General features: G+C 44.8%; 3 protein-coding genes, 2 long non-coding RNA genes, 2 other non-coding genes and 1 pseudogene across 19 annotated transcripts; 3 read left to right on the plus strand and 5 right to left on the minus strand.

The window, feature by feature from the left end:
• Window positions 1-22,420: 22,420 nt before the first annotated feature.
• Window positions 22,421-23,355, plus strand: LOC113883209 (annotated as a pseudogene).
• Window positions 23,356-32,710: 9,355 nt separating this feature from the next.
• Window positions 32,711-32,817, minus strand: LOC113884033. Its single transcript, XR_003508786.1, has one exon. It is a non-coding gene; the product is annotated as a U6 spliceosomal RNA (small nuclear RNA).
• A 2,087-nt stretch (window positions 32,818-34,904) lies between these two features.
• On the plus strand, window positions 34,905-54,730 carry LOC113883125 (group 10 secretory phospholipase A2-like). 4 transcript variants are annotated; one of them, XM_027526469.1, is made up of 5 exons: window positions 34,908-35,049; window positions 39,166-39,316; window positions 40,585-40,691; window positions 53,887-53,987; window positions 54,531-54,730. In XM_027526469.1, the coding sequence occupies exons 1-5, from the start codon at window positions 34,962-34,964 to the stop codon at window positions 54,594-54,596; spliced, it is 513 nt and encodes a 170-aa protein (XP_027382270.1). In that variant the 5' UTR covers window positions 34,908-34,961; the 3' UTR covers window positions 54,597-54,730. The 4 variants fall into 4 exon arrangements, with proteins under 4 accessions (XP_027382272.1, XP_027382270.1, XP_027382273.1 ...); XM_027526471.1 differs by lacking the exons at window positions 53,887-53,987; window positions 54,531-54,730 and adding an exon at window positions 47,358-47,815 and having other exon boundaries at window positions 34,905-35,049; XM_027526472.1 differs by lacking the exons at window positions 53,887-53,987; window positions 54,531-54,730 and adding an exon at window positions 53,263-53,424.
• A 1,823-nt stretch (window positions 54,731-56,553) lies between these two features.
• BFAR (bifunctional apoptosis regulator) lies at window positions 56,554-88,431 on the minus strand. 4 transcript variants are annotated; one of them, XM_027526468.1, is made up of 10 exons: window positions 88,202-88,389; window positions 75,743-75,899; window positions 75,458-75,593; window positions 73,115-73,451; window positions 71,413-71,617; window positions 70,566-70,735; window positions 68,505-68,649; window positions 61,611-61,784; window positions 59,714-59,916; window positions 56,567-57,831 (listed from the first exon to the last, which is right to left on the minus strand). In XM_027526468.1, exons 4-10 carry the CDS (start codon window positions 73,375-73,377, stop codon window positions 57,639-57,641), a joined length of 1,353 nt encoding a protein of 450 aa, XP_027382269.1. In that variant the 5' UTR covers window positions 73,378-73,451; window positions 75,458-75,593; window positions 75,743-75,899; window positions 88,202-88,389; the 3' UTR covers window positions 56,567-57,638. The 4 variants fall into 4 exon arrangements, with proteins under 4 accessions (XP_027382265.1, XP_027382269.1, XP_027382267.1 ...); XM_027526466.1 differs by lacking the exon at window positions 75,458-75,593; XM_027526467.1 differs by lacking the exons at window positions 75,458-75,593; window positions 75,743-75,899 and adding an exon at window positions 87,740-87,993 and having other exon boundaries at window positions 88,202-88,360.
• Window positions 88,432-94,008: 5,577 nt separating this feature from the next.
• On the plus strand, window positions 94,009-273,358 carry PARN (poly(A)-specific ribonuclease). 6 transcript variants are annotated; one of them, XM_027526576.1, is made up of 25 exons: window positions 94,038-94,253; window positions 94,510-94,587; window positions 98,155-98,234; window positions 98,714-98,781; window positions 98,867-98,948; window positions 105,084-105,144; window positions 113,743-113,908; window positions 115,063-115,128; window positions 116,202-116,240; window positions 117,591-117,633; window positions 118,759-118,839; window positions 121,522-121,578; window positions 127,687-127,764; window positions 128,186-128,257; window positions 131,972-132,015; window positions 133,400-133,442; window positions 134,127-134,202; window positions 136,383-136,493; window positions 136,801-136,870; window positions 153,284-153,339; window positions 154,320-154,406; window positions 157,067-157,141; window positions 218,660-218,849; window positions 259,910-260,103; window positions 272,356-273,358. In XM_027526576.1, exons 4-25 carry the CDS (start codon window positions 98,720-98,722, stop codon window positions 272,406-272,408), a joined length of 1,806 nt encoding a protein of 601 aa, XP_027382377.1. In that variant the 5' UTR covers window positions 94,038-94,253; window positions 94,510-94,587; window positions 98,155-98,234; window positions 98,714-98,719; the 3' UTR covers window positions 272,409-273,358. The 6 variants fall into 6 exon arrangements, with proteins under 6 accessions (XP_027382380.1, XP_027382376.1, XP_027382379.1 ...); XM_027526574.1 differs by having other exon boundaries at window positions 94,038-94,177; XM_027526575.1 differs by lacking the exon at window positions 128,186-128,257 and having other exon boundaries at window positions 94,011-94,177.
• Window positions 273,359-366,789: 93,431 nt separating this feature from the next.
• On the minus strand, window positions 366,790-368,358 carry LOC113883644. Its single transcript, XR_003508701.1, has 2 exons — window positions 367,879-368,358; window positions 366,790-367,258 (listed from the first exon to the last, which is right to left on the minus strand). It is a non-coding gene; the product is annotated as an uncharacterized LOC113883644 (long non-coding RNA).
• A 467-nt stretch (window positions 368,359-368,825) lies between these two features.
• On the minus strand, window positions 368,826-376,620 carry LOC113883643. 2 transcript variants are annotated; one of them, XR_003508700.1, is made up of 4 exons: window positions 376,257-376,620; window positions 373,335-373,464; window positions 372,712-372,895; window positions 368,826-370,639 (listed from the first exon to the last, which is right to left on the minus strand). It is a non-coding gene; the product is annotated as an uncharacterized LOC113883643 (long non-coding RNA). The 2 variants fall into 2 exon arrangements; XR_003508699.1 differs by having other exon boundaries at window positions 373,335-376,620.
• Window positions 376,621-415,231: 38,611 nt separating this feature from the next.
• On the minus strand, window positions 415,232-415,303 carry TRNAT-CGU. Its single transcript has one exon. It is a non-coding gene; the product is annotated as a tRNA-Thr (tRNA).
• Between the last annotated feature and the right edge of the window lie 22,666 nt (window positions 415,304-437,969).

Genomic DNA, 437,969 nt, shown 5'->3' on the forward strand with positions numbered 1-437,969 from the left:
CTAATGGCAGAAAGTGAAGAGGAACTAAAGAGCTTCTTGATGACGGTGAAAAAGGAGAGTGAAAAAACTGGCTTAAAACTCAATGTTCAAAAAGCTAAGATCATGGCATCCAGTCCCATCACTTCATGGCAAATAGAAGAGGAAAAAGTGGAAACAGTGACAGGTTTTAATTTCTTAGGCTCCAAAATCACTGTAGACAGTGACCGCAGTTATGAAATTAAGACACTTGCTTCTTGGAAGAAAAGCTATGATAAAAATAGATGACGTATTAGAAAGCAGAGACATCACTTTGCTGACAAAGGTCCATATATTCAAGGCTATTAATTTTCCAGTAGTCATGTAAGGATGTGAGAGTTGGATAATAAAGAAGGCTCAGCCTCAAAGAATGGATGCTTTCAAATTGTGGTGCGGGAGAAGACTCATGGACTGCAAAGAGATCAAACCAGTCAATCCTAAAGGAAATCAACCCTGAATATTCATTGGAAGGACTGATGCTGAAGCTGAAGCTCCGATACTTTGGCCACCTGATGCAAAGAATTGACTCATTGGAAAAGACCCTGATGCTGGGAAAGACTGAGGGCAAGCAGAGGAGACGATGCAGGATGAAATGGTTGGATAACATTACTGAGTCAATGAACATGAATTTGAGCAAACCCTAAAGAGATAGTGAAGGACAGGGAAGCCTGGTGTGCTACAGTCCATGGGGCCACAAAGAGTAGGACATGACTTAGCAACTTAACAACAAGTTTTGGCAATTACAGCTAAAGCTGCTAAAAAACACTGCATGCAAATTCTTGTGTGCACAGAAGCTTTCAGCTTCTTTATGTAAATACCAGGGAGTTTAATTGCTGGATCTTACTGTAAGAGCATGTCTAGTTTTGTAAGAAATTGCTGAACTGTCTTCCAAAGAGACAGTACCATTTTGCATTCCTTCTAGCAATGTATGAGAATTCCTGCTGGGGAATATCCTTACCAGCATTTGGTGTTGTCAAATTCTAGATTTGGGGCCATTCTAATAGGTGTGTAATGATATTGTGTTGTTGTATTTATTTGCATTTTTCTGATGACATATAATGTAGTGCATCTTTTCACATGCTTTTTCACCATCTGTTTATCTTTCCTGGTAAAGTGTTTGTTATGCTTCTGGGGTCATTTTTTAATTGGGTTGTTTGTTTTCTCATTGTTGAGTTATAAGAGTTCTTTGTAAATTTTGGATAGGTGTGTGCTCAGTTGCTCAGTTGTGTTCAACTCTTTGATACCCCAGGGACTATAGCAAACCAGTCTCCTCTTTCCTCGGAATTTTCCAGGCAAGTGGATTGCCACTTCCTACTTCAAAGGATCTTCTCCACCCAGGGATTGAACCCATGTCTCCTGCATTGGCAGGTGGGTTCTTTACCACCGTGTCACCTGGAGAGCCAAAATTTTGGATAGTAGTCTTTTATTAGTTGTGCCTTTGCAAATACTTTCTCCCACTCTGTCTTATTTTCTCAGTCTTCCAAGACTGTCACACAGCAGAAGTTTTCAATTCTAATTAAGTCCAGTTTATTATTTATTTAATTCTTAGATCATGTTTCATCTAAAGATTGATCATCATACCCAATGTCATCTAGATTTTCTATGTTGCCTACTGGGGTTTTATAGTGTTAAATTTTGCATTTAGGCCTCTGATTCATTTCAGTTAAATTTTTGTGATCAGTGTAAAGTCTGTGTCTGATTTTTTTTTTTTTTTGCACATATATGTACAGCTGTTCCAGCATTACTTGTTGAAAAGACTGTTCCATTGTATTGACTTCACTCTTCTGTCAAAGATCAGTTGACTATAATTTTTTTAATTGGTCTATTTCTGGGGTTTCTATTTTGTTCTATTGACCTATTTGTGTATTCTTTGCCAGCATCACAGTATTTCGATTATTGTAGCTTTAAAAGTCTTGAATCTGCCTGCAATGCGGGAGATCTGGGCTTGATCCCTGAGTTGGGAAGATCCCCTGAAGATGGGAACGGCTACCCATTCCAGTATTCTGGCCTGGAGAATTCCATGGGTCCATGGGATCACAAAGAGTCAGACACGACTGAGCAACTTTCACTCAAAAGTCTTGAAGTTGGGTAGGATCAGTTCTCTGACTTTGTTCTTTTTCAAAATCATGTTGGCTATTCTGGGTCTTTTGCCTCTCCACAGAAACTTTAGAACCACTTAACTGATATCCACAAAACCACTTGCTGGGGTTTTGACTGAGACTTCATTGAATTTATGGATAAAACTGGGAAGAATAACAATGTGGCAATAGTGAGTCTTCCTATGCATGAACATGGAATATCTCCCCATTCATATAGTTCTTCTTGGATTTTGTTTATCAGGTTTGTGATTTTCATCATATAGATCCTGTACATATTCTGTAAAATTTATACTAAGTAATTTCTGGAGTACTAATGTAAATGGTATTGTTTTTAATTTCAAAGTCTACTTGTTTAGCACTGCTATACAGGAAAATTTTTAACTTTTGTATGTTAATCTTGGATCCTACAATCTTGCTATAATTCCTTACTTGTTTAAAGATTTTCTACATAGACAATCATGTCATCTGTATACAAAGACAGTTTTATTTCTTCCTTCCCAATCTGTATACCTTTTATTTCCTTTTCTCATTTTATTTACTGGTGTCTTAGTCCATTTAGGTTGCTATAACAAATTAACATAGATTGAGTGGCTTATATACAACAGAAATATATTTCTCACAGTCCCAGAGGCTGGGAAGTTTAAGACCAAGGTGACAGCAGGTGTGGTAACTGGTGAGGCCCACTTCCTGATTCAAAGACAGCTGTATTCTTATCATGTCCTTAAATGGAGGAAGTGGATGAGGGAGTTCTCCATGGTCTCTTTTAGAAAGGTACATATCCCATCGATGAGAGCTCTACCTTCATGACAGATTCACCGCTGGAGTCTCCACCTCCAAATACTATCACATTGCGGGTTCAGTTCAGTTCAGTTCAGTTGCGTTCAGTTGCTCAGTCATGTCCAACTCTTTGCGACCCCATGAACTGCAGCACACCGGGCCTCCCTGTCCATTACCAACTTCCAGAGTTTACTCAAACTCATGTCCATTGAGTTGGTGATACCATCCAACCATCTCATCCACTTTTGTCCCCTTCTCCTCCTGCCTTCAATCTTTCCCAGCATCAGGGTCTTTTCAAATGTCAGCTCTTTGTATCAGATGGCCAAAGAATTGGAGTTTCAGCTTCAACATCATCCTTCCAATGAACACCCAGGACTCATCTCCTTTAGGATGGACTGGTTGGATCTCCTTGCAGTACAAGGGACTCTCAAGAGTCTTCTCCAACACCACAGTTCAAAAGCATCAATTCTTCGGCACTCAGCTTTCTTTATAGTCCAACTCTCACATCCGTACACGACCACTGGAAAAACCATAGTCTTGACATTGTGGGTTAGATTTCAACATATGAATTTGAGGGGCTGGGAGGGGATGCAAACATTTAATCAAAGCAATTAGTTAGGACATCCTGTATGATGTTTTAAAAAAAGTAGTGAGAGGTGACATCTTTGCCTTGCTCTTGATCTTAGCAGGGGGGTTCTAGTTTCTCATCATTCAGTTTGGTGTTAGTTGTAGACTTTTTGTAGATGTTCTTTATCAAGATGAGGAAATTTCCTCTATTCCTAGTTTGCTGTATTCATTTTATTTTAATACTTTATACCATTATCAGCATATTAAAAAGCAGAGACACTACTTTACCAACAAAGGTCCGTCTAGTCAAACTATGGTTTTTCCAGTAGTCATGAATGGATGAAAAAGTTGGACTTTAAAGAAAGCTGAGTGCTGAAGAATTGATGCTTTTGAATTGTGGTGTTGGAGAAGATTCTTGAGAGTCCCTTGGACTGCAAGGAGATCCAACCAGTCAATAGTAAAGGAAATCAGTCCTGAATATTCATTGGAAGGACTGATGCTGAAGCTGATGCTCCAATACTTTGGCAACCTGATGCAAAGAACTGACTTATTGGGAAAGACCTTGATTCTGGGAAAGATTGAAGGCAGGAGGAGAAGGGGACAACAGACGATGAGATGGTTGGTTGGCATCACCAACATGATGGAAATGAGTTTGGGTAAACTCTGGGAGTTGGTGATGGACAGGGAAGTCTGGCATGCTGCAGTCCATGAGGTCACAAAGAGTCGGACACGACTGAGTGACTGAATTGAACTGAACTGAACTGAACCATTATCATTACCAAAAGCCCTTTGAACAATTTAGGATTTCTTGGTGTAGGTGTTTGTCTTTAGGATGTAAAACCAAAATATCATGTTTTAAAGTCTCTTCCTCTCTTTGTGGTTATTTACCAACTACTTATACAGACAGTCATTTGTTTCAGCTTTAAAAAAATTTTTTTAGGGATATTGTCCTTTTGATTTAATTTTATTTCTAAATTATGTAAAATTGTACTTGAATCCACAATCAAAACTTGTAAAAAAATACATTGAGAAGTATATCATCTACTCTTTCCTCAATATACTCTCATAGTCTCCTGCAGGTAACCTAGGTAACTATTTTTATTAGCTTCCCTTGTAGCTCAGTTGGTAAAGAATCTGCCTGTGGTGCAGGAGACCCAAGTTCGATCCTTGGGTTGGGAAGATCCCCTGGAGAAGGAAATGGTGACCCACTCCAGTATCCTTGCCTGGAAAATCGCATGGACAGAGGAGCTTGGTGGGCTGCAGTCCATGGGTTCACAAAGAGTTGGGCATGACTGAGCAACTAACACACAATTTGGTTTATCTTTTTATTGAGCCAAACTCGTGTCCACTTTCCAGTCACACAGCAAAGCCAGTTACGAACACCAGGTGCCTGTGAAGGAAACTATAGCATTAATTGCAGGGTACCAAGCAAGGGAGTGGGCTTCACTGGTAGCTCAGATGGTAAAGAATCCACCTGCAATGCCGGAGACCTGGGTTCAATCCCAGGATTGGGAAGATCCCCTGGAGGAGTGCATGGCAACCCACTCCAGTATTCCTGCCTGGAGAATCCCCATGGACAGAGGAGCCTGGTGTGCTGCAGTTCATGGGGTTGAAAAGAGTTGGATACAACTGAATGACTATGCACTTCACAGCACAGCAAGCAAGGGAGTAGGAGACAAACATCAGATTCACTGCAGTTAATCTTTGAGTTGGGGGTTGCCAAAGGTGAAGAACAATATAAATTGAGATTAATCATCATTTTGTGATCTTTTTCTTAATCATAGTTTCAAGAGTCAAGCTGTTTCTGGCTTTTGCATCTCTGACCAAGTGTTTCATGGTCCTTGGGTCTGTGAGCTCATTTTAGCCTGGAGAAACAATGTTAATAATGATATCTTTGAGGGCAATTTTAGTACATTAATGTTGTTATCGACAACAGCAATTTTAGTTACCTGACTCTAGTTGATTAGTGTTCAGTTAGCACAGGATTGAGGTCAGAGGGGACAAGAAAGAGAATAACATTTTGGGTTGAGAGATTAATCATAAACTCAGTAAAGGGAAGATGATTTTAGGAGGAATCAGTTTCAAAACCATCAAAGAGTATGGAGAATTTCTTGTACACCTTAAATCACCCAGCTTCCTCTGTCAATGTCTTATTTAACCATAATGTTGTTACTGAAAGCAGGAAATTAAAATTGATATAATGACCTAACTTACAAATCTTATTCCAATTTTTGTTTGCAAATATTTTGATAGGTTAAAATTGCTGTCTCTTGATGCCAGGGGTGGTTGCTGCCATCATGTGCCCCAGTGCTAGTGAGGGACATGATGCTATATATACATTTGCCTAGATATATACCTTGAGGGAAAAAATAATCAGACATTGATCTGGAAACATTTTATAGTCTATGCGTCCGTGTGAGCTTGCCCAGTTGTGTCTGACCCTTTGCTACCCCAAGAGCTGCACCCCGCCAGGCTCCTCTGTCCATAGGATCTTTCAGGTGAGAATGCTGGAGTGGGTTGCCATTCCCTCCTCCATTTATAGACTATACATTTTATCAATTAAACCAAATTGTCACACCAACATTGTGCCTGTTCTTTCATCAGTAGACTTAAAACAAGCAGCGACACCTGCCAGTAGTTATACTCTGTGAAAACTTCACCAGAGAATTTCCTTTCTGTCTTGAATGCTGAGGGCAGCAGTTTGGTCAGAAGTAACCTAATAACTTTAAATATTGATCGGGAGACAAACATTTGGTAAACGGTTCAACTGAATTATAGGATGGGTTTTGCCTGGTCTGGATTCTTGGGTCAATTGCCCATCACTGCTGTTGTCTTCTTCTCATCCTGGTGTGGGTGTCGTTTGGGGTCTGCAGGTCTTTCTATACAGGTCTTCAATGCAGAGGCCCTTATTAATTGGGAAATATGAATTCAAGAGTCAACTCCCTTCAGTTTCACTGTGCATGAGCTTGTTAGGAGAAGCTGCAGAGAGTCCTTTTATCTAAGTTGGAGGCAGCCCTTTAACTGATGCCTTTCTGGTGTGCACAATCTCCTGGCTGAAGGTCATGAGGCATCTGATCTTCATCCAAAGAAAAATTGCTGCGACAAGCTTCAGAAACAAACCTGGAGAGTCCTTTTAATAATTCAGTTTAACTATACTATAATGTAACATAACAGCAAGTAGCTATCTGGGAAGTTGAGTCAATTGACAAAATTAGAATTTAATTTCCTCGGAAACATAATCTTTTTCTGTTTAAAATTACCCTCATTTCTACAAATGTAGCTAAATGAAGACTATTTTGGGGAATTTCCTGGTGGCTTTCACTGCCAAGGCCCAGGTTCAATCCCTGGTTGGGGAACTAAGATCCCACAAGCGGTATGGTGTATCAAAAAAACCCAAAGACTAATTTGTTTGCAGCCTAAATCTGGTTTCAATTAACTTGGCCTGATTATTTACATATGCATAAAAATATCACATAGGCTCTTTCAAGTGAGTTCTGCTGGATCTTTTTATAAGGAATTTCAGATTGAACTTTGGTAGATTTATCCAGTGGAATATTAGTCAGCCACAAAAAGAATGAAATAAAGCCATTCGTAGCAACATGGATCAACCTAGTGATTATCATGCTAAGTGCAATAAACCAAACAGAAATATCATATGATATTGCTTATATATGGAACCTAAAAAATTATGCAAATGAACTTCTGTACAAAACAGAAACAAACCCACAGACATAAATAAACAAACTTATGGTTATGAAAGGGGAATGGGTAGGGGGTGAGACAAATTAGGAGATTGGAATTAACGTAAGCACACTACTTATATTTAAAATAGATAACCACCAAAAACCTACTGTATAGCACAGGGAATTTTACTCAGTATTTTTTAATGACCTATAAGAGAAAAGAATCTGAAAAAAAAAATGTATAACAGAATCATTTTGCTCTATGCCTGAAATTAACAGAACATTGTAAATCAACTATACTTCAATTTTTTAAAAAAGGCCTCTCAAGGCTAGGAAAGCCATGCCAAGGTCTTACCATCAGATTCCACCTGTGATATCTATTGATTTGGGTGAATTCCTCTTTCCAAGTCCCAAAGAAAGTATCCTGAGATTCCTGCATCTACCAGGAGGTGGCCTTCTGTATTTACCTGGTAAGACTGCTGGGAATCCTTTCAGCAGGGTGAAAGTGAAAGTGAAGTTGCTCAGTCATGTCCGACTCTTTGCGACCCCATGGACACTAGGCTCCTCCGTCCATGAGATTGTCTAGGCAAGAGTACTGGAGTGGGTTGCCATTTCCTTCTCCAGGGAACTTCCCGACCCAGGGATTGAACCCAGGTCTCCCACATTGTAGACAGACGCTACTGGGTTGTTTTTCCAAGAACTTTATGGTTTCATAAAATCCACATTAGCTCCATAAAACTGCCTGGTCGTATTTGTTAATGATATTTCCTTATTTATTTGGCTGTGCCGGGTCTTGTTTGCAGCACGCAGGATCTTCAGTCTTCGTTGTGGCATGTGAGATCTTTAGTTGCTGCAAGCGAACTCTTAGTTGAAGTATGTGGGATTTAGTTCCCTGATCAGGAATTGAATCTAGGCCCCCTACATTGGGAGCATGGACTTAGCCACTGGATCAACAGGGAAGCCCTGTCTGGTTATACCGAACTCTACAGTAGTACTGTTTAGTTGCTCAGTTGCTGTGTCTGACTCTTTGCAATCCCATGGACTGTGACCGGCCAGGCCCCTCTGTCCATGGGATTCTCCAGGCAAGAAAACTGACGTGGGTTGCCATTCCCTTCTCCAAGGGATCTTCCCCACCTAGGGATCAAACCAGGGTCTCCTGCATTGCAGACAAATTCTCTACCGTACTGACCAAGTCCTTTGATTCTATGCATATTCTCAAATATGCCATTCCAGTCAAAGCCATGGTAATATGACCAATGTTCACAATTCCGTACTGTTTTAAGGAGAACACATTCTTACTGAACGTACAAAAATAACTATATTTCCATAAAATAAGAATACTCAGTAAAAGTTTCAAAATTCTGGAAGGATCTGGTAGAGAAAAAAGAGAAATGTTTCAATGGCTCTTACAAAGGTATAGATTACCACGTTACTATGAGCCGTGATTAACTTGAGAAAGCTTTCCTAATAGAAAACACACATTAAATCAGTAATATTGCAGACAAAAACTATAACCACATTCATCAGAGCCCTCAGCCCCACATGACTAATCCTTGTTGTGGTCGTCTGTTAACCATTTAATCCCTTAGGGTTTCCATTAGAATTCTTTAATTTCTTACCCAGTTCAGCAGTATGACCTGAAAGTTTTCAGTAAACTGTGTACATATAAAAAACTCCTTTCTATGAATCTTCCTGGAGATGAACGACATTTCTGCAAAAGCATCAGAGTACAGCAATAACTACCTATAAATAATAAGACTTTAAAAGCCATGGTTATACAGCTGATTACAATGCAATTGGCAAATAGACTTGGTTACTGTGGTGACGTACAACATTTTAAGATAATAACAAGAATTATGACTGCAAAAATTCTACCAGGACATATTCAAGTCTTAGAAGTTTTATATAATTTCTAGAACATCTATATTAATCACATTTACCCACACAGTAAGGTTTATCTCCAACCACTTGATAATGTTTCCCGTGTAATTTAACATACTTAATCATCCTAATTAGCTTAATCTTTGTCTCTGGGATGCCATAGGGACACTCTGAAGCATCTCAAAGCTAGCTAGAGGTCAAAAGAACTTCAGGTAAGTGTGACTGTTGGTGTGGCAAGGAGAGGGTGGAACGAATTGAGAGAGTGGCATTGACACATAGACATTAGGCAGATTCTTTACCATTTGAGCTACCAGGTAAGCCTGTAAAATGGATAGCTAGTGGGAAGTTGCTGCATAACACAGGGAGCTAGCCTGGCTCTCTGTGACAACCTAAAAGGGTGGGATGGGGGGAGGGGGTTATAAAAGGGAGGGGTTATATGTATGCTTATAGCTGATCCACATTGTTGTGTGGCAGAAACCAACACAACATTGTCAAGCAATTATTCTCCAATTAAAAATAAATTAAAAAACAAAAGATTTTGACTCTTGGGAAATTTGTCAAAAATATTAAAAATTTCAAGACATTTGGTCAAAAAGGATCATAGGTCACTGTGAGACAATAGTTTTGTTGTTGTTCAGTTGCTCAGTCATGTTCGACTCTTTGTGACACCATAGACTGCAGCACACCAAGCCTCCCTGTCCTTCACCATCTTCTGGAGTTCGCTCAAACTCATGTCCATTGAGTTGGTGATGCCATCCAACCATCTCATCCTCTGTCATCTCCTTATCCCACCTTCAATCTTTCCCAGCGTCAGGATCTTTTCTAATGAGTAGGCTCCTCTCATCAAGTGGCCAAAGTATTGGAGCTTCAGCTTCAGCATTAGTCCTTCCAATGAATATTCAGGTTTGATTTCCTTTAGGATTGACTGGTTTGATCTCCTTGCAGTCCAAGGGATTCTCAAGAGTCTTCTCCAACACCACTGTTCAAAGGCATCAATTCTTCAGTGCTCAGCCTTCTTTATGGTCCAACTCTCACATCCATACATGACTACTGGAAAAACCATAGCTTTGACTCTACAGACCTTTGTTGGCAAAGTAATGTCTCTGCTTTTTAATATACAGTCTAGGTTTATCATAGCTTTTCTCCCAAGGAGCAAGCATCTTTTAATTTCATAGCTGCAGTCACCATCTGCAGTGATTTTGGAGCCCAAGGAAATAAAGTTTGTTAATGTTTCCATTGTTTCCCTAGCTATTTGCCATGAAGTGATGGGACTGGATGCCATGATCTTCCATTTTTGAATGCTGAATTTTAAGCCAGCTTTTCCACTCTCCTCTTTCACCTTCATCAAGAGGTTCGTTAGTTTCTCTTCGCTTTCAAACATGAGGGTGGCATCATCTGCATATCTGAGGTTGTTGATATTTCTACCAGTAATCTTGATTCCAGCTTGTGCTTCATCTAGGCCAGCATTTCTCATGATGTACCCTGCATATATATTAACCAAGCAGGGTGACAATACCAGCCTTGACATACTCCTTTCCCAATTTGGAAACAGTCCATTGTTCCATATCCAGTTCTAACTGTTGCTTCTTGACCTGCATACAGATTTCTCAGGAGGTAGGTAAGGTGGTCTGATATTCCCATCTCTTGAAGAATTTTCCACAGTTTGTTGTGATCCACACAGCCAAAGGCTTTAGATTAGTCAATGAAGCAGAAATAAATGTTTTCCTGGAATTGTCTTGATTTTTCTAGGATCAAACAGATACTCAAAATTTGCTCTCTAGTTCCTCTGCCTTTTCTAAATCCAGCTTGAACATCTGGGAGTTCTTGGTTCATGTACTGTTGAAGCCTAGCTTGGAGTATTTTGAGCATTACTTTGCTAGTATATGAAATGAGTGCAATTGTTTGAACATTCTTTGGCATGACCTTTCTTTGGGATTGGAATGAAAACTGACCTTTTCCAGTCCTGTGACCACTGCTGAATTTTCCAAATTTGCTGGTATACTGAGTGCAGCACCTTAACAGCATCACTTTTTAGGATTTTAAAAGCTCAGCTGGAATTCCATCATGTCCTCTAGCTTTCTTCATAGTGATGCTTCTTAGGGCCCACTTGACTTCACACTCCATGATGTCCAGCTCTAGGCGAGTGATCACACCATCATGGTTATCTGAGCCATGAAGATCTTTTTTTTTTTTTTTTTTTTGTATAGTTCTTCTGTGTATTCTTGCCACCTTTTAAAAATATCTTCTGCTTCTATTAGGTCCATATCATCTCTGTCCTTTATTGTGCCCATCTTTGCATGAAATGTTCCCTCGGTATCTCTAATTTTCTTGAAGAGATCTCTAGTCTTTCCCATTCTATTGTTTTCCTCCATTTCTCTGCATTATTCACTTAGGAAGGCTTTCTTATCTTTCCTTGTTATTCTTTGGAACTCTGCATTCAGATGGGTAACTCTTTCCTCTTCTTCTTTGCCTTTCGCTTCTTTTCTCAGCTATGTGTAAGACCTCCTCAGGCAATCATTTTGCCTTTTTACATTTCTTTTTCTTTGGGATGGTTTTGATCACTGCCTCCTCTACAAAGTCATGAACCTCCATCCATAGTTCTTCAGACTCTCTGTCTATCAGGTCTAATCCCTTGAATCTATTCGTCACCTAGACTGCATAATTGTAAGGGATTTGATTTAGGTCATACTTCAGTGGCCTAGTGGTTTCCCCTATTTTCTTCAATTTATGCCTGAATTTGGAGTTCCTCATAAGGAGTTCATGATCTGAGCCACAGTCAGCTCCACGTCATGTTTTTGCTGACTATATAGAGCTTTTCCATCTTTGGCTGCAAAGAATATAATCAATCTGATTTCGGTATTGACCATCTGGTAATGTTCATGTGTAGAGTAGTCTCTTGTGTTGTTAGAAGAGGGTGTTTGCTATGACCAGTGTGTTCTTTTGGCAAAACTCTGTTAGCCTTTTGCCCTGCTTCATTTTGTACTCCAAGGCCAAACTTTTCTCCTGACTTTCTACTTTTGCATTCCATTCCCCTGTGATGAAAAGCACATCTTTTTTTTTTTTTTTTTTTTTGCTGTTATTTCTAGAAGGTTTTGTAGGTCTTCACAGAACCATTCAACTTCAGCTTCTTCAGCATTAGTGGTTGGGGCATAGACTTGGATTACTGCCATGTTGAATGGTTTGCCTTGGAAACAAACAGAAATCATTCTGTTGTTTTTGAGATTGCCCCCAAGTACTGCATTTTGGTCTCTCTTTTTTTTGACTATGAGGGCTACTCCATTTCTACTAAGGGATTCTTGCCCACAGTAGTAGATATAATGGTTGCCTGAGTAAAATTCGCCCATTCTCATCCATTTTAGTTCACGGATTTCTAAAATGTTGATGTTCACTCTTGCCATCTCCTGTTCAATTTACCTTGATTCATGGACCTATTATTCTAGGTCCCTATGCAATATTCTTTACAGCATCGGACTTTACTTTCACAACCAGACACATCCACAACTGGGTGTTTTTTCCGCTTTGACTCAGCCTCTTCATTCTTTCTGGAGCTATTTCTACACTCGTCTCCAGTAGCATATTGGGCACCTACTGTGGGGAGTTCATCTTTCACTTTTATATCTTTTTCCCTGCTCATATTGTTCATGGGGTTCTCATGCTGCTTTGCCATTGCCTTCTCCAGTGGACCACGTTTTGTCAGAACTCTCCACCATGGCCCGTCCATCTTGGGTGGCCCTACACAGCATGGCTCATAGTTTCATTGAGTTAGACCAGGTTGTGATCCACATGATCAGTTTGGTTAGTTTCCTGTGACTGTGGTTTTCATTCTGTCTGCCCTCTCATGGATGAGGATAAGAGGCTTGGACAAGCTTCTTGATGGGAGGGATTGGCTGTGGGGAAAACTGGGTCTTGCTCTGGTAAGCAAGTCCATGCTCAGTAAATCTTTAATCCAATTTCCTGCTTGTGGAGGGTGGGGTGCTGTGTTTCCTCCCTGTAGTTTCACCTGAGGCCAAACTATGGTAGGAGTAATGGTGACTTCCTTCAGAAGGATTTATGCCAGCATGCCGCAGCTCCCAGGACTGTTGTAGTCAGTCCCTGGACCCCATGGCAGGCCACTATTGACCCACACCTCCACCGGAGACTCCCAGACACTCACAGTCAAGTCTGGCTCAGTCTCTTCTGGGGTCACTGCTCCTTTCTCCTAAGTCTTGGTGTGCACAGGGTTTTGTTTGTGCCCTCCAAGAGTCTGTTTCCCCGGTCCTGTGGAAGTTCTTTAATCAAGTCCCACTGGCCTTCATAGTCAAATTCCCTGGGGGTTCTCAGTCCCTTTGCCAACTCTTTGTGGCAAGAATACTGGAGTGGGTTCCAATGCCCTCCTCCAGGGGATCTTCCCAACCCAGGGATCAAACCCAGGTCTCCTGCATTGTAGGCAATTGCTTTACTGTCTGAGCCATGAAGGAAGTGAGACAATAGTTATTCACTTTATAAAAGTGACAATAAAAGATTTCAAAGCAAACACAGAAAGTTAAAATAAAGTCCTTAAAAGATTTTCTAAAAAGCTTACAATCTGTTATCAAAAGTAACTTGATATTAAAAAAAAAATTGGTTCTCCTAACTGAGAAAAGAAGTTCAGGTTTTTCACTATCTTGCCTTTAATATTAAAATTTGTTTACTTGATTAAATTCATTCTAATCTTGGACAGTCCTGACCACACATAGAATTCCTTTCTAAAGATTCTTTTTAACCTTTTGTATACTATAACTTTCTATATTCATATTAATTTGTTCCTTATTTTCTTTCCCATTTAGAAGTAACCACCTTTAGGGCCAAATTACTTTCTTTTCCTTAAGAAAATGCATTTCTGTTCCTTATGCTTTCTCTTCCCTTGCATTCAAAGATGTCTTCTTTAGTAATTTTTAATTACATATATTAATTAGAATTCTCAACTCGTAAATAAATAAACTTTTATTTTCTAGTGAAAACTAAGAAGTAAGCATTAAAATTTTTTTAAGTAAATAAGTATACTTCAATTAAAAAAAAAAGAGTAAGCAATTGTGAACTGTTTGTCATACCAACATGTCCTGACTGGAAAACTTATGAACATATTCTATAACCTCCTGAAATGTGCATTTTCTCATAGCATAATTTTTTTTTCTTAATATGGTATAAGGTATGTATCTAATAAACCCAACATCTTTAATTTTTTCTTCATAAGAAGACAAAGTAGGTAAACTTATGCTTGTTCAGCAATGAATGCTTTAGCATTTTATATCTTATTTGAAATGATCTGGATAGTCAATGACTTTTCCATCATTACCTTAATTTAGCAAAACTCTAAAATGGCTCAGATGGTAAAGAATCCTTCTGCAGTGCAGGAGACTTGGGTTCAATCCCTGGATGCAAAGGTCCCCAGGAGAAGGAAATGTCTACCTACTCCAGTATTCTTGCCTGGAGAATTCCATGGACAGAGGAGCCCGGTGGGCTATATATGGGGTTGCAAAGAGTCAGAAACTACTGAGCAACTAACACTTAAAGAGATAGACTTAAGTCTAAAGTTTTCACTTACAAAATCTGGAGAAACTATTGCTTTGGGGGGGGGGGTGGTTAGAAATCAGTTTGTTTTAATGAGACTTTAGCATTTTCTGTATTACTTTTAAAACAAAGGTCCGTGTGACTCACTGTTGTTGTTGTTTAGTCAGTCAGTAATGTCCAACTCTTTAGGACCCCATGGATTGTAGCCCGCCAGGCTCCTCTGTCCATGGGATTTCCCAGGCAAGCATACTGGAGTAGGTTGCCATTTCCTTCTCCAGGGGATCTTCCTGATCCAGGGATTGAACCCACGTCATCTATTTGGCAGGTGGATTCTTTACCACTGAGCCACCTGAGAAGCCTGAGTCACTTTTTAGAGAACTTAATATTAGAAAAAAAGTTTGCTTTTCTCCTCAATGTTTGAAATGTTTATTTTAAAATTTATGTTATTGAAATAAAATTGATTATGTTGTGTTAATTTCTTCTGTATAACAATGAGATTCAGTTACACATATACCTACAATCTTTTTCATATACTTTTTTAAAAAAAGTATTGTTTTATAGTTGAGTCAGCAGGGTTTGATTTCAGAAATTCCAGAGGACTGGAGGAAACAGAGGCACTTGGAGACACAAACAAAACCTTGTGGACACCAGGACCAGGGGAAAGGAGCAGTGACCCCACAAGAGACTGAACCAGACCTGCCTGTGAGTATTTGGGGGGTTCCTATGGAGGTAAGGCTCAACAGTGGCCTGCCGAGGGATCAGGGGCATTAGCAGCAGCAGTCTTGGGAGGTGTGGCATGTTGGCATACGTCCTCTTGGAGGAGGTTGCCATTAGCCCTACAATAGAGGCTATAGCCCTACCATAGAGAGTGCAGACTCCAGGACTGTGTCACCTCAGACCAAACAACTAACAAAGAGGGAGCACAGCTTCACCCATCAACAGAAAATTGGATTAAAGTTTTACTGAGGATGGCCCTGCCCACCAGAGCAAGACCCAGTTTTCCCAATAGCCAGTCCCTCCCATCAGGAAGCTGACACAAGCATCATCCATCAGAGGGCAGACAGGAGAAGCAAGAACTTCAGTCTCATGGCCTTCAGAACAAAAAACACAATCACAGAAAACTAACCAAAATGATCTCATTGATCATAGCCTTGTGTAACTCAATGAAAGCATGAGCCAGACTGTGCAGGGCCACCCAAGATGGACGGGTCATGGTGGAGAGTTCTGACATAATGCGGTCCACTAGAGAAGGCAATGGCAAACCACTTCAGTATTTTTGCTTTGAGAACCCCATGAACAATATGAAAAGGCAAAAATATATGACATTTAAAGATGAACTCCCCAGTTGGAAGGTGCCCGATAGCTTCTTGGGGAAGAATGGAGAAATAATTTCAGAAAGAATGAAGAGACGGAGCCAAAGTGGAAATGACACCCAGTTGTGGATGTGTCTGGTTGTGAAAGTTAAGTCTGGTGCCTTAAACAACAATGTTGCATCAGTTCATTCAGTTCAGCTCAGCCGCTCAGTCGTGTCCCACTCTTTGCAACCCCATGAATTGCAGCACGCCAGGCCTCCCTGTCCATCACCAACTCCCGGAGTTCACTCAGACTCACGTCCATCGAGTCAGTGATGCCATCCAGCCATCTCATCCTCTGTCGTCCCCTTCTCCTCCTGCCCCCGATCCCTCCCAGCATCAGGGTCTTTTCCAGTGAGTCAACTCTTCGCATGAGGTGGCCAAAGTATTGGAGTTTCAGCTTTAGCATCATTCCTTCTAAAGAAACCCCAGGGCTGATCTCCTTCAGAATGGACTGGTTGGATCTCCTTGCAGTCCAAGGGACTCTAAAGCATCTTCTCCAACACCACAGTTCAAAAGCATCAATTCTTCGGTGCTCAGCTTTCTTCACAGTCCAACTCTCACATCCATACATGACCGCTGGAAAAACCACAGCCTTGACTAGATGAACCTTTGTTGGCAAAGTAATGTCTCTGCTTTTGAATATGCTATCTAGGTTGGTCATAACTTTCCTTCCAAGGAGTAAGCGTCTTTTAATTTCATGGCTGCAATCACCATCTGCAGTGATTTTGGAGCCCCAAAAAATAAAGTCCGATACTGTCTCCACTGTTTCCCCATCTGCTTCCCATGATGGACCAGATGCCATGATCTTCGTTTTCTGAATGTTGAGCTTTAAGCCAACTTTTTCACTCTCCTCTTTCACCTTCATCAAGAGGCTTTTGAGTTCCTCTTCACTTTCTGCCATAAGGGTGGTGTCATCTGCATATCTGAGGTTATTGATATTTCTCCCAGCAATCTTGATTCCAGCTTGTGCTTCTTCCAGCCCAGGGTTTCTCATGATGTACTCTGCATATAAGTTAAGTAAGCAGGGTGACAATATACAGCCTTGACGTACTCCTTTTCCTATTTCAAACCAGTCTGTTGTTCTGTGTCCAGTTCTAACTGTTGCTTCCTGACCTGCATACAAATTTCTCAAGAGGCAGGTCAGGTGGTCTGGTATTCCCATCTCTTTCAGAATTTTCCACAGTTTATTGTGATCCACACAGTCAAAGGCTTTGGCATAGTCCATAAAGCAGAAGTAGATGTTTTTCTGGAACTCTCTTGCTCTCTTGATGATCCAGCAGATGTTGGCAATTTGGCCTCTGGTTCCTCTGCCCTTTCTAAAACGAGCTTGAACATCTGGAAGTTCATGGTTCACGTATTGCTGAAGCCAGGCTTGGAGAATTTTGAGCATTACTTTACTAGCGTGTGAGATGAGTGCAATTGTGTGGTAGTTTGAGCATTCTTTGGCATTGCCTTTCTTTGGGAATGGAATAAAATCTGACCTTTTCCAGTCCTGTGGCCACGGCTGACTTTTCCAAATTTGCTGGCATATTGAGTGCAGCACTTTCATAGCATCATCTTTCAGGATTTGAAATAGCTCCACTGGAATTCCATCACCTCCACTAGCTTTGTTCGTAGTGATGCTTCCCAAGGCCCACTTGACTTCACATTCCAGGATGTCTGGCTCTAGGTGAGTGATCACACCATCGTGATTATCTGGGTCATGAAGATCTTTTTTGTACAGTTCTTCTGTGTATTCTTGCCACCTCTTCTTAATATCTTCTGCTTCTGTTGGGTCCATACCATTTCTGTCCTTTATCGAGCCCATCTTTGCATGAAATGTTCTCTTGATATCTCGAATTTTCTTGAAGTGATCTCTAGTCTTTCCCATTCTGTTGTTTTCCTCTATTTCTTTGCATTGATTGCTGAAGAAGGCTTTCTTATCTCTTCTTGCTATTCTTTGGAACTCTGCATTCAGATGCTTATATCTTTCCTTTTCTCCTTTGCTTTTCGCTTCTTTTCTTTTCACAGCTATTTGTAAGGCATAGGAACTTAGAATGTTGCATAGCAACTTAGAATATCAGGTCCATGAATCAAGGTAAATCGGATACGGTCAAATAGGAGATGGCAAGAGTGAACATCAACATTTTAGCAATCAGTGAACTAAAGTGTATGGGAATGGGCAAATTAAATTCAGATGACCATTATATAAACTACTGTAGGCAAGAATCCCTGAGAAGCAATAGAGTAGCCCTCATAGTCAACACAAGAGTCCAAAATGCAGTACTTTGGTGCAGTCTCAAAAATGACAGAATGGTCTCTGTTTGTTTCTAAGGAAAACCATTCAGTATCACAGTAATCCAAGTTTATACCCCAACCACTAATGCTGAAAAAGCTGAATTTGAACAGTTCTATGAAGAATCAGAGATCAAATTGCCAACATCTGCTGGATCATCAAGAGAGCAAGAGAGTTCCAGAAAAACATCTACTTCTGCTTTATGGACTATGCCAAAGCCTTTGACTGTGTGGATCACAATAAACTGTGGAAAATTCTGAAAGAGATGGGAATACCAGACCACCTGACCTGCCTCTTGAGAAATTTGTATGCAGGTCAGGAAGCAACAGTTAGAACTGGACACAGAACAACAGACTGGTTTGAAATAGGAAAAGGAGTACGTCAAGGCTGTATATTGTCACCCTGCTTACTTAACTTATATGCAGAGTACATCATGAGAAACGCTGGGCTGGAAGAAGCACAAGCTGGAATCAAGATTGCTGGGAGAAATATCAATAACCTCAGATATGCAGATGACACCACCCTTATGGCAGAAAGTGAAGAGGAACTCAAAAGCCTCTTGATGAAGGTAAAAGAAGAGAGTGAAAAAGTTGGCTTAAAGCTCAACATTCAGAAAACGAAGATCATGGCATCTAGTCCTATCACTTCATGGGAAATAGATGGGGAAACAGTGGAGACAGTGTCAGACTATATTTTTTTGGGCTCCAAAATCACTGCAGATGGTGATTGCAGCCATGAAATTAAAAGACGCTTACACCTTGGAAGGAAAGTTACGACCAACCTAGATAGCATATTCAAAAGCAGAGACATTACTTTGCCAACAAAGGTCCGTCTGGTCAAGGCTATGGTTTTTCCAGTGGTCGTGTACGGATGTGAGAGTTGGACTGTGAAGAAAGCTGAGCACCGAAGAATTGATGCTTTTGAACTGTGGTGTTGGAGAAGATGCTTGAGAGTCCCTTGGACTGCAAGGAGATCCAACCAGTCCATCCTAAAGGAGATCAGTCCTGGGTGTTCATTGGAAGGATTGATGTTGAAGCTGAAACTCCAATACTTTGGCCACCTCATGCGAAGAGTTGACTCATTGGAAAAGACCCTGATGCTGGGAGGGATTGGGGGCAGGAGGAGAAGGGGACAACAGAGGATGAGATGGCTGGATGGCATCACCGACTCGATGGACTTGAGTTTGAGTGAACTCCGGGAGTTGGTGATGGACAGGGAGGCCTGGCGTGCTGCAATCCATGGGGTCGCAAAGAGTTGGACAGGACTGAGTGACTGGACTGAACTGAACTGATGGAGACCTACAAGACCTTCTAGAACTAATGCAAAAAAAAAAAAAAAGATGTCATTTCATTCTTAGGAGATTGGGATGCAAAAGTAGGAAGTTAAGAGATACCTGGAGTAACAGGCAAGTTTGGCCTTGGAGTACAAAATGAAGCAGGGCAAAGGCTAATAGAGTTTTGCCAAGAAAACGCACTAGTTGTAGACATCACCAGATGGTCAATACTGAAATCAGATTGATAATATTCTTTTCAGCCAAAGATGGAGAAGCTCTATACAGTCAGCAAAAAACAAGACCAGGAGCTGACTGTGGTTTAGATCATGAGCTCTTCATGAGCCAAATTCAGACTTAAATTGAAGAAAATAGGGAAAACCACTAGGCCATTGAGGTATGACCTAAATCAAATCCCTTATGATTATATGGTGGAGGTGACACATAGATTCGAAGGAAGTGACAAATAGATCTGATAGACAGAGTGCCTGAAGAACTATGGATGGAGGTTCATGACCTTGTACATGAGGCAGTGACCAAAACCATCCCAAAGAAAAAGAAATGAGAAAAGGCAAAATGGTTGTTTGAGGAGGCCTTAAAAATAGCTGAGAAAAGAAAAGAAGCTAAAGGCAAAAGATAAAAGGAAAGATATACTCAACTGAATTCCAAAGAATAGCAAGGAGAGATAAACCTTCTTAAGTGAACAAGGCAAAGAAATAGAGGAAAACAATGGAATGGGAAAGATTAAAGATCTCAAGAGAATTAGGGATATCAAGGGAACATTTCATGCAAAGATGGGCAAAATAAAGACAGAAACAGCAAAGACCTAACAGAAGCAGAAGAAATTAAGAAGGGGTGGCAGGAATACATAGAAAAACTGTACAAAAAAGGTCTTAATGACCTGGATAACCATTATGGTGTGGTCACTCACCTAGAGCCAGACATCCTGGAGCATGAAGTCAAATGGGCCTTAGGAAGCATCACTACGAGCAAAGCTAGAGGAGGTGATAGAATTCCAACTGAGCTATTTCAAATCTTAAAAGATGATACTGTTAAAGTGCTGCACTCAGTATGCCAGCAAATTTGGAAAATTCAGCAATGGCCACAGGATTGGAAAAGGTCAGTTTTCATTCCAGTCTCAAAGAAGGGCAATGCCAAAGAATGTTCAAACTACTGTACATATGCACTCATTTCAGATGTGAGCAAGGTAATGCTCAAAATCCTTTAAGCTAGGCTTCAGCAGCACATGAACCAAGAACTTCCAGATGTTCAAGCTGGACTTAGAAAAGGCAGAGGAACCAGAAATCAAATTGCCAATATCTGTTGGGTTATAGAAAATGCAAGAGGATTCCAGGAAAACATCTACTTCTGCTTCATTGATTACACTAAAGCCTTTGACTGTGTGGATCACAAAAAACTCTGAAAAATTCTTAAAGAGATGGGAATACCAGACCACCTGACATGCTTCCTGAGAAACCTGTATGCAGGTCAAGAAGCAACAGTTAGAACCAAACTTGAAACAACAGACTGTTTGAAATTTGGGAAAGGAGTATGTCAAGGCTGAATTTTGTCACCCTGCTTATTTAACTTATATGCACAGTACATCATGTGAAATGCTGGGCTGGATGAAACACAAGCTGGAATCAACTTTACCAGGAGAAATATCAACAACCTCAGATATGCAGATAATATCACCCTAATGGCAGAAAACAAAGAGGAATTAAACTACCTCTTGATAAGAGTGAAAGAGGAGAGTGAAAAAGCTTGCTAAAAACTCAACATTCAAAAAACTAAGAACATGACACCCAGTCCCATCATTTCATGGCATACAGATGGGGGAAAAATGGAAACTGACAGATTTTATTTTGGGGGCTCCAAATTCCATGAAATTAAAAGATGCTTGCTCCTTCGAAGAAAAGCTATGACAAACCTAGATGGTGTATTAAAAAGCAGAGACATAGCTTTGTCAACAAAGTTCTGTATAATCAAAGCTATGGTTTTTCCAGTAGTCATGTACAGATGTAAAAGCAGGACCATAAAGAAGGCTGAGCACCAAAGAGTTTATGCTTTCAAACTCTGGTACTGGAGAAGACTCTTGAGAGTCCCCTGGACTACAAGGAGATCAAACCAGTCAATCTTAAAGGAAATTAACCCTGAATATTCATTGGAAGGACTGATGCTGAAGCTGAAGCTCCAATACTTTGGCCACCTGATTCAAAGAGCCAACTCATTGGAAAAGATCCTGATGCTGGGAAAGATTGAAGGCAGAGAAGAGGATGAGATGGTTGGATGGCATCACTGACTCAATGGACATGAATCTGAACAAACTCCAGGAGATAGTGAAAGACAGTGAAGCTTGGCATGCTTCAGTCCATGAGGATCTCAATGACTTAGCGAACTGAACAACAGTTGATTCAATTGGTAAAGAATCCACCTGCAATACAGGAGACACCTGTAATGCAGGAGACCTGGTTTCAATCCCTGGGTCAGAGATCCCCTGGGGAAGGAAATAGCAACTCACGCCAGTATTCTTGCCTGGGAAATCTCATGGACAGAGGAGCCTGGTGGGCTACAATCCACGGGGTTGCATAAGTCAGATCCAACTGAGCAACTAAAAACAACATACTTGACTTACGATGTTGTATTAATTTCTGCTGTATAGAAAATTGACTCCATTGTGTGTGTGTGTGTGTGTGTGTGTGCATTATATACATATATATTTCTTTTTATTTCCATTATGGCTTATGGCAGGATATTGAGTATAGTTCCCTGCGCTACACACTGGGACTTTTATCCATTCAATATATAATAGGAAATAATTTCAGAGTTGAAGTGGATCCAGTTTTCTGGCAGCGGGGTGGCTATGGGCCAGGGAAGGGATGCACTGCTGTGGGTTGGGAACTGATGTCATCCCCAAGAAGCTTGCACGGCCAAGTATAGGGAGTGAGTGACTGTCTTGGCTGAGATGGATGTCCAAGCAGTTGGATGTGTACAAGACCAACCTGAAAGAATATGTCAGCAAGCCCAAGCAGGGGATCTGGAAGAATCCTGTGTCCCAGATGCAGTTCCAGGACACGTGTGCTACTATTGGGGTGGATTCTTTGGCCTCTGGGAAAGGATTTTGGTCTGAGATGCTAGGCGTGGGAGACGTCTATTACAAGCTGGGTGTCTAGATTATTCACGTGTGCCTGGCCCTGAAGCAACAGAATGGAGACCTGATAACTCTGGAGTGACTACATGACATCAACAGGTGTTAAAAGGAAAGGTCACATTCACCCAGGATGTCAGCCAAGATGACCTGATTGGGGCCATCAAGACACTGAAGGCACTCGGCACTGGCTTTGACGTTATCCCTGGGGGCGGCACTTACCTCCTTTGGTCTGTCCCTCTGAGTTAAATATGGATCATGCTGTGGTGCTGCAGGTGGCAGGGAAAATGGCTCTGTGAATGTCAGTGATATCAAAGTCCGTCTTTTATTTTTAAATTATTTATTTGTTTTCGGCTATGCTCGTCTTTGTTGCTGCAGGAGCCACGCTCCAGTTGCAGAGTGGTGTGTGGGCTTCACGGCAGTGGCTTCTCTTGTTGCGGCTCCCAGACTCAGTAGTTGTGGTGCACAGGGGCTTAGTTGCTCCACAGCATGTGGGATCTTCCCAGACCAGGAATCGAACCTATGTCTCCTGCACTGGCAGGAGAATTCTTTACCGCTGAAGCCCCTATCAAAGCCAGTCTTAAATGGGAGATGGAGCGAGCAAGGCAAGTGCTGCAACACCTGCTGAAGGAAGAGCTGGCTTGGCTGGATCTGCTGGGCTCCAGAGGAGACCTACCACTGGGTGCCAGGTCTCCTCTCTGACCTCTAGACTCCCAGGAGAGTACAGCTGAGCTGACCAGAGAAGCCCACCCTTGACTGGGAATGCTCAAGGGGGGCACAGCAGTGGGCAGGGAGAAGAGAGAGGAGTTGGTGGTGAATAAAACCTGGACGACTTTGTTTTCAAAAAGAACATCCCTGACAGTCTATTGGTTAAGAGTCCGTACTTCCAAAGGAGGAGACACAGGTTCGATCCCTGGTCTGGGAAGATCCCACATGCTTCAGAGCAACAAAGCCTGTGCACTGCAACTCACAAATGAGCCCACGCTCTAAGACCTGGGAGCCACAGCTATTGAAGCCCACGTGCCTTGAGTCTGTGCTCCCCAACGAGTGGAGCCCCCACAAAGAGAAGGCCACACCCCACAACAAAGAGTAGCCCCTGCTCATTGTAACTGGAGAAAAGCCCAGGTAGCAATGGAGACCTTGCACAGCCAAAAATAAGAAAGTATAGAAAATGAAAAACACTCCCTAACCCATCAGGAAAAAAAAAAGAACAGAAGGACTTCCCTGATGGTCCAGTGGTTAAGATACTTTCACTGCAGGGGGTGAGGGTTCAATCTAAGAACTAAGATCTCACATGCCCTGAGATGTGCCCCCTCCAACTTTTAAAAATATACACATCTAAAGCATTATTTCTAAAGAATTCATCTTAGAAGCTCTTATCTCATTTACTCAGTTTCACTACTTATGACGTATCATCATACCAAGTTAATTTTTCTTCTCTTTGTTAAAAATTGAAGTATAGTTGATCCACAATGTTGCATTAGTTTCTGAGGTATAGCAAAGTGATTCAGATAAATATATACGATCAATGTCGATATAATTTTCAGATTTTTTCCAATATAGCTCACTACAAGATAATTGATATTGTAGTAAGATAAATGATAGTGAATATAGTTCCCTATGCTATACAGTGGGACCTTGTTTATCTGTTTTACATATAGTAGTTTGTATCCAGTATTTTGGTTATCTGATGTGAACAGCTGACTCATTGGAAAAGTCCCTGATGCTGGGAAAGACTGAGGGCAGAAGGAGAAGAAGGCATCAGAGGATGAGATGTTTGGATGGCATCACTGATGCAATGGAGATGAACTTGGGCAAACTTTGGGAGATGGTGAGGCACAGGCAGGCCTGGCATGCTGCAGTCCACGGGGTCGCAAAGAGTCAGACATGACTGGGTTGCTGAACAATAACGAGTTTGTACCTACTCATCCCTGCCTATGAGTAGCTATGGTTCAGACATCCAAGGAAATAACCAGGTGACACTATGGGTGTAATTTTAGACTAGTCCTTGCATTGCTAAGAACTTGAGTTTTCTGAGTTGTGTCAGACTTGGATGCCACCAGACGTTCTCAAAACAATGTCTGCCGGCAGCTAGTAACTGCAATCTTACTTTTTATAAAGCCAGACAACTGGCTACTTGACTATACATCCAGAGTCAGTTTCAGGCTTATTCTTCTGAAAACAAATGAGATTTATTTTGTCTATTTAGATTCCAGTTGTCACTTCCAACTACTTCTACTTGGGTCTGTTGCCCAAAAATGACAGACCGAGGGATTGAGGTTTTAATCATAAAGACTCAGGTCCAGGACTTGGTACTCAGAAATACTTCCAGTTCAGTGTCCATTCTTCAAACTGAGGCAGCACTATGCCCCATTTCAACAGGAAGTTATCGGAGCCATAGTTGCCCAGTTCCCTGAATTAAAGTGAGCAGGAGTCTATGGGGTTTTGGGGTCTTTCTGTGTCTTCTGTTCTTGTTTGTAGGATACACACTTCATTCAGCTTCTTTGACATTCCCTGAGTTCCAAGGGTAGATTCAAATAGTTGCTGATCAGGGAAGGGATGGGACACAAAAACAGGAGAGGAACAGTCAAGTGAGTTTGCGTAAACTCTGGGAGTTGATGATGGACAGGGAGGCATGGCGTCCATGGGGTTGGAAAGAGTCGGACTGAACTGAACTGGACAGACAAGTGGTGGTACAGCCTTAGGGCAGGGTCCTGTTTCCTACTCAAGGAATATGCATAACAATATCTTTGAGTTCTTTGGCAGAACTGGAGCCCCACCCAGGTGGAGGATGGTAACTTCAGGCTGAGCGCAAGATTCCTGGAGCACCGCCCTGTTGCCTCACACCAACCAATCAGAACAAAGTCACACACGCTGCAGCCCTCACCCCAGATTGTGCCTTCCTTCCCTGGGCCCTGTTTGGCCCCTGCCTATTTCAGGGTTTCACGCAAAATGGCTGTTATTAGAAGGGTGAAGGCTGGTTTCAGACCCAGCTCAATTGGAAAAGAATCTGTCTGCAATGTGGGAGACCTGGGTTTGGTCCCTGGGTTGGGAAGGTCCCCTGGAGAAGGGAAAGGCTACCCACTCCAGTATTCTGGTCTAGAGAATTCTGGTCGCAAAGAGTTGGATATGACAAAGTGACTTTCACTTTCTTGTCTTTCTTTCATATCTAGATTTAGATTAGGTAGAGAGAGACTTCTGCTCTGCTAGGCAGGACTACACCCATGCACAGCAGCAAGAAGTTACAGAAGAAAGAGACCTCCACCCCAAGGTGGAGTATGAAGTCTCTCAGGGGGAGTTCTTAGGTGAAACACACTGACTGACTGCCCACCATAGCCAGGCACCATAGTAACCATTTGCATGAGTTATTTTACAACAGAAGATCTTGCTAAAGAACACAGAACTAACAAGGCTCCACCAACTGGAAGAGTTTCAGTTCAGTTCAGTTGCTCAGTCATGTCTGGCTCTTTGCGACCCCATGAACCACAGCACGCCAGGTCTCCCTGTCCATCACCAACTCCTGGAGTCCACCCAAACCCATGTCCATTGTGTCAGTGATGCCATCCAACCATCTCATCCTCTGTTGTCCCCTTCTCCTCTGGCCCTCAATCTTTCCCAGCATCAGGGTCTTTTCAAATGAGTCAGCTCTCTGCATGAGGTGGCCAAAGTATTGGAGTTTCAGCTTCAACATCAGTCCCTCCAATGAACACCTGGGACTGATCTCCTTTAGGATGGACTGGTTGTGTTAGGGGAAGCACACTGATTGAAACCGCCCACCCTGGCCAGGCACCATAGTAACTATTTGCATGAGTTGTTTTATGACAGGAGATCCTGATAAGGAATACGGAACTAATAAGCCACCACCAACCGGAAGAGTTCGGGAAAGGTCTAAAGGAGACACTGCGTGTCCGTCCACTTCCCAGAATCCCTCTCACTAGCATCCATCTTGGGTGAGCGATGTGTGTGCCACCAGGAAAGACTCTGAATTAGAATGATTGGCCAAAGACCACCTGGAAATGAATCCCATCACCATAAAACCCGAGACTGCGAGCCACGCGGCAGAGCAGTTCTCCTGGGTTCCCTTACCCTACTGCTCTCCACCCGGGTGCCCTTTCCCAATAAAATCTCTTGCTTTGTTAGCACATGTGTCTCCTCAGACAATTCATTTCCGAGTGTTAGACAAGAGCCCAGTTTTGGGCCCTGGAAGGGGTCCCTCTTCCTGCAACAGTTGGATCTCCTTATAGTCCAAGGGACTCTCAAGAGTCTTCTCCAACACCACAGTTCAAAAGCATCAATTCTTTGGTGCTCAGAGAAGACCACGTGTCCTACCATCTCCCAAAATCCTTCTTGCTGGCATCCATCTTGGCTGGGCAATGTCTGCACCACCAGGAAGGACCCTGAGTCAAAACAAAGACTTGGCCAAAGACAACCCAGAAACTAATCCCATCAACATAAAACCTAAGACTGTGAGCCACATGGCAGAACAGTTCTCCTGGGTTCCCCTATCCTGCTCTCCACCTGGGCACCCCTTCCCAATAAATTCTCTTGCTTTGTCAGCATGAGTGTCTCCTCAGACAATTCACTTCCGAATGTTAGACAAGAGCCCACTCTTGGGTACTGAAAGGGGTCCCTCTTCCTGCAACAAAAGTTTAAAATGAGGGTGCCATCTGCTCAGTCATGTCCAATTCTTTGCGACCTCATGGACTGTAGCCCACCAAGTTCCTCTGTCCATGGAATTTTCCAGGCAAGATTACTGGAGTATGTTGCATTTCCTCCTCCAGGGGATCTTCCCAACCCAGGGATGGAACTTGAGTCTCCGGTGTCCCTTACATTGCAGGCAGATTCTTTACCCACTAAGCCATCCATAAAGCCCAGCCTTGAACATACGCCATTTCATTTTTTCCCCAGTATATTTTTGTGATAGGTTCTTAGAATGGGATTCCTGAATCAAGAGGTACATGCATATATTTAACTATACTCATTAAACAACAACTCCTCTCTTTTTCCTCCCCATAGCCCATGGTAACAACAGGCATACAAAGTTTTTCAAAAACCACAAAACAGAAACCCAAAACTGATGGGTATCTTTATTCTTATATCTGTGGCTTTGAGTTTTCTGAATGATATCAAGATAACTTTTCAATAGACAAGCTTTCTTGAATCAAAGTTTATTAATCTTGTTTTGTTTTAATTTTTTCTCTGAATCACAAAAGTTGAAGCTGTTATAGAAATTTGGAAAACAAAGATACAGATATAAAAGTAGGTGAGACAGTGCACTAAGTCATGTCCGACTCTTGCGACCCCATGGACTGTAGCCTGCCAGGCTCCTCTGTCTATGGGATTCTCCAGGCAAGAATACTGGAGTGGGTTACCATTTCCTTCTCCAAGATATAAAAGTAAGAATCATGCAGTTCCACCAGCAGAAGATTACAAGTAACCATTTTGATACGTTTCATTCATTCTTCCAAATTTTCTTCTTCATTCTTCTGTTTGTTCCGGAGGAAGCTCCATGGAGTCACCAGGGAAGTCAACATGCATCAGATATGTTTATATATTGGGCTTCCCCTGTGGCTCAGCAGTAAAGAATCAGCCTGCAATGCAGGAGCCACAGGATACATGGGTTCGCTCCCTAAATCGGGAAGATCCCCTAGAGGATAGGATGGCAACCCACTCCAGTAATTCTTGCCTGGAAAATCCCCATGGACGGAGGTGTCTGGTGGGCTACAGTCCATGGGGTTGCACAGAGTCAGGAATGACTGAAGCGAGTTAGCACACACACACGTTTATATATGGCTCTCTGTCTGTTGTGTGATGTGTAATGATAAAGATAGGATTACACTGCCAATGCCTGCTTTTTAAAGTATTTTAAAATGGCCATCAAATATTCTTCAAAACACTATTATAATGAACATGTATGAAAATCTTATAATGTTTTAATTGTTGTATATTTATGCCATTTCTAGATTTTTGTTGTTAAGGATCCATTTTGTGTATAAATCTTGTCTGAGAAATTTATTTTCTTAGTGTTATTCCTAGAAATGGGTTTCTGGGTCAAAGGATGTACTCATCTGTATCAGGATTCACTGTTCTATTATTTGTGGTCTCACGAGTTGGAGCATGTACACAGATTCACACACTCCCCTGTATGTACAAAGTTATTTTATCTTCTGCAGTCAAATTCTCTTCCCCTGAGCTATACCTCCATTTTATCTTCTAATAGAAGAGCACTCACTTACATCACCTAAAGAAATTATTTTATTCATCAAACATTTGTAGCAATTTTTTGTCAATAGACCAGGATGAAACCTGAAGATTAGACTGAGACCAACTCTGTTGTTTAGTTGCTAAATCGTGACCAACTCTTTGCAACACCATGGACTGTAGCCCACCAGGCTCCTCCCTCATGGGATTTCCCAGGCAAGAATACTGCAGTGGGTTGCCATTTCCTTCTCCAGGGGATCTTCCTGACCCAGGATCGAACCTTGTCTCCTGCTTAGCAGTGAGCCACCAGGGAAGCCCGAGGCCAACTCTAGATCACAGTTAATTAATGTGCTTAACTCACCCTTAGGAAATGAGATGATTTGGCTCCATTCACGTTGTGGCATATTCCCTCTCACTCAGCATGTTCAGTGGAGGCACCTCTGGACCAGACTTGTAATTTCAGTTCAGTTGCTCAGTTGAGTCTGACTCTTTGCAACCCCGCGGACTGCAGCACACCAGGCTTTCCTGTCCATCACCAACTCCTGGAGCTTAATCAAACTCTGGTCCATCAAGTTGGTGATGCCATCCAACTGTCTCATCCTCTGTCGTCCCCTTCTCTTCCCTCCTTCAATATTTCCCAGCATCAGGGTCTTTTCAAATGAGTCAGTTCTTTGCATCAGGTGGCCAAAGTATTGGAGTTTCAGCTTCAGCATCAGTCCTTCCAATGAATATTCAGGACTGATTTCCTTTAGGATGGACTGGTTGGATCTCCTTGCAATCCAAGGGACTCTCAAGAGTCTTCTCCAACACCACAGTTCAAAAGCATCAATTCTTCGGTGCTCAGCTTTCTTTCTTTTTTTTTTTTTAAATTTTATTTTATTTTTAAACTTTACAAAATTGTATTAGTTTTGCCAAATATCGAAATGAATCCACCACAGGTATACATGTGTTCCCCATCCTAAACCCTCCTCCCTCCTCCCTCCCCATACCATCCCTCTGGGTTGTCCCAGTGCACCAGCCCCAAGCATCCAGTATCATGCATCGAACCTGGACTGGCAACTCGTTTCATACATGACATTATACATGTTTCAATGCCATTCTCCCAAATCTTCCCACCCTCTCCCTCTCCAACAGAGTGCATAAGACTGTTCTATACATCAGTGTCTCTTTTGCTGTCTCGTACACGGGGTTATTATTACCATCTTTCTAAATTCCATATATATGCGTTAGTATACTGTATTGGTGTTTTTCTTTCTGGCTTACTTCACTCTGTATAATAAGCTCCAGTTTCATCCACCTCATTAGAACTGATTCAAATGTATTGTTTTTAATTGCTGAGTAATACTCCATTGTGTATATGTACCATAGCTTTCTTATCCATTCATCTGCTGATAGACATCTAGGTTGCTTCCATGTCCTGGCTATTATAAACAGTGCTGCGATGAACATTGGGGTACACGTGTCTCTTTCCCTTCTGGTTTCCTCAGTGTGTATGCCCAGCAGTGGGATTGCTGGATCATAAGGCAGTTCTATTTCCAGTTTTTTAAGGAATCTCCACACTGTTCTCCGTAGTGGCTGTACTAGTTTGCATTCCCACCAACAGTGTAAGAGGGTTCCCTTTTCTCCACACCCTCTCCAGCATTTATTGCTTGTAGACTTTTGGATTGCAGCCATTCTGACTGGTGTGAAATGGTACCTCATAGTGGTTTTGATTTGCATTTCTCTGATAATGAGTGATGTTGAACATCTTTTCATGTGTTTGTTAGCCATCTGTATGTCTTCTTTGGAGAAATGTCTATTTAGTTCATTGGCCCATTTTTTGATTGGGTCATTTATTTTTCTGGAGTTGAGCTGTAGGAGTTGCTTGTATATTTTTGAGATTAGTTGTTTGTCAGTTGCTTCATTTGCTATTATTTTCTCCCATTCTGAAGGCTGCCTTTCCACCTTGCTAATAGTTTCCTTTGATGTGCAGAAGCTTGTAAGTTTAATTAGGTCCCATTTATTTATTTTTGCTTTTATTTCCAATATTCTGGGAGGTGGGTCATAGAAAATCCTGCTATGATGCATGTCAGAGAGTGTTTTGCCTATGTTCTCCTCTAGGAGTTTTATAGTTTCTGGTCTTACGTTTAAATCTTTAATCCATTTTGAGTTTATTTTTGTGTATGGTGTTAGAAAGTGTTCTAGTTTCATTCTTTTACAAGTGGTTGACCAGATTTCCCAGCACCACTTGTTAAAGAGATTGTCTTTAATCCATTGTATATTTTTGCCTCCTTTGTCAAAGATAAGGTGTCCGTATGTGTGTGCATTTATCTCTGGGCTTTCTATTTTGTTTCATTGATCTATATTTCTGTCTTTGTGCCATTACCATACTGTCTTGATAACTGTGGCTTTGTAATAGAGCCTGAAGTCAGGTAGGTTGATTCTTCCAGTTCCATTCTTCTTTCTCAAGATAGCTTTGGCTATTCGAGGTTTTTTGTATTTCCATACAAATTGTGAAATTATTTGTTCTAGCTCTGTGAAGAATACCGTTGGTAGCTTGATAGGGATTGCATTGAATCTATAAATTGCTTTGGGTAGTATACTCATTTTCACTATATTGATTCTTCCAACCCATGAACATGGTATATTTCTCCATCTATTAGTGTCCTCTTTGATTTCTTTCACCAGTGTTTTATAGTTTTCCATATATAGGTCTTTAGTTTCTTTAGGTAGATATATTCCTAAGTATTTTATTCTTTCCGTTGCAATGGTGAATGGAATTGTTTCCTTAATTTCTCTTTCTGTTTTCTCATTATTAGTGTATAGGAATGCAAGGGATTTCTGTGTGTTGATTTTATATCCTGCAACTTTACTATAGTCACTGATTAGTTCTAGTAATTTTCTGGTGGAGTCTTTAGGGTTTTCTATGTAGAGGATCATGTCATCTGCAAATAGTGAGAGTTTTACTTCTTCTTTTCCAATTTGGATTCCTTTTATTTCTTTTTCTGCTCTGATTGCTGTGGCCAAAACTTCCAAAACTATGTTGAATAGTAATGGTGAAAGTGGGCACCCTGTCTTGTTCCTGACTTTAGAGGAAAGGCTTTCACCATTGAGGATAATGTTTGCTGTGGGTTTGTCATATATAGCTTTTATTATGTTGAGGTATGTTCCTTCTATTCCTGCTTTCTGGAGAGTTTTTTTTATCATAAATAGATGTTGAATCTTGTCAAAGGCTTTCTCTGCATCTATTGAGATAATCATATGGTTTTTATTTTTCAATTTGTTTATGTGGTGTATTACATTGATTGATTTGCGGATATTGAAGAATCCTTGCATCCCTGGGATAAAGCCCACTTGGTCATGGTGTATGATCTTTTTAATGTGTTGTTGGATTCTGATTGCTAGAATTTTGTTAAGGATTTTTGCATCTATGTTCATCAGTGATATTGGCCTGTAGTTTTCTTTTTTTGTGGGATCTTTGTCAGGTTTTGGTATTAGGGTGATGGTGGCCTCATAGAATGAGTTTGGAAGTTTACCTTCCTCTGCAATTTTCTGGAAGAGTTTGAGCAGGATAGGTGTTAGCTCTTCTCTAAATTTTTGGTAGAATTCAGCTGTGAAGCCATCTGGACCTGGACTTTTGTTTGCTGGAAGATTTTTGATTACAGTTTCAATTTCCGTGCTTGTGATGAGTCTGTTAAGATTTTCTATTTCTTCCTGGTCCAGTTTTGGAAAGTTGTACTTTTCTAAGAATTTGTCCATTTCTTCCACGTTGTCCATTTTATTGGCATATAATTGTTGATAGTAGTCTCTTATGATCCTTTGTATTTCTGTGTTGTCTGTTGTGATCTCTCCATTTTCATTTCTAATTTTATTGATTTGATTTTTCTCCCTTTGTTTCTTGATGAGTCTGGCTAATGTTTTGTCAATTTTAAAAAATATGGAACGCTTCACGAATTTGCGTGTCATCCTTGCGCAAGGGCCATGCTAATCTTCTCTGTATCGTTCCAATTTTAGTATATGTGCTGCCGAAGCGAGCATTCAGCTTTCTTTATAGTCCAACTCTCACACCCATACATGACTATTGGAAAAACCATAGCTTTGACTAGATGGACCTTTGTTGGCAAAGTAATGTCTCTAGTTTTTAGTATGCTGTCTAAGTTGGTCATAGCTTTTCTTCCAAGGAGTAAGCATCTTTTAATTTGAGTTACTTTAAATATATTAAGGACAGAGTAGATCTTTAGTATATTTGGTGATGGGACTTCCCTTGAAGCTCAGCTGGTAAAGAATCTGTCTGCAATGTGGGAGACCTGGGTTTGATCCCTGGGTCGGGAAGATCCCCTGGAGAAGGGAAAAGTTACCTACTCCAGTATTCTGACCCAGAGAATAAAGAGTCGCAAAGAGTCAGATTGGACTGAGCAACATACACTCACTCACATATTTGGTGATGGTCTCGAAACTCCAGTTATTTAACATAATTGGAAACAAATTGTTTTGCAAATATTGCAGATATTGAGGATAACCAGTTAAAGCAGTAGAGTCTGAGGTGCAAAAGTTCCAATATTGAAAGCAGATTCCCTAAATTCTTAATTATAATGGACCTAGCACAGACGGTAAAGAACCTGCCTGCAATGCAGGAGACCCAGGTTCGATTCCTGAGTCCAGAAGATTCCTGGAGGAGGCAACCCACTCCAGTACTCTTGCCTGGGAAGTCCCATGGACAGAGGAGCCTATTGAGCTACAGTCCATATGATAGGAAAGAGTTGGACATGACTGAGCAACTAACACTTTTAACAATATAAATGAGTTTTCCTCCATGCATATTGATTGTGAAGCTCCTTGAAAGCAGAAGTCTTTTTCCCTAAATTTATGTGGGATATTTCATTCCCCATTGCCCATGAAGACCTTCAGAAGAAAGAAAATGTTTTTTATCCCATGTTTTGTAGAGTCTGAAACCCATAATCTGTTTGGACAAGCCTTAACTGGATACCTGTTTTATGCCAAGCAGGCCAATGCTGGGTGTTCAAGAGGAGAGACTGGTTTTGCTTTGAGAAGCTCACTCCTCAAAGCAAGGGGAGAGTGACCTCAGAGTATGGCAGGTGGATGCCCGGAGGCTCAGGTTTTCCTCGAAGGAGGCAGACAGGGGTTTGGCACCATGTAGAAATAAATGTGAACCTGGGCTCCCCAACTTCTTGGTTCTTGGCTTCTCTGAGCTTCACTTTCTTCTTGGGGAAATGAGAACATCAGGGCTCTGAAGTAAAATCGTGCACCCGAAGTCCTTAGTACACTTAGCAGGTGATACGCGACGTCACCTTAGTTGCCACTATTTTTCGGAGGGCTTAGTTGCCACTATTTTTCGGAGGGCTTGGGGAGGGGTTCCCCCCTCAGAACCAGTCATGACTAATTGGGTAGGGCTATCACCGGGAACAAAGGGGAACAGATGTGTGCCATCTATTTTCGACACGGAGCACCTACTGTGTACCTCTTTCAGCCTCGCGAGGCCTCTTGGAGGACTTGATGCCCTCCACCCGAGAAGAGCCTGAGGACGGGAGGGAGCTGGGGTGGGGGGTTTGCTGAGACGCAGCTGCAGCCTGGCTCCCCGTTGCCACCGCTGTTCCTCGGTCTTTTTTTTTTTTTTTTTTTTTTACCAGAAGCCACTCTGTGACCTTGAGCAAGTCGGCTCCCCTCCGTTTCCGACTGGCGGTGGGTAGTGGATTGCAGGGACAAGGGACAAGGACAGGGAGGCCAAGCTTTAGGGACATCTAAAGTTTTTAAGATCCTTCCAGTCCCTCCCTTTCCCCTACGTCTCCTCCCGTCGGACGCCCAGGTGAGCTCCGGGAAGGGAGGGGCTCGCAGGTAATGATAACAGCAACCGAGCACCTAGGGACTCCGCGACCCGACGCGCGCTGAACGCCTTTCGTCCGTAATTCTCCCCTAAGCCCGGGCCGGATTCTCCCTGGGGTCGGGCGCCCATCAGGTGACCAAGACGCAGAGGTCGCGATGGCGGGCCGGCGCCTCCCCCGGCCCCTGCGGCCCCTGCGGCCCCTGCGGCTCCGCCCGGGCGCTCCGGAGACTGAGGCCGGGGGCGGGGTCGGGCGGAGCTGGGCGGGGCGTGGGGAGGGGGTTCGGCCCCGGCCGGGTGACTGCAGTGGCCCGCCAGACCGCTCCACACTTGCCTCCCGCGGATGGGTCCGATGGCTCCGCTGCCTTTGTGCCCGAAGGTAGGGCTGTTGCTGCTGCTGCTCCTGGGATCTGAACCCGGGCTCAGAGCAGGTGAGTGAAGGGACGAGCCCCCATCCGAGGACCCAGGGCTTCCTGGGACTCCTTCAGTCCTCCCCGGGATACCTGGAACCCTGCCTCCCCACCCACCTGCAAGAACCCCAACTCCCCAGCCCTTCCAGGGGACCCAGGAGCCCTACAGTCCCCAGCCCTCCTTCGTGCAGCCCACCTGCACATTGCTTCCCGGCTTCCTGGAAGTCCCGTGTGTCGCCCCCTCCCCACCTCCACCTCTTCCCCCAAAGCCCCTGCCTCATTCACCCCTTCCAGGGACCCTGAAATCTTCTCCAGGGGGGCTCTGTGTCCTCCCCAAACATCCCCTCTGTCACCCTCTCCAGTGATCAGATCTCCCCATCACCTGACTTGGGATCCTGTGAACCCACCCTTCTCTCCGCCTGTCCCTGGTCTGCAGTGGGACCACCAGGGAGACACCAGAGGTTGGAAGGAACAGGGGGAGAAGGGGCCTAACCCTACCTGAAGCCAGAGAAGGTGATGTCTCCTTCTCACCCACTCCTGGACATCACCCTTGGAGAGGTCCCCTTGGCAACCCCCCATTTACATGGATACCGCAGGGAAATATGTGGTCCTCACAAGCTCAGAAACACACAGGCATAGAACACCACCAGCAAAATCTGCGTACACAGGTGTTGGGCTCACGGATGGCCTCACACACATGCTGCATGCATGCTCAGTCACTTCAGTCGTGTCCGACTCTTTGTGACCCCAAGGACTGTAGCCCGCCAGGCTCTTCTGTCCATGGGATTCTCCAGGCAAGAACACTGGAGTCAGTTGCCATGCCCTCCTCAGGCTCACACACAGACACAGGCAAAGACACACGAAGGGGAACATGCACACACACACTCAGGGATACTGAGACAGCCCCATATGAGCACACACACAGACACACACACAGAATCACATGGGCACACACATGCACACACACACACATGCACACACACACATGCACACACACACACACATGCACACCCTCAGGCCCATAGGAAGCCTGGGCAGCCTTGGCACTCCCAGTAGAGGCTGTTGTGGGCAGACAGAGCAAACAGCCCCCAGAATGACCTGCCCCACCTAAGTTGGCATAGAGGGAGTGTTTGCCTTGGTTATAAACCCAGCGCTGGGCATCCACCCATGCTCGGGTTCTCCCTAAGGCTGAGCCCCGGACCCTGAGATGCCAGAGTCAGGGTCAAGTCAGGGTAGGGGGACCTCTGGGGACAGCTTTGGGGTATGAGTTTGGAATGGGGGTCTTTTCAGATGTGCTTGTTTGTTTTTTTTTTTAAGTTTTTATTTATTTGTTTTTGGTGGATTCTTAAGTCCCCAGCCAGGGAATCAAACCATGCCCCCTGCAGTGAAAGCACAGAATCGTAACCTCTGGACCACGGGGAAGTCCCCAGATGTGCTTAGACTGGAAGTGTTCCATGGGGCTTGGTGGATCCAGGGGTCAAGGGACCTTTTCTGAAAGCCCACTCATGCCAGGGGATCTGGGGCTCCTAGGGCAGAGATCTGTCCAGGCTGGAGGGTCATTGCTGTGAGCAGAGAGTAGCACAGGGTGACAAGGTCCCCTGTGGTCACATGGCAAGGAGGCAGATTCTAGAAGGAGGTGATGAGTGAGCTAAGTGAGGATGGGGTCAGGGCATTTGTTATACAGGGTGTATGTGACAGTGTGATGGGAAGTTTAATTGGAGGAATAGGAAATGATGAGTGGGGTCCATGTGGGGTCCATGTTGAGAGAGGGTGCCAGAGGGGTAAGAGGATGGACTTCTGCAGGGCCTGTGGCTCAGTGAGGACCCTGAGCTTTACCTGGAGGGGGTTGGGAGCCTGGGGAGATTTCAGGCAGAGATGTGGGCACCTGGGCAAGTCCTGTGAGGGTGAGGGCTGGTCATCCAGAGAGGAGGGCAAAGCTTTTAACTCTAAACTTGTTGTTACATTTTGTTTCTATTTAGTTTATCTCTAATCCCCTAGATCGGAGAAGGCAATGGCACCCCACTCTGGTACTCTTGCCTGGAAAATCCCATGGATGGAGGAGCCTGGTGGGCTGCAGTCCATGGGGTCGCTAAGAGTCGGACATGACTGAGCGACTTCACTTTCACTTTTCACTTTCATGCATTGGAGAAGGAAATGGCAACCTACTCCAGTGTTCTTGCCTGGAGAATCCCAGGGACGGGGGAGCCTGGTGGGCTGCCGTCTATGGGGTCGCACAGAGTCAGACATGACTGAAGCAACTTAGCAGCAGCAGCAGCAACAATCCCCTAGATGAATATGCTCCTTTTTCCACTGAGAAAAAAGAAAATTGAGGGGACTCCCTGGCTTCCCAGTGATAAGAAAGACTCTGAGTTTCCACTGCAGTGGGTCTGGTTCAATCCCTGGTCAGTGAACTAAGATCCCACATGCTGTGCCTTGCGGCCAAACAAAACCAAAAAAAAAAAAAGAAAAGAAAAAAACCAACCCAACAACAAAACAATTTGAATTTGAATTTTGACCTGGATTCTTCAAAGAAAAGTCAGCATGATAAAATCTCGTTCTAGATTTTACAAATGTGAAAGGGAATCCACAAATCTCTGGATTCTCAGTCCTGGAGCCATGGGTGGAGAGTGAGCTCCCAGGAGTCAGGCCGATATGGGAATAAGTTTCTGTTCAGCAGTTCACCTGCTCTGGGACCTAGGATGGGTCCTTTTGCCTCTCCTAGCCTCAATCTCTCCATCTTTGAATGGGAAACTAGCAGCCCACAGGACAAAGAGATTGACAACAGATGTCGCCTGTAGATTGGGGAACACGGTGCCTGGTGCCAGTGAAGTTCAAGTAATAGCTTCTCCGCGCTGTGGCTGATTGTGTGCGTGTGTTTTCTACTTGTTGACTGTGAGCAGCACGTGAGATCTTAGTTCCGTGACCAGTGATTGAACCCCTCCCCCTGTGCTGGAAGCACAGTGTCTTAGCCACTAGACCTCCCGGGAAGTCCCTGATTGTGGTTTTTGACCAAACACCAGAGTGGACTCTTGGACCTCACCAGAAGGAGGAGTGGCTCTGGGATTCTCTGATGCCCAGTCGCAGTGGGTTTGACCGCCCCTGACCGCAAGCAATGGAGTCCTTGATGCCCCTTACCTCTGTCACCCCAGGCCTCCCTCTCCTGCTGCTATTGGGTGAGGAGGAACCACTGGATTGGGAGTCAGAAGCGCCCCCCCCGACCCCACCCCGTGACTGTAGGAGTCGTGCTTCCCATCTGAGCTTCCTCTTTCTCCCATGTGAGATGCAGGGGTTCCGGTCGCACCAACTGTGTTCTGCTATGGTCCACAGCAACATGAGGATCCAGAGAAATGGCTGGGATGGGGTCACAGGGCCTCCCTGTGTGGCAGGAATCTGTGCTCTGGCAGTGAAAATAAGAGGTGATGCAAAGAATCTGGAAGGCAGTGGTGAGGGGGTGGGGAAGGTCCCTGTAGAAGATGGCAGGGACCCTGTTTGGTTCATCTCTGATGTCCAGTGCCCAGGACGGGCAACTAGACAGACATTAGACGCACAACCCACAATCCGACTGTGTCTGAAGTTGACATTGGCAAAAGATTGAGAATGAGGGCATTCTAGGAAAAGGGACCAGCCAGTGCAAGGGCCTAGAGGTATGATTTTTTTTTCAGAGGCCATGGCTCTGTGACCTGTTTTCTCCTTCATGGCTGCCTTGAAGATATTGATAATAATAGTTAGAGCTCATTGTGTGCTGGTAATTTACGTGCATGATCTCATTCCATTCTGGGGAGAGATGTCCCCTTATTCCCCTGTTTTAAGATGAGGAAACCAAGGCACAGAGAGGTTGAATGGTCCAAGGTCACACAGCTAGGAAGAAGGAGAGCAGGATTCAACCCTGAGATAGTCATCCAGAGGATGAGGTGGTTGGATAGCATCATCAACTCAATGGACATGAGTTTGAACAAGCTCCAGGAGACTGAAGGAAAGGGAAGCCTGGTGTGCTGCAGTCCACGTGGTCACAAAGAGTCGGACACAACTGAGCGACTGAACAAATCATCCAGACACTTTTCAGGCTAGTGCCTATCCCCAGGCCAGGCCAGCCCCCACCTGCAGCCTCTAACTCTTGTCCCCCTCCCCCACGCCCAGCTCCCCAGAGGTCACATGTGCACCGACGTGGGCTCATAGGACTGGCCGGGACTATTGACTGTGTTGGCCCTCGCCCTGCCTTGGTCTACGTGAAATACGGCTGCTTTTGTGGTCTGGGGGGCCATGGCCAGCCCCAGGATGCTATAGACTGGTGAGTGCATGCTGGGGGCATAAAGTCCCCACCCCCTGGGGTGCTTAAGGCTTATGAGGAAATACCCAAAACTGAGGTTGGGGTTTAGATACGAAGCCCCCAGAAAATGGTGCTCCTTGCAGGCAAAGGGTCTCCTGGGCAACATGCCCATGAGGCCAGACCTTGGTGCCAGCTGGCCCCCAGTCTGGCAGGGTGATTACTTTAGCTGAAAAAAAAAAATCATACATCACTGATCAGACTTATTATGCACCAGAACTGTCCTGAGAGCCCCTTTGAGTTCTCACAACAACCCCATTTCAGAGATAAGGAAACTGAGGCCCAGAGAGATCAACTTGTCTAGAGCCGCATACAGAGTGAGGGGTGGGGGCTGGGATTTGAGCCCAGGCGGCCTGGCTGGATTCACGCCCCTGATCACTGCCTTCTGCTGCTGGCTGAGAAGGGCCTGTTCTGTGCCAGGCTGTGGGCTTAGACCTTGCCACGGGCTCCTCTCATTTGCCACCACAGCCATGGCCATCCGATGGTGATCCCTATTTTACAGACCGGGTCCCACAGACACGCATCCATTTCCAGAGTGGTCAGGGGGCAAAATGTTGATTGTCTCTTCCGGGTCTCAGAGGATATAGTTGTCACTGACAGGTCTCTATCCAGCCTCATACCTCCAAGGCTCCTGCCACGGGCCCTGCCCTTCCTCCCACACTCTGGTTGTCTGGTTCCTGCACATCTTTCCAGATGTAGCCCCTCCAGGCATCACCCCCTCTTGGAAGTCTTCTCTGAAGCCTAGCTGGACCTGGCATCCCCTCTGGCTCCCAGAATCCCGTCACTTGCATCCTAGGTTTTCTCGCCCATGCCCACTGCATCTGGAGACTTGTCTGCCTCCCCCATCCTGGGGTTGGGGGCTGGTGCTTGGGCTGAGACCTCAAGCAGGAAGAGTGGGCAGGAAGTTTTCCCAGGCAGAGGCAGACTGGGGGCAAAGTCAGGAGGCAGGGAAGGTATGGCTGGAAGGGGCCAGCATGGCTGGAGCTGAGAGGCTCAGAGACTGAGGCAGGCAAGGGCCAGACTTGAGCATGGAGGAGAGATAGGGGTAGGCCAAGACACACTGGGGTCGGTGGAATTAATTCCCAGGACAGGGATTCTCAGGAACAAAGCCTGGACCAGAAGATGCTCTCCCCTGTGGGTCTTCATTCTCCTGAAGTTATGGCACAGGAGGATGGCCAAGGGACCATCCTTGCCCTCACTCAGCCCTTGGTCTGTCCGTCTGCTATCCACAGGTGCTGCCATGCGCACGACTGCTGCTATACACATGCCGAGAACTCCGGCTGCAATCCCAAGTTGCAGCCCTACTCCTGGAATTGTGTCAGTCAGAGTGTCAAGTGTGGTGAGTTCCCAACGTAACACCCAGCAGCAGCCATTGGCTGGAACATAGAGGGGCTTCCCGCTGTAGGTAGGGCCATTCTCTCATCTGCCCCAGTCTCCACCATGCCCTATTGTCTCTCCGACATTGTGGCCAAGGGTCAATTACCATAGTTCATTTCTCCTGTGCTGTTGATTTTGTTAAGGAAAAGGAATTTTTCTGTCAAACCTAGGAAAACAGAAGGTAGGTCCAAAGGCTGAATGATTTGAGAAAAATGAGAGTGGTGAGCGAGCCCATTTACTTATCAGAATAAAGAGTATGCTTGTGTCTAATGGGTCCCCTTTGTGTTAGCACTGCTGGCCCCAGGGGATGTCTGAGTTTGCAGACCCTGGCCTGTGGCTGACAGCTTGGTCTGTGATTCAGATTCTGTGACGTCACCAAGCCCTGATCTCCTGGGGCCTCAGTTTCCTCACTGGTAAACTATGGGGTAAAAATCAAGCTGGCCTGTGGTGAGGATGAAGTGAGAGTGTCATGGCATTTCATGCCTAATAGATGTCCTTAATGGTCTGTTCAAGAAATGACCCAACACAGAACCTCCGATGAGCAAGACCAGGCACAATTTTATGGAGCCCAGGATTTAGGGAAGGACATGAACACAGTTCTGAGTAACCCTGAACGCCCTCAAGAGAAAGTGATTTCTCTTTCAATTTTCTTTTAATCCTTCCAATTTTGTGAAGTTAGAGTCAGTTTTAATTTAGCTAAAACATCTGTGGGACCCTCCCTGAACCTTTTGAACAGAGAGAGGAGATTTCTGGCTTATAACATTATTCAAAAACAGTTCTATTCTTAAATTTAATTCTGGCTTTAAAAAATCCTTCATATCTATCCATCTGTCATCTATCTGTCTGTTACTTCTCTTTAACCACAAGCAGCATGTATTTAATGAGGATAATTGTAACATAACCTGATACCACTGTACATTTTACATGACTGGCTACCTGTAAAGCTGAAAGAAAAATAAACCTGTGGTTAAATATATTTTGCACCTCAGGGCAATCTTACTGGTTTTCAAAACGAACCAGTAAGAAAAGGAATGAAGTATTTGTTTTTAGGATTATCTTCTGATGGATGGTGTTTTCCATTTACAGTTTCTGTTCACACAAATTTAAAAAGCCAGATCAAGGGAAGAAACAGGATGTGAATAATTGTACAGGCACGATGTAGATAAGACTGGGATTTGGGCAGTGAGACTCCAAGTTATCTGAGGAGCTAGAAATGAAACAGACAACAGACTCCATAACTTTTTTTTTCTTTTTACTTTTAACTGAGCATAACTTAAAATTAGCCATTTTAAAGTGTACCTTTCAGTGATATGTAATGCATTCACAACGTCCTCCAACCATAACTTCAATTTCCAAAACGTCTTCTTTTTAATTTATTCTTGGATGCGTGGGGTCTTCTCTGACGTGTGCGCTTTCTCTAGTTACGGCAAGTGGGGGCTACTCTCCAGCTGTGCACAGGCTTCTCCTTGCGGTGGGTTTTCCTGTTGTGAAGCAGGGCTCTAGGCCGTGTGGGCTCAGTAGTTGTTTGACTCAGGCTTTGTAGCTCCATGACATGTGGCATCTTCCTGGACCAGTAATGTGTCCCCTGCAATTGGCAGGCAGATTGTTAACCATTGGACCACCAGGGGTTCCCAAAACATTTTCATCAACATCCCCCCAAAATCACGTACCTGTCAAGTGCTCAGCTTCTATTCCTCCTCCTTCCAGCATCTGGCAACCACCAATTTGCTTTCAATCTCTATGGATTTACCTATTCTAGGTATTTCCTATAAATGATGTCATACAATAAGCCTTTTGTGTCTGACTTCTTTCACTTAGCCTCATGTTTTCAAGGTTCATTCATGTTGTAGCATGTATCTGAACTTCATTCCTTTTTATGACTGAATAATATTCCATTGTAGGTATATACTACATTTTGTTTATCCCTTCATTCATTGTAGGACATTGTATTGTTTCTGAAACCGTTTACCTCAGACTGGGACTTGAACCCACATGAAGTGAAGTGAAGTGAAAGTTGCTCAGTTGTGTCCAACTCTTTGCAACTCCATGGACAGTCCATAGAATTCTCCAGGCCAGAATACTGGAGTGGGTAGCCATTCCCTTCTCCAGGGGATCTTCCTAATCCAGGAATCGAACCCAGGTCTCCCACATTGCAGGAAAATTCTTTACCAGCTGAGCCACAAGGGAAGCCCAAGAATACTGGAGTGGGTGGCCTTATCCCTTCTCTAGGGGATCTTCCCGACCCAGGAATCAATCCAGGGTCTCCTGCATTGCAGGCAGATTCTTTACCAACTGAGCTCACATGGCTGGGACTCAAACCCAGCCAAAACCCATGGTACCTGGTTTCAGGACCTAATGAAGCTCAGGCTCTTGATGTCTCATCGCAGAAAGAACTCAGTGAGAGACAAAGTGATTGGTGAGAAGTGGATTTATTCAGATTCAGAGAGAAGCACACTCCATAGAGTGTGGGCCATTGCAGAGGGTGAGTGTGGCCCACAGAATGTGGTGTGGTTGGTTTTTATAGGCTGGGTAATTTCACATGCTAATGAGTGGGAGGATTATTCCAACTATTTTTGGGAAGAGGTGGAGAGTTCCAGGATTTGGTCCACTGCCCACTCCTTGGTCTTTTGACAGTGCCTTGGAACTCTGATGGCACCTCTGGGTGTCATGTGTCACGACACTTGCTGATTGAGGATCAAGGTCTAGTGTTGTCTGCCATCTTGGCCCATTTGATTCTAATTGGTTTATGTTGTGTCCTTGGGTTATGTCATTCTTTCACAAGTTGTGCCCTGCCCCTTTTCTTCCTGTTACATTCCCACCTTTTAACTACTGGGAATAGTACTGCTGTGAACATTTGTGAACAAATATTTATTTGAATACATGTCTTCATTTCTTTGCGGGCATATACATAGGAGTGGAATTGTTGCATCGTCTGGTAATTCCATTTTACTTTTTGAGGAACCCTTCCCTGGTGGCTCAGATGGTAAAGAATCTGCCTGCAATGCAGGAGATCTGGGTTTGATCCTTTGGTCAGGAAGATTCACTGGAGAAGACAATGGCTATCCACTCCAATATTCTTGCCTGGAGAATCCCATGGACAGAGGAGCCTGGTGAGCTATCGTCCATAGGGTCACAAAGATTCAGACATGAGTGAGTGACTAACACTTCCACACCAATTTTTGCTATAGGTGCTGCGCTGTTTTACATTCTTATCAATGTATAGGGTATTTCTCCACAGCCTTGCCAACATTTGCTATTTTTATTTATTATTTAGTGGAGATAATTAGTGTATCTCATTGTGATTTTGACTTGCCTTTTTCTCATGAGTAATGATGTTGAACATCTTTTCATGTGCTGGTTGGTCATTTTTCCATCCTCTTTGGAAAAATGTCTATTCAAGTCTTCTGCTCATTGAGTAGCTTGTCCTATTGTTGTTGAATTGTGAGAGTTTCTTATTCTGGATACTGGACTCTATCATATATGTGATTTGCAAAAGATTTCCTATCATTCTGTTGCCTTTTTATTTTCTTGATAATGTCTTTGGTATACAAAAGTTTTAATTTTGATAAAGCCCAATTTATCAATTTTGTCTTTTTTATTTTGGGGCTGAACTCATCTCCGTTATGGCAAGTGGACTTCTCCAGCTGTGGTGCATGGGCTCCGGAATGCCCAGGCTCAGTAGTTGTGGTGTTAGGGCTCCAGAGCGTGTGGTCTCTTTAGTTGGGGTGTGCAGGCTTAGTTGCTCTGCAGCATGTAGGATCTTAATTCTCCAGTCAGGGATCACGCTCACCTCCCTGCTTTGGAAGGCAGATTCTTAACCACACACCACTAGGGAAGTCCCAATTTTGTCTTTTGTTGATTGCGTTTCTGGTATCCTATCTAAGAATTTGTCACCAGATCCAAGGTCATGAAGATTTACCCCTATATTCTTCAAACAGTTTTATAGTTTGAACTCTTTTATTTTTTAACATTTTATTGAAGTATTATTGATTTACAATGTTGTGTTAATTTCTGCTGAACAGTGAAGTGACTCAGTTATATATTCTTTTTCACTGAACTCTTAACTTTAGGTCATTGATCTACTTTGAGTTGGTTTTTGTCAATGGTGGGTGGTAGGAGTCCACGTTTATTCTTTGGCATATGGATATTCAGTTGTTCCAGAACCATTTGGTGAAGAGACTCTTTTGTCCCTGTTAAATTGTCTTGGTACTTTTGTTGAAAATCACTTGGCCCTTAGATTGGTGTCATCTCTGAGCCTGTTTTCTTACCTGGAAGATGGATGTTGCAAAGATGAAAAAGAAAGAGTTTATCATGTGATATCCAGATTGGATGGAGGTTGCTACTTTCTCCCCTCCTCTCTCCTCCATCCCTCACCCTTATCTGAACTTCTCTCTGATCCCCACTGCCTCCACCTCAGAGAACTGAAGGTCTGGTGTGATTTTTCACTGAAACCCCAGCTTCTACAGACTTGGTCTGCTCTAGAGGCAAGGAGGCTATACTAAGGGTTACATAGAAGGATATTCTTAGATATGCACAGATTCTTAGCCATGTCTTCTTAGTCTACATTAAGAGTTGACACAGAGCAAAGCTGAATTAATATGGAGACATTAATATGGAGTCCTTAATTCAGTCAATCAAGGACTGAAAATGTCCCAGACAACATCTCATCCAACCATCTCACTTAGAGCTGCAGGGAAATGAAGCCCAGGGAAAGAAGTGACTTGCTTAACCTGGTGATGATAAGCCCACTTCTGGGCGTATTCTCTGTCCCCACACTGCCCCCTTCCATTGTGAGTGGAGAGGAGAAGTGGACCTTGAGCGGAAAATATGTTAAAGACCTTTCTCTTCTCCCTTCAACCTGCATGTTCTGCTGCCCCTAACCATGTGAAAGGGCTTCCCAGGTGGCACAAATGGTAAAGAACCTGCCTCTGATGCAGGAGATGCAAGAGACATGGGATCGATCCCTCGGTGGGGAAGATCCCCTGGAGAAGGGAATGGCAACCCACTCCAGTATTCTTGCCTGGAGAATCCCATGGACAGAGGAGTCTAGTGGGCTACAGTCCATGGAGTCACAAAGAGTCAGACACAACTGAGCGTGCGCACGCGCACACACACACACACACACACACACACATCTAAAAATGATATTTGTGAAATACTTATTAGTGTGTCAGCTAGTGGGGCTGTGCCTATTTACAGAACTGCTTTCCCTGAACCGAATGAAGAGAACCAAAATATCTATTATGCATTTTTTTGGCTAAAAATATTCTCTTATTCTGTTTGGAGATATTCTGAACTTAGCTGTTTGCTTAATTACAGGTGTGGCCCATTTTCCATTTATGGGCTTGACAAATATTTTTTTTTTAAATGTTAAGCATATAATAATATTTACCAGCAGGCCTTTATTTTAAACTTAACCCTTGGGAGCTAGGTTTCCTTTTCAGTTTTTTATTATTCTTGAATAACATGAATCTGTTGGGCTTCTGAGGCCATAGAATAGTGAGACCAAGCCTTATTTTTCAAAGGATTTTCTTGCTCAGGGAGAAGTGGGGAGCATAGCGGAGGGACAGACATTGGGTCAGGAGATGCTGGGCTGGAATCCTGGTACACTGTTTCCCAGATCTGTAGCCTTGGACAAGTTACTGAATCCCGCAAGCCTCACTTTCCTTTTCTGTAAAATGGGAATAATAAAACTCTGGTGCTGGGTTTGTACAAGAATTGGAAATGATGTATGTTTTTTCTATATTCTCCCAACAACCATTATTGAGAATCTATTCTGTGTCAGGCTCCCTGATGGGCAAAACAGAGGAGCAAGGCTCTGTGGTCGGAAAAGAGAGCAGGAAATAGTGTCCATGCCAATTGCTTTTATAAGCACTTGTTGGAAAAGAAATCAATGAGGTACTATGCATGAAAATGAAAAATGAAAGTGTCAGTTGCTCAGTCATGTCCGACTCTGCGACCTCATGGACTACAGCCTGCCAGGCTCCTCTGTCCATGGAACTCTCTAGATAAGAATACTGGAATGGGTAGCCATTCCCTTCTCCAGGGGATCTTCCACTCTGGTTGCTGCAAGGAATATAGCTGGAGGGAACAAGGGTGGCAAATAGGTCCCCCTGTGAGGCTGTTGCAGGGATCTGGGTGAGAAGTGCCTTGGACAGACGACACCAGTGGAGGTAGTGGAAGGTGGAGCCGGGGGACTCCCATGGACGGGGGAGGGAAGCGGAAATGGCTGGAGTGTTTGTGCCAGTCCCCCTGTCCTTAGACAGCTCTCCTTTGGCCAACTCTGCAGGAACAGTGCAACCTTGGAGCTTCAGTGGCTCTTTCCTCAGAAGTCCCTAGCCCACCAGGTCACGTTCCAAGGGTGTGGCCCGTAGAAATTTTACTGGTAACAGTGCTGGCTCTGGTACCAGCTGGTTCATTTACCAATTTTTACGTATTAGTTTTATCTATCTTTCCATCTGTCCATCCATCTGTCTGTCCATCCATGCACATGCCTTTTCTGATTCAAACCTAATCCATGTTTGTTGTGGAAAATCAAAACATCCCAGAATCACTGTAATGTAGGAAGTTAGGCTTCATCCACCAGTGTTAACTAGCTTCTGTTGCTTGGCATGTTGTTTTCCTCCAGATTTATGCATGTGTAAACAGACAAACAAGAACAAATATCAGGACTTCCCTGGTGGTCCAGTGGTTAAGAATCTGCTTGCCAATGCAGAGGATGCAGGTTCGATCCCTGGTCCGGGAAGATCCAATATGCCCTGGAGCAGCTAAACCCGGGTGCCACAACTATGGAGCCTGTGCTGTAGAGCCCAAGAGTCGCCACAGAGGCACCGCACTGAGAAGCCTGCACGCTGCAACTCGAGAGTAGCCCTGCTCGTCACAACCAAAATCCACTCACAGCAACGAAGACCCCGCCAGCCAAAAATACATAAAATAAATAATTTTTTTTTAAAAAAGAACAAAAATCAGATCACATTATGTACATCATGGTTTTTTTTTTTTTTTTGCACTTAATATTGTGTCTTGGACATCTTGGAACATCTAGGTTGGCCTCATTCTTAAATATATATTTATTGTATGTATTTATTTTTGGCTGTGGTGGATCTTTGTTACTGCATGGGCGTTCTCTAGTTGCGGTGTGGAGGCTTCTCACTGCCCTGCCTTCTTTTATTGTGGACCATGGGCTCTAGGGTGCGTGGGCTCGGTAGCGGTCGCTCTTGGGCTCTAGGGCTCAGGCTCAATAGTTGTGGCTCATGGGCTTAGTTGCTGCATGGCCTGTGGGATCTTCTCAGACCAGGGATCAAACCCATGTTTCCTGCATTGGCAGATGGAGTCTCTACCACTGAGCCACCAGAGAAGCCCCAGCCTCATTCTTTTAAAGTCTGACAATCACCTGTGGCAGAGTGTCTCCATCTTGACACTATGGACATTTGAGGCTGGATCTCTGGTGTGGGAGCCATCCTGGGCATTGCAGATGTTTAGTAACATCCTGGTCTCTACCAACCAGATGCCAGTAGCAAACCCCCTACCCTCTGCATGGAACAGCCAAAGATGTCTCTAGACACTACCCCAAGCCCCGTGGGGGATACAACAGCCCGCAGCTGAGAATGGCCAGTCTGTGGCACCAATGTACTTCATTTTGCAGAGACTGTGGTTGTTTATAAGGCTTTGTGCACCTGTGAGAGGCCTTTGCAACATGGAGTCTTAGAATTGTAGGGTCAGATGGTGTCAGAGGCACCCTTAGAATAATGGACTTCCCTTGTAGCTCAGTCGGTAAAGAATCTGCCTGCAGTGCAGGAGACCCAGGTTCAATCCCTGGGTTGGGAAGATCTCCTAGAGAAGGAAATGGCAACCCACTCCAGTATCCTTGCCTGGAAAATCTCATGGACACAGGAGCCTGGTGGGCTGCAGTCCATGGGGTCTCAAACAGTTGGGCATGACTGAGCGACTAACTACTTACTTACTTACTAGAATTTATATGTAGAAAGGGCTGGCGGGCAGCCTGAAAGGGAGATTGGAGGACTTGTCCTGAAGGAGTATTTACTCTGCAAGGGCATTTAAACAATGAAAATTGTATTTATTGTAGAAGCTGGGGAGGTGCTAAAGGGAGGCCTGGTGAAGATTAGGGAGGAGGAGGGCCATCAAAGACCCCACAAGCCACCTTCTTTCATCACTGAGTGGTATAGATATTTTAAGTCTAATAAGTAATGTAAACTAAATTCAAAATAGCGGCCGCTCACATTTGGTTAATTGAGATCACTTTTCCACAATGAAAGCACTGTATGGCTCAAAGTAGAAAAGTTTCAAATTATAACTTTTCCCACAAAAGGTTTGTGGGAAATAAAACTCCTATTGACACTACCCAGACCTCCATTTGATTAATTTTCTGGTGCTGTTCTTGTTTTGTCTTTGAGTGCATAATACATAAAAAATATAGCAGTGTGTTTTGTACCCCTTAAGTTTTCTTAAATATAAGTTGCTTCCCATGTCATTAATGGCAAAAACCATCACAATATTGTAAAGTAATTACCCTCCAATTAAAATACATTGAGTAATTTTAAAAAGCTCTATTAAAAGAATAGATTGTTGTTGTTCAGTCACCAAGTCATGTCTGACTCTCTGCAACCCCAATGAATTGCAGCACGCCAGGGTTCCCGTCCTTCACTATCTCCCGGAGTTTCCTAAAACTCATGTCCATTGAGTCAGTGATGCCATCCAACCATCTCATCCTCTGTCGTCCGCTTCTCCTCCCGCCTTCAAGGGTTCGATTCCTTGTCATAAAACTAGATTCCACATGTTGCAACTAAGACCAGGTGCAGGCAGATTTATGGACTGATTTAAAAATATACAAGCAACTCCTACAGCTCAACTCCAGAAAAATAAATGACCCAATCAAAAAATGGGCCAAAGATCTAAATAGACATTTCTCCAAAGAAGACATACAGATGGCTAACAAACACATGAAAAGATGTTCAACATCACTCATTATCAGAGAAATGCAAATCAAAACCACTATGAGGTACCATTTCACACCAGTCAGAATGGCTGCGATCCAAAAGTCTACAAATAATAAATGCTGGAGAGGGTGTGGAGAAAAGGGAACCCTCTTACACTGTTGGTTGGAATGCAAACTAGTACAGCCACTATGGAGAACAGTGTGGAGATTCCTTAAAAAACTGGAAATAGAACTGCCTTATGATCCAGCAATCCCACTGCTGGGCATACACACTGAGGAAACCAGAAGGGAAAGAGACACATGTACCCCAATGTTCATCGCAGCACTGTTTATAATAGCCAGGACATGGAAGCAACCTAGATGTCCATCAGCAGATGAATGGATAAGAAAGCTATGGTACATATACACAATGGAGTATTACTCAGCCATTACAAAGAATACATTTGAATCAGTTCTAATGAGGTGGATGAAACTGGAGCCTATTATACAGAGTGAAGTAAGCCAGAAGGAAAAACACCAATACAGTATACTAACGCATATATATGGAATTTAGAAAGATGGTAATGATAACCCTGTATACGAGACAGCAAAAGAGACACTGATGTATAGAACAGTCTTATGGACTCTGTGGGAGAAGGAGAGGGTGGGAAGATTTGGGAGAATGGCATTGAAACATGTAAAATATCATGTATGAAATGAGATGCCAGTCCAGGTTCAATGCACGATACTGGATGCTTGGGGCTGGTGCACTGGGACGACCCAGAGGGATGGTATGGGGAGGGAGGAGGGAGGAGGGTTTAGGATGGGGAACACATGTATACCTGTGGTGGATTCATTTTGATATTTGGCAAAATTTTTTTTAAGTTAATAAAAAAAAAAAAATCCTGTCTTAAAACTTAGATTTGTAAGGGCAGAGGAGTCCCCTGAGTTGACACCCTATTCCCTTCTGGCATACAAGCCAGGAGGCCTGGGATCAGGCAGAGCTGAACTGGGGATCAGTCCCTATACCTCTTCTCTGGATTTTTCTTCTGTAAGGTTGGGGTGCTGATGCCAAAAGCTCAGCTTCTCTGTACACCGGTGCTGAATCAAATCTTGGAGGCAGAATTTTGGGCAAAGTAGAAAAGGATAGGTTTTTTTGCTTTGTCAGGCAAAGTGGGGGACAGAGCAGGCTTATGCCCTCAAAACCCACTTGGGAAGATAGTGAGAAGTTTTATAGTAATTGTCCAAAGAGGGAGTGATCAGCTCGAGGATATTCTTCTGGTGGGTTGGTGGTGAGGTAACTGGGAGTCAACATCATCAACCTTCAAGTCCAACTAGCCTGAGGCCTATGCGCTTATGGGCAGCATACTACTGGTAACTTCTCCCACCTGGAAGCCTTTCAGTATCTGCAAAATATCCCAAAGACATTCTTGCGTGGATCTGTTGGTAGGAAAACAGGACCTTGCCCCAAGGCTGCTCTTGACTGTTTCTCCCTGGTCTCCCATCCTTTCCCTTCCCTAGTTAACAACTGCTTGACTCTGCCTCCAAGTACTGCATTTCGGACTCTTTTGTTGACCATGATGGCTACTCCATTTCTTCTAAGGGATTCCTGCCCGCAGTAGTAGATATAATGGTCATCTGAGTTAAATTCACCCATTCCAGTCCATTTTAGTTCGCGGATTCCTAGAATGTCAACTGTGAAGAAAGCTGAGTGCCGAAGAATTGATGCTTTTGAACTGTGGTGTTGGAGAAGACTCTTGAGAGTCCCTTGGACTGCAAGGAGATCCAATCAGTCCATTCTAAAGGAGATCAGCCCTGGGTGTTCTTTGGAAGGACTGATGCTAAAGCTGAAACTCCAATACTTTGGCCACCTCATGCGAAGAGTTGACTCATTGGAAAAGACTCTGATGCTGGGAGGGATCGGGGGCAGGAGGAGAAGGGGATGACAGAGGATGAGATGGCTGGGTGGCATCACTGACTCGATGGATGCGAGTCTGAGTGAACTCCGGAAGTTGGTGATGGACAGGGAGGCCTGGCATGCTGCGATTCATGGGGTCGCAAAGAGTCGGACACGACTGAGCGACTGAACTAAACTGAACTGACTCTGCCTATTGGAACTCAGGGAAGGAGTTGGAGGAACTCATGGAGAAATCATGGAGGCTGAAGGAAGGCTGTTTCCTATAATCAAAGAAGTGAGGGGCACAAAGGCCTTGTGCCCAAGAGCCCCAGAGGGCTCTGCATGCCTCTAGTGCCAGTGGCCCTGCCCTGAGAGGACTGGGTGAGATGGGGACCACAGAGCCAGCCCTTCACGAAATTGCACAGTTAACTCAGGCTTCCATCATCTCGACTTTTTCTGTTACCATTTACTGAATTATAACCAATGCAATTTTTTGTTCTGTATTTTAAAATTTCGTTTTGCTTTTTTGGCCATGCAGCATGGCTTGGGATATTAGTCTCCTGACCAGGGATCCAGTCTATGCCCATGGCAGTGAAAGTTTGGAGTCCTAACCCCTGGGCCGCCAGCGAATCCCCAAGGCAGAGTGTTTAAACACAGCCTCTTGGAGTTGGAGGTGTTTGTGTTTTGCCTTCTCTCTCAATAGTTTCCCAGAGTGTGAGAAGCTTAATAAATGAATTTAAGTGAGAAGGATTTTCCCTTTCAGTCCTTTGCTAATTTCTCCAGTTAGTCAAGGAGGAAGTATCGCTTGCATGATGGTCTGACTGCTAGAGAGGGTAAACCTCTCTTACACTAATCTTCCTTTTTTAAAACTAAGACACTCCATTCTAGGGGCTCATAGCCTTCAGGTGGGTAACAGCATTTAACTAGACTCTGATATTAGAACTTTATCTTCACTGGCTTTTTTTCTTAATCAGTTTTATATATTTGTGGTATAAGATTTTGGTTTTCCATTTATGTCAGTGACGATTTATTTAATGCAATTTAATACTATTTAATATAATTAAATCATAATTTATTTAATAATTGACTATTAAAAATAAAGGGGATTTAAAGATATCCCTGGTGGCTCAGTGGTAAAGAATCTGCCTGCAATGCAAGAGACATGAATATGATTACCTTGGGTTGGGAAGATCCCTTGGAGAATAAAATGGCAACTCACTCCAGTATTCTTGCATGGAAAATCTCATGGATAGAGGAGCCTGGTGGGCTACAGTCCATGGGATCACAAAAGGGTCAGACAAGACTGAGTGAGCGGGCACACATAAAGCTATCATCTTGAGGCTGCCATGAGCCTGAGTTTGGGAAACCCTGTGTGCAGTCATGCTGATAAACACCTTTAATCAGCTCAGCTCATTACAGGGTCAGAAGGTCTCAGGCCCCCTGCCTCCTGCTTGACATCCCCCGACCCTGCCCCTGTTCATCACGCCAGGTGCTGCCAAGCTCTCTGAGTGTTGCCCTGAGACAGAAGCTGAATTTTCTGACTCTCATGCTTCATCTTCCTAGGATCTCTAAGGAACCTGTGCATTTTAAGAGGAGATCTTTAAGATTAGCTGGCAGTTTAAGGAGGTCAGCTACAGCTCATAAGCACCTGCTGTATGCCCTACATTTTGCTGACTTCGTCTCTTTTCATTCTCCCAACAGCCCTTAGAAGTAGGTACTTTTAGTATCCTCGTGTGGACCCTGTGGAAGCAGCCTGGGAAGGATGAAGTGATGTGTCCAAAGGAACTATATCCATGGCTGAGCTGCCTACCTCCAAGCTCATGCTTTACTGTGCCTGTGGAAGAAATTTGGAAGGATTTAATAGTGGGTGTCCCCTGCCCTCCCCCAACACCGCTCACCTCCACTGCCCATTTTGTGAATAAATAAAAACTCACAGTCAAAGGCAGGTGACGTATCCAGAGCTGTTATATCTTCTAGATTAATAGATACAACTTGAAGATCACAAAATCTTTCGAACCCAAAGGAATGATTCTGTAGCAGCAAAATTCCCAAGGTAGAGGGAGATTTATCTTTGGGTGGCAGCCTTTGCATCTCTGTATAAAATAGGCCCAAGATGGAAGGAAGAGATGGAATATACAATTGTTACCTAAAACAAGCTGTTTTTTTATATGGTTATCATGTCATCTGCATATAATGACAATTTTACCTCTTCTCTTCCAATTTGGATACCCTTTATTTCTTTTTCTTATCTGATTGCTATGGCTAGGACTTCTACTACTATGCTGAATAGGAATGGCGAAAATGGGTATCCTTGTCTTGTTCCAGATTTCAGTGGGAAGTCGTTCAGCTTTTCACCACTATTATGTTGGCTATGGGAACAAGCTGTTTTCTTGAAGGAGCATCTGAAAGAGACTTGGAGAGAAAAGGTAGGGAAGTGCAGGTGGAACCAACATTGTTGGTGTGCATGCCTAGGGCCAAGCCCCTGCCTGGCACTTTATATATGCTTTCTTACCCAGGCTTCATAATAAACCTGCAAAGTGGATAGTGCCCCTTTTTAAATGAGGACTTCGCTCAGAAAGTTCACAGTAAGATCACACAGAGCAGGGCTAAAAAAAAAAAAAAAAAAAAAAAAAGCCTGGATTCCCAGGCACCTACTGCTTGTCTAACTGGATCCTCAAATGCAATAGTGTAATACTGTTACAGAAGAGAAGCTTTATAAAAGGGCGTACGGACTTTGGACTTTTCCTCTGAAAATATTACCCTGGTAACTTCGTTTTCTGTAAAATGGACTGAATATCACTTTCCTTGGGAGTTGTCATGATGAGGGAGATCACTGTGGTGAACTGTCGAAGTGTTACCCGGATGCAGTTTATGACCTTTCCTGTTTCCTGCTTTACTAGCTTCCCTTGTGTTTATCTTCAGGTCTGTGCAAATCCCTGTTCTAACCTCAGTTTCTCCACTTCTTCCAGAACCAACGGAGGACAAATGCCAAGAACTCATATGCAAGTGTGACCAGGAGTTTGCTCACTGCTTAGCCCGAGCAGAGTACAACATTAAGTACCTCTTCTATCCCCATTTCTTGTGTGGGAACTACTCACCCGAGTGTGACTGACTAGCCTGACTTGAAACGTTTTGGCACAAGGGAATAAAACTCCTTTTTGCTCATCAACAGCCTCATTCAGTTCTTTGCAGAAGGGAGCTGAGGCCAATTGTCAAAGCGGCAACCCTGGTGTTTGCTTTCTCTCCTGTCCCGGAACTTGGGCTAGAGCCAGTTTGGTTTCCAGTTTGATTAATGTCAAAAGTCCCATGCCTGTTGAATAAAACCACAACTGTGCTTCTGACTGTATTGGGTCTGATACCATTTTTGACATTCAGCCTTTGTGAAAAAGGGCTAGGCCTTCCTTATCTTCTAACCTGCTTCTGATGGCAGGTAGTCAAAAAAGAGCAAATACATACCATGTATCTAGATTCTGGGTAATAAAAAGCCAGCCACACGCTGCCCAAACTTGTGAAGTTCAAGTCTAGTAGTTTTTAGCTCAAGTCTTCTTTCCATATCCCACTCCACTTTTAACAGTTAAAATTTATTTCCTGATTACAAAGTATGATAGTACCTAAGCATTGCTAAAAAACAAAAGAAAATAAGAGAAATATAGAAAGGAAAAAACCCACTCCAATTCTCACAGTCCAGTATAACCACATTTAGCATTTTGGTGTGCTGCCTATCAGTCTTGTCGGCAATGTTCTAAAAATGTAATTGAGGCAATTCCCTCGTGGTCCAGTGGTTAGGGCTCTGTGCTTTCACTGCACGGGGCGTAGCTTCAATGCCTGATCAGGGAATTAAGATCCACTTCATGGTATGGCCAAATCAACAAATATTTTAAAACCTCACTCGATTTAAAAAAAAAATGTAATTGAGACTCCGTACTGTATGACTTTTATAAGCTTTTTCCCATTTCTCTGTGTCTTTAAAAAAAGCTGTGAAAACTTCATTTCCAAGTGTTATTAGATACTATTTTATAGACTGCTAGCTTTCTGACATGAGCAGCATTTCCTATTCTTATCAATAACTAATGTAGCGAGGATGCTTGTGAATCTTTACCCTCTCCCGCCTTTTTATTATCCCTTGAGATTTATAGAAATGGAACTCTTGCATTAAAGGGTCTGTGCAGTATTTTAAATAGATACCTCATTTGGAGACACCTGAGCCTGCTCTGAGAGGGTGGCCCTCGCTCTGCTATGCCTGTTCCTCCGCAGGCGATAAACAGGGAGCACCCCGCCTCTCCTGTTTGCGCTTGGCTGTCTGCCTTGTACTCCTCCCCGGAGCACATGTATTACTCATCTCTGAAGCACGATTTGGGGAGCAGGTGAGGACAGTGTGGGGAGGCCAAGGGGCGCAGGTGAGAAGCACTGGACAGGGAGTCTGGCCTGGGCCCCTGCTCCAGTAGTGCTACCCAGCCTCCATTTCTTCATCTAAAATAAGAGGGACTTCCCTGGTGGTCCAATGGTTAAAAGCCCACCTTGTAATGCAGGCAACGTGGGTCTGATCTCTGATTGGGGAACTAAGATCCCATATGCCACGGAGCAACTACCCCTGCACACCGCAACTCCTGAATCCACACACCACACAACTACAGCATCCACAAACTGCAACTAAGACCTGAGGCAGCTGAACAGATCAACATTTTAAAAAGTAAAAAAGAGAAGAGTAACCTTGTGAGGCACCAGGCCAGGGAGATGTAGACACTGCAATGTTCCTGGATCCACTGGGCTGGCAGTGTCTCTGGCGTATCAAGTCAGGCAGGAACAGGGCCTGATGAGGAAACACAGGGCTAAGGAAAACACTCTCTCCCCTTTCACTTAAGATCTCCTCAGTGGCTCCTCGGCTGTGGGGTGGGGTGGGGACAGGTGTGGTAAGCGTGACCAGTAGGTTGTACTGGTCAACATAGATTTGCTTCATGTTTCCTAAACAGTCAATTTTTCTCTATGTGGAAGTTTTATCTGTATATATATATAAACTTTATTTTTATTTCAAGTCATTTCTTCAAACTTTCAGATGTAGTTTGAGGGAAATCTTCAAAGAAACAAAGGGTTAATGAATGGTTCATAGACTCGCAAAAAAACACTTTGGATGCAAGCTGATTTCTGTATAAATATGGGGCCGATCTTCAGATTGATAGCCTTTCACACCTGCTATTGTCACACTGGCAGGAAATCAAAGGCCATAGTTCATCTCATATTTACAATTACAGCACTTGGTGTAATTACACATTGTTTTATACATCAGAGCAGGACAATAAAGATTATACAGTGTGAGGTCGATGTACAAGGTATTTCCTTAAACAAATGGACTGGTTTGCATTTTATAGATTACATTCTTAAAAACAAAGCAAACCCCCCAAACAACAATTTTACATAGCATGGAAGCAGCTCAGCCTGATGATTAAACTGCCTGACATCCCACTCAACAACTCCAGCAAAAAGATCCCAACTTTCAATGATTCCAAGTAGAAAACAGTGGTGGCAAGTCTAACCACCATCATTCTAACCTCAAACTGACTGCTTTCAGAGGTTTAACTCTGAACCTTCTAGCAACTCTTATACAAGACAGAATCGTCAACGAGATTGTGTTTTTTCCTCCTTATTTTTTATGTGCAACTGCCTCTGCCTATGACAACATCTTCTCCTGTTTTCCTACCCTTGACTGAGGACAGGCCTGGCCCTGGGCTCCGACCCGCCCTGGGAGCCTCTTGTCAATCACTGAGGTTAGAGCAAGCGGGGATTGTGACCCACTGTGTGTCCTCCGAAGACCTGGAGTCCCTGCCAGACGTCACGGGCTGAGCCTCCCGTCCCGGTGAGGAAGGCGGCTGGGTGGGAGGTGCAGCCACCGTGTCAGCCAAGCCCTGGGGCGCCAGTCCCTGCTGCCACGGGACGAGGGAGGGGACCTGGCCGTGGCCTCTGACGCACAAAGCAGCACCTTGTTTACTAGGGGCGGAAAACAGGAAGTCCGCTTCCCCTTCTCCCCAGAGCTCGGCCGGCAGGGAAGCTGTGAGGGTCCCTCGGAACCTCGGTAGCGTCAGTCACAAGACCTGGGTTTCCAGCCGTCGGACTTCCTTGACCACGAGATCAATGTTAATAATTGGGTTAAAGTACAGGGCCCAGTAAAACAGACAGTTGCAAACAAACTGAGGGATGAGGGGCCAGAACATGGCCACAAAAAGCCCCTGTGTCGACACTTTCCAGAAATGGCTCCACATCCTCTGAGGCACGGTCCTGCAAAAGGAAGAGAGGCGTGTGAGAGGTGAGACCGAGGCGCTCAGACCCTGCCTGGGCCTTTCCCTGCCGCAGAGTCTGGCCGCTGGAGCTGCAGGAGACCCTGCTTCCTGTCCCCTGTGCCCGAGACACACCTTTCCTGACCATGTCACCTTCAACTCCTGGGACGGAGCCTGGAGGGGGCCTCCTCAGGGAAATGTCACCAGGTCCCCTCAGGTGAGGCCTTCCCAGCACTGCCCCAACTCCACCCGCTTCTGCACCAAGTCACACTCGTATGTGTTTAATATAACACAGCATATTCTAACTTGTTTATTTATTTGTGGCGGTGTTGGGTCTTCGTTGCTGCGTGGGCTTTTCTCTAGCTGTGGCGAGCATGGGCTCCTCTCTGTGCAGTGCACAGGCTTCTCACTGCAGTGGCTTCTGGTGTTGCAGAGCACAGGCTTTAGGGCGCACGGGCTTCAGTAGTTGGGGTTCCTGGGGTCTAGATCACAGGCTCAATAGTTGTGGCCCACGGGCTTAGCTGCTCCTGGGCATGTGGGATCTTCCTGCTCCTGGGCGTGTGGGATCCATGTGGGATCAGGGATTGAACTAGTGTCTGCTGCATTGGTGGGCAGATTCTTTACCACTGGGCCACGAGGGAAGCCTCTTTAATTTAATATTAACATAATATTTTCTTTGCTAGGCTGTAGGCCTTCAGGGTATAAACTATTCTCTTGACCAACACATCTGTGCTGTCCAGCAGAGAAGCAGGGGCACAGGAGAGTTTCAATCAACTGGGCATGAATAAGCAGAGTCACTGAATTGAATACATAACGGAGATTCCTGTCAGGTTCTCACTATTCACCTGATGGGTGAGGCCAAGAAGCCTTCGTGTCACGAGCTATTTCAGGCTAAGAGGGTGCAGGCGTGCTGATACGTTTTGTCTGCCTGCCCAGCAGCCATCCTGTCTCCTGGAAGCATCTTCTGAGTTTGCCTTTGGGGTGTCTCCCTCCCCTGTTCTCTTCCACGTGGCCCATCTAGGGCTGAAGCCAGCCCCTGGATGGTGGGTGAGTGCATGCCTGTGTCTGGACAAGGGAGTCCACAAACCCCTGCAGAGGTTCAGGGGGCCTGTGACCCAGGCTGGGTCCATCAGGGGAAAGGCATGTGAGCCCGAGGCTTTCACAAGCGCTACAGGGAGAGAAGTGTCTCTTTCCTCTAGGGTTCCTAAGCTGTCGGTCTCTACCTGGAGGGATCAAGGGCCCCCGAACGCAGGGGCTGTTGAGGTGAACAGAGTAGAGCTGTGAGAGGGAGAAAGACAGTTGGCCCTAAGAACAGTGTTCGGGTGTCTGGGTCCAGCCACGCAGGAAGCCATCATGGGCATGTCCCTTGGTATGAAAGCCAACCTAGGTTGGTTTCTGCCACTTGCAACCAAGAGTCCTGACTCAGCGATTGTCTAGTCCAACTTTTTCATTTTACACATTAATCCAGAGAAATGATTACTGCCCCAGTTGGTGGCAGAGCAGGGTAAGAACTCATGCCTACAGAATTCCTCCTCATATCTCTTTATGTTCTACCACACTACTTTCCATAAAGCACCCTCTTCTTCTCGCTTGTTTATTCCTCAGTTATTAAACTCCTTCATGTACACCCTACCCTCCAGGAATTATCTGATGTATTACGTGGGGAAAAGGCACCCGGAGGTGCACTTTAACAATGAGCACCATGAGAGCCTCCCCATCCTGAAACAAAGTCGTTTTCCTGTTCACTGCTTAAGCAGTGTTTCTAAACCAGATTGCTGGGTGTCTTATTAGAGTCTGAAAAACACTCCAGAGGACTTCTCCACTTGGCATTTCTTCCCCACTCTCTGTTGCTCCAACCATCTCCAACATAAAAACACACTTACTTCAGTTCACTTCTTGACCAGATCCTCCAGAAGGAGAATAATTCCAGAACTGAGAGTAGCATGGCATTGACGATGAGAAACCGTGACGTCCAGTAATGGACCTCCAGCCAGTCCCAAGCAAACTCAGCAATCAGCTGGTATGGAAGGAAGGAGTACTTGATGAGGAATTCTCGCCACTGCTTCCATGTGGGCTCTCTAAGATCCTTTAGGAGTAAAACACAAGTAAATAAAAGCACATAAAAACAGACACAAAAAATTATGAGGACTGACTTTTACACAAGATATTGTGGTCAGCCCAGAGTTTTATATTTATTAAAACACACACACAGACATACACATCTAACAATCTCAAGTGATATCTCCATCCATCAACTCACCTTGTAATAACTCATCTTACACTAAATAAATGTTACCAAAGAGACTGAACCTCTTACATTGTTATATGATTGTGGAAGCTCAGAAGAAAAAAAAAAAAAAACCTAAGCATGAGATATTAATCAGAAGGTTGAAACGGATAAATATTAACCAGTTTTAAAATGTCTTCAGCACTGCAAGAGCAGCTCAAACAATTTCCCAAATTCAACCTCTCACCTGTGGTGGAATGATCACAGGTCATGGGAAAATTAAACGTGTACCTTTAAAAAGTAATTTTGGGAAAATGAAAAACTTTAATGACAAACTTAGCAGGTAATTTATAACAAGAGTTTTTAAACAACTCATAGGCATTTGGGGCTTTCTTGGTAGCTCAGACTGGTAAAGAATCTGCCTGGAATGTGGGAGACCTGGGTTTGATTCCTGGGTCAGGAAGATTGCTTGCAAAAGGGAATGCCAACCCACTCCAGTATTCTTGCCTGGAGAATCCCTTGGACAGAGGAACCTGGTGGGCTACAGTCCATGGGGTCGCAAACAGTCCAACACAACCGAGCAACCAACACTTTCACTTTCTTTCAAGCACCAGAGGCCAGTGAAAGCTGAGCAAGACTGTGTACAATGGAGCAGACACTGAGCATCCCAAGAAAAAAGCCAGCCTGATGAGCAGACAGGGATATAGACAGGGCTTGTTACAATGGCAGCTTCAGGGGTTCTCTGTGCTCCCAGTCCAGCAAGGGCAGAGAAGAGCTGAAAATTGGGTAACCGGAGAAACACTGTGCAAAGGGGCTAATGAGCAGGCTTAAAGTGACATCAAGGCTAAAGTCAGTTGGGCAGGCACTTGATCCAAGTGTTTAAAAAAAGGTCTTGGAGATCTGGGAATTCTGTTTCAATATCAGACACAATGATTCCTATACCCATGTGACTTTTGATATAAACAGATCAGAAGGACTGCCCCCAAAAGTACCAATGTAAAGGGCATTACTCTCCAGTGACATAGAGAATCACTCTGAGTCAGTGCAATCAACTATTCTGAAGGAATACAAGAGAGCCGTGGTGGGTAACCAGCCCTGCCAAAGGCCTGGTGGTCAGCTAACAGGATGACTGCCATCCGTGAGCAGGATGGTGGCTTCCTATTCTGAGGCCCACAGGACATACACTAAACCGATTTATAAGATCCCATTAAGAGATCCATTACCAAGCTGGAGGGCCCATAAATCTAACCCTTGGGCAATCTGGAACTATGCTACCTTATTTTATAACAGAAGCAATACTGTTTTTTTTCCGCCCCTCTAAATATTTCAAGTCTAAAGGGTAACCCCTCTTGATATGCAATGCAGGAAACAACACAGGCTTCTATGAGTGGGGAAGTTCCAGCTCTGTTTTCTTGGTAAGAGCTCTCCTTGCAAAATTCCAGTGAAGACTTGTGCTACTTGCTCTTCCCTGCTAGGCTACAGCCACGTATCCAAATCCATTCCATGATGGACAATTGTGGCGTGATGTCTCTCAACGCCCTCTGCAGACCCACCAGGAGCTTGGATATGATGTCGTCCCCAGAACCGTCTTCTTGCAGAGGACAGATGGTGTGAATGAAGGGCAGGAAGGTGTCGGTGTAGTCAAACAGGTAGAGGTACAGCAGACCGAGGCGCGGGGAGCTCTTGAGGGCGTACAGCAGGAACAGGGACCTCCCGGGGTTCACGGCCTGCAGAGCACAAATATTCATTACAACCACGGCTGCATTCTGCCAACTCACGCTCCTTCTGCAGTCTCACGCCCTCTGCCATGTGGTTTGTGCTAACAATGAATGAATGAATGAATTAGAAGAGCAGGCCAAGAAATTCATCTGATGGGCTACATTATATGAAGATCCAGCCTCTCTCCACGGCTGGGGAGAGGCGGGGGGATGAGAAGCAAGGTCCTAGGCACAGTTAGAAGAACACAACCTTTCAGGAAAGTAAATGAGTGAGTGGGTGGGCATGCTCAGTCCTGTCTGATTCTTTGCAACCCCATGGACAGTAGTCCATCAGCCTTCTCCGTTCATGAGATTATCCCAGCAAGAATATTAGAGTGGGTTGCCATTTCCTCCTTCAGGGTACCTTTCTGATCTAGGGATCGAACCTGTGTCTTCTGCATTGGCAGGTGGATTCTTTACCGCTGAGCCACATGGGAAACCCCAATTAGTGGGCACCACTTAATAAAAATAATCTGAACTACAGTTCTCATGCACAAAATATCTTGTGTTGCACTGTATATAACAGAGAAAAAGTGGAATCTGTGACTTTTGTCCTGAAGTTACAGCAGATATTTAGCCCAGAATTCATACAGCCATTGAGGAATGCAAAGGAGGAGCTTTGGATAATGCTCACGTTAAAACATTAGGTGAAAAAAGTCAGCACTGTTGAAAGCAGGGCCTGACTGGTTCACAGCTGAGATCCTCTTCTAAAAGATCACCTGGCTCACAAGAGACGTCAATACACATTTGTGTGTGTGTGTGTGTGTGTGTGTGTGTATGTGTGTGTGTGTGTGTGTGCGCACATGCACGCTCAGTCACTCAGTCTTGTCCTACTTTTTTGCAATTCCATGGACTGTAGCCTGCCAAGCTCGTCTGTCCCTGGGATTTCCCAGACAAGAATACTGGAGTGGGTTGCTATTTCCTTCTCCAGTGGAATCTTTCCAACCCAGGGATCCAACCTGTATCTTCTGCATTGCAGATGGATTCCTTACCACTGAGCCACCTTGGGGAGCCCTATAAACGTAGTTAGAATAATCAAAATGGTTGTTGAGAAGAAACCTCCCATTTAAAGATGTGTTTCAGCCAACAAGTGAAAAAGAAACGAGAGTTATGATATCACCATTTGGCAACCCTTAATGAAAGCAGAGTTTTTTTTTTTTTTTTATATGAACGCAGAGATTTAAACAATCAATGATCGTGGGACGTTATGAGCCTCCTGATGGAAGAAAAGGTGACACCACAGAGAGGCAAGTGCCAAAGTTCAAGATGTCAGAAACCACAGGAGAAAACGATCTGGTTTCTACAACAACTAAGTGCAGGGTAATGAAAAGAAGGAGGCAGAATCTACAGACCGAAAGAGATGTAAGAGATGTGTGTGTGTGCGTGCGTGCACGTGTGCTCAGTCATGTCTGACTCTTTGCAACCCCATGGACTGTAACCCGCCAGGCTCCTGTGTCCATGGAACTTTCCAGGCAAGAATACTGGAGTGGGTTGGCCATTTCCTTCTCCAGGGGATCTTTCCACCCAGGGATCGAACCCATGTCTCTTGCATCTTTGACATGACAACCAACACACAACCCAATATGCAGTTCAATACCAGAAAACCAAACAACCCAATCAAAAAGTCAGAAGAAGACCTAAACAGACATTTCTCCAAAGAAGACATACAGATGGCTAATACACACATGAAAAGATGCTCAACATTGCTCATTATTAGAGAAAAGCAAATTAAAACTATCACCTCACATATCAGAATGGCCATCAGCAAAAAATCTACAAACAATAAATGGTAAAGAGGGTGTGGGGAAAAGGAAACCCTCTTGCACTTTGGTGGGAATGTAAATTGATACAGCCACTGTGTAAGATAGTATGGAGAGTCCTTACAAAACTAGGAATAAAACTACTATATGACCCAACAATCCCACTACTGGGCATACACCCTGAGGAAACCATAATTGAAAGAGACACATGTACCCCAATGTTCACTACAGCACTACTGACAATAGCCAGGACACGGCAGCGACCTAAACGTCTAGTGCCGGATGAATGGATAAAGGTTGTGGTACGTATGTACAATATTACTCAGCCATCATGCAACAGTAATTCAAAAAAATACAGACACCCAGAGCCTATTACATAGAGTGAGGTCAGAAAGAGAAAAACAAGTATCATACATTAATGCGTATATATTCAATCTAGAAAGATGGTACTGATGAGTCTATTTGCAGGGCAGCAACGGGGATGCAGACACAGGGAAGAGACTTGTGGACACAGCGGGGGAAGGAGAGAGAGACAAATTGGAAGAGTAACATTGAAACATACACATTACCATGTGCTAAATAAGATAGCCAGTGGGAATTGGCTGTGTGATGCAGGGAGCTCAAGCTGGGGGCTCTGTGACAACCTACAGGGGAGGGATGGGGTGGGAGATGGGAGGGAGGTTCAAGAGGGAGGTGACATTTGTATACCTATTGCTGATTCATGTTGATGTATGGCAGAAACTAACCCAATATTGTAAAGCAATTATCCTCCAATTAAAAAAGAAAAGAATCCAGAAGACCTGAATAGACATTTTTCCAAAGGAGACATAGAGATGGCCGACATGCATGTGAAAAGGCACATCAACATCGCTAATTATCAGAAAAATGGAAATCAAAATCACAATGAGATATCACATCAACCTGTCAGAAAAACCAACATCAAAAAGATAACAAATGCTGGAGAGGGCGTGGAGACCAGGGAAGCCTCGTACATTGTTGGTGGGAATTTATAGTGCTGCAGCCACTGTGGAAAGCAGTATGGAGGTGCCTCAAAAATCTAAAAATAGTCCTTCCATACGATCCAGCAATTGCACTCCTTGGAATATATCTGAAGAAAAAAAACATTAATTCAGAAAGAAATAGACACCCAATGCTCATAACAGCATTATTTATGGTTGCTAACCTACGGAAACAGCCTAAGTATCCATCAGCAGATGAATGGGTAAAGATGATGTTAATGATATAATATATATGGAATGGAATACTGCTCTTCCGTAAGAATGAAATTTTGCCATTTTCAACAACTTGGATGGACCTGGGGGTATTATGCTTAGTGAAATTAAGTCAGATGCAGGAAACAAATACATATATTTTGACTTATATGTGGAATCTAAAAAATAAAACAAACAAATGACTATAAGAAAACAGAAACCAACTCACAGGTTTAGAGAAACAACAAGTGGTTACCAAGGGGGACAAGGAAGTGGGGAGGGGCAAGATAGGGGTAGGAGATTAAGAAGTACAAAGAACTACATATAAAGGAAGTCAGCCCAAGAACATATTGTAGAGCACAGGCAATATAGCTGATATTTTAATAATTTTAAGTGGGGTATAATCTACAAAAATACTGAATCACTATGTTGTACACCTGAAACTAATATTGTAAATCACTTTTCCTCAATTAAAAAAAAAAGATATAACAACCAAATGTGGACTCTACTTGGACCCTGGCTGGAACAAGTCAACTGGGGAAAAAAAAATATGGGATATTTGTATACTGATAGATTGTTTGATAACATCAGAGGATTATTCATTCTGGGGTGTACACTGTGATATTTTAGTTTTGTTTTTTTAAAAAGTCTTTACTTTTTAGAGATTCAGTGAAATATTTACTTCTGAAATAGAACTATCAGATTTTCAAGATAATCAGGAGTAGTAGGAATAGGTATTACTGTGAAATAAACATAGCCACGAGTTACTGTCTTATGGGCGGATGGTAGTTTTATACTATTATCTTGCTTTTCTATGTATTCGAAATTTTCCATAGTAAAAGTTCAAAAAGTCTAACTTCCGAAAAATATATCTTTATATCTTAACTTAGGTGAGACACAGAAATATGGAAGTAGTTCTTCACTTTAAAGCAGCTTTTCCCAATCTTTTTTGCATTATTACCTCTTAAGGATTCTTTTGAAGACTTTCTCATAAACCTGCCCCTGCCCCAGAAAATGTTAATACCACAGAAATACTGTGTATTTGTTTATGTACTATGGTCTCTGGAGGCACAAGTCATTGCAATACGTAACGCTCTTCACCCCTCCAGAACCAATGGCCATGGGGGCAAAACCGCTCTTTTCAGTGTGCGCTCTCTAAAAGAACACAGGTCCCAGAAACGGGGCCTGACGATGTGCAGCCCCACTGTGGTAAGGACGAGAGAAGGGACGAGGACCGGGTTAATGTTTGTAGGTCTGGGGTCAGCTGGGCCAAAATATCCCAACTCTGGGCTCCTCTCTATCAGATGAGGAGGATGAACCAACCTCCCAGCGAGGGGATCATGATGGCAGGGCTACAGAGGGAGGGCTACAGAGGGGAGCGAGGTGTCTCTCTCAAGTCGGCCCAAAACAGTGGCACTCAGGAGCAGCTACACTCGGACTCCAGGGTCAAGGGAGTCCTGTCACACAGCCTGTAGTTCGGGCTAAGTCACGTCAGTCGTGTCTGACTCTTTGAGACCCCATGGACTGTAGCCTGCCAGGCTCCTCTGTCCGTGGGATTCTCCAGGCAAGACTACTGGAGTGGGCTGCCATGCCCTCCTCCAGGGGATCTCCCCAACCCAGGGATGGAACCTGTGTCTCCTACATCTCAGGCTTTGGCAGGCAGGTTCTTCTAGCACCACTGGGAAGCCTATATACACAACATCAAATGACCACCCTTGAGGAGATCTGAAGGAACAAGATTCTGCTTGCCTTTTATACCAGGACGAGAATCCCAATCCCGTTTACTCCAGTTAATATTAAGTTTACTCTGACAGACTCTAAATAGAGGGTCATAGGACCCAGAAAGGTTCTGTCAGATATTAAAATCCACCACAGAACTAATATTGGCTACAAAAAATCCAGAGTTTGACTGCATTAACAAAACTAATAATTTATGACAAAAGAAAAGTAGGGATTTAAAAAAAAATTGACAAAGGAACAACAGTTAAAAAAAAAAAAAAAAACCATAGTAAAACAATAAATCTTCTATCTTAGGACCCCTATCCCCATTCTTCAAAAAATTTGAAACTAGTGTTTTTCAGTTTTAAAGTAATACAGGCACACACTGCTATATTCAAAATGGGGAACCAACAAGGACCTACTTATGGCACACGGAACTCTGCTCAATGCTGTGTGCCAGCCCAGAGCACAGGGGGGTTTGGGGGAGGATGGATACATGTGTTGTGAAGGGCTGAGTCCCTTTGCTGTTGGCCTGAGACTACTGCAACATTGTTCATGGGCTATTCCCCGATACAAAATATAAAGTTTAAAGTTTGAAAAAAAAAAATAAAGTAATACATGCACATAATAAACACAATCTTCTTTTTCAAATGGCACAGAATTGAATTGAATGACAAATACAATTCAGCCTTTGGTCCATGTCGCAATCCCGAGATGAGAACATTGTTAGCAGTCTGCGTATCCTTCCAGAGATTCTCTATGATCCACACAAACATGAAGGTTTTCTAACGTGCTTTTTGTTTTCCGTTAACAATACCACTTGGGCGTCCTTTCTGGTTGGCGCACCCCAGGTCACCTCCTCCTTTGTAGTGGCCACAAGCGGGGCTGAGCTGTATTTACTCAACTTGCTCCTAACAATGGGCACTGAGGTGGTTTTCCATGTGCGACTGCCAGTGATACTGGCGTCAACCTCTTGTTTAATGGTTTCTGTGACTCAAATGTACAGCTCTCACTGATTCTCTGAGGTCACTGGCTGAGAAGGAAAAGGGACCAGGAGGACCAGGGTCGTGCTGGCATCCCCAGTGTGTCCTGCAGGAGCCACAAGTCACTGCAACACATGCCTCATTTCACCCCTCAAGAACCAATGGCGAGGAGCCCAGGAGGCAGGCTGGTGGGTCAGACCACTATGCTGCCTGTGCGCTCAATGCAAAGAAGTGAAATGAAGATCAGAGAGTAAGTACTGCTTAAATTTGAATAGTTTAGTGACAAACTGCTCTCCAGAGAGACAGCGCCAATTTAGGATCCGCAAATATGAGTGCCTCTTTGCTCGTGTTATGATCAAATGTTCTCATCCTTAACAATGTCAGAGTTGAGGATAACACAGGGGGTTGCCTCAGTTCGTACTAGAATTATCAGTGAGCATTACCCCCACCCCTAATCGACTTAACTGGTTATTTGTATTTAATTTTCTCCATGATGTCTTGTTTAGGGTACAGGTCTGTGTATTTCAGATATTCTATGACTAATAAAAAATAGAGTGTTCCTCTTATAGTACGGTACTCCCTACACTCTCCCTGTAAAAGAGAACGAGGTACCCAGCGAAGAACAATTTATCAGAATCCAGTAAAGTTGATGACATGCATTACTTGCGACCCAGTAATCCCATTCCTCAGTGTACAGCACTGAGAAGAAAGAGTGGCCATCAACGGGAGAGTGGACAGATGGTCACGCTGGTGAACAGGGGCCAGAGAGAAAAGCTACTTGCAGAAGCATCAGCTTACTTCATGCCTTTTAGGTGAAGGTTCAAAATCTAGAATGTTGTTCCTACTGCTGTGGAGACACACTGGTGCATAACACAAGTAGGAGAGCAGGCCCAGGAAGGATCCAGTTTGACAGGGGCTTCAGTTGTGTCTGCCATGTCTGCGAGCAGTGGGCAGACAGATAACTGCTATTTCATTCTCAATACTTTTTTTTTTCCATTGAAGAAACAGAGTGTTCACCTTATATTCCCAGAGGTTCTGGGGGGGCTTCACGCCCAGGGCTTTCACGCGCTCCAGCTCCATGAGGATGGCTCTTCGGTGGCTGCTGCTTTCTATGGTATACGGTGCCTTAGAAAATTCTTCCTCTGTCAGAGTTAAAAGCAACCTGGGGGGATAAGGGTGGAAGCAAACTTTTCAGTCGGAATCCACCTTATCAACACAAATACACACTTTGGGCTTGAGGTAAGGCACCTAACACATGAAGTAAGAAGACTAACAGCAAACAAGTGAAAGCTTAACATTTGCCAGGGACTCTCTGGAAACGCTTTGCTATACTGTCACTGACCCATCTACCAATTCTGCAAGGTAGGTGGTATCATGTCCATTCTGTGGGTGAGAAAACGCTTAGACAAAAAAATGACTCACCCAAGGCACACTCAGGAGGACCTTTTTGCTCCTACTCTTGATCTTTCAGCTATGCGCTCTGACCTTACTATTTTTCAAAGTATATGTGTATGTGTGTGTTTGTGTGTGTGTATAGGGAAAAAAATACCTAGAAGGAAATCCAATGAAATACCATGATAATTAGAGTAGCTGTTTGGGGGTAGTGATTAAAGATGACAGCAGATACATTATCTGTTCCCTTTCATCAGAAAATGTGAAATCACCGCCAGTGATTCCTCATTAAAGTACCCCATAGAGGTTTATTCTCCTTCACTCAGCAATGCCAGTTTAGGAAGCTCTCCTCTGGAAGGAAGACAGTTATGCAAAGTACATTGTATTATTAAGGCAGAGAATTCCAGGAGGGAGCAGGGTGAGGTGGGAGGTGGTGTTACTCTTTACAAAAAGCAGAGTGGGAGCATTTTGCTTCCTCAGTAGAGAGTCAAGTGTTGAAAGTTCAGTTCAAGGGGAAAAACAGAGCAGGGTGGGAGGTGGGGTACCAGGCAGGTTACCTGGGGACACCATGTAGACAGCCTAGCAGTGAGGACCACGTGTCTGATTCAAATGGGTTAGAGAGCAGTGGCCTGGTGGTCTAAGTACATCCCTATGTGATCCCTCCAAAGAAGGGAGGGACCCAGTAAAAATGGACAGGGCTCAGGAAGGGGCAGGGAGCTTTGCTGATGGGCAGAAGCAGCCTGCCCCATCGCTCGGCAATGAGTGAGTTCCGCAAACTAATGGCTTCCTCCATTTGCACCAATGCAGTTTGGTACTATCTGGAGCAGAAAAAAAAGGACCACCACAAATGTGTTCGTGGAGGTCGATTAACAGACTCTAGCATATACATGTACATATCAACACACACATATACATATGTATATATATACATATAAATACAGGTCTGCTTAGAACAATCATATTTTCCATTTAAATAAATAATCCACAGTCCTATGTGTAGAACTGTATAAACATTGAAAAAAATCTGGACAGCTGTCCAGCAAGTGGTTTTTTCCTCAAGAGCAGGATGATGAAGGTATTTCATTTCTAATGTCCTATAGTTCCACATTATTATTTTGAAATAAATCAACATGTTACCCTTATAATTGGGAAGCAACAATTAAGATGTCAACCAATGACATAAAATGGGATGGCTGCTTTAGAAACGTTTAATGGTTCGCTAAAAGGTAAGCACAGAGTTACCTTATGACCCAGCAATTCCGCTCCAAGAGTATTGAGTATTGAAAATACAAGTCCACACAAAAACCTTTATACAAGTGATCACAGCAGCAGTGTTCCTAACAGCCCCCAAATGGAATCAATCCAAATGTCCATCAACTGAAGAATGAATGAAGGAAGGACGGAAATACTCTGAACAGGCAAATCCAGGAGACAGAAAGTAGAATGGCGCTCGCCGGGGGCTGAGAGAGGGGAAAATGAGGACTGACTGCCTTGGGCAGGAGCTTTCTTTTTTGGGGTGATGAGAATGTTCTAAAGCCAGACTGTGGCCATGGCTGCACATATCTGCAAATATATTAAAAACCATGGATTATACACTTCAAATGGGTGAGTTTCAGGGTATGCGGACAGTATCTCAAAACCAGTTTCAGAACTATCAGTGATGCAGCGGCAGATTTTGCTCCTCACCTTCCGTTTACTCTTTCAGATAAAAACCTGTCTCTGTAGAGGGAGGCCCAAGGGCCTAGCTGCTCCAGCCAGAGCACAACTTCCTCCGCTGTCCATCTGGCCACAGCCTTGTGGACCAGGAGGTGCCGCTCGGATTCCCTGCTGCTCCAGTGGTACACCAGAAGGACCACCTGGGGAAAAGCGACAAGGACCTTACTGCACAGAAAGATCAGAGATGCCAGCTTCCGAATACGCGAGCGTGGGGCCGCGGAGGGAAGATGCTGGGCTGGGAGGAAACGATGCCAAGTCTGTCGACATGGAAGCCAGGCCACACCACTGCCAACAGGGAGCTGAGGAGCACGACCCTCGGTGGGCTCACCTCTGCTGATTTTCGGGTTGTTGTCGGGGAACAGACAGAAATGGGACTCACTACAAGGCGTCTGGGAGCACTGCACCCCCGACCCCATCAATTTGGCCAATGTGACTGATCCATGTGCCTTTGCTATTGGGAAATTTGTTAACAATAAGATTTTCGTAGCATGGATAGAACTTCAAAAGAAAGAGAGTCTCTAAGGTTTGAAGTTAGTAAAGTGCTGTGCTCAAGACATGGCCTCGGTTCCAGCCCTAACACCTTTCTACGCCAGTTTCCTCCTCTCTAGAGCAGGAATAATGATGGTGTCTATTGCATAGGCTGTGAAGATGAAATGGGACAAAATTAACAGTTACTGGGTTCTGAATACCGGACTCTGTAGATACGTGTACAGGCAACATCCCAGGTTCCAACTTACACAGTGAATTACCATGTGCGATCACTTAGGAGTATTTCAACAGAACTGACTTCAGTGAAAACCGTGGGACATCCACTTACTGCCACCCCAGTTAAAGCTGTGAGCACTCCGGAGTAGAAACCCCCTCCCCTATGCTGGTTCCCTCGGCCTGTGTGGGGAGCTGAAGGCGTGTGATCATTCCCAAACTTCTGAAAGGCTGCAAGACTCTGGACTATGTCGTTATTCTGCTGAATGTCTTCAAATCGCATTCTAATGGCATCAGGAAATAATTTTTCAACGGCGTCCCTATGAAGAAAAGAGAGAGAGAAAAAAAAGACAGTTAACTAAATACACTTAAAATGTTTTAGAGGACAAAATAACACTGATGTCAACATTTAATAATATACCAAGGATTTCCCTGCTTGTCCAGTGGTTAAGAATCCACCTTCCAATGCGGGGGATGTAAGTTTGAGACAGGGAACCAAGATCCCATAAGCTATGGGGCCACTAAGCCCAGGCACCACAACTAGTGAGCCCACATGTCCCAACGAAGACCTGATGCAGCCAAAAGTAAATAGATATTTTTAAAAATACATATACCAGGATTCAGAAGGAATGGACAAGAAGGTTGGTTATGGCCCTATTGCTAACAACAACAAATCAAAAACATCTACATGTCCATGCTCCCACTGGAAGTAGCTAAACAAAACACAGCATATTTCTACAGAGGAACAATACCTCGTTTTAAAAATAAGTTTACTGGATATCACTGGGTATCAAGATAAATAAATTTAATTCAAACATATTGTTTGAATGAAATAGGAAACTGTGGAAACACAGACCGTACACAACTGACTTAAGAAAATGTTTGCATTTCCTGTTGGCACATAAATGTATAAAAGTATCATAACTGAAACTACTCTGAGAAAAAGGAAGAACTGTAAGATGGGGGGAGGCGGGGTCGAAGGGGTCTTTATCCGCAACGATCTGATTATTAAACATTAATTCATAAAAAAAGAAAAAAGGTGAAGTTCAGTTGTAAAAGTTAGACCAACCATCAGGCCATGCTATAGGGCTCTTTATGTTCAATTATACACAACTTGAGAACTCCCCCGCCACCCACCAAAGAAAACCCTTCTTCAATTTAAGATTAACCTGCATATAAACCAAGATTGACAGGTCAGAGCAAAGTGTTTGAAAATACACTTCCTGTGAAAAAGAGAATGCTGGATTAATGTTTTAACCTTCCTGGTACTCTGTTGATAAGAGAGAAGGCAACAGAAAGGATTTTAGCCTCATAGACCTCCCAGGAACAGGATGAACATTATGAATAGAAAAAGGAAAAAACCCACCATCTAAAGGTCTTATCTGCTGTGTGATGCCACACACGAGAAACTCTATGAATGTGGTAAGTGCAACAGAGTTTAGAAGGGATTATGAAAATCAGCATCACACTAGTTATTCAGAATCATACGGTTAGACCACTTCCTCTATTCTAGGGTGTTCTCAGTGAACACAAATCAGTCAGAAGTATTATGCACCAAGGGTTACAGAAAACGGTCTGGTAACCAGTTTCTTTCTTTCCTTCATTTATAATAAATAATAAACATATCACGGTCACCTGTGAGGAAGGGAATCAGGACTGGCAGGCCTTTGAGTCCCCTGACTCACATGCCAGCGGGCCAAGAGTGATCCCAAGGCAGTGGGCTCCACGTCTCTGGCCTTTCCAGACGTGGCTGCTCCCATTAAGAGAAACCACGCTGTACAAGCCCAGTGAGCTACCCGTACGGACTTGAGCATTACCTGAGGAGAATATTGACTTTGGGGAAACCTTCCCATTTTTCTCTGCATTCTGGACACTCTGTTTTCTTCGAAGAGGCCCACCACAGAGCTAGGCAGTGCCGGCAGAAGCTGTGCCCACAGTTCAAGGTGGTGGGGTTAACCAGGATGTCGTAACAGCAGTGGCAGGAGAATTCATTAATGGAAATCTGAGGGCTGGTGCTCTCGAGTGGCTCACTTTTCTCAAGGCTTGCTGCATCCAGATCATTCTGCGGAGACTCCTCCATCTCTTAGCAAATTCTGGAATCCATAGACTTAGAAAATTACAGACTCAGCAGACCGATGCAAGATGACATTAAATCTAGGGGAAAAAGAGAGACAAACAAGAGAAATAGGTCAAATAATTTAGCAGGTGTTTGAGATGACACATATTCTATTAAAGTTCTGATTTTTAAATGTGACAAACTTGGTTTCTAAAAATTTACATTTCGTAAACCACATAAACATCACTAAATTTTTCGACTTACTGTCACACTTTCGAAAATTAGGTAAAGCTAAAGAGTGCAAAGGAAAGTTCAATGGGCTTGGGTGGGGAGAGGCTGGAGAATTCTAGATCCTTCCCTGCTAACGTCCTTGGAAGATTTAATTTCTCTGGCCTCAGTTTTCTCAATGAAATCTGTGACATCCTTTCAATGTACAAACTTTAAATAAACCAGATTCTTGGCCCACTAAAATGTCTCGAGTTGGCAATAACAGATGCACTTCATATAAACAACAGATATTATCCAAACGAATCTGCCTTCCCCTGAGGTAATTATTTAACATCTGACTTCAGAGGCTCCCATAGGGACGGTACCTGGAAGAGAGGCCTGGTTCTCTGAGATGCCCTATGCCAGGCCTACTCGCCTGGGGCTAAACATCCCTCCTCTCTCCCCAAATCAACCCAAACATGCACATCCTGCCTACTGGATCCCGCTAGTTTGGTGTCACAGAAACATGCTAATGTCACTAATAAGCTAATGGCAAAGGACCATTCTCTTCTCATTCTTATCTGGGTCTTAAGGGATTTTTATTGAGAAGCAGTATGATGAGGGCATGGAGTTAGAAGTTCAACTCTCCATCTCTGGGACTAAGGTACCTGGGCTCTCCCAGCCGTATTTCCTCAACTTCACAGTGTCTTACGAGGGTTGTGCTGTGGTAAGCTGCTTCAGTCTTATCCCACACTTTGCAACCCCATGGACTGTAGCCCACCAGGCTCCTCTGTCCATGGGGTTCTCCAGGCAAGAATACTGGAGTGGGTTGCCATTTCCTTCTCCAGGGGATCTTTTCAACTTCAGAGATTGAACCCATGTCTCTTATGTCTCCTGCATTGGCAGGTGGGTTCTTTACCACTAGTGCCATCTAGGAAGCCCTTGTGAGGGTTAGAGATGGTGAACTAGGGTGGTGGATGGTGTAAACAGGGGCGAAAGAAATTATTATTCATATTGCTACTGGAATTAGCATGCACAGACACTGGTGGGATGTTTCTCAATCTATTATTACAGGAAAGAAAGTAAGTTGCTGTCGATCACCCACACTGGTCTCACAGAGAAGGACTCTTCACAGGCACAGTGGTTGAGAACACAGGTCCCAGGGCTGGGCTGCCTGCGTTCTTATCCCGCTCTGCCCTCTGGATTTGAGTCTCAGGTCTCTCATCTATTAATAGGGGTGGTAATAGGGGCTTCCCTGGTGGCTCAGTGGTAAAGGATTGTCTGCAATGCAGGAGATGTAGGTTCGATCCTTGGGACAGGAAGATCCCCTAGAGAAGGAAATGGCAACTCAATCCAGGATTCTTGCCTGGGAAATTCCATGGACTGAGGAGCCAGGTGGGCTAAAATCCATGGGGTCACAGAGTCAGACACGACTTAGCAACTAAACAACAATAAACAACAATAGTGTTGAGCTCATTGGGAGGTTTTGAGAGTTAGGTAAGAGAATGCAATGGAAGTGCCTGGCATGCTGTAAGTAGACCTTAAATGCTAACAACTTCTCTGATTTTCAGGGAATTGTATCACTTTTTACAGGGCACAAATTGTAAATTAAGCATGATAACACTATTCTAAACAAGAAAATCTATAAACACAAGAATACAAACCATGGCCACCATTTGGTGGTCTGCTGCCCGTCTGATCCGCTACAGCTTCCTGAATCCCTAAGAAACAATTCCATCCGAGAAGTATGCTCAGCAAATCAATGAGATGCACTGTCTACAGTCAGCATTGGTCAACAGAAAGGGCCCAGTTCTTCTCCATGACAACGCCCAGCAACCAATGCTTCAAAAGTTGAACAAATTGCGCTACGAACTTCTATCTCATTGACCATATTCACCTGAGCTCTTGCCAACCGATTACGGCTTCTTCAAGCATCTCAACAACTTTTTGCAGGGAAAACGTTTCCACAAACCAGCAGGAGGGAAAAAATGCTTTCAAAGAGCTTGTCAAATCCTGAAGCACAGATTTTTATGCTATAGGAATAAACACAGTTATTGCTTGTTGGCAAAATTGGTGTTGATTGTAACGGTTCCTATTTTGATTAATAATGATGCATTTGAGCCTAGTTATAATGATTTAAAATTCACAACTTTAATTAAACCACAATTACGTTTGCACCAACCTAATGTTAGTAGGCTATGGTCTTTCCAGTAGTCATATATGGATGTGAGAGCTGGACCATAAAGGCAGAGAGCTGAAGAGTTGATGCTTTTGAACTGTGGTGTTGGAGAAGACTCTTGAGAGTCCCTTGGACAGCAAGGAGATCAAACCAGTCAATCCTAAAAGAAATCAACTGTGAATACCTTTTGGAAGAACTGATGCTGAAGCTGAAGCTCCAATACTTTGGCCACCTGATGCAAACAGCTGACTCACTGGAAAAGACCCTGATGGAAAAACTGAGGGAAGCAGAGAGGGGAGTGACAGAGGATGAGATGGTTGGATGGCATCACTGATTTAATGGACATGAACTTGGGCAAACTCCACGAGATGGTGAGGAACAGGGAAGCCTGGCATGCTACAGTCCATGGGGTCGAGAAGAATTAGACATGACTTGGTGACAGAACAACATTAGTAGTTGCTTTGTTGGGTGGGAAGAGGATGATTTTTTTGGTTTTGGTTTTCTGTATTTACTAAGCTGTTCTTAATGAAAATGAGGTTATAACTGCAAAAATACAGAGAAAATCATAAAAATAAACCACATTTGCTGATTATTTGTATTTTTTAAAAAACTAACTGAATTTTACTTATTTTTGGCTGCACTGGGTCTGCATTGCTGTGTTTGGGCTTCTCCTAGCTGTGGCAAGAGAGGACTTCCTCGTGCAGTGTGCAGGCTTCTCCCTGTGGTAGCTTCTCTTGTTGCCAAGCTCAGGCTCAAGCTTGGCAGGTATTGTGAGTTTCAGTAGTTGAGGTTCACAGGCTCAAGCTGCCCTGTGGCATGTGGAATCTTCCCAAACCAAGATCGAACCGGTGTCCCCTGCATTGGCAGGCAGATTCTTAACCACTGGACAAGGAAGTCTTATCTGTATTTTTAAGAAACATTTAAACATTTTCTGCTTTCCTCTGGGAAGTCTCTTCAAATTACTTGAGAGAGCTCATATATACAGGTTTTCAGAGAAAGGAATCATGATTTTGTTAAAGCAATTCCTTTATTTGTCCAATACTAATTAAACAACTACCATGTGGACAGAGTTATCCCAGGAAATAATCACTGGACCATTTTGAGCTACTGAGCATCACCAAGGAGCTGGGCACTGGTGGGCACTTGAAGTGCATTCACGAGCACATCGACATTCACTGTCGGAGGCAGGATACAGAGGCTTCTGGTGAGGGCTGCACAGGGGTGAGAAGAGATGGGCCTGATCGGGGTGCTGTCCTTGGTGCTTCCTGGGGAGCAGTGAGTGACACACCTGGAGATACAGGTCTGATACAGAGTCCTGTGTTCCATGCCTGGTTCATGACAGGTGGGCAGATGAGGGCACATAAAGGTTCTGGAGGCAAATGAAATCAGTAAAGCTGTGCTTGAGGAGTGGGCTTCCCTGGTAGTCCAGCTGGTAAAGAATCCACCTGCAATGCAGGAGACCCTGGTTAGATTCCTGGGTCGGGCAGATCCGCTGGAGAAGGGAGAGGCCACTCGTTCCAGTGCTTGAGGATGATAAATCTCATCAGGAAGGTGGGCTGGGCTGGGACAAGGCAGAAGGGAGGTGCTGTTACTTCTGCGACTATGGTGACAAACATGAAAATGCAAAGACAGAGATCAATTTATGAAGAGATATTACAAGAGCTGTTTCTGAGCTTTGGTGACTAGAGAGAATGATCAAAGAGGTTGTCTAGGTTCTAGAACTGGGGAAGTAGGCGGGTCTGCTGATAGAAATGGATCATGGCAGGGACTTCCCTCGTGGTCCTGTGGTTAACATTCTGCACTCCTGATGCAGAGGGCCCCAGTTCGATTCCTGGTCAGGGAACTAGATTCCACATGCTCCAACTAAGAGCCTGCATGCTGCAACTAAAGCTCTGGCACAACTGAATAAATAATTAAAAAAAAAAAAAAATGAGTCCCTGTAAACTAATGGGGCCCAGCTTGAAAAGAAGGTAAGTCGAATTTCGGAAAAGTTGAGTTTGAAGTGATGACAAAATTTCTGCCTAGTGAGCATGTGGAGATATGAAACTGTGGTTGTGAGGTTAGGGTGAGGCCAAGTGTATGGATCTCGAAGTCATTTGAAATGGCAACATATATGGAAATAAATTTCTCCAACCTTTTAAAACTAGAATGTACCAATAATTCTTAGTTTATCAGATCTGAAAGTTATTTCTCATGAGAGAAAATAAGGTAACAAAAGTGTATTTTAAAAGTCATGTTTGGAAAAGCTGAAGTGGCCACTAACTCTGTTTTTTAATTGTCTTCAACAAACTAGAAACTGCACGGACTTTGATTACTTCTTAGGAATTCTGCTCATTTCATTTTACCTTAAATTGAAAAACTGCAAGTTAACAGAGAAAGGGTGCACAACTTAACTGAATTCAACTGATCTTTTCTGCTATTTTTGTATAAGTATTTGGGTTTTTTTCCATTAAAGAAAGCAACAGGAAAGCAAAAGGAGGAAAGCGCCTCCTAGGTGATGAAAATGTAGCTCAGATACTAAAGTTCCAAGCTGTGGCCTTTTGACTTGGATAAACACACCCTCCTGCACTGCAAAGGCCTCTTTTGAGGATGTTTATGACGATTCTCTACCAACTCGGCAGACCCAGCAAGGGGCTTGAACTGAGAGCAGCTTTGCTGGCTGAGTTCCTTCACGGGGAAGCTCGTGTTAGACGCACCCACAGCCTGCTGCTCTTCCTGTCGCGGTCTCAGAGGAGTCTGGGGCATGTGGTTAGGACAGGGTGAGAAGCATTCCAGCCCCACTCCCAGTGCCCTGCCCACACGGAGACACTTAGGTTTGTGCTTAATCACTGCACGACAAGACCAGTGTTGATTACCTTGCTCAAAACGAATGGGAAAAATGCCTGAGTTGGAAAAGCCTGCAAAACTGCAAACAGAGACAAGTTAAAAACAACTGCCTGGATACCACAGAATTGAAGACCTCTGCTCTGAGTCACTCTGAAGAGTTGCGGTTTCTGACAGTTGAAGCTGGCTCTTCAGCTGACGTCTGTGTCGGTTCTTCAGGGGGTCAGGGCACACTCTGAAATCATGGGCCAAGTTTGTGCTTGTCTACACAAGCGTTTTCCTGAAGAAAATCTAGGTTTTTATTTACTCTCTTGGGGCTTCTCGGGTAGCACTAGGGGAAAAGAACCCTCCTGCCAGTGCAGGAGACATGGGTTCCATCCTTGGGTCAGGAAGATCCCCTGGAGAAGGAAATGGCAACCCACTCTAGTATTGTCTGGAGGGCTACAGTCCATGGGGTCGCAGAGTCAGATATGACTGTAGCGACTCAGCATGCATACATAGCATGCAAAGCGGACCTTATCTGGACCAAGATCCAGATAAGGCTAAGAACCACTGATTATCCAGAGAGATAAGGGCTTTATTAATGTAACCCCCGCTGCTCCCCAGTGACCCAGCATTCCTGTCAAGAGCAGCCATCCTCCTCGACCTGGCAGTTTCAACAGTGGCACCATCTGTTCTTTTTTTTCTTCCGGCCGCATAGCATGTGGGATGGCCAGGGATCAAATCTGTACTGGAAGTGCAGAGTCTTAACCACTGGACCACCAAGTCCCAACATCTAGTCTTCAGACAGGCAATTTTCACGAGGTGCTTCTCTTTCTCCTTCCCCTTCCCCACTTCCTATTGAATTTGATGCCAGCATTTAAAACAATCTGATGTCAAAGAAAAATCCAGATTCCTGGCTGCTTCTGAAAATTCAGAAGATCTGGCAACCCTAGGCGCTCCTTTTGTGTGTTAAGAATCCACTGAAGCTGTGTATCTGAGCAGCTGCCCGCTTCAGAGGGAGCTGCAATCGTCACCCAGCTGGTTTCCTTACGTCCATCAGCTGCCAGATTTCAGTTGATATTTGTGTTTTTCATAACTTGTTCCGTAAGGTGCTGCCTTCTGGGTCCAGCATGAGAGTGTGACATTTCTAGGCTGACCAGCCTTTTAGGCTAGAAAGCTTCTGAAGATCTATGGGCTTATAATTTTTCTCTTTCTCTGCTGTTGGGTGGTTACTTATTGCGGGAAGGTGGTTACTTAAGAGGTTTTCCTCACATTTTTCTACGTTACCCCTTCTATTCTGCTTTAGACTCAGAGGTGCAGGAGATTCCGTGTGTGAATGGCTGTGCATGAGGGCAGGCTGCTAAGTCACGTCAGTCGTGTCCGACTCTGTGCGACCCCATAGACAGAAGCCCACCAGGCTCCTCTGTCCCCAGGATTCTCCAGGCAAGAGCACTGGAGTGGGTTGCCATTTCCTTCTCCAATGCATGAAAGTGAGAAGTGAAAGTGAAGTCGCTCAGTCGTGTCCGACTCTTGGCGGCTCCATGGACTGTAGCCTACCAGGCTCCTCTGTCCATGGGATTTCCCAGGCAAGAGTACTGGAGTGGGGTGCCACTGCCTTCTCCGATGAGGGCAGGGGTCAAGTTTAAAAATCCTAAGCTGGCTTTATTCTCATTATATCCTCACAGACCTAGCACCTATTTATCAAATATTTCAGTAGAGGCCTTTAAAACACTTAATTTTTTGGAGGTCTTACCTATTCCTGGTTCTGAGGGACAGAGTAATACACCTCAGTTTTAAAATCAGAAGACAGATTCTGATTCCCGGCTTCACTACCAGCCATGAGATCAAAGGCAAATTATTCATCCTCCCCAAGGCTCACATCACCAGACATAAGCAAAGGGGTTACTGCTGCTGATCAGACAGGACTGGCCTCAGAATTAAGAGGACAGCACACAGGAAGCGCTCATGGTCCCGTCTTCTGCATCACGTTCCAGCGGGTGACATGTGTCAATCCATACAAGTGAAGAATTGCTGAGGTGGCGGCTTTCCCGCCCATGCCATATAACCAACTTACTCTACCATGTAACTTGTATTTATTAACATGACCACACATGCTTTTATTGCAAGAGACATGGATGTTTTTTAAATTTTATATTACGTTTTTGGCTGCATCTCACAGCATGTGGGATCTTAGTTCCCCAATGAGGGATTGAACCTGTGCCCTCCGCAGTGGAAGCACCCAGTCCTAACCACTGGCATGCCCGGAATTCTCTACCCTGTAACTTTTTAACACCTGGAGAGACACAACTTCCTGAGTAGCACACCATCTCTAAAGTTGCCATGTCAAGAAATGGCATAAAATCTTAGAAAGCATTAATATGTGAAATATGACATGAATATAAGCACATGAACCAACTGCACAGCTGACATTTTCTAAAATGTTCATGGGTGAGGTCTGTTGGCACAACGGATAGGAAACGATAGCTAGAAGATAATCATCACAAGATATCTATCACCCCAAAGCTATGCATGTTCTCCCCAAGAAATACCTAACTGACAGGGTACAACTGTCTGAAAATCCATGGTGGGAGAAAAAGAGCTGGGACACATATAATGTCCCAACGATTCTATGATTCTACGTAACTAAAGACCCTGGAATGAATTTGGCTATTCCATCCCTGGAAGGCAAGTTGTTTGCCAAGTGCTTATCTATGGATTTATCCAGAGGCCTACTCTCCAGGAGGAAGCAGGGGCCCTGCCATAGCCTGCTTCATTCTTCAGTCCCTCAACTCACACTTAAGAAAATTAATATAAGACTTTTATTGAGTTTATTGAAGTAGAATGCATTAATTTTCAGTTTAAGAATTTTTATACCTTAGCTTCTAAAGACCTCACTATGTGATGACTGTTAATTCTTCAGAAAGCGAAATTATCAAGCTGCTTAGTTCAGTGAAATTATGGTTCTACTTCTTCACTCAACAAAACACTGGCTGTGACCATAATACATACCGAACATTTTAGGAATAAGTCTTTGAAGAGCTAATGTATTGGGATTCCAGCCTGAAAAATGTGATCTCAACTATTTCTTAGCAGAGATGTTGGCTGCAAGAATACAATGATTTTGGCTTTAGATTGGTCTCTAGTTAGGTTATTTCTCCCCATTACATACTGCCCAACAACAGAGAATAATGACAATTGCCAATATTGATTGAGCCCTTATATAATGTGAGAGGTATAATAATCTTATGGGATAATTATTACTATCATCTCCATTTTACTGACGAGAAACTGGAGACCTAACTGGTATAGGACAGAGTCCGGTTTTTGTTTTGTTTTTTCAAACAACACAAATTTCTTTTCTTTCTTACTTTTTCTGTTTTTTGGCTGCACGGTGGAGCATGTGGGATCCTAGCTCCCTGACCAGGGATCAAACCCATGCCTCCTGCAGTGGAAGCCAGGGAATTCCAGGTCAGGTTTTAAATCACAGTCTCATGTAAAGCCTGTCCTCGTACACTACACCAGTCTAAGCCACAACATAGAGGCGCCCCTGCGAAGCTGACAAATTCAAACCAGAATCTGACACTGCTGCATTTCGGAATGAGAACTGCAGCTTGAGGCTGTTAGGGTGACCATGCTCTTCCACCTAGGAGATAAACAAGCAGAAATATTCACGAGAAGTAGGGGTGACGGTGTTTGGGTGTACCTCATTTCTGGCACCCCAAGTCCACCCCTAGGGACACCACTTAGACACTAGCAGAACACTACAGAAATTACCAAATGTCCAAAGACCAAACACACCCATTTCTAGTAATTATGAGATACACAGAAATGAGTCCAAATGTAAGCAAAGCAAAGATCAGAAGTGGCAATAAAAAGAGAATGTGGTAAATACTTCTTGCAGGTGGTGGAAACTGGCTTTCATTAACATAAAAGAACTTCCAGGCTCTTATTGTATAAAACTCTGTGTTTTTCCAACTTCAAAGAGACAGACTTTCTTTCTCAACAGGGTCAGGAATCACTAGAGCAAAGGTAGCCAGCCAGCTCATGGGTTAGGTCTGTTGGTACAATTGATAGAAAACAACTGCTAGGAAATAATTATCACAAGATATCTATCACCCCAACCGTACGTATAGTCTCCCAAAGAAATACCTAACTAACAGGGTACAACTGTCTGAAAATCCATGGGGAAAAAAGAAGACCTGGGACACATATACTGTCCCAATGATTCTATGTAACTGGACACTGACTTGCTGCCCACGTTCGGAGGCCCTGTGATTTACTGCTCTGGAGTGCTGTTGTGCAAGACAAGAGCACACAGCGAAGGGTCTGTGTGCCTTATCTTGTGTGAAACACTGGTGACGCCTAATAATTTAGACAGTGATCAAAAACTACTGGTGGTCACCACTAACCCATACCTTAGCTACTAGTTTTTAAACTATCCCATTATGACTCATGCATTTCTAAACTCATGAATCCTTTTCAGGTTTTGCACACTGCTGCTTGAGCAACCTGTGCCTCTCCAACCAGATCCTGAGCTCTTGAAGGTCAGGAACCAAGTCAGAGAATTCTATCGTTGTACCTGAGAGTGACTGGCACAAAGCTGAGTTCTAGTTATTTGGAGCTGAGAATAGAACCCACAAACCTTTGATTTCTATCATAGAAATTTCTTAGAACCTCTGTCAGAATCACCCCAGAAATTTGGTAAATTCAAACAAAGATATCTGGCAGAGAGGACCAGGAATCCTCCTTTTAAAGAAGCCCCTTAGAATATTCTTTACCAAAAAAAAAAAAGTTATTTTTAATTGAAGGATAATTGCTTTACAATATTGTGTTGGTTTCTGCCATACATCAACATTAATCAACCATAGATTACGTATGTTCCCTCCTTCTTAAACCTCTCCCCCCACTTCTCACCCTATCCTGCCCCTCTAGGTTGTCACAGATCTTACTTACATGGATGTTTGGGAACTGAGAGCTGTTACATACAAATAAACACTTAAAATCCTAAGTATATGTTTCACACAAGGTGAGGCAAGACAGTAACGAAATCAAGCTTAAATAACATTTCCAACTTCATTTCCTCCCCTCTCAATCCTTCCTCTCACCACAGTCCCAATCACCCTCCTGGAGCAAAATCCTGATCAAGTCCTTCCTTTACTCAAAACCTTCCCAACAGTGAGAGTATAAACCCCACAGTCATTAAGGATCTTTATGGCCCAGTTGCAATCAACAGAACTTTTTAACTAAGAGCACGGACTCTGGTGCCAGAATGACTGCATTCAAATCCCAATGATTCCAATTATTAGGTTGTGTTAACCTCGGCAAGTTACTTAACCTGTCTGTGCCTCAGTTTCTTAATCCGTAAAATGGGGATATGGGTAGTACCTGCCTGATAGGGTTGTTGACAGGATTAAATGAATTAATGCACGCACAGCACTCAGAATAGTGCCTGGCATACAGTAAGTGCAGTTAAGTGTTCGTTTTTACTATTTTCCTGACCACCTCCTGCTACTCACCTACTCATAGGTTATACTCTAGTCCCACCTGTTAATTCCTGCCCTTTCCCCACATTGTTCTATCTGTAACACAGATACACACCATCTCCGGGTCAAAAGTGTCCAACTGACAAGACCCAAATCAACCATCACTTGAAAATCTTTAATGACTAACCTTCCTCATAGCTCAAATTAATCCTTCCTGCCTCTGTGCACTAATGTAACTTTCATTTGTGCATGTTTTCTCATCTCCTAGACTACGATTTCCCTGGAGATGTTAGTATAATTGAAATAGTACCATTTTAAGAGTGACACAGTCCATCTATCTCCTCTGAGCCTCTATTTCCCATTTCTAAGTTCAGGATAGTAACAATTCCTTTGAAGGAAGCTTAAATGACTGATTTCTATCTACAGATAGTCCGAAAATCTGCTGTGTGATTGATTGGCATTAGCAATTATTAATAGTGGTGTTTATTTAGTGCCAGCTAGGTAGCCACCAGGGTGGCTCAGAGGTTAAAGTGTCTGCCTGCAATGCGGGAGACCTGGGTTTGATCCCTGGGTCAGGAAGATCCCCTGGAGAAGGAAATGGCAGCTCACTCCAGTATTCCTGCCTGGAGAATCCCATGGACGGAGGAGCCTGGTGGGCTACAGTCCACGGGGTCGCAAAAAGTCGGACACGACTGAACGACTTCACTCACTCAGGTAAGTAGTACCTGTGCCAAATACCAGAACTTCAAAAAAACAACAATAACAACAACTGCCCTGGAGCAGCACAATTTTCCCATCAAGTTTATAGAGATATGCAGGGAAACACTGAGCACATGGGTTTGTATATCCCTAGGCGGGCTTGTTTATAAGCCAGCTGTGACAAAAACAAACCCAACCCAACCCAACCCACAAGTGCATTCTTGCGGGTCAGCTCTGGGACGTGCTCCAGGAGAGGGAGGTAGTAAAACTCCTTCCCACTGGCATTGAAGCAGGGCAAAGACTAATAGAGTTTTGCCAAGAAAATGCACTGGTCATAACAAACACCCTCTTCCAACAACACAAGAGAAGACTCTATACATGGACATCACCAGATGGTCAACACTGAAATCAGACTGATTATATTCTTTGCAGCCAAAAATGGAGAAGCTCTATACAGTCAGCAGAAACAAGACCAGGAGCTCACTGTGGCTCAGACCATGAACTCCTTATTGCCAAATTCAGACTGAAATTGAAGAAAGTAGGGAAAACCACTAGACCATTCAGGTATGACCTAAATCAAATCCCTTATGATTATACAGTGGAAGTGAGAAATAGATTTAAGGGCCTAGATCTGATAGATAGAGTGCCTGATGAACTATGGAATGAGGTTTGTGACACTGTACAGGAGACAGGGATCAAGACCATTCCCATGGAAAAGAAATGCAAAAAAGCAAAATGGCTGTCTGGGGAGGCCTTACAAATAGCTGTGAAAAGAAGAGAAGCGAAAAGCAAAGGAGAAAAGGAAAATATAAACATCTGAATGCAGAGTTCCAAAGAATAGCAAGAAGAGATAAGAAAGCCTTCTTCAGCAATCAATGCAAAGAAATACAGGAAAACAACAGAATGGGAAAGACTAGGGATCTCTTCAAGAAAATCAGAGATACCAAAGGAACATTTCACGCAAAGATGGGCTCGATAAAGGACAGAAATGGTTTGGACCTAACAGAAGCAGAAAATATTAAGAAGAGGTGGCAAGAATACACAGAAGAACTGTACAAAAAAGATCTTCACGACCCAGATAATCACGATGGTGTGATCACTGACCTAGAGCCAGACATCCTGGAATGTGAAGTCAAGTGGGCCTTAGAAAGCATCACTACAAACAAAGCTAGTGGAGGTGATGGAATTCCAGTGGAGCTATTCCAAATCCTGAAACATGATGCTGTGAAAGTGCTGCACTCAATATGCCAGCAAATTTGGAAAACTCAGCAGTGGCCACAGGACTGGAAAAGGTCAGTTTTCATTCCATTCCCAAAGAAAGGCAATGCCAAAGAATGCTCAAAGTACTGCACAATTGCACTCATCTCACACACTAGTAAAGTAATGCTCAAAATTCTCCAAGCCAGGCTTCAGCAATATGTGAACCGTGAACTTCCTGATGTTCAAGCTGGTTTTAGAAAAGGCAGAGGAACCAGAGATCAAATTGCCAACATCCACTGGATCATGGAAAAAGCAAGAGAGTTCCAGAAAAGCATCTATTTCTGCTTTATTGACTATGCCAAAGCCTTTGACTGTGTGGATCACAATAAACTGTGGAAAATTCTGAAAGAGATGGGAATACCAGACCACCTGATCTGCCTCTTGAGAAATTTGTATGCAGGTCAGGAAGCAACAGTTAGAACTGGACATGGAACAACAGACTGGTTCCAAATAGGAAAAGGAGTACGTCAAGGCTGTATATTGTCACCCTGCTTATTTAACTTGTATGCAGAGTACATCATGAGAAATGCTGGACTGGAAGAAGCACAAGCTGGAATCAAGGTTGCTGGGAGAAATATCAATAACCTCAGATATGCAGATGACACCACCCTTATGGCAGAAAGTGAAGAGGAACTCAAAAGCCTCTTGATGAAAGTGAAAGTGGAGAGTGAAAAAGTTGGCTTAAAGCTCAACATTCAGAAAACGAAGATCATGGCATCTGGTCCCATCACTTCATGGGAAATAGATGGGGAAACAGTGGAAACAGTGTCAGACTTTATTTTTCTGGGCTCCAAAATCACTGCAGATGGTGACTGCAGCCATGAAATTAAAAGACACTTACTCCTTGGAAGGAAAGTTATGACCAACCTAGATAGCATATTCAAAAGCAGAGACATTACTTTGCCAACAAAGGTCCGTCTAGTCAAGGCTATGGTTTTTCCTGTGGTCATGTATGGATGTGAGAGTTGGACTGTGAAGAAGGCTGAGCGCCGAAGAATTGATGCTTTTGAACTGTGGTGTTGGAGAAGACTCTTGAGAGTCCCTTGGACTGCAAGGAGATCCAACCAGTCCATTCTGAAGATCAGCCCTGGGATTTCTTTGAAAGGAATGATGCTAAAGCTGAAACTCCAGTACTTTGGCCACCTCCTGCGAAGAGTTGACTCATTGGAAAAGACTCTGATGCTGGGAGGGATTGGGGGCAAGAGGAGAAAGGGACGGCAGAGGATGAGATGGCTGGATGGCATCACTGACTCGATGGACGTGAGTCTCAGTGAACTCCGGGAGTTGGTGATGGACAGGGAGGCCTGGCATGCTGCGATTCATGGGGTCGCAAAGAGTCGGACACGACTGAGCGACTGATCTGATCTGATCTGATCTGATTGGCGTTTCAGAGCGTGTCATCAAGACCGTTTACAAGGTCTGGCCAAGGACTGGCCAATGGGCTTCGGTGGGAAGGACCCAACGAGGACTACGGAGGGCAAGACAGCACCTGGCTCCTTCTCCCCACCCAAGTTGGAGGGCCGCCTTCTGCCCCGCCAAAGATCTCCTATCAGACAGGGCCTGATTCTCTTTTGCCTTTTTTTTTTTTTTTAATTACAGAGAACTCTCTTTTGCATAAGTCCAGATTTCTAAGCCATGAAGTCACAATCACAAGAGCTGGGAGTGTGACTCTGGGTTTCACTTTTCCTTTCTGCGAGTCCCTTATATTCTTTTAAAACGGGTTCATTCGTTCAGCCCTGGGGCCAGAACGCACCCGGCTAATTAGATCTGAAGCCCAGTCTGGCGTCTATCAGGTGCCCGGTCAATTCTGCACGCGCTGTCGCAGGCTGCGAGCCGCGCTCCCAGGGGCAGGGTCCCGGTCATCTCCCTCCGAAGTGTGAGGCAGCCACGTCCTCTCCGTCTCGCCCTGGGGAGGGTGGAGGCGGAAATCCAGAAACTACAGGCTCGGACTGTGACCCGGGAGAGAACACACGTGAGGTCCAGTAACCGGCTTGCCGAGGTGGGGCTCTGGGGAAAGATGGAGAAGCTGGCCAAGTGGGGGTCCGCGCCTCAAAGCTAGGGCTGAGGCTGCACAGAACCCAGGTGTGGGAGGGGAGATCCCGCCCACCTCCTCCGAGCCCGTCCTCCACCGCCTCCTTCCACACCCTAAGTCGAGCCCGCCCGCACCCTGGCTACCCTCCGCACCCTGGCTACCCTCCGCCAAGCCGCTTCTTACCTCCGCGCTCATGGCCAACCTGGCCGTCAACTCCTTCCTGGGCCCCTTCGCGGACACAGAGGAAGAGGTAGCAGCTCCACTTCCGGAAATAACCTTGGACTCACTGCGGAGGAGGGTACCCCGCCGGCCCGCGACCATAGAGGACAGGCCGCAGTTGTTCCCCAACCTCCTGAACCCTGCGCCCTCCCCGCTGCCTAGAGCGGCCACTCCCGCGCCTGGGGGTCCGCGCAGGCGTACTACCTCCAGCCCCGCCCCTTCCTCTTGGGTGGACAGACCTTGAGCGCAGGGCGTTACACGCTGAAGGTGCTCCCGCGGGGTGTCTGTTTTGTTAACTGCAGGAAACAGCTTTGCCCGGAAATTAAAATAATATTACAAGACCGTACTGTACTCGCCACGATTTTTTTTTGGCGGTTACATTGTATGCAGAAATCAGAAGACCGTCGCTATATTTCCATTTGCAGTATTAAGAATCGGATTATTAAAATATCTTTCTTATCGCCACGTTTTTTCCTCACCCAGCGTCTTGGTTCGTTAAGCTGTGCTGTGGTGTGCTTAGGCGCTTAGTCGTGTCCGACTCTTTGCGACCCCGTGGACTGTAACCGCCAGGCACCTCTGTCCATGGGGACTCTCCAGGCGGAAATACTGGAGTGGGTTGCCATGCACTCCGCTAGGGGATCCTCCCAACCCAGGGATCAATACCAGGTCGATCCCTGCTGCTGCTGCTGCTAAGTCGCTTCAGTCGTATCCGACTCTGTGCGACCCCAGAGATGGCAGCCCACCAGGCTCCCCCGTCCCTGGGATTCTCCAGGCAAAAACACTGGAGTGGGTTGCCATTTCCTTCTCCACAGGTCGATAGCTAGATGGTAGCTATCAAAGGCTGGCGGGTTCTTCACTGTCTGAGCCACCAGTTAAGAATTCATTCTGATTATCTGCTTTAAGTCACTGGCCTGCAGATTGATAAAACTGATCATTTTCCCCCCTAGCAATCAAATGTGCAAAAAGTAAAAAGACTGATAGTTCTGTGCTAGTGCCAGGAGTGTACGATCTCATTTTCTGGAGGATAGTCTGGCAATAGGCAGCACCATATTTTTAACATTGCAGTGAAAGATACATGACAAAATTTACCATCTTAACTATTTTCAAGTGTGTAATTCACTGGCACTAAGTGTATCCACATTATTGTGCAAGCATGACTCACATCCATCTCTAGGACTTTATCATCTTCCCAAACTGGAAATTCATATTCATTCAATTCTCAATAGTTTTCCCCAGCCTCTGATAACTACCATCTAGGTACCACATGTAAATGGGATCATACAGTGTTTGTCTTGTGACTGGCTTATTTCACCCACCATAGTGTTCTCCAGGTTCATCTACTTTGTAACGTGTCAGAATTTCCTTCCATTTAGAGGTAGAATAATATTCCATTGTATGTATACACAACATTTTGTTTATCCAGTTTATCTGGTGACGGATACTTGGGTTGTTTCCGCTTTTTGTCTATTGTGAATTATGCTGCTATGGATATGGGTGTACAAATACCTAGTCAAACCTCTACTTTCAGTTAGTTTGGGTGCATGCCCAGAAGTGGAATTGCTGCATTACATTTGATAATTCTATTTTTAATTTTTAAAGACAGGCCATAATGTTTTCCATAGGGACTGTACCATTTTACATTCCCACTAGCAGTGGGCAAAGTTCCAATTTCTCACCTAATAGGCATGAAATGAAACCTCATTTTGGTTTTCACTTGCATTTGTGATGTTCGGCATCTTTTCATGAGCTTATTGGCCATTTATATCTTCTTGGAAGAAACATTTAAGTTCTTTGTCCACTTGAAAAATAATTTTATTTATCTATTTATTTTGGCTGTCCTGGGTCTTTGTTGCTTTTCTCTAGCTGTGGTGGATGGAGCCTACTCTCTAGTTTCGATGCTAGGGCTTCTCCTTGTTGTGGAGCTCAGGCTCTAGGTGTGCAGGCTTCAGTAGCTGTGGCTCCTGGGCTCCAGAGCACAGGCTCAATAGTTGTGGTGCCTGGGCTTAGTTGCCCTGTGGCATGTGGAATCTTTCCAGACCAGAGATCAAACCCATGTTTCTGGCATTGGCAGGCAAAGTCTTTACAACTGAGCCACCCGGGAAGCCCCACTCCACATGCCCATTTTTATACTGGATTGTTTGCTTCTGTGTTTTTGGGGTTGTAGGAGTTCTTTTTGTATTACAGATATTAACCCATTATCAGATATATGGTTTGCAAATATTTTCTCCCATTTTATGGGTTGCCTTTTCACCTTGTTGGTAGTGTCCTTTGAAGCACAGAAGTCTTAAATTTTGATATAATTCAATTCATTGATTTTTTTTCTTTTCTTGCTTGTGCTTTTGGTGTTATAGCCAAAAAAATCATTGCCAAATCCAATGTCATGAAATTTTGCCTATGCTTTCTTCTAAAATCTTTACAGTTTTGGCATTTGCATTTAGGTGTTTGATTTACTTTGAGTTAATATTTATACAGTGTTAGGTAAGGGTCTAACTTCATTCTTTTGAATGTGGATATTCAATTTTCTCAACAGCATTTATTGAAAAGAGTATCCTTTCCTCATTGAATGAGCTTGGCATCCAAATCATTTGAATGTATATTCAAGGGTGTATTTGTGGGCTGTCTACTCTATTTCATTAGTCTCCATGTCTATTTATGTCAGTGCCACACTGTTTTGATTAATGTAGCTTTACTCTAAGTTTTGATAATTATTGAACTTAAATTACTTAAAATTTAAGTGGCCATATGTGGCCACTACTTTCTATCTAGGACTTTCAAAGCTGATACCAGTAGGCAGAGAGATATTTCAGATTTTAAGTTTGACTACTTGTATTGGTTTTCACATTTACACAGACACTGCTGCTTACACTAAGAATAGAGGACATAGCTAACTATATATAAATTTCCTATGAATGAGGAGAGGAAAATGGACTTGTGGCACCTGGTGGGGATAATATGGTCACACTCTTACTTGTTCTTTAGGGTACATAATATTTTCTTTTGGGGGAAAATGGTTATTTTCTTTTCAAAAAGACCAAGTGGTTTGTACTCAGCATTTCTCCCAAACCTAAGGGGTGAATTCAGGGAAATGTGACAGCAGGTCAGAACCCTGATCATAGCTTATTGACACATTTATTTCTACAGTGCTTTACAAGTCACATACATTATCAACCCTGATCCTAAGACTGATTTAGTGGAAGAGAAAATCGAAGCTTAGGAATATCGAATAATTCCAGACCTAATAAACAGATGGTAAAGAATCTGCCTCCAGTGCAGGAGACCCAGGTTTGACCCCTGGGTCAGGAAGATTCCCTGGGGAAGGGAATGGCAACCCACTCCAATATTCTTGCCTGGAGAATTCCATGGACAGAGAAGCCTGACAGGCTACAGTCCATGGGGTCACAAAGAATCAGACACGACTGAGTAACACTTTCTCTCTGACCACTAACATCTTGACTGAGCCTTAGAAGCCAGATCATCTAACCAACTTCATACAGCTTTTGTGAAAGACCAAGGTGAATTCTCAGACAGCCATTTTGCTTTTTTGCATTTCTTTTTCTTGGGGATGGTCTTGATTCCTGTCTCCTGTACAATGTCATGAACCTCCATCCATAGTTCATCAGGCACTCTGTCTATCAGATCTAGTCCCCTAAATCTATTTCTCACTTCCACTGTATAATCATAAGGGATTTAATTTAGGTCATACCTGAATGGTCTAGTGGTTTTCCCCACTGTCTTCAATTTAAGTCTGAATTTGGCAATAAGGAGTTCACGATCTGAGCCACAGTCAGCTCCCGGTCTTTTTTTTGCTGACTGTATAGAGCTTCTCCATCTTTGGCTGCAAAGAATATAATCAATCTGATTTCGGTGTTGACCATCTGGTGATGTCCATGTATAGAGTCTTCTCTTGTGTTGTTGGAAGAGGGTGTTTGCTATGACCAGTGTATTCTCTTGGCAAAACTCTATTAGCCTTTGCCCTGCTTCATTCTGTACTCCAAGGCCAAATTTGCCTGTTACTCCAGGTGTTTCTTGACTTCCTACTTTTGCATTCCAGTCCCCTATAATGAAAAGGACATCTTTTTTGGGTGTTAGTTCTAAAAGGTCTCGTAGGTCTTCATAGAACCATTCAACTTCAGCTTCTTCAGTGTTACTGGTCAGGACATAGACTTGGATTACCATCATATTGAATGGTTTGCCTTGGAAACGAACAGAGATCATTCTGTTGTTTTTGAGATTGCCCCCAAGTACTGCATTTTGGACTCTTTTGTTGACTGATGGCTACTCCATTTCTTCTAAGGGATTCCTGCCCACAGTAATAGATGGTGATTGCAGCCATTAAATTAAAAGATGCTTACTCCTTGGAAGGAAAGTTATGACCAACCTGCTGCTGCTGCTGCTGCTAAGTCACTTCAGTCGTGTCTGACTCTGTGTGACCCCATAGATGGCAGCCCACCAGGCTCCCCTGTCCCTGGGATTCTCCAGGCAAGAACACTGGAGTGGGTTGCCATTTCCTTCTCCAATGCGTGAAAGTGAAAAGTGAAAGTGAAGTCGCTCAAGTTGTGTCCAACCCTCAGTGACCCCATGGACTGCAGCCCACCAGGCTCCTCCATCTATGGGATTTTCCAGGCAGGAGTACTGGAGTGGGGTGCCATTGCCTTCTCCTAGACAGTATATTAAAAAGCAGAGACATTACTTTGTCAACATAGGTCTGTCTAGTCAAGGTTATGGTTTTCCCAGTAGTCATGTATAGATGTGAGAGTTGGACTATAAAGTAAGCTGAGTGCCGAAGAATTGATGCTTTTGAACTGTGGTGTTGGAGAAGACGCTTGAGAGTCCCTTGGACTGCAAGGAGATCCAACCAGTCCATGCTAAGGGAGATCAGTCCTGGGTGTTCATTGGAAGGACTGATGTTGAAGCTGAAACTCCAATACTTTGGCCACCTAATGTGAAGAGCTGACTCGTTTGAAAAGACCCTGATGCTGGGAAAGATTGAGGGCAGGAGCAGAAGGGGACGACAGAGGATGAGACAGTTGGATGGCATCACCGACTCAATGGACATGAGTTTGGGTAAACTCCGGGAGTTGGTGGTGGACAAGGAGGCCTGGCGTGCTGTGGTTCATGGGGTCACGAAGTGCTGCGAGGTTCATGGGGTCGTGAAGAGTCGGATACGATTGAGCGACTTAACTGAACTGATGGTAAATTCTTTTGACCAATCCATGTTTATGGAGCATCTGCTCATGTCAGCAGTGTTGTAGGCTCTGGGAATCAACAGCAAACCAATAACCAACATAAAACTCCATTATGCAGGACCTCATCTGTTTTGCTCACCATCGTATTCCCAGTAGCTAGTGCCACAGCTAAGGGTCTCAGCTTTGCGTTCCCTGTCGCCTCTGCAAATAACCCTCTTTCCCATTATTCTTATTGCAGCATTCTGCTCTTTCTCTTTAACCAGATCTTCGGATTTCCAAGTGGCAAATTTGAATCTTGCCTGACTTTCTGCTCGTCCCTCAAGTTAAGCACCAACAGGGTTAGGCATCTTGTCTTTTCTATTCATCCCTGTATCCCCACTCCTTTCAGGGTGTCTGGCACATAATTGGAACTCAGGAAATATTTCCTCATCAATTGGATGGATGTCAGGTCACTCACACTTCTCAAGTAAAAGGTCCAAGTCTGGTGGTCTCCAGTGAGACCACGCCTTGGAGAACTTTGATAGCCACGCCCCTGCTGCCTCCCGGGAACGAAACCAACCCTTGGCCCCGCCCCCAAAATGACGCAGGGGCACGTGACGCGCGCCGGCGCGCGCTGTTTCCGGAAGTCGCCCCCGTGATCTCTGCCGCGGCTGCCAGCGCTGTCGCCGCGGAACTTCGCGAGTGGAACGGTCGAGGCGGGCCCGGGCGGGGCCGGAGGCCTGGCCACTCCGCAGAATGGAGATAATCAGGAGCAGTGCGTGTCCGCTGTACACCTCCCCGCCTCCTCGCGGCAGTTCCTCACCCGGCCTGCTAGGCCCGCACCGCGGCAGGTCTACTTGACCCGGCCTGGGGCAGAGGCAGTCCCCTCAGGGGTTTGCTCCCCTTTTGCGCCTCTTGGGGCCTTGTTCGTCTCTGGCCAGTGCACCCCTCTGGGCTTATACCCCTCTGGTCTGTGCACCCCTTAAGGACTTGTCCTCTCATCCCAGGATCCTTGGAAGCTCCCCTCCCTCCTTCCCTATCCCCCTAGTAACTCGTGGGCAGGAAGCCAGGCCACCGATTCTGAGCCTCTTCTCGGTTTCTCCGCAGATTTTAAGAGTAATCTTCACAAAGTGTACCAGGCCATAGAGGAGGCCGACTTCTTCGCCATCGATGGGGAGTTCTCAGGTATCCCTCGCTTGCAAGCTCGAGGCTGGCACCCTGCAGTGCATAGCCCAGCCTCCTCCTGCCCGCCACCCCCACCCCCGACCCCTCACCCCCCACCCCCGCGCCCTCCTGACCTCTGGCCTGGGCTTATACCTGCTGGTCGCTCCTCCCTGTTTGAGTTTTCTGGGTCAGGGTGCATGAGTCTCCACGTTTCCTCTTAAACGTTTCAAAAGCACGAAAGAGGTGCGTTGGGTTTCCTGACTGGGTTTGTGGTGGTTCGAACTCTTGAGGGTTGCAGATAAGAGACTATGGTTTTTATGCTGCTGAAAAACAGCTGGACGAAGTGTGGAACAGAGCTTGAGAGTTAGGGTCAGGCCTTTTTTGGTGTGTGGTGAAATACACATAGCATAAAATGTATCCTTTTAACCATTTTTAAGTGGTTTTAAAAGTTAAGTGACATGAAGGACAGTCACACTGGAATGCCACCATCCCCACCGTCCATCTCCACAGAACTTTTTCATCTTCCAGAACTGAAATTCTACGCATTGAACAGTAATTCCTAGCTCCTCCCTCCCCTCTGCCTCTAGCAATCATTGTTTCCGTCTCTATGAATTTGACCAGTTTAGACATTTCTTCTAAGAGGACTCATACAATATTTGTGCTTTGTGACCGACTTGAGGGTTGGACTTCTGCAGATAAATGAGGGTATTCCTTTAGGCATTAATGAAAGTGTTCATTGCCTGCCTTGGCATGGGTGTACACATGTATCTAGTACTTAGATTAGTATAACAGTTACAATTGCAAGGTTCTTTTTTTGGATCAAAGGTATCCAAGTTTTGGTAAAGATAGCCATTTTTGCTACAAATTGTACATGTTTCAAAGACTTCAGCTCTTTCTAAAGGAATCCATGTTGGGCATAATCTTTTTTATTGGGCATAATCCATTACTGAATTATAATTGCTGAATTATATAGTTATATATATTGGAGAAGGCAATGGCACCCCACATGTACTCTTGCCTGGAAAATCCCATGGGCGGAGGAGCCTGGTAGGCTGCAGTCCATGGGGTCACTAAAAGTTGGATACGACTGAGCGACTTCCCTTTCACTTTTCACTTTCATGCATTGGAGAAGGAAATGGCAACCCACTCCAGTGTTCTTGCCTGGAGAATCCTAGGGACGGGGGAGCCTGGTGGGCTGCCGTCTATGGGGTCGCACAGAGTCGGACATGACTGAAGCGACTTAGCAGCAGCAGTTATATATATATATAATTGTATATAATTATAATTACTGAATTATATTCAACCAATTGTATCAATTTCAAGTGTAGAACATAGTGATTTGATATTTTTATACATTATGGATTGGTTACCTAGCTAAGTCTAGTTACCATCTGTTATCATACAAAGTTCTTGTCAGCTATATTATCGGCTATATTCTCTGTGCTGTGACTTACTTATTTTATAAGTGAAAGTTTGTACCTCTTAAATCCCTTCACCTATTTGCGCCACCCCCCCAACCATCAGTTTACTCTGTATCAATAAGTATCCTTCTGTTTCTTTCTTTCTTTTTTTTTTTTAAAGATTGCATCAGTAAGTGAAATCATCAGTATTTGCTTTCTTTGTCTGACTTATTTCACTCACTTAGCAGAGAAGCTATGGCACCCCACTCTAGTACTCTTGCCTGGAAAATCCCATGGATGGAGGCGCCTGGTAGGCTGCAATCCGCCTGGTAGGCTGCAATCCACGGGGTCCCAAAGAGTCGGACACAACTGAGCGACTTCACTTTCACTTTCCACTTTCACGCATTGGAGAAGGAAATGGCGGCCCACTCCAGTGTTCTTGCTTGGAGAATCCTAGGGACGGGGGAGCCTAGTGGGCTGCCGTCTATGGGGTATCACAGAGTCGGACACGACTGAAGCGACTTAGTAGTAGTAGTAGCATGGTACCTTCTAGGTCCATCCATATTACAAGGTTTTTTTTTTCTTTTTTATGGTTGAGTAATATTTCTTTACACCAGTTCTTTGCAATCCCATGGACTGTAGCCCGTCAGGCTCCTCTATCTGTGGAATCCTCTAAGCAAGAATACTGGAGTGGGTAGCCATTTCCTTCTCCAGGGGATCTTCTCAACCCCTGGTCTCCCACATTGCAGGCAGATTCTTTACCATCTGAGGCATCAGGGAAGCCCCATGTATGCATATATATGTGTGTATATACACACATACACACACATAAATATACACACATATATAGCATCTTCTTTACATATATATAGGATCTTTATCCATTCATTTATCCTTGGACACTTAAGTTGCTTCTATCTTTGCTATTATAAATAATGCTGTAGTGACTTAGGGATGCATATATCTTTTTCAGTTAGAATTATTGAAGAAAAAATAATTTTTGTTTTCTTCTGATAAATATCCAGAAGTGGAATTGCTGGATCATATATTCTATTTTTAATATTTTGAGGAAGCTTTATACCGTTTTCTATAGTGTCTGCACCAATTGACATTCCCACCAACAGTACATGACAGTTTCCTTTTCTCCACATCCTCGCCAACACTTGTTATTTCTTGTGTTTTTGAGAATAGCCATTCTGACAGATGTGAGGTGGTATCTCAAGATTGCTGTGGTTGTTCAGGGTCTTTTGTGGTTCTATACAAATTTTAGGATTATTTGTTTAGTTCTGTGAAAAATGCCATCAGTTCAGTTCAGTTCAGTCGCTCAAGTCGTGTCTGACTCTTTGTGACCCCATGAATCGCAGCATGCCAGGCCTCCCTGTCCATCACCAATTCCCAGAGTTCACTCAGACTCACGTCCATCGAGTCAGTGATGCCATCCAGCCATCTCATCCTCTGTCGTCCCCCTCTCCTCCTGCCCCCAATCCCTCCCATCATCAGAGTCTTTTCCAATGAGTCAACTCTTTGCACGAGGTGGCCAAAGTACTGGAGTTTCAGCTTTAGTATCATTCCTTCCATAGAGATTACATTGAATCTATAGATTGTTTTGGGTAATATAGGCATGTTAACAGTATTAATTCTTCCAGTTCATGAACATTTCTGTTTATTCATGTTTTCTTCAATTTCTTTCACCAGTGTCTTACAGTTCTCAGAGGATAGGTCTTTCACCTTGGTTAAATATATTCCTAAGTATTTTATTCTTCTTGATGCAGTTGTCAATGGGATGGTTTTTATAATTTCTCTTTTTTATAGTTTGTTATTAGCGTATAGAAATTTACAGTGGATTTCTGAATATTAACTTCGTATCCTGCAACTCTACTGAATTCATTTATTAGTTCTAATAATTTTTTGGTGAGATTATCTGTAGGGTTTTCTTTATTTGAAATCTGTTTTAGATACTGAAACTATCCATTCTCAAATTGAAACATTTGTATTTCTGAATTCTTTATTATAGGGTTTGGCTTGTTAGCCTGCAAAATTCATGCTAATTTTGAAAAAGTGAAGTAAAGAGCACTTCCAGTTAGTTTTAATTCATAAAAATATGAAATTATAGAGCCATTGAATAGTTGACTGACATTTTTCCAATAGCATTTACTAATAGGTTAAAACTTTTTTTCTTAAAATCTAGGAATCAGCGATGGACCTTCAGTCACCGCATTAACAAATGGTTTTGACACTCCAGAAGAAAGGTATCAGAAGCTTAAAAAGGTAAGTGGGTGTGCTAGAAAAATCTTATTTTTTTTTTCCCATATTGGTCTTGCATATGTTAAATTATAGAGGAATAAAATCGTCAAACTTGTTTATTAACTTCTCAACCCCAGTTATGAAATTATATTTAGTGGTGTTTAAAACAACAGCAAAAATAATTGTTTGCTGGAAAACATTTTGGGGAATTTTAGTATTTTCATTGTTAATTTGATTTACAGGAAATATGATGTGGTTATTTTAATCATTTGGAAATGGGTTTACTATGATGCTCTGGATGATGCATAAGTGCTTAGTTGGGAAAAATATTAAGAAATGTATATAAATTAATAGTGCTTCTGATAGATAATCTGTAATCTGGATCAGAAGTACTCTGCCAAAGTCAAGTAGAGTAATCAGAAAACCTACCTCATTGCAAATACTGTTGCTCAATGTCGACTATACAGCACTGTTTTGACAGATATTTTATTTCCCTTTTCCAGCATTCCATGGACTTTTTGCTGTTTCAGTTTGGCCTTTGCACTTTTAAGTATGACTACACAGATTCAAAGTAGGTTGTTTTAACAAGTGGTGGGAATTCTTTTGTCATGGCATAATTTAACACCCTAAGTCTCCTCTTATCTTATTTTCTCTAGGTATATAACAAAGTCTTTTAACTTCTATGTTTTCCCGAAACCCTTCAATAGATCCTCACCAGATGTCAAATTTGTTTGTCAGGTTAGTAGTATAATTGAGTTGTTTTTTTTTTCTTCTGTTATGAGTCCCTGATGAAGCTGTGTGGAAACGTGGAATCAGAATTCTCTTTAAAATTTGGTTCTGTAACCAACTTTGCACTTTGGGCAAATCACTTTACCTCACTGACCTTCAGTTTTAGGGTTATAAATAAATCATACTCCTATCTTTCCTTTGACCTGAGAGTGAGGAGTTAAGGAATAAGATGTGAGAGACAGGCAGAGGGAAATGGGAACATGAACTTTATTATAAGTAAAGCTGAATTTGAGACCATGACTTCGTAGTGTGGCTCTTTGGGGGATTTTTTTGTCTTACCCTGAACTGAACCTGCAGATCAGGACCTGCAGGTCTTTTCCCACCCCGTCCTCACTGCATGCCTCTCCAAGGGTAGACCTTTATTTTCTGGAGGAGCAGAATATGTGTGTATCCTCTTTGAAAAGAGCAAGCCTAGAAGTGAAAGTGAAAGTATAGTCACTCAGTTGTGTCTGACTCTTTGCGACCCCATGAACGTAGCCCCCAGGGTTCTCAGTCCATGGGATTCTTCAGATAAGAATACTGGAGTGGGTTGCTGTGCCCTTCTTCAGGGGATCTTCCCGACCCACGGATCGATCCCAGGTCTCCTGTATTATAGGCAGATTCTTTACTGTCCGAGCCGCCAGGGAAGCCAGAAGGGGCTAAGTTATACGTGCTCAGTTTCTTTTCCCGAGTTTACCAGTTAGGAAAGAGAGGGTAGAAAAAGACCACTGTTACCTACTGAGGAGGAGAGGGCTGACTTTATGAGCCAAGGGAAGGATACAGGGAGGGTCCCCTTTAGAACAGCCAGTTCAGAGTTATAGCTGATCTGGTGGACATTCAGTGAATGTCAGCTTCCCCTTTTTTCTCTCTTAATAATCTGATTAATGGATAAGGAGATCATTGATCTCTACTGATAAGGAGAATGTCAATTAGTGTCTATCATATGGATATGTGATGAAGCCTGAGTTTTGGTCTTCTCTTCCTTAGAATCTTATGCCTGAGCTTCTCTCCCCAGTAACATTGGTTCCTTTGAGTCTTCCCGTCTGTCCCTTTTTCTGCATCTAAGTAGTAATGCAGTTAAGAAAGCCTAGAGGGTAGGCTTCTGAGTGACTGAGTCATGTCAGATTCTCTCTGTAATAAGGGAGGATGTAAACAAATGAAACAGCATTCATTGTATGTCAGGAGCTGGAGGGAAGGTAATTTTAGTCTTGTAACCAGCATTTTTCTTAAATTAGCAGATAAACCATTGTTGATATTTCTTTACCTTGTAATAAGTTCAGTTCAGTCTCTCAGTCATGTCCAACTCTTTGTGACCCCATGGACTGCAGCACGCGAGGCCTCCCTATCCATCACCAACTCCCGGAGTTTACTGAAACTCATGTCCATTGAGTCGGTGATGCCATCCAACCATCTCATCCTCATTTAACAACTATTTACCAATCACCTGCATATAGAATACTTCATTAAACAGTATTTGTAGATTTTCTCTGAGAAAGATAGGTTCAGTTTGGACATTTGTATGGATGTAGTTTTCCAGTGGTAGTAGCAAAAGACAGTTCCTTAAAGTGGATTCCCTGGTTTTAGCCAGGGATTAATCAAATGCACACAGTGGCAGTGGGACATCTTAGGGATGACAGTGTGTTCTAAAAGACCAACACAAACACAGTTATTCTAGGAAATCAACTGGAGACAGATCAGAAGAACCCTACCCATCATACAAAACCATCCTGTGACTATACCTGGAACACTTCATACAGTTCTAATAGCCCGCCACTCCTTAAAAAAAAAGAAAAACATCATAGACTTGAAGACAGGCCAGAGATTAGTTGGCTCAAATGGTACAGTTCTCTATTCTGGAAAAACAAAGTCAGAGAAGTGGTTGAGACATAGTAAGTAAACTTGGCAATTGTACGGATAAGGTAAATGATTGTATCTCTGAATTTTTTTTCTGGTCCTCCATCTAAGGTGGATTTTGTCTTACAGCAGAGTCGCATCTTAAAAGGAACTTAGCTTCTAGAGTCAGCGAGTAGGGTGAAGATTGTGTCTGGTTAAAAATAGATCTTGAAAAGCTATTATTATCCTTAAAGCAGGGAGAATTGGGGGGCAAAACAACTTACTATGCTACCTGAAAACTAAGTATCTGTACACACAGTGATCCATGCACACTAGGCAGGATGTGGAGGAATGGACCTCCTGTGAGCCATGCACACTCCTGGAGCACGTGCCCATCCAGGTGAATTGCAAAGCATCTACATTGTCTTCACTTCCTTTTTCTTCTGTTCTTTTTTCTGGCTGAACATCTGTAGTTGAGTTCATGGAGGAAAATACATACATGGTCGTGAAAAGTCAAGACACTGCAGCTGTCTATAGAGTAAAACATGTTTCTTTTTTGTAAATAGCCTCTCTTCCCCCATGCCGCTTCTTTCCCCATTTCACTCCTTTTGTGCCATATATACGTATACTGCTGTGTCTACGTATGTATATACACACACACACACACACACAATTTTAGGTTTTTCCTTTAATATACGCAGTCATAACATTCATATTTTATATAACTTGCATTTTCCATTTAACACAGTTCATATTTCATAATACAGATGTATTATAATTGATCTAATTAGAATTGGAAAGTTTTCCAGTGGCTCCCTATTTTAAACAGTGCTATAGTCAGTGTCCATGTGCCATGTGTCTTGGTTGTATATAGGAATTTTTTTTTTTTGGCTGAATCAACATATGTTTTTTAAGCTATTTTTAAAATTTATTTTTAATCGGACGATAGTTGCTTTACAATGTTGTATTGGTTTCTGCCGTACAATAACATGGATTAGTCATAGTGTACATATATCCACTCCCTCTTGAACCTCCCTCCCCGACCCCATCCCACCTTTCTAGGTTGTCTAGAGAGACTTAGAGACTAAGTTTCAGGTTAAACTCCAGGAATGTTTTTATCGGATAGCTTTCCCAGGAGGGGAATTAATGAGTCATAGAACTTTCAGATTTAAAATTTTGATAGATGCCTCAAATTGTCCCCCCTAATATCTATGCTTATCTTTTGAATCTTGAAAATGGTACATTTAGGACAGACCAAAGATAGTGTTTAGTATATTACAAATAAAGTTTTTTGGTTTGAAGTGTTTTTTCTTTATTATGGTAAAAAAAAATCTATAACCTAAAATTTACCATTTTAAAAGGCTTGAAGTTCAGTTGCACAGAGTAGATTTTTTGGTGCAGTCTAAAGAGTATTATTTGAGTAAAAAATAAATAGCTTCAAAAAGGGGATATGTGATCTCTGACTCTGATTTTTAAAGAAGAAAGTTAGGATATTTTGGAGTCTAGTGACAGGAGGAGTAAAAATGCCTTTCCATAACCCATCTTTTGGTGTCTCTGTCAGTGATGGGTATTAGGGGAGCAGAGTTATAAGAATACTCAGGCATGGAAGGTAGAGGGGCTTGTGGCCTAAGTCAGAAGGCATTTGGTCTTATTTCAGAACAGGATGAAAAGGGAAGATATAGGGGAAATGGTTGCTTACTTCACACCACAGAAAACCTGGACAGATAGAAAATGATGTGCCTGTATCTGTGTGTGTGTGTGTGTATGTGTGTGTGTGCGTGCGTGCACATACCTATGTATATTTGATTAAGTTGCTCATATTTTAAAAGAACTTGTGTCAGGTAATAAAGATACATAAAATACATAAAAGTATATACAATATATAAAACCTTTTAACCTAAGATTAAAAATAAGTAAGTGAAAAATTGGAAGAAAAGAAAAATGAGGGTGTGATTACTGTGTTATGATTAGAACACAGAATTCGTGCCAAAGAAAGTCTTACTTTTGGCCTACCTCAGAAGCTTGTCTCTGAGCTTCCTACCAGGCAAGACAAGGGGGAAACACACCATCAGTTCTGTGGCCCAAAGGATCAAAACGGACCAGGACTCAGGACCAGTTCAGCTTTCCTCAGATTAGAGACCCTAAGACATTTCCCTTTCTGTTATCATCGTATTAGTTGCTCAGTCATGTCTGATTCTTTGTGACTCCATGGACTGAAGCCCACCAGACTCCTCTGTGCATGGAATTCTCCAGGCAAGAATACTGGAATGGGTTGCTGTGCCCTCTTCCAGGGGATCTTCCCGACCCAGGGATTGAACCCAGGTCTCCTTAAAATTGCAGGCAGATTCTTTATCATCTAAGCCATCAGGGAAGCCCTCTGTTATCATAAAGAAGTCATTAATGTAGAAGACGTTGTCTTCAGCAGCATCTCTAAAGTGAGTACGGTAATGAGCTTACTGGAACTAGGAGAGCATCCTCAGTCTAGACTGATGGTGTAACATCAAGTATGGCTCTATAAGGGGTCAGATTTAACTGTTCTGAATTTAGTTACTTCAGTTGCTCAGTTATGTCCGACTCTTTGAGACCCCATCGACTGCAGCACGCCAGGCTTCCCTGTCCATCACCAAATCACGGAGCTTGCTCAAACTCATGTCCATCGAGTCGTGATGCCATCTAACCATCTCATCCTCTGTTGTCCCCTTCTCTTCCTGCCTTCAGTCTTTCCCAGCATCAGGGTCTTTTCCAATGAGTCAATTCTTTGTTATCAGGTAGCCAAAGCATTGGAGTTTCAGCTTCAGTATCAGTCCTTCCAATGAATATTCAGGACTGATTTCCTTTCAGATGGACTGGTTGGATCTCCCTTGGACTTGCTGTCCAAGGGACTCTCAAGAGTCTTCTCCAGCACCACAGTTCAAAAGCATCAATTCTTTGGCACTCAGCTTTCTTTATAGTCCAACTCTTACATCCATACCTGATTACCGGAAAAACCATAGCTTTGACTAGATGGACCTTTGTTGGCAAAGTAACGTCTCTGCCGTTTAATTTGCTGTCTAGATTAATCATAGCTTTTCTTCCAAGGAGCAAGTGTCTTTTAATTTCATGGCTGCAGTCACCATCTGCAGTGATTTTGGAGGCCAAAAGATCATGCCATGATCTTCATTTTTTGACTGTTGAGTTTTAAACCAGCTTTTTCACTTTCTTCATTCACTTTCATCAGGAGGCTCTTTAGTTTACTCTTGCTGTTTCCTGTTTGACCACTTCTAATTTACCTTAATTCATGGACCTAACAGTCCAGATTCCTATGCCATATTGCTCTTTACAGCATCAGACTTTACTTCCATCACCAGTCACATCCGCAGCTGGGCATTGTTTTCTCTTTGTCTCAGTCTCTTCATTCTTTCTGGAGTTATTTCTCTACTCCTCTTAAGTAGCATGGTGGACACCTACCAACCTGGGAATTTCATTTTTTCAGTGTCATATATCTTTCTCCCTTTTCATACTGCTCATGGGGTTCTCAAGGCAAGAAATTGGAGTGGCTTGCCATTCCCTTCTCCTGTGAAGAACTCTCCACCATGACCCTTGCGTCTTGGGTGGCCCTTTACAGCATGGCTCATAGTTTCATTGAGTTAGACAAGGCTGTTCTGACTTAAAACAAGAATAAAATTAGAGAAGCTCAGTGATGTTTTCCACTCTTCAGTCAGTTGAGTAAGGACTTTGTGAAATTTTTCCCATTCTTGTGTATTGTTACTTGATATTTTTGCTACCTTTACTTTTATATTTTGACTTTGAAATACGTGTTTAATAAGTCTCTTTACTGGGAATTTTTCTGTATTATTATGTTGAATGTAAAGAACATCCAATTAAGATTTTGGGCTTCTAGAATCTAAGTTGAAGTGAATATTGATACCTTATAATTTGCACAGTTGTTCCCTTAAACTTGAACCTGGGGTGAGATAATAGAAATACATTTAATTTTTATTCAGGAGTTTCCTCCTGTTGGGAGAATATAAGTTCACCAAGTAAAATTTTCTTAAATGTTGGGTAACAAAGGATATTTCTCTCATAAACTATAGGAGAGAAGCCCAGATAGTTGAAGTGAATGAATGGACAGTTCAGCAGCCGTGGAGTAGAAACCCCTTGTCCTCTGACCCGTGGCATGCTGCCCCCTTGCCTGGTTGCCTTCATTTACTCCCCAGAGTTATTTCTCTGCTTCTGTTCACACACCTGCCATGAACATCACTGAAATGCATGTTCTATTTACTCTTGTTTCAGAGCTCAAGCATTGACTTTCTAGCAAGCCAAGGATTTGATTTTAATAAAGTTTTTCGCAACGGTAAGATTACATGTGACCTCTCTTCAGAGCTTGTAAATCTGGATTCGGTTGAGAATTATCTTTCTGTGCGTACTATCTGAGACAGAGTCTCGGATTTCCATTCCAGCCTATGCGGCCATTAAAGTTTTTATTGTGCCCCACTATTGAAGGCCTGGTCAAGCATGAATGGCACAGGAGAGGAGCTGCTGCCTCATTTAGCTCTAATGAGGCCTCTTGAGTCCCCAGATTCATTGAGTGGAGCTTGTGCTGTTACTGGTATGACTCAGTCGTCTGGCAGACTCCCTGTGGGGTATGTGTCTCTGTTATCTTTCACTGAGACAAGTGCTGCAGTGTCGCATTTTCAAAAACAGCCATGTTTCAGTAACACTGTGATGGTCTTTGGAGGAAAAAATTCATTTCTGACGGCTAACTTGCTGGTGTGATGTGCTGACCAGCAACCTGGCGGGGTGGGGAGACCAAGTCCTAGTCCTTATCCCCAGCATAAGGCACGATCCCTCAGAGAGGTGATTGTTAAATATTTAATTAATGAACCCTGGATGTTCAAGCACGTCAGAGTGGCTTTTTTTCCTCCATTCATTTATTTCCTGGAAAGTGCCTGGGAAAGCCTCTAAGCCTGTCTTGGTCCCAGCAGTATTAAATGCCTGCTGCTCTAAGGTCAGTAACTACTTTTCACTTAATTATTCTTGTAAACTATGTTCTTTGCCATGGTGGATGTGTTACTGAGTAAGGTAGGGAAGGAGATATTTCTCAGCAAAGGTTCTAGAACATAGACTTCAACTACAGTCTCTCTCCCTCAGCATGATCTCCTTGTAGGGTCTTTAGGACCATGTCATGTTATTTGTTAATTGCTTCAGTGGTGCTGCGTCTTCATATCTACTGATGATTTTGATTTTTGGAAGTGCTAAAAAAATTTTGAATCCAAACTGCTTAACCTAGTGGGTAAACCCACTGGATAACACAATTTGGGTATAACAAAGTAATTTTATTTCCTGTGGCTCATGCTTGACTCTGAAAGCCACTATAAAATACAAATTCCACATGTAATTAGAGCACTATGATGGAATGTGTGCAGTTTTTTTTTTTGGTGCACTGTGTGGCATGTGGGATCTTAGTTCCCTGACCAGGGATCGAACTTGTGCCCCCTGCATTGGAAGCATGGAGTCTTAACCACTGGACCATCTGGGAAGTCTTATCGCAGAAATGTTTTGAAGGAACTACTTTAACCAGATTCCTATGAATGTGTTTTCCAGCCTGAGGATTTTATTTTCATAGAAGGAGAGAAACAGCTAAATAGGAGGATGCTTCATTTTCTAGTTTTGTACTCAGACCTTGGAGTATTTTAGTCACAACTCCATCAGGGCTCCCAGGCCATCTGTTATTACTGAGGCTCTTATCCCTGTGCTTTAAATCTGACCCAGACCTTCACTTCTCTTCCTTATTAAATCTTTCCACTCTAGGGTTTGCGCATGCCAGAACCTTTCTTTCTGGCAGTCTCCTTGGAAGTACCTCTGACTTCCTTGTCTGAAGTGGAACCAGGTGACTGCGGTCACCATTCTCCCAAGCACAGATGGTTTCAGTTCTGCTTGTGCAGCCGGGCAGTAGGCCCGCCACCTTCAGTCCATCTGAGTTCTTCACAGGAGCCACGGCTCTTACCAGGGCTGTGTAACCAGCTCCGCCGTCCCCCTTCTGCTGACGTCCTGGGCATGGCCTTCACCAGAAGCCTAGACTTTGGCTCATCTTGCTGTCTATTCCTATCTCTCTCCTCCTTTCAGATGACTCCAGCATCCACACAGAGCACCTGCAAAAGCTCTGTCACGTCTGGTCCCGGGTGGTCAGCAGTCCTCGCTTCTGCCTCCCCTTAGCTGTCCACTCCTTTAGTGGCATCATGGGTCTTATCAGCAGGCACTGTGCCCGCCTCCATCATTTCTCCTTGACAGCGCCTCCTCTCGTCCTTCACATCCACTTGGCTACCTCATTTCAGCAGTTGGTTGATCTCCGTTGCTTTCTCACTGTCAGTTACCTTCTACTCTCTGGTCTAGACTTCTCTCCTTGTCCACCTGGTCCATTATTATCCTTTCTTCTTCCCCTTGCTCCTCTCCACATACTGAACTCGTCTAGCTAAGTCCTAGGGACGGGGGAGCCTGGTGGGCTGCTGTCTATGGGGTCGCACAGAGTCGGACATGACTGAAGCGACTTAGCAGCAGCAGTAGCTAAGTCCCAGCCTTAGTTGGTTCTGATCGTTCACTGTCTTTTTTCCTGAGCATCTGCGTATTATAGTAGAATGGGACATACCTGAGCTCATTTGTCACTTTAAATTTATGAGCACTAGCATCAAGTAAGGACTCCATCATGCTCAGAAATCCTACTTCTCTGACTTAGAAATTCCCTTTCCGACTTTCTACAATATCAGTATTTTTACCATCTCTCTTGGGGCCTCCCTCTCAGCTGCTGGTCATGCCTCAATGAAAATAGAAGCCAGCAGGCAAGAGCCAGTTTGTGTTCTTACCACCAGACCCACAGGTCTCCCCGCCGAGCCTGGGCCCGGCCTTTTCACAGGTGTCTTTAGAGGGCTAGTCCCTCCCTCTGTGTCAGGCACTGGCTCTTCAGGTTTGCCCTTCTGTCTGCTGGATGTTTTCCCTTTTCTGCTGATCATACCATCAACCTTTGTAAACATTCTTTTAGTGCAGAGCTCCTTAATCTAGTCCATGGGCCGCTTTCCTGCCATAGATAGAGTTCCGGAGTCTGTGAATCTGGGGAAGGCGGTGAGGAGTTGACATCTATATTTTGTCTAACCTTTAACTGAATTTGTTCATTTCTTCTGTTAGGAATGTAGGCAACAACCCAGCCACATTAGCAGTAGCAGGAAGTTTGTCCTCAAGTGAAATCCTAGGTATCTTCAAATGGCATTTTCGTTTTGGGAGATATCTTGAATATTGTTTGCCCTCATCAGTACTTTGAAGTTATCATAGTTATTTCACCTGCCATTAGGTCTTTAAAAAAATTTATGTATTTAATTTACTTATTTGGCTGCACCACATCTTAGTGCAGCACTTGGACTCTTCGATCTTCATTGCAGCTGTGAACTCAGCTATGGCATGCCAGATCTAGTTCCCTGACTAAGGGTTGAACCCGGGCCCCCTGCATTGGGAGCACAGAGCCTTAGGACCGGTGGGGAAGTCCCTGCCGTTAGGTCTTCTTAATTTCATATGTTGACCAGGAAGCTGGTATCTTATATTACTATATCATAGATATAAAAAAAAGTTCTTGGTAACTATTTCAGTATAACTGCTTTTCTTTATAATCTTGTGTATTTTATTTTATGCATTGGAGAACATCATTTTGAGGAAGGGCCTGTAGATTTCACCCGACCACCAAAGGAATAGGTGGCACGTGAAGATGAATCACGCCTGTGGGAATATCTCTATCTCAGAATAACTCTAAGCAAAGCAAACCCATCCTCCTCACTTGACTCCACATCCCCAGCGTCCCTTCTGGCCTGTGATGCTCCCACTCGAAGGAAGGCATCTTGAATGGGGTGTTTGCTCTCGCTGTTTCCGACTTTTCCCCTCTGGTTTTCTCTTCACCCGCCAGAGCCGGTCTGCTGTCCTCAGCCCTCCTCGGACTTGAGGTTGGGTCATATGCCAGGATCTCACACCTTGTGGATCCTTTTTTGTCCTCACTCCGCCTGTGGCGGAATTTGACCGGGCGGATGTTGCGCCCTCCTCCCCTGACGCTCTCCCCTGGCTTTCAGACTCTTCGTTCTGTGCTTTTCCTCCTGCCTCCCTCTGGACTCCTCCGCATTCTGACTGACTCTTTTTCGTCTCACCTGGCTTCAATGTTAGTCTCATACATTCCATGGTTTCATTTACTTTTTATTATTAAATTCTTATTTTGAAATAATCTCAGGCTTTATAAATGTTGCCAAAATACCTACCTGCCTTCCAGTTTCCTGAATGTTGGCATTATACTGTTTGCCTTGTTGTCCTTTCTTGAATTACATGCGTGTGTATAATTTTTCCCCCCAAACCATTTTCGAGTAAGTTCCAGACATAACATTTCTTTATTCTTAACTACTTCAGTGTGCATTTTCCTAAAAACAAGTACCTTCTTTTATACAGGACAGTAATCCAAATTAGGAAATGGATGTTGCTTCAGGACTGTTACCTCATTTACAAACCTAATGTATATAAGTTTTGCTACTTAGATTAAAAGAGAAAAACAACTACTCCCCATCCAGATTCAGTCTGGGCTCACATGCTGCACTTAAGCTGTCGTATCTCTCTGCTCTTTTACAATCCAGAACAATTTCTCAGTCTGTCTTTGATTTCAGTACCTTGACAATATTTTGTAGCGGAGGCTAGTTTGTGGCATGCCCCTCAATTGGGACTTTTTTGATGTTTCCTCAGCCAAGTCTACAGGCATCCATTCGTCTCGGGCAGAGATACTGCAGATGTGTGCTGCTCAGTACATCATATCAGGAGAATGTGGCACCAGTGAGCCGAGTTACTGATGATTATAGCTTTTCTTTTTACTTTTAGCAAAACACACGTACATCATCTGTTAACCATTTCTAAGTATACAGTTGGCTGGTATTAAGTACATGCATATTGTTGTGCAGCTTTTGGTGTTTGTAATGTTGATCAGACTTCTTCAATTAGGAGTAACAGGCAAATTTGGCCTTGGAATACGGAATGAAGCAAGGCAAAGACTAATAGAGTTTTGCCAAGAAAATGCACTAGTCATAACAAACACCCTCTTCCAACAACACAAGAGAAGACTCTATACATGGACATCACCAGATGGTCAACACCGAAATCAGATTGATTATATTCTTTGCAGCCAAAGATGGAGAAGCTCTATACAGTCAGCAGAAACAAGACCAGGAGCTCACTGTGGCTCAGACCATGAACTCCTTATTGCCAAATTCAGACTGTAATTGAAGAAAGTAGGGAAAACCACTAGACCATTCAGGTATGACCTAAATCAAATCCCCTATGATTATACAGTGGAAGTGAGAAATAGATTTAAGGGCCTAGATCTGATAGATAGAGTGCCTGATGAACTATGGAATGAGGTTCGTGACATTGTACAGGAGACAGGGATCAAGACCATTCCCATAGAAAAGAAATGCAAAAAAGCAAAATGGCTGTCTGGGGAGGCCTTACAAATAGCTGTGAAAAGAAGAGAAGCGAAAAGCAAAGGAGAAAAGGAAAGATATAAGCATCTGAATGCGGAGTTCCAAAGAATAGCAAGAAGAGATAAGAAAGCCTTCTTCAGCGATCAATGCAAAGAAATACAGGAAATCAACAGAATGGGAAAGACTAGGGATCTCTTCAAGAAAATCAGAGATACCAAAGGAACATTTCATGCAAAGATGGGCTCGATAAAGGACAGAAATGGTATGGACCTAACAGAAGCAGAAGATATTAAGAAGAGATGGCAAGAATACACAGAAGAACTGTACAAAAAAGATCTTCATGACCCAGATAATCACGATGGTGTGATCACTGACCTAGAGCCAGACATCCTGGAATGTGAAGTCAAGTGGGCCTTAGAAAGCATCACTACGAACAAAGCTAGCGGAGGTGATGGAATTCCAGTTGAGCTATTCCAAATCCTGAAAGATGATGCTGTGAAAGTGCTGCACTCAATATGCCAGCAGATTTGGAAAACTCAGCAGTGGCCACAGGACTGGAAAAGGTCAGTTTTCATTCCATTCCCAAAGAAAGGCAATGCCAAAGAATGCTCAAAGTACTTCACAATTGCACTCATCTCACACGCTGGTAAAGTAATGCTCAAAATTCTCCAAGCCAGGCTTCAGCAATATGTGAATCGTGAACTTCCTGATGTTCAAGCTGGTTTTAGAAAAGGCAGAGGAACCAGAGATCAAATTGCCAACATCCACTGGATCATGGAAAAAGCAAGAGAGTTCCAGAAAAGCATCTATTTCTGCTTTATTGACTATGCCAAAGCCTTTGACTGTGTGGATCACAATAACCTGTGGAAAATTCTGAAAGAGATGGGAATACCAGACCACCTGATCTGCCTCTTGAGAAATTTGTATGCAGGTCAGGAAGCAACAGTTAGAACTGGACATGGAACAACAGACTGTTTCCAAATAGGAAAAGGAGTTCGTCAAGGCTGTATATTGTCACCCTGTTTATTTAACTTGTATGTGGAGTACATCATGAGAAATGCTGGGCTGGGAGAAACACAAGCTGGAATCAAGATTGCTGGGAGAAATATCAATAACCTCAGATATGCAAATGACACCACCCTTATGGCAGAAAGTGAAGAGGAACTCAAAAGCCTCTTGATGAAAGTGAAAGTGGAGAGTGAAAAAGTTGGCTTAAAGCTCAACATTCAGAAAACGAAGATCATGGCATCTGGTCCCATCACTTCATGGGAAATAGATGGGGAAACAGTGGAAACAGTGTCAGACTTTATTTTTCTGGGCTCCAAAATCACTGCAGATGGTGACTGCAGCCATGAAATTAAAAGACGCTTACTCCTTGGAAGGAAAGTTATGACCAACCTAGGTAGCATATTGAAAAGCAGAGACATTACTTTGCCAACAAAGGTTCATCTAGTCAAGGCTATGGTTTTTCCTGTGGTCATGTATGGATGTGAGAGTTGGACTGTGAAGAAGGCTGAGCGCCGAAGAATTGATACTTTTGAACTGTGGTGTTGGAGAAGACTCTTGAGAGTCCCTTGGATTGCAAGGAGATCCAACCAGTCCATTCTGAATGAGATCAGCCCTGGGATTTCTTTGGAAGGAACGATGTTAAAGCTGAAACTCCAGTACTTTGGCCACCTCATGCGAAGAGTTGACTCATTGGAAAAGACTCTGATGCAGACTCTGAGAGTCCCTTGGACTGCAAGGAGATCCAACCAGTCCATTCTAAAGGAGATCAGTCCTGGGTGTTCTTTGGAAGGACTGATGCTAAAGCTGAAACTCCAATACTTTGGCCACCTCATGCGAAGAGTTGACTCATTGGAAAAGACTCTGATGCTGGAGGGATTGGGGGCAGGAGGAGAAGGGATCAATGGAGGATGAGATGGCTGGATGGCATCACTGACTTGATGGACGTGAGTCTGAGTGAACTCCGGGAGTTGGTGATGGACAGGGAGGCCTGGCGTGCTGCGATTCATGGGGTCGCAAAGAGTTGGACACGACTGAGCGACTGATCTGATCTGATGAGTCTTGCTTGAGACAATTATTGTTGCTGACAAATGATGATTTTTCTAACTTCATCATTTGTTCCACAGTTCGTTAACTGTCCCATGACTTGTAATGCCCCCTTTCATCCTGATGACACCCAAATTTGTATCTCAATACCTTTCTCCTGAGCTTTAGGCTTTTATTTGTAGCTCTTCACTTATATGTATATCCCTAGATGATTTAATATATCCAGGAGGTAGCTTTTGGCTTTATTGGGACAACCATATCCATTTATTTACCCACTGTGTATGGCTGTTTTCATGTTAGAAAGATGTTGACATCTCATGTTGCCACAGAGATCTCCATATGGCCCATAAGCCTAAAATGTTTATTGTTTGTCCCTTTAAGGAAAGGTGTACTGATCTCTGATCTAAGCGGTTATCTCCTGCCTGGACAACCACAGTGGACAGTTCCTTCTGGCTGACCTCCCTACTTCAATTCTCATAGGAGTCCAGATGGTCTTTTAAAACCATGGAGCAGGGCTTCTGTGGTGGTCTAGTGGTTAAGAATCCATCTTGCAATGCACATGGGTTTGATCCCTGGTCCAGGGAGATTCCGTATGCAGTAGGACAGCTAGCGGGCACCTCACAACTACTGAACCTGAGTGAGCTCTAGAGCCTGTGTGCGCTGCAGCTAGAGAGTAGCCCCTGCGGTCCACAACTGGGGAGAGCCTGTGTGCAGCAGCGAAGACCCAGTGCAGCCAAAAATGAATAAATAAATATTTTTTAAAAAGCACATGAAAATATGGAGCAGATAATGTGATTATTGTGCTTAAAACCTTCCAATAGTATCCTGTTGTTCCTAGAATAAGTAAATTCTTACCGTGGCCGCTAAGGGCCCGTGTAATCTTGCCCCATTCTGTCCAGCCTGACATTACTCCGTTTTCCTGCTTACAGCTTCCTTCTTCTGGAACTGTTTGTGGAACAGTCCAAGCGTTTCTGTCCTTTAGGCATTTATGCCTGTTCCCTGCCTGAAATACCCTTCCCCCAGCTCTTGCATGTCTGATCCATGCTCACCTTTTGGGTCCTCCTGCCCGGTGGCCTTCTCTGGTTGTCCTAAGGTGTTCCCTTCACTAGCAAGCAGGATGCATCCCCCTTGTTCATCATTAGCTCATTGGTGCCTGGTACAGTGCCTGGCACAGTGTGCATGCCAAGTCACAGCCTGAGAGATGAATGAATGAACGAGCACATGGAATGAAGGAAATAGACATACACGTTTCAAAATCACTTGCTTTTTCCATTGGATTTTTTTTTTTTTTTTTGAGCTGTAGTCAAATATGGTCTTTCCCGAGTCTTTTAGTCTCTGTGGTTTGTTACAAAATTTTTTATGATAAACAGTGACCTCTGTTAATGCACACTTTTAAAAATTCTGTTCAGGAATTCCGTACTTAAACCAGGAAGAAGAAAGACAGTTAAGAGAGCAGTATGATGAGAAGCGTTCACAGTCCAACGGTGCAGGTGCTCTGTCCTACACGTCTCCCAACACTTCAAAGTGTCCCGTGACAATTCCTGACGATCAGAAGAAGTTTATTGACCAAGTGGTGTAAGTTCTAAACTGAAACCAGACGTGCGGTGAGACGTGTGTCTTGGGGCAGGATTGATGCCTGTATCTCAGGCTTGTGCTACACACAGAAGTGTGATGTGAGGGTAGGATTTAATTGTGGCATACCTGAGTTTGTGTTACATGTTGTTGTTCAATCGCTAAGCTGTGTCTGTCTCTTTGCGACCCCATGGACTGCAGCATGCCAGGCTTTTCTGTCCTTCACTGTCTCCCAAAGTTAGCTCTAACTCATGTCCATTGAGTTGGTGATGCCATCCAACCATCTACTGTCAGTTGTAAATTGAGCTCTGTACTGTGCGCAGAATTGCAATGTGTCACCAGGCCAGAGACTGCCTTGGCAAGTGCGCAGACCTCTTGTGTGGACCACAGGCCTGACAGCCACTGTTCCCCCGAAAGCAGAGGCCCATCCAGATATTGCAACATATCCATGTTTGTTTTTCTGTTGTGGTGAAGTTTCTGACAAGCACATGTGCCACGGGAGGAGCATCTGGTTTTGCTCAGTTAGTTATCAGTATAGCTACTGACTCATTGGAAAAGACCCAGATGTTGGGAAAGATTGAAGGCAGAAGGAGAAGAGGGTGACAGAGGATGAGATGGTGGAATGGCATTACTGATTCAGTGGACATGAACTTGGGCAAACTCTGAGAGATGGTGAGGGAGAGGGAGGCCTGGAGTGCTGCAGTCTATGTTGTCGAGAAGAGTTGGACATGACTTGGTGACTGAACAACAAAACTACTGTACTAGGAAAGTAAAAATGTAAATCACTTGTATCGATGAATTCTTGAGAAGTTGTCACTAACTCATTAATAACAATGACAAATTCAGGCTGGGGAACACATGTACACCCATAGCAGATTCAAGTCAGTGTATGGCAAAACCAATACAATATTGTAAAGTAAAATAAATAAACAGAAAAAAAAATACCAGAGAGAGGAAGAAGATGTAAAAAAAAAAAAATAACAATGACAACAAGAATCTGTCAAAGTAAAGTATTTTAAGCTTTACTGAACTAAAAATTTATGATTTGGCAAATTTACATTGTCATACGTTATTGCTTTTGAGTATGATGGTTCTGTTGATTGACAGCTTCATTCTTTAATGATCCTGATGGTCATGTTTTTATTCTAATTCTTCAGAGAGAAAATAGAAGATTTATTACAAAGTGAAGAAAACAAGAACTTGGATTTAGAGCCATGTACTGGGTCAGTTGCCTTGAATATTTTCACTTGTTCTTTTTCGGGAAAGGTAGATGATTTCTGGCATGTGCTCTCTTTGGTCTCTTAAAAACATTCATAAATAGTCTTTTTATTATAGGTATGTTCCCAGGATTTCAGCACTAACTTTAGCATTAACGCAGTGGGGACCATGGTATATTGAGACTGAATGAGTGCTTTGTCCTGTCCTGGAGGGAAGAAAACTGTTGTGTAATTTTGCTTTAAGTCATGCCCAAGGGTGGTGTAACTATTGTAGCCTTGATGTGTGCTTCATACAGAAAGGCTTCGGAAGAGCAGAGTCCATTGTTAGGCTATTTCTGTCCTTTTCATTTCTCTCTGCAGTAAAAAGCATCGGTGTTTCAAAGAGTCAGTAACTGAAACAGCCTGCTTTCCTTCCTTTTACTTTGTGACTAGCTTCACAGAAGTGTTAATGCATCTGTCTACTTAAAATTCTCTTCATACAACCACAGGAGGTAATATTTTGGTTGGATAAGGACTTCTGCCTCTCCTATAAAGGCAGTATAATAATAGCAGTGATAAAGAGCATTTTCAATTCATTAATTCTCTTGGAGAAGAGAATGGCTACTTCAGTATTCTGGCCTGGAGAATTCCATGGACTGTTCCATGGGGTTGCAAAGAGTTGGACATGACTGAGCAACTTTCACTTTTATGTTCAATTCATTAATTAGACTGTGTGGTGACATAGTTGTGGCACACGGGCTTCTCTGGTTGCAGCTTGAGTGCATCTCTCTAGTTGTGGCGTGTGGGCTGAATTGCCCCTCGGCATATAGGATCTTACTTCCCTGACTAGGGATCAAACCCGAATCCTCTCCATTGAAAAGTGGACCACCAGGGAAGTCCCAGTAAAGAGCATTTTGATGAAGAAAAGTGGTGAGGAATCCTCCCACCTCAAGCATCCTCTCTGTTCTCTTTTGCATGTTAACTGTCACTTCTAATGAAGCCTCTTTTAAAACTGATACGGTCTTTCCCAATCAGTGCTTGGTCAGTTTGAATTTTCCTTCAATGATCACAAATTAATACCTTTTCACTTGTTTTCGTAGGTTCCAAAGAAAACTGATATATCAGACTTTGAGCTGGAAGTAAGTGTTTATATTATACATGAGGGTTCTGTGAGGGACCCAGAATTAAAAAATTAAATGCAGTTTTTTAGCCTTTATTTCATTTTTGATGTTCTGCTGGTTTTGGTGACTTGACCATACCATGTTCTTGGGCAGTGCTTCATTTTATTACTGTTTCCCCCCAGTTTCTTAGGTTAAATACCTGCTTAATTTATTTGCTCTTGCTTCTTAGTAGCTGCTGTAAAGGCTTTACAGTTTTCTTTTAATGATCAACTTGGCGAATCCTAAATTGTAGTATTGTTTTTGTTCTTTGAAGGTATATGATAAAGATTTGGCTTTAAGACCTGGGAAATACTCAGGTGAATGCTCTTTGTTTTTCTTTTTTGAAACAGGATAATTTTTATTTAGATTCTTGTCATTTAAGTTAACTTTTTAATTTATGCAGCTTAAAATATTTAATTATATTAGGCTGCCTTCTTTACTATACTTTAGTAGCATCGTACACAGAATTTTTAATTTCATATTTTTGCTGTTTATAAGAAATATTGAAATAAATTAGATTAAATGAAAGGCGAATGCTTTTTCTAAAGCAGGGATTAGACCATGGGTGGGTTTCAGGATGCCTGTGAATCTCCTGAAATAATATCCAAAATTTTGTATGTGTTTTTTTCTGGAGGTATTTCCATTAGTTTAATTATATTTTCAAGTGAATCTCTTAACTTAGCAGTTGAATGTCAGGATTGGACAGATGGATATTTGCACTTGACTTTGGGGTTTTTGTTCTTTCGTTAGAATCTGCCAGTGGCATGTACACTGGGAATTTACTTTGACCAGACTAGGAAAAGGGCCATTATTATTTGATCAGGCTCCTTTCCTCTCATGTTATCCTTGCAACACACTCCCCATGGGTTCCAGATCCCTCTCCTTGGCAGATGCCAGCTACTGTGCAGCTTACCACAGAGCTACTCATCTCAAACCTCCCCTGTGTGCCCCAGACCATCCAAAGAGACCTTCAAAATTCTTCACTTAGGAAGTAAGCATTGTGACATTTAGAAGCAAGATTCGACTGTGGGGTAATGTGTTGACTGTATTATATGATGCCTGACATTTCAGAAACTGCCTAAGTCTTAAAAACTTAATTTGAAATCAGATACATTGCTGTATTCTAAAAGCAGAGATAGGGAAACATTTGGAAACTGAAATATTATGGAATAGGCTTACTCTACAGTCTTCCTTGTGGTAATATTTATTACATACTTAATAAAACTGATGTAATGAAATTATAGCTATAAAGTTGTTTTAAAAGTCCTTTAGGGTCTTAGCTGTCATTAGCTCGTCTACTGATAATCATGTTTTCTTTCTTTTCTTTAGGTATCCCAAAGGCATTCATGTTGAGACTTTAGAAACCGAAAAGGTAACCCCAAGGCTTATCCAGGGCCAACATTAAATGCATTGAACCAGTGCCACAATATTCAAGTACAAAGTGCAATCAGATCAAGAAGTTGAAAGTCAGAGTTGGCTCCCATACGTATGAGCTGGGTGACATTGGACAAGTCATTTCTCCGCTGCCAGCCTCAGTTTCCTCACTTGTAAATCCTTGCATGAGCGTGGTAATGATGAGCTCCACTGTCTCACAGCAAAGTAGTAGATGGAACTGAATTTTGTAAACTTGAGAGCATGCAAATGTTAGTACACGTTCTCATCATCACGGAAAGCTGATATGCATGGTACTCATGTAGTAATTTCTTCTTGTTACATGGGCCACTAAAATTGGGTTTTAGAATCTGGGGCATCAGCAGTCTGTCATCATGTATTCCCGGAGAGCAGTGATAGAACCGAAATGGGTAGTGGTGGGCTGATGGTGGGTTCCTTTGACAGAACTATAGAATTTTAGAATTTAGTTCTTGTTCTTAAGTGAGATGTCTAATTACATAAGAGATTGCATAAATTAAATCTTGCTAGAAGATAAGTCTCAAACTTTGACACAGGAGGTTTTGTGGTGTTTGATTGATCCAGAATGCAGTGTGAGAAAGAAGGTGCTAGTTATCTGACAGGTTACTGGAAAATCCAGGATTTTTCTTTTATGTTAATGAGAAATGATATAGAAATTTAAAAAATTGAGGTATGGTTGACTTATCAGTATTAGTTTTAGGTATATAATATGATTCAAATTTATATGGGTTACATAGAATTTTTATTTCAAAACCAACTACTTTGAAATCCGTGTTCAAATGCAACATCTTAGTGTCCATTATGAAGTGTCTTACTGACACAGTCTCTTGATATTTATAATTGACTCTGTTGGGGTGAATTAATAAATCATAGGAAAATGTCGTGGAAACAAGGAAATGAATTCTAGTTTGTAAAGCAACAACTCAACTTTTGGTGGCATTTCAAGATACTTTGAGTGTGTTTAGCCCCTGAAAGACTGTGCACTGATAAAAATTATAACTTCTAATGGTGGCAGAACCTGAATTTCAGAGGGTGAGGAGGGTCAGGTAGCTTCCAGAAAATTGTATATCTCCTTTATGTCTTTTAGAAAGAGCGATATATTGTTATCAGCAAAGTAGATGAAGAAGAACGCAAAAGAAGAGAGCAACAGAAACATGCTAAGGAACAGGTGATTGAACTACACTCATTTCCTTTGGGTGAGAAATGGCAACAGAATTGTAGATCCTGTGTTGGATTCAATTTAGTGACTCATTTTCTCCCGTATAAGAATTGAATTCATAGCAAAACCTGAAAGAGAGTGAGGGAAATCTAAGAGTAGGTATTTAGACGTAGCCAGCCAAGTGAGGGTGGCATCACGATGGACCGTCTTCACCTCCATGAAGCATCTCAGAGCAAGAGTTAGTGGTTAGCATTCAGACTTTGTGTCACTGAGCGTCTCGGCCCATTAAGTGGTCTCCCTGTGGCTAAATTCAGGCCCGGTTACCTGGTTTTCCTAAAACAAAGTTGAGACGATATGGGCCTACAGATGCATGCTCATAGTTATGTTGGAACCTCACTTTGGTTGTCCTCTGGAGAATGGATTCTAGCAGGAAGACCAGTTAAGCTGAACAGTAACCAGCTAAGAGACGCTGGTGGCCTTAAACAGGAGAAAGTGAAGTGGAAATGTTAAGCGGTCTTTCGTGTCCAACTCTTTGCGACCTGATGGACTATAGCCTGCCAGGCTCCTCTGTCCATGGAATTCCTCAGGCAAGAATACTGGAGTGGGTTGCCATGCTGTCCTCCAGAGGGGCTTAGCTTTGGGAATAGGTGTTTTTTTTCTTTTAAAAAAATTATTCTATTAAAAAATTTAATTCTGGGGAAGTATGTAACATGAAATTTACCATCTTTGCCAGTTTGAAGTGTTCAATTCTGTACTGTTAAACACATTCACATTGTCCTACAACCATTACCACCATCCGTCTCCAGACTGTTTTTATCCTGCAAAATTGAAACACTATACCCATTAACTAATAACTTCCTATTCCTCCCGTCCCCCAGCCTCTGGTACCCACTGTTCTACTTTCTGTCTATGAATTGGACTCCTCTCAATGCCTCACAAAAGTGGAATCAGATAGTATTTGTCTTTCTGTTACTGGCTTCGTTCATTTAACATAATGGCACTTTGGGTTCATCTTTATTGTAGCATGTGTCACAATTTCCTTTCTTTTTAAAGTCTGAATAATATTCTATATACCACATTATGTTTGTCCATTTATCTGTTGATGGACACTTGTGTTGCTTCTGTCTTTTGGTTCTTGTGACTAATGCTGCTCTGAACATGGGTGTCAAGGACTCTCTTGAGTCCTTGCTTTCAATTCTTTGGGGCGTATACCCAGGAGTGGAATTGCTGGATCATACGGTAATTCTGTTTTTAATATTTTGAGGGACTACTGTGCTATTTCCCACGTGACTGTACCACTTTACATTCCCACCAACAAAGTACAAGTGTTCCACTTTCTCCACAAAACCATCAGTGCTTTTTAGACTCAAGAGTAATTTAAGGAAGTGAACAATTTCAGTGAGGGTGAAATGGGAGAGCAGGGGACTTGCAGGTTTCTGGGAATTAAACTGGACCTGGTGAGTTTTTTTTTATTTAAATTTTTGGCCATGCCACACAGCGTGCAGGATCTTAGTTCCCTGACCAGAAATAGAACCCATGCTCGTTGCAATGGAAGCACAGTCTTAATGCCTGGACCAGGGACATCCCAGGAGAAGAGTCATTAAGTAATTTAGCTGTGAAGAGACAAGGAGAAGGAGAGTGGTTCCCTAGAGCTTAGAGTTAAGGAAAGGATTTCAAGATAGGAAAGAAATTGAGTCTATTTAAGCACCATCATGAAGAAAACAGGAGGGAAGAAGCTGAGTGGCAGTGTCTCAGTGTGGTGCTATACAAATTTTATAAAAATGCATTTGACCAGGAAAAAAGAAGGTGGCGGGGGTGGGGGGCGGGCGGTGCTTCCCTCTTGGCTCAGTTGGTAAATAATCCTCCTATAGTGCAGGAGACCTGGGTTTGATCCTTGGGTTGGGAAGATCCCCTGGAGAAGAGAATGACAACCCACTCCAGGATTCTTGCCTGGAGAATCCCATGGACAGAGGAGCCTGGTGGGCTACAGTTCATGGGGTCAAAAAGAGTCTGACATGACTGAGCAACTAAGCACTCACTCAGGAAAAAAAAAATCAGAGAATTCTTGATTTAACAGTTGGTCTGAGTGGTCCTCCTCGGAATGGAATGCAGTATTAATTTGGCCAGCAGGTGGCAGCTTTTAAAAGTCCCTGTTTCTAGGGCAACTTCTTGTTTAGTCCTTAAGTTGTATCGGATTCTGCAACCCTGTGGACTATAGCCCACCAGATTTCTTTGTCCATGGGATTACCCAGGCAAGAATACTGGAATGGATTGCCATTTCTTCCTCTAGGGGATCTTTCTGACCCAGGGATTGAACTCATTTCTCTTGCATTGGCAGATGGATTCTTTACCGCTGAGCCACCATGGAAGCCCTCAAGGCAGCTTGAGGGATGTGGAGATTTCAACAGTTGATTGGAAGTGATGGGTATACCCTAGCACTGTTAGCTTAGTAACTAATGAATAGTTTGCCACTTGCTCATCCCTCTCTCAGAAACAGAAAAATGGTACATGCAGAAATCATTTCCAACGCAGTTGTTTGGGGGTGATGGACTCAAAACATGGGAAACAAAAGTTATCTAACTGGATATAAAATTTCAGCCTCTGGTTTTTTTTTTTGCCTAGATTTTAACTTATTCAAACAAGGAACATATATATTTCAATAGTTGGTTTTTTGTTTTGTTTTTAAATTAGGAAGAACTGAATGATGCTGTGGGATTTTCTAGAGTCATTCATGCCATTGCTAATTCGGTGAGTGAAACAAACTTAGTAATTAATTTCCTGAACATAACATTTACTGTGAAATGCCACGTTATCATTGCAAATCCATCATCTGGTCACATTGATATTAGAATGTTTTCCTGGTCTGGAAGGAGAAGTTAGAACTTCATAAAGATAGCTTGTTGTCATAATGCGCTCAGTGTGACATTATAATTGCTGAATTACATCCAAACCATTTTTTTAGAAAGCATTTCTGTTAAAACGCAGAAGAGGATTATACTGTGATGGCCTTATGTGGCTCCATGAAACTGATATTTATTATTCTTAAAACCAACAAGTAGCAGAATAGCAAACTAAAGAAGATGAGGAGAAATAATCCAGTTTTTGAAACCTTGTATTCCTTCATTAAAAGAAATCTAGAGGATAAAAATAATGGTGTTGAATTCCTCCGCTTAACTGAATCTTGTATCTTTGTTTTTTAAATAATTTTATTTATTTATTTAGGCTGTGCTGGGTCTTTGTTGCCGTGAGGGCTCTTCTCTAGTTTTGGCGAATAGGGGCTCCTCTTTAGTTGCAGTGCGCAGGCTTCTCATTGCGGTGGCTTCTCTTGTGGAGCGTGGGCTCAGTAGCTGCGTCTCCTGGGCTCTAGAGCACAGGTTTAATGGTTGTGGTGCATGGGCTTCATTGCTCCCCAGCATGTGGAATCTTCCTGGGCCAGGGATTGAACCTGTGTCTCCTGTATTGGCAGCTAGATTCTTTACCACTACCTCTGAGAATCCCTGAATGTTAAATTTTAATAACATTAGATACATTTAAAAAATGTTTCAACTGTTTATGTAAATGTGCTGGAGGGTTCTGTGATAGATATAGTAGATATTTTCCCTCCTTTCTTACATCCTTTAAGAAAAGAAGCACGCCCATCCTGCACAGGGAAGCTGGGTCTTGCTGCTGGTTGTTCTGTTGAGTTACCCATCCAAGTCACACTGCTTGCCTGATGCTAAACTTCCCTGGAGTCTGAGACCTCCTTGTCCTTGAGTAGCTGGCCTAAGGAGAAGGCATGGTCTCCCTCGAGGAGTCGTCTTGTCCCTTAGATGCTGAGCTCTGCATCGGGGAAGCTTGAAGGCGGTGCTCCAGGAGTCCATGGTTGTCTCAACAGCAGGTGTAGCCTTGTCAAACAGGAGCACTTTCGGGGAGGCAGTCACTGTCCCCAGCAAGGGGTAAACAGAACTTAGACCTTGAGAGAGAGAAGGGCTGGCTTCTTAGGAGCTCTTTCTCTCAAGTAAATGATGTTACCGAAACAGAATAGAACCAGGGATGAGCCTGGAGAAAAACAAAGGTGTGGGTCTCTTGAGAAGTAGCTAAAAAGCTAGTTTAAAACTCAACATTTCAAAAAACTAAGATCATGGCATCTGGTCCCATCACTTCATGGCAAATAGATGGGGAAACAATGGAGACAATGACAGACTATTTTCTTGGGCTCCAGAATCACTGCAGGTGGTGACTGCAGCCATGAAATTAAAAGACACTTGCTCCTTGGAAGAAATGCTGTGACAAACCTAGATAGCGTATTAAAAAGCGGAGACATCACTTTGCCAACAAAGATCCATATAGTCAAAGTTATGGTTTTTCCAGTAGTCATGGATGTGAGAGTTGGATCGTAAAAAAGGCTGAGCACTGAAGAATTGATGCTTTTGAATTGTGGTGTTGGAGAAGACTCTTAAGAGTCCCTTGGACTGCAAGGAAATCAAAGCAGTCAGTCCTAAACTAAAGGAAGTCAGTCCTGAATATTCATTGGAAAGACTGATGCAGAAACTGAAGCGCCAAAACTTGGGCCACCTGATGCAAAGAGCCGACTTATTGGAAAAGACCCTGATGCTGGGAAAGATTTAAGGCAGAAGGAGAAGAAGGTGACAGAGGATGAGATGGTCAGATGGCATCATTGATTCAATGGACAATAACTTGGGTAAACTCCGTGAGATGGTGAGGGACAGGGAAGCCTGATGTGCTGCAGTCCAAAGAGTCGGGACGCGACTGATCAACAGCAACAAGATTGCATGTATCCAGAGAAGCAGAGAGGGCTTCCCTGGTGGCTCAGTGGTAAAGAATCTGCCTGTAATGCAAGAGACTTGGGTTTGATCCCTGGATTAGAAAGATCTCTTAGAGAAGGAAATGGCAACCCACTCCCGTATTCTTGCCTGATATATTCCATGGACAGAGGAGCTTACTGGGCTACAGTCTGTGAGGTCACAGAGAGTTGGACTTGACTGAGAGACACACACACACAGAAGCAGAGGGGAGTTTCTGGTCGTGTTTGCTTACATTATACACACTTAACCAGCCGTCTTCAGAGCAGTGGTGGATTGATTGAAGCTATCCCTGAGACAGATGTGGGGCAGCAGTTGGCTTTGAGCTCCCATAACCAGCATGATGGTTTAGGGGGCTTTTCCAAGATGGGGGCATTTATTTACCTTGTACAAACAATTCAGATCCCTTAGCCAGCTGTGCCTCTATTTATTTTTCCTCTCTGTGGTCCCTCTTCAGCAGAGTGATTCATAGCATGTTGTGGGCCATCCGTAGTGCACATCACGGAGCATACCGTGATAAAAATTTAGCCCTGTTTATTAGTGATCCTGACTTTTAAAATTTAAGTCATGTACTTCGCAACTACGAACATAGTTGAGCTCTGTATAACCAGTGAACAAGTAAACACTCTATGTTAGACCAGGTTCTTTCCCCGTCACTCTTAGTAACGAATCTGTTTTCTCTAGTTTTAAAAAAATTCGTATTAATTTTTCACCCACAGAAAAGTTGCAAAACTGGTACAGGATTTCTATACACCCGTCACCTAGCGACACCTAATGTTACTATCTTGTATAACCATACAGTTGCAGAACCATGAAATTAGCATTGGTACAATATTATGAGCTAACTTGAATTTAACCTGTTTTCCTCTAAGTCCTTTTCCTGTTCATGGTTCTGTCTAAGATCCCACGTTGCGTTTACTTGTTATCTCTCCGTGGTCTTCTGCAGCCTGTAGTTTACTTTGTCTCTTATAACCTTGGTGTTTTTAAAGAGTGTTGATTGTAACCGTGTCAGGTGTCCCTTAGTTTGGATTTGTTTGATCTTTTCTCACGTTGGATTGAAGACACAGTTTGGGCAGGCATGCCACAGAAATGATGATTCATGACATTGACCCCCATCCCTCAGTTCAGGTGGTGTCTGCTGGGTTTATGCACTGTAGAGTTACTGTTTTCCCTTTTGTAGTTAATAAATATATTGGAGATATTTGGAGGTGCTGAAAATCCTGTTTTTTCTCGAGCTTTTGCCAGTGACACAGCATCTGTCAGTGGCTCTTGCCTGCAGCCCTCATTACTGTGGTATTCTAGTGGCAAGTTTGTGTTTCCCTCTTTCTTTCTCCTTTTGTTTCTGGAAATCTTTTAGAAGAGCTGCCCCTGCTCCCCTTCTGTTAATTCTTTTTTTTTTTTTTTTGGACTCAGAGAAATTTATTTCATTCTACATATCTTTAAACAATTTATTTATTTATTTGGCTACATCAGGTCTTAGTTGCAGTGTGCAGGCTCTCTAGCTGTGGTGCACAGGCTTAGTAGTTGGGGCTTGCGGGGTGAGTTGCTCCAAGGCACGTGGGATCTTAGTTCCCTGATTAGAGATCGAACTGACATCCCCTGCACTGGAAGATGGATTCTTAACCACTTGACCACCAGGGAAGTCCCCACTGTGTAGAGTTATTTCTTAATTTAAAAACATTATCTATTTATTTACTTTTGGCTCTGCTGAGTCTTCACTGCCATGTGTGGGCTTTAGTTGCAGTGGGGCAGGGGCTCCTTTTCTCTGGTTGCGGTGTGCAGGCTTCTCGGTGCACTGGCTTCTCTTGTGGAGCATGGGCCCTAGAGCATGCAGGCTTCCGTTGCTGTGGCACAGGGCTAGTTGCCCCACAACCTGTGGGGTCTTCCTGGACCAGTGATTGAACCTTGTCCCCTGCATTGACAGGTGGATTCCTAACCACTGGACCATGAGGGAAGTCCCTCTACAGATTTTAATCTAGTGTTCTTATTTTGTTCTTATTTATTTTGTTGCTCGGATGGTATCACATGGGGCATTGGCGCTTCAGGCTGACTCCGCTGGAACAAGCCTCATCCTTTTCTGAGCACCTCCTTACTTTCTGATATCACAAGATATTCCGCACTTATCTTGTATTTTCCCTTCCTCAGCTCTAGAATCAAGGACTTCCCCAAGGAGCCCTGGTTCCTTTTAGAAACCAAGTTCTGGTGCTGGGCTCCTGCTGTGGTGTTACTACTTCTAGTTCCCCTCCCTGCACAGAGCTAAGAATGATACATGTGTAACCATGCATGTATACACATGTTGCTATTTCCCTGTCTGACTTAAATGCACAGAGCTAAGAATGATACATGAGTGTAACCATGCATGTATACACACTGTGATATTTCTCTGTCTGACTTAAATGCACAGAGCTAAGAATGATACATCTGTAACCATGCACGTATATGCACGTTGATATTTCTGTCTGACTTAATGCATATTATAAAAAATGAATTTATACTGATATATGACAGATTCTAGTCCAATACCACAAGGTTTACTTTTAACCTACTCTCTTTTCTTATTTGTAACTTTCTTCCCTCCAACACTGGGAATTGCAGTTCTTGTTATCTGCTGTGTTGATGTTAGTTCTGTTCTTCCCAACCTCTTTCAGTATGGTCGAGGGCTTCATTTATAATACAGTTAGGTTTATCTTTTAGGGTTTCCATTTTGGGTTCCTTCCTTCTCTGTGGTTTCAATCAGTACTTGGTATCTTAGCATTGCATAGATATTCAGAATGGCCCACACACTGAGCTGAGAGGATAGCTCGTCTGTTGGATTTGGGAGCTTTTTGTATAGAATTATTTATTTCAGAGAATTATGTTTAGCTTTGTGAGTCAAGGAGTATTGCTCTGAAGGTCCACTGGGATGTAGCAAAAAGCTCTGGGTGCTTTATGTTAAAAATGCTGTCACCTGGCTAGCTAAATCTAAGTTGATGTTCCATTTTTTGCAGTTTTTTATCAAAATGGACTAATTTATTGTATATATATTGTACCTCATTGGTTGAAGAGCAATAAATTTCATTGGAAACAATATTTTAGAGCAAGCCCTGTGGAATTTGACATACATGATGAAGGAAATGAAAACTCGTTCTACTTAATAAAGTTTGTTATACACTTTCTAGCATTGTTATGAGTGTGTCTTTTGAAAGTAAGTGAGTTGTTTTGAAGAAAACATTTCTGATATTCAGAGTTTGTTCACAAATTATTTGACAGTTCAAGGTATCTAGCATTTTTCAGTTACTTTTTTGAGCTCTTTAATAAAAAATTTACTACTTTTGATTCTTGTGTTAATAAAATTGTACTACTTCTGATTCTTTTGGGTAGAAGATGAATAAAAATCAGAGAAAAAGATCAATGAAATCAAAGTCATTTGGAGCTTTTACTTTGCATTCTGGATTTTACACCAGAAGAGGAGTGAAGCCAGCCCAAATTTATTTGCATATCTTTATACATTTTTTTCCCCCTTAGTGTCAAAAAGCAAGTTTAGTACAAAATCCTCATGGAACCAAGCCATACATTTCAAGATACTTAGCATTTTCTGTTAGTTTTTTGAGCTCTTCAATAAAAAGCCCTGATACAATTTTGCACCAAGGAGTCTTTCTTTTCTTTTTTTTTTATTTTTATTTTTTTTAATTTTATTTTATTTTTAAACTTTACAATATTGTATTAGTTTTGCCAAATATCGAAATGAATCCGCCACAGGTATACCTGTATTCCCCATCCTGAACCCTCCTCCCTACTCCCTCCCCATACCCTTCCTCTGGGTCGTCCCAGTGCACCAGCCCCAAGCATCCAGTATCGTGCATCAAACCTGGACTGGCGACTCGTTTCATACATGATATTATACATGTTCAATGCCATTCTCCCAAATCTTCCCACCCTCTCCCTCTCCCACAGAGTCCATAAGACTGATCTATACATCAGTGTCTCTTTTGCTGTCTCGTACACAGGGTTATTGTTACCATCTTTCTAAATTCCATATATACAAGGAGTCTTTCTTAACCTTGGCTTTTTTCAGGGGAAGCTTGTCATTGGACACAACATGCTCTTGGATGTCATGCACACGGTTCATCAGTTCTACTGCCCTCTGCCTGCGGTGAGTGTCTTGTCAGCCTGTGTTAAGAATTCCCGTCTTCAATACTGAGAAAGTGTTCTCTGTGGGGTTCCGTTCCCTTGTCCGCAACTGTCCCAGAGGGACAGTCTCCTGCATTTGGTTGAATGTTTTTGAAGAGATGTTAAAGGATCTTCGGATGGCTGCCGTTGCTGGAGAGAGGTTAAACATTTGTTTTGTCTTGATGCCGGAGGTTTGACTGCTCAGTTAGTGCTGAGCAGGGGTTGCTGAGCCGCACATGTGGTCTTCAGGTCTGATACTGCCAACATGAGCCATAGCAGGGCATTGAAGTGGTGGTGGCTGGGGTTGGGGGGTGGGCGGGGGTAGGGGGTGGGGCTAGAGGTCTGTAGACTGGATCAGGTTGTGTAAACGTCTTGGTTCCCTCTTGCGAGGCTGCTTCCCTTAGATTCTTTGTGGACCTTGGTGTTTTGGACTCTGGGAGCCATGCTGTCTCCGTGCACCAAAGCACGAGCTCCAGGTAAAGGGCTGCTCTCTGTCTCCTCCTCTTCGCTCCCTAACTGCCTGGGGCCTCATCTCTCTGCTGCTCATCACTGCAGTGTCTCTCCTTCATTTTCTTCCCATATTTTCTGTCCTTTAGTGATCTCACCCACCTTCTAGGACTTCAGCTGGAAGACACTGACATCTTCCTCTCCAGCTGGGATCTCCCCTCAGATCCAGGTCACAGTTTATGCTGACCCCACACGTCTCTACCTGGGTAGCTTTCAGGATGAGTGGGGTTTAAAATTCATGTGTCGCAAATAGGGTGTGCAACTTAACGTAACCTTTCTCTCCTTCTGTCTCCAAACCCTTTCTTTCTCCTGATTGCTTTACTGTAAATGATGCCCAGTCACCAACATGGTTTTTAACATCTGTTTTGGCTCTTCCTCTGTCCCCCAGATCTGACCAGTTACAAAATCCTGGCAGTTTTGTCTCCAGGCTGTCTCTCACATCTGCATTCTTTCCATTTCAAGTAGCAAGTAGCCTTATTCCTCATCTGAAGTTAGCAAACTCCAGGCAGGATTCCCTGCCTCACTTTAACCTTCAGCTCATCCTTTAAACAGAGGTTGGCAAAAAAGGGTCAGATAGTAAAGTATTTAGGGCTTTCCAGGCTGAATAGTCTTTGTCAGGACTCTCAACACTGTCTTTGTCACCTGAAAACTGCTGTAGAGTGCAGTGCGTCAACAAACGGATATGACTTTGCCCCAGAAAAATTTTATTTAAAAATAGGTGATAGGCCAGATTTGGCCCGTGGCTGTGGTTTTCCAGCCTCTGTTTTAAACTATTATACCACCAGATTTTTTTTTTAATTGGAAGATAATTGCTTTTCAATATTGTGTTGGTTTCTGCCGTACAACAACTCGAATCAGCTATAATTATATATATATATATATCCCCTCCCTCTTGAGCCTGTCTTCCCTACCCTGAACCCCATCCCTTTAGGTCATCACAGAGCACCGGGCTGGGCTCCCTGTGTTATAGAGCAGCTTCCCGCTAGCTAGTTATTTTACACGTGGTAGTGTGTATATGTCAGTGCTACTCAATTCGTCTTACCCTCTCCTTCCCCCTTCCTGTCCGCAAGTCCATTTTCTACGGCTTTGTCTGCATATACCACCAGACTTACCTTTTTTTTGGTTTGTTTATTTATTATTTTTTTAAATTTAAATTTATTTATTTTAATTGGAGGCTGATGGCTTCTGGATTGGATAATACCTACTTTAGAGTTCAGTGTCATGTATACATCTGCAAAGCCTCAGTTACTTCACGTTTCTCACAATGCATCGTTCCTTCAGCATCTTGATTACTTTTCTTTGGAAAATTCCAAATGTTGGGAAGCCTGTTCCTATTTCTGCAGCCTTAAGATTGTCCTTACTTTTCATAAAAACTGCATCACCCTCAGGGACTCAAAGGCATCATAGTTGTGAGACTCAAACATGATGGGTGTGAATTTGCATTCTGTAAATCTAAAGAGCTAATGTTAATTTCAGATCCGTCACTCCTTATTGACTGAATAGTAGTAGCCTCTCTCACGGCCTTTTGACCTTCAGAGCAGTGAAGTTATCTGTAAGGAAAAGTGTATTTAATGCTGTGTTTATAGGTGTTTTAAACAGCAAACAGAGCTTGGCTTGTAAGAGGCATTAAATACTGATTTAACAAATGAGTGTATTCTGACTGTGTCAGCTTTGTAATCTCCTGATGTATGGCTCTGTCCACATCACTGACCCTGAGTTAAATTCTGAGTTAATCCCGTGTTCTTTGTTTTTCTATACAGTTGATTCTTTTTAGCCTGGCATTATCAAGCCTTCTGTGATCTGGCCCAACCTTCTTGTGTAGTCTGGACCCGTTTTTGTCCTTCTTCCCAGCCAGACTGGCTCACTTTTTCTCCCCCTAGAAAACGTTGTGTGCTTCTGCATGTCTGTAGTTTTTGGTATATGAAATCCTTCAACTTGAATTTCCTCTGGCTTTTCTGAGTGTTTGCTATTACGGCTTTACCCATCTTACCCAGGCCCAGTGTATGCCTCTTTGGGTGTACGCCTTTCCCTTGCCTGCTGCCTTGCCCAAGAGTGAGCTTTCCTTTCTCTGAACTGCCAGGGAACCATGCACCTCTTCTGTTGCATAATTTTTGCCTTTACATCTTACTCTGCTTTTCTCTCTAAGTGATTCCCTCCTTGGACAAGGAGTGTGACCTTTTTATTGTCTGTGTCTAAATGCCTAGCATAGTGCTTTGTATGTAAGGACTTCATGAATGTTATCTTGCATGTAGCTGGTTTTCAATCAGATTCTACTGGAAAGAGCATATGATTTATTGCAAAGTAGAAGGTGGGTTAGGGTAAGTGGTCTTATCCTTGCTTTATTACTAGGCCCGAGTATGTTCTGTAGCTTCTTTGTGTTCTGTCATTGTCAGAAGGAGAAAATGGTTTTCTTCCATCCACCTTTGGAAGAAGTGATGACAGGAAAGGAAAAAGCCTAATTAAAGTGATAGAACTTTTACATACACTGTTACCAAATGTATTTAAAAGTACACTAAAGAATCTATATTTGGGGGCAGGTTTTTAGGGGAAGAGTCTCTTCTTAAAAGTCTTGCTATTCATTCTTGCTACCTTTTAGAAGGCATTGGTCTAGAACCTTACTATATGCTGGCCCTGGAACTGGCCATAATTCTAATTTTTTCTTGCTTGTGAGGCTTTCTAATGGTACTGAGAGATTACAGTCTTTATTGTCTTTTTGTTTGACTTAGCACTGAAACCGCTTATTCATGTATTGTTCATTAATTTAACGATAGCCATTGAAAAAGCTGGTAAATACTTCAAGCTAGCTAAATACAGACTGTATTTACAGGCTTGAAAAGCTAATGGGAAATGGCAGTTTCCTGTGAAGCATGAATAACACTGAAGAGAACTGTAGTCACAGTGGGTCAGGAGTATGCGTAGGCAGTGCGGTGTGGCAATTATGTATATAAATAAGTTAATTCAAAATGAGAGCAATCTCATTCCAGCTCTAGACTTCCTGATCAAATAAACTTGGGAAATGAATTGCCTAATTTAGGCATTTGCTATTGGTGCCACTTAAGCAATTTTCTGAGTAGTTAAAGCAAGAATCATGTGTATTGGAAAGTCTGTGTTTTAATGGCCATTTTAACCAATATTTCAATGGTGTTTCCATTAAAAGTATGATCCAATTTACAGTATGTCCATTTCCTGCATGAACCACTTTATTTTATTTTTTAAAAAATTTTATTGAAGTATAGTTGATTTGTAGTGTTATGTTAATTTCTGCTGTACAGCAAAGTGACTCAGTTATACATAAATATTCCTTTTCATATTCTTTTCCTTTATGCTTTATCACAAGATACTGTCAACCATTTTATTTAAATAATTCTAAATGTCTCACTTTACAATGAGTTGTGTAATAGAAGTATTAGTGATAGTTTTCTACATATAATAAAAACCTTTTTCCCCAAACTCTTATGTTTCAGCCATAAAATGCTCATATATATATTTTGCTTATGCAGAATTTGGCAATTCCAGTGAGGAATTGCCAAAATTTTTAGATATTAGTGAGAATTGGAAGTTTAGCTTCAAGGGCCTGTGTTGGTATCATGGTTTGAGAAGAGAACCATGGGACTTGAAATATTTGTTTTAAATATTGCAAATATACCAGTAAAATTATAACAGGTCACATTCTTATTTTTTAGGACTTAAATGAATTTAAGGAGATGACAACATGTGTTTTCCCCAGGTAAGCTTTCTTTGAGGATTTGTCTTTGGTTTAAAACAGCCATCAGGGCATCCATAATTACACATAGGTATAAGGCAATGGCACCCCATTCCAGTACTCTTGCTTGGAAAATCCCATGGATGGAGGAGCCTGTTGGGCTGCAATCCATGGGGTCGCTAAGAGCCGGACACGACTGAGTGACTTCACTTTCACTTTTCACTTTCATGCATTGGAGAAGGAAATGGCAACCCACTCCAGTGTTCTTGCCTGGAGAATCCCAGGGATGGGGGAGCCTGGTGGGCTGCTATCTATGGGGTCGCACAGAGTCGGACACGACTGAAGTGACTTAGCAGTAGCAGACAGTAGTTTATTAAAACCATTGGATCATGGTGACAATTCAGTTTGCATAAGCTGGAAAATGGCTTAATAGTTCCACCTTGCTGATGTTTGCTTTTACAAATGATGATTATGTTTGTTGTTAAAATTTAAAAATCAGAATTTGATCCAAGGGTGAAAATGGACAGCAGCTGCTTTTTTCTCATCCTGTCTCCCACTGTGTGAGGGACCTGGGAGGTCTGCTTGAGTTGGCGTTTGTCTCTCTTGTCTGTTGGGTGAACCTTGTCACAGTGAAGCATCCAGTTGAGGGTATTCAGTTGAATAATGAAGATGGTTGAATATATAGTTGGATATGTTGAGAGTATTGTGTCGTCGGTCAAAAACCGTCTGGCTAGAGAACTCCTTTTTTGCAACTTTGTCAGTGCCTTAGCCTGTTGGTATTGTCCATGGTTAGTGTGGTGTGTTCTGATAGATCCCACATCAGCCGCATGGAGCCCTCAGAGCAAGAGTCTACGTCTGAGGACTTGGAGCAGTTGCTCTTTCAGCCAGACTATTTCTGTCCAATTATGTGCAGTACTCATATTTATATGAGAGGAAATAGTATTGTTATACGAGTGTGTGTGTGTGTGTGTGTCTCTCTCTCTTTTTTCTATTATTGCAATCTCTGAAGCAGAGTAGTGAGAAATAACAGTTGTATGAGACTGCAAATGCAGTTTTTGACCCTTCAGGATATTATATTGTACAGATCTGGGTAGTGGTAGGAGATGATAAGAGCTTGGGAGCATCAGGCCTGCCGCAGTGTCGGAACCACGTGCAAACACATGAGGATGACTTACCCCTGATGTCAGTGTAAGCCCGTGCCCTCTAGAACTTGTGCTCTGGGTGTGGGCTTCCCCACAGCCTCCTGATGAAGTGCCCGGATGAGGGGACCGTGTCCTCAGTCTGACGTAATGGAGATGCAGATGACTGATGTGCCTAACGCCCCCATCCGCGGTTATTCATTGGAGTAAAGTACATTTTGAACGTTGCTATCCATTTTGTTTACCTTTTTAAAAAATTCTGTTTTTAGGCTCTTGGATACAAAATTGATGGCCAGCACACAACCTTTTAAGGTATTTTAAAAATCAGAACTATTGTTGATAAATTATAGTTTGAAATTTTCCTGATTGCTGCTAACAGCTTTAGAATTCTGGTCAGTTAATGTCACTTTCCAATACAACTGCCCCCCTACCCGCCTCTTGTTCTCTGAAAAAACAAAAAAGATAAAAAAGAAATTGAGGAAAGACTAGAAATAAATATGTCAAAATGTGAATAGCAGTTGTCTTTGCATAGTGGAATTGTGGGAGTTTTTTCCTTCTGATTGTAAATTTTTAATGTTAAAACATATAATGAATTTTTGAATAGATTACAGATGCATACACTCATTCCTTTTCCTTATTTTACATATTTTGGATATATAGTCTAATCAAGAGAATTCAGGTAAAAATATAATCATTTGCTTCTTTCTGAAGTGAGTTTATATGGCTGAGTGAAATGAATGCCAGAACAGTATAGCTTTCTGGCCAAAGGTCTGTAGCTACTTAACACATCTGTAAAAACTTTTCATATGACTGTACTTCCCATATGGTGGAAATTAAACTTGTGGTTTCTCTCTCTTATTGAAAAGAACGACTCCTGTGTTTCTTTAAAGAACACAAGGGGGCAGCACTAGATACTTTTTTTTTTTTTTTTTGGTCCTGATTCTTCGTGAATCTCTGAGATGATGACAGCTCCTCCCTGTGTTTCCTGGTTTGTAGGATATCATTAACAACACATCCCTTGCAGAATTGGAAAAGCGGTTAAAAGAGACACCTTTCAACCCTCCTAAAGTTGGTAAGAATATAAACGATCCCAGAAAGCTCCACACTCTAAATGATAATTATGGATATCTATTATAGAAGAAAGGTAAAACTGTTTTAGAAACTACATATGTTGTACATTTATAAATTTTGGCTGAATTAACTTGCTCATACCCTTGGTTGAGTTGCTGTTTTCTGAATGAAGATGATCTTCTAATCCTACCTCTATTTTGCACGGGTAGGATTGGGTAGCCTGTTGGTTGAGAAGTTTAGCAATGGAATCTTCAGGGCTTTTTGTTTCTTAATGCTTGGAATTGTCCCAAACATTATGTGTCTTCCTTTTGGTTTAAGCAAAGACAAAAAGCTGGTGATTAATTGTGAGGGGTAGAGTGAAAATATACTTTTTGTCTCAGGAAAGCCCAAGAACTGGGTTTACAGATGAGGAAGGAGGGGGCTCCACCTCTGCCTCCTTCAGAGGTAGCTTAGGCACTGCACAGCAGTGGTGAGGAAAACCAGAGGAGGGAGGGACGTTTCTCAGGTGTGCAGATACTCGCACATCTGGCCATGGTCCCACCCCTGTGTTTGGTGAACCTTCAGGTGTTAGTTGCTTCCTTGGTTCCCCTTGGCCTCAGTCATGCTGCTGGTGTCATAATCAACATCCCACTAGCTGTAGCCTGCAAGCTTCCTGAGAAATTGACGACGGGACTGATGGCTCAGAAACTGACAGTGGAAGGTACTAAAGCAGCCAAGATGACAGTCATTTGCTTTCCTTTCTGGAATAGTCCAAAAAAGGAATTAAGAAAGGGGTGGGGGGAGAAAACCTAGACCTTCCCTCTAACAATATAATGGACAGTATAATGGAAATAATTGATTTTGGAAATAAGTGTTTCAGCTGGTGGTAGAGTAGAGGCCATGACTTAGTTGGCTATCATATTAAAAGACTTTTATTTTAAGCTTAAAATCTAATATTTGATACTTACTGAGGTTAAAGAATTCTTGCTTAAAGAGCATTGTATTGATATAAAAACAATATAGCTTTTTCATTGTTAATTTCCACTCATGCTTTTGATTCTGTTATAACCTTTTTGATACTCATTTACAAAATAGTTCTAGGAAAGAACTATTTATGAGTTACAGTTTTATCCCGTTATTTCCATATAATATTCCAGTAAGGAGAGTTTAGTCTAAAGCAGGTTCAGTAAAGCTCATTCTCTCAGAATCTGTGCATATCGCTGTGACCAGAGAGGCATGTCATAAAACGGTTTCTCCCATGAAGAGGTGCCATGTTGCAAGGGCAGCGTTACAGCAAATTCTGATCTGTTTTTGGACTTGTTTGTGCTTTCCATTTTTATATCTGTGAGCTCGGAGACATAGTGAAGGACACTGTTGACTTGAGCTGCCAACCTTGATGGGAGTCTTTGGCTTTTGGGGAGGGTGAGCTGGAGTATTGTCAGATAACAGTTACAGAGTGTTTACCACGTACCAAACGTGGCATGAGAGCTTTACTTACTTGAGCTCATTTGATCCTCCAAAAGCCTAACGAGGGAGCTCTGATTGTCATCGCCCTGCTACCATGGTGGAGGCCCAGAGCGGGCAACGTGCTCAAGATCACATAGCAGCTAAGTGATGGAGCAAAGATTCAAACTCAGACAGTGGACGCCGGGGGCCATGCTCTTAGCCGTTGCTCTGAGGTCCCCAGCCTCCGGGGTCTAATGCCTGATGACCTGGGGTGGAGCTGATTTAATAATAATAGAAATAAAGTGCACAATAAACGTAATATGCCTGAATCATCCCCAGACCACCTCCGCCCCCGTGGAAAATTTGTCTTTCACGAAACTGGTCCCTGGTGCCAAAAAGATTGGGGACCACTGCTCTGAAATACCCCTTGCATCCCAGTCAGAGGAGGAGTCATGGTCACAGGAGTGAGTTATGCATGGTTGTAAATAGCATCCTACAGCATGCAGTTGGGAGGCGTGTGGCTGAGTCTTTGATAACGTAACCGAGATACTTCTCTAGTCTAGACCAAAGCCCTCATTTTCAGTGACTCTCTTATCTCAAGATCTCTTGTGGAGAGAATTAAGGAGATAGCTTTCTTTTTGCTTATTTAGGGTGTTTCTGCCGCACAGACATCTGGATTTGGCAGGGCAGCATGCTTACCAGTCTTCATAATTTGTGACGACCTTGGGAAGACTATGTTTTCTTTTTTCTCTTTAGAAAGTGCAGAAGGCTTTCCAAGTTATGACACGGCTTCTGAACAGCTCCACGAGGCAGGCTATGATGCTTATATCACAGGACTGTGTTTCATCTCCATGGCCAACTACCTAGGTACACACTGTACCTGTCTCTGTCAACACACATGGTCCAGAGGGGATCTTCCCTGTCTACCCTTTCCCTGGGATCCACTCACCCAGTAGGAAGTGGGAGGGTTTTGAGGGAGGAGGGGGAGGGGGTTGGGAGGGGGGATGGGGAGTGCGCAGGAAGAACCATCAGCCGCTTACCTGGGGCTGTGGTGCTTGGTCCACATGAACACTTATTTTACCCTTGCAGAACCATACTGTTGATTTCAGGGTATTTTTTTCAGGCTTTGTTTTTCCTTGACTGTATGTGATATTCTGCTTCTTTTCTTCATTAGGTTCTTTTCTTAGTCCTCCAAAGAGTCATGTGTCTGCCAGATCAAAACTCATCGAACCTTTTTTTAACAAGTAAGTAATCAGAGTCCCAGTGCCCCAGCATCCTCTGCTGGTGGACGAGCCCAGTATCTGGGATGTCAGTGAGGGGTGACTGGGAGCTCTTGGCATTTTTAGATAAGACATTTCTCATCGCTGGTGACTCAGATGCTTTTTGAAAAATAGAAATTGACCTTTTAGAAAAGAATGTATTCAATATTTGCTAGAAAAAAAAGAAAGACAACATTATGAAAGGTAGCACATCTCTTTTAAGACAAAGGACGGGTGGCTTCAGAATTTAAATGACCCACGAGGGAGTCTCTGTGTATGTGTCTGTGTATACAGTCAGACCTAACTTAACCCCAACAGGCTTTACGAGTGAGATTATTCATGCGTGCATTATTACCTAATTAAATAATGTCCTTTCTGAGAAGATGTTGGTTACACAGATGACTTCTGAGATAACCTGTGGAGCAGTTTTGATGGTCATTGCATCCCGAGCTCTCATCTGAATGGATCCGGTGAAGTTGCACCTTCACCATCGGAGGAAGTCAGTGTGATTGCAGGGAAACGTCTACTTTCAGAGCATTTCCAAAGAATCTCTAGATTGTTACTTCAAAGTGAGGCTGGTGCTTTCTTGGCACAGTTGAGACTAAAGTTGTGAATGTAATCATCAAGCTGGCCACAGCATGGCTTTGTGCCAGGGCCCCAAGCCTTCGTCTCTACCCCAGTGCTCTTCGCAGGGCTGGTTCTGGGAGGTTTAGGTGAGCCAGATAGAAGTGGGAGCCCACATCACTCACCACTTCTGCGAGAGCCATTTCAGGGTCGACTTGGTGACATCATTTCCTTACATGTGGCGTTTTACATTTCTATCAGTGCTCTCCTGAGTAAGAATGCTGTCTCCTCCAGAGTCTGTATAAATTCTGGTATCACAGTGCTTGTTCATAGGTGCCATGCTGCAGTCAGAAGTTAATTCCAAACATCTGGATTCCTATAGGCTTGGAATCTGTGTGTCTGAGTTAGTGAATTCTGTCATCCTGTGGCTTCTTCCTTTTTAACTCTTTGTTCTTTTCTGTGGAAGTTCAGAGGTAAATGTGTTTGACTTTTCAAAAACATTTTTCACGTCAAAAAAAAAAATCTTTCAAAGAGGACTGGGTAACAATGTAGTGTATATTGAAAATTAAGTTGAATTTTTCTGCATGGAAAATGAATTCTGCCACCATGGAAAATGAGTTCTTGCTATCTATCCAGTTCAAAATGGGATTTTCTAACCCCTTAACTCTACATTGGGGAAAGTGTTTATCTTTGTAAATCTTTGGACCTCTTATGGCATCAACCGTGGAACCTGTGAGTGACACTAAATGCATATGGATTGTGGCCTTTCTGGCATTTTTACGCATGTGATGTTAAGTTTGTCATTCAGCAGTATTTTGCAACTGGGGAGATGTTTACTGACATTTAAATATTTAAAACAACAATCCTGCTTCTGCACTAAAATCAGCTCCAAATAAAGTCAGGTGATGGTTGCAAATGGGGGTGGATAGAGGCTGTCTCTTGTTTATCAGTCATCTGTGTGGCCAAAATGAAGAGCAGTCAAAGTAGGCTTTGGTTTCTAAGTTTAAGTGAAGTGAAAGTTGCTCAGTTGTGTCCAACTCTTTGCGACCCCATGGACTATAGAGTCCATGAAATTCTCCAGATCAGAATACTGGAGTGGGTAGGTGTTCCCTTCTCCAGGGGATCTTCCTAACCTAAGGATCGAACCCAGGTCTCCTGCGTTGCAGGATTCTTTACCAGCTGAGCCACAAGGGAAGCCCTTTAAAAGTTTAAATAAGACTTTATATATTTCTAAATCAATTTAGTATTACTAATTATGTGCGAAGATATTACTCAGAAGAACTGGGCAGTAAACACATAACTTCACTTTTAAATGGGGCTGGTGTCCATTCAGATTATTTTTTTGCTAAAACCTAGATGCATACCAAAAATAGTTGAGGTTTAGGAATCCTCCTGTGATATTGCACTGAAAATTCTTGCCCAGTTTGATTTTTTTCTCTATTTTTCCCTATCTGTGAAGGAAGAATTGTTTCTTTGTCTTTGAAGGGAAAAAATATTCTAGCAGGATTTAAAGTGCAAAATAAGGACTATTTTTATTCTATATCGGACTAGTTTGGTTAAGTACAGCCGCCCATTCTGAACCCGTGAAGAAAATGGGAAAATCGGTTGCTTGATGTTGTAAGTGGTGCATGTTCAGTTGCTCAGACGTGTCCAACTCTTTGTGGCCCCTTCGGCTGTAGCCCACCAGGCTTCTCTGTCTATAGGATTTCCCAGGCAAGAATACTAGAGTGGGGTTCCATTTTCTCCTCCAGTGGATCTTCCCGACCCAGGGGTCAAACACGCATCTCCTGCATCGGCATGTGCGTTCATTACCACTGCACCACCTGGGATTGACCTCATTCTTACTTAAATGCAAGTTTCATTTATGATACTAAACCTTGATTTTGTTACTTTTCTTCAAGATTGCTCTTGTAAAAAGACATCCAACAATTGCTATCAGTATTATCTCAACCGGTTGATTTTAGAAGACTCTAAATTTTTCTGAGGGTTTATTTGTTTTTGTTGTTGTTCAGTCACTAAGTTGTGTTGGGCTGTTTGCAACCCCATGGAGCACAGCATGCCTGGCTTTCCTGTCCTTTGTTATGTCCCAGAGTTTGCTCAAACTTGTGTCCACTGAGTCGGTGATGCCATCCAACCATTTCATCCTCTGTCACCCTCTTTTCCTCCTGCCCTCAGTCTTTCCCAGGATTAGTGTTTTCCAATGAGTCAGCTTTTTGCATCAAGTGACCAAAGTATTGGAGCTTCAGCTTTAGCTTCAGTCCTTCCAATGAGTATTCAGGGTTGATTTCCTTTAGGGTTGACTGGTTTGATCTCCTTGCCATCCAAGGAACTCTCAAGAGTCTTATCCAGCACCACAGTTTGAAAGCATCAATTCTTTGGCGCACAGCCTTCTTTTTGGCACCTGGCTTTTCTCAATGTAAGCTTAACCAAACACGCATAGCCCTAATACCAATTTGGGTGGACATGAGATGACTTACACGTGCAAATAATATTTTGCTGTGCTCTCACAAGATTTATGTTTAAAAAGTAAACCTTGAGTGAAGATAAACCCAGTATTTCTGCATTATTTTAAATTAGCATCTGACTGTGTTAGGTGTTTCTTTTGGGGAAGCTTTACCGAGTCTGCTATTGAGAAGATCCCAAGACAGTTGGTGCTTGAGCAGATTGCAGAAATGGAGTGTAGTACAGGGCACTTTCTAAGCCCAGTTTGTCCAGGGAAATGTCCCAGTAGGACTTTGCAAGGTACCACTTGTCTCTTTCCTATCCTGGGCACCTTGCATGTTTCTCCCTTCCTTTTTGGACTCAGAATGAAAGTCCTAATGTTGCTGAATGATGGAAATCGGGCTGAGACCACTGCTAATGACTGGCTGTGTGCAGCGTGCTCTTCCTCTGTGTTGTGGGCTCTCTGCACAGGAATTGGTTTGCCTTCTTTTATGACCTTGGTCAGTTTTCATCAATGCATAGAAAACCGGACTTACAGAAGATCTTTTGGCCAAATCCTTTTAGGCCCGGAAGGAGCTAAAAATACTCTCTGCTTATTCTTTTTATTGCACGACAGAAAGCACATGATCAGACTTTAGTGTTATGTTTTATTAACAGCCATCTGTTTCTGCAAGACCCCTTGAGCTCTCTTGTATTAATAGATAACCTTTTATGAAGGGTTTTGGGGAAAGGTTATTTTCGATTTTCCTCAGTTCTTAGAAGGAGGAAGGAAATGAGCACGTATCTTATTTTGGCCAATCTCTAAGTAGTGGGATTAAAAAGGAAGAAGTGCCTGCACTTTACTATATAGGACAGCTGCGTCATGCTTGACACAAGTGTTCTGAATTTTTTTAAAAGTCTCTATTGAATTTTGTTGTTTATGTTCTGGCTTCTTGGTGATGAGGCATGTGGGATCTTAGCCCCTGGACCAGGGATTGAACCCACACTGCCTGCATTGAAAGGCAGATTCTTAACCACTGGACCACCAAGGAAGTCCCACAGCGTTCTGAATTTCAACAGGAGTCTTCCTAGGATGACAGGGCCATGTGTTCCATCTAAGCTGAAGATAAGACAGTTCATTTCCTCCTCTGTGAAAACAGGACTGGAACTATCCCCCTCCTATGTAAGTTATAAAAGTCATATGAGATGCAAAAGGACTTTGATAGTTCCTCAGACTTAGTAGGTGGCCAGGGTCTATTATTTTCCTTTCCTGAAGTACAAGAGAATTTGACATGCTGGGGAATTCAAAACAGTCGATATCGTAGCAGCATGAGTTTTTATGTTTTTAGTTTCATGATAGAGAAGAAAATGGATTGAAGTGCCGATTTAAAACTGGAGCAAATGTGAAACATCCACTTTCCCTGTACACCTTTTAGTGTTTGCTTAAGAAAAATCAGAGGAGAATGAAGTATGTCAGATTGGTACATAATAGAAGCAAGATTGCTTTGATTTGAAACATTTTAGAAAGTTTTGTTATGCAGATGAATCCAGCAATTTATGGAAGGTTGTGTAGGTACACAAAGCAGTGAAAAGTGGCGAGTGGGAGGAATGATTACGGCCCCTGAGATAAAGCACACTGATGTCTTCTCCCTTTTCCTCCATGGAGAGCAATCATGTGCGGGCAGTAAGTTCTTTCTGCTAATATGCCTGTGCTTCACCTTTAACATCAGAGAGATTTTTTAAACTGAAGGGTTGTAGAAAAACAAAATACTTCAGATCTGTGCGGAACCTCCTTTCGCTGGTGCTGGACGTGAGCCACACTTATTGTCTCGGTTACCAACAGCCATGCTTCATGTTGAACCATGTCGTTCACTGGGTGACCCACGGGTCCTAAAGTGCAGACCCTGCTTGTCTTTCATGAGAGCAGTACTTGTGCCCCTGCAGGGCAGCCCTCAGCTTACCTTCTCCTGTCCTGCCTGCCCCTTCTCATACAGAGGAGTAAAAGTTGCTGGAGCAACACGAAGGCAAGGCCAGTCTGTCTGTGTGTGCTCAGTCGCTCAGACAGAGTGTCCAACTCTTGTCATCCCATTGACTGTAGCCCATCAAGCTCCTCTGCCCATGGAAGTTTCCAGGCAAGAATACTGGAGGAGGTTGTCAATTCCTCCTCCAGTGGATCTTCCTGACTCAGAGATCAAACCCAAATCTCTTGCATCTCCTGCTTTGGCAGGTGGGTCTTTACTAATGTGCCACATGGGAAGCCTCCTAGCAATTGCTGTCAGGTTTTAGCATCTTGGGGGATGCAGCCAATATGTCTTTACTGAGATCCTGTTAAGCTTGGGTATCAATTAAGTCCATTGTGGTTCTTTTTTTAAAAAATAATTTAATTTGTTTATTTTTAGCTGTGCTGAGTCTTTGTTCCTGCTCTGGCTTTTTCTAGTTGTGCTGTGTGGGGGCTACTCTAGTTGCAGTGCTCAGGCTTCTCATTGCAGTGGCTTCTCTTGTTGCGGAGCCTGGGCTCTAGGGTGCTCAGACTTAGTAGCTGTGGCCTGTGGGCCCAGTAGTTGGTGGTTCCCAGGCTCTCAAGCACAGGCTCAGTAGTTGTGATGCGTGGGTTCAGTTGCTCTGTGGCATGTGGGATCTTCCCAGATCAGGGATGAAACCCTCATCTTCTGCATTGGCAGGTGGATTCTTTACCACTGAGCCACCAGGAAGCCATTCCATTGTTTTAAGTGTTAGAGTAATTTCCCCAAGAGCTGTCCAGCTTTACAACATAAACGAGAGGTGCAACACAGTTTGTGCTGTTGGGAAGGCCTACCTGTGAGTGTCACAGCGCTCAACATAATGGGTTTCCATATGCGTTTCACGTGTTAAAATCACTTGGTTAATTTCTCTGGTAGAACTGCTTCACTTCAGGGTACTGTGTAATAGAGAGCAGTTGTGGTCTCCGGGATCGGGTACCTGGATTTGAATCCCAGCCCCGCCCCCTACACCTGGACCCGCTTGAGCAAGTTAAGCTCAGCTTCCTCATCTGTAGTTGAGAACGATGGTACCCACTGGATAGGGTTGCCATCAGAGTGACATGGGAGAACGTATGTAAAATGCACAGTGCCTGACATATCGTAGGCCTCAGTCAGCTTGTCACTGCTTTGCGGACATTTATACTTTGAAGATGTGCTTCTGTTGACCAAATGCTGGGAACAAATGGAGAGTTTTTTGTTTTTAAAGAAAATACTGTATAATCATATCTTTAGTACTGTAGGCCTCCTATAAGGTGGGCTTTGTATTCAGTTATGAGCCTTGATCAGAAAAAAGAGGGAGAGGAGGATAAAGCGTGCTTGTAACTCATTGGTGCTCAAGAAGATTTGCATGTAAGTCTTTTTTGCTTTGTATTTCCCCCTTTGAGGCATATGGTCATATCTCAGTCTTTGGGCTGGGCAGCATTTCTAGTTGTAGGTTTTTACTGGGAGAGGAAAGTAAAGAAGTAGCATTTACTAAGTGACCTTTTGAAAGTGGTTTCTTTTTGTTTTTTTTACCAGCTTTATTGGGATATAAATTTGCACGCCATGCAAATCACCCATTTAAAGTGTACAATTCAGTGGTTTGGGGTATATGACATTATGCATTTTTTAAAAAATTATGGTAAACTATATGTAACATACAATTTGCCGTTTTAACGATTTTTAAGCGTATAATTCAGTGGCAGTAAGTACATCCACAGTGTTGCACAGCTGCCAACACTATCTGTTCCAGAACTTTTTCCTCACCCCAAACAAACTCTGTGGTCATTAGGCAGTAATTCCCCATCCCCCTGCTCCCCTCAGCCCCAGGTAAACCTCTCACCTGCTTTTCTGTCTACGAATTTGTCCTTTTGTGAGCTGTTTCTTCTTGAGCAACTCATTGCTCCAGTGAGATCTTAATCAATTGAAACAATACCCTGGGTTTCCCAAATCAGCGTCGGCTTGGTTTGATTGCCCCGAAAGTGAGCACCCTGGTTTTCATAGAGGTGAAAGACAAGGTGAGTCTCGAGCACATGAAAATAGCCTTGAGTGTGGGGCTTCTTAAGACTAGAAACTAGTGCTTGTTTCCAAACCAGTTGTTGAGTTCTCCAGGCAAGGGGTGCTTGCCTCAAACTGATACTGCCTTATCTGATTTCTGCCTTGCAACCTTGTTTTCCCAAAGATTTATCCGGCAAGCTGCTGCTATGGCTTTATCAGAAGGCCACTTTTGATGTGGGCATAGGCCATGCCACATACCTCTACGTGGTGTGCTAGCCCTGCGGGCCCCCAAGAGCTGTCTACATGTGGGCCTGTTCTAGCCTTGGATTGGCTCTGGTTACTTTAAAGTATGTGTCTCTCTAGCTTAATAACTTGTTTATCATTACAATTTGTAGAGGTTAGAAAAGATCAGTCCCTGGGTATATGTTTAAGCAGCCTGCCTCCTTCTTAGCAGGATATCATCTTAGTTTCCTGTGATTCCTATTTGAATCTCCCCAAGCTTGGCAGGTGACCTAAAACAACAGACATTTATTCTTTGACAGTTCTGGAGGCCAGAAGTTTGAAATAAGGTATAGCTGTGGCTGTGCTCCTTCTACAGGCTCTGGGAAGGATCTGTTCCTTGCCTTTCTAGCGCCTGGCGATGCTGGCACTCCTTGGCTTGTCACCGTGTCACTCCGGTCTCTGCCTCCCCTCTGTGTGTATCCTGTCTCTCTCTTTCTTTTGTAAGGACAGTTGTGATGGTATTTAGGGTTCACTTGGATAGTTCGGGATATGTCCTCATGTAAGGTCCTTAACCTAATTTCTAGTTCCATCTGCTAAGATCCTTTTTTCAAAGAAGACAGCATTCAGAGGTTCTGGGAATTAGGATGTGGACCTATCTTTTTGGAGGCCCATTTATAGGCATGTTGGTAGTAAAGTCAGTATTCAATTTAGATAGTCCTTGCCTTGCTTTGGCCCTGGCTGTAAGCAAGTAGGTCATAGTTACTTCCAAGACTGTTTCACAGTTGATTTATATGAGTCAGAGGTTAGCAGGATACCCTAAGAAATTTAGAAGAGATGAAGTGAAGAGAAGTGAAGTCGCTTAGTCGTGTCCGACTCTTTGCAACTCCATGAGCTGTAGCCCGCCAGGCTCTTCTGTCCGTGGGATTTTTCAGGCAAGAATACTGGAGTGGGTTGCCATTTCCTTCTCCAGGGGATCTTCCTGACCCAGGGATCAAACCCAGGTCTCCTGCATTGCAGGCAGACTCCTTACCGGCTGAGCCACGAGGGAATTTAGACTAGCTGCCAAGTATCTTCTCCACTGAACATCTTCCATGGTACAGAGTATTTCACCCACAGTGACTATAATTTCTGACAGCATCCCTGCTGCTAAGTCACTTCAGTTATGTCCGACTCTGTGCGACCCCGTAGACGGCAGCCCAGCAGGCTTCCCCGACCCTGGGATTCTCCAGGCAAGAACGGTGGAGTGGGTTGCCATTTCCTTCTCCAATGCATGAAAGTGAAAAGTGAAAGTGAAGTCACTGAGTCGTGTCCAACTCTCAGTGACCCCATGGACTGCAGCCTATCAGGCTCCTCCGTCCATGGGATTTTCCAGGCAAGAGTACTGGAGTGGGGTGCCATTTCCTTCTCTGACAGCATCCCTGAAGAGGTAGGTAATAAGGTCTCTCATTTGCAAGCTGAGACCATCTGCTGCGGGCCCCAGAAACAGTCGAGTCTGGGATAACCCAGGTCTGTCCTCAGCTGGGGGTAGGATTCTTCCTCCAGAGCATCAGTCTCTAAAAGAGACAGCTTGACAGTTAGTAGGACGTTCTCTTAAGAGACAGTGCTGCTGCTGCTGCTGCTGCTAAGTCACTTCGTCGTGTCCGACTCTGTGCAACCCCATAGACGGCAGCCCACCAGGCTCCCCCGTCCCTGGGATTCTCCAGGGAAGAACTCTGGAGTGGGTTGCCATTTCCTTCTCCAATGCATGCAAGTGAAAAGTAAAGTGAAGTCGCTCAGTCATGTCCGACTCTTAGCGACCCCGTGGACTGCAGCCTACCAGGCTCCTCTGCCCATAGGATTTTCCAGGCAAGAGTACTGGAGTGGGGTGCCATTACCTTCTCCGAGACAATGCTAGTGTCACTGAAAGATTTCTTTCTCTGCGTGTTTGGCTTGAGCAGTGATGCTAAAAGATGTTGACTTGGACCACCGGATCACGTGCGACCAGTTTCCTCTGACATGTTACAGTCTGCTGTTTTATAGGTCCAGCAGACGTTGCCTTTGTACAATGTTTAGTTTAACACTTTTATTTGATGTAATTTGATATGGTTCATTTGATGGAGACTGTTTAAATGAGCTGCTGACTTTCTTTCCTTTTGCCTTTCTTCCCCGCACCCCGCTTGTTTCTTGCGTTACATCTCTGAGAAGGAAAATGAGTTGGCTTTGGGACAAATGTCGGGTAATGCTCTATTTGTCAAGACATCAAGTGACTGGACTGGAAATTGCATGTGCACCCCTCTCCCCCGCCCCGAGTGAAATGAAAATAGCTGGTGCTGCAGTGACTCCTCTACCCAGTGGTTGCCCTCTCATTTTACACAAGAGCTTTAGTGAGCAAAATAAACGAGCTTATTTTGTGAGCAATGTCTGCATGCTTCCTACCCTGGATGATAAAATTAGTTTTTTATGGCGCATAAATATGTATAATGATGAGCCCTTGCATACACGGTTCTCATGAAGTACTTTTTACTGCTGTGCCCTGAAGGAAATACCAAGACCATTTGCAAGAACAGTAGAGCTGGCAGTCGTTAAAGGTTTCAGTTTTCCTCTGGAAGGCTTGGGACTTGGAGTTAGGTGCAAATTAATTCACCACTCAAATCGTGTTGAGATGAGATTGTACTCGCCATCTCCGTATTCCGGTCTGCAGTGGCATAAGAGGAGTGCAGTTTTGCTTGGAAATCTGTTCTTTGAGGTAAAGCTTTTTAGGAAGAGACGTGTGGTCTTGAACAAATGCACATGTTTACTCTTTAAATGAAATACTGAGTTTCTAGGTGGAAGAATGAAAAGTTTGGGGGCTGGAGGGTTTTCCTTTTGTTCAGGCAGAACCAGAGTAAGCACTATCCTCTTTTATGAAGACAGGCTGTAACATCAGAAATCCTTCTATATCATTCAGGCTTGTGTGTATGTGTACAGATCTGACCTTACAGAAAATAAAGCTCTTGTATTCAGATACCTCATTATCTCACTCACCCCTAAGATGCGCGGATTCACAGGGTTTTCCTGATGGTGATCATGGTGTGTGGGGTCGGGTGTGACCTCGAGGCCCGAGGCCTGGGTAGCAGCTGCTTCTGCACTGCAGACGTGGAAAGGTTGTCCTTTGACCTGTAGCAGCGTGGCTGCCTTCTCTGCTCCTTCATCCTGGTTGCCTTCCTCAGTCCACCCAAAGCTCTTCTCAGAAAGCAACCTCATTTCTTATATCTGGACTCTGCCCCATTGCACGAAGCTATAATTTAATTAGCCCTTAGAGCATTGCCAAAAAATACCAACAAAAGCCTATGTCTGAGATCTTACATCTCGAGTTCTTGCACTAGAGGTGATTCAGGACGCGCGTCCTCATTTGTCCCTTAGAGGCTCCTGCGGGGACTGAGGCTCACTGTTTCACGTGAGGCTGTGGGAGGAGCTCAGGTTAAAAGCCCGATGTGAGGGGGTATGGGCTTCCCAGGTGGCACCAGTGGCAAAGAACCCGCCCGCCTGCCAGTGCAGGAGAGGTACGAGATGTGGGTTCAGTCCCTGGGTCAGGAAGATCCCCCAGAGGAAGAAATGGCAAGTCGCTCCAATATTCTTGTCTGGAGAATTCCACAGACAGAGGAGCCTGGCGGGATTGCACAGTTGGACACGACTGAAGTGATTTAGCTCACATGCACGTGAGGGGGTACCTGGCAGAGAGAAGGTGAGGCCTTTAGTGTAAGACTAGTAATGGGGAAACTTTGGGTCTGAATCTGTCTCTGCTCCCATGATGGCCAAGGGTGAGCCACTGGAGCAGGAAAAAGCTGCTTCCTCGTTCCCTGTGTGATAGGACCTGGTGCCTGTCCCCCAGACACCAGAGGATCAGAGGAGGCTGAGTGTGCCGTAACAAACACTTATTTTAGTCAGGAACCTTGTCCTTTTAAAAAGTAATATATTCTTATCCTGATTGAAGCACAAATTACCCACTCGTAATTCCACCAGCCAAAATACAACAAAACTGTCATTTGGTGTATTTCCTGCTAATGTGTTTTCTATCTGTATTTCATGTATTAATTGAGATTGTACTGTTATATAATTTGGTAACTTAAAAAAATTCAATAAAGGATTTTTCAAAAGACGTTAACACCAGTGGTTAGCAGCGTGGCATTGCTGGTCTTCAGTGGCGGGTCTGGTGAGCATCGTGGTCCACTTACAACCTAACCCGTGTGTCTGGCCTTCTGTCAGCTGCACACCCACTGCCCTGTGCTGGGTATTACTGGTTTTTTGCCAGTTGTCTTTTTTTTTTTTTTTCTTTTAAATGTATTTATTTGGCTTTGCTGGGTCTTCATTGCGGCATGCGGGATCCTTAGTTGAGGCATGTGAACTCCTGTGGGATCATGAGTTGCAGCATGTGGGATCTAGTTCCCTGACCAGGAATTGAACCCAGGGCCCCCCTGCACTGGGAGTGCAGAGTCTTAGACACTGGACTACCAGGGAAGTCCTGCCAATTGCTTCTTTGAGTGGCCCCGAGTGTAGGTCATTGATCCACTGTCTTTTTCTGCCATCACTTAGCAGCAGTGGAAACCATGCTGCTGCAGGAGCAAAACGAAATATTTTCTTTCATTTCTGAATAGAGTTATTGGCTTTACATTGTAGACTTGGTCATGCGGAATTTTAATGAACCGTAATGATCTTTTTGGTTCCCAGAGGTTTGCGCCTCTGTGCAAAATATTCCTAAGTCACCTTCAGGACTTCCTGTCTGCATTTTTGAATGTCACCTTTGCCCTTTATGTTTTCTTGAGCACAGCTGCATAAAGCAGGTTAATACCAGCACTGTTTGCCATCCATTTTCACATTGGACAACTGCAAATGATTCAGATAAGCCACAGTCCAAGACAAGCTCTTGTGTCATCAAAGAATATCCTTGGACCTTAGTGTACCTCTTTTGAGCTGCTAACTGTGTCTTGTGCTTGCCAGAATCTGGGTCTGAAGCTTGTTGGTAAGGTCGGAGAATTTTGACAAGTTTGGAGAGTCTGTGTGTGTGTCTGTGTACCAGCCTTGGGGGCCGTATTTGTGGCTAAAGCTTGTGATGCCGGAGGGGCTGCTTTGTTGCCAAGTCATAGAAAGGGTTGGACTTTGGCCAGTGAGTTGCCAAGAGAGTAGTTTATGCCATCTTTTTTTTACTTTCTTCTTCAAAATGAGGAAAACAGTGGTCAGCAGTTGTTTCCCCCAGTTGACCTCCTGCAGAGGACTCAGCTGTTTGCCACAGTTGATCTCCTGGTTTCAGGGAATGGTGGAAGCCTATGTTATCACTGCCTGGATGTTGAGGTAGTCCTTGACGTCCTGGTTTCAGGGAATGGTGGAAGCCTATGTTATCACTGCCTGGATGTTGAGGTAGTCCTTGACGTTTGTTGTGGTAGTTTTGTGTTTCTCTTAAGTCAAAATAACTTACTGCAAACAAATTGTTAAGACTAATACCTTTTTGGAGAAGTTGACACAAGTCATTATTACCCAGCTGATCAGTGAATCACCATTTGTGGAAATTAACACAGTCTTAAACATACTTTTTTTGTGTGAACCCAGTGACTTTCAGTTCCCAGGTTCTGCGTCAGTAGGACTTAGGTGGGTGGGGCCCAGGAATTTGCATTCCTATCAAGATGCCTGTCTGGGGAAACACATTTTGATAAGTGCTCAAGGTTCTAGGCTTCTAAGAAGCCTTATGTCTGAAATGAAATTCTGCTATGACTACAAGCCTTCTAACATAGTCTAGGCCACAGTGTCATACCGCCATGGTCAGAAAAGAATGTCAGCAGACGACTTTCCATGAGTGCCATGCAGCATACGGGCAGCTGAGCTGGGTGGCTGTTTTGGACACAAAGGCATTGTCCACAGCCTATTCTGTGTAGCTTGTTAAGAGGCTGAGCTGAAGTCACCCAGTCTGCTGAGTGAATGACCCCAGAGTATGGTGTGCTCCACCCTTGGATCTGTCTGGATGTTTGAAAGCCACGCTAAACAACATCGCCAGTGTCATCATAGAACATTAGAAAACTGACAGATGCCCAAAAGGGTAGACTTTATTTTATAGCATCTAGAATGTGAACATGAGTCATGTAGTGTACTGGGATAGAATCCCAATGTACGATTGGCCCTTGTATCAGATGGGAACTTTAATTTTAGTCTTTGACAGAATCATTGTCAGTCCTTCAGAGAATAAGTGCAAAAATAGTGTTTCATCAGGAAGCTTGCAGGAACGTGGCCAGGGCCCCACACAGTCTTGTGTGTCTCTACCAAATTATAGCCGCCCTGAATCTTCACTGAAATAAAAATAACATTTCCTGCAAGCGATGGTCCGAGTGTGTTTCCAATATCTACAGATGAAAAGCCTTCTGGGAGAGACTGTTCTTCAATACAATTCACAGGGAAGGAGCATCCTTTCATGTGCTTGTCAGTATTTCTGCTCGCCTAGTGCATTTCTCATACGTTAAAATGAAAACTGTTTGGTCAGATGAGCCAAACATGAGGTATTTTATCAGATCATCCCAGGGTGTCAGTGTAGGCCATCTGACAGCCAGTCAGTATGAGGCGTGCATGCAATGAAATGTTTTAATTTTCTCTCAAAAGGGCAGGCGGGGATGCTTCCAGAGCAGTGGCCTGCAAACCGTCTGGCCTAAAAGGAGAGGGAGGCCCTCGGCGAGTTGACTTTGGGTCTGTTCCACAGACACTCAGCTCCAGTTTTAGAATCGGTTTCCCAGTTGCATGGGGTACAGTCAGCCAAGTCACACACAGAATTGGTTTGCGTGTTCTTCCAGGGTTAGGGGTGATTTGCTTCTCTGTAAAGCCCAAACATGAAGGTGGAGGGATGAGTGAGAAGGGCTATAAATATAATTCATTTGGAAGGGGTTTCTATTTAGTTAAAGTATTGAGTAAGCAAACAAGGTAGTGTAGGATTAACTAACTTAAAAAAAATCTTTTGTTTCTGCTGAGAATAAATTTTTACTGAGTTTAAACAGAAATGACAACTTATAAGCGAGATGAAATATTAAAGGACAAAGAGCTAGTGTAATGCTTGACAAAATGTATCTTTAAAATTAAGAAAATATATATTTACATGGCAAGAGAACTGGGGAAGTCTGCTTTTTAAATGTCATCCTCGTTTGTCTTTATAGGACAATAGATTTTTAAAAGAAATAAAGCAGCTGCACACTCAAACTTGTGATTTTACTTTATATTCGTCTCCCCACAGCAGGTGGGGTAGTGCACAAGATATACAGGATTGATTCTACTGGTGTTTTCAGTTGAACTTTCTCTAAGAAAATCTCTAGTTATTATCCCTGAGGCTCTCAGATGTGGTAGCCTCTGTTTTCTTTTTTAAGTTTAAAAAATAATCACAAAAGGATTTTTGAAGAACAAAACTCAGTTTCCCAAAACCATTGGCTGTTTTTTTTTCAGCACAGGGAGTGGGGAGTATTTTTTATTTTTGGTTTAATGATATTGGGTGTCTTACAAAGCTGTCACAATAGTATAAAATTTTGTGCTTTTTTTTAAAAATTAAAAATTGTCCTGCAAGTTACTGATGTTTTGAATTTTTTGAAAGTTATCTTGAAATTAATTCTGTTGGAATGATGAACTGTAATTTACCCAGCCATACGTGTTGTTGAATCTGGAGGTTGATTTTGATTACTGATGCCTTTGAAGGTATAGCAGTGAACATCTTGTTGATTCAGTTTTTATTCTTCTGTTGAAATTTGGGTACACAATTTATTTTTTTAGTAGTTGATATGTTTCTTCAACTTTTACTGAAAGTTGTTTTGGGTTTTTTTTTTTTTTTTTTGGTTTAGAGTTGGGAGCCATCTCTCAATTTACTAAATGGAGAATTGAGAATTATGTGAACCATAAAAATATTGATCCTTCTAACCCAGGACTAACTCATCAGGTTCTGGTTGTCAGTAGTAATAGCAACCACTTTCGAAGGGAATCTATGCTTTTATATGTCTCATTGTTTTCTGGCATTGCAGGCGGTATCGATTAAACTGGGTGAACCAGCTACCAGATCCAGAATAGTACACTTGAGCCTAATTAGTGAACTAAAAATAAATTTGGTTTCTTAGCCATAGGATTTGGTTTATTAAATTGTAGGCTAGGCAACAAGTCCTCAAACCGCAGAGTACCAGGACTTTGTTTTTTCTGGCGTTCACAGAACAGTAGTATTCATGCTGATGGTTCCATTTGTAAACTGGATCATGCCCTGCCTGGCTTTTGAATGCCGGGTAATAATGTGCCTTAATTGCAGGTCAGTGAAGCCAAACTAATTGCTTGTTGGGCAATTGGATTGCCTTTTTAATTTGCTGTATAATGCAGTCCCTACCAGAAATGCACAATATGCCGTTATCTAAATAAAACTCATTAAAATCATCTTACAGACAACAGAATGCCTGATATTTTGCCCACAATCTCGCAAATAAAAGCAAATTGAATGGCATTATGGAGAGCTGTAATTTAGAAGCACTCTTTTAAAAAGTGCCTTTGTATCCATTTTAAAAGTAGACATAAATGACTGCTATGGTTTCTATCAGTGTGATAGGTTTTTTGTTTGTTTGTTTTTACCAAGGATTATTTTGCTTCATGCTTTTAATATGTTTTAGATGGGAGTAATGAAAGTTCACCCAGTAAAATTAGTACTCATCCAATGATGGCATTTCAGTTTAAAAAAAGAAGAAAAGAAATGGGTGACACATTCCTAGCTCACAAAACACCGGTCCGTAGGGATACCTTTTACAATTTGTGGGGACCGTTGTTCAAGGGGGTTAAGATGGTCGGCATGCTGTAGGACTCGTTTTCTCTCAGTTTCTCTGGACTAACAGGGCAGTTCAGCAGAGGACTTCGTTTTGACTCTTTGATGACTAATTTTATCCATTTAGCTAATATTTATTGAGTAACTCCTGAGTGCCACTGTTGTATGTGTTGGGGATACCAGTTTTTGTTTTCTATTTATAATAAATACTTTAGACTCAAGAAGTGTGCTCAGTCGTGTCTGACTAATATTTAGCTCTAGAGAAAGACGTGAAGTGGATCTTAAGACTCTTCAAAATGATTTTAGACATAAGGTAATATAATTAAGGAGCTTCTATGAAAGAATTTTCTAGATGTTTATATCAGTTGCTTTTTTTTTTTTTTAATAGAAGTTAGTCCATTATCCATTTTCCTTTTCTTTTGGTAGGTTGTTTCTTATGAGAGTCATGGATATCCCCTATCTAAACTTGGAAGGACCAGACTGTAAGTGAATTTTTATTTTCTCATTGCATCTGCACATTTAAGTGTGTGGTCTGGAAAGGATAACAGGAACAGAATTACTGAAGAAAGAGCTTTATTCACTTAAAAATAGCCAGTGATTTTGTGGTTGATATGAATAGTATGCTTAAGTTAATGTTACCCTTGGGCCTTGATTAACCCATCTCTTTACTTACATTTTCCAGTTTATACATGAGTTGAATTTAAAAATATATATATCTTCTCATCATTACTTCATTTTCACTCAGCACTCCGAGTTCATGATTTTCTATAAATACATTGTGTATGTAATTGATTTCAAGATGTACTAGCCGTGACAATAACAGTACATTTTCTATTGTCCAAGTATTTGAGTATGTATATATTTAAGTTTTGTGGTTAGGTTTTTTTTTTCTCTTTGAAGACCTCGGACAGCCATGCTGTTTGAGAGGTAGTTGTTGCTACTTCCGATTGTTCTTTTCCATTGCTGTTTTTGTAGCCTTGGTAAATTGCCTTAATATATGCCATAGGCATATAGAAACAGAGGAATTACACTTTATACAAAATGATAATAAACACTGCAGTAGAAGTTTGAGGACATACTGTGTTGCACTTCCTATTAGTTTTAATGCTCAAACCTGTCATCCTTGCAACAATTCTGTGAGCTGAGTCTCGTCATCCCCAGTTTATAACCATGAGTGGTTAGGTCTCTTGCTCTGAGTTGCACAGTCAAGTGGTGGGTGTGGGATTAGAAAACAAGATTGTGACTCAGGACTGCGTCTGTTCAAACAGTCCATTCAGTTTGGACAATGCATTTTTTTTTTTTTTGTTTAAGTTAGATAAACATGGACATTAGGGCTCATTTAGTAATCGCAAGGCTTTCATAATGATTCTCCAAGTTAGCCTGGGCTCAGTTTCATTGACGAACCACTGGTCAGCTGTCCACTTTTCAGCCATCAACCTTTCATCAAAAATTTGTTTTGTAGTGCAGCCTAAACGTGATCACGTCCTCCACGTGACATTCCCCAAAGAATGGAAAACCAGCGACCTTTACCAGCTTTTCAGTGCCTTTGGTAAGTCAAGCATAAGTATGGATGTCCTTTTAGGGTCCTGCTCCTCTTACAGTCTAGGTGGTCAGAGTATATAGATGGCTTTAGCTTGGACATAAAAGAGGATTACTATGCAAAGTTTTCATCTCAGAGAGTTTTTGGAGCTTGGTATGCTGCTTTCTTATGCCAATATGGTCTGAGGACTTTTTGGTAGCATCCCACAGTAGAGCACTGTTACTCATCTATATCCATGGAAATAGGGTTAGGGTTAGGGTTAGGGTTCTAGCCCCTCACTGACATCCATAGGGAGGAAGTCTAGGCTGAATCATTGTTAAGGTAAAATGGAAAGAGAACACCTGTTCCATAAGGGCAGGCAGTTGCTGCTTGATATCGAATAGTCCAGCAGACAAACACAGGTGTTTGAGGGGACTGAGTATGAGGTAGGTTCTTCTGTTACCTTTTTTATCAGGTCAGGTGATTAGATTAAATTGAACAGTCTTCTGATTAGGGTTTATAAAGGCCATTCTGATTGTAAGTCTTCAGCAGTGTCTTTTAATTTTAACAAAGTATTTAAACTGTTCTGGAAATTCGTGATTAAAATGGAAGCAGCAAAAACCTGAATGTCCAATAATAGGCATGTTTAGTGAATGTTAACGTGTCTCCCCAACAGCTTAGTATGTAGCCGTTTTATAAAGAGTTGAAGAGTTTGTTAAAAGGTTGTTAAGTGTTTATATTTTAGCATTCACAGTAAAAAGCAGATGCAAAGTAGAATTCCTGTATAACTAACATCATTTTTGTTGAAATCAAACTGAAAGGATACACCGTGCTCTTATCACTAAATGTTTTAGATAGGATTTTTTTCTTCCTCTTTGTGCTTTTCAGTATTTCTTAAAATAAACATATATTAGCTTTTACAAGTACAAAACGTTGCTCAATTTTTAGGCACGTAAGTGTATGCAAGTATATTTCTGGCAAGTTATCCTAATCTTTGTAGATAGTCTAAATGACTTCTGAAATTCTAGCCCTGCTTTTTAATTTAAATGAAGTTAGATTTCACAGTACATTCCTTTGGTAAGCTTTGGATGTTGTTTCCCATCTTGTGTTGCTCTTACCCCTGTTTACTTAAACTTTAATTGGCTGAATTCAGCAGGATTCTCTGAGTAGAATATTTTTCATTTTAATTAAAGAAAGGTTAGCTGTGTGATATTGAACAGGTAACCTCTCTGTGTTTCCTCCTTGGAGATGATGATGGTGATGCTGCTGCCTCTTTAATGGGCTTGTCAGGATGATCAAATGAGCTGATCCATGGAATGCATTCAGAATAGTATGTGGCCTAGAGTAACTACTTGAGAAACGTTAAATATTGTTGTTGAGTCACTAAGTCATGTGCAGCTCTTTGCAACCCCATGGACTGTGGCCCACCAGGCTCCTCTGTCCCTGGGATTTCCCAGGCAAGAATACTGGAGTGGGTTGCCATTTCCTCCTCCAGGGGATCCACATCTCCTGCACTAGTAGGTGGATTCTTTTCCTGAGCCACCTGGGAAGCCCCCAAATACTATTTGTCTAAAAAAAACATACAGGGTAGAGAGCTAAGGAAGTAATGGTAGTGACTTCTGTAATTGAGAAAGTCCTGGCACCCCAAGGTGCAGCAGGAAGTCAAAGTTCTTTCCTGTGAAGGAGACTCAAAGCAATTTTCAAGTATTCCAAAGCCTTCAAAAATTTTAATAGATAATAAATTTTTTCATCACTAAGTTTTGCTGATGTTTAGCCATTTAAAAAAAATTCCAGTCTTCTGTGTTTTTTCAGGAAGAGGGTAGTGTGTAGATCTCTGCTTGCCCCTGGTTTTCTCCAGCTCCTGGCCCTCTGCTCCTCTCCCACCTCTGTCCGCTCTCCTGCATTCCGTTCTGTTTGCGTTTCGCCTTTGCAGAGGACTTGTCTCTGTGTGTGAAAGTCATTTTGTGCCACTATACTGTTCTCTGTCCCTCCGTGTTTTTCTTTTCTGTATTGGTCTGTCTTGGTCTCCTCTCTCTGACCCCTTCTTCTCGTCCTTTATCCCCTACCTGTTTTTCGTTATTTGAGTTCTTTCCCTGGCCTTGAGATCAGCATTGACTTTTTCTTATTTCTTACACACATGTTCTCTGGTTTTTACTGTGATCTTTTTGAAAATATACCAGGTTCATGGACTTTTGGTTCTTTAGTACGTGAGCCTGGCATAGTCCTTCATTTATTTAAGTCTTCATTAGTTTTCGTTTGTTTGTTTATTTTCAGTCCTGACCCCAGCAGTGAGAGTGCCGAATCCTAACGACTAGACCACCAGGGAACTCCCTACTAATGATCTTGATTGGGAAAAAGTCTCTAACCCTGGCAGGAGATTGGGTTGAATGATAAACTGCCTCAGGATTTAATCCAGAAGGATCTTTTTTTGTTTGTTTTTAAAACAAACTTTAGAAGATTCTTCTGGTTTTCCTGGTTTATCTGCTTTCTTGAAGTTTCAACTGTAGTAGCTACTATGATAGATTTAAGTTTTATTTCTCTGTAGTGCTGAGATTTTGATCATCTTTTAAACTAACACCTCATCTCTCTTTAAATTGATGGATGTTCTGAAATAGATCAGATATATAAATGGAATCTGATAGCTACCTAAATGGCTAAATGCTGGCTTTGCTTTTAATTCACGACTTCAGGTAACATTCAGATATCTTGGATTGATGACACATCAGCATTTGTTTCTCTCAGCCAACCTGAACAAGTGCCGATTGGTAAGTGTGTTGGTTAAAAGGGGGAGCTTGCCCACTCACCAGTCTAGATGCTGTGCTGTTCAGTCCGCTGATTCACAAGCACTGCTGCCTGGTTTGTTTTGAGCTTGTCTTTAAAATAAAGGAAGTAATTAGTAAGTATCGCATGTAGATGAAAAAATAAGACAAATGTATAGATTCTTTAGATATACTTTATCATATATTTTTCATTTTTCTGTTCCCTTCCTATAGCCCTTTTTCCAAAATGATTTGTATGTTTACTTTGAAAGAAGTAGCAAGTTGAGAGGAATGGGGAATACCAGATGGTGATTCCTATATTGACCTGTTTGCCTCTATACTTTTCCCATTTATTTTATAACTTTTTGCGATTCACTTATTTCATTAAACTGGTATCAAATACTTGTTTTTACGGCGAATAAACTGAAAGATACTCCAGTTGCTCCTACATTAGGATTGTAAAAAGTCGAATACCAGCTCTCTTACTGTTGGACCCTAAATAGTTTTGATTTTAACCATCACCAAGCATCCTGTTTTCTTAGGGTGCAAAGCTATTGAAGAAAATATGTATTGTTCAGCTACTTCTTCACATAGATTTCAGGTTCCCTGGTGCAAATAATAAAAATGTATGAAAATGTTAAGTATGCTGATTAACATTTTCTTCTTATTAAATGAAGTGCCATAGGCTAAAAGTATACAATTCTGACTGAGGCATGAGTAGAATACAAGCAGTTCTATATGAAAATTTCTGCAAATACACAAATTCAGGTCAAATATTTTTTGGTATTTAAAAAAAAAGTATATAACCATCACAGGAATATATGCCGTTATAGAAATGGAAAGTTGAGGCTCTGGAGTCATAGTGCTGCACTACCTATAGTGTGACCTTGGGCAGGTTCTTTAATAAGCTGCTGCTTATCTTTATAAACTGAGGACGATGTTACGGATTTTCTAGGATTGTTGTGAGGATTACATGAGATGATTATGTATACAAAGCTGGCATTGCTTTGAACTTTTATGGTGGTTATTTCGAAGTAGATTTCCATATGAAAGGCACTGCAGGAGCTTATGACACCAGGAACAGTACTGGATACAAGGTGTGAATTATATTGCTATTAATAGTTACATGTTCTCATATTTGCTTATTTGTGACCCATCCCCCCACAATCCTTAGAAAGACAGTTTACATGGAATCCGAAGGGAATGGGTTATTAGAAAGCTAAGGATGACTTCAAGTGTGGGGCAAGGACCCTGAGATTAAGATGGTTGTGAGACTTCAAGGAATTAGGCCATGCAATGGGAGCGAAGGGGATGCACAGGCTTTAAAGTCACACTGACATGGGAACTAGCCTGCCTCTGCCACCTGTCAGCCACGCACCTCGAGGCATGTCACATAAATTCTAAGCCACAGGCTCCTCACTTGAGAGATGGAGATGATGATAGTTACTTTGTAAGATGTTATCACATATTATCTATTTAATTCGGCTGCTCTGGGTCTCAGTTGTGGCACTCAGGATCTTTGATTTTGGTGTGGCATGCAGGATCTTTAGTTGCAGCATGTGAACTCTCTGCAGCTTGTGGGATGTAGTTATCCAATCAGCGGCTCCCCAGCACCTGCATTGGGAGCTCGGAGTCTTAGCCCCTGGACCACCAGGGAAGCCCCAAGATCACAGATTTTAAGTTCCCAGCAAAGAGCCTGGCACTCCACCAGCAGTGCCTGACAATTGGTAGTAATTATCATGATACTGCTTGGCCTCCATTGCTGTGAACAGTAAACATAAGTGTGTGTAAATCTGGAATCTGTAAGACACTAGTGAGTAGTATTTACTTGAAATGCAAGCATAATTCCTTGTTTATGGGTAAGAGGTGTCAAAGCCTCTTTTAACGTTCCTGTTATACTGTATTTGATGTCCCGTAATGATTATTCCCTTACTTATTTTTGCATCTTTCAATAGTACAGTAGCTTTTAAGCTCAATATTTTATTCAGTGATAGCTGAAATCAGGAAGCTAGATTTCAGAATCACATAGCCACAGAAGTCCTCTGATTTGTTCATTGCCCGTCTTATTCACCACTGGGGGCTTCCCTGGTGGCCCAGATGATGAAGACTCTGCCTGCAGTGCAGGAGACCTGGGTTTAATCCCTGGGTCAGGAAGATCCCCTGGAAAAGGGAATGGCTACCCACTCCAGTATTCCTGCCTGGAGAATTCCATGGACAGAGGAGCCTAGCGGGCTGCAGTCCATAGTGTTGCAAAGAGTCAGACATGACTGAGTGACTGGACACAAACACATTCACCACTGATTGCCTTCTCATGCCTGGCATGTGAATGGGCCATGTCGGGAATTGGCCAAGGTGAAATTGTGACTTTTTACCTTTTTTCCTCCTAGGTTAAGAAGTTAGGTGACTTTTTTTTTAATTCCTTCTCTTCTTTATTTTTTATTTATTTTATTATGATGATTATTTTATTTGGGGATCTTTGTTGCGGCCTGTGGGCACTCTCTAGTTTTGGCGCACTGGGACTGCTCTGTAGTTGCAGTGTGCTCACTCCTTGCAGTGGCTTCTCTTGTTGCAGAGCATGGGCTTTAGAGCCTGAGGGCTTAGTAGTTGTGGCACGTGGGCTTAGCTGCCCAGCCAGGGATCACACCTGCGTTCCTCCTTTGGAAGGCGGATTCTTAACCACTGGACCACCAGGAAAGTCCTGTGACTTGTCTTTTGACACATGCGGCTTTACTAAGCAAGTCTAATATTCCACCATAGTCTCTCTTCTGACAGAAAAGACAACTCAACGTAAATACCTGGCCATTTGCACGTACTGTGCCTGTGACTGCAGTTTTCTTGGCCAGGAGCCGTCTTGTACTCAACCATCCTCTCCCTCCAGAAGCCTGGCTCTGTCCTACCTCCATCCTCAGCTCAGCCTCGACAAACGTGTCTCCAGGCTCCCTTTACAGCGGTTTGGACCCCGTTCCCTGTACGGAGCCTGGTACCCTTTCTTAGCATACCTTGCTTCCGTGGCGGTCTTCCCAGATGGACTGCAGACTCTCTGAGAGCAGGGACCTTATCTCTTGTTTGCCATTGTGTTTTCAGGGCTTCGAGTTGTAGTGTCTGATGTTAGAAGTGTATGTTACGTAGTTGTTGAGCTGAATAAATGCCATTCAAGGTGTCATGACTTAGAAATGCCTTTTTGCACTTGCTGGGTGTATCTCGTGTCTCAGGCCTTGTGCTGTGATTTCTGAAGCGATGCAAATGTTTCACTGAAAGACAGTATAGAATTTGTTTTCTATCATGGTGATTTTACCGATGAGCAAGACCCAAGGTATTTAATATGCTGCAAATCCTGTTAATGTTATCTTAAACAAATTACTTATTCATTTCAGCGGAAACACAGGGCCTGTTAGATCAATAACGTAACATTGGAAAAATCATTAAATGCCTATCTATATAGCAGCTCATAATGGCTTCTTTGGCTCAGTTACAAACTATTTTTGATTTACATTTAAGGAGTTGCTTTTTTACTGACACCTGTCTTTTTTTTTTTTTATTTCTTCATCGTACTGAGTCTAATCAAGATTTCTTCAGAGCATTTTCATGACTATGACAGCTCTTTCTCAGGTCTATCAAAATGATTAAAACTCTTCTCCTGAGTGTCATTTAGTTTGATTCCTGTTGCTTTTTGTTTCTTCACATTCTTCCCCTCTGTCTGGGAAGACAGCCTGTGGGCAGCGTGGGACTTGATCCCATGGAGGAGATCACTTAGCCTCATCGTTTGAGAATTTTTCTCAGAGTCATTGAATAAGAAATCACCTGTAATGGTCACATCTGAATAACTCAGACATATTTAGGATTTTTATATACCTAATGCAGTCTTGTTAAATGGGGGAAAGAGCTCAACAATATTTCAAATGTACTGGCTCTTCCTAGTCTTACTCTCAATATTTAGACATTGTCTTATGTGTCCTTAGGCTCCTCTGTCCATGGAATTCTCCAGGCAAGAATACTGGAGTGGGTAGCAATTCCCTTCTCCAAGGGGATCTTCCTGACCCGGGGATCGAACTCGTTTCTCCTGCAGTGCAGGCAGATTCTTTATAGTGTGAGCTACGAGGGAAACTCCTTAAATACATTATAAGGCATTATCCCTCTGCATATAATTGTTATAGAAATAGCTTGAGGAAAATTAGCTTTTCATTTGTTTTGAAAGTCAGAGGTTGGAGCACACCATGAATACTACAGAGAAATTTTAAAAAACAAAAATTGATGAAGGCCCTAGGTAAAAAAACCTAGTGGTTATTTTGTAAAGCTAGCCCCCCTTCAGGGATTTACAGAAATTCCTGATACGCTGCCTTACGAGCTTGTTCACAATGAGTTTATGGGGATGGGTAGGTACCTGGTTTTACAGCTTCACTCAGTCCCTAGTATGAGTGTGTTTATGTTAAATCATCCTTTTAAAAGCCCAGCTTGTGATTGTGCTGAACAGATAAACATCAGAGCTGTGATATGGTTTTTGAGGTGATTATTTAGTACTGGATTTCTGAAGAGGCTGCTTATAACTTTAAACTTTACCTGTGCTTTTTGTTAGCCTTTTAAAGTTTACCGAATCTGTAGAGGTACTCATCTGTGGGATTGATTTGTGTTCTCGTTTTTCCTCAGTCACTCTAGGTTCCTGACTTTGTTGCTCTTTTCAAAGAACCAGCTTTTGGCTGACTTCATTTTTCTATGTTGTTTGCTGGCATCTATTTTGTTGGTTTCTGCTTTGTTGTTTTCTTTCTTTTTTTTTTTTAAGTTGCTTTGGATTTACTTTGCTCTTCTTTTCCAGTTTCTTGAAGTAGAGTTATGTGCTTTTTTTTTTCCCCCTGTCTTCTAAAATATTTTTGAGCCTGGCTTCCAGTAGCTTAGCAGTACAGCCAGTGATCAGTCAGATGTGCTTGAGCACCTTGAACCAGTAAGGCTTTCTGCTTTTGCCAAGAAGGTCTGGGAATGTTCAGCATCCCGCCTTCAAGCAGTTCATAAGTCTGCCCCAGTGTTCACTTTGGGGTGGACCTTCTTTCTCCAGTGTGAGTGCAGAAAGCTTCACGCCCAGCCAACAGTATGTATGTAGCTAAGACCCTGTCCCAGTCATTGATTTTGACCTCTTTTTGGTTCTAATACAAGCATTTAAAGCTATAAGTTCCCCCAAAGCACCGTTTCAGGTACATCCATCAGCTGTACTTTGTGTTTGCATTATTGTTAAGTTAGACACGTTTTCTAAAGGCTCCTTTAACCAGGGATTATTGGGAAGGCTGTTGTTTAATTTCCAAGTACTTCGAATTTTCCTAGATTTCTTGTTACTACTTTATAATTTAATTGTGTTGTGATTAGAAATTTTACTATGATTTCAGTCCTTTCAAATGCAGTGAAATTTGCTTTATAGCCTCACATAAGATATGACCTGTCTTGCTGAACATACTGTGTACACTTGTAAAGAATGTAAACGCTGCGGGATAAGGTTTGGTCTATAAGTATCATTGTTGTTCAGATATTGTATGTTTACTGATGTCTTATTTAGTAATTCTATCCATTTTTGAGAGAAGGTGTTAAACTCTTGGATGATTGTGGAAATGTCTATTTGCCCCTTTCATTTTGTCATTTTTCATGTCATATATTTTGAAGCTGTTATAATTGTTTTGAATTTCTGGTACATTCATTCATTTGTCATTATGAAATGCCTGTCTTCATCTTCTGTGTTACTGTTATTTTTAAGTCTAATCTGATATTAATGTAGTTAGTCTTTTTTATGTTTGGCAGATCCTTTGTGGTGTATCCTTTTTCTTCCATTTACTATGAGCCCATCTATGTATACATAAAATAATCTCTTGTATTTGCAGACAGTGCATAGTTGGGTCTTGCTTTTTTAAAAAATCCATTCTGATAACTCTGACTTTTTATTGGAGTATTTAGTCCATTGATGTTTAGTGTAATTATTTCTATGCTTAGGCTTGTCATTTTAAAGTTTGTTTTTTGTTTATTCATTCTGTTTTTTATTCCTTTGTTTCCCCCTTTCCTGTCTTCTTTTGGATTATTTGAAAAATTTAAAAGAATTCCATTTTAATTTTTCTGTTGGCTTTTTAGTGTTATATACCTATTTGCTTTAGAAATTTCAACATATATTCATAACTTTTCACAGTCCTCTTAGAGTTCATGTTCTCATATAGAGGGTGGAAACCTTACCTATATATAGGTAGAAACCTTTGTATATATATTCCACGGAATTCAGTACATTTAAATAGGTCCATTTACTCTAATTCCTTACTGTCTTTCTGGCTGTGACTGGCACAGGTATCATTACAAGTGCTCTGATTATAAATCCCACAGAATGGTGTTATAGTTTTGCTTTAAGTAGTCATATGTATTTTAAGAAATTAAAAGGATGAACTTTTGTATTTTCCCAGATAGTTACCATTTCAAATGTCTTCATTCATTCCTGAAGATCCAAGTTTCTTTAGGGTATCATCTCACTTCAGCCTGAAGAACTTCTTTAGTATTTCTTATAGTGCTGGTGTGGTGGCAAGTATTTCTCTTGGTTTTTCTTTATCCGAAAATGTCTTTTTTTGCCTTCATTCATGTAGAACATTTTAGCTAGGTATAGAATTCTGGGCTTTTCTTTCAGCATTTAAAGATGTTCCACCGTCTTCTGGCTCCCATGGTTTCTGATGACAGGGTTGCAGTCATTTGAATCATTGTTGCCCTCTGTGTAATGAATTGTTTTTCTCTGACTACTTTAAAGATTTTTCTCTCTACCACTGATTTTTTTAGAGTTTGACTATGATGTACATAGGCATGGCTGTCTTGAATCTATAGATTTATGTCATTTATCAGGTTTGGGTAGTTTTTAGACATTATTTGAATGTATTTTTCCTGTTCTGTATTCTCTTACCTCTTCTTTTGGGGCTTCAGTTACCTATATATAGGAGACCTTTTGATTTTGTTCCTATGTTTCCTGATGCTCTGTTCATTTCTTTTCTACCTTTTTTTCTCTCTTCTTTAGATTGGATCATTTCTGTTGACCTACAAGATCACTGACTCTTCCTCAGTCATCATTATTCTGCTATTAAGCCCGTCCAGTGAATTTTTAATTTTATATATTTTTTAGTTCTGTATTTTCATTGTTTATTTTTCACTTTTTCTACTTCTCTGTTGAGATTTTTTATTTTGAGCCTATATACCTTTACTTTGATGAACATATTCAGAATAGCTAGTTTAAAGTCTTTGTCTAGTAATTCCAATGTCTGTGTCATCTAAGCATTGGTACCTGTTGATTACCTTGTTTTTGAGACTGGGTCACATTTTCCTGACTCCTCATATATTCAGTAACTTGGGGTTGTTTTCCTGGACAGTGTGACTATTCTTTGGTGGTGACTTTGGATTCACTTATATCCCTCAGTGTGTTGCTGTTTTTGTTTTAGTTTTAAGAGGCAGTTAGCTTAACTTCAAAGCCTCTCATGCTTGTGGTGGGAAATAGCTTAGATATTAGCAGTTCAGACTGCTTTCACTCTGCCACATGCACGGCCAGGGATCAGCCAGTTGTGCTGTGTGTGCTCAGGCACTTTTCAGTCATGTCCGACTCCTGGGCGAGGGTACGGATTGTAGCCCACCAGCCTCCCCTGTCCATGGGATTCTCCAGGCAAGAATACTGGAGAGGGTTGCCGTGCCCTCCTCCAGGGGATCTTCCCAACCAAGGGATTGAACCTGTGTTTTTTATGTCTCCTTCGTTGGCAGGCGGGTTCTTTACCAGTAGTGCCCCTGGAAAGCCCCACATTGGGGTGCCCAAACCCTGGGTTCCTCTTTCTAGGATTCCTTCGTCATTCCATATTGCCACTGATTACCCCTTGCTCCCCCAATCCCCAGCCCCCTGACCCCTCCGACGAGAAAGACATGGGATTTCTCTATCAGAGTTTTAATTCCTCTTTGCCCTTTTTACTACAGATTCCCTTTAGGGCAAAGTCACATTAGAAAAAAAAAAACAACACCAAAAACCCAGGAAATTCACTCTATGCTAGTTTGCTTCCTTCAAGTTTTGACTCCCCTCCAGTATCTCTCTGTTTCTGTCCCAGGGCCCTTAAATACTTGCTTTTAGCGTTTTCCCCCGGAGCTTATGTTGTCATCAGTGGAAAGGTCAGCTTGTTAGGAGCTTATTCCTCTGTCTTGGAGGTGCAATGCTTTTACCTTTGCTTTTCACTTGTTGCCCCTATAGCATCTGCTTTTGATGCAAAACTTCCTGCTGTACTATGCCATACTTGAACTACGTCTTTCTCTTTGTTTAATAACATTTTAAGAGAATCTAATGTTAGTGCAGTAACAACCTGTCACTTACTTCCTCTAATCAGTTAAAAAGTTTCAGTTCAGTTCAGTTGCTCAGTTGTGTCTGACTCTTTGCAACCCCATGGACTGCAGCACGCCAGCCCTCCCTGTCCATCACCAACTCCCGGAATTTACTCAAACTCATGTCCATTGAGTCGGTGATGCCATCCAACCATCTCATCCTTTGTCGTTCCCTTCTCCTCTTGCCTTCAATCTTTCCCAGCATCAGAGTCTTTTCAAATGAGTCAGCTCTTTGTATCAGGTAGCCAAAGTATTGGAGTTTCGGCTTCAACATCAGTCCTTCCAGTGAACATTCAGTACTGATTTCTTTTAGGATTGACTGGTTGGATCTCGTTACAGTCCAAGGGACTCTCAAGAGTCTTCTCCAACACCACAGTTCAGAAACATCAACTCTTTGGCGCTCAGCTTTCTTTATAGTCCAACTCTCACATCCATACATGACTACTGGAAAAACCATAGCCTTGACTAGACAGACCTTTGTTGGCGAAGTAATGTGTCTGCTTTTTAGTATGCTGTCTAGGTTGTCATAACTTTTCTTCCAAGGAGTAAGTGTCTTTTTATTTCATGGCTGCAGGCACCGTCTGCAGTGATTTTGAAGCCCCCCAAAAGAAAAAGTTTAGTTCCTTTTAAATACCACTCATATACTGATAGACAATATCCTGACAAATGATTGGTGTTTTTGCTTCTCTCTGTGGTGCTTTTCATAGTTGGCTAGTGTGTTTCTGTATATTTATTCTTGTCAAGAAATGCACAGAACAGTCAAGAACCAAAAAATAAGTGATATTTTTCCTTTCTTGGTAATTTTCCTAATCTTAAATGGTATGTGGGTTCAACAGTTATCTTGAATTATAAATTATGGCAATAAATAAATGAGTTCAACTACAACATGCCTTTTTAAAATAAAAATCCTTTTAAATCAGCTTGTTCCGGAGGGAGAGGATAGATGACAACTTTTGGTTAAAATTATACATGATTTTTATGCCGTAAGTGCTGGATCCTGAAAGCAGTGTTCTGTTTTGTTTTTTGACCACACCACGCAACATGTGGGATCTTAGTCCCCTGACCAGGGATTGAACCCATGCTTCCTGCAGTGGAAGCGGGGAGTCCTAACCACTTCCAGGGAAGTCTTTATATTTGTTTTTATACAGGACAAGATTTTTTTTTTTTTGATAGTAGTGGCTTATTGAGTACTTCAGTTTGGTAAAGGGAAATCATTATTAGTATGAAGCATGCATGTCTAGGGACTGTGGCCAAAATCTTAAAATTAAAAAAAAAGCATGCATGTCTATATGTTATGTTTTGATATCTTCTCCTTTGAAAACTTTTAAGAGCAACTGACTTTTTATTCCCCCTGTAAATCACTTAATCCACAAAAGGCACTGTGGAAATTTTTGATAATATTTATTAGGAACCTTCTTGTTTGCCTAATTCCCTTATGTGTTTAATCTTGAGAGTTAGCGGTCTTATGCACCTCTGCTGTGAAATCTGTATCAGTCAGATTTATTTAAGAGTGTGACGGTAACTTGGACTCTTCCTAATTAAGGCATTAGCTGGTGTAAGAATAGGGCGGAAAGTTTCCTGACTGCCAGATAAGGCTTCCCAAGTTCTTAATAGAATTACCAGTGTTAAAGCAAGCAGTGAGGAAATGAGTCCTGTGGGAGTGAGAATGTCACCAGGAGAAACACAGTGCTTATGCCTCAGAGGCTGGATCTTTATCTTCTGTTCAAGGAACTGGGTTCGACCTTTGTGTTTAAGGGGCCATGTTATATCTGGTTCGAAGACTTTGCTTTGTGATGCACTGGCCGAATATTCAGGAAACCCATCAAATTTAGTTGTCATGTCATTTGTTAAAATATTGCTTTTGTTTTGCTCTCCTGCTTCCAATTTTAGAAGTAAATCAAACTCACTATAGAAAATGTGAGAAATATCTGAAAATATAAAGGCAAAAACAGTTCAACCATGGTCTCACCATCGAGATATGAATGCTAGCAGTATTTTGGTTAGTGTTTCCTGTCAGTTGTTGTACTCTGGGTGAGTATTTTTATAATGTTTTTAATACTAGAGACCTGACTTTAAATGCGTTTTTTAAAAACAATCATATATTTATTTTAGACTTTTGGCTGTGCTGAGTCTTCCTTGCTGCACGGACTTTTCTCTAGCTGAGGTCGCAAGGCTACTCTCGAGTTGTGGTGCGTGGCTTCCCGTTGTGGTGGCTTCTCTCGTTGCAGAGCACCGGCTCCAGGGAGCTCAGGCTTCAGCAGTTGCGGCTTGAGGACTCCAGAGCGCAGGATCGGTAGTTGTGGCGCACAGGCTTAGTTGTTCCGAGGCATGTGGGATGGGATCTTCTTGAGAGCCCATGTCTCCGGCCATTGGCAGGTGGAATTTTTACCACTGAGCCTCCAAGGAAGCCCTAAATGGTTTTTAGGCCTGCTTTTTTATTTAACATTATTTCACAAGCACTTCCCATGCCATTACACATTTTTCTACAAGTTTCCTTTTAATGGATGCACTATATTTCATTGTATAGATATATATAACTTATTTAACTGGAATCCCTTCTGGATTATATAAGTTATATCCACATTTTTACTATTTTTAAATAGCTTCTTTAATGAGCATCTTTGCCTTTATCTCTGATTATTTTCTTAAAAGAAATTCTGAAGACGTGAAATCGTAATGATGATCTTAAAGAAAAAAATCTAAAACAAGTCATTTTTTCCTCTTATTGAACAGTGATAATTTTTGTTAATAGAAAAGTTTTAAAGTACCAAAAAATTAAGAATTTGTATAGCATCCCTCTCATTATTAACAGATAATGCAGTAGCATTTGAGATGTACTTTTGAATTGTGTATATTTAAGTATATATTCATCTTATAGTATTTTATGCTTTGTGTATTGTTTTACTGTGTTCTTTTAACAGTGCTTCATGTCTATGTAATAAACTCTTTATATTTTTTTGTGTTTAGTTGAAGAACATTTCATCATGAATATATCATCATTTATTTAACCAGTTCTGTGCTGGACATTTATACAGTTTTAGGACTCTTTACTCCTATTTTGAAATAAGCTTTTACTTATTTTTCAGATTGAGATTAGAATTGTTCTGGTAGGGTCACTCAAAAAGTCCACTTGGATTTTTCACTGCTATTTTAACAAATTAATTCCATTGATGTCTTTATTTTGACATATTCAGTCTCCAGTGAGGTATATGTATCTTTTCCTTTACTCAGATGATTTTGTGCATCTTTGAATGTAATTTTGTGTCTTGTGGTTCTTGTGTTTATCAACATTCTTTTCAGGGTTACACAGAAGAAGTTATAAAGCAGGTTCCATTGCGTCTGTCCCAGAGAACAAACAGGCTCCTTTGTCCTCTGTGTCTCCCGGAGTTTTCTCAAATTCATGTCCATTGAGTTGGTCATGCTGTCTAGCCATCTTATCCTCTGCTGCTCCCTTCTCCTTTTGCCTTCAGTCGTTCCCAGCATCAGGGTCTTTTCCAATGAGTAGGCTCTTTGCAGCAGGTAGCCAAAGTGTTAGAGCTTCAGCAACAGTCTTTTCAGTCAATATTTAGCATTGATTTCCTTTAGGATTAACTGATTTGATCTCCTTGCAGTCCAAGGGACTCTCAAGAGTGTTCTCCAGCACCACAGATTGAAAGTGTCAATTCTTCAGCACTCAGCCTTCTTTATGGTCCAACTCTCACATCAGCATATGACCACTGGAAAAACCATAGCTTTGACTAGATGGACCTTGACAAGCAAAGTGATGTCTCTGCTTTTTAATATGCTGTATAGGTTTGTCATAGCTTTCCTTTCAAGGAGCAAGCGTCTTAATTTCAAGGCTGCATTCACCATTTGCAGTGATTTTGGAGCCCAAGAAGATAAAATCTCTCACTGTTTCTACTTTTTCCCCTTCTGTTAGCCATGCTATGATGGGACCAAATGCCATGATCTTAGTTTTCTGAGTGTTGGTTTCAAGCTAGCTTTTTCAGTCTCCTCTTTCACTCTCATCAAGAGGCTTTTTAGTTCCTCTTCATTATCTGCCATTAGAGTGGTATCATTTGCATATCTGAGGTTGTTGGTATTTCTCCCAGCAACCTTGATTCCAGCTTGTGATTCATCCAGCCCAGCATTTCACGATGTACTCTGCATATAAGTTAAATAAGCAAGGTGACAATATATAGCCTTGTCATACTCCTTTCCCAATTTTGAATTGTTCAGTTGTTCCATGTCTGGTTCCAACTGTTACTTCTTAACCTGCATACAGGTTTCTCAGGAGACAGGTAAGGTGGTCTGGTACTCCCCATCTTTTTTAAGAATTTTCCACAGTTTGCTGTGATCCACACAGTGAAAGGCTTTAGTGTAGTCAGTGAAGCAGAAGTAGATGTTTTTTTGGAATTCCCTTGCTTTCTCTATGATCCAATGAATGTTGGCTATTTGATCTTTAGTTCTTCTGCCTTTTCTAAACCCAGCTTGTACATCCAAAACTTATTGGTTCACATACTGCTGAAGCCTAGCTTGAAGGATTTTGAGCATAACCTTGCTAGCATGTGAAATGAGTGCAGTTGTATGGTAGCTGGAAAATTCTTTGGCATTGCCCTTCTTTGGGATTGGAATGAAAACAGACCTTTTCCAGGCCTTTGTCCACTGATGAGTTTTCCAAATTTGCTGACATATTGAATGCAGCACTTTACAGCATCTTCTTTTAGGATTTTAAATAGCTCAGCTGGAATTCCATCAACTCCACTAGCTTTGTTGGTAGCAATGCTTTCTAAGGCCATCTTGACTTCACACTCCAGGATGTCTGGCTCTAGGTGAGTGACCACACCATTGTGGCCTTCCAGGTCATTAAGGCCTTTTTTATACAGTTCTTGCCACCTCTTCTTAGCATCTTCTGCTTCTGTTAGGTTCTTATCGTTTCTGTCCTTTGTTGTGCCCATCCTTGCATGAAATGTTGCTTTGATTGCTCTAATTTTCTTGAGGAGATCTCTAGTCTTTCTCACTGTATCATTTTCCTCTATTTCGTTGCATCATTCATTTAAGAATGCCTTCTTATCTCTCCTTGCTGTTCTGTGAAAGTCTTCATTCAGTTGGGCATATCTTTCTCTTCCTCCTTTGCCTTTCGCTTGGCTTCTTTCCTCAGCTATTTATAAAGCCTCCTCAGGCAACCACTTTACCTTCTTGCATTTCTTTTTCTTTGAGATGATTTTGGTCACTGCCTCCTGTACAGTATTTTGAACCTCTGTCCATAGTTCTTCAAGCACTGTGTCTACTAGATCTAATCCCTTGAATCTATTCATCACCTCTACTATATAATCATAAGGGATTTGATTTAGGTAATTTCTGAATGGCCTTATAGTTTTTCCTATTCTCTTCAATTTAAGTCTGAATTTTGCAATAAGGAGTTCGTAATCTGAACCACAGTCAATTCTAGGTTTGTTTTTTTTTTTTAACTGACTGCATACAGCTTCTCCATTTTTAGCCGCAAAGAACATAATCAGTCTGATTTCGATATTGACTATTTGGTGATGTCCATGTGTAGAGTTGTCTCATGGGTTGTTGGAAAAGGGTGTTTGCTATGACCAGCGTGTTCTCTTGACAAAACTCTGTTGGCCTTTGTCCTGCTTCATTTTTTACTCTAAGGCTGAACTTGCCGGTTACTCCAGGTATCGCTTGACTTCCTACTTTTGCATTTCAGTCCCCTGTGATGAAAATAACATCTTTTTTTTTTTGATGTTCTAAACGGTGTTGTAGGTCTTCATAGAACCAGTCAGCTTCAGTTTCTTTGGCATCAGTGGTTGGGGCATAGACTTGTATTACTGTCATGTCAAATGGTTTGCCTTGGAAGCAAACCAAGATCATTCTTTCATTTTTGAGATCACACTCAAGCACTGCATTTTGGACTCTCTTGTTAACTATAAGGGCTACTCCGTTTCTCCTAAGGGAGTCTTGCCCACAGTGGTACATATCATGGTCAGCTGAATTAAATCCACCCATTCCTGTCCATTTTAGTTCACTGATTCCTAAGGTGTTGATATTCAATCTTGCCATCTCCTGCTTGACCACGTCCAATTTACCTTGATTCATGGACCTAACATTCCAGGTTCCCATGCAGCATTGTTCCCTAAGGCATCAGATTTTACTTTCAACACCAGGCACATCCACAACTTAGTGTTGTTTCCATTTTGGCCCAGCCACTTCATTCTTTCTGGAGCTATTATTAATTGCCCTTTGCTCTTCCCCAGTAACATGTTGGAAATGTTCCATCCTGGGGGTCTCATCTGGTGTCATATCTTTTTGCCTTTTCATACTGTTCATGGGGTTCTCCAGGTAAGAATACTAGAGTGATTTGCCATTTCCTCCTCCGTTGGAGGAGGAGAAGGAAACGTTTTGTCAGAAGTCTTCACTATGACACATTTGTCTTGGAAGGCTGTGACCCATGAAGGGGATGAAAGATGTTGCCAGTGAAATCTTATGGGATGGTGAAACTACAGGTAAATTTCACTTTCTTGTGTGTGTGTGTTTTTTTTTTTTCCTGTTTTCTGATTTTTCTGTAGGACAGGTATTACCTGTATATTAAAATTTAATAATGAAGGCATACTTCTTTCATTTTCATATGTGCAAGAAGACAGCAAAAGGAAACTTCTTGCTTCTAAAATTCTTAAATGTCTAGCATGTGGTTGACTGTAGTTATTTTATGGTACTTTTTCCTGATCATGAAATTTATGGAATTAGTTCCTCTGCATTTTCCTTCTTCAACTTTTTGGTATAAATCTGCTATTCCGGGAAGATAAGTATGAAGCATTTTTGATTTGTGTTATTTGTTGATCATATTTCCACTGTTGAGTATTTTTACAACCTGTCCTTTCTTGTTTATCCTGGAAAGAATCCCAAACATCACTTTTGTAGCAGGATGAATGTCACTTCATTATGTTCAGCAAAAATGCCAGAAAATATTAGACCATTGGAGTGTTAAGTAATTTGTAATTGATGGTGGTGGTGACCCTGGCACTTCAGACCAGGGTTTTACCTTAATTTATACACCTCAATATCAACATATCTAGATATTTACTAGTGTGTTTCAGGTTGCTTGATTATAAAAAGCAAGCATGGCTTAAAATAAGTGTTTAATTATAAGGCTTTATATTACACTCTCCTACTAGTAGGAATGTCTTTTATTCCTCATTAATTGGAGCAACATGGGGAATTTCATGGAGGTTTGTTTTCTAATTGCATCACAGGCCAAAGAGCAAACTGCTACATTACTGGGGAAAGGAACAGAAAAGCGGGCTTCCCAGGTGGCACCATGGTAAAGAATCAGCCTGCCAGGGCAGGAGACACTAGAGACTCGGGATTGATCCCTGACTTGGGACGATCCCCTGGTGTAGGAAATGACAACTCACTCCACTATTCTTGCCTGGAAAATGGCATGGACAGAGGAGCCTGTGGGCCACAGTCCATGGTGTTAAAAAGAGTTGGACACGACTGAGGAACTGAGCACACAGACGACATAGAAGAGACACCAACACATGAAAATAAAACTTTGAGCTTTTTTCCCTTCAAAAATCCTTTATTGTTATTATGTAGGTAATTTAAAGGAAAGGGAAATAAATTATTATAGCATATTATCTAGCAACACAGTATGAGCTACTTATAGGATGGATACCTACTAATTTTAGTAATTATTGTTTCTCAAAATATGAATTGTGTTATAGTACAAGCCGGGTTACATTTAGAGGTGCATTTTTATAATCATATATTCAGATGGCATGTAAGCTTTATTGATTTATCACTGTGTATTGGTAGAAACCTTGTATTTTTATGTTCAGTGTTCTTTATAGTCACAGCAGAGAAGAGAATAATTATGAGGTGGTTTGCAAGGTTTTTTAAAAAGATGAGTTTCTAGAAATTTCTTGGTGGTCCAGTGGCTAGAACCCTGAGCTTCCAGTGCAGGGGGAAGGGGTTCCATCTCTGGTCAGGAAACTGGGATCCCATAAGCTTTGTGGCGTGGCCAAAAAAACCCAGAAAGCTGGGTTTCATTTGAAAGCTGCAGTGTTAATCTTTGCATAAATATTTGCCTGTCTACTGCTGAAGAACCAAGGTTCTGAACTAAGAAATAGAGATGAAATAACAAGGGTTTCTGCACTCAAGGAATTCATGGTTTGGTGATGCAGATGGGGATCTAGACCACCAGTACATCACTGGGGGCTGGGATAAGGTACGCCGCTCCGAGAGAGAGAACCGGTTCAGACTGTCATGGAGACACAGAAGAGGGTCAGCTGGGGAGGCTTCCTGGAGTAGGTGGTACAGCTCCCAGTTCTGAGTTGGATGGAGTTATAGTCTAGTAGAGGAAACCTGAGAAAGTTCTGGCAAAGAATGGGACCAGCACATCCTTTGATTTGATTGGAACGTGGGTACACGTGGTGGAGTGGCCGGAAAGGAAGTTAGAAGGTCGAAACATGAAATGTGTGCATTAAAACTAGGAGTTTGCTTCTGATCCCTTGTACAAGCCTCCTGTAATGGTGATCTGGAGTAGTCTTTTTTTTTTTTTTTGGCCACACTGCAAAGCCTGCTGAATCTTAGTTTTCCTGACCAGGGATGGAACCTGATGAGTCCCCTGCAGTGGAAGCACAGAATATTACCCACTGGACCACCAGGGAAGTCCCCTTGAGGTAGTTTTTTAAATCAGGTTTTAAAATAATATATTGCATCTCAGTTTGTTTTTTTTTTTTTGTCGTTGTTGTTGTTGAAGTCTGGGGCTTTCAAAAGAATTTCCAGGTATGGAGTGCTTAGTGTGTCAATTTGAGCTGCTCCTGCACAAGCCTGGATGCTGTCAGAGGTGGCACAGCCCCCCCGCCCCCCATGGTACTCCTCCATATGTGTTGGTGTCATTGTAGCACAAGGTCAAAAATAGACGGATATATTCAAGCAGGTTCTGTTTATTTTTAAGTGTTTAGGAGGTTGGTCTTTGCTTCAGAGCCTTCTCTGAGACTGAGGCCAAATTGAATTTATCTGGGAAGCTGCCACGTCTGTAAGTGCTACACAGAATAATAAATGGGCCAATGGCTTCCAGGAATCGGTGACAGAGCACTTCAGATCCTAATTTAGAGTTCATAAAAATTATCTCTTGACAAACAAGGTTGCAAAAAAAGGAAATCCTACCTAGTGGGCTCGTCTTTGGACAAACATATAAACATTTGTACAAAGGATACTGAAGCGAGTCAAGGTAGGAGAGAATAATTGAATGGGTGAGTGAAAGAAGGTATCCAGATGGCAAGTGTTATATGCCGTTTTACATCCTTGGTATATGGGGTGGTTGCTGGGATGAGTTGGGAAGGCTTTAAGAAGAGGCTTCAGTGGGGTTCTTGAAAGAGGGCTGATCCTGAGTTAACAGAGAAGAGAGAGAATGGTTCAGGCGGAGCTGTAGGCAGCAGAATGGATGTTTACGACAGGGTTTGTCAGGCTGGCTCCCTCTCACTGGGCTGTGAAATCGTTTTAGTGACTGAGTGTGACCAGCCTATTTTTTATAAAAGGAAAAAAGTTAGAAAATGTCAGAGTGAGTCTCATGTGATAATGATAGGTTTGCTTTTTTTAATGTAACTTTTTTCTAGGTATAAATCTGTACGTGTGGGAGTGTGTGTGTGTGTACTGGGTTGTAATAAAAATGTAGTGTTGCAGGTCATGGCCAAAAAAGTGAATTCAGACAGTTTAGGAGATAAGCAAAGCTTCCATGTAATGGAGAGTCTCCTCTTCCGTGTGCAGAGCCCTCCTCTGGCAGGTGAGGGTGACTCTGACAGCGATCTGCGTCCTCAGCTGCTCCCTGTCTCTAGCGGGGCTGGGGATCGGTGTGGACAGCAGATGGCAGGAAGGCTCGTTCCTTCACTCAAGTCTCCATGAACCGGGTGGAGACCTCCATGCTTCTCAACCCAGAGAGGGATACTGTGGCTAAAACGTCTCACCCCTTTCCATCCCCCTTGCTCGCTCTTCCTCGTTGAAGGCAGCTGATGGTGAAATTAGGAAAAGGCTGACATCCCCGGGCCAGTGGGAGGGATCATTGTATTGAAGAAGGCAGGCCTGGAAAACCAGCTGCTAGGGTCTCTTCCTAATCTTGAGATTAGGAAATAGTTTAGATTTTAGAGGCTCCCAGCAATTGTCAGGTCTTTTCACTGATGTGGGGTGGGGGTGGGGGAGGGTCACCTGGTCTGAATTTCCTTTTTTTTTTTAACTTTTAATTTTATTGGGGCATAACTGATGATCCTGGTCTGAATTTTTTGTAGGGGGTGGCATTGGCCATGGTAGGAAGCCCTGTTTGGGCCTCAGACCCAACATCAGTCTCCAGCACAGGGAGTCTCATGCTTTGGGGGAACCTAAAGATGATACTGTGTCTTCATCCATTCCTCCATCTGTCCCACAACTTGTTGAACCTGTAAGAGGGTGATGCTCCCTCACTGCCAGCTGGGACCAGTGGGAGAGATGGTTGGAAAGGACCAGATCCTGAGGGCTCCTGGTACTGCTGTCCAATCAGATGTCGACTTTGTATGTGAGCACCGGAGAGCCTTTCTGTGCACCTAGAGGTGTGTGGGTGTGAGCGTGGGTGATGACATGTTAAGAAATTTCTTTCCTCACATTTCTTTCCTGCGTGATAAGGAATTTCTTTCCTGTCTTTCCTATTATTTCTTTCCTATAGGAACAATGGGTTACATGCTGTGGGAGAGCTGAGAGATTGGGCATGACTTTCCAGAAGTAGAAAGTCGACCAGTAGTGAGCTACAGTTAAATTTTCTTCTATTCCAGGATTGGTCCTTGAGGGTGTTTGTTTACTACTGACATTATTTGGATTTTGTGGAAACTAAAGTTTCCTAGTTTGCCACTCTTCTGAGTTACCAAACTGTTGAAATGCTTTTTAAATCCGGGTGTGACTTTCTGTGTCTTGTCTTCATTCCATGTCACCGACCAGAAGGTGGTGCTGTCGTGCTGGCAACTAATCCACCTTTCCATCTCCTAGTAAAACCTGTCATCTAAATGCTTATTCACATTAAGTAGTGTGGACAGATAGAGTGTGCCGTTTGCACAGCGTAAACCCCATGCAGTACGGCAGTAGTTAGGCAGCATTTGCGGGAGCAAAAACCTCAGAGTCTGGAGCTTAGAGAAACCTGCCACCAGGATCTCCCTTAGGTGCCTACTCAGGGCCACTTTCACACTCAGGGTGAAGTGCCATTCTTCTAAGAGTCAGAGTGAAGATTTCTGTTATTTGCTGTTTGATCTGTGTGCAGTCTTCCATACTTCGGTTTGAACATTTATGAATAGGAGAGAAGTTTCCACAGAGAGAAAATTTCCTCTCTTTTAGGAGAAGATCTGAGTACCTGGAGAAAAACTCCTGAATCAGGTTTGCCAGAAATACTGTTCTCATTCATTGGATACACAGTTAATTGAATTACCCAGCTTACTGTAACCATTTGAAAGAAACCCAGATGCGATGATGAACTTGGAATAAAATTGGCTGTGTGATCTTGGGTGCTTGACTTAACTTCTCTGAACCGTCAGCTGTAAAAGCAAGATGAGAAAATATACTTTTCAGTGCCGGGAAGAATTGATGGCAGTAAGAAAGGTGATGGTCTCACGCTAGCTGGTTAGCAAACATGCACTTCTTACCCTGTTCCTTCCCATTCAGAAATCCAGACATTAAAATATTACCGAACTGATTCTATAAAAAGTGTGCATTGCCGCATCATGGAGACTGGTGTAAAGCTTGCAGAATGATGTACCTTTCAGATAAAAGTACCCTCCATGTGCACCTTTTCAACATGAGGCCAAAACTGCTGCCAAAATGATTTTTCATCGTCTGTCCCTTTCTTACCTGTGGCTTCCTGCCTTGCTGTTCTAATTCCTCATTTACCCACTTTGTAGTTAGGGGTTTCCCCTGGAGCCTACAAGGGGGCCCCATTGCACTAGCTCCTGGAGCCCCTTCCTGTTAACAGAGGTCAGCTTTTCAGGAGCTTGGCAAGTAATCCGAGGACCCTACAGACCCAGAAGTCAGTAAGATTGCTATAAGGTTGGTCTACGGATTTATTCCCAGAGTCAGTTCGGGAGGCTGGTTTGGGCATGGTCTTAAAAGTACAGTCAGTCCTCATCATGCACAGATTCTGTGTTTGTGAATTCACCTACTCGTTAAAATTTTTTTGCAACCTCAAAATCAGCACTCAGGGAGCTTTTGTGGTCATTCACGGACATGCGCAGAGCAGCAGAAACGTGACTCTCCAGACACACACGGTCCCCAGTGGAGGTTGAACAAGGCGATGCTTCTCGGTGCAGCTCATACCGTAAACAAGGGTCCTTTTCACCGCCTATTTATTGCCACTTTTTGCACATTTTTGTGCTTTCTGTTGGTGATTTTTGCCATTTGAAATGCCCCCGCCCCAGCATGGGGCCAAAGTGCTGTCTGTATTCCTGGCACGACAAGACCAATGTGCCTTGTAGTGAGAGAAGCTGCATTCAGGCATGAGTTACAGTCCCTTATTGCTCAGTTCAGTAGTAGTGAGTCAGCAACATGTGTTAAATAAGGTATCTTTACACAGAAGTACACGAACGACAAGCGTGTGTGTTGATTGGCTCAAGAAAGCCCAAGGTTCACAGGGACCTGGCCCTGGTCTCCCCCAGGGAGCGGTGGCAGTGTTGGAGGATTCTTATGGAAACATGAGACTTGACTCTTTTCATCTCTGCCTTCCTTTCTCCTCCGCATGTTCCGTGCAGCACCCTTAGGGAAAAAGGATTTCTGGGCTGCCTACTTGTTTTTCAAGGAGAGCTGTGAGAGGTTTTGGTTCCTGCCTAACAGGAGCCCTGCCGCAGAGATGGGCTTGCTGCAGGGGGCCCAGCCTCACCAGTGGTGACCTGGGTGGTACCTGGCACAGGGACACCCTGAGTGCTGGGTCATTAGGTGGATGGACACCGAGGAGCTTCATGTAGTGAGCTGGGTTACCAGGAGCCATCTCCTCAGAGTATTGTGATTTTGGGCATTTGATCTTATGGCTGTATAGCTAAAGGATCGAGATTGTATGTTGGACATCTGTGCCTGTAATTCCTACAACTCTTGCATTTGACTTTTATTGAAGATGATTTGTCTTTCTTTTTTCTTTTTTCTGACACCGTAGTTCTGCAGATGAATCCTCTTGTGGATTTCCACCTCACTTTTTTTGTTGTGTGGTGAGGTTTGAGAAAACCTGGATGTGTGGTTCACCTTGCCAGCCTCTTCATATCTGCAGAATTTAGCTTGCATGTTGGTCCCTTTTAGAAGGGAAGGGGCCTGGGGTGGGAGAAGAGTAAAAGACTGTGGAAGACTCACTTAATCCCTTTGCTAGGTACTTAGAGAAAGTAACGTGCGGCAGATTTGGTTGAAAGGGGACTTGCTGTCCCATTACACAATCTTTCTGTTCGCCTCTGTACACAGAACACGGAGTCCGGTCTTCCCTGAGTGGAGCCCATAATTAAAGTGTCACTTGTAAGTCTTAGGCTCATCAGATCCCCGGACTCACTGAGCAGCTCTAACCGGCCGCGTGGCACGTGGGATGCCTTCACGGCTGAGCGGCCGTGCAGACAGGCGGCAGTGGGTGTGGTGAGCAGGCTGTGCCCCGGCACACGCTCGGCTGGCACGTTGCTGCCTTCGCGTACCTGCCTGGGAGCTTGTTGTACACACAGCCACTCTTGACTTTTCTTGTGGGTGGGGTGTGTGCACCCTACCCGTCTGAGAGTGATGGGTGCCCCGCCTCGCTGGCTGGGAGGATTTGTCCCTTCTGTGACCGCTGTGTTGACGGGACTGTATCAGTATTAAGTATTGAAACTGACAGGTCTTGGACAACTTCAGACATGGCTTCCTGCACTTCCCAGACACATCCTTATCTCGCAGATGGGTGGGGGTCATCTGTTTCACTTCTTGGCAGAGAACAGCCTTTATCCACTGGTGCATTTACTTCCTCATCTGTGGAGGGTCACATTTAGTAAGAGAGGCAAGGCATAGGAACTTAATCTGTGTGTTTTCCTGAGAGATCTTTCAATTGAAATTCCGCAGTGAGGTTACCTCCGAGTCTTCTGGATAACTTCAGACCAACAGAAACAAGGAACTACTTCATTTGCGACCCCCATGTGTGCATATGTGTTTTTTAAAGTAGTGCTAGTAGTGTTGGTCCTGAAAATATCTGTCATAGACTGTTTTTAAAAATCTGTTATTGTTTAAATTCTCCTCTTTCTCATGAAATTACTGAGAATTAATTGGAGGGACCTGCCTTCCTTGCCATAATGTGTACTGTGTTGGGCTGCATTTAAAGGAGAGATTCATTTTGATGTACGAATAAAGTAAGAGTTGCAGTTTTTACACATATGTGTAAAATTCTGCTATGTTGTCTGGTAATAAAAAGATTTAATGGATCCGAATGAGGAAAGATACAGACAAACACCACAGGGCAGGATCGGAATGGCAGCGATGGTTATATTTTGTTGATGTTAACTCCTTAGAGAAATTTTTACAAGCAGTTGGTAGTCATTTTTAGTATTACTATGGAAACATTTTAATGGAATACTGTTTGGAAAATTATATGTAAGTGGAGATAAAATGTTTTCGGTAAAGTATTTTAGGTACATTTAAAGACTTTTCTCTAAATTTTTGTTAGATTTCTAATTTGAGTAAAGGGAACTTTATCCCTCCTAGGCTTTCCTGGTGGCTCAGTGGTGAAGAATCCACCTGCAATGCAGAAGTCACAGGATCCCTGGGTTGGGAAGATCCCCTCGAGGAGGAAATGGCAGCCATTATTCTTGCCTGGAGGATCCCCATGGACAGAGGAGTCTGGCAGGCTCCAGTCCATGGGGTCACAGAGAGTCGGACACGACTGAAGTGACTTAGCATGTACGCATCCCTCCTAGTCTAGTCCTTCCCCTACCTTGTAAATGCTTGCAAGCATTTTGAAAAGTGATTATGTTAGAGCTTGATCTTTGTCTCCTTGTCTTGGTAAATCGAATACTCCTAATGCCTCAATTTAGCAGCAGCAGTGAACAGCTGCCCCTTGGAGTCAAGATCTTTTTTCATAATTCATGTTTGGGACAGGAACGTGTAGCTGGTAATGAATCGTGATTCTCTAAACTGCTCGGGGTGGACCAGGAGTCTGATAATATACTAGTTTGTCTTCAAGCCTCAGCTCTTCTTTTAGAGCTTCCTTTCTGATAAGGAAAAACAAAACCAAACAGAGAATTCATAACTAGGCAGTTGCCTTGGGAAGACAACAGCTCATGAAATGTTTTCAGTGTGTTAGGCTAAGGAAAAAGAGAATTTAAATAAAACTCACAGGCTACAATCAGCCCCTGTGTTGCATCTGGGCTCCCTTGAATGACTTAGTCCTTTATCTCCCTAATCCTCGCATCGCTCCCTGGAGGCATGCAGACACAAGCAGGTTCCGTCTGGCCGTGCAGTTAGCTGTTTCTGTGTCTTTGATATTAAGTGGCACAATCATTCCACGTTCTTCAGAAATGTATAATTTTTCCTCAGTAGAGCTCACTCTCTACACATATACAATATTAACTTTAGGTTATTGGGAGGGCAGATTCTCTGTATTGAGAGGAAAGGGGCAAAAAGTGGAGATTATTGTTGCCTGCACCTCCATCCCCACCAGAGCATTTCTGGTTCTGTGACTTCACGTCAGGAAATGTGGTTAAGATCATGCTCGGTTGTTCAGTTGTGTCCTCCTCTTTGCAACCCCATGGCCTCTATCCATGGGATTCTCCTGGCAAGAATACTGGAGTGGGTTGCCATTTCCTCCTCCAGGGGATCTTTCCAGCCCAGGGACTGAACCCGTGTCTCTTGAGGCTCCTGAATTGGAAGGATAGTCCATGATATTTGTCAAGTGTTGCTCTGTGACCTGGTCACTTTTTACAAATATTCCAATTGTGTTTGAAAGGAAAGTGCAGTTTTCCAGTTGGGAAGTATGGGGTAGCATATGGGCAAATCAAGGTTGTAAATATGTGGTTCTGATCCTTTATTTTTTTACTCATTCTTTTCCTTTGCCTGATCTGTAAGTTTATAATTGACTTTTTATTTTTTTATTTTTTTTAAGGTCCTACTAGTGGTTTTGAAATTCTTGGCTTCTCCTTATGATTCTGTCAGTTTCTGGTTTGGAGCAAGTTAGTCCCATTGTTCTGATTAGTGGTTTGTTGTTTTTGCCCTGAACTCAGTTTTGTCTGATACAGCTTTATTAGACCAAAAGTTCCCTTTTTTAGTTAGTATTTGCTTCATATCTTTTCCAGCCTCGTAGTTTCAACCTTTTTGGGTTGCTTTAAATGTGTCTTTTTAAAAAATACATATTTATTTATTTGGCAAATTCCTGCAATTCTAGAAAAAAAATTAGAGGCATTTGACATAAGTGATAGCAATATGTGTCACTTATGTGGAATCTTTTATATATATATATATGTAAATGAAATTATTTAAAAAACAAATGGACTCACAGACATAGGAATTTTATGGTTACCAAAAAGGGATAGTTGGCGGGGGGCAGGGGATATGGGGAGAGAGGGGAGAGAGAAAACAGAAGCCGGAGGGGGAAATTTACAGGAATTTGGTCTGTGGTATGTCAGGTGCTCTATTTTACTTTGTTTTCCATACAGAAAAGGGAATATTTAGGTTTGTCAGAGTGTGTTGTTACAGCAGCTTGATAGAGCTGGAAAAGCAGTGGACATGGAAAGGATGTTCTGTCATATCTTTCACCTTCGTTAAGCCTGTTCAGGGAGCCAGACTAGGAAACCAGAGGGTAACCCACTGTGGCACCGTCACCAGACGGGGGCCCCAGATGGTGAGCCTAAAGGGATGCGGAGAGGGGCGAGGCTCCTGCAGTCCAGTCGTTGGTTTGGTAACGTTTTTTAATTGCAGAAAACTTTTAAAGATAGACAAGAAGACGGAAGGGTGTAATGAATCCTTCTGTGTGCTCACCCTGCGCCTCCAACCCCAGCCACCAGAACAGCCAGTCCTGTTTGAGGTCTGCCGATACTCACTGTTCCCCTTTATATTTTGAAGCAGATTCTAGACACCACATTGTATTCGTTAGTTTGTGTTTCAGTGTGTATCTCTCAAAGACAAATTTTTTAAAAAACAAAAATAACAAACAACCATGAGACTTCTCTCACGGTTCTTACGGTGCAGGTATGCTGCGCTCCCAGTGCAGAGGGCCAGGTTCAATCCAGGAGCTAGATCCCACACGCCACCACTAAGAGTGTGCATGCAGCAAATGAAGGTTGAAGATCGTGGGTGCCGCAAGTATGGCCCAGAACAGCCAAATAAATAAACAAAACATTAAAAAAATACTATTATTGCTCTTAAAAAATTACATCTTTACTATCATCAAAAATTCACTGATTGTTAAAATTTCCAGTTATCTCACAAGTGTCGTGAGTTTTTCCATTTGAGTCAAGAGCCACACGAGGACCACACACTGATTGTTGAAATGTCTGTTAGGTCTTTTAATCTGTAGCTCTCTTTCTCTCACTTATTGAAGAAAGAGGGTCATTGGTCCTGTAGAGTTTCCTTCAGTTCTGATCTTACTGTGTCTCCTTGTGTTGTCTTATATATTCTCCTGTCCTCCTGTTGCCTGTAAATTACTTCTTAAATCTAGAGGCTTGACCCAAATAAGATTTGATTTGGCCAGAATGCAGGACCCCTTCATGGGTGCCATTGTGTTCTCCCGTCAGGAAGCCCATGATGTCTGGTGTGTCTCGTTTTGTGAGAGAGCTCATAAAACTGTTGTTAATGCTTAACCTAGATCCTTTATTTCATTAGAGATTGCAGTAGGGTGATTTTGTCATTTTAGCATTCCTGTTTCCTTTATTTGTTGGAATACATTTCTAAAGAGAAACTCACTTATCTCCAATGTGGTTTGCAGTTGATATAGGAAAAGCAGAATATGTGTTTGCTTCTTTCATTTATTGTTTTTTTTTTTTTTTTTGTAAAGTGAGTTGATTTACTAGAATTGTCCATTTGTGACCAGTTAGCCATTTTGGTTTGGTGTCACAATGAACCCATGGGCCTAGTGGCACATAAACATCTCTAATGTGACCCACTCAGGTACAGTTTTGACCCTTATCTATGATCCGGTTCTCCCAGCTTCACAAGCGAGAGCCTCTGGCCAAGTCCTTCTGACCTGCCCTGCGCCACGACAGGGTGTTCCAGGCGCACCTGTACATGTTCTGCCCCAGGCCTGGGGTCAGCTCTCCTCTGAGGGGCGCTGGTTGTTCTTCATGGAAAATGCTGTTTCAGGACCACAATCTGGGTGCCAGCCTGCTTACTGGGCTGGGTTGGACATTGTTTGTGAGCCTTTACAATAGACAGAGCTAAGAAAAACATCTTTTTCTTTCAGATAAAAATACATCGTGAGTTTAAACTGGTATTTCTGATTCAGGACTGAAGTTTTTCACTTAACCTCTTTTGTCTTACATATATCTTCTTTCTCCCATATACCGGGAGAATACCAGGAAGGGTGAAAATAGAGGATCATGTAATTATTCGTCTGTTTTATCTCATGATATATATACCCAGAAGTCTCAGAACAGCCAGCCAGTGCAGTCAGCACCAGTGTGATGCAGAACAGTTCAGACTTTTTGCAGTTGTTTGGCTTGGGCTCTTCCCCAAGGGACGAGGGACACACAGTCTGATAGCTGTTCTAAAGCCTTTTCCATTAGTTTCTCTCTGAGTTTATGCTCCTAGTTGGATACACTTCAGGCTCATTTTTACATTTTGCAGTTCTTAGGGATCTCTTTTAAAAATATAATTATTTTGTAATGATTTAAAATATCGTCATGGTCCCAAAGTTGGTTTTAAAAAAGAAGGTATACTGTATTCAGAAAAGGCTAGTTTTAAGTAGTTTCCTCCACCCTGTTCTCTCCCTCCCCTTATAAGTAACTATTTTAAAAGTGTGTTTTATCCTTCTTTTGTTTACTTTTCCTAAGATAAACAGATAAGTTAGACATATTTATATTCTATTTATTAGATAAATTGCAATCTGTATTTACTTTTTTTTCAGCTTTGCTTTTTTCATTTCACAAGATATCTGGGAGAGAGCATCACAGTCATATCACTATAATAGTACAGCGCACGGTTGGATTTTGCTTTGCTAGCCAATCTGAATTTTTTTCTTTTAATAGATGAGTTTAAGCCCATTTAAATTTGTTCATATAACCAATATGCTTGGCCTCGATTCTGTCATTGTTTTATATTATATATATATTTATACAAGTCTTTTATATGGGTAACCTTTCTCTGAATGATCTGTTTTATTTATTCTCTCTTGCCTTTAACTAATATGTTTTTTGACGTTTTGTTTATTGTTTTTGTGGATTTAATAAAATTTTTATTTTATTTACTTATCTATTTTCAGCTGTGCTGGGTCTTTGATGCTGCACAGACTTGTCTCTAGTTGCCGCAAGCAGAGGCTACTCTCTAGGTGTGGTTCTCGGGCTTCCCATTGCGGTGGCTTCTCTTACAGAATGCAGGCTCTAAGGCGCTCGGGCGTCAGGAGCTGGGGCTCGCAGGCTCAGCAGTTGCGGCTCCCGGGCTCTGGAGCACAGGCTCAGTGGTTGTGGTGTACCAGCTCAGCTGCTTCGTGCCTTTTTTGATCCTCCTGGATCAGGAATCGAATCCATGTCTCCTGCTCTGGCAGGCGAATTCTTTACCACTGAGCCCCAAGGAAGCCCTGGGTTTTGTTTTGTTTTTTAAAAGAATGACTTATATTTTTGTCTGAAGGGCTACCATATTCTAATGCCATTATGTAATACGTTAGCCAGGCCCTTTTTCACTGTCCATGATTTCCCTCTGCTTGCATTTTGCTTGTTAACATCCCTTTGGCCAGAGGAGGTCCCCTGTCGGTCTGAAACTGAGGAGGAGCAGTGAACCCACCACCCCTTTTGATGGGAAGAGCAGAAAAGTCACGTTTCACAGGGTGTGCATGAACAGAAGGAAGAATTTGGGGGCATTGGCAGTCTGCCACAACTCCCATTATATAGTGTTTTTAATCTTGTCTATTTGTCATCATTATCTATTGGTTCCCTACCAGTATGAGCAATCTTGAAATTAGTTAATAACCTCTTACTTTCCTTGCCTTCCCTCTCGTCTGCATCTGACTTGAAGAAATACCCTTGTACTCACCATTACTAACTATACTTAATCTTTTTTAAAAAAATTTAGTTCGATTTATTTATTTGGCTACACTGGGTCTTAGTTACAGTCTGTAGGATCTAGTTCTCTGACCAGAAGTTAGACCCAGGCCCCCTGCACTGGCAGCATGAAGTCTTAGCCACTGGATCACCAGGAAGTCCCAGAACTCCTACTCTGCTCCTCTTGTATGCCTTCCTTATTCTCAGCTTTTCTCTTTATTAATATCTGCATTGTCAGAGCAAACAGCCATATGCACTATAATCTATCTCTTATAACCATCATTTAGTGTGAGTCCTACAGGTAAATATACATTCAGTGCTCACTATCAGTACTTATAATGATGTTTCTTAAGTCAGTTTGGTTTTCTGAAGCTTTTTCTCTAGTACATGTTTTAGGAAGTCATGGGAAAAATGCTTCTGAAATTCTTGCATGTTAGTTTGTAACCTTTTTGAGAGTCAGTTTAGCTTATCACGCATTCTTATATTTTTAGATGTTGGTTCAAATATTCTCTGAGTATTTAAAATAATGATGTTCCATTTTCTTCTGGCTTGAAGTGCTTCTGTCAAAGGCAGTCTCACATTTTCCCTTCTCAGTGTGTTGCTCTTTTTGATTGGATGCCCCAAAGATTTTTTTACTTTAAAGTCTACTAGTTTTACTAAAATATGTCTTCAGGCTAGATGTCTTGGATCTGTTTTCCCAGGTATGCATCTTTTCCATGTACATTATTGTCTCCTTAAAAATTAATTGTTTTTGGTTACTTCAGTCATGAAGTAACTGAAGTAACATGAAGTAACATTAATTTTCAGTATTGTTCTGTGTACTGCTTTTATTTTTGTTTATGAGAACTTCTGTTGTACCTGTCTGGATCTTCTTTGTCTGTTTTCTGTGTCATTTTCCAATCATTTTTAACCTCTGCATTTCTTTTTGGTTTAACATTTTTCTCTCCTTTTCATCTCTTATGTCCCTTAAGACATTGGATTTATTCATTCTTCTTTCTAATTTAGTCTTCATTTATAAAATGATTTCTTTTATGTCAAATTTTTTCTTGAGTTCTAATGTTTTCTTGAGTGCTGCCCCCTCATTTCTGAGTATTTCTAGGTCTCATTTTGTGCTCACATGTATTTTATCATTCTCTTAAATTCTTACAGTTCATTTCAAAGTGTTAGACACAGTTTTCATCTCCTTGGTAGGCATGTCTTTCTGGCATGCTTTCATTGACCATCGGGATAGTATTTCTGCTACTTTTATAATAACTTCCTATGGGATTTGAACACAATCCCTTTTCTGCTACTCATTTTGGCGGTTTATTTTTTAACTATTAAAACCTCTGGAGAAACATGTTGACAATGAAATATTTGTATGTGTATTTGAGTTTAGATGTCAGTCCTAGTCTGGAGAAACATGTTGGCAATGAAATATTTTTGTGCATGTGTATTTGAGTTTAGACGTCAGTCCTAGTCATCTCACAGCAGTGAAACATACCATAGAGTTTGCTACCTGTGATGGGTTAAAGGCGTTTCATGTTTGTACTGGGGACATTGTTTTAAAAGGAAGTTAACATCTCCAAGTACTTAGGTTCAAGTTCTATATGTATTGCTATGACTGAGCTGTGAGAGACAGGAGTGGGTATATATTTTAGAATCTGACCAGCGCAGTAACAAAGGCAAGTTTGGTTTGAGGAGACAGTGAGGAACAGGGATGTGTTGATTTCGGGAATTTGTAGAGATGTTTGTTCTTTGTTCTGCGGACCATATGATGTGTTATTACCAACAGAGAAGTTATATGATAAAAGCTTAGCTTCCCCTTGGCATTTGTGATAATTAACAGCTTGATCTTGTGCAACTTTTCGATGTCATCTCATTTATACAAAATATCCTTATCAAGTGCCCACTGTATGCCTGCCGTTCCAAGCCTCCTGTTCCTGCTGCAAGCCTTTCAACAAGGTGCATCCCCCACTTGGAATGATCGTTCCCTAGATGTTTAGTGATTCTCACTCTCACTTCACCTCCGTCACATCATTGAACCAAATCTCTTTGCCTTACCGTGCCGTTTGACAGTAATTCTTACACACACACACACACACACACACAGAGTCTCTCTCTCTTTCTCTCTCATGTTAACTCTCCGAAGCACTGTAGTTGTTTGACTTTTCATTTAGTTTGTACACTTCCCCCATGTCTGTTTCCTCTTACTAGAATCAAAGGTCCAGGTTAGATGCCCAGTGCTTAGAATGGTTCGTGACACACAGGAGGCAGTCAGCAGTTTATTCAGTTAGCATATGCATGCTGGACCCTGAGGACACAAGGATGAGCAACATGTGCCTCCCCACCCCCACATGGAATTTAAAGTCAGTGAGAGAGGTAGATGTTAGTAATAAAGTGTAGAAAGTGCTAGATGAGAGGACAGGACAGAGGAAACAGAGGTAGTCTAGGGCAGTCGGGAAGGCCTCTCTGAGAAGAGAGTTTTGAGCTTAAGAAGCAAGGGTGTGGTGAGCGTGAGCTTTGTGGTGGGAGTTGTCCAGGAGGATGGAGCACCTCTTTCACGAGCTTATCAGTCAGAGGGAACCAGGTCAGCACTGTGAGGAATGGGAGAGAGGTGAGCAGACACCGGGGTGGCTGGGCAGGGCCGCTTCTGGCAGGGCCTCCAGGCCGAGTTACAGATTTTGTCCTCAGTGAGCTGTCTAAACAATAGTACCTGTCACAACCACATAGGTTGGGTCCTAACTCAGACAGTGTGGTGTGTTCACAGTATGTATGGTAAACACAGGGTTTTACAGGATGCTCAGCAGGGAGGCAATGGCAACCCACTCCTGTGTTCTTGCCTGGAGAATCCCAGGGACGGGGGAGCCTGGTGGGCTGCCGTCTGTGGGGTCGCACAGGGTCGGACACGACTGAGGCAACTTAGCAGCAGCAGCAGCAGCAGGGAAGCAGAGTGATTAGTAGTGGGATCCATTTGTCATGGTTCCCTCATAGCGATTTTGAGAGCCCTCAGATAAATACATGTATAGTAAATATTTGTATTATTTATTAGCAAGGTTACAGTACTATAATATTTTTGTTTTTAATAGTGCACTTTATTTGCTGAAGTTCTGAAAATATGTTTTAGGTTGGTTCTGGAAGAGAAGCATTTATTTTAGTTATAAGACTTCAAAAAAAAAGGAAGGGAGGGGGGAAAGCCCTTTAAAATGGACAGTTCAGCTTCAGTCGCTCAGTTGTGTCCGACTCTTTGTGACCCCATGGACTACAGCATGCCAGGCTTCCCTGTGCATCACCAACTCCCAGAGTTTGCTCAAACTCATGTCCATCGAGTTGGTGATGCCATCCAACCATCTCATCCTCTGTCATCCCCTTCTCCTCCTGCCTTCAATCTTTCCCAGCATCAGGGTCTTTTCCAGTGAGTCCAAAAAGCTACCCTGGGTGGCAGTTTACAGCTTGAGGAGAATATGTTGTTTTATGAGGTTTTCCTACAGCGTCTGTTGGAAAAAACAGGTGAAACTCATTACCCCCATGCTTTGGAAGAGGCCCTGACCTTTTCCTTTTCCTCTTCACATCAGGTGGCCAAGATATTGGAGTTTCAGCTTCAGCCTCAGTCCTTAAATGTGCAAGATGACTGCTTTTAATGCCAGTTTCACCTGGAAAGGAAGGGTTTTTAGAAGTATATGGATAAAAAGAGACAGCAGATGGAGTAAGGCAGAGTGCAAAGAGCAGGATCTTTCTGGCATTCCATGGCCTCACTCTGATTTCCACGGCCTGATTCTTACAACACTTAACTGATGTTGGCCAATTACTTTATCCAGACGTCTCTGAGCCTAGGTTTCCTCTCATAGAAAACAAAGCTGAGCTATTACTTTGCTCATCCGTCTGTAGCGAGTCAGCGAGCCTCCTCCTCAGGAGGCCCCATTCGCCAGCCTCCCAGCATGGATGAGGCTGAGTGAGAGGATTGCTGGTACCACACTTAGCACGCGCCTGCCGCTCAGGAAATTCTCCACTGCCTGGCAGCTCCCACCTCCAGTGTGGGAGATAACTTACTTGCCTTACAGGGTTTTGTACACAATTAATGGCTTTTTAACTTAAACTTCCTTCCAAGAGAAGAAAAGAAAATCACTTCTTTTTAGATCCCAAAAGCTTTTCAGAATTACTTTTGAGATGCATTTAACCCTCTAGGAACATGGATCCCTACTTGAATCTGTTAAGCCTGTTAATTCAGGAGGCAGAAGAGAGCCAAACAAAGATATCTCAGGTTCATATTTTTGTCATGATTTCAGTGTGTTGACTCAAACTTAGGTTATGTGCAATGTATTATTAGCTACCCTCTCTGACTCGCGTTGGAATTCGTCCGTTGCTTGAACATTTCCCAAGTAATTTTTTTTTTTCTGTTTTTTTTTTTTTTTTAATGAGCCATCAAATAGGATGTGGCTTGGGGTTTTCTAAGCCATAGGAATGGATTTGTTTTAATGCGTCTGGACTCCGTTTCCCTCTCCTTTGTGAAAAAGAACATTTTCATTTCTGAGCGGGGCATGAAGGGTGCAGGGTTTAGGCTTTGTCCCTAGCACAGACCAAGCTATTTCATCCTTGACCTTTGAAAGATAATAGAACCTTGGACTTACCACCCTGCGTCAGCTCACGGAGATAAGCAAGCTGTATGCTTTTAGGGTTTGAGCTAGCAGTGACTTTTAAATCTTGTTTTATTTTCTTAAATAAGGGACAACTAATGTACAATTTAAAGGAAATGCTTGTGTAGATTGGAGGTAATAGAAGAAAAAGAATTTGTCATCTGATTTTTGTGTTTTGTTGGAACTCAAGGGGAATGACTTCCCCTTGAGAAGAGAAAAAATCTCAGTTCCCCAACCAGAGGTTGAACCCAGCCCCTCAGCAGTGAAAGTGTGGAATCCTAACCACTAGACCACCAGGAAATTCCCTCCAGAAACTGCCTTTATTGAGCAATCTCACGATCAGTTGGCATCTAGAACTTTGGACATTAGTGATTTTTCCCATCCTGTGTGGCCCAGTTCTCTTCTACCTTTTCTATTCTCTGTAAAGATTTTTTCTGTCTCTCCTCCTCCCTGGTTTAGCAGGCAGAAGAGCCAGCTTGGCTAGATACTGAGCGCTCTCTGCATAGCAGTCGGAACACTGCATCCCAGGGTGGTGGTAGCTAGGTGGTCTGCAGCTGTGTGCTTCTGCGGTTGTCGGTGAAGCCCTCGGCTTCAAATGCAGTTACCTGGTATGGTCTTTGGAAACACAGAATGACAGATTAAGAACTAAGTCCAGCTCAAGGTTTGGATTGCCTTAATTTGTCATTTTGATTAAACAATTGTTTTCTTTCTCTTTAAAAGGCCTTGATCATCATCTTCGTATCGCACAGATTCATCTTTCTTCTTGTGCTTTAAAAAAGTGAATTTTTATAAAACTTTCATAGTTTAGGGTTCTATACAGGTACTTAATTATCCCTTAAGTAGATAGTTTTCCCAACCTTGGTTTCCCCCCACCCCTGCCCCAAGAATTTGTGAAAATGTTCAAGTGGTTAAGTTGGCCACTGCATAAATATTGGTTTAAAAAGCTACCCTGGGTGGCAGTTTACAGCTTGAGGAGAATATGTTGTTTTATTAGGTTTTCCTACAGCTTCTGTTGAAAAAAACAGGTGAAACTCGTTACCCCCATGCTTTGGAAGCGGCCCTGACCTTTTCCTTTTCCTCACAAATGAACATATTCGTCCAGCTCTCTGCTGTTTGTTCTCTCTTGTGGGGAGAGTCTTGGGCCTCAAAGATGCTAGAACAGCCTGCAGCAACACTGAGCAGGCTAAGTTTAATTGTTGAGTGTCTGGGAATCTTTTCTGAAGAGGAAGGTTTCCACCAGTTGTTCTTGTCGTTTTGTTGGGACGTGTTTGTTTGTTGGCTCTGCATGAAGATTTAAACTCTCCTCTGAAAGGAAACAGGTGTATGTTAGCACAATAAATTGTATATCTCTCCTCTGGTGAGTTGTGAAACCCTTTTCTTAGTGACCAGAAGTAAGAAGGACGTTTAACCATATTCTTCCTTCTTTACTAAAAGAAATACTATGCCAAAATGTTTATTCCTTTAAGAATAGAGTTCTTCCCCCAAGGGTTGCGAAATGCGCTTATATCTATGAAGCAGGTTTCTACCTGAAACAGTTGCTTCTATAGGCTTTTTGCTCCGGGTATAAAAATCTCTGTCATTTAATGCACTTTGCTCTCATGCTTGTGTTAATGTTGTATGTAAAGATGCTTTTCAGATGCTCTTAGATTTTGGTAATATTTGATCAAATATTTGATCTTCATATTTGTGAACTTTAAACAATAATGATGACATGAATTTATCTTTATAATTTGTTATCCATTTGATGGGCTTCCCAGGTGACACTAGTGGTAAAGAACCTACCTGCCAATGTAGGAGAGACTCGAGTTCGATCCCTGGGTCAGAACGATCCCCTGGAGGAGGGCACGGCAACCCACTCCAGTATTCTTGCCTAGAGAATCCCATGGACAAGGGAGCCTAGTGGGCTGCGGTCCATGGGGTCTCAAGGAGTTGGACATTCCTGAAACAGCTTAGCATGCACACACGCACACATCCGTTTGATAGCTCTCTTAAGTGATGGGTGGGGTATAGGGTTTAAAATTTTCATCCCCCAAGTATCTCTTCACAGGAAAGCATATTGGTATGGAAAATAATGTGGAGGTTTCTCAAAAAACTAAGGACAGAATTTTGATCCAGCAATCCCACTCCTGGGAAATAGCCAGATAGAGGTTTAATTTGAAAAGATACATGTACCCCTGTGTTCATAGCAGCACTATTTACAATGGCCAAGTCATGGAACAACTGAAACGTCCATCGATAGATGAATATATAAAGAAGATGTGGTGCATGTATATATATGGAATATTATTCAGCCACAAAAAAATGAAATAATGCCATTTTCAGTAATATGGATGGACCTAGAGAGTATTATGGCACCCCACTCCAGTACTCTTGCCTGGAAAATCCCATGGATGGAGGACCCTGGTGGACTGCAGTCCATGGGGTCGCTAAGAGTCGGACACTACTGAGTGACTTCATTTTCACTTTTCACTTTTATGCATTGGAGAAGGAAATGGCAACCCACTCCAGTGTTCTTGCCTGGAGAATCCCAGGGACAGGGGAGCCTGTTGGGCTGCCGTCTATGGGGTCGCACAGAGTCGGGCACGACTGAAGCAACTTAGCGGTAGCAGAGAGTATTATGCTAAGTGAAGTAAGTCAGAAAGTGGAGACAAATTTCATATGATATCACTTATACATGGAATCTAAAATGTAACATACATAAACATATCTATAAAACAGCACAGACATGGAGAACAGACTTATGGTTGCCAAGGAGGGTGTGAGGGAGGAAAGGATTGGGAGTTTGAGCTTAGCAGATGCAAAATATTATATATAGGATGGATAAACAACAGGGTCCTATTATATAGCACAGGGAACTATATTTGATCTCCTATGATAAACCATAATGGAAAAGAATGTTTTATGTGTGTATAACTGAATCACTTTGCTGTATAGCAGAGATTAACACAATATTGTAAGTCAACTATACTTCAATAAAATTTTTAAAAGAAAGCATATTGGTAATTATACTGCTTTGTCATTTGTGACAGCATCTTAATATAATCTGTTTACTTAGAGCCAAAGAAAAAAGTTACTAAATAATCATGTAGTAAGTCACATTTATTGAATTAAGCTCTTTCTTCCCCTTCTCTCCACCTTTAGTTCAGTAACTCTCAAGTGTACTGTCTGTGCTTTCTTTGAGCATGCAGGACCAGCTGAATGAGAGAAGCAGGCTGAAAATCGTCATGCCCATCCATGCAGTAGGAATCTTGTCTGAAAGCATCAGAGGCTGATCAGTGAGGTCGAAAAAGCAGATAGATAAGCTGATTGCATCTTCTCTGTGGCAGCTTGTAGCCTTGTAGGGGAGGTTCCTTTCTGAATGCAGAGGGTTTTCTTGAGAGTTAGTCCAAGTAGGTGAAATCTCTTAAGTGGATTATTTCTCTCAATAATTTTAATCATTCAGAATAATTTTGTTTATAATTTGGCTTATTCTTTGAAAATTTTGCCTCTTAAAAATTTTACCTTCTGCATTCTCAGAATAATTTTTATTATTCTCAGAACACTTGACTATCAAGAATAATTTTTAAATTCTATCACATGTTGAAAGTTGTCAACGCAAGATGTTGACTTGCCTACCTTCAGAATGAAACCAAGATATTCATTTAGTTAGTGATAACTCTGTTCTCTTAAGGCTGCAGTTAAAAGTGAAGTGAATTGCGGAATTTGGGTTCAGCCTAGACTAGGATTTTTGAGGTTGAGCTATAGCCAAACCCCAAATTAATTAAATAAAATATTAAGACTGCTCCGTCTCAAAGAAAATTTGTTTGATCTTTACTGGCATTGAATCAGGCCTTTTGAGTAGAACATTTTCAGTGTATTAATAATATGTATAAATAGCTCATAACCTTCCTCTGTAATTATCAGAAAGTATGCTGTCAGTTTAAAAGTTTTCTTTTTAAATAGAGCTCTCTCTTTATTGTCACAGAAGACCCAGCACCATGGGTCTATGAGCCTGCGTTCCCTTGCTCTCAGCTTTCAGATTGTCTCATCGGGTAACTCCAATAACAGAAAAATTCCACTGTGTTCTAGGTCTAAGAATGCCAAATTTTTTTGTCTTTTGTTTTTAAAGTATTTTTAAAAAATGAAATGAATACATGCTCATTATAGAAAATTGGGGAGAAATGGAATAAAGACAATCACCTAAAAATAATGGTAATAACCTTCTGGTAATTTTTTTCAGTATTTTGCCTCTTTATGTAGGTCTAAGTGTCCATCATTTAGCTTTTGCTATTTTCATTCATAGTTATGAGAGATTTTCTCAAGTTATTTAAACTTGTCGGGGAAGGAAAAAATTTCCCTTGATCCTTTTTAGATTCTTCTGGCTTGTCTAAGAATTATATTGACATGAGACAGGTTAGCAGAAGAGAGACAAATATAGTTATATATATACTGGATATAGGGCTTCCCAGGTGATACTAGTGGTGGAGAACCCACCTGCCAGTCCGGGAGACACAGGTTTGATGCCCGGGTCAGGAAGTTCCCCTGAGGGTGGCAGGGCACGGCGACCCACTCCACTGTTCTACCTGGAGAATCCCACAGACAGAGCAGCCTGCTGGGGTCTGATCCATAAGATCGCAGAGTCAGACACGACTGAAGTGACCAAGCATGCACACATGCACATACAGGATATACACACACACATATGTAAGCCTGGTGGCTCCGCAGTGAAGAATCCGCCTGCAGTGCAGGAGACCTGAGTTCTATCCTTGGGTTGGGAAGATCCCCTGGAAGAGGAAATGGCTACCTATTCCAGTATTCTTGCCTGGAAAATCCCGTGGACAGAGGAGCCTGGCAGGCTACAGTCTGTGGAGTGGGAAAGAGTCAGACACTACTGAGCACAAAAGACAGATGTGTTTATACATACATATGTGAATACAGTGAGACCCAAGGATAAGTTAGACAGTTGAGGCTTATATGCCTTCTCTCTCTCTCTCTCTTTTTTGCGGAGTGGGGGGTGGGGCGCTGCACTGAGTCTGTTGCTGTGTGGACCTTCTCTAGTTGCAGTGAGAAGGGGCTACTCCCAAGTTGTGGTGCGCGGGCTTCTCTTTGCAGTGGCTTCTCTTGTTGCAGAGCACAGGCTCTAGGAGTGCAAGCTTCTGTAGTTGTGGCACACGGGCTTAGTTGCTCTGTGGCTTGTGGGATCTTCCCAGATCAAGAGTCAAACCAGTGTCCCTCGCGCTGGTAGGTGGATTCCTAACCACTGGACCACCAGGAAAGTCCCAGAGGCTTGTATTCCTCCAGGGTTTAGGAATTCAAAGAGGGGAAGAAGGTAGTTCACATGGAGATGAGAAAACAAATATTTGGTAATAAGCAAAGGTATGCTGGGCCCTGCAGAGACAACTCTGAAAAGCTTTTAACCAACTGCATTAGTTAAATAAACCCTCAAGTCAATGTACCATAATTTACTCAATAATATTCTTATTATGGAGAAGGCAATGGCAACCCACTCCAGTACTCTTGCCTGGCAAATCCCATGGACAGAGGAGCCTGGTAGGCTGCAGTCCATGGGGTCGCTAGGAGTCGGACGCGACTGAGCGACTTCACTTTCACTTTTCACTTTCATGCATTGGAGAAGGAAATGGCAACCCATTCCAGTGTTCTTGCCTGGAGAATCCCAGGGACGGGGGAGCCTGGTGGGCTACCGTCTATGGGATTGCACAGAGTCGGACACGACTGAAGCGACTTAGCAGCAGCAGCATTCTTATTATAGAATTTTTAGGTGATTTTTCATTTTAAAAAATTTATTTATTTTAATTGGAGGCTAATTACTTTACAATATTGTAGTGGTTTTTGCCATACGTTGTATTTTCATTTTAACTACACTCACAATCCTCTTTGGGCACAATAATTTTGTATAAAAGGACAAACTGCAAATGCAAAATTATAAAATCTCTGGGATTTAACTTGGCCTCTGTCTATAACATAATAAAGTCAGAGATTTGGTTTAAAAAATGTTAAGAATTGAAATTGGAATTTCTCATATATTATCAGATTGCCCTGTATAAAAGTTAAGTAAGTAAGTTAAGTCGCTCAGTCGTGTCCGACTCTTTGTGACCCCATGGACGGTAGCCTACCAGGCTCCTCTGTCCATGGAATTTTCCAGGCAAGAGTACTGGAGTGGGGTGCCATTTCCTTCTCCAGGGAATATAAAGTATAATGGTTATGTCAGTTTATAATCCACCCAGTGTCAAGTATTTCTCTTTTTAAAACTGTTACCAGCAGTTCTTTTTATTTTTGCAATTTTCTCTTTTTCTTTTGAAAAATGTAACCTATAAACCTATAGGTAAGATGGCAGCCTTTGTTACATTTCCTTTATCTCCCCCTCACTCTGCACATATACATATGTGCACACGTATCCATAATATGTAAAGTTCAGTTCAGTCACTCAGTTGTGTCCAACTCTTTGCAACCCCATGGGTTGCAGCATGCCAGGCTTCCCTGTCCATCACCAACTCCTGGAGCCTACTCAAACTCATGTCCATTGAGTCGGTGTTGCCATCCAACCATCTCATCCAGTGTCATCCCCTTCTCCTCCTGCCTTCAATCATTCCCAGCATCAAAGTCTTTTCCAGTGAGTCCATTCTTCACATCAGGTGGCCAAAGTACTGGAGTTTCAGCTTCAGCATCAGTCCTTCCAATGAATATTCAGGACTGATTTCCTTTAGGATGGACTGTTTGGATCTCCTTGCAGTCCAAGGGACTCTCAAGAGTCTTCTCCAACACAGTTCAACAGTTCAAAAGCATCAATTCTTCGGCACTCAGCTTTCTTTATGGTCCAACTCACATCCATACATGACAACTGGAAAAAAGAAAGCTTTGACTAGATGGATCTTTGTTGGCAAAGTAATGTCTCTGCTTTTTAATATGCTGTCTAGGTTGGTCACAGCTTTTCTTCCAAGGAGCAAGTGTCTTTTATTTTCTTGGCTGCAATTACCATCTGCAGTGATTTTGGAGTCCCCCAAAATAAAGTCTCTCACTGTTTCTGTTGTTTCCCCATCTATTTGCCATGAAGTGATGGGACCAGATGCCATGATCCTGGTTTTCTGTATGTTGAGTTTTAAGGCAGCTTTTTCAGTCTCCTCTTTCACTTTCATCAAGAGATGAGGAAATACAGTGTTAGTGTTAACTGCTCAGTCCTGTTCGACTCTTTGTGACCCTATGGATTGTAGCCGACCAGGCTCCTCTGTCCATGAAATTCTCCAGGCAAGAATACTGGAGTGGGTAGCCATTTCCTTCTCCAGGGGATCTTCCTGACCCAGAGATCAAACCTGGGTCTTCTGCATTGCAGGCAGAATATTTACTGTTTGAGCCACCAGTATATACGTATTATTATTTCTTTAATTACATTTATGATATTGATATGAGCTAATGTTCAGGCCATAATAAAATTTCTCCACATGTTCCAGCACTGTCTCTTACAGATTTGTATCTTATTTTTTGATCCAAGATCAAGTCAAAATCATATATTGCATTTAGTCATCATAGCTCTCTGGTTTTACACGTGTCAAAGATTTTATTCAGCTCATTAATTAATGATAAAACCAATAAGATGTTAAAAGCAATTCAGATGAGAATTTAACACACTAGACAATGTATTTTCACAGTTCTGTGAGCAGAAATTATTTGCATAACTCTTGTATTTCTCTCAATTTTCTACAGTTTAACTTCTACAGGTTGTAAAAAACAAAAACAAACCCTGGTATTCATTTTCCGCTGCCTCTGACAAATTACCAGAAACTTGGCAGCTTAAAAACAACACAGACTGATTGTCTTGCAGCTTAGTTGGAGTGTCTTACAGTTGGAGGGCAAGTGTCCAAAATGGGTTTCAGTTGGTGTAATTAAGGTGTCAGCAGAGCTATGTTCCTCCTCGGGGGAGGGGAGTCCATTTCTTTGCCTTCCCCCCACCTTCCAGGGGTCACCTGCATTGTTTGCCTTCTCATCCCCTTCCTTCATCTTCAAAGCCAGTGAAGTCATCTTAGCTCTTCCGTCTCCTTCAATCTAGAACAGTCCCCAACCTGTTTTTGTTTTTCGTAACATTGACACTTCTTGGAAAGTTCAGACCAGGTGTTGCTTTGTGGTGTCCCTCACTCGGGGTTTGTCTCTGTCCTGGGATTCCACGTGTCTGACAGGAGCACTGTGTAGGTGACGTCATCGTAGCACGTCTCACTGAGGGACACAGACGCTGTTTGTTCCATCATCACTGATGTTGTGTTTGGTAATTTTGTTAAATGGTGGCCTCAGAAATCTCCATTGCAGCTCTCCCCCTTGTGTTAACAAGCACTCTGTGGGTAATACTTGTGCAAGGATGTCATTCAGATTTTAGTTGATGTGCTGGGAAGTGCACACCAGAATTACTTTGAAGAGTTTATTAATTGGTTTGTCTCATTTTGTGAGTTGTGTGCTTTTCTTACTGATTTGTGAGTGCACTTTTATTATGATTATTCCTTTTCTAACATTTAGTGAGCCATTTGTTATTAGCTACTAGACACTGTTTTGAAATCTTCATAACGATTTTATGAACCACCCCCCCCCCCTTCATTTTACAGAAGAAATTGAAGTTTAGAGAGATTAATGCTGGGTTTTGTATTTTGCAGATATTTGTCCCAGTTTGTTGTGTGCATCTTAAGATAGTCTATTTTGCTACACCGAGCTTTACATTTTATCATAGTAACAACTAGCAATTTATCCTGTTACAGTTTTTGCCTTCTGTGTTCTGTATAGAAGCTGCTGCTGCTAAGTTGCTTCAGTCGTGTCCGACTCTGTGCGACCCCATAGACGGCAGCCCACCAGGCTCCCCCGTCCCTGGGATTCTCCAGGCAAGAACGCTGGAGTGGGTTGCCATTTCCTTCTCCAGTGCATGAAAGTGAAAGGTGAAAGTGAAGTCGCTCAGTCGTGTCTGACTCTTCGCGACCCCATGGACTGCAGCCTACCAGGCTCCTCCGCCGTGGGATTTTCCTTTATAGAAGCATTAAGTGTTAAATCCATCAGGAATGAGTTGTGCTCAAATGCCATCTTATCACTAAGTAGGGTTAAGTTGCCAGATTTTGCTTAAAGTAAGCATGGCCCAAATATTGTGTGGGATATACTTATACTAAAAAATGATCTGTTGTGTATCTGAAATTCAATTTTAACTTGCATACATGCAGAGATTTGTATTTTTAGGGTTTTCCAGGTGGCCAGTGCCAGTGCCAAGTCGCTTCTGTCGTGTCCGACTAGGCGCTAGTGGTAAAGAGCCTACCTGCCAAAGCAGGAGATGTAAGCGAAGTGGGTTTGATCCCTGGGTCGGGAAGATCCCCTGAAGAAGGAAGCAACCCACTCCAGTATTCTTGCCTGGAGAATTCCATGGACAGAGGAGCCTGGTGGGCTACAGTCCATGGGGTTGCAAAGAGTCGGACACAATGGAAGCGACTTAGCACACATGCACACACACACACATGTTTTTGTTTGGTGACTATCATTAAGGCTTTCCCTGATCACTTTATTTAAAATTGCAACTCCCACATCAGCCCTCCCCGCTCTTCTTTTTCTCCAGAGCACTATATATAAACAGTGTATTTTATTTTTTTGTTGAGTGTCTTCAGTCTACCACTGGGATATAAAATCTATGATGCCAGACATTTTTTAAACTTTTAAATGTAGATTTAACATACATATAGAAAAGTGCATGCATCATAAGTATACCACTCAGTGAATTTCCTCAAAGTGAGTACATCTGTATAACCACCTTCTGGGGCTGCCAGAATTTTTATTCTCAATGGATTTTCAATGCCTAAAGTAGTACCTGACACATAGTAGGTGATCAGCAGATATATTTGTTGAATGAATCAGTGATGTAGCCTGGGAGGTAGACATTCAAGAGAGTACTTTGTGTCCAAATAACTAGTGAGAGAATTTATTGATTATTTATTGCTTGGTCCTTATCTCCCTGAAAAGCATAGTTTTGATGAATTTGAATAGCATAATTATTTAGCTACTCCCCTACTGTTGAACATTTTGGAGGCTTATGTTTTGCATTTTTAAAATATATATCCTTAGACAAAGATGTGAAAGGGTAATATATACATACATATACTCTTAATATATTACCCTTAAACAAAAATGTTTAATGCATCTTTGTGTATTAAAAACTAATCCTCATTTAAGATTGTTTTCATAGACTGGTTTACTGAAAGAGCATGTCTAGATCAAAGGGTATGCCCCTTTCATTCAGACAGAACAGCCACGACAGTCAGTGATCTGTCTGCTGAAAGTGGTACATGGAAAGGACTGACACCATGACTCTGTGTTCCTGCTTCTGAGAAGAGCTAGCAGACCCGTGGCCAGTGGCTGGTCACTTCTTTGGTGTCATTTTTTCTGGTTAGTAGGGTGTCGGAGATGCCTTGGGTCTGAATGCCAACTCCCCTCCCTACACCAGCTGCAGGACCTGGGGCAAGTCGTTCAACAGATTGCCGTTTTCTCTAGGCCGTGATGGTAGCAGAGCCTATGGGGGTATCAATGGGATGGAGTCTCAGGAGGTGGTAAGTGCAGCTCTAGGGCAGGTGGTCCCTGCTCCAGGCTCACCCAGTCCCTGGTCCAGATCACTTGGTAATGAGCTGACAGATGCGAGGCGATGACTTCATTTTGGCCTCAAAATACTTGTCTGGTGAATGAGGGTCAGGCTGTGAGCTTACAGGACAGGATTCCCACTGTCCCATTGTGGCCACAGGGTGCAGGGATAGAGGAGTATTATCGCCCTTCTGAGACAGATTGTCCTGACCTGTGAGAGCACGCCCTCTGAGCTGAGGCTACCCTCTTTTTGCCTTGCTCCTGCGTGATACTGACATTGCTGTCACCTTTGCTGGAAAAAGTAGATACGGTATTATCCTTGTCTCACACCAGTCAGCTCTTTCCAGGATTGCTCCTGTCCACAAAAACAGCTCTGTGAGCATCCCGTGTGCATTGAGAGTGCAGTTGTCTGTGTAAACCACTCCACGTGGACATGACCTTTGCCACCTGGCTGCCAAGAAGAGGAGGACGGGTTTCTTCTCCCTTTTGGTGCTCTTGCTCCACCAGACGGAGGGGGTCGTTTGTTTAGTTACTATTTATCACAAAGGACCTGTGCAGTAGGGGGCAACTGTTAAACTCCACCAAGGATCCCTGACTCCAAAGGAGGGCGGACGGGATGCCCAAGGGTTGGGGGGGGGGTGGGGGGGGCGGGCAGTGCAAGTTGGCATTTCTCTGCAGTTTTATTTAAACCATCCTCACACATTTGAAAAATCCCACTCTATAATACATCCATTTTATTTTAATATTAAAACGTTTTCAATGACCAGATTAATTATTTAACTTTTCCTCCCTGCTCTCCAGTCGTGGGTAGTCATGGTTATTCAGTGACTGGCAGTCGTTGCCATCCCAGGGCTCCTGGGGAGCAGAGAGGAATAGCTGTGTTAGATACCCTCTCCTGGAGAAGTACCGCCGGTGACATAAAGTGGCTGCAGCACGCTGCTTGTCCTGAAGGACTTGCTGGGGTCTGTGTGCCCAGAGGACGGGCACAAAGGCCTGGATTGTGTATTCACTCGGTTCCAGCTAGAGAAGCAGCATAAAATGCTTCAACTTGTACGAATTTAAAAGTACTTGTTGGGGAAATTGTTTTTTTCAGTAGTGAGACCAGTTTTGCTTGTCACTCCACTCAGTGACATGAGTTTGAGCAAACTTGGACAAGGAAGCCTGCAGTGCATGGGGTCCCAAAGAGTCAGACACGACTGAACGACTGAACGACAACCACCAGCACGCAGTGATAGTGAGTCAGGGATGAAATGGGGGGCAGGGATATGCTTCTCCCACGAGAACATCCATTCTCATGTTCCTCCTGGAGCGTAGACAGCTGCCGATTAGAGATTAAGTGTGTTCACCTGCGTGTGTGATCAGTAACCTTGTCCTCATGTGCCAGCCATCCCTTCCCCTGGGTGTGCAAGAGGTGAAACAGTGGGGTGCTCTGACACTGGAGGGGAAAACAGCCACGTCTAATGCCGCTGTGACACCTCCAAAGGGAATTTTCAAGGGTAACTTCGACTAAATGGGGTTTTCCCTTTAGCCTCCTCCCTGCCTGTCTGCTCCAGGTGTACACACTGTTGTGTACACACTGTTGCAACTCCACCGCACTGACTGCTTTCCCTGAAATGACCCGTGGGCAGCACCTCAGCTCCAGGACAAGGAAGCAGCTGCCCAGAGAGGTGAAGTGGGGGCCCCGTGGTAGGACTTTCCATCCCCAGGGTGCATATGCTCACTCATTCCACTGTGCCTTCGTGCTCCTACAGTTGTATTACCATCTTTTCAACCGTGAATCACTTACAAAATTTTTTTTTGCTTTTTTAATTTAAATAATCCCAACAGAGAGTTCCCTAGCCGTCCAGTGGCTAGGACTCGGTGCTTTTACTGCCATGGCCCGGCTTCAATTGCTGGTCAGGGAACTAAGATCCCACAAGCTGCGGGAAAAAAAAAAAAAAAAAGTCTCAGCGGTATTTAGTCCAGGCTTGCAGAGAACCAAGTACAGGGTCTGCCTGTGCTCTTTGTGGCAACAGCAGTGAACCCTGCTGCGTTCCGGTCTGAGCTGGAGAAGAACGGGCTGCGATTGTGTGGGTTTTGTGCCCCATCCGTGACTTTCTGGCCTCACTCAGGTAGTTGCTCCCTGTTGTGTGTGTCCTGTTCTGCACCACCCTCCCCCCCCACCACAGGGCGGGCTTGTGGGGCGAGTGTGTGCCTGGAGCTTGGGAGAAGGCATGACGCAGCATTCCAGCCGCCCTCTGGGGATCCTCACCGCTCCCGCTTTAATAAAATGTGGCAGGTTGCCTGGCAACCCGGGAGCTGGTGGGGATTTTTTTCCTACCTACTTTACCAAAAAGTCCTCTATCAGCTCTTGGCTGACCACTCGGGAGGGAGTAGGAGATAAACTTGGCTCCGCAAGCCGACTTTCTCCTTTCTTTTTCCCCATCCCTGCCTGCATCTTAATATCCGCTCACTCTTCTGCTCTTATCTATCACTTAAAGGTAGAAGCTGGAGAGTTTGACTCCCAAATCAAATCCCGAGGGGGATTCGTTACTGAAAACATGTTCCTTTTTACATTAGTCAGAGTGACTTCTTTTGTGAGTCAGACTTGTGGACTGTTTCACCCTATTGTTTGTAGCGATGCACCTCTGTGCTGATTTTTTTTTTTTTTTTTTGCTTTAAAAAAAATTATTTTAATTGGAGGCTTGATTTGGTTTTGAGAGAAGAATCCAGTTGAAGCCTACAAGCAAGCGTAGTTTGTGCGTTTTCCTGTTGGCGAAGGCCTCCAACTGCTCCCTCCCCTAACCTAGAGAGGGAGCAGTCTGTGAGTGTACTGCAGAACCATGGTTTGTGGAGCTTTGCAGCTCTGTCCCATGCAGGTTGCCATCAGATACTCATATTTTTTCTTCATCGAAATCATAGTGTAATGCTGTGCAAAGGCAGGATAAGTAAATTCGTTCATGACACTTACATTTACGTGCTTTAAAATGAGACTTTGCTGCCATTAGAGGCAGTAGATGTGGGCCTGCAGAGCTGTAATTTAAAGGGTGATAAATATTTTTCTAGGGAAAAATTAATGTAGAGAGCACTTTAAAGTCCCTGAACGCTCCATTATCAGTCAGAAAGCAGTCTGTGTTCCACTCTACCAATACAGGCCTTGCAAAAGTCGTTTTTCAATTTCCTAATTTGTGTTAAGCATTTTGACATTGCCGGAAACTCTTGGGCCATTGGAAATTTTAAGGTGTAATGTCATAAAATATTCCAGAATACTTTAAAACTTAGCAGTATCACTGTTGCCACTGTATTCGTTTTTTTTTTTTTTTTTTTTCACATAAGTGCTTTAAAATGTAACACTTGACTCTTTTTTTCTAACCAGTTGATTTTTCCATCGGATGTCCAAACACACAAAAAGTTCTACATTTACATCTCCTTAGGATATAGAAAACAAAATGATTGTTCAGAATAATGTAGAGATCTTAATAACTTGAAACAGGAAAGCTAACCAGTGCCAATATCACATTTTAAAAGAAAAAAAGCCTTCCTTACTCTCCTGCTGGCCAAGAATTTCAGTTTCTTTAAATGTTCAGGAGGGGCTTCCCTGGTGGCTTAGACAATAGAGAATTTGCCAACAATGCGGGAGACCTGGGTTCGATCCCTGGACAAGGAAATGGCTACCCACTCCAGTATTCTTGCCTGGAGAATTCCATGGACAGAGGAGCCTGGTGGACTGTGGTCCATGGGGTCGCAAAGACTTACACATGACTGAGCGACTAACACCTTCACTTTAAACATGCAGGAGTCATGAAGAGCTTGTTATTTCTCTGAATTTGCAAGTCGCCACTTTCAGAAAGCAGCTCCTCCCTGAATGGGAGCAGCTCAGTCTGGCTGGCTCGCAGGCAGGCGCGCTCTCCCCGTCCCCTTCCTCTTCACGTCCCTCTCTTTCTCGTCTCTCTCCTTTCCTTCCTTCCCCTGCCCTCCTGTACACGTATGTGTTTGACCCTGAGCTGCTTCGCCTATTTCTGTTAGCTTAGCATCTTCCTGTCAGACCCGAATGCTGCCTGTAGGCCTGACCACTGATGTCAGGAACCTCCGCCTCCCATAAGAGCAAGACAGACTTAAGGATGAAGAGAGTAAAAGAGGTGGAATAGCCTTCCTAAAATCCCGACGTCTACAGGGAAATGGTTGGGTGACTTAAAGGGAGGAAAATACAGTCCATCTCCTCCATACGAACCTTCGAGTTGCAGACTTTTCAAAGACTTGAACGTGGACTCGCATGTCCAGTTACGTCAGGCGTGAGTGAGACTGCAGCTCGCGCTCCATCTGCTACTGCTGATGACCCTTCAGCCCTGCCGTCTCCCACCTCCTCTCCCTCCTCCAGTCTGTAACTCCTCTTGCCTGTTCACTCCATGCCAGTCCTTGTATGCCAGCTGCTGTACTGTACTAGGTACTGTGTTGTAAGATTAAAGTGTTTTTTTGTGTGTGTGTTTGTTTTTTTATGTATTATTTGTGTGAAAGTATATAAACCTATTGCAGCATAGTATTATATAGCTAATTGTGTTAGTTGGGTACCTGGACTAACCTTGTTGGACTTAGGAACAAATTGGACTAACACATGCGTTTTTGGAATGAAACTCGTTCGTATGCAGGGGACTTAACTGTCAGTGTAGAGTGAACATGGTAAATGCCACGTTTAAAGTCCCTGGAATGGGACTTTAAAACCAAAGTAATTCTCGCTCAGTTTTGTGCTGCCCCTTTGGGCTGTTTGGTGAACTGTAGGGTTTTTTTTTTTATTTTATTTTATAACTTTACAATATTGTATTGGTTTTGCCATATATCAAAATGAATCCACCACAGGTATACATGTGTTCCCCATCCTGAACCCTCCTCCCTCCCCCTCCCCATATCAATCCTCTGGGTCGTCCCAGTGCACCAGCCCCAAGCATCCAGTATCGTGCATCGAACCCGGACTGCCGACTCGTTTCATATATGTTATTATACATGTTTCAATGCCATTCTCCCTAATCATCCCACCCTTTCCCTCTTCCACAGAGTCCAAAAGACTGTTCTATACATCAGTGTCTCTTTTGCTGTCTCGTATACAGGGTTATTGTTGCTGCTGGTGCTGCTAAGTCACTTCAGTCGTGTTCGACTCTGTGTGACCCCATATACAGCAGCCCACCAGGCTTCCCCGTCCCTGGGATTCTCAAGGCAAGATGTAGGGTTTTAACAGACAGAACCTATCAGTGGAAAAAAATCAGTCGTTGGGCACATAGTCTCAGCAAAGGCAAAGAGTAAAATTGATGTGGAAAATAAGGCTAACTTTATCATTTGTGGTTTATTTCCCCATTGGCGAAGCATGCGATTCTCTCTCTATACACTCTTGAAGTCAGATGTTGCCGGTTATAACAAATACATTGCATGGTCCCAAGGCAACCTGTGGGCTGAAGAGCAGATTCCATTCGTTTTGTTGTGAATCAGTTCTCCCTGCATAGAGACTGGACTCTGGTATAGTACAGCAGCTGGCGTACAAGGACTGGCATCGAGTGAACAGGTAAGAAGAGTTACTGTCAGTGAGGGCTCTGTGCAGGCACCGAGGCCGCAGGCCTGAGTGTTAGAGCAGGTTGTCTGGGCATTTTTTCCTGATCTTTTTGGTGGTGACAGGTCATATATGGGGTGTCCTGAAAACACTGAAGAGGCAAGTCACATCTGATGGGGATTTCGGAGGGTTCCACATCTGTAGGTGGATCATAGCGGTGGGGGCGAGGCGGGTGGAAGGGAAGAAGGCAGGACGAGGAAGAGGACTTGTTTATGGGTGGCATCACGATGCCCTCAGGAGAACCCTGAGAGGTTCCAGACCAGTAGTGCGGCAAGGAAGGGTTAACGGGAACCATACACGGAATCGCCCTGTGTACACTTTATACGGAATTTCTGTGACTGCTTTCTGGGTTGGGAGAGGCCCCTTCGCTTTGGGGAGCGGATGCCCTTCCTCCCAAGGGTAATGACTCACCCTGCAGGTGAGACAGCTCAGCCCTGCCTGCTGATAAGGGCCTGTCATTTTCATTCTCTCCCTCCTGCCCTCCTGGGTTTCACTTGGTTAATGAATAAGCTGAGTCACGAGGTGTAAGTAAATTCTTTTATCAAATGAAAACCACATCAAAACAGCCACAGAGAGACATGTAGTGAAAGTGTAAATATTGCGGCTCAGCATCCCCCACAGTATCTGGTTGGCTGATACACAAACAGACTTTTAAGCTTTTCAACTGTGAAACCTTTAAATCTGAAAACGTGCTGCTCTGTCAGGCTTTCTATAAACATGGTCTTGGGACGTAAAGAAAAGATGGTGCGTTTATGTGTGTTCACAATAGCGCTAATACTGTGGCAGATGTAATGCTTCATAAAGTGCCCAAACTGCCAAGGTCAGTAGTCCAAAAGGATTGTCCTGCTGTACGCGGGGGACATTTCTGTTTGGTGTATGTTTGCATCTGGCACCTGAAACATCACCAGAGAGAGCTAGTGAACCCTGCTTAACTCCAGCTGCACACCCAGCCACTGCCTCCAGCCAGCAGTTCAGTTACAGGCGAACTCTGGCTGGTGAATAGGTTGTGTCCTAAAAGTCCTTTTGTTGATTAACCTTTTAGAACACAAAGCGCATTGTTGCACAGAAATGCCACTTTGAATGGTGGGTGTCAATGAGCTGTGGCTTGTTTCAAACTTCGGGTCAGGAAATCAGTGCTAGTTGACACCAGAATTTAAAAAGAAGGGAGAAAAGAAACAATAGGAAGCATCAGAGTGGATTGGGTAGAAAAGGTAGGTCTCCTTTAGTGATACTGTTGCAATTTAAAACCCACTGTGTGCCTTTAGACTGTGAAGGCGCCCTTGGAGGAGGAGGTTGTGTCAGCAGTGGGTTACAACTGGCTGTTCACCACCACTCAGCACTGTGATGTCAGGCAGGGGACTTAACCCATCTTCGTCTCTTGTTTGGTCTTATTCAAAATAGGGCTGTTTTGTAGAGGATAGGATTAGAGATGAAAGAGTCTGTGTTAAGGTTAATATATTAGGGTATTATAGACTGTATGGTAATATATTAGGACTCCAGCTCATATAGCATCTGGAACACGGTAACCTTTCTGTAAATCACGATTATTATTTATTTGTACTCCTCTGTGATATATGCAGGCCTTAAAGATACTGTTATAAAGTAGTATAACTAAAAACATGTACTATTTTGTTTTCCCTAGAGTACAATTTATTCAGTGTTCCTGACATTTAGGATCTGCCATTTCGCACATTCTAGGAGATCTTTGATTTTACTTTGAATTATTCCTGTGTAGTTGAGACATCGACCTTAATTTTTTCCCAAGAAGTGTGAAGAATGTTGCAAATTACCTCAGCTCTTTCAGCTGTCTGTCAAGTTTGTTAGGACTGCTAAGTATGGAATTGCTTCCTAACTTCCTATTTTAAGTGTTTTATCTTTAAAAAAAAAAAAATTCTCTCTCTCTCTCTTTTAAGTGACTCTCAATTCTAAACTTTTTTGGAGCTCCACCTGCTCCTGTTTGACTCCGTCATAAAATCATCGTTTTCTTGGCCCTCTGCAGGTTACTCAACCTCTTTGAGCTTCTGTTTCTGTGTCTGTGAAAACAGAGCTCCTGCCCACCTTGCGGGATTGCTTTGAGGACAGAAAGAGCATGGGAGAGTTGGTCACTCTGCAGAGAAGGCCACTGTCTCTGGTTGGACACTTGTCACAGCACCACGGCCTTTCCTGCCCCTCTGTCCTCCCAGCCTCAGCCCCGGGGCACTCAGGGAGACCCCCTCCCTCCACCCAGGAAACCGCCAGCTTCCAGTTGGGGCTTCCTACCCCGGCTTCACAAAGCTCTAACCCACTCCTCCCTCCACTCGGAAGTGTAGCCCCCACACATGCTCTGGGCCCCACCTCTTTCCCAGGCCTCACATGGGCCCATGTCCTCAGGCCCACCCGCAGCTTCTTTCCAACACCCCAAAAACCTACGGAATCCTTTCCATCTTTTCAAAAGGACTCCTGATCCCAGTGCCCTTTGCTCCCAGTGACTCCTTCCCTTTTGCAAGTCCCAGGAGTCTGCACGCAACACCCTCGCCATCTGCCTTCTGCTTCAGCTGTGGTCCCTGGTGACCTCTGTGTCCAGAAGCCCCAGGGCCCTGTCTTCCTGCCTGGTCCCCAGCACACTGACCACTCTTCCCTCCTGGGCCCCACAGCCCCGGACTTCCTAGGTTAGTCCCCCTCCCCCTCGGGCCCTGCTCCTCCCGTCTATAAGGTGAGTAAGCATCTCAGTGTTTCTCAGTGTCCTACTGGGACTTCTTTTCTCACTCCGTGCCTTCTCCATTCCTCCCGTTTTCCCCGTTGGTCGCAGTGACCTTGTGGACACACATCAGCTCACACTCATACCCCCTCCAGGTGCCTGAAGCCAGACTGTGGGTCCTGCTTCGTGTGGTGTGGGGTGCCCATCACCCGGCTTCACTGCAGGTCCTCCCCGCTCCCTCTGCAGTCTCCACTGTTAACGTCGTGTTTCGGTTCCTCCATCCGACCATGTCTTCTCATCAGGTCGGTCGCTCCGTGCTCCTCCTGCCTGGAACGCCCTTCCCCGTCCCTAGTGTCTTTTACACTGGCTGATCTCTCACCTTCAGTCTCAGGAAAGCCAGAGTGTCTTTTTCTTAGAGAAACGGTCCCTGTGTCCCAGGCTTGACTAGCTAGCGCTCCACTGGAAACTCCAGAGCGCTTTTCTAACCCTCAGCACATGTGGGGCTCTGTGCCCTGTCCTGCCCTCCCAGCAAATACAAGGACCGGATCTCCGATTCAGCCCCAGTGGCCCAGGCATAGAAGATGATGTGTTTGTTCATCAATGAATGGATAGATGAATAAATGAACAAGTGAGAGTTCAGTGTCTGTATTCACGCACAGGTGGAAGGGCGAATAAATGAACAAGCAGGAGCTAAATATATTTGTTTGTAAAGCAGTCAGCAGAGTGCTTATATGTAGTAAGCACTCAATAAAGGGTGGCTTTATTTATTTTTAATTGACTTTTCAGCTAGGAACCATGAAAAGAAAAGAACCTCTCCCCAGCCCCTCACCCGCCACCCCCAGGCTGGTTCATAGAAGCAGTGCTTCTTGGCGATGCCATTCAGTGAATGCAGAGGCAGTTGGCAGAGGCCCTGGGAGCTGGGAACTTAAGCGGTGGCCTCTTCCTCACTGTCAACCTTTTGCTCCTTGTGCTGAAATCTTTATTCCTCACCTAGAGCCCTGCCTCCCCGGTGCTCCCCTGCCAGTCCATTCCTTTCCTTTCCTCCTCCTCCAGATTGTGAGCTTCTTTTGCGAGGGGATCATAAGTCCCCTTCCATCATGCCCCGGTGCCTGACACAGAACTGGGAACTGGTGTTTGTGGAGTGAATGAATGAGATGCACGTTTCAGAAGCAGACTGTGGTGTCGCCAGGAGAGTTAGTGAAAATTAATTGACTAATTTTGGTTGCTTCAGTTTTTTAAAATTATGGTTCAGACTTTCTGATCTCACACTTGTCCCGTATGGTTGATGTATGGGTTCCTGTATAATCTACTTTATTTTCTTGTTTTTTTTTACATGGAAAAGACACCAATTCTAGACAATAGAGCTATTGCACGAGCTGTTGCAGACTTGGGTGTGTGAGGCCGCCTCACTTCCAGCCCTCCGCGTGTGATGAGCTGCAGCTTGCTGCATCTGTGTCTCTGTAGGATGCTTTAGACACAGTTCTTTTAGTCTGAACTCTGGTTTATCCACAGCAGCCTCATTAATTCAGCAGCTGCTGTGTGGTAGGCCCTGTGCTGAGAGCGCTGCCCTTCCTGATAGCTTTTTCTGAGATGGTAAATGGGCCCCATTGGACGGATAGAGAGGGAAGCCCAGGGAGGCCCGGTGACTGGCCTCAGGCAAGTCAATATTTGTGCAGAATTTGAACCCAGGCCTCTGCGGCCTCAGAACCTGTGGTTTTTCCCACTTGACTTCATGGCCTCCCTCTGTGTAGATTTCAAATAAATGTCGCCATATCTACACGTCAGCATTCGTCTGGTTTGTGGAAAGTGTTTTCTTCTCCACTTGCTTGGCTTTCATTAGAGACTGTGAGGTGAAAGGCACTGTGGGAGCCACGGCAGGATGAGAGGGTGACGTGGAGGAGCACAGAGTAGGCGGGCTCATAGGTGGCGGAACCGGGACGGGACCCACTTCCTCTCTGGTGCCCATCGAGTTTTGATGGGGCTCCCAGTGCCCGCCCTTACGGTGCCGAGGACCCAGTGTGGTGGGGCACAAGCCTGGTTCTGTGAGCGCTCAGCTGCTCTTTCTCTCACACTCTGCCCTTCACAAGTTTTCAAGCATCGTGACCTGAGCCTGTTTCCCTGGTCCTAGTCCATTTCTTTCCTGAGTGTCTCATGTCGGGTGCTGCGATGGAGGACGGGGGAAAGCAGAGGTGGATGAAACCAGTGCCCCTCTGCCTCTTTTTTTTTTTTTAATATTTATCTATTTAATTGGTTGTGCTGGTCTTAGTTGTGACATTCAGGGTGTAGTTCCCTGACCAGGAATCAAACCCAGGCGCCCTACATTGGGAGTGGGGAGCCTTAGTGATTGGACCACGAGGAGAGACCGACCACCAGCCCCTGTCCCCACCTCTTACTCCATTATGTCCTCTGTTACAGGGCTTGCATCTTATTCACGTGCCTTAGTATTCATTCTTTAGCCTTAGTACTTTATTTTTTATTCTATTTCATTTTTTTTTTTTTTTTTGGCTGCACCGCAAGGCTTGTGGGATCTCTGTGTCCCAACCAGGGATCGAACGCAGACTCTCAGCAGTGGAAGCGTGGAGTCCTAACTGGACCGCCAGGGAAGTCCCTAGCCTTAGTGCTTTAAAAGCAAGCAACAAATAGAAACCCTTCATTGGGTGAGTAGGCACTGTATGAGGAACAACGGACAAGGAATCACGGGTGCTGGGTCCTAACTCTGTGTCCGGGGTAGGTGCGTTGGCCTCGCCAAGGGCCATCACCATCTGTTTCCCAATGTTGCTGTGAGGCTCAGGGGTGGTGATGTGCGTGGGCTGCCACTGCCCCGAGAGCCAGCCCTTCAGAGTCAGAGTTCACTCCCCTTGTGTCCAGCGCAGGACTCTTTGTCCCCTGAATCAGCCTTCGTCATGGAACTTTTAACTGAAGACATGAATATATGTCCTGGTTCTGGCTTTCTTCTCTTGAAACAAGCTGCCAACAGATACAAAAGCTGTGCTTCTTCCCTCCCTTCATAATCTTCGTTTAAATTCCTGCCAGAGTAGCATGGGAGAACCCAGGCGCTACAGATGAGTAAAGTACTGTCCCTTTCCTCGCAGAGCGCCTGGCCTCGTTGGGAACACACGTGGGAAGAAGTCAGAGTTGAGGGAGGCTGCACTGAGTTAAACGCCCTGACGTGCTCTCACAGGCTGGCACTTTATCTTGAAGACTCTGCAGGTTTTACAGACGAGGATGGACTGGCGAGGGTAAAACAAGGCTGTTTGTGTCTTGGGTGACTGCCCACTCTCACCTGTTGGACACCCTGGAAATAGCTGTACTGCACTTGCTTCTGACAGAGCGCCAAGTCCTGCAAGCACCTTATCTTCCCAGTTCCTTAGACGGGTTGAGGGGAAGTACACCCAGGATCATTTTTTTGAACGTAGGCAAATGTTCCAGCTGACCATTATTAGGGTTGAGTGTTTTTGTAAAGGCCTTCCCAGGTGGCTCAGTGGTAAAGAACCTCCCTGCCAATGCAGGAGACAAAGGAGAAGTGGGTTCGATCCCTGGGTCAGGAAGATCCCCTGGAGAAGGAAATGGCTACCTACTCAGTATTCTTGCCTGGAGAATCCCATGGACAGAGGAGCCTGGCAGGCTATACAGTCCATAGGGTCGCAAAGACTAGGACATGACTGAGCTTGCACACACTTTTTTTTATAAAGTTGGCTGTCTCCTTGAGAATCCAGGGTAAACCCATCCATTCTCTCGCTGGTAAAAGTGGGGAAATGGTCATGCTGTTGAAAACCCAAACTGGATCAAATTGTGTAGAACATGAGAAAACTTCTCAGTCCTGTATGTTCTCATGTAAATAAGCAAGCAAACACAGAGCGGTATCGGGCGCCCTCCTGGCGCGGGTTGAAAGCCCAGAATGAGGACACAGTGGTGCAGGGCCCCAGGCTGGCGGCTGAGGGGGCATCAGGAGAGGCCGAGAAGGGCATTGGAAGCGGGCACCGTCAAGCATTAAAGCACACGTTGGCGGGTGGGGTGGGGGGTCCAGGTCTGCAAAGCTGGCAGAGGTCACTCTCAGCACGCATCACTTCTGGTGGGAGGTGAACATACCAGGTTATCACAGAGCGATTCCTTCTGCTTTGTACACAACTCTGTTGTATGGAGAGGTGGCCGGACTCTGAGGCTCTCGCAGACAGAGGCGCCTGCCTGTGTTAACTCCAAGTGACATGGTCTGGGACCCTTCCAGTGCGCGTGGTGTCGTGAAAAGAATGCAGCTTTGGTTTAGATCCCAAAACTTGTCATCTTCGGGACCTTGAACCCATCACTTCTTCTGAGCTTCAGTGTCCTTATCTATAAAGTCAGGATAATCCTTACAGGATTTTTCCATACCTGGCAGAATAAGTAACCAGTAAATAGTTCCCTTTCTCTTAACTAGCGGATGGATAAGCATATAGGTAATTCCCTTAGAAACTGACTGAGAACCTAATGTTGGCTGAGGGTAGCCACTGCAGAAAAGGCAGGGCTAATAGTGGTAAGTGCTTTTGAAGTTTCCTAATGCTTCCCCCCTGCCGCCCCTCCTAGCCATTGCTGCAATAAAATGATTGCAGCAGCTTGATAACAGCCTTCACAAGTGTCCTCAGCTTCCCCGGGGAAGGTCTGAGAAGCCCGATGTGTCAGCACCCCATGCTTGTCTACAGCACTCCAACCATTCAGGGACACCTCCTTATCACCGGAGACATTGAAACTGGAGAAACTCTTACCTCCTACAAGAGACCTTCAAACTTAGTCTCAGAAACGGCCCTTAGGGGTTGGACCGAGTATACAAGAGAAAACCTAACCAATTTGTTTACAATGTAGTGAACATCTGTGAAACCACTACTCAACCAGAAGAGCTAAAATACCGGTAATAAATTATAACAAGAATCTGTTATTCCTCCACATCCCAAACCCCTGATTCCTGGTGGGGGAGCGTGCAAATGGGGAACCACTCTCATAAAAGTCATGTTGATCCTTTTCTTGCCTTTTTGATGCTCTGTGCTTCTCTAGCCCTCAGACTCACTCTCGCTCTCCCCTCTTCCCCCTCTGTCTCCTGTTCCCCCTGCCTTCTCCACCCCCCCGCCCTCCTTCTCCCTCTACAAATCTACAAAATGACACCTTATTTAAGTGCTCGTAATTTGCCTTTGCCTGAGGTTGAGCAACTCCTGTATATAATTATTGGCATTTTATGCTCCCTTTTCTGTGAAATGACTGGTGTGCTTTTTGTGTCTTTTGCCCATTTTTCTGTTGGGTCCTCTCTTACTGATCTGTAGGCGTTTTTATGTATTCTGGTGCTAATCCTCCATCAGTTGCACATGTTAGAAATATCTCCTCCCAGCATGTAGATTGTCTTTGCCCTCTTCAGAGTATCTTCTGATGGACACAAGTTTTCATATTAATGTAGCCAAACTTACTGATCTTTTCTTTATGCTTAACATTTTTTTGTATCTTCATAAATTCTTTCCTACTTCAAGCTCAGGAAGAGATATTCACTTCTATTTTCTTTTCAAGTTTTCAAAGTTTGCTTTTGACATTTAAGTGCTTCATCCATCTGGAGTTGATTTTTTGGCCTGGTGTGAGTAAGAATCCAGTTTTTTTCCCGTGGATGAACAGTTTTTCCTGCTTTTCCTTTTGCATGCTGTCAGGCTGCCTCTGTCAGATATCAGAGTTTCGTAGATGCCTAGATCTGTTTCTAGGCTCTTCTGTACCATTGGTCAGTTTGTTGATCTCTGTACCATTACGGCACTGTCTTAAGTACTGCGGGTTTACAATAAGCTTTTCAGCTAGCCAGGGAAGTCCCCCTTTCTTATTCTTCTTCAGAAACGTTTGGGCTATTATTGGCCCATTTGTCTTCCATTTAAAATTTGGAATCAGACCTTTCAAATTCCACAGAATGATTGAGATGTAATTTATATACCATGAAATACACATCCACTGTTCTCTTGGCCAGGTCTTTGTTTTAACAAATGCACACCTTCGTGTAACCTCCACCGCAGTCAAGACACAGAGGGCAGTTGCATCACTCCCAGAACTCCCTCGCCTCCTGGGTGGTTGACCTCATCCCCCCAGTCCCGGCTACTGCTGCTCAGTGTTCTGCTGAGATTTTTCTTAATCTCTTTAACATTTTTTTGTGTTTTTATTAAAATGGAATTTTAAAAATTGGAGTTGCATGACATCTGTAGATCAATTTAGGAAGGTCTCTATGTCTTATGCTAAGTCTTCTTGTGAACGTAATGTAGCTCTCAACCTAGTTGGAGAGATCTTTTGCTTGATAATAGTGGAAGGTTCTACATTTTTAGAAAAAAAAAAATCTAAACATTGTAAGTAGTTCTTTAAAAGTCCTCTTCAAGGAAGCATTTTATGAGATAATCCTCAATCTAAATGGACACATAAATACACAAATATATGTCAGACTTGTGGCAATGTTATATTTTTTAAAAAGCTCACATGTTGGTTCCAAACCAGCTTTGTCTCTTGTTCTACAAGACTGTAAGCAGACATGCTTGGCTCCTCGGATGTTCAACCTCTTTATCTGTGTGATGACTAGAACGTCTCTTCCCTGTGGGGTGGTTGTGAAGATTAAATGCTTCGAGACAGGGCGCCCGGCTCAGTGAAGCTGTGGGTGGGTGAAGTCTGCGGGAGAGGAGGTGCTCTTGTTCACCCACAGGGAGCCGGGGAGGGCCCTCACCGTGTTTGGTTTTGCAGCGGCTTCAACAGAGTGGCATGGCCGAAAGATGGCCTTGAATCATTTCCCTGACAAATTTGGAAAAGGTTTGTGTTACCAAGCCTCCCGCTCCACGCCACTTCTGACAGGCAAGCTGGAATCAGTGAAGGACGCAGCTGACAGCCAATTCATTTTGCTGATTCATCCATTAGAGGGGTGGCTCTGCGCCAGAGCTGGCTTCCAGATTAAAGGCCGAGAGCTGCAAAGCTGCTGGGACTTGAAGGAATGCTGGTAAATTATTGCCATGTGAAGGCCAGCAGTGAAAAGGGGATTGTTATTTGTTTCCCCCTTTAAGCGCTCCTCGTTCCAAATGTGCTCAGATAAATTCCCCATCGTGGTCAGGGAGCTTTTGAAGCATTTGTCCGTGGGGCTGGGACCTAAATTACTGGAAACAGTCAGATGCTGTTAAGTAGATCATCTTGGCTCCTTTATGACCTTATCATCACCTTTGCTTTCATGGGGAATGTTGACTCAAGCCTCCTCTTTGACTCGGTAATCCAAACTAAACTCGAGAGAGGTATTGCGGCAGATGTCTTCCCTTGGGGACACGCTTCAGAATAAACCTGCCTGAGTAAGGAGTGAAACCTAAAGAGGAAAATCCAGCAGATGCTCACTTGCCAATGACCGGTACAGAATAAGCATGTAGAATCTGTGGGTTTACATTATCCATCGCACTGAGAGGTGAACCTCTTATATAGTAGGTAGTCTCCGGCTTCCATAACTCTGCATAAAGCTTGCCTGGGTCAGAAGGTGGGCTCGAGAGGTGGAGACTGTGTCTTGTTCTACCAGATGTCTAGCATGGTCCCTGGGATGGATAGACACTTAGTGAGCAACTGCTGGGTGGAGGCATGGATGGATGATGTTGGTTGGATGTACAGATTGTGGGGCAGTTAGATGAACGAGCTGAGAAAGTCAGACGTGCAGTCCTTGGGAAGCTAGAAAAGTCACTGTCCCGAGGAATAGGATTTTCAGCAAAGGATACTGTTTCTGCAATTCTCTGATCTGAGTGACTTTGGTCGATAGCATATCTGCAGAACTGATTGCTTTCTGTTTATCTCCTTGTGAGTGAGTCAGAGCATGCTGTTTGAGCTCACATTTCACTAACTCACTCTACCTCCTTGGGACAATGTGAAAGTTTTTTAATACCTTTAGGGTTTGTTCCTCCCCCAACCCTACCCCTCTTTAACTCTAGAGTGAATATTTGAAAAGTACAGCAAACTTCTTAATTAAAAAAAAAAAAAAAACTTGAAATAAAGAGTGGGAGTCTTTCTGTATTTTTCTTCTTGTTGTTTTATTTTGCTTTTGCTCTTCAGATGGCTAAGCATTTAAGGCATGACATTCTATAAACTACTATTGTGCTGAGGAGTTTTAGGCAAATCCAGTCTGCTTGGAGTGAAGCTGGGTGCGTCAGATATGCAGGGGGTATCTGCATCTCATCTAGGTGTCTGTCCCTGTGGTTCAAGGTCCCTCGAGTACTGGAGTCCCTTGTCCAGTTCTGATGTGTCCATCATCACTTGCTACATTCATTCACATAATATTTACTGGGAACCACTCTGTACATGGCTCAGACAGTGAAGAATCCACCTGCAACTCGGGAGACCCCAGTTCAATCCCTGGGTCAGGAAGATTCCCTGGAGAAGGGCATGGCAACCCACTCCAGTATTCTTGCCTGGAGAACTCCCATGGACAGAGGAGCCTGGTGGGCTACAGTCCATGGGGTTGCAAAGAGTAAGATATGACTGAGCAACTAACATTCACTTCCTTCACTCTGTACCAAGAAGTTGCTGAAAGTGGGTACACAGACTATTTCAGACATCATGGTGCTTTTCCAGCAGCACAGGCCCCAGGTCTGCTCCTGCAGCTCCCTGCCAGCACGGCCCAGCCCTTACTGTCTCGCTGCTAGTGGAGGTAATAACCAGTGGGCAGGGAATGTTTGCTCACACTGCAGAAGCCAGAGCAGCACAAGGGGCCCATCCACACGGTTTTTGTGGGTCCTCACTCCCAGGCCACTCCCATGTTCCAGCCCCCAGCCTCCGAGAAAGAGGCAGGAAGACAGTCCTGGCCTTATCACCCATTAACACCAAAAAGGGAACAAGCTCTGGCTCTCAAGACCTCCTGCCAGAAGCACATTACAGAGAATTAGCAGGCTTTAAGAAGAGAAAGAGAAGAGGCAGGTCTCAAATATTGTGGGACTGTCTTGAATCTGCAGAGTCCAGAGTGAAGCGCAGAACTTTGAGAAGGGCCCTGGCCTTAGGGTCCAAGCAGCCTGGATTGCCTCCCTTGCTGCTGGTGCAGTGCGGCCTGCGGCAGCCCCCCGCCTCAGTGCCCCAGCTTGCTTATATTCAGCAAAGGTGACTTCTCCCTTGCAAGTGTGCTGTGAGGTTAGACATCACGTGTGCAGAGCACCAGGCACAGGCATGCGGTAGACCTGCGGGGGCCAACACTGCTGTCCAGATGGCTTTTCTTGTCATCTTTATTTTCACAACAGTTTTCCCTTGGTTTGGTTTTGTTTTTCATTTTCTGGCAGTGATGTTACCTGCAGATATTCTGAAAATTAATGTCTTGCTTACATTTTTCTGGTTCTGTGTAGTTTATAGAGCACTTTCACACTGTAAGGGAGTCTGGGGAGCAGGACTCTCTTCTCCAGGTGAGGAGACCCAGATGGGGAGAGCTGTGGGATGTTCCCAAGGCCACCTGGCTTCTAAACAGCAGACCTGACCTCAGGGTTCCTTTGACGACCTCAAGCCACTTTTCCGACATCCTGGGGCCAGGCCAGACCTTTTGTTAAGGACTTTTTCTTTTCCTTGTAGCTGTCAATACCAGCAAGTATGCAGAGAGCTATCGCATCCAGACCTACGCTGACTATGTCGGGAAAAAACGAGAGGAGAAGCAGATGAAGAGAAAGTGGACAGAAGATAGTTGGAAGGAGGTTGAGCCAAAGCGGCTAAACACGCAGTGTGGCTCCTACAGTTTGCAGAATCACCATTACCACGCCAACAGGTAAGAGTTCTTTACTGTTGATTTGGAGAGCTTTGCGTCGTCCTAGCAAAATTCTTACTTGTTTCTCGTGGGACTAAGAGTAGTAAATCTGACTTGTGAGAAAGGCTTTTTCTGACTTTTCACATAATATCAGAAGTTACTACTCCCTTAATTATTTCTGTGCTGTATAGACCATTTCAGCTAACACCCACAAAACCCCAGTGAGGCAGAAAAGGGGATATATCTTATTCCCATCTTAGGAGTGAAGAAACAGGGGCTCCGTGACTTGGCCACCACTCAGTGAGTGAGCCGGGGTCAGAGCTGAACTCACCCACGTCGGACCTCTTCCTCTCCCCAGACTGCCACGGTGCTTCTGGCTGAGCTTCTGAGCCCCTTCTGTGTCCCACATAGACACCAAACCACATGCCCGCTGTGGAAGGAGAGCTCGACATACACTTCTGTTACTTACCTGTAATCCTATAGTACTTTCAGAAGATGAATACTGGCGACATTTTAGGGTCTTTGTGAAACTATAAAACATAAATACCATAGAAAGTGATGGTGGGGGAGAAGGGGGAGTTCAGTATAGAAAATTATAAAGATGAGAAAAGTGAATCAGCAAAGAAAAAATTAGCCATAATCCCACCTCCCAGAAGCAATCTCTGTTAATATTTTAGATTGCCTTCCATACTTTTAAAACGGTTTTTTTTAGCGATTTTTAAAATTGAGGTATAATTAACATATGATAAAATGTGCAAATCTAAAATACTTACTAGTTCAGAGTTTTAATAGTTATATATACCCATGTGACCACCACTCAAAGCAAGATGTTAGAACATTTCTATCTCCCACCTCAAATTTTTGTTGTGTCCCTTTTTAAACAACTCCAAGCCCCCACTATCCTAAGCAACGATTTCAAATTTCTATCACTGTGGATTAATTTTGATTATTCTTGGAATTTATAAAGAATGTAATCACTCAGTGTTGTAGTTGGCTTCTTTCACTTAACATCTTTTTGAAATTCACCCTTAGTGTTGTATGTATCAAGAGTTCATTAATTTTTATTTTCAGTAGTATTTCATTGTATAAATATACAGTATTTGCTTTTTCATCTGTTGGTGGACATGTGTTTTGTTTCCAGGTGGGACTGTTATAAATCAGGCTGCTATGAACATTTCTGTAAAAAAAATTTTTGTGTTTTCATTTCTCTTGAGTAAATATCTAAGGTTAGAATTGTTGGTTCTTAGGATATGTGTATGTTAAATTTTATAGGAGCTGCCAAACAGTTGTCCAAGGTGGATGCTCCATTTTGTACTCCCCTAGCTGGAAGGTTATATGAACATTCCAGTTGTTCCACATCCTTGGCAACACTTCGTATTATCAGTCTTTTTTAGCCATTCAAGAAGATAAGAGATGGTATTGCATTGTGATTTTAATTTGCATTTCTTTGGTTAACCACCTTTTTGTGTGCTTCCTAACCATTCAGATATCTTCTGTGTGAGGTAGATACATAAGTCTCTTGCCTCTTTTTACTGTAGATTTTTAGGAGTTCTTTTATATATTCTGGATCCACACATCCTCTGTCAAATATTTGTGCTGCAAGTACATTTTATTTGAGTTTGGGGTAGTGTATTCATTTTTTTAGTGATGTATTTTGATGAGCAGATTTTTTAATGCTGATGAAGTCCTGTTAATAATTGTTTTTAATGGTTGCTGGGTTTTTCCCTGTCCCTAAACTCTGCGTACCTAAGGTTGCAGTAATTTTCTAGAAACCTGTCTTCTGGAAGGTTTATAGTTTTAGCTTTTACATTTAACCTTGAGCCATTTCAAATGAATTTTGTATGAGATAGGAGTCAGGGTTTATTTTTTTCCGTATGGGCATCTAGTTGTTCTGGCAACATTTGTTAAAAAGACTTTTCTTTCCTTTTAAATTGACTTGGCACTTTTGTCAAAAATAAATTGACCATGTATGTCTAGGTCTATTTCTAGATCCTTCTGTTCCACTCATATTTATACCTGTTCTTATGCCAATACCACGCTTTCTTATTTCTGACTTTATAGTAAGCTTTCCTGATAACTCAGTTGGTAAAGAATCCACCTGCAAGGAGACCCCAGTTCGATTCCTGGGTCGGGACAAGCCACTGGAGAAGGGATAGGCTACCCACTCCAGTATTCTTGGGATTCCCTTGTGGCTCAGCTGCTAAAGACTCTGCCTGCAATGTGGGAGACTGGGTTCGATTCCTGGGTTGGGTAGATCCCCTGGAGAAAGGAACGGCTTCCCACTCCAGTATTCTGGCCTGGAGAATTCATGGACTGTATACAGTCCATGGGGTTGCAAAGAGTTGGACACAACCAAGTGACTTTCAGTTTCAAAATCAGGTAGCATAAACCCGCCAACAGTTGTTCTTTTTTGTATTGTTTTGGCTATTCTAGATCCTTTGTATTCCACAAAAAAGAATTAAAAAAATTGTTTTTCTGTGCTGGATCTTCGTTGGGGCACGCAGGCTTTCTCTAGTTGCAGTGTATGGGCTTCTCTTGTGGAGCACGTGCTCTAGAGCATCTGGGCTCAGTAGTTATGTTCATTTTCCCCTAAATATTTATATTATTTATGTAATCATAAGTAGAATTGTTTGTTTCATTTTCAAATTGCTGCTTCTATATGGATATATAATTAATTCTTTAATATATATATTGAAGTCTCTCTCTATATATTGATCTTATATCCCTTCAGCCTTTTAAAATTTGCTTACTCTGATAGGTTGGGTTTTTTCTTAATATTCTGCAGGGTTTTTCATTTATGCAGGCATGTTGGCATACTAATAACAGTTTTATCTCTTTTCCAATCTTTGTGTCTTTTATCTTTTTCTTGCTTTATTGCACCAACTAGCACCTTTAGTATATTGTTAAAGTGGGAAGAGTAGATATCCTTTCCTTGCTTACAATATTAGCTCAGTATTGCCCCTTGATCTATGATTGTTAGGTTGTTCATAAAAGTCTTTTTTTCAGGTTGAGAAAGTTCCCCTCCATTTCCAGTTTGCTAAGATTTTGTATCATGAATAGATGTTGGATATTTTCAGATACTCTTTCTGCCTCTTTAATTTTTTTACATTTAATTTTATGTATTTATTTTGACTGCACTGGGTCTTTGTTGCTGCATGCAGGCTTTTTCTCTAGTTGCAGTGAGAGAGGGCTCCTCTTTATTGTGACGTGTAGGCTTCTCATCGTGGTGGCTTCTGTTGTTGCAGAGCACAGGCTGTAGAGCTCGAGGGCTCAGTAGTCGTGGCACACAGGCTTAGTTGCTCTATGGTATGTGGAATTTTCCTGGACGGGGATGAAGCCCATGTACCCTACATTGGCAGGCAGATTTTTATCCACTGTACCACCAGGGAAGTCCTATCTTTCAAAATTGTCATATGGTTTTGCCCTTTGTTAATATTTTGAATGACATTGGTTGGCTTTTGAATGCTTAATCAGATTTGCATTCCTGAGAGAAATCCAGCTGGGTCATGGATTGGGTCCATTGTTCATGGACCCAATACAGCCATTGGGTTATGATGTATCAACACTCCTTTTTACATGTTGCCAGATTTTAATATATTGTTAATTATTTCTATATCTTTGTTCATGAGGAATATTAGTTTGTAGTTTGCTCTTTTTTATATCTTCATCAAGTTTTGGTATCAGGATAATGCTGACCTCACATAGTTTAGAAGTTCCTCTTCTGTTATTTGGTGACAGTGTGTATTTGATTTGAGGGGAGGGGGGCGTTGGTTAAATTGTTGGTCAAGTTTACCTTTTAGCTCAGTCAGTAAAGAATCTGCCTGCAGTGCAGGAGACACAGGTTCGATCCCTGGGTTGGGAAGATCCCCTGGAGAAGGAAATGGCAACCCACTCCAGTATCCTTGCCTGGAAAACCTCATGAACAGAGGAGCCTGGTGGGCTGCAGTCCATGGTGTCACAAAGGGTCAGGCACGACTGAGCGACTAACACTTACTTACTTACACCAGTGAAGACATCTGGTCATAAGGGTTTCTTGTGAAAATGGTTTCTGATGGTGAACTGAATTTCTTTAATAGATATGGGTCTATTATTTCTTATATCGCTTTATGAATTTGTGTTTTCCAAGGAATACTCTGTTTTATTCAAGTTGTCAAATTTATTAGCATAAAATTATTAGCTGAAAATATTCCCTTATGATTTCAGTATCTGTAGAATCTATAATTATATCCCTTTAAAAACTTCTAATATTAGTAATTTGTGTTGTCTCTCTTTTTTTCCTTGCTAGGTGTTAATTCTGAGTACCAGCATTTATCTAGTATTGCATTTGTGTCCTCTTTTTTCATTTATTTATACTCTTCTTAGTATCATTTCTTCTGCTTATTTTGAATTTAGTAGTTATTCTTTGGATTTCATATGTTATTCTCCCATTGTAAGGTAGGAACTTAACTCACTGAAGTTATGTTTCTTCTTTTCTGTAGAAGTATTTAAAACTGAGAATTTTCCTTTAGTTTTTGTTAGCTGCATTCCACGTATTTTGACATGTTGTCTTTTCACTATCATCTATTACAAGTATTTTCTAATTTCTCTTGTGCTTTCTTCCTTAACACATGAGTTATGTAGAACTTCTTTGATAATTATTGAGACTTGTTTTATGGCTTGACATGTGTTCTGTCTTGGTACATCATCTGTGTGCACACGAGTGAGTGTGATATTCCATTAATACAATTTTAAGTTACATTGGTTAATGGTTTTGCTCAACTCTTCTATATCTTTACTAATTGTGAGTTAGGTTTTTTTAATTGTTGTTGTTGGGTTTCTTTTTGGGGGGGTGGTGGGAGGGTTGTATACTTTTTCTTTGAGCTACTGAGAGTGGTATTGAAATCGCCAACTGTGGTTGTAGATTTATTTCTCCATTTAATTTTATCAGTTTTTTCTTCATGTATTTTGAAGCTCTTTTGATAAATGTATGCCTGTCTTACAGATTGTTATGTCTTCTTAATGAATTTCCCATTTTATCATTGTGGAATATTTCTTCTCTGTTCTAGAAATAACTTTTTTGATGTTTATTTTATCTGGTATAAATACAGCCACTCTTGTTTCTTATGCTATATGGTTGCCTTTTACTGTCAACTTATCTGTCTTTATGATTAAAGTAGGTTTCTTATAAACAGTTTATGGTTGGATCTTGCTTTTTTATCCATTCTGGCAATCCCTGCCTAATTTATTCTTAACCTAATTAATGATGCAAATGAACCTGTCTTCTATCTTGGTGTTTCTTTTTTGTCTTGATTGTTCTATGTCCCTCTGTACCTCTTTTCTTTTTTTGGATGAATTATGTGTTATTTAGTGTTTACTGATACTATAGCCTCCCATTTTTATCTTTTATAAACTTTTTGCTTATATTTCTTTGTGTCATTTTTTGTCGTTGCTCCGGAGTAATGACTGGCAAACTGTATTGTGTTAGTTGCTTCAGTTGTGTCCTGCTCTTTGCTACCGCATGGACTGTAGCCCACCAGGCTCCTCTGTCCATGGAATTCTGCAGGCAAGAATACTGGAGTGGGTTGCCATTTCCTTCCAAATCTGGCCGACATGTTTTTATAAAGTTTTATTGGAACACAGCCATGCCTATTAATTTACATTTTGCCTCTGATTGCTTTGCATTATGATGACAGATTTGAGTAGTTATGACAGAGACTATGTAGCCCACACAACTCAAAATGTGTACTATCTGTTCCTTTACAGAAAGGTTTGCTGACCCCTGCTCTAGAGCTAAGTGCCCAGTATGGTAGCCACTGACCACACATGGCTAATGAGTCCTTCAGATATGTCTAGTCCAAACTGAGATGTTACAGATCTAAAACATGCATGATTTTGAATGATTGATGACCTGTTGAAATGATAACATTTTTTATATATTGGGCTAAATAAAAATATTGAAATTCATTTTATTTGTTTATTTTTTAATGGTGACTCCTAGAAAATTTAAAATTGCATATCTGGCTCACAATGTATTTCTGTTGGCCAAGCACTCCTCCGAGATTACAGTACACCTCTTTCATGAATCACACTTGAAGAACTTTATCTTCAAGTGAAGGTTACATTGCTTCATGAACAGTGTAAGATTATTACGAGAGTGTATTTCCATCTGCCTCTCTCATCCTTTGTGAACTTTTGTATCATATTTTACTTCTACATTCTGTAAACTTGATTATGTTGTTGCTGTTGTTCCTTTTCTCTCTCTTTTTCTTTAAAAGAGTTAATACTCTTTAAAAAAGAGGGGGGACTGAAGTATGGGGAAAATAGCATTAGTATAAACAAAAATTCAGGCATAATTAGAAAAGTCCAGTTAAGATTGTCAGGGCCCTTACGGTTGGCTCTATGACTTGCTCCTGTTGGCTTTAGAGAATTGACCTGAGACCGTGGGAGACACCTCATGACTACTGAGTTTCCAGGGTTGGCTGTCAGCGTTTTCCCTGGAGGTGGTTGTCAATTTCTTCTTCTGTTTGCACTGATGTTGTGGTGGAAGTCTTTTCTGTAATAGATTCAGAATATTCAGGGAGTTTATAGTTGATAACTGGACAGAAGATAGGGCTTCGGTTCTGGGAAACTGTACTGGATTTGCTTGAGAAGGGAAAAAGGAGATTTGGTTTGGTGGCAAGAGATCTGAGTGCATAAGTACACGTTGGCATAGCATTTGAAGAATGCTCCTTTGCAATGGATACTGAAATCTCTAAGATCTCACTAATAGATACTTAGTCCCCATAAGCAGACACTGATGTCTGAACAGTCTTAAAAAAATAGATGCTCTTTCCCTTCTCATTTTACTAAGGATGTTCTGTAATTAAAGAAAATGGTTTTCCAAAGCCACTTTGCCCTTAACAGAGGTTTGGTCCATCATGTCTGTGGGTTGTTTGCTGTTTTTGGCTTATTTCAACTATTAGGAAAAAACCCTTTGGCATATCTTCCTTCTAGCCTTTCCTTTCTGTGAGACTGAATTTCAGCGTTCCTTGAAAATGTTGTTGTTGTTGTCCAGTTGCTCAGTTGTGTCTGACTCTTTGTGACCCCATGGACTGCAATACAGCAGGCTTCCTGTCCTTCACCATCTCCCGGTGTTTGCCCAAACTCATGTCCATTAAGTCAATGATGCCATCCAACCATCTCATCTTCTGTAGCTCCTGGGAATTCCTCCTTATGTAGGAAATACTAAAGCATACATCAAAGCTATGGTTTTCAGATTTCATATAATTTTCATCTGAAGTTAGTGGTTTTTGCAAGTAATTGAATGTACATATTTCATTAGGAAATGGAGGGAAAGCCCTTTGGAGGCACAGAAGATTCAGATGAAGCAAACTGGGTCCCAGGACCCATTGCTCTGTCAGACTGCTTACATGTTTATTCATAAATGGGTCTGTGGAGCAAGTGTTTTCTCTCCTCCTACTGAAAAAAAAATGCCATAGAGACAGCAGAGCCCACAAAGTGAAAAGGGAACTGACTTACAGGCAGCTGGACAAGAAGTGTTCTAGCTTACATTCTGCTGGTACCTTGGGAAAGACTATGTTCATTCTTCCCTTCGGTGAATACCAGCAAGAGCCCAGTATTTGTCTGTTTTCTCATCTTAAATGAGGCATCTTATTGGAAAGAAGGCCAAAGTCCCTTCTAGATCTTAAATCCAAGTGTTTTTACATTGTGTCTAGAGTAGGCAGGGCATGAAGAGGAAACTGATACAAACTCTCAAGACCCTTTGAGAATCTCCTCAAATAGCAGGTAGCTTCTTCTCAACCCAAAGAGGTAGATTTTTGAAAATCCCTGTAGTAGGAGAACTTTTGGTTAAGAGGAATATAATAAAAATAAGATTGGGTGAACCAGTATCTTAAGTGAGCCTATGAAATCCCTTTACCACACTGAAATGTATAAATGTATAATGTGGTATAAATGTGGCTTCCCTGGTGGCTCAGACCATAAAGAGTCCACCTGCAATGCGAGAGACCTGGGTTCGATCTCTGGATTGGGAAGATCCCCTGGAGAAGGGAATGGCAACCCACCCCAGTCTTCTTGCTTGGAGAATCCTATGGACAGAGGCACCTGGCGGGCTAGAGTCCATGGGGTCGCAAAGAGTCAGACATGACTGAGTGACTCAGCACAGCAGCGCACACTGAAATAATAGACAGGCACCCAGTAGAGAAAAGACGGTTGACCCTTTCACTGGGTACTGCCTGTTTTCAAATTCCCACCTATCACCTGTGTACTTGAATTTCTTTGACACTCCTTCTCCCTGTGATCTCACGAAGACCGTTAGACAGCACTTGTCTGGAGCAGAAGAAACTTGTACTCAACCCTTTTTGTCCTCTATGTCTTGGTCCTCTCTTTGCACATTTGTTGCTTTCCAGCTTCTGTGGCAGAGTGGTGGCCTCTCACTTCCAGACCCACCCCACATACTAAGTCACTTCAGACATGTCCAACTGTTTGCGATCCCATGGACTGTAGCCTACCAGGCTACCCTCTGTCCATGGGATTCTCCAGGCAAGAATGCTGGAATGGGTTGCCATGCCCTCCTCTAGGGGATCTTCTGGACCCAGGGATTGAACCCATGTCTCCTGTGTCTCCTGCATTGGCAGGTGGGTTCTTTACCACTAACGCCACCTGGGAAGCCCACCCCACCCCACCCCTCATCTCAGAATGAATCTTTGCAGCCTCAGCCCCACCCCTTTTACCCTGGAGGCACTTACTGCCTCTCAGTGTTGACTTTCTCTTGTTTATTTTTTTTTTGCTCCTGGTTCCACTGCAGAAATCTCCATTTAGTTTTGCTGCTTCTGTTCCTGGTTTTCAGCTACCTTTTCCTGGGGAAATTTCCTGTTTTTTTGTTCTTGGTTCAATAGCTTAGGAACAGACTTTACAGGTGTGTCTTTATATTATCCAAATGACAGTGACACAATTTATATTTCCCTTTGGATAGACCCTTAGCTTCTGGAAAAGACTATAAAAGTTATCAAGTCTAGCTACCTTAATATCTTTCTTGTATTTAGGCAGACTAAATGTTGGAAAATTCACTGTAGAACTTGTAAGTTACACATATTTTAGCAGAAAAAGTGTTTCCCGTGACACTTTTTAAACCATTGGAGTAATAAATGCGCATAATTTTTAAAAATCTGCATGGTACAGGAGAATATAAAGTGAAGGGAGGAAATCTTGGCTCCACACTCCCAGTTCTTTTTCCCAGTGGCAGCTACTATTATCATTTTCTTCATTTTCTGTTATCACTGTACTTTTAAATTATACCTCTGTTTCTCGTCTTACACACTTTGACCAATATATCTTGATCACTTCTAAAAAAGATTAGAAATTTAACACTTGTATATTACCTTCTGTCTGTTTCCCTTCTCACTTTGGTGAGTGATGTTATTTATTTATTTTTACTACTTTTGTGTATCTGTCCTTTTGTGCTTTCTTGAGAATCTTGATTCCAAGAGATGATAGCAGGTATACAGCATCTATAATCCTTGAGTTGCTTCAGTTGTGTCTGACTCTTTGCAACCCTATGGACTGTAGCCCCCCAGGTTCCTCTGTCCATGAGATTCTTCAGGCAAGAATACTGGAGTGGGTTGCTATGTCCTCCTCCAGGGGATCTTCCCAACCCAAGGATCAAACCCGTGTCTCTTATGTCTCCTGCATTGGCAGGTGAGTTCTTTACCACTAGTGCTGCCTGGGAAGCCTGTATACAGCATCTATAATATGATTGTGTAAATGCAATATTCTGAAAAGAAAAAGTAGCATAATGGGGCCCACAGAGAAGAAAATTGATTCCTGTGCCATTAAAGCTTTGCTACCCAAAGATAATTTCCCAAATATCCCAGCCTTTCGTGTGTAGATTTTTTTTTTGAGGGAAGTAATCTTTTCCTGGAGTGATTTTTTTTTTCCTTTTTGCATATATATATTAATAGTGTATGGTTAGTAAACTCTATAGAAATGTCTCAATTTCACTTTCGTAATTGGTAGTGTTGCTTGAATATAGAATTCCAGATCCAAAAGTTTATCTTTTCAGAACTTAAAATACATTGCTTTCACCACTATAATCATTCATTTACTTTCCTGTTCTCCTTCAGGGCAGGTGCCATGCTTTTTATGTCTTGATTGCACTAGCACATAGCCTAGAGTCTGGCCCAGCAGACATACTCAGATGTTTGGTGAATAAACGAATGAATAAACTCCTGAATGCCAGTACCCCCAGTGCCTGCTCTGAGCTAGGACTCTCATATTTTTCTTCCTGCGATGCTCGTGGCAGCTCTCGGCGGGGGGAGGGGAGACGTTATCCCCATTTCATGGAGGCCCAGGGAGATTGAACAATTCCTGACAAAGAACTGGGGCCTGAAACCAGGTCAGCTACAGAGCCCCGTGCTTTCCACTGTCCATCAAACCCCCTGTACATTTTCCCAGGTCTGGTGCGCCGCTTTATCCTCAAGGGAAGAAGGTACTCACACAGATTGCACCTGGCTACACACCACATAGAGGACTGTTGTCTTTTTCTTTTTTTCTTTTTTACTTATTGGGCTGCAGCAAGTCTTAGTCGCAGCACACCTTCACTGCAGCGCTCGGCATCTTCTGTTGCAGCACCTGGGCTGCTCTCTAGCTGTGGCGCACGGGGGCTCCGTCGTCGCGGCACGGAGGCTTGGTTGCCCAGCTGCACGTGGGATCCCAGTTCCCCAACCAGGGGTCAAACCCACAGCCCCTGCGTTAGAAGGCGGATTCTTTTTTAGATTTATGTATTTATTTTTGTTTTTTCTTTAAATTAATTTATTTTAATTGGAGGCTAATTACTTTACAGTATTGTGATTTTTGCCATACACTGACATGAATCAGCCATGGGTGTACATGTGTCCCCCCATCCTAACCCCCCTCCCACCTCTCTCCCCATCCCATCCCTCTGGGTTATCTCAGTGCACCAGCTTTGAGTGCCCTGTTTCATGCATCAAACTTGGACCGGTCATCTGTTTCACATATAGTAATATACATGTTTCAGTGCTATTCTCTCAAATCATCCCACTCTTGCCTTCTTCCACAGAGTCCAAAAGTCTGTTGTTTATATCTATGTTTATTTTGCTGTCTTGCATATAGGGTCGTCATTACCATCTTTCTAAATTCCATATATATGCGTTAATATACTGTATGGAGAAGGAAATGGCAACCCACTCCAGTGTTCTTGCCTGGAGAATCCCAGGGACGGCAGAGCCTGGTGGGCTGCCGTCTATGGGGTCGCACAGAGTCGGACACGACTGAAGCGACTTAGCAGCATACTGTATTGGTGTTTTTCTTTCTGACTTCACTCTGTATAATAGGCTCCAGTTTTATCCACCTCATTCAAAGGCGTTTTTTAAAAATAGCTGAGTAATATTCCATTTTGTGTATGTACCACAGCTTTCTTATCCATTCATCTGCCTATGGACGTCTAGGTTGCTTCCATGTCCTAGCTTGTAAACAGTGCTGTGATGAATATTGGGGTATATGTGTCTCTTTCAATTCTGGTTTCCTTGGTGTGTATGCCCAGCAGTAGGATTGTATGGCAGTTCTATTTCCAGTTTTTTAAGGAATCTCCACACTGTTCTCCATAGTGGCTGTACTAGTTTGCATTCCCACCAACAGTGTAAGAGTGTTCGGTTTTCTCCACACCCTCTCCAGCATTTATTGCTTGTAGACTTTTGGATAGTAGCCATTCCGACTGGCGTGAGATGGTACCTCATTGTGGTTTTGATTTGCATTTCTCTGATTATGAGTGATGTTGAGCATCTTTTCATGTGTTTGTTAGCCATCTGTATGTCTTCTTTGGAGAAATGTCTGTTTAGTTCTTTGGCCCATTTTTTGATTGGGTCATTTATTTTTCTGGTATTGAGCTGCATGAACTGCTTGTATATTTTTGAGATTCTTTGTCAGCTGCTTCATTTGCTATTATTTTCTCCCATTCTGAAGGCTGTCTTTTCACCTTGCTTATAGTTTCCTTTGTTGTGCAAAAGCTTTTAAATTTAATTTAGGTCCCATTTGTTTATTTTTGCTTCTATTTCCATTACTCTGGGAGGTGGATCATGGAGGATCTTGTGATTTATGTCAGAGAGTGTTTTGCCTATGTTTTCCTCTAGGAGTTTTATAGTTTCTCATCTTACATTTAGATCTTTAATCCATTTTGAGTTTGTTTTTGTGTATGGTGTTAGAAAGTGTTCTAATTTCATTCTTTTACAGGTGGTTGACCAGTTTTCCCAGCACCACTCGTTAAAGAGATTGTCTTTTCTCCTTTGTATATTTTTGTAGAAAGCAGATTCTTAACCACTGGACTGCCAGGGGAAGTCCTGGGACTGTTGTCTTAACTGTAATCACCACACATCTAAGAAAACATCCAAGAGCTTGTGTCTTTTCACTTAAAAGTGATATCCTAGGAAACAGAAGAGAGAGGTCCTTTTGAATTTCTGCTTTAATGAATCCTGAAACTTTTCATTACAGAAAAATTTCAAATACATACAGAAGTAGAGAAAATAACATAATGAATGAGCATCTAGCTACCACAAAGTGTCAGTGATCCACGTATGGCCAGTCCTGCTTAATTAGTACTCTTTCTCTCCCTCTCCCCTTCAGGTAATTTTGTAATAAATCACAGACAGCAAATGATTTCAGTCATGAGTCTACATATGTATGTATCTAAAAGATGAGCAACCATTTTTAAACAAAACTGTAATACTCCTCCCACATTAAAACATTAATAATGACCCTTCAGTATCAGAGATCCAGTGTTCAGATTTCCTTTTGGTTTTCACAGTATTTGTTTGTTTTTGGCCATGCTGGCTGTTCGTTGCTGTGCGGCCTTTCTCTAGTTGTGGTGAGCGGGGGCTACTCCCTAGCTGCTGTGCACAGGTGTCTCATTGTGTGGCTTCTCTTGTTGCAGAGCTCGGGCTCTAGGGTACCCAGGCTTAGGTAGTTATAGCACTTGGGCTCAGTAATTGCCACATGCAGGCTTAGTTGCTCTGTGGCATGTGGGATCTTTCCAGACCAGGGATCAATCCTGTGTCCCCTGGGTTGGCGGGGCAGATTCTTAACCACTGGACCTTCAGGGAAGTCTCAGATTTTTTTTTCACAGATTTTTAAAAAATAATTGTTTTGTTTGACCTCCAGTTTCTAAACAAGTTCACATATTACATTTGATTGACGTGTCACATTTCTTTCTTAATCTCTGAATTCCTCCTCTCCTTTTCCTGTACCCCCTGTAACTTTGCAGTATATTTTAAAATACCAGGTTGTCTTTTCTGTAGAAGTTCCCATATTCTGGAACATTCTTGTAAGGTTGTATAACATGTTACCTGACTGCTGTGTTTGTAATCAACTGGTAGTTAGATCTATAAACTCAATCAGATTCAGGCTAAATGGAATGGCAAGACTACTTCCTAGATGGTGTTGTGTATTTCCTGTTGCATTGCATTGGGTGGCTCAAAAAGTCTACTTTTCTCTCCTTTTGTGATAAGATGGATCACATGGGTTCAGATGTTGCTGGCCTGGTTCATTTATTATAAAGTTCCCCTATCAATTTTTTATCTGATGATTTTTAGTAGCCATTAATGATCAATGGCTAGACTCATTATTTCATTAAAGGTTGCAAAATAATAATATAGCTTGTTATTTCTTCATTTATTGTCCCAGATGCTCTTACTTAAAATGAAAAATCTCTTATCATCTATTTGGTTACCTGCAGATATAGTTCATATAGGAAAAGCAGAATGGGACTTCCCTGGTGGTTCACTGGTTAAGACTCTACCCTTCCAATACAGGGCCTGAGGGTCGATCCCTCATCTGGGAATTGAGATCTCATATGTCACACAGTACAGCCAAAAAAAAAAGCGGAATGAGTGATTTAATCTCTCCCCCCAACACACCTTTTTAAAACTAGTTTTCAGAAAAATTTGATTTCCTAGCACCTTTTAAAGGTGAGCAAGGAGGTTTATTTTGTTTGAATCAAATACATATAAAATATCTATTTTATATATTTTAATAGGTTATAGTTACTGTTCTTTTTGATGCTCAGATTATCTTTGTTCCTGACTGGTGGGAGCCATTTCCAGTTGTCTCTTGAGTCTTCTATTGCAATCCCAATAGTTGTTAGTAGCTTCTTTAACTTCTGATACTCTTAAGAAGATATTCCAGACTCTACTTGTACATTTTCTACCTTATATTTGGAATCAACCATTTATTTTTTAATTTTTTTTTCAAAGTGTTAAGATTTTATTTGCAAAGCTTCTTTGTCATGTAGAAAGTAAAAATGCTGTTACAATCTTGTCATAACTGGTAGCCACGGACGGTTGACTCACTGATCACAGCTGTCCATGCTACAGCAAGAGTTCTTACATGAATACCTAACAACACTTATAATTTTGTTGGTGTGAAGTCCCCAGATTTGGTGGTAGGTTTCCAAAAGGGACTATATGGAGGAAGGTGGCATGTCACAGGAACTTTGGCTGGATGGGTGTCCTGGGGTTTGTATCACAGCTGCCATTAAAAAAAAAGCTGTCAAATCCATGTCCATAGTCCAGCCAATACAAAGCAGTTCTTTTTTTACAGGGTATTTGAAAGTGAAAAAGTGAAAGTGTTAGTTGCTCAGTATTGCATCCAACTCTGTGGAGACCCCATAGACTGTAGCTCCCCAGGGCCCTACGTCCATGGAATTCTCCAGGCAAGAATACTGGAGAGAGTAGGCATTTCCTCCTCTAGGGGATCTTCCCAACTCAGGGATTGAGCCCAGGTATCCTGCATTGCTTCCCTGGTGGCTCAAACAGTAAAGCGTCTGCCTACAATGCGGGAGACCCGGGTTCAATCCCTGGGTCGGGAGGATCCCCTGGAGAAGGAAATGGCAACCCACTCCAGTATTCTTGCATGGAAAATCCCATGGACGGAGGAGCCTGGTTGGCTACTGTCCATGGGGTCGCAAAGAGTCGGACACGACTGAGCGACTTCACTTCACTTCACTTCATCCTGCGTTGCAGGCAGTAGAATCAGCCATTTCTCAAGGGCCCTGTTCCTTTTGATTGGAAATTGTATTTAGAAACCATAATTTGGTTTCTAAGGGTGTTTATTGATATTAGATTTGTCATTGTTTATAAACTTCTTAAATGTAAAGAAAAGTCTTCCCTCCGTTCTTTCCTTTTTTTGCTTTTAAGATAAATTTGTAGTGATATTTCTAATTGAATTAGACTCCAGGACTTAATTAATTACATATAAAACCTTTTTGTTAGATGGTAATGGACCACACATACTTTTCCCCACCTTCCTTTTCTCATTTAGCTGTGTATCTTGGAAGTCACTTTTATTCTGTGTCTCTTAAAAAGTGATTCTTTACACTGCAGATGGTTTTCGTGTTCTTCAGTCTCCTTAATAAAACATACTATAACCAGCTAAACCTGAATGTTTCATCCTAGTTTAAATGATCAACCATGTAGCAAAATTCATGAATGTTGTATTAAGTTGCTTTGTGAAAAATTAATTCACAACCAGTAGAGCCCTGGATAAATCATTAATCATTTATCCAGATAAATCATAAATCATTCTGATAAAGCATTCTTCTTTTACCTTTCTCCTCTTCTTATCTCTTTCTTTGTCCTCATCAGGATAAAGATGTAAAGCTCACTGACACACAGTATGCTTTTTGGAATCTCTGCAGAACAATGTGAAAAACAAGAAAGCTCATTTATTAAGCAGATTCTTCATTGCAGGCACTGTGCTAGGTGCTTTATATCATTTCAAAACTCTAACAACTCAATGAACCCTTGGAATATTCCTGATTTATCTGTGAGAAAGCTGAGTCTCAGAGAAGCTAAATAATTTAGCTGAAGTTATGCAGGATTTTAACTTACAGGCCTTTGGGAGCCATAGCAAGTGCATTACGTTGCCTCTCAGGAAGATGACACGTATGCACCTAAGAGTGTGCGTATTTCAGAAAGATGTCTCATTTTAACAAATCATGTCTTGTCTAAAAGAACGGTCTCCAACCTTTTTGGCACCAGGGACCAGTTTTGAGGAAGACCAGGACCAGGGCCGGGGTTAATGAGGGGGGCGGAGAGATGGTTTCTGGATGATTCGAGCACATTACATTTATTGCTCACTTTGTTTCTATCATTGTTATATCAGCTCCACCTAGATCATCAGCCATTAGATCCCAGAGGTTGGGAACCCCTTCTTTAAAAAAAAAATCCTGTGTTAAAGAAGCCCGAAGGTTAAAACATCCGAATTTCAAACTTACTTCTTTGGGGAGAGGCTTTAGATATCTAGTCCCACAGATCATCAGTTTAAAACTCTTAGTTTGTAATTTCTGGCTTTTTTTTTTTTTTTTTTGAAGAAAGAGAAGTGACTCTGGGATGTACAAGCCAATATCAGAAGTACTGGGGTGGCATCCTTCTAGGATGCTCAGCACTGGTCTTCTCCTTCATAGTGGCCTTTGGTAGGTTGTTCATTTGATTTTAAGTAGAGAAGCTGTAGCACAGCAAGAGGAAAGTGACTGGTGATGAAGGGGAGACATCAAGTCTCCTCAGCCCAGCACAGTAACTGGAAGGAAGGGGCAATAGGAACTGTGGGCAGGATTATCAAACATCGTCATCAGAAGAGCAGTGGGAGCTGCCCTGGGGGCTCAGTGTGAAAGAATCCACCTGCCGACACAGGTTTGATGCCTGATCCGGGAAGATCCCACACACCGCAGAGCAGTTAAGCCTGAGCTCTAGAGCCCATGCTCTGCAACGAGAGAAGCCACCACAATGAGAAGCCCCTGCTCCAAAACTAGAGAGTAACCCTCTCTGGTCACAACTAGAGAAAAGCCCTCACTGCAGCGGAGACCAAGTACAGCCAGAAATAATAAATAAATAAATAGAATTATACATAGATTAAAAAAAAGAGCAGTGGTCCTTTCTCCAGGCAGAGGACAGGGGAACAACCCCCCCGAGGAGGCCTAAGTCACATCGGTAGACCTGTCTCGCTGATAAGACAACTCAGAAGTGTCTTGCTCCAGATCACAGAGCTGGTGCCATCGTAGACGCTATCATGTTTCATGATAGCAGTAATGTTTGAAAATTACTGTTTTCTTTCCTAATCTTCATGCTATTTATTTGATTAACCGTAATTAACAGTAATTATCTGTGTTTCTAATAATGAGTTCTATATATTTGTGCTTGTCTTCATATAAGAGTATAATTGTTTTTCTAATGTTGCTAACCATTGAAATTGCCCTCAACACACTTAGATGATAGGGAAGTTGAAATGCTATTTTTCATGTTGAAATACAAAACAGATTTCCTGTTTGAGGTACTCAGGTCATGTGCAGTTAAGATTATTCCTGTTTGTAGTATAGTTTTCATTGAAATGAAGTATGAATTATGTAAATCCTGTATTTTAATTGCCAGGTGTAGAAATCTGACAGTTCACTTTTCTGGCAGTTCTTTTTTTTTTTTTTTGACACTGTATAGTTTTTTTTTTTTTTTTGTATGGTTTTTTAATATTTTGCTACTACACTGGAAGCTGGCAGAAGCCACGGCGTCCTTGTGTTATTTGAGGGGGGTGGGAGTTGTGAGGATGCAGAATGACTGCTGTGATCAAACACCAGGTTTGTCCTTGTACTGATGGGGCTCCATGTTTCAATACCGTCTACAGTTTAAGGTGTGTGTGTCCCTTTGTCCGTTCAGGGGTCACTGAAGGGTTTCATTTCATCCCGCTGCGTCGCTGGTAGTACAGAAGCCAGACCTTTGCCAGATAGGAGCCTTCAGATCCTTCCTTTTGTACCCACTTTTCCCAAATGCAGGAAGAACTAAAATCTGCTGTATATGTTCAAATCTCCACTTCCAAAATAGAACTAATTATCCCACTCCAGCGTTCTTGCCTGGAGAATCCCAGAGACGGGAGCCTCGTGGGCTGCCGTCTATGGCGTCGCACAGAGTCAGACACGACTGAAGCGACGCAGCAGCAGCAGCAGCAGCATACAATCTAAGTGATGCCTAAATGGATGTTTACTGTACAACTCTTCAAACTTTCCTGTGTATTCAAAGTTTTCCTAATAAAATATTGGCAGGAAGTGGAACTGGGCCTTCTAGAAACAGGGGCGGGCGGTTTGGGTGGTTCCTAATGATCTGCAGGTTCCAGGCACCTGTGAGTTAACAAATGGGGTGTCTGGGTGGTGGTTTCCCTGCCCCCCAGGGAAGCTGGGGGACACTCGCCTCTCACCCTTCCAGCCATGCAGACCAGGCTCTGCAACCTGCTTGAGCCACTCAGCACCTTCCTTCTGCTCTTCTTTCTCTCTGTCTCCCCTCCTTTCTTGATGCTTTGCAGAGCTTGGGGCCACTGCCTCTGAAGACTTGGATCAACATCATCTCTAGAAAACGTGAACTTTTTGCTCACCGGTCCAGAGCGGGAACAGAGGAGGCACTGGCATTCCAGTATCTGCTGTGTGCCTCTTACACCCTCACAATAATCTGTTTTATAATTGAGGAGGTGAAACTCGCTCTTTTTCACCCAGAGTCACAAAACCAGTAAATTACAGCACCCAGATTCAAGTGCTCATCACTCTTTCATCCCAGATCCCGTTCACGCTCTTTCTGGAATGCCTCCTGTCTCCTCACATATCTATCTGTGATCCGTCCACATGCCCAGAAATACTCTCTGACGTGCCTTCCCTGCCACCTGGAATCCTTGAGAATTTTTTGCCGTGGGGACTCTGATAGGAAGTGAAAAGATAAAGTTGGGTTTGTTGTTTATTCATATTAGTGCTCGCTCCAGCACCTGATAAATGATGCCTTGTGGTCACTCAGAGAAAGGTTTAAATAAACAAGTGAACCCGTAAGACATTAGGAACACATCTTCCCACCCAGCTTCTGATTGGAGAAAGCCGTGCAGTCTGCTTTTTTCCTTTTGAACAATATAAGGCCATGCTTGGATACTTTAACATGCTTTGCTAAAGGTTAGGCAAGATGGAATGACTTTTTTTTTTTTTTTTTTCATAATCATACCAGCATCCAGCTTATTTTATTGTCTTACCTGCTGTTTCATCTGAAAGAGCCATATGAAGGTGGGAGGAGATTGACTGTGGAAGCCTTGGAATATCTCAAGTCTGAAGACCTTTCACCCTTGACTTATCACATATTTTAAAGGAAAGTAATTTAAAAGGAAATCAAACTCGTGATGCTACAGGAATCAGTATTCAGACCACCATTTTTTGAGTGTTAACATCAGTTGTCAAATAGTTGATGTAAAGAATTGGGGACTTCTTGGGAAGGACCATGAAGTATATTAGTTCATCTTCCTAAATGAGTGATTCTACGTTCTTGGAAAGGATTAGTTTCTTAGTTTGCTGTAGTCACAAATTATCCCCAGAAGGATCTTCAAAAACCAAGCCAGGATGCAGGAACCATGTGGTTTCCTGGTGTTGGAACCTCTTCTGGTCACTGGTTCTCTGCTCTCAGAGAGCTGAAACATGTTCTCCACGTCAAGGTGCTTACCTTGTTCTCTTCTGCTAAAGCCATCCTACCCTGTTGATTCGTCAGACCAAATTGTTAGTGCTAAAGCACTAAATGGAGACAGTTTTTAAACTCCTACTCATTTGCATTAAAACAGTAGCCTTCTTTAAAAAATTGTTGCTAATGAATATTATAAAACTGTCCACACATTCCAGTTCATCTTGTTTTCAGGTATTCTGTAAGTTTAGTTTTGAATAACAATTATCAGTATTTCAGTCCACAAACCCTCATCGAAGCATCTGTCAGGCTAAACATCTGGAATGTATTTCAGTGGCAATATTTCACAAAGTAAGCACCAAATAAGAGTACTCTGTTTTACCTTGTTTCAGCATAGTCCATTAATATTCATAAGAATAATACTTTAGTGATGCTACTTTAGAAACATAGCTGTATTCTTTGATTCTTTCCAGTTGAAAAGTATAAATTCGGAGGTCTTGATTTGGGTCTTGGCTTTAGTTATCTCATCATTAATTTGATAACTCTGTAATGTGAATGTCCATTTAGGATAGCTAAATTCATGAATATAATGATACTGTTAGAATTTAGAGTAGCATTGTCCACATGGTTGTTAACTTTCTTTCTATCCTATTCTTTCATCCCCACTTTCTCTGTCTCTGTTAGCTCAGATCTTTTGGCTTCAGTGGGTGTCAGATGAAGGTGGGTACCCAAGCAGAGAGAAGGAGTTGGAGCCTTCCATGAGTGTGAAAAAAAACCCACTTTTCCCTTTCCTTTGTCGTCATTTGTGAAACAGTAGTTTACCTCCACATTTGAGCCTGTTCAGTTGACATTAGTGGGGTTTATTCCTTTTCAGGTTGGGTTTACTGGGTTTGTGAGAAAAATAACCAAAAATGACAACCAAAAACCAAAAATGACAATTTCCAAAGAAATTAAATGTCTTCAAAAATGTATAGGATTAAGATACTCATGCTATAATTTGTTGTTTTATAGGTAACTGGCTTTGAACTTTTTCTTATGTGTTGTTTCTACTTACAAATACTATATATATATAAATTCTTTTTTTTATTATAGCAGCGCGTATAACTGTATGAACAGAAGTGTTGATGGATAAAGCCACGTACTTGTGGAAGCTGGAAGGGACTTGGAAGTGATCTTGTACACCCTCCACTGTGTTAGAGAGGAGAACTAGGGAGTGAGAGAAGCTATCTCTTACTCATGGTCATGAAGCCAATTAAGTAAGAGAGCTTACTTTTACTTAATTAGCAATTTAAGACAGAAAAGTAGCAATTTACTGTTGGCATGGTGATTTTTCACATACCAACTTCACTTTGTGAAGTTCTTGGCACTTGTTTTTCTTTTAAAGTACTGTCAACAAAATACATAAGCATTGTTTTTTTGAAGGCAAATAATATTTTTAAAAATTATAATAAAAAACAGCAGTCCCCTGTCACCCCCATTCTGTCCCTCAGAAGCAGTCACTTTCAACTCTTTTCATTTGATAATTTACCTTATTTCCAAGTGATATCCAAGTAATATGCTTATTGCTATGTCTTCATTTTTCTGTGTCTATTGACTTCCAAATACGGTAGTCTTGTCCAGTCACGGTAAGTTTCCCTCAGCTCCCTGCATTGTTTCCTCCGTTTTTCTCTCTCTGAATACTGGTGTGTTTTGGGTTTTGTCTCTCAAAGACTTCCTTCAAAGGCTTGACTGTTTTTGGCCATCCAGTGTTGTGGCACTAGTGGTAAAGAGCCCACCTGCCAGTGTAGGAGATGTAAGGGATGTGGGTTCGATCCCTGGGTTGGGAAGATCACCTTGGAGAAGGGCGTGTCAAACCACTCCAGTATTTTCACCTGGAGAATCCCATGGATAGAGCCTGGTGGGCTACAGTCCATAGGATTACAGAGTCAGAGACGACTAAGCAACTAACACTTTCACTTTCAATATTGTTTAAGAAAGAACTGAAAAGGGATGAAAAGTTCTTGGAGGCAGAACTTACTGATGGTTTCTCCTTGTAGAGTGGTGAGGTGAGAAGCTGGCTTTGTAATTGCATATCTTTTCTCTGAGACTCAGCTTTTCTTTAGGGCTTGTGCTTTTTCCAGAGTACATAAGAAATCTTTGCCTAAACTAGGGTCATAAGGATTTTCTTTCTTTTTTTTTTCTGTAAGCTTTATAGTTTTATGTTTAGGCATATCATCTATTTCCAGTTGATTTTTATGTACAGAATGAGGCATGAATACAGTTTCATTTTTTGCATATAGATGTCCATTTGTTCTGGCACCATTTTTTGAGAATACTGTCCTTTATTGAATTACCTTGATTCCTTTGTCAAAAACCAGTTGGCCATATGCATGTGGTCTGTTTCTAGACTCTGTTATGTTCCATTGATCTGTATGTCTTTCCTTATGCCAGTGCTACAGTGTCTTGATTTATGCTGAAGCTTTATAGTGAGCCTTGAAATCAGATAGGAGATCCTTCAACCATTTTCTTCTTTAAAAAAAAAAAAAAAATGCTTATTCCAAGTCCTTTGCTTTTGCACAGAGAGTTTAGTCAATTTGTTGATCTCTATAAAAAGTCTGTTAGAACTTTGGGATTTTGTTGAATCTATTAATATAAGATCATTTTGGGGAGAGTTAACAGCTGAACTATATTGAGTCTCCCCACCCATGAACACAGTGTATATTTTCACTTAGGTTTACTTCGATTTCTCACATCACTGTATTGTAGTTTTCAGCATGCAGATTTTACATGTGCTTTATTAGAGTTGTCCTTCAGTATTTTACTTTTTGATGCTGCTGTAAGTCATATTTTTTTTGTAAGTCATACATTTTAAGGTTCAATTTCTGGTCATTCACTGCTGATATAAAAAAATACAGTTGATTTGTCTATTTTGACCTTGTATCCTTGAATCTTACTAAATTCACTTTTTTAAATAACCTTTTTGTAGACTATTTGGTGTTTTCTGTTTAGACAATCTGTTAAGAAAAAAAAGGCATTTGTATTTCTCTCTGTCCAAAGGACTTTATGAATTTCATTTCTTTTTCTTTCCTTATTTCTCTGGCAAGAGTCTCTACTACAGTTTTGAACAGAAGTGGTGAGAGTCAATATCTGTGCCTTGTTCCTGATCTTAGGGCAAAAGCTTTCCATGTTAAGTGTGATACTAGCTCTAAGGACTGAGTTCTTTTAGAGATTGATTTTCTAATTTGTAGCTTCTGGGAGATGACCTGACTGCTGGTGCCCTGGAGGCTCACTTCTTAGTATATGGGAGATACTCCTTCCTCTGTTATGTTGTGCTTAGTTGCTCAGTCATGATCAACTCTTTGCAACCCCATGGACTGTAGCCCACCAGGCTCCTCTGTCCGTGGGGATTCTCCAGGCAAGAATACTGGAGTGGGTTGCCATGCCCTTCTCTGGGGGATCTTACCAACCCAGGGATCAAACCCAGGTCTCTTTCATTGCCAGCAGATTCTTTACCATCTAAGTCACCAGGGAAGCCAAAGAATACTGGAGTGGGTAGCCTATCCCTTCTCCAGGGGAACTTCCCGACCCAGGGATCGAACCGGGGTCTCCTGCATTGCAGGTGGATTCTTTACCAGCTGAGCTACCTGGGAAGCCCTCCTTCCTCTGTTAGTCAGTTCTTATTGCCCAACTCTCCCGCTCTCCACTGCTGGACCTGGTGCCTCTCTGAGGGGATCAGTTTCTCCAGAGCCAAAACCTCCTCCCCAGCTTCTGTTGACCTTGGGGGAATCCTGGCCCCCTGTCTTCACAGGAATGGGGTGGGGGTCCTAGAACAGCTGCTCCCTCTTGGCATAGCACAGTCCTTTTTACCTACAGGAATCTGGGGCCTGTTATTTGCCTATACTACGCAGAGCTCTATTGGGTGAACCAGCTTTTTATACAACACTTAGATTTGTTTCCCCCGCTATGCAGTGTTTTGTGGGACTCCTGTCCTTACTTGTCATCTCCAAAGAGCATATCTCCAAGGTGAGCACACATCGCATCCTCTCCCGCTGCCTCTCCTCTTCTGTGCCTTTGCAAGGATATTTCTGTCTCTCTACAGATAAATCCCTGTGTTCAATTGGTCATGTTTAACTTCCTGGAAGTTGTTAAAAAGTAGTTCATTTTCTAAAATAGTTGAGCTTTTGGTATGGTGAGAGGAGTCGTTTTGGTTTGACTGTTAGTGCTATGTGCATGCTAACTTGCTCGGTCATGTCCAGCTCTTTGTGGCCCTACGGACTGTAACCCACCAGGCCCCTCTGTCTATGGAATTCTCCAGGCAACAATACTGGAGTGAGTAGCCATTCTCTTCTCCAGGGGATCTTCTCAACCTGGGGATCAAACCCAGGTTTCCTGCATTGCAGGCAGACTCTTTACCCTCTGAACTCCCTGGGAAGCCCAATATTACTGGTATGATTAGTAAACCCTTTCATTGGAGGCAAAAGTAAATTTTAGTTGCAAAGTTAAATTTTTTCCTAGCCCCTGAGAATTCCAAATATTCTGAATTCAGCTTCAATTAGTTGTACGTTGAGTCTAAATTCTTAAATTTAGGAGTTAGTATTAATGTTATTTTGTTTGTTATCAATCTTTTCTATATTGAATTAAAGTAAGTTAGGAATAGGGAACTATTTAACCAGGTTCAGACTATGTTCTTGTAAAATGTATTTCTAATTGCATGCCATTGATTTTTTTGTAACCCAGACCAATTTTTGTCTCCTTTATGCTAATTTACAAATAAACATTATGCCTGGGACTGAGCACATACTCATGCAACACATTCATATATCCTCCCCACCCACCACCATTCATTCCTCAAGTGACAGCCTTTCTTCCTGGGTAGCCATCATACGGAGGTGCCGTACTTAATTTTGCTTTTCAAACTCAAACTTCTTTTTTACAAATAAGAATCACAGTTGATCAGCAGTTTTCAAGGAACTGCTTTCTGAATTGAATTTAGCCTCTGTGGCATCCTCCTCTCATCCACCCGGACCATGCCTGCAGACTCAGAAACAGTCATGCTGCTGGAATTTGAATTCAGCCCGGGAGTTTGTGAAAACAATAAAAATGCATTTTCTAGCTCCCACTTCCCCAGATTTTTCCACTTCATTTTGCGGAGTGAGGTAGTTTGCACAGTGGGACACCTCTTCTTTCCCTTGGCTCTTTTCTTGTGGGGTGTGTGCTTTTTTCTAGGCGTTCTGGGGAAGTTGACTGTGTACAGTAAGTCCCCTACACACGAATGAGTTCTTTTCCAAGAGTGCATTCACAAGTCCAGTTTGTTAAATCCAGCAAAGTTAGCCTAGGTACCCAGCTAACACAACCAGCTAGAGTCCTGTCCTGTAACGGGTTTATAATACCTTTCACACAAATAACACACGCAATTTCACTCATTCCTGATGCTGATGGGAGGCACATTTACACCTTTGAAAGTTCGCAACTTGAAGGTTCATACGTAGGGAACTTACTGTCCTAGACAGTAAACCATATTAGTATTATGTATAATTCAGGACAGGATAAGCAGTCTGGTGTTTATCACTTGGCTTATTGGTCTGGTGCAGGGAGCATTCACTTATTTCATCCATTTAACACAGCTTGACTGAAAAGGACTGACTGACTCTGCAGGCCCTGCACAGGGTACTGAGGACCCTGAGGTCAGCAGAGAGTAAGATCCTGCTCTCGCTGAACTTACCTTCTAGTGGCAGAGAGAGAGAATAAGCAAGTCACAAAATCTGTATGAAACACAGGCAGAGATGAGTAGGAAGAGGAAAACAAACAGCTGCTTGGGCTCCTCAGGGGGCCAGGCCACACCTTTCCAAGGCGGTCTCTTCTCAGTTGAGACCTGCACAGAAGGAACTGGCCCTGGGGAGCTGGTGTGAGGGGCAAGGCTGTGGAGCATTTCAAAGAGCAGTAGACTCGGAGAACACCCTCAGACCTATCCAACCAGCTACACAATCTGGGAGGAGTCACTTATTCTGAGGATGTGGTTTCTTGCTTGTGAAATGGGAATGAAAATACATGTTCAGCTTCAAATGATCATAGACAAATATCAAATGAGAGAATTTTATAAACTACGCACCCCTTGAAAATGAAAGGTGGCTGTTATTTTATTTAGCAGTGTGAACTTCCTGGCCAGCTGCAGGACTTACCTTTGCCTTTAGGACTTACACTGAAGCTAGAGGTAAAAAGAGAGTGGTGCTGGCATAAGGAAAGACAAGCAGATAATGAAACAGTAGAGAGTCCAGTTGTGATCAGTTTATTTCCAGTAGGGTTGCCATGCAGGAGTTCCTTTTGGCATATCTAGGGACATCTATGTATTATTCCAAATCATAAGAAGTATCAGTTGAGAGATCAGGGTAAAGGGAAAACATCTGTGGGAATTAAAGTTTAACCATCAACATAGGCATTACTAAAAAAAAAAAATCATAGGCATTACTAGCTCAAAGAAATGATCTGACAAGTCAAAAGCAAGAGTGGAATCAATGTCAAAGGTTAAGGTCAACATTTTTGAAGTAAGGACTAGAGCAGACAGGATGAACAGGGCCGCCATCAGATTGGTCATTCTCGCTTGTCATTGTTGCTTTGTTATATGTGTTTGCGGCCCTGTCTGCTATTAATACTAACTTATTCTTATAAGAAGGAATGTACTGGACTTCCCAGGTGGTCCGGTGGTTAAGAATCTGCCCTGTAATGCAGGGGACATGGGTTTGATCTTTAGTCCGGGAAGATTCCACATTCTGTGGGGCGACTGAGCCATATGCCACAATTACTGAGCAGTGCTCTGGAGCCCATGAGTCACGGCTACTGGAGCCCGTGCTCTGCAGTAAGAGAAGCCACCACAACCTGAGAGTAGCCTCTGCTTGCCGCAACCAGAGGAGGCCCACACACAGCAACGAAGACCCAGCACAGCAATAAATTAATTTAAAAAAATATTAGCGAGATTACAAACAGTAGTACACTGTATAAAAATTCTGCAAATCTTGCTCCAAGAAATAAGTTTTGGGACCAGTCTTTAATTTGGCAGTTTTGAACCATGTACTGTTAATAGGATATCTGAATGTTACGTTATCTTAGTAGAATCCAGTAGTGTTCCAGTGTTTGAATATTTGCTGTAGGTTACAGTTCTTTGTAAAGACTTCTGCAGAAAAAATGCAGAGACAAAATGTAAGTGTCATTGTGGAATATTCCAATGTGAAATCAGTTGATCTAAAATCTGAGTTAGGACAAGCCGTATCAATTTTAGCAGCAAAACCAAAATCAAGGCAAGCAGACGAAGTATTTTCATCTCTAGAGAAGGAAATGAGTCTATATGAAGTAGTGCGTAGTTTAACACCCAACTTGTATTTGCTTTGGACACACTCGGAATAGTTTGATCAACATCAGCATGACCTGAAAGAATCTCTTCTCCATCTGGAACATTTGTCTTATGAAAAGTACTAATAATGCTTATGTGTTTTAAAATCTCATTTAAGAATAACTTTTAAATACAAAATACTTGTGGCATCTTTCTGTTTTTCAATGATATTTATTGGGCATTCATTTAGTGCTAATGTTTTATTATCAGATTTCTGTATCAGGTGGACATTACTTTTTACGTGCATTGAAATATATGATATTGTCACAGTATATTTGTTCATAATAATAGTAACCCACACATTGATTATTATATCTTACTTTACCAAAGTAACCCCTGAAACTTCTTTTCTTTCCAAGATTTATTTATTTATTTATTTTTGGCTGCACTAGGTCCTTGTTGCTGTGTGCAGGCTTTCTCTAGTTGCAGTGAGGAGGCTACCGTTTGTTGCGGAGCAAGGGCTCTAAACACTTGGGTTTCAGTAGTTGTGGCTCACCGGCTCAGTAGTTGCCTTGAGGCATGTGGGATCGTTCTGGACCAGAGATCGAACCCATGTCCTCTGCATTGGCAAACAGTCTCCTAACCACTGGACCACCAGGGAAGCCCCTGAAACTTCTTAATATAACCCTATCACAGAAGTGATTCAGTGTTTCATGATAACTCATTATTACTTAAAATCATGGAAGAAAGTGTGAAAAATATAGAATAATATGTAATTTGGCAATTCAGATTTCTTGTTCTCAAATCCTAAGATTAATAACTGTCAGGAATTTGGGAAAATTAAAAATTTCTGATGAAACTGCTGATAATTCAATAGGCAAATTGTTCTCAATCAAATGAGAACAAACAAATTGTTCTCAATCAAATGCAAAAAAAATAAACTTCCACTCTTACATCCACCATATATCTAATGAAGCTTAAAATGCCTTGCAGGCCTAAATGTAAGAATTTACATTTACTGTAAAACAGTAACACTTCTAGAGATGGAAAAAAAGACTTAGTGACCTTATGTTGTGGACTGAATTAAGTTCCTGCCTCACCCCTGTATTCGTATGATGAAGCCCTAACTCCCAATGAGATGGGATTAGGAGATGGGGCCTTGAGAAAGTGATTAGAATTAGATGAGGTCATGAGAGTAGGGGGCTTCATGATGGGATTGGTGCCCTTATAAGAAGAGGAATACAGAGAGGGGTGGGTCTCTCTTACCATCTCTAAAACATGACAAAATAAATTAAAGAGCTAAATAAATGAAAACATATTTTCTGTTGATGAATTTGAAGACTGAATACTATTAAGATGTCAGTGATCTACAGATTCAATGCAATTTCTTTCAAAAACCTATTTTTTGTAGAAACAGAAAAATCCATCCTAAAATGCTTACAGAATCTCAGGGGATCCTTGATTGCCAAAACAATCTTGGAAAAAGAAAAGCAAATTTGAAGACCTAACACTTGCTGATATCAAAACTCACCATGAAGCTACAGTAATCAAAACAGTGTGGTTCTGGCCTACAGACATACACCAGTAGTCAGATGATTTTCAACAAGGGCTGTTCTGAGACCATTCAGTGGAGAAGGGACAGTCTTTTGAATAAATGGTGTTGGGTAAACTCTATATCCACATGAAAAAAATGAAGTTGGACCTAACGTAACACCATATACAAAAATTAACTCAAACTGGATTTCATATGTATATATATATATATATATATATAAATAAACATAGGGGCTAAAACTATAAAACTCTGAGAAGACAACAAAGAAAACATAGGGAGAAGTTTTCATGACATTGCATTTGGCAATGATTTCTTAGATATGACATGAAAGACACAGGCAACAAAAAACAGATAAAGTGGACTTCATGAAAATTAATAAAGGCTTTTGTTCATTAAAAGACACTACAACAGAGTGAAAAGGCAGTCCACAGAATGGGAGAAAATATTTTCAAACCATATATCTGATAAGGGATTAATGTCTAGAGTATATAGAGAATTCCTAAAACCCAACAGCAATAAGAATCAGACAGCTTGATTCAAAAATGAGCAAAGAGCTTGCACAGAAATTTCTCCAAAAAAAGGTATTCAGATGACCAACAAGCACATGATTCTCAGTGTCACTAATCTTCAGGGAAAGGCACAGCAAAATCATAATGAGATACCACCTCATACCCATTAGGAAAAATACGAAACTAGAAAATAAGTGTTAACAAAGATAGGAGAATTGGAACTTTGTGCACTGATGGTAGGAATGTAAACTGGTACAGCTGCTGTGAAAAACAGTATGCTGCTTCCTCAGAAAACTAAAAATAGATTTGTCATATAATCCCACCAATTCCTCTTCTTGATATATACCCAAAATAATTGAAAGCAGAGTCTTGAAGAGAGATTTATACAGCCCATGTCGATAGCAGCATTTTCACAGCTAAAGTGTGGAAGCAACCCAAGTGTTCGTTGAGAGATGAATGGTAAGCAAACTATGGTATGTGTACAGTGGACTAAATAGTAGCCGTGCACAGGCTTCTGATTGCAGTGGCTTCTCTTGCTGTGGAGCTCGGGCTCTCGGGCTCACAGGCTCCAACAGTTGCAGCACATGGGCTCAGTAGTTGTGGCTCCCAGGCTCTTGAGCACAGGCTCAATAGTTGTGGCCCACGGGCTTGGTTGCTCCATGGCGTATGGGATCTTTCCAGACCAGGGATCAAACCCATATCTCCTGCATTGGCAGATGGATTTTTTTTTTCTTTTTTTGCCACTGAGCCACCAGAGAAGCCCTATACAATGGGCTTTTAGTCAGCCTGAAAAAGGACCAAAATTCTGACCCACACACAACATGGATGAACCTCGTTTGACATTATGCTAAATGAAAAAAAGCCAAATACTGAATGGTTCCACTTCTATGAAGTACCTACTAGAGTAGTCAAAATCATAGAGACAGAGTAGAATGGTGGTTTCCAGGGCCTGGGAGGAAAGGGGAATGGGGTATTAATGTTTAATGGGTACAGAGTTTCAGTTTTGCTAAGTGGAAAGAGTTCTGGGAAAGGATGGTGGTGGCAGTTGCACAATATAAATGTACTTAATTTCACTGAGGTGGTAGTTTTATGTTGTGTGTCTTTTGCCACGATTTAAAAAAACTCAGAAAAGCCTTTACACGGATGTGCGTAGTATTCCTGTTTATAGTAGCAGAATATTAGAAGCAGCCCAGACGTCCATCAACTGGTAAATGAGTAAATGAATTGCAGTATAGCCATACTATGAAATAATATTATTTAGTAACAAAAGGGATAAAACATCAATCCTTCCAACTGTGTGGCTAGTTCTCAGAGTATAATGCTAAGCATAAGAGTCAAACAGAAAAGACTAAACACTATATGATGTCATTCATATGAACCATTAGGAAAAGCAAAGCTGTGGGGGCTGCAGGCAGATCAGTGGTCGCTGGGAAGGGAATTGAGTGCAAAGTGGCACAAGGAATATTTTTAGAGAAAGGAAACTGATATCTATCTTGATTGTTACAGTGCTTACAGGGCTACATCCAGTTTCAAAAATTAACCAAACTGGGGACTTCTCTGGTGGTCCAGTGGCTAAGACTTGGCCCGCCCAACGCAGGGAGCCCAGGTTCAACGCCTGGTCAGGGAACGAGGTCCCACACGCCACACCTAAGACCCAGTACAGCCAAACAAACAAATAAATAATAAAAATTGACTGAACTGTATACTTAAAATGAGTGGATTTAATTGCATGTAGATAATGCCCTAATTAAAAGTAAAGAGGGGAAATTTTTCCTGAGGCAGTCAAATTTTTGTGGTTTTACAGAAAAAGGCATTTGTAGAAGCTCATAAATGTGACCTTTCTGTTAGCAAACCTTCTTTTCTACTAAAAGGAGGAAGTTAATGGAGATATTCACCCTCCGGAATTTGATTTGTAGTTGCTGCCTTGTTAACGATATCTTGTAGCAGAATTCTAAGTTTGACCTAAGAGCTGTTGTAACCAGGCCAGCTTATCATTTGCATTCCCCCATATAGACACTAAGAAAGGTTTACTGTTCAGTTTTGACATACCATGTTGTTTCTCTAACATTTCGTTTTTTAAATTAATCACCACTTCTTTCATGGATTTAAATGTGCGCTTGATATGCATTATAAAGTAGTTCACTTTGTGCATTCCAGTTCTGCATGCGAAGTGAGCTCAGACTCATGGGAGGTTGTTTCACTGGGTTTTCATTCTGACTTCTGACCTTTAAAATCAATCTGTAATGGACTAGCCTATCAACTTGCATATACTGAGTGTCTACACACACAACACTGGGCCATAAAAACGGATAATCAAAAACTTAGAGGCTTTACTGCCTAAATCTTTTCAGTGTTTAATAAAAACTGTTTTTGATCCAAAACCATTTTAGTTAAGCTATATGGGATACAGTCACTGTTTTTATTTTTAATGGAAGAGTAACAGTTAAGAACATTTTATATTGGTGTAGATATTTCATACAAATGCACATTTAAACATCTGAACTGTATTAATTTCACACCTGTGTGAGGGCTTTCTCAGGCAAAATGTCCAATAAACGGTAGCCCTTCCTACGGAGCAAAGGCTTCTTTCTTATTTGAAGGCAGAAACTGTAGATTAAGAACTGCCATGAAATTAAAAGACGCTTGCTCCTTGGAGAAAAGCTGTGACCAACCTAGACAGCATTTTAAAAAGCAGAGACATTACTTTGCCAACAAAGGTCCATCTAGTCAAAGCTATGGTTTTTCTAGTAGTCATGTATGGATGTGAGAGTTGGACCATAAAGAAAGCTAAGCGCCAAAAAACTAATATTTTTGAACTGTGGTGTTGGAGAAGACTCTTGAGAGTCTCTTGGACAGTACAGAGATCCAACCAGTCCATCCTAAAGGAAATCAGTCCTGAATATTCATTGGAAGGACTGATGTTGAAGCTGAAACTCTAATACTTTGGCCACCTGATGTGAAGAACTGACTCATTTGAAACGACCCTGATGCTGGGAAAGATTGAAGGTAGGCAGAGAAGGGGATGACAAAGGATGAAATGGTTGGATGGCATCACTGACGTGATGGAGATGAGTTTGAGCACACTCTGGGAGTTGGTGATGGACAGGGAGGCCTGGCGTGCTGCAGTCCGTGGGGTTGCAAAGAGCCACTGAGCGACTGAACTGAACTGGAGATCTTCCTTGGTGATCTAGTGGTTAAGAATCCATCTTCCAATACAGGGGACGCAGGTTCGATCCCTGGTCAGGGATCCCACATACTGCAAGGCCACAACCAAGCCCGTGTGCCACAGCTACTGAGCCCGTGCACTCTAGAGCCTGTTGTTGGCTCTACTACTAGAGAGAAGCCCATGCACAGCAACAAAGACCTAGTGAAGCCAAAAAAAAAATATGGGGACTTCCCTAGTGGTCCATTGGTTAAGACTCTTCACTTCCAATGCACGGGGAGTTGCTCTGATCCCTCATTGGAGAACTGATATTCCCACATGCTGCTGCTGCTGCTAAGTCGCTTCAGTCGTGTCCGACTCTGTGCGACCCCATAGATGGCAGCCCACCAGGCTCCCCCATCCCTTGGGATTCTCCAGGCAAGAACACTGGAGTGGGTCCCACATGCTGAAGGGTGCTGGAAAAAAAAAAAAAAAGAACTAAGAAATGTGTTGTAAATTAATTGGGGAAAATGTTTCTGAAAATGCTTTGTAAAATTAAGTCATATATACCTGTGGCGGATTCATTTTGATATTTGGAAAAACTAATACAATTATGTAAAGTTTAAAAATAAAATAAAATTTAAAAAATAAAGGTAAAAAAATAAATAAAAATAAAATAAAATAGAAAAAAAAAAAAAAAGTCATATAAAAACAGGAACCTCCCAGAGGCAAGGTGCTCACATAGGCTGTGATATATAGTAGACTCTTAGACGTTTATCAAGAGGAACACTAGACATTCAGTGACCTACGATGAGGATAAAAATAATGTTTCCAGCAAACACCTGCAAAATCATCATCTGCAAATTCAGGCTAAAATATAATGCAGTCAATCCTGATACTCATAGAAAACCTACCTAATGTTGAGGTCTAGTTCTGACAAAAGTGTATTCTGTATAAAGATACAGAGTATTAACATCACTCCAAAAAGTTGAGGTTCCTCTGCCTCTGCCATCCCCCATTTCTTCCTCGAGTTTTTTTCTCTGTAGTTAAGCCTTTTCTGGAATTTCATATACGTGGAATTATGAAATACCCACTGTTTTATATGAAGGCTTTATTCACTTAGCATGTGCTTGAGATTCTCCCATGTTGCTTATATGAGTAATTCCTTATTGTTATGTGCTGAATATGTTTCATTGTATACCTGTGTTGCAGTTTGTTTGTTTGTTCTCCTGTTGATGGACATCTGCATTGGTCCCAGTTTTGTTAATAGATGATAAGGATATATGACTTAAAGGCCCCTGGAGACAGACAGGGAGAGTGTTCCAGGAAGCATGGAGGAAAAGGAGCACTGAACAGAGGAATTAGGGAGCATTCTACGAGGCTAGTGGTATTTGAGCAGGAAGAGATGGGCAGTAGGCTCTTGGCACAAACAGCAATGTCAGAATGGGAAATGCAGGGTGTATTGGGGCTGATAAGCCCACTGGTGGACAGCAGACCATGTGGAAAACTGCATGTCACGAAATTAAGGTAAACAGATGCTGTCTTTGCAACTCAACTGCCTCGTGGAAGAGAAGGCTAGAAGGACTTTGCTGGTGGTCCAGTGGTTAAGAATCCACCTGCCAGTGCAGGGGACATGGGTTCGATCCCTAGTCCAAGAAGATCCCACATGCCACAAGGCAGCAAATCCCATGAGCCGCAACTACTGAAGCTTGCTCATCTAGAGCTCACGCCCTGCAACGAGAAGCCACTGCAACGAGAATCAGCCCACACACCACCACAAAGAGTAACCCTGGCTCACCGCAACTAGAGAAAACCGACTCACACCAACAAAGGCCCAGCGCAGCCAAAAATAAATAAATAAATAATAATTTTAAAAAAGATAAGGCTAGAGAAACCGATGGGGACCCAGATGACAGAGGAACCTGTCTGCTGCTCCAAGCAGTTACAGTTCAGTTTTGCAGTGGAAGCAGTGGAAGTCTCAGAGCTGGAAATATTTGATCAGATCTCTGCTTTGGAAGATGTTTGGTAACATTGGAAGGAAAGGATTTGAAGGGGAAGGGAGACTGGGAGGAGGAGGAAAGGGAGGGACTAACCACTTCAGATCCTGTTTTAAGAATCGAGAGGCAAGATTGGGAGGGTGCATGGGCGACAGTGTAGGAAGGAGCTGGAACCGTGACTGAGAGTCAGCAAGCAGGACTGGACAGGGTTGGGAGGAGACCCACGGGAGATGCTCATCGTGTTGATAGAGTTTTGGTTAAATGAGGGGATGAACTGAAGGAACAAGGGCCCAGGCATTGAAGAATGAAAAGGCATGGATGCTGACTCCGGGGGACCCTAAAGGGACTCCACGGGTAACAAGTCTACCTGCAATGCAGAGACCCTGCTGTGATTCCTGGTTGGGAAGATCCCCCCCAGAGAAGGGATAGGACTACCCACTCCGGTATTCTTGGGCTCCCTTGGTGGCTCACACAGTAAAGAATCCTCCTGCAGTGTGGGAGACGTGGGTTTGATCCCTGGGTTGGAAAGATCCCCTGGTAAGGGAATGGCTACTTACTGCCGTATTCTTGCCTGGAGAATCCCACGGACAGAGGAGCCTGGCACGCTGCAGTCCCTGGGGTCGCAAAGAGTCGGACACAACCGAGCGACTTTCACTTTCACTTGTATCAAATGAGACATTTTGTTAATGGGTCAGGGAGCTGCTTCCTTGTATTACTGGGTTGGTGACATATTTATCACTCGTGTGTAAGCACTTACACACCTCAGTCCTAGACTGTGCTGCAGTAGACAGACATCAGAAGATACTCCTTAGATGAAACTCACTTTTCCTTGTTTTTTTTAAAAGATTTTTTTTGATGTGGACCTTTTTTTTTTTTTTTAAGTCTTTATTGAATTTGTTACAGATTGCTTCTGTTTTATGTTTTGGATTTTTGGCCACGAGGCATGTAGGATCTTAGCTCCTCCAGACCAGGGATCAAACCCATACCCCCTGCATTGGAAGCGAGGAGTCTTAACCACTGGACCGCCAGGGAGGGGCCTACTTTTCCGTATTCATTGAACCTCATGCTTCTCAAGTATCTCCAGTAATTTATTTTGCTTTTATATTGGAAGTAATTCAAAGTGTAAAAAGGTCCACAAATACTGCAAAGAGCGCCCATATATTCTTCATCCAGATGCCTCTCTTGTTAACGTGTGCCGTTTTTGGTTTCGTGTGTGCATGCTGTCTCTTCTTCCCCTTCCTCTCTCCGTATACACACTCTGTCGCTGCACTCCCTTTTTCTCTCTGTACCCCACCCTGCAACACACTTGTTTTTCTCTTAGCCATCCAAGAGGAAGTTAGCGCCATCATGATCTTTAATCCCTAAATACTCTAAGGGTATTGATACTCTCTGGTATAACTGGTATAGTTATCAACTTCAGCAATTTTACATCTATATAATACAGTGATCTCCTATTCATATTCCACTTTTATTATTTGATCCAATATTATCTTTGTAGCTTTTTTGCCTCTAGTATAAGATCCAGTCTGTGATAATGTGTTGCAACTAATTTTCAATGTCTCTTTAGTCTTTTTTATGACAGTGACATTTTTGAAGGACACCAACCCTTCACCCCACCTTTTTTTCAATAAGGTATTTTTTTCATTTGGGTTCGTCTGATGTTTCTTCATGATTACATTCAAGTTATACGTCCTGACCAGAATACTGCAGAAGTGATGCTGTGCCCTTCTCAGGATATCAATCTCAGGAGAGACACTTTAAGATCATGCAAATATCCTGCACTTCATCAAAGTATCTCCTCTGATTTAGCATCTCTTGATATTTTTGCATCAGTCATTCTTCATGTGATGGTTACCAATGGATAATTTACCAATTCCATCTCTCTCTACCTTTACTATTTCCTACTCACCATTTAACCAGAATTAAGAGCTCTTCCCTCCTCTCTCTGTTATGTATTGATGCAGACCCATGGGTCCCTGTCATTTTTCAATGGTTTAGAATGTATTGTTGACCCTTAAATCACTTTGGTGCTCACATGCTTGGTCAGTAGGAGCCCTTTCCCCCTGTTTCCTGTGTCCCTGTGACATGCCACCGTCATCTCCTGAGCAGTTTCCTACTTTCTTGTATAGCAAGATACTCCGGGCTCATTCTGTGCTTCTTTTACCCCAGCCCTGGAATCAAGTTCTTCTTTGAGGAGCCCTTTTTGTTTTCAGTGGGGTATGGTGTTGGACATTATACTGTGGACACTACATGTGCTTGTGACCACTGGAATTTTTTTCCTTCTTTGTCCTTTCAGTGGGCAGTACTGGGAAATATGTGCATGCTATGCTATGCTAAGTCACTTCAGTCGTGTCCGACTCTGTGCGACCCCATAGACGGCAGCCTACCAAGCTCCCCCGTCCCTGGGATTCTCCAGGCAAGAACACTGGAGTGGGTTGCCATTTCCTTCTCCAATGCATGAAAGTGAAAAGAGAAAGTGAAGTCGCTCAGTCGTGTCCGACTCTGTGCGACCCCATGGACTGCAGCCTACCAGGCTCCTCTGTCCATGGGATTCTCCAGGCAAGAGTACTGGAGTGGGGTGCCATTGCCTTCTCCGAAATATGTGCATGGATATACACATATATGTCATATACGTGCATGCATGTAAACATGCACACATGTACCCATACTTCCTTTAGAGATCCCAAGTCCAGGGACTTCCCTGGTATCCAGTGACTAAGACTTCGAGCTCACAATGCAGGGGTCCCAGGTTCGATCCTTGATCAGGGAACTGGATCCCACATGTCACAACTAAGTTCTCATGCTTCAACTAAAGGTCCCGCATGCCACAATGAAGATTGAAGATCCTGCATTGCAAGCAAATAAATAAATATTTCTTTAAAAAGAAAGAAATAGGAAACATAATAGAAAATAGCCACTAAAAAAAAAAAGAGAGAGAGATGCCACGCCCATAGTCATATCTCCAGTTTCATTTCATCCCCACAGGGTCCCCCTTGCCTTCTCCCATTCCAATATTTGCATATGTATCTTCCAACTACATCAACACTTTCACTAATTTGCTAAATAAACATTATCGTGTATCCAGACATTTTCAGAGTCGCTTCAGTCATTTAACTACAGAAGCAAAGCTACTGAAGGGTTTGGGATTTTTTTTTCTTTAATTCCACCACCCACCCCAATATTCCACCCAAGATTGGGAATACAGGTTCATAAATTGCTTGTTTGCACTTTGCTTTTTTCACCATTTTCACTGGAAATTATTCCATATCAGTTCTTTGAGATTATCATTCGTTCTTGTAACTGCTTAGTTACATTGACTGTACATAGCATAGTTAATTCAACCAATTTATAACCAATTATTCAACCAATTTCCTATACTTAGACATTTGGATATTTGGCAATAAAATATCCTAATAACAAATAAAGTGGCAATGAGTAATCTTGTAGATAAATACTTTTGCATTGTTGGAGGTATATCTTCTGAATTCCTCGAAGTGGGACTGCGGGCTCAAAGAGTAAACAGATGCATAGTTTTGTTGAATACTGGCACATTTGCTTCTGGAAGAGTCAGACCATTTTTCATTCTCACTAGTGGCTTGTGACTGCCTATTTCCATAGTCTCACCAACAGAGTATTTCATCAAGCGTTTGAATGTTTTTGCTAATCTAATGGTGAGAAACAATATTTCATTTAGTTTGCATCATAAAGGGAATTGAACAACTTTTTATGTGTATAAGGGGTAATTGAACATTTTTTTGTGTGTTTAAGGCGGGGGTGTGTGTGTGTGTGGTCTATCTTTGTGTGTAATGAGCTATTTAGTCACAGCTTTGCTGATTTTCCTATAGAATTTTGTTCTTTTTTTCCTTTAATTTTGAGTTTTACTTGTATACTAGGGACATTAGCCTTTTATCTGTGATACACTTTACAATTATTTTCTCCTGGTTTCTCATTTGTCTTCACTGTGCTATGCAATGGATTTTTATCTTTAAGTGATCAGATTTATAAATCTTTTATTACATATGGATTGTGAGACATAGTGAGTCATAATGCCTCTGTCTACACCCAGGTTTTGGAGGAATTCATCCATGTTTTCCTTCACTATGTGTTTAGGTTCATATTCATTAGATATCTGATCCATTTTAACATTTTTTCTTTTGTATGGGTGAAGAATGGGTCTAGTTTATCTTTTTCCATTAGTCCCACCACCATTTTTTTGAAAGTTTATTTCTGCCCCAGTAATTTGAATGTGTGTGCTCAGTCACTCAGTTGTATCTGACTCTTTGCAACCCTTTGGACTGTAGCCCACCCGGCTCCTCTGTCTATGGAAATTTTCAGGCAGGAATACCAGAATCGGTTGCCATTTCTTCCTCCAGGGGAATTTGAATACTACCATTACCAAAAACATTTTATTTATTTGACCGCCTCAGGTGTTAACTGCGTCATGCAGGAGCTTTTGTCGCGGTGTGCGGGCTCTTTGGTTGTGGCGCTTGGGCTTAGTGGCCCCTCGGCATGTGGGATCTTAGTTCCTGGACCAGGGATCAAACCTGTGTTCCCTGCATTGCAAGGCAGATTCTTCACCACTGGACCACCAGGGAAATCCCTGATTACTACCTTTATCATCCGCTAGATTTCTGTGTGCAGTTAGGGATATTTGGGGACTTTGTATTTCTTGAAGTACCGATGGTTCCATCTGAGTTTTCATTACACATTTATGTCTCAGAGGCTGTCATGTTCCAGAGTTTATAGCACAGAGGAATATTTAGGCCTCCTACCCCTTTTGAGATGGAGGGACATGTCCTTATTATCTTCCAACTTATGCTTTCTGAATTTTTCAAAATTTCTTGACACCAACCAAAAATAGTTTGTCTTTAAGAAAAATTTAAAGGTATTGTCAGTTTTCAAACAGCAAACTTGAGCATGAATTTTTAATACCCACCCCCCCAATACTTCCATTGGTATTCTCCCTTTTCTTCATGTCCCCTCAATAAAAGATGTTTCTGAAAGCTGCAGATAATACAGGTGAAAAGAAGACAGTGGCAGGCCAGCCAGCCATTCTTAAGAGGCCATTTGCTCTGGGCTCTGTTCTGCTTCTTATGGCTTTAAAGTACCACCACCTTCTTCTTGTCTCACAACTTAGCAAGTGTAAGGTTCAGGGAAGAGGGACCTGCAGGAGTAACATTTCTGAACTTGAATAATTGAGTAGCCTGAGTGCTTTATAGGTAACATTTTTAAAGCAGCGGTGCCCCACCTTTTTTGGCACCAGGGACCAGGTTCATGGAAGACAATTTTTCCACTGACTGGGGTGGGTGGTGGTTTCAGGATGATTCTCAAAAGGAGCTTGCAACCTAGATCCCTCACATGCACAGTTCACAATGGGGTTCACTGTCCTATGAGAATCTACTGCCCCCATTGATCCAACACGATGCGGAGCTTGGTCGGTAATATGAGCGATGGAAAGCGGCTGTGAATACAGATGAAACTTGACTTGCTGGCCCACGGCACACCTCCTGCCATGCAGAGGTTCATCACCCAGTACAGGTCCATGGTCTAGGGTAGGGGACCCCTGTTTTAAAGCAATCACTTCCTAGGGAAGGCTGACCCAGGGGCATGCTCACATTCTCTCTCTCGCTATCCACCCTTCTCTCTGGGCTGAAATGGCCTCCCTTAGGGGGAATGACTGGATTCTTTATGCTTTTCATAACGTGGGGCTATAATTTTTTTAAAAAACCTGTAAGACTCATTTAGAGGAGACAGGACTCACATTGGCCATGTGGTCTCTGTTTTTATCAAGTTCTATTTCAGGGAACATACTTTCTTAAGGAAAATCAGGACATGTAATCTGATCTAATTCAACATGTCAAATCCTATAAAGCTTTAAAAATGAAGCCAGGTTTAATGATAATCTTGAAAAGTCACTTTTTTGGAATAGAAGAAAATTCTATGAAGGTGGGGTATGGTTGTGTCTTTGCGACTCTATGGACTGTAGCCTACCAGGCTCCTCTGTCCATGCGATTTCCCAGGAAAGAATACTGGAGTGGATGGCCATTTCCTACGCCAGGGATCTTCTCAACCCAGGGATCAAATCTGTGTCTCCTGCATTGGCAGGCAGACTCTTGACTGCTGAGCCACCCAGGAAGCCCCGAGGTATGCCCCTTAAATATATTCAAATACACAAGTAGTGTGACAGCAGACAGACTCAAGAATTCTCCTGTTCTCCTGTATATCTGTTAGGCAGGCATGTAAGTAACAATGCTGTTTTGTGATTTAATGTAATCCATACCACTGCTTTGTTATGATTGCTCTGCTAGTCTGTTGTATTCTTTTGTTGCTGCTGCTGCTAAGTCGCTTCAGTCATGTCCAACTCTGTGTGATCCCATAGATGGCAGCCCACCAGGCTCCGCCGTCCCTGGGATTCTCCAGGCAAGAACACTGGAGTGGGTTGCCATTTCCTTCTGCAATGTGTGAAAGTGAAGTCACTCAGTCATGTCCGACTCTTCACGACCCCATGGACTGCAGCCTACCAGGCTCCTCCACCCATGGGATTTTCCAGGCAAGAGTACTGGAGTGGGGTGCCATTGCCTTCTCCGACTCTTCTGTTAAGATTGTTGTTTAGTCGTTCAGTCATGTCTGATTCTTTTCTACTCCATGGACTACAGGGCACCAGCCCTCCTGTCCTTCACTATCTCCTGGAGTTTGCTCAGACTCATGTCCATTGAGTCAGTGATGCAATCCAACCATCTCATCCTCTATCGCCCTCTTCTCCTCCTGCCCTCAGTCTTTCCCCGCATCAGGGACTTTCCCAATAAGTCGGCTGTTCGTAACTCTATCAAAATAAAGACCAGGGATTTTCGTCAAAACTTTTTTCTTTTAAACACTCTTAGATTCGTGTCTATCTGTGCACAAGTCTGGTACAGAAGATTCCTCTGAATAGGCTTGCTGTAGGTGTACGTTTAGACTTCAGTTCACAGTGAGGTCTTTAACCTGCACCTCCAGGCAGCAGCTGCCTGTATTGTTTGATTGCTAGTTAAGTGTTAATGGAATTAAGAGTGTTAAAATATTTTTATAGGCTTAGTCTTCCAGTTACTCTCAGCACCCTTCATGTTTTTCCTCTATTTGCATTTCAGTCTCACAGCCACCAGCACAGTAGGAAAGAGAAACCTGAGTCCCAGTCGAGCAGAAGCCGGCCTGGAGGCCCGAGCATCGGGGGAGATTTCTGACACTGAGCTTGAGCAGACAGATCCCTGTGCAGAACCCCTCTCAGAGGGAAGGAAAAAGGCCAAGAAACTAAAAAGGATGAAGAAGGACCTTTCTCCAACAGGTTTGTATCGAGTCTCACCAAGGGCCTGGAGCTGAGTCCTCTACAGTGCTCTAGAAACTCTCACTGGGGGGAAGAAATTACATCAGGGCTTTAGTTGATGGCCAAACCCATGTAGCCCAAAACGGGACCAGATGTTTTTTGGATCATTTTCATTTTAATTTGAGGAATCCCTTAACAGCCCTGGCTCTGGATAGCGTGAGGCTTGGCAGGGGCCTCCTTGTTAAAGATGATCAGCCCATTTTGGTAACCTTCTCTCTCTCCTCCATTGTTTAGAGGTTTTGTGATGTGTGTAAAGTCACCTGAGTATTTTAAATGTGTATGTGAGTTTGCACAGAGCTCTACTCCTACACGTGTTATTTTTAGTAGAATTTTCACTGTTCCTAGCCCAACCCCAGGCAACCTGAGTTTCTCTCGTAAGCAGAGTTACGTAAGAAGCAAAGGAAATGGGAAATGAACACATGTTGTGAACCCACTGTGTGCTAGACAGTGCAGGAGGAGCCTTCTCTCTCCTGGTTGAATTTCATTCTCACAATAGCTCTGACCTAGGAATTCACCCTTGTTTTAGTAATGGCAGATGTCTGAGCTCAGAGTGGCAAAGAAATGCGCATGTAGCTAGTAAGAAGCAGAGCAAGGACTTCCCTGGTGCTCCAGTGGTTAAGAGTCTGCCTGCCAATGCAGGGGACATGGGTTTGATCTCTGGTGTGGGAAGATCCCACATGCCGCAAGGGGCAACTGTCCCCCAGAGAAGAGACACCACCACAATGAGAAGCCCATACACTGCAGTTGGACAGTAGTCTCCCCCAACCCCGCTGCAGCTAGAGAAAGCCCACACACAGCAGTGAAGACCCAGTGCAGCCAAAAAATTAATTAAAAAAAATTTTTTTTAATTAAGTAAGTATAAATAATTTTTTTAAAGGAGCAAAAAAAAAAAAACAAACCCAAAAGCAGAAAGAAGCAGAAAGAGAAGGTGAGCTGAGTCCCACATCCCCTCCGTCCCACACACATGCTTTGGAGGCCCCAGGAGCTCACCCAGCCCTTGGTGCTCAGACCTTCTGCAGGCCCGAGTGCGAGGCAAGGAAGGGGCTTGCGGGGCAGCCAGAGCCTGAGAAAGGCCCTGCCTAGGAGATCCGACCAGAACCTGCTCAGCAGGCTGTCACAGCAACAGAAACGACAGCTGCTGCTGACTAAGTGCTTGTGGAGGGCCTGGCACTGCCCCTCAGACTTGACTGAAACACTTCGCTTCAAATCTCTGAGGTAGGCGTCATGGTCCATTTTACAATGAAGAGAACGAAAGCCTGAGAGAAGGCAGTGTCTTCAGCAAGTGGTGTTGGCCAAGCTGGAAGCCGCATGTAAATCAGTGACATTAGAAGACTCCCTCACACCATACACAACAGGGAGCCCAAAATGGCTTAAGACTTCAGTATAGAACATGGCATCATAAAACTCCTAGAAGAGAACATGGGCAAAACATTATCTTAAGTCTTGGCAATGTTTTCTTAGGTCAGTCTCCCAAGGCAATAGAAACAAAAGCAAAATAAACCAGTGGGGCCTACTCAAACTTATACAACCTTTTTACCATCTGAGACACTAGGGAGGCCCTTACACAGCAAAGGAAACTATAAACAAATTGAAAAGACAAAATCTATGGAATGGGAGAAAATGTTGCAAACGATGCAACTGACAGAGGCTTAGTTTCCAAAATATACAAGCAGCCCATGCAAGTCAACAACAGAAAAGCAAACTACCCAATCAACAAATAGGCAAAAGACCTAAGTAGACATTTCTCCAAAGAAGGCTTACAGATGAAAAGATGCTGCTGCTGCTGCTAAGTCGCTTCAGTCGCGTCCGACTCTGTGCGGCCCCGTAGACGGCAGCCCACCAGGCCCCGCCGTCCCTGGGATTCTCCAGGCAAGAACACTGGAGTGGGTTGCCATTTCCTTCTCCAATGCATGAAAGTGAAAAGTGAAAGTGAAGTTGCTCAGTCGTGTCCAACTCTTTGTGACCCCATGGACTGCAGCCTACCAGGCTTCTCTGTCCATGGGATTTTCCAGGTAAGAGTACTGGAATGGGTTGCCATTGCCTTCTCCAATTGTTAGAGAAATGCAAATCAAAATTACAATGAGGTACCACCTCACACTGGTCAGAATGGCCATCGTCAAAAAGTCTACAAATAATAAATGCTGTAGCCGCTGCTGCTGCTGCTAAATCATTTCAGTCGTGTCCGACTTTGTGCAATCCCATAGACGGCAGCCCACCAGGCTCCCCCATCCCTGGGATTCTCCAGGCAAGAATACTGGAGTGGGTTGCCATTTCCTCCTCCAATGCTTGAAAGTGAAAAGTGAAAGTGAAGTCACTCAGTCATGTCTGACTTGTAGCAACCCCATGGACTGCAGCCTACCAGGCTCCTCTGTCCATGGGATTTTCCAGGCAAGAGTACTGGAGTGGGGTGCCATTGCCTTCTCCAAAATGCTGTAGAGGGTGTAGAAAAAAGTTGGTAGGAACGAAAGCTGGTACAGCCACTATGGAGAACAGCATGGAGGTTCCTTTAAAAGCTAAAAATATACTTGCTGTATGATCGAGCAATCTCACTCCTGGACATATATCTGGAGAAAATTAATTCTAAAAGATACATGCACCTCAGTGTTCATAACCACACTGTGTACAGTAACCAAGACGTGGAAGCAGCCTAAATGTCCATTGACAGATGAATGGATAAAGATGTGGTACATATATACATGGGATATTACTCAATCATAAAAAAGAATGAAATAATGCCATTTGCAGCAACATGGATGCACCGAGAGATTATCATACTAAGCCAAATGTCAGAAAGAGAAAGACAAATACAATATGATATCCCTTCTATGTGGAATCTAAAATACGATACAAGTAAACTTATTTACAAAACAAAAACAGACTCCTAGACATAGAAAACAAATTTATGGCCATCAAAGGGGAAAGGGGACAGGGGAGGGATAGACTAGGAGTCTGAGAGTAGCAGATACAAACTGCTATATATAAAACAGATGAACAAGTTCCTGGTGTATGGAATGGGGGACCGTGTTCAATATCCTGTAACAAACCATAATGGAAAAGAGTATGAAAAACATCTATATGTATGTATATAATTGAATCCCTTTGCTCTAGACCAGAAACTAACACAGCATTGTAAATCAACTATACTGCAATTAAAAAGTTTTTGAAGAAAGGAGGGAAGGGGGAAGGAAAAGAGGAGAGGAGGAAACCGAGGCCTGAAGATTGTGTGACTGGCCCAGGGTCATGGAGCGCGTAAGTCAGGCCTGCAGGAAAGTGGGTATTTTTAAGCGCAGTTACATATTGTCTCTTTAGGATGAGGGGATGCCTGAGAGGGAAGTTACTCCTCCTGTATCTGACTTCGTGACAGTCACCCCGGTTAGTTGGAACCAACAGTCAGGTCAAAGGGTAGGAGTGGAGCCCTGGAGCTTGATTCATACCCAGGCCAAGAATCCATTGTGTTGCAGTTAATTCCTCTTTTTACACGTGGCTTGATCTGCCTGCTGGGCGTTTTCTGAATCTCATTGATATTAATGAAATCAAAGACAGCAGAAATGTCACAGATGCCTTTTTATGCATTGTGCTGAAGCTGCACTTTAACTGAAAACGTAAGTTCTTATTTGAAGTCTGGGCTGTGTGTTTGCACTGTGAGGCTGTGAGTCTCCACTCCTTAGAGAAGTTTTTAATCTGTAACATTGTCTTCACCTCTGATGCCCGAGGCCCCTGCTGTTGTGCCTGCTCCACAGATGTTAGATACTAAATGTTAGCCTGGCTGTCAGAGCTCATCCAGAGCATGACCAGGATCCAGGGGCTTTTCCCTTCTTGGATAGCTTTCCTTCACTTCTCAATCTCCTGAATTTTTTTTAATTATCTGTTACTTCTCAGGGACAGGATTTTAGGTTTTTTCCCTTCTGTCTCAGCACAGTCTCAAAGATATTAAAATACCTAATAATAGATTGCATTAATAGATTAGCTCTTTTTATAACTTTCATCATTTTAAGTGAAAACTTTCTGTGAGTTATTTGGGGTGAATTTATAACACCGTCATTTAAATAGTCTCTTTTTCCCTCCCATTGACAGTAAAGCTGTCACTGCCACAAGATTTGAGCATTAAAAAAAAAAAAATTTTTTTTTTTAGTTCTTTGTCTGTCCTGCTAAAGAAGAAAGAGAAACATCTTGACCACTTTTAATTGATCAGGTAACTTAAGAGCAATGAGTTTTCTCCTGGAACACCATTCACTGGGTTAGATCTTCCAGCAGCTCAGGCCTGGAAGTGCCCTGGATCCTCTTTAGCTGGTTTGTTTTCCGCACATAGTCCTAAAGTATCCGCAGGATGTAGGTCAAGATACCAGGTCCTGGGCCTGGCAGGTCAACCAATTTTGATTGCTCAGTTACTTTAAGGAGATCTTAAAATGAGCAAGAGAATAACTGATGTTTTCTAACTGTGGTGCCAGGAAGATTCTTGAGAGTCCCTTACACAGCTAGGAAATCAAATCAGTCAAGCCTAAAGAAAATCAACCCTGAATATTCATTGGCAGGACTGATGCTGAAGCTGAAGTTTCAGTACTTTGTCCACCTGATGTGAAGAGCTGACTCACTGGTGAAGACATTGATGCTGGGAAAGATTGAAGGCAGGAGGAGAAGGAGATAACAGAGGATGAGATGGTTGGATGGTATCATTGACTCAATGGACATGAGTTTGAGCAAACTCCAGGAGATAGTGCAGGACAGGGAAGCATGGCGTGCTGCATCCATGGGGTCACAAAGAGTGGAATGTGCCTGAGCAACTGACCAACAACAGAGTTCAGACTGAAAGGTCTGTGTTAAACTCCCAAAGCTTCAGAGTGTCCCAGGAGCCCAGAGCTGGAACTGGCTTAGAGTGTTTGGTACAGTGTGGCTTCATTTTTCCTGCAGAGAAGGGTTCTAAGGCATCAAGCTCAGCAGTCCTACTGGGGACAGTATCTTTTTTTTTTTTTCTTATAACTATAAAGTGTTTCATCACTACATTTAATGATAAATTCCAGAGAACACACTATTATCACTAGTTTTATTTTATAACAAGATCAGATGTTGTGGTAGTATATTTATCTGAGTAATTATTATTTTAAATACATCCCTCACTATAGATTAACCTTCTATGCAGGGCTTTTGTCCTTAAACTAATTAGATACTCAATAAATATGTCTTCAATAGGTAGAATACATGAAACCATACAATGTGATAACAGTATTTGCATGAATTCCTTTTATAAGGCCAGTGATGAGATTCTCAGCCAGGAATTACTCTGTCAGTTCTTTCACATGCATGCATACTCAGCCACTTCAGTCGTGTCCGACTCTTCATGACCCCATGGACTGTAGCCCACCAGGCTCCTCTGTTCTTGGGATTCTCCAGGTGAGAGAATACTGGAGTGGGTTGCCATGCCCTCCTCCAGGGCATCTTCCCAACCCAGGGATCGAACCCGCATCTCTCATGTTGCAGGTGGATTCTTTTACCCACTGAGCCACCTGGAGAGCCATTGATGCTTTTATCTTGGTCCTAGTCCCCATCTTGTGCTCCTACTATCTAATTGTCCGCTTCTATGTGGACACTCAAATCCATGATGGCCAAGGCTTTTCTGATATAAATATGTATAGGATACTCGAAATCTTTTTGTACTGAAGTCCCCAAATTCAGCACCTTGACAAGTGCTCCCATGACTCACTGGGGTGCATTGGGTGCCCAGAGCACTGCCAGTGAAGGCATGGGAAACGTAGAAGACAGGCTTCCACCAGTAGGAAGTGTTCTGTTTTCCAAGGGGAAGGCAGCAAAAAGTAGGACCATAGGATATCACTTGGGTTTCCCTGGTGACTCAGATGGTAAAGAATCCACCTGCAATGTGGGAGACCTGGGTTCGATCCCTTGGTTGGGAAGATCCCCTGGAGAAGGGAATGGCAACCCACTCCAGTATTCTTGCCTGGAGAATTCCATGGACAGAGGGGCCTGGTAGGCTATAGTCCATGCGGTCTCAGAGAGTCAGACACTACTAACTTTCACTGTTTTTCACAGGATATCATGTACCATAGCAATTTCTGTCCAACTGATGCTCAAGAAATCCCCCCCAAAACAGTGTCATTTTTCTTAGTTATACATCTTAATATCAAAGATACACTGAGACTTAAGTGCTGGATGCCTTCCCACAGAACAAAAGGACTTAAGTTGCAGAAAAATGACGATTTAATATATATACCAGACATTGTGCTAGGAATGTCCTTTATAATCTAGTCATTATAAAAACTGAGTAAAGTGTAGAGTCATTATCTCTGATTTATAGAGAGGAAAAAGACTCAAAGAATCACACATATGCAAAGTCAAATACAGCTGCTGTTGAGGGTGGCGGGGAGGGCTGTCTGAGCCAGAGCAAAGGCATCAAACCTCCCTGCAGTATGTAGTGTCTCCGAACTTCAGAGGACGCGAAGGGTTCTTCCCACAGGTGAATGTTTCTGGCAGCCGTTCTAGATCAGAAGCAACTACCCACCCAGACTTTCTTGTGATGAAGTCATGTGATAAAAATCCAAGATACTCTTCCCTTTTGGAGATTTTTATCTGCATGTCATGTGATTTAGTAAATGTTTTTCTCCTGAATGTAGTTGTTTCTATCCTGTTTTCAGGAAGCAAATGTATACTATCAATCCTCCCCCTTTTATACTCATTGGAGCTAATGGAGATTGATAATGCTGTCTGCTCTTCTCTGGGGCAGTCAAGGCGTACTCTCCATTGGTGCATAAAGGAAACAGCTCCATGTGCTGTATATGCTGGAGTCAGCTGTCTATAAGAAGTGTTTCCCAGACAGTGTTTGATGGGTGAGTGTCCACAGCGCCCTTGCTCTTGCTAAGGAAGTGAATTCATATTCCAGTGGCCTGATGCTGGTCGGACTAGCCAGTCTCAAAATACAGATGGACTGTCCAATAGCCGAGGTTCCACCTCTAACGCTCTTAGTGTTCACAGAGCAGGGCCGAGAGCTGTGGCTGTTCCTGGTGACTTCTCATGTAGCAGTGATGTCGTTCCAAGTCTCTTTTCCCCCTTACGTTTAAAACACAACACAGGAGAGCTTTCCATGTTTGCCAAGAACCGAGAGTTTTATTGGAGTCTTGACTAATCTGCTGATTTTTTTCCAGCTTCAGCCCTTAGGGTTCAGTGTAAAAATGGAGACTCTACTTGGAACAGCAGTCTCCTCTTGCTGTTAGAGGTCTCCTGAACTCAGAAACGTGCTCTGCAGTTGGTGCTGTCGATCACCTGAGTGGCCAGCTTAGGGAAGCCCAGGAGCTTTCTAACTACTCAGTTCAGATATGGATTTCAGCTTGTGCTCCGTGAGTGCCCTTCCTCTTCCTCCAGGCAGCCCTTGGGGACTCCCCACACGCCATCCAGGGGAGCCCTTCTCTGGGAGATCTTCCTGACCCACAGACCGAACCTGGGTCTCCTGCATTGCAGGTGGATTCTTGACTGTCTGAGCCACCAGGGAAGCCCTCAACTCTTAAGTAGGTGAAAGGCAGCAGAAACAATCACCTTTTGTTTCCACTTTTTACTTTCTTTTGTTGTTTTGTTAATAAAAATAATGGGCTCACTATGAAAATCAGTTAAATGAAGGAAAATAGAAGAATATACAATCCCGCAGTTACTTGGTACTCTGTTAACAAGTATTTCTCTCTCAGTTCAGTTCAGTCGCTCAGTCGTGTCCGACTCTTTGCGACCCCATGAATCGCAGCACGCCAGGCCTCCCTGTCCATCACCAATTCCCGGAGTTCACTCAGACTCACGTCCATCGAGTCAGTGATGCCATCCAGCCATCTCATCCTCTGTCATCCCCTTCTCCTCCCGCCCCCAATCCCTCCCAGCATCAGAGTCTTTTCCAATGAGTCAGCTCTTCGCAGGAGGTGGCCAAAGTACTGGAGTTTCAGCTTTAGCATCAGTCCTTCCAAAGAAATCCCAGGGCTGATCTCCTTCACAATGGACTGGTTGGATCTCATTGCAGTCCAAGGGACTCTCAAAAGTCTTCTCCAACACCACAGTTCAAAAGCATCAATTCTTTGGCGCTCAGCCTTCTTCACAGTCCAACTCTCACATCCATACATGACCACAGGAAAAACCATAGCCTTGACTAGACAAACCTTTGTTGGCAAAGTAATGTCTCTGCTTTTGAATATACTGTCTAGTTTGGTCATAACTTTCCTTCCAAGGAGTAAGCATCTTTTAATTTCATGGCTGCAGCCATCCTACCTATCGTTTTTATGCATAGTTGGATCATACTCTGTATGCCATTTAGTATCTTGTTTTCCCCCATCTAAAAACTCTTGGTCAAATAATTTAAATTATCAGCATATTTTATATTAAAATTTGGGTGTTTTTTTTTAAACAATATTCTTCATACCTTTTGCAGGGTCAGCTTTATTAAGATTCAGTTTACATACAGTGAAAGTCATTACTTTGAGGTGTACAGGCTGACGAGTTTTGACAAATGTGTACAGTCATATAAGCATCACTGTGCTCAAGAAATAAAGCAGCTATTCCAGAAGATTCCCTCGTGTCCCTTTGCAGTCAGCCGCTCCCCGTCCCTAGGTCCTGGCAGCCACCGATCTGCTTTCTGTCACTGTAATTTTGCCTTTTCCGAGGGTCATTTAAATGGAATCATTCGATAAGTAACCCCTTGGGTCTTGCCCTTAGCGTAAGGCCTTTGACGTTTGTCTGTGTTGTTGTCCACGTCACTGGTTCATTCCTCTCTTCTGTGGACTAACAGTCCACTTTTCAGACCTATCACTATTTGTTTATCCATTTTTGCCTTTTGGCATTTAGGTTGTTAGCAGCTGAGAGTCTAGCAGATGTAAACATTCTGTGTAAGTTTTTATGTGAACTAAGTGTTCATTTCTTTGGAATAAACACCTACGGGTGGACTTACTGTGTCATATGGTAAGTGTATGTTTAATTTTATAAGAACCTGGCCCACTGTTCTCCAGGGTGGCTGCAGCGCTCCGCATCTGCACCAGGGCTCAGCGGCTCTGCAGTCAGCAGTGCTGGTGGTGTGCTTAGTAGCCATTCCAGTGACGTGGACTGGTATCTCTTTATGGCTTTGGTTTGAATTTCCCTAATGACTGACAATGTTAAATATCTTTTTATGTGATTTTTTTGTCCATTGAAATATCTTCTTTGGTGAAACGAGTGTTTAAATCTTTTGCCTGTTTTTCATTGGGCTGTTTGTTTTTTCTTATTGAATTTTGAGAGTTCTTATGGATTCAGGATACAAGTCCTGTTGAGTGTTTTACAAATTCTTTTGATGGTGCTTTTCATTCTCTTAGCAGTGCCTTTCAGTAGTAGATGTTTTACATTTTAATGGAATCCAGTTTATCATTTTTTTCCCTTGAATTATGCCTTTGGTGTCAAATGTGAGAAATCTTTGCTTTATTCAAGAACTGTTTTCTTCTAGAAGTTTTCCAGTTTCAGGTTTTACATTTAGATATACCATCCATTTTGTATATGATGCAAGGTACAGTCCATCATAGCAGGAGACAGATGTCCTGAAGTTTCTGTTGAAAAAGAAAAGTTGTTCCTGAGTAATTCTTTGCATTCTAGTTACCACATAGGGCTGTGAAAAGCGAGTTCCCTGGAAAACTGACCACAGTTTCTTATCCATTAGCTTTGAAATGGGTCCTTCAACGGTCTACAGCTCTCCCTTTCTGGAAGGTGCTTAGAACGAGCACCAGCACTCTGGTCTAGGTCTCCTTTAGTTGGTTCACAAAATTCTGGTTGCTCTGTGCACACCATCCTTTCTCAGCAGCTGCACATTGTAAGTGGCTCTCTTTGACTGCAGGCTGTTGGCTTCCCCGGGCAGTAACCACATGCAATGTTGGGCCACCTTCTCCACAAGGGGAAGGAGCTAACGAGCATTCAGAACTGGCTCTGTGCCAGGAACATAGCTGAATCATGGAAATCCTCTGAGGCTCGAAGTAGCATTGAGTGTACCTTACAGATACGGGTGAGAGTTGCTCGGAGTCTTACAGCTACTGGGACAGTCCCACCACACTTGCCTCTCTCCCGTTTCTGCGTATTCCGTTGTTTCTCGCTTGCTCTCCACAGAGTCACTCCTGTGTGGTTTCTTTTTGTTTGTTTGTTTTGGGCCACATCCGGTCTTGATTGTGGCACGCAGGATCTTCCTTGTGGTGCAAGCTCCGTATTCGCAGAGCTCGGGCTTAGTTGGAATCGAACCTGTGTTCCCTGCATTGCAAGGTGGATTCTTAACCACCAGGCCACCAGGGAAGTCGTCCTCCTGTGTGTGGGACGGTGTGCCACCAGACTCACACGCACTCCCATCCAGGTAAGGGCGGGTGCTGTGGTAAGGATGACAGCACAGCTGCTTTTAGCCATTGATCTTTTTCCCTCTCAGTTTTATTTCAGCACCACCCCCCCACCAACATTTGGCCTTGTGGCTTTTACCTTTAGAATATCTGATAGGCTGCTGTATTATTTCTTTGCTATGTGAATTACAAAAACGCCCTTCCTGATGTCAGTTTTCCTCCCTGTCATTAAGTACTGTGTGACTGGGTGGTTGAGAAGGGGGTCAGGCTAGTTTAATCTTATCCTGGGCCGTCTGCAGAATTTAGTTGTTCCCTGGAGGGGACTGTTTGTGTTTTGCTTTGTTTTTCAATAACCTTTATTCCTTCTCCTTCCTTTTTAAGTTTTATGTATTTATTTATTTATTTTTGGCTACACTGGGTCTTCATTGCTGTGCGAGGGCTTTCTTTAGTTGCAGCAAGCGAGGGGCTACGCTCTAGTTGCAGTGCGAGGGCTTCTCGTTACAGTGGCTTCTTGTCCTGCGGAGCACAGGCTCTAGGGCACACGGGCTCAGGAGTTGCAGCTCATGGGCTTAGTTGCCCCACAGCATATGGAATCTTCCTGGACCAGGGATCAAACCCACGTCCCCCACATTGGCAGGCAGATTCTTAACCACTGGCCCCCCAGGGAAGTTCCCACCGTTATTCCTTTTCAACGGGATCATGGGAATCGGTCATGGGGACCATCTCCTGCTCACCTTCAATTCTCTGGAGCAGTCCCGGGACACGCGTGTTCCGTGCAGCCATGAGACTCCCGACAGAACTCTTTAGATGACGTCCCCTCCTGCTCTTCTCATCCTGTCTCTCTGGGTTTTATCTCAGTAGAGGAGGAGAGGGGCGGAGTCTCACGCCAGCACAAATCCTCGTGTTACTTCACGTGTTTGGACCCAGTTACCTTCACGCCTTCCTGTCACGGGCAGTAACCACCCTCAGGTGAACAAGTGCCCCTGTTTTTGAAAGTTACTCTCCGCTTCAGGCATCATCACAGACCTCTCCCCTTTTTCAGTCTTGGACTGTTAGCTGGGGCTGGCTTTGCCTGTTTCCCTGCCAGCCCTACCTTAGGGCTTAAATAATGCATGATATCCCGGCTATGGGAGCACCTAGCCGGCCACATTTTCCATCATGAACATGCCGTTTCCTGACTTAGTTCCCATGTATTTGGCTGTGGACATCGGTGGTCCAAGCAGTGACCCAGTGGTGCTGCTGCTGTTGCAGAAAGTTTCCGAATGAAGAAGAGCTTGTAACTTTGGGGTGAAACTGTAACAGAAGAGGCTCCTTTAGGCCACGAAGACCGTAGCCAGTGTTGCTGAAATAGGAAAGAGCTACAAGCTGCTTTTGCAGATCTGTTTTGGGATGTCTGAACCCCCACTGGTCAGCTTCCCTCTAGCGACTGTCTAGCCACCAGCCCCTGAGACTTCTTGTCTGGTTGATAGTCACTGCAGCACAGAGAAACTCATCCTCCCAGGCCTTTGGCAGGGATCTCAGTTCTGGGGGAATCTGGACCCCCATCTCAGCCACTTGCTGTAAAATGGGCACATTAGTGCCACTAAACCGGGCTTTTATGAAGATTAAATGAACTAAGTGCCCGGCATGCTGCGTAGCAAAGAATATGGGAGTGTGTGCTCACTGGAGGATGCTTAACTCCTGTGAAGTCAGTACAGACGCCCAGACAGGAGGCACTCCCTGGATCCTGTGGTGATGTTTCTGCAGCGTGGCCTTCATATGCCGGGCACTGCTCTCCAGCGACAAGACCATCCCAGCCCTGGCCCTGGTCAACGCTGTCCGGGCAGCTCCTCTTTCTTTCCCCTGGCCAGGGCAGCCCTCTCCTTATTCACCTTCTTTTGTCCTCTCCCACCAGGAAGCATCTCAGACAGCTCGGCCAAGCTCTTCGAAGTCCCCGACACATGGTAACCAAGACCAGAGTGGAACAACCCCGCTGGTGCTGTTGCCGAGAAGGAAAGAAGCAGCTGGCACGTTTGGAAGCCATACCGCATTTCACTGAATCTACTGTGGTGTGGGAGGAGCCTGAAACCAAGTGTGTCTCCTGAAAAAACCCCAGTTCTTGTTTTCAAGGCTGTGTTCCTTCCTCCTCAGCCTCACCTGCGTGCTGGCTGGCGCTCAGCGTGTTACCGACTGTCGTGCATTCATGATTCACCAGGTCATTAAGGTCATTACTTGTTGCTCATGTGAAACCCTCCAGTCACAGATCTGTGTGTGCGAATCCACCCAAAGGGGAAGGCCAACCGTGAGACCCGCGGAAAGAGCCGACGCTCTTGTGTGCTGTGACCATGAATTTGGGGTTGAACCTCTCGAGAGGTTCACGCTCAGGCCCAGGGGCAGCCCCGGGGTGTGGTACGGCCTCCCATGAAGAATTCGGTTGTGTCTGCCTGCTTCTCATCATTGCTGCCCGAAACCACGAAGCTCCGAGCTTGTTTTCCTGGTAGCAAGATGTCTACCACCGTCAACATGCCTTGACCTTTGGGGCATATTTATTTAGAGGTGTTTTTTTTTTTCCCCCTAAGATGTGAGTTTCTCATGGTGGGGTGTACGAATGAAAAGTTAATTTCTGTTTTCCCAGGTAGCGCTGCATTCCGTGTCTTAGCCAGTGTCTTGTCTGTCTGTCTGGTGGTGTCTGGGGGTGAGGTGGCCAGTGTGCGTACGTGTGCATGTGTGTGAAATCATAACAAATCAACACCGTGTACCAGCCTTTCTCTGTCAAACCAGATCACAGCAGCGACAGAATCCCGTGGATCTGCTTCCTACAGATCATTGTTAGATATTTAACATTTTTGTATCATGGAAATTAAAAAAAATGAAAAATGTATTTCCGAAAGATGAAAATTAAAGAGATTTTCTTAGGATTCTCGGTTTTTTCTTTTCTCTTCTTTTGTAAGTGAATGACATACTTAATCTCTGCATAGATGTATTTCTCTTTAAAGATCACCCCAGAAAAAGCTCTGCAAAGTCAGTAAGCCTGGTGCTTTTTTTTCTTCTTTTTTCTCTCTCTCTTAACCTCTAACCCCTTACACCTGCCTTGATGAGTCAGGCGCCTGGTGCTGGAGGGGAGCCGATGGTCAGCAGTGTCAGAGGGGTGCATCTTCATGGTGGGAAGGTTCTGAGCAGAATTCAAGGTCTCGAGGGAATTCAGATTTGTAAGATGCTTTCCCCAGTTAAGGGCCTCTTGACATTTCCCAGTTCCCCGAGAGTTTGATAGCCCCCAAGTTACAAACCCAGGCTCCCCTGCTCCTCGCCGCTGTCACTGTGCACAGCCCACTGGGAAAGCGTGACGGAAGGCTGAGGCCAGACAAAGGAGCGTCTCCAGGAGGATTTAGAGGTGCTGCTGGACGCCGCTGAGTCATTAAAACCCGCAGGAAGAAACAGATGCACGTGACGCTGCTTATAACAGCACGGACAACAGGGCAGACCAGTGCAAGGTGGTGGTCGGCGCACTTACTGAACGCAATTCCGCCTGATGGGTGTGCCGGGCGTGGAAACGCCGAGCGGGGGGGGCGGGGGGGGGGGGGCGGCCTAATGACCTTCGCACCGTGCAAGGCCTCCGGGGGAGAGACGAGGACTATTCTCAGGCATGAGATTCTTCATTGTCACCTGAAGCCCAGTTCTTCCTGTTCAAATAGTGTCACGGACACACAGCTTACAGTCCAGAGGGGTTTGGGGAGGTGCTCTTTAGAAAGGGCTTCTGCCCTAGAGCCTCATGGGATATGCCTGCCTCCTGCTGTGTGTTCCTGGGTACATTATTACCCTCTCTGAGCCTCAGTTTCCTGAATCATGAAAACAGGATTATACTATGAACCTACTTTACAGGGTGGGGTGAGGGTTAAATGGAATCGTGTCAAACACCCAGCACTCACACGCATGCACAGTGAGTTGTAGTGATACTTGAAGACGCTTTTGATCTGAAACCCTGGTTGGAGTTGACACAGGCATGATAGGGGCAGGGGGAGGGGTTGAATTAGCGTTAAATACCCAGCTAAGCCCTGGTACGTGCCCAGACCCCTATTTTCCCAACTGTATCAAATGCTGTACAGCAGGTGAACTGGGTTGGCCCTCCTGCCTATTCACACGCACACACAGGCTTTCTCCATGTCTTTTCTGGGTTTGAAACCCTGGGATGCTGCTTTGGCTTTTCCATACCGAGACTCGAGCATGTTAGGATAATGAGGCTGTGGTTCTGGGGTTTCTTTTTTTTTTTTTTCCCATGCTGTGTGACTTGCAGGATCTTAGTTCCCTGACCAGGGGTGGAACCGATGCCCCCTGCAGTGGAAGCGCGGAATCTTAAGCCCTGGACCACCAGGGAAGCGCCTGGGGTTTCTTTTCTCTTTTCTTGGTTGTGCTGGGCCTTTGTTATGTGCGAGTTTTCTCTAGTTGTGGTGAGTGGAGGCTGCTTATTGTGGAGCAGAGGCTTGAGGTGCCAAGGCTCCATGGGTTTAGTTGCCCAGCTGGCATGTGGAATAGTCTCAGACCAGGGATCGAACCTGGGTCCCCTGAATTGGCAGCTGGACTCTTAACCACTGAACCACCGAGTCCTGTGGTTTCTTAAGTACTGTAACCAAACCTGGAGGCAGGTGTGGAAGTGGGGACCTCAGAGTTTCCCTTCAAGTCCTTCTGTAGTTCTCTGATTTTAGAGCTGGGTGGAGACTGAGTGCTGCGGCTCTATTTTCTTATAGTTTTCTATTCGTCCAGTTCCCCCCACCAACATTGTATTATGAAAATTTTCAAGCATACAAAGAAGTGGAAAGATTGGTTCAGCAAAAATCAGTTTCCTCCCCACCTAGATTATACAGCTGCCATTTTGCTGTATTTACTTTATTACATAACCATTCAGCCGTGCCTCCCTCCATCAATCCATCTTAGTTTCAAAAGTATTTCTAAGTAAGTTGCAGAGCGCTCCCCATCCCAAATCCTTGAGCATGCTTGTCATGAGCCAGGGTTTATGTGTTTATAGCCAGCGGGGATACAATTTTTAGTAACATGATCAAATCTTAAGTGTGCATACCTTCTGATAGATTGTAACAAATGCAACATAATCTATCAAGGCACAGAACATCCCATCATCCCCAGAATATTCCCTTTTGCCTCTTTGCAGTCCCCCACCACCCCACTCCCATCCCCAGAGGTTACCACTGGTCTGAACTTTTTCATCACAGATTAGTCTAACCTTTTCTAGAACTTCATGAATCATGAGGCCGTGCTTCTTGATGTGAAGCCTCTTTCATTCTGCATGATGTTTTTGAGGTTCATCCGTGTCACCCAGTGTATCCTTCTTTACCACTGAGTATGCACGTATCACAGTCTGTATCCATTCATAATAGAGAGGTGCTTGGGCTGTTTCCAGTTTGGGGTTATGACGAATAAAGCTGCTGTGAACCTTCTAGTACAAGTCTTCTTGAGAACAAAAGCTTTCATTTTGGAGGGTAAATACCAAGGAGTGGAATTGCTAGATCAGTGATGCTCAGTTTTATAAGAAACTTCCATATCATCTCCCAGAGTCGATGTATCATTTAGACTCACCAGCAGCTCTCATCCTTGGCAGCATTTGGCGTTGTTGGTCTTTAGCCCTATAGTATATCTCCCTGCAGTTTTTATTTGCATTTCCCTGTTGACTAATGATGAGGTATTTTTTGGCCATTTGTATATATTAAATATTCCTCTGTGAAGTATCTGCTCAACCCTCTTGCCTATATTTTGTCAAGCTGTAAGTCTTTCAACTATTGAGTTATAGATGTTCATTATCTATTCTGGACATTAGTGCTTTGTCAGATAGTTTTGTACATGATTAGTCCCAGTCTGCGGAGAAGGCAGTGGCACGCCACTCCAGTACTCTTGCCTGGAAAATCCCATGGATGGAGGAGCCTGGTGGGCTGCTGTCCATGGGGTCGCACAGAGTCAGACACGACTGAAGCGACTTAGCAGCAGCAGCAGCAGTCCCAGACTGTGCCTTGCTTGTTTTTTTTTTTCCTCCCTCTCTCCCTCCCCGCCCCTTCCTTTCTTTTCAGTTTTACTGAGTTGCAGTTGTGCAACGGTGTAAATGTATGGTGTACAATGTGTCGACTTGGTGCACTCACACAGAGCAAAATGAACACCACATCAGTTTTTGTGGTGAGAACATTCAGGATCTGCTCTACCAGCAACTTACTTGACCGATTTTTTTTTTAATGGAATACACTGAATGCTGACTGACTTACAGTATTAGATTACTTTCAGGTGTGCAACATAGCGATAAAATACCTTTATATATTTCAAAGTGATCACCATGCTAAGTCTAGTTACCATCTGCTGTCAAAGTTATTACATTAACTGTATTCCCCAGGCTCTACATTACATCCCTGTTATTTTATAACTGGAAGTTTGTCTCTCAGTCTCCCTCACCTGTTTCACTTATCCTCCCAACAACCCGTTTGCTTAAAAATATATCTTACTGGGCAGAAGTTTTTCATTTCGATAATTATCAACTTTACAACTTCAAGGTTTAAAAGATACTCTTTTGCATTTCTTCTAGAAGCTTTGTAGTTCTCCTGTTCATGTTGAAGTCTGCTTGAATGAGTATTTTGGTATTTGGTGTGAGATGGGAGTTGAGGTTCCCTAATTCCATGTGGCCATCCAGTTATTCCACCTCCATTTGTAGAGAAGACCTTTCCAAGTATATTGCTTTGGTTGTTACTGTTTAGTTGCTGAGTCATGTCCAACTCTTCTTCGACCCCGTGGACTGTAGCCCACCAGGCTCCTCTGTCCGTGAGATTTCCCAGGCAAGAATACTGGAGTGGGTTGCCATTTCCTTCTCCAGGGGATCTTCCTGACCCAGGGATCAAACCCATGTCTCCTGCATTGCAGGCAGATTCTTTACCACTGAGCCAGCCCACCCTCCTAAAAAACCTGTCATATAACAACAAGCATGGGTCTTGAGTGTTATTTTGTAAGTGTGCTGTTATAATTGCTGAGAAGGACAACAGCACAGACAGGCAGCGCTCCTGTCTGTGAGGTTCCCACTTAGACCGTTTTGCAGCCCCGTGTCGATGGTGAGAGGGAAATGCCATGACCCTGGGTTACTGCTGAGGCTGCACCATTCTCTCCCGACCTGGGAAACAGTATGTGTTAAAAATAGTGGCATCTTTTTGAATGCTTTTTTTAAATCTCATGACTCAAGTTTCATGACTTCAATGGGAATCTTTTTTTTCCCCCAAATGATTCATAGAGTAAATCTCTGCATCCAATTTTGTCCAGGGAGGGAAATAGAATACCTGAAGGCCAGTTCGTTTTCTCCTTTTTGGGCCACGCTCTCCTCCCCGTCGTCTGGTCCCTGCAGAAAGTAGTTCATTTTGTCCTCAGCCCCTCGCCCATTTCTGCCTTGGCCTTCTGCTTTTTCCGATTCTGTGGTGAACCTGAATTTGACAAAGTACTTGGTGTGTCTGGGCCTGGTGACAACCTCCAGGCAGCTGGGAAGGGCTTTTAAGATTGAAATGTTGTTGTTTGACCTCGATTTATGGCATGCAGGATCTTAGTCTCCCTGACTAGGGATTGAACCCAAGCACCTACAGTAGAATCGCAGCGTCTTAACCACTGGATCACCAGGGAAGCCCCCTGAAATGTTTTCAATAAGATAACCCCGTCAGAAAAGAAAAGACAAGAAAAAAGAGCTCCTTTCTTCTTTCTTTTATTTGGGGATGGGGGTGTGCTGCATGCTTCATCGCTTGAGTCGTGTCTGACTCTTTGCAACCCCAAGGACTGCAGCCCACCAGGCTCCTCTGTCCATAGGATTCGCCAGGCAAGAATACAGGAGTGGGTTGCCATGCCCTCCTCCAGGGGATCTTCCTGACCCAGGGATCAAACCCTCATCTCTTGCAACTCCCACATCGGCAGGCAAGTTCTTTACCACTAGCACCACCTAGGAAGCCCATGGGAGTGGAGGCACGGACTTCAATTTGTATTTCATTAAAAAAGAGATTAAACCCTCAGGCCTATTTTTCTTAAGTAAGAACATAGGGCAATAGGCCAGAAAGCTTGATGTCAGAGCCCCTTGCTTGGTGTGCAAATCATGGATTTGGGCAGATTCCTGTGTGGTGGGAGGCTTTATGCACTCATGCCTGACTCCTGCGACTTGTGTGTGGAAAGTTACAGTATTTCTGGGACCAGCTGGAGTACTAGTTACCTACCTTCTGAGGCTTGCCTCCTCCAGGAGGAAGCGGGTGGCCAGCACTCCTCCGCCCAGTCGCCTTGCAGGCGGTTCAACCCTGGACAGGGGGTCTTCCTTACTGGCAACAGCCAGACCACCGGAAACAGGTGGCTGAGAGTGGTAACCTCCCACATTCCACCTGATAATGAGGAGACCTAAAAGCTCTTTGCCCATCTCCCCTCTGTGCCCTGCAGTCTGTTTGGCCCGGTCTCGTTACCAATCCCCACAGTGTGGGAACTCAGAGTTGTTCATTTTACTCAATCTTACCCGAGTGTTTGTCCTCTTGTTTGTTGAACGGGGTAAAAATTAAATAGCTGAACCTACAAGTTACCTTGACAAATGATGGTGACTCAGAAGCTTAGACTTCTGCGCACTTTTGAAGGCTGGGTCTAAGTGGGGGGAGGGGATGGGGAGTGGGAAATGGAGTGTCCTTTGGGAGTTTGGGTTGTTTATACAGAGCCCCAGAATTCTCCATCATCCAGGTGACTTCATCTCCCGCCGGGCGTGTGTGAATCAGCAGGCTCCTGGCGTCCTGATGGATGTCTGATAGGAGCACCCCACCTTTCGGAGCCTCAGAGCCCTCATTGTCTCCCTTTTCCATCCGCTCATGCCCACTCAGGCGCTAGAAGAATTTCCATTAATAACAGGCGTTGAGGAAACCACACATTAGAGGTAGCGGGCTCCGGCGCACGCTGTCTGCGCCCTGTGATGGCCTGCCGCTCACCGGATGCTGGCTGAGTTCCTGTTGAGTCAGACCAGACCCCCGCCCACCCGCTCCTCACAGGGTCACTGAGAGCTGCTGAAAGATAACAGAGAGTGACTGCTCACCACCGTCTCCCTCTACCCCACCCCATTCACTGCCTTTGTTCAATTTCACTAGGAAAAACCATCTCCTCTAAAGACACATAACCCCTGCTCTCTAGAACTTTCCACCTGAAACTCCCCTCCAGTATTTAACCCTTGCTTTTTGAAAGCAAACCTTCTCTACTGCACCATGCGTTTTTTCTGTAATTCATAATGGGCAAGGTATTTTGGAACGTACTCTATTCTACACACTTCATAACCTTTCAATGGGTAGCTAGTATCATCCCCCCTTGAAGATGAAACTGAGGGTAGGTTCAGTCGCTTGGCATGAAGGTCATGGTCAGTGGCAGAGCTGGAATTCAAACCCCCAGGACGTCTGACCACAATGCCCACGTGCCTAACCATGACCCGATACCACCATATGTCCACATGAAGGACATGTCCTGGAGAGAAGACACAGGGATAGCAGCAGGGCAATCAGCGTGGCCGTCATTTTTTTAAAAATCTACAAATAACGGGTATTGGAGAAGGTGTGGACAAAAGGGAACCCTCCTACACTGTTGGTGGCAATGTAAATCGGTGCAGCCACTATGGAAAGGAGTGTGGAGGTTCCTCAGAAAACTAAAACTAGAATTACCACGTGATCAACCAATCCCACTCCTGGTCATATAGCCAGACAAAAGTCTAGTTCAAAAAGATACGTGCAGCCCTGTGTTCATAGCAGCACTATGCACTATAGCCAACACGTGGAGACAACCGAAATGTCCATGGACAGATGAGCGGATAAAGATGTGCTCCATGTGCACGCTCAGTCGTGTCCAACTCTTTGCAACCCTATGACTGTAGCCCACCAGGCTCCTCTGTCTGTGGGATTCTCCAGGCAAGAATAATGGAGTGGGTTTCCATTTCCTCCTCCAGGGGATCTTCCCAACCCAGGGATCGAACCCACGTCTCCTGTGACTCCTGCCTTGCAGGTGGATTCTTTACCACTTGAGCCATGAGGGAAGGACAATGGAATACTACTCAGCCATAAAAGAGAACAAAAAAGAATGCCATTTGCAGCAACACGGATGCAACTAGAGATTACATACTGAGTGCAGTAAGTCGGAAAGAGGAAGACAAATACCACATGATACCACACATGAACCAATCTGTGAAACATTCACAGACGTAGACAGCAGACTTGTGGTTGCCAAGGAGGGGGGAAGGATGGATTGAGAGTTTGGGATTAGCAGATGCAAACCATTATACACAGAATGGATAAACAACAAGGCCCTGCTGTATAGCACAGGAAACAGTATTCAGTATCCTGTGATAAACCATAATGGAAACGAATTTTTAGGGGAAAAAAAAAGAGAGGTGGCAATGATGGAAGTGCTGAGGGACCAGGGTGGCTGGAATCCCTGTGCACACCCGAGTCTCAAGTGGGCACGTCCCGAACACACCAGGAGTCAGTTCATTGGGCGGGGGCTGGGTCCGCCCTCCATCCGTCCACAGAGCAGGAGCAGAATTCTACACAGACCCGCACCCACCTCTTTCTCAGAAAGCTTTGTGCACATCGCAGGCTGTTTCTTAAGGGACAGCTTCCCAGAAGGGGGATTACAGCTTCAGGGAGCAGAAACACGGCCAAGGCTCTCAACATGGATGGCCAAATTACTTTCCAATTTACACTCCTGCCAGAGGACTAGAATCCTAGCCCAGAACGCCCTCCTCGTGAGCCAGCAAAGTCACTTAACTCACAGAGGAGGCCACGGAGCCCTGAAGAGCCAAGGCCGAGTCTTTCAGGCTTCCCCGTTCCCAGCAGTAGCAGCATCACCTGAGAACTTGCTAGAAATGCAAATGTGGAGGCCTCGCCCCAGTCCTCCTGAGTCAGAAACTCCAGGGGTGGGGCCGGCAGTCTGGAAACAAGCCCTCCGGGTGCTGGTGGTGCCTGCCGAGTCCGGGAGCCACTGGGCTTGGGGAAGCTGGCTCGGTTGCAGGGGAAAGGCACACACTTGTTAATAAACCAAACCTGTGCCAGCCAGGGGCAGAGCCCAGGCCAAGGTCACTCCCATCTCTAGTTCACGTGAAGAGTCGGCAACGCCTAGCTCATTTGGATCTTTACTTTGGATAATTGGGACCATGTGGAAAATGTCACTCTTCCTTCATATTCTCGGTCCCACTCACAGGTTTCTTTCATGTGAACGGTCCCGCTCTCGTAGACACTTGTTATTCAGACTTAGAGGTTTATTATGTGCCGGGCACGTTATTATTATCCCCTTCATTCCTCAGGAGGGAAAAGGAAAACTTTGTTGTTGTTCAGTTGCTCAGTCATGTCCGACTCTTTGGGACCCCATGGGCTGCAGCATGCCAAGCTTCCCTGTCCTTCACCATCTCCCAGAGATGGTGCTCAAACTCATGTCCATCGAGTAAGTGATGCGGTCCAACCATCTCATCCTCTGTCGTCCCTTCTCCCCCTGCCTTCAAAGAAAGTGTAGAGCCATTTAGAAGCTGCTTGAGATCCCACAACTAATAAGCGGGAGCACTGGACCTGGAACGCCATCCATCTCCCAGAGTCGGACTCTGGGCGGCCACCTGAGACAAGGAGCGGGGATACTTACACAGTGTGGGAGCCTTTCAAACGATGGGGTTTGTGGCTGTTATTCTGGAATCTTCTGAAGCTCGGTCTCCAGTACCTTTAGAAGTGGCTTTCCCCCGGCATCTTTTTATTTTTTTGACTGTGTCAGGTCTTATTTGCAGCAGGAATTGAACCTGCGTCCCCTGCACTGCAAGGTGCATTCCCAACCCCTGGGCCACCAGGGACATCCCTCCCTGGCACCTTCTCTAACCTTGGACTTGACACACCAACACTGGTCTTGGGCACCACCAGCTCCTGCCTGGTTCACAGTCCTTAGGACATTAATGAGGTGACCTCTTACTTCACCCCCACTCTTTTGTGGTGGGAGATCTAGCATTCTAATTTCATTTAAATATTTATGTAATAAGTTTCATAACTTAACATACATAAAACAATAAATTAACAGGTATTTTTTGTGCAATGGTATTTTTGGGGGGGCTTGCCTGGAAAATCCCATGGACGGAAGAGCCTGGTAGGCTACAGTCCATGGGGTCGCAAAGAGTCAGACATGACTGAGAGGCTGTTTCACTTTCACTTTCCCGGTGGCTCAGACAGTAAAGAATCCACCTGCAATGTGGGAGACCTGGGCTCAGTCCCTGGCTTGGGAAGATCCCCTGGAGGAGGGCATGGCAACCCACTCCAGTATTCTCGCCTAGAGAATCCCCAAGGACAAGAGGAGCCCAGCAGGCTACAGTCCATGGGGTCTCTCGGAGTCGGACATGACTGAGCAACTAAGCACATGCACTGGTTTTGTACACGTTCCATCTCCACTATAAGGTTGTTCATTTTTCATATACTTATTTCCTACTCGTGTGTCAATAAGTTACACTCCTACTTGTTTTAATTTGACTCATTGGAATTGCTTCTGGAGCGTTCAGACTCCAGGTGTCCCCTGCGAGGTAAGTGTCCCAGTTGTCACTTGCCCACGACACCTACTGCGATGAGTTCTCACATCCTCTTCTCCAAGGACAGGTGGGAGCCAGAGGCACTTGGCAGGGCAGGGGTTCTGAGGGGACAGGGGCATGGAGGGCGGGCCCCGGTGGCTTCTCTGCCCCCACCGTCCCCCTCAGGGGTGAACCTACAGCCTCAGTTCACGCCGGTGCTCGAGGTACCCCAGGGGCTCCGGGGCTCGGCGTCTGGGCTGGGCCCCGCCAGCAGCCAGAGGGAGCGGCCACGGCGGCCTGGTTCCCACTGCGCTGGAGGATGCCCTGCAGAGCCTGGCGGGTGGGGGGGCTGCGATCACAGCGGAACACAGACTCCAGATATTCCCTTTTGGGGCTGCAGAAGGGAAGCCAAACGAAATGTGAAGAGGTGTCTGAAAGCCCGGAGGAAACCAGTAGGCCTTTCCAGAAGTTCTATTTGTGGTAAGAAACCTTGGCATGGGGCAGCCGGCTCGACTGCAAAAATAGACAGAGGTGCCGAGAAACGGCTCAATTCGGGAAGCGATGTCCCTCCGCAGAGGAAGAGCCGCTCCAGGGAGTGGGGGAGGCCCCGTCCATCCCTGCAGCTTCCTTCTGGACCCCAGCACCAAATAGAGAGAGGGAGGGACAGCTAAACACGTGGCCATGAACTCCTGAGTTATCGCCATGTCTTTTCTGTCCTAAATGGGGCCCTTGGAAACACGGGGTAAAAGGATGATTTCATAAAAGCGTCTGGAAGCCAAAGGGGGGGTCATAGTCCATCCCTATGTCTGCCAGGACCAGCTCCCCATCACTAGGTTCTTCCTCTCCTTTGCCTCCAAAGGAGTGAGACAACTAAGAAAATGGGGTCAGGGACTTGCCTGGCCATCCAGTGGTTAAGACTCCACGCTTCCACTGCAGGGGGCCCATGTTCCACATGCAGTTAGGAAATCAGATCCCACATGCCACACAGTGCAGAAAAAAAAGAAAACAAGAAAGAAAATAGCGTCCAATGTGTGGCACACGATTGAGTGTGGCTAGACAGAAACTGTAGACCTAAGTGATCAAAAACAGTACCCTGAGAAAGGCTGGTCTGGAGACCCTCCTTTAGAACACCAAGCTGACGGCCTAACAGGTGACTGAGATGCAGCCGTGAAAGGAGGCAAAGAGACAAAGAGTCCTGAGGTTTCCCCCCAACTCTGGAGGTCTGCCATTGCTCTCTGTCTCTTCCGGGGCTCATGTGGCTCCTCTCTTGGGCACAAGCATCCACTCTCTTAAGAGGGCTGCCCTCGCCTCTCACAGCAAGGGGACAGCAACCACACAGCAGCCATCTACCTGCTTCCTGACCCAAAGGTGCTCTGGGTGGTTCTGAGTAACCCCACCCCAGATTCTCCTGGACTCCTGGCCACCTTAAGGCTGCTGTGAACAGATGCAAATGTGCACAGTCACCCACAGAGCTGTGCTTCTTGGAAAGAGATGCTTTATCTTCTGCCCCAAGTGAAGGAGCTTAGACCCTGTGTCTCCTCACCTGGAACTGGGATGTTGTTATTCAGTCACCCAGTCGTGTCCGATTCTTTGCGACCCCATGGACTGCAGCACAACAGGCCTCTCTGTCCCTCACCATCTCCCAAAGTTTGCCCAAGTTCATGTCCATTGCATCAGTGAGGCCATCCAGCCATCTCATCCTCTGATGCCCTCTTCTCCTTCTGCCTTCAATCTTCCCCAGCATCGGGGAGTTTCCCAATGAAGTCATCTGTTCACATCAGATGACCAAAATACTGGAGTTTCATCCTCAGCATCAGTCCTTCCAAGGAGTATTCAGGGTTGATTTCCCTTAAGATTGACTGTTTTGATCTCCTTGCTGTCCAAGGGACTCTCAGGAGTCTTCTCCAGCACCACAGTTTGAAGGCATCAATTCTTCAGTGTTCTTTACATTCTTTACAGTCCTGCTCTCACAACTACACATGACCACTGGGAAGACCATAAGCCTTGACTGTACGGACCTTTGTTGACAGAGTAATGTCTCTGCTTTTCAACACACTGTCTAGGTTTGTCATAGCTTTCCTGCCAAAAAGCAAAAGTCTTCTCATTTCATGCCTGCAGTCACCATCCACAGTGATTTTAGAGCCCGAGAACTGGGGTACATCAATCAAATCCACTTGCCCCTCCTCCCCAGAATACGCGTGGGGTCAGCAACTCCCTCCAGTTTCCTCTCTTTTCAGCCAAGAACTGTCAAGGTCCAGCTGTGGCTTTGCACTTAGCTGCCACTCAGCCCGTTGGAGTTGAAAGGTCAAATGTCATCTGGAATTAGCAGCCCGGCTTACCAGCAGCTCTTCCGTCTTCGGAGAACACGAGGACAGCTGTCAGAAGGCTTAGGCAGGGACTAGGGAGGGAATTCCCGCTCCGCCAACAGAGGAAGCTCACCCATCCTAGAGAGTATATGGCAGAGTCTGCCTCAGGACCTAAGATCTCCATTCAAACACAGCAGGTGGGAGAATGCGGGAGGTTGTCAGGAGGATAGAAAGCAGAGCGGGGAGCGGTGAGAGGCAAGGAGCCCCCAGCCAGGCTCAGGAGCGCCAGTGCACTGAGAGATCCATCTGCAAGCTGGATTCTGTAGGGCTCCTGCGTTTGCGCGTATGCGCAGGAAAACCTTCATCCACACATTTAACAACCCTCACATTACAAACCGGTTGCTTTTTTTCCCTGGAAGCATCCCGTTTCTTTGAGCCGACCATCCCCAGTCACGTAATTTTAGCAGGATGCCGCCTTTCCCAGCACCACCACCACCACCACCACCACCACCACCCGGAAGGCACGTGACCCAGGCCCAGCCAATCCGAGTGCTCCCTCGCCCTGAGCCGGGCGAATCACTTCCTAGGCAGGTGGAGTTGCCAGAAAGAGGCTTGTGCCTATTCTGCGCTTGGCAATGGAAGCACGTGGTCTGGGGTTGCTGGCAGCCATTCTCCATCCATTTAGAACCCACTTGCAGTGGTAGAGAAGGGCGACCTGGTCTGAGCGAGCACATGGACAGCAGGACCGTGGTCGTGGATCCCTCTGTGCCCAGTACTAGATCTGCCCTCTTCCTTTCCGGGTATGTAGATCAATAAACCCTCTCCCTCCTATTGCCTGTCTTAGTCTGAGTTACATTTCCGGCACTTGCTCTGACTACTACAGGGAATATTTGGGTACAGGAAGGACCCTGCTGTCTGTGAAAGAGCTTGCTGATATGTAGTGATTGTTGACTTGTGGGAAAAATAAAACAGAAATGTTTAGCTTAACTGGAGAAAGTCAAGCCTTTGCAGTCCCTTGAGTGGCACTCTTTGACCTAAGTGTTCTGTCTACAGCTAGGTTCTGTAGCTGTAGGTTCTACTGTCCTAGGTTCTGGTAAGGGAATGAAAGCAGTAAGTACCTCACCTGTGGAAAAGGCCAAACAGATGTTGAGTTGACAAGCATCACTTCGTGAGCAGAAGGCTGGTTTCTCTGGCAGGTCCTGGGGTTTGAAATGGAGTTCATTAGTTAGGGGATGGCCTGCCTTTGCCAGAACCTTCCTTCATACTCTAGTGGGGGTCCGATTAGGATCTTCTCCAGAAGGATGTGGCTTTTTGCCAGAAGGCACCTCAGTCTGTCTGTCCCAAGAGAGTGCTATTACCAAATTCTGCCCATAGCCTGGGGCAGCCTGCTTTCAAACACAGACCATCTGTTACCCAGCCTTTCACTCGTTCAGTCCAGCCTTCCCTATCACTTATTCTGAAATTGGGAATATTTCCCAAACCAACAATTGCCCAGTTCACCGTGTTCCTTGCCGAGTGTCCCTACAGGAGAGATGGGGAACATGATGAATAAAACACAAATCTCTGCTCCCCGCCCTAGTAAAAGGCCTGTTTTGCCAGGCTGTTATCACATACCATTCGTGTCTTCCATTTGATTTTATATGATGAAAACTCTAGAAGATGAGTAGGAACTCTAGATGATCTCTTTCTAGAAGCATTGGAAGAAGGATGTTTTGTAATGAAACAACTTGGAAGTCAAGCCCAGGCTTGACCACTTACTTGCTTTTGACCTTGTGTAAGTTCTATATACGTAGGAACCTCAGTTTTCTGCTCTGTACTATAGGGACAATAATACTGCCATATTTAAGACTGGGCTGAGGTGTGAGTGACAGAGCTCTGAACTTGGTGACTTAAAACATTCATGTAAAAGACTCCTGTGGATGGTGGTTGCCGGGAGCTGGAGGAAATGGAGAATGGGGAGTTATTGTTTAATAGGGGTAGTTTCAGATTTACAAGAGGAAATGAGTTATGGGAATGGAGGGTGGTAATGGTTGCACAGCAGTGTGAATGTGATACTACTCAGCTAAATGCTTAAAATGGCTAAGCTGGTAACTGTTATGTCACATGTTCAGTTCAGTTCAGTAGGCTCAGTCGTATCCAGCTCTTTGTGACCCCATGGACGGCAGCACGCCAGGCTTCCCTATCCATCACCAACTCCCGGAGCTTGCTCAAACTCATGTCCATCGAGTTGATGATGCCGTCCAACCGTCTCATCCTCTGTTGTCCCCTTCTCCTCCTACCTTCAGTCTTTCCCAGCATCAGTGTCTTTTCCCAATGAGTTACATGTATTTTGACTCAAAAAATAAAATGAAGTAATTTTTAAATATTTAAATAAAAATTTAAAAAATATATTAACCACCCACTCTCTACCCAAAAATACAAGGTTCCCAAGGCAGGCAGTTAGGGCTAGGTTGGATGAGTCTATGAAGTCTTTTCGCCACAGACCCAGGCTCCTTCAGTTTTCCCACCCTCGTTTCCATTCCAAAGGCCACCTCGTAGTTCAAAATAGCTGCTAGACCTCCAGCCATTATGTTCCAGGTGACAAGAAGAACTACATCCTGACTCCCTTTTTAGGAGCCTTCCCAAAAGTCCACCAAAAGATTTCTGCTTTTATGTCATTGGCTAGAATTTAGTCACATGGCCATATCTGGCTTCAAGAAAGTCTGGGAATGGTGGTTGTGGTAGGAAGCCTCCACTCACGGCCTCTTGGTGGTCCTCCCTTGTATAATCCCCTCCCCTTGAGTGTAGGCCGGACCGAGTAACTTTCCTCTAATCAATAGAATGTGGAGAAGATGATAGGCTATCACTCCTGAGATTAGGTTACAAAGAAATGGTGACTTCTTTATCGGGTGCCCTCTCTTCTCTTTTACTCTGTGGAAAGCCAGTGCCCATGTCGTGAGCTACCCTGTGGAAAGACGCATGAAGCAAGTAACTGATGTCTCTGGCCAAAAGCTAGTGAGGACTTGTGGCCCTCAGTCCAACAGCCTCATGAGTGAGCTTGGAGGAACGTTCTCCCTGGTGGATATCTTGACTGCAATCTCTTGAGAGACCTGATCCAGAAAACCCACAAAACTGACCCACAGAAGCTGTGAGATAGTAAACGTTTTTGTTTTCTGTTAATTTGGGGCATATTTGTTACACAGGACTAACGAACTAATACAGTTTTCCAGATGGACACATTCCCAGGGTTCTGTGAGTAAGAAGGAAGGAAAGAAGGAATTGGGAGGCAAACAATGGTCACTGTCACCTACCTCACAGGACTATTGCGAGGATGAAATAAGATTAAGTCTACAAAGTGCTGACCTACCGTCTGCCAGCACCCAGGAAGTGCCTAAAGAGAGGTGGTTAGTGAAGGGCCACCATCCAGGGTCTGTTCCCCAGGCTTCTCACCAAACTCTTCTATGTGATTTTCCGGTCTCCCTCTCCACTATAATTCAGAGACCCCTTCCCAAATCCAACCAGTAGAATGACTACTTCTGCAAAACCTAAGATCCTCTAGCCAGCTGGTGGGCTTACATAACAGTGAGATTTTAGAGGGAAAGGGTCTGAGAGCCCCTCAAATCCAGTCTCCCCATTTACAGTGTGAACCAGACACTTGCTTAAGAGATAGGAGTTGTATCCACCCATCCTCCAGAGAGATCCCCCAGCTCTCTGCTCCACCTTCTTTCTGCACCACTGTTGCTGAGGCAGATTTTGAGCATTTAGAGAGTTGTCCAAGATTCTGAGCATTTAGAGAGTTGCCTATAAAAACAATGTACTATTTCAACCGAATTTTCTCTCCCCAAGAGGAGTCGAGGTCAGGCATATGAGGTAGTTTTAAGTAAATGAGTGTCATATTTCTTGCTGATTTTCTTTCAGGCAATTGGAAATGATTTCTCTTGTCTGTCTGAGACCTGGCATCCTTGCAGTGCCTTAAGAGCCAGCCTGTCCCTCGTGGGTATAACTGGGAGAAAAATATAGAGAGTGTCCCCCTGGGTCCCCTGGAAATATGTGCACCTAACTGAGGCAAGAATTGTCTTCCCCATGTATGACCACCCTTCTCCCAGGACCTAGGGACTTTGTCACCCTGGAAGACTGTGTACTCCTGAATCATTTTGTATATAATGAAACCCACTTTTTTAGAATGGGTTGAGACCAAGGGTTTTCAGTGAAATCAACCACTGTTCTGGGAGGAAAAAAAGGTTGACAATAAGTGCCAAGACTTTTTTCCCCTTAATCTCCTTCCATCATGATGGAAGGTAAAATATACCAGTACTCTTGCTCCTGGTTTTTATTAGTGAGCTAGGATATACAAGAACATAATAAAATATTCACAGAAGGCTTAACTACATTATTAAAAGCCTTCTTTCCAGTCCTTTGAATTTCATAAAAGCAGCAATTTCTTTAAATCAGTGAGTGAGAGGGAAAATGGGTGCATATGTGGGGTACTATTCTTCTTTAATGCCGGGTTAACATGTTTTTAATAAATTTCAAAAATTGGTAAGTTTCTAGCATGAAGTTGCAGGTGCTTATCTGGGTCATGCTTGTAAATTGCAAAGGACCAATGTCAAAGTTGTGTAAGCAGAGACTGGTCACTAACATCCCATGTGTGCATGTGCTTGTGTGTGCTTAGTCAGTCAGTCGTGTCTGACTCTTTGCTACCCCATGGACTGTAGCCCGCCAAGCTCCACTTTCCATGGGGTTGCCATTTCCTTCTCCAGGGATTTTTCTGACCCAGGGATTGAACCTGTTGTCTCCTGTGTCTATGGCATTGGTAGGCGGATTCTTTACCCCTGAGCCACCTGGGAAGCTCGTAACATCTCTGCTGCTGCTGCCAAGTCACTTCAGTCTTGTCCGACTCTGCGTGACCCCATAGACGGCAGCCCACCAGGCTCCACCATCCCTGGGATTCTCCAGGCAAGAACACTGGAGTAGGTTGCCATTTCCTTCTCCAATGCATGAAAGTGAAAAGGGAAAGTGAAGTCACTCAGTCGTGTCCAACTCTTAGCAACCCTAAGGACTGCAGCCTACCAGGCTCCTCTGTCCATGGGATTTTTCAGACAAGAGTACTGGAGTGGGGTGTCATTGCCTTCTCCTAACATGTCTAGGAACACCTAACTTGAAAAGTCCAGCTCAATCTTGAGGGATAAAGCACAGAGTGAACAAGAACTCTGCATTTAGAAAGTTGTCACAACAAAATGACCCATAGAGAGTTTGAACACCCTCCCTTGGAAGGGAGAGTCAACAGAGGGATGTGTGTGTGTGTGTGTGTGTGTGTGTGGGTGGGTGCACGTGAAAAGGTGAGGCTTTGGGTGGGAGAAGATTGTTAAGGAAAAAATTAATACTCTTATTCTGATAAGGAGCCTGAGCATTTATTACACAGTCTGGAGCTGGGTATGTGTCAAGCTTAAGACTATGCGATGAGTGGTTGACAGCTGTTAAGCTTAGCGACAGAGTTAGGGCTGGTACGTGAGTGATGGTTTTTCTTTACACCACTCTCTGCCATTATGTCTCTGTTGGGAATTTGATATGCTCAAAGTGGCTCAGACGGTAAAGAATCTGCCTGCAATGCAAGAGACCTGGATTTGATCCCTGGATTGGGAAGATCCCCTAGAGAAGGGAATGATTTCCCCCTCCAGTATTCTGGCCTGGAGAATCCCATGGACAGAGGAAGGAGCCTGATGGGCTGCAGAGGGCTACAGTCCATGGAGTCACAATGATTCAGACACGACTGAGTGACTTTCACTGTACTTGCCCTTCATGCTCAAAAGATAGAGTTAACTGTTTGCTGACAATGAGCCGCTTTCAGGTATCCACAGGAAACATCATCATTGGGTTTTGGTGACCCTGGCATCAGTATTTAGCTGGGGTGGCACTAGTGGTAAAGAACCTGCCGGCCAATGCAAGAGACGTAAGAGACGCAGGTTTCAATCCCTGGGTTGGGAAGATCCCCTGGAGAAGGAAGTGGCGACCCACTCCAGTATTCTTGCCTGAAGAATCTCTTGGACAGAGGAGCCTGGTGGCCTGCAGGCCATAGGATCACAAAGAGCCAGACACAGCTGAAGCCACTTAGCATGCACAGCTCCCTGGCGTTCACCTTCTCAGGCCTTAGCGGGTAGCCTTGTAACTCTGGAGCTGAAACTGCATGTACAGAGGTCTCTGGTCAAAGGGTGTCTGTGTGGGGACCCCATGAACACCAGGATTCATTGGGGATGGCTTGTCTCTCTGGATACACGGCTCTGTGGGTACCCATCTCTGTCTCAGGGCGATTATGTGTTTGCAGTAAACCATGAATATTCTCGTGAATATGTACAGACCTGAATATATCTTCTGAATATGAGAGTCAGCTGCAACTAGAGAGTAGCCAGGGTCTAGATGGAGGCTATCGTTGCTGGACAGGGCCATCCAGGTTGGGGAAAACCCACTCCCTGGCTCAGGGGGTGGGTCACAGGACTTGCTGTGTGAAGCTGGAGGAAAAACCTGGACCCTCAAGGGAAGGCCTCAGCTTGGGGAAGGCAGGAGGAAAGGGGTAGTTCAGGGCATGTGGTTACTAAAAGCAATGATACGCAGGAAATGATGATTACAGGAGTAGGCTGTTTGGTTACCAAGTCAGTGACTCAAGGACGGAGGTTAGTGATGGGCCATGTCTGGGACTCACCAATGCATCTTTATATTTTTTCTCCTTACACAGTTGGAAGAAAACTTGATTTTTTTTTTCTGTCATATGCTCAGCACTCAAGAGATTTTTTTCATCCCAGGAGGACATGCTGGTGTTTTAGCAAATTAGGACTTCTCACCTGAAGCTCGTAAAGCTCTAGACAGAATCGTAACAGCTATAAGGGCAGGCACTTAGGCATCTGTGCTGTGAGCTGGGGATTGTTCCAAATGCCTTGTGTGTGTTTAAGAGCCGACTCCAGCCTAAGAACAGGCAGACGGGAGGGATTGGAGGCTGGGTGGGGAGTAGGCAGCCAGCCTTCCTGGTGGGATCCCTTAGCATTAGTTAGATGAATGAGTTTTACTCAGCAAACATAAGTTTGGTTTTGTTTTTTAAACATTTTAATTATTTATTGGCCTTGCTGTATGACAGGTGGGATCTTAGTTCCCTGACCAGGGATCAAACCTGTGCCTCCTGCAGTGGAAACGCAGAGTCCTAACCACTGGACTGCTAGGGAAGTCCCTGAACTTGGGTTTTTATTTTTATTCATGTTTGCATGTATGTGGGCTTCCCTGGTGGCTCAGCAGTAAAGAATTTGCCTGCAATGCAGGAGCCAAAGGAGACATGGTTTCAATCCTTGGGTTTGGAGGATCCCCTGGAGGAGGGTATGGCGACCCAGTCCAGTATTCTTGCCTGAAGAATCCCATGGACAGAGGAGCCTGGCGGGCTACAGTCCATAGGGTCTCAAGGAGTTGGACGCAAAGAGTTGGACGCATGCATGCATGTATTTATTTATTTTAAAATATTTATTTATTTGGCTGTGCCAGGTCTTAGTTATGGCATGTGTCATGTAGGATCTAGTTCCCTGATCAGGGGTCAAACCTGGGCACCCTGCATTGGAAACAGAGAGACCACCAGGGATAACCCAACATGGGTTTGTTTTTTTTTAATGGAAGGGTTTTTTCCCTTAATGTTTTTCTTTTCATTTATCTATTAGTTTTTTGGCTATGCTGGGTCTTTTTTGCCGCACAGACTTTCTCTAGTTGCAGCTAACGGGCTACTCTCTAGTTGCGGTGCACAAGCTTCTCATTGTGGCAGCTTCTCTTGTTGCAAAGCACAGGCTGTAGGGCTCGTGGACTTCAGCAGTTGCAGCACATGGGCTCAGTAGTTGCAGCTTCCAGCCTCTGGAGCACAGGTTCAGTAGCTTGTGGCCCACAGGCTTACTGCCCAAGGCATGTGGGATCTTCCTGGATCAGGGATCAAACCCATGTCTCCTACATTACCAGGCAGATCCTTTACCACTGAGCCACCAGGGAAGCCCCAACATGGGTTTTTTAAATGTCACTATCCTTAAAGAAAAAAATTATTTTTTCTATTTAAAAAATTTTCCAGTTTTATTGAAATGTAATTGACATATCACATTTTGTGAGCTTAAAGTGTACAGAGTGTTGATTTGATACACTTATGTTGCAAAATATATCAATAACCTCAGATATGCAGATGACACCACCCTTATGGCAGAAAGTGAAATGGAACTCAAAAGCCTCTTGATGAAAGTGAAAGTGGAGAGTGAAAAAGTTGGCTTAAAGCTCAACATTCAGAAAATGAAGATCATGGTGTCCAGTCCCATCACTTCATGGGAAATAGATGGGGAAACAGTGGAAACAGTGTCAGACTTTATTTTTCTGGGCTCCAAAATCACTACAGATGGTGACTGCAGCCATGAAATTAAAAGACGCTTACTCCTTGGAAGGAAAGTTATGACCAACCTAGATAGCATATTGAAAAGCAGAGACATTACTTTGCCAACAAAGGTTCGTCTAGTCAAGGCTATGGTTTTTCCTGTGGTCATGTATGGATGTGAGAGTTGGACTGTGAAGAAGGCTGAGCGCTGAAGAATTGATGCTTTTGAACTGTGGTGTTGGAGAAGACTCTTGAGAGTCCCTTGGACTGCAAGGAGATCCAACCAGTCCATTGTGAAGGAGATCAGCCCTGGGATTTCTTTGGAAGGAATGATGCTAAAGCTGAAACTCCAGTACTTTGGCCACCTCGTTGGAAAAGACTCTGATGCTGGGAGGGATTGGGGGCAGGAGGAGAAGGGGACGACAGAGGATGAGATGTCTGGATGGCATCACTGACTCGATGGACTTGAGTCTGAGTGAACTCCGGGAGTTGGTGATGGACAGGGAGGCCTGGCGTGCTGCGATTCATGGGGTCTCAAAGAGTCAGACACGACTGAGCGACTGAACTGAACTGATCTGATCTGATGTTGCAAAATGATTAATTAGCACCTGCATCGCATTGTGTAATTCCCATTTGTTTTTTGTGGTGAAGTTTTCTCTCTCAGCAATTTTCATGTACCCAATACGGTATTGTTAACTAAAACCAGCCTGTTGCCCATTAGATCCCCAGAACTTATTCATCTTAGAACTAGAAACATAACCTTTGACTAGCATCTCCTTATTTCCCCCACTTTTCTACCCTCTTTTTCAATGAGTTCAGTTTTTTTAAAAAACTCCACATATAAGTGACATCTTGAAGTATTTGTCTTTCTCTGTCTGACTTATTTCACATAGTATAATGCCCTCAAGTGTCTATGTTGCTGCAAATGGGAGTATTTCCTCATTCCACGTGATTGAATAATGTTCCATTGTATATATAAACCGAATCATCTTTTCCCATTCATCTGTTGATGGATGTTTCATTTTTTCCATGCCTTCACAATTCCGACTGATGCTGTAATGAACACAGAAGTGCAGACACTGTTTTCATTTCTTTTGAGTATATGCTCGGAAGTGACATCGCTAGATCCTATGGTAATTCTATTTTTAATTTTTTGAGGAACTTCTGTACTGTTTTCCATAGTGACTGCACCAATTTATATTCCCACCAGCACTACCCAAGGGTTCCCTTTTCTCCACGTCCTCCCCAACACTTGTTATCTCTTAAATTTTGGATGATAGCCGTTCTAACATGTGTGAGGTGATATCTCCTTAAGGTTTTGATTTGGATTTCCCTGATGATGAGTGATGTTGAGCACCTTTTCAGGTACCTGTGGCCATTTGAATATCTTCTTTGGTAAAATGTCTATTCAGTTACTCTACCCATTTTTTCTTTTTTTTTAAATTTTGGCTATTCTGGGTCTCCGTTACGGTACATGGGCTTCTCTAGTTGTGGAGCAGGGGCTCTGGAGCACACAGGCTGTCTGCTTCTGGCACGTGGGTTTAGTTGCTCCACGGCATGTGATCTTAGTTTCCCTACCAGGGATCGAACCTGCATCCCCTTCATTAGAAGGTCGATTCTTAACTGCTAGACTACCAGGACAGTCCCCCTTCCCCCATTTTTAAATTAGATTGTTTTTCATTTGTTTTACTATTGAGTTGTGTGAGTTTGTACGTGTTTTGGATATTAACTTCTTATCAGATATATCATTTGTGAATATTTTCTCCCATTTCATAGATTTTTTTTTCCTTTGGTTAATCTTTCTTTGGCTGTACAGAAGCTTTTAAGTTTGATGTAGTCCTACTTACTAATTTTTGCTTTTCTTGCTTGTGCTTTTTGTATCATTTTGAAAAAAAAATCATTGCCAAGAACAGTGTCAAGGAGTTTTCCCCTGTGTTTTCCTCTGGGAATTTTATGGTTTCAGTTCTTATGTTGGTTTTGTGGGCAAGATGGGGATCCAGTTTCATTCTCTTGCATGTGGTTATCCAGTTTTCCCAACAGCATTTTTTGAAGAGACTTTCGTTTCTCCACTGAGTATAGTGTTGTCACATGTATGAGAGGGTTTTTCCGGGCTCTTGCTTCTCTTCCACTGGTCTGTGTCTCTTTTTTGCCACTGCCACACTGTTTTGATACTATAGCTTTGTAATGTAGTTTGAAATTAGGAAGTGTTGTGCTTCCAGCTTTGTTCTTTCTCAGGATTTCTTTGGCTATTTGGGTCTTTAATGGTCCCATACAAATTTTAAGACTGTTCTCTCTATTTCTGTGGAAAATGCCACTGAAATTGTAACAGAGATTCCATTGGATTTATAGATGGCTTTGGGTAGCATGATCAAAAGGTCACAATTCTTTATGCCTCATAGTCAAATAGAATACCTTATGAGCCACCATCTGTTCAATACCAGGACTTCCCACCTTCACTCCTCAGATTTAGGAGAAAGTTTCAGGAGCAAATGGGTCAGACATGGACAGAAATGCCCTCCCATCCTAAATTCACACTGCAACTGCTCTGTGCTCTGAGCCCCAAGCATCAAAGGGCATGTGCATCCGTGCATGACTACTGGAAAAACCATGGCTTTGACTATATGGACCTTTGTATGCAAAGTGATGTCTCTGCCTTTTAATATGCTGTCTAGGTTTGTCATAGCTTTACTTCCAAGGAGCAAGAAAAGCTCCTTGGAAAGACTTCCAAGGGTCTTTTAATTTCGTGGCTGCAGTCACCATCTGCAGTGATTTTGGAGCCCAAGAAAATAGAGTCTGTCAGTGTTTCTATTTTTTCCTCCATCTATTTGCCATGCAGTGATGGGACCAGATGCTGTGATCTTAGTTTTTTGAATGTTGAGTTTTAAACCAGCTTTTTCACAACTGAGGGTGGAGGAGGGGCAAATCGTCAAAGGAAACTCCAGGCCCCATTTCCAGGAAGAGGAGGAAAGGAGGCTGGGCAGGCTGCAACATTATGCGCTACGGCGGCGTCCTTCAGCATCTGCTCCTGGCCTGGCCACTGGGGTCCTTAACCAGTTGCTCCTCCTCTTGCCCAGGTTCCCCTGCTTCACCCCAGTGTAGGCTGGTGTTGAAGGGTGAGGGTGTTCCCGCACTTGGAGCCCAGCCCCTGCACCACCTTCCAGGCAGAACTTATGACTATGACATCATTTGGAAATAGGGTCATTGCAGATATAATCAAGTTAAAGTGGGATCGTCCTGGATTAACACAGGCCCTAAATCCAGAGACAGATGTCTTTATATGACAAGGGAAACTTGGACACGGATACACACAAGGAGGGGGCTGTGTGATGAAGGAGGCAGAGACTAGAGTGATGCTGCCAACAGCCAAGGAACACCAAGCATTGCCAGGAGCACCGGAAGCTGGAAAAGGCAAGGAAGAATTCCTTCCTCGAGCCTTCAGAGGGAGCCTGGCCCCATGGACACCTTGACTTTGGACTTCTAGCCTCCAGAGTTGTGACAGAATAAGCTTCTGTTATTATATATCGTGTTTGACTCTTTGCGACCCCATGGACTGTAGCCTGCCAGGCTCCTCTGTCCATGGAATTCTTCAGGCAAGAATACTGCTGTGGGTTGCCATTTCCTTCTCCAGGGGATCTTCCTGACACAGGGATGGAACCAGGTCTCTGCATTGCAGGCAGATCCTCTACCATCTGAGCCACCAGGGAAGCCCCTTTATTAGAAGCTGCCCAGTTGTGACATGTGTTACAGTAGCAGGAATCTAACAGGGCGTTTCTGAGTCTACATGGTGCTTGTTTCACCCTAAGGACTTCAGATGGGAAGCTGGCCCCCTTCCAGGAAGAGAAGAAATTCTCAAGAAATTCTCAAAAACTTTAGCAGGAAAGGCCACATTGTGTCTGCAGCTGGGGCCACTTCAAAAGGAAGCCCCCTCCCCAGCCCACAGGCCAGCCTCTCATCTCCCTCGGGGCGTCGGTGGTCAGCATGGTCCTCACTCCCTTCTCTCTAGCTGCTCCAAGATCGAAAGGCCAGACATGGGTCTGCTGAGCCAGTGGCCTTGGGCAGCTAGAGCTCAGGTGACCAGCAGGTCCCTGTGGGGCCACAGAAGGCTTCCAGAAGCCCCGGAACTGGCCCGGTGTCTCTGCTTGTGGCAGTAGCTGCGATTTGGCGCTCATGGTTTCAACCCCACCCGTTCCCGTTTCACATGTTTGTGTTACCAGACTGGCTCCCGAAGGGAATCCGTTTGCTGGGCTCTGACCTGCCTGAGCCTCTGACTGGGTGGAGCTTGTGCCTCGTGGCCCAGTGGGGCATTCACTGTTCCCAACCAACAAAGGGCAGAGTTTCACTCTGCGTCTAGTGGTGCTGTGAGAGCCCGGCAAGACCTGGCTGCAGATGGGTGAAGGGCCTGAGACCCGCTGTTTTGGGAGCAGAATTTCCTCTGCAGGCGCTGGGGAGGCAGGCAATTCTGTGGCCCTGGCTGTGGGGCAGGGGCCCTGGGCTACGGCGGAGGATACAAGCAGGACTAAGAGGGAGTTCAGCTCCTCCAGGCTGCATGCTCAGGGACTTGCCACCTCCGTGTCCCCCCCCCCTTTTTTTTCCATCAATAAATCCAGAGAAATTGCTTTCATCTGCTCCACCTGTGTGAATAGGATTCCTAATTATATGTTACCTCCTCGGTAAAGTAGCTGTGAGAATTGAATGAGATGATTTGCTCTTTCATTCAACAAATTAATGTTATTATTATTTTTATTAATATTATTTGGAGTTAGGCTTCTTATTTCTTTTGAAAACATTTTTATACTTATTTTGGGCTTTCCAGGTGGCTCAGTGGTAAAGAATCCGCCTGCAGTGCAGGAGACACAGGGGATTCAGGTTTGATTCCTGGGTTGGGAAGATCCCCTGGAGGAGGGCACGGCAACCCACTCCAGTATTCTTGCCTGGAGAATCCCATGGACAGAGGAGCCTGGCGGGCTACAGTCCATGGGGTTGCAAAGGAGTCATACATGACTGAAGGGACAGAGCACGCACATATATATGTTATCTATAACGCATTTTATCTTCTATTTATTTTTAGTTGAGATAAAACTGGTTTATTACATAGTATGTTTCTCATGTCCCACGTGATGTCCCTACTTCTGTGGAGCCTACCGCATGCTTGCCACCAACAGTTTAGTTTCCACAGGTTGCTATACTGTCACTGATCCTCTTTACCTGTTTTGTGCCCTAGCCCTCTCCCCTCTGGTAACCATGGTTTTGTTCTCTAAGTCTACAGGTCTATTTTTCAACAAATATGTTTTGAGCAACTACTAAGTGTCAGGCTCTCTTCCAGATGGCAAAGAAAAGAAGGCAGAAATACTTGCTCTTTTGGGACTGACATTCCAGATCAGGGGGTTTGCAAACTGTGGCCCAAATGTCAGAACTGGCCTGACATGTTTTTGCATAGATTATAAACCAAGACTGGTTATTGCATTTTGAAATGATTGAACAAAAATGTTTTCTAGAGAATTTTATTTTATGTTTTAAAAACTTGTATGCACTTTATTACCTTTGAAAGTCTGAAATGCTTGAATTCGGGAACACGTGCGATCTCCAGGTTTGCAAATAGAGGACTGAGGACCTGTAGCATAGAATCATAGAAAGATTGAAGGCAAGAGAAGAGGGCGGCAGAGGATGAGATGGTTGGATGGCATCACCAACTCAATGGACGTGAACTTGGCCGAACTCTGGGAGATGGTGAGGGACAGGGAGGCCTGGCGTGTTTCAGTCCATGGGGTCGCAAAGAGTTGGACACGACTGAGCAACTTAACAACAGTAAGAAAGCATAGAATTATGAGTAAATGTTCAAGTTGGAAAATGGATGCGTGCTCAGTGGTCAGTCATGTCCAAATGGTTGCGATCTCATAGACTGTAGCCCAAAAGGCTATTCTGTCCATGGGATTTTCTAGGCAAGAATACTGCAGTGTGTTGCTACTTCCTACTCCAGGTATCTAGGATTTTTTTTTAATATGTAAAGATTTTTTGATGTATTTATTTTACTGTGCCGGCTGTTAGTGAGCACGTGGGATCTTTAGTTGCAGCGTGTGAACTTTTAGTTGAGGCATGTGGGTTCAAGTTCCATGACCAGGGATCAAACCCGGGTCCACTGGATTGGGAGCATGGAGTCCCAGCCACTGGACCAGCAGGGTGGTGGTCCCTTAAATGGTGGAAAATTTTAAAAAGTATTGTGACATATGGAAATTACGTGGAATTCAATTTTCAGTGTCCATAAGTAAGGTTTTATCATCACACAGCCACGCCCATTTGTTCTTGTATCATCTGTGGCTGCTTTGGGACTGTAGCCGTCACAACAGACATCACAGGGCCTGCCGAGCTGAAAATGGTTATTCTCAGATCCTTTATGGAGTAAGTTTGTTGGCCCCTCTTCTAGATTCTTGCTGTTCACAAGGCGATCTCTGGACGGCAGCATCAGCACCACCTGGGTGCCTGTTGGAACTCTAGAGCTCCTGAACCAGAGTCTGCAGTTTAACAAGATTCCCTGGGGATCCATGTGCCTGTTAAATATGAGGCATGCTGCCCTAAACTGATGCACATAAAATGCTAAGCACAGGGTTTGGCCCAGTGGTTGAGAATCCACCTGCCAATGCAGGGGACACAGGTTCAATCCCTGGTCTGGGAAGACCCCACGTGCCTTGGGGCAACTAAACCCGTGCCCCACAACTACTGAGCCTGCGTTCTTGAGCCCGAGAGACACAATTACTGAAGCCTGTGCTCCTGGAGCTCGTGCTGTGCAACAAGAGAAGCCACCACAATGAGAAGCCCGAACCCTGCAACTGGAGACCAGCCCCGCTCACTGTGACCAGAGAAAGTCCACAGTGACAAAGACCCAGCACAGCCAAGAGTACATAAGTACAGTATTTAAAAAATGATAAGCACAGGGCCATTTAGCATATGCTCAATAGATCTCTGCTGTGGTAGGTTGATTACCGTCGTAATTCCCAGAACCTGTGGCTATGTCAATTATACAGTCAAAGGGGCGTTGCAGACTTGGTGAAGGGTCTCTAGATGAGGAAGTACACCTGGGTTGTATAAAGCTGGCTTAAAACTCAACATTCAGAAAACTAAGATCATGGCATCTGGTTTCATCACTTCATGGCAAATAAATGGGGAAACAACAGCAACAGAGACTTTATTTTTGTGGGGCTCCAGAATCACTGCAGATGGTGACTGTAGCCATGAAATTAAAAGACTCTTGCGCCTTGGAAGAAAAACTACGACCAACCTAGACAGCATATTAAAAAGCAGAGACGTTACTTTGCCAACAAAGGTCCATCTAGTCAAAGCTATAGTTTTTCTAGTGGTCACGTATGGATGTGAGAGTTGGACTATAAAGAAAGCTGAGCACTGAAGAATTGATGCTTTTGAACTGTGGTGTTGGAGAACTCTTGAGAGTCCCTCCGACAGCAAGGAGATCCAACCATCTCCATCCTAAAGGAAATCAGTCCCGAATATACATTGGAAGGACTGACGCTGAAGCTGAAACTTCAATACTTTAGCCAGCTGATGCGAAGAACCGACTCATTGGAAAAGACCCTGTTGCTGGGAAAGATTGAAGGCAGGAGGAGAAGGGGAGGACAGAGGATGAGATGATTGGATGGCATCACCAACTTGATGGACATGAATTTGAGCAAACTCCAGGAGTTGGTGATGGATAGGGAGGCCTGGCATGCTGCAGTCCACAGGGTCACAAAGAGTCGGACGTGACTGAGCGACTAAACTGAACTGTTGCAGCAGCGATGGGAACACGCAAGAACTAATTTCTGTGCTGTAAGTATTGTTGTTGTTACTTGTTGAGTGCTGGCTCAGCCGTCCGCACACTGAGTTGTTTCAGGCAAAGTTTTTTTTGTTTTGTTTTGTTTTTTCTGGCTGCTCTGGGTCTTTGTTGGGGTCTGTGGGTTTCTCTAGTTGCGGCGTGTCAGGTAAAGGATCGAATCTCTCTGACCCTCAGTTTCCTGCTCCATGGAATGGAGAACATGCTTTTCCTTGCTCAGGGTATGGCGGAGCGTCCATGAGAAGATGTGTGTGAAGGGCCCACAGTGTGGGTGGCCGTAATTATTGACCTTGGTGGCTGGCGACCGACTCTGGGTGACCCCCGTACCCTGTGGGGACTCATGAAGGGGCCTCCCTCCTACAGCAGTGAACCGAGACCCCGAGTGTAACTCCAGGTGGGCCTCACTAAGGAGAACGCAGATGTGTTGGTGGGTGTTTAAATGGGGGGAGTGTGGAGTCGGATCTCTAGACTGGGAGTAGGGGCGCTCGGAGGTGATGGCTCTCGGGGCAGCCTGGCTAGGAGAGAGGGGGAGGTGGTTAGTACTTCCTTTTCTGCTCTTGTTTTTCCCTGAAGGGAGTATCTGTGTCTCTTTACTTTTCTCTGTAGCTGCTGCAGACCCACTGGAATTGGCAGAGGGGAGAGGGGGGTTCCTGCCTTCCTAGGGCTGGAGCTCACGCTGGCTCCCTGTGGAGGGGGAAAGGGCCATTGAGCCCAGGAGAAGCCCAGCCTCCCAACTTTAGGTCTGCCCTGCACTGAGGCCCTGGCTCCTCTAGGCCTAGTGGGGAGCCAGCACCCCAAAGGCCTGCCCATGGAACCCTGCTTTTTAACCAGCTCTCTCAGGCTTTGCTGCTCTGGGTCCTGGGTTCAGTCCCCCTGATCTGTTTATTCTATTGGATCGGACCTCTCTTGTCTCTGGAGGGGGAAGTTCCTGAAAAGCAAGGGTCTGTTAGAGTCTATGCTGGGGGCCTGGCATGCAGAGAACGTGCTGGACCAGCGAAGGAATGACTGACAGAGCTGAAACTGGCAGAAACAGGCAGGAATCCTGCCAGCCCCCAGGAGAAGCTAGGTGACCAGATGTTCCCCCAGAATCTGAGAGTCACTGAAGTGGCTCTGAAGCTTTGAGGACTGGAGGCAGCATTCTCCTGAAGGCCTACTGTGTGCAGGGCCTGGGTTGGGGTGCTGGCTTTTCTGCTTCCCAGTGTGCATGGGGGGGTTGGGGGTGTTAGTTCCCTACATGTCCCGGACACAAGGCTCAGAGAGGTGACAGTCTGATGCCGGCTAAGCCCTGGAAGATGTTCTGTGGGAAATGAGGGCTTTTCTTAAAGGTTTTGTAGTTTTACTTCTGTTGCTACTTTCCCCTAACTTTTCATTATGAAACATCTCATATGTATTGTGATAACATTTGTATTGCATTACAAAAAATGTTGTATTACGTTTGTATGTAAATGCATTGTTACAACATTGTTTTGTTAGTTTACTAAACCTGATTGATCACACATCTATCCATTCCTCTGGTTGGATGGCATCATCATGGACTCAATGCACTTGAGTTTGAGCAAACTCTGGGAGATAGTGAAGGACAGGGAAGCCTGGTGTGCTGCAGTCCATGGGGTCGCAAAGAGTCAGACATGATTGAGTGACTGAACAAGAACAAAATCCATTCCTCTAAGCATTCATCAATTCAGCCTGTTTGGGGCGCATGGTTTTACTTTTTATTAGGAGAATTTTCACCGTGTACAAAGTAGGGAGCATAACATGGCAGACTGCAGTGTGCCCAGTTTCAGCGTCTTCGCATTTGGCCTGTCTTGTTTCTCTCTCCTTCCCTGTCCCTGTTGTTTTTTTTTTTTTTTTGAGGTGGGGAGAACACGATATCCTTTTACTTGTAAATCTTTAGATGGAGAGTCCTCTGGTTATCTCTGCAGTCATGGGCTCTAAGAACCCTCCAGCCTGGTGGGCGGGGGCTGCACTGATGGGCCCAGACTGAATGTGGAATAAGGAGAGACAGAGGGAGCCAGGCTCCAGGGGATCAGGCATGAACACCCCACCCTGAGGGCCTCCTCTGAACCTGCCCTGCAAGTCCAGGCCTTGGACAGTGTGCACGCGGAAACTTGGCCACACTGCAAGTTGGATTGGAGGTCTTCCCACTCCCCCTCCCCACCTCCCTCTCTTGGTGGCTGTATCTGGGGCACGGGATGCCCCCTGAGTGACAGGCAGGTGGCTCCTGGGTCTCAGTAATATTTTTTTTTAAAAAACTTTTAATTGGAGGATGATTGCTTACAAGGTTGTGTTAGTTTCTGCTGTACAACAACAGGAATCAGCTATCGGTATCCACATGTCTCCTCCCTCTTAAACCTCCATCCCACCCCATTAGATTGTCATAGAGCACCGCATGGGTCTCAATATTATTGACGAGGCACTTTTTTGGAAATTCACGTAAAAATTAGCTATTTAAAAGTGAACAGTTCAGCTACCTCTGTCTAGTTCCTGACTTTTTAAAAAATCACCCCCCCCCAAAAAAAAAACCCTGTACCCATTAAGCTCCCCAAGGCCCTGGCAACCACTGCCTGTTTTCTGTCTCTCTGGATGGAGCCGTTCTGGGTATTTCATGGAAATGGGGTTATGCGACATGTTCCATGTGTCGGGCTGCTTCTTCGCATCACGTTTTCAGGCTTTATCCTCGTCATAGTCTGTGTCAGGGTCTCATCCCCGACCAGCATCCTTTCCCGGGGCCCCTTGGGCAAATATTCTTCCAGGGGCGTCCCCGGAAGCAGGGTTGCTGGGCCACAGCAGTGCGTCCTGGCCACCCCCTTCCTGCCACCCTCCTGAAGGTCTGTACTACTTAGCATTGAAAGATCATTTCCCAGCACCAAGGTCAGACTCATTATTAACAAACGTTTTCATTTGGGCCAATCTTAGGAGGAAAAAAAAATCTCATCTCGTTATTTCAGTTTACCTTTTCTGATTGCCGGTATGGTTGAGCGTCTTTAGGAGATTTTCCTCTGTAATGGTGGAATTCTAGGTGCCTGCCATAGATGGATAAGGAAGCTGAGATGGTCTGGGAAGCAGGGACCTTCTGGATACCCTCAAATCTCACTGAGTGAGCAATTGCGTGGGTGACCACAAGGCCCTGGGTTGTCCAGGACTGTTCTGTTTTTAGCACTGAAATTCCCATGTTCCATAAATTCCCAAGTTCCAGACAAATGGGATGGATGATCATCTCCATGACTTCCTGTTGCCCCTGAACTTGGACCCTGGACTCTGGGAGGAACAGTGACACAGGGAGCTGGGGAGCTCCTGTTTTGCTAGGGGTGGGGAGTGGAGGGAGAGGAGATCAAACCAGTCAGTCCCAAAGGAAATCAGCCCTGAATCTTCACTGGAAGGACTGCTGCTGAAGGTCCAATATTTTGGCCACCTGATGTGAAGAGCTGACTCATTGGAAAAGACCCTGATGCTAGGAAAGATTGAAGGCATCAGGAAAAAGGGGGTGACAGAGGATGAGATGGTGGGCTGGCATCACGGACTCAATGGACGTGATCTTGAGCAAACTCTGGGAGATGGTGCAGGACAGGGGAAGCCTGGTGTGCTGCAGTTCATGGGATCGCAGAGTCAGAGACTTAGTGACTGAACACCGAGAGCAAGCGGGGAGGAGGAGGAGATGGCTCAGGTGTGCACTGCCTGTTCTGGAATCCTCTAGCAGTGATGTTTTGCACCTAGGGCCAGTGCTGACCTGCCTGGCCGGGGCCTGGCGGCTGAGACAGACGTCTGGGAACAAGAGTTCTGATCCACCCGCCCTGCCTGCTGCTGCCTGACTCACAGAGCTTTTGGGAGACAGACAGCCTGGCTTCTCACCACCTGCCCACGACCCCCGCTCCCCTCCACTTGTGCCTTAAGTGCCCCTCCCTCTGGAACCCCCTTCCAAGGGCAAAGATGACATCACCCTCCCAAGTCAGGTCAGAAGGCAGCTGCTTAGCTGTCTGAGAGACAGGGCCTGCCCCGTGTCTAGAGGCCTGGGGGTGGGCCAGGTTCCTGCCAGCCCAGAAGGACAGCCCTAGTAGAGAAGTGGAGTGGGGTGGGATGAACGCCAGAGGCTCGCTTTTTTTAAATTTAATTTTATCAAAGTGTATTTGATTGACAGTGTTGTGTTCGTTTCTGGTCTATAGCAAAGTGATTCAGTTTTATGTATGTATAATATATATATTTTTTCCATTATGATTTATTACAGGATATGGAACATAGCTCCCTATGCTATCCATATGTAGTAGGACCTTGTCTATTTGTTTTATATATGGTCGTTTATAGGCGCTAATCCCAAACTCCTAATTCACCCCTCCCCCTCCCCCCTTGGGTAGCCATAAGGTTTTCTAAGTTTGTGAGTCTGTTTCTATTTTGCAAAGAAGCTCACTTGTATCATAGTTTAGGTTCCACACATAGGTGATATCATGGTCTTTGGCTTTCTCTGTCTGACTTCACTTAGTATGATAATCTCTCCATCGGTCCATATTCCCACAAATGACACCTGATTCTTTTTTATGGCTGGGTAATATTCCAATGTATGTATGTGTGTGTGCACACACACCACATCTTCTTTATCCATTCATCCGTCAGGGGACTTTAGGTTGCTTCCATGTCTTGGCTATTGTGACTAGTGCTGCTGTGGACATTAGGAGGCGTGTATCTTTCCCAGGTAGAGTTTCTCTGGATATACGCCCAGGAGTGGGATTCCTGGATCGTATGGCAACTCTAGATTTTTAAGGAACCTCCATACTGTTTTCCACAGTGGCTGCACCAATTTCCATTCCCATCAACAGTGTAGGAGGGTTCCTTTTCCTCCACACCCTCTCGAGGATTTATTATTTGTAGACTTGCATGACAGGCTCACTTTTTTGATCTGTCTTTGCATTTGTCCATCTGTCCAAGAGGCATCATTTCCCTGACTCTAATGGCCCATCTGAGACAAGATCTTGAAGATAAGGCAGGATGACCGGGCGGTGTGTGTGCCACTCAGGGGGAGGGAAGAATGTGAACTGTTTGCCCCCAAACAAACCCCCAGATCAGCAGGCCTGGGGGAGGGGCAGACGGCCAAACTGGAACTGAGCTAGGAGGTGGAGGATTTGGGGAGCGGCCGTCTCTGGGGATGTCAGCTACAGATGTCAGCTTAAATATCCTTGTCTGGGGAGTATGGGGAATCTTAGACAAGGGCCGAGTCTTACTATGTACCCTCCTATTCCTTGTGCTTATAACAGGACATGCTGTATTGTAGGGCTCAGCAAATCATTTCTAGACAGATGTATATAAGAATGGGACTAACACATCATGTGATCCTGGGCAAGTCACTTCTCCCCTCTGGGTCTGTTTTATCCTTTGTAGGAGGGACAGTGGGGGGTTCCCTAATTTTCCTAAAGTCCACTATCTTGAGCTGACCCCTCCCACCCCAGCCCATTCTTGGTCTTTGGCCTGCGGAGGCCCCAAGGTGGATTGTGGGCATCCCCCTAGCCTTTAGGGGATGGCATGGCAGTTGCTGCGTCTGGCCTCAGGGCATGCTGCCTGTTGGGGGCAGGGGGCACTGGACCAGCCCTGCGCTCCAGAGAGCTCAGCGCCTCCCCAAGAGGGAGCGCTCACAATGCTGCCTGGCCCCAGCACCACTCCCTGGACAGCTGGAATAAAATCGAAAATCCTGACTGTGGCTGACCCTGCTGAATCTCTAACCCCCCGACCCCTAACCCCTCAGTTCTTTCCTGCCTCAGGGCTGCTGCAATGCTCTTCCACTGCCTAGAGTCCCCTCCTCTAATCTTCCTTTCGCTGCATCCGCTTCACACTGCAGACCTTCACTCAGATGCCAATTTTTCAGTCTTCCCCTGAGAACCCCCCCATTATTCTCCATCCAAGAACCCTGTTCTTTTTCTTCATAAGATTATTACAGCTACATATTATTTGCTCACTTTCTTTTGGGGACAGGGCTGGGTCTGTCTTGTTCCCTATGGTAGCTGGCATAGAGGAGATGCTCTGTAAGTGTGTGTTGAATGAATACATGAACGAGGACCATACCAGTCTTAACTCCCATATCCCCTGTCTCCCAAGTCCTATATCCACGTTTCTGACTTCCTGAGGATTTGATTGGTGCTGGGGCACAGCGATAAACCTTTTATGTAGCAACCCAATGAGAAAGGCATTCCTAGTTCCCATACTTGACAGATGTGATAGCCAAGGCTCAGAGAGGTGAGGCCACAGGCCCCAGGTCACAGAGTACGGAGGATCCGATTGTAGGTGCTCCAGCCTCCAAAGCCCATGCTCTGAATCTCCACCCAGCCATCCTGAGGTGGGTCCCATCCTGGCCCCCAGCCCTCTGCAGAAAGAAGCAGGTGCTGGAGAATTCCATGGGGCCCCGGATGTCCCACCTGGACAGTGGCCTCGCTCGGGGTGGATCAGCCTCTGGGCTGTGTCCTGCTGTTCCTCACTGCTTCCCAAATTAGTTCCACGTTCAGCCCGGGGCCTGTGGTTTCCACTTGTTTTCTGTAACTGGAGCTTCCCCGGCGCTTGGCACCGAGATCCAGAACTCGGCATCGGCTCAGCTTCCCGATTTTCTTGGATGTTGAGATGATGTCAGATGATATCACTGGCAGAGAAAAGCCCAGCGAAGGGGTCAGTAGGCAGATCACCCCCACCCCCGCCCCTTACTCAGGTAGGAAGAAGCACCGCGGCATCGGCAGAGCCTCCTTGGCTCGTTTCATCCTGGCAACAGATGATGGAAATTGAGAGCTCAGAGTGGTTGGGTGATTTGCCCAGGGTCACACAGTAAATGAGAAGCAGTGGGCAGTCTGTACAAAACATCCAAGCACTTCCTTCCAGATGCTCTTCAGACAGTGGACAGAACTGGAATGAGGGGACCCGGAGTGGTGAAAACCCAGACCTTGCCTGCTCAGGGCTCTAACTTGAGCAGAAAATGACCGGAATGAGTGCAAACAGTGATCAAAGCAACACCGGCCAACATGAGACAATATGTATTTTTAGACAGTGAGTGAGTCAGCCCTTGATGATTCACAGGCCTGGCTGGGCTTGCAGGGCAGCCCCAGGCCGCCAAGGGCAGGGCAGGAGATCAGCCACACCAGGGACAGGGAGGCTAGAGGGGGCTGAGGGCCACATCGAGGGGCCCCTCCTTGTCATCTGTTCTGTGAAAGGTTGGCTTCTTTGCAAAAGTGCTTGAAAAGAGCTCACGTTAACAGAACTAGAAGGTGACATTAGGAGGCAGCTTCGTGTCACTTTCTAGCCCTCCACACTGGGGTAGGTGCTTGGGAGAAGGCGGCAGAGAACAAAACTGACGAAGCCTGGAACTCCTGCAACTTCTTCATGGGCCATCCAGTCTCTGTCATAGCAGTTCAGCTCTGCTTGTTATTTTTTAAGGGAAAAAGACATTTCATTGAGATTTTGCTACATAAATAGCTACAAAAAGCTGGTAGGACTGACAGGAGCAGCTGCCAGCGCTCTCTGCACAGGTCACTAAGGGACCTGTGGGCAGGCAGATTGGGAGGGAGCCTGGTCATGACCAGAGTGGGAGAGGGTGCCCTGGATGCTACTTGGCACAAAGAGTCTGCTACAAGAAAGTGGGAGGGGCTGGCAGTAGGCAATATGTAAATGAATGGGTGTGCCTATAAAGCTTTATTTATAAAAGCCGGAAGTGAGCCAGTGTTGTCCTGGAGGCCGTAGTTATCTGAGCCCTGTTCTCGAAGATACCTCCATACACCCCCTGGCTCCCCTTATTTGCCCTCCACTGACTAATAGGGGCTTTCCAGGGAGTACAGTAGTAAAGAATCCACCTGCAATGCAGGAGGCACAGAGACTTGGGTTCAAGTCCTGGGTCAGAAAGATCCCCTGGAGAAGGAAATGGCAATCCACTCCAGTATTCTTGCCTGGAAGAATCCCACGGATGGAGGAGCCTGGTGGGCTGCAGTGCACGGGGTCTCAAAGAGTCAGACACGACTGAGCACAAAACAGCAACAAAAATAGCGTGACTAACAGACCCCTCCCCGAGGTGACTCACCTGAAACCCGGTCTCCTCCCAGGTGGCTTGCTAGTTCTGCAGGTAAAAATGGCCACACTGCTCTACTTTGAGTTAGAAAGTATTCTTGGCTGGCTTCACAAGCCCCCGACACACAGGATTTATGGACATACGGGACTGCGCTCTCCTGGGTGACAACATCTACGTGTCGCTCTGTCCAGCCTAGTGCTTGGGCCGAGGCCAGGGGTAGAAAAGCCTTTACAGAACGGAGACCCCCCAAGGCCGTGCCCAGTCCCATCTGTCTTCTGAAGTGAGAAGCTGGCAACAAACAAAAGAGAAGAGAGGTATGCGACAGACCAGGGCCCTTTCTTGGTCTCTGTCCCCCAGGGAGTCTGGGCAGCCCTAATGTCCCTCCCCACCCCAAGTTCATATGACAAGTCCAGCAGGAGAGAGATGAGGGGCCGTGGCAAGGGCCCCGACTGGGACTTCAGTCCTGTGTGTTGTGGACACACAGGTTTCTCATCTGCAAATTGGATGGAGACAAGGCCCACCTCCCCAGGCTTGCTAAGAGGTGCACGACTTGGCCTCTAAAATTCAAGGTGAAGTGTCCCACCTATTAATTATATGTATGTGGGTGTGTATATTCTCGGATAGACAATCTCCAATATACAGTGGTTCTACTTATGATGGTTCAATTTAAATTTTTTACGTTTTAAAAGAATTGTGTTTGGGGCTGCTTTAGATCTTTGTTGCTGTGCGCGGGCTTTCTCTAGGTGTGGCAAGCGGGGGCTACTCTCTAGCTGTGGTGCCCAGGCTTCTCACTGCTGTGGCTTCCCTTGTTACGGAGCACAGACTCAAGAGGGCAGGCTCAGTAGCCACTCGGCATGTGGAATCTTCCTGCAGCAGGGGTTGAACCTGCGTCCCCTGCATTGGCGGGTGGATTCCTAACCACTGGCCCCATTTCTTGCTTTAAACAGTGTGAAAGCCCTGTGCCTTAAGTAAAGACCCGACTTCCAATTCTGAATTTTGATCTTTTCCTGGACGAACTCCTGCCTTGTGATGCTGGGCGGTGGAAGCCATGCGATCACAAGGGTGAATGACCAGTGCCCTTACTGTTGTTCTGTACTTCACTTTCAGTGCTGTATTCAATACATTACATGAGTCACACAAATTGACTATAAAGTGGGCTCTGTTAGGTGCTTTGGCCCAGCCGTGGGCTAATGTGTGTTCTGAGCATGTTCAAGGTAGGTAAGGCTCAACTCTGATGTTTGGAAGATCAGGTTTATTAAGTATGTTTTCCATTTATATTTTCAATTTATGTTGGGTATTTTGGGATGTAATCCCATGGTAAGTCGAGGAAGATCTGTGTGTGTATATATATGCAGAGAAGGCAATGGCACCCCACTCCAGTACTCTTGCCTGGAAAATCCCATGGACGGAGGAGCCTGGTAGGCTGAAGTCCATGGGGTTGCAAAGAGTCGGACATGACTGAGTGACTTCATTTTCACTTTTCACTTTCATGCATTGGAGAAGGAAGTGGCAACCCACTCCAGTGTTCTTGCCTGGAGAATCCCAGGGACCGGGAAGCCTGGTGGGCTGTCGTCTATGGGGTCACACAGAGAATATATATATGTGTCCATAAATAAGGGATATACATAAAATCTCAGGAAGATACATGTCTTAGTAGCACCGCTGTGCTCAGTCATTGCCCCAAAGCAGCCTCTGGAAAGATGAGCTGCTCTTTCTACAGCTGAAAATCTATAACATTATTGAGAACTTGTTTTGTTCTGAACTAAGCCCTTCAAGAGAAAGTGAAGTGAAAGTGAAAGTCGCTTAGTCGTGTCTGACTCTTTGCCACCCCATGGACTATACAGTCCATGGAATTCTCCAAGCCAGAGTACTGGAGTGGGTAGCCTTTCTCTTCTCCAGGGAATCTTCCCAACCCAGGGATTGAACCCAGGTCTCCCGCATTGCAAGCGGATTTCCTACCAGCTGAGCCAGAAGGTTTTATTTAATTTAATCCTCAGTCGTGTGCGTTTGGTACTGTTCTTTCTGCCATGTTACAGATAAGGTCCAGAGAGGTTCAGTAAATTTCCCAAGGTCACACAGCCAGCAAGAAGGATGCACACCTGGGCAGTTGGACCCTTGTAAACAGCACCCCTCGCCCAGGGCCTAGCAAAGAGTGGGAGTAATTACTAACTGGTGTGTTTTGTCCAGAAGTTGGACCCAGGCCTGGCTGGATGCAAAATGAACTGTACTATGAGAGGTGAATACATTATTATGTCCAAGAAAATTAGCAGAATTTCAATAGCATCCAGTCTACAGTCAGATATTCTCAGTTGTCTCAATCTGTAAAAATATATTTTATAGCTGCTTAAAAAAAATTATTTTTGGTTGCATTGGTTCTCAGCTGTGGCTTGCAGGATCCACAATGCACCATGAGGGGTCTTTCGTTGCGTGCGTGGGGGCTTCTCTACTTGTGGTTCTCAGGCTCCAGAGCACGGGCTCAGCAGGTACAGTACATGGGCCCTATTGTTGTGTGGCATGTGAGATCCCAGTTCCAGAACCAGGGATCAAACTTGTGTCCCCTGCACTGCAAGGCAGATTCTTAACCACTGCACCACCAGGGAAGTCCCTTCATAGCTGCTTTTTTAAAACCAGGATTCTATCCCACCCAGTTCATACCTCACATTTGGTTATGTCTTTTCAATCTTTGCGACTATAGCCCTCCAGGCTCCTATGTCCATGGAAACTTCCAGGCAAAAATACTGGAGCGGGTTGCTATTTCCTACTCCGGGCGGTCTTTTAATCTTTTACTATTTTCATCCTGCCATCTTTCTTTCCCCCATGACTTTGACTTTTAGAAGAATCTAGATCTTTCATCTTACGAAAGTGTTAGTCGCTCAGTCATGTCCGACTCTTTGCAACCCTATGGACTGTAGCCCACCAGGCTCCTCTGTCCATGGAATTCTCTGGGAAAGAATACTGGAGTGGGTAGCCATTTCCTTCTCCAGGGGATCTTCCCAAGCCAGGGGTTGAACTCACGTCTCCTGCATTGCAGGCAGATTCTTTACTGATTCTTTACAGATTCTGAGCCACCAGGGAATCCCATCATCATTACCTTATGCTGCTGCTGCTGCTGCTGCTAAGTTGCTTCAGTCATGTCCGACTCTGTGCAGCCCCATAGACAGGAGCCCACCAGGCTCCGCCATCCCTGGGATTCTCCAGGCAAGAACACTGGAGTGGGTTGTCATTTCCTTCTCCAATGCGTGAAAGTGAAAAGTGAAAATGAAGTCGCTCAGTCGTGTCCGACTCTTTGTGACCCCATGGACTGCAGCCTACCAGGCTCCTCTGTCCATGGGATTTTCCAGGCAAGAGTACTGGAGTGGGGTGCCATTGCCTTCTCCAAATCATCACCTTATAGATGCTCTCAAATTCATATTGTCTAATGATGTGGTCTTGAGGGGCTTCATGCCCCTCTGTCTCCTGTATGTCCTGTCACCTGGAAGACTTAAGCCTAGAGGCTTAACTAGATTCTGATGCAACTGGTTAAGCAAGAATACCCCATGGGTGACGTTTCATGGCATCACAGTGGGGAACTCATACCAGCTGTTTATGTATCACTCAGTGATGCTGAGTTTATTTCTTAATTTTGGTGTTGCCTGCTTGGTTTCTCCATTTTACACTGCATTCTCCCTTGTGCAATAAGCAGCCCATGGGGTGATGATATCTTGGCACTGGGAGAGTATGCTGTCCCCAAATAGCCTTTCACCCAGGGCTTCCACGGCCAGCAGAGATCCTTGCCTGATTATGAATTGGTTACCACATTGGAGTCTGCAAAGTTTATTTTTCTGTCTTTCTTTCTGTGTTTTTAGCTAGTGTTCTTCTATTTGCTTGCTTGCGTGCGTGCTCAGCTGTGTCCAACTCTTTATGACCCCATGGACTGTAGCCCACCAGGCTCTTCTGTCCAGAGGATTTTCCAGGCAAGAATACTGGAGTGGGTTGCCATTTACTACTCCAAGGGATCTTCCTAACCCAGGGATCGAACTCGTGTCTCCTGCATCTCTTAACATCTCCCATCTCCTGCATTGGCAGGTGGATCCTTTACCACTGCACCACCTGGGGAGCCTGGTATTCTTCTCTGGGAAGAGCTTTCCCCCACTTTTATTTTTTCAAGTATAGTCAATTTCCATTATTCGTGGTAGTTAGGTTCTGTGGGGTCGCCTCAAACCCTGAACCATCGCTCTTAGAGGAAATATAGGATTAGCTTCCTGAGAGCCTTGGGTCACAATCTTTTGGTCAACCAATCACTATGTAACTTGTTTTGTGTGTGTTTCTGTTTAAAGTCTTTTTATTCAGTATGTGTTGTTGATTCATTAACATTGAGCTCATGACCAAAAGTGCTGAAACTCATACCTGGATGAAGCTTGTCTCACGCACATTTTCTCTGCAACACACGTCTTAGCCTCTTTTTGGGCTTGGGAGTACTACACAGCACTTTACTATGCCTGGGGCCATTTTCAGCAGCCAAATCATTGACAAAAACCACAAAAATGTGAAGTGGGGGTAAAAACCCTGGCACTCAGACCACAAAAAGGACTTTTGTTTATGGTCTGAGAGCTGAAACAAGGTAGGCAGGGTGTTGCCTTGTTCAACCTTACCTGTGAATATCCATGTCAAATGAATCTTTTTTTTTTTTTTTTAACCACTTGATCCATATCCAAGAAAGACTGTGACTGTTGCTGGATGAGTGAGTGTTGATTTGAGGATTACAAATAGAGTTTAGCGAGCAGACAAACTTGCAAATACTGAATCTGTGAATGACGAGGATACGCACAGTATCAGTGTGAATGCAGAGATATTTATTTATTGACTACCTTGCCGTTCATTATAGTCAGTATTCGTCTCAAAGTTAAGAAGTCCTAGTTTAGCCAAGGGGAGTCCCTTCAAGCTGGCTTTTGTGACCTTTGGTATGATTCTTTTTGTCTTTGGTAGCTTTCTTGCTTTTTGGTACAAGATATAGTAAGGCCATCTGGAATCAGCCATTTCTCCAAAGAGCCTCAGTTAAGAAGAAATGATGTTTAGAAACCACGACCTGAGTATTAGGTGTGCTCATTGCTACTGGGGTGTCTGCACTCCTAAACCATTTCAGAAAATATATTTGTATATAAAAATCATGTACACATTTGTTGTTCATTTGCTCAGTTGTGTCTGACTCTTTGCAACCCCATGGACTATGGCACACCAGGCTTTCCTGTTCTTCATTATCTGTGGGAGTTTGCTCAGACTCGTGTCCATTGAGTCCATAATGCTATCCAACCAACATCCTCTGTCACCCTCTTCTCCTCCTGCCTTCAGTCTTTCCAAGCACCAGGCTCTTTTCCAATGAGTTGGCTCTTCGCATCAGGTGGTCAAAGTATTGGAGCTTCAGCCTCAGCATGTACGCGTATTGATACATGAATGTGTGTGTGTGTTAATAGCTCAGTTGTGTCTGGCTCTTTGTGACCCCATGGACTGTAGCCTGCCAGGCTACTGTGTCCATGGAATTCTCCAGGCAGGAATACGGGAGTGGGTTGCCATTTCCTTCTCCAGGGGATCTTCCCAACCCCAGGATTGAACCCTGGTTGCCTGCATTGCAGGCGGATGCTTTAACATCTGTGCTACTAGGGAAGCCTGATACCTAAATATGTATTGATATTTCTGATTCAGATTTCACATATCGGAAAGAGTATTTTCTTAATTACTTTTTTATTGTGATAAAATATATATTTGGCTGTGCTCGATCTTACAGCACTCAGAATCTTTTAGTTGCGATACATGAGATCTAGTTCCCTGACCAGGGATCAAACCCTGGTCCCCTTTATTGGGAGCCTGCAGACTACCAGGCGAGTCCCACGTGGGAAAGTATTTATAACAAAATTTGCCATCTTAACCGTTTTTTGCAACTGTCACCCACCATCCCTCATCTCGGAACTTTTCATCATCCTAAACTGAAATTCTGTACCCATTAAACAGTAACTCCCCATTACCTTCTCTGCCTGGCACCTCATAACCAGCATTCTACTTTCTATGAATGTGACTATTCTGGGTACTTCATATAAGGGGAATCATATAATATCTGTCCTTTTGTGTTGGCTTCTTTCAATTAACATAATCTTTCAAATCTCACCCTTGTTATACCATGTGTCAGAGTTTCCTCCCTTTTCAAGGCAGAACACTGTTCCTGTGTATGTTTATGCCGTATTTGGTTTATCCGTTGCTCCATTTATGGAGATTTGGTTTGTTTCCACCTCTTGGCTGTTGAGAGTCATGCTGCTGTGGACATGGGTGGACAAATTCCTATTCATCCTAACAGTTTTTACGTTATATTTGTATTTCTTTTCTCTTACACTGAAAATCTAGACTTCTAATATCCGTGTTTACTTTTTGCTTTATCCTACAATAGGTGTAGAATCGTTTCAAAATTGTAATAGTGGAAACTTCTAAAAATAAACAGTGGACAAAAGCAGATCGGTGGGGGGAGGGGATGAGGAGTGACCACTTAGTGGTCTGAGGGTTTTACTTTGAGGTGACAAAAATGTTTTAGAACAGTAATAGCAATAGTCACACAACATCACAAATACTGAATGTCACTGAATTGTAACCTTTAAAATGGTTGATTTTATGTATTCTAAATTTCATTTCAGGTTTTTAAAAAACATTACTGGATGCTAGCTAAGATTCCTTTGCATTTCTTTTCGTCCTTATACTGTGTCACTGTGAGGAAATACAGTCTGATCGCTGTATTCAAAAGCTCTGAGAAGCACTTTTCTCATTGTGATTCTGTTATCAATTTGTTACACACGTAGGTTCATTTGTTTCTATTTTGTTTTCACATTTGGTGTTTTTGCTTTCTTTTTAATTTCATTTCTGGAACATAAAACAATATATGAATGGAGCAAAGTTCAAAAGCCCACTCCCCTCCGGGACCCCTCGTCTCTAATCCCAACCAGCTCCCTTTGAGGGACTGTTTTTATGAGTTTCTGTTCATTTTCCTTTCTTTTTGCAAAACTGAACATAATAGGTAGATACAGATATTCCTAGAGAAGGAAATGGCAGCCCACTTCAATATTCTTGCTTGGGAAATCCCATGGACTGAGGAGCCTGGCGGGCTACAGTCCATGGGGTCACAAAAGAGTCAGACATAACTTAGCAACTAAACTACAAACAATAGATATTCTTACTTCTTCTCGTCCAACGCAAAAAGTAGGGTACTGTGTTCCATTACATGCTTTATTTCTCCCACTTAAAATTATAAGGAACAATAACATTTTATCGAATTAGTGAATAGTTCTTCTCAAGTTTGTAGGTTGCCTTTCATTTCTGAATCAAGCTCCCCAAGGCTGTCAGAGATGACTGCTATGGGGCTGGAGTTTTGACCGTTGAGTAGAACTTTCTGGGTGGAACAGAGGAAAGCCAGTTGGGAACAGCATGTGGCAAACCAAGGAGGCCTCAGAGGATGGAGCCCAGGACCAAGTCCCTAAGGCTGGAGTAGGGATGAGGGGTGCACCAGTGCTGGGTGCTAGGGAGCCACTGAAGGCTCTAGAGCTGTGGAGTGGCCAGGTGGACCTGGTTTAATGATGGATCCAGGACTGGGAAGGGACAGCTTAGAGGGCTAGCGAAGGCATATCTGAGAAGCGCCAGTGTTTCTCAAAACTCCCTCTGGGCACTTAGATTCAGAGCCGAGGGCAACTCTGGTGTGTCCTGAGGCCTCTCCCCTACCCCTGGGATTGGCCAGGCCACGTCTCCATGTTGTGACTGGCGGTCCTCCTCCACCCCAGGGCCTCCCTGAACCTCCAGAAAGATCTAGACCCAATAAAAATGATGCACCTACTTGTGGGGTCTTGGCCTTCAAGCTCACAGCTCTTTCTCACCCCTTGGCCACAGCCTTGGTGTGTGTCCTGGCTGGGTTTACGGGATCATCCCAATGGGCTGGTGGGCCAGGGGGAACATGTAACCTTGGGCCATTGAGGAGCTGGGGGAGACCTGAGAGCAGCCGTCCAATCCCAGAGACCCTCTTCCAAAGCCTGGGCGGCTCACTGGGTGGGAAGGGATGTGAGCCTGGGTACTCGCCCAGGTCATGGGGAGAATGATGGCAGAGAGAAGCCTCTGGGTGGAGTGGACAGGAGGTGGGTGGCTCCCAGGCCCCAACCCCACCGGTTATTTCAGAGACCATGGAAGGCCCGGGGCAAGGTGGAGACACCAGGGCCCTGCCTGGATTCAGGGACTCCTGTGCCTCACTGTCCCAACACTGGTTCCTTGGTGTGCCCGCTCAGTGGAGAATTCCCCCTACCCCTGCCCACCCCAGGCTGGAAGCAAGGCACCCCTTCCGTCTGTGGGGTCTAGGATCACGCAAACCGCTTCCACTCTGGTCTGTGTCCTTCCAGGTGAGCCCCTTCACCCCTCCGAGTCTCTTTCACACCCCCTTCCCTTAAAGTAACCTTTCCCAGGCGGTGCTAATGGTGAAGAATCTGCCTGTCATTGAAGGAGACTTGGGTTCGATCCCTGGCTTGGGGAGATCCCGTGAAGAAGGAAATGGCAATCTGCTCCAGTATTACTGCCTGGAAAAATCCCATGGACAGAGGAGACTGGTGGGCTAAGTCTATGGGATTTCAAAGAGTTGGACACGACTAAGCAACTAAGCACATAAACCCCTTAAAATAAGGGGATCATTTGACATGCTTGACACACAGCCTCCCTCTGTATACAAGGATGTCCACGTGGTTCCCTCCTGCCCTTCATCTTGGCAGAGATGAAGGACCCTGGGCTGCTTGAAGTACCAGAGACTGGGGGCTAGGAGGTCTACACAGAGCTTGCCAGATATTCCAACCAACAGGCGCCCACCATTCCTGTCCCCTTGGGACCCCTCTGCCCTTGACCTTGAAGGTCAAGCCCCCGCACACCCATCCCCCTTCCTTCTGGCCCCAGGAAACAGGAAGCCCCATGTGACCCTGGGCAAATCTCTCCCCCTCCTAGCCTCACTTCCTTCATCTCTGGGCCCAGAGTTGGACCCAGCGGTCTCGAAGGTCCTTCAGTGTACAAATTCCAGAATTCTTTTTTTTTTTTTTTGAATAGTTGTATTCAAATACAGTTTACATACACTTCAGCTATTTAAAAGTACAACTCGGTGGGTTTTGCTATATTTGCAGATATGTACAACCATCACCACTATCAGTGTGAGAACATCTTCAACATCTCAAAAAGAAACCTGGTACCCATGAACTACCAGCCCTCCTAGCCTCCTCCCCCCACCTCCAGACACCACCATCTGCTTTCTGTCCCCTGGAGTTCCCTATCTGGACTTTCACATGAGTGGAATCGTGGAATACGTGGCCTTTTGTATCTTGCTGCTTTAGCTTTTCGAGGTTCATCCATGTCCTGGCCTGCATCAGTATTCTTTTTTTATGGCTGAATGATACTCCATTGTATGGATATACTGCATTTTGTTTGTTCATCTGTTGATGGACCTTTGGGTGGTTTCTGCCGTTTGGCGCCCATGAATAAGGCTGCAGGGACATTCGTGTACAAGTTTCTGTGTGGATGTAAGTTTCTGGTTCTCTTGGGTGCATATCTAGAAGTGAAATTGCTGGGTCATAGGGTAACTCTGGGTTTAACCGTTTGAGGAGCCACCTGACTATTCCACCAAGGGTTCTGTTTAGGTTTTCCCAACTCTTCTGTGAGAGTTTCTGGGTTAAGAAGAAAAGCTGCCCACCATCTTGCTCTATACCCTAATAGATTGTTCGGGCCTGTTTGTCCACTCACAGCCAGCCCTGCCTCTGGGTCCTGCAGTGACCAGCTCCAACGTTAGGAGGAGATCAGAGTGAAGACAGGATGAGGGTCACAGAAAGTTCTATGTCCATGGCTTTAATCCTTGCCAGAGTCTACCACACTGGCACTGTAATATCATGACCATTTTTTGTTGTGATTTTCCAAAAAAAAAAAATCATTCATTTATTTTATTTTTGGCTGTGCTGGGTCTTTATTGCTGCCCACGGGCTTCTCATTGTGGTAGCTTCTCTCGTTTTGGCTCACGGGCTCTATGGCACGTGAGCTTCAGGAGTTGGAACGCGTGGGCTTAGTTGCCCTTCGGCATGTGGGATCTTCCCAGAGCAGGAATCAAACCCGTGTCACCTGCTTTGGCAGGCAGTTTCCTAACCACTGGACCCCTAGAGAGGTCCTGGTCATTTTTTGGATTAAAAAAATTGAGACTCTGAGAAATGCTAAAACTCACTGGCTATCAAAAGCTACCTAGTGGACAAGCTGGGATTTGATCCAGTCTGTTTGAGCCCAGGTTCTGAGCACCTAACCAGCAGTCTACACTGCTAACGCCCCTTGTTACTGAGCTGGTGGAGACTGATGCTGGCATAGCATAGTTCCAGGGTTCCTGTTCTGCTCAGAAATCCTGGGGGTGGAGTTCCAATGCTGACGCCTATGACCCTGGGGAACTATTGGGGTGGGGAGGAGCCTGGCCCAGCCCCTTGTCTCAGTTGGCACCTGCGTCAGTTTATGTTGCCCAAGCCTCTGGCTGATGAGCTGTGGTTGCGTTTCCGAGCATGTCACAGTGAGTTGATTCCCCAGTAGCAATGCCCCTCCCCTGCCTAACTCCCCTGGGGTCTGTCCTCAGCAGGAGGGACTGGGGCGAGGGCAGGGTCACCCCAAAAGAGAGGCCCCTTATCCTGCTTTCATGCATGCTCAGTCGTGTCCAACTCTTTGTGACCCCATGGACAATAGCCCGCCAGGCTCCTCTGTCCCTGGGATCCTCCAGGCAAGAATACTGGAGTGGGTTGCCATGCCCTCCTCCAGGGGATCTTCCCAACCCAGGGATAGAGCCCGCATCTCCTACGTCTCCCGTATTGACAGGCGGATTCTTTTACCACAGCATCTCCTGGGAAGCCCTTATCCTGCTTTCAGTTCAGTTCAGTCCAGTTGCTCAGTCGTGTCCGACTCTTTGCAGACAAGGAAACATAGGCAGGCCACTGAGGAGCGCCACACACTCAGAGTCCCCCAGGGGGTCTCCAGATACCTCTCTGGGTCTGGGAGGCCAGCTTTTTTTTAAAGCAGCTTTATTGAAGTTTACTCAACATCCCTCCAAATTCATTTATTTAAAGTGCGCAGTTTGAACTTCCCTGGCAGCCCAATGATTAAGATTGAGCTTCCAATGCAGTGGGTGTAGGGTGGATCTCTGATCAGGGACCTAAGATCCAACATGCCTTACAGTGTGGCCAAAAAAATAAAAAATTAATTTTTTTTGAAAGTGCAGACTTCTACAAATTTTAGTAAATTCACAGAGTTGTAGAATCATCACCGCAATCTAATTTTACATTTTCATTGCTTGAAAAAGAAAACTGGTGCCCATTTGCAGTCATTCCCATAGCTACCCCCAGATACAGGCAACCACTAATTTATTTTATGTTTCTATCATTACCTTTTCTGAACATTTTATATACATTTTATATAGTTGTTCTTTAGTCGCTAAGTTGTGGCCAACTCTTTTGTGATCCCTAGCCCACCAGGCTCCTCAGTCCATGGGATTCTCCAGGCAAGAATACTGGAGCCATTTCCTTCTCCAGGAGATCTTCCTGACGCAGAGATACAACCCGCATGTCTTGGTATCAGCAGGCGGATTCCTTACCACTGAGCCACCTGGAAAGCTCTACATTTTATATATAACAGTGAAATATATATATATATATATACACATACATACACACACACACACACATATACATAAAAAAGTAAAAAACGGACTTCTTCAGTAAGCATGTTTTTGAGGTTCATCCGTGTCGTGGCAGGCATCAGAATCCACTCCTTTTTATGGCTGAGTAATATTCCTTTGTGTGAACAGGCCGTGTTTTGGTTATCCATTCATGAAATGATGGACATTTGGGTGGCTTCCACTTTTGGGCTATTGTGAACATGCTCCTACAAGTTTATGCAGACGTGTGTTTTCATTTCTCTTTCCTTCCATAGATAGCCAGGTGTGAAGTTGCTGGGTCATAGGGTAATTCTCTGGTTCACCTTTTTTTTTCAATCGTGGTATTGAAAATAATGATTTGTAGTGTTGTGCCCATCTCGGCTGTACAGCAGAGTGACTCTGTGCTATACATATAGACATTCTTTTTTTGTAATATTCTTTTCCCTTATAGTTTATTCCAGGATATTGACTGTAGTTCCCTGTCTTATACAGTAGGACCTTGTTATTGATCTGTTTAACTTTCTGAAGAACAAACTGTATTGCAGAGTGGCTGCTCTATTTTACACAAGGTTTCCAGTTCCTTCTACATCCTTGCCAATGTCTTTATTGTCTGTTTTTTGGTTCTAGCCATCTGAGCGGGTTTGAAGGGTCATCTCCTTGGGGTTTTGATTTGTATTTTTTTTGATGGCTAAGGATGCCGAGCATCTTCTCATGGTCTCATTGGCCTGTTTTTGGAGAACTATCCATTCACAAATGTTGCTCACTTTTAATTAGATGATTTGCTTTCTTCTCATTGAGTTCTAAGAGTCCTTGTTTATTTTTTATTTGTGTTTTTTGCTTTTTGACTGTTTGACATGTGGGATCTTAGTTCCCCACCAGGAATCAAACCTGTGACCCCTGCATTGAAAGTCTTAACCACTGGACCACAGGGGAAGTCCCTGTAAGAGTTCTTTACATAGTTTGGATAAAAGTCGCAGAAGGGCATCAAATGTCTCTGTTTCCAGTGCAGGCCCTGGAGATGGTGAGAACTTGCAATGAGTGTCTATCGGGCCCACTGAGTCAGTTCATTGTGGGACCAGAACCCCAGTTAGCTTATCTGGAGGGGGGGCGGTGCTCAGAGGAAAACCTCAGGGCCCAGGGCCTCTGAGGCCCAGCTGCCTTGGAATTTCAGTCAGTTAGTGGAGGTCTCTTCTTCTGACATCTGCTTAAGATGGGGGACTCCTCATCTCTGACCCCTCACCCCCTCCCTTCTAGTGAGGGAGTCTGTAACCTGGCCTTGTCTACCTCAGAGCCTCCAAGCCTGACCTTGACCCCAGCTTCTATCAGAGGGCCGCCAAGTGGACTTTGTGGTTCATGCCCAACTACCAAACCCCAGGCTGGGAGCCGTCAGCCCTCTAAGGCAACCTTTCCTTCATCCTCTCCCGACCTGACCACTGACCGCCCCTCCCCCCCCACCCCACCAAGTATTAGGAGCTGCTGCTTTGAAGATACTGTTTGTGGGGTTCTCGAGGCAAGAATACTGGTGTGGTTTCTCATTGCCCATGTGAGCCCAGAGGCAACCAGGCCCCGTTTTGCTCACCTGGTACAGACTAGGGGAAAAGAGGGTGTATCGGTCCCCTGAGGTCTGTGGTCCACCCTGACAGCTTTGGGCCTGGGTGCTGAGAACGTGTGACCCTTTGCTGGGGAAAATCTCCCAGCCAAAGGGGCTTTCCAGGGCCCAGGCAGAAGGCTTGGCTTTGGCTCTGGCGCCTGGTGTGGATTGGCCGGGAGCAGCAGCAAGAGGACAGGGAAGCAGTCCCGTCCCAGAGTGATGGCAGCAGAAGTCCCAGGTTTGGATCCCTTCTCTGTCTCTTGGCAGGTGATGCCAAGAGACAGAGTGCACCTCAGTTTTCCTCTTCTGCGAAATGGGTTGTGATCCATCTCACAGTGCTGGCTGTGGCCAAGGAACCAGGGAGTCTGGCTAGCTAAGAGAGAAGCAAGATGGTGGTTCCAGGGTTATCCTCTTCATCACCTGATTCCTCGTCCCTGAGCCCAGCCTGGGCATCACCTCCATCAGCGTCTCCAGGCGGGGTGATGGAGCTCCCCTTTGGGTTTCTGTGGCCCCCTCTTTGGCCCAGGCCCCAGCTCTGGGCATACTGTCTTCCTTCCTTCCTTTCTGGGCTGATCTGGAGCTCCTGAAAGTAAAAGTGTTAGTCGCTCCATTGTGTCCAACTCTTTGCGACCCCATGGACTGTAACCCGCCAGGCTCCTCTATCTGTGGGATTTTTCAGGCAAGAATACTGGAATGGGTCGCCATGCCCTCCTCCAGGGGATCTTCGCAACCCAGGGATCAAACCCAGGTCTCCTGCACTGCAGGCAGATTCTTTACCATCTGAGCCACCAGGGAAGCCCACCTAGGGGCAGGAATATGCCACATTCACCTCTCTGTGCCTAGGTTCTCATCTGGCCCTGGTTTGGGGTGGGTGACTGAGACTGGCTGAGCCAACAACCCCTCCTCCCCTAGTGGCCCTGGGTTCAAGGATTCTGAAAGCTGAGCACAGGTTCTCAGGATGCGTGGTCTTCATCCTTGTCTGAGGGAGCCAGGGACGGTGCCAGGCTGGGCTCAGCGCCAGCAGGGGAAGCTTGCCGTGTTGGCTGCTTGCTCCACTGTCCCTGCCGGTGTGTGGGCGGGGGTTTTCTTACAGCACAGGCCAGCAGGGGCTGGGTGCTCGTGCATGCTGATGCCCTGGGACCTGGGGCCTCTCCCCATCCTGCCTGGGCACTGACGGGGATTTCTCACTCGGGCCAGCCCTGGGTGGCTGGTGGCTCCTCTCTGCCAGACTAGATGCCCAGTGGAATTGCTCTCCAACCCTGGGGTTGGCTGTCATAACTTTCCATTCCTAAAAGGAAAGAAATCTGGGAGGAAGGGGACTGGGTCAGGGTACATACATCCTGGTCCCGGGGGAGGGGTGGCCCAACCTCCCTGTTCGTCCCAAACTCAATGGGTGTCGCAGCACCGGCACGTGATGCTCTGTGCGTTTCTTCACCGGGGCAATTGCGGTCAAATGCATATTAATCACTAACATAATTAATCAACACACCTCCCCCCATCCTGTACCCACCTGTAGTAAGGTAAGGAGTAGGCAAATATTTTTAAAAATGAATTAATTTTATCTTTGGCTGTGCTGAGTCTTGGCTGCACACAGGCTTTCTCTAGTTGTGGCTAGCAGGGTCTCCTCTCTAGTCGCGGTGTTCATGCTTCTCTTGTTGCAGACAGGCTCTAGGCGCCTGGGCTCAGTAGTTGTAACTCCCAGATTCTAGAGCACAGGCTTAATAGCTGTGGTGCTCAGGCTTAGTTGCTCCGAGGCATGTGGGATTTTCCTGGATCAGGGGTTTAACTCATGTCTGCCCTGAATCTGCATTGGCAGGCAGATTCTTTACCACTGGAGCATCAGGGAAATCCATGTGCAGGCATGTTCAAAGGGTAGCACAGTGGCTTATCCCCCAGAAACTGAATTGCCTGGGTTCAAATCCAGCCTTGGACAGTCAGCAACCAGCACCCTGAGCCTCACTTCCTCACCTGTCCTGGCTTTCTCGGGAACATACCGAGTCACAATGTACGTGAAGGCATGCTCAGTGTGGTGCCTGGTCCGTGAGTGCTCAGTAAATGTAGGCACCAGGCAGTGATGCAGGAGCCCCTGCAATGCCCTGGCTCTCTGAGCCCTCTTCCACTGCCTTGATGTGCTGCCTGCCCTGTGGCCGCCCTCCCCCGTGGGTGTGAGATGACAGCCAGTGGCCAGGAGACCACCTGCTTCTTGCTCGCTGTCCTGGGCTGGGGAAAGCATTTCTTCCCACAATTGGCTAATGAGGGTCCTAAGTAGGGTCGCCAGATAAAATACAAGACACCAGGTTATTCAGATCCACAAGGAGTGAATTTTTAGTAAAAGTATATCCCAAATGTTTCCATCGGATATCCTTATGGTAAACAAAATTTATTTGTTGTTGAGTTGAAATTCAAATTTAGCTATATTTTTATTTGCAAAATCCAGTCCTGATTGTCCTTCACTCCCACCCCAGGCCTGGGACCAGCCCTGGGCTAACTGATGTAGGTATGCTGGGCTTGAATTGATTTAAACCAATTAAGGTTTGAGCTGGGGTTGGGAATGGGTGTGGGGTCCATCTCCCCCAACCACTGGGCTGAAGGGGCTGCCGGTGAGGTCACCCTGTTTCCCCACAATTGGGAAGGTGTCAACTACTGTGTGTCCTTCCCCTGCCCACCTAGAGAGAGACTTCTCCTGGAATGAAAAGTTCCAAATTCAGGCAGTGTCTGAATCTCAGCCTCTCCTTGTCCCTCTTTAAACAGAAGGCTCACCCATTTTACAGATGGAGAGACTGAGGCAGGGAGCCTGAGAAGGGAGGTGGCCAGCTGCATGGCTGTGGCTTTTCTGACAGTGGGGACCCAGTACCCGTCGACATCTCTTCCTCTGTTACCAACGGGGATATTTTTCAGGGCTGCCATGGTTTTATTCACACTCATCAATCATGAGATTATGAACACCCACCACTTCTGTCTAGGAATGAGGAGGACATTGCTAGTCATTGTGCCTTCTTGGGAGCCCAAGATGGGCTGGTAGCCATCCTGGGAGCTTTTGGGAAGTGAAATTTCCTCTAGGAGATTTATTCCTTTAAACTCTTGATTAAAAAAAATTATTTACATACTTATTTTTTGGCTGCGCTGGCCCTTCCTTGCTGCATGTGAGCTTTCTCTGGTTGTCACGCGTGGGCTTCTCTTGCTGTGGAGTGCAGATCCTAGGGCTAGCAGGCTCAGCAGTTGTGGTGCATGGGCTTAGTTGCCCCATAGCATGCGGAATCTTCCCAGACCTGGGATCAAACCTGTGTCCCTTGCATTGGCAGGTGGCTTCCTAACCACTGGACCACCACGGAAGTGCTGGGAGGGTTATTCCTTCTTGCAGTGGAAGCTCAGGCTTGGGCAATGACCCTCCCAGGGTCCCGTGACTGTGGCTGAAACTCAGGGTTCCTGGCTTCTAATCCAAGTGGGGTTCTTTAGAGTCAACAGCCCAAGATTTCTTCCCAGGAGAGATGTAGGGGTGCTCAGTCCTATAACTCCACATCGTGTGCTGGGTCGAAGGAATGTGCTGGGACTCCCCAACTTTGGAAAACCTGGAAAGGGGGCCTCCAGGGTCTAGGGGTTGAGGAGGGAGCAACTGAGACCCTCTTCTCAAAAGCTGGGCAGAATGGGGCCTTGTACTCCTGCTGAAGTGTATGATGGTTTTAGGTATACGTGGTAAGCCATGTTTTATGTTTATAGTTAATTAGTTTACCATAATGCAATAGGTAAGAGAGAAGTATAAGTAGCCCCTTGGACTGATTTCACTAGATAGTGATAAAATATTTACATTTCAGATAAATAATGAATTTTTAGAAACGGTCCTATTATGGAAGGTATTAGGTAAGTGATGATGGAGGTGATATGTGTGGATATAGCAGACCTTAAAGGCTGGGGAGCCAGTGATGACCTTGGGCAAACTGGCCTCGGTGGAAGGAGCTGGAAGCCAAAGCCCCCACCCTGGGCATCCTGGCTGTGGCCACAGCTGAGCTCTGCTGATGAGGTTGGGAAGAGTGTCTACCGGTTGGCCTGCCTTGGAGGTCAGAGTAACCATGAGTGGGGCCCTGTGCCTGCTACACGGTCATGCCCACCTGTCCTGACCAGCAGTTCCCACGGCCCCTGGGGCTTGATCCTCATGGCATTCATGTGGATCAGGGGCCTAGGGCTCCCCATCCCTAGGCTGGGGCCCTAGCAGAGCAGACTCCCACTGCTGACTTCTGGGGGAACCCCTCAGGGCTGCATCAGCTTTTCTGTGGGTCCTCCACTGCTTGCGTGGGCCCCAGGCTGGCCCACATGTGTCCTCTCATCCTCTTGGCAGGACTCCAGGGGGCCAGGTGCTGTGAGCTGTGACCCATTGTGCAGATGTCAGACCAGTGAGTCTGAAGTAGCCTGAAGTTCAGACTGCAGGGGCTGGGTTCCAACTCTGCCACCTGCTCGCCCAGTCTCTTTGATGCCCTCTGCAGATAAAACAAGATAGAAGGGCACATCTAAAAGGTGTTGGTATACAGCAAGCACCTGATAAATATCTGTTTTTGATGTTGATTGAGCTCTGGACTCCTAACCCTTGAGTTTTTGTTTTTCGTTCACACGCATATGAGGAGCATCTCTAGATAACAGGCATCAGGCTTTGGATGGGCAGAGAGCCAGGCCAAGGATCTCCCATCAAAGTTTCATAACAGAAAAGGCAAAGGGCCCCCAGTCTACCCCTTCCATATGCCCCAGCGGAGAGGAAGGAGAGGAGAAAGAACCAGCTAGAACCCAGGAGGCCTCCTGCTGCAGCCCCAGCTGCTGGGGTGTAGGTAGGTGGCAGCGTGGTTTCCACCCATCCTCTGCTCCTTCTTTGCTCAAGTGATGGAGTGTGATGTCTGGAAGACCAAGAGATGGACTCAGAGACTCTCTGGGTCAAGCAATGTCTTAAAGAAAGGTCAGCCCTGGCCGGGGGAAGGGATCACCCTTGTCCCTGCTTCCCTCTGTGAGTCTGAGGTGCTTCTTCTAGGGGACGGGTCCCCAGGTAAAGGCCAGGAGGAAGGAGAGGGCCTCCGTGAGCTGTGTGAAGGCCTGGTGAGCCATCCCTGGACACAGCACGGTGTGCCGTCCTTCCATTGCGGGAACGATATGATAACAGACTCGCCCTTGGCCACTTCCAGATGTCAGAAGCACGGCCAGTGGTGCACAGACAGATGCACCCCTGAGTGGGATCCACTTTTATTTATTTATTCTTGGAATTTTATCAGGGCTTTCCAGGTGGTGCTAGTGATAAAGAACCTGCATGCTAACGCAGGAGATGTAAGAGATGCTGGTTTGATCCCTGGGTTGGGAAGATCCCCTGGAGAAGGAAATGGCAACCCACTCCAGTATTCATGCCTGGAGAACCCCATGGACAGAGGAGCCTGGCAGGCTACAGCCCATAGGGTCACAAAGAGTGGAACACGACTGAAGTGACTTAGCACACGCACATGCATAATTTTATCTGTTTGTTTTTGGCTGTGCTGGGCCTCCATTGCTGCAGGGGCTTTTCTCTAGTAGTGGCGAGTGGGATCCACCCTCTACTTGTGGTGGACGGGCTTCTCATCGCAGCGGCCTCTCTGGTTGTGGAGCCCAGGCTCTAGGGCGCGTTGGCTTCAGTAATTGCAGCTCCCGGGCTCTGGAGCATGGGCACAATAGTTGGGGTGCACGGGCTTAGTTGCCCTGTGGCATGTGGGATCCTCCCAGACCAGCGATTGAACCCTTAGCCCCTGCATGGGCAGGTGATTTCTCTACCATTGAGCTAATAGGGAAGCCCCAGGATTCACTTTTAGAGGCACCATGTTAGAACTGACACTGGGTACAGAGGAGCTAATTCTACCAGGGGGGAGGGTATAGAAAGGGGGCAAGAAAAATTTCAGGGAGGAGGTGTCTGCAGAGGAGTTAGACTTGGGACAAAGCAGTGAAATCAGTCCAAAAGGCTATTTACACTTCCTACCCGCCACCTCCAAGGCTGAGGAAGCAGCCTGTGCAAAGGCCCTGGGGTTTGAAAGAGCCATGACATCAGCCCAGCCGGGTGGCATGAAATTCAACAAACTGCTGTTGCTTTATGATGGAGTAGTGGGCTGCCCTCTGGGGGACGCTAGGCACCGCGTGTCTCCCTGCTCTCAGCACAGGCTGGAAGACCACAGTTTCTGCAGAAAAGGTCTCAGTCCCTTTCTTTGTCTGAGGAACATTATCATCTGGGATCTAAAGAAGAAGACTGAGCCTCTTAGTGCTTCCTGTGTTTGCAAGGCAGCCAGAAGGTCTAAGGGCAGAGGTGGTATCCCCAGTAGGCTGGTCCCTGTGAGCAGAACTGTCTGTGTGCCAGGACTTGCTGCCCCATAGCCTGAGCTTATGGATCACGACACCGCCTCCCCCACCCCGAGTCACCTCTGGGCCCACCCCCGCAGGACTACCAGAGGCAGCTCCCTGGCCTGGAACTGGGGCTACAACAGGAGGGCTCCAGGCTTCCTGTCAGTTCTTTCCTCCTCTCCTTCCCCCTTTCCTGGGGCACGTGGGGCGGGGAGAGGTTGGGAATGGGTAGGATCTTGTGCCTTTTCTGCTGTGTAACTTTGATGGGAGGCCCTTGGTCTCACTGAGCCTCAGTTTCCTCATCTGCAAAATGGGGACACAGCCACCTGCCTCCCAAGTCTGGCATGAGTGTGAAACGAGGTGCCTGGAGCCCACAGAGCCGGACTGGGACTCAAGCAGCGGCCTGTGGGGCAGACGCTTCAACCTCCACGGAGGGACTCAAAAAGGGCTCGTCCGTCTGGGATGCAGGGGCGTCCAGGAGGCACATATTTCAGACCCAGTATTTATGTGCCTCTAAGATGTATTTTTTTTTTTCTCAGATGTGAATAATTTCTGAAATTTGAGAGTCTTCCAAATAACGTGCCGGTTTAATGGGCACTGGCATCGCTTGTGTTTATTGGTGCCTGGATGCTCGTGGGGCACCTGGGGTGCAGAGAAGGACCAGGTGAAGCCCCTGGCTTTGTGGCGTTCACATCCATGATGGGAGGAGAGGGAGAGAAAGGAGTATGTGAACACGATGATGTCAGGGAACTGAGTTCCAGAAAGAAAGAAAATAAGGCAAAGGGAGAGAGGGTATCCAGGGGGAGGCCTTGGGGAGGCCTGTCCTGGAGAGTTTTGAAGGGAAAGCTTCTCTAAGGAGGTGACTTTATAAAGAGTTAACGTATTTATTTTTGACTGTGCTGGGTCTTCACTGCTGCCTGGTGGCTTCTCCAGCTGCGGCGAGCAGGGTGCTTTTCGCTGGGGTGCTCATTGTGGTGGCTTCTCCTATTGGGAAGCATGAGCTCCAGGGCACATGGGCTCAGTAGTTGTGGTGCGTGGGCTTAGCTGCCCCGTGGCATGTGGTATCCTCCTGGACCAGGGATCAAATCCATATGCCCTGCACTGGCAGGTGAATTCTTAACCGCTGGACCACCAGGGAGGCCCCCGAGGAGGTGACTTTTGAACTGAGCCCTGCGGGGGGAAAATTAATACAGGGCCCAAAGGTAGACATCCCCGGCTGAAGACATTGCCTGGCCAAAGGCGCTGAGGCACAAAGTAGCTGTGATTTGGCCCCATCGGGAGGCTTGAAGCCAGTGCAGGCGTCACTTTACAAAGGAGTAAGGTTGAGGTCTGCTGAGGGATCTGCTCCTCACCTTCCATGCCCCCAGCTCAAGCCATGGCAAGATCTGTTGGGAAAGCATTCTGGGAACTGGCATGTGCAAAGGTCCTGTGGCAGGAGGGGGCTGGGCCCACTCAGGGGATGAAAGAATGAGGCTGTTGCAGAGTCAAATGAGGGAGGGGTTTGTGTTCAGAGAGGTTGCCAGGGGCAACTCGTCCTGGAGCTGCAGACCTTGGGGGAGAGTTGCGAGTTGAAGCAGTGTATGTATTTTTTGTCTAGATGCTGTTATCAGGTCATTAGCAGCTTAGAATGGAGCACACAGGCTTACTTCAGTCCAGCTGTGCTATGTGCTTTCAGTGGGGGCTCTCGGGGGCCCTAGGGAATGAGTCCCCTCACCCTGGGGAGCTCAGGGATGCTGTTCTAAGAGGCGAGGCTCCCAGGGTGATGGGGATGGTGGAGGCAGCTGGAGACCCCTGGCTATGTGCAGGGAGCTGTTGGTACTTTAGGAGGACAGGAGAAAGGGGAGAGTGGAGGCCGGCCACCAGGGCTCTGTTCATCTGAGGCTGAGGGGCAGTCAGGCCCAGGCAGGCTTTGTGTGGCCTGTGCAGCACCTAGATTTCTCTGTCTCTCTGTCTCTCTCCATATATATATATGTGTGTGTGTGTGTATATATATAGTGCATTGCAATGTTTAGAAATTAGGATTTAGAACAATCTAGAATTCTGACTCGACTGAACAATGGAAAACTCTGGCAGTCCTGAACCCACATCACCACCCAACAGGTCCCAGCTGGAGCCAAGTGACAGCCACCCAGTGCTGGGGCCTTCTGCCGGGGCCTCAGAAGGCCCATTGTCCACAGTCTCCACCACTCCCTATTGCCTCTCACCAGCCTCCTTTCACTCCCTGGTCCCCGGCCTGTCACTGAGGGCATGTGAGTTTATGGTTCTTGCTGGGGGCAGTGCAGAGCCACGTTGTAAGGGGGCGATCATGTAGACCAGACTGGGGCTTGGAGGAGAAGACGGGTGCTGGGACTGTTGTGGTCACCACCTCCCCCCCAGCCACCCCCACGCCAGGTGCCAACAAGTCTTGAACCCAGGTGGTGGGCGTGGGATGGAAGGATGGCGCACAAGCCTCTGGCCGAGACGGGTCTCCTGATGACGCTCCACAGGTCTGTCTCCTTTTCCCAGGCTGTCTCCATCTCCTGCCCCCTCTCGCCCTCCTAGCTAACCTTTCATCCCACAAGGAACCTCTTCACGTCTGGATCAAACTCTCCATAAACTGTTCCGTAAAACCGTCTGGAAGGTTGTCATCAGCGGTAATTGAAGGCTTTGCACCCCACCCGGGGGCAGCCCCTGCGCAGAAGCGTCCTTTCTGGATGCAGGGGTGGCAGGGAGGCCTCCAAACAGTCCCCAGGGCACCCCTGCATTCGCCCTGCGCCTGCGGGCTCCCTGGCCCTCAGTCATGAGCCGCTGACCAGACTTCCTGGTGACTCAGCACCCTGTGCCGACCGTGGAAACCAGAGCTGCCCAGGGCCTTGCGGAAGGAGCCTGGAGGGCCCGAGATGCCGTTTCTAGTCTGGGGTCTGCCCCCACTCCACCGTGGAGGGGTGGGGAGGGAGGGGCAGGGCGGCAACGTGCCTGGGGCCCCACAGGCCTCAGTACTGGAGAGCTCTCTGGATGCTTCTAGCTGCTTCTCTCTCCTCACACACCTGCGCTTGTGTTCTTGCTGGTGTAGCCTTCTTTGTGAGGAAGCACTGCTTCAAGAAAGAAGAAAAAGGACTTCCCAGTGGTTCAGTGGTAAAGAAGGAAAAAAAGGGTTAGTCACTCAGTCGTGTCCAGCTCTTTTGCAACCCCATGGACTGTTGCCTGCCGGGCTCCTCCATCTGTGGAATTCTCCAGGCAAGAATACTGGGGTGGGTTGCCATTCTCTTCTCCAGGGGATCTTGCCGACCCAGGGATCGAACCTGGGTCTCCTGCAGCAGCAGGCAGATTCTTACCGTCTGAGCCACCCAGTGGTAAAGAATCCACCTGCCAATACAGGGGACATGGGTTCGATCCCTGGTTCTGGAAGATTCCACATGCTGCAGGGCAACTAAGCCCGAAGCCACCACAACGAGACACTGCAACTGGAAAAAGCCCTACACGCAGTAATAAGACCCAACACAGCCAAAAAATGAATAAATAATAAATTTAAAAACGGAAAGTCCTAGATGGCTGTAGAATGCAGTGGGGCGCTGGCTGCATGTCAGAGCTCCCCGGGCAGTAGGCCCATTGCACAGAGCAGGCAGCTGAGGCTCTGTTCCACCGTGATGAACAAGCAGGCATTTTCTGGGCTTGACAGGCAAATGTCCTTCCCTCAATCTTGAAGTCCCCGTGCCATCCCCTTACTCCTCCGTGACATGTGATGTTGATGAGACCGGGCTGGGGGCTGCCTCCCTGCCCTTCCTGGTCTGACTGGCCCTTCCTGGTTGGAGTGCTCATTTTTGGCCCAGACTCGCTGGGTCCTCTGGTCATCTTTCCAGCTCAGCTGGTGGCAAGTCTTGAAGTGGGGACAGAAAAGCATTTTCTACCCTGTATTTCTCTCCCAACTCATGCTTTAGCTATGAACCTGCTTTAAAACTTAAAATCATCACCATAAATAAGCTTTATGTACCACGGGCCTGGATCTCCGTGGTTGAATCACAGTCCTCAACCTAATGCCTGTGTGACCTTGGGCAAGGTTTCCCCTCCTCTCTGTGCCTTGGTTTCTCATCTTGCAGGTGGGGGTGGTAACGGTGCCATATCCTGAAGGACTTACTGCACATGGAGTCCTGAGTGTAGGCGTGGTGCTCAGTCAGCTCTGTGCCTGGCTGCAGCCATCACATCTGATTTTCACAGAAATGCTGTGAGATCTGTGCTGTCATTGGACTCATTTTCTAGTCAACAAAACTGAGGTTCAAAGCAAGTAGTGACTTCCCCCAAGGTCAAGCTATCATTTTTTTAAATTAAGTTTTTAAAAAATATTTTTAATAATTTTAATTTTAATAATTTGGCTGTGCCAGGTCTTAGTTGCAGCACATGGGCTCTTTAGTTGCAGCATATGAACCCTTAATTGTGGCATGTGGCATCTGGTTCCCTAACCAGGGCTCGAACCTGGGCCCCCTGCAATGGGAGCTTGGCGTCTTAGCCACTGGACCACCAGGGGAATCCCCAAGGCATCACTTTTAAAGGTGGAGATAATAGTGGCACGAAAGGGATCAAGCAGGGTTGACTGGCAGAGCCACCCCCCAGGGACCCTGAAGGACCACGCCCCTCTCCCCTCCCGTGACAAACCCCTTCCCCAAGCCTCCTCTTGCCTCGAAGCCATCTCCTCCCCAGCACCCAGACTCTGGGGAGAGTCCTGTGATCTAACCCCTTCTTGGGAGTTTTCCTCTCCCAAACACCCTCCTCCATAAGGAACCATCTCAGTCACCATCCACCACCTCCCCCAGCTTCCAGAAAGTTCTCTCTGGGAATTGGGAACAGCCCATGGACCCCTTTGGGCCCCACCCTCCAGATGGCCTGACGAGTGTGCGACCCAGCCTGGCTGGATTCCACAACGGTGGTTAAGCGTTATTTATTTCCTTTAACGCACATGTATACACATACAGCTGTCTGGAACGATTCCTGGGCTCAGAGCGGGTGTGAGTCAGGGCTCTCAGCACACGCCTGCATGCTGATGTCTGGGCCTACGTGAGCCCACCCATGTGTATCAGCATTTTTAATTTAATAGCTTTATTATGGAACATTTCAAAAAATGCACAGAAATAGGGAGGACCAGACAGTGATTCCGGCATCCCCACCCCTCGGCGGCGTCATCAGCAGTGTTTTGCAATCTTGTTTTATCACCTCCTTGTGGGCTCCTTCTCCTGCTTTTTTCCCTTTATGGCTGGAGTATTTGAAAGCCAATTGTAGACATCATACCATGCGTGCCATTAAAAAAAAAAAAAAAAACCGCTTCTGAAATAATTCTAGAGTCTGAGGAAATTGCAAAGACAGCACAGTGTGGTCATATGTATTCTTCACTCAGTTGTATGGTTATAGTATCAAAACCTGGAATTGAGATTGGTGTAGAGTATGTATGTGTGTGTGTGTGTGCACATGTGTGTACATGCACAGGCTCGCCTCTGTGCACACATAGTTCTGTGCCATTTTGTCACATGTGTGCATTCGCTTCACCACTCCCACAGTGAAGACTGGAACTACTCCATCATCACAGCATGGTCATACGGGGGGCCACCCCGACCCCCTGGCCACCACTAGCATGGTCTCCATCTCTGTAATTCTGTCATTTGAGAATGACAACAGCTGGGCTCACCTAGCTTGTACCCTAGGGAACTGGCATTTTCCCCACACGGCGTAATGCCCCTGAGATCCGTCTGAGTTGTTTTCTGTGTCCCTGGCTCATTCCCTTTTCTGGCTGGGGAGTAACCCACGACGTTCCTGTGCCGCAGTCTGCTTCACCTGTTGAGGGGCATGTGGGCTGTTTCCGGCTTGGGGCTGTTCTGAATGAAGATGCTGCCAGTTTTTGTGTGGCTCTAAGTTTTCATTTCTCTGGGCTAAATGCCCACCCAGGAGTGGGATGGTATAAACATCTGAGTTTATGTTTAGTGTTCGAGAAACGGACAAGCTGTCTTCCCGAGGGGCCATACAGGTCTATAGTTTGGAAGAGAAGCATCCGTTAGGAGACCCAGGGAGGCTGTCCTGGGATCCGGAGCAGCCTGTGTGCTGTGTTTGGTTCCTGTCCCACAGGGGCTATTCAGTCCCCTCTTTCCAGGACAAACAGCCAAAGCCTGGAGCTAGCAAGTGGGAACATCAGAATTTGAATCCAGCCTCATCTGACTCCCAAAGCCTCTGGGGCAGGAACCCTTCCTTGCTAGGTGGCAGGAATCAGTGTGGGAAGTCAGCGTGAGCAACAAGCAGACCAGGGAGGCGGACCTGGCGGGGGTGAGGAGGGAGCAGAGACCCTGGCGAGAGGGGGGTCAGGACCTGCCCACTCCCTCCTTGCCAGGCTGGACCAGCTCCTATCTCTTAACCTTTGCCCTGGCCCTTCCTCTCTCCATCACAGAGGGGGCCATGGATCTGTCACCGGCTGGGTCTCCTCAGCTCCAGTGGGTGGCCCTGCCTTTCCTGCCACCCGGGTCCCTGCTGGAAGGGACTCCCCACCTTCCCCCTGAACCTCTGCTTTCCCTATTGGCCTTAGAAGCTGTGGCTAAAGCAGAGGGACCCATTCTTTGCAATTCATCCTCCCCTGCAACCACCTCTGAGCCTCTCCGCTGTGCTTTCGTGTCATGAAGATGCCATAAGCAGCAAGGATGATGCCGCCTGTAAGGTTTCCCAGGTGTGGTGGCTGGTGCTTGAATATACGATTTCATGTGATCGGCATGACCACCCTGTCAGCAGGCTTTATGACCGTTGAACGCATGCAGAAGGTCCCCCAGGTCAAATGTGGCAGAGCTAGAAGTCAGAACCATGTCCCTTTGACCCAAACCTGGGAATCTCCTGGCTGAGCCCATTAGGACAGTTTGACGCCAGTTCGTCTGAAGGAGTCTTGTCTTTGAAGCCCCGGAAAGGGCCAGCCTGGGGCTCTGAGAGATCTAGACTCTGTCCAGGGGGCCCGCCTGCCCAGCTGTGGGTCCAGGCAGCAGGGGAGGGGCCCTAGGGATGAAGTCTCTGCCCAGCCCAAGGTTCCAGGCCGGCTCTTCTCCTCCGCTGGCTACTTTTTACCTTCCTCACTGTGTGAGCCCAGGAAGGTGACTTAGACTCTCTGAGCCTTGCTATCGCTTCCATATAGGGCAGTTGGCCTTTGCCTCTGGAGCTGGCCCAGCTGCCAACAGCTTCCTAACCTGGAAAGCAGCCAGTGGTCTTAAGAGGGACAAGTGGATTGGCAGGTGAGGCCCCAGCCTGGGTCCCAGCACTCACTCTGACCTTGGGCGAGTCCCTGCAGCCTGAGGGCCTCTGTTTCACACTCAGCCAGCGTGGCTGCCATGACAGGACTGAGCTGACTCACGGGCCGGCTCTTTGTGGACCGTGAGACACAGCACAAGTATGGAGCTTTCCTGGCCGTCAAACCGCAAGTCTAGAGCTCGGTGTTTTCATTTCTGAGCCTGCTTCGCTTTTGTGGCTCCACTTTCATTTTTTAAAGTTGAGTTGAGCAAGTATCTTTCTGATCAGATCACATTTTCTGTGCACTGGCGGAGTGGGGGGACACAACCCACCCCACTCTGGGTGCCTGCTTTGGTTCACTGGCATTTCCTGAGAGCTGTGCGTGCCTGGCTCGGCGCTGGGGATGGAGACAGGAGCCCAGCCGTGGTCTCTGGCTGCCAGGGGCCCACAGTCCACTGTGGGGAGAGGGTCAGGAGTCAGGGGGTCAGACCATTATGACTCGAGGCGGGGAGCTCTGCCGGAGACCCTGGCAGGCCAGGTTAAAGGAACGAGGACCTCTCAGGTGACTTCCTTGGACACAGAAGTCTGAGATGGACGATAAAAGATGGAGTGGAAGATGAGCAGGCAAAGAAGTGGAAAAGGGTATTCTAGGCAAAAAGAACAGTGTAAACCAAGTCCTGGAGGTACATAAATGCAGTCGTACCCCTGTCCCCTTCTCTGTGAGTCTCAGGTATGTGAAATTTCCCAGATCAGAGGTCCCCAGCCTCCAGGATCTAATGCCTGGTGATCTGAGGTGGAGCTGATGTAATAATGATGAAGTACACAGTCAATGTAATGCACTTGAATCATCCCAAGATCATCCCCTGCCCCTCCCCACCCAGTCCATGGAAGAATTGTCTTCCACGAAACCAGTCCCTGGTGCCAAAAAGGTTCAGGACCATTAGCCCCAAGCACCCTCAATGGTGCTCTTTCTGTTGGAGGCTCAGGGTTACCTTGAACCTGGGCTGCTTCTGGCATGCCCAGTTGGCACCTTGGGCCTGCCAAGTGTCTTTCTCCATCCTTAAATATTGACAGCTCCATCTGTCCCTCTCTTCATCTGTCTGTCCACCATCCATTCATGCATCAATCTCTCTGTTCATCCATTAGTCATCTATTCATTCATCCACCTCTCTATCATCTTGTCTGTCCATCCATGCATCTACTCACCCATCTGTTCATCCATCCATCCACGCATGCTTCCATCTGCCTGTTCATCCATCCATCCATTCATCTGTTTATCCACGCATCCATCCATTCACGTATCTGTGCATCCGTCTATCTGTCCAACCATCTATTCATCCAGCCAGCCAATCAGCCATACATTCAACAAGTATGTACTGAGTGCTGACAGCATGCCAGGCCCTGCTGGGCAGAGCCTTCTCTGGGCCAGTTGCAGGGCAGGTGATGAGCAGACGTGAGCTGAGCTTTGCTGCACTCCCTGCCAGGGCCCTGCCCGAGATGGGCACAGACTTGCCCCTGAGTCCCTCCTTCCCCATCCTGGGCTGCCCGGTCTTGTTAGGAGGGAGGCAGCCCTGAGCTCCCTAGCTTGGGAAACGATTCCTGACAGTCAGCTCTTGAGAGCCTCCCCTCCTCGGAGGAAGATGAGGAAATCACCCTGGATCACAGACAGCCATGTACCCCCCATGACGTGAGCTTCCTGCCGCCCGGCTGAGAACCCTGCCCTGGCTGCCTTTCTAGGGATGTTCACTCCGGGGCATGCTGAGTCACAGGTGAAAATGCTCCAGCTTTCTCTCCCCAACCCTGGCCTTTGTGTTTCCAGACAGAACTCCACATGCTCACACTGCCCGTCCAGCATCTCCATAGCCCATCCCAGCTGGCCTCGGAGCCTCACAGCAGTGATGTGACTTAGTTTTCAGTTACATGACTTAAACTACGTCCCCTCTGATGATGCTTGGGAAAGCCAAAACCATCCCTAACTTCGCCGTGGACCCTTCTGGCTTCCTGAGCCCTGAGGTCCTTGACCTTGGCTCCTATCTGGCCACTTAAGAGATCTGGGAAAGAAATGGATTGATTTTTATTTGGCTGCACTGGGGTCTTTGGTCTTCACTGTGACATCTTTAGCTGTGGCATGTGGGATGGGATGGGATCTAGTTTCCTGATCAGGGATCAAACCCGGCCCCTTGAATTGGGAGCGTGGAGTCTTAGCCTCTGGAACCACTACGGAAGTCCCGAGATGGGGAAAACTTGAGTCCAGTTTTCAAGTCGAACTATTTGGCACAGAAGTGTGGATGTCTGCCTTGCCCTGTAAACTGAAGGATTGGCCAACACTTCATCCATGTGCCAGTCTGCTGGGGCTTTGGGGGGCTGGGGCCCAGAAGGACTGCCTGTTCAGGTGGAAGGTAGACGCTCCTGTATCCTGTTTCATGCTGGAGAAGAGCGTGGAGAGAGGCAGGACTGAGTGGGTCAAGGCAAAGAGAGACCTTGCCTGCCTTGGGTGACCCCTGGTGTAATGACTTCACAGGGTTGGCAGTCAGTGGCATGGCTTTAATTCAGCTGTGGGTCCCGATCATTTCTTCTGGGAGGGGTGGGTTTCCTTTCAAGGAGTGAGCCTGAGAATAAACCCACCTTGGACCAGGAGCACAGCGTGGGGAAGATAAGCCTCAGAACAGGGTCAGAAGTGACCTGAGGCTTTGGGGGTGTTGTGGGTCTGGATCTCAGGGGACTGAATTGTGCCCCTCCTTTGAGATGGGAGGTGGGTTCAGAGTAAAGACAGGCGGGTTTCAGAGACGCTCTGAAGATGGGCCTGGTGGTGGTGGGGCTTGGAACAGAATGCCATCTGTGGCTGACAAGGGCTGGAGTGATATACCCAAGCTACTGTCCCTGGGCCCATGGGGCAAAGCCTAACTCAGCAGCTTGGATGAAGTTTCCATCCTGGTGGGATCCTGGTACAGTCACGATAATCTGGATGTGAAATGAAAACCAGACTCTTTGTTATCACAGGCCTTATCATAGGAATATAATTTCTTTGATAAATGCTCATTGATACCCACTTTGTTGGGGGGGGTCTTCAGTTCAATTATTCTTGCCTCAGGGAAAACACAGTTGCAGCCATAGGGAAGGCTTCCTGGAGGAAGTAACACCTTGGTGGGAGTTGTAAAGGATGCAGTGAGCATCTAGGCAGGTGAAGCCCAGAAGAGAAAGGGCCCCAAGAGAAGAGAAACAGTGGGAGAAGGCACGGAGGCGTGGTGGCGCCCAGCCTGTTGGGGACAGAGGACTGAAGTGAGTTGGCCCTGGGGGCTGAGGCTGGATCAGAACCGCATTGTTGAGGGTCTTCCCTGGTGATCCAGTGACCAAGACTCTAAGCTCCCAGTGTTGAGGGCCCAGGTTCAACCCCTGGTCAGGGAACTTGAGCTTACATGCCACAGCTAAGACCTGGCACAGCCAAATAAATATTGAACAACAAAACAAAAATGAGACTCAGGAAGTAGGAGCTAGAAGTGTGTCCTGATGCCAGTGGGGAGGAATGAAAGGGTTTTCAGTAAGGGGCTGAGGTGAGTTTTCTAGAGCCCTCAGCTGAATGTGGAGAATAGAGGGGTAGGGGGTTGCTATTACATCGCTGAGACATGGCCATAGGTGGTAAGAGATGAGATGTGGAAGAGGTTTAGAAGGAGCCCTGGGGACCACTGGCTGGAGGTGGATGAAGGACGACGTCTCTTCTCCGGGAGTGGGGGAAGCAGAGCCAAGAACCTTGGCAATGATAGACCAGGAGCCATTCCCTGAAAACCTCTGCCCTGAACACCCTAAGAAGACGTCCCCAGATCACTGGTGTTACATGGTGTAGGGAGGCCGGGAAGAGTTGAGATCTGAAGGATGACGATGAACTGGATGCATGTCGAGGGGAGAGTAGGGGGCACCTGTGGCAGCTGGCACAGCAGGTGCTAAGGCCCTGTGGCTGCAGAGATGGAGGGGGCAAAAGGGGCCTGAGTGGCTGGACATGGGAGCAAGGTACGAGATGAGGTGAGTGGATACAGGAGCCAGGCCGCAGGACATGAGTGAGCCACTGAAGCACTTTGGATGGTGACATCATCTCATATGTGTCTGCAGTGGTCACCAGGCTGCAGGAGGTGACATTCTTAGATCAGTCCAGGAGCTGGAGCATGTGTCCAGATGAAAGGTGAACTCATGTGACTTCCACAACCAGAAAAAATACTAAACTGCATACATCATAGGCATTCGTTTCCTTGGGCTGCCATGACAAACTGCCATAAACAAGGTGGCCTAAAATAACAAAAACTGGAGGAAATACGGTTCAATGTAAAAACAGAAATTGTTTCGCTCAGAGCTCTGGAGGCTGGACGTCTGAGTTAGGTTGCTGGCAAAACCCTGCCTCCTCTCAAGTTTCCAGGGAAGGACTCTCTGCCTGTCTCTTCTAGCTTCTGGCATTTGCCAGCAGTCCTCGGTGTTCCCAGGTTGTGACTACATCCCTCCCATCTCTGCCTCCTTCATTAGAGCCCAGGCCTTCTTCCCTGGGTCCCTTCTTGTAAAGATCCCATTGATTGGACCCTAATCCACGCCGACCTCATCTTGACTTGATTATATCAGCAAAGTCCTGATTTCTAAGTAAAGCTATGGTATCTGGGCTTAGGACTTCAACACCTGGTTTTTTGGGCAGGGGCACAATCATCCCACTACATCAGAGGATCTTGATTTTGTTTCAAACACACGTGTGGTCACTCACATTCTGTTTCTTTTTTTAAATTAATGAATTTTTGGCTATGCTGGGTCTTCATTGCTTTTGCAGGGGCCTTCTCTAGTTGCAGCGAGCGGGGGCTACTCTTAGTTGTGATGTGAGAGCTTCTCATTGCAGTGACTCTTGTTGCGGAGGACAGGCTCTAGGGTGCACAGGTTCAGTAGTTGCATCTCCGGGGCCCTAGAGCGCTTGGGCTTTGGTAGGTGCAGCGCAGGGGTTTAGTTGCCCTGTAGCATGTGGAACCTTCCCGGGCCGGGGATCGAACCCGTGTCCCCTGCATTGGCAGGTGGATTCTTATCCACGGAGCCACCAGAGAAGTCCCAGTTCTGTTTTTTGATGCAGATGCTTGTTACCCAAGAGTTTTCACTCAAAATTGAGCTATGCATTGATCTGTACACCTTTCTGCACCTGTTCAGTTCAGTCGTGTCTGACTCTTTGCGACCCCATGAATCGCAGCATGCCAGGCCTCCCTGTCCATCACCAGCTCCCGGAGTTCAGCCAGACTCACGTCCATCAAGTCAGTGATGCCATTCAGCCATCTCATCCTCTGTGGTCCCCTTCTCCTCCTGCCCCTAATCCCTCCCAGCATCAGAGTCTTTTCCAACGAGGTGGCCAAAGTACTGGAGTTTCAGCTTTAGCATCATTCCTTCCAAAGAAATCCCAGGGCTGATCTCCTTCAGAATGGACTGGATGGATCTCCTTGCAGTCCAAGGGACTCTCAAAAGTCTTCTCCAACACCACAGTTCAAAACCATCAATTCTTCAGCGCTCAGCCTTCTTCACAGTCCAACTCTCACATCCATACATGACCATAGGAAAAACCATAGCCTTGACTAGACGAACCTTTGTTGGCAAAGTAATGTCTCTGCTTTTCAATATGCTATCTAGGTTGGTCATAACTTTCCTTCCAAGGAGTAAGCGTCTTTTAATTTCATGGCTGCAGTCACCATCAGCAGTGATTTTGGAGCCCCAAAAAATAAAGTCTGACACTGTTTCCCCATCTATTTCCCATGAAGTAATGGGACCGGATGCCATGATCTTCGTTTTCTGAATGTTGAGCTTTAAGCCACCTTTTTCACTTTCCACTTTCACTTTCATCGAGAGGCTTTTTAGTTCCTCTTCACTTTCTGCCATGAGGGTAGTGTCATCTGCATATCTGAGGTTATTGATATTTCTCCTGGCAATCTTGATTCCAGCTTGTGTTTCTTCCAGTCCAGCGTTTCTCATGATGTACTCTGCATATAAGTTAAATAAGCAGGGTGAGAATATACAGCCTTGACATACTCCTTTTCCTATTTGGAGCCAGTCTGTTGTTCCATGTCCAGTTCTAACTGTTGCTTCCTGACCTGCATACAAATTTCTCAAGAGGCAGATCAGGTGGTCTGGTATTCCCATCTCTTTCAGAATCTTCCAAAGTTTATTGTGATCCACACAGTCAAAGGCTTTGGCATAGTCAATAAAGCAGAAATAGATGTTTTTCTGGAACTCTCTTGCTTTTTCCATGATCCAGTGGATGTTGGTATTCTATTTCAATTAACATATTAACGTGTATGTACATGTTGAAAACAGAGGCTGGCAGCCACTGTCTCATGATGTTAATAGAGGCTTCCCCGAGTGGTGGGTTTTTTGGATTCATTTTCTCCCTGGATGTTCCGATTTTCTGCCATAAGCATGTGTTAACTTTATTACATAATAAATAAATAAATCCGTGTGTATCCTAAAAGAAGAGCTAGAAAGGAACCCTTACCAGTCCTTCCCTGAATCCAAAGCTATTGTAGCAGGAGGAGGGGGTTTGAGCGGGGAATTTGGTCTGCCCTTCCAATCTGTTCCAAATAAATATTTTTAGCCCCATTACCCACCCCTTCAAATGTCCTGCTAATGATTTGTGGCTCTGATGATCCAAAGAGACTTTCTGTGGAGCGTGTGGCTTGGCAGTTACCTCACCTGTGTCCTCTTCTGGAGCGAGGACGGAGGTAATAATAGAACTGACCTCATGGGTGGCTGGGAGGCTTCATTGGAATAATGCACGTGAAACCCTCTGCACGGGGCGGGGCTGCCACGAATACCCTCCCGATTAGGAAATGCACAGACCACAGTGGCAGGCATCTCGCTGTCCTAGTTGAGTGGCTCAGCTGGTTAAGGGAAATGATACCTCGTCCCGGAGCACATGGTCATCCTTGGGGGATGGTCAGGGGCTGATGGGGGCTTCCCTTCCCGGCGTGTTTTCGTGTTTTGCTCCCTTTTAACACAGCTTGGTGCTCTTCTCCTGCTGACCTCCTTACCTGTTGCAGCTGTGTGCTAATTAATTGTGTTTAAGGCCATGCGCTGCCGTGACGGTTTAGTCATCATGGGAAGATTTAGAGGAAGCAGGTGGGGAGCGAGTGCTGAGAAGGTGGCTGGACGAGAGGAGCCAGCGCTGGTGGGGCGAGGGGGTGGAGCTGTTTGTGTATTCCCTGGGGCCCGCCCACTGCCCTTGGCCACGCCCCCTGCCCTGGACCACACCGCCGGGGGTGTATCTCACCGGTCTCTGTCCACCCGCTTAGGAGGTTGAGCTGTACCTTGTTTGGAATCTAGTTTCTCCTTTAGCAATATCTGCCCAAATTACAAACGCAGAAACCCTCTCTCCCAGCTGGGCTGTTGCCCAGCAATAATCCTACAGATAAACCGGGACTCATGGGACATTATTTATGTACAAGGTTATCCTTTGCAGCATTGTTTAAAAGCCAGATACTGAAAGCAACCTAAACCCTCCATCAGTGGGGGGCTGATTAACGACACCGGCGCAATCCTATAATGGGATACTGTACTCTGCTGCTATAAAGAACAGTGTGGAACTTTCTCTAAGCTTTATTAGGTGAGAAAAGCAGGGTTCCAAACAGTATATTCCTCTTTGCATAAAAAGGGAGGAGTGAGTATATATTTGTATCAGCTAATATTTGCATAAAGAAACTGTGGCTACCCACTGAATGACTAAAGGTTAACTGTGGAGGTGGGGGGTGAAACTTGGTGGTTGGGGTACACAGAGACGGGAAGGGACATAGATTTGTTCATTGCCTGTTTTCTGGGTGGCTCAGTGGATAAAAAAAACAAATCCAGCTGCAGTGCAGGAGAGGCAGATTTGATCTCTGGGTTGGGAAGATCCCCTGGAGGAGGAAATGGCAACCCACTCCAGTAATCTTGCCTGGGAAATCCCGTGGACAGAGGAGCCTGGTGGGCTATGGTCCACAGGGCCACAAAGAGTCGGTCATGACTTAATGACTAAACAACAACATGTGAACTATCTAGTTTTCAAAATTGCAAATTAAAAAAAAAAAGTAGCATCTTTGAAAGAAAGCATTTTTTGCTTTGTTTTTAAAATATTGATTTAGCTGTTTGGCCATCCCAGGCTCTAGTTGCGGCAACAGGGTCTTTGCTGCAGCATGCCAGGTCTAGTTCTCTGAACCTGACTGATCCTGGGCCCCCTGTGCTGGGAGCGCAGAGTCTCAGCCCCTGGACCACCTGGGAAGTCCCTGAAACAAGCATGTTTTAAAGCAGCAGCTGGGGCTCAGACGTCCCGGTGCGTCTTGCTTCAGCCTCTAGTGGCTGTGTGGCCTTGGGCAGGTTACTCAACCTCTCTGGTTTCAGTTCCTCCGCCCATGAAGTGGGAGTAATAACAGTCCCAACCTTGGGCTGTTGGAAGGATTAAATGAGATCAGTGTGCCCAGTGCCTGGCATGCAGTAGGCAAGTAACAAGGGTGGGTAGATGGTGGCAGAGGGTTGGCTTTCTGAAAGCAATGTGATGTGAGCCCCAGAGCCGCTGTGAGCCTTCTCTCTAGTGTCTGTGTCTGGCCTCTGCCGCAGGGGCCCTGGCCTGACAGGAGCCATTTGTTAAGTGCCAGTGGTGTCTCCTGTCTTTCTGTCTGCTCTCTATCTGTGTGCTCAGCGCAGCATGGAGAGATCTCACAGTCTTGAGTCCTGAGTGTGTATCTTCGGGAAGGAAGGGAGAGGAGGGCTGAGCTCAGGCATGTGAGGACCAGTTGGGTTGCTGTGAATGGGGGCCCTGGGTGGTGTGTCCCTTTGGAGCTGGCTCTGGCCTCCTGCCATTGGTGCTACTTCCTGGAAACCGCAAGTGTGCGGAGCCCGGGGTGTCGTCCTTGTGTGGACCCCCATGACTACCCCAGCCCTCATGCTGCATGGATGACACCAACAGAGCTGGGCACCGCCTGCCCAGACTCCAGCCCTGGACACAGAGTGAGCCAGACCCAGCCCTCAGGTCAGAGGCCTTCCCACTCCTGCCCAGGGAGGATTTTTTTCCCCAGATGGTTCTTACCGCCAAAGCTTTGGGGGCTGGTTTCACTGGAGAAACAGCCCCTGTGCCTCACTTTGTTCACCATTGCCCGCCCCCGCCCCTGCCTCCTCCCCATGAAGACAGAGGCTTTCCTCCTTTGGAGGGAAGAGGGACTGGGGGACCCATGCCCTCATCTGTGCATTTGCCTTTACTTAGTGGAGACAGTCCTGAAATCCAAGTCAGCGTGGCTTCTGTCATGTGACTTGTGATTACAATAGACTTTTTTCTTTTCTTTTCTTTTCTTTTTTGCCTACTCTGGATCTTCCTTGTGAGCTTCTCTAGTTGTGGCACAGGGGCTTAGTTGCCCCGTGGTGTGTGGAGTCTTTTAGTTCCCTGACCAGGGATTGATCCCCCACCCCCTGCCTTGGAAGAGGGGTTCTTAACCACTGGACCACCAAGGAAGTCCCTAAAATACAGTCTTGAGTGGATGAGTAAGACATAGCTCCAGACTCGGATGTCTGGGAGTTTGAGTTTTGTGTAAATTTATTCCTTTGCTGTTGGTCCTCCATCCTGCCAGGCTGGCAGGCAGGTTTAGCCTCGGTTTGTCAGGGCTGACCCTCCTGTGAGAGTGGACGCGGACACTGACAGATGCAGATGGTGCGTGCGGAGGGGGCGTCAGGGGTCCCTTGAGATCTCGATGATTGGGGCTGCCTGGGACAGGACCCAATGATCGGGGTCATCCCTTTTCTCTCTTGGGGGTCTCTCTGACGTTCAGGAATCACAGTGTGGGTCTCTTCTTCCCCTACTCAGCATAAGCTTTACGCTAGTGCTTCCAGCGTGTTCCTGGTCCAAACATGGCGCCCTGGCCTCCATTCCCTGGAGGCACCGAGGGCGAGAACAGGGGTTGGCAAACTTCCTGTAAAGCGCCAGATAGTAAATGTTTCACGTTTTACAGCCTGTATAGTCTCTCTGTGGGTCAGAGGCAGCCCCAGACAATACAGAAGCAAATGGGCAGGGCCGTGTCCCAATAAAACTTTATTTACAAACATAGCATGACAGAAGAAACAGTCAACTTGGGAAACCACGTGGAGGCTCCTCAGAAAATTAACAGAAGCACCACGTGGTCCAGCAATTCCACTTCTACATTTTTATCCAGAGGGATTGAATCAGGATCTCGAAGAGCTATGTGTACTCCCGTGTTTATTGCAGCATTCTTCCCAGTAGTCAAGATATGGAAGCTAAGGTCCACCGACAGATGAATAAATTAAGAAAACGTGGTATACGCATACAGTGGAATAGCATTCGGCCTTAGGAGAGATGGAGATCTTGCCATTTGTGACATGGATGAAACTGGAATACATGGGAAAGGAAATAAGTCAGTTCCAGAGGGATAAATAGTGTATTTTTCCACTTATATGAGGAATCTAAAATAGTCAAACTCTGGCTTGCCTGCGGGTCTACTGGTTAGGAATCCGCCTGCCAATGCGGGGGACACAGGTTCAGTCCCTGGTCTGGGAAGATCCCATATGCCAAAGAGCAACTAAACCCGTGCACTGCAGCTACTGAAGCCCAAGTGCCTGGAGCTCATGTAAACCACTGCAGTGAGAAGCTCAGCGCACCGAAACTAGAGAGCAGCCCCCACTCTCTACAACTAGAGAAAGCCCGCACTCGCAGCAACAAGGACCCAGCACAGCCAAAAAATAAAAAAAAGAGTCAAACTCACAGAAGCAGGGTGATAGTGCCAGGGGCTTGGGAGATAGGAAGAGGGGGACTTGCTGTCCAATGAGTATCAAGTTTCAGTCGTGTAAGATGAATAAAGTGTATAGATCTGCTGTACCACAGAGTGCTGTAGTTGACAATACTGTATTGTATACTTAAACATTTTTTAAGAGGTTGATTTCATGTTTTCATGTTAAGTGTTATTTGTTGTCGTTCGGTTGCTAAGTCATGTCTGACTCTTTGCAACCCCATGAACTGCAGCATGCCAGGCTTCCCTATCCTTCGCCATCTCCCAGAGTTTGCTCAAACTCATGTCCTTTGAGTCATTGATGCCATCCAACCATCTCATCCACTGTCGCCCCCTTCTCCTCCTGCCTTCAGTCTTTCCCAGCATCAGGGAAAAGACTGATGCAAAGAGCATCTTTGCATCAGGTGGCCATAGTATTGGAGCTTCAGCTTCAGTATCGGTCCTTCCAATGATTTCCTTTATCAGGATTGATTTCCTTTAGGATTGACTGGTTTGGTCTCCTTGTAGTCCAAGGGGCTCTCAAGAGTCTTCTCCAACACCACAGTTCAAAAGCATCTCGTCTTCAGCATTCAGCCTTCTTTAAGGTCCAACTCTCACATCCGTACACGACTAATGGAAAAACCATAGATTTGACTGTGTGGACCTTTGTCTTACTACATTAAAAAAAAAAAAAAAAAAAAAACATCCCAAACCAGACTGTGGCTGGCTGCTCCTGGCCTCAGCATGTGTAAGCCAGAGCCTTAGTGTAAAGACCCAAAAAGTGATGCTGTCACACCTGTCGTACTTCTCCTGGAGGTCAGAGGAAGGGCAGACTCTTCGCTGAGAAAGAAGGAAAAGGAGAAAGTGCCCAGAGGACTGAGACTTTTGTAAATCAAATACTCCCTAATTTACCTTTGAGGGGAAGATACATTTCCCTACGGAGATTTGCCTAATGCTACCTGTGCTTGATGCCTCAGGGGTCAACAGATTTTCAAAAGCTCTTTTGCAACCATCCTGAGTTCTGGTAAGTCCCCAGCACTCCCAGATGTGTAACCGATGTCTCTTGACTAAGGCTGGTCTGGGGTGGGTCCTGGTTACCACTTTCTCCCTGACTCTGAACAAGATGCCCTGCCTCTCTGTGCCTAAGCTGTAAACTGAGGAAATCCACACCACCTCTGCTCAGGGTTGTCCCAAGGCTTCCATGGCACAGTTTGTGAGGTTCTGCACCCAGGCCCTGGCTGAGGTGGGTGTTTAATGAATGCAAATTGACAACCCAGCCTCATGTTCTAATTATCTTGGGCAGAGAGTTAAGACAAGTGATGAGAGAGATGCTTAGACATAGAAATGGCAGGATTCAGGAAGTGAATTGAAGGCAGGAGAAGAAGGGGATAACAGAGGGTGAGATGGTTGGATGGCATCACTGACTCAGTGGACATGAGTTTGAGCAAGCTCTGGGAGTCGGTGATGGACAGGGAAGCCTGGCACCTTATAGTCCATGGGGTCACAAAGAGTCAGATACAACTGAGCGACTGAACTGAAGGGAGTGAAATCCTTAAGTCCCCCTTCTTTCTGTGTATTGTGGTCTCGCTGTGGAACTTCCCAGAGCCTCAGTTTCTGCCTCTGTGAAATGGGGATGATGAGTAGGATCAACTTGTGGAGGATGTCAGTAAAACTGCCCAGTGCCTTGCAGGCCTTGGGTGCCTGATAACAGGGAACATTTAGTGTTAACCTCTGCTGGATCCCTTCTTCACTGCCTTGTGCTATGTTGACTCATCTGGGTTTCACCAGCAGCCTCTTGGGGACAGGGTCCAGGTCTTGGTTGGAGCAGGGAGGGTGTGCCATCCCTCGGATCACTCAGGGAGAGAGTCTCATGCTGAGGCTTCACTCACCCAGAGCCTGGATGCCAGCATCTGCTGGAATTTATAAGATCATCTCATTTTCATCTCTATTTACACAGCTACTTGCTACCTACAGCGAATAGTCCAGGCTTTCCTCTGTGACAGATGTGTGCTGAGTCCTTTAATAATGTTTTCGGTTTAAAAAAAATGAGTTGGTTTCGGGATTTCCCTGGCAGTCCAGTGGTTAAGGTTCCGTGCTTCCACTGCAGGGGCACAGGTTCGATCCTTGTTCAGGGAACTAAGATCCCACATGCCATGGGGTGAGGCCATAAAAAAAAAGAAGAGTTGATTTCAAGAAAAAATATTAAGCAAAGAAAGAGAACAGGAGGAAAAATCAAACGTGATTCAAGTTGGGGAAGGCCTGGAATAGCATACAGAACAGGCCTGGGTTACAAGGAGCGGATTGGGGCTGGTGAGGTAGGAACCAGATTTCGCAGGGGGAGGGCGTACTTCAAGGACTTCAAAGTGCTTAACATCTCCAGGCCTCAGCTTCCTCATCCGCAAAATGGGGGAGGTGATGATGGTGAGAATTCATTGAGGTCAAGCGCCCGAAAGACTTGGCGTGTCTGACCCTCAGCTATCATTTTGGGGATGGGGAGGGGAGCTGTGACATGATATTCTAGATTGGGTGCTGGAACAGGGAAAAAGGCATTCATGGAAAAAACGGGGGAAATCGAATAAAGTACATAGTTATAGTAACACGTTAATGGCTTAGTTTGGACTGAAGTACCACAGTCACGCGAGATGTTAGTGTGAGGGGAAGCCACGTGAAGTGTGTGTGGGACTCTGTGTTCTATCTTTGTGACTCTTCTGTCAATCCAAAATGTTAGTCACTTAGTCGTGTCCAACCCATTTCGACCCCATGGACTGTAGCCCCTCCAGGCTCCTCTGAACATAGGATTCTCCAGGCAAGAAAACTGGAGTCGGTTGTCATTCCCTTCTTGAGGGGAGGGCTTCCCTTGTGGCTCAGCTGGTAAAGAATCTGCCCACAATGCAGAAGACCTGGGTTCAATACCTGGGTTGGGAAGATCCCCTGGAGAAGGGAAAGCCTACCCACTCCAGTATTCTGGCCTGGAGAATTCAATGCAGTGTATAGTCCATGGGGTTGCAAAGAGTCAGACATGACTGAGCGACTTTCACTTTCTCCAGGGGAACCTTTCTGCATTCAATCGAACCCAGATCTCCTGCCTTGAAGGCAGATTTTTTAACCTCTTGAGCCACCAGTCAATCCAAAATGTCTCCTAAATAAAGGTTATTAACAAACATCAAAATGAATGGGGCAAAATGCTATAATCAGAGAAAGAAGATGTGGAGGCCAGCTTGGGAAGTTAGGAAAAGACCTCTCGGAGGAAAGGAAGACTGAGCCGCAGAGAAGAGCATGGTGTTCCTTGAGGAAGGGGCCTCTGTCTCCGGGGGAGGATGCAGGGAAGCCAGCCCTTCCTGGCCTCCTGGTCTTTGCATCTGCTCTTCCCTGACCTGGAGCCGCTCTTACCCCCTTCCCTTAATCTGGCTCAGAGCCAGCATTGCCCCGTCAAGGGTTCTCCTTTGCTTTCCGCCCCCCATACTCTCAGCTTCTCTTTACCAGGGTCACCTTCCTCTGCCTTCTGGGGGCAGGTGGGCAGGGGTGGGACCGGTGAAGCACATGATAAGCTTTGAGAAGTACCATAAGGGGAGGTGGGTCATCGAGGCAGGGACCCAGTGATCAGAGATCACTCAGTGCGTATTGTGGATTAGATTTCTCTAATCTAGTCAAGGACACAGGTCAAGGCCATGACCTGGAGGTCTTAAACCTTAAGCCCCTGGCCCTCTCCTTAAACCTGCTGTGGGATGGTTCTTCCTTTGGTCCCGGCAAATGTTGAGCACCGACTGCATGCAGGTGCCCTGACCGGTCTAGGGATCATGCAGCCGAAAGGCTGGGCGAGTCTCTGTGCTCCCAACCTCCAGCATCTCCCAGGGGACCCTCCGCAGAGCCCATATGGTGATTAGAGAATGAGAGGAAGAGGCGGGGCTCCTTCAAGGTCATCTCAAAGAGAACAAGGCGCTGGGAGACAAGGGCAGCAAGCTGAGGGGGGATCGGGGTCCCCTGAGACAGGCAGGTCTCGATTGAGCTCAGCCCCAAAGTACAGAAGCGGGAGCCAGGCTCGGAGAGGAGTGGGGAGCGGATGGTTCCTGGTAGTTGAAGGCGGCTTTACTCAGACGGTAAAGTGTCTGCCTACAATGCGGGAGACCCGGGTTCGATCCCTGGGTCGGGAAGATCCCCTGGAGAAGGAAATGGCAACCCATTCCAGTATTCTTGCCTGGGCAATCCCATGGACGGAGGAGCCTGGTAGGCTATAGTCCATGGGGTCGCAAAGAGTCGGACACAACCGAGCGACTTCACTTTCTTTCTCTTTCCGGGGAGCGGCTGGGAGGCTGAGCAGGTGAGGGGTCCAGGGTAACTAGGAGAGCAGGGCTCCTCGGAAAGTCAGAGCTTCCCTGGTGGCTCAGTCGGGAAGGAATCCGCCGGCCATGCCGGAGACCTGGGCTCGATCCCTGGGTGGGGAAGATCCCCTGAAAGGGGAATGGCCACCCACTCCAGTATTCTGGCCTGGAGAATCCCACGGACAGAGGAGCCTGGCGGGCTACAGTCCATGGGGTCACAGAGTTGGACACGACTGAGTGACACACACTGGGAGTCAGCCCACAGGACTGTGAGGAAGGAGCCAGGCCACCCCTCAGATCCTCTGGCCAGACCCCAGCCCCAGCCCCGGGCCTCTGGGACGTAAGGAACGAGCCTCCCACTCCATCCTCTGGGAAGCGCTGGCTTGGGGGACAGCCAGCTGTTCATTCTGGAGCAGGGGCCCAGCCCCACATGGGGAGGACTGGGCCCCTCCGTCTTTCCTCTCTTTCTCCCCCAGCCATTTGTCCCTTCTGTGTATGTCTGGGGGATGTTGGTAGCTGTGGGTGCCAGGCAAGCTCCCTCCCATCTCACCCTGGGTGGACAGAGAGCACCTGGGGTGTCCCTTCAGGGGACCCCTTGGAGGCACCTGGGGACTCCCAGAGCAGCCTCCCCTCCGAGGGCCTCAGCGGCCCACAGCCCCAGCTGTTCCTGCCCATCACCCCCGAAATAAACCTCCCAGGGAGGCACGGCTGAGCCCACAAGGCCAGTGCCAGGGAGGGAGATCAGAGGGCGGCCCCAAGTGCCATTCAGGGAGAGGCCCCTGGTCTAGGAACCAGAGCCGGGAGGTCTGGGTCTCCCCTAGGACCCAGCTGATGAGCTAGCTAGAGGCGGCGGCATAAAACCCTTGCCCAAGGCGGTCCCCTTGACCTGGCACGTTCCTGCCACACTGTGGCTCAGGTCATGCTTACTGAGGTATCGGAATACTGAAACATTTCCAGACTCAGCAAGTAGCTGTAGCCTGGAGACCTCCCAGAGAACCCCATTGCCCCAGCCACCCTGGCCCCACCCCCGGAGCTCCTGTGACCAGCACCAAGGGCTTACTGCTCAGCGTGGCGGAGGCCACAGGACAAGGGCAGGCACAAGCTCTGATTGGCGTCTGTGCGGTCAAGGTCAGACACTTCCAGTCCATCACCTCCCTGCCTACCTCTCTGCTCCTTTGGCGGCTCGTGTTTTCGTCTTCCTGGTGAGGCCCTGGGTTTATTTTCAGTTCAGTCGCTCAGTCGTGTCCGACTCTTTGAGACCCCATGAACCTCAGCACACCAGGCCTCCCTGTCCATCACCAACTCCTGGAGTTCACCCAAACCCATGTCCATTGAGTCGGTGATGCCATCCAACCATCTCATCCTCTGTCGTTCCCTTTTCCTCCTGCCCTCAAGCATCAGGGTCTTTTCCAATAAGTCAGCTCTTCACATCAGGTGGCCAAAGTATTGGAGTTTCAGCTTCAACATCAGTTCTTCCAATGAACACCCAGGACTGATCTCCTTTAGAATGGACTGGTTGGATCTCCTTGCAGCCTAAGGGACTCTCAAGAGTCTTCTCCAACACCACAGTTCAAAAACATCAATTCTTCGGTGCTCAGCTTTCTTCACAGTCCAACTCTCACATCCATACATGATCACTGGAAAAACCATAGCCTTGACTAGATGGACCTTTGCTGGCAAACTAACGTCTCTGCTTTTTAATATGCTATCTAGGTTGTCATAACTTTCCTTCCAAGGAGTAAGTGTCTTTTAATTTCATGGCTGCAGTCACCATCTGTAGTGATTTTGGAGCCCAGAAAAATAAAGTCTGACATTGTTTCCACTGTTTCCCCATCTATTTGCCATGAAGTGATGGGACTGGATGCCATGATCTTCGTTTTCTGAAGTTGAGCTTTAAGCCAACTTTTTCACTCTCCTCTTTCACTTTCATCAAGAGGCTCTTTAGTTCTTCTTCACTTTCTGCCACAAGGGTGGTGTCATCTGCATATCTGAGGTTATTGATATTTCTCCCGGCAAGCTTGATTCCAGCTTGTGCTTTCTCCAGCCCAGCATTTCTCATGATGTACTCTGCATGTAAGTAAAATAAGCAGGGTGACAATATACAGCCTTGACGTACTCCTTTTCCTATTCGGAGCCAGTCTGTTGTTCCATGTCCAGTTCTAACTGTTGCTTCCTGACCTGCATACAGGTTTCTCAAGAAGCAGCTCAGGTGGTCTGGTATTCCCATCTCTTTCAGAATTTTCCACAGGTGATCGTGATCCACACAGTCAAAGGCTTTGGCATATTCAATAAAGCAGAAATAGATGTTTTTCTGGAACTCTCTTGCTTTTTTGATGATTTTCTCTTGCTTTTTCGAGCGGATGTTGGCAATTTGATCTCTGGTTCCTCTGCCTTTTCTAAAACCAGCTTGAACATCTGGAAGTTCACGGTTCACGTATTGCTGAAGCCTGGTTTGGAGAATTTTGAGCATGACTTACTAGCGTGTGAGATGAGTGCAATTGTGGGGTAGTTTGAGCATTCTTTGGCATTGCCTTTCTTTGGGATTGGAATGAAAACTGACCTTTTCCAGTCCTGTGGCCACTGCTAAGCTTTCCAAATTTGCTGGCATTTTGAGTGTAGCACTTTCATAGCGTCATCTTTCAGGATTTGAAGTAGCTCCACTGGAATTCCATCACCTCCACTAGCTTTGTTCGTAGTGATGCTTTCTAAGGCCCGCTTGACTTCACATTCCAGGGTGTCTGGCTCTAGGTGAGTGATCACAGGTTTATTTTGCTCACCTGCAACTCAGATGTTTTGCTTTACTATTATTTATTTATTTGACTGCGCCGGATCTTAGTCTCAGCACACGGAATCTTTGTAGTTGTGGCATGTGGGATCTTGATCCCTGAGCAGGGATTGAGCCAGGGCCCCCTGCTTTGGGAGCATGGAGTCTTAGCCACTGGACCACCAGGGACGTATCCAGCGTGTGTGTTTTGAATGAATGCTTGCATGACAGTGCAGGCATTAAATACCTCTTCTGCCTCAGGCTTTGCCTCCTGCTGACTCTCCAGGAAGACTTAACCCCCTTTCTAAAGAGCTTCTCCCTCATTTCCCTACAGGAATGTATGCCTACTATTGTAGCAATTCTCATTTGCTAGTTGCTGCTGCTGCTGCTGCTAAGTCGCTTCAGTCGTGTCCAACTCTGTGCAACCCCATAGATGGCAGCCCACCAGGCTCCTCCGTCCATGGGATTTTCCAGGCAAGAGTACTGGAGTGGGGTGCCATTGCTGCAATTCTCATTTACTAGTAGTAGCTGCCAAACCTTTGTTCGTCTGTTCATCCATCTGACACATCATTTCTGTGGCCCTACTACGTGCCAGCTGCTGCTCTGGGCGCCGACGGTCCCCCAGGGAGGAAAGCGGTCCAGAAGCCAGGATGCAGTGTTTAGAGAGAGGGTAGAGGTGGAGTTACTGTGATGTTCAGTTATCGGCGATGGTGAGGATCAGGAATTGGCCCCCGTGCAGGTGGCTGGCATGGGGAGAAGGATGGCGTGCTGGAGCCGAGAAGATCAAGGACCCCAGAGGATGGTCAGCAAGGATGCTGGTGGAGCGGGGGCAGGGAGAGGGGTGGGCAGGCGCGCTTGGCACCAGCTACATCCCACCGCCTTGGCTGAATGCTCACGGCCAAGCTGGGCGGGCTGGACATGCTACCACGGCCCCTGTCTTACATGTGTGGGGACCGGGGTGGTGGCGTCCTTGGGGTCACAGCTCAGTCTCTCATTTGTAAATGAGGACTGAAGTCCCCTCCCTGCCTGTGTGCTGTGGCACCTCACGGCGCTACAGGGGCTCAGTCTGCACCGCACCTTTGGGATCCTCAGGTCATAGAACTCTTATCCGGAGGGTTCTCTGACCACGGGGCTCCCCAGGGCGGGCAGGCTCTCTGCTGTCTCCTAATCTCATTAGTGTTGCCACTGGAGCCACCGCCTGTCCCCTGGAGCACTGGCAAAGGATGAGGGTGACATTTGTCTTCATCTCTGCTAGCTTGGAGACAGCCTCCAGCCTCATGTCGGGAAGTGAGGCTCCGTGAAAATCCAGAACTGGGGTCCCCTCCAGGGCCCACCTGTGCTCCTGGTTCTTCCTCCTTCCCCTTTCTCCCTTTTTACAAGCATTATTTATTTGGCTGTCTGCAGTCTTTAGTTGTGGCATGCGGGCTCTCTCGTCGTAGCACACAGGCTTAGTTGTCCCACATCATGTGGGATCTTAGTTCCCCAAGCAGGGATTGAACCTGCATCCCCTGCGTCCCCTGCATTGCAAGGCAGATTCTTAGCCACTGGAACGCCAGGGAAGTCCCTTCCTCAGGTCTTTCTTAAGCTCTGAAAGTAGTATTGTAGAGCTTTCTTTTCCCTGCTGGTGGGTCAAACCATGTCCCTATTGTGGGTCTGAGTGGATGTCTGCCCTGCTAAGGCCATCGGGAACCTAGGGGCTTCTGGAGACAGCAGAATAAAATTGAGGCCGCCCACGATCAGTCACGCAACACACATTCAGCAGCACATTTTTATTGAAGAAAACAGAACTGTGCCCATTGACCTCACTCTAGAGAACCCCTACCATAGAAACGAGGATGTGGATGTTAGGGGGGTCAGGGCAGCATGAATGGCTGAGTGAAGCACTGGAAACATCCTAAATAGCATCAGTGAAGGGGAGTGGGCAATTCCATGCAATACACTGAGGTCTGTCACCAATGCGGAATACTGTTGTATTCCCCTTTTGTTGTTCAGTCGTGTCTGACTCTTTACCACCCCATGGACTGCAGCATACGGGGCTCCCCTGTCCTTCACTATCTCCTGGAGTTTGCTCAGATTTCATGTCCACTGAGTCGGTGAGACTATTTAATCATCTCATTCTCTGCTGCCCCTTTCTCCTCCTGCCTTCAATCTTTCCCAGCATCAGGGTCTTTTCCAATGAACCAAGTCTTCTCATCAGGTGGCCAAAGTAATGGAGCTTCAGCTTCAGCAGCAGTCCTTCCCATGAATATTCAGGACTGATTTCCTTTAGAATTGACTGGTTTGATCTCCTTGCTATCTGAGAAACATTAGGAAGCCACTAAAAAGAGGGAGATGGATTTCTATGGTACTGGCCTGGGGAAATATGGATGGAATGAACTCATAGCTGCACAAATGAGAGCAATAAGTCACACACAGGCAAACGGATGACTCTGCAAAGAGAACAGTTTGGAAGGAAATATAACCACTGTTACCTCCTCCAGGGACACACAGGGTGTGTGCAAAGGGGCTGGCCTTGTGCAACTGGAGTAAAGGCAGAGAAGGAGATCTGTTGTTTTCTTTGCTCACTTCTGCTGTTTGGCTTGTTTCAAGGAATGTATATTGCCCCTCTAGCTTGGAAGGAAAATCGAAAACAACATATCCTTAGAAAGGTACCAGGTTGGGTGCTCTGCTAACAATGAAGTGACCACGTTTATCCGGTGGGTTCTGTGTGTCTGGTGCTGCACTGGCATTCCAAGGCCTTAATGAACACAGCGGGGTGTGTGCACTTATCACCTTGATCTTTCAGATGGGGAAACTGAGGACCAGGGAGGTTGAGTGACTTGCCCACGGGGGCACAGCTGGCAAGCGTCGGAGGTGGTGCCTGGGGACAGAGAGGGATCTTACATCACATTATCCATGTCCCATGTTTGAAGGGCCACAGCGAGTTAGGAGGAAAGTACAGAGTTGCCTGTTTAGGGGTTGAGTGGGAACCCCTGTATCTGTTGCAGAACATGGTTCTGGACGTGCATGGTGTGAAGGAGGCTGGGAACCATGCCCACTGGCTCACCCTCAGGTGGGACAGAGATAGAACCTAATTATACCAAGAGCGAATGGAAATCTCCAGCCATAGGTAGAAACCATGTGGGGAAATGAGGTATGTTGTCAGTACTCTAAGCATAACAACCAGCCCTCGACCAGAGACTGGGCTTCCCTGGTGGCTCAGATGGGAAAGAATCTGCCTGCAATGCAGTAGACCCAGGTTCGATCCCTGGGTAGGGAAGATCCCCTGGAGAAGGGAATGGCCACCCGCTCCAGGATTCTTGCCTGGAGACTCCTGTGGACAGAGGAGCCAGGTGGGCTATTGCCCATGGGGTCACAAAGAGTCGGACACAACTGAGCAACTAACACACACACACTCTGAACAGTGACAACCAGCCCTTGACCAGTGACTGGAGGGAGATGGTGTGTAAATACTCCAGTTCCCTCGCCTCTCTGCTGGGTCCGTTCTGCGGTGTATGTTCACCATCGTCTCCCCAGGCTCTTCAGTGGAAATGAGCCCTGGCTGCCCACAGAAGTAGCGTGCTTTGTGACACATCACCACTGGCTTTCTTTCCTGTCTCCCCTCCTTCTCCCCACCCAGGCTACCTCAGATCTCCCACCAGATTACTTCTACCACCTAAAATTGTTGTTGTTGTATTTTTGGCTGCACTGGGTCTTCATTGCCGCATGCAGGCTTTTCTCTAGTTGTGGTGAGCAGAGGCTTTTCATTGCAGTAGCTTCTCTTCTTGTGGCTCACGGGCTTCAGTGGTTGCAGTTCACGGGTTTAGTTGCTCTGCAGCATGTAGGATCTTAGTTCCCAGACCAGGGATCAAACCCGTGTCCCCTGCACTGGCAGGTGGATTCTTAACCACAGGGCCACCCGGGAAGTCCCACGTCTACCATTCTGATCCTTGTCTCAGGATTTGCTTCTAGGGCAGCTCAAGCTAACATCAGATACTTCTTTTCCCACCTGATCCAATCTCTAAGTCCTATCAAGTTTTTTTTTTTTCTGCAACATGTCTCAAATCCCTTCCTCAATTCCACAGCCACTGCCCCAAACAACAGATCTTCCTGGACAGCAGCAGCAGCATCTTTGTTAAGGTCCTTCCTTCCATGACCTCCCTTCAATCCATCATCCACACACAGTAGAGGTAACTATTGAAATCTAAATAAAATCATGTTCCTCTTCTGCTCAAAACTTCCCATGGCTCTCCCAAAACACCTGGAAAAAATTTCCAGTTGTTTCTCATAACTTCTGCTTTATTTTTATTTTTCAAAAAGTCTTCATTGAATTTGTTATAATACTGCTTCTGGGTTTTTATTTTTATTTTTATGTTTTGGTTTTCTGGCCATGAGGTGTGTGGGATTTTAGCTCCCTGACCAGGGATTGAACCTGAGCCCCCTGCATTGGAAGGTGAAGTCTTAACCACTGGACCACCAGGGAAGCCCCATAACTCCTGCTTTAGACTGAGGGTTTGCATCCCCTGAAAATTCATATGTTGAAACCACATCTTCCATCTGATGGTATTTGGATGTGGGTCTTTGGGGAGGTGATTAGGCCATGAGGGTGGAGCCCTTATTGACGGATTCGTGCTCTTATAAAAGTGACACCACAGCGTTCTCTCCCTTTCTAGCATCTGAGGACACGGCAAGAACATGGCCCTTAGCACACACTGAATTGGCCAGCCGTGACCTTAGGACACGACTGAGTGACTAACACAGTTCTTGATCTTGGAATTCCCAGCCTCCGGAGCTGCTGGAAATAAATTGAGTTGTGTATAAGCCACACAGTCTGTGGTATTTGGGTTCTAGCAGCCCGAAGGGACTAAGACAGCCTCCAAGAGCACAGTTCTGGCCTGGCCCACATTTCCTTCTTTGTCTGCATCCACCCTTCTCCTTACCTGCCCTGCTCCCACTTTGCTAGAAATTCCAGTTCTCCATCTTTCCTCAGGACCTTCGCCCATGCAGTTGCTTCAGTTTGGATTATTTTTCCTGAGATTCTTTGCCTGTCTTTCTACCTTTCTGGTGGACTCAGCTTGACCATCACCTTCTTGGAGAAATCTTTCCTGACCACCTGATGTAAACTTACTTCATTCCATCATTTTCTCTCCTCAGGACCTCTTAGTTTCCTTCACAACATTTTTTACAATTTGTCGTGGCTCGGTTACTGGTTTACTCCTGTCTGTCTTCTTCCCTAAATTTCGAGCTTCCTGGGATCAGAGATTGCGGCTTGCTTCCACAGACACGGCACCTAGCTTAGTGACTGTCCCCTGGCAGGCGTGCGGCAGTTGGTCTCTGTGTAAGTGAAACACATTTGTCAAGGTCCCAAGAACACCTTCCTTCACATGGATGACCCAGAAGGGTCTTTGTAGGGTTCTGTACCTGAGCTGCCCACACTCAGGGGCTGTATCCTCCTGAGCTGTGTGGCCACAGTCCCTGCCTCTGAGAGGCCCAGATTCTGGAAATGGCAGACCCAGGTTCGAATCTCAGCTTGGCTTCTTACAACATGTCTCAGTGAGCCTTGGCTGCATGACAAACACGCCCTAGAACATTAATGGCTTAGAACAACAATGTATTGCTTTTCATGATCCTGTGATTGGCTTGGTTGGATTCCTCTGTTGGTTTTGATTGGGTTCCCTTGGCTGGAGGATTAGCCAGACAGGAAGGTCCAGATGTCCTCCCTTAGATGTGTGGCAGCTGGTGCTGGCTGTTGGCTGGGTGGCCTCGGTTGGCCTCTCATATTCCAGTGTGCAAAACCTGCTTCCTTTTGTGGAGGCTTCAGGTCAGCGTTCTGAATCAACAAAGACAGCAGCTGCCAGGCTTCTTGAGGCCTGGGCTAGGGACTCAAACAACATTACTTCTGGCACATTCTAGTAGTCAAAGCAAGTTATAAGAGGAGTGCAGAATAGAATCTGCCTCTTGGTGGAAAGAGCAGCAGGGAATTTCTGGCCATATTTGATCTTCCATGAGAAGTGAAAAGTTACTCAGTCATGTCCAACTCTTTGCAATCCCATGGACTGTAGTTCACCAGGCTCCTCTGTTTATGGGATTTTCCAGGCAAGAACACGGGAATGGGTTGCCATTTTCTTCCCCAGAGGACCTTTCTGACCCAGGGATCAAACCTGCGGCTCCTGCAGTGCAGGCAGATTCTTTACCATCAGTAGGCTATAAAGTCTTAGGCAAGTGACCTAACCTCCCTGTACCCCATTTCCCCACTCTGAACTGGGTCTGTTGGGGTCTATTTTATAGACTTGTTTGTGAGAATTAAACATGACATATGCAAAGTGTTTAGCGCACAGCCTGTCTCACTGAATGTGTCCATTGAATGGGAACTGTTATTATAGTAATTATAATGGGAATTTAGCAAATGTTGGGTGAATGGATAGATAGGTGGATGAACAGGTGGATGGATGGATAGGTAGGTGCGTAGATGGATGGATGAACAGACAAATGGCTTTGGCATTCAAACAGTATATAGTCCTGATGACAGTATGTTCTCATCTGGTGGTAAGAAATCATCTCATTTTATGGAGTTCGGAATAAACAGCAGCTCTTTGCTGCCGAGTTCAAACAGATTTCTAGAGAGACCTGCCATGTTGTTTATTTTACTTTTTGGTCACCTGTATTTGGCAAATGGGGAAGGTCAGGCAATCCTCCGGCAGGTTTGTGCACCCTCTCTCTCTCACACACACATCCCCCCACATCCCCGGCCTTGGTTAAATGTAGCCAAACATTAACAATTGTGACAAACACAGCCAAGCTTCCCACTGGAACGCTGAGCAACAAACCACATGTGGTCGCAGCCCGAGGGGGGTTGTTGACATCTGTTGCCCCAGGCGCTGGCCGGTGTGCATGAGGCTAGGGCAGGCTGTGGTGAGGGGCTCCCTGACTAGCTGTTAGAGCAGAGCCCACAATCTTTGAGGGCTTCAGGGATGGGGCATGTCCCCCTGGAGCCAGAACCTCTCCAGGGCTGCCAAGGGCAAAGGTGGAGGTAATTTTCCTGGAAGAGATGGTTTTTAAGAACATTTTGCCTCTGGGATTGCCCAGGTGAATTGCAAAGGGGACATTTTTTTCCTACCCCAGCCTGACACCAGGTGTGGGAGAGCGGGAAGGAGGACCTGCTGGGGAGGTGCATGACCTTCCATGGGGTCCATGGAAAACCACCACAAACCTGGAGACATAAGACAACAGAAATTTACCAGCTCACCATTCTGAAGGCGAGAAGTCTGAAGTCGAGATGTCAGCAGGGCCATGCTCCCTCCAAGGGCTCTAGGAAAGAATCGGCCCTTGTTTCTTCCAGCAAATTTCCTATAACCTTTGTCATTCATTCCTGGCTTGTAGCTACATCACCACAGTCACTGCCTCCATTGTCACATGGCCTTCTTCCTGTGTGTCTTCTCTTCTTTCTTTTTTTAGACTTTTTTTTAATGTGGATCATTTTTAAAGTCTATATGGAATTTGTTAAAATATTGTTTCTGTTTTATATTTTGTTATTTGGGCCGCCAGCCATGTGGGATCTTAGCTTCCTGACCAGGGATGGAACACATAACTCCTGCATCAGAAGGTGCAGTCTTAACCACAGAACCGCCAGGGACATTCCCTTCTCTCCTTATAAGGATGTCAGTCATTGGATTTAAGGTCCACTCTAATCTAGTATGACCTCATCTTATCTTGATGACATCTGCAAAGACCTGGCTTCCATGCAAGGTCACATTCTGAAGTTCTGAGTGGACATACAGGAGGGAAGCCAGAGGCAGACTTATAGAGATGGGGGAGGCTCAGGGTGCAGAGAGCAAGGGTTCCACACTAAACCAGAAGGCCGTGAGCACAGCAGAACTGCCTTTTTTAAGACTTGGGCAAGTCTGGCCCTGTGACTTGCAGGGGCCCGTCCCAGTCCTTTTCCAGCCAGGCTCCTCCACACAAGGTAGGGAGCCGTGGAGCCAGAGGGATATGCCCACATGGACCCCAACTCCGCATTTCTGTGCCACGTCCTGGGTGTCCGGGACTCTCAAACTCCCTGCCCCAGCAGCGCTGAGCCAGTTCCAAAGCCTGCCCAGGTGTCTCCTCGAGATCTGCCCTGCTGACCTCAAGTGTGTGCACCCCTAAACCCAAGAGGGGCTTGGGACAGGCCTTGGACTTTTAACCTGAGGTGTGATCACAGGTCCCTCAAGGCAGAGTGGAGAGTGGGGAGAGAAGGTGGTGGCTTGTGGAACTCCAAGGAATTTGGGAGAGGTCTGAGTTCAGCCTTGGCCTCCTGGGTTGCAGACTGAGATATAAGATGAAAGCATCTAGGAGCCTCTGGACTCAGACTCGAAGAATTACCTTTGGTCCATTATTTTCTGTATTATGTCACCCGTGTGTATGTTTAACTTTTTGTTGGTCTTCCTTACCAGCATATATGTTTCATGAGAACAGGGATCTTTTCCTTCTCCTCTGTAAAGTGAAATGAAGAATAATCACTGTTTGGGGAATTCCCTGGTTGCCCAGTGGTTAGGTCTCTGCACTTCCACTGCAGGGGGCACGGGTTCAATCCCTGGTGAGGGAACTAAGATCCCTCATGCTGCACAGTGTGGCAATAAATAAAAAAGAGAAGAAAACAAATTTCCAAAAAAAATTTTTAAATAATTCACTGTTTCATAGAGTTGCTGGAGGAGCAAGCCAGAGTGCAGGGTTGGGCCCTCAGCGAGTACACTGTGAGGTTTGCTCAGGCTGCTATTTTTTGTCTCTGGACGCCCAGCACAGTGGACAGGGCCTGGGGGGCGCTTGCAAATCTTTTTTAAATAAACAACAGAGTGGCTAAGAATGCAGGCGACTGTGTCCTTCCCAGATCTGGCCTTGCTGACTTTTTGCCTGAAAGTCAGGTAGGACCAAGGGGTTGTATAAGTCTCAAAACCTCCCCAGAAACAAATGTGGCATCAGATCAATAAACACAGACTATCCCAGCAAGGCTTTATGACCAGATTGGCATTCTGAGCCAATTCCTCTGAATGCCAAGGGGAGCCGTATTTGGAGGAGGGGGCAGGAATGTGTATGAGTGTGTGTATAGGAGAACCGGGGCTTCCCTGGAGGTTCAAACAGTAAAGAATCTGCCTGCAATGCAGGAGACCTGGGTTCGATTCCTGGGTCAGGAAGATCCCCTGGAGAAAGAAATGGGTACCTACCTGCTCCAGTGTTCTTGCTGGGGAAATCCCATGGACAGAGGAGCCTGGTGGGGTACAGTCCATGGGATCCCAAAGAGTTGGACAGGACTGAGTGACTAACACTCTCACTTTGCATAGGAGAACCAGGTGGGAGGCAGTTCTAAAAGGGCAAGACTTTGACAAGTGAGGACAGCTTGGGCAGGGGTGGAGAGTTGGACAGAGGAAGGAGTAAATTGGTTGCTTCCAGGCTTGTGGAGCGGCGGTGGACAAGACTTGGTGAGGCTGGGAGGGGCCAAGGAGAACACCTGGCTTCCAGTTAACCCCACCAGACTGAAGGAGGTGCTACCCCTGAGATGGGGGCCCTGGGGGAAAGTCAGGCTTGGAGGGAGGTTCTCAAATTCAGCTTTGGACAAGTTGAATTTGATGAGCCACCAAGACATCCATTGGACCAGGTTTGAGTCCCTGAGCACCTACTGGCAGGATCATCTGCACCAGGCTCCCTCAGCCCTCTGGGCCTTGGCTTTCTCATCTGCAAAATGGAATACCTCACCAGGTGATTGTGAGGACCCTGTGTGGGAAGATATGAAAATTGCCCACCCCAGAGTCAAGCACCACAAGGAGAAAACATGTGTCAGTGTTATTCACACTGTCAGTTAAAAACAACAGATGCACAAGCAGAACTGGCTTGAACACACTAAATAATAATTTCAGTTCAGTTGCTCAGTCGTGTCCCACTGTTTGCGATCCCATGGACTGCAGCACGCCAGGCTCCCCTGTCTTATCACCTACTCCCGGAGCCTATTCAAACTCATGTTCATCGTGTCAGTGATGCCATCCAACCATCTCATCCTCTGTCGTCCCTTGCTTCTGCTTTCAATCTTTCCCAGCATCAGAGTCTTCCAATGAGTCAGTTCTTCACAGCAGGTGGCCAAAGTATTGGAGCTTCTGTTCCTTTAACTAGAATCCAGGAAATAGATCTGAGATCTACAGCTGAATGCAGAACTCAGCATTATCTCAGGGGCTCCTTATCTCCCTCAGGCACTTTCCACCTGTGTTCACCGTGGTCACTAGGTCAGCAAATCCAGTGGCAAGAGGGAGGCTCTTCCTATAGTTTTGGCAAAAAAAAAAAACAAACCCCAAAACACACAAGAATGATTCTGATTGGCTCAGCTTGGCCATGTGCCCATCCCAGAGCCAATCACTGTGGCCAGGCTTGGGTCACATGATTTCCTCTGTCATGCTTCCCCTGTTAGTGAAAGATTTGAAATAGTGCAGGGAAAACCAGTAGACATCCATCATGTTCTGTGTCCAGTGGGAGTTTGGGGATGGAAGGAGATATATATGTAAGTTTCTAGCACAATAGGCAAGATGTGGAGGCAACTTAAATGTCCATGGACAGATGAATGGATAAAGAAAATGTGGTATATGTGATGGAATATTATTCAGCCTTGAAAAGAAGGTAATTCTGTTCTACGTGAACACACAGATGAACCCTGGAATGCATGACACAAAGTGAAATGAGCCAGACACAGGACAAATACTACATGATACCACTTATATGGAATCTAAAAGAGTCAAACCAGAGAGCTGGAGAGTGGACTGGGGATTGCCGGGGGTGGGAGGCGGGGGGACAGGAAGATGTTGCTCAAGGGCTCCAAAGCTTCAGGTCTGCAAGATGCCTGAGTTCCGGAGATCTGATGTACAGCATGGCACTGACAATTAACAACACTGTATGGTACACTTAAAATTTGCTAAGAGGGTAAAAGAACATAAAGAGGGCAGGAAGAAATTTTTGGAGGTGATGGATATATTTATGGCATAGACTGACTGGTGATACTTTCATGAGTATATATTTATTTGGTGGGGGGGAGGCTTCCCCGGTGGCTCAGTGGTAAAGAAGCCACTTGCAATTTAGGAGCTGCAGGAAATGTGGGTTCAATCCCCAGGGCAGGAAGATCCCCTGGAAGAGGGCATGGCACTCCACTCCAGTATTCTTGCCTGGAGAATCCCATGGACAGAGGAGCCTGGTAGGCCACAGTCCATAGGGTTGCAGAGTCAGACATGACTGAAGTGACTTAGCACAAATTTCATTTACACTGTTGTGTTAATTACTGCTGTACAGCAAAGTGGTTCTGTTATAGATATATATTCTTTTTTAATATTCTTTTCTATTATGGCTGATTATAGGATATTGAATATAGTTCCCTGTGCTATACAGTAGGACTTTGTTTATCCATTCTATATATAAAAGCTTACCTCTGCTAACCCCAACCTCCCACTCCATCTCTCCCCCACACACCCGCCTTGGCAACCACCACTCTGTTCTCTATGTCCCACGGGTGTATGCTGCTGCTGCTGCTGCTAAGTCGCTTCAGTCGTGTCCGACTCTTAGCGACCCCATGGACTGCAGCCTACCAGGCTCCTCCGTCCATGGGATTCTCCAGGCAAGAGTACTGGAGTGGGGTGCCATTGCCTTCTCCATGCCACGGGTGTATACTTATCTCCAAACTCAAGTTGTATACATTAAATGTAGACAGCTTTTTGTATGTCAACCATACCTCAATACAGTGGTTCTAAAAAATAAAAGTTTCTGGCGCACACTAGGAACTTAGTTCACGGTGGCTGCTTGTATCAGTGTGCTGGAGGTGAAACACCAGATCCCAGGTGCCCTTGCCATCTACATGTTTTTATTTGGCTGCGTCTGGTCTTTCACTGTGGTGCCCGTGCTCAGTAGTTGTGGCACATGGACTTAGTGAGATCTTAGTTCCCTGACCAGAGATCGAACCTGCACCCCCTGCATCGCAAGGCAGATTCTTAACCACTGGACCACCAGGGAAGTCCCCATCGACCTGTTTTAACATCTTTACAAATGCAGCCTCTGCCCCTGAACAACCCTACATGCAGTGGCTTCTACTCTCCCTCAACCCCCTTGAGCCTTTCACCAAGCTTAAGAGATGGCACGAGAGAGGTCAGACAGGCGAGGTCTGAGGCAGCCCCCAGGCCATGGCAGGACACCACGCTGTCATCTCTGGTCAGCCATGAACAGACCCTGGGCATTTCTTTCACTGACCCCAAACCTGGCAACCCAGGGACTCTCTATTCCTCCAGGAACAGGGGGATATTCCAGGACTTCTGGTGTGCCCCCAGTAGCCTGCACACCGAGAGAGAGAGGCAGACGAGATCAAGAAAACAGGTTTTGTACAGTTAGAGAAAGACTTTTGATGGTTCATAACATCAGGGAAAAAATTCCAGTACCCCGGGGCAAGCTGCAATGTGGATGCTCCTTTCAGCAGCCTGCCTCTGATTGGAGCCGCCTGGAACCTCCCTGCCAATCAGCATGGGCGCTGGGAAACCTGGAACTTTATAGCTTAGCAACGAGAAATCTGGAGGAACTCTGGAATTAATTTAAGGAAAGGAGAAGGGAGGTGGGGAAACCTAGAAGGAAATTAGTAGCCAAATAATCAGACTTCCTGACTTTATTATTACCTTTGTGGCCAAGGCAAGTCATTTTCAGCATTAATTACAAGCAGAGAGGGAATGGGCCAGCTATCTTGTCTCAAACTCTGCGATGTTTTGTTTTTGTTCTGTTTTTTTTTTTTTTTCTTCCTGCACTGGCGCTGGGGTGGGGATGTGAACAGAGCCAAGAAAGAACAGACAAAACAGGTACAATAATTAAAGAAAAACCACACCCCTTCGTCTGCCATAGCTCCCTCCAGGAGCCTTGTTGGCAGTCTCTCTGGAGTCACCTTCTATCATATGACATCGAGGATGTCAGCCTGTCTGAAATGGGAACTGGAGGTCACGGTGGCTCTAGAGGGTTTCTGCAACTTCAGATGGAGGCGCAGTCAGAGGTGGTGATAGCCTGGTCGGTCGGTCCATCTGATGAATGTTTACTGAGCATCATTCATGTGTCACCGTTGAATCAGGGGCTGTAAAACAGAAGTGTGCATTACATACCAGTCCCTGCCTCCCGTGGGTGGGGAGTCTGGCTGGGGTGGGGGAGCCTAGATATTAATAATCAGTTTTAATTTTATAAGGCATGAAACCCCAGTACTTCTGTGGGGACTTGGCGCTGGTTCTCACGTCCTAGAAAACATCCCTTTAGATGCCTCGCTGTGAGACAGAGTGACTGACTCATCCCAGTTGGCTCTGAACTCTCTTGATTTAAGCACCTAAAGTTCCCAGTCCTGGGAAACCCCGAGATGACTGGTCACCCCACCCTGGGACAGGCTGAAATGGGGCAGGAAGCAGCCTCCCTTATGTGGGACTTCCCCAAGCAGCTTGGACACAGGTCAAGCGGCCAGTTTGCTGTGTGGCTTGAAGTAAGTTACTTGGTCTCTCTGGGCCACTGTTTCCTTAACTGCAAAATGGAGTTTGACCTGGTGAGCTTTTCATCTCCTGGAAGTTCTGGTTTCCTGGCCCTGCTGCTGCATCTCAGAACCGAATCAATGCAGAGTGCTGAGCAAAGAAGGCAGGGCCGTGTACCCACAGTGCAGCCCGGGCAAGTATCTCACTTCCTCCATAAAATAGTTGGAAGAATAGTACTTACTTCGTGGAACTATGAGCACTCAGTTAAGTAAAAGTATCCTATGGGTTTGGCATAGCTGGATACTCTCAAGTTGCAAAGTGTGGATATCTTGGTTAACAAAAAGTAAGATTAAGAAGTATGACATTATGATTAAGAGTTATGGGAATTCCCTGGTGGTCCCAGTGATTAGGACTTGGTGCTCTCACTGCCTGGGCCCTGGGTTCGATCCCTCATCGGGGAACTAAGATCCCACAAGCTGCAGGGTCAAAAAAAAAAAAATGAGTTACGGTGTTTCCTAACTAGTGACTGCCAGTTTTCAAAAAAGTTTTTTAAATATGTACTTTATCACAGTACATACTCTTTTTTTTTTTTTGGCTGCTCTGGGTCTTAGTTGCAGCACTTGGGATTTTCAATGTGGCATGCGAACTTTCAGTTGCAGTATGTGGGATCTAGTTCCCTGACCAGGGATCGAACCCAGCCCCCTGCATTTGGAGCACAGTGTTAACCACTGGACCACCAGGGAAGTCCCTTGTTGTTGTTCAGTTGCTAAGTTGTATCTGACTCTTTCTGACCCCATGAACTGCAGCACGCCAGGCCTCCCTGTCCTTCACCATCTCCCACAGTTTGCTCAAACCCATGTCCATTGAGTTGATGATGCCATCCAGCCATCTCGTCCTCTGTCGTCCCCTTCTCCTCCTGCCCTCAATCTTTCCCAGCATCCGGGTCTTTTCCAATGAGTCAGCTCTTTGTATCAGGTGGTCCAAGTACTGGAGCTTCAGCATCAGTCCTGCCAATGAATATTCAGGACTGATTTCCTTTAGAATTGACTGGTTTCATCTCCTTGCAGTCCAAGGGACTCTCAAGAGTCTTCTCCAACACCACAGTTCGAAAGCATCAATTCTTCGGTGCTCAGCCTTCTTCATGGTCCAACTCTCACATCCATATGTGACTACTGGAAAAGCCATAGATGTGACTATACAGACCTTTGTGCACAAAGTGATGTCTCTGCTTATTAGTATGCTGTTTATGTTGGTCATAGCTCTATCACAGTACATACTCCTGATTGCCTTTCACCTTCAGGTGTCTAGTTCCATGAGGTGGAGACGAGGTCCTTTTTGCCACTGTCTCCCCATAATAAAGATTTGTTGAGTTCACTGAGGTTGTATCAAGCTCATTTTACTGGTGAGAGAATTGAGGCTCGGGGAGGTGAAAAGTCCTGCCAGTAAGTGGAGAAGAACTGAGCCTGGAACTGATTCAGGGTCTTGTTCTCTCCATTTATTGGCCTCTGCTTCCTCAGGGGGCACATAGGGAAGGCCTGAGTGATGGCAAAGGAGTGCAGGAGGCGGATATGGTGGAGGGAGTAGGGCTGTGAAGATCTGCCTAGGAATTCTCCAAAGGGAGCAGCTATGATGGGCCGAGCGTAACGCCAGCAGCCTGGCTTGATCCTCATGTGGACAGGAACATTTTGGATGCTGCTTTCTCACCTCGCTGGTTGCCATGGCGACACAAGAGGGTGTGCACACATGCATGCACTGAGATGTATCGCAAACCTGCTACCCAGGCTTGCCTCAGATGCCAGCAATGGGTAGGCAGGTCAAACAAATAACACAAGTGCACACAGGTACACGGTACCGTAACCCTAGCTGTGCATCACCCAGCTTCAATAATCACCAAGTCTCAGCCAACCTTGTTCCATCTATAACCCCCCTTCCCCTCCTTCCTCATCCTAGATACTTACAAGCAAATTCCAGATATCTTCTGCAAATATTTTAATGACTCCAAAAATAAGGATTTTTTTTTTACTGCCGTCATCCATACTAAAACGAATAATGCTTTAATAATCAGAAAATATCCACTGTTCCCAATTTTCTGGTTGTCTCATTAACTATCTTCTTTACAGCTGGCTAAAATCATTCATACAAAATGGCTCATACATTGTGGTTGGTTCACACGCCTCTTACCTCTTTCTTGATCTCCTCCCCTTTTTTCTTCTCTTGCAATTTATTTATTGAGAAAACTGAGTTGGTTGTTCTATAGAGTGTGCCAGTCTGGGTTTTGCTTATTGGAAAATCCCATGGACGGAGGAGCCTGGTAGGCTGCAGTCCATGGGGTCGCTGGGAGTCGGACACGACTGAGTGATTTCACTTTCACTTTTCACTTTCATGCATTCGGGAAATAAATGGCAACCCACTCCTGTGTTCTTGCCTGGAGAATCCCAGGGACGGGGGAGCCTTGTGGGCTGCAGTCTATGGGGTCACACAGAGTTGGACACGACTGAAGCGACTTAGCAGCAGCAGCTGGCATTATATCAACATAATATAATACCTGTTCCTCTCTGCTCTATATTTCTTATAAATCAGTAGTTAGATCTAGAAGTCCACTTAGACTCATGTTTGTTTTTTTTTGTGTGTGTATGACTGCTTCCTAGTGGATGCTTCCTATTTCTATTTGAAGACACATAATTTGTGGTTGTCCCCCTTCATGATGTTAGCAACCATTGATGACCGCTGTCTAGATCCATTAGAGGTTGAAAATGGTGGCCTACTAATTCTATTCTTCTGTCTTGGTTAGCTGGAATATGCCTATAAGAGACCTCTCCTAATCAGCCATTTGGTTCCTGTAAAGTATGGCTCATACCAGAAAGGATACATGCTTGACTCTTTCCTCTTTATTTGACAGTTTTCAAACTAAGAAGCTGGTCCCAGGGAGTTCTCGGGTGGCCTAGTGGTTGGGATCCCAGGCTTTTGCTGCCAGGGCCTGGGTTCAATCCCTGGTCTGGGAACTGAGATTAAAAAAAAAAAACACATCAGTCCCAACATCCTCCAAAGATGACAAATGAGTTTATGTTTTCCTGTTCTTCTAAGTATCATTGTGAACTTACAGGTTTGGACATACATAACCCATTTTCTTCCACTGCAGTTATTATACTTACCGATGCTCAAAATGTCCCATCTTTGGCCAGTGGGAATCTCTTCACATTGTCTTCCTGACTCCTTTCTGACAAGTCCCCTTAAGTCTGTGACAGTTTCTGAGCCACCTGGATGCCAAGCTGTTCAGGCTCATCCTCCACATTTCCTGCCTCAGACCTGGAGTCTGCCCTCTCTCCACACAGCACTTCTAGTTAGAAGTGGGGTTTAGAGACCACAGTGTGGGTGCTTCGAGTGCTCACTGTTCCTGAATTGCCCGTTACGTCAAACCTTTTCAGTGGACAGGGACAGGAAACACATGCTTTATTTTGTAAGGCAAAATGTAATACCAGTCTATTATTCTGTAATACCAATACTTCCCATTCGGACTGGGGACTCCAGGTTTTTCACTTCATCTCTATGATCTTACATCCACATCTCTTTTCTTGCATGACCATGTGACAGAGCCTGTTTCTAAAAGCAGAGCTCCCCATTGGATCTCCCATCAAGCAGGAAGCATGTGGGAAAGCACTTAAGTCTTCCCCTCAGAAATGAGCCTGTCTCTGATGAGGAGGTTTAGAAGTGGCTCTGAGAGAAGCCCAAGTTGTGGTCCACAAGGGATCACATTCTCACGGCAAATGAGCCAGCACCTTTCACGATCCTGTGTGTGGAGCCTCACATCTGATTGCTCTTAATTCACAAAGCACCTTTAAGTCACATGAGGAATTATAAAAACCCCTCTCAATCACAATTAAGTCAGAATCTCTGGGGCTGGGACCCTAACACTTTTTTAAAAAGCAGTCCAGGTAATTTTATTTATGTGGCTGTGCAGGGTCTTAGTTGTGGCATGTGGGATCTAGTTCCCTGACTAGGAGTTGAACCCAGTGCCCCCCCGCCCCGCTCCCCGAATCGAGAGGGCAGATCCATGCTTTCCTGGACTACCAGGGAAGTTCCAGTCCGGGTAATTTTTCTTTTAATGTTCAATTCACCAAAATTTTAGAAAGTCAGTATAGTTAACAGATAATAAAACATTGATAAAGGAAATAATTCAGTCTTACAGCTATTTTGCCTATCTGGAGTATAGTCATTAAAATAGCCAGATAGGATATTACATAAGAGTCCAGGTGATTTTAATGTGCAGCCTGGGTTTAGAATCACTGCTCTAGTCCTTCCTTCTCAGCCAAAGGAAGAGAAGGAAACAAGGACTATGGTGGATGCTGCCTTCAAAGCCCATTAGCTTGAGGTTGAAACCTAGCACTGCCTGTCTCTACCTAGGAAACCTCTGGAATGGCGCTGAACAATGGAACTTTCTGCAGTAATCGAAATGATCTATATCTGCACCATCCAATGTGGTGGTCACTAGCCCTGTATAGCTATTAGTGCAACCTAAGCAGTGAAATTTTAGATTAAAACATTTTAAACTAATTTACACAGAAATAGCCACAAGTGACTAGTAGCTATCACCTTGGACACCACCACTCTGGGAAATCACTTAACATCTAGGAGTCTCATCTTTATAAAACAGGGACAAATAAGAATGACTTCCTTGGGCTGTGGTCGGGACTAGAGATAATGTATATTAAGTGCCTGGTATACACAAGACATTCAATAAAATGCTGCTTATTTTCCTTATTAACATCAGCCTGTCACTCCTTAAAGAAAGAAAGAAAGGAAAACTTGCCCAGAAAATAAGTGCTCAAAAGTACCGGACTACAGAGACTAAAAATTCTGAGCTGTTCCAGAGAAACTCTCAGAAAATATTTCTTAATTGTAGAAGTTCAATTACAGCGAGAGGTTATCAGTTGCAAGGGCTGTATTTCATTACCGATCTAGCCACAGCTCAATAAATTAAGCAATCACTCAAAATAACATGTTGCTTTAATCCCCTCTTGGAATAAATTCAAGTTGCTTGGTTTTATATTAGCACAGCTCTTGAAAGGCAACTCACATTGGCCTCATTTCTGTTTCTTCAATTCATCAGCCCCTCTCTGGATAAATCTTTGCATCTCCTGACTAGCAGGACAGAGGAGTCCCAGCCGAGCAGACCTCCTTTTATTAAAACCGGAGTGTTTTCCATCATTTGGCCTTTACATGTTCCACGTTTCATTTGCTGAAATTACTGGCAGGTTTATCTGCAACAAAGACAGAAAGAGAGCAAGAGGCAGCAGCCCAGTTCTGAAACACCCCTCTGAGAAGCCCAGCTCGGACGTGCGAAGCAGACGGTGGTGGCTTTTCCACCCTCATCTTCTCCCTGGTGGTTTCTCATCTCACAGTAGAATTTCGTTTCCCCTAGAAACTTGGCACCGGAGGTGTCAGCCCGGGAACATATTTGTTTGTGTAAATTAAAAGGAGAATATGTTTTGACCATATTTAAGTTCTAGCTGTGCTAAAGAAATAAATACTGAGTTGCACAATGCGCCTCACTGCATGGTTCTGGCTCACCTCCCCAGACTCTGTCTTTGTTTATAAAACCTAAACGAGAGCTCTGAGCAGCTCAGTGCCTCAGACAGCTACAGGGAAAACCTCACGGGCTATGCCCACCCCACAGGCCCACATGGAAAGTCCTCTTACCTCAGTTTGAGATCTGACATGCTGCTGTCTTGACAGGATGGGCGAGGGTGTTGGCAACAGACACCCTCACCTGTGCATTGTTGATGGGCGTGTGAATTTCACCACCTTGGTGAATGGCACTGGGCAATAGCTGTAGAAATTTAAAATGTACACATTGACCTGGAAATCCCACGTCTAGGAGTGTATCCAATGGTGTATAGCTGGACAGATACCAGAGAGTATCTATAACATTAAAATCCTGGAGTTAAGTGCTTACAGTAGGGGACAGGTTAAGTGTGGTGCATTGCTAGAAGTCCTTAGAAAGCTTCTGGTAGGTCAGAGGGCTGTCGTGCCTTCAGGATATAAGCTATCCCAGCCCCCCGCCACTGTTCTTAATGTTAGAAGCCAAACAAGTGTGTGCTCTCGAATATGCTTAGAAAATTTATGAAGATTATGCAGACTGCATATGGTGATTACATTTAAAAAGTGAAACTGGAGTTAAGAGGAAAATTGCAAAGGGGCTCCTGTATCTCCCATGTTTCTGTACTGTTTTTCTTACCATATGCATGGTATTATTTTTGAAAATTGGGATAATTAAAAACACAGAAAATGGCGTTTAAAAAATCATTTCCACACTTGACGGGAGCGAGGTAATATGATGATAATACTCTTTTCATCACATATCTGTCAGGCCAATGAAGTGGTGGTGGGAAAGCTTTGCTTTTCTGGTCTTTAAGCAAATAATATAGAGGGCTGAATGGTGACTCCTAGAGTGAGCAAAGGTATGTCCACGTCTCTCCCAGAGCCTTTACAGGTTTCCTTATATGGAAAAGCTGCGGTTAAGTTAAGGGTCTTGAGGTGGAATTTACCCTGGATTATTCAGATAGGCACTAAATGCAATTACAAGCATCCTTTTATGAGAGAAGCAGAGACAGACACACAGGGACGAACACAGGAAGACAGAGGCAGAGATTAGAGTGATGTGGCCACATGCCAAGGAGTACTGGAGCCACCAGAAGCTGGAGGAGGCAAGGAATGGACCTTCCTCTGGAGCACCTGGGCGGGGTGTGTCCCTGCCAAGTTTGGACTCCTAGCCTGCAGAAGTCATAGGTTTAATAATTATAACAATAAGGAAATGATAGATTTTTGTTGTATCAAGCCACTCAGTTTGTAATAACTCGCCCTAGGAACCTAACACATCAGCCGACACTCACAGCACCTGTAAAATGCATGAATTGCATTTTTGTTGCTTAGTAAGTCCTGTCTGATTCTTTACGACCCCATGGACTGTAGCCCGCCAGGCTCCTCTGTCCATGGGGATTCTCCAGGCAAGAATAGTGGCACTTCCTTCTCCATATCAACATATGGAATGCAGTTCACCAGTCACAGGGAGCTCTGGATGCTGGGAGAGTGGGTGGGAAAAGCAATCTTCTCAGCAGCTCCACTGAAATCAGTCCTGGATCGGTCCTGCTTAGGTCACACGACCACACCTGAACCATATGAAGTGCATAGGGAGAAACAAATTTGGTAAGGTGGTTTTGGTGAATTCGTGCCACACACGGTTCGTGAGCATCTAATAGGCGCTGCGGACACAGCAGAGAAGAAATTAAAGATAGCTGCCCACCTGGAGCTGACACTTCCGTGAGAGCAAGTAGATAAATAGAGCATGGAGAAAGACCAGTGGTGGTAGAAGGGAACAAGAAAGCACGGAGAAAAGCAGGGATCGAGATGGGGTCTGGGAGAATGCAGTTCACTGGCAACTGCAGTACAGGAAATCGGAGAACTGACTTTGGAGGAGAGGCCTAAAGGAGATGAGGGCATGAGCTGTGTATCCGCCTGGTGCAAGAGTATCTGGCAGAGGAAACACGTATAGAACTTAACACACTGGTTGACCTGAATCAGCAGGAAGGAGCGACCCTCTCTCCCCTTCTTTCCCTGCCTCCCGCACTTGCTGCCCACCTGCTGCATGCCAGCCACTGGAGTGCAGAGATGAGTGAGACCTGGGCTCCAGGCTCAAGGTCACCACTCACAGGCAGAACATGTCATTCCATTAACATGGTGGGCGTTGGAGCAGAGGCCAGGACAAGCTGCAGGCTCCGTCCTTGGTGGAGAGCCCGGTGAGGAGAAGTGGATGTGTGTTGGGAATGAGGTCACAGAGATGCAGGCAAGCAGAAAGAAGTTGGGACTTGAAGTCCAAGAATAAATGTTGAGCTCTGATTCAGTGGTAAATTAATTGGAAGCAGGCTGGTGGTGGTGGGCAGAGATGGAGAGGGGCCCAGGGGAAATCTCTCATTCCCAAACACAGCAAGGCAAACCTAGGCGGAGAACTGAGTTCTGAGGATAACCTACCCTGCTTAGCTTCACACAGTCCATGAGAAGGAACAAACAGTTCCCAAGTCCTGAATTGGGATGCTCTGGTGCATACAGAAACCAGAGCTGATCTGACTGAGGTATGATGGGGGATTCATTACTCAGGTAACCATGCTGAAGGACGAGAGAGGCTGAGTCACTCTTGGATCCAGGGACAGAATGCAGCGCCAGTCTCTCTGTTTCCTCCCCAAACCCCCATCCCATCCCGTGTTCCTCCCTTCCTCCATGTTGGCCTCAGTCTGTGCGGTCACTAGTAGCTCTGGATGCTGGTGAGTGGGTGGGAAAAGCAATCCTCTCCCCAGCTCTACTTAAAACAATCCTGCCTTGGCCCTGCTTAGGTTACGTGATCACACGTGGACCAAGCACTGCAGCCCAGCTCAGAAGTGGGCTGCTATGATTTTTCATATCGAGTCACGTGTCACATGTCTACACTTGGACCCATTACTGTAGCTGAGGCTTCAGTGTTATATGCAGCCATCTTTGGCCATATTCCCACTGGGCATACTGTCTCTTACTCGGAGGGGTAAAAAATGCTGGCAGGAAAAAAAACCCAAAAAACCCAGAGCCACTTACCTCTTCCAGAGACTCCTCCTGGCTGTGCTGCTTCCATAGTCACTCTGAGGGGAAGATTGCCACAATTCTGAGTTAGGCCTTGCATTAAGATATGCTGTTTGTAAACCCCATATTTGCAAGGATTTACTCAGACCTGGTGTTGTAATTGTTTCCTGCCATTGTTGCTATATTATTTTAATCAAATATAAAGTGTTTTCTTCCTCTTTGGTTTATGATTTCCTCTCCTGTCCCTAAGTAGGAACTGTGTCTGTCTTGTTGGTTACAGCTCATGCCCCATACTTAGCCTCTTAATTTATAGTTCAGTTCAGTCGCTCAGTTGTGTCCGACTCTTTGCAACCCCATGGACTGCAGCACACCAGGCTTCCCTGTCCGTCACCAACTCCCAGAGCTGGCTCAATCTCATGTCCATCGAGTTGGTGATGCCATCCAACCATCTCATCCTCTGTTGTCCCCTTCTCCTCCTGCCTTCAATCTTTCCCAGCATCAGGGTCTTTTCTAATGAGTCAGTTCTTTGCATCAGGTGGCCAAAGTATTGGAGTTTCAGCTTCAGCATCAGTCCTTCCAATGAATATTCAGGACTGATTTCCTTTAGGATTGACTGGTTAGATCTCCTTGCTGTCCAAGGGACTCTCAAGAGTCTTCTCCAACACCACAGTTCAAAAGCATCAATTCTTCAGCGCTCAGCTTTCTTTATGGTCCAACTCTCACACCCATACATGACTACTGGAAAAACCATAGCTTTGACTAGATGGATCTTTGTTGGCAAAGCGATGTCTCTGCTTTTTAATGTGCTGTCTAGGTTGATCATTGCTTTTCTTCCAAGAAGCAAGCATCTTTTAATTTCATGGCTGCATCACCATCTGCAGTGATTTTGGAGCCCCCCAAATTTATAATTTATAGTAATATAGTAAGTACTCAGATAATTGGGCTTCCCTGGTGGCTCAGTGATAAAGAATCTGCCTGCTAATAGAGGAGATGCAGGTTCAATCCCTGGATTGGGAAGATCCTGTGGAAAAGGAAATGGCAACCCACTCCAGTGTTCTTGCCTGGGAAATCCCATGGACAGAGGAGCCTGGTAGGCTACAGTCCATGGGGATCACAAGAGTCAGACAGGACTGAGTGACTGAAGTGTTAGTGTTAGTCACTCAGTCGTATCCGACTCTGTGACCCCAATGACTAAACAACAGCTTAAGAAATTGAATGAATGGACATTCACGCATTCATTGAACATCCCACAGAGAACAGGAGGAGCTGCCAGGTCCGTATCTGTTCTCTCCTCAGGGATGCGCGCCCCCCTGCCCCCTGCCCCCGGCCCCCCGCCGCCTGCCGCCTTCTCAGTCATGTTGCATTCCCCTTCATGACAAAGTTCTGTTAAAGCCATGTTGGTGTGATTCTGCCATGAAAAAGAATGATGTTCTGATATGGCTGCAGCATGGACGAACCCTGAGAACATAATGCTGAGTGAAAGAAGCCGGTCACAGAGGGTCACCTTCCGTATGAAATATGTATTTCCTTTGTATGAAAGACCCAGAACAGGTGAATCTATAGAGGCGAAGAGGAGATTAGTGATTGTTTAGGAGTGGGGGATGGGGGAGGGGGTTAGAAGATTCGGTGGGAGTGGTGGGCTGTTAAAGGGGACAGGGTTTTCTTTTTGAAGTGATGAAAATGTTTTAAAATTGATTGTGTTGACTGTCGCACAACTCTGTGAACATACGCAAAGCCATTTGGGGGGTGTACTATTTGAAATGGTTGAATTATGTGGTAAATGAATTCTATCTCAATAAAGCTGTTGGGGAAAAAAGTCATGTCTCCCTGCCCAACCCCTTCTCCTGTCAGGAATCCACAGGCTCCAGCCTCCTGCCTTTGGGAAACCTCTCTCCTCCACCCTCTCTCTGCACACACACGCGTGCACACACACTCTTCCCATCTCCCCTTCTCGTTACCTTCTTCTGCCTTAAAACATTTTCCCTCCTGTTGCCATTCTTGCCAACTCCAGAGAAATGCATTCTCCAAAGAGAAGTTCCTTCCACAGCCAAAGTGCCCCATTGAGGTATTTTCCTAAAACTCTTTTAACACTTTCCTCTTTAAGTTACTCACTTAACAGCTATTAAAATTACAGTTTTAAAGTCCCCATGGCGATCGATCATGGCAGTCACTAGTAAGTCCTAATAGTTGTAAATTCCAAGAGCTTCATAATCCCAAGGAAAGAGAGGCCAACTGACCCTCTCCCAAGGCCCAGCGGGCTCTGTTCTGAGACATGACTGAGTCGCCTCACAGGTAGGGAGAGACGGTGAGGAAGAATGTGGCCAGGGCCAGGTGCTTCCTAACTGGAAGGCAGGTGTTAGGGTCTGGAAAGCGGAGGGGAGGTGAACTATATAGTCTGTGGGGCCAAAATTACCCTACTTCCTGATTTTGTAAATAAAGTTTTATTGGAACATGCAGCCAGGACCACTCATTTACTTAATGCTTCTGGCTGTTTTCTTGTTACAACAGCAGAGTGGAGTAGCTCTGACAAGGGACTGTATGACCTGTAAAGTCTAAAATATTTAGTATCTGGCCCTTTCCAGAAGAAGTTTGCTGACGCCTGATCTGGAAGGTTCCAGCTTGAACTCTGGCTCATCACACACTGGGTGTGCGACCTTGGACAAGTCAGTTCCTCTCTCTAAGCTCGCTGCTTCATCAGGAAGCCAGAGGCAGTAAAGTGCCTCCCGATATGTTGCTCGTGCAACAAGACTTCATACATGTGAAGAGTTTAGCTCATATAAAACACTCAGTGTATGCTGGCAGTTACGATATTATTTAGAAATGAGACCAGTAACTTCTACTTCATATGCCGATTATCTGAAGCGATAGAGATCGAGCCTGTGAAAACAGCTCACCCAAAACACATTAATTATTGTTGTAAATCTCTTAAAGGATTTTCAGATGATTCTTTGCTTGTTAGTAAAACTAAGTTGTTTTTTTTTTTTAAGGGAGCAAATTTGGAACTGTAAGAATGTAGAAAAACTCTAATTTCTGAGGAAAAGAGGAACTTGAACCCCCCCCCAAATCCAAACTCTCATTTAGCAGTCCAGGAAACTGTACCCCCTGATCTTTGGCTGGGACTTGAACCTGCCCAGAATTACAATATTCTTTTGGCTGAGATGGTATCTTCTCCAATAACTGGTGCTCAGGAATCCAGGCCTGTGTTTTCTTTAAACAGTTGTGTTGCCTCTGAAGTCCCCACCAGAGCCTGTTTTAGGTTTTTCTGGCCATACCACGTGGCATGTAGGATCTTAATTCCTGAATCAGAGATGGAACCCACCTGCAGTGGGAGCATGGAGTCTTAACTGCTGGACTGCCAGGGAAGTCCCAGAACCTGTTTAAACAGTAATCTGCTGCAAGGCATTGGCATTCAGGTTTGCCGCCTGGGGAGGGAAGAGACCTTTGCCTCCACACCCTTCAGGGGACTGTCCAGAAGCCAGGGCAGGATGGCCACCACTTTGACCTGCTTTCTTCGTAGTGTCATTTAAATCTGTTTTAGTTCAGGAGATCCAGCGGCCTGCCATTCATTTGCTTCATTTCACAATTATTAACTGAGCAGCTAGTACATGCCAGGCCCTGGGGATTCAGCAATGAATGATTCACTCCCTGCCCTGGGCAGCTGCCCCGCCTTCCTTCTAATGGGGACACCAGACAATCAAACAAAAACTAGGGCAATTTGGCCCCGCAGTAAGTCCTGTATGCACCCCAGGATTTCAGTCCCACACTAAACACTGTAATGATGAACTGGAAAACTGTTCTGGACCATCCATCTATGAGAGATTGATGGTAGGAGTTAAGAGGGCCGGCTTTGGAGGAAGTCAGATCTGGGCAAGACTGGCTTTGTAATTTGCAAAACGAAAACGTGAACCCCTTGTTCCCAAAATTATTCAGAATTTCAATGACAAGAGTGGAGCATTGAACCAGCAGGGCCCACACTGTGAAGCCGACCCCACACCCAGGGTCAGACTGCTTTAAGCTGGACACAGATGTGTCCACGTGGATATGTCCACGTGGACACATCTCTTCACCTGCCTGAGCTTCCGTGTCCTCATCTGAACAAAGAGATGCTAAGGCCTACCTGAGGCTGGTGCGGCTAGAGAGAAGAGGCAGGCAAAGCTCTGAGTGGGGGAGAGTGGGCTCAACAGCATCATGGCTGCTCTCAGCCTGCAGTGATGGCCTCATGTCATCTGTGAGGACAGGGAGTGTTTATGATGCTTAGTTAGTAGACAGTGGCTAAGACTTAGCAGACGGTCGATGCCAGGCGACTGTCTTTAGTTCTTTACGGATATTCATTTCATCCTCCATGCAGCCCTGCTCTGTAGGTACCATTATAGAGACAGAAATTCAGGCCCAAAGAGAAGAAATTTGGTTTGGGTTTCACACCCATCAGTGGAAAAGTCCAGATTCAAATCAGGGACACCTGGCCCCCCAGGTCTGTGTTCTCAACTGACCTATGTGTTCCGGGAGTCGTCACATCCCTGACACATACACGTGCACACACACACACGTACACATGCCCCTTCCCTGAGATGCTGACGTGAAGCGGACTGTGTGGAACTGTCCCCATCATGTGGGATTCTTTCTCTCTTTACTTGCTCTTTTGATTTTGCCGTACCACTCAACCGGGAGCCCTAGGAGGGCAGGCGCCGTCTTGCTTCCCACGGCATCCCTGGCACCGGGGACCATGCCGAGCACACAGTAGGCCCTCAGGAGGCATGCACCAGCGGAGGCAGCAGGAAGCAGGCGTCCAACCAGAGCACTCTGATGCAGAATCAATAGCGGCAGTTCCAGGAACCTCAAGACTGTGGGCTAAAGAACATGTCTGGGTTGGGGGAGATCTCATGGCTAGAAGAACCATCTCACACCCTGCTGGCTTCTCTCACTTGGGGTTCTCCCACTGGGGCAGGGGTGGGTAAGAGGCATTCACAGGGAATCCCTGGGGCCCAGCCCCCAGCCCAGCAGGCAGAAGGGCGAGGGCACAGGTTGTGCTCTGGCAGCTGGGCCCCAGCTGTCCGCCAGCCTCTCAGTGCCCGCCCCAGCTGGCCAGCCAGGCCCCGATGCCACCCCCCACCCCATGACACAGCAGAAAGTGAAACCAGACCCGCCCCTGCTGGCTGGGACCCAGTGCCCGCTGTTTCCCCATCCCAGGGGGTGGGCGGGGAGAGGATGGCCGGGCCAGGCAGCAGCCTGTCCAAGGAGTGCCCCTCCAGGCCAAGGGTGCCACTGTGCCCCTGCCCATCCCAGGGTCACTGGTGCCCACCACCTTCTGAGCTGTGCCCTGTTTGTGAGCCATCAGAGCTCCCCAACTGAGTTCTGGATCTTCACACTGCTCTAGGCGGGGTGGGTAACTATTCTCCCCATTTCACAGAGAAAACTGAGGCTCAGAGAGGTGCCCTGGCCAGGAAAGAGGGCACTGGGGTAGCAAGATCCTAAAATAAGAGACCAATCAGAGCTATGGGTGGGTGTAGGGGCAGAGATCCGAAGCGTCTCACTGGTGTTGGCACGCAGGGCAGGAGTTGGCGGGGGGAGACTCGTGGCACCCAGGTTGTCACAGGTGGAGCCCACCACAGGGTGGAAGTGGCATACCAACTCCACAGGTGCGGAAAATCCCTAAGACAAATTCTGAAGAAGTGGACTATGGGGACATCCTAGGTGGCCCAGTGGTTACGACTCCGAGCGCTCACTGCCGAGAGCCCGGGTTCAATTCCTAATCTGGGAGCTAAGATCCCACAAGCCAGGAACAAAAGAAAAAGCATATGAAACTTTACAAAGGATCATCTTGAGTCCTGCCCCATTCTGCCACCTGTACTTGCCTTTGCTTGAATGTTTCCTTGCAAGCAACTCATCCTCTTTATCTTACATGCTTACTGTGCTTGGTCGCTCAGTCGTGTCCAACTCTTTGTGACCCCATGGGTGTAGCCCACCAGGCTCCTCTGTCCATGGGGATTCTCCAGGCAAGAAATTGATGTAAAAAGAAAAAAGTCCTCCTCCCCGGAACCCTAAACTGAAAGCCAACTGCTTGCCACAGTAAAAATCAGCTGTACGAAAGAAATACCTGTTCGAATAATTTACATCTCTAGCCAGGAACCACTTAAAATCCTGTGCCTATCAGACTTGAGAAACTTCTATCCCAGAACGTGGGTTTCCTGTGAGAGGCAATGGAAGTCCATAGAGGCTGAGTCACTTGCCTAGGGGGGGAGACACACTGCAAGAGCTGCAGAGCTGGGGCTGCCTGATTCCAGGATTGCAGAAACCTGTGCGTATGTCGGACCGCAGTCCTGCTCCTGTCTGAGTTGTCTCTGCGTGCACGGCGGGTATTAGTATCAGCACAGACAGCTTCCATGTGTAATGCCTGTCCCCACTTTCCCAGCGCCTTCTGAGCCTATCACTTGAACTCACGATAACACGGCAGATACAAGTGAGAACTCTTTCAGGCTGGAGCACGGGGGTGGTGGTCCCTCCCTTGCCAGGGTAGGAAACCGAGGCAGAGGGTGGGAAAGTGGGCTGATTCGGGGAAGCCGGTGAGCCAGTCATGACTGTCCAGGGCTTCTGCCAAGGTGAGGAGCCCAGAGGCCCTGCTGGAAGGCCCAGGCTAAATGTGAACCAGCCTCGTCAAACAGGTAACACTTGTTTCTTCCCCACCTCCCCCGCCACGAACCCCCACAGCACACGCGGACAGCAGCCGCAGTTGTCCCGTTCCCCAAGCCTCATCTCCGACATTCGGACCCTGGAGGGCAAAAAGCGTGTTTAGCAACCATCTGCGGATGGCATCTTTTTTATTTTCCGTGGTGATCACCAACCAGTTCTCAATGCCACGAGGGGAGCACTCCCGGGGACCAGAAAGAGTTTGGGGTGGGGGCGGGGGGGACATCTTTCTCTCTTCTTTTAGTTGCTGGAGAAACTCAGCTGCCGTGGCTGGCCCAAGGACCCCCGAGGAATACTGCAAGAGCAATAAGGATTTTTAGGGGCATTATGATAGTGGAATGCAAACACATCTGCCCCCAAAAGTCCCTCATTTTCCCTGCGGTAACCAACCAGCTGGGCAGGAAGTGAGGGCTCTTGGAACCCCAAGAGCCAAAACTAAAAAGGAAAAAATGCAGATAGTTACAGCAAACTTGAGACAAGCCGACGCTTTCCCTGGTGCACGGCGGTGGCTCCACCCAGGCTCCCTAAAGGCTAAGAATTGGCTAACTAGGTCTCCACGCAGCGGTTTCCATACAGATGCACCTCCTCCATGTCCAGAAAACCAGGATCTGGGATTTCAGGGCAGGTGATAAGGATCAGTCCCTCAGGTCAAGTGAGTCTAGGGAGCCTGGGGCCATCTCCCCCAGACCATGAATGATTATTATTCCCAACCCTCATTACTAATCTGAGTGAATCTCGGATCCTTCCATTTCTCCTTTCTTTGGGATGTGGAAAGTTATAAACTCGGAAACACGGATGAAAATATTAGCAAGCAGGGATTTGCAGAGCTGTATGAACAAGTGAAGGGTGAGAGCTTGGGTCAGGGAGCCTGGTGGTTATCACTGATGGGGCGAGAGTGGAAAAACCATGGCAAAGGTCCACGGTGCAGACTCAAGAAATCAAGGGCAGGGGCTCCCTGGGATGTGTGATCTCCAAGGGTCTCTGGGGACAGGGCCCTCCCCCTAGCCAGTCAGCACCCGGTCCCCCCTACCCCAGCCTTGAAAGGGTTAACCACTCCATTGTTGCTGACACAGGAGGGGGCGGTTGCTCGCTCAGCAAGCTGGCATATCATACTGGGCCATCGGGGAAGAAGGGGCTGAAAACAGCCTCTGTGAGTTCTGTGAATGGAAGTGGCCTTATCACCATCAGAGCGAAAAACGGGGCGAAAAGCCCTGTGGACACAGAACCCACGACCCAGCTGCTCCCTGGCTCCCTGGCACCGTGTCGCGTGGCCCTGACGCTCTGGCAGGGACTCGGGCATCCGTGGCCATCAGCACCCACCCGGTCAGGCCTGTGAGGGAGCCATCCCACACTTGCCATGTGACAGCCGGCAACCAGGCCCAGATCTCGCCTTTCAAACGGCACCTAAAATATTCTCCGAGTGAACCTGAAGCTAAATATGGCCTGGCCTACGAGTGCCTGGTCTGGACCTTTTAATGCCATTCGAAGACATACAATCAGGAACCCACGGGCCTTTTGGTGGCCTGGAGTCCAGTTACTGAGGCCAAATGGGAGGCCCGTGGGATTGGCTGGCTCGGGGCAGGGTGCACCACCCCCCAGAGGGGGCATCCCGGTGCCAAGGCTTCTTTGCTGCATGTTTTATCCCGCAGGGCCCACCCAGTTCTCTCTCTTTGCCGACCCCCAGAGGGCTGGCTCAGACGCGCAGGGCCCCTCATCTACCCCCCTCGATCCCTCCTGCCCCTCGATGACTTGCCATAGCCTTCTCCCCACTTTCAGGCTGCAGCCTTGTCCTCCTGGCATGGGTTTTCCCTGTACTCGGATTGAAACAAGAGGGCTCAGGACCCCAGGTGGACGGGGCGGCCTCTGGCTGGAGAAGGCACGTGAAAACACAGCCACATGGGGTGGCTTGCACGGTAGCTTCGATGTGTCCCTGCTCTGGGGCTGGCCCCATGCCATGTCCCCCTTGGCCCACCCCGAATGGCAGGATCACAGCCTGGAGGGAGGGCGGAGAGAACACTCAGCGCTCTCGGGCCTGGAACCTACTAGCCTGCTCTGAGCAAAGTTGGGTTCTGCCCTCCACAGAGGCCACCTGATAACTGGGACAGTCAACCCCGAACAGTCTCTGGGGAGGCTATTATCAAGAGCCTAAGCCCCCCTACCTGCCCCCACACACAACCCGACACTGCCCTTCCAGCCAAGAAATGCTGTGTGCCTCCCTGAGGGCCCCAGCAGGAGAGTCCCCCCATGAGCACCTGTCTGGGGCTTGTTTGGGCTCTGGTGGTGGCTCCAAGGCCACGTTCAGGCCTGGGCTGGCGGCGCTCCAGGCTGTTTTTGGGCAGAGATGCCAACAGGTCCAGGCACTGATCTCACAGGTTATTCCAACCAGGGAGTCTGGTTTTCGGCACGTCTCACAGAAAATTTTCACGCCGTGCTGCGCAGCCACCTCGGGGCTCTCCCCTCCCCGTCTGGGCCCAAGACTCCAGCAAACGCTAAGTTTGCCGCCCTCTTCCCAGTGCCTTTCGCCAGTGGCTTTCTTGGGACACCGACACAAGTTTTCATTTTCAAGGTGTGCCCCCCATTTATGCTAGTGCTGCAGCCTTTCCAGAGACACTGAGAAAAGGGGTTTGCTTTGGGGTTCCTTCAACTCAAATGTTTTATATCACGAAGATGATGTAAAACCAGAAACTTGAAACTTTTGTAAATATTTACACAGCCCCCCTACAATGGAGGTTGCTGGGAAAGAGGATTTGTTGGGGGGGCGGATTTTGGACCCCAAATCCACTCCTTCCAAACTGTCTTCTACATGCACCCTTTTGACTGAAAAGTCTTCTTGACCTCTAGGCCTAAAGTCTGTGATCGTTTTTTTCTATGGCATTTGCATAGGTGTTTTTCTTGGGTGCTTACTTTCACCTTGTTCCCCATATGAGAAGCAAAAAGGACTTTGCATTTTCCCAAGTTTGGGATGCTGAGCAAGAAAGAAAATTCCAGAAAGAAAATGGATTATTTTATTGGAGGATGCCCTTTCTGGCAAGTAAGTCTAAGGACCAAGTTTGCCTTCACTTTTCATCAGATCCATTTCTATCCTCATGCCTAAAATAGCTGTATTTACTCTGCAATCGCAATTACAAGAGGCTGAGCTGGTCTACTATTAGGAAGCTGTAAATTTCTTTGGCCAGACTCTTCTTTCTGCTCTTAATCTCAGGGGGGTGGGAGGCTGCAAAGCAACAAATAGAGAAGAGTGCTCCCCTAGGGACTTTTCCAGCTTTCATTGGCTTGAGTCAGAAACTCACTGTTTTATTTTTAAGGAAGTAGGCGTTTCATTGGAGCCCCTCTTCTAAATATTTCACACATACACCGCAGCTACTCTATATTCTTTTCTATGGAAACATTTTTCCCCCTAGGGGAGTCACTATAGCTTGTGTCTTGCTAAGACTGAAATTCAAAGTTGCTATTTTTTGTTTTTGAAATCCACTTGGTGGGGGGGGCGGTGGGGATGACATCTGATTAGTGAAATTTCACACAGGGGAGCAAAAGGAGAAACACTGAAATGTATTCAGCAGTTCCACCTTTGAGCTATTTTTTTTCTTATTGGTTGGGGTAGAGGGGAGGGCAGTGGTCAGAATATGAAAAGAAACTGTGATTCTTTGCCGAATTAATGACCACTTCTCACTGCAAAGTGCTGATTTATAATCTCTTCACCATACTACTATGCCTGTTTCCAGGCTTGGGGCAGGGAGGTGTGTATGTGTTGCGGGGGGCAGTTTACTTAATGTATTCATAATTACATGCACCCTTTCAGAGGGCTGAGTGTAAGCAGGGGCTTTCCTGTTGCAAATACTCGCATTAAAGCAGCCCCCGGCTCACGTTCAGCACTCAATTCAGATTTTCCACACTTAACAATTCAGTCATTTTAACATGCAGCTTCATCACTGCGATTAGAGCTCAGTATCTTGGCGCGACATTTGGTGTTCCGGCCTCGTTAATTCACGTAAAACACCCTATTTGTAGAAGTATCATTAGAGGCTAATTTGGTGAGATGTCCTTATTTAGCAAAGTAAATAGGACCTGACAGTCAGCTCTCTGGCACTACGATGGGGGTGACGATTCAGCAATTCACAACGTGACAATTTCCCATCGCCCAGCCACGCTGGGATTGTGGACTCCTGAAAATTGTGCTGTTTCATCGTGTCCCATAACAAAGGGAAAGAACTCTGAAAAGTAAAGAACTGGTTTTTGCCAAGGCCCCAGGAGCGCACATGTCATCAGTGTCTATGTGACATTTCTATTCAACTCGAATTTTCTATCAGGGACTTTGTGTTCAAAAGTTTTTCAGGTAGCTCCCTTTTCTATGCCCTGCTGTGAACACCTGATTGAAATCCAGGTTTGCAAATAAATAAACTTAAGATATGTGAAAATCCATATAGGTTACAACTGGAGGGTAGGGGTGTGTGTGTGTGTAAATTAACAGAACTTAATAAGGTTTATGGGAGGGACATTTGTACCCCCCATCACCCTTGCCTTAAAGAATTCCCTGATAACACATTATCCGGAGTTCCTTATAAAATAACTAAGATCCAGGGTAACAGAATTGCGAAGATACTGCGATTCCATGTGGGGGCAAGCAGGCAAATCTAATGTAACTGCAATTCACGATTTCAGTGATGTTTTGTTTCGAGGGTGTCAAACCGTTTGACACGACCCATATTATCACTCATTCCCTTAAAATCCTGTCTACTGAAACATCTCAAACCACTGGCAGTGGGGTGGGGTGGGAGGTTACTTTCACCTTCTCATACCCTTCTGGGCCTCCCAAAGAAAGGCCCCTGAAAACAGCAGGTTCAACAAACAGAGAACACATACATACACATACACAAAAATGATCATCTAGACACCGCCTTTTGCTTTTACCAAAAGTAGCAAACTTCCCCCCTTTTCTCCCACCAGAGCTTTTCTCTACCCTCACCACTACCAACCACCTTCGCAGTGCAACTAGCTCTCTCTGCCCTTTCGCTACAGGGGCCGCAGAAGTTTGAATCCCTCGCCGTCTAGAATGACCCCAAAAGCGGGACTTTGTGGGCCAGTTGGATAAAACATAAACTCATCTCGCCCTCAAAACCCCGATTCTGGGACCACAGCCTCCAAAGCCTCCTTTCTCCAGAAAGGTGTCCCCCTCCACAGCTCACACAGCAAGTGGGGCAGGCTGCCTTTGAGGCAGATTTTTGGAGAGTCCTGGATAATTAAAGGAATCATTACTGGGTTTTCCTGAAGGAATGATGGGATAATAGTGGATCTCCCCCAAAGCCAGGACTGCTTGGTAGAAGCGGAGGGTGCTTTCTGCCTGCCCCATGGGGTATCTTTTCCCTCCCTTACCCCCTAGACCCATAGCTGGGCCTGACATCTTCGGAGGAAGACTTTCAGCGTCCAAAACGTCCATCAGCAGAAACGCAAAAGGAGTGCCGGGTGCCTCCTGCGGTCCCACACCCCCTACTCCTTCCCAAATGCGGCTAAAGTTTAGTTGTTTGTGCCCTTAATTGTCTTATTAAAGTCAAATTTGCAACTTGCCCAGACTGGGGGAAGTGATTTCCATCTTAATAGCTCAATTAGCCTCTGGGTTCTGGAAAGGCCACCGGCTACACACACCTTTTCTCCCCATTTTAAACCCCCTCCCTTTTTCACAACTTCTCCTAAAAATAAATTATAAATATGGATGTGTCCTCAGAGGATCTTAGCGGCACATTCCAACGCTCCCCACGGTGGGGCTCAGAAGCAGGAGAAACCAGAAACGCCACCCCCCCCAACCCCAAATCAAAATGACTTTTCCTTTTTCTTCTCCTAACTTTTGCCAGAGCAACTTGGTGTGGTCTCGGGCCCTGCCACCCGGATCCGCACCCCGGAACCTAGTTTTGTTTTTTTAACTCCTGTCCAGCAAAAGCTACAGCCAACAGTGCCATGGCTGCCTGCTCCTCGGAAGGAGGGGGCAGCCAACTTTACTTCGGGGAGGTGGTAACTCTCTGGGGACGATGCTCCCGGCTTCTCTGGTTGTCCCCGGGGCCCGGCCCCCGGAGGCTGGAGCCGGGCCCCTCTGCCTGTGCCAGCGCGGCCCCGGGCGCACGTGGAGCGGCGCGGTGCGGCGGGCGTGGACGGGCGAGCGGGGCGGCCTGCGCTCCGCGTGGCACGGATATCGGGGTCACGCCGCGAGTCAGTTTCCCGAACGGGCTTTCCGGGGTGGGGGCGGGGTGGGAGGCTTCCAAAGCGCCTCATTAATTTCCGAGCCCCGGCATTAGGGCGGTGAGGGGTGCTGCCTCGCCCCCATTCCACCTCCCCGCCTAACACGCCCCTCTCCAGAGCCAGGGAGGGGCGTCGGGAGCGGGGGGGAGCCCAGCCCCGCCGCCTCGGGGGGCGCGCAGCGGCGGCGGATCCCCTCCCAGACGAGCGTCTAGCGCTGCGTCCCGGGAGAGTCGCGCGCTTCCCCCGCCGCCACCTCCCCTCTCGCGTCGCCACCCACCCCCCAGGCAGCCACCCCGCACCCCCTTCCGTCCCGGGGGCCTGGGCACCCACCTGCCGCGGCCCCTGCCCTGGCCCGGGGGAGGGGTGCCATGCAGGAGAAAAAAAGGGGAGACTCACCGCCGCTGCCGCCTCTGGGGGTGCAAGGGGGGCTCCCCGGGCTTGTGCCTTCCAGGGCTCCTGGGAGGCGTGCGCGGGGCGGGGGGCGCCCCGCGGGCCCTGCAGCCTCCGCCTAGATTGGAGCCCAGCCCCAAATCCTTCACCGCGGGTTGTGGGGGGGGACTTCCAGAAAAAAAAAAATACCCTCCTTACCCAGACCAGATCCAAGTGATGGGCGGGGGGCGTAGAAAAGCCCTTTCAGCCGGGAGCGCGGAGCCGACGGGGCTGCACCCGGCCTCCACGGTCCGCTGCCGCCACAAAGCCGCGCCCCCGCCCCCCCTCCCCACCCCAGCCCGGCCCGGCCCCCACCCTCCCCCGCTCCCCACCCCCCACGCCCTATGGCCGGCCCGGGGCGGGGGCTGGGCCAGCCCGGGGTTGGCCGTGCTGGGGAGGCGGCGGCGGCGGCCCAGCCGGCTGGGCCGCTCCTCCCCGGCCCGGGAGAGAGGGCGAGAGCCTGGAAGCCGAGGGCGCCCGCCGGCCCGGGGTGGGGGCTGGGGCGGGGGCCGGGTCTGGAGTGGGGGGGCCTTCCTAGAAACCCTTGCCAAATATAGTCGGCGGATAGGGGCATTCCTCGAAATGCGGCGGCGACGTCAGCCCCGACCTATGGGGGGGCAGAGGCTGGGGTTCTCCAAACTGGGGGGGAACGGGGGAGATGGGAGATCCCCCACTTCCAATACCCCCGCGGCCCGGAGGAGGGAGCCTAGGCTGGGCCTCCCTCCGGGCGGGGGTGGGGGGAGGATAGGATTCCCCCAAATGCGCTCCAGGGATCCCTCAGCCGGGGGTGTCTGAATGGGGATACATCTGCTTAAGATTCAGACCTCGCCCCCAGATCACCACCCACCCCCCCCACTTTCGGGAACACTCAGTGACCTTGCCAGCCGGCGCTTTCAGCCCTTCCTCTGCTGCTTCTCACTCCCCTATCCCTCGTGAACCAACAGAAGAAGTCGGGGCTGCACCAAGTCTGGCCCCACACCTGGTCACCCACCCCTTGGCGGCCTCCTAACCCCCTCCTGGGAGTCCCCCAGAAGCCCCAGGGTTGAAATTGGACGGACATGCTCTATACCCAAGAACTCCCCCAAATACCAACCCCAAACCTAAAGTTGTGCTTCCCCTCATCCAGTCCAGTCCTGTTGATACTTTCAGAGTCCCAGGCTCTGGGAGATAGTCTCGAAATTGAAGGGTAGGGCATGAGGATACCCTCTCCACCTGGCTAAGATCCGGCGCCTGGTGCTGACCGCCCCCCACTCCGGATAAGCTACTCCCGCTCCATAAGCTTCAGAAGGTTCCAACAGTATGGGGGACCCTCTCCCACAAACTAGCCCCCTCCTCAAGTCTGCCCCCGCGCTGCTGCACCCCTTTCCCAGAACCCTCAGGTCATCCCACGAGTGACCCCTCTTGCCCGAAGAGTATCCACATAACTGAGACATGACTTGTATGTAGCCTTTGGCCGCCCAGCCTCTTTTCACGCAAACGTGACTGGACTGAGCCTCCCAGGATCATAAAAAATGTATTTGCTGTCCTCTGTTGGCGGCTGGGTGTCACACTCGGAAAACACATCACCCAACCCCGTGGACGCTCCCGATGCCATTGGAGGTGGGAGGAGTGGCTCCCAGGGACCCCAGCCAGAGGAAGTGAGCCACACAGACAGCCCGCTCCTCTCCTGCCCCAGCTGCGCCCCTACCCTGCCCCCACCTCCCTGGGAGGTGGCTTGTAGCCTCTGCACTGGACTTTGACCCACTGGCCTTGCAGCTCTCGTCCCTTCTCCCTCGTGAAGGTGTGTTGGGCTCCAACTCCAGAAGTCTGGGGGAGTCGAGCTCAAGGAGAGGCAAGGTGGGGACCTCTGGCTCACCCCCGGCTGGGGGACACCCTCCCAACCCCCACCCCTGCCCCCGTCCCCCGACCCCCACCATGGGATGGTTTCTCCAATAAGTGCTTGGAGGAGGGTTGAGGGAAAGGGGGACTAAGTCAGACCCCTCTTAAGGCAGAGGACTGGTAATCAATAATCCCCATTTCCTCCTGAGGACCTACTATGTGCCAAGCACATAGTGTATATACTCTCTTACTGAACTCACCCCATTACCTTACCTTGGTCACGCGAGAAGGCTGAGGCTTAGAGGTTGTCCATTGAATTAAGGTTTGCTTGCCCTCTGTCTGCTGAGCACAGAGCTGATGCTGGGACCACACTGGCAAACGGGACAGGTCCCTGCCCTTGAAGAACTCATTATCCCAGGAAGAGACCCAAGTCAGCAGCGGGTTACCGTGCTTCCCTCTTGGTCCAGGACATGAGTGTTGGAGCCCAGCTGCCTGGGGTCAGGGAACACGAGAGACTGAGGCTGGGCTGGGACATCCCACTCAGTGTGCCTCCATTCAGGCTGCATTGTCCTCTGAGTCGGTCCCCTCTTCGGGCTAGAGCCAAAGAGAGGCTTTGTACCCCCTGCTGCTTCTTACCAGTTGCAAGTCCCTGGGCCCAGTTTAGCATCTCCAGGCCTCAGTTTTCTCGTCTGTAAAATAGGACTAAACAACAGTACCAGCGGTATAGGACATTTGGGGGGGAAAAAAATGAGACAAAGTTCATGTAGGAGAATTTGGCAATCAAAATTTCTTTTTCTCTTCTAAATACTTTCTTTTTATTTATCTTGTGTTTAGAGGTCGAAGTATTTTTTAAAATGTTTATGCGGCTGCAGTGGGTCTTAGTTGCTGCATGCAGAATCTTTGATCTTTGTTGTGGCATGCAGTATCTTTCTTAGTTTGGGTCACACGGGTTCTTCAAGTTGCGGCATACGAACTCTTAGTTATGGCATGTGGGATCTAGTTCTCTGACCAGGGATTGAACCCAGGCCCCCTGCGTTGGGAGCACAGAGTCTTAGCCACTGGGCCACTAGGGAAATAGCAGAAGTTGCAGTTTTAAATATATTGATAAAACATAACAAAAGCTTCCTAAGAAGTGGAAACAAAAATTTGCTGAAAAAAACGGGCTTCATTAACATATTGAGACATTTACTTAATACATTCTTTGTTGGAAATTAGTGATATGACTTCTGTAGATGGATTAACATTTCCAGATCACTCTAAATAGGAAGCATTTCAGGTCTTCACCCTCTATACTGAAAGTAGAAAGTCACTCAGTGTCTGAATGCAATACTGACAAACATCAGAAATGGTCACTCGGAGATCCTGCTGACATACTGTTCTGTTCCTTCGTCTAAAGATGTTTCTGTTGAGTAAGTGTCCCTATGCTTCTTTTTTTCTCTTTGCTCTGATCTTCCTGCAGCTTCAGGGTTATATTTCAGATTTCTTCTCTTTTTGCTCTCATTTTGCAGATGGAAGCCAGTTTGCCAAATTCGTTGGTAGTTCAAAATTGAAAACTGGATTTCTCCTGTAATATTAACATTTGATCAAGAAGGACCTCTGAGTGCATTCATCAGATGATTGGTTGTGCCCCGTGTTATTAACGTGGAGGAGGGGATGTCTGTGCTGAGATTGGAAAGAGGAAAAATACTGGGGCAGCGAGAGGGGTGGTGTAGCCCATGGGAAGCGCCTCTGGGGAGCTTGAAGTGGCTCCCAGACTATAGCAGCCTGGCTCAAGGTCCTGGCAGGAGCTCACCCCCAACCCACATCTGTGCCCTGAGCCGCGGGATTCTGGAAGCTCGCCTCATCACTCCCCAGTTCACACCCTGAGCGCTGGATGCAGAAGGAAAAAGCAGGTTCTAATGGGACCAGCAGGGCCCATGGGCAGAGTTTCACCAAAGGCAGCGAGGGCCCTGCCTCTGCCTTGCACTTTAAAAGCACCCTAAAAGATGCCCCCTGGATCCCTTTGAGGCCTGCCCTTGCCTGTTCTGGCTCAACTTCCCATGACTCAAGCTAGTGGCGGGCCTGAAATCCAGTTAAGCACCGGAAGTGCAGCCAGACTCCCAAAAACAACCCGCTCTTGGGCCGGAAGCCCCAGAGGCCGGCTCTGGCCTTCTCCCAGGAAGGAGCCCCACCCGCACCTAGGTTTCTGGCCCAGGGAGGGTGCCAAGGCCCAGGCCAGGAGTGCAGAGAGGCCACATGGATGGAGGGCGAGCCTCCTGGAAAGGCCTGGACTCCTGGCTCCCAGGCCCGGAGAGAGAGAGAGACCGAGCCAGGCACAGGTCTCACCCTGCCTCTTTGTAGGTTTTCCTCTGGGCCTGCAGAAAGGAGGCCATCTCCTGAGACTCCTACAATATCAAAAATGAAAGACTTCCAAAGCAGGCAGACAAAAGTCATTGTGCAATAGATTTTTTAAAAAAATCTTTCTATTACCCTCTTTTTTTAACAAAAATTATTTACTTATTTTTGGCTCTGCTGGGTCCAAACCTGTTGCTGTGCAGGTTTTTTCTCTAGTTGCCACGAGTAGAGGCTACCCTCTAGTTGCAGTATGTCGGTTTCTCATTGTGGTGGCTTCTTGTTGCGGATCACGGGCCCGAGGGCCCACGGGCTCAGTAGTTGTGGCGCATGGGCTTCGTTTCTCCGAGGCCTGTGGGGTCCTCCCCGATCTTGGATTGAGCCTCTGTCTCCTGCATTGGCAGGTGGATTCTTTACCACTGAGCCACGAGGGAAGCCCCTGTACAATAGGTTTTAAACATTTGCATCAAACAGGTGTGGACTTTTAAAAAACAGATACACACAAACAGGATTACAGTTGTAGTAAAGTAGTTACACCAGACATGAAACAGTGGCAGGATTTACAGAAAATATATCCTTAGGTGTGTCCACCAAGGTACATGGGACATGAGTCTGAAGTCTGATCAGGAGGCAACAGTGACCACCCTTGTGACAGCTTCTGGAGATAATGTTCAGAATCTAGCCTAAAATAGCTTTCTGAATACCAGGCCTTAGGCCCAGTGGTCCTTACAAGTTTGGTTCAAAGCCCCTTAAAGCCAGCAGTCCCCACACTCTCACCCTACCCTAGCCTAGGTCCCTGAACAGGTTGCTGAGTGGGTGGGAGCAACTGCAAGGCCTTACATTTGGCCCTGCCCACCCGCCACAGTGGTGCCTGTGCCCCGTAGGGAACAACAGGAATTGGGGGCAAAGAGCAGGAAAGGGAAACCAGTTTCCATGGCCCTGGCCCTCGGGCTCTGTGATGGCAGATGGAGACATCCTGGCCCACCTGCATTTTCTTTTCTTTCTTTTTCTAATATTTATTTATTTCATTTGGTTGCACTGGGTCTTAGTTGCGACATGTGAACTCTTGTTGTGGCATGTGGGATCTAGTTCCCTGACCAGGAATTGAACCCAGGGCCCTCAACATTAGGAGTGCAGAGTCTTAGCCACTGGACCATGAGGAAAGTCCCCTGCCTGAGTTTTATTAAGGCCACCAAGAGTCACAGGTCCCTGTGGGCCTGTTGTTGTTTAGTTGCTCAGTTGTGTCCAACTCTTTGCGACCCCATGGACTGCAGCACGCTAGGCTTCCCTGTCCTTCACCATCTCCCAGAGTTTGCTCAAATTCAGTGATGTTACCCGACCATCTCATTCTCTGTTGTCCCCTTCTCTTCTTGCCTTCAATCTTTCCCAGCATCAGGATCTTCTCTAATGAGTTGGCTCTTCGCATCAGGTGGCCAAAGTATTGAAACTTCAGCATCAGTCCTTTCAATGAATACTTAGGATTGACTGCTTTGATTTCCTACCTGTCCAAGGGACTCTCAAGAGTCTTCTCCAACACCACAGTTCAAAAGTATCACTTCTTCAGCACTCAGCCTTCTTTATGGTCCAGCTCTCACATCCATACATGACTATTGGAAATACCATAGCTTTGACTATACAGACCTTTGTAGGTAAAGTGATGTCTCTGCTTTTAAATACACACTGTCTAGGTTGGCCATAGCTTTTCTTCCAAGGAGCAAGCATCTTTTAATTTCATGGCTGCAGTCACCATCTGCACTGATCTTAGAGCCCAAGAAATTAAAGTCTGACACTGTTTTCATTGTTTCCCCATCTATTTGCCCTAAAATAATGGGACCGGATGCCATGATCTTAGTTTTTTGAGTTCTAAGCCAGCTTTTTCACTCTCCTCTTTCACCCTCATCAAGAGGCTCTTTAGTTCCTATTTGCTCTCTGCCATGAGGGTGGTGTCAACTGCATATATGAAGTTATTGATGTTTCTCCCAGCAATCTTGATTCCAGCTTGTGCTTCATCCAGCCCAGCATTTCTCGTGATGTACTCTGCATATGAGTTAAATAAGTAGGATGATAATATACAGCCTTAACGTACTCCTTTCCCCATTTTGAACCAGTCTTTTGTAGGCCTGTAGCCTTGTGTTTCTTTATGAAATGGGGAAACATGAGGGCAATCTACTCACTCAGGTCCTGTAGCCCCACCACCCTGACCTGTCTGGCACATTTGTGGTTCAGTTGCTAAGCTTTGCGATCCCATGGGCTGCACACCAGGCTTCCCTGTCCTTCACTATCTCCCAGCATTTGCTCAAATTCATGTCCATTTTGAGTCAGTGATGCCATCCAACCATCTCATCCCCTGTCGCCCCTTTCTCCTGCCCTCAATCTTTGCCAGCATCAGGGTCTTTTCCAATGAGTTGGCTCTTTGTATTGGATGGCCAAAATATTGGAACTTCAGCATCAGTCCTTCCAATGAATATTCAGGGTTGATTTGCTTTAAGATTGACTGATTTCATCTCCTTGCTGTCCAAGGGACTCAGCACCATGGTTTGAAAGCCTCGATTCTTTTGGCGCTCAGCCTTTTTTATGGTCCAACTCTCATGTGGTAGGGCAAAATAAAGATTTGTTAGAAAATGAATAAGAGAAGGAAGGAAAAGTACTGAAAGAGAGGTAGTGAACCTGGAATGTCAAATTTGCTAGGAGGTGGGTAACTTCAGGCCCTGGGTGGACAGAAAGACGAAGTGCCATTGGTGAGACCAAGGGATGCGTGGTTCCTGTTGGGCCGGGAACAAGATCTTCTCCTGCTAAGGGGATCATGACCCCAGTCCTCAAGAGGCTGGTTAAGAGAGGCTTTGTAATGAAAAGAAAAGGTAGAATTATTTGTTTTCATACCTTATTCAAGACTCCACATTGTTTTGCATTGAACAGCCTCAGCCGCATGCAACAAATTCTGATAAATTCTCTTTTCATTTTTATTCTATTACAAGTATTTTCTATTTCCTTGTTATGGCTTCTTAGGTACACCCATCATTTAAAAGTAGACATTTAATTTCCAAATACATGGGATTTTTAAAGTAAAAAAATAAAAAGAGAAGGTAGAAATCAGGCTCTGACTTGGGACAAATCCTTAGTCTTCTTGAATCTGTTTCCTCATTGTCGGCAGTGGGGATATTAAAAGTATTAAATTGCATGATTTTCATGAAGTGCTTGTCTGGGTCTGGCAGATACTAAGTGCTCAATAAATTGTAGCAATTATCATTAGCTCTTCAATAGGGGTATTGAAGCAGCCATGGCTGGGATGTAGGAATAGATTCACGAGTGCAAGGGCTTTTCCTTTAAGATGTGATTGGTGTCCCTGCCATCAGCTTCATCCGCGGTCGCCTCTCAGCCCAATGAAGCCAAAGTGGAAGCAGCTCCAGGGTCTGGGTGGGTGGGCCAGCTCTACCCACCTAGACCTGCTCACCCAGAAAGTGTCACCCAGAGTTGGCTTCTTGGAATTTCAACATGGGTGGCCAAATTGTGTCACAAAACTGGAACAATGCTCCACATCCACCCAGGTGGAAATGAAAGCATTGACCAACGTCTCCTTTGTAGAATTCTTCTCTGGAACTCACGTGACCGTGGACCCAGTACCATCTCTCAGACCAGTAGTGATTTGAAAATAAATGCTGTTGAATTTGGAGTTTTTTTGATGTGAGGTTGCAAATGGCAGCTCACAGGCCAAGCAGGGCCCACAGATGTGTTTCATTTGGCCTACAGAGTCTTTGAGATGCTAATAATAAATTCGATTTGGTGGCCAACATTTTTAAATCAGGAAATTTCATATTTAAAAATCCAGATTTCTAGCTGCTTAAAAAAAAAAACAAACAACTGATGAGCAGAAGATCTGGCAGTTATGGGCCTGACTTCCTGCAAGGGCCACAGTTGGTTGGAGCAGAATAGTGGATAAAAAAGTGTTAGTCCGGAAAGGCCAGCAGCTATAACTAACATCCCCAAGCTTTCAGTGGCTTACCACAATATCAGTTCATTTCTTGCTCATATTGTTACCAAGTCCAAGCTCATACTGCTCGCCAGCAGGCCAATAAATGGAGAGATGAGTTGTTGGGGTAAGAAATAGAGACTTCATTCAGAAAGTCAGTAGACCAAGAAGATGGTGGACTTGTGTCCCAAAGAATCATCTTGCCTGAGTTAGAGTTCCGGCTTCTTTTATACTAAAAGGGGAGGGAGTAAAGTCAAAGGTTTCCTGGTTCCCATCAGCCTCCAGAGGAGATGAGTTAATTTCTTCCTTCCTGTAGTCATTCATAGGCGGGACTGTATGTTTCCTGTGAGCTAAACAAAGGTATTTTAGCTTAATGCTCATTACTTGAGAAACAGGGTTTCCAGAGAAGGGCTATTATGTATAATTTAAGCTTGTAGGCAATATCCCCTTAGGAATTAATTTGTAATAGATTATAAATTCCTTATTACAGTATCACACCAGGAAGTAGGGGTTGGGGGTGTTTTTTAGGCACCCAAGTGTCTCCCACTTTGTGGCTCTGTCTTTAAGGACTTCATTCTTCCTTCGTTGAGCTGGAGGATCAGGAAGGAGGCTATAGGAAAGCAGACCAGGTTTTGACTGCATCAACTGGGAAGTGTCCCACATTGGTAGGAACCAGTCATGAGGCCCAACAGGGACCCAACAGAGCTATGAAATGTGGTGCCTGGCTTGGGACAAGGGGGAAGAGGAGGACACAGAGGCTTATGAGCAGCAGCATCCCCGTTGCAAGCGGCTGCCCTTTCTCCCCTTAGTCATGGGAGTTCTATTCTTCCCATTGTCCTTCTCTGCCTCTCCCCAGCTCAGTCACTGGGCCCAAGGGAAACTGTCATTGGTTGGAGAAGAGTCATGTGCTACAATCCCAACCAATGAGACAAGATGAATTTGGATACAGTGCCTGGAACATCAGGAGCCATATGGGGACCCGCCTTGGGGGCTGAAACCAACACAGGGATGGCAGAAAAGAGAGCCAGAAGGAACCTGTGTGTCTGGTGGCCTGATATGTTACTGTTCAGTTGCCAAGTCATGTCCAACTCTTCAAAACCCCTGTCCCCCACCATCTCTGGGAATTTGCCCAAGTTCATGTCTGTTGCATCAGTGATGCCACCCAACCATCTCATCCTCCGTCACCCCCTTCTCCTTCTGCCTTCAGTCTTTCTTAGCATCAGGGCCTTTTCCAGTGAGTAGGCTGTTTGCATCAGGTGGCCAAAGTATTAGAGCTTCAGCATCAGTCCCTCCAATGAGTATTCAGGGTTGATTTCCTTTAAGATTGACTGGTTTGATCTCCTTGCTGTCCAAGGGACTCTCAAGAGTCTTCTCCAGCTCTATAGTTTGAAAGCATCAGTTCTTCAGTGGCCTGATGGAGCTGCTCAAATAACTAATCCAGAAACATACCCTACTTCTAGATTTCCTGAGAAATGCATAATAAATTATCTTACTGTTTAAGCTAGCTTGAGCCAAGAAATTCCTGTTCCTTATAGAATAAAGTATCCAAACTGATCCACTTAGGTCACCTGCCTGGCTATATATGTTTTCGAGTTTTGACCTCTTGACCTAAAATGCTTTCTTTTTCCAGTTGGAGCTGAGGTCAGTTTGGCCAGCTGACCTTCACATGACCTGAAGTGTTTTACCACTAACGGATGCAATGTGCAATTTTCAGCGCTTTCTGGGACAACGTGGGCTCATCCAGGGTCTGGATCTCTACCTGCTTCTTGGGGATACAGCAATCCTTGGGGGACACTGACCGCAAGATGAGCAGATATGGATCTGAACCCTCGCTCTGCCAGTTTTTAGCTGGGTGAACTTAGACAAGCCCGTGAACCTCTCTCAGCTTCCGTTTCTGGTTGCTATGAGCATTGATGGAAGATTCGGTGACTTGTCATGTAAAGGTCCTTCTCCCAGGCTCAGCATCCAGAGAGTTCACAGTAGATGTTGGCTGGTGGTGGGGTCGATATACTCTGAGAGTCTCCGAAGGATCAGATGGCTCGTTGCCAGCTATTGGCTTATTGTCCTACTACCCTCCCTGGGGTCTAGTGGTTAGGATTCAGCGCTTTCACTGGTGCAGCCCAGGTTCGATTCCCCGTTAGGGACCAGGTTACTCTTTTGAGTATTCCCTGTTGACTCAGATAGAGTCCACCTGCCAATTCAGGAGACTCAGATTCGATTCCTGTGTTAGGAAGAACCCCTGGAGAAGGAAATGACAACTCACTCCAGTATTTTGAAGATTCCCGGAGAACATCAAGACAGAGTAGAGCCTGGCAAGCTACAGTCCATGGGGTCTCACAGAGTTGGACATAACTGAGCAACTAACACTCACTCCATTGGCTTATTGGAGAGACCTAGCTCTAACACCCGGAAAAGGCGATGGCACCCCACTCCAGTACTCTTGCCTGGAAAATCCCATGGATGGAGGAGCCTGGTAGGTTGCAGTCCATGGGGTTGCTAAGAGGCAGACATGACTGAGCGACTTCCCTTTCACTTTTCACTTTCATGCATTGGAGAAGGAAATGGCAACCCACTCCAGTGTTCTTGCCTGGAGAATCCCAGGGATGGCGGAACCTGGTGGGCTGCCGTCTATGGGGTCACACAGAGTCAGACACGCCTGAAGTGACTTAGCAGCAGCAGCAGCTCTAACACCCCCTGCTGGCTCAAATGGTAAAGAATCTGCCTACAATCCGGGAGACCTGGGTTCCATCCTTGGGTTGGGAAGATCCCCTGGAGGAGGGCACGGCAACCCACTCCAATATTCTGGCCTGGAGAATCCCATGGACAGAGGAGCCTGGTGGGCTACAGTCCATGGAATTTCACAGAGTTGGACAGGACTGGGTGACTAAGTACACCCCACTAATGTACAAGGCCTATATGGTAGAACTAGGTTGATTTTAGATCCTGCATGGAGGAGGCTCTGAATAACCATTCCCTTTTCACTTTTCCTATACCTCTTCTGATCTTGTGAAGAAGAAAGTCTTAGTTGGGTTTTTCTCTGTGTTTAATACCCCACTCCAGTACTCTAGCCTGGAAACTCCCATGGATGGAGGAGCCTGGTAGGCTGCAGTCCATGGAGTCGCAAAGAGTCAGACACAACTGAGCGACTTCACTTTCACTTTTCATTTTCATGCATTGGAGAAGGAAATGGCAACCCACTCCAGTGTTCTTGCCTGGAGAATCCCAGGGACGGGGGAGCCTGGTGGGCTGCCGTCTATGGGGTCACACAGAGTTGGACATGACTGAAGTGACTTAGCAGCAGCAGCAACCCTTATTAAGCCCTCTGTTAAGGAAGGGAGCCCAAGCTTCTGGCTTAGAACATTTCATTGGTAGCAGCGTTGATATGCAATGTACCAACACCATTTTGCTTTCATCGCATTTTAAAGTAATTATCATCTATTTGTGGCAAATGGTGCTCTTTTTCCATCTGTGTAACTGAGATAACATGTTTCTTTTGAAATAAAAATCATCCAAGTTATCAAGGTGAGTAAAGTGAAAGGAAAATATTAGCGGAACACCGTGTGGGAGGCACAGGATACGGTGGAAATCAAGATGATGGGGTGTGAAAGACTTGAGCTTGGGCCCTCATCAGTTGGGCCCCCAACTTGATTCCACCCTGTGGATCCACGATTGTATACTCTTCCACTTCCCTTGGTGGACACTTAGCTCTTCCCAACAATGTTGCTCTGAGCAACCTGGTGAATGTGAATGAGAATTTCTGCATGGTTTGCATCTCAGAATAGGATTCCTGGGTCTTGCCTACGTGAGGTTTTCAGAAATATGGTGCCCTTTCACCTGGCATGTCCTCTCAAAACTGTGGAGCCTGGGGTTCCAGCAGGAGCAGGGCCTTTCTGGGTAGTCAGAAGCTGGCAGTCATTCCTAACAGGAGTGACGAGAGCTGTGGCTTGTCCCCAAGCCTCTTAACAGAGCCCCTGAGATGACATTCAAACTGGCTTCCTTGGCAAGGAAGGAAGTGGGGAGATCCCAGCATCCTGGTTTGCCCAGGATTGAGAGGTTTCCGGGGATAAAGCTGGGATAGTCCCAGGCGAACAGGGATGGGCGGGGAGTGTCCTTGGCTGTCCTGGGCTGCGGATTTGGGAGGAACAGAGTTGCTGGGTCACATCCATGAGAGAGGTCAGCCTTGTGAAAAGGAAGTATTCTTTTTTTAAATAGCCACAGCCTCTCCCCCAAAGACTCAGAAAAATTCTGTCTTAGCCTTGGGAACAAGGTTTCTCGGTAGGTCTGTCAGGATAACAGGTGAGGGGACAGGTCAAAAGGAACCTGGACAGGTCGGAGATACACCCGCGAGAGACAGTCTGAGGAAGATAACTCATGGTGTGGCGGGCTGGCTGGCTGGTGCTTGGGACAGTCTGGGGAGAGGCCAGGGGCTGCTTCCCACTGAGGTGGGTGGACAGTGGAGAAGCCGCCAGGCGGTGTACTCGGTGGAGTGCTTGCCACGCCCAGCCCCTCTGGTACCTTCTGGGAGCCCACAGTGGACACTGAAATAGCTGGTCAGAGAATTCCCCTGGCGGTCCAGTACTTAAGACTCCATGATTCCACTGCAGGGGGTCTGGGTTTGATCCCTGATCCAGGAACTAAGATCCCGAATGCCAAGTAGTGCAGCCAATAAAGCTGGGCAGTTCCTTTTCAATATTGGATTGCTATTGCCTGGAAATGCCACATTCTGCAAAGATCAGAATAAGCCTGAGCCAGGGCGGGCTGGTTCCAGGGGAGATCTCAGAAACTGCCCAGAGATGAGCCACTCCTATACCTGCCCAGGCTGTTCCAGCCTGGCACCCAACACCAGTGCATCCCCCAGGCCCCAGGGAGAGGGCCTCCTCTCTCTTCCTCTCAGTCATCCCATCTGTGAAGTGGAGGTAGTATTTCCCTCACCATCTCTGTGCCAGGCTCTGTGCTAGATGAGATGTGGGTTAGACCGCAGTGGACCCACTTTTTGTTTTTTTAAGTATGAGCTATTTCAGGCCAACCGAAAAGGAGGGGAAATAAGTTAACAAACACCCATGTGCCTACCACCCAGCTGAATTAATACATAAATCCAGATTCAGCTAAGACCCTTGTGTGACCTTTTTCCATTTCGGTCCATCTTCTGACACCCCCATGGATAACACTGTTCTGAATCTAGACTTCGTCACTCTTGAGCCTGTTTCTATGCTTCTACTACCTCCATAGCCAGAAACAACAAAAAGGGCATTCTTTGCACAATGTTGATTCTGTATGATGGTATCATGGTGAACCATTTTTCTATGTCTGCCTTTTTTGCCCCTTTCTGTGAGTTTTACCCACATCTTATGATGGAAGTATAGTTTATGTGTTTGAACCATTGAACTTGATTCCACCCTGTGGATCCACCATTGCATACTCTTCCACTTCCCTTGAGGGACACAGCTTTTCCCAACAACGTTGCTCTGAGCAACCTGGTGAATGTGAATGAGAATTTCTGCATGGTTTGCATCTCAGAGTAGGATTCCTGGGTCTTGCCTACATGAGGTTTTCAGAAATATGGTGGCCTTTCACCTGGCACGTCCTCTCAGGTTCTTCTCTGTCTGCACTAGTCCCTGTTGTCTTGTCCCCAAACCGTTTCGTGTGTTCACACGATCTATCTGGCTCCTGTGGACATCTGGGCTTTCAACTTCTAGGTTCTTAGGAGATATTTGGCATTGTGAGCTGGTAACTGTAGCATCCTGTGATAAGTGCTATCAAAGTGATACACTCAAGGTGCTGGTGGTAGATACAGGAGACAGCAACTAACTCCAACTAAGAGGCTGAGGAATGGGTCCCAATCATAGTGACGTTAGTAATAGTTCAGGACTTCCCTGGTGGTTCAATGGCCAAGATTCTGAGCTCCCAATGGAGGAGGCCTGGATTCCCTGGTCAGGGACCTAGATACCATATGCTGCAACTAAAAGTCCCCCATGCCACAAATATGACCTGGTGCAGCCAAATAAATAGGTTAAAAAAAGTTAGTAATAGTTAGGCAAGGTTTTGAGGAATGAGTAGGAGTTTTCCAAGATGGGGGTGAAGGAAGAGCATTATAGGCTGAAGGAACAGCATATACACAGAGGACTAAACATCATCAGAGGACTGAACTGAAGGACTGACAGGCTGGTGGGGCAAGAGCAAGGGTGGCAGAAGGGACACCTGGGCCCAGAATGCCATGCTAAGGAGGGAGGGAGGGAGGATTTATCTTGGTGGCAGTGGTGGGCTCCTTGTGAAGGACCAAAGGATGTAAGTGACATGTTCACTGCTATGTCTGAGAGAGGTCAGGGGACCGTGGGAAGAGATGAAGGAAGAGCGAGCCTGAAAGGGGACCAGTTAGGAGTCTCCTGCAAGAGTCCGGAGGCCAGACAGCAAAGGAGAAAGGGGACAGTGAAGCCAGAGCAACACAGATTTGAAGAGAGGTTAAGGCAGTGACTAATGAGATGGTCAGGTGAGGAGGAGGGGTCAGGCAAGGGTTAGGGTAGGCAGAATAATGATCTCCCAAATATTGTCCACATCCTAATCCCTAGAACCTCTGGCTATGTCCTGTTTTGTGGCAAAGGGGATTTCAAAGATGCGATTAAGCCTTTCAACTCTGAAATCCATTAAGTGATTAGCCTGGATTATCCAAGTGGGCCCAATCTAAATCCATGAGCTTTTTTTCTTTTTTTTAAATCTTTATTAAATTTGTTACAATATTGCTTCTGTTTTACATTTTGGTTTTTTGGCCACAAGGCATGTGAGATCTTAGCTTCCTGACCAGGGAGCGAACCTTCACCTTCTGCATTGGAAGGCAAAATTTTAACCACTGGACTGCCAGGGAAGTCCCAAAATCCATGAGCTCTTAAAAGCAGAGAACTTTCTTTGGCTTGCATGAGAAAGAGGCAGAAAGGGAAGTCAGTGAGATTTGAAATAGGAGAAGGATTTGACCCAGATGTGGGGACCCCAAGTGCAGCCACTATGGTGAGACTTGTAGAGCCAAGGAAACAGAGGATTCAGTCCTATATGTGCAAGAAACTGGATTTGGCCAACAACCTGGATAAGCCTCCTTGGAGTAGCTCATCTGGTCAGACAGGCTTTCCTGGTGGCTTAGACAGTAAAAAAAAATCTGCCTTCAGTGCAGGAGACTCAGGTTCCATCTCTGGATCAGGAAGACCCCTTGGAGAAGGAAATGGCACCCCACTCCAGTATTCTTGTCTGGAGAATTCTGTGGACTGAGGAGCCTGGGGGTCTACAGTCCATGGGATCACAAAGAGTCAGACATGACTGAGCGACTAACACTTTGCTTTTGCTTGATTTTGAAAGACCCCCGAGCAGAGGAACCAGCCGAGTCAACCTGGACTCTGACCTACAGAAAATGTGCTCTTTTAAGCCACTAAGGATGTAGGAACTTGGTACACCAGCAGGAGAAAACAGACACAAGGATAAATCCCAGGTTTCTGGCTGGGCTACTGGGTACATGTCATCGTGAACCACGTGGGAACTCAGACAATCAGATTTTGGTATTCCCTGTCAAACGTTTCCTGCATAATAGTATTACCACTAATGTAGCAGCTGACAACAGCACATGTGCGTTATCTCCCAGATTCGGGGGTCAGAGAATAGGCATGGCACAGCTGCATTCTCTGCAAGGCAACAATCCAGGTGTTGGCTGGGGCTGAGTTCTCAATGCCCAGCCAGGGTCCTTGTCAGTTCAATGTAAGTAAGTACCACAGACTGGGTGGCTTAAACAACAAACATTTATTTCTCACAATTCTGGAGTGTAGGGAAGTCCAAGATCAAGGTATTAGAAGATTCAGTGTCTGGTGAGGGCTCTCGTCCCAGTGTACAGATGGCTGCCTTCTTGCTGAGTCCTCACAGAGCCCAGAGAGAGCTTTTTTTTGAATTAAAAAAATTTTTTTAACACCAAAAACATTTTGTAGTGGGGTGTAGCAAATTCACAATGTTGTGATAGTTTCAGATGAACAACAAAGGGACTCAGCCATACACAAAAATGTATCCATTCTCCCGCAAACTGCACTCCCATCAGGCTGGCACACGACATGGAGCAGAGTTCCGTGAGTAGGTCCTTGTTGGTTATTCATTTTATAAATGGCCGTGCGAACAGGACCATCCCAAAGCCCCTAATTGCCTCTTCTCCCCACTACACACCCCTCACCCCCACCCCAGCAGCCATAACTTTGTTTTCTAAGTCTGTGAGTCTCTTTCTGTTTTGTAAGTAAGTTCATTTGTATTGTTTCATTTTTAGATCCCACATAGAAGGGATGTCATATGAAATTTCTCCTTCTCTGACTGACTTCACTCCATATCAGATAGAGCGCCTGGTAAGACGTTGATTCTACCATGAGGGTCCCACCCTCGTGACCTAATCGACCCCCAGTCACCTCCCAAAGGCCTCACCATCACACAAGGGGTTAGGGCTTCAGTGCGTGAATTTTGGGGGGCTGCAAACATTCAGGCCACAGCACCCAGCAGGGGACTTGCTTCCACATTCATGTGGCTGTTGATGAACTCACATCCTTGCAGCCTGTTGGACTAAGGGCCTCCGCGTTTTCCTGGTTTTGGCGAGAAGGCTTCGGTTTCTTGTCATTTGGGGCTCCCTCCCATGGCCGCCTGTTTCCCCACAACAGCGAGAGAGTCTTCTAGCAAGATGGGTGTTGCCATCTAATGTGACAACAGAGATGTGACATTGTGACACCTCTACTGTAGCCTGTGGGCTGTTGTGGCCCCACTCACATTTCAGAGGAAGGGATTAACACAAGGGTGTTGATCCTAAAAGGCAAGGGTAATGGATTTCTTAGAGTCCATTCGCCAGCACGTCTCAAAGGGACGTGTGGACTTTGTTTATTGGGGCCTGTTTCGAGAATTATTACAGATATGTATTTTTTTATCCAGCAGGGCCTTGGGTTCAGGGATTCTTTTTAATCCCCCCAGTAAGTACAGATCAGCGCAGCTCACCTGTGTTGGAAGGGCAGGGCAGGGGCCGAAGGGAACACAGCCTCGGGAAAAGCGTGTCGTGCGCCAGCCTGGTGATTCGCTAAGCAAAACTCAAGTGGATGTGACATAAACAACGTCTGTTGCTTCCAGAGGCCTGCCACAATATTTTCTTTTAAGTGCTACTCATGCCTGAAATACACGTCTGGTTTTGAAACGCGGTTCTCGGCTCCTGCTCGGCTACAAACCACTCACTCCCTTATTAAGCGTCCCATTTTTTATTCTTTAATGTAGGTTTTCTCAGCGCATGATGTCAGCCCAGATGGGAGACGTGCCAGGGCAGTGGAGGGGAGGCTCCCCTCGGAGGGGCTCAGAGCGGAGGATGAGAGAACCATGGCGCTGGACGCTCGTTGTCTCCTGCATGCGGCGCCAGCTCTGTGTTAGCGCCTGCGCTCCCCAGAGCCTGCCATCTCTAGCTTCTTTACATTTTCTCTTGTTTCTGTTGAGACTAGTGAATCCAAAGCAACACAGTTTTTCTTTCCAATGCCACGATATGACGGGGAAAATATTAGTTATTTTTCCTGCAATTCCCTTCCGCCTCTTGCCCCACAAATTCATTGTCAATTTACAATGTTATGTTAGTTTCTACTGCATGACAAAATAAACCAGCCATACCTATACAAATATCCTCTCCCTTTAGGATGTTTATTGCAAGATATTGAGTATAGCTCCCTGTGCTATTCAGTAGGTCCTTGTTCTTTACCTACTGTATATGCAGTAGTTATGCTGACTTATTTTGTACAAATGACATTGAGCCTTCTGCCTGGGGTGTGGACATCCTTCACATTCAAAAAACAGTATACACTGCACTACTTGTATTGGTCAGTTGCTTATTTATTTATGGCATCTTGCTGTTTAGTCACTCAGTCATGACCGACTCTTTGCCACCCCATGGACAGCAGCACGCCAGGCCTCCCTGCCCATCACCAACTCCCGGAGCTTGCTTAAACTCATGTCCATTGAGTCGGTGATGCCATTCAACCCTCTCATCCTCTGTCTCCCCCTTCTCCTCCTGCCTTCAATCTTTCCCAGCATCAGGGTCTTTTCCAATGAGTTGGCTCTTCGGTAGCCAAAAGGATTGGAGCTTCAGCCTCAGCATCAGTCCCTCCAGTGAATATTCAGGACTGATTTCCTTTAGGATTGATTGGTTTACATATGTTTAAAAAGTTTTTTATTGAAGTATAGTTAATGTTGTGTTTGTTTCAAGTGTACAGCAAAGTGATTCAGATACATATGTGTGTGTGTACATATACATACACACACCTCAGTCAGTTCAGTTCAGTCTCTCAGTCGTGTCTGACTCTTTGCAACCCCATGGACTGCAGCACGCCAGGCTTCGCTGTCCATCACCAACTCCTGGAGCTTGCTCAAACTCATGTCCATCAAGTTGGTGATGCCATCTAACCAACATATATATATTCTTATTTAAGATTCTTTTCCATTATGATTTATTATAAGATATATTTTTAAATTATTAATTTTTAAATGTTTATTAATTTATATGGCTGTTTTGGGTCTTTGTTGTAGCATGTGGGATCTTCATTGCATTGTGTGGCTCTTTTGCTGTGGCACACGGACTCGCTCGTTGTAGTGCAGACCCAGAGTGCATGGGCTCAGTGGTTGTGGCTTGCAAGCTTAGTTGCTCCTCAGTATGTGGGATCTTAGTTCCCTGACCAGGGGTTGAACCCTGTACCCTGCATTGCAAGGCAGATATCTAACCACTGGACCACCAGGGAAGTTCCTCTTAATTTTTATTGGACTACAGTTGATTTGCAATGTTGTGTTCCTTTCTGAAAGTGAAAGTGAAATGGAAAGTCCCTCAGTCTTGTCCGACTCTTCACAACCCCATGGACTGCATAGCAAAATGGATCAGCCATACCTATTCACGTATCCCCAAACTTTAGGAGGTTTATTGCAAGATATTGAGTAGAGTTCCCTGTGCTCTACAGTAGGCCTTTGGTGTTTACCTGTTGTTTACATAGTAATTATAGTTATTTATTTTTTCAAAAAAACAGGATGTTAGTTACAGTTACACAAGATGAATGACCGCAGTGTTGTACATCAACTGTACTTTAATTAAAAAAATTTTTCAAAGAAAAAATGAATAACTTCTAGATATATTTTGTACAACAGAGTGCCTATAGTTAACAGTACTATAAAGTGTATTTACAAATTTGTTAGGAGGGTAGATCTCACATTCAATGTTCTTATCACATACAAAAAAAAAAAAAAAGCAAAGGGATACAGGAAACTTGAAGATGATGGATGCGTCTGTTACCTTGATTATGGGGCTATGTCCCAGCGGTATGCAAATGTCCAAATGCATCAAGTTGGATATATAAAATATGCACCATTTCAGTTATATACCTCAGTAAAACTGTAAGACAAAAGCCCCAAACCAGATTACCAACTTTCCTCAATTAGCTGTATCTCATTATCGCTTCTTCAAACCAGTAAATCAGTCATTTCTTTTTAAAAATTATTTGTTCCTTCCCCCTTAAAATTTTTTTATTACTTACTATTATTTTTGACTGTGCTGGGTCTTTGTTGCTGTGTGTGGCTTTCTCTAGTTGCGATGAGCAGGGGCTACTCTTTAGTTGCAGTGCATAAACTTCTCATGGCTTCTCCTGTTGTGGAGCATGGGCTCTAGGCATGGAGACTCAGTAATTGCTGCTCGCTGGCTCATAGAGCACAGACTCAGTAGTTGTGGCACAGGCTCAGTTGTGGGCTTATTTACTCTGAGGCATGTGGGATCTTCCCTGAGCAGAGATAGCACCTATGTCCTCTGCTTTGGCAGGAAGATTCCTAACCACTGGACCACCAGTCATTTCTTTTAATGTCTGCCCATGATGCTTCCCAGGTGGCTCAATGGTAAAGAATCTGCCTGCCAATGCAGGAGATGCAGGAGACTTGTGTCTGATCCTTGGCTGGGGAAGGTCCCCTAGAGAAAGAAATGGCAACCCACTCCAGTATTCTTGCTGGGGAAATCTCATGAACAGAGAAGCCTGGTGGGCTGCAGTCCACGGGGTTGCAAAGAGTCAAACATGACTTAGTGACTAAAACAACATTATGCCATGAGGCAGATGGCTCACCATTTACTAAACCGTTCTGTCTGGTGAATATTTATGATGTTGTCACCAGAAGAATTGCATGAGAGGGGAAGCCACTGAAAGTGTAGCACTCCAATGTTATGGAGAAATCGAGGCACAGAGAGGTTATGTGCTAGTCTGTGTCTCCCATTGGTTCTTGGAGATGTCGGGGGGGGAAATCCGTCTAGTGCTGCTCTTGCTTCTTGCTGCCACGTGGTGTCGCTGTTGAAGATTGCTCCTGTGCAGCCTCTGTTGACAAACAGCCCTCCCTTGCTAACACTAGGATTCTGGCTCCCTCTTTGGCGTCAAAAGTCCTATTGAACCTTTTTCTGCCATTGACTATCATGAGCTATCCTTATAGGTCTCTCTAACTTTAGAAAATGGGAAAGTGGGTTATTGTTGTTCAGTCGTGTCCAACTCTTTGCGGCCTGGTGGACTGCAGCACACCAGGTTTCCCTGTTCTTCGCCATCTCCCGAAGCTTGCTCAAACTCATGTCCATTGAGTCAGTGATGCCATCCAGCCATCTCGTCCCCTTCTCCTCTTGCCTTCAATTTTTCCAGCATCAGGGTCTTTTCTAATGAGTTGGCTCTTCGCATCAGGTAGCCAAAGTATTGGAGTGTCAGCTTTAGCATTAGTCCTTCCAATGAATATTCAGGACTGATTTCCTTTAGGATGGACTGGTTGGATCTCCTTGCAGTCCAAGGTACTCTCAAGAGTCTTCTCCAACACCACAGTTCAAAAGCATCAATTCTTCAATATTTAGCCTTCTTTATGGTCCAACTCTCACATGAGTACTGGAAAAACCATAGTTTTGACTAGACAGACCTTTGTTGGCAAAGTAATGTCTCTGCTTTTTAATATGCTGTTGAGGTGTGTCATAGCTTTTCTTCCAAGGAGCAAGTGTCTTTTAATTTCATGGCTGCAGTCACCATCTTCAGTGAATTTGGAGCCCAAGAAAATAAAGTCTGTGACTGTTTCCATTGTTTCTCCACCTATTTGCTATGAAGTGATGGGAGTGGAGGCCATGATCTTAGTTTGTTGAATGTTAAGTGTTAAGCCAGCTTTTCACTCTCTTTCTTCATCTTCATCAAGAGGCTCTTTAGTTCCTCTTCACTTTCTACCATAAGGGTAGTATCATCTGCATATCTAAGGTTATTGATATTTCTTCCGGCAGTTTTGATTCCAGCTTGTACTTCATCCATTCCGGCATTTTGCATGATGTACTGTGCATGTAAGTTAAATAAGCAGGGTGAAAATATACAGCCTTGATGTACTCCTTTCCAAATTTAGAACCAGTCCATTTTTCCATTTTTGCCTCTAACTGTTGCTTCTTGACCTGAATACAGGTTTCTCAGGAGGCAGGTAAGGTGGTTTGGTATTCCCATCTCTTTCAGAATTTGCCACAGTTTGTTGTGATCCACAAGTCAAGGCTTTAGTGTAGTCAATGAAGCAGAAGTAGATGTTTTTTCTGGAATTCTCTTGCTTTTTCTATGATCCAACAGATGTTGGCTATTTGGTCTCTGGTTCCTCTGCCTTTTCTAAATCCAGCTTGAACATCTGGAAGTTTTCCATTTATGTACTCTTGAAGCCTGACTTGAAGAATTTTGAGCATTACCTTGGTAACATGTGAAATGAGTGCAACTGTGTGGAAGTTTGAACATTCTTTGGCATTTCCTTTCTTTGGGATTGGAATGAAAACTGACCTTTTCTAGTCCTGTGGCCACTACTAAGTTTTCCATTATTGCTGGCATATTGAGTGCAGCACTTTAACAGCATCATCTTTAGGATTTGAAATAGTTCAGCTGGAATTCCATTACCTCCAATAGCTTTCTTCATATTGATGCTTCCTAAGGCCCACTTGACTTCATACTCCAAGATGTCTGGCTCTAGGTGAGTGATCACACCATCGTGGTTATCTGGGTCATTAAGATCTTTTTGTATAGTTCTGTGTATTCTTGCCATCTCTTCTTAGTATCTTCTGCTTCTGTTAGGTCCATTCCATTTCTGTCCTTTATCGTGCCCTCTTTGCATGAAATGTTCCCTTGGTATCTCTAATTTTCTTGAAGAGATCTCTAATTTAATTTCTACTTTCCCAGAAAGCGCTGGGCTCCTTATGCAAACCCATTTCCTTCCCAGTGGTCCAGTTTGCACAGCAGGGTCTCAGGAGGTCCCTCTAGGGTCAGTGACACCTGCCTCTCTTTCCTCATAATCCCAGCCTTGGGGGTCTTCTATTCTCTTTACATTTCTAAGGGAGATCAGAATATGATCCTTCATAGAACAAAGACCTCTGGCTTCAAAGTGACTTTCAGACATGAAATTCGTACAAAAGTTGCTGAGATCCAAATACGACTTTATATATTCATGAATACAAGCAGTTTAAATCAACACACAACATATTGCTTATTCAGACATAAGGTCTGCTGCCCCCTACTCCTTCTGCCTTCAATCTTTCCCAGCATCAGAGTCTTTTCCAATGAGTCAGCTCTTCACATCAGGTGGCCAAAGTATTGGAGCTTCAGCATCAGTCCTTCCAATGAATATTCAGGGTTGATTCCTTTTAAGATTAACTGGTTTGATCTCCTTGCTGTCCGAGGGACTCTCAATAGATATTTTATGCATTGTGTGTGTGTTTGTGCATAAGTGGAAGCCTACAGTCCATTGGGTAAACTTTCTAAAGTCCTTCTTCACCTGGGGCAGAGAGAGGAGCACCCTCTGCAGGGTGGGGTGGTCTGGGGTGTGGTGGTGGTGGATGAGAGTGAGCTCTTTCCTGGGATGGTGTCACAGAGGAGTGTTGCTTCATTGTTCTGGAGGGAAGGACAGGAAAATCTGTGTGGACCTCTAAGCAGCGCCACAGATACTGGCCTGCCTGTTGGGGGCAGTGTGGTCTTTTAATGGAGAGGACTATTTGGGGATATTTTTAATAGGGAGGAACATAATGTACTTTTGTGTCACTTAAAAAAGAAATGATGAAACACCCCAGTGGAGAGCAGAGAACACTCGAGCATTTATGTGACAATTCTGGATTGTGTAATTTGCCTGCAGCCTAATAGGTTATCTTTGCCTTTGTGGACTTTGGAGGTGATTCTAGGAGGTGATCATCTGGTAGAAAATCCAAGCAGTGTGAAAGTTCACAGGGTGAGAAGTGAAGGAATCCTCTGGACAGCTCCCCCATCCTACTTCCTTTCAGAAAGGTAACAACTGTTAGTGACCCCAAGTTCATGTGCCTGATGAAGAGGGAGGTCAAACAAAGTGAAACATCAGCGTTTAGAGCAGAAGAAGGTTTATTGCAAGGGCTATGCAAGGAGACGCGTGGCTTCTGCCCTTGAGTCCGTCAGGCTCCCTGAAGGGTTTCAGCAAAGCATTTATAAAAAAAACTTTTATTTACTTAATTTTGGCTGTGCTGGTCTTGGTTGCCGCATGGGCTTTTTCTCTTGTTGCAGGGCACGGGCTTCTCACTGCAGTGGTTTCTCTTGTTACAGAGCACAGGCTCTAGGAGGTGAGAGTTTCAGTAGCTGTGTCATGGTGGGCTCAGCAGTTGTGACTCCCAGGCTCTGGAAGACAGGCCCACGGGCTTGGTCAGCAGCATGTGGGATCTTCCTGGACCAGGGATCGACCCATGTTCCTTGCATTGGCAGATGGATTCTTTAGTCCCACCAGCAGAGAATTTATAAAGGCCAGGTTGGGGGTTGGGGTGTCCCAGCGTATGTGATCAGCTTGCACACAAACGCTCTGGTTGATGGTGAGGTTACAGGGCAGTGTCACAGGGGTTGACATTATCAATCCTTAAGCTCTAGGAGGCTTGGGGGCTATGTGCTCGGTCATCAAGTACTGTAGTTGACATCTTCCATTTGGTGGAGGTTTTTCACATCTGTAAAATAACTCAGGAAAAGTGCATTAGCTACTATAATCTAGGTACTTCAGGGAGGAGCTAAAGCAGAGGTGTGGGGGAAGGTCTCCCTTCCCCAGGCTCCCTAGTGTCCTGATCAGTTTCAGTACTTTGGTCAGGATCCTTCTTTCCCCCTGTATTCAGTGAGGGGGGCGGTGACCAGCGGGCGTTGGCGTCGCCAAAACACAAGTTAGGCACGCGGAGCTTCAGGCTCCACCCCAGAGCCCCAGAGTCAGACTTGCATTTTCACATCATCCCCAGGTTGAAGTGTGAGAAGCCCTGGTGTTCACTGTTTTATATGTAGTAACTCACATGTTTGTGTTCACGCATACGCACGTGCTCCTAGGTTTAGAAAGTGGCTATAAAATACCCTTATTTTCGGGGAAATGGTTCTGGATGGGTGGTCCGGGGAACTAGCAGAATCAGGATCACCTGGGGGCTCCTTAGAAATGCAAATGTCAAGCCCCAGCGCAGACTAACACAATGCGGACGCTCTGGGGTGGCGCCCAGGGCTCCGCATTTTAACTTTCCCTCCAGGTGATGCTGATGAATACTGCTAAGTGGGAGAGCTCTGCGGCAGAGGACGACTCAGCCCCAGCCGCTCCTGCCAGGCTCTCCGACCCTCTTCGCATCCATCTCTCCCACCTTCTCGCACTGAGAGAGCCCCCAGAGTCCGGCTCCACCCGGCCCACACCAGGAGCTCCATGAATGCTTTCTTCCGTTAGACATCTCGCGCTGAAAACAGGTTTCCCCAATTTAGGTCAAGCTGGTTTTCAGATTATACAATATGCCAGCTCCTGGAGGGTAGGGGTAATTGCATAATCTTTTTGCATAACCTCTTTAAATGCAGGCGGGCAGCCCCGTGGTGATGCAAAGAAAACAGGTGCCCAACGACGGTAGCTGCGTTGACTGAGGCCGCAACTACAGCCAGTCTCTCGGCCAGTGCTGACCAGAGACCCATTTTACTGGGGGGGCAAAAGGAGGCTCAGAGAGAGAAAGAAAGGTGCAGATTTTCCTGTCGGACCAGCTCCAAGTCTGGGCAGGATTTCCTCCCTCTAATGCAGTGCCTACAATGGATTTCCTTTTAAAAATAGCAAGCCAGACACCAGCTGACTCTGGGTGTGGGCTCAGGAACAGGCAACGGCAGTTCTCTCAGGAGAGTGGATTCAATTGGACTTTAATGTTCAGAAAAATGCTTAGTGGCTCTTGAGCCAAGTGCCATCAGCCGTAGGTTTTTCTGCGCTAAAGTCAGCGCTCGGACCACGGTTTCAATGTGATCCCTGGAGCCCGCGACCCCAGTCCGCCAGGCGCCCCCCACCATCCCGAACTCAGAGGTCAGACCACCCGGACTTGGACCTTCTGCGCGGGAGAGGGAGCCTGAATTTAAACTGAGTGAAAACACTTGGCCCGCTTGGGATCCTGGGCGAGGACCTAAATACCGGGTCCAAGACGGGTAGAAAATCGATCATCGTTGTGATGTCACACCCCTAAAAAGTCTCCCCCTAGAAAGGGAAGATTTAACACCACAGGCACGGACGGGGTTCGAACCCGTGATCTTCGGTTTACGAGACCGACGCCTTACCACTTGGCCACCGCGCCTGCGTTAGAATGGCGGCTCGGCGAGCCTCTATCCTGGCGCCGCTCCCTTGCGCTCGCGCCGCGAGCACGAGCGCGGGCCCAGTGCGCGCGCCCGCCCGGCTCCGCCCCCTCGCCGCTGCCGGCGGGGCGGGGCTCCAGCGTGCGCGCGCCGGCCCCTCCGGCGGGGCTGTCCGGCCGCTCCTGCCTGTCCGAGCCGGGCCCGGGCGGAGTCTGCCGGGTTTTCGCTGGCTCTCCAGACCTGGGGAGACTCGTTTGGAGCTCGGGAGCGGGCGGGACGCTCGCCGGCGTTTCATAGTCTGGGGTTCGAATCCCAGCTCCGCCAGAGAGACTTGGCGACCTTGGATGACCGGTCTCGGGGCCTCAGTTTCCCCTCTCGGGTGAGACACCCAGGAAGCGGAGGAGAGGTTGCTGACCCTTCGGGGCGGTCCACCGCTGCCCTGCACGGAGCTGACGCTCAACAAGAGCTGTTGAATGAATGTGTACGTGTAAGTTTTCTGAAGTAAAACTCCCAAACTCCTCCTCCTCTGAGCCCCGGGGATGTGCCTGGCCCCAGTACCAGCAGCAGCACCTGGGAGCCGGTTAGAACTGCAGCTTCACCCCCGCTCGCCCCAGACCTGCCGAATTAGACCAGTTGCTGGAGCCCAGTAATCTGGGCGGTAACAGGCTCTCCAGGTGATGCTGATGCGTGGGAAAGGCTGAGCCCCAATGCTCTGGACAGTTGATACGCATATTCACGTTTATAGACTCCAACGTGCCCTTTTGTTTTTATTCAAGTGGACTGACTTGACAGTTCTCTGCTCTTTGATTTTCTATGAGTTAATGTGTTAACTAAGACAATGGCTTGCAGTGCATAATATAATCGCGATAGATAATAGCATATATTATTTTTAAAATGAATTAAATTTCTCATACATTAATGTGATGTGTACTATTACAATATTGCGTTTTAAATTATATATACTGCATTATATACTATAATATCACTATGCATGGATGGGATGCCATATTCTCTTTAATTACTGCTCGGCTTTCCACCCAGTGACTGTATCATAGTTGATTTAATCAGTTTCTGGGAGTAAGGCTTTGGGTTGTTTGCACCTTATTTCCCGCCGCCGCGCCCCCCCTCGCCCCTGCACAGAACATTCTACTATTCGAGCCTTTGTCGGCCTGGTACCAGTGATGTTTGTAGGGTGTAAGGAGATGTAAATTAAGAATGTACACAGCAGTGGACAGTGCAGGTGTTTAGGCAAATAGAAATCCTAAAATTGTGTTCACCAAGTTGTTTTAAACAACAGGGTTTGGTCAGGCGACTGGAAAAGGCTCTGACATTTACCCTCGGACACAGGGATAGGAACTCTGAGACTCTGCGCCAGGAGGGCTTGAGGTCTGGGTGCACACCACACTGTAGCTCCTTAATTTAAATAAAAAAAATTGAACATATTCATAATTAAAACATGTATTTCTGAGCATTGCTTTCAAATAGTTGAGGATAAAATTGGTTCCACTGTCGCCATCCATCTTTTTGGTGTTGATTGAGTAGTTGAAATTATTATGCAGAAAGGACGGGGCTTATAAAAAGGGTAAAGAAATTAGCAAATGAGAGAACATCCTGTGCGGGCTGAGCCCAGAACTAACTGGCTGGTGGAATGGAAATTAGATTCTAACAGGTGCTTTTTTCAGCTTTGTCCTCCGAGGGGAGGGAGGGTGTTAAACAATAGAGATGCATCTGTATATCTTGATGGGCCGGTGGGATGCCCATGGTACTCAGGGTCTGGGGTGTCCTGAGGGAGGCTGGCCCTCTGACCATCCCTGAGCCCTAAAATAGAGAACACAGGTCTGAGCCTCTTTATCTCACAGGTGTAAGGAGCACTGAGAAGCCACAGATCTCGGACACCTGGCTGAAGGAGCCATCTGTCCTGGCCCCTGCACAGCTGGGTCTTCAAAAGTATTGTTGGGGAAATTAGCATGTGGGTTCCTTTCAGTGTGATTTCTCTGTGGTACTGGAGAACTTCCTTGGACAGCGTCTTCCAACCACGGTGTCAAGACAGTCCTGGTGCTGAACTTCCAATAAGCCCTTCCCTGATCAAGGAGAAACTTTCACCTTCTTAGGTGATAAGGAGTCGTCCACTGTTCACCCTTATGGATGGAACTTAAATCCAGTAAATGTTTCTTGTGCCCTTACAGGGTCCCTGGGGCAGGGGGCCTGATGTCACACAAATGACTGTGACCCCATCTTAGGCCTCCCCAGATGCTAGGGGGAGAACTAGGGCTGGCTGAAACAGATGGTGCTTTGAGGAGTCTGGGAAAGTGCCGTTTTAAGTGAGAAAGTGTTGAAATTGATCTGGTGATGAAGCCAGGTGACGTGATGGAATACGTTTGATCTTTTGGGTTTCATCTATGTAACTGAGTTAGCCTAGATCTGAATAATTGATTTATGTGCTGAAATTTTGTTACCTTTTTCCACTTTAGAAAAAAAGTAGTTCTAAAATCTTTTATTTTCCTGCCCTTCTAATTCTCTGTGCCTCTCCCCAGAGCAGGGATTCTTAATCTGGTACCCATTGCACTCAAGACCAAGAAGTCTTGGTCAGAAGTGTATGTAAAATGTGTGTGTTTCTGGCAAAGGGATGTCACAGTTTTTATTAGGTTTTAAGAAAGGCCTGCTAAGGGTCCTTGAAACTGCCAAGCCTTTTTACTCCCTCCCTCCTCTTCCTATGGTTCATGATTCACCCAGGTCGGACTCAGAGGCAGTGGCGTCTAAAATTGATTCACCACAGTTGAGGTTGCTTAAAAAAAATGAAGGTGTCTCGAAAATGCTGTCCCCTTCCGGGCAGGACTCCTGCAGCCAGGCTGTTGTCCTGGCCGCCCTCACCCCGCTTGCTGCCCATCTCCGCCCCGCCCCCCCCGCCCCCCCCCCCCCCCCCCCCCCCCCCCCGCCACCTCCCAGAGCAAGGGCTCCATCTGCTTCAGCAGTGCTTCAGTGTGTAAGGGGCTTGCACCTGCATTAGCTCCATGGAGCCTTGGTTGTGCCTTGGCATGCTCAGCCCTTGGACCTGCACATCTCGGGAAAATGCAGACAGACAGTGTGGTGGGGCTGAGGTTCTGTCTTTCTCACAACTCCCAGGCCGTGCTGGTGCTGCTGGTCTCTGGGCCTTCACTTTGAGAACCACCGCGCTAAAGTATTCTTGGAGAAATTCATTTTCTTGCAAAAGAGGGTTAAAAAAAACCCAACCGATCAGGCTTGGATATTTAGGTCAGCTGAGGTGATGACAGCAGGGTTTTCTCTGATAACCTAAATCAAGACTTCACCTGAAGAAGGCTCACTTAGCTACTCACAGCATCCCCATGATTCACTGTCAGTGATGGATCGTTTATTTTGTATAGATATTTATTTACTTCTTTGGCTGCACTGGGCCTCAGTTGTAGCACGTGGGATGGTCAGTTTTGGCATGCGAACTCTTAGGACCCCTAGTTGTGGCACGTGGGATCTAGTTCCCCGGCCAGGGATCAAACCCCAGCCCCCTGCTCTGGGAGTGCAGGGTCTTAGCCACTGGACCACCAGGGAAGTCCCAGGGATGGACAGTTTAGAACCCAGACCCAGAGACGGAGGCCACAGCCCCCTTTCATTGCTTTATCTGATAAAATCAGGATTTTAGAGCAGGCTGAGCACCTCAACGGCTTGGTGGGGCTGCGCAGGTTATATTATATGAACCTGTGAACTGAATGGGTGGAGGACACACAGAATAAGGGGTGGGGGGCTGGGGGATGTGGTGCTGTTTTCATTCCTGCCAGAAACACGTGAGTTCCAGTTGAATCACATCTTTCAACTTCTCTATTTACTATTATTATTTTTTTGATTGGCATATAGTTGACTTCAATGTTGTTAATTTCAGGTATATAGCAAAGTGGTTCAGTTATACATACACATACATATATACTTTTTCAGATTCTTTTCTATTATAGCTTATTACAATATACTAAATGTAGTTATTTGTACTATACAGTAGGACCTTGTTTATTTTTATATATAATAGGTTATATCTGCTTTTATATATATTAATATGCATATATATATAGGCTTCCCAGGTGGCACTAGTGGTAAAGAACCCACCTGTCAATGCAGGAGACATAAGAGACGTGGGTTCAGTTCCTGAGTTGGGAAGATCCCCTGGAGGAGGTCATGGCAACCCACTCCAGTATTCTTGTATGGAGAATCCCATGGACAGAGGTGCTTGGTGAACTAGAGTCCATAGGGTTGCAAAGAGTGGGACGTGACTGAAGCAACTTAGTGTGCATGCCCGTACGTACACACACACACACACACACACACACACACACACACAGTTTATATCTGCTAGTCCCAAACTCCTCATTTATCCCTACCCCACTTTTCCTCTTTGGTAACCATCAAGTTTGTTTTCTATGACTATGAGTCTAATTCTGTTTTGTATACAAGTTCATTTGTATGATTTTTTTTTGATTCTGTGTATAAACGATATTTGTCTTTCTCTGTCTTCACTCAGTATGGTAATCTCTAAGTCCATCTGTATTTTTCATTTTGGTTACTCTAGTCAGTATATGGTATCTCATTTTACTTTGCGTTTCCCTGATGACTAAAGAAATTAAGCACCTTTTCATGTGCTCATTGGCCATTTGTTACATCATCTTTTGTGAAGCGTCTACTCAGATTCTTTGCCCATTTTTGTAGTTTGTTTGCCTTCCTGTTTTTGAATGACCAGCTTGTTGTATGTTCTGAATATGAGTCGTTTTTCAGATATCTGTATTTTGAGTATTTTCTCCTGCGCTATGGCTTGCATGTTCTTAATAGTCTCTCAAAATGCAGAAGTTTTAATTTTTAAAAAACATCTATTTTTGGCTGCGTCCAGTCTTTGTTCAGCGCGGGGGCTTCTCTCTAATTGTGGTGAGCCTGCGCGTGGGCTCTGTAGTTGCAGTATGTGGGCTCAGTTGCCCTGTGCCATCTGGGATCTTAGTTCCTCGACCAGGGATCGAAAATGCATCCCTGCGTGGAAAGGCAGATTGTTAACCGCTGGACCTCCGGGGAAGAGCAAAAGTGCAAACATTTTTTGAGTTAATTTTTGTGTATGGTGTGAAAGTGGGCTTGATGTCCACTTGTTGGAACAATTATCCTCTCTCCATGGAATTGTTGTGGTACCCTTGTTAAAATTCATTTGACTGTGAACATGGAGTCTGTTCTTGGAGTTTATGTTCCACTGATTTACATGTCTGTCTGTATACCAGTTACCACAGTCTTTGCATTTTATGATGAGTCCTAAAATCAAGTATTGTAAATCCTCCAACTTTGTTTTTTTACCAAACTGTCTGACTATTCTAGTCATTCATGTCTGTATGATTTTCTATATACTTTTAAGAATCAGCTCGTCAGTTTCTACAAAATTGCCTGCTGAGATTTTGATTGGGATTGTATTGAAGCTGTAATTGACTTTGAGAGAAATTGATATCTTAACACTATTAGGTCCCCTCATTCTTGAATATTTCAGTTGTTTGCTGCTCCTGTTCAGTTGTTTCCTGTGCCATGTGAGTTTCCTGTGCTTTTCAGTGGAAGAGCAGCTAGAATGTTCGTGGTACCTGTGTCGACCTTCTTTCGTCTCTCCATCCAACCACAGATCCCTGCCACATGGAGGCCTCTGCAGGACGTAGCAAGCTGAGGACTGAAGCAGAGTGGATCACTTGTGTAATATCTGAAAAACTCAGAAGTAAAGCTCTCCTTGGAAAGAGAGTCAGGAGTTGTTTCCACCCCCTTTCACAAATAATGCCAGCCGGTCACAGAGTGGTATAAAGATGAATTCTGCAGAAAAATTACAGCTGAGTGGAATGCCCTGGTATCACCTCATCAAATCCATCTTAGAGCCTCTAACCCTGGGAAATCATGTTTCAACTGGTTCATTCCAGGGTCAGGATAAGATCACGTTGGCAGCTATGAATAATATAAAGTTGGGTTCTTTCTCTTTTCCCTTTTACTTTTCCCCAGATACGCTCTGAGGGCTCAACTAGATTATCTGAGGTATAAATACGAGCATCCAGAGTTGACAATGGTTTTATGTATGTGAAAAGCAGTTTACGGTAACAAAATAAAATCACTATTTCTCATTATTTGTTTTGCATTTGGTAGAGGACTCCCGCCCTCTCAGCGCTCTATCCTCCTCCTCTTTTCCAGGGGGACCACTCTCAGGAGTTTATTTTGGATTTTTCCACATCTTTGTCTTTTTGTATTGATATGCATTCATACGTAGGAAATGCAGTGTTTCCCTCATGGCTCAGATGGTAAAGAATCTGCCTGCAATGCCAGAAACCTGGGTTCGATCTTGGTGGGGAAGATCCCCTGGAGTAGGAAATGGCAACCCACTCCAGTATTCTTGCCTGGAGAATTCCATGGACAAAGGAGCCTGGCAGGCTACAGTCCATGGAGTCACAAAGAGTTGGACACAACTGAGTGACTTTCTCTTCACTTCTCCCCCATTTGTTTTAAAAAGTTTTAAATTTATTTATTCGGTCTTACTTGCAGTATGTAGGATATAGTTCCATGATCAGGGATCGAACTGGGGACCCCTGCATTGGGAGCACAGTCTTAACCGCTGCACCACCAGGGAAGTCCCTCCTTTTAATTGCTGCCTTCTAGTCTGCTGGGGGACTGTAGCTCAGTAATAATAAATCCCCTATTGCTGGCCATCTGTGGTGTTTCCAGGTTTTTCCTCACTGCAAGCAAAGCTGCTCTTGCATCTTTGCCTGTGGCTCCCTGAGCACACGTGTGGAAGCTTCTTGAGCAGAGATGTCAGGGTCATTGCTTTCCTAAGCTAACTTTCTGCTGTACTGTAGCAGCCTCAAGCAGACAGTTCTACGCATTTCTGCTTGCTGGTGAGTGAGCTGGCCATTGGTACTACTGGGCTACGGGCGTGCTATTTGCTCTTACATGAGGCTCTCATTTTCAACTTTGTGTAGTTTGGTTGGGAGGAGGCAGAAACAATCAGCCATACACTTCGTGTGATGTCCTGGCCGAGGTCCGCCCAGTGTGGTGGAGACGCGCTGCGGGTGTGCGCGTGGTGATAACAAATCTAACAAGTTCCTGTGGCTTCCATCTAGTACTGTAAGCTTATAGGAAACATTGTGTGAATGTCCTCAGTGGATTCCTTCACGTATGTTGCCACTTTCTGTAAAGTAGTATCAGCACCTCACATGAATGGTACATGGTTTGTGTTTCTTAGTACTGCAAAGAGTCATTATTTTCCTTTAAGCTTGTTTTGTTTTATTCAGCAGTGCCAGGTCTTAATTGCAGCATGTAGTATCTAGTTCCCTGACTGGGGATTGAACCTGGGCCCCCTGCATTGGGAGGATAGAGTCCACCGGACCACCAGGGAAAGTCCTCCTTTAGGTTTATTCATATTACAGGATATTTCAAAAACTCAAACGTTTACTTAATCAGGAAGTCATTTTGATAGATAGATGGTGCCCTTTTCCTAGGCCTTGTATTTTAAGATCATTGTTGCATAAGTGACACTTGATCTAACGGGTTTCAAAAACATATTTTTTTTAGCCATTGCTAAATTTTGGTGAATTTATGCTTGTTATTGGGGCATCTTCCACATTACCCGCACCCCACCCCCATTTTTAAAGCTAAGCATTGAAGCAGTCTATACATGGTTAAAGACGAAATGTAGCTTAAGAAATTAAAAGTGGCTATTTAAAAATGTCATCTTCCATCATCAGATACCAATTATCCTATCCCCAGCTTTTGGTGTGGGAGGGGATTATTCCCAGGGATGTTCTTGGCAACTTGAAAAGATAAATGGGTGGAAGGAAATGAGAGCAGATGTGCTGATGAACTTACAGAGCAGAACATACCTTTTGCATTTTCCCCTCCTGGTTCTGCTGTAGTGCTGTAAAACCATATGTGCAGACGTAAAAAGCCGGGAGAAAAACGTTGAACACGAAAGACGACCTTTTCCCTCGTTCCATTATGGACACATTAGAATTGCTTTTATGGAAACAAGAGTAAGATTTTATCAGAAACGGTTGTTTCTCTCTCCTCTTCCACGGTTCTTAAAAAGCTCTGGCTGTGTTTTCTTGTGATGCTCTCTGTCTCTGCAGCTGTTCGTTGGGTGCCAAGTGTGAATGGTTTCTCTCGTGCTTAGCCCTGTGTGTTTTGCCAGTTGTTGCCGTATATTAGGGAATGCTGTTTAATCCTGTACTAGCTCTAAAGAAAACACAAAACGTTTAGGGAAAGTTTAAACACTATATCCAGACCTCAGCTTATCTCAGATAAAAGCCCTAGTTCCATTCAGGTAAAAACACCCATAGAAATCTAGGGTGGCTTTTTTCTTTTGAATTGGGGTTTTGGTTATTTCCTGTCATCCTTTTGTTAACCGTCTCCCCTACCGTCCAACAACATTATGCTTTCTGTCACTGTCTGTTGGTTTAAATATCCTAGAATTTTATATAAACAGACTCTAAACAGTATGGATTCTTTTCCTTCTTTTTTAAAAAAGAAATTGATTTACGATGTTGTATTAATTACTGTTGTATGTCAGAGTGATTCAGTTTTACATATATATATTCTTTTTGTAAATATTCTTTTCCATATGGTTTATCATAGGATATTAAATATAGTTCTCTGTGCTATTCAGCAGGACCTTGTTGTGTTATGTGTTCCTTTCCTGGATTCCTTCCTTCAGTTTAATTATTTCAAGACCCATCCATGTTGTGCATTATTGAGAGCCAAGAATTTGTTCCTTGTTACTGATGGGTGGTATGGACATTTGAGTTGTTTGCAGTTTGCGGCCATTACAAATAAGGCTGCTATGAACTTTTGTGTACAAACCTTTGAAAGGATGTTAAAAAGCTTTCATTTCTCTTGGGTGAACATATAAGAGTGGAATGTCTGTATCACATGTTTATATTTTTAGGAAACTGTTTTCCAGAGTGGTTGTGCCATTTTGCATCCCCATCGGCTGTGTTGGACGGTCCAGCTCCTCCGCGTCCTCACCAACACCTGGTGTGGTCAGTTCTTTTTAATTTAGCTGTTCTGAAAGGTGTGCAGTGGTATCTCACTATTTTAATTTGCATTTCTCTCTAATGATGAATGAAACTGAACATTTTTTCATGTGTTTATTTACTGTTCCTCTGTCTTCTTTGGAGAATTGTCTGTTCATATGCCTTATGCATTTTTTCTTGGGTTGTCTTTTGGCTGTGCCACATGGCTTGTGGGATCTTAGTTCCCTGACCAGGGATTGAAGTTGTGGCCCCTGCAGTGGAAGTGCAGAGTCTTAACCCTTTATTATTGAATTTTGAACGTTCTTGATATATTCTGGGTACAAATCCTTTATCAGGTATGATTTCCAAATATTTTCTCCCAGTTTGTGGCTCTTTTCCTTCTCTTAACAGTGTTCTTTTAAGGGCAGGAGTTTTAAATTTTGATAAAATCCAATTTATTTGTCCTGTGGATCACTCTTTTCTTCTTGTATCTAGGAAACTTGGTCTAACTCAAACTAACAATTTTTTTTGTGGTGGTTGTATGTTTTCCTATAGATGTTTTGTAATTTGAGATTTTACATTTACTTCTATGACCAACTTAGACTTAAATTTGTATATGATGTGGGCTATGAATGGAAGTTCACTTTTTTGTATATAAATATCAAATTGTTCCAGTGTCTTCTGTTGAAAGAATCATTCTTTCTCCATTGAATTGGCATTGCGCCTTTGTTGAAAATAAGTTGTTCACATGTCTCTGTGCTCTATTTTGTTCCACTAATCTATTTTTACACCAGTTCCACACTATCTTAACATATTTTTATAATAAATCTTAAAATCAGGTAGTGTTAGTATTCCACCTCTGCCCTTCCTTTTGGCTATTCTAGTTCCTTTACATTTCAATGTGAATTTTAGAATTTGGTAACAATTTATACAATAAGCCTCTTGGGATTGCATTAAACCTGTAGGTCAATTTGGAGAGAATTTAGCATATTGACACTATTGAATCCTCCAGTCCTTGAACATGATCTATTTTCTGATTTATTTAAGTCTTCTTTAATTTTCTCCTTGGAAAATTCTGCTCCTTGGAAGAAAAGCTATGACAAACCTAGACAGACAGCAGAGACATTACTTTGCTGACAAAGGTCCATCTAGTCAAAGCTATGGTTTTTCCAGTAGTCATGTATGGATGTGAGAGTTGGACCATAAAGAAAGCTGATTGTTGAAGAATTGATGCTTTTGAACTGTGGCGTTAGAGAAGACTTTTGAGAGTCCCTTGGACTGCAGAGAGATCAAACCAGTCAATCCTAAAGGAAATCAGTCCTGAATATTCTTTGGAAGGACTGATACTGAAGCTCCAGTACTTTGGCCACCTGATGCAAAGAACTGACTCATTGGGAAAGATCCTGATGCTGGGAAAGACTGAAGGCAGGAGCGGAAGGGGACAACAAGGATGAGATGGTTGGATGGCATCACTGACTCGATGGACATGAGTTTGAGCAAGCTCCACGAGGTGGACAGGGAGGCCTGGTGTGCTGCAGTCCATGGGGTCGCAGAGTCAGACATGACTGAGTGACCAAACTCTTTAATTTTCTCAGCAGTGTTCTTGTTGTTCCCAGTGTACACATCTTTAACATCTTTTGTCAGATTTATTTTTCATATAATATTTTAGAGAGTTTTAGAAATGATACTATTTAAAAATTTCAATTTCTGATTATTTATTACTGGTAAATAGAAGTGTGCTTGAATTCTTTATACTGGCCTAGTATTCTGCCACCTTGTTAAACTCACTTATTTGTAGTCTTTTGGTAGATTCTTTCAGATTTCTATTGGCCATCATGTAGTCTGTGAATAGTAACAGTTTTACTTCTTCCTTTCCAATCTGAATGCCTTTATTTGTTTTTCTTTATTGGTTAGAACTTCTAGTATAATATTGAGTAGAAGTGGCGAGGACACTCTCAGAGGACATTCTTAGTTTATTTCTGATATTCAGGACAAAGCAGTCTTTCAGTATTAGGCATGGTGTTCCCAGTGGGTTTGTCACAGATGCCCTTTATGAGGTTGAGGAAATTCCCTTCTACTCCTAATCAGTGAGGGATTTTTTTTTTTTTTAAATCAGGAATGAAAGCCAGCTTTTTCAGTTGCTTTTTGTGTCTATTGATATGATCAATTTCATCTTAAACTTTTTTTTAGTTTTATTTGAGACCCCATATAGACACCACATGGACTGTAGACCTCCAGGCTCCTCTGTCCATGGAATTCTCCAAGCAAGAATTTTGGAGTGGGTAGCCATTCCCTTCTCCAGGGGATCTTCCCAGCCAGGGACTGAGCTTGGGTCTCCCACATTGCAGGCAGATTCTTTACTGTCTGAGCCACCAGGGAAGCCCAGTATGGTAAATTACACTGATTTTTAAACATTCAACTGTCACTACATTCCGGACAGACTCTACTTGGTCAGGATATATTATCCTTTTTATACATCGTTGGGTCCAATTTTGTAAAATTTGTTTAGATATTTTGTATATTCATGAAAGATATCAGTCAATTTTATTTATGTTTCTGGTAATGTCTTTGGTTTCAGCGTCAGGGTAATACTGGCATCATCATATAGAATACGTTGAGGGGATAATAAGTTGCCGCCTTTTCAGTTTTCTAGTTTGCAGACAACTGGTAATATTTCTTCCTTAAATGATTGGTAGAATTCAATAGGAGAGCTATCTGGGCTTGGGTTTTCCCTTATGAAAAAGTTTTTCACTATTAGTTCAACTTCTTTAAATGATATGGAGCTAATCAGGTTATCTATTTCTTAAGTGAATGAAGTGTGACTCTTTCAAGGAATTGTTTCATCTAAGTTGTTGACTTCATTGATAACATTTTTCATAATATTTCCATATTATCCATTTCACATTTGTAGAATCTGTAGTGACATCACCTCTCTCATTCTTGATATTGGCAATTTGTGCCCTCTTGCTTAATTTTTCTGATTTGTCTGACTTATGGAAGGTTTGTCAAATTTGCTGATCTCCAGGGATCAGTTTCCAATTCTGAGTTTTTCTGTATTGCTGTATTTTCTGTTTACTTCATTGATTTCTGCTCTGGCCTTTATATTTCCTTTTTTTCCATTTTAGGTTTACTTTGCTTTTCTTTTTCTAGTTTTCTTTTTTTTTTTAGAGTGGACGCTGAGGCCACTGATTTGGGAACTTTTTTGTTTTTGTTTTTTCCCCTAATAAAGGCATTCAAAAGTTCCCTTAAAGCGCCACAAAAGTACCCTTCGTGTACTGCTTTAGCAGCATATCATACCTTTTGATATATTGTGTTTTTTAAATTTTCATTCAGTTCAAAATACTTTTCTCCCTTGGCTTACTGTTACACAGAAGTATGTTCATTTCTAAATATTTGGGGATTTTTAAAAGATCTTCCTTTTATTAATTCCTAGTTTAATTTCCCTGTGGTTGGGGATCATGTGCCTTTGAAAAGAATGTGTATTCTGTTGCTGGGTGAAGCATTGTACAGTATAAACATCAATAATGTCACACTGACTAATAGTATTGTTTAAATCTTTTTTAAAATAAAATCCTATTGATTTCTTCTTGACTTGTTCTGTCAATTACTGAGAGAGGTTATTGACATCTTTTCCTGTAATTATGGATTTTTCTATCCCTCTGTGAAGTTCTGTAATTTTTTTGTTTCCTGTAGTTTGTTGTTAGGTGCATAAACATTTAGGATTCTTCCGACTTCTTCATGAATTTGTCATTATGAAATGACCTCCTTTTTTAAGTTTATTTTTTAATTGAAGGATAATTGCTTTACAGAATTTTGTTGTTTTCTGTCAAACATCAACATGAATCAGCCATAGGTGTACACATGTCCCCTCCCTCCTGAACGTCCCTCCTAGCTCCCTCCCCATCCCACCCTTCTTGGTTGATACCGAGCCCCTGTTTGAGTTCCCTGAGACACAGAGCAAATTCCCATTGGCTGTCTATTTACATATGGTAAGGTAATTCTGTGTTATTCTCTGCATACATGTCACCCTCTCCCCCCTCTTGCTGTGCCCATACATCTGTTCTTTATGTCTGTTTCTCCATTGCTGCCTTGCAAATAAATTCATCAGTACCATCTTTCTAGATTCCACATATATGCGTTAATGTACATTATATATCTTTCTCTTTCTGACTTCTTTCACTCTGTATAATAGGCTCTAGTTCATCCACCTTACTAGAACTGACTCAAATGCGTTCCTTTTTAGGGGTGAGTAATATTCCATCGTGTGTATGTACTATCGGTTCTTTATCCATTCATCGGTTGATGGACATCTAGGTTGCTTCCATGTTCTAGCTATTGTAAATAGTGCTGCAGTGAACATTGGGGTACACGTATCTTTTTCAATTTTGGTTCTTCAGGGTATATGCCTAGGGGTGGGACTGCTGGATCATATGGTAGTTTTATTCCTAGTTTTTTAAGGAATCTTCATACTGTCTTCTGTAGTGGCTGTATCAATTTACATTCCCACCAACAGTGCAAGAGCGTTCTCCACACCCTCTCCACACCTTCCCTTTTCTCCACACTCAGCATTTATTGTTTGTGGACTTTTTGATGACGGCTGTTCTGACCAGTGGTATCTCACTGTGGTTTTGATTTGCATTTCTCTAATACTGAGCTGTATTGAGCATCTTTTCATGTGTTTGTTAGCTGTCTGTATGTCTTTGGAGAAATGTCTGTTGAGGTCTTTTCCCCACTTTTTGATTGGGTTGTTTGTTTTTCTGGTATTGAGTTGTATGAGCTGCTTGAATATTTTGGAAACTAATCATCGGTCAGTTGTTTCATTTGTTACTATTTTCTCCCCTTCTGAGGGTTGTCTTTTCACCTTATTTATAGTTTCCTTTGCTGTGCAAAAGCTTTTAACTAGGTCCCACTTGTTCACTTTTGTGTTTGTTTCCATTATTCTAGGAGGTGGGTTGAAATGACCTTCTTTATCTCTGATAATATTCTTTGCTCTGAAATCTCTGAAATTTTGTCTTATATAAATATAGCCATTCTAATAATTGATTAGTATTAGCATGGGATACCTTTCCTATATGCTTCTTTTTAATCTTTATCTGTGTCTTTATATTTAAAGTGTTTCTTATAAGCCGCACAGAGTTTGGTTGTGCTTTTTTAGGCATTCTGAAAATCTGTCTTTTAACTGAATTATTTAGACCATTTAAATTTAATGAGACAATTTGATATGAGTAAGTTTAAATTTATCATTTTACTATTTGCTTTCTACTTGTCCCATCTGTTTTTTCCTTCCCTTTTCTGTCTTTTTATACATTTTTGATTCTGTTAGATTTTATAGTTGAATTAATCCCTTTGTTTGACTTATTAGAAATTATTTTTTTTTAAGTTTAGTTGTTTGCTATAGGGCTTCCCTGGCGTCTCAGATGGTAAGGAATCTGCCTGCAACTGAGACCTGGGTTCAATCCCTGGGTTGGAAAGAACCCCTGGAGAAGGGAGTGGCTACCCAGTTCAGCATTCTTGCCTGGAGAATTCCATGGACAGAGGAGCCTGGTGAGCCACAGTCCATGGGGTGACAAAGACATGACTGAGTGACTTTCATAGGATTCACAATATCCATCTTTAATTTATTAGTGTCCACCACTAAGTGGTACTGTACCACTTAACATATAACATATTTTACAGTAATATGCTCCCGTATCTCTTCCTGACCTTTGTGTTATTGTTTTCACGTGTTTCACTTTTACATATGTTGTAAAGCCCATTTTGTTGTTAATTTTGTTTAAATAGTTAAACTTCAGGAGATTTGAGGAGACACAGACACGGTGTATGTGACCAGTGGTTTGTTCAGTTCAGTTCAGTCGTGTCCAACTCCCTGTGACCCCATGGACTGCAGCACGCCAGGCCTCCCTGTCCATCATCAACTCCTGGAGCTTGCTTAAACTCATGTCCATTGAGTCGGTGATGCCATCCAACCATCTCATCCTCTGTCGTCCCCTTCTCCTCCTGCCTTCAATCTTTCCCAGCATCAGGATCTTTTCCAGTGAGTCAGTTATTTGCATCAGGTGGCCAAAGTACTGGAGTTTCAGCTTCAGCATCAGTCCTTCCAATGAATATTCAGGACTGATTTCCTTTAGGATGGACTGATTTGATCTCCTTGCAGTCCAAGGGACTTTCCAGTCTTCTGTAACACTGGAGTTCAAAAGCATCAGTTCTTCTGCACTCAGCTTTCTTTATGGTCCAACTCTTATATCCATACATGACTACTGGAAAAACCACAGCTTTGACTAGACAGACCTTTGTTGGCAAAGTAATGTCTCTGCTTTTTAATATGCTGTCTAGGTTGGTCATAACTTTTCTTCCAAGGAGCAAGCGTCTTTTAATTTCATGGCTGCAGTCACCATCTGCAGTGATTTTGGGGGCCCCCAAAATAAAGTCTCTCACTGGTTCCATTGTTTCCCCATCTATTTGCCACGAAGTGATGGGACCAGATGCCATGATTTTAGTTTTCTGAATGTTGAGTTTCAAGCCAACTCTTTCACTCTCCTCTTTCACTTTCATCAGGAGGTTCCTTAGTTCTCAGCTATAAAAAAAGAATATGTTGCCATTTGTAACAACATGGATGGATTAAGTTAAATAAGTGAAGCATCCTTTGAGAAGAATAGGTGTTAACTTTTCTCTAAATGTTTGGTAGAATTCACCTATGAAGCCATCTGGTCCTGGACTTTTATTGGGAGTTTTTAAATTACTGATTTATTTTCATTACTGGTAATTGATCTGTTCATATTTTCTATTTCTTCCTCATTCAGCTTTGAGAGAGAGTACATTTCTATGTTGTCCATTTTATTGGCCTATAATTGTTTATAGTAGTCTCTTATGACCTTTTGTAGCTCTATGATATTGGTCGTAACTTCTGTTTCACTTCTGATTTTATTGATTTGGGCCCTCTCTTTTTCTTGATGAGCCTGGCTAGAGATTTATCAATTTTGTTTCTTTTCAAAGAACCAATTCTTAATGTCATTGAGCTTTTCTATTTTTTTTTTTTTTTTACTCTGTATCTCTGCTCATTATGATTTCTTTCCTTTTATTAACTTTGGGTTTTGTTTGCTCTTTTTTTTTTTTCTAGTTGCTTTAGGTGTAAGGTTAGGATGTGTATTTGATATTTTTCTTGTTTCCTGAAGTAAGCTTGTATCATTATGAATTTCCCTCTTAGGACTGCTTTTGCCGCATCCCATAGAGTTTGGATTGCTATGTTTTCATTTCTGTTTGTCTCCAGGTATGTTTAAATGTGTTCTTAGATCTCTGCAGTGACCCATTGATTGTTTGGTTGTATATTGTTTAGCCTTCACATGTTAGTGTGTTTTTTTTTTTTCTTTCATTTTTTCCCCTTGTAGTTGATTTCTAGTTTCATAGTGCTGTGGTCAGAAAAGATGTTTAATATGATTTCAATTTTCTTAAAATTACCAAGGCTTGTTTTGTGTCCTAGTATGTGATCTATCCTGGAGAAAGTACCATGTGCTGGAATTATATTTGTCTTTTTTGACTGGCTTATTTCACTTAACATAAGATCCTCAATGTTCATCCATGTACAGTGCACTGGAATTTCCTTTTTAAAGGGCTGAATAATATTCCATGGTATGTGTATGGTTTTGTTTATCCATTCATTTATCAATGAACACTTGGGTTGCTGCCACCTATTGGCTATTGTGAATAATTCTGCTAAGCATAGGTGTGTATAAATATTTCTTTAGGATGTTGCTTTAAATTCTTTTGGGTATATACCCAGAGTGGAACTGTGGATCACATGTAATCTGTGTTTAATTTGTTTTGAAAGGACTGTCATATTGTTTTACATAGCAGCTGCACCGTTTTACATTCCCATGAATGACTGCACAAGGATCCCAATTTCTTTTCCAAATCTTCACCAGTACCTGTTATTCTGCTTTTCTGAAAGAGTTGGTTGGATGGCATCACTGACTCAATGGACATGAGTTTGAGTAAACGCCAGGAGTTGGTGATGGACAGGGAGGCCTGGCGTGCTGCAGTCCATGCGGTCGCAAAGAGTCAGACATGACTGAGCGACTGAACTGAACTGACTGAATGATTAATGATGTTGAGCATCTTTCCATGAGTTTATTGACCATTAATATACCTTCTTTGGAGAAATGCCCATTTCGGTTGTTTGTCCGTCTTTAAATTGGGCTGTTTTTTTGTCTTTTGTTATTGAATTGCAGACATTCTTGATATATCCTGTCAATGTCTGCTTTATATATTTAGAGTCTGTGATTTTTGCATGTTTGTAATCATTCTATTCTCGGTGAGTTGACCCTTTCATCCATAAAGTCCTTCTTTATCTGTTGCAGTAGTTTTTTTCTTTAAAAATTTAAAGTCTGTTGCATTTGATATTACATCACTACTCCTGTTCTCTTGTGGCTACTGTGTGCATGGAATGACGTTTTCCATCCTTTCACTTTAAACCTGTGCGTTTCCTTAGCTCTGAAGTGAGTCTCTCATAGGCAGCATCAAGTTGGATTCTCTTTTTAAATCCATTCTGCCAGTCTGTGTCTTTTAATTGGGGGAATTTAATCTACTTACATTTAATTATTGATAGGGAATTGCCATTTTATTTGTCCCTCCCTTCCATCTTGCCTTCCTCTGTGTTTACACAGGTTTTGTTTTCAGCAGTGACATGTTTTGATTCCCTTCTCATTTTCTTTTGTGTATATTCTTCGTGTATTTTCTTTGTGTTGTATAAAACACACTGTGATTACGTTTAACATTCTAAGGTTATAAAAATAGTGATTACATTTAACATCCTAAAAGGTTAGGATAATCCATTTAAACTGAGAACTATTAAACTTTTCTCACATACAAGATTCTACTTCTTTACAGCTCCTCTACACCCACCTTTGTTGCTAATGTCACAAATTACATCATTATTTGTTATGTACCCACTAATATAGGGAGAAGGCAATGGCACCCCACTCCAGTGCTCTTGCCTGGAAAATCCCATGGATGGAGAAGCCTGGTAGGCTGCAGTCCATGAGGTTGCGAGGTCACTGAGTCAGACATGACTGAGCAACTTCACTTTCACTTTTCACTTTCATGCATTGGAGAAGGAAATAGCAACCCACTCCAGTGTTCTTGCCTGGAGAATCCCAGGGACGGGGCAGACTGGTGGGCTGCCGTCTATGGGGTCGCACAGAGTCAGACACGACTGAAGCGACTTAGCAGCAGCAGCACTAATATAGACTTAGAGTTAATATGATGCTTTTTTCTTTTAAATCTTATTATGAATGAATAAAAATTGGAGTTAAGATCTAAAATGACAATATTACATGTTTTTACTTGTCCATATACCAATATTTACCTTTACTAGAGAATCTTATTTTTCATAGGACTTTGAGTTACTGTCCATCATCCTTTCATTTCAACTTGAAGGAGTCCTTTAAGCATTTCTTATAAGACTCGGCTAGTGGTGATAGCTCTTTTAGTTTTTGTTTATCTGGGAATGTCTTAATTTCTTCCTCATTTTTGATGGATACTTTGTTGTATTTAGAATTTTCAGTTGACATTTTTTTCTTTCAGCACTTTTTCATTTTCTCCCCAGCTTTACTGAGGTATAATCAACTGTATATATGTATGGTGTATTTGATACATTTACACAGTTTGAAAGGATAATCCTAGTCAAGCTAATTAACACATTCATTATCTCACATACTGACCATTTTTTTGGAAATGTGATGGAAATATTTAAGATCTACTCTTTTAGCAAATTTCAATACAGTACAGTATTGTTAATGGTTTTCACCATGCTCTACATTAGATCCCCAAAACTTATTCATCTTATACTTGCAAGTTTGTTCTCTTTGATCAATATCTTGCCATTCCTCCCCCCACTCCTGTACCTGATAGTCATCACTACTCTCCGTTTCTGTGAGGTTGGCCTTAATATCATATATTAAGGGATATCATCATAGTATTTGTCATTTTCTGTCTGACTTATTTCACTTACTATAATGCTCTCAAGTTTTATCCATTTTGTTGGAAATGACAGGATTTCCGTCTTTTATAAGGGTGAATAATATTCCTGTGTGTGTGTATCACATTTTCTTTATCTGTTCATATGTCGATGGACAGGGAGGTTGTTTCTGTATCTTGGCTACTGTAAATAATACTTCAATGAACATGAAAGTGAAGCTATCTCTTTTGAAATACTGATTTCATTTCCTCTGGATATGCATCAAGAAGTGGGATGACCATATCATATGGTAGTTCTATTTTTAAGTTTTTGAGGAACCTCCTTACTGTTTTCCATAAAGACTGTACCAATTTACATTTTCACTAACAGCTGTGGTTTTTCCTGTGGTCATGTATGGATGTGAGAGTTGGACTGTGAAGAAGGCTGAGTGCCAAAGAACTGATGCTTTTGAATGTGGTGTTGGAGAAGACTCTTGAGAGTCCCTTGGACTGCAAGGAGACCCAACCAGTCCATTCTGAAGGAGATCAGCCCTGGGATTTCTTTGGAAGGAATGATGCCAAAGCTGAAACTCCAGTACTTTGGCCATCTCATGCGAAGAGTTGACTCATTGGAAAAGACTGATGCTGGGAGGGATTGGGGGCAGGAGGAGAAGGGGACGACAGAGGATGAGATGGCTGGATGGCATCACTGACTCGATGGACGTGAGTCTCGGTGAACTCCAGGATTTGTTGATGAACAGGGAGGCCTGGTGTGCTGCGATTCATGGGGTCGCAAAGAGTCAGACACGACTGAGCGACTGATCTGATCTGATCTGATCTGAACAGTTCACAATAGTTCCGTTTTCTCCACATCCTCATCAACACTTGTTATCTTTTGTCTTTTTTTTTTTTAATTTGTTTTTTTTTTTTTAATCTTTGGCTGCACTTAATGGCATGTTGGAGAAGGAAATGGCAACCACTCCAGTGTTATTGCCTGGAGAATCCCAGGGATGGGGAGCCTGGTGGGCTGCCGTCTGTGGGGTCGCACGACTGAAGCAACTTAGCAGCAGTGGCATGTTGGATCTTAGTTCCCCAACCAGGGATCCAACCTGCTTCCCCTGCATTGGAAGCACAGAGTCTTCACCACTAGACCACCAGGGAATTCTCTCTCTCATCTTTTTGATGACAGTTATCCTAATAGGTGTGAGTTAATAGCCTACTGTAGTTTTGATTTGCATTTCCCTGATGACTAGTGATGTTGAGCATCTTTTCATATACCTGTTGGCCATTTGTACAGGTATACCTCACAGATATTGCAGGTTCAGTTGCAGACCACTCCTAAGTAAATAGAGTGCATCACATGGATATTTTAATTTCCCAGTGCATATAAAAGTTATGTGTATGCTATACTGTAGTCTGTGTACAATAGCATTATATTTAAAAAATAATGTACATTAAACTTTAAAAATACTTATTGCCAAAAAATCCTAATCATTGAGCCTTCAGCAAGTCATAGTATAAATTCAAAGATCACAAATAATAATGAAAAAGTTTGTATCGAGAGTTCCCAAAATGTGACATACAGACTCAAAAACAGTAAATGCTATTGGGAAAATGGCACTCAATAGACTTGCTTGACAAAGGGTTGCCACAAATATTCATTTGTAAAAAAAAAATGCAGTATCTGTGAAGTGCAGTAAAGCGAAGCACAACAACACAAAGTCTGCTTATATGTCTTCTTTGGAAAAAATGTCTATTCATATCCTTTGCCTATTATTAGATGGGTTATTTGTTTTTGATTTTGCTGTTGAGTTGTATGATTTGTGTATTAACTTATCAGATACATAGTTTGTGAATATTTTCTGTTCTGTTGTGTTGCTTTGTCATGTTTTTTGTTTCCTTTGCTGTGCAGCAACTTTGTCGTTTGATAGAGTTCCACTTTCTCTTTTTTCGCTTTTGTTGCTGTGCTTTTGGTATATCTAAAGTCATTGCCAAGACCCATGGTAAAGAGATTTTCCTCTATGTGTTCTTCTTGGAGATTTATTGTTTCAAGACTTACATTTAAGGCTTTCATCCATTTTGAATTAATTTTTGTGTGTGGTGTCAGATGAGGTGAGGGTCCAGTTTCATTCTTTTGCATGTGGATGTTGAGTTTTCCCAGCACCACTTATTGAAGAGACTTTCTTTTCCCCATTGTATACTCTTGGCTCCTTTGTCATACGTTAGTTGACCATATAGTTTTTTTTTTTTTTTTTTTTGCTGTGTCATGCAGCTGTGGGATGTCAGTCCCTCGCCTGGGGATAGAACCCAGGCTGCAGCAGTGAAAGCCCGTTATCCTAACCACTAGGCCACCAGGGAACTCCCGTACATGTCTGTTTTATGCCAGTACCTTACTGTTTGGATTACTATAGCTTTGGAGTATAGTTTGAAAATAGGAAATGCGATGACACTAGCTTTGTTCTTCTCTCTCAAAATTGTTTTCGCTATTTGGGGCGTCTTATGTAGTTCCATACAAATTTGTGGATTGTTTTATTTCTGTGAAAAAATGTCATTGGAATTTTGATAGGAATTGTATCTGTAGATTGCTTTGGGTAGTATAGACATTTTACTAATATTAATTCTTCCAGTCCGTGAACATGGAATATATTTCCATTTATTGGTGTCTTCAGTTTCTTTCATCAGTGTCTTACAGCTTTCCGTAAACAAGTCTCTCACTTCCTTGGTTAAGTTTATACTGAAGTATTTTATTCTTTTTGATGCAATTCTAAACATTATTTCCTGAATTTCTCTTTCTCATAGTTCATTATTGGCGTACAAAAATGCAACTTATTTTTGTATATTAATTGTATATCCTGCAACTTTACTGAATTTAACAGTCTTTAGGGTTTTTCTATATAACATGTCATCTTCAAATACTGATAGCTGTACTTCTTCCTTTCTAATTTAGATGACTTTTATTTCTTCTTCTTGCCTAATTGCTCTGGTTAGGACTTCCAATGCTATGTTGAACAAGTGGTAAGAGTGGGCAACTTATTGCTCTTTTTTTTTTTTTTTTGACATGTGCATACTGTTATATTTATGGCTGTCCTGGGTCTTTGTTGCTGCACACGGGTTTTCTCTAGCTGCATAGAACGGGGGCTACTCTCCAGTTGCGGTATAGGGCTTCTCATTGTGGTGGCTTGTTTTGTTGTGAAGCACAGGTTCTGGGTATACATGCTTCAGTAGCTGCAGCACATGGGCTCAGTAGTTCTGGCTTGGGCTCTAGGGTGCACAGGCTTCAGTAGTTGAGGCACATGAGCTCAGTAGTTCCGGCTTGGGCTCTAGGGTGCACGGGCTTCAGTAGTTGAGGCACGTGGGCTCAGTAGTTCCGGCTTGGGCTCTGGGGTGCACGGGCTTCTGTAACTGTGGCTCAGTAGTTGTGGCGTGAGGGTCCTAGAGCGGGCAGACTTCAGTAGTTGTGGTGCATGGGCTCAGTTGCTCCGAGGCATGTGGGATCTTCCTGGATCAGGGATTGAATCTGTGTTCCTTGCATTGGCAGGCAGATTCTTACCCACTGAGCCACTAGGGAAGTCCTTGTTCCTCATTTTAAAGGAAAGGCTTTCAGTTTTTCTTTCTTGTTGAGTCAATTTTTGGTAGTTGGTATCTTTCAAGGAATTTGTCTATTTTATCTAAGTTAACTGGCATGCAGTTTTTCATGGGATTCCTGTGTAAT

The sequence above is a fragment of the Bos indicus x Bos taurus genome, chromosome 25 (genome assembly GCF_003369695.1).
Source record: "Bos indicus x Bos taurus breed Angus x Brahman F1 hybrid chromosome 25, Bos_hybrid_MaternalHap_v2.0, whole genome shotgun sequence".
Classification (NCBI taxonomy): domain Eukaryota; kingdom Metazoa; phylum Chordata; class Mammalia; order Artiodactyla; family Bovidae; genus Bos; species Bos indicus x Bos taurus.

Coding starts and splice junctions, on each gene's coding strand:
- LOC113883125 (XM_027526469.1), top strand. CDS start 34,962: ATGGGTCCGATGGCTCCGCTGCCTTTGTGCCCGAAGGTAGGGCTGTTG. Junction 35,050..39,165: donor TGAACCCGGGCTCAGAGCAG/GTGAGTGAAGGG, acceptor CCCCACGCCCAG/CTCCCCAGAGGTCACATGTG. Junction 53,988..54,530: donor AAGAGACTTGGAGAGAAAAG/GTAGGGAAGTGC, acceptor CACTTCTTCCAG/AACCAACGGAGGACAAATGC.
- BFAR (XM_027526464.1), bottom strand. CDS start 73,377: ATGGAGGAGTCTCCGCAGAATGATCTGGATGCAGCAAGCCTTGAGAAA. Junction 71,618..73,114: donor AAAGTCAATATTCTCCTCAG/GTAATGCTCAAG, acceptor TTTTCTTCATAG/GGACGCCGTTGAAAAATTAT. Junction 57,832..59,713: donor TGGTCAAGAAGTGAACTGAA/GTAAGTGTGTTT, acceptor TTCCTTTTGCAG/GACCGTGCCTCAGAGGATGT.
- PARN (XM_027526574.1), top strand. Junction 121,579..127,686: donor TTCATGCCATTGCTAATTCG/GTGAGTGAAACA, acceptor GGCTTTTTTCAG/GGGAAGCTTGTCATTGGACA. Junction 260,104..272,355: donor GAAGGACCTTTCTCCAACAG/GTTTGTATCGAG, acceptor CTCTCCCACCAG/GAAGCATCTCAGACAGCTCG.